The sequence below is a fragment of the Eublepharis macularius genome, chromosome 3 (genome assembly GCF_028583425.1).
Source record: "Eublepharis macularius isolate TG4126 chromosome 3, MPM_Emac_v1.0, whole genome shotgun sequence".
Classification (NCBI taxonomy): Eukaryota; Metazoa; Chordata; class Lepidosauria; order Squamata; family Eublepharidae; genus Eublepharis; species Eublepharis macularius.
In genome coordinates this window covers 56,264,598-56,790,034 of record NC_072792.1, presented here as the reverse complement: position 1 = coordinate 56,790,034, position 525,437 = coordinate 56,264,598, and the positions used below count along the sequence as shown (strand labels likewise).

Here is a 525,437-nt window from a genome sequence, read left to right as displayed (position 1 = left end):
TCTTCTTCAATGCATTCTTGAGGCTGACAAACAATGTGTTGTTCCAGTTAACTTCAGTGATGGAGAAGGCATATTAGGAAAATGCATTCAATTATTGTGGATATACAGAGGAACCATGACTCCTATTTTCCAATTTCACTATTTAAGCTCCAGGATGAGCTAGTTCAGTATTGTCTCTTGAGGCACCTGTGATTCCTTTCTATCTGATCAAAATCTAACTGCTTAAGGACAGAGTTCTTCGGCGAAATATGAGCCTGTAGTTTAAGCATCTGATAACAATGCAAGGTAGTAAAAAAGGTAGCCTGAAGGGGTTTCAAAGCTCATTGAAAAGGTTTACAGATTATTCTGTGTTTACTTAGGTACATGCATAGAATTGTCTCTAAACCTTTTAAAATGGGGCTTGCTTCCAGGTAAATATGCATAGGATTGACTCTTAACATTAGACAAAAAACTTTCACTTCTCACCTGTTCAGCCCAATTATTGAGTTAATGTCTCTTAACAAAGGAGACATCTGTTTTATGACTGCCAATTTTTTAAAACAGGGCTCTTGTGGCACCTTAGCTTTAACCTAAATGACCCAGGCTAGCCCTCTCTTATCAGATCTTGGAAGCCACACAGGGTTGGCCACGATTACTAATTGAATGGGAAGTTCAGATTTGCTATGCAGAGGTGGGCACTGGCAAACCACCTCTGTGTCTCTTGCCTTGAAAATCTTATCAGACTTTACAGAACTTTACACAAACTTTTGGCACCTTAACCATTTTACTCTAGAATAAGCTACAGTTTAAGAATAAGATTCTAGAATAAGGTACAGTCTATTCTCAGGACTCTTATGTAAATATCAGATTATGAAGAAAAATAGTTGTAAACAGTAGGGTCAAAGGGCCATTAAATGCAGGAAATACAATGTGAGATATTACGTGATATTCAAGTGATATCAAGCGAAGTACAGCAACCATTCATAATAGTAATAATTGGCAATAATGCAATTGCCCTAGTTCAGTTAAATTCTTTGACACTTGTAATGGGTGAGGAGTCTTGGGTCATCTCTAAAACCACATGTGATGGTCTCAGACTTGTTGAAAAATTGGAATTTGACCATCTTATTTATTTATTTACTAAATTTATGCCCTGCCTTTCTCCTCTATGGGGACCCAAAGTAGCTTACATTTCTCTCTTCTCCATTTAATCTTCATTACAACCATGTGAGGTAGGTTAGGTTGAGTGTGTGATCAGCCCAAGATCACCCAGCAAGCTTCCCCAGCAGACTGGGGATCTGAACCTGGGTCTCCCAGATATAAGACCAATACTCTAACCACTATACAAACTGGCTCTCATTTCATACAGCAGTCTCCTTTTGAAGTTTCTTTGCAACATGTTTATGACTTTTACATCAACAACAGTGTCTCAGTAGACTGAAATGTTCTCTCACATCTTTCTAAATATTATAATTTTACTGAGTAATCCTAAACAGAGTTACACCTTTCTACGACCATTGACTTCAGTGGACTTAGAAAGGTGTAACTCTGTTTAAGATTGTTGTTGTGGATTTTCCGGGCTGTATTGCCGTGGTCTTGGCATTGTAGTTCCTGACGTTTCACCAGCAGCTGTGACTGGCATCTTCAGAGGTGTAGCACCGAAAGACAGGGATCTCTCAGTGTCAAACTGTGGAGGAGATGTTTGCACCTGTTTGCACCTGCAAACATCTCCACAGTTTGATTCCAAATTTCTTCATAACTGCTCCATTGCGCACTATGATGCAAGCTACAGAAAAATGGATTGTGTACAATTTTCTCCAAAACACAAATCTCACGAAGTTTTCTCATGCCATCTATCCAAGGAAGGTCCAGCTGGATCTGACCAAAAGGCAGCAATCATCAAATGACCCGCTGCGAATAATTTGGAAATAAGATTTCTTATGACCTACATCTCTTCTCTTTTCCACACTGTGACACTGAGAGATCTCTGTCTTTTGGTGCTACACCTCTGAAGATGCCAGCCACAGCTGCTGGCGAAACGTCAGGAACTACAATGCCAAGACCACGGCAATACAGCCCGGAAAACCCACAACAACCAAGATTTCTTATCTTTTTGGGAATTGGATATCATTCCAGATATCAAATATAAACAGCTTCAGAGAGAAGAGTATATTAATCTTAGTAATTTTGAAAATTGCCTTAGAAACAGACAGCCATAAAATATAAATTTGGGGGCATTTCCACCATAACTGAACTGGTGAGCCTTTTTGCCCACAAAGCTTCCAGCATTTAGGGCTAAGACCGAGATTTATTTTATGTAGTCTATTGGGAAAGAGATACCAATTTACAAATAATTTATAATACTGTAACCTAATTGATTGGATAGTAGATTTGTTTGAGGGAAAACTTCAAATAGATTCCCAGTCATCTATTGTAAGTTCCCCAGGTAGTTCTTTCTCCCACATATCAACATATGTTGGTAATTTTGGGTATAGGACCTCGAGAAGAATTTGATAAATTTTAGTCAAAAGACCTTTCCTTGCCCTCCAAGATTCAGTTAAAAGGGTCTCAAACTTAGTTAACAGTCTGAGAGAACCATTTTTGGTAGCATAGGAGAGCATAATTGCTCTTATTTGGAAATATTAGAACTACGATGCCTGGCCTTGTAGCTTCAAATCTATTTCTTGTTTTGTAAGGGTTTTCCTTTGTCTATACCAATTCCTGATATGGTCAAGACCCGAGTTGGACCATGACCGAAATTTATTTAGATCTAAACCTGTGGGGAACCATGCCAAGTTAAGAACACAGGCCATTGGGGAGGGCTCTGGTGCTAATTTTCTTTTTAATTTGTCCCAGACTAATAGAGTGTTTTCTAAAATTGAGCTTGCAGCTACTGTTCAAGAAGGTAGCTTTAAAAGTGACCAGATTGTGCCTCGAAGAGGTATTAACCCATGGTTCAGGTGCTTGAGTTTTTGACATTTGGATTAGTTGTGACAAAACCGAAGCCCAATAATAAAGCTTCAGACTTGGCAGATGGATACTCCTTGATGCCTAGGCTTACACAAAGTAGGAAATGCTATTCTTGCTCTACGTCCCCCCCCCCCAATAAATTGGTTTAATAGTTTTTGCCACTCTTTGAATGGCCACATACAGATACATATTGTTCTGCAGTTTCCATTACTGCAGGTAAAAATAATGCCATTCCATTCTGAGTATATCAGCCTTCCTCACACACTTAGTGAATACTTTCATTTGAAATAGTGCTTGCACATTTACTACAGCCTAAGTAAGTAGGCTAAAAACAGAGTCACTGCATAGGATTGCTCTGTAAGGTACTCTTTAATTATGTGGCTAGTATAAAGCTCCCCTGGAATTCAGGACCATAAGGATCTGTTCTATCAAAATCTGCAAGTGCCACTGTTTAAAACAGCCATATACCATGAAGATCCTACATTTTAACATACACATAAGTGAAGATAATCTGCTTGTAGCTATTTACTATGCTAACTCTCATAGCTACATTTCTGTTATACAGTAGCCCTTTCACCTATTAATATGTTTCTTTGTGTTTTCAAGAAATTCAGAAGTGAGGAAGGCATATATTAGTTCAAAATAACTAGCCAAAGTCAGGGCTTTTTTCTGGGAAAGAAGGTGGTGGAACTCAGTGCTGGAACTCAGGATTGCACAATGATGTCACCACTTTGGGTCAGCTGGAACAAGGGGGGAGTCTTTTAAAGTTTAAATCGTCCTTGGTGAAAATGGTCACATGGCTGGTGGCCCTGCCCCGATCTCCAGACAGAGGTGAGTTTAGATTGCCCTCCGCGCCGCTGGAGCGGCACGGAGGGCAATCTAAACTCCCTCTGTCTGGAGATTAGGGGGCGGGGCCACCGGCCATGTGACCATTTTCAAGAGGTGCCGGAACTCTGTTCCACCGCGTACCTGCTGAAAAAAAGCCCTGGCCAAAGTATTTGTATTTTATTACCTGAATTATGCATTTATCATCACAGGAAGCTAGATATGCAAGGGTGATGTGATGTATCATAACAGCAGAAACAAAGTAGTTTAATGAAGGAGGTCAAATCTTGTTAGGCAGTCTTTTTTTCTAATTCTAGAGGAAGGTGTTAGTTTCAGACTGGCAGCTGTGTTTGTCTTCAGTAAGACAGCAAGATTCCAGTCCAGTAGCACCATAAAGACCAACAGGATTTTCAAGGTCTAAGCTTCTAAGAGTCAATGCTCTGAAGAAGGGAATTTTGACTCTCAGAAGCTTATACACTGAACATTTCATTGGTTTTTAGAAGGTATTACTGGACTAGAATCTTGCTGCGGCTACTAAGTGATTAGAAAGACCTGCCTAAAGGCACTTAATAGATTGTGTTTTCCAGGCTGAGTCCAAGCACTAGAAACAGGTTTGGTGCTAAGTAGTGCTGAGTGATAAGATTAGCTAAGTGTTGGGTGTGTCATGCTAAACATCTAGTAGGTCACAGAGTCTTCAGCAGGAAATAGGTCATCAGCCAATGTATCTAGCATGTATATTGTAGGGCTAATAGCTCCAGGGAGGGACAGGGATTATTAAACATAGAGAACTATGGCTCTGATCATATTAGCAATTCAGCTCTTTAGTAAGCTGATAAACTGCCGTTCTGTTTTTGGATCCAGCTGCTATTAAAAGAAAGTAGAGTTTATGCAAAGAGATGTCCTATAACAATCAACTACTGTAATGTATTAGGAATCACAAGAGTCTAAAGGGGTGGATCCTCAAGTCACCAATAATGAGTTTAACAATAATGAGTATGAGCTTTCAGGACAGAGCCACAGCTCATTTCTTCAGGTACTGGTATCTAGGGGTGTGCAAGGCCTGCCTGTTTCATTAAACCTGATTCGGTTTTAAGCAAGCCAATTCGGTATTCACATTTTGGCTTGATTCGGCCATTGTTTCCAATGAGAAAACCTTCTCCCGGCTTTCCGGGAGTCTGGGGGGGGGGGCATTTTCTGTCCAGGGAGGGACAGGGATTATTAAACATTTTCTGTCCAAATCACACCAAACTTGGTGGAGACCTTCTCCTAACTCTCCTCTACTACACAAAATAACACAACTCACATCACCGTTTTTGACAGCAATTGTGTTTGGGTGATTCTTTAATGTGAAGTGGGTTGTGTTATTTTTGTGTAAGATACTGTTGGCATGCCCTTTGGTGTGCCCCTCTGCTGTGTTACCTAAAGCTGTTCAAGAAATAAAGTGTTTTTGACAGCAATTGTGTTTTTGTGATTCTCTGATATTAAGTGAATTGTGTTATTTTTCTGTGTGGGGGACTACTGGTGTAATGTGTCACAATGCTTTGCCTACTTGTACTTTGAAAGTGAGAAATATTTTTTAAAAAACTTTATTCAGTGCGTGCTTGTGTTTTATTCTTTGTCGTGCAGTTGGTTCCCATCATAGGGAACAATGGGGCTGGCTGGCCAGCCATCTCTGTAGGTGGTGGGGGAATTTGGGGGAGGGTGTCTGTGGTTCAGGTGCTCTTTCACAGGGACAAGCTCGCACTCAGGAGTGTGCCCACCATTGTGGCACCCCTGGGCTGTGCATAATTGCTCTGGGAAAGAGAGTTTAAAAGTTCCCATCACAGGGAACAATGGGGGACGGCTGGCCAGCCTGCTCCTGGGGTAGTGGCCGGTGTGGAAATGGGGAGGGTGTCTTTGGGTCAGTGTGGGGCTGTGGGGGGGGTGGATTTAAAAGGGGGACTGTTCCTGTGGCCATAGATGCCACATTCTGTGGGTTCCTGCTGTGGAGATTTTCCCATAACAGGAATCAATAGAAAGTGGCTGGCCACAGGACAGGGGAGGTTAGGTTTTGGGGAAGGTGTGTGTGGTATTTGGCAGTTTGGGTGCAGGTGGACTGTGGCTGTGGCCATTGGCAGCCCCAATCCCATGTGTTTCTACGGTGTGGAAGCCTTCCCCACAGTAGAAAGACAAAGTGGTGAGGCAGGAGAACCACCTTTGGGAGGGCATAAAATGGCCCCCCAAAGTGGGATCAGCTTGGGCCTTGGTAGAGGGTGGGAGGACAGGTGGGAGATGGGCCACTGACATTTGGGGGCATTTTGCATGCAAAATGCCACCCCTAGCCAGACAAGCCTGTCTTATTTCCCTCATAGGAAATGGAGAAAGGGGGGGCTAAGAGCAGCATCTTTGGGAGGCCATAAAATGGCCCCCCAAAGTGAGATCTGCTTGAGCCTTGGTGGAGGGAGGGAGGACAGGTAGGAGGAGGTCCTCTGAAGTTTGGGGGCATTTTGCATGCAAAATGCCACCCCTAGCCATACAAGCCTCTCTTATTTCCCCCATAGGGAATAGTGGAGTGGAGGTGGAGAGGGGCACCTTCTTTGGGAGGCCGTAAAATGGCCCCCCCAAAGTGGAATCTGCCTGAAACTTGGTGGAGGGTGGGAGGACAGGTGGGACCAAGCCCCCTGAAAGTTGGTTGCATTTTGCTTGCAAAATGCCACCCCAAGCCACCTAGAAAGATGACTTGTTTTTCCCCATAGAGAACCATGGAGAGTGTAGGAGGATGGGGGTACCATATTTGGGGGGCATAACTTGGCCCCCCAAAGTCCAATCTTTCTGAAACTTGGGGGGTAGTTAGAGGAGAGTTAGGAGAAGGTCTCCACCAAGTTTGGTGTGATTTGGACAGAAAATGCCCCCCCAGACTCCCAGAAAGCCGGGAGAAGGTTTTCTCATTGAAAACAATGGCCAAATCGTTTCGGCAATCTCTGTTTCAGTATTACCGAAATTTTTCGGTATTCAGAAAAAGTTTCAGTAATACTGAAAAAACCCGAAATGGTCCTGATTCAGAATACCGAATTGCACACCCCTAGAAGTGAGCTGTGGCTCATGAGGAGAGCTCATATCCTACCAAAAATTTTGTTAGTTTTACAGGTGCTACTGGACTCTTGCTTTTTTCTGAGGTTACAGACAGACTAACACGGTTACCCATCTTGATTTAATAATAATGAACATAACACTGTAGTATTGAGCTAGAGATTTTAATTCTAGGATATTAAACTACTGAGTCCTGTATTTACTGGTCCAATTTTGACCCACTGCCTAGAAGACTTGGTTACCATGGTTTCTTGTAAAATTGCTCTTTGAATTTTGTGGAGTTTAAATAATTTTGTTTGAAGAATTAGAAGAAACAGAGTGGCTGTATATATATGAATCCCTTTTCTTTCTGTGTCAAAGGAAGTAAGAAAATCTGATACAAGGATTGAGCTAGAAATGTCTTTTTATTTTAAAACATTACATATTAATAAATAGGTTGTCAGAAACCTTAATAAACAGTGTTTGCAAATTTACACAAGGCAATTACTACATGCCTAGAGCTACTGTTTTAAAGCAAAGTTAAATTTACTGTGCGTATATAACCCATCTATATATACATTGTTTTGGAAACTAATAAAATAATCTTTTAATTTCTCTTTAACTATAACACAACATTTAAGCAGTCACGCCCACATTGTTTCAGTTTTGTTCCCATCCGTATTTTACTTGGTTTGTATTCACATTTTCATTTAAACATAACATTCACCACTGCTACCTCTTCTGCCCACATAACCCCCCCCCCAAAGTTATTTTATCTTATTGATTCTACAGAAAAATTTCCCCATCTAGAGGGCAAACTGATATCCTTTGGAACAACAAAATAATAATGTTTAACATTTGCTAGCATCTCTAGGTCCACAATATGTTAGATTTTAAACATGTGCACATAAATTGTTTTCTGTCTATATGTAATATAAGTATATGACAAATGTCTATTGCAAAGTCATATACCATTCTAGTCAAGCACCGGAAAGCAGGGGTTGGCTGCAGATTCCTGGCACAAGAATATATGGTGGGGGGAAAGAATTATTTGCTGCTTCAAAATTCTTAGATTTTTACTTTTGCAATTAATGAAAATTGCTAAAAGAAATATTTTGATATTCATCAGCCTCATATTTTGCTGGTTTTAGTGATGCATTTAGCATTAACACAAAAAAATTTGGTAGTACTTAAAATTGACTCCAAGGAATTAAAATAATCTCCATGAAGGCAAGGTTAAAGCCATACCTTACTACAAACGTGCACGTAAGTATCAGAATAATAAAACTATACTCTCCTTGAATAGTGAGAAAGTTCTAAATTCTTTGAAGTCTGCTATTTATGTTACAAATTTAGAGTGGATCATGTGAGTAAAACTAGCCTTTCAGTGCAATTATTTAGGCTCTAATAAGATACTAAAACTTATATCCTAGACTAAAATATAAAGTTCATATCCTTCCTTGTAATATTCCAGTGTTTTCAAATCTGGACCCGGTTACATTAATATAACTACATTCAACTTATGCCAAGATAGTTACTCAGAAACAAATTTATGAAATTAGCTTATTCATATTTGTTAACAAATAGGAATATTCTCTCGCACACATACTCATATGGAAGTTATCAAAACAGACATTTTATGTAGAGAGGCTACCTAAAAATCATTTAGTCATAAGTATTCCCAGAGCAGTTCTACAGAGCATTTTAATTGAGAATTTCTCCAGGACAGTCCCATTGAAATTAATGGGGATTATGCAAGAAATATAGTACAACTTCCATTAATTCAAATGGATTATAGATTTTTCTAACCCAAAAGATCTCCCAGTGGATTGTACCCAAAGTCTACAAAGAGATTATTACAGTGTAAACAGCCAGTGGTTTGCACACTCACTATTTTTCTAAAACAAAACAACTAATTATTAAGGATATAACAAAAAGGATTGGGGGGGTATTAAAAATAACATTCTATTAGATTCAAAGGGATTAAATGGAAACAGTCAATTAAAAATAACAGGAGTTGTACATATAGATCCTTCACCTTATTTTTCAACAGAATTAACTTTCTTGTATATATCTGTATACTTCATTTAGTTAACACTCCAAATAAACACTATGACATTCCGTTAGAGTAGTCTTAAATGTAGTATAATACGATCCAGTAATATGCAACCCACTTGAGACATTTTTTAAAACCATAGACTCTGATAACTTCATGTGGCCATGTTACTGATAATCAATGTGTATCTTAAGAATGAAAGAACCTGGGAAGGACAGATGCAGGTCTGAGGAAGACTAAAATTTAGGAGATTAATTGCAAATATTTATTACCTAGTGTGGTACATTATGAGCAAAGGTTGAAAGTTAAACTTTTTAGTAAAACCAAAGGTCCTATGAGTAGAAAAGCAAGGAATGGGGGAAAATGCCTCTATTACCACCACTATTATTACTATTCATGGGTGTCCAGAGTTATATGTAAAATTAGAATTATATATAATCTACAGGAAAACAGATTATATATATAATCTACAGGAAAATTATTTGTTGAACATAGTAGCAAAAATAAATATATATAATTGATTCATAGTTCATAATGCAAAATGCTGCAGATATAAATAATATGCAAGGCCACTAAAATATTTCAAAAGTCTAGCTTTTGACCATAAAATCACACAGTCCCATCAGGCAACACAATTAAATTTGGGGCCATAGATTACAGACCAACCTATACATTTCAGATCAAGAAGTGCCACAAGAGCTGGTGCACTGGATATAGGTACTAGCACTACAATTGGTTCTAGATAACTCAAGGAAAACCGGACAACATAAAAAGGTGGTCAGGTAAGAAAAAGGAAGATCTCACAATACACTTTTATCCCAACTAGGAGTTTCCAGCTGATGGCTCTAAAACAGTGATATACACTCAATGGCTTGAGAACCTTGAGAACCACACTTGTTGCTTATGAGCATCATTCCGCAATGCGGCCTTTGCCCACTGGGGCTTCACACTGGCAGGTGGTTCCCATCCTGAAACAGCCACTGCCAGAGGAATGGGTAAGCTGTGTGCCTCCATGATGTGCAGGCCAAAGATGAAAGTAATTGTGGCTCTATTTTGTCTCTTAATAATCGTGAACTGCGAGAGTGAGTACCACTACTCTAAGTATCTTGCTCCCATGGTATCTGCTCTGTGGCAGTTTTATCATAGTCTGAACATTTGTCTATAATTTCACACTTTAGAAAAATAAAAGTTTTCAAGTGCTAATAGAGACATTTTACACTTTGATGTTACATCTCTGATTTTTATGTAATACATAATTCTGTATATTTGTACATGATGCTATGCCTGAGTGGTTATCTGCCATAACTCTGATGTGCTTACTTCCAGAGGATGCCAAGCCAACTTTATTATGGAATCTGATCACCAAAAGGGATGAGTTTGGATAGCAAAACATACTTCAGCCACCGAATAATGTTTGGAGAGTAGAATGATCCCCAACAATATAAGAGCTATCCATCCAGAAAAGGCCTTATCCTGTAAAGCATAGTTGTGTATGCAAATGATGAATATTCATAAAGTAACATGCTACAAGTAGGCACTTTTTAATAAAGAACAATAATGCAAACAAGAAGCATTTGCCATTATGTAAAATGACATCCACTTGTGCCTACATACATTGAGGAAAAACTAAGCTGAAATTAGTCACAATGAAAGCCTCAAATCAATCAAATGAGACTATTTGCTTCAAGAAAAGTTTTGGTAGCTGAAGATATGAAGGACTACAAGCCTATATGTAAACATGATTCTATTTTTGAATCCAGAAGGTAGTGAGAACACAGTTTTGATAAAATTTGTTCTAGAATTATGAAACTATAAGAATATCTTGTTTTAAAATGTAGTATCTCAGAGCAGTTTTTCCAGGAAAATACAAATAACAAACTTTTGTGTTTTACCTGTGAAATTAATATTCAAACTGCATTAATACTGATTAATGGCCACTTCGCATGCTATAGCTCAATGGAGTCCACCATATATTTGACATGACCAAAACAAATGTATATGCTTACTTTGGACATAACAGTATATACTTAAAGTATATATAATGCACACTTTTAAACTATAACATATGAAGTAGCCCTTATTTTATGAAAATTAGAAACTTGGCATTTGCAATTTAACAAATTAAAAGGGATTGCAGAACTTCTACTTTAATTATTCACACTAATTTAGAAAAACCGTAATTTTTATGTTGCAACTGATTAGCTGTCACTACACTGCATAAACAATTCTGTTAACAGGAGTAGCTTTCAGTGAACTTGAAGGCAGAGCATAACCTGGCTCATTGCTTACATACCTCAATTTCACAGAACTCTGAAACTAATGGATACTTTTAAAGTGGGCAATGATGCATGTATTTTAAATAACAGAGATTGGTTTGCTAAAAATTATTCCTATACTTAGTTCTTTCGAACTGATACAAAAATAACTTTCCATCGCAGACTTTAAATTCATTAAAATCAAATACTGACCACAGATCTACGAATACTCTCAAGCTCTTAAACAAAATCTGAACTTCATGAAGGAAAACAAATCCTTAATTTCTGACACATGCATGCCAACTTAGTTTTAGCTTTCCACATCTCTAAATGAGAGCTCCATACGTCACCATGTGGAAAGCACAGACAGCCTACAGTTCTCTGAGCTCTTCCAACTCAGGAACCACACTGAACAGCCGCCAGGTTCTATTTTGTTCCTTTGAAGGTGGCTTAGGCCACTTACAGTGCAATCTTGAGCAGAGTTACTCCAGTCTAAGACCACAGATTTCAACTGGCTTAGATTGGTTTAACTCTGCTTAGGATCGCACGATTAGCTTGTCTAACCTGACTAGAATCAGGATATTTGCTTAGAAGTTCACTTCCTTTCACTCCAAAAAGTGCCAGTTCAAAACCTGACTTAAAATGTGCTATGAAGGTGTTTGCTACATGAAAACTGGAACACTAGGAATAGTCATGTGTAGAATACTTCTCCAAACAACACATAATGGAGGTGCAAGAAAAGTTATTGCAGTCACCTCAATGATAAATCTCTCGGTAAATATACTGCCCTTTCAGGCTGTTTTACTTGTTTTTAATCATGAGGACAGCCAAATGTTCAGACAAAGCAACAAATGCATTAGAATGATGTGATGTTTTAGGAATACAAAAGGCACTGAAGTAGTTTCCAAGTGTTTACGAACAATCTACCAAAAAAGGTAGAACAGTGGTTATAATCTGCTACAACCCCTCCCAATGTTTTCTGTTAGTCATTAAAAGCTCTTCAAATGATTATTGTCAACAAAAGACATACCTGTAAACTGAATGATGTGTTTACTTAAGAGTGAGTAACTTTTAGCTGGTAAGAAAAGGCATACTTTAAGTAATAAATGCACTGCTCTGTGTCTTGGACTATTCTAAACTTCCTACTATCAGTCCAAAATGCAGATGCAGTTACTAAAAGGAAGGAAGTATGTTAGTCCACAGATTCTGAAACATTTTTAGAATCCTCACATAAAGCTGTGAAAACAATGAACATTGCTACATACCAGTGAGATAGGGGAGAAAAATCCAGTTTCATTTTTGAAGTACAGTTAAATTTTTCAAAATGACCATGTCATCTGCCAAGTTGAGCACAGAAGAAGCTGGATTAGTTGATTCCCACAACTGGTATTATTAAGGTAGCCATTTTGAATGGGTCCTCCATTCTAACATGCCAAATGCTTCAACTCTTCTCAACTCTAATCAGCTTTTAGAATGAAGAAATTTATCAGTCTTTACACTGAAATAATTCTTACCATATGTTGTGAGAATTGTAAGATTATTCCACTTAATGCTGTTAAATGGCTGAAGCGTGGCAACAGCAGTCAGAGAAACTGGATGGCGGCCATTGAGAAATTTCATATATTCCAGCAAGGAATGAAAGATTCCACTTTTCTTTTGTCCTAAAAATTAGAGACTCTGTCATTCCTTTGGCCTAGATATTAAAGGCTCTATCATCTCTGGCCATCCAACCTTATTAGGATCTTAATCAGTCTTCATATTAGGCTTATTCAACTCCCCAATGCTGAAATTGAACTCTTTGAAAACTTGTATAAGAACTATTCCAATAGATACAGTAGTGAATCCACAAGCCATCCCTAAGAAATCAACCACTCCAACATTACTCCACTCTCTGAATAGGATGGCTGAGGCCAGCAAGACCAGAGTGGTGAATACCACATAGTAGATGGCACCAAACACTGAAGAGTCAAAACATTCCAGAGCCTTATTTATGTACCTGAACTGAATGATGATACTACATCCTAATACCGCCAACAGAACCAAACAGAGATACAGTGCTCTTTGGCTTGACGGATTATTGTGAAAGATATCTTGGGCAGCCAGTCCTATGCCTTTTGTGCTAGGCACTGTGAAACTTCCTAGCAATGAGCAAATACTGATGTAAACCATAATATTAGTGGGTCCATGAGCTGGTGCAATCCAAAAGATAAGTAGAAGCAGCATAAGTAGGACGATGCAGAGGTAACCAACAAACACTGAAAAACAAAGAATAAAAGCATTGTAAATTTCCATATAAGCCAAGAGGAAAGGCAGTGTACAGATACTGTAATAAATAAACAAGCAGTTCTATGGCAACACTTATTTACGGTAGGTGTATGCAAAAAGTGGATTAAATGAGAACAGAAAACCTAAACTCTCTGACATTTGATGTATGCACAGCTCTCTTTTTTGTAGAAACCAATATGGTAAAACAACTTCTAAATATTGCTTTTAAAATAGTTTATTTTTTGTTGGAATAATATTAACAATTCTAGAATGATACCGTTATGATATCTCTGGGTTCCTTTTCACTAACAGCACAATCCTAAATACAGGTACACTCTTCTAAGTCCATAGACTTCAATAGACTTTAGAAGGTTGTAACTCTGTTTAAGATTACGCTGTAATTCAGCTAAGTCCTATTCAAACAAGCCCTTTGTCATTTGCCTAATGTTAATTCTTGAAACTGTAATTTTGATAGTGTCTAGAAAAATTGTTGTCTAAAATGCACTATGATTTCATTTTTCCTGGAAAGTTGTTTTTTTTTTTAAAAAAAAGCCATGATAAAGCAAAGATATGCAGTCAATTGCTATCCCAAATCAATTTACAATGCATGTCTTTCTTTATTCTCTATTCTACTTTCTTTATTTCTTTACAAAATTTATACAGGATCACAAAGGCAGCTAACAGATTAAAAACGTGTATTTATTATTTTCGGCTTAAAAACCACTGAAAGCAAATAAAAACACATCATTAAAACGATTCAAACTGATCTAAATACACAAACATAAAAACAGTAATTTAAACATTGGACAAGAACCACCGAGGGAGCACCAGATGAAACAAAAGTCTTCACTTGCAGGTAGACGGCAACATAAGGGGATAAGACAAGTCTCTCTGCGGGAGGAGTTCACATGGTTCCAGCTAAGTCAAAATGTTAATCAAGGAACAGGATACAACAAATACAGAGAACAGTTTAAATAAACCAGCTTAAAATGTTTGAAAGCACAGTCAACATTTCTAAAAATATATAAGGGTAGGTTTCATAAGGTATATGATACCTTATGATAATATATACCTTATGATAATATATACCTTAAAATGGACTCAGACCAGTGATCCAAATAACCAACTACTAGATCTGGCCATACCTTTCCTGGATCTAATGCAAAAGTTGCTTTCTGGTCTTGCAACGTTCAGTTATTTAACAGGCGATGTCAAAGGACTATGCTGTTCAGCTTGTGCTTCTAGTATGCTAAAAACATACCACTGAGGGTTAAATCACATGGGATGGCAGCAGACCCATATGTCAGAATTACATCACTGCCAAATTCCTATATGGTGACAGAATGGACCATTTAAAGCATATCATAGGCAGGTAGAAGGGGCTGCGTTCTCCCCTCCCCCCTCCACAACCACATCATAGTAGACAGCACCAACCATTGAGGAATGAAAACATTCCAGATCCTTGTTAATATACTTTATGATGCTACATCCTAATACCGTCAACAGAACCAATCTTCCCTCTACCCACAAACAGGTTTCCCCTGCTGTTTTTGTCCCTCAGACTCTGAGACAGGAAATAGTAACTGCTGGGAGAAATAACTGGGACAAGTGATTTATGAGGAAAAACTGTAGGTAAAGATTTAGAAGCTTTTTCACTCTCACCCATGATGTACTTGAAGTCATCCCTAATTCCCAAATCCACAAAAGAAGTGCAGCACAACTCATGTCAGTTCATCATATGTAGCTCACCCAGAACTATGGTCTCTTTAACCGCCTGCATGTTCACTACAAGCTAACACTGACTGCCATGAAGGTCATAATTTACCATGAGCATGAACACTTAAAATACAAAATGACCAAGTCAAAACTAAGATTTGGATCGTTTACTAGCCTTCAAAAGGTACACATTTTAACTTGCTTTATACCAGAGCTCCACAGAGAAAAAAAACCTGTCTTCCCAATTATTGAGCATTGCTACATGCCTCTTCTTCCATTTTGTCACCTATTTTCTCAACCTATGTTAAAAACACACACGAGGAGAATATAAAATGATCGTTTTGCCATTTCTTCTGTAATTCATAATACATTTATACCTAAAAAAAATGACTACTACTCTAAATCTGTAGCCCTCCAATAAATAACCTTGGCACAAACTTTATTGGACACCATTAGGCTGATTAAATCCCATTATTTTAATTGTGTAGGACAACAGTTGGCTTCTCCTTCAATAATGTATTAAAGCACCCACAGACTTTCACTGGATAAGAGTTTCCCATCAAGAAAGCAAGCTGGTTCGTCTTCTCTCCTTAAGAGTAATTTTTTTTCCACAGCTGCAGTTCTAAGTATAGTTACTGGGAAACAAATCTAATTGAATGCAGTGGGACTTGCTTTTGAATGAACAAATTCATGATTGTGGAGCAAAAGTGCCACGACAATTAAAGATGGAGCATCAGGAAGGCATTGAACCACCCTCTTTCACAATAGAAAAATTGCAGTATTTGACACAAAATCAGTGAGGTGATTCTTCATATAGGACCAGTTCACTGTGGGTTTTTTGTTTGTTTTGTGGAACCAATGCAGCTATTGAGATAGATTTGCTTGGCTATGTTATTATTATCCCAAATAATGAAATACCTGGGTTTGTGAGCTTCTCTTCAAGCTCTGCCTGAGTGGTGACACTTTCAGATTTTGGAGAATGGATTATGAGAACGACAGAACCTGCGCAGCTCAGCAGACAGCCCAGCTTGCCAAGAATGTTGAGTTTTTCTTTCAGTAAGTAGGAAGCTAAAATGGATCTTTAAAAAAGATAGGGGAGAAAAGAGAACATTTCAATTAATCTTTCAGTGCTGTTTATCTGAACTCAATGTAAGATGTTACCTTCTATTATGCCTTTTTATGGAACTGTGTCAATTTATCCAAAATAAGAGTTGAAACTGCAGTTTTTATAATGGGAATATGTTATCCAGTGCAAGAGAGGGAGAAATATATCACTTTCAAAATGCTATGGTGAGAGAGAATCTCTCTCACACACAAGGGCTGAATAAATTCTCAATTAACTTAAGGGGTATAGCACAGAACACTTGGTCTCTAAAGATATTTGTAAGGTTTTTTACAAGGTACATGATCTGGGTCAAGACTCAGAGTAAGTATAGAGGAATGGTGCCACTTGCCTATAATAAGCACTTGTGACTGATGTTCATTTAAAAAGCAAAAGGATTGTTTGGCTGGATCTGATCCGAAAGCCATCTAAGAGGGTCTCTGCATATATAAATCAACATGAGGGGGCTTTCTGGATGGTGATTTGAGGTTGCATCTTACTATTTTCATTATTTGCTCCCACCCCCAATTCCAAGATTTAAATGAAAGATAACATTTAGGAAAGGGTTGATCAGGAAGCAAAGTGTGTAGTTGTATAAAAATTTCCACTAACAAATCCAATACCCTTGAATAAGGAAAAGTGATACATGGTAGACCTGGTAGCTGACAGAAAATGAAGGAACAAAACTTTAAGCGGAGCTACAACCAGGAATCATTCTGAGATGGATAGAAAACAAAGTTGCAAAACGCAAATGTGCACAAAACGGCTATTTGTGTAGGGAGTGGGACTCATAACTTTATTAATGGTATTTAAGGACACACCTAGCATCTACTTTCATTTTCTAGGTTTTAAATTTTTTGCTGGTATTTGAATGTTTATTCCATATATGAATGTTTTTATTGATGTATACTTCAAATGGAGATATATAAAATCCTTACCCAAATGGAACTCCAAGAGCTCCAAGGGGAGTCACTAGAACGGTTGGAACCGCAGTGTAGGCTAAGAAATTCCCAATCTGACCCAGAGCCACTGTGAAAAAAACCACAAAAATATTTTGAGAAAGAACAGAACTGTGCTTATCCCTAAATTCTGAACAAGCATGAGTTAACATTGTATTGCTGAGTTATAGGGTAAGCAGGAGTGAAAGGTAGCTGGTAGACTTAATTTGCAACTGTAAAGACTGTCTAGTTTCCTCAAAAGAGAGATAGCTAGTTTAGTGTGAATTTTATTTAAAACATTTAATGCCAGCTTTCCATACAACTTAGGGTCCTCAAGGAATCAAACAATCAAAAAACCATTAAAACAGCTTTTAAAAATACATATTATAAAACCAATTAAAACACAAACTGGAAGTGGGAGAGTCAGTGAAGGAATGCCAAACAAAACAGGTAATTCTTCACCCACTGTCAGAAGACATTGATGGAGGGGGATAAATGAATCTGCCGTAGGAGGGAATAGCATAATTTTGATATTCTTCCAGGCATGGCAGAGATGTTCTGCCAGGCATATGGTTGAGGTCAGGCTTGGCCTCCACTGGCTGAAAAATGGAGAAAAATGGAGAAGAATAAAATATGAACCCCTCCCTACTAAGGTTGTCCACCACCTTATCATGTCAAGTTGTATCTGCTGCTATTGATTGCCTCCATCTGAATATATATTTTTATATTTCTATATGTGAGTATATTATATTATATTTTTATCAATCTATTATGGTTTTAACTGTGTAAATTAACTTTAATGTGTTTTAATATGCTGTAATCCGCCCTGAGCCCTTCGTGGGGAGGGCAGAATAGAAATCTAAATAAATAAATAAATAAATAAATAATAAATAATACCATGACTGAGAAGGCATTTTTTCAGGTTCCCATCCATCTAGCCTCAGATGGCGAGGACATCCAAAAAAGGGCCCCCAAAGATGACCACAGAGATTGGGTAGGTTGATATGGGAGTTATGAAGTCCTTAAGGTATGTTGTCCCAAGTTGTATAGGACTTTAAAAGTCAATACCAGTACCCTGATTTGGGCTTAGAATCTAACTTGGAAGCAGTTCCGGTGGAACAAGACTGGAATAATATGGTCCCTATGATCCATTCCAGTTAGCATTCTATACCAGCTGTAGCTCCTGAACACTCTTCAACGGCAATCTCATGAAAATGTCATTGCAGTAGCCAAACCTAGATATTGTCAAGTCATGTACTGGAAATACTTCAGCTGGTACCTCTAGCCACTGCTGCCACCTGCTTATCCAACAGGAGGACTGGGTCCAGTAGCACCCCCAACCTACAAACCTACTCCTGGAGAGGATTCTTTTTAACACAGTCAATGGAGCCCTCCTCTCCCAAAAAGTGTCCTTTACTTTCCCCTTTATCTTTCCTGAGCTTAACCTTCTTCTCTGTCAGTTTGTCCTCCAATGCTCTATGCATGTTGGCAGCTGGAGGATGCCAACGGGTGAGATCACAACTCCGGCTCTTCCTGTTACACAACTCTGGTGTGACGAGATTTCCTTTCATTCAGTGGGCCCCATTCTGCCACTTGAGCAGTAAATGGTGAGTCTTATGTTTGAAACGGTTGAAGATCACTGCTGTAAACCAAAATACAGGGGTGATGCTGTAAGTGTGCTATACAGGGAAAGGCACCGAAGTTGAATGATTTAAAAATGGCAAAGCCAATATTCCACCAATCCTACCATCGATTAGTCAACTGCGGGTCTCTTTATACATGCGCCAAAACATGAACCTGATTGGGGGAAACACCAACTCAACTCACTTTTAGCAGGTGACCCAAAGCTTACCTTTTAAACAATGTGTGTAGGGAGTTGCAAATTGGCTCCCACGTCTGTCCAGGATCTGCCAGTATCATCTAATTACACCTGGGCAGATGTGTGAAACTGGCTGTAACGCAACTAGCCCTCTCCTAGGGCCCTCCTCTGCTAGTTAAAGCAAAAGAGGGAATGAAGACACTCCTGCTGTGCCCATGCGCACACAGGAGCTGATTTACACCCTCCCATGTTGTTTTAAAGGTAAGCTTCAGGTTACATTTTTAAAAAGCCAGTTGAGCTGGGGCTTCCCTCAATCAAACTCACGTTTAGCACATGTGTGAAAAAACCTGTGATGATCCTCTTCTCCTGACAGCTATGAATAAAGATTACAGAATTTATATTCCAGTGATTTTAAAGTTCTACCTTAACTCTCCATACTTGTCTCCGTAGCCCAGTCACATCCCCAGTGGTTGATGTTTCTTTTTCCACTTCAGCTGCAAAAAGCAGCTGAAGGAGTTGTGTGAAACAGTCTTCAATGCAAAGTTAGTAGCACGACTGAAAACTGCTGCTAGGGGTAGCAGAGCTTTGTATTTAGTTGGTCTATCACACTTCTCTCTCTGAAGGCCTGTTCCTGTGGGAATTGCTTTGGCTATGCAATTTTATAGTTTAGAAAAATAGTGTGATTTATATAAATTTTGTTTTACTATTTGTTTCCATCTGTATATAGTCTGTGTAAAACTCCTTTATTGCACTTGTATAATATCTTAAACATACTCATAGATTTGTGCAGGGCTTTTTTTCTGGGAAAAGAGGTGGTGGAACTCAGTGAGTTGCCCCTGGAGAAAATGATCACATGGTTGGTGGCCCTGCCCCCAGATCTCCAGACAGAGGGGAGTTTAGATTGCCCTCCGCGCTGCTCAGGGGTGCAGAGGGCAATCTAAACTCCCCTCTGTCTGGAGATCAGGGGGCGGGGCCACCAGCCATGTGACCATTTTTAAGAGGTGCTGGAACTCCGTTCCACCGCGTTCCAGCTGGAAAAAATCCCTGGACCTGTCGTTCTGGATATATTTATGCACATTCTCAGTGTTTACTACCTTTTAACTAAATTTCTTAATTATGTTTTGTAATGGCAATTTATTTTTTTCTTATTTTTATTTACATGCTTATAGATCCCGATGAAGAAGTGTATGTGAAGCATATGGGGGCAGTATAACTGTTTTTTTCTTCCCACTACACCGTTGTTCTTTTGTCTGTTTTGCCCAGTCTTAGACAACAGAATGTTTAACAAAAGAGGACTGATTTTGTAAGGTCTGACTGACGCTTTGGTTTAAAATCTGAGCATTGTTGTAAATTCCAGAGATGCATTATATTTACAATAATACTGCAAATGCCAGAACTGTTTAAGAAGCAAAAGAACCACAACTTGTAATCCTAAAAAACCAAAATGCTCATAGCTTAATCAAAGTGACCATTTATAAGATTTGTTATCCAAAACCTTCAAACAAGGAACAAATTGTTAAAATTAGTAACAGAACAAGCAAAAGAACACCAGTCTAGCAGCATGCTTTGTCATCTGGTATAAATACCATCCCTTTTGAAAAACAGAAAATTAATTCAAAGTAGAAGGTACTTACTTGCAATAGTGCCTGACCACCATACTATGTCAGTTAAATATGAAGTTCCTAAAAAAAGGAGGGGAAAGGAAATGGCACATCAAAAACACTGCAAGGCATAAAATCAGCATCCTGGTGGTTTGAATCCCACCTCTGCTACAAGCTCAGTAGGTAGCCTTGCATAAGCCACTCCTTTCAGCCCCAGCTGTATTGTGAGGATAACAGCAACACTGACTTTGTTTACCAATCTGAGTGGCACTATTCTGTCTAGAAGAGCAGTATATAACTGCAGCTATTATTACATTATAGAGAAAAAGCTGTTGATGTTCTTCAGACAGCTTCCATGGTATTTGATATCTAGTTCTGGTACTGCCAACACTATTTACGTATGATTTTTTTTGAGCTATACACATACTGAAGTCACTCACCTGTAATAAACAGCATCTGTTTCTGGTGTCACTCTCAATGGTCAGTCAGGGTGTATCAACCCAGCGACTTTCATCCCCCTTCCCTGACAGTTTTCCTAGCCACTCAGGACTCCTAGGAGTCTCTAAGAGCTCGGGTCATTTGTTTTGAAGCACTCCAGCTTCCTGGGTTCTTTTGAGTGTGTGTACCTCCTTCGCAAACAACACTGGACACAGGCTGGTAAAATATTATTGGAGTTTATTAAAGAAAGAGTGCAGGAGTGTATGGAAAGCAGAAACCACTCTTAAAAAGCATTTAGGCAAGGCAAGAAAACAAATAACAGCTTGCTGTCCTAACTATCTGAAACAGTACTGGCTGTCTTGACTAAGCATTCTCTGAGTTGGTTCCAAAGCTGGTTGATATTACCAAAGTCCATCCATGCCAGCTTACTCTAGGCATCCTGGTAGTGACATGGAGCTGAGGAGCTCTATCTCACATTGCAGGTGGTTGGCAATGGCTGCAAGGTACAGCTGGGGTTGAGATCAGCACCAGCCTCTTGCCTTCCCAAGGCCACTCTCTCACGAGAGGAAAGGAGCCCAGGTTCAATTAACAGAGCTTGGAACTTTCCAACAAACAGGCCTAGCAAGAAATCTGCAAGACATGAGGCCTGAACCAAACTTTTAAATGTAGCATTCTATATTAGGTGGTACAAGGCCTGGTCCTTACACAGGGCTGTAAGTATATGCATATGACTTAAAAGGACATGGATAGGCAATTGGAAATGCCTGTTCATTCACTAGTCAAAATTATTTAAATTGCATTTTGCAAATATTTTCAGAAATGTGTTGGCTTGCAATCACAAGAAATAAGCCTCCTCACAAGGGACTTTTTATTTTTTATTTTTTTCAATTTTAAACTTTATTAACAATAAGTCATAACAACATGAACTGTAAGAGGATATATCATATAACAATACACAAAACGATTTCTGTATATACAATTGGGACATAAGAGGAGATTTCTAATACATATACCTTAGCTGACATACTTTACCTAGTCTGCGAACATACAAACAAGGATATTTGTTGAACTACATCTCAAGGACAAGATAACATAACTACTCCAGTACCACAATGGCCTCTTGACCACTCACACTTCTGGATTTATGATTGCCCGAAAGGGCAGCTGTGATGCTAAGAACTCATTTTTGGCTAGATGATCCAAGAAAGGGAACCACTTGGATGCAAAGTCAGAGGGTTTCAAGGGGTTTGTAGAGAGTTGCAATCTGTCAGATATTCTTTCCATTATAAGGTGGTCCCACACCATCCTGTACCACATGTGTAAATCCGGGGGAACAGGTGATTTCCATTTGATTGCTATCGCATTCTTGGCAGCATTCAAGAACGTGCGAGTTAGGTCCCTCCGTTGGCGAGGTACAGGAGAGTCAGTCCAGACATCCAAAAAGATCAGTTCAGGGCTAGGAGGGATAGCGTGGGAGGTGATGATTTTGATTTCTTTGAAAACTAAGTGCCAAAATCCTTGAATGGATTGGCATCCCCACCATACGTGTATAAACGTTCCCTGCTCACCGCACCCTTTCCAGCAGAGAGGGGATCTTTTGGGGTCTATCCTTGCTAGCTGCTGTGGGGTGAGATACCACCTGTGAAGGATTTTGTAATTTTGTAGTTTGGCATTAATGACCGGGGTGCTTAGTAGTTTGGAAGTCCAAACCCGTTCCCAGTCAGACTGCGAGATGTCAACACCGCAATCTAGTTGCCATTTATCTTTCAGTGTCTCATTCTGTTTAGTATGGGAGTTAATCAGCATGTTATAGATTTTAGACAGAAGCCCTTTGCGGGAGAGAGAATCGGGTTCAAGAATCTTTTCAAATTCCGTCATAGGTTTGGATAGGACTTGCCCTATTTCCAGGTGTCTCAAAAAGTAGGTTAACTGAAAGTAGAGGTACCACGGAACCTCCCCACCGAGTTTGCGAGCTAGTTCTGTTCTGTCTAAGATGCCAGTTTTAGATGTTATATCTGTCAGCCTCTTGTTCCTAAGGCTCTCCCAGGTTGATGAGATTGCACTATTATGTTGAGGCGGTGTCCCGTCATGCGAGGTCAATAGTGAGAATCTAGAGATTTTAGGGATCAGTTTGGACTTGTGTTTATCCCAGAGCTTCAGAAGGGCCATGAGGAAGATGTTTCCGCTCGATGAAGCGGAACGGTGAGCAGTATTGGTCCAGAATAGTTCGCCAATCGTGTGGGTTTGATGTTGTGGATGCAGCACATCCATCCAGTCAAAGTGTGTGTTATGGTGCAAGATTTGAACTACGTCCGATAGCCTAGCTGCTGTATAGTACGTGCCAACATCAGGGAAGTTAAATCCCCCCTTAGAGCGTTTGGTCCTCAGGATCTTAAAAGCTATTCTGGGACGCTTATGATCCCAAAGAAACCTATTGAGGGATGTCTGCCATTGGCTCAGTAAGTGATGGGGAATCTGTATTGGGACTGTTCGGAAAAGGAATATTAGTTTTGGAAGGATGAAGGATTTAATCAAGTTATACCTCTCAAACCAAGATAACGTTTGTTTGTTCCATTTGAATAATACACTCTTAATTTCTTTCATCAGCAGCTGGTGATTAAGTCGGAGCAGGTGGTCCGGGTTTTGGGGGATATTTACGCCTAGGTAATGTAAGTGAGATTGCGCCCATTGATATGGGTAGAGCCGTCTGATTTCGTTACTCAAAGGAGCAGGCAAATTTATGGGGAGAAGACTTGACTTATTTTGGTTAACCTTTAGCCCTGAGATTAGTTCAAATTGGGCCAATTCTTTGTGGAGGTACTTCAGGGAGTCTAGAGGGTGAGAGATAAACAGCAAAATGTCATCGGCGAAGAGACACAATTTAAAGGTGTTGTCAGTGACCTTTATTCCATGGATTTGCACATTAGACCTTATAGCTTCAGCAAGGGGTTCGATCGCTAGAGCAAAAAGGATGGGAGACAACGGACAACCTTGTCGTGTGCCCCTGTGAAGGGTGAGTGAGCGGGAGGAGACACCATTGGTTTTAATTTTTGCATGGGGGCAGTCATATATGGCTTTAATTACATGTTGGAAATCAGAACCAAAATTCATGTGGGACAGGAGCTCTTGTAGGTAGGTGATTTCAAGCGAATCAAAAGCCTTCTCTACATCTAGGGATAGGAGCAGTAGTTGTTGATTGTAATGCTTGCTATAAGCTAGTATATTTAAAGCTTTATAAATGTTCTCCGAGATATCCCTGTTGGGGATGAAGCCTATTTGATCTTTACAAATATATTTCCCTATAAAAGAGTTCAGCCTTTTCGCTAGGATCGAGGTAAAGATTTTATAGTCTGTGTTTAGAAGAGATATTGGGCGGTAAGAGCTAGGGTTCGAAGGATCCTTGCCCTCCTTGGGAATTAATGTAATGTTAGCTTCTGACCATGTTCCAGGTAAGGTGCCTAACACAAAAATGTCATTGCAGGCCGAAAGCAAGGGCTGGTGCAGTGTTGCCGCAAATTTCTGATAAAATTCCGCCGGGAAGCCGTCCGGCCCCCGAGGCTTTATTGCGTTTCAAGCCCTTGATGGAGTCAAGGAGCTCAACATTGGAGATAGGACTGTCCATTATCATTTTGTGGGTCCCCGCTAATTGTTTAATATTTTTGTGCTTAGACAGATATAGTTTGATTTTCTCTTTGTCTGGCTTGGTTGAGGAGTATAACTTGGCGTAAAAGTCTCTAAACACCTTTACTATGTCGACAGGTCTAGTGAGCACCCGGTTGTTGGAATCTTTGATAAACCTGACATGCCTATTGATTTTTTTGTCTTTTACTTTCCATGCTAGGTATCGTAGGGATTTAGGGGAGTGGTACCAGTATTTTTGCTTTAAGTATAAAAGATTTTTCTGAATTTGCTGAGTTTCTAATGCCTCTAGGGTTTTACGTTCGTGTAGTAGCTGTTTATATACCTTTTTACTGCCATTCCTTTTGTGTAGACGTTCTAGGGTGTTAATTTTGTCAATCAGGGTCTGTTTCTGCTGTGTTTTAGCTTTGTATAGAGATGCCGAGAGCGCTATTAACCTCCCTCGCAACACTGCTTTAAGCGCATCCCACACCATTTGGGTTGAGGTTTGTCCCGTTCTGTTTTCTTCTAGATACTGTTTAATATATTGTTCTATCATTTTAGTAGTGCTATCATTGAGTAAGAGGTTCTTATTAAAGGTCCAATACCTTTCCCTAGGATATTCAGAGGTTAGGTTTACCCTACAGTCCACCCAGGCATGATCCGAGTAATCTATGGTACCTATCTCAGAGTGGCTCACGCTATTAGAAAGATCTGTTGATACAAGAATGTAATCGATCCTTGTGTATACATCATGCCGTGAGGAGTAATAGGTGTAATCCCTAAGCGTTTTATTTTGCTCCCTCCAGGCATCAATTAAATGGAAGCGATTAAGGAGCGTCAGCAGCTTCGAGGTTGAGGATGAAGCGTTAAGTACCTTTTTGGGATTGGCGTTAGTACGATTAAATGAGGATTTATCCAATTTATGGTTCTCTATCAAGTTGAGGTCCCCACCTACTATCACCGGTCCCTCTTGAAAGTTCTGTAATTTTTGCAGTGTTTCAGATAAGAAATCAAGCTGGCTTGCGTTAGGTGCGTATATTGAGGCCAGTGTGACCATCCGGTCATCCAGTAGGCCTTTGATGAAGAGGTATCGTCCCTTAGAGTCTTTTAGACTAGCCCTATGTACAAACTGGCAATTTTTAGTTAACAGTATTGCCACTCCTCGGGCCTTTGAGGAGCCTTTCGCATGAAACTGCATTTTAATCCAGGGGGCCTTAAGCTCCTCATCGTGCATCGCATGGAGATGAGTTTCTTGAATCATAACCACATCAGCATTAAGTTTTGCTAATTTCGATAGGACTCGTCTCCTTTTTATAAGGTTGTTGAGCCCCCTTAAATTTTGGGTGACAACATGCAAACCTGATTGCGAGGTCATTGCTAAGCAATCAGGTACCCTGTGATTGAAGTGTGAGGTTCTTTAGGCCAAAGTGGTACTATTGGAGTGTTACAAGCAAATAAGGTGCTTCCGTTGCCAACCGAGCAGTACGGCGTTAAGATAGTGCAGCTTAGCACAGGCAGGTAAGGTAGGCAAAATAAGAAGTTATCAACACTAGTGCCAAACACAGCTAAGTTCTTCTAACTATTCAAATGTAGGGAGAAAATATTATACCTTAAATCCAACTATATAACATATAACATATAACCAACCTGGTTATGAGAGAGGAATCACACAATAATTCGCAGACAGCTGACTGCAAGATCGACACCCCCAAAATAATAGGACCCTCCTCCCCCGCCTCTAAGACCCTCAGGATTGTGAAAGTCGATTTGAAATGGATAGTAAAGTAGTTGATTACCCTGTATCTATATGTTAAGCTATATGAACAAATGGTCTAACAGCTATGATCAATTAATGGAGGAATTTGCAAGCAGTTCTGTAGGAGATCAAGTTGATACATATACACAGATATGAAGTGGCTTCAAGTATAATCAATAAGAGGCGGTCACTCAGAAATTAATTGTTGATAGTGCTTCTTACGTCCTCAATCAGTGCAAAATCAATAAGCTATTAATCAAACCCCCCAATTTTAGACAACCCCCCTCCCTCTCCCCTCAATTAATTATATTTCAAGTTGATTAGAGATAAATATTAAAACAGTTGATGAGATCCTAAGATTCAACCCCTATATCACTTCGTGAGGCCCTACCAATCCCTATTGGGTAGTCAATCACGTGGGGTATATTTGATCAATTGGAGAATTTATTGGCTTTCCTTTATATGGTAGAAATAAAATTAAAAAATTAAAATTATTAACTATGCGATTATAGTGTTTACTAATTTCAGCAATGTGAATCAATCCCCCCAAAATCAAGTACTGTTAAAAAGATTTCCCTTTACCCCCCCCTTATTCTAGTTTGAAATATATTCAATGAATTAATCAATTAGCTAGTGTAACTAGCGCGTTTTGTGTCAGGGTTTATTACAGTTGGGAAGGTGGTGTTAATTAATTAGGGAAGGGAAGATCTCAACGTGGCTGAAAATCACAGTGGTCGCCCCCCTCACAGCTGATCTATCAATTAGAATCAAGTGGGCTATTAGAGTGGCGGGGCAAGCAAGGAGATCGCAAATAAAACTTCAGTAACTAAGTACTGGTTATCTCATTGCTAGGCAGTCTTCAGAAGCTCAGCGAAGAGAACCCCTCTGAGCTTCGGCTACAGACCAACAGAAAGGACTGCCTGTAAAAAGGAGCTAAATAAAGCAAAAAGCCCCTCATTCAATCCCACCCCGCCCCCCTTAAATGAAATGGATAGTATTAGCTTTAAACATTCTACTTCATACAAACATGACAATCAGAACAGTCGTGGTTAGGCATCACGGGCAGCAATCTTGTTGGTCTTCTGCGGCGATAAAGGCATGCTGCGCTTCCTCCATTGTGCGCCCGCTTCCGTCTCCATGGCGATTTCAATGCCGAGCTCCTGCATGAAGCGACGTCCCTCCTCAGGTGTCGAAATGAAATGAACCTTGCCGTTGATATTAACACGGAGCGTAGAGAAGCGGGTCCAGCTGTAGTCGACTTGGGCCGATCTGAAACCTTCTGTTACGCTTTTAAAATGTCGTCGTTTTTCAAGTATTTCAGAAAGGAGATCTGTGAAAACATTAATTCTTGCTCCTTTGTACGTCAGAAATCTTTTCATTCTGGCCGTTTCCAGGATTTGTTTCCTTATTTTCCAATCAACGAACATTGCCACTACGTCTCTCGGCCCCTTCCTCCTTTCATTATTTTTGGCGCCAATTCTGTACGCTTTAGAAATGGCGACGGTTGCTCCCTCCTGCATTTGTAGTTCACTTGCCAGCCAGTCAGAGAGAAAAGTAGAAAGGTCTACGTCTGTTGTAAAATCCTCCTCCAGTCCTCTGAACTTCAAATTAGAACTCCTCAGTTGAAATTCAATGTCCAGGATTTTGCTTTGGACCTTGCTGTTCTCAGACTGGGGGAGCCGAACATCTTCTTTTAAAGCTGCCGTTTGGGACAAGGCTTGGTCCGTCCTTTGAGCTACCGCATCCAGCACCAGCTTAACTTCATTTATTTGTTTAGATAGGGGCTCCATCATGATAGAGATCCAATCAGCAAAGCTCGTTTCGATCTCTTTTAGCAGCGTTTTCAGTGCAGGGTCATAGGGTACAGCCGGTAGCTTTCGTGCCTCAGCTGAGCTTCCCGCGGCCGCCATATTAGCCCTCCCTCCCTCCGTTTCCCCCTCAGCACTTTCAGCCTGAGAACTAGGGAAATACGTTTGTAAGTTCTTTACTGCCTTTATATTTTGCTTCTTGAAAGACTGATCCTGCTTACCCTTCATGTCAATTTCAGAAACGTGAAGTAGAATGTGTTGTTTTAGGGGCCTGGGGTGGAATCAAGATGGAGCTTCAGCACAACGCGTCCATCTCGTTCTGAGCTGACGCCACGCCCCGACTTTTTTATTTTTTAAAAGAAAATCAAGGTGTGTGATTAATTTAATCTAGAGAAGCAGAAAAAATGATAAAATTTCACTTTTGAAATTATACTGTGTATTCTTCAGCCTGAACATCTCCTATCTGCCAACTGGGGAAGGTGGAGTTTGCAAATGGTGAGGAATGTTAGAAAGGATGTGATGCCATAGAATCCATTCTCCTAAGCTACTATTTCCTCCGTGGAAACTGATCTCTGTAGTCTGGAAATCAATTGGAGTTCAATGAGATCTCCAGGCTCCACCTGCAAGTTGGCAAACCTATCCCTTTTAGTAGTAGATTGCACTGTGCCCTGACCTAGATAGCCCAAGTGAGCCTGATCTCACCAGATTTCAGAAGCTAAGCAAGGTTGGCCTTGGTTAGTAATTGGATGGGAGAACTCCCATGAAGACCAGGGTTGCAGAGGCAGCAATGGCAAACCACATGTGATAGTTTCTTGACATGCAAACCCCAACACGGATCACCATAAGTCAACTCTGACTTGAGGGCACCACACCCACCCACACAGATTGCACTGTATACTCCTATAGTGTTGGGTCATTTTCACCTCTACTTGGTTTGAAAGGGAAACTGAAATTAGCTTTCAGAGTGAAATTGACAAAATTATATTTTCTTAATGTTCCTTTCCCCGCTCCCCTATGCATTTGTTGCTGCTAAAGAAAAGTTCTTGCATCCTTCATGCAACCTCAAAGTTTTTAATTCTTATTAATTCTTCTTTTTGGGAATATTCAAACCCACACTGCATTAATAAAGTATTGGATTTTCTGGATAAGTATTACATTTCAGTATGAAAAGGACAGCCTTGAGCCTTCAAGAATAATAATAAAAGATAATTTTCACCTTGTATTTAAGGTACTTAAAAGTTTGAAATGCATTTTATAATGGACTTTTCCAGAAAGTGACGAGCTCAAATATTCTGCCATTTTTAGGCAAAATAACTTTTGAACTATGAACTCTCTCAGTATTTTAATAGTAAGAATAGCAAAATATAAGATATTCAAATGGAATATTACAGAACCCCATGCTTTGGCTTATTGCACTGGTATCTTCACTATAAAACTGGTACTGTCATACGGGTATCAAATTACATTTCCTGCATTTTTAAAAAAATTAGTAGTTCTAATGTTTTTGTATAATACCAAACTCTTCATTTGATTCTCAATTAGAATTAATTTATCAATCAGCACAGAGAACCTGAATACATCAATGACTAGAAGGTGATGGCAAGAAATGCAAACTAGGTATGTTACTTCATCCTGTCAGCTGTAGCAATGTCACTTTATGGTTTAAGACAGCATGCATAGGCAGAATATGCTCTTGAAACACCTGTTGTTCGTAGGTCAACGAGCAAAAAGAATTTTACAAGGCACTCCTAATATTTTTGGAAATTCTACTTACTCAAGAAGAAAGCAGTCCTCCCTATGTCGCAACAGAGAAAACATGCAGTCAGTTCTTCATTTGTGAATTCATAGCCTGACCCAATGGAGTGTTAGGTATGCTTACAACAAATGAAATGTGTGGTGTGAAGATACATGCAGGTCTGCACACCTGCAGTGTGCTGTTCACATTTACTTGGGAGTTAGTTCCGCTGAATTCAATGAGATGTACATCTGAGTAAACATGCACAGGGATTGGGCTACAAAACTTGCTAGACTTTAAATCCAGTATGTACAGTTTCACCAAGACTTTGAATGCCCCGGACTAATTCGCAGATACATGTTTATCATTTAATTATAAATATTTGATGATATGTAAATGAATGCATGGATTTACTCTACTAGAAAACACTGTTGGAGGTGATAGAAAAATTCTACCTATAATGCTTGAGTTGTGTCTGTCTTTAATAACTCATTGTTTCATGTAGCAGTCATCAAAAGACAACCATGCACATCTCTGAAGCTATTGCAGAGATGCTGAACTGGAGCAGGCTCTCTTTAGCAAATAACTAGTTTAACTCATTCTAACAACATGGCATGAGGGACTGAACATGCTTTTATGCTTACAGGTGATTCCTTAGTGTGTTAGCAGCCTTATACCTTCTCCTTATTGAAAGGGCAGCTTATGAAATATCACAAGCCCCTACCTCATGTGCCTTAAGCACATGACACTGCCTGGCCAGGCAGGACAGATGCCAACCCTGGCTAGAGTTGGAAAATTACCAGAAAGTGTGTAAGGCTGACTTCACACTATAATTAGGCTGCCTTATGCTGTGTGTGATCTGAACCCATCCACGCACCCTCAGAATATGTCTGAGCCCTCTCTTCCCCTTCTGTGAAGCGCAGGTTGCTTCACTGCTACTTCTGCAGACCTTTTCTCTCTTCAGCCCCCTGATGCAGGGAGGGCGGAATATAAATGTAATAAATTAAATTCAGGACTGGTAAATATTACTCCATCCCAATTACTCTTTCCATGTCCTCCTTGTTTTCCAGTTAGCTTTGTATGTATTCTCTGTGTGTTTGCTCTTTTTGCTCTGTTAATGAAGAAACCTGTCCTGATGAACACCCATCTGTTTACTTGAGAGTTCTCTAAGAGAATGATCCTGGCATATATTAGTGGAGATCTTGCAGTAACCCCCCTCTCACTCTGTCTCCTTGAATGCTAATTCCCTCAGCTCATAAGGAGACCACCCCCCCTAACAAGTGTGCATATACCTACCCTGATCCCTGGAATGTGATCCACGCATGGATGAGGAAGTATGAGTGAGAAATCACTTGCAGATTGAAACACACAAATGCCGTTATTTTAAATGTAATAGACGGGCTGGATCCCATCTAAATTCAATACACAGGAGTATGAATCCCGCCCCCCCCCCATGCTGCTCTTGGGGGATGAGGGACCTGCTACAACAGCATGAGAGAGAAGATGAATAGCTGCCACAGCAGGGAGAATCAGTGAAAGTCATTTCACCCTTTGCATCTGTGAGTCTTTTCCATAGGATCCAACCCAGATGTGCAATATACTCATTTGCCCTCCACATTTGGATCATCATTCAAAGGCACATCCCACTGATAGTAATTTGGATATGCATCCAACTGCAGTCACGGTTCCTGATATGTTTATAGGTACCAGTTTCCATACAATGATCACATTCTCTGGACTTACCCTGACTGTAGGTTGTATGCTATTAATGTGTGGTCTATGACCGTAATAAAGATTGACTGACACATTCTCTGGAGCGCAGGACATCCATTTGATAATGTGATTGCAATACTTGGACCCAATCCATGTCCGATTTAAAACTGATATTGCTTTTTGTAGATCAAAAAAGATGTTTTGGATTCTATAAGTTATTGAAAAGGGAAACCAGAGAATTTAGTACTTGGCATTTAGAACTCATTGTGAACTTTTTATTTCATACAACATACTACTTCAGAGGTTCAAATCACAGTCATGTAACAACAGAGATCTCAGAGAGGATAGTTTTTTAAACTTCTTTTGGCCTATTATATAAATGCTTAGCAACGTGGGCATGCAGTCACAGCTAAGTTGTTTTAACACTAGACATATTACACAAGATACTTTTGAAGTATGTTAATGACTGTGTCTAATTGAAACTGAGAGCTGTCAAGATGAGTTAATACTGGTAATCACTTTTTCTTCTGCATTTTGGTTGTCTCAAATTCCAAACTTATGGATGGTTGGATCAGTTATGATTAGTTGTAGCCAAGCAAGGAATCAGGGAAATTTTCAGTTAAGTTACTGCAGGATTTGTTTAGGTAGCAGGACTGAATTAAATGATTTTGCAACAGGACAGAATAGTTTGAGAACAATGTATTCAGGCCTAGTTTCTGGAATGGAACAGTTTACAATAACATTCCCACCAGCATGCTTCTGTCTGTTACCTCATTTGAAAATACTCTATTCACCTCAGCAGCTAAAAGAAAATCCATTTCTGGTTGCCTTATGGATGAACACTCTCAAAGGAGATGCTGGGCACGTGCATTTTAAAATGCCAGCCCCCCGCCCCCATGCATTTCTGAAATTGAGGATACTTCAAAAAAGCAGCTTGTGAGACGGCAAAAGGGCAAGGCTATTAAAAATCCCACTGGGCATGCTTTGAATGGGGCTCTCATCTGCCAAGAAGAGTGGTATATAAGCACAGTTATTATAATTATGTCTGAAAAAGCTCTCTGCATCTCAGCCTGGCCAACCTGTGGATTCTTGTCAGTGTTCACAATTCATTCAAATTCCTTTTAGGCCAGGCAGAGAAAACACTCTCTTTTGTAGTATGTGAAGATTAGGCACCACTGAATATTCTTTTATATGACAGTAAAACAAACCTAGCACTCTAACCAGTTCCAAAATCCTAGGATTACACCTGCTTCATTCCCTGGCCAGACTCCGATTCTTTGACCTTCAGACAACAACTCAGTGTGCTCTAGTGGACAGTACAGGCTCCAGGACTTTCTTGGGAGAGAGAAAGCTTTTAGTCCGGTCTTACTTGGGACTTGTGAAGCAGAGTGTGAATGGGATCACAGGAGCTCTCTAGAAAGGTGGCCTTATTCAAAAGCCAGCTACTGTTTCAGAGTAACAAGAGTCGGCTGCAAGAGCACCTCAGGAGGTCAGGATGAAAGTGGAAAGCAAGTAGCTGGAGAGGGTGCTGAAGTGGCTTGCCAGCAGTCCCAGTTGAAAGGGTCCCCTCAAGCGCAGCGGGGGGGGGGGGGCGCGTGCCGGCCTGGCGTGGCCATTAAGACCACCGTGTAAATTCCCCTTGGCCAGTGGCCTGTTACCCCCCTCCCCCGGCAGAGGTGCCTCAGCCTGCCAGCCCTTCCTCGTGTGGGGCGGGGAGGGGAGTGGCCATTTCAATCGGCCCCTGGAGCAAGGCTGCTGCACCTGACGAGCCTCCCCCCGCGCCCCACTCCCGGCTTTGAGGGCGCTGGAAAGCAAGAGGCGTGTCTTCGGAAGAGCAAAGAACGTGAGAGAAGTTGTCGAACGGGCAGCAGCCACCGGAGATCAGAGTCCTGGGAATCGCAGCCCGGCCGGGACGAGCTTTTAAGGCCCGGAGGCACCGGGGCTGCGCTGGTACCAGAAAGGCGCAGGCGGGGCGGAGGTCAAAGCAGGGCAGCCAGAGGGGGACGGTCACTGCGGCTGCGAAGAGCAGGCTCCGAGTCCAGCGGCGCCCTAGGGAGCAACTCCACCTCCCGGGTACGAGCCCTCTCGGGAGCTCAGGGGATGGAGCTGGTCTCCACGGAGCCGCTCGACTCGGAGCCTGCTCTTCTGCTGCAGATCAGGACAGAGGGCTGCCCGCCTAAAACTACCGCTGCAAATACAGGCAGCCCCTCCTGCACGACCGGGAAGGTGAAAGGGCGAACAGGCCGGGCGAGCCCCTACCTCGTCCTCTCGCCCGCACGATCCCTTTCTTCTGCAGCACGAACGTGGATCCGTTCACCAGGCTGGAGACCACAGCCACGCTCAAGCCCAGCGAGACCGCCGCCGGGCCGGGGTTGGGCGCCCCCCCCGTCTCCTGCCCCTGCCGCTGCCGCCCCGACCGCCATCCCCACGCCCGGGCGGTGCTGCCAGCACGAAGAATGGCCCGCGGCTCGGCGATGCCGGCTCTTCTCCTCGTCCCACCAGCCGGCCAGGAACCGGCAGCTGCTCTGCGGGACCCGCCCTGGACCACAAACTCCGCCCCCGGCGCCGGCTGCCGCTTCCAGCCCCCTCTGGCATCGGCTTGCCCTCTACTGAAGGGGGCTGGAGGAGCAGGGAAGAAGTGCGGCTGCCTGTTTCCACCATCCGCCTCTCTCAAGAACAGCCGGGCAAGCTTCTCGTCAGGAAACGCCGGCCGCGCCAGCCAGGAAGAAGCCCGGGCTCTGCACCATGATCACGTCATAGCATTGCACCATGACGTCATGCCCATGCAGGCTGATGATGACGTCGCTGCGGGGCCGACTGAAGATTCCTACACTCGAGAGGAGAAAGAGACGTTCGCTTTCGAGAGAGGACAAGAAAAGGAACCTCTGGCTGATGCCATAGCGGGGTAATCTCGCACATTAATTTTTCTGCACCTGCAGCGTTTAAAAAGTTGTGTGCAAATATATTCATTATTTACTATAGCTTTTGCACGTTCCCATTTTTAGTAGGAATGCCAATTCTGAGTTGGGAAATTTCTGGAGATTTGGAGGTAGAGCCTGGGGAGAGAGTTCAGCGGGGATGTAATCCCAGAGTCTACCCTCCAAAGCATTTGGGGAACAGATATAATCTGAAGTCTAATAGTAATCCTAGGATTTCTCCAGGCCTCACCTGGAGGTCGGCAACCTTATTTTTACCCAGAAGTAAGTCACCCACATCTATTGAATCTTCCTTACTTTCTGTCAATTTTGCATAGAACTCATTGCCCCCTGCCTTGTGTAGAATCAATGAAATTATCTTGCTTATTAGAGGGGGGGCGTAATCTCACCTGCTGATAGCTTGTAAAATTCCATGGATCCTCCAGATACATACAGTATATAGTTTCCCCACCAGAAATAACTATATTTAAAATCTACAACTTTTTATGATTCTATACAACTGCTGAATTCTTTTCAATTTATAAACATACTACGCTGAGCAGAGATGAAAAGTCTAAAGCTGAAGAAACTACGAAGAAACTGTTTTGTGGCCTTTTAACATGGTTACTGAGGTCAATATAATGCTTCAGTGAATATCATATAAAATAGCAGATTCAGATCCAGTAGCACCTTAAAGACTACTGGACCCGATTCTTGCTCTTCTACTACAGACCAACATGGCTACCCACCTAAAAAGATCATATAAAATGACACGGACTCCATGCTACATTGACAGTTCCATGTGATTGTTTCATTTTTATCCTTTGAAATCTGGCTCTTCCATTTATTGAAATGGAATAGTTTTCACCCATTCTTTGGGGTAAATTTCCACCCTGTTTAGGTTGTCAGGTTTCCTCAGGAGGTATCCATCTTCTGGACCTAAGAAATTCACTTTCTGGTTTTTGGAAGGGGTGGAGTCTTATGTCAGACCATATCAAGACCACAGTACTCTAACAAGATGAACAAACATACTTTTATTGTTTGTTCATTGTTTGCTTTATTGTTCTTTTTTTGCTTGTTTTAAGTAGATCTGTAGTTCTAGAGAATTTGGACTTATTTATTTAGTGATATGTTGTGAGGTGCTTTCTTAACCACTAAGCAGAACAAATGGGGTGAGGCACAGAATACATCTATTAAGTACTTAACTGCCGGTAATAGAAACTATAAGAGAGAGGGGTGTGTGTGTACTGGAGTCTAGGTTCTTGGTTTCGCAAATTGTATTGGGATGTTTATGTTCATATACCCTGCTTCTCTGTTCAAAGAATACCCAAGGCAGCTAACAAACATAAATTGCCCTATTATAATACAAACATTAAACAAAAATTAACAAACTGAGTAGTACCAGCTTTCAAGGTTTTTTGATAGGCAGCAGCAAGAGGTGGGGTTGAGGAACTGGAAAAGCTCAGTCTCAATAGCCAGTTGTCCCCAGGCAGAAGGCAGCATCAGGTTGCAGCTCCTTTTCAAGGCCTCCATAGCCAGGGAGTTGGGGCAGAGCAGGTGGAAAAGCTTTGCCAACATAGTGCATTTCCCCCAGGAAGGATGTTCTGACGGTTTTCCTACCACATGAAAAAGAAAGTTAAACAGAAAGTAAAATTGTGCATTGTAAGGGACCACTTGAAATTGTCTACATAACAAGGTATTCATTTATACTGGCTAGCCACATGAATCATTCCCACGCAAATGTGCTTTTGCACTCTTCCTCTCTCTCTGGTTTGTTTCCATTCCATTCAAGCTGCTGCTAGGAATGCTTGGCATTTTGAAGACAAAAACACACATGAGTAGGAACTGATCCAGATGGTGAATTGCTATACACAAACATATCAAGCAGTCTCCAAATGACTGTATTTTACCTATCATGCTTACTGTTACAATACTGTCTTCAGCAGAAATCGGTTCTATTGACTACAAGGAGACATACATCCTGAAAGGGTGTCTTTAGGGTTGCAGTATTAGTACCTGTCATTTATTCTTTTCCTGGTATATTTGTGCACATTTAAGCCACTAGAGGGAGCCTGTAACTTTACATGGACAATGGTATCATTCTTAAACTGCCATGAATATACAAGGTGACATAGTGTGCATTGTTTGCCACAGTAGCCCAAAGGCTATGAAATGACCTGCCTCATCAGTTCCCCTCTCTGGCATACTCTAGATACCTCATCTATGCAGGCAGAAGAGAGATGGAAATGGTGTGGCAGAGTTCTAAATTGCTAGATTGAACTAAGTAAAGGGAGTCCCCTGTGCAAGCACCGAGTCATTGCTGACCCATGGGGGACGTTGCATCATGACGTTTTCTTGGCAGACTTGTTGTTACGGGGTGGTTTGCCATTGCCTTCCCCAGTCATCTACACTTTACCCCCAGGAAACTGGGTACTCATTTTACTGACCTCGGAAGGATGGAAGGCTGAGTCAACCTTGAGCCAGCTACCTGAATCCGAACTCAGGTCATGAGCAGAGCTCGGGCTGCAGTACTGCAGTTTACCACTCTGCGCCACAAGGCTAGATTGGATGATACCATTTCAAATTGCTGGTGCAGGATGATTTTTTTTAAAAAAGTTTCTTTGCATATAAAGTTTGCCTGCAAATAGAAAACTAGCACAGCAAAGAGTAGCCAGGGCTAAAACTGTTCTTCAAGATGCACTGATTCTTTACTAGTAGGGTGTTTTTCATGTAGGAGAGCATTCAGTAACAGCATATATCATATACAGTCTGAAATGGTACACTTACTCTACCACCTCTAGATGCTACCAGCTTGTCCTACTGAATATATAGAGCAGTGCAACAGCAGAACAATGTTGTCAAACTCTGGAGTGGGAGAGTGGACTTTACTATTTTAAGTTACAGGTGAAGGATGACATCTGTCGATTAATTGCGTGTGTGTGTGTGTAAGAGAGAGAGAGAGAGAGAATTAACATTAATGTCACTTAAATCTACAAGAAAACAAGTTGTACCCCAAGAAGCTTACAATCTAAACTTTGACAAAAAGGGGAGTACAAAGGGAAAGGATAAAGGTGGATGCAGGCAAAGACAGGGAACATAGAAAGAGCAGAAAACCCTTTCTGGATCTAGCCTGGTGATTCATCTAGCACAGCATCTTGTTATACACAGTGGCCTACCAAGTACCCTGGAGGGCCAACAGGGCCTCCCTTGATATTGCTTTGAGCACTAATCCACTTTGATCAGCGGATAAATGTTTACTGGTGGTCCCCAGCCCTAAGGAAGCCCGCCTCGCTTCAACCAGGGCCAGGGCCTTTTCAGTCCTGGCCCCAGCTTGGTGGAACGCTCTGTCAATGGAGACCCGGGCCCAGAGGGACATATTATCGTTCCGCCGGGCCTGGAAGACAGAGCTGTTCTGCCAGGCATTAGGTGGTTGAAGGGGGCGGTGCCATGTCGGCCTCCCACCTTCGAGGGGGGGTTCTCCCCACCATTGCACTTGGTTAATTTATTTAATTATTGTTTTGTATATTGATTTTAGTATTGTTGTTTTCTTGTTTTTATTGATTTTAAAGTGTTCACCGCCCAGAGCCCCTGGGGATGGGCGGTATATAAATTGAAATATAAAAAAATAATATTCAGAGGTTTACTGGCTCTGGACATGGAGGTTTCTTTCAGTTATCGTGGCTAGTAGCCATTGATGGCCCTGTCTTTCATGTATCTGCCTAATCCCCCATTTAAAGCCATCTGTGCTAGTAGCAATCACTGTCTTCACTGACAGTGAATTTAATTACTCAGTGGTTGAAGCACTTTCTTTTGTCTGTCCTGAATCCATTGCTCATCAGCTTAACTGGTGCCCCTGAATACTAATATTATGGGAGAGGGAGAAAAGGTTCTCTCAAGCCAGTTTCTCACTGAACCATACCAATTATGCATGCTTAGGCATAATCTCACTAGGGAAGGGGGATATGTAATATGCCTACCCCTTAACTCCCCACAAGTAAAAACTAGCCCACCAAAGAAGCAAGTTTAGCCCACTCCACTTTCCAATATATTAGATTTATATAATATAACACCTATATTGTGCCAGCTGCATTGGCTGCCAGTGGAGTACCGGATCAGGTTCAAGGTTTTGGTATTAACCTATAAAGCCCTATGCGGACTGGAACCAGCGTATCTGCGAGACCGCCTCTCCCCATATGTGCCCCAGAGGACGCTCCGACTGGGAGAGAAACACCTATTGGTGGTCTCTGGCCCCAAGGAGGCCTGCCTGACCTCAAGGAGGGCCGGGGCTTTCTCGATCCTGGCCCCAGCCTGGTGGAACTCTCTGTCCACTGAAACCAGGGCCCAGCAGGATGTGTTATCATTTCGCTGGGCCTGTAAGACAGAGATGTTCCGCCAGGCATATGGCTGAGGTCAGGCCTGGCCTCCACAAGCTGAAAAATGAAAAATGGAGAAGTATAAAATCTGAACCCCTCCCTACTAAGGTTGTCCACCACCTTATTGTGTCAAGTTGTCTCTGCTGCTATTGATTGCCACCATCGGAATGTATATTTTATATGTTAGTATATTTTAAAACAATCTATGTATGGTCTTAACTGTATAAATTAATTTTTAATGTGTTTTAATATGTTGTAATCCGCCCTGAGCCCTTCGTGGGGAGGGCAGAATAGAAATCCAAAGAAAATAATAAATAAAAAAATAATAGTTGTAGTCAGCTTTTCTTCATCTTGCAGGGAATATTAAAAAAGAGAGCCTGTTGTTGGGAATTATTGTTTATATAGGATAGGATTGTGTGGCAGTGGGCACAATCCTATATAATGGGAGAATGCCTGGCCATTCTCCCATACAGACAAACACAAGATTGTCCTACTCTTTGCAAGACCGTGAAAGAGAGACACATACACAAAGGATGAGGAGGAGGAGCCGAAGTGTAAAAGGAAGCTCACCTCTTCAGCAACAACAGAATACACATTCCGATTCCATCGCAGAGAGAAACAGCACCCCCAAGTGTCCAAAGCATGCCAAGCTGCCTTGACTCCCAAACCTACCCCTTTAAGCTGAAGGGGCAAAGTCTATTTTGTCTCTTCTTTCTGCTGCATATACAGACCAGGCCTCCGTTCCCATGGTATCAAAATACTCACCTTTTCTCCAAGGCATTTGGACGCTTGAAACTGAAAGTTACAATGTGCTGTCATTTTAGTTTTTGCTGGTGTCTTTTGTTATTTTTCTGCGTCTGTTCATTTTTATTTTGATATAACTTTACCCTGAACACTTGCAAAATTAGGATAGAAATGTTTTGAGTAAACAAATGCAAAAAGCAGATTTTTTTTCCTTTGTACAGATAAGGTACAAGGAAGAGCGAGGCCGCCCTCTATCATTACTCTTTCCTAACATATTCAAATCAGAACTTCTCTCCTGCTGTACATCAACGTGTCACTTTCACCTACACTGATGGAGTCCTTTTCTTGACGCTTGCTTTTAATTCAAATTTCCATAGTTCAAAGAAGATACATTTCAATAATTAAGCAGATGCTTTTATATTTGGGGTAGAGCACCAGCACTAGCAAAAAAACTAATTCTGAGACAGCCCGGAAATACAGCCCAGAAATACAGCCCGGAAAACCCACAACAACCATAATTCTGAGACAATTGGAGGCAGAATTACTAAAAGATAGATTTTGACCTACACAATCAGTGTTTGTGTTATTCCCAGCCATGGAACTTTATAGGCCAGGAGCTGCCATCTTAATTTGGATCTAGCAACATGTTGCAAGGGTAAATGCATAGGCAAGAAAGAATTTCAGAATATTTAGCAGTCACCCTGAATGGTAATCACTTCCTATTAAATATGGCTGTATGAAGCTGTTGCTGCCAAAAAGAAACTCTTGTAATACATTGTCTTACATCAAGGAAATTAACTTACCTAAAATAGTTTGGTACTTAGTACTGATCCCAACATGGCAATTCTAATGTGTACATTTGTCCAGCATGATTGGCTGATTGCCCTCTGTTTTAGTTCTACTACATGCTTCACTTTAAATGGCCTGAGACCCTCCCATGTGTGAGACTACCTCCACCCACATATGCCCATGAAGCACCTCTGATCATGAGATCAGGGATTATTAACAGTTCCTACACTCAGGTTATAGGGAACTGTTGCTGCGTGGGCTCAAGCTTTCTTAGCAGTCGCTCCTTGTAATGATTTTAAGTGTGTGTGTGTCTTTAAATGCCTGGTGCGGTAGAGATAAAGTGTGGGGGTGAAAGAGAGGGATGAGTGAGTGATATGATTGGTTGATGACTGAAAGTGTGGGCGGAGTGAATGCAGTTTTTAGTTACTGAGGCAGAGAAATATTGAGTCAGGGCAAGAGAGGCGAGCTGTGTGCAGCCTGAGAGTGTCCATGTATTTTTGAGAGAAAGGCAACCTGTGTGGAAGCCTGAACTGTGTGTGAGAGAGACTATATATTCATTCTATTTGAAGCAGGCAAACTGTGTGTGCACCTGAGAGAGAAAGTCTACGTGTATTTGAGTGAGAGGTTGATATCCGAAGCAGGCAAACTGTGTGTGAAGCCTGAGAGATCGGTGTGACTGTGTCTTTAAGAACCTATAACACTCTTTGAAATCATCAAGCTTAAGAAATAATATGAAACCGATACACTTCTTATAAAATATTTTTTTAAAAATATATATCCCAGAGTATCTGTCATTCCTATATCCCATTCCTATCCTCAGGGCCACATAGTACCACGAAGGAGCCTGATGCTTGGGCACGTCACTAAAGGGGAAATTTAAATAAAATATCTTGGAATATAATATTGCTGGTGGCAGCAATCTAGCCAGAGGGTGTAAGGGAAAGATTAAAGGCAAAATCTACTCAAGAGAAAGAAAGGGTCGTAACACTCCTGTTTTACGGAATGAGCTTCATGAGGACACGAGGAAGACTCAAACCTTGCAGAGACTGAGATTATCTAAGACAGAGTTTTTCCAGTGTGCTTTTGGTGATTAGAGGACAGTTACTATGATGGAGTAAACTGGTTTTGTTTTGTTATTTGCACTGCATTTTTATAAAATGAGATTTTAGCTAGTTTTAATGATGCAAGTTGCTTTGAGTCCCATCGATTAGGAGAGAAGCAGGATACAGATATTTTAAATTATTTAATTAAACACAAAGCTGTTGAAAGCAAGTGAAAGGTTAGCCTGTGGATGAAAACTGTGGATGAAATCTGAGAACTATTCACCAAGCTCTCTGCTGTGTAATGTGTATTAATTAAAATGGATGTTGCCAATTTAAGAAACACAAAACAATCCCAAACCCCATGTATTATGGGCATATACAGTGCAATCCTATACAGTTACACCCTTCCAAGCCCTAGATTTAGGGCTTTTTTTCAGCATGAACGCAGTGGAACGGAGTTCCGGAACCTCTTGAAAATGGTCACATGGCTGGTGGCCCCGCCCCCTGATCTCCAGACAGAGGGGAGTTTAGATTGCCCTCTGTGCCAGTGGCGCGGAGGGCAATCTAAACTCCTCTCTGTCTGGAGATCAGGGGGCGGGGCCACCAGCCATGTGACCATTTTCACCGAGGGCAACCTACTGAGTTCCACCACCTCTTTTCCCAGAAAAAAAGCCCTGCCTAGACTTATGATTAAACTGTAAATCACTCTTACAGTACAACCCTATTGTACAGGGTTGTACAGGTTTAGGCATATACAGTAATACCTATTGAATAAAATGGGGCCTACTTCTCAGCAGAGGTTCTTAGGAGTTCTGTCTTAATCTGATGAAGATTATTGGTTTGTCAGTCAATATTTCTGCTTTTTCCTGTCCATTGGCTAGAATTTATAAATGAAATTACTTAAAATATGTACGGAACATTGATTTTGCTGTGGAAGCTCGCTTGGTGATCTTGAGCTAGTCATACAATCTAAACCTAATCTGCCTTGCAGAGGAGTAGTTGTGAGGATAAAATGGAGGAGAGGAGAATGATGTAAACTGCTTTGTGTCCCCATTGGGGAGAAAGGTGGGGTATAAATGAAGTAAATAAATAAAATGGCCATTATGTAGTAGATCAGTGCATTGTGCTCACTAAGGAGTTCACCATCTTGTTCTGTATGCGTAGACCAGGATTTCCTTCCAAGTACACGTGCATCAGCATATTGAAGGGAGTTGGAAATTTCTCCCCATGGTAGCTGCTTGGTGTGATCAGCGGCTCACACGTTCCAGCTCTCTACAATCATATGAGTTGTCTTCATGCTACCAGCAAAAATTGCTGATAGTATCTGATGATGACATGGAGACAGGCTACGTGGGTGGGGCCTGATCAGTGTGGAAAGAACACAAACTGTTTATTCTGCAGAGTAGCCTTCAAGTAAATTTCTTTTCAGGTAGTCTCCATGTAGCAGTCATTTTGTGAGAAGCCTTGTTTTAAGATTTAGCCAACTCATTTTAATGACTCAGGGAGTTTCTTCTAGGTATTTGTCATTGAATATTTGAAAGTCACCCAGATGCAGTCCTTCATAATTATTGTTCCTGATTCAGAAGCTCTGATGATCTTGGAAATAAATCATCTTGAAAAAATTAATTTGAGTGAATGATGTAATTGAAAACAACTCGTGTAGAAAACCACTGGATCATAAGACTGAAAAATACTCATTTGTTCTTACTATATATGTTCTGGAAATGCCTCTAGATGTATCTATTTATATAAAAGTCTGCTTTTCCTTCCATAAAAGAAATATGAAAGGATGTAGCAATTATCAAAACCAAACAATTTCAATTAATAAATAGTACCTTGTTAATTCTTTAAATCAAATCCTATCCGTTTTTTTAAAAAAAAGTCTATACCTGTCTAGGGGTGAAGTTCCATGGTTGTAGTGAACTAAAGATATTTTTCTGCTTCCTATAATCAGAGATAGACTGGTTTATTTATTTACTTTATTTATAGTCTGCTTTTCTGGTTGTAACTTAAGGCAGAGCACTTTTTTTTTTAAAAAGACACCAAAACAGTTTAATATATACAACAAACAATGCAATAAAACTGCCTCAAGATGGATTCTGAAGAAGGATAACTACTGGCCAAATAAGCATGTGGTATAGATGTGAGTTCTACAGAAGAAAGCATTCTCTGGGGTATGATGATTCCAAGCTGTGACGGGACATTTTGTTTTTACTTCCACTAACTCCAGATTGCTGGGTTTACCCAAGAACATACGTATGTGGTCTTCAGCTCCTAAAATCAGAAAGCTGAACAGAAGAGTGGGCAAGAAACCGAAAAAGGGTCAAACAGGCTATGTAGAAAAGAAACATGATGATAGAATATTGTCTTGGTTCATAAGGACCAGCATGAGAATTCCAGATTTGACATAAAGTAATAACATAGAAAGTTGCCCGGTACAAATAATTACCTGCATAAATTTTACTTCTTACCCAACAGCACATATCTATTCTTTTAAGTCAAATCCTGCTCATTTTCAAATTCACTAGGAGCATTAAAAACAATAACTGCTTTGTTATTGAACAATAACTGCTTTGTCCTGCAGTGAATATTTCTCCCTCCCCTGCACAGAGGTTGTTTGGTATTGCCTCCACACACACCATATAATTATCAGTATCCACTGCTAGAAGAAATTATCTGCACTCTCGTGCCATTTCATAATTATAATGTTTGGCTTTGGAACATTCATCAATGTGGTATCTAAGCACCATTTCAATGTCTGTAAAAAATATCTGGCTATTCTATAGAAATCATCTCTTCTCAGAACCTCTGTGGGATTAGCAAATATTAGTAAAGATTATGGATTAATCATAGCAATAATAGTAAGCTAGCAAGAAGCATAAGATGGATTCTTTATGTTTTAAAGTAACTGGTCTCTGTCTTTAGCCGCCACCCCCTTCTTCTCCCTAGCTGTACATGGAAAGAGAGAATGTCTATCCTTGAAGATAGATAACTGGACATTCCTGCCAGTATATGAACAGGGCAAAGCTAGAGACAAAGGGAGAATTATAAGTTCCACCCCTTCCCCCTTTTTGGAGAAGAGAGTTTGTGTAGAAAAGTAACCAGTTGTGGAATGAAGGAAGATGCTGCTATGGAGACCAAGAAAGGATGGTACATGATGTTGTCGCGAGACTGAACGGTGGACAATAGTCCAATGTAAAGGTATAAAAGTGATCAGGTGCCTTATTCTGAATGTGACTTTCGTTTCTCCAAAATGATGTCACAAGCCCTTAAAAGAAGCATGTGCTCCTTTGTTCTGTGGTACATTCTAAGCTCATTTTGTAAGCTGGTACCCTATATTTGCAAATATACTCTGTTACAACAGCCCTTGTCTGTCTCATCTCTCTTTTGCTCAGAAGATTGGAAGGGGCAAAGGGAAAGAGCACTTTTTTGTGCAACAGAACTCTGGCGACCCTAAGATGGGACTCTCCAGCGCATTCTGTCTTTGGTTGCAGAGTATGGACTCAGCTGAAGACCTGGGCCGATTCCAGACGACTAACCTTAAGTCGCCTCATGCCGCCCTCTTCCGGATCGCGACGGGGAAAATGCGAAATATCGCGTTTCCTCGCGCGAGTTTTGCGCGACGACGCGCAAAACTCGCGCGAGGAAACGCGATATTTCGCATTTTCCCCGTCGCGATCCGGAAGAGGGCGGCATGAGGCGACTTAAGGTTAGTCGTCTGGAATCGGCCCCTGGGATTAAGCGCGCACTTTCCCATTTTTGGGGATTTCTCTGGTTTTTTTCAGCTGGCCCATAAAGCAACAGGCTGGGGCGCTGTGAGAGCCCTCTAGAGACAGTCAACGACTAAGCACCGCTCTCAGAGCGAAGGTGAGTGCCCCGGGGCTGGAGGAAAAGAAAAAAAGCGCTTGAGAAAAATGCCGCCTCTGTAAATCCGATAGTTAGCCTCCTGAAGGAGCTGCGTGTGGGAGGTTCGAGCAATGGGAACTAGTGAAAGTAAGATTTCTAGGGGGAAAGCCCCTAGACTGTGTGGCTAAAAAAAACCTGGGAAATGGTTGCGGGAGAACCTGAAGAGTCCAGTAGAAGAGCCACAGGAGTAGTTGTTCTTTTGGTCTACCTGACAGTGGCCAGTGTCTGGGACAGAATTCTGTTGAGTAAGTGGGGGATGCAAAATGGTTAGCTTCCTAGAGTGAAGCTGTGGTATTCCCCCTTGAGTCTTTGTAAAAGACTCCGGATATTCAGGGGGACGCCCCTGATAGGTATGGTTAGAAGTAAAAAATAATAATAATAATAATGGGGAAAAAAAAAGAGAAGAGGGAGAGAAAAGTCTGAAGCTGTTTGAGCTTGGAAAATACTGTCTGTTTTCATCTGTTAACGGTTTTGGCAGCTTTAGAGACATTAATGAGTTGGTCTCAAGAATTGTGGGTTAGTTGGTTTTCTTGGTAATTGTTACATGTTAAGTGTTGAATGTTTATTGTTACTCGTTTTGTGAATGAGTGAGAAGCGAGTGTGTTTGTCTCTGTCCACTGATAATGTTGAGAAAGAGAAAGCTAATTTGAATAAGTGTTAAAAAAAAAAAGAAGAAGAAGAAGCTTTTGCAGCCTAAAGGACTGTCTTTGTTAATGTGCCAAAGTTTTCTGATAAAGTTAGCTGTTTGGCAAATGGTTGGGTGTCTACGTAGAGATTTTTTTTCTCCATGGCACCTGCATGCTGTGAAGGCACTTTTGCCTTTTATCTTTGGTTTTGAGATACTGAATTTAAGTGCATTTGGGTTGGTTTGTATTATTTGTATTTGAATTGAATTGTTTGAAAACAAACTATGAAAAAGAAAAAAATTGGAAAAGGAATTGAGAGGAACCAGATTCCTTTAGAATGCATAGTAGAAAATTGGGAATCAGTAAGGAAAAAGTTCAGTGCCCCCCCCCCCCCCGCCCCCGACTGTTGAAAATCTGATAGCCTATTGAAAGGGACGGCAGCTGCCAGTTGCTCTCCTTGCTTTTTGGAGCTTCCTCCATGGCAGAGGGAGGAGGAAGGAAGAGGGGTGCTAGATAACTTTGTCATAGATCCAGAGGAGTTAGCCGTGTTAGTCTGTAGTAGTCTTAAAGGTGCTACTGGACTCTTTTGATTTAGATAACTTTGTGTGCGTCTATGCTTAACAAGTGTGAATTAAATTTCAGTGCAAAAAAAAAAAATTGTTAACTCCTTTGCACATCCAAGCACTCTGTAGTTTTATTTTACTTGCTGAGTGGAACAGGCTGTTTCTTTCTGCCTGAAACCACCTGCAATTGAACAAGGTAGCACGCAGAAAATAATCAGAATGGTAGAAAAAATTAAAAAAAAAGGGGTTAAGTTAGTGATTATAGGTTATCAGGCTGAAACACTGAAAGAATAAATTTTAGCAGCAGTAACTCAACATTGGCGAGATATTACGATTAAGAGAACCAAGCATGTACAACTCTTCTTTAGAATGGAGCAAGGGCAGCAAAATGCAGACTGCTCCTGTGCCCTATCACAATCCTATGAAGAAGGAGGGTAGATTTTTTCCTTTGTCTTTTGGGCCATGGAATCCGGTTTTGTGCTAGTTTCTGTGTTGTGGTTCTCAAATCGGGGTTTCTATCTTATGGTTTCTGTGGTCCTATGTGATGGCTAGATGCCTCTTTCTCTGTTTAGCGATACTCAGAGAATTTTAGTACATGTTTCTTAAGTAAAGATCCATGTGATTTTTTTGAATCTAATTATCTTAAGAGAGTTGAAATAGGAACACTGAAGGAGAAATGGTATGTTAAATTTTGTATAAGATAAAGGGAGGAAGAGAGAAGAACAGATTCATATATGAGTTAGAGTCAAAGAATTAGAGAAGGAAAAGTCAGAAAGTTAAGGTGTTGGAATGTAGGTAAGGAATTTAGATAGATAACAAAAGAGGAGAAGGAAAAGCTAAAATATTTTAAGAAGGATTTTTGTATGCGTTTTAAGTGGTATGCATTAAGTATTTAGGGAAAGTATGGAAAGGAATTTTAAGAGGGTTTCTTAAAGTTGTGTGGGATAAGATTTTTTAAAAGAAAAAGAAAAAGAGAGAGATTTTTTTTTTGTAGTCTTTGTTCATTTGTCATTTCTTATCCAATGGTCTCGGTCCACTAGTTTTGGGCCATATGAGTGTCTAGGAAGAGAAAAAAAAAAACGGGAATTTATTTCTTCCTATGATGTGAGCTTATTTTCTTTTTCTTTCCTTGGGACTATCATTTTGAAATTAATAAGTGAATACAATTATTCCAGCTTTGTTTACTGACGCTTTGATATTCCCTTCTGCATTGTTTAAGAAGGGCTGATCTGTTCTTTTCTTGTAAAGTGCCCTCCAGTGTTGGACAAAATCGAGAGGGTGCAGAGGGTGCAGAGGAGAGTGACAAGAATGATCAGGGGTCTGGAGACTGAGCCCTACGAGGAAAGGCTGAGGGCCTTGGGAATGTTTAGTTTGGAGAAGAGGAGGTTGAGAGGGGACATGATTGCTCTCTTTAAATATTTGAAAGGCTGTCATTTGGAGAAGGGCAAGGAGCTGTTCCAGTTGGCAGCAGAGGGTAGGACACGAAGCAATGGGCTTAAACTACATGCACAAAGGTACCGGCTGGATATTAGGAGAAACTTTTTTTCACGGTTAAAGTAGTTCAAAAGTGGAATCAGCTGCCTAGGGAGGTGGTGAGCTCCCCTTCACTGGCAGTCTTCAAGAAGAGACTGGATGAATACTTGTCAGAGATGCTTTAGGCTGATGCTGCACTGGGCAGGGGGTTGGACTAGATGGTCTGTATGGCCCCTTCCAACTCTATGATTCTATAAACTTAGGTTTTCTCCTGTCAGGCTCAGGTTCTATATTTCATTTATGGTTGTAACCAGAGAGACTCCATATTAATCTTTGTTTTAGTTGTGTTTAGTTATGTGCTTCTTGCAGGTGCCTGAATCAGTGCCAGGAGGAGAGAGACAAGAATGTTATCGCCTTCACGCCTTCTTGTGCGTCCTTGGAAAACTTTTACTTCTCACACTCCGGCCTTTTGTTTTAGGAATGGAGGGAAGGCTGGGGCCTGGTGGAAGGGCTTACCTTGTAACTATTTTTGTGTTAGTCATTTTTGATAATTCCACAGCTCAGCCAAGATCAAATGGTGCAATGTGGATTCCATCTGTATGTTTAACTATCATCATAAAAGCCCTTTTGAAATCAAAGGACTATTGTCTTCTTGCAGATCAGATAGACTGCAGCTTTTGGCACACCACAGTCTAACATCTCCTTCCTAGCGCCTAATAGTTAAAAGAGATTATGACTGAAATCTCAAATTGTCCCAACATATGTATGTAAGCTTAAAAGTTATAATGTTTTGCCTTTGTTAAGAAGCAACAACGTGCTGTCATGTTGGGTTATGGTTTAGAATTATATGGGTCCAGATAAATGTAAACAAATTTGATAGGAGTAAATCTGCTCAAGAAAAAGCAAATTCAACCTAGTATAAGTATCCAAGAAAGCAAGGCTATAGAATTAAAGGTGTTATGTATTGTATTACCTTCTCTCATCTGTAATCTGACCTGAAACTGAAATTTAAAGTATATTTTCAAAGATTCTTGGTATTGTTTTCCTAAACAATTAATCATGATTTTTGTGTTTAAAGATGTTTCTTTCAGGAGTGAAGAGACCACTAGTAAGCAGAAAAGGCATGTAGTCATCTGGCTACCAAATTATTTATTTTGTTTTTGGATCTGATCTTTCAAAAATCGTTGTTTTTATTTTATAGAGAGACAGCAAGTGACTCCATTCTTAAACCATCCTCGGTACATAACTTCATCCATGTTCATGAACCAGGTCCTGAAACCAGCATCAGCATGTGATTAACGTGGTGCACTAATGTGGGGGAATTGAAGTGGTAAGCTCACTCCTAACCAGAAAGACTGCATGGTAAAGATGTGATAAGACATGGGCCTCTCAATCCGATGTGTTTTCATGTCAATGCTCAGTAAAAGGAATAAAAGGAGAATGTGGCTTATTGCACTACAAACCCCCTCTTGGCTTTGGATGTTGACTTCTGGAAAAACAGGTCCTGAGAGAGAGAGAGAGAGAGAGAGAGAGAGACCCCCTTAGGGTGCTTGTATTCCAGTTCCCCCCTCCCAACTGTCCTGTTTATTTTTATTGGAGTCCTTGTAATCTCTGAAGGTTTTGTTTATCCTGACTAGCAGGAAGGGCCTAACAGGTAACTCACTTGTCTGTTCCTGCCAGCACATGGCCTCCTAGCCTCAAAGGTATTGTTAGTTTTAATTTTAAGGATTATTATTGTTATTAATTATAGCTTGCACAGCGGTCTGCTCTCTCCTCATATCTTAAAATGCCTTACTTGGAAATTGTATTTTCTGTGGTTCTCCAGTTACTTTCTTGTATTTATTTTTAAGTAACTGTTGTTGTTTTTTGTGCTTACCTTAAATTGTTATTGTTGGAGTTAAGCTAACTTGATCCTGTGCTTAATCCAGTTCCAGCTGTATTTCCTCTGCATTAAAGATAAAAAAAACCTAAGCTACCCATTTTCCAGTGTTTAGTTTCATGGATGTCCTGGATGCTCTGATGTCAGATTCACAAGAGCCATATGCTAAGGCAATCTACTGGTATTTCCACTCCCCTTTCAGGCCAAAGAGTAAGTTGTGTGTGTGTGTTATTATCCATTTAGAAGATCTACATGAGGCCAGCACTCAGAAGAACTTTATTTAAGAAGTAACACTCCCTGTCCTCAGGCCAAATGGACTTGGAGCTGCATTGATAACTTTAGAAAAATGTTTTACTGTGTGATTGGTTTTACAGATACAGCTCATCAGATTGAAAAAAAAAAGGTGACCTGTTTCTTTTGCTAGATGGAATCCATGACTGGAAAGTCTATTGAAAGCTCTGAAGAGTTCAAATAGATGGCACTATGTATTATCCTGCCTGCCTACCTACACTCCTTAGTATCTATGCTTAGGAATGCACAAGTTGAGATACGTCTTCATTTTATGTTGGACTTCTTTCCCTATAGCCAAAGAATAGTATGATACTACAAGATATAAATGTTTTCCATGTTGGAAAGAACAATACCTGGCTCCTGGAGGAACAGCAGTACCTGATTAAAATCCTAACCATAAGCGAAGTCATCCCAGATGAACTATTTGAACTATTAGCCCTTCAGATGAGCACCACCTTTGTGGCTAATTGTCAATGTCTATTTATGATGTTGCCTTTTATCTATATATATTGTCTTGTATGTCTATTAGGGATTGATATTGAATTTTTGGGCAATGCTTACATATTGTAATTATATTCTCTTGTATATAATTTATACTGTCTTGTAAAATATTGGTACCCGATACAGAATTTGTTCACCAGTATATAGAACACATGTGTCTATGTATAAGTGTCTTAATAATATAGAATGTTTCACTTGTGATAAGGAATCTCAAGAGAAACAAAGGGGGGATTTGTGGGATTAGCAAATATTAGTAAAGATTATGGATTAATCATAGCAATAATAGTAAGCTAGCAAGAAGCATAAGATGGATTCTTTATGTTTTAAAGTAACTGGTCTCTGTCTTTAGCCGCCACCCCCTTCTTCTCCCTAGCTGTACATGGAAAGAGAGAATGTCTATCCTTGAAGATAGATAACTGGACATTCCTGCCAGTATATGAACAGGGCAAAGCTAGAGACAAAGGGAGAATTATAAGTTCCACCCCTTCCCCCTTTTTGGAGAAGAGAGTTTGTGTAGAAAAGTAACCAGTTGTGGAATGAAGGAAGATGCTGCTATGGAGACCAAGAAAGGATGGTACATGATGTTGTCGCGAGACTGAACGGTGGACAATAGTCCAATGTAAAGGTATAAAAGTGATCAGGTGCCTTATTCTGAATGTGACTTTCGTTTCTCCAAAATGATGTCACAAGCCCTTAAAAGAAGCATGTGCTCCTTTGTTCTGTGGTACATTCTAAGCTCATTTTGTAAGCTGGTACCCTATATTTGCAAATATACTCTGTTACAACAGCCCTTGTCTGTCTCATCTCTCTTTTGCTCAGAAGATTGGAAGGGGCAAAGGGAAAGAGCACTTTTTTGTGCAACACCTCTGTTACCATTGCAAACAGTAAACACGTGTAATTTCAGTTAAGTTAAATGTTAAGAGTTCCTTTTACAGTTGGAGATAGTAAGCTATAAAATGTCTGTCTTTTTAGCAGACATGTAGCTGAATACTATGCCTGCTTGCTCAAAATTATGTTTCAGTTCCCAAACCCACATTTGCCAAGATAATGAGAATGCAGCTCAAGGGGAACAATATAAGATGCACTGAGAAAGAGAGCTTAACACAGTGGCCTGCAAGATTTGTTCCCCACCATCACTTTCTAAAATATCCAGCCTGGCAAGGAGTTCTGGAAAACGTGAAAGCTTGCACACTGTTTTGCGTCAATTTTGTTTGGACTTAATAAAGGGTATTACATGCCTTTTATTATTTAATTACAGGAACGAGCTCAGAGATGTTTAATCTCTCCCTGCCTAACAGGTTCTTGCTCAGGATGTTCTCTCCCTTAACTGGACTTACCATTCCAGAACCTGGCCAAGGAAAGAAATCAGTTAAATCTACCAGTAAAGGGTGGATTTGTGGTGAAGCAGGAGCCCCCTCCTCAGCCTGTTTCACTTATCGTCAGCACAATCAGCTTCTCAGGCTTTTAAAGCAACAACTGTGAAGCTAAACAAAGCGGTGAACTGGACACAACTCATAAACAAATATGTCATGCAGTTTAGCCGTTAGGCTACTCCCTTTTGGGACCACTTTGAGTGAACTGGAGACAACTCATAAATATGTCATGTAGTTTAGCCCTTAGGCTACTCCCTTTTGGGACCACTTGAGGAGAATTCCTGCCCTCCTTGAGAGACCTAGTTTTATATCAAACCTGAAGGATTTTCTTTCAGCACTTCTGACATTGGGGATGAAGGAACTTGGGATACACAAACAAGCAGCTCCTGGTGTGAGAAGGCCCCACTGGATAACAATTCCTTCCCCTGAGTTGTGTGTTGGGTCTCCTTGAGAGCCAGACTTCACAAATGAGTTGTGGACTCACCAACTGGCTCCATGCTGTCTGGTGACATGACTTTCTAGAGCACTGAGCAAATCCTTAGTACCTTTAAAAACAAGGCTGAAAATGCTTTTGGACAATCAAGTTTTCTATGATAATAAGAGATCAGAAGTAGTAAGCTTATTATTTATTTATGTCATTTATAGACCGCCTTTGTCACTGAGACTCAAAGTGGATTGCATAGTGTGAGATTATTACAATCCGTATCTATCAAAGACATTTCCATACAGTGTCAAGGACATTTCCATAAACAATGCCATAGGATAAATAAATACAAGTTTACAAAGACATAGCATTAGCAAGGATTCAATATAGAGTTGAAGAATTGCTGAAACAGAACATAATCAATTCTAGGACTGTTAGACAACATGAAGCACAGACAGTATATAGGAGTATATATTTAAAGCAACAGATAATATGTAAGGCAACATAGTGGTGAGGTCTATGGTCCGTAACTCATTAGCAAAGCATCTGAGACCCCCTGTCTACAATACTGCCCTTCTGAGTAAAAAAACCTTTTTGAATAATTTGGTTTTGCATTGTTTGTGGAAAGCCAGGAGAGTGGGGGCTCTCCTAACTTCCTCAGGCAGGCTGTTCCACAGGATAGGTGCCACCACATAGAAAGCCTGTGTATGGGCTGCTGTTGATTTCGCCCATGTGCAGGTTGGAACCTGCAAGAGACCCTGTTCAGATGAGCGAAGCTGCCATGGAGTGACATAGGGAGGGAGGTGGTCCTGTAGGTATGCCAGGCCAAGGCTGTGAAGAGCTTTGTATGTAATAACCAATACCTTGAATTGAGCACAGTAACTGATAGGTAGCTAATGGAGTGACTGTAGGATGGAAGTGATGCTTATGCTCTTGCTCGCTCCTGATAACAGTCAAGCTGCAGCATTTTGTAACAACTGGAGCCTCCTAGTTGACTTAGATGGGAGACCAATGTATAGTGCATTACAATAGTAAAGTTTTGATGTTACGACAGCATGGATCCAGGTGGCCAGGTCGGTGGTGTCGAGGTAAGAAGCCATCTTCCAGGCTAGAGTGAGGTTGTAGTAAGCATTTTTTGCAGCTGCCTTGTTTTTCTAGTAGTAGTGCTGGATCCAGTATAACCCCTAGGCTCTTAACCAAGTCTGCAAAAGTCAGACGAACTCCATCAAAAGTGGGGAGTATAATGCCTTTTAAGATCTCTGCCTTCCTAACAAGTATCACTTCAGTCTTATCTGGGTTCAATTTCAATTTGTTATTTTTTAGCCATTTTACCGCGACCATCAGGCAGTGATCTAAGATTTCTACTGCATCCTGTGGGAACCTGGATAGCAAGATATAGAGTTGGGTGTTATCTGCATATTATCTGCATCTGCATATCATGTTAGAGGCCAGTCTATTTACTGGCCTCCCACTGGTTCACATATAGTGAAATCCTAAGCAGAGTTACTCCAACCTACGCCCATTGATTTCAATGGGCTTATACTGAAGTAACTCTGCTTAGGATTGCACTGATAATGAATAAAAAGCAAAATTATTACTGAAGAAATCAAAGCAGTGTGCCTGTACATATTTACAAATGATTCTAATTAATATTTCACACAAACATTCCAAGAGAGATTAATGTATAGAGAAGTCAAAGCAGTGCTTTTTTGCTTTGCTTTCATATATACGGTTGTGCCATTTTTCACTAATTCCCTCATCAGGGCTTGGAAGAATCACCCCAAAAGGTGATGGTAAAGAGTCCAAAGAGGCAGAACCCAAAGCAGCAAGGAGTCCTTACAAGTATTGTTCAGTGTGTGATTCTCCTGTATGCTCACAGTGGAAAGATGAACTCAAGAGTCCAGAGGTGTAGTTCATAGTCCAACAAACATGAGGTTGTAAATGGGATGCAAAGACCATAAAGATGGGGAGAAAGTTATGGATTAAATGTCCGAATGGTTGGGAAAATGCATAGGCACTGTGTCGTCAAAGGCCACTGGAGGTATGGGAGGTAGTGAGGGGTGTTGGTGGTGCCTTAAGTGATAGCAGTGGTGACGGCAAGCCCCTTTCCTATTGCATTCCAGATACTTGGTATCATTGTTTCCAGATATGCGACTGGCATCATAATTGACCAGAGGATTAAAGTCCAAACATGTTTGGCTTGTAGGAGGTGGGAGGCCAGTTGCTCAGAAGTACGGGGCAAGGATTATTGGCCATCCATGGATGGCTGTGGGTCTGGTTTGAAACTCTGTAACTTCCCAACCGTATTTGTCAAAAAAAGTTCTGAAAGAAAGGAAGAAGGGGGGGGGGGGGAGAAGGATTACAAAACGTGGAGTTGTTTGGTAACTCTCACCACTGCTGGTTTTTTTGTTATTTAGTTAATAATTATATGCATTCTTGAAAGTTTTAAAAAACAGAATGGAATATTCTGGCACTACAGCATATTAAGTTGCACTCATGTAGGTAGCGCAACTTCAGTGGTGGCCATCAGGATGGCTCTTGATCTATAGCCTTGTCCACTCACCTTTCCTTTTGTGCTGCAAAAGAGATTCTGTGCACCAACAGCTGCTGTTGTTGATCATGCAGCAGTGTTGACCCTCATTGCTATGCTAATGCTGTATCCTGGGCCAGCGCGCAATATCATGCAAATGGGCTTACACTTGATCATATATTGTAACAGATTTGACTGTATGCTTTTCTTTAACTGTAGCCATTTTATAGTGCATCTATATGAAACTCTGTTAGTTAACATTAAAGTACTCCTCAGTCAGGAAGTTACATGAACTTTTAACACCAATTTGATATTTTTAAAAACACCAAGCCTCTCCACTGGAAATATGGAGAAGTCTCATTGCCTTCTTGCTCTGGTTATAGATCAGCTAAGCAGCCTGCTATACTTCTGAAGGTTTCCTTTCTGCCCAAAGGCCTTCTAACAGTTGAACATGCAGGCTGTGGATCTCGTTGTGTCTTCTGTAGTGTTACAGCCAGCATCCCCATAGTTGTGTAGGGCCTCAGACTGCCATAGAACATAGAAAAAAGGGTAAAGACACCCCCTCTCTCACACACAGAGAGACCCAGAGAACAAGTGCCAAAAGGCCAGGAGAAGCAGCAGCTTGACCAGATGCAGAAGGAAAAAAACACCAATGTCCATTAACATGCAAAACAAACTGAGACACCCTTTTGCAAGGAAGTTCATCCTAAAAGCAAACAATCTTGACTTGCAACGATCATTTCAGATTCTGCCCATTTAAGAATGGCCAATGTTTGTAACAACAAAAGATTCCTGTGATTCTTAAGACAATTTCTAAGGCATGAGAAGGAGCAATCTAGTCTGTTTCCTGAGTTAATTATAAGGGTAAAGACTCATCTCCTGTGTTCCAACACATCTGTAATCAAATATTCAGACATTATATTTTGGTTAATCCCGATATAAAAATCATCTCCTGTCAACAGTTAGCTTGGACCCAAGACAAGGAAATAAGTTTCTTGAATCCTGAAACTAGCAAATAAGACAATTCACAGGACAATCCCTCACCTCAAAGATAGGAAATGAGACATATAAGGTCTGGGATTTAGCCATCCACTTCAGTTCAGGTTTTTCCACCTTAGCTTACCTCCACCACTAAGGAGACAACACACATACTTCAAGACTGGTAGCTATGATTTAACTTCTTCCTTTCCCCCCTTAATCTCTTTCTCTTTTCTTATTATAGCCGATGTTCCCCGCTCCTCCTCCACATTGCTCTTGGTTTCCGTCATGGAGCCCTCCTTTCTCTCCTAGTTTGCCTCCGGATCCTCTGGATCTTTGGCTGCTGTCAGCTCCCTATTTTGTCCTGGTTTCCAGCAAAACCCTCTCAAATCACCAAAGCTCCTCCTTACATTATCTTTCATTGTGTTTCCCTCTCTCATCTAACCTTCCTTGTCTCGTGTTCAGAGACATGCATATATCTTGATTACCAAAGATTCTAGTAATTGATTAGGACTTGCCAAACTAGATATTTATAGTATTATATTTTGACTTAACGATTGTCAAGTGCCTTTTAAATTTCTGTCTTGTTAACCTTGTTACAACAATGGTCTCATTCATCTAAGGGGAAAACACCACACCAACCTGAAGTCTGTATATACAAAGGCTTAGTTCCCAAGAGCTCTGGAGTTGGGGGTGCATGTGTGAATGGCCACATACATGAACTTCCTTCTGATCCCAAGGTAAGTATCATGGGCTGGGCCAGCCCAAGCAGGGTGGTTCAAGTCCAAGCACCAGCACAAAGCCCAAGGGGAGTTCTAGGGTCGAAAGCCAAGTCTAAACTGTGGTCAGAGCACAAACTAAACACCAGGAGTGAGTCCAGAGTCCAAGAGCCAGGTCAGGTACAGTCCAAGGTCAGTTGCCAATAGTGTCAGGTCCAAAGGCAGGCACAAGGCACACAGAGTAGTTGCAGGTAGTTTGACACTTTGCTTCCACACCTGGTAGTTCCCTCAGCTCAGCTTTTATAGCCAGGCATGGATTACAGCCAGCTGCTGAGGCTCCATCCTACTGCTACTTATCATCGCTCTCCAGCAGCTGGCGTTGGTTCAGGAGACGAGCACTGCGCCGCCTCTCCTGCAGCTCCAGCCTCAGCCTTTGTCTGCGGCGTTCTTTACGCGTGGGCGAACCTGGGGTGTTGTGTGTGGAAGCCCCTGGCTGGGCTTCCCCTGTGGTGCTGGGGCTGGAGAGTACTGGTGGCTCTGCTTCAGCTGCTGGCGGTAAGCTCCGATTAGCCAGCAGCTGTGGCTCCTGATTACCAGCCTCTGCTGTGTCAGGGCTGGCTACATGGAGCTCCTCTTCTCCTGAGGAATCCTGGCTGGCTACATGAAGCCCCTCTCCTCCTGAGGAGTCCTCGCTCTCACTGAGCCCAGACTGGGCCATGACAGTAAGTGTAGCAACTATACACAAGGCACTTCATCTTCTCATGTTATGTATATATACAAAGGACCAAGCTGAAGCTTGCAAAAGGTTTTCTAGCTCTCAATAAAATCTATATGCCCTGACTTGGATAGCCCAGGTGAGCCTGATCTTGTCAGATCTAAGAAGCAGGGATGGCCTTGGTTAAGTACTTGGATGGGAGACCTCAAACGAAGACCAGGGTTGCAGAGCCAGGCAATGGCAAACCACCTCTGTTAGTCTCTTGCCATAAAAACCCCACCAGGGGTCATCATAAGTCAACTATGACCTGAGGGCACTCTCCACCACCATAAAATCTGTAACTCACCAGCATACTAGTAAAGTTTGTTCTTTTCAAAAGGAACCAATGGGCTCTCAGGACCACACACTAGTGAAGGTCAAAGTGTAGGTGGGTGGGGCCATTAGACTATAACATGGTGTCTGGAATATTCAGTAAATATCATTTTAAAATATTGGCTTTTATGGAAAGGTCTTTGCCAAGCAAGTACAAAATACCAGAAGAACATTAGAAGGCACAGAGCAGGGGAAAAATGCCATCATTTTGTTACCAGTTCTCCATACTTGATACTCAAAACTGAAATTTTAAGCAAACAATCCAGTCTAAGCCCATTGATTTTAATGGGCTTAGACTGGAGCAACTCTACTTAGGATTTCACTGAAAATGTGCTGATGAACAAGCTTGATTTTATACTGGCAGAAAAACGTTGGTTATAGCATATTCTTGCCTCTAGATTTTTTTGAGATATGTATTTCTCTCCTCTCTTACTCATCCTTGTAAAATGGAGAGGGATGAGAAAGAGACTACTGTGGTTAGGATAAGGAAAGTCTGGAAATCGTAGCAGCTCCAGTGCCATTGCTTTGATCCCTACAAGTTTTGTTAAAATTACTCTACATATTGGAGATCCTATTTCAGATTCCAACGTATGGTAGTTTTACCCCTAGACTCTCCTAGTTTTACAGTATAACCACAGGATGTCACCAGAGCACAGCCTAGCCACTAATGCTGGTAATAGGTTGTTGTTGTGTTTTCCAAATGTTAACAAGGTTACTGGAGGAGTGAAAACTTTAACCTACATGCTCTACCTATTCAAATGTTTGCTCAACCACAGGACCACCTTTAAAAAATATTTTAAATAAATACTGATGCACAATGAACAAACAAGTTTGTGTACATTATAATTTAATAGAGAAATATTTTGAGAGTCAGTCAACAAGAGAAGCTTTTCACTGATTAATAGTCACACATAGTAGACAATTTTAAAATGTGCTTGACTAGAAAAAAGGTGCTTACAGTAGAAGAAAGGAGTCCAAGTTTTTAAAGGTATCAAGCATAGTTTGATTTTAAGACAATGTAATTTGAAATGTCAGTTTTGTCCACCAAAGCTAAATGCTGTATTTTTTTAGTACCATAGCTGTTGTTTGACATTTTCAAAACAGTGATCCATGCAACGGTCACCTCCAGGCTAGATTACTGTAACTCACTCTACGCTGGGCTACCCCTGGGCCTGATCCGGAAACTACAACTGGTCCAGAATGCGGCGGCACGGGTCCTGACTGGTATACATTACCAGTCACACATCACACCTGTCCTGCGCCAGCTGCACTGACTTCCGGTTGAATTCCGAATCAGGTTCAAAGTGTTGGTTCTTACCTTTAAAGCCCTGAGTGGGTTGGGACCGGCATATCTTCGGGACTGCCTCTCCCTGTACGTTCCCCGGAGATCGCTTCGATCAGCGAATAAATATTTACTTGTGGTCCCCGGCCCTAAGGAAGCCCACCTCACTTCAACCAGGGCCAGGGCCTTTTCAGTCCTGGCCCCAGCCTGGTGGAACGCTCTGTCAATGGAAACCCGGGCCAGCGGGACATATTATCGTTCTGCCGGGCCTGTAAGACAGAGCTGTTCCGCCAGGCATTCGGTGATTGAAGGGGGCGGTGCCATGTCGGCCTCCCACCTTTGGGGTGGGGGAGGGTTCTCCCCACCACTGCACTTTGTTAATTTGTTTTATTATTTGTATATTGATTTTAGTTCTTGTTTTTATCGTTTTTAACTGTTCACCGCCCAGAGCCCCTGGGGCTGGGCGGTATATAAATTGAATAAATAAATAAATAAAACTTTGAAATTGTTTGCTTTACGTAAATCTTGAAAAACTGTTCATTGTAGAGTATTATATTAGGAAAGTTTATGCAAGTTTTCAGAAAAGCTACACTTGAGTCTACAATGACCTCAATATGAAGAATTTTATGGATTTCTGGGGGAAAAAACCCCTCTACCCAGAGTTTTTGAACTTCTGGGACTAGGATATCCAAAGAGACATCTGTTTCTATACATACCTGTTGGATTGTGAAGATCTTATTCAGAAGTGCTGTTCTGGGTGCCCCATCTTCACAAAGGAAGTATGTTTACTCATTCTGTTTTGCCAGTAGCATTCTGTTCCCAGCTACTTGCTTAGCACATTCTTTATTGAACTTTAGACACAAGTAAAAACGTTTGTTCTAAAATTTCAAGACTTTTTTGACAGGCGCGTGAAGAAACATCGCCGCCTTGTCCGGGTTGAGTGATTTAAGTCCTTAGGGGTGTTCCCCATGGGGGCTTTGAAATAGACTCCTGAAGAAGCAAGCGCGAAATCTGCTTGCAGCCGGCCACAGATTGAGGGTTATGCAGGAATGAGGTTTACTGCTGCTTTTACAACTGACCTCATTATTGCTATACAGGAGAAGGTTACGCAGAAATGAGATTTACTGCTGCCTTTACAACTCACCCCACGAGTGTTTTGCAGGGGTGAGGTCGACTGTTGTTTTTATAACTTACCTCATGGCAGGAAAGCCTTTCTACTTTACATTTATGAATGCATAAGAAAGAAGATCTGGAAAGAAAGTAAAAAACTGTTTCATCAAGGATTTACCCGGAAGCTATGGACTATTTGGAGAATGCTCATATATGAAATGTTGCCTTGCATGGACTTGTATGGATATTTGTGAATGGATATTTATGAATTTGTTATACTGTGGTAATATTTATGAATTGTCAGCACTTTGCACTTTCAATTGCACTTATAAATTGACTCATTGTATTATAAATGGTATGAAATTGATTCTTTTGTTCCCTGTGGGATTCACCTCCCTCCTTTTTGCATCATAGTTTATTACAGGGACGGCCTAATTCTCTGTTTGGGCCTGTAAGACAGAGCTGTTCCGCCAGGCGTTCGGTGATTGAAGGGGGCGGTGCCATGTCGGCCTCCCACCTTTGGGGTGGGGGAGGGTTCTCCCCACCACTGCACTTTGTTAATTTGTTTTATTATTTGTATATTGATTTTAGTTCTTGTTTTTATCGTTTTTAACTGTTCACCGCCCAGAGCCCCTGGGGCTGGGCGGTATATAAATTGAATAAATAAATAAATAAATAAAACTTTGAAATTGTTTGCTTTACGTAAATCTTGAAAAACTGTTCATTGTAGAGTATTATATTAGGAAAGTTTATGCAAGTTTTCAGAAAAGCTACACTTGAGTCTACAATGACCTCAATATGAAGAATTTTATGGATTTCTGGGGGGAAAAACCCCTCTACCCAGAGTTTTTGAACTTCTGGGACTAGGATATCCAAAGAGACATCTGTTTCTATACATACCTGTTGGATTGTGAAGATCTTATTCAGAAGTGCTGTTCTGGGTGCCCCATCTTCACAAAGGAAGTATGTTTACTCATTCTGTTTTGCCAGTAGCATTCTGTTCCCAGCTACTTGCTTAGCACATTCTTTATTGAACTTTAGACACAAGTAAAAACGTTTGTTCTAAAATTTCAAGACTTTTTTGACATAAAATAGTCCTTTGATTGATGCTGTGGCTGCTTTTTGATGCCTTTAATTGGCATTAGAATCCTACTCAGGTCTATTCAATGGGGCTTACTACCAGGAAAATGTTTTAACTCTTACACGGTTAATTATTTACAGCACAATCCTAAGGAGTGGCACCCTTCTGAGCTCATTGACTTAAAGCCTACAATACTGCTTAGGATTGCACTGCTAGTCCTTTTTGTTGATACTATATTTATAAAAAAAATTATGAGACAGATTGATAGGAAGGATGTAGTTTCTTATTGATTTAATATATTTGAAGGCCCCCTGAAGACTAAGACACTTCACCAAGATAAATCTACAGCATGTGTTTTGTAGATTATTGCCAATACTTTTTCAAAATATTTTAGAACAGGGACATCAGTATGAAACAATACTGAATACAATGATGCCAGTCCCATGAAATACAATTCCTTGAGTTTAGCAGTTTTGTTTTTGTTGCTGATGTATATTTTTTGCTGAAAAAAACAACAAAAAATTAAAGGCAAGTACACAAACTAAGATCACTCATAATTTAGATCTCTCATAACCCTTTCCCCATTTTTATTTCCCATAGACACCAGTACACTTAAAAAATGACTTCACTCACATAACTATTACGTTGATGTAAACATCAGCAGAGCTAGACTAATATCAAAGAAACCTCAAATCACCCCGTTTAGAAAAAAGCCTGTTGTTAAAATCGGCCTGGATCTTGTTTTTAAACCTGCCTTTCTACCACCCCCTTCCTTCCGTTCTAGCATAAAGGCAGTGAGTGACCCATTGGGTCTATATGATCTCTGAAGTGGCACTCAGCTCTTGTTTTAGTTTGCTCTATCGACTAACCCCTGGAATGCAAATATGTATCGCTCCCACCGTGGACTCACCGCAAATCACCAAAGCCGCCACCGTCTTAAGCTTCCAGCCACTTCTTGCCGGCTTCACTCTATGATTTCTCAGGAAGAAACATCCCGCCTCCTCCTCGCCTGACATTGGTGGAACCTGAACCAAGCGGTGTGCTCTGATTGGCCCGGAGGGAGGAGGGGGCTTCACCTCCATCCGGTTCGGCCGGGAATTGGGGGAGGCGAAGAGCTGGGAGGGGGATTCGCTGGCGGGCAGCTGACAGGTCGCCGCTGCGGCCATTGCGCCCTCCCCTCGCGCCCAAGGGGAGAAGAAGGCCGGGTGGGCGCCCGCCGGGCTCTCCGCAGGGGTCTCCTTCGAGCCGGTGAGAGGCGGGGCCGCTGTAGACCCCCGAGGCCGGATGGAGGCGGACGGCTGGAGGCCTCACAGCCGCCAGGGGTGGCGGGGGAGCGGGCCTGTCGCCGGGGCTCTCGTTCCCAGGGGAGGCAATTCTGAGGGCGGGGCCCGAGCTTCTCGCTGGGAACCAGGCGTGTGTTGGTGCGCCTACATTGTGTGCTTGCCAGTGTAGGGAGGAGATCAGACCCGAGCCTAGGTTTCATCTCGAGGGGTCTCCGTAGCTTTGTGTTGGGGAGCTGAGGGCAGTTTGCATGTTTGGGTACCTTTCGTAGGTTTTTTGGGGGGAGGGGGATGCGGGAAGATTTTTTTTCTGCCCCCGACGGAGAGGAAGGTATTTTGTATTTGGAGCTTCAAAGGGCTCGGTGTGAATTAGTGCGTGTTTGGGGAGGCGCTGTTTGGGTCCATGCTAGTGGGGAGAATCTGCTTTGATGCAAAATGATTTTTTTTAGTCTTCTCTACTCCCCCCCCCCACAAAAATTCTGTTTTGGTATTCAGCGATGCTCTGCAAGCGCTGCATTTTGAGTTTTTGGCCTTGTAGGTTGATGATGCCCAGAATTGCAAATCTCTTCCCTCTCCTCCATTTTTTTTAGTTGCTAATGAGCAGAAAGAGATTTTTCCCCAGCTTGAAACAGCAGAAAATCTACCTGTTGAGACCATATCCACCTCCTTATGGAGTTAGGTTGGTATATAGATGATGGGACCAGAGAAGACACCTGGAACTCTTTCCTTTTCCAGAGTAAGCTGCCTAGCTCCCCCCACTCCCATAATTGTTTTTTCAGGGTGAAGTAGGGTGAATGGTTTGTATTAGTTGGCTTGCATAAGCATTAATCAATTATATATTTCTTGCACCAATTACAAATCTGAAGGACAGCACCACAATTTTCTTATGGGATGGTGATGAGGAGATGAGGAGACTCTTTTGGGAGGAGATGAGTGTGGCTTGAATAGAGCCAGTTTGGTGTAGGGGTTAAGAGTGCGGAACTCTAATCTGGAGAGCCGGGTTTGATTCCCCACTCCTACACTTGAAGCCAGCTGGGTGACCTTGGGCTAGTCGTGGCTCTCTGGAGCTCTCTCAGCCCCACCCACCTCACAAGGAGTTTTGTTGTAGGGATAATAGCATACTTTGTAAACTGCTCTCAGTGGGCATTAAGTCGTCCTGAAGGGCGGTATATAAATCGAATGTTGTTATTATTATAATATTATTATTTACCAGCTTGCACACTATCAGTGGATGTATGATGCCGCCTGCTCGAGGAGCCTCTTCATGTGGCTTTTACATAAGGTGGAAACCATCAGTGGGGTGTATTATGTGACAAGAAAATATCTGTAGATGCTAATCTCTAATAATATGTGTATTTTTGTGACAGGTTGTCCAGTTACCTGAAAAGGCTGACTGGGAAAGGGAAGATGTCTTCTGAATCCTTTTCTTTGGTTGCACAGACTCGATTTGACTCCAAATGGCTGAAGACAGACTTGCAGGTAAGAACACCTTTTCAGTATTTAGGATGATAATTTGTTGAGTGAAAGTGTAAAATAAATATAGCCAGTTTACTAATGAAAGAACATGCCTGGAGCATCCATGCTGATAAGCAGTTTGCAAGCATACTGATATTACAATTGCTCAACAAAAAAAATGAAAACATAGAGTTGTGAAATGGGAGTGCTTAAAATGTTGTTCGAAGTCATATTGAATTACATTTAACATTCCTATTAAGCATTTGAGCTCATATTTAGACACTATCCTATGATAGTTCTGGGAAGAGTACTATAAATACCTTTGGTCCATTGCTGACTTGTTCTGTTAATGGAACACTTGTATTCTTCCTGATTATGGTTAAGAAAATGGGTTTTGGCACTAGCAGCAATAGATTTTGAATAGTAGATCTTTAGGTGGATAATGAAGGGAGAGTAAAGAGTAGTCTGTGAACTTGTTCAGGTCACTGAAGCTGCAACTGTTACCCACTCCAACTGTGATCTTTAGAAACGAGGAGACTTGGACTGGAATAACTGCAGGATTGCACTGTCAATCTTTGCTTGACATTTTGATCTTCTTTTAACTCAGATGGAGGTAGTGATTAAAGGAGAAGTGTTACATTTACTATCTGTGTAGGGATGCTTAATATAATAATAATATAACACTCAATTTATATACCTCCCTTCAGGACAACTTAATGCCAGACTCAGAGCGGATTACAAAGTGTGTTATTTTCCTCACAACAATCACCCTGTGAGGTGGTTGGTGCTGAAAGAGGTCTAAGAGAGCTGTGACTGACCCAAGGTCACTTAGCTGGCTTCAAGTGGAAGAGTGGGGAATCAAACCTTGTCCTCCAGATTAGAGTCCTGCTGCTCTTAACCGCTACATCAAACTGGCTCTTGCCATGACCTGGATAGCCCAGGGTAGCCTGATCTCATCAGATCTCAAAAACTAACCAGTGATTAAAGTCACTGTGCAGAAGCAGGCAATGGTAAACTACCTCTCCTAGTCTCTTTGTCTTCAAAGCCCCAGTAGGGGTCGCCATAAGTCAGCTATGACTTGCTGGCACTTTCCACCACCATGTGTAATATAAGAATGCTAAAGTTGGTGTTTGTGCAGGTGCCTTTTACTTATTCTACAGGAAAGATGAGGTGGAAGCAGATGTATTTTGCTTCTTGGTTCTGGGGATGACGAGAGAGTGGACAGCTTTTATAGCAACACACTAATACTACCTTAGGATCTGTTACAAAATATCAAGGGCTATGTATCTCAAGAAGCTTGGCCAGGAAAGTGATCAACTTAATTTCTTTTTTGCATTTATTTAATTTATTTATAGTCTACATTTCTTACTGAGGCTCAAGTTGAAATACAGTATTTAAGTAGTTGTATATTTTTTGTTTTTAACACTAATTGTACATTTTTAGTGTAGTCCTATGCATAGTTAACCCAGTCCAAAAACCCATTGATTTGGACTTGGACTAGAGTAACTCTGTATAGGATTGCACTGCTAGGTCATTTTAGTATAGTTTACCATGGGCCTGCTAAATATCAAGACAGTTTGTTTTACTGTTATTTTTCTTTGTGCTATCAGTGGAAAAGCCATCCAGTTTTAACTAATTTTATACATTATCGCTTAGTGGGCCTTGTAGGATGTGGAATTTTGGCCCTAGCTCTCATGCATCAGGGTCCAATTTGGCTTAAGTGCCTTCCTTTGACTTTAGACAGAGAGGGGTGGGTTGGATGCTACCCTAGTTCACCTGTTCTCTACCTCTAGTCCCTTCTGAGCTGGGAGTCAGAGCTCATCTGTCCACCTTGATTTCTTTCCTCAAGCCTTTTGAAGGCTAGCCAGGCCTGGGGCATGCCCAGTGGCTTCCTTCTATCTAGAAGTCTTAGGTGGCCCAGCTTGGGAGGGATCAGTAGGGCCTCCTGACCAATTTCTGCCTTGTTACTCCCCTCAGGGTAGAGCTTTCCATCAGCTGATTGTGAGACAGCTGATTGTCAAAGGGCTAGCTATTAGTAGGGGCTTGACCCTTATAAAGAGTTGCACCCCAGCCAGCCATTAATTGGCTGGCTGTTGTGCAGCTCTTTATAATGTTCCTCAGCCAACTCACGGTGCTGAGTGGCTTCTGTGCTTGACCCTGTGGGGAGTTGAGCAGGAGGGGGGGAGGATTTTGTTTCCACTGCCCTGACACATCTCACTGAGAAATTATACAATTTGACTAATTTGAACATATCTTTTAAGCATGTTTGATGCTATCCTCAAAATATTGATGTTCAATGATAAATGTGCAAGTTAGTGCAAATGTCAGTAGTTATCCAAATGAACCCAGTAAATAGTTTTCTGAGTCCTCCCATATTCATATTGGATGTCTTTGCTTAAACACCCTGGGTTGCAATTAGGGGTGTGCAAAGGCACACCGTTTCGGGTTTCTCGTTTCGGGTTTACTCGAAACAAGAATCCGTTTCGGATACAGCAAAACCCGAAACGGCTAGCCATTTCGGGTTTAGCAGTTCGGGTATTGTTTCGGGTTGTTTCGGGTTTTTCAATGGGAAAATGCCTCCGTCTTCCCGGATGCCTGGGGGAGGCATTTTCCCACCGAATCAAGCCAAAATTGGTGGGGACCTTCCTCTAACTCCTCTCTAACAACCCCCCAAGTTTCAGACCGATTGGACTTTGGGCACAAAGGGCACAACAGGGTATGATAGCAGTGTACTACACAAAATAATGCAACCCACTTCACCGTTTTTGACAGCAATTGTGTTTGGGTGATTCTCTGATGTGAAGTGAGTTGTGTTATTTTTGAGTAGTACACTGCTTTCATGCCCTGTTGTGCCTTCCTACTGTGTAACCTAAAGCAGTTAAAGAAATAAAGTGCTTTTGACAGCATTTTTTTTGGGTGATTCTTTAATGTGAAGTGAGTTGTGTTATTTTTGTGTAAGATACTGCTGCCATGCCCTTTGGTGTGCCCCCTGCTGTGTAACCTAAAGCTGTTCAAGAAATAAAGTGTTTTTGACAGGAATTGTGTTTTTGTGATTCTCTGATGTTAAGTGAGTTGTGTTATTTTTGTGAGGTGGAATGCTGGAATGGTGTGCCCCCCCTGCTGTGTAACCTAAAGCAGTTAAAGAAATAAAGTGTTTTTGACAGGAATTGTGTTTTTGTGATTCTCTGATGTTAAGCGAGTTGTGTTAATTTTTCTGTGTGGGGGACTGCTGGTGTAATGTGTCATAATGCTTTGCCTACTTGTACTTTGAAAGGGAGAAAATAATGTTTAAAAAACTTTATTTTGTGTTGTTCATGTTTTATTCTTTGTTGTGCAGTTGGTTCCCATCATAGGGAACAATGGGGCTGGCTGGCCGGCCAGCCATCTCTGTAGGTGGTGGGGGAATTTGAGGGAGGGTGTCTGTGGTTCAGGTGCTCTTTCACGGGGACCAGCTGGCACTCAGAAGTGTGCCCACCATTGTGGCACCCCTGGGCTGTGCAGAATTGCCCAGGGAAAGAGAGTTTAGAAGTTCCCAGCATAGGGAACAAAGGGAGAGGGCTGGCCTTTGCCAGCCTGTTCCTGGGGTTATGGGTGTGGGGCTGCTGGGGGTGGATTTGGGTCTGTGAGGGGCTAATGTGGGGATTTGGGTCTGTGTGTGGCAGCTGGGGGGGGAATTGGGTTTGTGTGGGGCTGTAGGGGGTGGACTTTGGGGGCTGAGAGCACCTACTTGGGGAGGCCATGAAATGCCCCCCCAGTGGGAGCTGGCTGAGCCTTGGTGGGGGGTGGGAGTAGAGGTGGGAGAAGGGCCCCTGGGGGTTGCATGCAAAATGCCACCCCTGGCAAGACAAGCCTCCCCCAGCTGTAAGTAGTAGAGAAAAGAGCACCTACTTGGGGAGGGCATGAAATGCCCCCCCCAGGTGGGAGCAAGCTGTGCCTTGGTGGGGGGTGGGAGGAAAGGTGGGAGAAGGGCCCCTGAGGGTTGGGGGGCATTTTGCATGCAAAATGCCACCCCTGGCAAGACAAGCCTGCCTCTTCATTTTTTCCCCATAGGAAATAATGAAGAAGATTAGCAGCAGCAAGCTAAAAAGACGTTCACGTTTCCCTTTTTTAGGCGAGGATAGGGGGACCTGGTTTGGGGGGCCATAACATGGCCCCCCAAAGTCCAATCGGTCTGAAACTTGGGGGGTTGTTAGAGAGGAGTTAGAGGAAGGTCCCCACCAATTTTGGCTTGATTCGGTTGGAAAATGCTTCCCCCAGGCATCCGGGAAACAGGTTGTTTCGGGTTTTTTTCGGGTATCATATACCCGAATTGCACAACCCTAGTTGCAATTATTAAGATGGAAATTAGGTAGTTGGTTAGATCTGTTGGGGAAAAAAGAGCACAGAGTTGCCATTGCTGAGGTATATGTAGGACTTTAGTACAATGAGGTGTTTTGAGCTCCTTGGTGACAACTGGGTTCTATCTTCGTTTTAAAAACAATTAGCTTGGCAGATGTAGAACACTGAAAGACTATACTAAGGTTTACTTATCCTGGGGTTTAGTTCACCTTTACCAGGAATATGATGATCATTGTAATTGATAGCAACTAATTTATTGTTGCAAATTTATTATCTTTATTTATACCCTAACTTTCTCCCCAGGGATTACCCAAAGTGGCTCACATCATTTTACCCTCACAACAACCCTGTGAGGTAGGTTTAGGATGAGAGGGTGTGCCTGGCCCAAAATCACCCAGTGAGCTTCCATGGCAGAGTGGTGATTTGAACCAGGGCCTCCCATAACCTAATCTGACACTCAGAATCACTACAGCATACTGGCTCTTCCGATATTCTTGAGTCCAAATGAAAGTTTAAATGCTTTTGTAGCTGAGGTAAAACTAAAATCTTAACTTGATTGATTATTTATATGTTTATTGTACTCAAATAGGGTCCCCAAGGCAGCTAATATTATGCAGGGCAGGCAACAAGCATTTTTCTAAGTGTAAGTTGGTCAAACTTATAGTAAACCTTATAATTTAAAACCAAAAATTCAGTTTCTAAGGGGAAACAAAAGTCCCTAAAAATCTTTCACCTTGGGATGATTGTGATACTTTACAGTGGTGCACACATCTAATATCTTGAAATTACATCAGGCAGGTTGATTCATCCTGGAATGTTCAGTTTAATCAAGAGACATTTTATTCTTGACAAACTTTTTTTACATGAAATAAATTTTGTCTATCACTGAAGATGGACCCCTGTTGAAGCTCAGTGTTTCAAATACCTCTTCAGGACATTATTTCTTTGCTGCTCCTGATTGGTTGAACTCTTTTGAAGGGACGAGGCTGTGGCTCAGAAGTAGATCATCTGTTTGAATGCAGGAGGACTCAAGTTCAATCCTGGGCATCTCTATAAGGCATCCTCATGCTCGCATTTCCAACTCTTCCATCCTATTTCCTTGTCATAGTTTTCAGTCTTAATGTTAGATGACAAAGGAGGGGGCAGTGTGGATCTTTGGGGTTCCTGGTTTGCTTTGGAAACTCGTGGTTCACTTGTGCAAAAGAATGATAACCATGTCATGTTGGAGTCCTGAGATTGTAGAATGGACAATTCCACTTCAGATTGCTGGTGGGAAATTCTAGCTAGGGGGTGTGCAGCACGCCCCCCCAACACCCCCCCCTTTAGGAAATCCTTATCTGGGTTCCAGGGAAACAAACAAACAAAAAAATCCAGATTCTGGGTAAGGTGCTGTAGTCCAATTTGGCAAGAGTAGAACATCCTGGATTTATTTGTCCATTATTTTCTATGGGGAACCCTATCTGGGGCTATCCGATGGACTCTGTGTGTGTGTGTGTGTGTGTGTGTGTGTCATTTTTCAAGCAAACTCCACCAAATTTACAGAGAACCTACTCCTGACTGTACTCTAAGCACCCCTCAAGTTTCAGAAAGAGTGAACCCCAGGGTCCAATTCTGTGGGGCCCCTGAACGAGGTGCCCCCAGCCACTCTCCATTGTTTCCTATGGCAGGAAAAAGTCAAAGCTGACTCCTGTTACAGAAACACACTGGGGCAAGGCTGCCATGGCCAAGGCACACTCTGAAGTGCAAGCTCAACACACAGAAACCCCAACAGAACCAAACTGCAGCCCTCCACTACTCAAGCGCCCCCTGAACAAGTTGCCCACAGCCACTCTCCATTGTTTCCTATGGCAGAAAAAAAATCCAAACTGGCTTTCAGGTCAAAACGCACAGGAGCAAGGCAGCCACTGGCCAGAAGCACTCTCCCAAATGCAAGCCTCAAACTAGAGAAAGCCCAACAGAACCAAACTGAAGCAAGGAAATGGAATTGTCTCAGAATCAAAGTGAATCAAAACCAACATCAAACCAGAGAATTATGTCAAAACGGCAAATTCCAGCCAAACCATACTGAAGCAAGGGACACTTGCAATTTAGCCCAACTGAACCAGTGTCATTCACAGAAGCCAGGTAGGCAGGAAAGCTGCACAGATTGGCCACCTACTCCCCTCTCCCTGCCTCACTCTTTCTCCCCCTCCTCTCTTGGGAAAAAAATAATGGAAGAAGTCCAGGAAGGAGCCAGCCTGAGGCTGAAGTACCATTTCCTGGATTAACCTGGATTTATCTAGGGGCCTGGTTCCAGGTTCCCAGTTTGAACCTAGATTTTCTGATTTGATTTAGGAAAGCAAGATTTAGCCAGATTGGTAATCTCTTTCATTCCCCAAATCCTGGACCTGGATTACACATCCTTAATTCTAGCTTTGAATGTTCTTTTGATAAAAACAGAGCGTTAGGAAGTAGAGCAAAAGATTCTTTTCCTTATCTTTGCTTGCCGTGCTGTTTTCTGTTTGCAAGGATAGAAGCATTTAAGTGTCACCTCCCTGATCCTCCAGCTGCAGTCTGAAATGATACTGACTACCACCTGTAATACAAGCAGAGTTCCATATGCAGGTTCCAATGCCCAAAATATGGTTATCAGATTTTCTCTGCATATTAGGCAGAATGGTTCTGGCTTTTGATTCTCCATGAGCTGATCAGATGAGTGGATAATTAAATACTGCACCGCAGTATGGTGGAAAAATATCCACTGTTATCCACATATGTTTTGAAGTTTCTCTTGGCTCAGTCCCATGCATATATACTCTGAAGTAAGGCCCTTTGCATCCACATGCATGATTAACTTTGTATCAGTGTATATGTAGACTATTTCATTTACACCCTGCCTTTCTCTCCAGTGGGGACCCACTGGTCTGACTGTGGTGGAGCTGGGCCAGGAAGATAGAGTGAGGGGTGGGGTGTGGTGGAGGACAAAAGGCACCCTCACCCAAGGATCTTCCCACAGCAAGGCCAAGAGCTGGAAATAAGAGGCTTCTTTCAGTCTCTTTAAAGCAGCAGCAGCCAAAAGCACAATCCCAAATCCTTCCACACACTCTCCCACTCCAACCCCAGCAAAATGCTGACATAGATCAGAACAGGAGGTCTGTGGTTGGCTGACAGACTTGCCTAACAGGGTTTGGAAGGGTGAGATTGGTGTGCCCATGGCTACAGAAGGCCTACCTCCTTGGTTGCCTAGGGGATTGACCCCCAGCTCCTGACTGTATAGGGCAGAATGGAAGCTCTCCAGATGGCTAGGAGAGCTACCAATCAAGGGTAAGTGGGCTATGATTGGAGTTTCCAATGGCAATAAAAGGTCTGGGCCCATTGTTGCCTAGGGGATCAATGGATCGGCACCAGCCTGTCTGCAGTTATGAATCATTCACGAAACTAATGAAACAGGCCAAAAAGTTGTGAATTTTGTGATAATTGCAGCCCCACAAAATGCTGTTTCGTGACACATGAAATGGCTCATTTCGTGACAAAATTTGCTTTGTATTTCAATTCATGTCCATGTCTATTCTCCTCCATTTTATCCTCACAACAACCTTGTGAAGGCAGTTATGCTTAGGGGTTGCAGCTCTACTCTCATTCCTTCATCACTAGACACTGTCATAGCATAGTTTTATGGGTTGGGGACCCCCAGTAACAGGACTTAGGAGGAATTTCAAGCTTGCATGGGAGAGGCAGAACCAAGAAAACTGCGCTGCATGGGCTGAATTCTTTCCACTCACGGAATCAGTGTGCTGGATTCACCCTTTATACATAGCAGTAAGAGGGGAGCAATGCATCCCCCCACTTCAGCTCTTTGCAGTAATACCTGTAAAATACGTGCATGTGTGTATGTCGATGAGTGCTTGTAAAAAAATAAACAGAAGTCTTTTATTGCTCCACAAGAGAAGCAAATCAGCATCAAGTACAAGTTTTGTTTTATTGAGTTATATTATATCTTTATCAGTTCATGTTGTCCCAGGTTTGTCTGGGAATGATTTGAACCCCAGTCTGAAATAATATATTCCAGAACCAATTTAACCACTCTAACTGATGTTTGTGAAAACCAGGCCTTAGTTGCTGCTGCATCACAGTCTAACATGTTTATTTTTTTAAAAAATTATGTTGCTGAGGTTAGCAGAACACAGGTAACTCAGCTGTTCAGATACCAATTTAAAGTTCCAAATTACCTAATTGTACTGTTGATTAATTGTAGCAGTTGCTTTGGTGACTTGAGGATTGGAGTACAAAAGAAATATTTTTGTGGTACTCTAGGAAGCAGATATCAAAACTCATTATAATTGTTTTTTTTCCCCTTCAAAAAGCTTGCTTTTACACGGGATGGACTCTGTGGCCTGTGGAATGAAATGGTGAAAGATGGTGAAATCGTATACACTGGTTCAGAAATTTCCCAAAGTGGTGAAGCTTCTCCACGGAAAGGTGGGTTCCCTTTTTCTCACTTATCCCAATTATAGAGGGAAAATATATATTAGTTAAGGAGTATTTAATGTATATTAATTAAGGATTAAAAGTTAATTTTTAATGAATACAGAGGATTCACCATGATTTACAGTTTATTTGGTTGGATTTACTACTACTGTGAATGGAGCAAATTTACAAAAGGGGTTTTTGTTGCTGCCTTCTTTCTGCCACCCTCTGACAATCCCCCTCCAGGCATAGCTGAGGTTCTACTTCTTCCTTCAAACAGTATACAGTGTGGCATCATGGGCAGCAGCAAGATAGGGGAGTTGACAAAAATCAACCTCCCACACTTGTGTGAATGGAACAGAGTGAGATAGCATTCTGGGTGCCCACCATATGACTATCTGGGCTGGACTATAGGTATAAATATAGCTTGATGACCTGGTAATTGTTGGACAGGAAGGCTGTCAGGTTTGCTGAATAGCCTGATTAGGTTAGGTGGGTGAGGGGAAGCACGGAAGGGCATTAATGGGATTAAGCTGGGAGTCTCCTCAGGAATAGAGATGGGTACAAAATGGGAAAAAAATGAAACGAGCGTTTCGTGTTTTGTCGCATTCCATGAATGATGAACTTTCACAAAATTGTCCCATTTCATGAAACAATTTTTTAGTTTCGTGATTCATCAGAACCCAGGGCACGTCAATGGCCCCCTTCATACCCAGAGATGCCAAACTTGCAGGGAGACATCAGCAGGCTCTCTTCCACCCACCCTCACCCAACAAGCCAGCAAGAAGAAATGCTCTAAATAAGAATATAAACAAAGAAAATTAAAGGGAAAAAGGTAGGCCTCAGTCAAGCTAGCGCCAGAGCCAGGCAATGCCCTGAGACTGGAGTTGGGCGGGATGGAGGAAAGAAGGCACCCTCACCCAATGACCTTCCCAGCAAGGCCAAGAGCTGAAAATAAGAAAGAGGCTTTTCAGTCTCTTTTAAAATGGCAACAAATCCAGCCAAAAGCTCCCAATTCCACTCTCTCACTCCAAATCCCAGCAAGAGGTCCTCCCTCTCTCTCTGTCTACTGAAACTGAAAAGCATGAGGCAGAGAACTGTGCCTTATATAAGAAATGCTCGCATAGAGCAGAACAGGAGGTCTCTGGTTGGCAGACAGACTTGCCTAACACAGTTTGGAGGGATGAGATTGGTGTTCCCATGGTTACAGAAGGCCCATCTCAGTTGCCTAGGGGATTAACCCCCCTGCTCCTTGCTGTATATGGCGGAATGGAAGCTCTCCAGTTGGCAGAGAGAGCTGCCTATCAAGGTTATGTGGGCTAAGACTGGAGTTTCCTATGTCAACAAAAGGTCTGCAGACATTCCGAGCCTATGTTGCCTAGGGACTTAATGGATCGGCGCCAGCCTGTCTGGCATCATGAATCATTAATGAATCGAACGAATCAGGCTAAAAAGGCGTGAATTTCATGAAAACCATGGCCCCACAAAATGTGTTTCGCGAAACACGAATTGGCCTGATTCATCACAAAATTTGATCCGTATTTCGATTCATGCCCATGTCTACTCAGAAAGCCACATTATCTCTGCTTCTCTCCGGGCCATGGGGGCTGTTCAGTCAGTCATCACCCTGTGACTCATGGCTTGGTAACTTTCTAGCCTCCAAGCCAGCTGGCATCCATTCTGCCTGGGGCTAGGCAGTGTCTGGGACGTCTGCGAAAGGGTTTATGATATTCCATATCCATAAACTGCCCTTTCAGTATGAGGAAGGGATCTGACTGCTAACAGTAGAGGAATGAATTTAGTAATGCAGTAAATCCAACTTTCTAGAGGTATGTATACATACTAGTTGCTAAATTGTATGGCAAAAAGCCTTCCTAAAGTAATGCATGCTGCCTATTTAAATTCAGTGAAATCTGTTAATGTATTTATTGTAACAGAAGAACTAGTTGTTATTTAGCATATGTAAATATAAAGCCTGATTAATTGCAGCATCAGTTTTATTACAGAAACAGTGATAGAACTTCAGTTTGCAGATGAAAAAAATTATCTTTTGGAGTATGGCTGAACAATGTTTCAGATTTTTAAGTAGAAATGGTCACAGAGTTACTCAGTGAAACAGGAGATGTAGCACCTATGCAGTAAAGCTAGTGTTGCTTTCTCTCCCCTGCCATGCCCTCCCCCCCCCCCCCCGATGGTAGAGAATGCCATCAAGTTATCAAGTTATAGCTGACTTATGATGTGGTTTGCCGTTGCCTGCCTCTGCAATCCTAGTCTTCATTGGAGGTATCCTATTCAGTCACTACACGAGGGTGACCCCAAGATCTGGCGAGATTGGGCTTGCCTGGGCTATCTGGTCAGGGCTCCCCCCCTATTTTTAATGATGCTGTCAGTGTGAATCTGAGGACACAGAAGGATATTTTCAATTATGAGTTGAGTAATTCCTTGATGCAAAAAAGATTACAAAAATGATTTACATAGTTATATTTGTTCTGTAGATGAAAGCACTGAAGGGCAGACTGGATCAAAGAAAGAAGAACAGAATGATAAAGAGAGGAAAGATGAAGAGGATACTCCATTACCTACTTATAGAGCCAAATCAATTGTTGAAAGCTGGGTTTGGGGCAGACAGCCAGGTAATATAATCTCTTTCTGGGTTTTCTTGTTGTGGAATAGAATTTTATATCATATTGTGAAGGGGTAGCCATGTTAGTCACATATTTGAAAACATGAACTGTGACTCAAGAAAGCTCATAATGAAATAAATATTTGTTTTTGAGGTGACACTAGTCTTTGGTTTTATATTACATTGTGCAATATACTACCAGATATACTTGTCAGTATGGTCTTCTGTTTCTGCAGAAGTGTTAGATTATATATTTTAGGAGCAGATCTTGCTGTTCTACAAAAGAATTAAGAGCTATGAGGATTGTGTATATATGCTCAAAGACAAGAGGGGTGAGGTGCGTTCTGTCCCATTTGGGTAATGGTTTGGTTTGTGGAATAGCCTCACACCTTTAACTAACAAAACTGAACCCACAATGTTAGTGCTGGACTCTGATCAGAAAGGGTTGTTCTGGTGGAATGATTAACTCATGTTTAGTATGATTGGTTTAAGATTGTTATAGGCAATATTTTATTTATTTTATTTTTATCTCCCCTTTCAGCCCAAAGTGGTTCACAGGAATCAAAACACTGTACAAATGATAATTAAAATTCAACTAATCTTTTTTGTTGTAGAGGAGAATCTCATCAAAGCTAGATTTAGGCACATTGGCTGCTGTCCCCTGTCCCCTGATGCCTCCAGCAGTTTTAGTTGGAAACTAACGGGAACTGTTTATTGTCATAAATGTTTTTTTAAGGTATTGAGTGGCATGTTGCTGGTTGTAGATGAACTCAGAAACCCTTTTTCAAAGTGCCATGCAATGTTTCTGCTACATATGTTATGATGACTGCTGTAACTTTTGAATGCATAGAAATTGGCAGTTAACCTGTGCAGGAGATCCTTGATGTATTCTGGCTCCCTAGCAGATTCTCTGTGTGCTTGTAGAAGTGCTTTTCCTATTCAAACATTAGTGCTTATAACATAGATTCATAGCGGCAATTCTGTTCCTTCAGATGGTTAATAGGACTATCTTCTAAATAGTATTCTATCATCATTGGCCCTAAACAAGTAGTCTTGCTCCTGTATGGATGTTTTGAAGCCAGAGGTGGGAGAATAGGTATTGTAGTGGTACAAAACTGAAGTACAGTAATCTTTAGAGATGTCCAGAATATATTTATGCCTGAAAAATCTAGTTACTGAGGTCAAAAGGAACCTCAGTAGGTTGGTTGCTGTTTCTTAGGTACTGTATTGTGAATAGATATTTCTAGAATGTTCTACAGAAAGAGGAGAGTTCTAAGACCTGGTTGTAGGGGGTGTACTGTGCACTTAAAAAAATTGGTATTATTTGGATCTGGGTATCTGGAATATGACACACACACACACACACACACACACACACACAGAGTATTCTGGATATTAGGGACAAAAATACTGATCTAGTATTCAAATCTGGGTTTTTTCCCTGCAATTCAAATACATTTGGCTCCATTATTCTCTGTGAGGGAACCTAGCTGGGGTGCTGGGGATGTGTTTATGCAAACTCCATCACAATAAGGAACGTAGTTCTTCCTGTCCACTACTGATCCTCCCATTTTCAGTAAGTTTGGACCCAGGGGCCCAATTCTGTGGACCCTTGAACAAGGTGCCCCTCCACTCGCCATATTTCCCTGGGGGGGATTCCAAGATGGCTTTCCAGCAAAAACAACAACACCTTAACCAAACACACAGGGGCAACCACTGGTCAAAGGCCAGTCCCAAAGCAAGATGAGCCAAGAAAGCCTGATAGAACCAATGTCAAACCAGAAAATCCCAGTGGAACCAATGTCAAACTGGAGAATCTAGAAGAACTAAAATGAAGCAAAGGACACTGTTGCAAGTCCAGCAGAACCAGTGTCACTCTAAAGAAGCAAGGCAGAACCCAGGGCCAATGTGGTAACTCCACATAGAACCAAGTACCAACATCAGCCATCTAGCAGAACCAACAACTTGGCACAAGCACTGGCAATGGCAAGCAAACATACATAGCAGTAACTTAGTATAAGATCCTTCTCCCAGAGAAGGCCTTAAAGTGAGAGAGAGGAGTAGTTTTTGGTAACCAAACTTCTCTCTGCAACCTACACTGTCACTTACAGATTCAGAGGAGCTTAGAGACAGAGCTGTAAACGCTGCCCTTTGTCCTGTTCCCTCCCACCCTGTAAAGAAGAAAGTTTATTTAACACAACAGCACAACAGAAAGCTGTACTAGCTTCATTTTGGGGGCTTTTCTGGGTTTGCTTCTGCTAATTTTAATTTAACATTAGCACATACATGGTGTCAATTCTCTACTTTCCCTAACATCTCTTCCTGTTTCATTGGCAAGAAAACATTTTTGGAAGTGCTTTTCTTAGTTTTCTGTACATAATTGTGCCAAGAAATAAGTATGCTGACTCTTGTGGGGGGTGGGGGCAGATTCCAAGTTGGAGTGTACATTGTGTATAGCTTGCCAAACTGGATAAAGTGTCCTGCTGGTTATCCAAATTTTAATTTTGGAAACAGTGCATTTCCCCACCTCCCCGGAGAATGTAGGCATAAGGTGTGCTTACCTCATTCACTCTCAAAGTGCAGAACTGAGAAATTGAAGAATTGGCATGTTGACCTTCAGGAGAGCGGTGGAAGGGATTCTCTCCCTCTTTTCTACAGTGACCCTTCTTTCTGACTACACTTCCCATGGAAACTTGTGGGAAACTGACATATGAAGAACACATGTTGGGCATCTCATGTAGTTTCCCTCTAAAGTCTATGCCATCTGTACCCAGTGACTTGTTTGTTTTTATCAGTTAGATGCAGAATTGTATCTCTGGCCACATTTTTTTTACTTGGTTTTTCCCAATGCAAAAGTAACAGCTTTAGTGTGGACAAGTGCCCTGCATCTTCTGTAGTGAAGATAGATTCAGTGAATTTTTTTTAGCTTCTTATGCTTTTTCCTTACCTCCCTCTTTTTTAGTCCCTTCTCATCAAGAGTCCTGGCTGTCTTGCTGAATGACTTCCTAGTTCTGATCTGCCTAAAATAATCCTTGACCCTCATTAATGCTGTTTTGTTTCATCAGTTTTGAGAGTATTTCATGTTGCACCAGTTTTTTTAATGAAAGAGACTCTAGATGGCTTGCTTCACATTTTCTAGGAAAGGACTTCATGCTCAGACTAGCAAGGGGAGATTTTTGGCTTCAGCAAATTGTGGTCCCCAGTGTTAAACCAGTCTTTTTTTATTGCTTGCATTTATTTTGGAGTGTGAGTGTGCGGCCCTCAATAACAACTTGGTGGTGACAGTTTGGAGGAAGTCCTTACTGTCAGATTAAGTTGTTGATTATACTTGGACTGGAACTGTAACTTCCAGGCCCCGGGGAGTTAAAAGGCAGTAAAGGCAAAAAATACATTATCCACCCGTCAATAGTATGTTTTTCTGTTAATAAATATAATACATGTTTTCTAGCTGGTGTTGTGACTCGGCAGCCCATGAAGTCTTTGATTTGTGAAGATGGAGTGGTTCTCTTTAGATTATATAGTATCTTGTTGTTTGTAGCCATTAAAGAAATTGTATCAGGAATCGCTTCAGAAGCAACTCTGACTGTGGGTGCAGCAGTTACTAAAGTCCCTTCAGTGAGACATTGTAAGCAATTATCTTAGCAGCTATAATTGTATATTTTAAGGCTTCCATAAGGCAAACTTTCCAGAAGGTCCCTAGGTTACTAGTACTGTCTATTAATGGATTGAAGCTGCACTCATAGGTGCACTTAGAAGTAAATTCCACTTAAATCAATGGCACTTGCTTTCAGGTAAATGGCTTTTAGGATCATGGTCCAAGTTCAAGGCTGCTTACGCATCCATACATATTTGCTGAAAGCTGCTGCCTAATTATATATCTTTCACACTAAAAACTTTGATTTCCTATGGAAAGCTCATCCTGTCTGAGGTGGCAGGGAATGCATGAGCAGGTCTAAAGCTGTTCTGATGTTTGCTCTAAATCTGGCAAAGGGGGATGTTATTTTCTATCCAAGTAGATTTAGTTTTTTTTTTTTTAAGTTTCTGGCCTCTGTTATAGTGTGGTATACAGCTGAAGCCCTGAAGTATTCTAAGTGAGTAACCAGACCAAACAGCCTGATGACTACTGTTGCTTTAAAGCTTGCCCATATTCATTCCCTGCTGTAGACAGATGCTGGGTAAAAATTGAATCGCTGGACCTTAGCTGGAAAAGGCAAGGCAGTGTTATCAGCATATTGATGACTGCTCCAGTCTTCCATAATATTTTGTTCTTTGGCCTTGCATGTGTCCTGAACGACACATACTTGATCTGGAAAAGAATTAAATTGCATATGATTTAAATAATGACCTTTAATATTCATCTGGAATCAAGAGTATGTCATGTGCTGTATGTAGAACTAAATTAGCATGTTCTGTTCTCAGAGAGCTTATGGTCTAAGGCTCCTAGGTGAGTTCTGTTGGAGTAAGAGTAACCCTAACCCTCTGACACCAGTAAATTCTGCACAGACTAATATACTCTGCTGTTTGGAAGCCATTAGTATGTTAGAGAATGGGTTGAAGCTAAGTATGTGTGGTGTATAATATGTGCAGGTACTGAGAAGTGTGTTTTAGCATATCAGATGGGGTAATATGTAACAATAAGAGATGGCTGTTAAAAGCCTGAGAATGTTTAGTAAGGTTTTTGTTGGATGTATAGTGGCCTTTAAAATGACAGCATATTTGTCTTGAGAGGGCAAGAGGATTCAGTACTTACGCAGCTGGGCTGTTCACACTAGGCTTCAACCAATTCATCCAACGGGCATCACTGTTATGAAATGCTTCCCAGCAGATGGCCAAGTGCTGCAATATGTTCCCTTGGCCTCTTGCTTTAAAGTAAAGTACTATGGTTACAGGAACAAATAAGATGGCTCTATTCTGTCTGGTAGCCTTTATACCATTAGCTTTTTATGTGTTAAAATGCCTCTTATAAAGGAGCTATATCAAATTAATCATCCATGCAAAAAGAAATCGGGGGAAAAGCTTACTCTTGTGTGCTTCCTAATTTGCCTAATTAGGTGTTTGCACACATGTTATTTCTGTTATGTTTAGCATGTATTAGTGCTTCTTGTTGTAAAGGTTCCTCTTTTTTTAAAAAAATAAATTTTTATCTGGTTCTTCAGACTAAATTGACACACTGGTTTTGCTTTACTTCGCAGTATAGGAAAGATGAGTGGTATTACATAAGGCTTGGAAATGCTGAGCCACCTTTTTGTTATCCGACAAATCTGAAGGGAAAAAGAAAATAAAGAATTTCATAGCTGGCAATTTTTCCCAGGCGTTGAACATTAGTGTAAAAACTTTTTTCATGGAGATAAAGCCATGTTGAGATATCCCTGTTAGTTAATCAAGACTTGGTCATTTTACAGCTGTTCTGGACTGATACTGTGAGGTATGAAGCTGCATAAAAATGTGGTTCAGTTATTTAGACTCACCAAAAAGTTTTTTTCCATGTTTTCAAATAGCAAATGCTTCAGTTTTCCTAACACCAGTCCGGAATAGCTCTGAGTTTAATACAGAATAACTAATGTGGGCTGATAGTTTTAATGCACACCTATTATGAAGATCGGAAAAGTGGGGGAGGCTGACTGATTCTTTGAGAACCTCCTGAAGGAAGATTGATCCTCCATTTACCCACCTTTTTGAAGTATTCTGAATATTAATAGTTTCAGTTTTCACCTGTTTGTGGAGTTTGCATGTTTAAACTTCAGTTATGAATGTGTTTGGTATGTTTGTATGCTCTGCAGTCTTGAGCTCTGTTCTATAGCTTTTAAGAGCAGCTTTGTAAGCAAAAAAAACCCCTTTAGATAATTATTATCAGTAAATAAAATGAAAGTAATGCTTACTTGTTCTTGCTGACGATGTCTGTGGGCAGTGTTTAGAATGCTACACTCAAGGTATGCAAATGCTAAAAACCTGCTATGTAATTTTAGAGCATTTCAATCTAGGGTGAGATGGTTACAAAAAAAAGAGAGAGAAAGAACAGGAAAGGAAAAAAGACACTTGTTTTATTCAGTTTTGAGCCTTTACAATCGTACAGTGCAGCGCAGAAATTGATTTAGCTTGCATGTCTACATTGAAAGTATATGTGATCCATGTCCTACCTTAAAAACATCTGCCGTATTGTTTGCTTGGATCAGACTATATCATTTGGAACAAATTTCCTCATTAAAACTTAGTATAGTAGAAAAATTTATGGGGACAGAAATTTGGCCATAAAAATGCCCTCAACCACTGTGACTACTTCGTTTTGGTCAATGTAGGCAATCTGTATGTCTCAAATAATAACATATATTCTGTGCAGAGTAACCACATAATGACACAATCAAAATGCCTTCTGTTTCTAATGTAAATTTTGGAAGATGCTTAGAATAATGAACTGTCTTAATTCTCCTACACCTTTTGAAACAAATTGTGTAGTTCATGAATGACCAGTCTGTATCACAGTTGATATGAGTAGTAGGAATTTATGCCTGGATAGAGGGTGGAAAGTCATTGCACCTGGCCAAGAGAGGGAATTGGGCCTTTGTTCGCTAGTACTGCCATACTTCTTGTTCACTAAAGACAAACCAACTCCAGGGACGAGGAGCAGGTGCATAGGCATGGCAGTATAGTGGCTATGATTTGGATCCCTCAGAGAATTTCGGCAGACACTGTTTCCATCTATGGAGCATGATTTTCTTGTTTCACTTCTACTGCTGCAGCCCAAAATGCCTCCCAGAATTCTGCATTTTGGGCGGCATTTTGGGCTTCAGTAGGAGATGAGAAAGTTGTGCTCTGTGGTCAAAATTCTTCCATCCTAGACATCGTCTCATACTATGTATAACTCTTCATGCATAGTTGTTGAAATAACGGCTTTGCAGTGGCATTGCCTTATGCTACGGACAAATTGTGGTATACTTTCTAAAAGGGTAGACCATCACTGTTTTTTTAAATTTAACGTTTTCCATCTTGGCAAACTTTTGTGCTGTATTACCCAAAGGCTATAATGAACAAAACCAAACAGTCGAAGCTGGGAATGTGTTAAAAACAAACAAAATAATTTTTGTTTTGTGATTGTGATTACTTGGTGCCTTTCAAATGCCTTGGTTATGTCCTGACTGGTTCAGTGACTGAGTTCTGCTGATGTCGGTGATACTGTAAATGAAAAAAAAAAAGTGTGGAAGAGTGCACATGAAAATGCTGTCTACTAATTTCTACACCAAAGTATTTAATAAATGTTAACCGTACATTCAATGTCTATGATTAAAAAATCCAGTTGGAATGTCCATATAACACAAATTCTTTAGCTTAAAGTAATATATTTGTAATTTCTCATGTATTGAAACGTTTCCCTTATAAAATAGATTTTGCACATCTCAGACAAATAGCATGTAACTCTAGCGTGTTCCTTTACACTCATTTCAACTTTATACTGTATCCCAAGTTTTGAGATGTTACTATTCCTGAATAATAGAGTGCCATTGATGGACTTCTCCTTTTTAATAAAACACCAGGCTGTTTCAATTATGTTCAGTTTTTGGATGATTGTGACTTGTGCTACGTGTTTTAGAGGGACGAATCTGTTTGTTCTTTTCCAGATGTGAATGAACTCAAAGAGTGCCTTTATGTACTGGTGAAAGAGCAGCAAGCTCTTGCCAAAAAAACTGCTACCACAACTCTGTCTGCTCTGAGGCTAAAACAGAGGCTTGCTATCTTAGAACGCTATTTTATTGCATTAAATAGAACTGTTCTTCAGGATAATGTTACAGTTAAATGGAAAAGCAGCAATATTCCCCTGCCTGCGGTGGACAAAAAAAGGTATGCATGCTTGTTCCATAAAAACTCCCCTTCTTTTTGCTGTTTGATGTTTTACTACAGCCTACACTTTACTCGACAAAACTATATCACTAAGTGGTGTTTCTGAGTGTGATGATGTATTAGCGTCAATTTATACTCTTGGTTTCCTACCAACAGGAGTATAGATATCTTATGTAGCAACAGCTAAACAAATGATTATAAAGCTTGACTATGTACCACTGCTTGGATCCTTTGGGGCATCTGGATAATCCCAGGGTGTTTAACATCTGGATAATCATTGTATATTTTAGTTCAGAAAATAGTTACATTTTCCTCTTAACTGATTCTTATACATTACAGCCCCAGGCCTGTAGGCAAAGGTGTAGAGGGTCTCGCCCGTGTAGGATCCAGAGCGGCCCTTTCATTTGCATTCGCATTCCTACGTAGAGCCTGGAGATCAGGTACAGTTGAATGATACTGTGTATCTGTCTGGGCTTGTTTGTCTGCCAATGTAGTAATAGAATTGTCATTCATTGTGCTTTTTCCTTCTGCTGTTTTAGATTAATAAGTTCCTTAATCTTCTCCTCAGGAATCCTGTTAATTAGTTCCTATTCATTTCCTTTTTAAAAACATGACTTTGAGAAGTAGTGACTTGTTCATATGCTGCTTTAAGACTATGAACCAAAGAGGTACTTCAGTCAAGCCCAAGGAGTTGTGCAATCCCATTGAGGTTTGGCTTTGAAGAGCAGATTTGCCTGCTTTTGCCCTTCAGTTGCAAAATCAATTTGTTCTATGGAAAATAAGCTGAGAAGCATAAGCCCAAAGCATCCTTGAATGTGCAGAACTGGTTGTCTGAATATTTGGATTTGGAAAGTGCTTTGCTTTCAGAGTGCCATATAATTTGATCTTTATTCTTACCCTTTGTGAGTTAGGTCCTTGGTTTTTTTTTTCCATTTAATTGATATAGTCTATAGCAGTAATGTAGCTTTATAATCACCTGAACCTGCAGATCAGTTTTGATGAAATGCCAGCTTAAGTTGTATTGTTTCTCCTGTAATACAAAATATTCTAACAGGACTAACACACACAACATTAACGTTAGGTGAGGATGCGGACCTTTGCAGCGAATTGTTACAGGAGTCTCTGGATGCCCTTCGAGCATTGCCAGAAGCATCTCTCTTTGATGAAGGAACAGTATCATCTGTATGGCTGGAAGTTGTGGAAAGAGCAACTAAATTTCTAAGGTCTGTTGTAACTGGGTAAGTTTCTTCATTAAATATTAGTTGGTCACTTAGACCAAGATTCAAATTTTGCACTGAAAAATTTTGGTCAATAATTTCAGTATGATTATCTTCTAGTCTTCTGTCTTCTATCTATGTCATTTATAGTCCGCCTTTCTCATTGAGATGGAAGGCGGATTACATAGTGTGAGATTAGTACAATCAGTAGCAAGGACAAGGGCAGGCAATTCTCTACAGTGTCAAGGACATTTCCATAAACAATGTCATAGGGTAAATGAATACAAGTTTACAAAGACATAGCAATAGCAAGGATACAGTACGGGGTTGAAGAATTGCTGAAACAGAACATAATCAATTCTAGGACTGACATTAGACAACATGAAGCATAAGTAGTATACAGGAGTACATATTTAAAGCAACAAATAATATGTAAGAGAACATACTGTTGAAGTCTGTGGTTACTAACTCATTAGCGAAACATCTGAAATGTTGCCTTTCCTGTGTTTGTTTGAATAACCCTCTAAACAAGTTGAACTTTGAAGTTCAAGTGTAGGTTTGAAACAATAAAATGGGTAAGAACTCTCTTGGATTATATTTTTTGTTTGTGCTCCTTATTTGAATTGCACAGCCTGGGTTTATGTATGGGGCCTATATTTTGTAATGCAGGGTAACCTGGAAGAGTAAAGTCTGAACTTAAAAAATATTAGGAAAAAACAAATCAACATTGTGGTATAGTTGTTTAGATGGGTTTTGCATAGCACCATTGGGGTATACATTGGTTTTACTTATATGTAGGATATTAATTATTTTTCTGTTTTCTGTACTCAAATTTTAGAGACATCCATGGAGCTCCAGGTTCAAAAGGATCAGGAAACATTCCATTACAAGATCAACACTTGGCACTTGCTATTCTACTGGAACTGGCTGTCCAGAGAGGCACACTAAGGTAGATTACTGAAGAAATCTGTCATCACTTCAGAGTCTGGTTAGAGGAGTGTCAGCATGCCAGTCTTTATTACCTCAGTGTTAATCTTGGGGGCAGGGTCTTTAACCTCCCTCTTCATGGCAAATGGTAAAAAGGTTTCTTCCACAGCACACTCACCCTTGGTATGATTTTTTTCCAGCCAAATGTTGTCTGCTGTTATGCTATTGCTTCAGCTCTGGGACAATGGCACAAGGGAAACGGATAATGAACGTTCAGCACAAGGAACCAGTGCCCCTCTCCTTCCTTTGCTGCAAAGGTTTCAGAGTATAATTTGTAATAAGGACATGAACAATACTGAAGAAGAACTTCAGGTATGTACTTCTGTACTGAAATTAATTTAGACTGTGACCTTAAATAAGCTGGCATGGAATGACTTTTCACTGACGTTGATGGGATGCAATCCAACAACATGTGCTTAAGTGAAGATTGTGGTACCCTCTGCAAGTTGCAACTTACCGTAGTGTTGTCACTGTTAATGGTTACATCATGTGATCTGTCTTTACTGCTTTTTTATCATCACTGTTCTGTGTTCCCATAATATTAGGGAATAACTTGGTAGGGTGTTTTTGAAAAGAAAATTACATTTTAAATCATGCATTTCAATACTTTCTTTCCCTCATGATTATGAAGAACTTTAGTGCTGAGAATTAGCTTACCAGTTGAAATTAAAACGGAAAGCAGTTCACTAACTATACTGATAACCAGAGACGGACTTTCTTATGTCATTCTGTTAATTACTGTATCATATTATAATGCCTTTTTTATGAAAAGGTTTTAATCTTGAGTTTACTAAAAGGGTTAGCTGTTGTATCTCCCATTAAAGCTTTAATAACATGTAACAGAATTTTTAGAAATATAAATTGTCAGGTGGCCTTTACACTGTACCATGGTTTGGGAAATCTTGCCTGAAATGCTCTTATATCTTTTTAAGATGTTGACCTACCCTTTGACTCCTAATGAGAACTTCCTAAGATACCTAATACTGCCGCAAGACAATGAGCTAGCAATTGATTTAAGACAAACGGCTGTTGTGATTATGGCTCATTTAGATCGCCTAGCAACTCCTTGCATGCCTCCACAGTGCAGCTCTCCTACATCTCATAAGGTAATGTGCATAAGTTGTCTAATAATAGAATTCTGATGATAGAAGGCATAGTACAAAACCATAGGCTGTAAAGAGGAGGTTAGGGTCTCTAGGTTTATAGCCTATAGAGCTTTGATTTGTTTGTTGGTTTAAAACAACTGATCTTCAGGCCATATTTTTGGCATCTTCCTCATTTTCAAAATGAGTGTATCATACCAATTTTCAAGGGATAATATACTGTTGAGAAATTTTCTGTTAAATTGATACAAAAATGAAAATGTTAAACCCTTTGCCCCATTAAGCTTCTACATGTTTGGAAATCCATTGACTCAGATACTTCTCACTTTTCTTGCTGTGCACACATCCTTATCTCGTCATGTGTGTGTGTAGGTAATTTTACTTGAGTGCATAAAGCTGTATGTTGAATCAAAAACTTGCTGAAGCAAAGTAACTGTTAATTTAGAATTTACCATAATATCATTGCAAAGAGTTGTTTTGAAATATGTTCTTAAATAAGGATTTGTCTTTCAGGGTTCTTTGCAGGAAGTCATAGCATGGGGGTTAATAGGATGGAAATATTATGCAAATGTAAGTGGCCCAATTCAGTGTGAAGGACTTGCTAATCTTGGAGTTACACAGATCGCTTGCTCAGAGAAACGCTTTTTAATCTTATCTAGAAATGGACGTGTGTATACACAGGCATACAATAGTGACACATTGGTAAGTTATTTTTTCTTGTTTCCTAATAGCTTGTAGCTATTAAAACTGTAGGTATTAAAATAATGTTTATATTGCAGATAATGTAATGAAACTATGATAACAGAACTGACTCTCCTCCCAGAAGTTAGGTAGCCTTGTGTGTAAGATGTTGTGTATGTGTGTAAGGTGCTGTCAAGTCATAACTGACTTATGGTGACTTCAGCAAGGGGCTTTCAAGGCAAGTGAAAAGCAGAGATGGTTAACCATTGCCTTCCAAGTATCAACCCTACTTCGTTTCTAAGATCTGATGAGATTGGCCTATACTATGCTGCCTTCCCTCCCCATCATATCTGTTCTATATTATATATTGTTTCAGTAGTTGAGATAATGAATGGTACTCTGAGTTATTCTGGCAATAGCTTACTGTATTGTTTCTCCCTCCATGATTTATGTTGGAAATGTTTGTTGTGATGTTTATTTTGGATAGTCGAAATAGTTGATTCCTGTTATCAGTATGCTGTAAGTAGAAAATGTTCAGCTGCTGAAATTTCATTTCACTAATTTACTGGAAGTATGCTTTTGAGGCATGGCCTCTAGTTTCATTAAAGAAATTGATTTCCTTTGTCACTTTCTGATAGGGGTATGCTATATCTTTTACACTTGCAGGTTCCGCAGTTGGTGCAGAGTCTTGCTTCCAGAAATATTGTAAAGATTGCAGCACATTCAGATGGTCACCACTACCTTGCACTTGCAGCAACTGGAGAAGTTTTCTCTTGGGGTTGTGGAGATGGTGGTCGATTGGGCCATGGAGATACTGTGTATGTGTATGGTGATTATGGACATAAAATGTGTTTCCCAGCCATTTATATACCTGTTAATTAAAGTGGTTGTGTTACAGCTATTCACAATGCAGGAGTCTCTGGGAGCAAACAATGGACAATATGTTTAAAAGTATAAGTGAACAAGCGTGTTGCAGATTGACATTAAATAAAACATAGCCAGGAATGAACTTGCTAAAATGTTCCTTTTTTAACCTTTTTCTCTTTGCTAGGTTGTGCTTTACCATTTTCCCTCCCCAAAACTCCTTTATGTATAAAGTATGCTAAAGCACTCATGGCCTCTTCACCTTAGCAACTTTGCAGTTATGGTGCACTGTTTCAGTTTGCTGAACAAGGAAGCTTCTTGCAGCGTGCAACAATATGCTAGTGTTGAACTTTTATGTATTGTATGGAGGAAGGACAACATTCTGGAAGCCAGCTTGCTTGAGTATATGAGTATGTATTGGAGTTGATGGCGAAATTAGAGAGTAGATGAGGGCGTTCAAGAATGCCACTGCATATTGCAAAGGCTAATGGAAAAAAATGCTTCAGCTTGGAAAAGGATTTGGTGATGAACTGTCTAATAATTAAAATTGCCTGTTGCTTAAGCATACTGGTTGTCTTGAAACCAGTCTGTCAGCAGAGTATTATGATGCGTCCTTAGTGCATGTCTTTGTGAGTGTGCAGAATGTCAGTCCTGTGTATGTTTCTTAAGAGAGGGTAAAGAGTGTATGCAAAAAAGGCATGACTGACTGTGGTGAGCAGTTAGGCTAGTGCTGCCTGGATGGCTACAGGCTGTGAGACATCGACAGAAATGTACTGAGGGCAATGTGGTTGTGGCTAAGGATATAATAATAAAGGAAGCCAGTACTGGAAGCCATTATTTTAAAAATTCCTGGGACGCTGGTGGTCTTAAAAATTACTGCTTCCTCATTTTTGGCAGAAGGCTGTGCAGATTTTTAAACAAGTCAGTTTTGATCTTCATATGTAGTGGACAAAGTATGTGATGTCTGTGTTATGAAGAGATGAGGCACCATTGTACTTCGAACGCTAAAGTTCTCTCTTTGGTAGCCTGCCCTAATTTGTTGGAAAAATCAGATTTTTCTTTGGTAACTGGTGTTTCTTTCAGTTTTGTGTTCTTAAAAATGTGATTCTGCCATACAGTTGGTGAACTGCTAAGTCTAATTCTCCCAAGGAAGTGGGATTCCGCAGTCATCACAAGTGTTAACTAGCTTAACAAAACCAGATAAACTGCATTACCACCACCAATTACTGCTGTTGTGAATGTTCTCTGTACTTTCTTTCATTTCACTTAAGTTTTACTTAGTATTATCTTGAACTTCCTGCATTTCATGGTCCTTTGACTCTTGCTGTTTATGTTTTTCTTCATTATTATTTAAATGTTTTCTATGGAATATTTTAAATGTTCTTAATGCTGTTATCCGCCCTGAGCCTGCTCGCGGGGAGGGCGGAATACAAATACGATAAAATAAATAAAATAAAATAATAATAATTTTTGAGACATTCTTTCTTTTTTTTTTTCTTTTCCAAAATAGACCCTTAGAAGAACCGAAGATGATTTCTGCTCTGTCTGGGAAGCAGGCTGGAAAGCATGTCATACATATTGCATGTGGAAGCACTTACAGCGCTGCAGTCACTGCTGAAGGAGAGTTATACACATGGGGTCGAGGGAACTATGGCCGACTGGGTCATGGTATGTTTGTGTTGGTTCCCTAACCAGTGTTACGAAGTTATAGAGCTTAAATCTGGCTCGTAATAACTCGAACAAAGGCATGTGATGTATATTCTTTGTTTTGAAGGTTCCAGTGAAGACCAGACCATTCCAATGCTAGTTACTGGGCTGAAAGGGCTGAAGGTCATTGATGTGTCCTGTGGGAGTGGTGATGCTCAGACACTTGCTGTGACTGAAAATGGTTAGTGGCTCAATGAAGAACATAATTAGGTCTACCAGTTTTAGTTGCACTTGGCATGATCATGAAGCTATTTCCCTTCTTTAGAATTTGTGTGAAATTTTGGAAGTCAGTTTTCAAATGGCTCCGAATCCCAGATTTCAACTCATATTGTGGGGCATCTTGTATTTTGTAAGTTTACAAACTTTTAAAAGTCATATGCTTGCTGTGGATATTGAGAGCTGAAATGGGGATGATACAAGTGACCATTTGTGCATTTAAAATGTGTATTAAAAACTATACAAAAAGAGACTGTTGTTGTTAGCTCCTGAATATCTGCAGGCATTTATATATTTATTTCTTTATTTATAGTCTGCCTATCTCATTGAAACTCAAGGCAGATTATAGGATAAAGCAGTGCAGTGAGACAGTATAAAACAACCAGTGATCAGTGCAGTAGGATCAGGATTAGAGGATTAGAGAACAATGCAAAAAAACAAACTATCCAAGGCAAGGTATACTATACGATCATTCCCATGACTACAATCCTGTTCCATTATAAAGGTGGCTTCCTGGACTGTTCCATCCTACTACAAATTCCAGTCTTCTTTCACAAACACCCTCTTGAATTTACTGTTTTGCACAAACTGCAGAATGATAGGAGCCTTCCTCACCTTCTCAGGCAGATTGTTCCACAAAGTGGAATGCATGTGGAAAAAGAATGTATATGGACAGTCCACAGGTACAAAGCTGTTGTAGTGGAGTATAGTGCAGAGGTGTACCTGCAGGTATGTGGGTCCAAGGCCATTAAGTACTTTGTAGGTGATAACCTTGAATTGAACTCAATAACTGGTAACCAATAGAATGTCTGTGGAATGGGTGTGACACACATATTTTGGCTGGTGCCCAACAGTATCTGGGCTGTGGCATTCTGCACTAACTGGAGTTTTCAAGTTGTTTTTAAGGGCAGATCCATATAGAGTGCATGGCAGTAGTCTACCTTGAGAGAACCATAGCATGGATCCACATGGCTAGATCAGCTCAGTCCAAGATATGGAGCCATTTTCTGCACTAAATGAATCTGGAATATTCCTTTTTTTTTTTTTTACTACAACCACATTTACTTGTTTCTCCAGTAATAGTGCTGGATCCAGTATAACACTTAGGCTCTTAACTGAGTCAATGGATGTTCAACCACTCATTTATGGGAAAACTCCACTCAACAAAGTTTTAACAAAACTTCTCTTAAAAAAACCATGATAGAAAAATTGCTGCAGGTCCCTCCCAAGCGTTCATGGTCACAACTGTATTTTGTGATTTTTGACTCTTGGGTAGTACACTTTCCCTGGGATCTTAATTTGTGCATGTAAGGGGTTTTTTTGTTATGGATTTAACAAAATTACTTCTAACTTCTGATAAATATTTTCTCTTTCCAGGTCAAGTATGGTCTTGGGGTGATGGAGATTACGGGAAATTAGGAAGAGGTGGCAGTGATGGCTGCAAGACTCCCAAACTGATAGAAAAACTGCAAGATTTGGAGGTTGTTAAAGTACGTTGTGGGAGTCAGTTTTCAGTGGCTCTGACAAAAGATGGACAGGTCTACTCCTGGGGAAAGGGTGACAATCAGAGGCTTGGGCATGGAACCGAAGAACATGTTCGATATCCCAAACTACTAGAAGGTTTGCAAGGTAGGTGAAAAGGCTCCTGCTAAGTATGTTAAAACAACTGTAATTTCCAAAAAGTGATTTTAAAAAGAAGTACTTGGAGAGAGAACTGGATATTTTGGTTCCTGAAGGAACAAACTCAAATGCTTCTTGCTATGTATTTGCTTTGCTAAACAATTTAAGGGCATTGTAACTTGGCTGTAACATTGCCCATTCCCATCATTTGTGTGTATACATGTGGTTTTTTCTTCCAGGGAAAAAAGTAATAGATGTAGCAGCTGGATCTACACATTGTTTAGCACTCACAGAAGACAGCGAAGTATACAGCTGGGGTAGCAATGATCAGTTCCAGCATTTTGATACCCTGAGGATCACCAAACCCAAGCCTGCTGCTCTTCCTGGGTTAGATTCCAAGCACATTGTCGGTATTGCTTGTGGGCCAGCTCAGGTAGGCTCTCACTTAGCATTCATATATCTGTTGGGACTGATTCAGGCAATATTTTCCACTCAGTTGCAGCATCTTGGAATGGATCTCTAAGGGACACTAGTAATGCAGTCCCAAGCAGAATTTCATCCTTTTAAGTACATTGAAGTCAGTGCTTAGGATTGTGCTGTAAGTTTCAGTATGACATATGTTCTAGTAGCATTTTCTTACTGGGCATTCTAACGCATGCATTTTCTTTGTGCATTAATTCCAAAATGCTTGTTTTATAATATTGCATTTTATGAGTACTGTTGTGGCTTTTAAAAAAAAATGACACTTATTTTAGAATATTAACTAATGTTGTTATCTTCAGGTTGAGGACACAGGATTTAGTTAGGTCATAGATGGCCAGCTGAGGGTAAAAATACATGTAATGCTCTGTTGAAAGAATGTTTCCTTGTAGTTTTTCACCCAAAGATGCTATTTTGTATAATTTATTTACTTCTCCCTCCCTCCCTCCCTCCCTCCCCCCCCCTCTCTCTCTCTCACACACACACACACACACACATCCCCATCCCCATAGAGATCCAAAGCAGCTTATGTCATTCGTCTTGTCTCTGTTTAATCCTCACAACAACCCTGTCAGAGAGAGGGGTTAGGCTGAGTGTGTGACACTAGCCAAAGTCAGCCAGGAAGTTTCCATGGGTGGGGATTCAAACCTGGATCTCCCGGATGCTAGTATGGTATTCTAACCACTACATCACGATCTCATTCAAAATTAGCCACTCCTCAGATCATTCTCTGCTCCACTTGCAGGGAGTTTCCCTAAATTGGGTGATTTTCAGTACCTGTTTGCTTTCCCTAAATATTATTTTTAGGTTCTTTTTGAAGATTTTAGCTATTAGGAGAGGGATGTTGGATTTTAGCATTTGGAGTTAATGTTTTTTAGCTTCCTCTCAACAATACTTACATTAATTCAAGTTTTTAATTTTATTTCATATACTTACCTATCTTTCTGTTCTTTTTTCTAGAGCTTTGCCTGGTCTTCTTGTTCAGAATGGTCCATTGGTTTACGTGTGCCTTTTGTGGTTGATGTTTGTCCAATGACATTTGAACAACTGGATCTTTTACTTAGACAAGTGACAGAAGGAATGGATGGCACTTCTGACTGGCCACCTCCACAGGAGAAAGAATGTATGGCTGTGGCTACCCTGAACCTTCTAAGGCTACAGGTAGGTTGCATTTCACGGATCTGAAAGATTCCTAAATAAAACGAGATTCAAATAATTAGGAAGATAGCACTGGTTTTTAATACATCATGATAATTATATATTTTTTGTAATTATTATAAATTATTCCATCATTATTATAAATATCTTTTGCAAAACCCATTACGGTCCTTAGTGCTTGTCTCCTGTAAAAGTTGTCAGTGAAATCAATGTTAATCCAATTTTACAGTCTTCTTGATAGTGTGAACACCTCTGTAGTCAGCCAGCATTTGCCTAAACCAACCTTGTTTACTTCACCATGTTCCACTGGTTTGAGATATTCTGGTATCATGTACCAATTAACACTTAAAACACATACTCTATGAATGCAAGCTGTTAATCTTCAGCAGCTGTAAGGACCTCTCTGAATACTATGAAATAATAGACTACCTGTTTGGGCTGAGTTTTGTTTCATCCTTACCACGATTTAATTAACCTCCCCCCCTTTTTTTGTCTTTCAGCTTCATGCTGCAATAAGTCACCAAGTAGACCCAGAATGTCTTGGTTTGGGATTAGGCAGTGTCTTACTGAACAGCTTAAAACAGACAGTGGTGACTTTAGCCAGTAATGCTGGTGTACTGAACACCGTACAGTCAGCTGCCCAAGCAGTGCTACAAAGTGGGTGGTCTGTGTTGCTCCCAACTGCCGAGGAAAGAGCTAGGGCCCTTTCAGCCCTTTTGCCTAGTGCAGGTATGTTTCAAAAAGAGAAATGTAATTACTTAAGAATTATAATGCTTATATGCAGATATTTGTTGGGTTTTCAGAAAAGTAACTGTTTTATAAATTTTTAGTTTCAGGGAATGAAACGAATGTAAGTCCTGGACGTAGATTTATGATTGATCTGTTGGTTGGAAGCTTGATGGCTGATGGAGGTCTAGAGTCTGCGCTGGATGCTGCGATCACTGCAGAAATTCAGGTATACTTTTGCTGCGTACTGGTACAGAAACAAAAAACAAAGTTGGCAACATCGGTTAAGTAAGTGTATAACAAATAAACCTCATTTAGTGGTAAAAGTTTGGACTAGAAATATAGTTTATTTTACAGTGTGAGTGGGCAGGGCATATAATGCATTAAAATGTATTGTGTGTTATAGAACAGAGGTGGGCACGAACTGGGAAAAAAACGAACCGTGCGGTTCATGGTTCATCCCGTTTCACGAACCACAAACTTCCACGAACTTGCCCCAGTTCGCAAACCGGTTTGTGGGGTTTAAATGCCTTTCTGTGCTGCTGTGAAGTAGCACGGAATGGGGCATTTCACTCCCTCCGGCTTGGATCAGCTGCTTTTTGGGGAGATCCCTGACAAGCAGCTGATCCGGGGGTTGAAATGCCCCTTTTTGTGCTGCTTCACAATGGCAGGGAAAGGGGCATTTCACCCCCACAGGCTTGGATCAGCTGCTTGTCAGGGAGATCCTCAACAAGCAGCTGATCTGGGGGTTGAAGTGCAGCTTTCAGTGCCACTTCGCAGCGGCAGGGAAAGGGGCATTTCACCCCTGGAGGTTTGGATCAGCTGCTTGTCAGGGAGATCCCCGACAAGCAGCTGATTTGGGGGTGGAAATGCCCCTTCCATGCCACTTAGCAGTGGCATGGAAAGGGGTATTGGGGTTTAACACGAATCAGCAGACCAGTTTTGGAAGTTTGTGGAAAATAGCCTTCCACGAACTGCTGGTTAGTGAAGCATGAACTGGCCCGGTTCATGACAAACTTTAGTTCATCTTGCGGTTCCTACTCATCTCTGTTATAGAATGTATGGTATTGTTCAGTAGGCTTGAGTTCTTTCTGCTTAATGTGACGTTCAGTATGATTTACAACTCTGGGTCAGCATATAATAATACTTAGTTTACACTACTGATGACTGTAGAGAAAGTTGGTGGTGTGACAATCAACCCCAAAGTTCTGCCTATTTCTAGGACTCTGAAACAATCCTGGGGATTCTGCCCTTAGGCAAGTCCCAGAGATTTGCCAGCCAATCAGAGCTAGTTATTTTGAGGGCATAGTAGGGTAGGAAACTTGTCCGTGGAAATAAACAAAAGCCTTATAAAGGGCCTGTCCAAAACCTAACTTTTCTGGTATTGGAACTGAAGCCAGATTCTCTAAAAGTTTACAAGAGTGGTCTAGTACTTGTTAAAAAGCTTGTCAGCCCTGTCACTTTTGGTAAAGTGGTTTCAAAGGAACTTTACATGATGTGTGTGTTAACTTAGACTTTTGTGTCTGTGTTAATTTAGACTCAGGTTCAATTAGTTAACTCCCAGTGCGGGGGAAAAAACATTACCTCAGGGGAGTGGAGTGCAAGTCACTTGCGCCTTATTTCTTACTATTTATTTCACAGAAAATCTGGTTCTACAACTTATTTTCTGTAAATAAATCTTTGGTTGTTGTTTGGGTCCAACTGTGTGCTATCTGTTGAGCCCTTTAGGAAACATAAAGCTCCGCACCACCATCCAGTTCATAAAAGTTTGTGTACTCCTTTGTACAGATTTTGTGGTGGCTTGGGTTTAACCTGAAGGAAAATAGAGGCTAGAATGCTGGGGATATAGGACACCAGAGAATCTTTTACCTCAGAGCTCTTTCTCCTTCTTCCTCATTATATCAGGGCTGTGCCACCAAAAACACTCAGTGGCAGCCCAAGCCATGCAGTCACAATATACAACAAAAGAGGTGACAACCAAGTGCTAACCATCATAGTGGCTGTTTACTTTGTGTTGACTGGAAATGTAAGTTTGGATCCTAACTACATTTTCAGCTGATGGAGGGCGTTCATGCGGGAAGAAAGGGATTAGTGACCTTCATAAGTTTTCCTTCCCTCTCTTCTGCTCCACACTGTTCTGTTGTTAACTGTCTCCAAAGATAGGATTTCATGATTGTGGTAGATTGCAGTAAAACTGGGGAGGTAATAAAGATTCCTTACACAATCGCTGCTGTGTTTGGGTTGCATAGGATCCAAGCTGAGGGCTTGAATCTGCCAGTGTGTCTCTCTGCATGGAAGAATTTCGGCCTGCAGACTACAACTTTCTCTTTTCCTACTTCCTGCTGCAGCCCAAAATGTTTCCTAGGAAGAGCATGGGGCATTTCAGGCTTCAGCTGGAGACCAGAGGTGGGAAAGTAATTTGCTGTGGGTAGAGATCCTTCTGACTGCAGAAACACACCAGTGGATTCAAGTCAAAATCTGTAATGACCAAGGAACCATTAACACAGTCTTTTCTGATTAAACTATCTCTTTCAGTGTACAATTTCATTAAACTGTGTTGTAGAAATAAAATTAAAGTTCACTATCAGCTTTAAATTTTCTAGGATATAGAGGCAAAAAAAGAAGCCCAGAAAGAGAAGGAAATTGATGAGCAGGAAGCAAATGCATCATCGCTTCACAGGAGCAGAACACCATTGGACAAAGACCTTATTAATACTGGGATTTATGAATCTGCAGGAAAACAAAGTTTACCTCTAGTTCAACTAATTCAGCAATTATTAAGGTAGTTTTTCATCAAGGCTGGGCCTGAGCCATTGTATTTCTTCCACTTTATCAGTTTTTATATTTTGCTTTATACTTTGCTCCTTTTCCTTTTTGAACTTTTATTGTACAGTAATTAAGACACTAGAGGCGAACCAAGGAGAAAGTGCTCTGGGGCATGCATTTATGAGCACATCTGTTTAAGGTAGCACATTTCAGGCTGCAGGATTGCATTACAAAAGTTCCTTAAGGTGATGGCACATTGCAACATTGTAAAGAAATTAGACCTCCTTAGAGCAAATCTATAGATGGAACTCTCCAGGTACTAGTACAGATGATACTAGCAGTTTTTTAATGTCTTGGTATTTAGCTTCAGAGAAATGAGTTCTGTAAGTGGCTAAATAACTTCTGAAGTCTAGTCTCCTGAGTAGTTTCAGCTAGGCACTTTTGTGGTTGTATGTTTTGTGAATCTGTAAGTAGAGAAAGCACTTTGTTGGAGTAATCAGTAGAACTTTGCAAATGTATTTATCATTGTCTTTACTTTTTGTATTCTTTAATTTTGAAATAGAGTTAACACCCTGGCTGGTCTTAAAAATACGACATATATTGTTTATCTGCTGCCTGATAATTATGCTAAGATTTGAATTAATTACTTCTCAGTAGGAGTAGTCCTAAAGCCACTATGTAAATCTTCCAAAGGAGTAACCCACAAAGAATGATGTAAAGGTTTTTTTGAACTACCTTTCATGAAAGTTTTAATTTTGTTATAATCTTGGCAGTCCCCAGTCTCTCACATGGCGCAGGAAATGTTGCATGGATCCAAAGAGTTGTAGGTCTAGTTACTAAGTGCCAAGTGCATTTGGCTTGCATTTTTGAATAGCCACATATTCCCCAGCTATATGGCAAACTGCTTTTGAAACTGAAAGGACTGTCAGAAGCAGATGATGATATGGCACAAAGGGAAAGCAAGTTTGATGTTACGGTGGGCTCAGCCAAGCTGTTGGCCTGGCTGAAAGTAGCCCTTTGGATCCTGACCAATGTCTTAAAAGTCCCTCGATTATATAGCGTACACAGCAGGTATCCGACATTACCGTAAAATTGTTAAGAATATCTTATTACAAAACATTTCAGTGCAGTACTTTTCCAGTGTTTTATGTAGTCAGCCCTGAGGGGGAATTGCAAGAGCTGTATAATGATCACTTTTAAGGGAAAAAAATTACTTGCTTGCAACATGGGGCTGCATTTTCAATCATTACCCAAATGCATGTGCAAGAAAAAAAAACAGCAAAAGCTTAGTCAGTGTTCACCTGGTTGTGTACTTGATAATTTGAGAGATGTTTAAAAAGACCTTTTAAAAAAATTCATTCACATCAGGAACATCGCTTCACAAACGATAGCTAAACTGAAAGACGTGGCTCGTCGCATTTCTTCCTGCTTGGACCACGAACATTACAATAAAGAAAGATCTGCTTCTTTGGACTTGCTGCTGCGGTTTCAGCGCTTGCTAGTTAGTGAGCTATATCCAGAAGATGGTGTTGGTCAGATCCCCAATACATACAGTAAGAAGTGATTTTTTTAAAAATATGACTATTTCTAGCATGCTATTAAAAAAACCTTCCTCTTTGATTAGAAAAGCTATTTAAATGGCTGCTTTCTGAAATTTAAATATGGTTAAATGCTACGTCTCTGAATTTAACTTTTCTGCCTTTTCCTTTTTTGACAGGTCCTGAGCTTCTTGGTGTTGGTTCTCTGCTAAAAAAATATACAGCGCTTCTGTGTACACACATTGGAGACATACTGCCTGTAGCAACTAGCATTGCTTCCACTACTCACAGGCATTTTGCAGAAGTATCTCGTGTTGTGGATGGAGATCTAACAGGTATAGTTTTATGTACAATGAAGAGCAAATAATAGAGAGGTCTAAGTGGCAATGTGTTAAAGAACATGCATGCAGGTTAATTTTCTAACTTTATGCAGAACATTTTGTTTTCCTTTAGGAGTACTCCTTCCAGAGTTAGTAGTATCTATTGTACTCCTCCTCAGTAAAAATGCTGGGCTAATACAGGAAGCTGGTGCAATTCCTTTGCTGGCTGGCCTATTAGAACATCTGGATAGATTTAATCATTTGGCTCCTGGAAAAGAAAGAGATGACAATGAAGACTTAGCTTGGCCTGGAATTATGGGTATGTTCTTTCATGGAAATATGTATAACACTTACTAAATCTTTTATAGCAGAAATTTTACCTTACCTTTGTACTTTCTGAAGCATGTAAACTAAGAATTTAAGACTACAAAACCATGTCATGAAAAAGACTACACTTTTGTTGTAGTTCTGACATCATTTTGTGGACCATAGAAATGACATAATATTTTCCTTCATATGTTAGGTTCATTCTTTACAGGACAGAATTGCAGAAATAATGAGGAAGTTACGCTTATACGGAAAGCTGATCTGGAGAACCACAATAAAGATGGTGGTTTCTGGACTGTGATTGATGGAAAAGTATATGATATAAAGGATTTCCAAACTCAGTCATTAACTGGGAGCAGTATACTTGGTGAGATTGACTTCCCTAACAAATAGATACTGAAGACATTTTTCTTGAGCAGTTCCTCACAGTTACCTTCTGAATGATTTTTCCCCCTTTAGCTCAGTTTGCAGGAGAAGATCCAGTTGTTGCTTTGGAAGCTGCTTTGCAATTTGAGGATACAAGAGAATCAATGCATGCCTTCTGTGTTGGCCAATATATGGAGGTAAAATTTAAAGGAAGCTGTCTCTAGTTTGTTTAGTACATTCCTATCCATGAAATCTTACAGGGTGACCTGTCTCTACCTGTTCTACACTGTTGTACAGTGTTGTTGTGAAGATAAGAGTAGGAGAAATTACATCCTCCTTATTTCATTAGATTAAGAGATTGATGCAAGTATGTGTGTGTGTTTAAAGAAAAAATATGCTTTGATGTATCGATTGTTGAAAAATTCTAAGTTTCTAGCTGATAATACCTTCAGGGGTCTGGAAATGCTTTTGGTGCACTTGTTCCACTGTATGTGGAATATGGCATCGTGTGCTGCTTCTGCAATATCCTAAGGATATTGATTTTCATTTTTAAACCAAATGTTTCTCCTGGGAGATAAAAATCTAAAACCATGGTTTTTAATCTCTTGCTCTCTCAGTGGAGCAACATGCTGATGCAAAATGGTGACTGTCGGGAAGGACTTCTTTACAATACAATTATTAACCACTCTCTGTTGCTCTTACCTTTAATGCACCCTTCTTTTCTATCCCCAACGTGTTCGAGAGTCCATGACAATATTTATTTGAACAAGAAATCTCAAGCAAATAGGATTCAATTCTTGTTAATCATTAATAGTGTTTGATGAGGGGGGAGATTTGTTTTCAGTATTTAATCTTATGTCTCTTCCATTATAGCCTGACCAGGAAGTAATCACTACACCAGATATTGGTAGTCTGTCATCACCTCTCATAGATACTGAAAGAAATTTAGGGCTGCTTCTTGGACTGCACGCTTCCTATCTTGCAATGAGTACACCACTTTATTCAGTGGAGGTCGAATGTGCCAGTAAGAATGTATTTATTTTTAATTACATACAAATATAACAAATACAAAATTTGTAGACGTGGTGGTTTTTACTTGTTTTTGTAGGCCCATGTCTTAATGTCACTCTGCCCAGATAATAGCTATTAACTTATTTTAAAGGTAACTTGCACTTGATTTCTCTCAGCAAATATGAAACTTCAGAACAGATCAAGTATGTGAAACAGCAATGTTATATAAAAACTGTGTGTGTGGAGGGAAAATCATTACAGGTTAAAACAGTAAAGTGAAAACAGAAGCAGAAGTCAATTAACCTTAAACAAGTTAATTCTTCATTAAACCTTTTGGTATAATGGTATTTTTTTACAGTTAAAGATAGTAATGTAATTTTGCATGAAAATTTGCCACCCTCGGAAAATAATTGCCCTGTTGCACGTTAGTAACTTTTATGGAAAACCAAAGGAATTATCCATGAATGTGAGAAGTATGTGAAGACACGTGTGAAGCCATGAAAAGTGTATTGTCTTGTTTGGCCCCAAGTGAAAGATTAATAAAGAGAGAGCCTTCAAAATGTGGTCTAAATTGAAGTTCCTGGTAAGAGGTAGTGGGTCAGGGCTATAGCTTACGGGTAGACTACATGCTTTCTGTGAGATCCAAGTTCAATCCTTGGAATCTCTAGATTAAAATAAAATAACTTGAGATATTAGGGCTGGGAGGGATCTGGATCTGGAGAACTGCTGCCATCACATTAGATTTCTCTGGGCTAGATAGGGCCAGTGGTGTGACCCAGTATAAAGCAGTCTCCTGTGGTACTAATGTATGCTGAAAATAATTATTTTGAATCACTTGAGACAAAATTTGGTACGACATTTTTAGCTTGTTTTTTTCTAAAAAAGAGTCGAGGTCTGTACTGCCACAAACCTCAAGATCTGTGAATGACTTCTGTAAAATTTGTATGCTGGTCTTGAATGTAGCTTTGTGGAAGATACCCCATCATGTTTTGAATAGTTAACTGCCTTTTAAGACTGGGAATGGCATTGTGACCTATGTAGCAAGTTAGAATTGCTAAAGCAGTATGACCAGATTAGATATTCGGCGTACTTTCATTTCTTTTTGCAGAATGGTTGAAGTCTTCTGTTTTCTCTGGAGGCTTGCAAACTAGTCAGATACATTACAGTTACAATGAGGAAAAGGATGAAGACCACTGCAGTTGTCCTGGTAATACCACCCCTAACAAATCAAAGCTGTATTCACATCGACTCACCCTGAGTGATCACTCACAACCATTTCTGCAAGCTATAGCAGACAACAGTATCCAGGATCACACTGTGAAGGTACGGATTATGGAGCCTGGCAGACAGGAACTGTTCTGTTCCGTTCCCTTTCCATGGCCATAGCAACTTGTCTAAAAGATGGTCTTGTCAAGCCAGTGGGAATGTTGGTATCTGTCGTGCTCAGGGCTGGCCACGACAGGCAGGTGGCTCACTGGTACTGCAGATGGTCCCAAGGTTAGTTGCCAGGAAGTCAGTAGCCAAGGAGCCGGCAAATGAGAGTCCAGAAGTCAGGCCAAGTGTCAGAGCCAATACATCAGTCAGAGAGAGGAGCAGACAGAAAGGAAGTCAGAAGGCTGGCTGAGGTTAGAGTCCGATCAATCAAGAAGCAGAGCAGGGTTCAAGGCAAGGGCAGGTCAGGAACTTCCAGACATAGAGCTCTGGTCACAGGGAGTGGCGTGCTGAGTTGCTTCCACACTTGGCTTCTTCAGCTTCTCTCTCTTATACTGTCCTAATGAGAAGCAGGTGTTATCTCTTTGCCTGATAGCCCCAGCTGGTGCTGTGCCTGCAAATGAGCACTTTTTCTCCTCTCTGACAGAGCTACTTTTGCTTTATTTTTCCTCTTCCCAGCTGGCCCAGGGAGCTCAGGTTTCTCTTTTGCTCTGGGGGAGTCTTTGTCTCCAACAGCCTCTGCAGAGGTTTCTGGCTGCTTCTGCTGAGTTTCCTCCGGAGCAGCAGCTGTTACGGCTGGCTCTGGTTCCAGAGTAGATCCTGCGGGCTCTTCCATGGCTGGCTCTGGCTCTTGAGTAGCCCCTGCTGGCTCTTCCTGCTCATCCTCTGAGGAGGACTCTGGAGCAAGAGGTAAGGTGGCCAGTTGAGGCTGAGGCTGATTCATGACAGTATCTGAAAAGACCTTGTGTTATAGGAATCCATCAGGTTATGAAGCACATGAGAGATAATACTGCTTTTCAGAGTCCAAAGTAGGAGCTAATTGTAGATTTTGTTTTATTTTTTTTAATGAGGGTAAGAGTTGCTTACTCCCACAAAAACAGGGAATAGAAGAGTAGTATAGTAAGTTTTTGCACAAAAACTGACAGCCAGTTAATACTCTTGAGGACGTAAGTTAATTGGCAGTTGGCTCCCTGAGAAGGCTTTATGGCCTTCACAGCCCTCCTGCTTGCCCCTGTAGATACATAAACCCGAACAACATAGGGAGCAGTGCTTTGGAAATCAAGTAAGGGGCTGATGTCTAGGCCCTGGCATTTGTTCGGTTTCTCCTTCAGGTGTTTGTAATTTTTTTCACTGCTTCTGCTCCTTTTAGTTCTGGAAGCACTGGTCTGGTTCCATTCTCGTCAGGATACGTCGAGTCCGCCCACAGCACCGGAGGGCAGTGGTGGCCATGCTGGCCCCAGTTTGTGGGTCCGCCCTGCCTTCCTTGACTTTGGCTGCCTTGTCGGCCTGGGTTAGCACTCCTGGGAACAAGAAAGGGCTCCCCTACAGACCTCAGAATAAGTGTTCTCTGGGACTAGGTGAGGTCTCCGTGTTCCAGCAGTCACCTGAGAAGCTGCCTCTTACGTCAGGGGCAGGTTTCCTCTCTCCTCCCCAGGTGGTCTATGGAGCCCTCCTTTTATCCCTCCCCTAGTACCATCCCCACCCTAGCTCCCACAGCCCCGCCCCCAAGGTGAGGCCCAACCCCTGAGCCAGGTGTGGCCACATGTCTCTGGTCCATCCTTGCTTGGGCAGCCGATAGGGGCCGTCTCCTGCCCCTCCCTGCTGCTCCCACCCCCAGCCAATGCCCTCCTGAGCCAGCCAGGCCCCAGGCGAATCACCAGCCTCCCAGAGGGCTGCAGGGGTGGTCTGGCCCTGGAGGTGGGCCTTCCTGGCCCAGGCTAGGGCTGCATTGTTTGTAGCGGTGCATCATTGCCCCTGGGGCTTGGGCTTCGGTGTGAGGCTCTGTGGCATGGTCTTGGCCTTGTGGCTTGCCTTCGGCCCGTCGGGGCAAATTCAGGCATTGGTGTTGGGCCCCCAGCATGGCTGATGAGGCTGGAGAGGAGGTTGGCATGGCTGTGCTGCTGGGTGCTTGTCCTCCTCGCTGTTCATCCCTTTCTCTGTGCTGCCGCTCGTCCCCATTGTCAGGTGCTGGCCTAGCGAGTCTCTTCCCTGCTGGTGAATGAGGAAGGGGGGTGGGGGTGGGGTTTGGCTGTCGCCCGTTTGGGGCACAGCGGAGGCCGGCCCTGGACAATGCTATTCAGTGATCATGGTAAGACTGAAGCAGCGGGCCTGTTTCATCCTCCTCATATTTTGACTATGCCAAGTAATAAGCTAATAGCATCTGCTGGTGTTTTTTAACTGTAAAATACTGCTGAAAGAGCATAAATAACACATTGTGTGAGATCTGAAGCTCACTTGGCTGCCACTTCTAAAACAATTTTTCCTCTTTGCATTGTTTGGTGATTTTGTTTATCTACAATACTGAATTAGGCAGCTTTTGAATAATGTTCTGCTTTAATTAGCTTTATTTGTGAGAATATCATGTTGTGGTCAACAATGAATGAAAACAGGTAGGATGGTTGTTGGGGGTTTTCCGGGCTGTATTGCCGTGGTCTTGGCATTGTAGTTCCTGACGTTTCGCCAGCAGCTGTGGCTGGCATCTTCAGAGGTGTAGCACCAAAAGACAGAGATCTCTGTCTTTTGGTGCTACACCTCTGAAGATGCCAGCCACAGCTGCTGGCGAAACGTCAGGAACTACAATGCCAAGACCACGGCAATACAGCCCGGAAAACCCCCAACAACCATCGTTCTCCGGCCGTGAAAGCCTTCGACAATACATAAAACAGGTAGGCTTTATGTTAAGTATTCAAATGATTATTGACTCCAAGGTTTGATTTATTTATTTTATTTTTCAAATTTTTATACCGCCTCTTCCTTGAATGAGGCCCAAAGCTGTTTACAAAGATTTAAACTGCAATAAATAATATCGAATAATATAAATACTGCAAAAGGTGAGGAAAGAAGGTAGGAGAAGGACAAGGAAATTCAGATTAGCTGGCCTAAAGAGGTGTAGAGTACTTAAGAACCCTGGGAAACAGACTAAAATATTTGTATAATATTGAGAATTTTTTTTGCTTTTATTTGCCTTTATTTGAAATTCCTGGCATTGGGCCACTTGAATTTCATGGCCTTGGCCCCACTGTTCAGTTTTATTTTGTACATGTGTATATCCATATGTATGAAAGTGTAAGAAGAGTCTGTTCCAGTTTGCTTTGGTGAATCATGCATGTAGCACTGATAAAACTGGGACACAGTCGAGTTGGGGATTCTTGTTAATTTGTTAGCATAGTCAGAAAGTTCGAGATAGTGATCGATTACTGAGCCTGAAGTATAATGACCATGTAATTCCTAAATATTTCCTACATTTTGCATAAAATTATACAAAATGTAGCGCAGGGATTATTACGCTGCAGTAATGTTCTTTTAAGTGTATGTATTTTTGTTCAGGACTTTTTATGTCAAGTGGAGCGGTACTGCAAACAGTGCCATTTGACAACGCCAATTACATTCCCTCCAGAGCACCCAGTGGAAGAAGTAGGACGTCTGCTGTTATGTTGCCTTCTGAAGCATGAGGATTTAGGTATGTTTTGGGCACAAAATTATCCTTTAGTTCTTACCTTAACAGTGTTAATATTTTCTTTGACATTACATTGATCTCTCTTTCCCTCTCCTCAAGGTCATGTAGCGCTGTCTCTTGTTCATCCTGCTATGCTAGGAGTCGACCAAGTTAAACACCGAACACTTCCAAAATCTGTAGCAGATGTATGTCGTGTTGTTTATCAAGCAAAATGTTCTCTGATCAAGGTAAGCGTCAAAGAGGTGCTTTGTTTCTTCAGCAGTGTTAGATATTTCAATCCTGTCCCCTTTTCTGGTCTTGATTTTGTCAGTGACTTGTGTTTTGTTTGTTAATACTTTTAAGACTCATCAGGAACAAGGAAGGTCTTATAAAGAAGTCTGTGCTCCTGTTATTGAACGTTTGAGATTCCTCTTCAATGAATTGCGTCCAGCAGTATGCAATGACCTCTCTATTATGTCTAAGCTTAAGAGTCTAAGTTCTTTGCCTCGATGGCGAAGAGTGGTTCAGAAGATAATTAGAGAAAGAAGAAAAAAGAGAGGTAAAAAGATTTTAAAATACAGAACTATACTCCAATCAGAAATTTTACTTTCTTAATGATAACATTGCGGTAGGATACCATGGAGACTTGCTTCACTTACTGGCATATTCAGTTATTCCATTTTGATTCTAAGACTCTGTGTTGATAATTTGTAAAACAAGTGTTTTTTTTGCTGCTAGTTTCCAAAAAATCTGAATCTTCTGATGTGGAGGAATCCAAAATTGGTAATGAGGGAAGTGATTTGGAGGAGCCTTGTGTCATTTCTCACAGCCCTGTGACAGTTGATAAAAGACCTTTGCCAGTCAAATCACCTAAGGTAGTATATCTTGTGCAGAATATACATAAATTCACGGTAGTCCTTATACATCTGGAACATATATGTGTGACAAGTGAATATCAAGGACTTCATATTATGATTATTTTGGTATTCCTTTTCAGAATGGCTTGGATATGCTTTATTTGACTTCTGTACACCTTGCTTCCTCCTAAGCATAAGGGAGTGGGGGAATCATATATGTGAGAATACTTATGGGGGAATCTATCACAAATTACCATGTTTTGTATGGGTACATGTGTGATAGGTGGACAGCATACTCAACTTACAGAGCAATCCTAAGAAGTTACTCCAGTCTAAGCCCATTGAAGTCAGTGGGCTTAGACTGGAGTAATTCTGTTTAGAATTGCACCTTGTGAAAGAGGATCTTTAGATATCTGTGACTTGATCTTGGATGTCATAAAGGTAGCTTTTAAATATGACTCTGCCTTGTCTGTAGCAAAAGCAATCATAATACATGTTGCCCACTAAATTCTGATTAAATAAATAAAAAGGGAAGGAAAGTTGAAGCTCAAAGGAGGGTTAACTCTCTACAGCCCTTTCTAGGCGTTGGACTTTAAGGTTCTAAAGTTTTATATATAAAGGTACCAATACAGAGCAAACACTATATTCAGTCCGATAGCTTGGTTTATTAATTTGACTATGAATGTAAATATCATTCTTATTTCCTAGGATAAATGGCAACCACTGATAAATACAGTTACAGGTGTTCACAAATACAAATGGCTGAAACAAAATGTCCAAGGCTTGTATCCTCAGTCTGCTCTTCTCAATACCATTGTTGAATTTGCTCTGAAAGAAGAGCCTGTGGATGTAGAAAAAATGAGGAAGTGTTTACTGAAGCAGGTAAAGCACGCCTGGTGTCAAGTGAGTGTTCCTTACTATTTATGGCACTGACATAGATATCACAATTTTATATCTCTGTATTTTGCAGCTCGAAAGAGCAGAAGTTCGTTTAGAGGGGATAGATACAATTCTGAAGTTGGCAACCAAAAGCTTTTTACTGCCTTCTGTGCAATACGCTATGTTCTGTGGATGGCAACGACTTATTCCAGAAGGAAGCAACATAGGGTAACTTCCCACCCCTCCTCTCCAAGCTTGGTCTGTTTTGTGAGTTTTTGCTGTGCAATGCTTGCAGAGTACTGGGTCCATTGCAGAGATTTCAGAGCTAGCACAAGAAGATGTGGTCCTTTGCTCCAGTAAGATGTCAGAGTGTCAAGCAAGGAAGGGGGGAAACTAAGGTCCTAGTATAGCATTTTATGTGCCACAGGAGCACCTCATTAACTTTAGGACCAGCACCATTTCCACCAGGGCGCTGTTATAATGAAGGTGGGATGGGAGAAGCAGAATCCTTTTCTCTGGTTTGGGATTCTGTTGCAGGATTGCCTGTTAAACTCTGAAATGCCTTTTTTTAAATCAATAAAAGGGAACCTCTAACGGATTGTTTAAAGGATGTTGATTTGATTCCACCCTTCAATCGTATGCTGCTGGAAGTTACCTTTGGAAAGTTGTATTCATGGGCTATTCAGAATGTTCGGAACATACTGATTGATGCTAACAGCAGGTTTAAAGAATTAGGTGAGTACATGTAGGTCTGTGTTGCAAATTGCCTTCAAAAACCACCTTTAGTTGACGTGGCGGTGTGTTAGTGAGGTGCAACCTATTGGAATGTCATTATGTTACAGAAGCAGATGTTAGAATAGAGTTGATATGCATGGATTTACCTGTGCTCGTCCATACTGCTTCTGAATTTTTTTCATATTATATATTTTATTTCATTTCCCAAACATATATACATAAAATATACATTATAATCTATAAATCTAAAATAAAAACTACATGCATACATTTAAGCAGAGCTTACTTAAATCTACCTTCAATATTTCAGTTCTCTTTAAATATTCTTTACTGCTTCTGATTTTTTCTCTACTTATGAGGTGGTTGTAGTGTGGCATGGGGAAGTGGAAGGGATTGTTATTCTGATGTGCATACTTTGAGTGGTGTCAGTGGGTTTGGCTCATATTCAATGGTTGTGGAGAAGATTTGGCTTACCAGTAAGCCTGGTTACTGAGGATGGGTCAAGAAAAATACCTTTTAAACTACAAGCTTTTCATTTAAAGTTTTATCAGGAGAGATCTCCTTTCTTGACTCCGTATGGATCTGTTTCTACCTGAGAGATTTCACTGGAAATATTGTTAAGAAGTACCAATTTAGAAGTAAATATTGGTAATCTAAATAGGCAGGATATAAGTGTATTTAGAAGGCTTGAGTTGATAAGCAGTTGCTTGATTATATTTGTTAAAAGCTATTCTCTCCCCACCCCCGCAAACCTCAGGGATCCAGCCAGTTCCTCTGCAAACCATTACGAATGAGAACCCTGCAGGACCAAGTCTTGGGACCGTTCCCCAGGCACGTTTCTTATTGGTCATGTTCAACATGTTAACCTTACAGCACGGTGCAAACACCTTGAACCTTCTTCTCAACTCTGGCATGTTGGCATTGACGCAAACCACGTTGCGGTTGATAGGTAAAGTTGCTGCGTTTACGGGTACATCTTGTCTGTCAGCTCACTAGTTGGTTAAAGGCTTTAGAATGCTTTCTACAAACATCTTCTGACAGTTTTATTTTTTGATCGAAAGTAGCATATACATCCTTGTGGAGACTTTATAGAAGGACTAATCTAAATGCTTTCAAAAGTGAAATAAATTCAAGTGGGTGGTCCTTAGAGGCATTCCATTGATGGAAGTGTGAAGAGAGAGAATCTTGTGTGATAAGTCTCTTGTGGCAGCCCCATTACCAGTGTTGCTTCATCCCTTGATTGCTTTCTGTTTGAAAGATCCCTGTTTCCAGGCAATGCTTTTTTGAGGGTCATCTAGTGTGTTAATTCTAGTATGTGTCGATTCTTTTCCTCCCAGTGTTGTGTTTATATATGCTGTGCTTATTTTACAACATTGTACTAGCTTATCTGTTAATGAAAGATACATTTTCATATATATATATATATTATTGAATCAGGGCCTAGTTCAGACAACATTGAAGAAGATATGCTTGCTTCGTCCCGTGGTGCTTCTGCTACAGTCCTAGAAGAGTCAAGGAAGGAGATCACTCCTGTACAGCTCCCTGTATCAGGGCCAGAACTTGCAGCCATGATGAAGATTGGCACCAGAGTAATGAGAGGTGTAGACTGGAAATGGGGCGATCAGGTAGTCACGGTGCTTGTTCTGTTTATATCCCGCTGTTCTTTGTTGGAACTCAAGGCATAGTTTGTTGGGTTCTCTGGACAGTTTTCCATCCAAGCACTGACCAGACTCAGACCCACTCCGCTTCAGCAAAGTGGCCATGTCATGTGCCTACCCTTGACTGTATTACCTTGTTCTGTTAGAGATCGATTAAGTGTAAAGTATGACTTCAGTTCTTGCCCAGAAATTTGAAGTTTTGTTAATTTCCTACAAGATTTTTTTTTTGGAGGGGGGGACACAAAGTAACGCTGGCAGTGCCCGTGGCGGGTCCTTGAAACCTGCTCCATTTCTGCCTGCTCTCCCTTGAGAACAGGCAGCAGTGGCCAGCATGCCCGTTAACCAAGTGTGCCAGTTAATAAAATACTAGGTAACACAGCTTTTTGTTGTTTTGATGTCACAGTGTGTCCCCAGGTCACACAATTGACTTCTTTTGATCATTGCTCTTCAGGATGGACCACCTCCAGGCTTGGGTCGTGTGATTGGAGAATTGGGTGAAGATGGCTGGATTAGAGTGCAATGGGACACTGGTAGCACCAATTCCTACAGAATGGGAAAAGAGGGGAAGTATGATCTCAAACTGGCTGAACCACCACCTACTTCCCAGCCTGCAACAGAAGACTCGGACACAGAGGATGATTCTGGTAAGCCAGTTCCATGTTGAACATGGGCAGAGTCTTTGCCAAAGAGTAACTTGCAGCTGATCAAATTGCATCTTTTCCAAGAAATTAGACCAAATTGGTAAATGAGAAAATGTATGGTATGGTAAAAGCTGTGTTTTCTGGCATGTGCTTAAACAGCAGATCAGTCTGCTTTAAGACTGCAAGAGCATGAAGGGTGGTTTTAAACAGTTTGCTTTCCTTTAGATAACCCTGCCACTAGTACAGCCAAAGAAACAGTTTGTGTAACTTTGTCTTTTGCTATAGTATTCTGAAACTGTGGCAAATTTACTTGGAATTAAAATAAAATTGGGTTTTCAGACTTTTTAAAAATTTGACTGGCTTATTTAGTATGAAAGAAATTCTGGGACATTTTTAATCTAGATGTGCAATAGGTTGCAACTGTTAAAGATATATTGGTGTGACTGAAAATATCTTACGAAGTGAGTTAACCAGCAGTGTGTTTAATTGCCTGCTGTCATTTATTTTGACTTTTGGTTCAGAAGGAGAACAAGTTGAACGAAATCTCCATCCTACTTCCATGATGCTAACAAGCACAGTGAATCTACTGCAAACCCTCTGCCTTTCTGCTGGAGTCCATGCTGAAGTCATGCAGAATGAAGCTACCAGAACTCTGTGTGGGCTGCTCCGCATGCTGGTAGAGAGTGGAACTATAGATAAATCAAGTAAGTACTTGTGTCACTTGGATCTAATGCCTCAATAAAACACTTTCTGATTTTTGAAATTTAAATGAACAATGGCATTCTGTGGCCACTATTTTATATTTTGGGGACATTGAATTGAGTGCCCATTTCTTAAACGGATATTAACATGTTGACCATTTTTAACAGAACAAACAGTTGTTTGTGAAACTGATTCTCTGCCACTTCACATTCATAAATGTATTTTTTTGGTTAGTTTTTTATAGCCCATTATTTGCTTGGCTAAATCAAAGAAACTATAAAGTATAGTATCCAGTTCTGTAGTATAGAAAAGTTAATTTAATAATGCTGGCCAAGGCACACTTAGTAGTTCTTTTTTTTAAATTTCTAGCTTCTTTACCAAATACATTGGTTAATAAAGAACAGCACAGGATCTGGTGTACCTTGGGATTCATCCGAAGTATAGCACTCATGCCTCAGATGTGCAGCACTCTTAGTACATCACAGTGGATAACTCTGCTAATGAAAATTGTTGAGGGACATGAATCGTTCACTGCAGCATCTCTGCAGAGACAGGTAATGCATTACTTTACTAGAGGTATCCATTGAAGTTTTAAGTCAGTATTAGTAGTCAAGTTATATCTCAGTTTTAAATCTCCGCTTCATACTTACTCATTTAAAATAATTACAATCCCACCTTTAAATCAGAAAAAGATATCTGAAGCAGCTTTTAAAATACAGTTAAAAGCAAAATACAATATAAAAATTGAATTATGTCAAAATCAGAAGAGCAGCGATTGATAAACTGATTCCTATCCAAGGGCAGCCCAAAATATCCAAAGGGTATCATCAATTTTGTTTTGAATCAGACCTCTTAAGAAATCCTTATATCAAATGAATGAGCACAATGACTTTGTTGCCATTTTTAGCCCAAATATGAAAAAAGAAAATTGGGAATATGGCTTACTGGGACATATTTTGGTGAATGCATAGGCATTGGCCTGAACTGAAAGGCCATCAGCAGTTTGATTTGTTGCTTCAATAGCAGCCCCAATGCTATGTGGAAAATATTTCCTGAAACTCAGGCAAGTTTGAAATCAGTTATGACATGGCAAATCTGCTACTGAAAGATAAAATATCAAAGATTCCACTAGTAAACTGCTGTTTTGTAGATCCTTGTAATTATGTTCCGTGTGCAAAACCAAACTTGTGTGCATACAGCACTCTGGTTTCTTTAGAGATATGAAATGTAACATACAGTTAAACCTCACAGATTAAAATCACCTTTTCCCCTCAAAATTATCTTTTATCTTGATACACAGTGGGGGTGGGGGAAGGGCTTAATTTGTTTTAAAAAGATGAGCATTAGAGGCCATTTTAGTAAGATTATTTAATCTAAAATATAATACAAAATCTTTATTCTTATTCAGTTGATTGGCATTGTCCCAATAAATGAGTTTGTCTCTCTTTCTCCCCTCATCCTGCTTTAGATTCTTGCAGTGCACTTACTACAAGCAGTGCTTCCTTCCTGGGATAAAACGGAAAGATCAAGGGATATGAAATTTCTTGTGGAAAAATTGTTTGGTTTCCTGGGTAGCCTTCTTACGACTTGCTCTTCAGATATCCCACTTCTCAGAGGTAAAGAGAAGTTAGCTTATGTTGGATTTTACTCTCTCTCTCAGATACTGTTAGGTGTTCTAGCTTTTCCGTTTTCTCTTTTTGTCAGAATCTACTCTGAGGAGGAGGAAAGCCAGGCCTCAGGCCTCTCTTACTGCAACTCATAGCAGTACTCTGGCTGAAGAGATTGTGGCTCTGCTGAGGACATTACATTCCCTGAGCCAATGGAATGGCCTCATAAACAAGTACATCAACTCTCAGCTAACCTCCATCACCCACATCTTTGCAGGAAAACAGTCGGAAGGGGTAGTTCCCACATTTTCAAAATAAACTCATTTTTATTTAAAACAAGTAATTGTTAATTCAATAAACCTTGCTTTTATTTAACATATTATGGAGCATTTCTGTAAAATGAAATTACTTTCTCCAGTGTTAAATGAGCTCTAACATAAAATTTACTTGTTGCTATTCATATTGTATAAAAAGTTGTGCATGTGTATATGACAATGCAAAGTCCACCCTATAATTAATTGCACTGTTCTCCTTACTACTAGGCTGTTTTGGAAGACTACTTTCCAGACTCTGAGAATCCAGAAGTGGGAGGTCTAATGGCTGTCCTAGCAGTGATTGGTGGAATAGACAGCCGCTTGCGGTTAGGTGGCCAAGTAGTTCATGATGAATTTGGAGAAGGCACCGTGACAAGAATCACCCCAAAAGGGAAAATCACAGTGCAGTTTTATGATATGCGAACGTGTAGAATCTGTCCCCTTAGCCAGCTTAAACCAGTAAGTGTGCATTTATGTGGTGTCTTTTGACATTAGTGTGATAACAAGTGAAATATTGAAACTTTGTTTTGTGAAGTAGAGAAATCTTCCCCTGCCAGATGCACAGGAATGTGTGAGCCCTGGAAAAAAAAAGTTTTCTTAAAATGCCAGTCTTTTACAAATTAATCCATTAATCTTAACTGAAAAGAAGAACCTTCTCTTCAGTGTTTTAATCTGTCTGCTGCCTGCTCCTCTCTCCAACTTGGTCTGATGCTGTGCTTTTTGTACATTTCTAAAAATGGAAGAGGTGGCTTCCTACTTGTGAAAGCAAAGAAATGAACACAATTAACTTCCTAAGTAAAGGCTGCCAAAATGTAAACATCTGCTTTTCTTTTTAGCTTCCAGTGATTCCTTTTAATGTGAATAACTTGCCATTCACTGAGCCCATGTTATCTGTCTGGGCACAGCTGGTAAACTTGGCTGGAAGTAAAGTAGAAAAACATAGAATGAAATCTCCCAGTCAAGGTCTCTCAGGTATGTCTTTCTCAAATTATAATCTCTATTCTAAAACAATACTTCCATCAAACAGTGCAGAGTGCAGCTTCATCGGCATTCGATTGAGCATTGTGAAAAGGATAGTGTATTTTTCAGTTAATGAAGCCTGAGTTGGGTATGTTGGAGTGCAAATGAAAGAAAAAAATGCATTGCTCTGATAAAAGTACAGTGTTCATGTTTTGGCTGAAAGGGTGATTTTCTTTCGGAAACAATAAAAGCATCATTTGCTTCTTATCTTTTCATTCTGTCTGTTTTCAAGCTGTCTTTTGAGCCCTTCAACTGTGTACTGAAATCAATATATGATGTTGCCAACTCAGCACAACTCAAGGCTTTATTAACAAACCAGTTCGTGCTCTTTGTTATACTGATATGCCGATAATATGTCTTGAACAGGCCAAATAGATTTGGATCTGCTAAGATGCCAGCAGTTAAAGCTGTACATATTAAAAGCAGGACGAGCTCTGCTTTCTCACCAGGATAAATTAAGGCAGATCTTATCTCAACCTGCTGTGCAAGAGACTGGCTCAATTTCTACAGGTAACATCTTATGCTTGATACAGTCTTCTTTTCTCTGTAAGAAGATGAATATTATTTTATTATTTATTTAATTTATAGCCCACCCTCCCCGCAAGCAGGTTCAGGGCAGGTTACAACAATAGATAAAAATACAGTGGGTAAAAACAGTGAAATCACAGATCTCACAAATATAATATTTCAGGAAATCAAAAACTTGACATACATAAATTTCAGTATCCCAAGATAGGGCCTCCATTGTCCTTCCCTGCGCACCATATCTAAGAAAGGGTGGAGGTGTGAGTTGGTATTCTGTAACCACTGATGTGTGGGGGGCAGATGACCATATCTCTTCCCCCCCCCCGCTAATAGGAGATGGCAGGGAGGCTTATTTGATGGATGTAACACTGGCCTCAAACATATGCCTGGCGGAACATCTCTGTCTTGCAGGCCTGCCTAAAGGATATAAGATCCTGGCAGGCCTGAGTGTCCTCTGACAGAGTTCCACCAGGTTGGGGCCAGGCCCAAAATACCCTGGGCCTGGTTGAGGCCAGTTGAGGCTCCCTGGGGCCAGGGACTACCAGTAGGTGTTTTCCTGCTGATCTAAGTGCTCTCCGGGGTACATACGAGGAGAGGCGGTCCCTCAGGTATGCTGGTCCCAGTCTGTTTAGGGCTTTATTGGTTAAGACCAAAACCTTGAACCTGATCCAGAACTCCATGGGGAGCCAGTGTAGCTGCTGCAAGGTTGGCGTCACATGTGCCCTGTAAAATAATCATAATAATTATAATCATATTCATAATCATATTCAATTTATATACTGCCCTTCAGGACAACTTAATGCCCACTCAGAGTGGTTTACAAAGCATGTTATTATTCCCACAACAAAACACCCTGTGAGGTGGGTGGGGCTGAGAGAGCTCCAGAGAACTGTGACTAGCCCAAGGTCACCCAGCTGGCTTCAAGCAGAGGAGTGGGGAATCAAACTTGGCTCTCCAGATTAGAGTCCCACGCTCTTAACCACTACACCAAACTGGCACACTCATCAGGACATGCGCAGCAGCGTTCTGGACCCGCTGCAATTTCCGAGTGTGACCCAAGGGAAGCCCTGCATAGAGCGAGTTACATACAGTAGCCCAATCTGACGGTGACCGTTGCATGGATCACTGTCATTAGGTCATGGGTTGAGAGATAGGGGGCAAGCTGCCTGGCCTGCTGGAGGTGAAAAAAAGCAGACTGGGCAACTGCTGTGACCGGGCCTCCATTGATAGAGAGGAGTCCAGCATCATGCCAAAACTCCTGACCAATGGGACGGGCACAAATGGTGCCCCATCAGAGTCTGGGAGCTGGATCCCTACATCCGCCGCCCCATGACCCAAGTACAGGACCTCCATCTTCGTGGGATTCAACTTCAGTCTACTCTGCTTCACCCATCCAGGCACAGCCTCCAAAGCTCTAAGTAGGGCATTAGGGGCAGAGTCAGGCCAGCCGTCCTTCAACAGATACAACTGGCTGTCAGCCACATACTGGTGACGACTCAGTCTGAAACTCTGTACCAGCTGGGCAATGGGCCACATGAACAACAGAGGGGAGAGTATTGCCCCCTGTGGGATGCTGCGCACCAGTGGTTGGTGTACTTATAACTTCTCCCCAAGTGCCACCCTCTGTCCCCAACCGTGGAGAAAAGAGACAAGCCACTGCAAGGCAGTCCCACGAATCCCCACATTGGCAAGGTGGTGGGTCAACAATTCATAGTTGACCATGTCAAATAGAATTTTTAACTTTTTTAATTTGGTTAAAATGGGCAGATTAACAGGAAGTTGAATTATCTTGTTGAGAAGGAAGAGAAAAAATTAATGGGTAATAGGTGAGATTTCTCCTTTCCCTCCTCTCAGAATAATAGCGTGACTATTGATAATATACTTGAGCATTGTCATCCCCAGCAAAGCATTGTTGCACCATGTTCAGGGTTGTTTTTACAAGCTATGAATGCAAGTGATTTCATTAGTTGAAAAAGAGTATTTGTTGTGAAGAAGTCTCTTCTTTAACAAGATCTGTTAAGATAACTCAGGGATAGTCCATATATAGGAGATGTCCTGAGACAGACAGGTAAACAAAAGCTTTGTGTTTTCTCAGATGAAATCTAATTGGACTTGTAGTTCTGTAGAGATGCAAGACATTGATGTGGCCATATTATCTGGTATAGAGTAAAACCCACTGGAAGAGTCTGCCAAGTCCCCCCCCCCACCTCTTAAAATAATGGGCCTGTTAGAAGGAGCTTGTATATGCATCTGCACTGGCTTATCCAGAATGAACCCATATCTGCTGTTGGTATTAAAGATAATGAGAGCAGCATATAGGTTTCTGTTGGAGATTGGCTTCAGTAGTGTTCTGTTGGTGGAGCCAGCATTATTCCTGCCGAACAACTTGCAAGGGAAATTGCATGGTTTAAAGTGAAATAGGCAGAGTTTAAATCACATGACTAAAAAAAAAATTCAAGGTTTCTCTGTGGAAATGTACACCTGTCTACAATAGGTAAAATGGAACAGGTCTAGAATTAAACTAAAATCTTAGTTTTAAAAGCTACTAGTCAGTTTAGTTACTGAAGTGTGAACAGGTAAGTGTGAGCCTGAGAATCATCCTCATGGTTTGTCATTAGATCTGAATTGTGTCCAAGTGCCTTTTCTGTTTCAGTTTTAATATGTTCTACCTGGAAGTCTGGGAGCTGCCCCGTGGTGCAGAGTGGTAAGCTGCAGTACTGCAGCCCAAGCTCTGCTCACAACCTGAGTTCAATCCCAACGGAAGCTGGGTTCAGGTAGCCAGCTGAAGGTTGACTCAGCCTTCCATCCTTCCGAGGTCGGTAAAGTGAGTACCCAGTTTCCTGGGGGTAAAGTGTAGATGACTGGGGAAGGCAATGGCAAACCACCCCATAAAAAGTCTGCCAAGAAAATGTCATGATGCGACGTCCCGCCATGGGTCAGTAATGACTCAGTGCTTGCACAGGGGACTATGTTTACCTTACCTGGAAGCAGACAGTTAAACTTAAAATTACTTGTCTGAAATTATTATTTTTGTTGTTCAGGGATAGGTTATATGACACCATTCCTTCGCTAGAAATATTACTTTGCATAAGAAACAAGACACATAAATACACACTAGGATAATTTGAAAGTTTTCCCCTTCTATATGGTGATCTGTGCAACTAACATCCATTTTTATTTGTTTAAGATGATGGTGCAGTAGCATCACCCGAGATAGGAGACCTGTCTCCTGAAGGACCTCAGCCTCCCATGATCCTCTTACAACAGCTATTAACAGCAGCAACACAGCCATCACCTGTGAAAGCAATTTTTGATAAGCAAGAGCTTGAGGTAAATAGCTTGCCTTTATCCCCTTTAGTTCTTATAGTTAGTCTGTTCATGTGAATGATTCTCATTGTTCTTCGGTAGTTTCATTCTTTGTTTAGAAGTTTGAACCTTTGGAAGTTATTAGATAATTTCTGGTTCTCAGCATAAAGTACAGGGGAGAGTCTTTTGTATTGTAAATGAAATCTTTTATGAGAGCTTCTAAAAAGACGTCTTTTGATAACTGTGGGTTTGATCTTAAGAACAGCAAGCAGAGCTTTGGATTGTGGAATGGATCTTTCCCACCTCCCTCTGCCATTGCCTTCCTCTTCATTTCCTTAAGGGCTGCTCCTGGTGGTTGGGGGAATCATCAGGCATGGTGTAGGGCATAGTGGGAGGGGTTGAAGCTAGAGGAGTGAGACCTGGAAACTGTTGACCTCCCACTGTGCAAAGGAAATGGTTTCTGTTCACAAAGAAGCTGTATGTATTAAAACATTTTCAAATTTGTGGCTACCGTGCCCTGTTGTATCTGTTTTCATTGAACTATTGGCCATATTGTGTTTTTGCTCCGTGAGTGTCCTCGCTGTTGATTATATTGTATTCACTTGCAGTATGTAATCTGCCTTGGATCTCAATGAGAAAGGTGGACTATAAACAAACAACAACAACTGCATATTTAAGATTCCTTGTCCCTGCTGCTAAGTGTGAATGAAAAGTCTAATAGATTTGTTTTTGAAGAGTTGTTTAGTATTGCAGAGTATTAATATAGGAGTGATTTTTCTGTACTTGATTCCTTATTTATCTTTGTGCGTGATTAAGGAAGAAGTTGTCACTGACCTAAGCAATTTGCATGGACAAAATGTTGAAATTGAATATTGTATCTCTAATTTTGCATTTTGCTTCATGGGTTTTCTAATCCAGACATCAGCAAATATATGGATTAAATACAAAATTCTACTCACGTTGCACTCTAAATATGTATCTGTTACATAGTTTATGTCTCTCTTCCCTTAGGCTGCTGCACTGGCTGTGTGTCAGTATCTGGCTGTGGAATCTGCACATCCTTCAACTCCAGTATTTGAAGAGTGTAGCTCCAGTGAAGCTACAACCCCTGTTACTGTCCAGCATATCAGACCTGCAAAAGTAAAGAAACGTAAAGTGTCCCCTGTTCCACCACTTCCAATTGTAGTACAGCTTATGGAAATGGGATTCCCTAGAAAAAACATTGAGTTTGCCCTTAAATCGCTTTCGGGAACTTCTGGAAGTGCTTCTGGGTTACCAGGTATTTCACTTTTTAATGCTGTCTACTACTAAACAAGGAATTAATGAAATCCTTTCGAATTTGACAGCTATAGCTAAATAATAGAGTGGTGAGGATGAAGACAGTATTGAAGCTATGGTTGTTCCATGTAGTTCTCATTTAGATTTTGACGAGATAGGGTGTCTTGCTTTTTAGAGGAGTCTCTCAGCTTCAGGTATAGAGGGTAGTCTCAGGGGAACAAAAGGTTTTAAATTTAGGGTTTCCAGAATAAGAGCCTGTGTGTAGGAAGAAGAGGAAATAATGAGTTGACGATCACTCCAAATTTACATGCTTAAGATATAGAAAGTGGGCCCCGTGGCGATGAGTGGTAAGCTTCAGTACTGTAGCCCAAGCTCTGCTCATGATCTAAGTTCGATCCTGGCAGAAGCTAGGTTCAGGTAGCCGGCTCAAGGTTGACTTAGCCTTCCATCCTTCTGAGGTTGGTAAAATGAGTATCCAGTTCCCTGGGAGTAAAGTGTAGATGACTGGGGAAGGCAATGGCAAACCACCCCGTAACAAAAAGTCTGCCAAGAAAACGTCATGATGTGACTTCCCCCCACGGGTCAGTAATGACTTGGTGCTTGCACAGAGGACTACCTTTCCCTTTAAGATATAGAAATGTAAAGATAAAACTGCTTGAGATACAAAAATGTAAAATGAAGTGCAGGAGCAGAGAGGATTTCTGCAGAAGATTGCAGAGCTCTACTTCCGTCATGCTGCTTGAAGGTGCATTAGGATTAAAGGCCAAATGGAGTGTAGAGGTGTGGAATTAAACAGAATCTGCATGGTAAAGTGGGTTTCAATATGTTGTTCTACAAGTGGTTTTTAAAACCCACAAAGTGAGTTGAAGCACCCAGGGCTAATGGTGGATGAACAGAACAAAGAAAGGAGAAATATTACCTCTGTTGTGCATCTATTGAAATTATAATTCTGTAGATAGCCATATTTGCCCTGTTCTGTTTCAGGGGTGGAAGCCTTGGTGGGCTGGCTTTTGGATCATCCTGATGTTCAAATTACTGAACTCTCAGATGCTGACACAGTATCTGATGAATATTCAGATGAAGAGGTAGTGGAAGATGTAGAAGAAGCAGAAGCTGCATATCCTGTGGTAAGTGCAAGAGAGAAATCTTCTAAATTGTTTCAACTCCCCCTGCCCCCCAAGAAGCTGGCATTTTCTTAACTTTGAGTTAGGAAAGCTGTGCCATACATTTAATACTAGTAATGGAGAGATTATAAATAATTAGGATTTTTTTTTCTTACAGTCCACTGGTGCTGTTGTAACAGAAAGCCAGACTTACAAGAAACGTGCTGATTTCTTAAGTAATGACGATTATGCTGTGTATGTGCGAGAAAACATTCAGGTAAGGTCAGTTGTAAAGCCCACATTGAGTGGTGTTATTCTCTGTTTGGGAAGGAGGAGAATGTTGAAGTAGAAATGCTGTGAAGGGATATATGTGCTAGAATAGATATGAAAGTTCTGCTTTCATAACTGCCAAGGGAAAAAGCTGGCTTGTGTAGCCTACTTCATCATCCTTGCTATTGCAGTTTGCTGTGACTTTGGTTTGTGCTGTCTTTGGTTTTCATGGGCATCATTGATGATCCTTGATCCATGGTGGCTTCAAGGAGCTGCTTCCTTCTGTTGCAGTTTGAATTCAAGCATGTGTATTCAAACACACTTGTTACACTGGCTTTGAAGGCAGTCAGTGTAGGGTTCACCTCAATGACATGTGTTGTGCAATTGTGCATCAGGTGTTGACCTTTGTTGAACTGAGAACAAGTAAAAAGTTGTTACACTGTTGGAGCTATGAAAATGTATTTAGTTAATGTGACAAAACTGAATTATAACCAATCTCTATCTATACTGGGGAGGAATTTTTTTGCTCCAGAGTTAAAACTGAATGTTTCCCTTTTTGCCCTCTAGCTTGTGACTTGGCTTGCATGCCAAAAACCATATTGGGTTATTACTACAGTGCTTTAACTGTGTAGATAGAATCCAACACATGCTCTTTGCCACAATTTTGAGGAGTAATAATTTCATTTTACTTGTATGGGCCAAGTTTACAAATGGTGTCCAACAGGTGGAAATTTGTGGGCACAGTGAGCTTGATCCAGTGCCCTTACTGTGTATGTGGAGTTGGAGGCTTAACTGCTTCACTCAACTATTCCTAGAGCCTTTCATGTGCATGTCTAAGATGAAGCAGCTTCTTCCTGTGGCTTTCTTTAATATTGTTCAGTTTTAGTGTGTCTGTGTGTCTTTTGGGGAACAGTGTGTAGTATGACTGTGAGTGTGATGAAACTCTGCTGCACTACAGCAGGGGCACAGCCCAGATAATATTCTTTTTGCTGTCAGTTCTATGATATGAATATTAGGAGCTCTAAATTGCTTATTTTATCCATTCAGTCTGTGGTAGTTCACCCTCCCGGTATAGTGACATACTGTCCACATGCCTGATTAATTCATCTGCATTCCTGCTTTGATTACCTGAACTTGCACCTGTTTCATAGACGAATATATGCCAAATGCACATGTTCGCTTTTGACAATGTATTATCCAATGATGACATATTCTCTGAAACAATTAAGTGGAGCCTTATTTTCATGAATAGCTGTTTACGTGTATCCTCTGCTTTGTTGAAGATTCAAGTGTGCTAAAACTGATTCTCCCCCTCTCCTTAGGTGGGGATGATGGTTAGGTGCTGCAGGACGTATGAGGAGGTTTGTGAAGGTGATGTGGGCAAAGTTATTAAACTGGACCGTGATGGGCTGCATGATCTCAACGTTCAATGTGACTGGCAACAGAAAGGTGGCACATACTGGGTTAGATACATCCATGTTGAGCTTATAGGTAAGTTGAGCATTTAATTATTCGGATGATTTCTACCACATATTCAAAGTCCAAGCAAATTAATGCTGCTTTTTATGTTTTAGGGTTTCCACCTCAGAGTTCTCCTTCGCACATAAAGATTGGTGATAAAGTGCGTGTAAAAAGTTCTGTAACCACTCCCAAGTACAAGTGGGGGTCTGTTACCCACAGGAGTGTGGGAGTTGTAAAAGGTAATTATTGAAAGAAATATTGGTGAGATGTGCACAAGGATGGATTTTGCCATCGTTCTTTTAAATAAGTGTATGATAGGTACTATATGATTAATTATTTACCTCATGCGCTCCATCATACTTTCACTATATCTGAACAAGATATCCTTTTCAAAATATTGAATCTGGAAATTGACTAGTCTGTGGTAGTTTTTCTGTCACTTGCTCTTTGGTTCATATTAAGGGACATGTAAAAGAAAACATTAGATAGATGTTTTGTTTTGAAAGTTAAACAGACTAATATGATTACCTCTCTGGAGAAGTCCTTCCCCCAATTTTGTTAACCTCTCAGATGTATAGTGGAGTGGGGAGTTGATTGTGGGGAGCTGTCAAACAAATCCTCCTTGTATATTTTAAGATGGTGCAGTTAAATGGAGTATGTCGGCCTCACAGTTTTTGTTCCTAAGAGGACCTGATTGAAGTTAGGTGTTTAAGAAGCAAGCAGGAGCATGAACATTACCCCCATTCTGCAGTCACTCCATTGGCTACCTATCAGTTACCATGTTCAGTTCAAGGTACTGGTTATCACATACAAAGCTCTTCATGGCCTTGCTCCGGCATACCTACAGGACCGCCTCCCTCCCTATGTTCTTCTGTGGCAACTTTGCTCATCTGAACAGGGTTTCCTGCAGGTGCCACCCTGCACATAGACGAAATCAACAGCAGCCTGTACACAGGCTTTCTCTGTGGTGGCCCCTACCCTGTGTAATGGCCTGTTTGAGGAGGTCAGGAGAGCCCTCACCTAGTCTTCTGAAAATGACGCAAAACTGAATTATTCAAAAAAGCTTTTGTATTGTAGGGAGGGGGTCTCAGATACTCCACTAATGAGTTAGGGACCACAGACTTCACCCATAGACTTTACCACTATGCTACCTTATGTGCTATCTTTAAATATGTGCTTCTATGTCTGCCCTAGAATTGCTTATGTTCTGTTTCAGCATTTCTTCAACTCTGTATTGCTAGAATTGCTTATGTTCTTTTCCAGCGTTTCTTCAGCTCTGTATTGCTAGAATGTTTATATACCCCATGGCATTGTTTGTGAAATTTTCCTTGATACTGACTGTACTACTCTCACACTGTGTAATCCAACTTTAGTCTCAGTGAGAAAGGCGGATCATAAATGATATAAATACATACATAAGGTATAATTATTGTTCAAGAACCTCAAACCATTGCAATTACCCAGTTGAAACACTATGTACCAAATACTGATATGATGTCTCAAAATAATACTGTTGTACGTGTATCTTCTGTTTACAGTTAATTGTAATTTTATTACCTTTTGTCACAGCCTTTAGTGCCAATGGTAAGGATGTTATCGTTGACTTTCCTCAGCAGTCTCATTGGACTGGGCTATTGTCAGAAATGGAACTGGTTCCCAGTATTCATCCAGGGGTCACGTAAGTCATTTAGGCATTTTTTCCTATTCTAATAAACAGTTTCTTTTCTATAGCTATGTAACGTAAAACTTTGCTTGAAATTGTCTGTAAGGTTATGACTGCCAGGCCTCACTCAGTTAAATTCTTATGAGTAAAAGAGGCTTGTAGTATGTTGTATTGAGAATTTGAATGTGGAAGATGATAGGATATTTTTTCCTTTTGTTGAAATTAGGTGTGATGGCTGTCAAATGTTTCCCATCAACGGACCTAGGTTTAAATGCAGAAACTGCGATGATTTTGACTTCTGTGAAACCTGTTTCAAAACCAGGAAACATAACACACGGCATACTTTTGGCAGAATAAATGAGCCAGGTATATTTTAGCGATGATGATGAATGAGCCATTGCTCCTGATAACCTTTTTTGCATACTGACTTCTACTAGCAAACTTTCCAGTTACACAGAATTCCTCCTCATGTACTAAACTGCAACTTCGGAGCTTCAACTCTGCAAATAGATTTGTCTGTTGCAAGTAGTTGGGTCTGTCCAGATGTAATGTGAAACCATGCCTTATTTTATCTGTGCTTAATTAATGAAACCGGAATTCAACCACAATAATTGAATCCTGGCTTGTCTTGGCAAATGCTGCCTTCAGTGTTATCACTCTTCACTTTCCCCGCCTCAGCTCAGTTGCTATCCCAGCCTGCCTTGCAGTGGCCAGCTGAGAGCAAAGCCATACCAGATCACCAACTCACTTAGCTGCTGGCAGTTCAGTGATAGGGAAAACTTCCTTTGGGAAGCTTTGGTCGCTCTTGGAATAGCAATTTCACAGCCATTCACCTCTGCTTGTAGGCGAGCAAAAGAAGTTGATAGGCTTTCTCATTAACTTTTGTCACAAAAAACTCGGATAAACAACCTCCTGCTGCCAATTTCAGTGCCACACCTGCCCACAAACAAAACCATCAAAATGTCATGTCTCTGCTCCATACCATTTTTGCACTTGCAACACGTACTTGTATCCCTTCACCCATCAACCTTTCACTTACATACCCTAGCAGTTTTTGACTCCCTACAAACACTGCCTGCCAACCAAATATTTCCAGTGATCTCATGGAGAGGCCAGAAGTCCAACATAGCTCCTGGAAGAGGCTACATTTTTTTCATGCGGTTAACAGGTAGGGGAATTGTATGAAATGCAGTTTACTGAACAAAGAAAGCAGTCAGCTGTGAATGCCAACTTAGATGGAGTCTGATGTGAAGCAGACTTGGGCCGAAGGTGAGAGTAAGTTGAATGACTAATGAATGTTGGCTGACGGCAAGAGCGGTTTTGTTTTTGAACTATTGTTGTACATCATAGGGGCAGGCACAGATCATAAACAGGATAAAACCAGGACACCACATTCCTATGTAAGGTGAAATTGTAGTTGAGACTGTGGTACAAGAAACAGGTTTGCATCTTGGTTTGAAGTACCTGAACTAAACCTAGTCAGTATAGAGTGCTGTTGGTTTGAATTATCAGTTTCCTATGGCTAGCTTAATTAAACCATGGTTTAAAGTTACATCGGAACTGACCCATTATATTGAGAATACTATTAAAATTTGGAGTTTTCTGCTATTTTGCTACTAATATAAAAGCATTTCTTGCAGTTAAAGGAATGTGGTAGCTCCTAAATGCAAAAACATTTGCTCTATTTTGCTCACTTTGAAATGCAGATGTGTGAGTGACATAATGAAAGTATCTCCTACAAAATTTCTGAAGTTTCTGAAAATTTTCTGGAAAAATGCAGTTTAACTACAGTTTACTAATGCCTGCTTTGGAAGCTTTGATGTCTCCTGTGTCAAATTGGTTTGGTTTGCTTGGGTTGGGGTTGGTTTGGGCATAACAGTATCCTATATTGGATCCTTTCCAGATCCAGTTTTATACATTTGAAAACTTCCCTTTATTTCTATTGGCTGCTGAATTCAATGCTATGAACTTGCAGTGCTAATTCTTTACAATAGGACAGTCTCCGGTATTTTGTGGCCGTTCTGGAAAGCAGCTGAAGAGACGTCACAGTAGCCAGCGGGGGATGCTGCTAGATGATTGGTCACGAATTGTTAAAAATTTGAATGTGTCATCTTCTGTGAATCAGGCCTCACGCTTGATCGATGGTAGTGAGCAGTGCTGGCAGTCGTCTGGCTCCCAAGGAAAGGCAAGTTTAAGAAAATGTAAACTTTTCTTCATTTGAATGTTACCACATTGTTACCATTTTTATTCAAAGTATTCATGATGATAGATTTTGATGTGTTTGATACAGATTTAAACTACTTGTAATTCTAAGAAGTATCACGTTTTGTAGGTCATAAAATGTCCTCAGAATTTTACACAATTGAATCTAATCAATATTTTTTAGCACTGGATTCGTTTGGAAATTTTCCCTGACGTACTGGTGCACAGACTAAAAATGATAGTGGATCCTGCAGACAGCAGCTACATGCCATCTTTGGTGGTGGTTTCAGGTATGGGAATGTCATTGTCAAATACAGAGAAAATCAGTTTCATTACTGATAACTTACTGATCATACTATTATGTTTATCAGCTTAGTACCGAAAAGCTTCTAAAACATATTCTCTATGATTTATAAAACTGGTATTACATGAATTTTATTTAATTGTTATGTAGGTGGAAGTTCTTTAAACAACCTCATAGAGCTGAAGACAATTAATATTAATCCTACAGATACAACAGTTCCACTTCTTGGTGATTGCACAGAGGTAAGTAGCTGCTGGTTGTAGAAAAAGCTTCTGAAGAATATTCTGTTCTATACTGGTAAGAAGGTGCAAAATTTTTCCTGATTATGCAGCACTTTCCAGCATAAACAGCTATCTAGTGGGTTCAAGCTTTTTCCTATCATGAGTTTTTTTCCAGTTTAAACACACCTTTAACATTTGTTCATTGCACAACTCCTGAGAAAGTAAGCATTAAATACTTGAGTGTTTCACTGAACCTTCCTTGCACTGTTTTGATCTCACATACGTTGTGGTTTCCTGATGAGGTCAAGAAGGCTCCCACTCTTCTGGTTGTCCTCAAATCCAAATCCTATTGCATTGTTTATTGGAGGTCCCATCCTGTTGATTATATTGACTTATGCTGTGTAATTTGCCTTGAGTCCTAGTGAGAAAGGTGGTCTATAAATAATGTAAATAAATAAAATGAGTCAAGGCCTTTAGCTATTCGTTTATTGGTTCTATTAAGTGCATTAAGAACCTTGACAGAAACATATGCCCTTTTCCTTTTAGTACCACAGGTATATAGAGGTTGCTATAAAGCAATGCAGGAGTTCTGGTATAGATTGCAAAATACATGGTCTCAGCATATTGGGACGTATCCGTGCAGAGGATGAAGACTTGGCTGCAGTCCCTTTCCTTGCCTCTGATAATGAGGAAGAAGATGATGATAAAGCCAACACTGGAAGGTATGGAATATTCAAACAAACAAAAAGCTTTGGGATGGAGCAAGGTAGCTGCTATGTTGAGCAAAATAATTTGGCGTACTGCAGCTTGGCATGTACACTGGTTGCCTACCAGCTTCATGAACTGAATGAGGATAGAAACCAAAGTTTCCACAATCCTGGTTTAACCAGTATTCTACACTAGCTCCTCCACGGATTTGAAGTAGAGATAGACATGAACTGGAAAAAACCCGAACCGTGTGGTTCGTAGTTTGTCGCATTTCACAAATCACGAACCATGGACTTTCACAAACCTGCCCTGGTTCGCGAACCGGTTCATTTGGTTTGTGAAAACGTCACATCCAGGTCAGCAAATCGTCACTTCCGGGTCAGTAGAAGGTCTGCAGGAAGTCTATCCCCTGTTGCCTAGGAAACTGATCAGTGCCAGGCTGTCTGCAATGACGAATCAAAAAATGAACCAAATGAACTAGCCTAAAGTTCGTGGCGATTCATCAGAAATGGGATCAGATGAACTGCCGGTTCACAAACCACAAACCACCCTGGTTTGTCACAAACTTTGGTTCATATTTCGGTTCGTGCCCATCTCTAATTTGAAGAATGAGTTGGAAAATATGCATGACAGGGAGACTTCAAAATGAGAGAAAAGACACCACATAGAGCTTTCACAAGCATTTCTCCAAAACCTATAAGGGTAGAAATTAAACCCCTCATAATTTTTTTTTTAAATGCTGAATTAGTATCAGATACCAGACCCTATACTTCAGAAGGCACATATCGAATATATGAAGTATGACCCTTCTCAATATTTGGCATGTTTTAAAAACAGATATAAAGTAATAAAAAAATGAACCCCCCTCCCGACTCCAACTGTCTTACTAATGAAACTCCTTCTATTATGCTTTAGGTCATCAGCTTAATAACATTTTATGTGCACCTACATTTTATTGTGTTTTTCTTTCATATTATATATATTGAATCCAGAGTGCTAGTTGCTCAGTTACTCAAAACAAAAATTGAAGAAAAGTATATAAATAATTGGATTAGATCAGGAATCCTCAACATGGTGCCTGTAGACACAATTATACCTGCCAAGTGTTTTTAGAAAGTGGGTGGGACCTGGTGGGGCTTTTGCCCAGAAGGGCTTCTGATTGGCAATTGGAGATTTGATTAGCTGTGCAGACTTTTAAAAACATTGCTTTGGCAGAAGTTGCTTCCACAGCACAAGAAGCTGCGCTGTGGAGGTAAACTGTAGCAACTAGGGGTTTGCGCTTCTGGTATCTGATTCGGGTAAAATACTTGAATCGGGCCTGATTCGGAAAGCTTATTTCCGAATCAGGGCCAGGAAGCTGCCCCCAATTTGGAAATACTGAAACAAAGCTTCTTTTTTTTTTTTTTTTTTTTTTTTTTTTGAAAAATTTTTATTGGGTTAGAATCCATTATTTCCACATTTACATTCAATTTTCCCCAATTTTTTCATCTCTAACCCCCTCCCTTTCCCCCCCCTTTTTGTTGACTTCCAACAGCTTTCCAACCCTTTGTCCCCTTTCCCTTACTTTTATTAGCTTCCTCTATCTAAAACAAATATATATTCTCCATTATTCTAAGCAGTACATCCTTAACTATTTTTAACATTATATGCCCAAACTGTAAGTCTTTGTTTCCATCTTAGATAAACAATTTATCCCAATTTTTCAATTTCAGATATTTCTATATATCATAAACCATATAGATCATACATTCGTTTATATCAAACAATTTGACTTATTCTCTATATATATTACTCATTCTATCTTTTTATAATAGTTCTATATATCTCTCCTCACGTAGTCAATCAATTTGACCCATCTATATCTTCAGACATTCAGTTTGGTACAAAACTTATCAGAAAAAAAGAAAATATTGTTAGTTAATCGCTCCTTATATTTAGTCCTTATAATTAATTATTTTCTCTATGTTCTGTTTGTTAACCTATATATATCTATATATATGTCAATCTATTAATCTGACTGCTTATTAATTCACATTTATCTCTTCTCCCCCCGGTAAAGTCTCCCCCCTCTACTTCAATACTTCAGTAGTTCTCAAACTGCCACAGTTTTCCTCCCACCTCCCATTTCTTCTCCAGGTATTGTTTCAGCTTCTCCCAGTCTGTGTTGAACTGCCCTGAGTCCAGATCTCTCAGTTTTCTTGTCATCTTGTCCATTTCAGCCATATACAGCAATTTGTAAGTCCAATCTTCAATAGTTGGCACTTCTTGTACTTTCCATTTTTGCGCATACAAAAGTCTAGCTGCTGCTGTCATATAAAATATCAACGTCCTGTGTTGGGCTGGAATTCCCTCCATTCCCAAGTTCAGTAGCAGGAGTTCTGGGTTCTTATTAATTTGAAATTGTAAAATTTCACTCATTTCTCTTATTATTTCCCCCCAGTACTGCCTGGCTACCTCACACGACCACCACATATGATAGAGGGAACCCTCATGCTTCTTACATTTCCAGCATTTATTAGAAGTATTCAAATTCCCTAGCGCAATCTTCTTTGGTGTCATGTACCAACGATAGATCATTTTGTAAATGTTCTCTTTGATATTAATACATGTCGTTGTCTTCATTGTAGTTTTCCACAAGTATTCCCATGCCTCCATTGTTATTTCTTTATTAAAGTTTATAGCCCATTTCACCATTTGTGTTTTAACTATCTCATCCTCGGTATACCACTTCAACAGTACTTGGTATACCTTGGATATTCTTTTCTTATCTTCTTTAAGAAGGGTCTGCTCTAGTTCCGAATTCTCTATTCGTATACCTCCCTTTACAGAGTCCGAATTATATAAGTCTCTGATCTGTCTATACTGGAACCAATCGTAGTTAGGTGATAGTTCCTCTTGTGTCTTTATTCTAAGTTTGGATGCTTCAGTTTTAGTTATTTCTTTATACGTTAAACATTGTTGTTCATTATCAACAGCTCTCGGGTCTATCACCTCATATGGAACCACCCACAAAGGGGTTCCTTCTTGTAGATAAATTCTGTACTTCTTCCAGATTATGTATAGACTTCTTCGAACAAAGTGATGCAGGAACATCGAGTTGACCTTTACTTTGTCATGCCATAAATATGCGTGCCATCCAAATATTTTTTTATATCCCTCTAGGGCTAATAGTTTCTTGTTCTTTAATGTCATCCATTCTTTCAACCAAACTAGGCAGATTGCATCATGATAAAGTCTCAGATTGGGCAGTTGCATTCCGCCTCTTTCCTTTGCATCTTGTAAAACTTTCACTTTCACTCGAGGCTTCTTGCCTGCCCAAACAAAATCTGATATTTTCCTCTGCCATTTTTCAAATTGTTTGGAGTCTCTGATGATTGGTATTGTCTGTAGCAAAAACATTACTCTTGGTAACACATTCATCTTAACTGCTGCAATCCTGCCCAACCATGACAAATTCAATCTATTCCATTTAATCAAGTCTCTCTCTATCTGAGTCCATAGTTTTTCATAATTGTTTTTGAATAGATCTATGTTCTTTGCAGTTAATTCGACTCCCAAATATTTCACTTTACTTGTTACTTCACAATCCGTTGTTTCCATTAACAATTGTTGTTTCTGCTTAGTCATATTTTTGCATAATATCTTTGACTTCTTTTTGTTAATGAAGAAACCTGCCAAGTCTCCAAACTCCTTGATCTTATCTATCACTCTTGGCATGTTCTCCAATGGGTCCTCTACAATTAACATTATGTCATCCGCAAATGCTCTGACCTTGTATGAATAGTCCTTTATTTTTATTCCACGAATTTCATCATCTTGACGTATTTGTATCATCAGAATCTCCAATACTAAAATGAACAACAATGGAGATAACGGGCAACCTTGTCTTGTTCCTTTACTTATCGTCAATTTCTTGGTCAATTCATCATTCACCACGATTGCTGCAGTCTGGTCTCTATAAATTTCCTTAATTGCTCTGATGAATCTTTCTCCCAATTGTAGCTTTTCCATAGTGGCAAACATAAAGTCCCAGTTTAAATTGTCAAACGCTTTTTCAGCGTCTACAAAGAAGAAACCAACCTCTTTGTCACAACGCTTGTCATAATATTCAATAGCATTGATCACTGTCCTTAAGTTGTCTCTTATTTGTCTGTCTGGCAAAAAGCCTGCTTGTTCCTCCTCTATGACTTCCGAGAGCCACCCCTTCAATCTCTCCGCCAATATCTTCGCAAAAATTTTATAGTCATTGTTGAGTAGCGATATAGGTCTATAATTTTTCACATTAGTCAGGTCTTGGCCCTCTTTTGGGATCAATGATATATTTGCTTCACTCCAAGTTTCTGGAATCCTTTGATCCCTTAAAACCCCATTCATCACCTCTTTTAGGAATGGTGCCAGTTCATTAGCCATTGTCTTATAGAATTTAGCCGTAAGTCCATCTGGCCCTGGCGCCTTTCCTAGATTTGCAGATTGTATTGCCTTACTTATTTCCTCGTCAGTTACTTCACTATTCAACTTATTTCTCCAAGCTTCCGAGATTTCTGGAAGTTTGGTTTTCTCCAAATATGACGCTATTGATTCTTTGTTTACTTCTTTTTTATTATACAGCTTAGCGTAAAATTTATAAAAGGCTCTACTAATGGTAGCCTGCTCCAAATACGTTTTGTTATCTTCGCAAATTTTATTTATTATCTTCTTTTCCCTTTTCTTCTTCAATTGCCATGCCAGGTACTTCCCAGGTTTATTAGCACCCTCAAACGCTTTTTGATTCAGTCTTTTGAGATTCCACTCCAATTCTTTATTGCTCATTGCTGTTAGCTGTTCTTGAAGTATTTTAATTTCCTGGTATACCTTCTTTTTCCCTGGTCTCTTTTTTAGCTGTATTTCTTTGGCTTTTATTTTCTCCTCAATCTCTTGTCTTTTCTCCTCTTTCTTCTTTCTTGCTCTACCATTTAAGTCCATTAGTATGCCCCTTACAACCGCCTTGTAAGCATCCCAAACTTTATTGGTTGGTACTTCTTTATTCACGTTGTATTGTATAAAAAACTTTGTCTCTCTTCTCAATATTTCCATATTCTCTCTTTCCTGTAACAAGTCCTCATTTATTCTCCATGCTTTCCTTTTTCTCTTTTTTCCAAATTTCCACATAATTGGGTTGTGATCTGAGCCTACCATAGGCATTATTTCTACCTCCTTAGTCCATAATGCTAAGTCTTTTGAGGCCCAGATCATATCAATTCTTGATAATGTAGAATGCCTTGCAGAATAAAAAGTAAACTGTCTGCTTTTAGGATATTCTCTCCTCCATACATCTTCAAGAGTCTCTTGTTGAATCAACTCAAAAAAAAGCTTTGGTAATAGTCCTCTTTTCTTTTGTGCCGTTGTAGTCTTTTTGTCTAGTTCCAAGTCTGTCACTCCATTGAAGTCTCCAGCAAGAATTATCTGGTCATATGCAAGATCGTCTAAATGCTTCCTTAAATCCTCAAAGAAGCTTTCTTTTGCACCGTTAGGTGCATAAAGTCCGACTACCAACACTCTCTTTAAATTCCAAATACATTCCACTGCTACAAATCTAGCTTCCACATCTCTCATAACAAATTTTGGCTGTAGCTCCTCTTTTATGTACAACACCACTCCTCTTTTTTTCTTGTTGGAGGCCGCTACAAATTCTTTGCCCAGTTTTCCAGATTTTAAATATTTTACATCCTGCTTTCTGATATGGGTCTCTTGCAAACAAACAATGTCACATTTTTGTTTTAGTAGCCAGTGAAAAGTATTTTTCCTCTTATTCGGTGAGTTTAGTCCATTTACATTCCAAGATAATACTTTACACTCCATACTCATGATCTTGTTGGTAAGTCTTTTTCATTGTCCTTAATAAATCGCTCCATCTCTCGCTCAGATCTGATGCGTTTTTTGGCCCCTCCAAACTCAAAGGACACTCCTTCCGGTAACTCCCATCTGTACCTGATTTTCATGTCCTTCAAAATCTGAATTAGCACTTTATATTTTTTCCGGTCCAGTAACACTGATCTGGGCAGTTCCTTCATTATAATAATCGTCTTGCCATCAATCTCCAATGGATCTTGAAACTGTTTTGTCACAATCCTCTCTTTCATATTTCGTGTTGTAAACTGCACAATCACATCTCTTGGTAGTTTCCTCTGGGTTGCTATTCTCGAATTCACACGGTATGCCACATCTAGGATAGCCACAACTTCCTCCTCCTCCTTCCCCAGGTACTCAGCCAACACCTCAGTCATCTGTTCTTGCGCTGACTTTCCTTCCACTTCTGGCAAGCCACGAAAACGTAGCTGCTTCTCCATATGTTTAGTTTCTGCAACTGACATTCTCCCCTTCACCAATCTCATCTCTGTTTGTTGCGTGTCTGCTAAATTCTCCATCGCGTCTTCTACTGTTTTAACTCTCTGCTGCGTTCCTTGTAATTCACTTCGTATTGTTTCCATACCTTTTTTCACTTCTGACAGCTCCGATTTTACTGTCTGTGTAACCTCTTTAACCTCTTTTATCAGCTCCAATTTCGTGTCCTTAAGTTCTTTAATCATATCTAAAAGTTTTTTGTCCAGGTTTTTATCCAGGTTTTCTATTGCCGATTGCCACTCTTTTTTTGACATCGTGGGGCTTGCTTTAGCTCGCTCCCACGAATCCGCTCTCTTCCTTAACTCCGTGGCGTAAAATTTAACGTTTTTCTATTTTAAATATCCCGGTCTTCTTATAGAAATTAAATTTTAAAGAGTCCAAAATGTCGGGCGTCTTTTCTCTCTATGGTTTCTCTATGATTTTGTAATCCAAGATGGCCTACTTCCTCTTCCGCTGAAGCCGCGACCCTTCCCCTTTCAAAAATGGCGATTCCCTACTTCCTGCCCTCCAGCAAGGGCCGCTTCTCTCCAGCCACTCTATTGAAACAAAGCTTCTTGAAGCATTCATAATGCTTCGGGGGGCCCCGGGGGGGTTAAGTTTAAAGGGCCCTGTCGCAAGCAGCAGGGCCCTTTAAACTTTTCCATTCCCACCCTTTCCTCCCCACTGCCACTGACCTGGCACCGGCTGGAGGAGGAGGCCCTCCCCTCTCCCCGCTGGCCTCTGGCAGTGGTGGCCCTCTCTGCCAACCAGCCGCGCCAGCGTGGTGCTGGCAGCAGGGAAGGCCCTCTCTTCCGGCCAGCCATGCTGGCGTGGTGCCGGCAGCAGGGAAGGCCCTCTCTGCTGGCCAGCGGCGCCAGCGATGCCAGCAGCGCCGGCGGCAGGGAAGGCCCTGTCTGCTGGCGAGCCATGCCGGCAGCAGCGGCGACACAGAACGCCCTCTCTGCTGGCCAGCTATGACATCCGCGGCGGCAGGGAGGCCCCCTCTGCTGGGCAGCTGCGATCGTGGCGGCGGCAGGGAAGGCCCTGTCTGCTGTCCAGCCACGCCGGCTGTGGTGGCGGCAGGGAAGGCCTTCTCTGCTGGCCAGTTGGCCAGTGCGGTATTGGTGGCTGGAGCCTGACCAGGTAAGTGGGGTGCGAGTGGGAGTTTAAGGGTGGGGGTGGCCTCCCCCCTCCCCCATCATTTCAGTATGCTCCGAATCTTTAGGGAGCATACCGAAGTGACTTAGAAATCCGAATCCAAAGCGGCATGCAGCTTCGAATGTCAGGGTTTTTTCCGAAGCGGTTTCCTGCTTCTTGTTTACCCGAAGTGGGAAACCCGAATATTTTTTCGGTGCACACCCCTAGTAGCAACCATTTTGTGGCTGGGTCTGTCTCCTGCACCAGCCGTTTTGTGGCAGCCATTTTGTTGTCAGAATTCCAAATATATCCACAGCCTTTCTAGTGGGACAAAATGTAGAGAACGGGCAATCTTGCGTGATTCCTCTCCTCACTGTACCCCCATTTTGTCCATGGGAATTTCCCAATCCTTGGCATAGGGACAGATTTATTTATTTACTTAAACTGATAGTCCGCCCTCCCCAACCAAGTGGGCTCAGGGTGGATCACAACAATTTAAAACACACTACAGAATTCACCAGCAATAGCCATTAAAATATAAATAATACATATTCATTTAAAACCTATATTAGCACCATGTAAATACAACTATCAAAATTACAAACATAGCAGCACGTTATACATTCACCTATCACCATCTATAGACAATCATATAAAGATGTGAGATGACTTTGGGCGGGAGGCACAGAAACTCACCTCCCCCCACTGGGGGGAGGGGCGCTGCCCAGCATCACCCATATGCCTGGCGGAACAGCTCTTGCAGGCCCGGCAAAATGATAACAAGTCCTGCTGGGCCCTGATCTCGCAAGACAGAGCGTTCCACCAGGTTGGGGCCAGGGCCGAAAATGCCCTGGCCCTGGTCAATGCTAGGCGGGCCTCCCCAGGGCCAGGGATCTTTAACAGATGTTTGTCACTCGAGCAAAGAGTCCTCTGGGGCTCATATGGGTAGAGGCAGTCCCTCATGTACAACGGTCCCAGTCCTCTTAGGGATTTATAGGTTAGTACTAAAACCTTGAACCTGATTCGGTACTCCACCGGTAGCCAATGCAGCTGGCGCAGTACCAGTGTTACATGTTCCCATATTGGTGTTCTGGTAATAACTCGCACCGCTGCATTCTGCACTAGTTGTAACCGCTGGATCAGGCTCAAGGGAAGCCCAGCGTAGAGTGCATTACAGTAGTCCAGTCTAGAGGTGACCATTGCTTGGACCACTGTAGTCAAATTGCGAGATGGCAGATAGGGGGCAAGCTGCCTGACCTGACGGAGATAGTAAAAAGAGGACCTGGCAACCACCGAGACCTGATCCTCCATTGTTAAGGAGGAATCAAGAATCACCCCCCCCCCCCACCTCTCAGGGAAGGAAGCCCTTCTCTGAGAGGTGTCAAAAGGGGGCACCTTTTTGTTGCGCTAACTGAAAAACTAGTAGGATCACACTAACTGAGCAGTTAAGATATAAAATCCTAGTGAATGTCACTATGCTTCCAAAATGATTTGTTGTTTGTATATTTAGCCTCGTCAGAAAGAAGACTGCAGGCCTGGAATCAGCAGCTACAATAAGGACTAAAGTTTTTGTTTGGGGCCTGAATGATAAAGACCAACTGGGAGGATTAAAAGGTTCTAAGGTATTGGACTGTGTGAAAATTAATATGTTGTTCACTGTCTTTAATGTGGGAGAAGAATCAGGGATTACAAGAAATGGGAAGTTTAATGAGCACCACATTTCAGTGCCCATCCTGCTGCTTGACATGTAGATTTCTAGATTGGGCCACATTATTTAGGGGTACAAGTTGCAGGGGATTTGGGGGGTCTCTAAAACAGTTTATTCTACTTTTGAAAAAGACAATCCACATTCAGAAATCAATTTCCATGTAGGAATTAGGACTGAAAAGCAGAAAATCTGGAAAGTGCTTAGATTTACAATAAGAGATACCAGGACAGACATGCATAGTTTTTTTTAGTTTTGGAAAGTATTTGTTTCAGTTGCTTGCAGGCTGCAAGATAAGAACTTAAAATGGCAATATTTCTTCTGGCATCTTTTTCTACTCTGATTAAGCACCTCCAGGGCTCATTTTGAGGGGGAAAGCGCAGGAAAGCAGTTCCGGTAGTTCCCTAAAGAGGTCACATGACAGGTGGCCCCACCCACCTGACTCTCGGCGATTTTGGGCCTGTTTCGGCCTGGACTGGGGCCAAAATGGCCCGGATCGGGCCTCTGACGGGTGGTGGATCACTCTCCTGCTCAGCAGTGGCCCGATCCAGACCATTTTGGGCCCCTTTTTGGCCATTTTCAGCCCCTTTTGCCATTTTGGGCCCAATTTCGGCCCTGAATGGCCAGAATTGGGTCCAAACCAGCCAGGTTAGGTGATGTCAGGGGGTGTGGCATATGCAAATCAGTTATATTAATGATACACTGCCAGTGATGACAAGGGGCATGGCATATGCTAATGAGTTCCTTCCGCTCTTTTTCTACGACATGACCCCTGAGCACCTCCATCCCTAAAGCATTAGCTGGAAGGACTTGGGCAAACTGAATTGGCTCAAATCAGGGGCCAGAGAGGATGTATCAATTTAACTGGTAAATAGCTGTTCCTTAGTACTATCTAGAAACTCCATTGGCTACTAGGGAATTGAAAAATAACTTTCATACATGAGCATATCTGATAAATGAGGATAACGGAATACTTTGTTCAGAAGTTAAAACTAGATTGTTGAGTCACATATTCTCCCACGCCTCATGAGATTTTTTACTACTTCTAACAGACACTTTATATCCTGGTCTCAAGCTGTCTTTCAAACTCCCTCAGTTTCAGAAGCACTTTGCTTATGTGCTATAGGGATTTTCTGTCTCAGAAATGCAAATCCAATGTCCCTTTGGAGAAACAGAAGTATAATTCTTTAGATCATGGACAATGAATTGATTTATGCATTTGGGCAGCATACATATGGAAATTTTTATTTAGTTCTTAAATTTGTTTAAAAGACTGCTTATGCTTGACAGCTGCTTTTTCATGGTCCTATATTCCTCCCATAGGGTGGGATAGGTATTTTATTAATTAATACCCTGAACTGGTAAAAGTTTTGATTTAAAAAAAAAGCAGGGCTGCTTTTAAAGTAAAACGTGACCATGTGTTGTCAGTGTTCATTTCTTAATACATTAGTAAACATGCTTGTTTTTTGAATACACATCCATTCGAGCTGCAATAGCTGCTGACTGTGTAAAATACTTGAAACATCCATGTTGGTATTAGAAACAATCGGGTGTGATAGGCAAAGGGTAATTTTGGTTTCTGTAAGTTGCATTTTCTGATTTGCTTATAAATTATTTTTTGTATTTATGCTTTTTAGATCAAAGTTCCCTCATTTTCTGAGACCCTCTCAGCTTTGAATGTGGTACAAGTAGCCGGTGGATCCAAAAGCCTTTTTGCAGGTAGGAATGTTCTCTGTTCTGCAGTAATGGACTGCACCGATGTGTAAACCACTGAGTTGGAGCCAAAGTTCATCATCCATCAGTGGAAGGAAGAAGCTGATTTTTTTGCTGGATCCCTCCCTCCATGTAGATCTTCAGTTTGTACATACCCCACCATTTGTCCCTGTTCTGAGGATCCTGTCTCTCTTGAATAGCATTTTGGAAATAAGACTTTGCATGCAACTCATTAAAATTTTGTTTGTTTTTAAAAGTCGATACTTGCTTTCAATTGTTCTAATTTTGTTTCTTGAGAATAATACTGTAAGCACTTGTGTTTTCTTAGTGACTGTGGAGGGTAAAGTGTATGCCTGCGGGGAGGCCACTAATGGAAGGCTGGGATTAGGCATATCAAGTGGAACTGTGCCTATCCCCCGACAGATAACTGCTCTCAGTAATTATGTAGTGAAGAAAGTCGCCGTTCACTCAGGTATTGATTCTGTATGTTATGTTTATGTTAAACAAAAAGCGTTTTGCATTTTTTCCTTATTCTGTGTTAACTTCTCTTGGTCTGTGCTTAGTTGAAAATATGTCACAGTTTGTGCTTCATCGAAAACACGTCACAAGTTATGCTCTGCACAGAGAACTGTACTGATGAAAGGAGAATACTACATTCCTTTTTAGAAACGTACCATAGTAGGGCATTTTAGATACAGAGAAGAGTGTTAAAAATAGATTTAGTTTCTGCCTTTATGCCTCTATTTATTGGGGAACACTGTACAAAGTGAATATAACCTCGGAGTGTACATACTTGCTGTTAGTGTCTGTATCGTTTTCGTAAGTGTAATATTTCTTCATTCTTCATTTAGCTGTAATGAGCTTTCTGATTGGTTAAAAATTTGCTGACAGTGCAGAAAATTAACACATTAAGCATTATCTAAGGTTGTTGCCAGCATTTTTGTACAGGATACTGAATTGTTGACTCATTCCATGGGGGACTGTGACTCAGTGATAAAGCAGATGCTTTGAATATAGAAAAGTCCCAGGTGCAGCCCCCGATACCACCAGTTAAAAATATCTTAGGTGGCAGAAGTCTAAAAAATCTCAGCTCAGAGCTTGTAGAGCTACTGCCTCTCATAGTAGAGGGATGTGGCTACTGTAACCAGTAGGTAAAAGGCAGCATCATGTGCTTATGTTCCTCCTGTAGTTTATTCTGCCTTTTCATTTAACTCACTAAGTCAAAAGGTTTTTTGGTATGATTCTTGTTTGGGTTAAGTTGAGATTAAAATTGTTTAGTTGGGTTCTGACCACTAATTGATGTGTTTGGTAATTGGATGTGATACATTCAGGTTAGTTTGGCTGTGGATCAGATGAGAAACTGTATATATTTTTATCTATTAACTACATTTATGTCCTGCTGTTCCTCTAAGGAACTCAGAGGTGGCATACATTGGTCTTCCATACTCACAACAGCCCTGTGAGGTGGGTTAGGCTGAGGGTGTGTGACTTGCCCAGGGTCACCCAGAAATGGAGATTCAAACCTGAGTCTCCCAGATCCTAGTCTAACACTCTAAAGATGCTGACTTATTGTAGGGTGGAGCAAATTAATGGGTCTCATTTGTATTCTCAGTTTTCCTGGAGCTATCTGCTACAGAGATGAGGTTCATGGACAGTGGGAGGCTATTGCACACTGCACTGTCCAAGATCCTTGTGCAGTCTCTATCTATTAAACAATAAGTTCTTGGTATATACATTGGTTTGTGGATCGGGGGAAAACTTAGGTTCTTCTATGCTTTTGGGAAAACAGTGATTCGGCGCAGTGTTCACTGAGTTTCAGATGGACTAAATTAAAGTCATGCTGAAGATTAATATTAAGATAACTAAGTGCATATATCAGGTTTTTTTGCTAACATGCAGTACAATCCTAAAAAACATTTTCCTAGAAGTAAGCTCCATTTAATAGGCCTGAGTAAGACTGAGTAAACCTGCTTAAGATTGCTCTCATAGCTGTTTTAAGGTTTGTTTCCACTGCTGATGTTTGTTTTGGTGTTTCCCTGTCCATCTTCTCTAATTCATGTCCATTTCAGGCGGCCGCCATGCAATGGCTTTGACAGTTGATGGGAAAGTCTTCTCTTGGGGTGAAGGAGATGATGGAAAACTTGGACATTTCAGTAGAATGTAAGGATATTATTTTTGCTGTTCTTAGATTGCTAGATTTTGGCACACCCATTTCGTTTTGTGTGACTTTTAAATCAGGAAGCAGTATGAAAAGTATGTTCAGGAAAAAAAGTTCACTTGATACAGAGTTACTGCTAGATATAATTTATTGGCCTTATGATGCATTGGGTTAATGCATCAGTAGTAAAACTGGTTCCTAGTTTTCATGCCGCCAAGCATCTACAGTATCTTGTACAGCAGATAAGATAAACTTTCACAGTATCTTATCTACTTGTACAGTAGATAAGATAAACTTTGAGTAAATATTTGCTTAATCAATTTTTCATTTTTCTGGGTTTTCAGGAACTGTGATAAACCAAGGCTGATAGAAGCACTGAAAACAAAACGTATCCGTGATATCGCTTGTGGCAGTTCTCACAGCGCTGCCATCACTTCTAGTGGTGAACTGTATACGTGGGGCCTTGGTGAATATGGTCGGCTGGGACACGGGGACAATACTACCCAACTTAAACCAAAGATGGTAACGTTATTAGCTGTTTCTCTTGTGAAATGATCTTTTTAAATGGTCCAGATAACTAGCTCTTAATATCTTGAATAGCCAGATTTCTTCTACTGCTATAGCCAGATTTTGCAATAGCCATTTAGTTGTTTCTTTGTTTCCATGTCCTTTGTTTCTTCACAAACCTCCAAAAGCTCAGTGAGTCTTGTTGCTTTTTTGTTTTAGCCTGCCAGTCCTGAGACTTGAAATCAGAACATACTAACCTTTGGGGAAACTCAAAGCAGCTTTCTGTTCATTTAAAGAGATGCATTGTGCCAGTTTGATGCTTGAATTGAACTAGTGTTCATTGTTTAAATTTGCCTCTTAAATAAAAAGCCATATATAATTTTAAACAGATGATTTTCTGTCTGTTGTAGGTTAAAGTGCTTCTTGGTCATAGAGTCATTCAGGTCGCTTGTGGAAGCAGAGATGCTCAGACTTTGGCATTGACAGATGAAGGTAAGAAATATCTGTCTTATCACAACTTGACGCTTTGTGCCTGCAATGCAATGCTAATGGTGGTTTGTCTTATTAGGGCTTGTATTTTCCTGGGGAGATGGAGACTTTGGAAAACTGGGTCGGGGCGGAAGTGAAGGATGCAACATCCCCCAGAACATTGAAAGACTAAATGGCCAGGGAGTCTGTCAGATTGAGTGTGGAGCTCAGTTCTCTTTGGCTCTTACGAAGTCTGGAGTGGTGTGGACATGGTATGATACATTTTAACAAAATGAAGTCATATGTGTAATATTAACTTCTCTTGTGACTAATTGGTAGTTTTCGGAGCTGTTGCCAAAAATTCAGCCCAATTTGTTGGTAGAACATAACTGAGTAATTATTCCTTCATAACTAAAGAAATCATTTGTCAGCTTTCAAAGCTAGTCCTTTGCTTTAATACTCAAGAAATAAATGCAAACATTGAAAAAGTAGTGGTCATATTCCACCACTGCACTCAACTGAAACAGCAAGTTCCTCCAGCAGAAGAGTTCTTCCACTGAGGGTAGAAGAGATGAGCCTTCTGCACTGGAGTAATGTGCCACCATTACCTGATCAGTCTGGTGGGATCCAGTTTATACCCATTATGTAGTAGTTAAAATTGGATGTCCTTGATATAAAGAAACCCAGAGGGATTTTACCTGTATTGTAGGAGCTGGTAGTCCCTTGGTCTAATCTGACCCCTTGAGGATATGCTGTTTCACGATCCTTTCCAGTTGCTGATCCACAGGCAGAAGTTATACCTCTTTCCCTCCTCTTACTGTTCTTGAAACAGCCTTTGGGATGTCCAAGTATGCGAGACATGAGAACTGTTCTGTTAGAGTATGCAAAAATCATCATAAGATCTCAGCTCTAATTCCTAGTTTTCATTCTGCTCAAGTGTGGATAGAAATTGTTTTCTTGTGTTTATGTTCTCTTAGTAGCTCAGGTACTTGCCAAATGTTTTGATTTATTAGAGCAGCTTTTAATTTGCTTGTTTTTGCATTCAGGGGTAAGGGAGACTATTTCAGGCTTGGACATGGTACTGATGTTCATGTAAGAAAACCCCAAGTAGTGGAAGGACTGAGGGGAAAGAAGATTGTGCATGTGGCTGTAGGTGCACTCCACTGTTTAGCAGTCACTGACACAGGCCAGGTAAGAAAAACTTGTAAGCCTGATACTGACACTGTTACAAACCTTTTTTACAAGGCCCTTTTAAAAATACTGGGGTTTGTTGTTCAGGTCTGAATGTTACCCTTTTAATAAGCAAACAAGCACTGAATGAAATAATGGAATAGTGTAGTGAAGTAAAACCATTACCTGTATTAGCTGTTCCTGCTTTATGTTTATCAGGCAGCAGTGAATTTTTCTAATCAGAAGCTGTGGGATATTATCCAATACAATTTTCATCTTTTCATCAACAAAAAGGAGAGGTGATTATTTTTGTACTGACTCACAATTTTTACTAGATAGACCATTATATGAAGTGATGAATGTTAAATAGATCTCCCTTAACTAATGGAAATCTATCAGTTTTTTCTTAGTCAACAAATGCCTCTTGAGTAAAATAGCAATCAGAAAGCTATTATTTTAATTTTATTTTGCTGCAAATCCAAAAACAAGTACAAAAGCTATGTAATACCTTTTATTGGGTATTACCTCCCATTTTACTGCATGGTACTAGTCTTCAACTCAGTTTTTGTCAATGGATTAAAGGGAAATTAATATGCAGTTTATTAGGTAGTACATGGATTTGGTCCTTGTTTTTAGATTTTGCCTTGGACCAATTTGGATGATTGCTGCCTTTTTTTGCTAGGATAGTTTTAGTTTGGGAGTTCTGTTCCAGATATGTTAACCAGTTCTTTATTGTTTTGTTCCTGGTGTTGTTCATTTTTCCTTAAGTGGAAGAGGATATCCTTTTGAAGGTTGTTTCTCCCATTGTCTTCACCAATAGGACTGTGCAAGTAAATGTCCGGGGTCTGAGTCCCAGCCCCCAGACTTGCCAGGAGGGAACAGTGGGAGGCAACCGGGAGGCAGCGGCCCTGCCACCCCAGCCAGCAACCAGGTCCAGAACCTGCCTACTCCAGGGGGAAGGGGCGAAAGGCCAAAGCCTCAGAGGGCTGGAGGGAGCAGGGAGAGACCAGCTAGTCCCACCCTCCAGGGGGAGGAGAGGGGGGCTAAGCAGGCCAGAGGGAAAGGGCCAAGGCAGAGGGAATAGGGACCCAGCAGCAGCCTAAACAGAGCCCTTACCAGCCAAGGAGGAGAAGCATCCACTACAGCCCAGAGCCACACCCCGGCTAGAGGACAGTAGCCTGGCTCAGGAGTTGCTAGGAGCCAAGCCCCTCCAGGTGGAGCTGCCACAGGCATTCTGGGGGAGGAGATGGGTAGCATCAATGAGCAGGCAGCCCAGAAGCTGGCCAGGGCAATTCCTCGCAAGCAAGGCCAGGGAAGCTCAGCAGCACAGAAGCCTACTGGGGCAGCTCCTCGTCAGCAAGGCCAAGGAGACCTCAGCTGGGGCTGGCTCGCATTCAACTCCACCCTGCCAGCAAGGCAAGGAAGCCTAGAAGGGATTAGTGATAGGAAGGAAACACCTGAGGGAAGGCACAGCTGGGCCAAGTTAGGAGAGGGAACAAGCCTGGAAGGAGGGCGGGGCGGAGAAAGGAAACCCTATAAAGGGTGGCTAGGAAGAGCTTTGAGGTGGTGGGTGTGAGTAAGGAGTGATGGCGTGGAGTGAGAGCAGAGCTGTGCGAGAGTGGAGGCTTGGAGGAGAGTTCTGGGAGGAGGAGAGGATGGAGGATGCAGGGGGTGAGCAGGCCAGGTTGAGCAGGCCAGCAAGTGGACTGAGAGGGAGTCTGGGTGATGTATACCGCCCCTCCTTCCACAGAGCAGGGTCCTGCAGCATCCCTGGCTCTCCTCTGACGTCAGGGCCGGCACAGCCGGCGCCCCGCCCAGCAGCAGCAGCGACAAGCCCTGACAGTAAACTCTTGTCCTTTCCATTCCACTTTTGTTTGTGTTACAGCACTGGGCCTTTTTCAGAGCTCTGCTCTGTTTTTCAAGAGGAAAAAGACAGCAGAGTTATTCTCTCCCCTGTGTGCCACTTCCTCTTCCCAAACTGGTAGGCTGGGAAGAAAGATGGCTCTGATGCCAGCAGAATGCTCAGCTACTGTTTCTGCCAACTTGTTGCAAAATGGCAACGCATTGGGAAGTCAGGGAAACTCCAGGAGGCATGGCTGAAATTGCCTAAAAGATCTGTGGAGGGAAGGAAGCTTGCAAAGATGTAGCAGAAGCTGACTCTAAAGAAGACCTGGGGAGAGGGAGGGAGGCACTGCATTGACCTGGCCACTTGCTGTCCCCATCAGGGAGAGAATCTCTGAATCAGTTGCCTAGTATTGCACTGAAGCTGCAGCATAGACAATGGCCATTTTAAGAAAGGGGGAGGAGTGTGACATGGTGGGTGCTCTTCCAGACAAGGGATGGTAACCATCTGTGAGGGCCAGTTTCTCTCACCAACCCACCCCTTGTTCCTTGTGATTCTGTCTCCTCCCATCATATGGGTTGTAGTTTTTCTGTACTCCATTTTTTGTTAATGGATTAAAAGAAAAATAGACACTTAAGCAGACATCATAGAATGGGGAAAGAAAAGAGGACAAAAACCAGACAGCTGAGGGAGTTTTTTCTTACTCCCCTCCTTTCATTCCAGACAAGAAAAGTAAGAGGAGGGCTCCTCAACAGTCGCTGTAGTGGGTTTGTATTCACTCCTTCCAGAAATATGACTGGGGTTCGCCTGATCCTCATGACACTGCTAGGGCCAGGTAAAATGGTGTCCAATTAGGTTCCACCCTCAAGGGCCAGACCTCTTTTCCAACCCAAATTGTAACCTCTTTATCAACCAGGAATAAGAACCAGCAGATAAAGATCTAAAGCTTCATTTGACTTACCCATCTACCATAGGCCAAAAGGCTTCTAGAGTTACTTTCATGGCTCGTCCCAGTTCCACTGTGGGAGACTCTTCAGATAAAGAGGAGTGCCTCTCAGGCCCTTGAAGGCGCAGGCCCCTCTGAACACTCCTAAGGCAGATGCCATGATTTCCCCCCAGCATCCAGCTCTGGTCTCTGTCCTTAGAGAGCCAGCAGACCAGGAACCATCTGAGGAGTCCTGCACCTCATCAGCACCTCTGAGTGACGTAGAGTCACTTCAGGAGCCTCTACCCACAGAGTATTTCCCAGAGCCCCAGGATCACAGACAAAAGAGGGCCATGGCAGAGATAGGGACCCAACAAAGGAACATTTGATATGCCCTCTGGGGTCTGCATCTCTTCTCTCTCCCATGAAGGAGATGAGATGTAGCAGTCTTTAACAGGAGGCAGGACTTCAGCGAGACTGTCAGGAAGGGTGGGGATTCTGAGCTCTTGTATAAGTCTACAGAAGCTGTAGATTACGTTAATGTCATGTACATTATACAATTGCTGGTTCAGCAGCTCCCATAAGTCTTGCTGTAATTGCCTTGGCTCTTGCCTGCCTCTGGCTTGCCCTGACCCCTGCCTGCCTGCTAGCTGCAAAGCAGGACAGTTACCATACCAAGATGGGTCAAAGCATGTATCTTTCTTGCCCAGAAGTTCAACATCTTCCTGTGCTTTCCAGCATTACAGCTTGTACTATTGGAGATCACAATGTCTGAAATATTTATTATTCTGTTGGAAGAGATCTGTAACTGTCTGTCACCTCTTTTCTGAGGCTTTATAAACTAGGTTCCACTGATGATGTTCTTCAGATGGCAGGTATCCTCTCTCAGCAGCAGGATGCCTGCCTGGGATGTAAAATCTGATGTTTAACCTCCCTCATCAGGATACCCTCTTCCACCAGTGAAGAATAAAGCTTTGGACTTACCATGAAGACTTATTTTCATTTGGTTGTAGAGACTATCATGACCCATATTGGTTGTCTTACTGCTCCAGGAACTGAATATGGAGCATAGTCCGCTTCTGGATCTTAGCAAGTCATTGTCTGAGGTCCTCTCTGTTCATCTTCTTTTATCTACTATGCATAGTTAAAGAAAGTTGTTATTGCTGAATTCAAAGTGACTTTTCTTTGAGGTTTTTTTACTGCAAACGGTCTTGAAGTTTGGGGAGGGGTCTCTTCAATCCGAAAGGATAAGAAAACTCTTAACTTGCATGAGACTACTTACAGATTGAGTGGGAAAAGTATCATTCACAGGATACCCTCTACCACCAGTGAAAAGAAATCCTCATGGGGAGCCACTGTTAAAGCTTGTTTGGTCTATGTTTGGGCCTTTGTAGTAACTAACTAGCGGTTCATCTTTGTGTCCTCTGTGTAGTCCCACATGGGACTGCACAGGCACAGGCCAGCTGTGGAGGTTCAGTCTGACAAGATTTTCTAGAGCTTTCCTAAGTGTGCAGAGCACTCCCCCCTCCACTCAGTACAAGTCAGTCTTTCCCTCCCAAACAAACATGCAATGGGGGTGGGGGTGGGCTCTTCCCCTCAGTCTCTCCTTCGCCGCCATGGAGGTTAAACATGTTTGCTTTCTACTCCAGAAAAATCACTCCAGGCTGCTTTTTCTGGGTGCATCTTTGTCTCTGTGAACAAAAGTTGTTGAATAAGTAAAAGAATTATTTCCTTCAAAGGCACTCTTTAAGAAATGCGGCAAATGTGGCATGAAAATGGCTACCTCAGATGAGCAGAAGTTGTGCCTCATTAGCATGGGGGAGGGACACAATGTCAGGACCTGCAGGGTTTGCAAGCAGTTTACCCCTCAAGGCTTGCAATTAGACTTGCCTATGAGAAGTCTAAAGTTCCATTTCCTTTTCTGATTAAAGTTCACTTCACCAGACCTCAGGCTTCCTCCACAGTGCTACAAGGAAGGGTCCTGATTTTGGGCTTTTGCAAGGCAGCGACATGGGCTTCACCTCCCACCTTCATGAAACGTTACTCCATTGATGTAGATTCCAAGAACGAGGCATCTGTGGAGAAAGCAGTGCTTCAATCATTGTTCACAAACAGCCCACACCCTCCTACTGCAGGTAGGGGAGCTTTTTATTCTCGCATGTGGGACTGCACAGAGGACACGAAGGTGAAGGCAGGGCTGTGCTTACCTATAACTGTTGTCCATCAAGTGTCTTCTGTGCAGGCACACATCTCTCCCCCATTCTCCCCACTGTGGGCTGTTGTATCAGCCTGTTTTCATGGTGGCGAAGGGGAGACTGAGGGAGGAGCTCCCCCCCCCCCAGGTCACGTGTCAGTTTGGGTGGGAAAGACCGACTCACACTGAGGGGAGGGGAGCAGCACTCTGTGTAATTAGGAAAGCTCTAGAAAATCTTGTCAGGCTGAACCTCCGCAGCTGGCATTTTCAGTCCCATATGTACCTGCAAAGAAGACACTCAATGAACCACTTACAGGTAAGTGCAACCTAGTTTTAGCAAATAAATTCATTACTACACTGTGTTCATTTTTAGTTAAAATGAAAAATGAATAAAAGCCTCCCTAAGATTGACTTGGAAGTATTTTGCTCCACTTCCATTTAGTCTGAACATCATGAAGGTGTTCCTGACTCTGGTTATTGAATGGCATGCTTTTATGCTATTCATTTGGCATCCTCTTAAAACTCTATAAGATTAAATTTTAAAATATTAAAACTTCATTCCTAAAACAATTAATGAGCACATAAATGTCATCAAAGAGCGTGGAGCAAAAAGGTTATAATAATTAGACTTAAGGAATGAGTCATATGTTATGTATTATGGCACAGATGTTCTCTCTCTGATATTGTATATTCTATAAATGTTTGTTGGAAAGGTGATGTGCAGAATTTTTTGATTTTTTTTTAATTGGCAGGTTTATGCTTGGGGTGATAATGATCATGGACAGCAAGGCAATGGGACTACTACAGTAAACAGAAAACCCACTCTGGTGCAGGGTTTAGAAGGCCAGAAAATTACTCGTGTGGCTTGTGGATCTTCCCATAGTGTGGCATGGACGACCATGGATGTAGCAACACCATCTGTGCATGAACCAGTTCTTTTTCAAACAGCACGAGACCCTTTAGGCGCATCCTATTTGGGTAATATAAAATTAGCATCTTTTTTTCCCTATGAGAAATATGGGAGGAGTGTGGGGAAATTGCTGGTTGTTTTGAAAAATGAGAACATACCTACAGCAGGGCTCACATCAGGCCCAAGAGGTAATTCCCATCCGGCCTACAACATAGCTTCTGATCACATGGACCTATCTAATTGTTCACCTTAGGAAAAATGAGGAGTGCCCCAAATACCAGAGAAGTATCAACTGTACAAAAATACTAATGATCTCATATATGTATATTTATAAAGTGATAAGTGTGTTAAGTGAATAAATATATCCCATATAAAAATATATCAATATGTTCTTGTACATTAGTAACAGTTAATATGCTCTACCTATACACGGTCTTCTAATGTTTCCCAATAGTGAGGCATAATAAGTACAACAAATATATGGATTCATGTTCATAAACCTCTAGACATGGCCAAGAATTTCATAGTCGATTTTAAGGGTTGCTCTTTAACTGTTTTTTCTCTCTTTCCTTTGCAGAGACGCCAGCGTGAGATTCAAGCCAACAACACTGTTGTGTGGGGGCAAGCAGGTAAGTGGTCACTTCATGTGGTAACCAGTATCCTCATCTTGTTTTTGTTCTTTTGCAAGTTGGATATCACAAGATTGGGGGTCAGGGAACCCCGCCCCCCTCAAAGGGCAGAGAAATTGTCCAACATTCCTATAACAATAAAAAATATGCAATATACAATACGACTTACTTCTCCATACTTATAAATAGAGATGGGCACAGAATGAAAAACAACAAACCACGTGGTTTGTAGCATTCCACAGAACATCGAACCACGAACTTCCTACCGTTTCCCAGTTCGTGGTTCGTCGTTCTGCAGCATTTCAATCGCCCTGCACCGGCTGCTGAAGCACGGGGTCTGTGAAACTTTGAACCCGGCCACGGAATGGCTGGAAAAATCCGTTCCTTAAGCACGCTTTCCCATGGAACGCATGTTTTGGTGCAAACAAACCAGCCATTCCGTATGGAATTTTGTTCCCTGGTTTGTTTTGTGCCCATCTCTACTTATAAATAAACACCCCATATGGCTGAATACAAGCATACAAGTCTCCAGCAACAAAAAGTTCACTTGATGGCCATTATCCATGTCATCTTGTCTTGAATTCAAATTTTTAAACATACAGTAATTAGCTGCAAATTCCTCTCTTAAAAACATAGTGCAGCAAAATGGTTTTGCAACCTCCAGTATGGTGTATCTGAATTCATTCTACCTAGAGTGGGTCTCTGCAAAATGTGCAGCTAATGGGGCATTGAATGTCTTGTTCTTAATCTTAGAGAGGATTAAGAACTTTTTGTTGCTGGGGACTGAGCTGGGTATAGATTCTCTGGATCAGGGTGAGTAGGCATGCTTGTATTCATCCATATGGGGTGTTTATTTATAAGTATAGAGAAGACAGTTGTATTGTATATTGCATGTTTTTATTGTTATAGGAATGTTGGACGATTTCCCTGCCCTAGATTAAATTGTCCTTACAAAACTGGCAAAGTGGGCTAGCTTCCTGTTGGGTGGGGGGCGGGGGTCCCTGTTCCCCCAATCTTGTAATGTCCAACCTGCAAAAGAACAAAAACAAGGAGATGAGGATACTGGTTACCACATGAAGTGACCAATTACTTGCTTGCCTGCACATGATGGTGTAGTTGGCTTGAAATCTCACTCTGGCGTCTCTGCAAAGGAAAGAGAAAAAACAGTCAAAGAGCAACCCTTAAAATGGACTATGGAATTTTTGGCCATGTCTAGAGGTTTATGAATATGTATCTGTATATGTGTTGTACTCATTATACCTCGAGATGTATGCACTGTTGGGAAACATTGGAGAATTGTGTGTAGGTAGAACATATTAACTGTTATTTATGTACAATAACTTATTGAAATATTTTAATATGGGATATATTTATTCACTTAACGCACTTATCAGTTTATAAATATACATATATGAGATCATTAGTATTTTGTACAGTTAATACTTCTTTGGTGTTTGGGGCGTTCTCCGTTCTTCCTGTGCTTTCTCCCAGAGATGCCTCTTCGTTGTGTTAATTGTGCACCTCAGCTGCTTTTTCCTATTATGAAAAGTTTTTTTAAAAAAAAACCCACTGTAAACAGTATAATTGCCTTAGGTAATGTTTCTGGATTTTCAGTCTCTTTTGAAAGAAACTGTTTGCCAGCCAGGGCCATACCAGTTAAAGGAAAGAAAGGGAAACAATGGACTTGTTCTAAGGATGCACTTGGTGCTTGGATATCCCATATATATACTTGAATTCTTCAAAAGACATTCCAGTGTTTGTAGTGTAGGCCCTTGGATTATATGCATTCTGATGGGTATGTGAACATGCATTTTTATTCATAATGTGACTTCCTGTGTTAGTTAAAAATCTCGTTTGGAGTCTTTTAAAATTATGTCATATGTTCAAGGCAGTTAATCAGTTTGTTTTAAATGAGGAGCATATTCCTACCCTGTCCTTCAATTAATATGAAACCTCAGGGATTTCCTTGTCCATTCCATTGCAGGCAGACAGGAGAAAGCCCCTTTGTTTTCAGGCCACTAAAGTTCTCCCTTGCAGAGTGGACATATGAACATGTGAAGAAGAATTCCTTCCAGTCCTTTTGCACTGCCACAAACTTGTTGCAGGCAGATAACTATTTTTGAGTAGGAATAACAGAGGATGCTAAGCCCTGCACTGATACACAGATTCTGCTCTAGTTTCCTTCTTCATAGCATTTTTCTTGTTTTTGTTTTTGCCTAGTTTAATTTACTTATTTCTTGTCCACCTTTCTTATCAAGATTCAAGGGCGATTACAAAAATTAAAAGCCAACCATAAATACCAATAAAAGCCGTTCATAAGCCATTCATCTGCAGACATCAAAACTCACCACAACAGGATCTCATCTTCATAAAAATTCTCTCTTAGATAATTCAGATAAAATGTTGTGAAAAGAGAGAGAGTCAACTGCAGAATGTCAGGGAGGAAGCTTATGCATAGATTTAATAGTAACTCTCTACCATTTCAGGTAGAAGCTCTGTTTATTAGGATGCCTTTTAAAATGAACATACTGCTTTAAAATATTTCCTCTCACACACATTCTTGCATGCCTTCAGTCTCTCAGTGAAGATCCTTGCACATCCAATCAGATTTCCACTGGCCAATCAGAAGCCCTATTGGGCAAAAGACCCGTCTGGCCCCACAGACTTTCTAAAAACATTTGGCCAGCACCAGAAAAGGTGTCTTTTGGTGTCATGGCACCCATGGGCACTACATTGGAGAGCTCTGCTTAAAAGACTATGTGAGGAAAAGGAAACCGAGAGCAAGATGCAGCTGCAGACATTGTAGCTCAGCCAGAAAAATGGTCAGACCTGGTCAGTTTGTGTCTAAAAGGTGAAGAAAATATCATTTGGTGTCGTTACTCCTCTGAAGTTAACAGTCGGGGCATACTTAATGCATATTTTGATTAATTATTATCTGAATACGGATTCCTACAATGTGTTATTAATTTTAAATGAAAAGTTCAATTGAATTTGAAAAATGCAAACCAGAGAAGTGTTTGTAATTGACATGAGTAGGATGTTAGCTCTCTTCATGTTGAATTTGAGTTGTTGGAAAGTATTGACTGTAATGAGGGGGAAAGGGGTTTGGGGTGAGTAGCACAAGAGAGAATGGAAAAGTCGTAATGAAGAAGAAAGGAGCCAATAAGAAGCAGTGTGGAGGGGGGCAGTTATATAGCTGTGCATTGGGCATTTGTGTTGTAGCTGTGGGCCTCCTTTGGGATCTGCTGTTCATGGGTATGGCTACTGTTTTATTGCTGAGAATCTTGAATATGAATTCTTAATTTTTATTTAATTTGTAAAATTACCTCTAGGTGTCCCATCAGATGCAGATTCTTCTGCTGCTAGTAACAAAATCAGTGGTGCAAACAGTTCCAAACCAAATCGTCCTTCACTTGCCAAGATCCTTTTATCGCTAGATGGCAACCTAGCAAAGCAGCAGGCATTATCACATATACTGACAGCATTACAGATCATGTATGCCAGGTAAATGTGTCTATAAAGATGCATGTTTAAATTCATCCATAGCAAACGGAAAAGTGAGATAAGGAGAGAAAGATGGATGTGTGAGTATAGGCAATGTCTTGGTTCTGCTCCTTTGTTTGTTTGTTTGTTTGTTTGTTTGTCATTTATAATCCGCCTTTCTCACTGAGACTCAAGGCGAATTACACAGTTTGAGATTAATACGGTCAGTATCAAGGACAATTTCATAAACACTATCATAGGGTAAATAAACACAAGTTTACAAAGACATAGCATTAGCAAGAATCCAGTACAGAGTTGAAGAAATCTGAAACAGAACAAGCAATTCTACGACTAACATAGGAGCACATATTTAAGGCAACAAAGTGGAAAGTTAGGCAATACAGTGGTGAAATCTATGGATGTAGTCTATCGTCCCTAACTCATTAGCGGAGTAACTGAAGCCCCTCCCTACAATACAAAAGCGTTTTTGAATAATTCGGTTTTGCATTGTTTGTGGAAGGCTAGGAGAGTGCAGGCTCTCCTGACTTCCTCAGGCAGGCTGTTCCTCAGGGAAGCGGCCACCAGAGCGAAAGCCCATGTATGTGCTGCTGTTGATTTTGCCCATGTGCTGGGTGCCACCTGCAGGAGACCCTGTTCAGATGAGCGAAGTTGCCGTGGAGGAACAAAGAGAGGGAGGCAGTCCCTTTAGCATCTCAATCTTTTACCCAGCCCCTGTAGTGCCTATGAAAAATGTATTACACTGAGCCACTTGCTACCCACATCTTTACCAACATCTCCTTCCCACATCTCCTAAACCTGGTGCTCCCCCTCTTAGCTCCTTCTCAGTCTCTTGGACCAGCCCTGGATGTTTAAAGTAAATTTTGACTTACGGGTCATCATACTGAAATGGTTGTGAACCATTGCTTTGTTTCCGTAAAGACGTATTTGACAATGCAAATTTCTCCTTAACCAAACTAGACCAAGCAAGAAACAAAGTCAGGATCACTTGTGTTTGAAAATTTTAGTCTTCCTCAAGCCCTTGTGTATTGCTTGTAAAGAGGATGGTATTCTTTCCGTAGTCTCATCTGTTAGGAATGTTTAAACTGAGAGCCAAGCTACAAGAGACAAATTACACGAGGAGGAGCACATGAAGGGAGTTGCAATGTCAGCTAGGAAACTGAGTTTTAAAAGAGATCGGAAGGCTTTGTCAATTTCCCCTGTCTACAGAGCCAGGGAGATCACTGCTCAGAGGGTTTATTAATTTCCTCTTTGCCTCCCCAAGGCTCTGTTAGTTTTACCTCCCCTTCTAAGGGCAAAGAGGAAATAAACAAACCTGAGCAGCCATCTCCCTGGCTCTGTAGAGAGGGGAAATTGACAAAGCCTTCCAATCTCTTTTAAAACTCAACTTCCTAGCTAACATTGCGATTCCCTTTACGTGTTCCTCCTCGTGTAATTTGTCTCTTGTAGCTTAACTCTGAGAGATTCCTTTGTGAGTGCTAGTATTGGATGAATGCTTTAATTTTGTACCTCTTGAACTCAGCTTAGTAAAAAGGATTTTTGCATAATTGTCATATTTTCTGCTCAGTCTGACAGAATAATATATGGCAATATAGAAGACTATTATGAACAGTTTGGTTTTGATTTAGGGATGCTGTTGTTGGAGCATTAATGCCTGCAAGTATGATTGCACCAGTGGAATGCCTTTCTTCATCTCCTGCACCACCTCCAGACATTTCTGCCGCAAGCAGTGCTCCCAGTGAGGAAGAAAGCATGCTAGCAGCGGATCTAGAAGAACGACTGAGCCCAACTCCATGGCAAGACAGGAGGGCTGAGGTAAATTCAGTTTTTTCAGGTAGAGATTTATTTATTTATTATATTAGATTTTTAGTCTGCCCTCCCCGCCGAGCAGGCTTTACGAAGCAGTAGAATAAAGCAGAAAAACTTTCCTTTTGCTTGGCTTATGTGTCTTTCATAGACCTCACATGTTAATCGCAGAAGTCTTGGATCAGTAGGTTCCTAATCCAGTTTGCTAGTTTTAGAAAATTGTTGGCTGGGGAGGATGTGTATGTCTGAGAGAGAGAAAGAGAAATACCTTCCATTTGGGAGAATAAACTCAGTTCTTTGCAGCTGAAATAGCCCTACCAAAAAGATGCCAAAATAATGCATTTATGCTTTTTCTTATATTCCACTTTTCTTGTAAAAGTCTGAAAGCTAGCTTACAGTAAGTGTGTAAAATCACAGACAGGAATAAAGTAATGAAAATGCTAAAATTAATTTTAGATACATCTTTGTATTGTCTTAAAGAGAGATTCCAGAATAGAATTCTACTAAAATATATGGCCCAGCAGCCTTTCATTGCTGGGAGTGAGTTGGGAGATGGCAGCATCTTGGCAAGATAATGGTCTTTCTGGAGTTCTGAGCATACTTTCTGAAGTGACTTCTAGGCACTATTGTAAAATGTTAGTTTATACAGGCAATATGTAGTATTCTTCTGACCATTGACAGGGCTTGAACACAGAGTTAGCAAGTTGGCATTTGAAAACCCTGTTGCAACTGTACTGTTCTGCTTGACTTTAGGTATCTTCTGCAGAAGATGCTGTGACTCCCTCTGCTGTGACTCCTTCAGCTCCTACAGCCTCCTCTCGTCCTTTCATTCCCGTCACAGATGATCCTGGAGCAGCCAGTATAATAGCAGAGACCATGACCAAAACCAAAGAAGTACTGTTGCTCATTTTTACTGATAGAAGTAGAGTTGAATTATATTTCTCCCCAGTCACTGAAAGCAGATGGTAGTTGAGTGGCTATAATGTACATTCTGGGCTGGATCCAGCGCAAAGTTCCCACTTGCAATAGAGCTCTTGGGCAAGAGGAAATGCAAGAAAAATAGGTGGTAACTGCTTGTACCAAGTCAAACTTATTATATCTCCACTTGTGTTGCTGCTTGTGCAAGATGTTGCACAACCAATATTTGGGCACTATAATACATAGGAAGGAAAGTGCTAGGTGCTGCACAGTAACTTGTGCAAACAGAACTCCTTTAAGGCCATTTATGTTTCTGTTTGTGCATCATTGGATCCAAGTCAAGCTTATTTGTAGGGTGTCCTGATGCTGAAGTGGAACCTTTGAGGAATTAAATTTTCCGAGACTGGGCTTACCAATGTAACAGAAAACAATGCTACATAGTCATTCATGGACTAGTATCTTTCATATCTCTTTTAAAAAATCCCTTTTCCATTTGGGAAGTTTTGTAGGAGGCAGCAGTTAAATGTAGCATATAATTGTTGCCACAGTTATCTGTTAATAATGTAACCGAGGAATGCATGTTATTTATTGAGAATCATGAAACATATCACTGTAAAAATTCACAGTTTTCTTCAATGTTGAAGCGCTTAAAGAAGTAACAAGTAATCCTACTATATAAAAGGCTAAGCGTGCTCTAACTCCCTTCCTAGCCTGCTGTGCTATCAGAGGGCACTGCCGTGGAGGGAAGCCCAGAAGAGGCAGCCTGTCCCTCCAAGAGCGCGCTGTGGCAGGAAGCCCAGACTGGGATCAGGCGCAGAGCAGGTGGCAATGCCCACCCCCTGCCTTCACCTAGCTCAGGAGCGGAGCAGGTGGCAATGCCCACCCCCAGCCTTCACCCAGCTGGGATCAGGAGCAGAGCAGGTGGCAATGTTTGCCCCCTGCCTTCCCCTGGCTGGGATTAGTCACAGAGGAGGAGGAGGCAATGCCTGCCTACCCGCCATCCCCTTTCTAGAGCCTGTTGTATTTTTTTTCACAACAGCTTTGTTACTAGTTTGAAGTTAAGTTTATAGCTAGTGGAACTGTAGAATTCATAGCTGTAGATGTTTGTCTCAGTGGATAATGCTTGGCTACATCCATGACTGATCTTTTGTGTCTAGAGCAAGTTTTGAGGCACCTTAACTAGTTACAATATGGTAAAAACTTCCATGCATTTCTTTCACCTATCCTGTCTTCCATTTTGAAGGATGTGGAAAGCCAAAGTAAAGTCTCTGGCCCGGAGCCCCAGTACTTGGATGAGTTCACTGGCCTTCTGGTACCAGATGACACCAGAGTAATGGTTGACCTGCTGAAGCTTGCTGTGTCCAGTCGTGCTGGAGAGAAGGGGAAGGATGTTCTTTCAGCTGTGCTGTCTGGCATGGGCACTGCTTATCCCCAGGTTGGTTAGAGCGATCACTGTATTTGCTTCATTGGTTACTCCTGTACCTGTAAAATTAAACAAAGGTCCCATGGCACCTTAGAGACGAATAATGTTTATTCTAGCCTAAGCTTTTGTGAATGAAAGCTGCCTTCATCCCATGCTTTCTTATATCCAAATGAATTCCCTATGGTAAAATTGCTTGTGGCAAGGTAAAGTGTCTCAGGGTATCAGCATATCCTTCCTTTTCTTCACACTCACTCCCAGCAATTCATACTAGTCTGGTGGTCTTACTGGTAATTCTGCTATTCTCGTCCCTGTTCGCTGTCATTGTCATTGCTATAGACTATGTTTCAATTCCTATGGTTTGGCAGTGGGATTTTGGTTAGGAAAGCCTGAGCAGCAGAAACATGTTCTGAAGAATTACCAGTCAACATTGTGTGCTGTGAAATATGAGAAGTTGCTGGGGGGAAAAGGTGGTACCTGAACAACATGACCTTAATTCTCTCACCTTTTCTTGTAGCACCGCACATGAGCAGCACTTCTGGAATACAATTACAAAATATTTCTGGTTTCAGGTTGCTGATATGTTATTGGAGCTGTGTGTAACAGAGTTGGAAGATGTTGCTACTGATTCACAAAGTGGCCGCCTGTCTTCACAACCAGTGGTGGTAGAAAGTAGTCACCCATATACAGATGATACTTCTACCAGTGGCACTGTTAAAATACCAGGTACTAAATTTTCATAAGGTTTCTCTGAAAGATAGAAATAGTTTCTATGCCCTTATTTTAGGATGCAGATATATTAGGGGCCATCAGTTTTCTTTAATTTTTTTTGCAAAGATTAGAAACTTCTGAAGTCTTAAGTTTATTTTGATAAATATAGACCAGAAAAAAGTATATAAATTCTTGCTGAGGTCATGTAAAAATAGTTTGATTGTCTTTAAATACACACACGTTTGTTAGAGAGTAATAAAATGATATTTTCTCATCGTGTTGCTAATGTTTATATAGTAGAATGGTTCTTGTATCTGTAGCATAGTGGTTAAGTGGTTGGGCTTTGAATCAGCACTCTGCTGGTTCTAATCCCACTATTGGCCATGAGCTCAGTAGGCGGCCTTGGGTAAACCACTCCTCTTAGCCCCAGCTCCCCAGCTGTATTGTGGGGATAATAACAACACTGACTTTGTTCAGTGCTCTGAGTGGGGCACCAATCTGTTTAGAACGGTGGTATATAAGCACACTGTTGTTCTTATATAGTAAATGACTGAGGGATATAGATGACAATTGCATATGGACTTACGTTTAGGTATTTGGAAACCTTTCGTAGATGCTTATGTGTAGACCTGCCACTATTGTTGTATCTTTATTTCTGTTTTGAATGAGGTTTACTTTTTAACAATAAAATCTATTTTTTTTAAAAAAAAAGTACATGACTGAGGGATAGGTATTTTGCACTAATTCCAAAGTGATAGTGTCCATTTAAAATCCTATTTCTTGAAAATGGCAGATATAGTTGTGTTCTCTGTTGGAATGTTTTTTAAATTCTCAATCTTCAAATCATTGATTGTTTCTGCGTAACATAGAAATCAGAAGGAGACTAAGCCTTGGAAGGTAGCCATGAAGGAACTAGAAAGTGTAAGAAGTGTAAGAAGATCCTTAAGTGTAAGGAAGCATCATTGGAGACCAAAATCAAGATAATGCATAGTGTGGAATTCCCCATTTCTCTGTATGGATGTGAACACTAGACAATGAAGAAAGCTGACAGGACGGCAATTGATTCTTTTTAAATGTGGTGTTGGAAGAGAGTTTTACAGATGCCATGGATCACCAAAATGACAAATAAGTGGGTTCTAGATCAAATCAAGCCTGAATTCTGCCTGGAAGCTAAATTGACTAAACGGAGGCTATTGTACTGTGGTTACATCCTAGGAAGAAAAGACTCACTGGAAGACAAAAATGATAGGAAAAGATGAAGGCAGTAGGAAAAGAGAGAGCTAATGTGAGATGGATTGAGTCAATAAAGGAGGGCACGTCTTTCAGTTTGCAAGACCTGAGCAAGGCTGTCAATGATAGGACTTATTGGTGGTCATTAATTCACAGGGTTGCCAAAATCTGCTTGATAACACATAACACATACAAATGTGTTATGATTGATAACACATAATGTGTTATGTTATAACACATAACACATACAAATGTGTTACTATTGATAACACATAATGTGTTATGTTGATAACACATAACACATACAAAGTGCAAATAAGCGCCGCAAAAATATCTGTAACAGCTAAAGTTCCAGTGTGGCTTTTCTTGTAAAGCTACATTCAAATCTATAAGTGTACCGATGTAAGGTTTTTAGTTGTTCTGCTAGAAAAGACCATAATCCTGCTGTATGTTCATAACAGAATATTTGATTGAAATCTAAAGAACATGACTTTCTGATTTTTGTTAAGAGTTCTGGTGCTGATATATTTAGAATATGAGTATCAAAAAGCAACTTCTGTGACTTTTAATCTTTAGGTGCTGAAGGACTTAGGGTAGAATTTGATCGCCAGTGTTCCACAGAACGACGCCATGACCCACTTACCGTCATGGATGGTGTCAACAGGATAGTTTCTGTCAGATCAGGTAATGAAACTAGCAGTGCAATTCTATGAAGTGTTGCTCTTCATAGGATTGTCCTGTAAATGTCAAATCACTTTATTTTGTATTCAATCTTGTATAGTTTTTCATGGATTATTGACAAAAAGTCTTTAACAGATCTGTGGTATAGGCTATTTTGAAGGAAACAGATGGGAAACAAAGGCAAAATTGACAGTATGACAGATAAGTAATCCTAATCTTTTAACTGGAGTAGAAATGATTTTAAGCAGTGAAGTCAGATATTTCATTTCCTTGGACAGAAATAAAATTTCCTTACACATTCCACTATTTTTATCAGTTGCTTTGTCCAGTCTTTGGCATGCACATTGCTACCTTTACTTTGAAATGAAGCATTTAACACTTCCATTGTGCTTACTTATAAAATTTTGCTTTCGTTTATTTGTGAAATAGGACAGCCAGTTGGCTCAGGAGAGCAGCTGGCAGGTTTCCTAATGCTGTTTGTTTCCTCTGTTTCTTCTGTGCGTCAGAAGAGAGATCTAATGGTGCTCAGTTCCCATTTGTTTTTGTTGATCTGCTTTGGTGGTAATGAAGCAACTAGTATTTAAGTCATGTTGGTTTTTGTTCAAAGAGACTGTAGTCTAAGTAGAAGGTGCTTTTGTACATGCGAGGAGAAGTCTTGGGGATCTTCCCCCTCTTCTCTTGCAGCCCGTCTGTCTCTTTTTCATGCTATTCCGTTCAACAGGACCAAGAGCATCCTGTTGTGTAAGCCAAGCTCCATTCAGTTTTAGTTTGGAATAGCTTGTCAGGTTTTATGTATGACTTACACAGTCATCAGTGAAATTGAAAACATAGTATCAACAATGTGCTTCATACTTCACAGGATGAAATTTAAAAGGAGGTTGTACCAAACAGATTGCGATCTAAGTTGTGGTATCTCATCCCAATCTTACAGGTCGTGAATGGTCTGATTGGTCTAGTGAACTACGTATTCCAGGTGATGAATTAAAATGGAAGTTTATCAGTGATGGTTCTGTAAATGGATGGGGCTGGCGATTCACTGTTTATCCTATTATGCCAGCTGCAGGTGAGTGCCCTATTTGGCTTCAGGACAGATTGAGTTGATTGCATTGGCAAATGTATTTTACTTCCACCCTGTTATCAGGATAAGTCGTGCAAACAGTGTAAGAAGCAATATAAATTGGGGGAGGGGGAAGAGTTCAAGCGCATTAGTGTTAAAGAACACTGGTTAACAACCAGTTCACATGATAAGTTGAACCAGAGTGAGATTTTCCTTCCATTGATGGCAGCTAAATTCCTGGAAGAACTACGAACCTTCAAGTGACCCAGTTATCATTTGATTGTGGTAATCGCTACAAGAATAGCAAAAATCATATTAATCTAAGCAAGATTCAGAATGGTTTATAGTTAAACCTGAAAACTGTTTAGTCGACACAGTGAGAAATATCTGAGGGAGATCTGGTTGTGCTTACTGCAGTTACCCCTTTCCCCTCCTATAGAATATTCAATTATATTAAGATCTGAAAGACAAGTGAGATTAAAGGAGGCAATACTGTACACATGCATTCCTTTTCACATATATAAAGTGATTTGTGGTATCCAAATTCTACATATCAGATTTTTGTGGCTGAGATTTCTTTCAGCACGTATCTTGTAGTAGAGGCCTTTTAACCTAACCTTTGCCTTGTCATCTCAGTATTGTACAGAGACAGATGGTGTCCTTTGTCTTGCCTTTGTGTCAGTTTTGAGACTTATTTATGTGAAAGGAGAAAGATTACCAGGGACTTTCTTCCCTGGACAAAGTACGCTTGCTGTGTTTTAGTTACAGTATGTATTTAGATTTTTACCTTTCCCTTTCCTAGTGGCACAGGATGGGTTGCAATTAATACTAGTTTATTTTTTAAAAACCTGTTAGATTGAGGAATTGCTCATCTTGCTGTTTTCTTTCCACAGGTCCAAAAGACCTTCTTTCAGATCGCTGCATTCTTTCTTGTCCCTCAATGGATTTAGTAACATGTCTGCTGGATTTCCGTTTGAATTTTGCTTCGAACAGGAGCATAGTTCCCCGCTTGGCAGCTTCCCTAGCAGCATGTGCTCAGCTGAGTGCCCTAGGTATGTGCCATGTCTTTGTCGAGAAACTTCTGATTCTATATTTTAGAATCGGTTCTTTTAATGCTAATTATATTTATTTTTCTTCCCATGCATTTTTAGCTGCTGGCCACAGGATGTGGGCCTTACAAAGACTACGTAAATTGCTAACTACAGAATTTGGCCAGTCTATTAACATTAACCGAATATTGGGAGATAATGACAGTGAAACACGAACTATGGTAAGAAGTTCAAACCTTCTGATAGTAATATCATGAACCGCTGAATCTGCTGTAATACTTGTTTAAATTGTCTTAGTTGTAGTTCTTGCAGTCTTGCTATGCTTAATTAGTCATATGCCTCACATATTTTAGGGCTTTTTAAAGCTCTAGAATTGCATAAAGTTTCTTTACTTCCAGAAATGCCATGTCATATGGATTTTTGATTGATATGCTTCATGTAGGCTACTAAATTGTAGCCAGGTAGGCATGAGTATTCTTGCCTCTACTATCATAAATTGTGCTGAGTTGTGTGAAGAACGCAACACAAAAACAGGAAAGAAACAAACCTGGCATGATCTGTAGTATATAGATGATACCAGAGAATGTACCAAGTAACTCTGGTTTCCACAGTTACTTCAGTGAGATATACTGTTCTCTGCATGCAGTGTAGTTCACCAGTTAAACTTATCACTTCTTGATTGCAGAGTTCAACCATTACCAAGAACCATTTAGAAGCTATTAAAAATATCTCTTTTCAAATACTTTTTAGAGTTTCACAGGCAGTGCTTTAGCTGCTCTGGTTAAAGGCCTTCCTGAAGCTTTGCAGAGGCAATTTGATTACGAAGATCCCATTGTCAGAGGTGGCAAGCAGCTGCTCCACAGTCCTTTCTTTAAGGTAACATGACCAGAGATGCAAAAATTTGCAGGATTTAAAAACCAGAATTTGAGTACTCTTTAGCATTGCTTACAGGCAGTAAGAGCCACAAAACCTGAAATTTTAATTTGTCCCAGTCCTAAAAATACTGCATGGTACCTAGAGAGAGGATGGGAAGTAGGGGATATGGTTTTTATAGCAGACAAAATAAGCTATAGGTTTATATTCTAAAGATTCATTTAAAAGTATTGACATCCAGAGCACAATCCAACAGAAGCTTTGGGGTTTTTTAAACTAAATTTCTTTTCTCTGTAGGTACTTGTTGCTCTTGCTTGTGATCTGGAACTGGATACTCTTCCCTGCTGTGCAGAGACACACAAATGGGCTTGGTTTAGAAGATACTGCATGGCCTCCAGGGTTGCTGTGGCTCTTGATAAGAGAACCCCATTGCCTCGTCTCTTCCTTGATGAGGTACTGGACGAGTGAAATACATGAATAGTGGATCACATAAATCTTTGTTTGTTTGTTTTAAAAAACCCTAAGCTGCAGCTGTCATAGGCATTCTTAGGAGTAAGTCCAGCTTTATTCATTTGAGACTTGCTTCCAAGTAAGCATGTGTAGCTTATCCTGAACAGTAAATTATTAATGTTGCTTGCCTTTGGCCAGTAAGATAATTAGAACACAATATGAGGCTATCCCCATATGTGGTCCAGTTTGCATATTCCACATCATTTCACTAAGTCTGTAGCCGTCAAGAAAAATGCAACAAATGGAGGCAGTTACGTCATGTTTTTTGTTACTAGCAATGGATTATGGTTCAATATTATTTGTATTGTAGGTGGCCAAGAAAATTCGAGAATTAATGGCAGATAATGAAAACATGGATGTTCTGCATGAAAGTCATGATACTTTTAAGAGAGAACAGGATGAACAGCTTGTGCAGTGGATGAACAGGTAATTTGTGGGCTAAAAAGAACAACAGGTTTGAAGGGCTTATGAAATGCTTGTTGATAATTCATTTGGGTATATCACAGGGTTGAGGATGCCATGACTTTTGCGCTGTTCACACCACCTGTCCTCTTCTCAACAGGCGACCTGATGATTGGACTCTTTCTGCTGGGGGTAGTGGCACTATTTATGGTTGGGGTCATAATCATCGAGGACAGCTTGGAGGCATTGAAGGAGCAAAGGTCAAAGTTCCAACTCCCTGCGAAGCCCTTGCCACTCTTAGACCAGTGCAATTAATTGGTGGTGAGCAGACTCTTTTTGCAGTGACTGCTGATGGGAAGGTAAGGATATTTAACATGTGCAAATAGCAAACATACTTTGTTTGCTATTTGTATGTTTACTTTGTATGAAAGGAAATCTGTTTAACCTAAAATGATTGGCTTAGAAAAGGTAATTCAGGCGGGATGATATTCTTTGTTTTGGAAACTGCTCTGCTGCAGTGTTGGGACACACTACCATGACATGTCATTAACAGCATTTGGTTCTGGCCTGTTTCTCTTGACAGCCCTTGAAAATCATTCAGCTGATGTGCACCATAAGATGTCGTTTGAAAGTATCTCTGTATTACTTAATAGTTATCAGTATGGGTACTTAAATCCAGAAATTGGAGCCATGAACACACAAGACAGATCTTTCTAAAACCTGAGAAAAGCCCCAGGTTTCCAGAAAAATCTGAAAACTACATGGGGTGGGGGGTGGGGGGGTAAAAAACCCAAAACAATATAAGTAGCACCTGTAGCTTTAAGAAACAAATGCCTTTAGTGACCCCATCGCTAGGCAGTCACAGCAGTATTGCCAGTTGAAGCCTTGATTTATGTCAGTAAAAGGCAGCGGGAGGGGGCAAGCCCCTCTTCAGGGCTATTTGGGCCTTTGAGGGAGGACTCATTAGAGCTAGGCCTGACAGCAATCACTGGGCAACATGATTCCATGCCACTTGCATGACTCACACAAGCCAGGCTGCTTGCTAGTGTTCAGCAGCAGCCACCCTACAAAAAGCCAGTGTGGTGTAGTGATTAGAGTTTCAGCCTAAGATCTGGGAGACCCATATTTGGAACCTCACTATGACTTGGAAGCTCACTGGGTGGCCTTAGGCCAGTGACACATTCTCACGGTTGTCATGAAGGTTAAATGGAGGAGTATAAGCTGGTTTGGGTACACATAGGGGAGAAAGGTGGCTTTCAGGGGAGGGGAGAATGTGATGCCCCCACAAGTTGTTGCAGGTCCCTTCCCTCACTTGTACTTCTATAGTAGTTCTAACCCTGATGTTCAAATTATATGGTATTCTAAATGGCTCTTTGCACTCAGCTTTCCAAGACTACTCAGGCTTGGTTCAGACATAATGAGAAGTCATGATTTAATTAAACTATCCACAGTAAGTGTGATTATCTGAACATTAACTGCTCTACTAACAGTGGTTGGTTTAGGTTATGTCAAACCAGGAGCTGAAACCATTGTCTGAAGTTTTTTTATTAACCCCAGATAGTTTTAACTGTGGCTTTGTGTGATATATAGACATTGACCATCTTGGCATATTATGGCATCACCCTCATGTGCTCCCCAAGGTGCAGACGCATGTGCCCAGAGCAAAGGTGATGTAGCCATCGTTTATCCAAGATTTGAATGATTGTTTGTGAATGGAATTCTGATTTCACAAGCATAGTTAATCTATGATTTCACATCTGAACTAAGCATGTGGTGTTTTAGCCTGGCCTATGTAGAAGAAGAGGTAAATCTTGAGAGGTTCCAAGTGACACCTGCTTTTGGACTGATTCAGTCATAAGTTGGTATGGCTGCCCTTTTCCTAGTGACTGTCAGTACTGGCTGCATTGAATGTTTATGTTCTCATGCATGAATTTCTCACAGTTACTGAATCTTCTCTTTAGTTGTATGCCACTGGATATGGTGCAGGTGGAAGACTTGGAATTGGAGGGACAGAGTCTGTTTCTACACCAACATTATTAGAATCCATACAACATGTGTTTATAAAGAAAGTTGCTGTGAATTCTGGAGGAAAGCACTGCCTGGCACTGTCTTCAGAAGGAGAAGTCTATTCCTGGGGTGAGGCAGAAGATGGCAAACTGGGTCATGGGAACCGAAGGTAATACAAAAATCCTTTAAACAGATAATATACTATATTTGCTTTAGCATGTGGGGATTTGGGATTTCTAAAACAGGATAATTGGCTTATTTCACAAATCCTAAAACGTAATGTTTTAATATTTGCATCAATGTTGGAGATCGATCAATGGTAGCCCAATTGACTGTTCAGCATACTGCCAATAACATGGTACTCGGATAACAGATCTGCTCCTATCCTTCCACTTTTCTCAGACTTCACCTACATCACATACCACAGTTAAGAGACCCACCACTGTAGGCAAAGCTGCATCCAGAGCTTCGGATAAGTTGTGCTCCTGCTTGTCCACTCTGCTGTGCCATTTCACAGATTCGGGAATGGAGCAAAATATTGGACTATTAACTAGCTGATTTGTTAGGGCTGTTTATTCCATGAGGTTTTAAAGCTGTGGTTTAAAGATTCCTGTTGGTTTCTGCTACGAAATAAATAGACTCTCGCAATTACTAAGGTACTTAAATGAACTGGGATGTGGTGGGAGGAAATAAAAATGATATTCATTTTTCTTTAAAATTACTCTTTTTAGCCCTTGTGATCGTCCTCGTGTAATTGAATCTTTGAGAGGCATAGAAGTTGTTGATATTGCAGCTGGTGGAGCACACAGTGCATGTATTACTGCCGCAGGGGATCTTTACACATGGGGCAAGGGAAGATATGGACGTCTTGGCCATGGGGACAGTGAAGATCAGCTAAAACCCAAACTGGTGAGATGGTCTTCAAGTTAGTCACATGCTTTATTCATCTTTTTAATGGAGGCAGGATAAGACTGATTTGGGTCTTGGAAAAACATGGGTTAGATGCTGTAACGTTCTTCCACTAAGTTGGGATCTTTTCCCCCATTGGATGTGGAGTGGCACTTACTCACTTAACTGGATGGAATTGTAGAATAGAACCCCATCCCACTGAAATGTATTATAGTATAAAACAAGAAAAATTGTTTCGTTTTACAATTTGTTTTTTGAATCAGTGGTGCTGCTATCTTCAAGAAATTCTTAAATTATGCCCACTATTGTCAGTTTGCTCTAGAACTTAAACATTTATTATGCAGCAATTTCATTTTAACTGGAAGTGTTATGCCTACCTGTATAGTTTAAGATAAGCATGAGCAGCAGTCCAAATGGACTATAAGTACCTTTCAGAAGGGGGTTTCCGTGTGTATCAGTCTTCTGTAGAAAGCTGCCTCTTAAAACTAATTTCCATGTGTCAGTCTTTCTTTTAGCTTTGTAGTATGCAAGTTCTAAAATATTGTTTGGATTCTGAGTTGAATTCAAAGGCTGTTGTTTGCCAGCAAAAGGGGCGGGGCAATTTTTGCCAATTTGCTGTTTCTATTGCAGTCCCCCCAACTCTGATCCCCTTTAACGTTTCTGACTATCCCCTGTTCCCCAAGAGAAGCATTTACAGTTTTAGAAAGGTTAATTATGACACTTTCTGTTAGTTTTACAAAATGTAAGAAAATACATTTTTCTTCAGAAATAATTCTTACGCTTTATATTATTACACTCATTTACTGGTACAAATTTTTTGGATGCTTATTATTCTTAACATGTTAAATATAAAGAATTGGTTGTCTTACAAGATCTACCCAGTGATACCCTATTTACAAGCTGTGTCTGACCTTCAGGTGGAAGCACTCCAGGGCTGCCGTGTGATTGACATTGCCTGTGGCAGTGGAGATGCACAAACACTCTGTTTGACAGATGACGATACAGTCTGGTCATGGGGTGATGGAGACTATGGAAAACTTGGAAGAGGAGGTAGCGATGGCTGTAAAGTGCCAATGAAGGTATTAAGGTTTCCAATTCTCTTACATTAAGTCTATGCATGTTCGACATAAAGGGAATTAACACAGGGTTGAATCTAAAGTAACTTGAGCTCTACTTCCTTGATGACCAGAACTTTCCCGCATTCCTTTATTTCCTGCTTTAGCTCACTGCACTCCCTGGAGTGTGGTCTCCATGAGTCAGGGGGGTCTCAGGAGCAGTGCAGGCGTGATACAGGAGTCTGAATTGGGAGAATAATTGATGAAAATGTCCCCCTCTTCCACTGGCAGTGGGTCCAGATTATGCATTTCTAAGGTTTTGTGTGCGGGATGCAGAAAGTGTTGTTTTTTTTACTGTATAGCATTTACTGGCCAAATAAGAGTAATGGTGAATGGTGTTGCTTTATGTGGATTGGAATTACAATAGCAAATGAAATGTTACCTTTTTGAACATTTTTTTAGAGTTCAAATTTTTGTATGGTTAATTGAATAAATTGCTGTGCTCTTAAGAACCATAATTAAGAAGAACCATAGTTATTTAACAAGTTGCTGTATTACTTTGCAAAAGGGTAGATTCTGCCTCACCAAGCTTTTAGAGTTGTTTGAGGAGGTTAATGTTTGGTTGATCTGATATATTTGGGCTTCTAAAAGACTTTTGAAAAGATAACTCACCAAAGACCTCTGAGTAAGTTTAGCAGTCTTCCTGTTATAAAGTAAAAATTAGTTAAACAATGAAGCAGAGAGTAGGAATAAATGGAGAGCTCTTAAGACAGGGAAGATAAGTCTTGAGACTGGAGCTATTTACTTGTTCATACATGATCTGGCACTGGATGTGAGCGGTGTAGTGGCCAAGTTTGTGGATAATACCAAATTGTTCAGGGTGGTGTAAAGCAAGGTGGGATTGAAGAGTTCCAGGAGGAACTCTCTAAATTGGGTGGGTAGGAAGCAATGTGGCAAATGAATTTCAGTGTTAAGTGTAAGGTGGTGCACATTGGAACAAAAAATCTAAGTTCAGATATATCCTGATGGAGTCTCAACTGGCTAAGAGGAGGTAGCGGATGAAAACATTGACTGTGTTTGGCAGCAGTGAAAGAGGTAAGCTTCAATAAGCTTCAAGCTAGGGATTATTGGGAAAGGAGTTAAAATAGTTAATATTGTTATGCTTGTGTATAGATTTGTGGTGTAGCCTCACTTGGAATTCTATGTACTGTTCTGGTTGCCCAGTGTCGTAAAAGCTATCGCACAGCTGGAGAAAGGGAAGAAGATGGCAACCTATCAGGAAGGGCTGAAGTCTGGGGCTTTTCAGTTCAAGAAAAAGAGACTAAGGGTGGACATGATAGGGGTCATAAAATTATGCACGGATTGGGTAGAGTGGACAGAGATTTTTTTCTCCTCTCATAATACTGGTTTCAGGCCCACCCAGTGAAGTTGATGGGCAGAAAATTAGAACAGACAAAAGGAAGTTCTGTTTCAGCAATTGAGTTATTAAATTGTGGAACACAGTGCCAGTGGATGTTGCTTTGCAATAGGATTAGACAGATTTGTAGAGGAAGTAAATCTCTGAATACCAGTGCTTAGGAGGGCACATCAGAGGAAGGCTGTGGCCTGGTTTGGCCCTCTAGAGCAACTTCTGGTCCCGGTGTGAAAAAGGGTGCTGGGTAGATGGTTCACTGGTCTGATCCAGTAGAGCTCTTCTTGCTTTTTAGGCACAAAGACAGTTGTCACAAATCTAAAGTTTGGTAAATGCCTGTTGGCACCAGTATTGATAAACAGCTTTCAGTTAGAATTGACTGATTGTATCACTGGCATTGTTATCAAGCTTGTTTAGCTGTCGTTTCTTAAACAGTACACATGACATTTGTCTAGAAAATGAAACAAATGCCATGCTCATTTCTTGAGTTTACCTCTTTGATTTCTTTCCCATATCTTAAACAGTACACATGGGACAAGCTTAAGCAGTGTTTTCTGTTCTTTCCATCACAGAAACATCTGTACTGCAATCTGTTCTTATCTGAATAATTTCTAAGACTTTGACAGGTTCATTTTGTTCCCATTAGAAGGTGATGTAAGATTCTGCAGAAGTCTGGTTGTTCTGGAAGACATTTTTAGCCAACATTCTTTATATTTAGACCTTTTAAAGTCTGTTTCCCTTCTTAAAAACTTAAAACAAAATGTCAAAATCTTCTAAAATTTCTAAGATATCTTGAAATCACTAAAGAAAAAATTAGAAAATCTCCCACTTCCAGTTTTTGGACACTCTTTGCTTGACATAATTTCTGATACTTCTACAGAGTCAAATGTATTTTTAAATCTCCAAGGTACTATGTGTTATTATTTCTGTCTTATTGTAAGACTTTACAATATAGTTGTCACCTCTTTGTTTGGGTATCACTGATAAAAGAGCATTGAAAGCATTTCTCCAGATGTTGCTTTCATTTTCTCCAGTTTTATTTTCCTGTTTGTGAATAAATATTGGTTCTGTAGGTCATGTCTGCTTTATTAAATAAAGAGATCACATAAATTGACTTATCTAAGCAATGAGAGAGATCAGTTTATTTTAAATGATTTTAATATCTCCGACTAGATTTTAAGTAAGCTTTTATTTTAAGATATCCTGCAAAGATCTGGAGTTGTCCTCACTTTTGAGTTATGTTCAAATTGTCCTCCTAGATTGATTCTCTCACAGGCGTTGGTGTCGTTAAAGTGGAATGTGGCTCACAGTTTTCTGTGGCCCTTACCAAATCGGGAGCAGTGTATACCTGGTAAGTACATTTGCTGTTAATAGTGAATATATTCTTAGCAAAACTTACTGTTTTTACAAAGTTTGTAATAAGGTTTTAGTTTTATTTGAGTGCCATAAACTACCCTGAGAATATTTTATGGAGTGAGCAAGGTACAAGTATATTACATAAATATACTAGTATCAGTATATCTAATCCTCAATGTGGACAAATCTATGGATGGTGAAATCCAGAGATTGGAGCCTTAAGCAGAAAATAGATCTTTCTACAAACCTGAAAAGCTCCAGGTTTGCAGAAAAATTTGAAAACTAAAAAAGTACATGGGGGGTGGGGGAGTTAAAACATGCCAAAATAATAGAAGCAGAGGCTTTAGGTTTAAAAATTAAATGCTGTCAGTGGCTGTTGCTGGGCAACCACACAGTATTGCAAGCCTTCAGGACCTGGTTTCTGTCAGTAAAAGGCAGAGGCATAGGGCAGGACTCTTTCCAGGACTGTTTTGGCTCTTGAGGGAGGACTCATCAGGGCCAATACCTGGCAGCAGTCACCAGGCAACTGTTGCTGAAGATGGGCAAATAAAAGTTAGGTTGGTGGGTGGGAGATAAGAAAGCAAAGAAAGGGTAGAGGAAATGGGTTTTGCTGAGAGGAGGGAAAGAGGAAATAGTGTGGAGACAGGGATGCAGGGAAAAAACCTGAGGTAGTCCTGAGTTCTTGCGGATTCCCCTTCATGAAACTGTGCCTGGTCCAGCAGACAACACCTCACAACTGGGCCATAGTTTTCCTGGGTAGAAGTTGCCAGTAGGGCTGTGCACAGGTGGGTAGATTCGGTATTCCTGCTTCGGGTTTACCTGAAGCGGGAAACTGATTCGGAATACCCCCAAATCCGAAGCAGCAAGCCGCTTCAGATTCGGGGGTCGGGAATCGCTTCGGTATGCTCCGTGAAGATTCAGAGCATACTGAAGTGAGGGGGGGAACTCCCCACCACCACCACCCACCCTCCCTGGGGCAACCCCTCCACCGCTCACCCAACCCTGGGGAGATTCCTCCAACCCCCACCCACTTACCTGGGTTATCAGCTGGGCGGCGGCAACAGCAGCAGCACAAGGCTGCGTGGCTTGGAGTCAGCCAGCTCCTCTGCCACCGCCGTGCTGCCGCCCAAGCCTGCGGGGTGGTGGGGAAGGCTGCAGCCACCTCCTCCGGCCCTTCCTGTTCCTCAAATGGCTGCCATGGCGCTGGCACACTGCGGCCATTTGAGGGGCAGGAAGGGCTGGAGGAGGTGGCTCCGGCCTTCCCCACCACCCCGCAGGCTCGGGTGGCAGCACGGCAGCGGCAGAGGAACCGGCCTGGAGCCACTGCAAGGTAGGTGGCGGGGGAGGTGGGGGTTAATGTTTAAAGGGCCCCGCCGCTGCTTGCAAGCAGCGACAGGGCCTTTTAAACAAGCCCCAAAGCTTTCCGAAGCATTTCCAAATGCTTCGGTAAGCTTTGCTTCGGTATTCTGAAGTGGGGCCAGCATGCTGGCCCCGCTTCAGGGAATACCAAAGCATTCCGAATCGGGTTGCTTTGGGTAACTTTACCTGAAGCAAAACCCGAACCGTACAGCCCTAGTTGCCAGGGCAAGGCAAGGAGGGAAAGCTGAAGAAAGGGGGACAAAGGTAGGTTGCTGGGTAGATGAGGAGTGAAAAAAGTAGGAGAAGGGGAGAAGCTATTGGGGTTTTCATGGAAAGGAAAGAGGAAGGTGTGAGGGAGGCAAAAATAAGATTCTCCTGCAAATCTGCAGGTCCGCTGCTTGTTGTAACATGATGTGAGGCATTACATTTGTAGAACACATGTCTCTTACAAAACTAAGAAGCACCGAGTGGTCTTTCCCCCCCTAGCATTTGATATTTAAACATAGGGCATAGAAGCTTATAAATAGAATTGTAATATGTAAAATTGTCAGTTGGAGAAAGCAAGAGAATCACTTGTGTATTTAATGCAGGGGCAAAGGAGATTACCATCGATTAGGCCATGGATCCGATGACCATGTTAGGAGACCACGACAAGTCCAGGGATTACAAGGAAAGAAAGTAATTGCCATTGCAACTGGCTCTTTACATTGTGTATGCTGCACGGAAGACGGTATGTAGAATAACTATTGGTTTCCCCACCCCCACCCCCAGTATTTAAGTTTTAAATATGAGCATTTTGGAGGGGACAGGGAAGGCAGCAAATTGTTAATTGGTGCAAAAATGTATAGAGAGTGGTCCATCCCTGCTTCTTCTTCTTTTTTTTTAAGATGCCGGGCCAAAACGTTTTTTCACTCAGATTTTAATTAAGAGGTTATTCTTTTAAAATACTGTTAGAATGGAAACTGTTGTTTTAAGCTGTCTACGGTCTATGTTTTTATGCTGGGCTGGGGCTTTTTTAGTGCTAGATTTGAATAAATATCTTTTAAATTTTTTAATTTTTATTTTGTAAGATGCTTTGGGCAGGTTCCTGGAGAGGCAGCATAAAAATATTCTAAATAAATAAGGTGGTTTCTCTACTGGTCAAGTACTGGCACATATTTGCATTAAACCCTAATACATTTCATAACTTTCAAATATCATCTCAATGCTTGTGAAGGGACTTTTCAGACTTAGCTGTTTTTACTGTGTTCAGTCAATAGGGAACAGGGCCAAGTACCTTGTTAAAATGTCCATGGGGCATAAATTAGTATGGGACTGTAATAACTACTCAAAGAACAACAGTTCATCATAGTGTTTTCTCTGTTCTCCCATATGGGATCTGCACAGACCAGCACAGATGTTCTAAAGCTCCTCATGGTGTGAGTCACTCGCCCAGGCTTTTTGTGCGCTTTTCTCCTGGCATGGCTATAAAAGTGTGGCTCCCTCCCTCAGTTCTTCTTTAGCCACTGCTGAAGAACGACATGTCTTCACTTTGCTCCCTGGTTCCTATTTGTTGATAAGAATTTGGGTCTTTGGATCTATGGCTTCGAAGGCCCTCTTCAAGAAGTATACACGTTGTGGTATGAAGATGGCCCAATCGGATAGGCACGACAAATGCTTGTTATGTCTGGGCGAGGCCCATGACACCTTGAGGTGTGCAGTCTGTAAACAGTCTATGCCCAAAGCGTGCCAAGAAAGGGAGTTGAGATTGAAAGCTGCTCTTTGGGAGTCAGCCCTGAAGGGTGCTATAGACTCCGAGAATACTAGTGCCACAGATAAAGTACCGCAGCACTTAGAATGGACCTCCTTCGTTCCTCTAGCAGTCTTGGTGCCTATTGTTTTTAAAAAGGGTCAGTTGGTTCCAGTAACTCAATCGGCCTGGTACATATCCCCTCTGGTCTGAGTTTCTCCTCCCCAGCCCAGAAGGTCTTATTGCACGCTAGGAGACTGTCCACCAGGAAATTGTACCTAGCCAAATGGAAAAGGATTTCTCTTTGGGCCACAGATAACAACTTGAACCCTGTTTCTGCCTCATTACCATCTGTGTTGCACTATTTGGTCTAGCTAAAGGACCAAGGTTTGGCTAACTCCTCTATTAAGGTTCACCTAGCGGCCATCTTGGCCTACCATGACAATATAGATGGGAAATCGCTTTTTGCCCAACCACAATGCAAGTATTTCTTAAGAGGTTTAGCAAATCTATACCCTCCAGCATCCAGGCGGATTCCACAGTGGAGTCTTTGCTTGGTTTTCGCTTCACTCATGCATAAACCTTTCGAGCCTCTAGCTTTCTACTCCCTTAAGGTTCTGAAAACCGCTTTTCTGGTGGCTATAACCTCAGCTAGGAGGGTGAGTGAATTGCAAGCCCTGAGATATGTCCCTGCTTTCATTAAGATGTTTGCAGATAAGGTCATCCTCTGTCCAAGCCTTCCCTTTCTGCTGAAGGTCATGTTTTCTTTCACCCTCATGTTAAACGTACTTTGTGTTTCTGCTTGTACAGAACAGCTCTTTTCTTAAAGGATCCTAAACTCTTTGTCTCAATTAAAGGTTCCAGAAAAGGTTTGAAGGTCACCACATAGACCATTTCAAATTGGATAGTTTGGCTCATTAAGGACTTTTATAAGCAAGCTAAACAACCATGTTCACTGCATGTAAGAGTGCACTCTACAAAGGCGCAATCCACATTAATTGGCCTTCAGCTTGGGCATCCCTTTAGTGGAACTGTGTAAGGTGGCCACCTGGTCTATGCAGTCCACATTCATCAAACATTATGACATTGACCTAGACTTCCGAAGGGATACTGCTGTTGGCCAGGCAATCGTGAAGAGTCTTTTCTGTTAAAGAGCTTCATGCCTACCTCCTGGGTAAGTTAGCTTGCTAATCTCCCATGTAGGGCTGCATAGAAGACACAACGATGAAAACAGAGTTGCACTTACCTGTAACTGTAGTTCATCGAGTGTAAGTCTGTGCAGGCACTCATCTTCCCCTCTTTCCCCACCATGTGCTCTTTATTATTACTATCCCATGTGTGCCTGCACAGAAGAACACTCAATGAACAACAGTTACAGGTAAGTACAACTCTGTTTTAATACACAATGAACCTGTTTATCTGTATACTGGAGTGCAAAAATCCCAGAACGTGTGATTTAATAATTGGGCCTGGCAACTGTTACTTGAAGTGCTAATGTGAACAAACAGTTTTTGCTTCCATGTATGTTGCTATGTGTTTGACATGGTTGCCACAGCCTTATAGTCCTTATTTTTCCAACCAGTTATCTCCCTTCTTCCTTCCTCCCCTTTTTCTTCTCCATTTTTACATATCCTTCTTAGATGTGTAATCTTCTTGCCCTGGCTGTTCTTCTGTTCTCCAGTCAATATTTTCTCAATCATTTCATTAAATGTCCTTCTCCTCCCTTTTCTAATATTTTCCTCCCTAGCACTTTAATTTGAGTCAAGGATTCTCAAGACAGTGCTAGGGTTCACATCTAGAAGGTAAGCTGTAATTGACTAGGAGCAACAGCCAGGTTGATTCTTCTGGGGCCCTGGGATGAGCCTCTGAAGCAACAGCCAATGCTGCTGTTTCAGTTGCTGCTGTCCTGTCCCCCTGCCAAATCACTGGCAGGGATGGGGAGTAGATAGACAGCCATTTCCTACTCAGGAGAACCAGTGGTGGCTGGGCCTTTCAGTGGAACTGCTGCAGCTCATGTGAGTTGGCACCCCACCCTTTTGACTACATAAGGCCAAGACGCCCCAGCAAATAGCAGTGCTGAAAGGGCAGCTTCAATCTTCCTTGGTGGCAGGAAGTGATCTCTAAGGCAGTTGTGGAGAGGGGCAGACAGGAGGCCTAATTTGCCTTTGGGTGGGGGTGTCTCCTTTTCCCTCCCTCTGCAGGCATCCTCGATGAGGCTTCACTCTACCTGGACCTCTGTGCTTACATTATTCAGAAAGTGGTGAATGACATTAAACAGTATCTGAGGACACACCATAGATGGAGAGACGGGGTTTCTTCCTTCTCCTCTCCCTCTTCTTTATCAGAGCCTCTGAGGGCTGGTTTTCATTTTTTTTAAAAAGATGAGTGATATGTGGAACAGCCATGCATTTATTCTCTCCCTCACATATTATAAATATAATTGATATTTTTAACCATCTGTTGATCATCAGTAAGTTCCTTCATATGGAGATAAATAGTATCAACACTCACCCCATTTCTTTGTGACTGTGTGTGGGGTGGTAATGCTGTGTTCCCATGTAGAGCCCTTTGGAAATTTTAATATGGTGGCCACAAAGTGTGTTTTGTGTTTCTGCCTAGTAGTATGTGGATGAGGTGACACGGCTTCAGTAACCGGGGTAGGGAGGGTAGGATTTAGAGCAGTATTGCAGTTTAGGAATACTGTTGAAGAAGCTGAGTTTAACAGGAGTGATTGCATGTGTGTACTGTACACACACTTGCAGCCACTGAAACCATCCTTTATTGTAGCAATAATCTCTTTACCCATGACCCTTTTTTATTTGCAAATTTTCCTTGACAATTTCCTAAATGAGCGTTAGCATAGCTTCTCTTATTTCTTAGGATCCCCAGTTCCTTTCCTTTGATTACAATATTCCTGCTTGTTTGTTCTGCAGGTAATAATACGTTAATACACAGTAACCATGAAAATAAGTATCTGTAAATTCTTAGATAGTTTTCTTTTAAATTCTGCTAAGCAGGTTGCATTTTCATTACCGGGCTCTTCTGTAAATATTTGCCATTTGAAATAACATAAAATGTTTTGTGTGTCCCCATTCTGTGGTAAAATAGTCATTTTGATTGATTTAGGTGAAGTGTACACTTGGGGTGATAATGATGAAGGACAGCTTGGAGATGGGACAACTAATGCTATCCAAAGACCACGGCTGGTTGCAGCACTTCAGGGTAAAAAGATCAACAGAGTGGCCTGTGGCTCAGCACATACCTTAGCCTGGTCCACCAGTAAGCCCGCTAATGCAGGCAAGCTCCCAACCCAGGTAAAGTGCATCTTTACAGTCAGCTTTTAAAACTCTTTGTGAAATATCCTATTGATCATATTGTTTAATAATTGGCTATGTAACATTATTGTTAGGGTTGAGCTGCTTCAGTACAATTTCTAGTTTTTCTTTATTGCTGAATCATTCACACGGGCAAGTTTCAATATTGGGCTGACATCATAATAGATTTTGTGATGTGATGAAGCAGGGGCAGAGGGATTAGAACAGGTAAACAGGGAGCTGGAGTGGTACTGTGGTTAGAATACTTGTCTCGGACCTGGGGCAACTTGGTTTGAATCCTCACCATGCTGTGGAAGCTCACTGGGTGGTCCTGAGTCCATCAGACGCTCAGCCTAACCCACCTAATAGGGTCGTTACAGTGAGGATAAGGTGGACGAGGGCAGAATGATGTGATAAGCCTCTTTAGAGCCCAGTCTGAGAGAAAAACGGTATAAATAAAAAACAAACATAACTTCTTTTGCTGGCATTGTTGAAAAATTCTACAAAATACAGAGAATTTGGGCTGAGCCATGATCACTATGCCCTGCATGTAGTTCTGTATGTGGGTTCTATGCCTGTAGTTCTCCGCCTGGATGCAAGCTGTAAAGTCATTGAAAGTCCTAGGAAGTTTTATATCATTCTAAAACAAGTTCAGTGCCTAGTGGGCTGGCATTACATTAGACCAGTACAGGAAAGATGCTTAATTAAGCATAAAATATCTTTAGCGTGAAAGGTATTTGGGAAGAAATTGGTGAGAATGGGTGTAGGGTGATTAGTTTCTCTCCCTTTACTTCTCACTTCAGCTATTATCTCGAGCAGCAATGCTGTCAGGCACAATGTTGTAGGGAAATGTTGATGGGAGTCTTCATGGCGCAGCTAACTAGACTTTAGAAATCCTATTTGTTTTTGTCATCTGTAAAACTTCTGAAATACCAAATAATGTCAGTATTGGGATGTTTCAACAGACAAGCTAATTAACAACTGAATTCTGGTTCTAGTAATATCTTATAAAGCAACTGCATATTAATAGTTAAGCACATATTAAACCCAAACAATGTGATTATTCTAGGTTCCTATGGAGTATAATCATCTACAGGAAATTCCTATAATTGCCTTGAGGAACAGGTTGCTTTTACTGCATCACATCTCTGAACTATTTTGCCCTTGCATTCCCATGTTTGATCTTGAAGGACGCCTTGATGAGACTGGCCAGGGTCCATCCGTGGGATTTGATACGTTACGTGGAATTTTGATCTCTCAAGGAAAGGTATATGTCAGCCTTCAACATTTCACTAAAGAAAAGAAAATCACTTGCTAGGAAATTTCCTAAGGTCTTCTGTGTAGGCTCCCTGGTGTAGTATGGACTATAATAATAATGATGATGGTGATGCTGCTGCTGAAATGCTACTAGTCCACTTTCACAGTTCAGATCTCATCACATGATCCATGCTACCAAGGTGATGCAAACAGTGTCTTTGTGTTGGCACTAGCTGTGGGGGAGCAGCTATACAGCACCAATCATGTTGCAAACATAACATACTGTTTGCTCTAATTCAGTGATTTTGAAGCATCAGATACTCACACTTATGAAGAACACTAGCTGCTCAGTCCGATGGTCCTGTTTCGTTGAACCAGCTACTCTGTCATAGTTGTTGTTGGAGTAATGTAGTCAACAATCTGGTGCATACTCAGCAGACAAGTGGAAACCATAAGAACTGTACTGGAACAAAGTTAATGCAGATATACTGGCATCCAGCTTCATACCATCACTAGCAACTTCCACAGTTACCCACCTGTTTGCCTTTTGGGAAAGGGATAGCCTACTGGCAACAAGAATTACACATGTGGAGAGGCAGCAGAGCTAACACCTGAAGACTTCCACTGCCAGAACATCACTCTAGCCACACAAAGCCAGAAGCAGATAGGAGGAGGACCTGTGATGAGACCAGGAGCACATTTCTGTGACAAATTGCCACCCTCTCCTTTCTTCCCTTGCAGGAAACAAGGGATTCCAGACCAATCTGGAGGGGGTCTTGTGTGGAGCCATAGCTTGGTGGAACAGTAGAGACACATCACCTACAAGTGGTCTTAGGGCTGTGGGGAGATTCCTTATTTGCTGTCATCAGAACAGATGTCACAGAAACAGTCATTGTTTCTGTAGAACAGTGGAATGATTTCTGATAGCATCACAAGAGAATGGGATAGCCATTCATTCTGTTCTTGCAGGGTCTCTTTAGCTTTGGCAGCTGCATTATGACTGAAGAACACAGATGCAGCTGTCCCCATCAGTGCCCCTGCTGGGTGATGCTTCACCAGTTACAATGCATCCTGGGAAGTCCTGCTAGGGCAAAAAGAAGGCAAGCCCATGAAAGAATTACTGAGTCTCCATGTTGTCTAGCAAGGCTGGGAGGGAACATCTTTTTCCCTGTGCTGAGTAGCTGCCTGGTTGCTTGTGAAAAGATGCAAAAAAGGCATAAGAATAGTAAATGAGCCAAATGGTAGCACTTGCAACAGGCAGATCCTGTGAGTAGATACTTGTTGGGATTTGTTTTTTAATTATACTCATACAACAACAAGCAACCACCACAATAATAAAGCAATAAATCATATAAGAAAGAGAGAATACGATTATTACCAAATAAATTAGCAACGTAATCAACCAAAATATCAGTGATGCTGATTCTGTGAACCTGGGCAGATCATGAGGGGGAGGGCAGAATGGGTTACATCAGTGCTTAGTTCTTAGGGCCCTTCTAACATGCCCAGGGTAAGGCTGATTGCCACCTTGGGGTCAGGTAGCAATTTTCTACAGGCCAGTTTGGCTAGAGATCCTGGAGGTGTTTTGCCATCTTCTGGGCATGGAGCAAGGGTCACTGGGGAAGTTGCTGGGGGTAGTTGTGAATTTCCTGCATTGTGCAGGGGGTTGGACTAGATGACCCTAGAGGTCCCTTCCAACCCTATGATTCTGTGATCACAAACAACTTTTTACAGGAAACTTGGCACAGTTATACAAATCACAAGTTACTTGCTGTTAATGAAACCAAAAATCAAAAAAAGTTTCCAACAAGTAGGGAAGATAATTTTTTTTAAAAGCCTCCCATCTTAGTCTTATGAATTCTACTAATTCTCAACAAATCCTAATGAGATGTTTTGGAGGAAGTATGAGATGATGCTGTTGCTTGGATGCTCTTCTGTTCTGCTTTAAGGAATAGGTTCCACCCCTTGCTGCCCCATCCTACCAGCACAACACTATTGGTCTATTTCTCATGTCTCCTGCTAATATTGCATTATGTTCTCCCTATGGAGGAGGGTTTAGCAACAATACTGTCCTGGCTGTTGAGACTAACTCAGGGATAGGCCAGTGCAGTAAATATACAATTTTTTTCTTCTTCCTTAGGAGGCGGCTTTCAGAAAAGTTGTGCAAGCAACAATGGTGAGAGATCGGCAACATGGGCCGGTTGTAGAACTTAACAGAATACAGGTAAGCATATGCCATATTTAGGGGTACCATGAACTTTGAACCTGCTGTTAGCATAAATCTTCTGCTAGGCCCCTGAGTGTTAGTTCTCAGGGATTGTCATGCTGGTGATTTTTTGAGCTACCTCTTTTTGCAAGAATGCAGCTTACCACTGCCATGCTTCACTTCTTTGAAAATCTCTTAAACTATGAAAAAAGGCTATAAATAAACATTTTGATAGGAATGAGATACCTGTGAAGCTGTGGTTTTAATTGGGCCTGTGCATGGTAGAAGACTGGAATTGTGCGTGCCTTGTGTCTGTGTGAATATATGTGGAGAGCCTAAGGTGTGTAGCTCTAATCTGTGTTGTTTGCCCATCAAAGTTGGATGGGGTGGGGGTGGTAAAGATTGCATAGGTAGGCCTATGGAAGTTCAGTTGTCTGGCTTTTAGAGGCATGGCCCAGTTAAAATTGGATGGTTTTCCATGATATTGTAAATCTCTTATAATCTTTGATTTCTCCTTTTTTTAGCATGATTGATTTTAAAAGGGACTAAACCTAAAAAAAGAGAGAGTCATCTGAGTGCTGCATAAAAGGTCATTTGTTGACACCAGTATAATACATTTGCCTGTATTATGCATTCATTAAAACACAAAATAAGGATATGAAAAGGAAATCATGCTTTATCTCCGTACCTTCTTTCACATGATTTGATTGGACTTTGCTTACATGACTTTGAGTACATCAAAATGGCCTCAAGTACAATTAAGGATCAGGAAACTGAACTCTTAGACATCACATGTGGTCACATTGGTGAAGGAAGTGATTATTATAAGAACTTTTTTCCCCATTCATTGACGTGGAATAGTCTAATGTCAAGCCTTAGGCCAGAAGTGCCTTTTCAAAAAGAATTTCTTCGAAGTCTGAATATAAAGTATTGTTTTATTATATGGATTATAGTTTGTAAAGGAAGTTTAGCCTGCTTTTATCACAGTATTGCTGTGTGTAACCAGGTTTCTCTTTACATCATACTTAATTTTTCCTAGTATGCCTTTCTTTTTTTCCTGGAAAGGGGAGGAGTGAGGGGCAGAAAAGGGCTTGAACTTAATCTAGAGACAAGATGCTGTTAAGGTTAGAGAGCATATTAAATGCCAGCATTGTATTTTCGGAACTTCTTCATATTTAAGAATGTTTAAAGCTCATAATACTATTATTGTGGAGTTCAAACGGAGAATCCAGTAACACTATATACTGTATCTTGCAGAAAGGTTACATGAATTCATAAGGAACTGCCTAATATGAAATCAGACCAATATCTCTGAAAAGGACCAATTCTCCTTCATGTCTGAGAGAGAGCTTTTCTGCTGTGTTTCAGTTGGAAATGTTGAGGGGATGAACTGGGAGCCCAAAGAAATGCAATATACATATTACAGTAAACTGTTCAGAGGAAGTTGAAGCAGGATTAAGGAGAAATTGAACCTCGGTCTTCCAGACCCTAGTCCAGCACTCTGACCACTACCCCATACTAACATCAGTGTGTGCCTTTTAAAACTCTTGCTGCAATGAGTTACTGTGGTAATTCATTTGACTGGTACACATACCGTTTTTCTTTGTGTGAAAATGCCCCCGTGTTGCAACCATCTAGACTTTCTTTGTTAAAAAGCATTCACTTTTCTACATTCAGGTAAAACGTTCTAGAAGTAAAGGAGGATTGGCTGGTCCAGATGGCACAAAATCTGTTTTTGGACAGATGTGTGCTAAAATGAGCTCATTCAGCCCAGATAGCCTCCTTCTGCCCCATCGTGTTTGGAAAGTCAAGTTTGTTGGTAAGCATTTTATATTTAGTTTTTCTAATTTCTAATTATCAATCAAAATGATTCCATTCTTTTTTTTTAAACGATTCTATTCTTGTCATAGTGAAGGAGAAAGCTGCTTCAGCTGTAGTATTTGTAGAAATCAAATGTGCAATTCAGATGTATAAAAGATTAATGATGAGGCCTCTCATGTATTTGTACATTTATTTGCACTAAAAGTGTTTTCTGATTTGTATTTCACTTTATGCTAGTGGTGGAAAAACCAAACTGAACTGATTTCAGTTTCATCTGAAAGAATACAATTCAAGGCTATATCAACATTCTTATGAGCTTGCTGAAATAAATTGCTAACAGTGTATAGGTTCCCTTATGCAGTTTTTCAGAATGTATTGTTAAGCTGCATATTGTCTCTTTTCATGTTAGTAATTTTTATCCTGTGTCAGATGGGGAGAAATGCCTTTCTCTTAATGATTATGGCGTATGAAAGATGAACATCTTTCAAACATTAATTGAGATTGAGGGGGGAGCTTTGTTTTTTAATAGATAATGCTGATGGCACAGAATGTCTCTTTCTGTAGTTTGAGTACATGTTAGTAGGTCTAATGAATTCTTAATGATCCACCAGTATTTTGAAATATACTGCCTGTTAGGTCTTTTGAGATTAGCTGTGGCAAAATAAACACATTTGGCAAGTACTCATTTGTACTGAACTTAATGGTTTTGATAGACATGGCTGTTTAATAGCTTTTAAATTAATTTGCCATTAATATTGACATTCCCATAAAATATTTTTCCCTTCCCTTAGGTGAATCGGTAGATGACTGTGGGGGTGGTTACAGTGAATCGATAGCAGAAATGTGCGAAGAACTTCAGAATGGGCTGACGCCACTTCTGATTGTGACTCCCAATGGAAGGGATGAATCCGGTGCAAACAGAGACTGCTTTCTCTTGAACCCTGCAGCAAAATCATTGTTGCATATGAACATGTTTCGCTTCTTGGGTAATTTTTGTATAAACATTGCAGCATCGTAACACATTGTGCAAGATTTTGTAATTAATTGCATACATATCTATACAAATACTTTGTTTTGTTTTAAAACAATCCAGGAGTTTTGCTTGGAATTGCTATTCGGACTGGGAGTCCTCTTAGTCTCAACTTGGCAGAACCTGTATGGAAACAGTTGGCTGGAATGAATTTAACAATTGCTGATCTCAGTGAGGCAAGCATGAAATTTAAATTAATCCATGTAATATTAGTGACCTTTAAGACCAAACCTAGTTCTTCTAACTACTGTTGCTAAAGGAAAGTATCTGCTGCCAGTAATATACTTGGTATTCTGCTAAGGACAGTAATTACTTTTCTATTTGTAGTATGAATGAGGTAGGAAAAGGGAAGGGCAGGTTCTGGGTATGCATGAGCCAATAGCTTTCTCTCTCTTATACCATATTGGGGGAAAAATCAGACCAAGGCATAATAGCAGAGACCTAATCATGTTTATTGGGAAATAGAGTGTGATGGGATTTACTCACTAGTAATTGTGCTTAGAATTGCAGACCACATTTGTGAGCTTTAAACAAGTACAGCTTTTATTTTGGGATTTGGGATCCTGTCACAAGGTTCCAAAGAGCCCTCAGTTCACTATAAGAAACATTTAAAGGTCAATCAACTCTTTATATAATCACTGGTGGCATTTTGAGTAAATTGGTAAAAGATAGGGATTGTAAAACATATCTTTTTAAAAACTTTTTATTAACTTTAAAAACAACATACAATGCATAAACAAAACAAATTACACAATGTTAAGTAAAACATATCTGTGTTCTCTGGATATGACATATTAGAAAACAGGTTCCTTGTAATAGCTTGTTAGGAAAGATTCCCCTTTTGTCATTCTTTATGTCTTTTCGTTCTCCTACAGTTATTACTTAACTTGAGCTCCAAAAGATTAATTTCATGTGAGTCTGTGCTGATCTTCTGTGCCTCAATGACAGACCATGTTCTGAGTATGATCAGATAGGAATTTTCATTTGGTTCACAAAAATAATTAAAACTTGGTAATATCTTAAGGAAAGCCCTGCTGGATCAGACCAGAGGTCCATCTAGTCGAGGTTCCCACAGGGCAAACTGTATGCTCAGATGCTGCAAGCCATAAAGTCAGTGGTTGTAGCTACTAGATTTATCCTCCATGAATGTGTCTAATCTTCTTTTAAGCTATCTAAGCCGGTGATATTTGTTGTATCTAATGGTAATCAGTTATGGATTGTGTGAAGTACTTTCTTTTGCCTGCGCTGAATCTGTTAGGGCAAGGTGATCTCAAGTCAGGCATATCCCAGCCCTCAAGTTTTTATTTCTATTGGTTGGTTTGTGATACAGTAGTGTCAGTGCAGCTCCATATTGTGTACAGAATAGAGGTGGGCACGAACAGGGAAAAACCTGAACTGTGTGGTTCATGGTTCGTCCCGTTTCATGAAACATAAACTTTCACAAACTTGCCCCAGTTCGTGAACCGGTTCGTGGTTCGTGGGGTGTAAATGCCCCTTTCCCTGCTGCTTCACAGCAGCAGGGAAAGGGGCATTTCACTTGGATCAGCTGTTTGGCGGGGAGATCCCTGACAAGCAGCTGATCCGGGGGCAGAAATGCCCCTTTCCCTGCCGCTGCGAAATGGCACGGAAAGGGGCATTTCACCCCGCAGGTTTGGATCAGCTGCTTGTCAGGGAGATTCCCGACAAGCAGCTGATCTGGGGATGGAAGTGCCCCTTTCCCTGACACTGCGAAGTGGCAAGGAAAGGGGTATTGGGGTTTAACACAAACCAAATGAACCGGCAGATCAGTTCATGGAAGTTTGTGGAAAACAGACTTCCACAAACCGCTGGTTCGCAAAGCACGAACCAGCCAGATTCGTGATGAACTTTAGTTTGTCTTGCGGTTCGTGCCCATCTCTAGTACAGAAGTTATTCTGTGAAAAAGCTTAACTTTTTTGTTTTGCATTTGAAAGGTCGATAAGGATTTTATTCCTGGGCTCATGTACATCCGTGACAATGAGGCTACTTCTGAAGAATTTGAAGCCATGAGCTTGCCTTTTACAGTGCCAAATGCTAGCGGTCAAGACATTCAGCTAAGTTCCAAATATACCCACATTACACTGGACAATCGAGCTGAGTATGTGAGGCTGGCAATAAACTACAGGTTTGTGTAGTAGAAGTATCAAAAGGTGGAATCAGTCGAACATGTACTGTTTTACTGTCATTTTTATCAGGATGCTCGGTCAAATATCATTTCCCTTCTGCTTAAAAATTTTACAAGATGTTCCAATGCTGATATTTAAAGAAACTTTTAATGGATGTTAACCATTGCTAAATTTTTCTCAGTGGCCTGCAGAATTCATTGTGAAATTTTATGTATGGATTCTAAATTTTACCGATTGGTCATTGGTTGTGCCAATTCTATTTTCCTATGACTTCACTATATAGTTATTGTTTCTGATTTGTACTGGTTGATGGCCGAGTAAAGAAATTGATTGATTGAAGGTAGAAGTATCCTATTTAGAATGCCATCCTGTTGAGATTAAAATTGCATGGTTTTGCTGCTTGGATGTAGTCTCTCTGACCTGACTGCTTCTTTATTGAGAAGGGAGGAATAGGCCAGAAAATACTGTGGTGGAAAAAACAAAAGACAATAGTTGCTGGTATCTTACTAGCATGAGACCTTTTTAATCTTGCCCTTGCCTTTCCAAAAGAAACCTTCCCTGATTTTTGCAGTATTTTTAGAAAGCTGATTATAAGTCTTACAATACCATCCTAAGTAGAGTTACTCCAGTCTAAGCCCATTGAAATAAATGGAGTTAGACTGGAGTAACTCTTCTTAGGATTGCATTGTCTGTCATCCTAATTTATTTTAGCAAAAAGTCCAGTAGCACCTTTAAGACTAACCAACTTTATTGAGGCATAAGCTTTCGAGAACCAGAACTCTCTTTGTCTACTACTGGACTCTCTCTACTGGACTTTTTACTATTTTGCATCTACGGACTTACATGGCTAACTCCTCTGGATCTAATTTATTATGAAGACTTTCCCCAAAATTCTTCTAAGTAAATTTCAAAGGAAATACATAGGTCTTATTGGTGTCCATATTATTACTGGGAATATAAGTAATTTGCACTTCATTAACAAATGTATTTTTTTGCAGACTCCATGAATTTGATGAACAAGTGACTGCAGTTCGGGAAGGGATGGCCCGTGTTGTCCCTGTTCCTCTTCTTTCACTTTTCACAGGATATGAACTGGAAACAATGGTGTGTATATGATACTTCCGTTTTGGTTGGCTGGCAAGGTCAGATCATATGCAAGGTCGGATCATATGGCTTTACATCTGAGGCCCTTTTCACACAGCCTTTGGCTGCTAGTTGCTAGCGGAGTTTTTGAGCCATTTCACACACAACTCATTTGTCTGCCAGTTGCGAATGGATTTTTTAATCTTTTCAGACAAAGCCACTTGTGTCCTGTTTACAATGAGGGGGTTGAGCCTCTAAAAAAAAAAAGTTTTCCCTTTCTCAGTTTTTCAGTGTAGTTCCGTTCACTGTGGAGTACTGTTTGATATGTCCATAGAGCTTCTGACATTGCCAACTTTTTTTATTTTCCTGCCCAATTGAAGCATTTGGGGGGGGGGGGGATGTTTGTAGATTAGGGCTGTAGGGTTGTAATGATATGTATAGCAGGGTCTCTGAATTTCCAGCTTTCAAATTTTTTAAAAGACTGTAGCCCCTTCTGTTGTGGAGATATAAGGAAAAAGGCATATCTCTGCAACAGAAGATGCTAGAGACTTACTTTGTTTTAAAATGGACACTGACAATTCATTATAGTGCTGTAGAATTTGTTACAGTGCTATAGCAATATTTTTGTGCTGATCTTTTTAAAATGCAAAAGCCTTGATGACTCTGAGCAGAGGTAGCCACTTCCTGCCCCGGAAAAAGCTGTGCTCTTTGAAATGGCCACAACTATTCACATAAAGTTCATAAACAAATGTAAATGCTGTTTGAATCTGCCATCCCCACAGTGCTTTACACAAAGTCGGGGCAGCAACAGATAACAACTGGGTTAAAACGGAAATGTGAAAGGGGCCTTAATGTCAGAGCATGTACTTGGAATTCTTAAACTGCTTGTAGTAAAAATGCAGCAATAGGCTATTGGCAAAAGCATTACCAGAAACCTATCTGACAAGAACTGGTTCGCTTATTAAAAAATGTGGATTGAAGTTGAGAGGAGCAAGGTGATGCACTTCTGTGAAATATTTGCTGCTGTATCTTTAGGGGGAGGAGAAATTTGCTGAGAATTTTTTTATATTTGCCATATTTCAGGAATAGTGATTTCTCTGTGCCCTGTTGTTTCTGCTGTATAGGACTCCTTCAGTTGGGAGGTATGCTCACAAATGTAGAAGAAAAAGTTTTTTACAAAAAATTTGAGACTGGTAACAGTGAATCACACACCATATAATTTCAAAACTAAACCCCCCAAAAATAAAAACTACTAACATTATGAAGAATACAAAGGGACATTTGCAGACATCTTGAGTTTGAATTTCCTAAATTTTGTCATTCGATAGTCTGTATAAACATACATTTCTTCCCATTAAACTGTATGTTCTTATTTAGGACTAAAGCTTGCTTTGTTTACTCAGTTAGTAAATTTACTCAGTCTACAAATGGCCTGCCAAACTAGATAATACTGCATCCCCAAATTTGGCACCATTTTAGATCTTGTTTTTTAACTTTTCAAAATAATAAAAATAACTGTGCTTACATGCCACTCTTCTTGACAGATTAGTGTCCCACTCAGAGTGGTGAACAAATTCAGTGTTGTTATTATCCCCACAATACCTCTGGGTAACTTGGACTGAAAGAGGTGGCTTACCCAAGGCTATCTGCTGAGTTCATAGCTGTGGTGAGATTGAAACCAGCAGAAAGCTGATTTGCAACCCAACCACTTAACCACTGTGCTGCAGCAGTTATGCCTCAGGGACCAGTCCTGCTGGGGATCCTGACATGGGGGGATGAGGGGCTCCTATGTCTTCCTTGTGTTGCTTTCAAGAGCTAAAATGGCTGCCATTTCAGCTCTTGAAAACAGTGCACCATGGTCCTTGGCAGGATTAGGTCTCTGCAGCATTTTGAAAAGTATAAAAACAATCACTAAAACGGCAACATGTCCTCAGGAACTCAGGAACATGGTATCATCATTTTGGCCCATAGAAAAACCAACACAAATGTACATTCTAAATGCCTATGTCAAAAGTATGGTTTTTTAAATCAGTTGCTGGATATTGACTTGAAGAAGCCAGGGTGGAATTAAATCCCTTCAAGAATAGTTCCCTTTAAGAATAGAATAGTGATACAGTTAAAGACATTAGGGTTTATATTTTGTTGTATCCTTCTTGTGATTTCCTACCTTGCCTTATATTAAATTCCTGTTTTTTTTTCTCCTCACTTCTGTGTGGGATTTGTCTCACCTGGAAGCTTGTGTATGTTACGGGGCTCAGCCTCTGTATAGAGAAGGAGCCTGGGGAAAAGAGGATCATTGTGGCACAAATCACAGGGAGGGAGGGAATCCAAGTCTTCTCCATCCTATAAGTAAAAAAACTTAGTCGGTGGCCAATAGGATTGCCATCTTGGGTGGTGTGGCTATAAGTTAATGGTTGCCAGGGCAGGGTGGCGGGTCTTACCAGACACCAGTGACAACCCTTTTTAGATAAGAGGCTGTGCTGTGTGCCAGGCTATACCATTTTTTTCTTCATGTCTTCACTTCCAGAGTTGGGACACACTTCAGTGCTCAAACTTTTCCACTGTGTTTAACTCTCTTCCAGTTGTTTTCCCTTCTGTTTCTATAATATCCTTGCCTGAGAGAGAGAGAGAGATTCTAGTTTGACCAGCTGCCTGTTTAATTTCTTCATCGCTCTTTGTTGGGGTTTCTTTTGAGCAGAATGCTTGCTGTAGATCATTGAACGCTTAATAAGGAAGTGTATGTATGGAGAGTCCTTGGAACAGTGGTTGCTTGTCAGAAGTGGCTTGGCAAGTGGCAAGCCTGCATAGTTTAATATTTGCATTGGGACACAGTTGTCACTATATTATTCCTGCTAACTCAGGGTAGTGGAAACTGTAAGTAAAGCACAGTGTGTGTGTGTTCTTATAACACCAGAGGAGGCAAGTCTGATGCTAAGAGAATTCCATTTCCAGTATGCTGTCAGATGCATTCATGTTAACAAATTTTGTAATTGAAAAATATATTAAATGCCATGAAAGAAAATCACAGTTGAAGTATTGCTCATCTTCCTTTTCGTTGTTCTCTTATATTGTTTTACAGGTGTGTGGGAGTCCAGATATCCCTCTGCACCTTCTGAAATCTGTGGCCACTTATAAAGGGATTGAGCCCACTGCTTCTCTTATACAGTGGTTCTGGGAAGTAATGGAATCCTTCTCCAACACGGAACGTTCTCTATTTCTGCGCTTTGTTTGGGGCAGGACCAGGCTACCTAGAACTATTGCAGATTTCAGAGGCAGAGACTTTGTAATCCAGGTAAGATAGTGAGCTATTATGGTTGGTAGGTCGTTACAGCTAACTAACATATTCCAAGTCAATTATCTGGCAGCTCCAATTCATGTAGTCAGTTCTGTCTTCATATGGATTGTTCTCTTTTGTTAGCAGAATAGCACTCTCAATACATAGTGGAAATGCTTGTATGTTTGTGTTACTTAATATTCAGAGAAGAGAACTGGAACTCTCCTTTACATGGAGAACCCCGGTATGGATTGTGCTCATGGAAGAAATATACAGATCCATGCATATATTTAATATATTTTCACCCTAGATATTTCTTTCTTAGAGGCAAAATATAACTTTTTATTCCTCAGCCACTGTCGCAACTAGAAAATACTAATATCCAAAAATAGTTCTGCAATGCATGGTGATCGCAACACTATTTATTTCCTTTTGATTTTTCCTGTGAATAACTATATTGAATAGGTTGCACTGAGAAATGATGTGCATTGTGTAAGCTATATATTGTATTTAATAAATATTATTGTTAAGGGTCAATACATTTAATATAAATGGTTTCACTCATCTGGTAAAAAGGGAATTGCAAGAAGGTATGGCAGAAAAGTTCTATTTCTAAATAAGAAACTCATGTAAAATGTCTGGAAATATGGAACATAAATAATATAGATTGTATGCACAACAATTGCAGAAATGGTTTCTGAGGTGAGGGAGTTGCTGTTTTACTTCAAGAAAACAGATCAAAAATTCACATTGTATGATGAAGCGTTTCATACGCTGTACAGATATTTGTGTATTCTAGTTCCTGCCAGTTAAATAGTGAAATTGAAACATTTCTTTTTTGACTTCACAGGTTTTGGATAAATACAATCCTCCAGACCACTTCCTTCCCGAGTCATACACATGCTTCTTTTTGCTGAAGCTTCCCAGGTATTCTTGCAAACAGGTGCTAGAAGAAAAATTAAAATATGCCATCCATTTCTGTAAATCCATAGACACTGATGACTATGCTCGAATAGCATTGACTGGAGAGCCCACTGCTGATGATAGTAGCGATGACTCCGACAATGAAGATGCAGACTCCTTTGCTTCCGATTCCACACAGGACTATTTAACGGGGCACTGAGGGGGGAGCACCCCTTGTGAAGGGGCAGTGTTGCAAGCACTGAGGCAAAATGCCACCAAGTAGCGTTTCAGAAACGGACAGTTTAGCAAATAGAGTACAAAGTTGTATAATGAGAGAACTACTAATTATTACTGAAGACAGAGTGTGTGTTACTTATTGTAGGAATAATGACTGATAACTGAAGGTAACTTTCTTTAGAGCAAATGGGTGTCAATAACTGGGCATTGAACATCTGTTTTGAAAGCTTGGGGTTCCCTTCTCCTCTTTGATGCTGCACTGCAGGTAGAATTCTGTGTTTTACTGATGTGGTGTAAATGTTTATAAAATATGGTTAGTGTGGAATTTAAAAAAAATGACATCTTTTGTGGGTGCAATAGATTTTTTTTCCAAATTACATGTTGTGTTATTTGCATCTTCTTGATTGTATATTGGAACTACTGTGCAATGACTGAATAGTATTATAAATATTTCAATTAACTTTATTAGCTGTTTTATTAAAAAAAACTTTTTGGAACACTCAGTTATCAGTATTCCTTACATCCATCACTAGATTACTAACAAACACCTCATTAAGTTCACTCCACCCTCCAATGCCTGTATTTTAGCTTATATATGTGTGTGTGTATGTGTGTGTATATATATATACAGACACACGCACACACATACATATATAATATTATGTATCTTGAATTGACAACTTTCTGTGAACAACAGAATTTTTAAGATGGGACGTATACTGTACATAATTGTGCCATGTAAATGCAAAAATTATAACTTCCCTCTGAATAAAACTTCTGTCACAAACAGTTTAGTAGGGCTTTTTATGATGAGAAATATTCCAAGAGTTTTTATGGTTTTCTGGCTTCTGAAGAATCACTCCGTGCTTACCTTAGACAAGTGCTGTTGCATAGCTGAAGTGTCAAGATTTGCACAGTCCAAGGTCATTCTTAGGTTTAGCTGTCAAGCAAAACTCCAAAACTGGTTTGTAGTGTTAGCTATGAATGGCTGAACTTTTCCCATTTTTTCCTTGCTGCACTAAGGGGGAGGGGAGACTTACAAAGGGCAGGTTATCTAGGGAGTGCTGTTTGGAGAAGTTGTCAATGACATTACTTTTTTTATTTCCTTGAATGCCAGTTCCTTTACTCCATTGCCTATAAATACAGTTGTAGTGATTTGATTCATCATTCACCAAGGTTATTCAAGCAGACAGGTGAGGTGACAATACTCTGTTATGATTTATATTTGTCTCATCTGAAATGTCATAGCCACATGGCAAAAATCACACCTCATAGCTTTCTACTCTATCCCATGTTTTAAAAATGTTACAGGTGGTGGTGAGCCATTGGCTGTGATGTGATCATTGAAATGAATACTCTCACCATGGTGTGAAATACACCATGGTGACTTCATCTTGACTGTCTCTGAATTCCTCATTTTTGTTAACATCTCTTGATTTTCTATCTGTGGTTTAAGCACAAGAATATTTTTGATAATGCAAACCTTAACTGCCATTCTGATTAAACTGTGATTTCATGAGGAGTCTTTTTACTTCAGCCATTGTCAGTGGGGAGCTGATGTCTTGAGTGCTGGCTATTCTGTTGCTGGGGACATTGTGACTGAAGACAACAAGTGTCAACTCTGTGGCATTTAGTAGTGTAGCATATCTTTCCAATTAAATGTGATTGAACTAACAAAAGTGTAGTTTAAGCTGAAGCGGAATTACAGATGAACATCAAGATGACAAAAGTAATGACTGCTGAAGAATTGTGCGATTTTAAGGTTGACAGTGAAGAAATTGAAATTGTAAAGATTTTCTATTCCTTGGCTTAATCATCATCTGAAAGGGAGACTGCAGCCAAGGAATCATAATGAGATTGAGATTAGGAAGGGCAGCCATAAAGGAACTAGAAAAGATCCTCAAGGATAAGGATGCGTTGCTGGGGACCAAGATGGAGATAATCCACAATATGGTATTCCCCATTACTATGTATGGATGTGAAAGTTGGACAGAGAAGAAAGCTGACAGGAGGAAAATGGATTCATTTGAAATGTGGTGCTGGAGGAGAGTTTTATGGATACCATGGATAGCCAGAAATACAAATAAGCAAGTTCTAGATCACCTGGAATCTCCCGAGAAGCTAAAATGACAAAACTGAGGCTATCGTACTTTGGTCACATCATGAGAAAACGACTCACTGGAAAAGTCAATAATGCTAGGAAAAGTTGAAGGCAGTAGGAAAAGAGGAAGAACCAAAATGAAATGGCTTGCGTTAATAACGGAAATCACATCATCCAGTTTGAAAGATCTGAGCAAGACTGTTAATGATAGGACGTTCTGAAGGTCTTTCATTCATAGGGTCACCATGAATAGGAAGCAACTTGATGGCATGCACATAACACATACACTCACTCTTAATTCAAATTTATGTGATAGGTTGGAAAGTCAACTGATAAACTGTGCTGAGTATTTGAAGTGTACTTGAAAATAAAAGATCCTTCAGTATTAAAAACAAGATTATTAGCCTTAGGGAGAGTTCCTTTTATTAATAGAATTTGCCTTATTGCAAAGCAAACTGCCTTATCGTATTCTGAAAGGTTAATCCTTAATTTGGGCTCATTGGCAAATGTCTGTTTTAAATAATCCCTGGCCTGTTCACTTTTGGCATACTGAAATTTGGACTTTTTAAAAATATTACTAATCAGTGCCTGACTTTTGATTTGTTTCCTTGTAAGATTATATTGCAAGAAAAAGGGTCCTGTGATATCTATGCTAGCTGAATCCTGTAAATTATACAGTAAGGTTTTTATTAACAATCATAGATTATCACATTCTTGTTTTGATATTTGGCCAAGCAATGTGAGGCCCTTGCGTTCACTATAAGGGCAAATTCCTCTGGCTTCTCTAAATGTATTAACTTAAAAAAAAAACAATGCTTGCTCAGTTTCAGACCTGAAGGTAAACCTTCTGGGCCTCCGTTTTTGTTTGCTTTGTTAAAAACCTGGAAGTGGCAAAGGAATTTTAATGTGGTTAATGATGCTAATGGAAGACAAAAAAGGGGGGATCATTTGGTGGCAGATAAGTTAGCATTGGGTTTTTAAAATGGAAGATGTCTTGTACATTAGCATGAGGAGAGTATTTCCCCCCTGTTTTTGCTGCTCCATGTGCACAGAATACTCCATGTGGAGCAGAACCCCCCCCCATGCTATTTTGACATGGGGAAACGGCTTGTGGGGGGAGGAGCCCCTCCTCCCTCTGCAGAGGCATTCAAAGGTCATTTGGGCTTTCTTTTATTTTTTAATAGGCATTCCCCAAAGCTGCTGTATAGTTGTAGGGAGCCTGAGCTGGGTCTGGGTAACCCAGCTCGGGTTCCCTGCAACCCAGACCCAGCTCTTTAAAAACCTTCATGTCTAGCTTGACCTTCAGTCCAGACTAATCCCTCGTATTCCAAAATAGTCCTGAATAGCTCACAAGCATAATCATCCCTGTTTGTTTGCGGTATCCAGAAATTACAGATGTTCTCCTTCTAAATGTAGAGGTCCATTTTTTACCTTGTTTATAATAGCCTTTGATGGCAAATTGATGGAAGATAGATCTAATCCATTGTTAAAGCAAGTTAAACTAGTAACTATGGTCACATCTTATTGCTGATGAATTCCATAGATGTGCTAAACGTTTTGATATAATTTCCTTTGTCTTGATTGTAAGACAAAATATTGGATGACTTGGGTTTTACTGTTCAATGGTAAAAATCACTCTTCACTTGGAACAATATCTGGAACTATGTTATTTATTATTATTGTTACTACTTACATACATCTACTGTTGAAATTTTCCTTCAGTTATTTGTAACTCCCTAAGTCTTTGAGTATTGCAGTTTTAAGGATGGAGGACTGATTCTGGGCCTGATCCAAGCTATGAGCAGCTATTCCCTCAGTTGGGAATGGGTTTTCAGTCTTCAAGCTCTGCCATCTTGACTTGAATTGGAGGTTTGGGCTCAAGCTTCAACTGGGAGTTGGAAATTAAGCCTGAAGTTCAGGTAGGCAGAAGACAAGGACCAGGCCAGGCAGAGGCTTCATTATTGTCTGCAAACTTCAGGGTTCAGTATTGCACACCCTCTTCTGTTCTGTATCTGAAGAGACCAGAGACCATACACTGCCCTAAGTTCTCACAGAACTTATATACAAAGTTCCTGATTCAAGTCCTGCACCCTATGTCACCAATTTCTACTTCTCCCCCTTTGCTCCTAATAAAAAGATGGGTTAACAGAAGCAAATGAACCCAACACATTTATGTTTCCTACACATGCTGTGTTTTGTTACTTATTCTCCCCCCTCATGTGCAATCTTTGTTTCTGATTCAGATGCTGTTAATAACCATTTACTGGATATGGAAGTGGGAGGAGGGTATAGCAAAATCTCAGAAAGAATAATCCCTCATATTCTTTCTATTGTAGCTGAGAAAAGTGAGGCTTTTGGTTTTCAGTTTCTATTGGTTTCTATGTTTATTCATCTGTAATAAATTGAGTTCAGGATTAAATTTGGTATGCACATTCAGCATACCATTCTATGTTGCAAGTTACAAATCCCACCTCAGCTCTCACCTATTTTCAAGAGAGCCAGTAATGTGGTCTTTCCAGAGATGTTTGTGATGTTTGAGCTGATGCACTCCTCTGGCCCTGATGAAAGATGGCCCAGACCTATTTGAACTAGGGCCCATCTCCTACTACGGAGTCAGATCTGATTAGCTAGCCAGGCCTCTCCTCACTCCCAGCAATCCACATTGCTGGCCTTTTCTCCCCCCAGTTTTCTAAGAAAAGTGGTAGACTAGCTTCCTACCCTGTATTAGGCAGGGAAGGGAGTTGGCTTACAAGGCTGCATGGTTTGGTTTCCACATCACTTCTGCAGAAGTGGTCTCCTTGCAATAAAATAATTTGTGGGGGAAATAGCTAGCAAGGAGAATGGCCATGCAAGAGGCCGATAACTGGGATCTTATGTGCCAATGTCTACGAGGATCCATTCCTCTAGAGAACCCTTTCAATAAGCAGGCAGATATTCAATCAAAAAGGGGTTTTATTTAAAATATTAAGATCAATTGCATGCAAAACACACAGGACACACAGAGAGCTAGCTAGAAAAAGAACAGGGAGGAAAGTTGGAGAGAATTGCAGAGTTGGCTTTATAGTTACCAGGTCCATTAGACTGGGGGTGTGCGAGGGAGAGCAGGTTCAGTGAGCAGTACTTCATGGCAAGAGGGAGAAGGGCTCAGACATGCCATCCGAGGATGTGTGGAGGGTCCAGGACACACACACTGAGCACATGGCAGGACAGTCAGATATACTGTGCAACATACCCTGAGGCAAGACTGAGGGTCTCTGCCCTAAAACAATGCCTTAATGGTTCTTCCCAGGGTGGGACAAAGGACTGGGAAACTCTCTCCAGGGTGAGACAATAAGGCTGGTGAACTGTCTCCAAGGTGGGACAATGAACTAGGAAGGTTTGATTAGGTCTTCCTGAGAGGAACTATGGGTGTAAAATGATTATTTGATGACCCACGATGGCTGGATGGGTGAGGCTATAATAGGAGAGTGGGTAAAGGGTAGAATTGGCGGAGTGTGTGAATGGATTCATTCAAGTACTTCTGGAGACCTCCGTTGTTCCATGGTTATGCACAACCTCCGGGGTGTGGGGCTAAGCTAGCCTTACTTCACTTTTCACATTCCAGTACTTTTTCCATCTCCTGCCTAGTCAGGGCAACTTGTCTGTGTTTTAAACACATGAGCAGAGGGGCTTATGATATTGCCATATTCATAAGCCTTAATATGGTGAGGGCAAGTATGACCACTTACACTACAGGATAATATCCAGCAACAACTAGAAGATTTGACTGTCAACTCATTTCTCTGCAGTGTTGATGTGCTATTTAGGAGCCCTCCCCCCAGTTCAGTGCTGCACCAGCAGTGTGGTGATCATCACTAATTGCTTTCTTCCCTCAGTAGTTAGCACTGTGACTCCAGATCCCTTCCTCTCCTGGGCAAACTTTTGCTTTTGAGGTGCAGATTTGGAGTATGGCTAAAGCCAAAAATCCCTATTGAGATTTATACTTTGCAGAATGGCAGCCCTCCAAGGCCTTCCTCCCCATACCATAGCTCTGCTGTTGAAACAGACCACATAACGTAAGGGACATAGTTTAAAATAGGGTCCCAGTGCCCATCATGCTGCCTGTTGCCACCTTTTCTGGAGCCTGCTAATTGTTTTTAGGAAGTGGATGGGGCTGCTGCCTAGCAAGGCTTCTGACTGGCCATTGACAAGCTGATTGGCTGTGCAGATTTAAATAACATTGTTCTGGTGGCTTCCGCCACCACAGTGTTCCTGTTATTCTCCTCCACTCCTCTTTTCAGAGTTTTGTCCCCTGTACTTGGGCTTCTTCTGTATGTGGTAGGCCCTGCCTCCTGTGATGGCCATTTTAGGACTGGCCCCAAAAGCAAGGAACTCGGAGATTCCCCATCTTGTTTCCTTTCAGTCTATCTTTTGTAATGAATTCCATTTTGTGTAAGGATAAGCATAGAAGAACAATTTGAAACATAAAAATGCCAGAGAATATATTTTACTTAATTTAGGGCAAATGCAGCAGAAAACTCAGTCCTGTCGACTAAGAGTAATGGTGAGGTAACCCTTACGGCTTTAATTCACCGTATTTAAAGAAGACTATGCCACCTTCTAGTGGCTTTTACATGCACAATCAGTTGTACCAACATCTTGGAAAGTACTACTCTTGAATGCAGGCATGAAAGAGCTCTAAAGTCCCCCCCTCCCCTTTATCCCTTCTGCTTCATTGCATAGCACTCAAAGTCTGTCAGGAATGCAGACAGAGTTTTCTTTTGGCTCTGCTCACTTTATGTAGTTCTCATAACGTAGAAACTATATATTTAATAGTGATAAACTGATCTCTGATCTCTGTTTCTCTCCCCCTCTGCCCCAAAGTTGAAGCATATCTGACAGTTCTCAGCAACATCAGTGTAGGCAATAGTAATAACCATGGTTTTAGTGGCTGGAAATTTGCCATTACAATTTTGGAGACTTTTCATCCTTCTCTTCTGTTTCCAAGAGGCGGTGTGTGTGTGTGTGTGTGTGTGTGTGTGTGTGTGTGGTATGTGCATTGTTTATGGGTTGGATAGATCTGTTTACATGGTGGAGGAAATGGTCTGCCTGAAAGGGATGAAGGTATATCATAGCCTCAAGTCAAATTTCACTTTCCGTAAATCTGGCTGGCTTTTGTAGGACTTCATTATTCTTGAAGACAGACAAACTGAAGGGGGGGGAAATGGCGGCAAACCTTAAGAGCTTTGAAGGAGCCCTCACTCCAGTGGAATTTAAAAGGGGTGAGAAGTTGGTCTGTGCATGATCATTAGATTGAAAGTGGCTTCAGGGCAGACTTGGTGTTTATTAGAGAAAACAGGGTAATTCAAGAAATCAAGTCGAAGCACAGACTGTAGGTGAAATCATTTGCTTGCCTTGTACAGCCAAGGAATTAAATACTTAGAGAGCATTTATCCATTTTACAGGGAGGGTCACAAATGCACAAAGACATACTTACACGAACAGCCGAAGTTGCCTTATACTGAGTCTCAGATCATTGGTTTATCAAGGATGATACTGTCTGTTCTGACTTTCCAGGTTCTCAGGGAGAGGTCTTTCATATCACCTGCTATCTGACTGTTTTCATTGGTGATACAGGCAACTGAACCATGGACCTTCATGCAAAGCAGATGCTCTGACAGTGAGCCACATCCCTTCCCATTGTTAAACATGGAAAGGAAGGGTTTTCCAGCTGATTAAAAACTCTGAGGCAGTTATCTAGCACAGAGGTGGCCTTGCTGCCTGCCCTTCCCCCCTGCCTGGGCCATTGCTGCCTCATCCTCACAGCTGACTTGTCATCACCATCCCACTTTGGACATGATGTGAGTTTGTGAGCCAGTGTGGTAATTCCGGTACTATCCAGCCCCCCCCCATTACTGCTATTGAGATCAGGGAGAAAGTGGCAGGTGACATTTTAGATGTATCTACCCAGGAGCTTCTACTCTCCTGTTGCCCACTATATGTGCATACACATGACAAAGTAAATAATATTTTTAAAAAATCGTATTGTGAGGAGGGAAAAAGTAGGAATGTGTGGAGGAATGCCCCTCTTCTTGTCTGGCACATGGCAGAAAGGGGAGGGGCCCTGGGCCATTGGTGTGGGGTGAAATCAGTTGGCTGCCTTTAATGATTAACTGCCTTCTGCCTGTTCTACTTCAGTTTCTCATTCTGTCAACTAAACCCAGGATTTTTGGGATGCAGAATAGACTTTCCAGGGCTAGATTTGAATACTACCACCCAGATAACGCTGTCAGACAATTTACCCTAGGTAGGGGAATGACACCTCAGCACAGAGAGTTCATGCTTGAAAAGCAGAATTTCTTATTAAACACTCATTGGTTCTCATAATTCATCTCTCCTTGTATGTAAATGGTTTCAGAAGCATGGCTCAAACTTTTATTGATGCTGTTAAAGATATTAAAGTCCAATCTTCAGAACATTTTTACTATTATCAGAGATCAAACATGTGTGCCTCCCCCCCATAGAATCAGCAATGGTTCATTTGCTGCATTCTGTCTTTGCGCCTTTGCAACAACTGAGAGAGGATTAAAAGGAGCTTTATTAATGCACTGAATACAGCTAATAGCAAGTGCTAGCTTCTAAGTTTTGATCACATGATGGCAGACCCAGGAATTCTTGTTTCATTTGTGTGTAGTTAATGCAGAGAACGTAATGGGTACTTGTAGATTTATAGACGCTGAATCCAGTTCGTCTGTGACCTATTTCTTCATTTATACATAGCCTCTTCTGTGGAAAAGTCTAACAAGTTGATTGTTCTTTTAACTGCAGGAATCTGATTGTGCTCTTATACAATCCATTTTATTTTTGCCATTTTAAGGAGACTGCAAGAAATCTACAGCAACAGGTAAAACAATTCTAGGGATATTATTGTATTACTTAGCACACTGAGAAAATTTTTGCAGATGTAGTTAGAAAGTCTAAAAAATGAAAGTAACTTGGAGGTAGAGCCTGTTAGTTCTGAAACCTCATTTTCAAACATATGCTGTCTTTCCTGTTTGATTGTCAGACATTCTTTGTAAATAACTGTTTCAAATGAAATTTTGCTGATCTTTACATCTGTTATCCTTGTAGCACTAATAGAAAAAGTAATTAGCTGATTTTTCTGCCACAGAAATATGACTTATCTAGAGAGTGCATGTCTGAATTCACATTTTAGCACAGCTATTAAGTATCCCTCTAAAGTATGATGTTATGGAATGATACATTTTTAAGTTTATTTTTTTAAAAAATAATGTACATATAAAAGGATTGTGGAACATAATACACATTCATTCTTGGTTTTTAGACTTTCACAGCAACAGCGGTTTGCTTGAGTTAGAAAGTATATGCTGTCTTGAATGCAGTGTCCTACTCTACTAGACATTTTGGTTGGTTCCACATCTGAACATTTTCTGGAGCTTTAAATAGTTGAGACTTTTCAGATGCCTGTGAAATTTAACATAGAAGTTGTTAGACTGAATATATGTTTATATTAGCATATTACTACTTGATTCATTCTTTTAATGTGTTAATTTGATTTCTTGAAGGTGGTGGGGATGGGGAATATAACATATTGCAAAGTAATGCAATTATACAAATGGCTGTTTCAAATTTAATAGGATGAGGTCCAGTTTTAAGATACGTTTTTACTTTTTAGTAAATCCCTAAAATAAATCAGAAATGTAGTGTGAACATATGCGCTGGACATGAGAGGCAGAGGACCAGACTCCCCAGATACATTTGACTATAGTAACCACACAATTTTCTTCTCTGGCTCACTTCTCTTCAAAGTTGAGGAATGGCATGTATGAAAGCATTTTGCTACTGTCGATTATAGGTGCTATATTTCCTAAAGATATTTGGAATTTTCTTGGTTTTTTTCAGCTGAGGAACCAAGTATGACTGAAGCATGTTCTAGGATAGGTGGTGGGCAGGAGAGATTGGGAAAGGGAACAATTTATCTTGTAAAACGTGGAAATGCTTCCAATATACCCTTGTGCTTGCTAGTTCATGAATCTACTTAAAGGTTTTAGCAATAATTACTCTGACTTTCAAACCCACCTTGTTCCAGGCTTGTATATGAACACTGAACTAAAACCTTTCAAAGCACTCAAATACTGTGTTGCTTAGAACTCTCATGGAACAATTATCCATGAGATTATCTATTGAAGGTCTGACCCATCATAACCAAGAGATCACCTCCATCCCTATGATACACCATCTCTAAAACTGACATAGAGTACCTTCTTAAATATATTGTATTTCAATTAGGGCTCTAAGAGTATGCAGCAAATATCTTGAGAGCACATGTGGTATAGTGGCTAGAGTGCTGGACTAGGATCTGGGGACCCAGGCTCAGTTCCCCACTCTATCATGGAAGCTCAATGGGTGACCTTGGCCACACGCTCTTAATGTAACCTGCCTTACAGGAGGATGGAGGTGAGGAGAGTGATGTGAGCCACCTTGGGTCCCCATTGGGAAGAAAGGCAGGGTATAAATGATGTAAATAAATAAATATAAAAAGAAATGTTGTCTATGGCTGCCCTTCAAATTTAGAGTGCTATTTCTGCTATCCTGAAGACATGGCAAAGGCAATATCTGATTTTCTTATGGAAATGTCATGAGACTTGTCATTTCTGTTTAATTATGGTAGCCAGTAATAGTGTTCCGTGGGTTAGGTTTAAATATTTGTATCCCTTTGCCTATTTATTTTTATTGTCTGATTTTCTGTTGACTATTGGTGACTGCACCTGGAGCTTTGAAATAGTATGGGCTACAAATTAGATAAATAAAATAGTGCAATATATTGTCAAAGGCTTTCACAGCTGGAGAACAATGGTTGTTGTGGATTTTCCAGGCTGTATAGCTGTGGTCTTGGTATTGTAGTTCCTGACGTTTCGCCAGCAGCTGTGGCTGGCATCTCCAGAGGTGTAGCACCAAAAGACAGAGATCTCTCAGTGTCACAGTGTGGAAAAGATGTTGGCAGGTCATTTATATCTGCTCAGGAGGGGTGGGGTTGAGCTGAGTCATCCTGTAAGAGTTTCCCAGGGTGTGGAATGCTAATGGAGGGAGGTTTCACTGTATCCTGAGGAGGTTCTTTTGTATATGGATTGGTGCTTGATGTGCTAATCTTCTCTGCAGGGCTATTGTCGGGTATAGAGTGTTTTGTTAGCCTGGTGTTTTTCAGGGCTGGAAACCATGCTCTATTCATTCTTAAAGTCTCTTCTTTCCTGTTGAAATTGTGCTTATGCTTATGAATTTCAATGGCTTCCCTGTGCAGTCTGACAAAGTAGTTGGAAGTGTTGTCAAGTATTTTAGTGTCCTGGAATAGGATACCTATTTACCCTATTTACCAAGGTTCCGGTAAAAGACACAATCACACTTATTAATCAGATTTTTCCAGAGGATGTAACAGCCTTATTCCACCATTGTCTGACAACCAGTTACTTCCAATGGGATAACGAATTCTATGAACAGATGGATGGGGTGGCCATGGGAAGCCCTCTCAGCCCAGTTATAGCAAACTTCTACATGGAACATTTTGAAAAACAGCTCTAGAATCAGCACCCTACAAACCTACAGTCTGGTTCCGGTTCGTGGATGATACCTTTATCATTTGGAGCCATGGTGAGGAAGAATTGATGGAGTTTTTAAACCACTTCAACAATATCCACCTGACCATACAATTCACCATGGAGAAAGAAACCGAGGGTAAACTTCCATTTCTAGATACCTTGGTCATCCGCAAAGCAAACTTTCAGCTAGGTCACAAGGTCTACAGGAAACCAACTCACACGGATCAGTACTTACACAAAAACTCCAATCACCACCCTCGACAGAGAAGAGGCATAATAAAAACATTAGTAGACCATGCAAGACGGATATGTGAACTGCACTTCCTCAACGAGGAAATTAATCATCTAAACCACACACTTCAGGCAAATGGCTACTCCAGAAATGAAATCAGAAGAACGAGTAAACCAAGGATAAATCAAACAACCAAGGAAAAACAGTCTCCCACAGGAAAAGTGTTTTTGCCATATATCAAAGGAATCACTGATCAGATGGGAAAGCTTATGAAAAAGTACAGCTTACAAACAGTATTCAGACCCACCAGAAAAATACAACAGATGCTATGTTCAGCAAAAGACAGTAGAGACCCCCTCACCTCTGCAGGAGTATACCGTATACCCTGCAGCTGTGGACAAGTTTACATCAGGACCACAAAGCATAGCATCCAGACAAGAATAAAAGAACATGAAAGACACTGCAGACTTGGACAACCTGAAAAATCAGCAGTGGCTGAACATAGCCTAACTCAAACAGGACACAGTATCCTATTCCAGGACACTAAAATACTTGACAACACTTCCAACTACTGTGTCAGACTGCACAGGGAAGCCATTGAAATTCATAAGCATAAGCACAATTTCAACAGGAAAGAAGAGACTTTAACAATGAATAGAGCATGGTTTCCAGCCCTGAAAAACACCAGGCTAACAAAACACTCTATACCCAACAATAGCCCTGCAGAGAAGATTAGCACATCAAGCACCAATCCATATACAAAAGAACCTCCTCAGGATACAGTGAAGCCTCCCTCCATTAGCATTCCACACCCTGGGAAACTCTTACAGGATGACTCAGCTCAACCCCACCCCTCCTGAGCAGATATAAATGACCTGCCAACATCTTTTCCACACTGTGACACTGAGAGATCTCTGTCTTTTGGTGCTACACCTCTGAAGATGCCAGCCACAGCTGCTGGCGAAACGTCAGGAACTACAATGCCAAGACCACGGAAAGAATGTCATAAGCTTCTTTGGGACCCATTGGGGTGAAAAGTGGTGTATAAATTTTAAATAAATAATACCTTGTAAACCATTAAACCCCAGTGTGGTGCTCTGGGCACCATGGTAGCTACTGAGGGGTTTCCTGGAGTCCATCTTCTCTTCCACACAGCAAATAATCAGTCCTGACTTTCCTCCACTTCACTGGATCAGGAGGTGCTTCAGAAGAATCCAGGAGGTATCTCTTTTGTGCACAGAGAATCCATTGAGGATCCATTACCTCCATCTTGTAATCTCCCAAAATGTTGCGATTGGCCCTAGAGTCCCATGGAAGTCGTTTTTGTTGTGGCTACTTTCTGTTCTCAAAATTCCAGAAGTGCCCACCTAGTTTGGGGACCCCAGCTGTAAACTGTCAAATCCAAAGTACGTCTATTAGATAACATTGCAATAAATGGTATACAATAAAAATTCTGTTACATATCAACTATTAAACACTAATACACATTAAATACTGTTGCAGACCAGCCGTCGATACGTGATTTAAAAAATGAATTCAGGGAAACTTATCTGGGGTTACTCAGTAAAAAAGTACAGCTAAAAGAAACAATGTGTAGTCACATGGCAATGTAGGATGTGTTCCAGGATACACTCTTTGTTCATAATGGGTCGTGGAGAGCCCAGCAATACTGTGTCTGAATCATGTGCAAAATGAATTCCAGAATCCTCTGCAACACTTGAAGCAGCTATAACAAACTCATGGAGGCTTCTTGGCCAATATTAATGTAAAAATATTTCCTGAAGGTAGAAAATTATGATATACCCATCAGTATGGTTAAATTGTGAATGCAATTGCATGTAAACTAATGAATACTGCCAAACAGAGAGCCATCATGTTGTAGTGGTTAAAGTTTTGGACCAGGATCTGGGAGAACCAGGTTTGAGCCCCCACTCTTGACATGGAAGCTTGCTGGGTGACCTACCTTGGGCCACTCTCAGCCTAACCTACCTCACAGGGTTGTTGTGGGATAAAATGGAGGAGAATTATGTAAGCCACCTAGAGTCCCCATTGGGGAGAAAGGTGGGATATAAATAAAGTCAGTAAATAAATAAATAGCAACTGTAAAGTAGGGCATACTTTACATATTAAAATCAAATGCCATTGGGTGGCAAGTGTCAAACAGACAGAATATTTGTAGGATACTCAACGGGAGAGTATTGAACTTCAAGATTTGTGAAGGGGAGTTTTGGAAATGTTTTAAGAACAAATTCATTTCACATGTAAAAGCTTGTTGTAAGCCACCACACTGGAGACTAGAGGCCAAGCCCTAGGATAAATAATATTTTCCTGGGCAAATGGTCTCCTGACAATCTAGAAACAATAACTAACTAGGCCTGGTTATGTTGACCTGCAGTAACATCTTGATTTAAGACACTGTTTCAGATAGAATACATTTTCTTATTTCTAACGTCTGAAGCGCCTGTGTTCATAAAATAAATACGGCATTTAAAAATTGACTTGGCGATATTGTTCTAGTTTTACTCTGGAATAAATTGTCACCCCTTATTTGCCTCTACTAATTAGGTGGACATAATATTACATATAATAGGGTGTGAATGGTGAGACAGGAAGGGGCTGTGCATTTAAAATGAGAGTAAATTCTTTGGATTTATGCCAGTCCCAGCTTAGGCCTTTTGGCTGTTAGCTGTACAAAATTGGGAGCTGGCATCAGTGTGTTAGGCTGATTTCGTATCAGTTGACTGTTTTTTTGTTTGTTTTTTTTAAATTCTGTTGTGCTTGACTGGGACTTGAGAAATTACTTGTTGGCTATCCAGTCTTCATTAAAGTGATATATATATACTTCCATACAATCTAGATGATGATCTGATTCACAGTATTATAGTTACCACTAATAATATATAATCTGTGATCGGTAGAAGTGTGGCTGTGGGTAATATAGTTTGCCAGTACTAATCTAGATCTAGTCACCAGATTTGCTGTGTGGAGCCTGAATTAAAAAAACTCCAAAATGAATGTAATAAAGAGCTAGAAGGCTATATGCCTTTCCTCAGGCCTCCAGCTCCATTGTACATACTGTATTATGAAATAGATGAACTGCTTTTAAATTTGCCCAGGCACATATGTCCATGTTCTGAGCTTCTGGTTAATTGATGATAAACAAAGAAGTCATATGTGTCATTAGTTCTGTGAAATAATGATTGCAGATCAAGTACTACAGACTCAGCTATATTATTGTCTGTCTCTTATACCCCTTAAAGGCAAGATTTTTTGAGAAAGGCAGCCAAGTCATGAGTTAGCCAGTAGTGTGTGAGAATGAAACCTTGTATGCTGCCGTAGGAATTAAAATTAGTAGTATGCCCCAAAAGTTTAGAAACAGAAAAAAAAAGAGAAAAAGATTGCATGTCAAGAGTCAGGGAGAACTATAGGAAGGTGATACTGGTCTGATCTATGTATGCAGTAGAATGGTACGATCATGAGATGGTAGAGTGGACTGTACAATTCAGACTGCAGGTGGGTAATGCCATTTTTAGTGCTACACTATGTAATAGTGCCATGTAAACAAACAATTAGCATGTCAGGGGGATTGGTTTTAACTTTTCCCTATTGAGCTAATTTTCTACTTCTGTGAATTAAAAACATAGGGGAGCACTTAAAAAGTGCTCTTTCACAAGCGCTCTGAAATGGCTCAGGCACTTCTACTACGGAGACAAAGTTAGTTTGATAAATTCTTTATAAAGACCTGGAGAAAAGACTGAATTTGATGGTATAGTTCCCCCAGTAAGAAATTAGGAAACCATTGCTTCAGTGAAACATCTCCACATTAATTCAGGACAGTAAAGAAATATTCCATCATTTACCCAGTATATGAAAAAAAGAGATGAAGGTAAAATAAAACAGGATTCCAGTGGCAGCTTCATAGTCTAAATAAATGTGTTCCTTCATACGCTTCTGTGAGCCAGAACTCCAGAAGTTGTTGCTAAATCCTGTTAGCAGCAGAAAACAGTTAGTGAGTTAATCCTGAAGATTTAACAAATGTCTTTCACATAGCAGTGTCTGTTCTCTCCCCTTCCTCCCCACTGCCAGATCTTTTGTAATGTTTTCTCCCAAAGACACTGAAATATGCCTGTGCTTTAAGTAAATTTGAGAGGATTGTAAAATGTGAGGAAATGTGCATAAATTGAGCATTACTTAAAGGTGGAAGACAGGTTTTAATTCATCTACACTGTCTAGCGGTTTGCATAATGACTTTACTTCTTTCTCTCAGAATCTTTCCAAATCCATGTAATATGGTCATGCTTTGAGAGAGTTTTCAGACAGCAATGTTTGTAAAATAAAAATTGAAACAGTAGTTAATTCAGATATTTTCCTTTTCTTCTTAAGGCATAACTTTCCCCTGTCCGGGGTCTGGGTCCCAGCCCCCAGACTTGGTAGGAGGGAACAGCAGGTCAACTGGGCGGACAGGCATACAGAGGGGGCAGCCAGCAGCCAGCAGGTCAACTGGTCAGCCAGCAGACAGCAGGTCAACTGGTCGGCCGGCTGACAGCAGGTCAACCGGTCTGACTGGCAGGCAGAGGGGGCAGCTGGGGGACAGCAGGCCAACCCCTCCCATGGGCAAATGGGGCCAGAACCTGCCAGTGCCAGGGGCAAGGGGCAAAGGCCCAGGGCCTCAGGAGGCAGGGGGAGACAGAGAGAGGCCAGCGAGTCCCACTCCCCTAGGAAAAGAAAGGGGACTAAGCAAGGCGGAAGGGGGCAAGGGCAGAGAGATTGGGGGCCCAGCAGTCACCCACCCAAAGGCCTTACCTGAGGAGGAGAAGCAGCAGCAGCCCCAACAACCCAAAGCCACGCCCCAGCTAGAAAATAGTAGCCTGGCCCAGGAGTTGCCAAAAGCCAAGCCACTCCAGGTGGGGCTAGTGGAGGCACTCGGCATGAAACCCTGGGCAACCAGCCAAGGAGCCGCAGCTGGACCCACCTTCAGCCATCAGCTCAGCCAGGGAGGCCGGGCTGCTAGCCAGGGAACTGCAGCTGGACAGGCCTTCAGCAATCAGCCAAGGCAGGGAGGCTGGGCAGCCAGGGAACAAGGCACAGCTGGTGCTGGTCAGTGGGGCCAGATCAGCTACCCCAGCTGCAACTGCTTGGTGCAGCCCAAGACCAGGCTGGAAGAGGGGTGGGACAGTAGAAGGAAGCCCTATAAAAGCTGGCTGGGAAGAGCCCTGTGGTGGTGGGTGTGAATGAGGAGTGATGATGGGGAGTGAGAACGGTGCAATGCAAGAGTGGAGGTTTGGAGGAGAGTTCTGGAAGGAGGGGATGAAGAAGGACACAGGGGGCAAGCAGGCCAGGTTGAGCAGGCCAGCGAGTGGACTGAGAGGGAGTCTGGGTGAGGTATACCGCCCCTCCTTCCACAGAGCAGGGTCCTGCAGCATCCCTGGCCCCCCTATGACGTCAGGAGCAGACCGCCCAGGGCCACACCCAGCGGCAGCGGCGGCACGCCCTGACATCCCCCACACTAGATAATGGGCTGAAATTAATGATGTTGCTGATTCCGTGCCATGCTTGCTAATAGAGATGGGCACGAACCTAAATACGAACCAAAAAAACACATGAATCAGGCCGGTTCGTGGTTCGCGAACGCTCATTTCCACGAACTTCCATGAACTGGTCTACTGGTTCGTTTGGTTCATATTAAAGGGGCAGTTTAAATGGCCATTTTCCTTGGGGCTTTTCCTGCCCCTTGCAAGTGGCAGGGCCCTTTAAACTATCAGCTGGCAGGCGGCAGGGGGGGATCCCCCCTCGCTGCCTGCCAGCTGATAGTTTAAAGGGACCTGCTGCTTGCAAGCGGCAAGGCCCTTTAAATGGCCCAAACTCCAGCCCCAAACTTCAAAACCAGAGTTTGGGGCTCCAGCAGCTACCTGGGCCCAAAATCCAGCCCCAAACTCCGAAACCAGCCTCCCCACCCCTCAAATGGTCACCGCGGGCCTGCAGGGTGGCAAAGGAGGCCGAAAATGCCCCCCCTCAAATGGCCGCCACGGCTAAGCTGGCTAAGCAGCTGGAAAAGGGCATTTAAACCCCACAAACCACGAACTGGTTCATGAACTTGCACCAGTTTGTGGGAGTTCGTGGTTTGTGGTTTGTGAAAACCCACGAACCATGTACCCCATGGTTTGAGGTTTTTTTGGTTCGTGCCCATGTCTACTTGCTAATCCTCCTTTCCCCAAGTGTAATTTGTGCTATTCGTGTTTATAAATGCTTTAGCTTTACTACTGGGAATAGCCTCATCATAATCCTAGTATTTAAAACCCAACTAATGAATGTGCTTATGTGCCACAGAAATTTTGTTCTTTCCAACCATGTTTAACAGTCATTCTGTGAGTGCAAGAAAGGCCCAAATAAGTTTTAATTAAGCTGCATCCAGCAACCCACCAGGAGGTATCGGGTGAGGATGACAGGCATACTGATGTTGAGCTGGTACATGAAGCTGTTTTTGACTCTAAACAGGAAGTGACATCATTGTGTTGAGACAAGGGTTGCCAGGTGTCCAGTCTCCATCTCAGACAGTTCATTTTATTTTGCCAGTCAGTCCAGAGGAAACAAAGTTGAAAAACTAGCCATCTGGTGTGCGCACCCAGGTAGCTGCTGGCCCACTCGCCTGCCTAGCCTGCTGCATGCCTGAGGAGTGGTCAGCCCATGCACACAATCCACACTGAAGTGCTTGCAGGAAATAGGGCTAATTGCAGGGAGGTCTTCTCTGTGGTGGGAAATCTTGCCCCCCATGTGCCTCACTAGTTACAAACTCTTTTTAAAATGTGTGCTATCTACTACCTGCAGCCATTAGCAGTTACTGCTGTTTCAGTCACACCTACCTGGGCTATTAATAGATGCTGAATGAAGAATGCCCTGACATGGATGGCCCAGGCTAGCTCAATCTCATCAGTTCTCGGAAACTAAGCAGGGTTCGCCATGGTTAGTACTTGGATGGAAGTCCACCAAGGAAATCTAGGGTTTCTTTCCACAGGCAGCCTTTGGCATACCACCTCTTGCATTGAAAACTCCACTGGGTAACCATAAATCAGCTTTGACTTGAAGGCATTAAATAATGGAAAAAAATTGGTAGGAATTTATACTCCATTTAGAGTGTATCAACAGCCCAGGTGGCTGAGACAGTAGACTGTAGAAAGTAGGACTGACTGCAAAGCCGTGCTGTGGATTCAGGGGCTTGGGCATGATGGGTAGGGAACAGAGGGCAACCAACTGTACAGAATGCTACTCTCACTCTATCTAGTCTAGGGCTGCATTCACATGATTCTCAGTTTTCCTGTCATTGCTGCAGAGACATTTGCATTAGCAATGGAGCATTCATGCAGACTTTTTTGCAGACTTTCATCAGTTGTCATTTCCTCCTACTGCATCAAAACATCAGTTGCTATAATGCAACATTATTATAATGATCTTTCCCCACAATTTACTAATTCCTCTGAAGTCCCAACTTTGATTTTTTTTTAAAAAAAAATGCAAGTCTCTAGCCCTTTTCATTGTGAAACTGTCTATTGAATTATATAGTATTTGGGTATCGCAATGTAGACAAGTAGTTTATTTCTTTGGGAGATTTGGTTGTAACAATGTGAAAGTAGGAACTTGCAATCATCAAATCATGGTCTTAATGTGTCTGAGGCCATATGTTTGCATTTGATTTGCATACAAAGTTGAATTCCTGCTGCAGAGTGGTACAATTATAATTGGAAGTCCATAGTTTCCAGGAATACTATGGGAGGATGTTGAGTTGCACTATTTTAGAAATCACATCTGGTTAACATTAAACATTAAAGCATATTTCAAATAGGATATAATATAATGGGGCATGCATGGCAAGGGGGTCCTACACTACTAATCTGCAAATAGTGAAAAGCTACATATTGCCTTGTCTGTGCTTTTATACACTAAGTTTATGTTCTAGAAATATGATGTTAATGAGCTGTCTGATATAATAAATCAATACAAAATTGTTACACAAGCCAAATGAGCACAATAATAGCAGCAGCCAGGAAAATCACCCAGTTCCACAAAACAACAAAACGAAGCCCACACTGTTGGTCCTGTTCTCACCAGAGTGAAGCTACAGTACGAAGAATGACTCTTGTACAAACAGACCATTGGAAACTGGCATTGCTTGATGTTATGACACCACTTCTGCATATGTACCTGGAAATGATGTTGCAGCATCATGTGGCGTTCTAGGAATTTCCCAACTTTCTATGGTTTTTGTTATAGAGATCTGGGAAATTCCTAGAGTGTTATGTGACACATGATGTTAGCAGCATTGCATGATGTTAGTCCTCCCCATTTTGCAACACCTGCTACGCTGATTAGGAGTGGGACAAGAAGCAGGAGACTGCCTACCATGGTGGAGTAACCTGGTCTTTCTGTACCCAGCTTGGGTATGATATTCACCCATCTGAGCTCCTGATTGGTCAATGGATTCATGAGCATCAATTGCCTAGGCCTATTGATCTTTTCTTAAGTACCCCTTATTCCCTCTCCTCTCATCCTTTTTCACAGGTGAGAGTTTTCAAGGGTTCCAGATGGCAAGTTTCCCATCATTTCCCCTCTCATGTGAACCTCGCCATCTAGAAACCTTGTTACAGGGGTGCTGCACCAGCACCACAGAAATGTGGCACCCTCCTGCACCATGTGGGTATTTTCTGAGGTTTTTCTTAAAACCAGCAACTGATACAGTGATGTACCATTATATGTATATGTTAATATATCAATTACCATTTTAAAAAACAGCCAACTCCTAGAGGCATGTAGGACGGGGAAAGGGGAAAAGGCTGCTGTGTGGGCAGGACCAGAAAAATCTCCACTTTACTGCCCACACAGCAGCTGCCCCACCTTTATTATGGTCTTTCCCAAAACAAAGTAACTGGGGCAAATAACCTGTGTGGAAAAGCCCGAAGATGTAAAGTAGTCCTTATACACTGAACACATTTATTTGGCAGCATGTTTTGCTGGTTTTAATGGAATGTACTTCCAGGTAAACATGCTTATCATCAGTTGTAGTTTTATTTTCCCCAGTGAATTTTAATGGAGCCTTTATTTTGCCTTATTAGTATATAAACCTTGCATTTTAAATGTGATCTCCAAAGCCAAATTTTACCATATTGATAATCTACAAAAATGGGTTAAAAGACTGAGTTCTTACTATATTTGTTTTGAGTAATCCATTGCATACTTGGGAAGCCAGCCCAGTACTGATTTTAAAAACATTTAAGCAATTCATAGGATTTTTTAAAAAAACTATCTTTATCTTCAATTTTGTTTTATCCAAATTAGTTTGCTTTACAATGTCATGCTTACCAATTAATATATGTTTAATAATGAAAATATAGTTTTCTGTTGCAAATTATTTTCCATGGCAAATTAAAACTAAGAAGTAGTATGGTGAAATATAAATGTGAAATGAATGTGCAAATGAACAATCTGCTTTTGTCTGAGCTTATGTTGGCAGGGAAGCTTGCTGTTTTTGGATGACTCTGCATGTGATAGTTTGGTCTTTTTGAAGGAGGTAATGTTAGTGGAATACAATGAACGTGTGTGCGTGAGGGAGGGGAATGTGCAGACAAGACAAACTAGTTAAGCCTCTCAGGAAGCTCTTTGAGTACCCAGCTGTTACCCAGAGCAGTCTCTTGTCTGACTGAGAAAGCTAATTAAAATCTTTGGCAATTTCATTTAAGTCTCAAGCCAGTCAGCTGAGAACCATGGTCAGCCAAAAATGTTATATCTACTCTACTATCAAAGCTTTTTTTCAAGCTTTGTTTTTCAGCTTTCTTTGATTACAACCTTCTAGACTGATTTTGACTTTGATTACTAGAGCCTCTCTTGATGACATGCACACATTTCTTTTTCTTTAAACCTTATTCCAGAGGTGGTGGCTAAACTTAATTACCCTGCATGATGGGTTTTACATATAATCTGTATGAAGCAACCCTTATAAAGTGAGTTTACACTGCTTTTTAAAAAGCGGCTTTTATTTTTAAATAAAACTTAATACATTTGTTCACTTATGTCCCACTTTTCTCCTCCGAGGGAACTCAAAGCAATTTATAACACCATCCCCTCCTCCATTTTATCCCCACACCAATCCTGTGAGGTAGCTTATGTTAAGAGAGAGTGACTGGCTCAAGGTCACCCAGCAAGCTTCCATGGCAGAATGAGGATTTGAACCCGTGTCTCCAAGATCTTAACATGACACTTTAAGCACTGGGTCATGCTTGCTTAATAGAGCTTGTGCACATCAATGGTAGTTAGCCATGATTGATGGTGATCTGATGTTGGAGGTGACCATCACTTTCATGTTCTGTTTATACCTTTCAGAGTTATCCATCTGGTCATTGTTAGAAACAGAGTGCTGCTCTAGCACTCTGGATCTAGCAAGGTATTATTTGTATTCCTATGCTCATTGTGACAACATGGGCTATTGAACCTAGGTCCAGATACAGCTACAAACTGGAGGGTTTGGGTTGTCAGGACTCTTGGCCTTTGACCAAGGGACTGCCAAAGCCCAAGTGTATGCTCTCCCTCATTCTGCACTCAACATAGGAAGGGCTGAAGGATAGCACTGAAGGCAGTCAGGGATGCCCCCCGCCCAGTTCCCACTGAGATGTTCAATCGGGACCATGTCCCTTTAAGGGTAGCCACTTTCCCTAAGGATCAGATCCCAGGACCTGTTACCTGGGGAGGGACAGACCAGATAGGAGTGGAGAGGCTTGAAAACCCCAATGAAGTAGAGTCCTGAGGGAAGCTGAGAGTGAGAAGGAACCATGAGTATCAGTTGGCTAGTGTCAATGGGGCTCCTAGCCCCTGCTCTGGATAATCCCCTGAAAAGGCAGGTGAAGATAACCATGAACCTCACTTTATATGGAGTTGGATAAAGCATGACAAAGTTTCAGAAACTTTTTGGAGTTCCTGTTATCTGTGTCCTTACAGATAATTAGGACTAAAGCATACTCCTACTGCTTGGGAATGTCATGCTAATATAGTTGCTTTGTCTAGCTATAATGTAAAGAACCATCTTCCACAGATCCTCCCACAGTCCTTTGCAATACACAGCATCTACCATAACTTTTCATCGTATTCTTACGGGGTGATTAGCTATTCATTTTTATCCCAGAGCTGTACAGTTTTGATTTCCTTCACTCCTCTTATTCCCACTGTTCAGGCAAAAAGAGTAATAATTACTAATCACACTGTGAAGCTCTGCTAAACCTGGCAATTTGGCCTGGAATCTCTCCCAGCTTATTGATGCTTTCCTCAGACACAAAAGTGATGAAGAAGTAAATTTCACTCTTTTTATTTCAAAACACAATAGATGTAATAAACAGTACCTGAATCCGCATCCTCTGCTCTATGTGCTAAGGGCATTTTAACACTAACTCTGTGTTTTTGTTTCATGAACTACTGCTATAGATTTTATAGTCATGGTTTTTCACATTTATTTTAAAAAGAAATAATTCTGTGAAAAGTCTTTTTTTAAAAAAACCTTTAAATGACAAGGAGCAAAAATATAAATGAACCCACTCCCTTCCCCAGAAGAATGTGGTTCAGTTTGTTTTGGTCATGTTGGCTGATATTATGGTTCCACCACCATGTAAGTAGCTGCTGCCAATGCTTATATTGGCATAATTGAAATTTGATTCTAAACTCACCAAGCAGTATAAACAGATCCAGAAGGCGAACATTAGAAACTGAAGCTGAGCAACACCAATAGCTACTTCCACGATGTCCCAGGCAACTCTGCTGCTTCACATCAGTCAAAATGATACATCTTGATGATGGTTCTACATTAACCATTGCATCATACAATACATAGTGATTCCACCAATGCCCTGTTGATATCATGGAACCCAGCCTCATGCTTGTCATTTACCCAGTTTTCTTCTTGCAGTGGCCAAGTTCTGGGGCTGGCATCAGCACATGGTGACATGGGGCGGCTGCCATGGCCCCTGGCTTGGGGTGGGGCCCACTGCTGCTGACTCACACTCACATATCTTCTCTGATGCCTGTACTCACACCCTTCTACTGCTTGCTTGTGAGTGCTTTGCCTCCTCTGCTCCCAGCTGCATATGCTGCCCAGCATTGCGGGAGAAGAGCCTGTGGGTGGTGTACAAAGCATTGGCATTCCTGGTGGCTATGGCAGTGGAACCCACCAGCCAACAACACCAGGGAAAGGGTGTGCAGGCAGTGTGGGCTGCTGAGACAGCAAGTGTTGGGAGAGCTTGTGAGTGGGCAAAGAAAGGACAAACAGATGGATGAGGGCACTTGGGCAGGAGGACAAGAAGGGGAGCCTAGTAGTAGTAGGGATGGGGGGGGGGCTTGAGCACTCTCTGCCCAGTGGTCTTCAACACCTGGAACAGCCCTGCTGTGTTTTGCCAGCATTGGACTTAATCCTAGTGTATTATGCTACCAGTGCAACAGAATCATAGGATTATTATGCTGGTTTATTGCACTGTTGAACAAGCACAGTGGAAGAAGTTACCCTACCCTGGCCTGACCATATTCCATGTAGCATTGTGCTTTTAATTTTCGTAGGCTGCCATTTCCAACCATAAGCAGCCATTTCCAGCTATGGGAAAGTTTGTTCCTGGGGTTGTGTGGGCTTCTTTCTACAGAAGGCATGCTATAAATGTAATAAATAATGTCCAGGGTTGGAGAAAGAGGGCTGGATTGAGAAAGGAAGGGTGTTGGCCTATTCCTATTAATATCTGGTGTGTTACAATTTGCAAGCACTGGACAAGGGAGGACAGAGAAAGTCTTGGTTTGCCAGGTCACCTGGTATAGCAGGGCATCTCCTGCCCCTGTACTGGTATTGCCCACCACTGCTAGGGTTGCCTGCTCTAAGCTGGGAAATTCCTGGAGGTCTAGGGGGAAGATCCTAGGGAGGGCAGGGTTTGGGGAGGGGAGGGACCTCAGAGGGATATAATGCCTTAGTGTTTACTTTCCCAAATTGCCCCACCTGGCAATTCTCCAGGCCTCACCTGGAGGTTGGCAGTCCAAGCTGCTTCTCAGCTGGGTGATAGAAGCAGATTCTCTGACAGAATCAGTGTCCACAGCATAATGATGCCAATCTGATCACTGCCCCAACCATAAGTTACTGCCTCCACCATCTCTTGCCAGTTGCCAGGTCCTATAGCCCATCCCTCTAAGCATGCACTGGGAAGTGAGGGAGTATTCAAGTTTTATAGACATTATTTTTGTGAAACAATAGAAATGACCAATTCCCCTTAGGCTATTTTTCAAAGATTTGTAGGTGTTTATGTAGGAGCCCCGTGGTGCAGAGTGGTAAGCTGCAGTACTGCAGTCCAAGCTCTGCTCACAACCTGAGTTCAATCTTGGCGGAAGCTGGGTTCAGGTATCCGACTCAGCCTTCCATCCTTCCGAGGTCAGTAAAACGAGTACCCAGTTTCCTGGGGGTAAAGTGTAGATGACTGGGGAAGGCAATGGCAAACCACCCTGTAAAAAGTCTGCCAAGAAAACGTTGTGATGCGACATTCCCATGGGTCAGTAATGACTAGAGATGGGCACGAACAGCAATACAAAAAAAAAAAAAGCCACGAACAGCCCAATCTGCTGTTTGCGAACAAGCTGTTTGTGAGGCCCCATTCTAAACGAACAGGTTGTCATTGCAAGCCTTGTTCGTTGCTGTTCGTCAAGCCAGACAGTCTGGCACCTGCAATCAATTCCCTTGGCAACTTAGACAGGGATTGTCTGAACTCTGTCTGAACTCCTGCTGTTGCCCTGGAAACCCCAATCGAAGCCCAATTTAGCTCGATAGGCAGGTGTGGAGCTCCAAATTTGTTACAACAAGGGAGCAAAGAAAGGGGGGGGGGGTTCCCAGCTCTGATTTTGCAGACAGTGGAGAGGAAGAGAGACAGTTCCTGTTGGGATTTTGATAGAGTCCATTGGAGCTTGAATTTTCTTTGTGTGTGGTGGGATAAGGATCTACCCCTTCAAGTTTAAGGGCTGCTGCCAGGCTCTGGGCCAAGCTATTATTTATTATTGGTATCTTTCCTGCTGCTTGCTCAGGTAAGGTTTCTGGGAGTGGTGTGGTAGGGATCTACCCCTTCAGGTTCCAGGGCTGCTGCCAGGCTCTGGGGCAAGCTATTATTTATTATTGGTACCTTTCCTGATGCCTGCTCAGGTCAGGTTTCTGTGAGTGGTACAGTAGGGATCTTGACTTGGATGCTGGCTTGAGGAGAGCCTGCTGGCCCCCAAGAACAGCCAACCATGAACATGTTTGTGAACAGGGCCATATTCGTGGTTGTTCGTGAGTCCCTGTTCATGGATGACAATGAACATCATATTCGGTTTTTTTTTCTGTTCATGCCCATCTCTAGTAATGACTCGATGCTTGCACAGGTGCTGTACATATGTAAAGTCATTGTTATCTGACAGTCACATACAACGCTCTGCACTATTGTCACACTGGCATTTTTGTCTGGTAATTTTGATTTGGTCAGTAACTGTTGAAGCATCACAAGTGTAGTGGGCTGATGTGATGCTACCAACTATTTGAGCAGTGACTCCATAAGCTCCAAACAGAACCTTTCTGAAGAGCCACATTTTGAGTGCCAGATTGTTAAACTATGCAAATAGCTTTTCAAAATCTTTCTGAAGTTATTTGCAGTACAGTATTATTCTTTTTGAACAGAATTTCTCCCTTGCCCCTTGAAAATTCCGGACAATCTTCCTCCTCTCAGGCACGTAGGTGGCATTAGAAGTCATGATAATGTCTCTTTATATGTCTGTCTCTGTTTTTTTTCCTTTTCAAAATTAGCCTGGTTATTAAGGGAATATTGAAAGCAATAATGGACACATTTGTTTAATTAACGAGTACCCAGACTTGCTGAGTTAAAGCAATTGTTTGGAGCTTGGTCTTCCCAAGGCCTGACTGCCACTGCCTGTTTGCTCCTTTTCCTTTTCCTTGAGCTGTTGGAAGAATCTGCATGGTTGGGTGGGAATTGCACAGTCAGGTGAACAGGGCCTGGAAACAAAAATACTGGTGGAGTGATTGTTTTGCCTGGAGAGCTTGTATTATGGGATGGAGTAGAGTGGAACAAGCCCTCTGGGAAAAGACTGAATTAAAGCCAGCACTTAAAATTGTGACCATAAACACTTTTACTGCTCTCTCTCTCTCTCTCTCTCTCTCTCTATGTGTGCAGGCACCTTTGCAAAATGAGATTCCCCTACTAGTCCAAAGGTGATAAAGCCACTGTGATTCTATGTAGCCTACTTTTTTTTGCAGGCATTTGGGGAAATGGCTTGATAAATATCAATCAGAGCCATAACTGTTAAGTTCATTAAGTACAAACATGAACAAATCAAACCATGGATTTTCATTTTGTCAGAAGAAGAGAGAAGAAAAGGAACAGTCGAAGTGGGTGGAGCTTGTGTGATTCTTGAGGGCAGTTTTCCTCACTTCCGACAACCTGTGTATAAAACACGTGTGCATATGAGCTATTTATGTATTTATTTAAAAATTTTATACCTTGCTTTTCCTTTGTGGCTGAAGGCAGCTTACAGTTCCAAAATTAAAAACCCACAAAACCCCATACAACTTACCCTCTGATCTTGTCAACAGTTTAAACACCTTTAAAAGCCCTCACAAATAAAATGGATTCATAAAAACCTTCTAAAGTTGGTGTCCCCCTAACCCACCTCAAGTAGCCTGTTCTACAATATGGAAAAGGAATGGACCACTACAGAAAACTTGTTCTAATAGGTGCCAAGTGAGCCATCTAAACTGAGGGGCCAGCCAGAAGACTGCGACTGGCAAATGGTGACATATGAGGGGAAAGAATCCATCAGATATGTGGGTCCTAGTCTGTGAAGGGTTTGAAAGGTTATGTAACTAGCACCTTGAACTGAATTCAGAAAAACAATTTCTTTCCTCTGCCCCAATATTCTTTGCTGATAATTTCTGTGAAATACATAGTGTATATGCATGTTTATAAATGCATTTGGTTGAAGTGAATAGATGCATGAGAAAGAGTGCATATATTGCATTGTTTGCAATGTGTTTAGGGAGACTATGCTGATGAATCCTCTCTAGGGCCTCACCATTTTCAGCTTTTGTGCATCCCTGCTTGTCAGGTAGTGATGATATTTTGCATCCACTTTGCAAAAATGTCCTGTTTAAAAATGTGCTCGGAGACTTGAGGCTTAACTATAATGTAATTCACTTTCTCATACGGTATTCTAAAAATATAAATTTCGGTAGAGATTCTTTTTCAAGAGGTGATCTTGTTAGTTTCAGTGACAAACGATGCTCACAGACAATTGCAAGGGAATAGCACAGATTTATGTTATCAATTCTGCCTGATTATCACCAAATGTTATCCCACATATAGCATTAACACATAGCTGGATTGTATTCCCTGGAAGCAGAAAATGGGATCTGAATAAAGGCAAATCAATCAAGGATCTGTTCTTGGTGCCCTGGTGAATAGGATAGCCTCATAGAAATTCAATAGGGAAACTTCATATTAATACCAAAACCACATAATTCTAGTTTTACATCAGGTGGTCAGGATACACCAGTTGGTTGCTGCATGACTTAAGGTGGGCTACAGTAGTGGTATCACCACCATTTTTAATAAGTGAGAGAGAGGCCTGTGGAAAAGGAAGAGAGAACGATAGACTTCAGCAAGGACAACTTTTTTTCACCCTTGCATAGTGAACTACCTAAATTTCCTCTAGCAGTGCATATATTTTCATACATCAGCAAGACCAAAACAGAAAACTAAGAATATAGAGGCATTTGGTTTAAAAACATCAGTCAGGCAGTAGGTAAATATGTGATTGGGTCTGAAAAGAATGATTGCAGATTTCTCAGTGACTTTTGGGATAAGTAGCCTACTTACCCTCTTCTCTTCTATGAGTGAAATGGAGGCTTTGAAGGGCTGGAGATGTGCAACGCAAACCTTTTGTTGCTCATTAGTATGCGGCTGTCTCTGCTGCAAACTTGAAACACCTGCCGCTTATCAAGTTAGACATAAGGAAGATTGACACTTGAGAATAACAATAATCTGGAGATGTCACTCTGGGTACAATAGCACATTTTTCTGCAATGTATTTTAGAGAGTTTGGTGCGCAATCTGAAAATCTATTTTTTTCTTAAGCCGTTGCTTCTTTGTGTTCTTCTAGAAGTTTAAAACAAAAATAAAATGGGGGTAGGGGAGTAGGCAGGTGATATTAATTTTTTATTTCTGCAATGCATATTTTCTAGAAAACAAGATTATTGGTGAGCTGATGTGTGTCTGGCATCACCACCATTTATATCTGACAACTTGCCCCCCTGTCCCTTCTATTCTCTGTATTTACTCTTGGTAAAGAAATGCAGTTTGGATACTCACACAAACACTTGCAAGTTCATATACCGAGTCAGTCCAGAGATAGCGCAAAGTCAGTATTGATGTATTGTCGAAGGCTTTCACGGCCGGAGAACGATGGCTGTTGTGGGTTTTCCGGGCTGTATTGCCGTGGTCTTGGCATTGTAGTTCCTGACGTTTCGCCAGCAGCTGTGGCTGGCATCTTCAGAGGTGTAGCACCAAAAGACAGAGATCTCTCAGTGTCACTCAGAGATCTCTGTCTTTTGGTGCTACACCTCTGAAGATGCCAGCCACAGCTGCTGGCGAAACGTCAGGAACTACAATGCCAAGACCACGGCAATACAGCCCGGAAAACCCACAACAGCCAAAGTCAGTATTGTCTATTCTGACTGGCAGCAGCTCTCCATGGTCTCAGTCTTGCCCTATTGGAGTGGACTGTTCATGGAAGAATTTAAGGACTCTCCACCGGTTGGACTTATATTTCTATGATATGATTGTGTATTGTATTTATTGAAGTGTTTGTAATATATTTATTGTATTTATTTAGATAGAGTGGATTTGAAATATATATAAGCACTATTAACACTTTTGCACTTTAAGGATATATAAAAATCTTATTAACTTTGTTTAAAAACATAGGAGAGTTATTTCTTTAACCCAAAAAATATCTTGCCAAAAAGAAGTGCAAATTTGGGGTACCCTTGTCTTGTGCATCTTTTCATATCAAGAAGCTCAGATATATTCAAGCTTACTGATAATCTAGCTGGAAGATAAACTGGATATGTTAAAACAGTTATAGTCAGTGGCTTGGAAGTTACACGTGGCTCTTCTGGGTACTGTTCACCAATATACCCACCCCAGGAAAGGGAGCATCTCTTGTCCCTTCCAACAACCCTCCCTCCTCTTCTGCAGCAACTGCTGCAGAAACAGAGAAAAGATAATAAAACTGCTGCTACCACCATGGCAGCTACCTAAGAAAAAAGCAAGGTGGTTATAGTGGAGTGATGGTGGTTTTACTCCTTTTTCTCCGAAGCTGACTTGCTCTCCTCCTTGCCAATCTCACACTTTCACTTGAGCTGTTGTGTCTCATGCTGAGGAAAGGGAAGGGGGGAACCTACATGCTCAGAAGTAATTTAAAATGTTATGGTGATATACTTAATTGCTTGTGGGTGTTTGAGGGTGTTGCACAGGGCATAGAATAGTCATGTGGCTCTTGTGGTTCATGGTAAATGTGAGTGTGGCTCTGCAAGACAAGGAGTGACTGCTACTGCATTAAAATTATTTTATTCCCTCTGTACCTGCATGTTATTCTAGGTAAGGAACCTTCTACTGACTCAGTGTCTTCCTTCTATCAGTGGAAAGTGTGTATTGTAGTGCAGTTTGTAGCCGTCGACAAAACTAAACAGTGGGCTCCAACACAAAGTGCCTACAGATCTTATTTTTCTTAGTACAGAAAAAGCCATTGATAGGCTTGAATGAAAGGTCTTGCATTACTTTTTGTGTCTTAATTTTGTAAATAAGTTTAATATATATTAGTGTATCGCATTGATTGTCCAGGCACAAGGTCAATTTCTTGCCCCTCTTCTTCAGTCTGTGCTCAGGGATAGTGGGCTTCTTTTCAGTTGGAGGATGGATGTGCAATAATATTTTTAAAAAAACACTACCACCTCACCTCATTATAGAGCTGGCCCTGGGTGATAGGCTTCTTTTCTCTGGTGAGATGCCAAGTAAGTGCCATCTGTCTTTTCTCTAAATGATGGTTGTAACAAACATTAGTGACTCTCAGTTGGAGACCAATGCTTTGTGTTGTCATTGTTTTTTGCAATGGCACTAATGTGAACATTATTGGTGAAGTGATTGTCCAAGTCAGCATGCTTGCAGGATGGAGACCATGTCAGTATTATATTATTGACACTCTGTGACACATCCATACCAAGTTGGAACTGCTGCTCAATTTCTCATTTATTTTAAAACATGTTAATGTCGCTAGAGCCTGTTAGGAGATCAGGCCAGTTAATGGGTAAGAGACACAACTGAAGTAGCTACTTAGTTTAGACAAGTTTCTCTTAGCACCAGCCTCTTCCTCCTCTGCTTTCCCCCTAGCCTTCTACTCCTCAGGGATTTCAACTGTCTCCTCCTACCATGTCCACTTTCTCCCAGGTGTACTCACTTTTGGGATATGCCCTTGGCCAGTTACGGCATGGTCTTCAAGAGGCAGAGTCATGTGGTATGTTTTCTTGGGACACCAGGAGATGAGGTCATAAACACAGCTTCTAAGGTGGGGATGATGGCATGACCAGACGATGGGAGCAGAAGGGAATAACATCATGCAAATGGAAGAACAGGCTTTACCTGTGACATAATCCAAGATGTATATGTGTGTTCATCTATGGTCTTCAGCACAGTCTCACAATGGGGGACTGCACTTGAGCAGGCCAGCCATTTGGACAGGATTCTTCAAGCTTTTAGGCTATTGAGGGGGGCACCTCCCCTGTGGACCGCTCTGACCTGGTATTTCCTGCTGAAATAGTCACATGGTGATTGAGGTTGCCCCCCCTTTCCCCTCAGTTTGTTTTTTGCCACCACAGAGAACAGACACTCTTTCAAGGCTGTGTAGTTGTTAGCTAAGTTATTTTTAAAGTTGTTAAAGTTAGTGGTAAAAATTAGTGTTTAAAGTTAGTAGTTTTTGTTAGTTTAGAGTTCCTGTATATAGTTAATCTTTGACATCAGGAAGGATGAGTCAAGGAATATCCTGGGCTTTGACCATTATCGATCCCTCCATTCATAGAGCATCTACAATGGTGGACAAGTCCCTCTTTAAGAAGTGCAAGGGCTGCGGGACAAAGATGGCGAAGACTGATATCCATTCACTATGCCTGGCTTGCTTGGGGGAAGGGCATGTTGTTGAGTGCTGCAAACATTGCTAACTATTCACCCCCAAAGCACGAGGAGATTGAGCATTGAGGCTTAATGCTATGCTCTGGGGAAAAGTTACGTCTAGCTCCAGAAGCCCAGCAGCTAAGAAATTTGCCCTGGCAGAGCGATCCGTGCACCTGACTTCTGGAACCACAGTGTAACAAGCACCAATATCAGATCCAACATCTGCTGAGTCACCGTCAGACCCATTGGTTCCAAGTGCTCGAGGTCAACCACACTTCTGGACCCAGGAGACTACAGCTTCTGTCCAGAGCTAGCATGTTGCTGGTTGAAGCCTATCTTCCAACTCCCAAAAGCAGGGGATCAAAATCTCTGGTTCCAATTGGAATGGATGGGAATGTCACCAAACCTCTATGCAAACATAAGGAAAAAAAGCAATCATAAGTCTCAGAAGCAAACTGTTAGTTCTGCCTCGATTTCTTCATTGGATTCAGTCCAGGAGATACCTGTACCCCTGTCCTTGGTGAGGAGGTTGAGTTCCATTTTCCCGGCACTGGGCAATGGAGCCCATTTGATGGGACATCAGAGGTGGCAGTCAAGTTCCTATGAGAGGTCTTGGTACTGCTACCCGAGAGCATCCACCTTATCCTCCACCTGGTTATCCCCATGAGTGGGTGTACTACCCAGCATACCATTCTCGGCTCTGGGATCTTTCTAATAGATTTTGAGTAAGTCACACAAGCCGGATCCAATGTGGTACCCTTGAGCCCGTCCATTTACTTCAAGGCAGAAGTCAGAATCGGATTCAGAGGGATAACTTCTTGCATCGGGATGGAGCGCTAGTTTAACATTGGAACCATCACCGCAGGAGATGGTAGGAGAATAAGAACAAAAGTCCCTGATGATAGACTACAAGCTGTACTCTGAACAAATGATGCATATGGCAGTCATTAGACTTAGATGTCTCAGCACCTCAGCCTAAAGCGAGGGATAACATCCTGAAACATATTTATCCTGACACACCTGCAGTAGTGTCATTTCCAATGATAGAGGGCTTCATTGAAATAATGGATGATCTGCTCCAAAACCCTGCTTCCATCTCAGCTACAATGAAGCAAGTTGAGGCTCTCTACAAAATTAAAAATATAAGCGCCCTTATCTCTTCACCCACCCACCAGCATCATCTATGATAGCGGAGGAGTTGCAGCCAAGGCAGAGACAAGGAAGCCTCTCTACACCAGATTACCTAAGCAGATTAGGGAGCTCCCATCATGAACGGGTTCTAACAGACATTTATGCACAACAAATATTCCAGAAATGGGGGTTACCAGACACAGATCTCTTTGCTACACAAGAGAGTATGAAGGCACCACACTTTTGTTCAAGAGGGGGCATTGGCAGGAATTCAAAGGGAGATGCATTTCAGGTAAGGTGGGTAGAACAAAAACATTTCATAAGAGTCCAACTTTCTTCATGTGTCACATGGGTCAAAACAAGGGCAAGACAACATCTTCACAAACCATTTCTAGATGACTGGTGTCAGCGCTCAAACTCAGCTACAAGATAGCAAAAGTTCCTTGTTCATTCAGCTTGAAAGCATACTCAACAAGGGGACAAGCAACATTAGCAGCATTCCTGCAGCGAATACCATTGGGAGATATCTGTAAAGTGGCCACATGGTCCTCAAAAGAGACATTTGTCAAACATTACACAGTGGATGTCAACTCGTGAAGAGAGATTGCGGTGGGACAAGCAGTTCCACAGTCACTCCTCGCTTGAGAGCATCACCCTGCCTCCTTGGTGACTAGCTTGTGATTCTCCCAATGTGGAACTGCACTGAAGACCATGGATTGAAAACAGAGTTGTGCTTACATTTAACTGCTGTTCATCTAGGTTTTCATGTAGGCATACATTCTCTCCCTCCTACGTTGCTGTGAGCTCTCTGGATCATATTAGTAGAGACTTGCAGCAGCACAGGAGAGTCCATGAGGGAGTTTGCCCCCCCTAATAGCCTAAAAGCTTGAAGAATCCTGTTCCTTTTTTAAAAATTTTTTTTATTGGATTAGAAATCATTGAATTGTACATTACAGTCAATTTCCTTTAATTTCCCCAGTTCTAACCCCCTCCCTTTCCCCCCCTTTTGTTGACTCAGTTTCCTTGTCATTTTGTCCATTTCTGCCATGTACAGCAATTTGTAAATCCAGTCCTCAATAGTTGGCACTTCTTGCACTTTCCATTTTTGCGCATACAAAAGTCTAGCCGCTGCTGTCATATAAAATAACAATGTCCTATACAATGTCCTATATTGTGCTGGAATGCTCTCCATTCCCAAGTTCAGCAGCAGGAGTTCTGGGTTCTTATTTATTTGAAATTGTAAAATCTCGCTTATCTCTTTTATTATTTCCCCCCAGTATTTCCTAGCTACCTCACAAGTCCACCACATGTGATACAAAGATCCTTCATGTTTCTTGCATTTCCAGCATTTATTAGACATATTCAAATTCCCTAGTGCAATTTTCTTTGGTGTCAACTACCAACGGTAAATCATTTTATGAACATTCTCTTTAATATTGGTACATGTCGTAATTTTCAGCGCGTTTTTCCACAAGTATTCCCACGCCTCCATTGTTATTTCTTTGTTAAAATTAATAGCCCACTTCACCATTTGCACTTTAACTGTCTCATCTTCAGTATACCATTTCAGCAGCACTTTATATACCTTAGAAATTTCCTTTTTGTCCTCTTGTAGGAGTGCCTGTTCTAGTTCCGAATTCTCCATTCTTATCCCTCCCTTCACACAGTCCGAGTTATAAAGATCTCTGATCTGTCTATACTGAAACCAATTGTAGCTTGGAGATAACTCATCTTGCATCTTTATTTTAGGTTTAGAAAATTCCATTCAGGTTATCTCCTTGTATGTTAAACACTGTTGTTCATTATCGACAGTTCTCGTATCTATTACTTAATATGGAACCACCCATGAGGGGATTCCATCTTGTAGGTAATTTCTGTACTTCTTCCATATTGTTTTTTTTTTTTGAAAAAATTTTTATTGGGTTAGAATCCATTATTTTTACATTACATTCAATTTTCCCCAAATTTTTCATTCCTAACCCCCTCCCTTTCCCCCCCTTTTGTTGACTTCCAACAGCTTTCCCACCCTTTGTCCCTTTTCCCTTACTTCTATTAAATTCCTCTATCTTAAACATATATACATTTTCTATTATATTAAGCAGTACATCCTTAACTACTTTTCTCATTATATACCCAAACTGTAAGTCTTTGTTTCCCTCTTAAGTAAACAATTTATCCCCTTTTCCAGTTTCTAATATTTCTATATATCATAAACCATAAAAATCTTATATTTAAATCAAACAATTTGACTTATTTTCTATGTATTCCTCATTCTATCTTTTTATGGTAATTCTATATAGCACATCACATAGTCAATCAATTTGACTCTTCTGTACATTCAGTTTGGTGCATATAAATCTTATCAAAGAAAGAAAATATTGTTAGTTATTCACTCCTTATATTTAAACCTTATCATTAATTATTTTCTGTCAATATTCTATCTATTAACCTCTATATATCTAATTATATATCAATCTGTTAACTGCTTATTAATTCACATTTATCTCTTCGTCCCTCGGTAAAGTCACCCCCCTCTATTATACTTTTATTATACTTCAGTAGTTCTCAAACTGCCACAGTTTTCCTCCCACCTCCCATTTCTTCTCCAAATATTGTTTCAGCTTCTCCCAGTCTGTGTTAAACTGCCCTGAGTCCAGATTTCTCAGTTTTCTTGTCATCTTATCCATTTCTGCCATGTACAGCAATTTGTAGATCCAATCTTCAATAGTTGGCACTTCTTGTACTTTCCATTTTTGCGCATACAAAAGTCTAGCTGCTGCTGTCATATAAAATATCAACGTCCTATGATGGGCTGGAATTCCCTCCATTCCCAAGTTTAGTAGCAGGAGTTCTGGGTTCTTATTTATTTGAAATTGTAAAATTTCACTCATTTCTCTTATTACTTCCCCCCAGAACTGCCTAGCTACCTCACACGACCACCACATATGATAGAGGGAGCCCTCATGCTTCTTACATTTCCAACATTTATTAGAAGTATTCAAATTCCCTAGCGCAATCTTCTTTGGTGTCATGTACCAACGATAAATCATTTTGTAAATGTTCTCTTTAATATTAGTACATGTCGTTGTCTTCATTGTAGTTTTCCACAAGTATTCCCATGCCTCCATTGTTATTTCTTTATTAAAGTTTATAGCCCATTTCACCATTTGTATTTTAACTGTCTCATCCTCGGTATACCATTTCAACAGTACTTGGTATACCTTGGATATTCTTTTCTTATCTTCTTTAAGAAGGGTCTGCTCTAGTTCCGAATTCTCTATTCGTATACCTCCCTTTACAGAGTCCGAGTTATATAAGTCTCTAATCTGTCTGTACTGGAACCAGTCGTAATTAGGTGATAGTTCCTCTTGCGTCTTTATTCTAAGTTTAGCTGCTTCAGTTTTAGTTATTTCTTTATATGTTAAACATTGTTGTTCATTATCAACAGCTCTCGGGTCTATCACCTCATACGGAACCACCCACAAAGGGGTTCCTTCTTGTAAATAAATTCTGTACTTCTTCCAGATTGTATATAAACTTCACCGTACAAAATGATGCAGGAACATCGAGTTGACCTTTGCTTTGTCATGCCATAAGTATGCATGCCATCCAAATATTTTTTTATATCCCTCTAGGGCTAGTAGTTTCTTGTTCTTTAATGTCATCCATTCTTTCAACCAAACTAGACAGATTGCATCATGATAAAGTCTCAGATTGGGCAGTTGCATTCCGCCTCTTTCCTTTGCATCTTGTAGAACTTTCACTTTCACTCGAGGCTTCTTGCCTGCCCAAACAAAATCTGATATTTTCCTCTGCCATTTTTCAAATTGTTTAGAGTCTCTGATGATTGGTATTGTCTGTAGCAAAAACATTACTCTTGGTAACACATTCATCTTAACTGCTGCAATCCTACCCAACCATGACAAATTCAATCTGTTCCATTTAATCAAGTCTCTCTCTATCTGAGTCCATAGTTTTTCATAATTGTTTTTGAACAAATCTATATTCTTTGCAGTTAATTCGACTCCCAGATATTTCACTTTGCTTGTTACTTCACAGTCCGTTGTTTCCATTAATAGTTGTTGTTTCTGCTTAATCATGTTTTTACATAGTATCTTTGACTTCTTTTTGTTGATATAAAAACCTGCCAAATCTCCAAACTCCTTAATCTTATCAATCACTCTTGGCATGTTCTCCAGTGGGTCCTCTACAATTAACATTATATCATCCGCAAATGCTCTGACCTTATATGAATAGTCCTTTATTTTAATTCCACAAATTTCCTCATCTTGACGTATTTGTATCATCAGAATCTCCAACACTAAAATGAACAATAATGGAGACAACGGGCAACCTTGTCTTGTTCCTTTACTTATCGTCAATTTCTTAGTCAATTCATCATTCACCACAATTGCTGCAGTCTGGTCTCTGTAAATTTCCTTAATTGCTCTGATGAATCTTTCACCCAGTTGTAGCTTTTCCATAGTGGCAAACATAAAGTCCCAGTTTAAATTGTCAAACGCTTTTTCAGCGTCTACAAAGAAGAAACCAACCTCTTTGTCACAACGCTTGTCATAATATTCAATAGCATTGATCACTGTCCTTAAATTGTCTCTTATTTGTCTGTCTGGCAAAAAGCCTGCTTGTTCCTCCTCTATAACTTCTGAGAGCCACCCCTTCAATCTCTCCGCCAGTATCTTCGCAAAGATTTTATAGTCATTGTTAAGTAGCGATATGGGTCTGTAATTTTTCACATTAGTCAGGTCTTGGCCCTCTTTTGGGATCAATGATATGTTCGCTTCACTCCAAGTAGCTGGATTCCTTTGATCCCTTAAAATTCCATTTATCACCTCTTTTAGGAATGGTGCCAGTTCATTGGCCATTACCTTATAAAATTTAGCCGTAAGTCCATCTGGCCCTGGCGCCTTTCCTAGATTTGCAGATTGTATTGCCTTACTTATTTCCTCGTCAGTTACTTCGCTGTTCAGCTTGTTTCTCCAAGCTTCCGAGATTTCTGGAAGTTTGGTCTTCTCCAAATATGACGCTATTGATTCCTTATTCACTTCTTTCTTATTATACAACTTAGCGTAGAATTTATAAAAGGCTCTACTAATGGTAGTCTGCTCCAAATACGTTTTGTTATCTTCACAAATTTTATTTATTATTTTCTTTTCCCTTTTCTTCTTCAATTGCCATGCCAGGTACTTCCCAGGTTTATTAGCGCCCTCAAACACTTTCTGATTCAGTCTTTTAAGATTCCATTCCAATTCTTTATTACTCATTGCTGTTAGCTGTTCTTGAAGTATTTTAATTTCCTGATATATTTTCTTTTTCCCTGGTCTCTTTTTTAACTGCAATTCTTTGGCTATTATTTTCTCCTCAATCTCTTGTCTTTTCTCCTCTTTCTTCTTTCTTGCCCTACCATTTAAGTCCATTAGTATGCCCCTTACAACCGCCTTGTAAGCATCCCAAACTTTATTGGTTGGTACTTCTTTATTCACGTATTTCCATATTCTCATTTTCTTGTAACAAGTCCTCATTTATTCTCCATGCTTTCCTTTTTCTCCTTTTTCCTAGTTTCCACATAATTGGATTATGATCTGAGCCTACCATCGGCATTATTTCCACCTCTTTAGTCCATAACGCTAAGTCTTTTGAGGCCCAGATCATATCAATTCTTGATAATGTAGCATGCCTTGCAGAGTAAAAAGTAAACTGTCTGCTTTTAGGATACTCTCTCCTCCATACATCCTCAAGAGTCTCTTGTTGAATCAACTCAAAAAAAAGCTTTGGTAAAAGTCCTTTTTTCTTTTGTGCCGTTGTAGTTTTTTTATCTAGTTCCAAGTCTGTCACTCCATTGAAGTCTCCAGCAAGAATTATCTGGTCATATACAAAATCATCTAAATGCTTCCTCAAGTCCTCAAAGAAGCTTTCTTTTGCACCATTAGGTGCATAGAGTCCGACTACCAACACTTTCTTTAAATTCCAAATACATTCCACTGCTACAAATCTAGCTTCCACATCTCTCATAACAAATTTTGGCTGTAGCTCCTCTTTTATGTACAGCACCACTCCTCTTTTTTTCTTGTTAGAGGCCGCTACAAATTCTTTGCCCAGTTTTCCAGATTTTAAATATTTTACATCCTGTTTTCTAATATGGGTCTCTTGCAAACACACAATATCACATTTTTGTTTTAGTAGCCAGTGGAAAATGTTTTTCCTCTTATTCGGTGAGTTTAGTCCGTTTACATTCCAAGATAATACTTTACACTCCATATTCATGGTCTTGTTGGTAAGTCTTTTTCATTGTCCTTAATAAATCGCTCCATCTCTCGCTCAGATCTGATGCGTTTTTTGGCCCCTCCAAACTCAAAGGACACTCCTTCCGGTAGCTCCCATCTATACCTGATTTTCATGTCCTTCAAAATCTGAATTAGCACTTTATATTTTTTCCGGTCTAATAACACTGATCTGGGCAATTCCTTCATTATAATAATCGTCTTGCCATCAATCTCCAATGGATCTTGAAACTGTTTTGTCACAATCATCTCTTTCATATTTCGTGTTGTAAACTGCACAATCACATCTCTTGGTAATTTCCTCTGGGTTACAATTCTCGAGTTCACACGGTATGCCACATCTAGGATAGCCACAATTTCCTCCTCCTCCTTCCCCAGGTATTCAGCCAACACCTCAGTCATCTGTTCTTGCGCTGATTTTCCATCCACTTCTGGCAAACCACGAAAACGTAGCTGCTTCTCCATATGTTTAGTTTCTGCAACTGACATTCTCCCCTTCACCAATCTCATCTCTGTTTGTTGCGTGTCTATTAAATTCTCCATCGCGTCTTCTACTGTTTTAACTCTCTGCTGCGTTCCTTGTAATTCACTACGAATCGTTTCCATACCTTTTTTCACTTCTGACAGCTCCGACTTTACTGTCTGTGTAACCTCTTTAACCTCTTTAATCAGCTCCAATTTCATGTCCTTAAGCTCTTTAATCATATCTAAAAGTTTTTTGTCCAGATTTTTATCCAGATTTTCTATTGCCGATTGCCACTCTTTTTTCGACATCGTGGGGCTTGCTTTAGCTCGCTCCCACGACTCTGCTCTCTTCCTTAACTCCGTGGCGTAAAATTAAACGTTTTTCTTTTTCAAATGTCCCAATCTTCTTGCCAAAATTAAATTTTAAAGTGTCCAAAATGTCGGGCGTCTTTTCTCTATGGTTTCTCTATGATGTTGTAATCCAAAATGGCCTACTTCCTTTTCCGCTGAAGCCGCGACCCTTCCCTTTTCAAAAATGGCGATTCCCTACTTCCTGCCCTCCAGCAAGGGCCGCTTCTCTCCAGCCACTCTATTGTTATTACGCACTTCCTGTCTCCCGTCTTCCCACAGCAGGTCTCGCGATGGTGTCTTTTTCTCACAGCTCCAAAGCCACAGGTATTCAAAACAATAGTCCAATTTCTTTAATAACTTCTTTAAACTTAGTCTCTTTTCAAATACAACTCCTGCCGAGTCTTCACCTCCTTTTCACTAGTCTGTTGCAGTTTAAAAATCTACTTTTTTTTCCTCTCTGTTTTTGTCAATCTGTCCCGTATCAAAAGATAACGATCTTTACCTTCTCTTCACTTTTCTCGGGTTGTAATCGCTGTTTCGATTTTAAGTTCTCCTCTCAGCTTCTTCCCCCAATCGAAGCTTGGGTATGTAGGTCTTATGCCAGCCGAATTGGCCCCAAAACTGCCGCAGAGATTGTAGCCGACCCGTCGCAAGGTGGGACCTCAAGGATCGGGGGGAGACTCGTTGTGTAGAGCCCCCCCTCGTCCGAGATCTAGCTCACCCTAGGGTCTTGAGCGTTCTTTGCCTGCTCCCCGCCTGAGAGCAGTCGGCCGCGGGCTATTTTCACCCCTCCGGCCGGTTAAAACGGCAGTCCGGTCAGCTCCGCAAATGGAGCTGCGTTAGACCTCCATGGATCCCAAACCGGAAGTCTACTTCTTCCATATTGTGAATAGGCTTCTCCGAATATAATGATGTAAAAACATAGAGTCCGCTTTTACTTTCTCATACCATAAGTATGCATGCCATCCGAAAATTTTTTTATATCCTTCTAAGGCCAGTAATTTCCGTTTTTTTCAACATCATCCAATCTTTCAACCACACTAAACAAATTGCATCATAATAAAGTCTTAGGTTGGGCAGTTGCATTCCGCCTCTTTCTTTTGCATCTTGTAACACTTTCATTTTCACTCGAGGCTTTTTGCCTGCCCAAACAAAGTCTGATATTTTCTTCTGCCATTTTTCAAACTGCTTAGAATCTCGAATAATTGGTATTGTCTGTAACAGAAACATCACTCTTGGCAACACATTCATCTTAATTACTGCAATTCTTCCCAACCATGACAAGTTCAATCTGTTCCATTTAATCAAGTCTTGCTCTATCTGAGTCCACAATTTCTCATAGTTGTTTTTAAATAAATCTATATTCTTTGCAGTCAATTCAATTCCCAGATATTTCACCTTGCTTGTTACTTCACAGTCTGTTATTTCCGTTAATAGTTGTTGTTTTTGTTTAGTCATGTTCTTACATAGTATCTTTGACTTCTTTTTGTTTACATAAAATCCTGCCAAATCTCCAAATTCCTTTATTTTCTCTATTACCTTTGGCATATTTTCCATTGGATCTTCCACAATTAACATTATATCGTCCGCAAAAGCTCTGACCTTATAGGAAAAGTCCTTTATTTTTATTCCACGGATTGCATTATCTTCTCGTATCTGTATCATCAATATTTCCAAAACCAAAATAAACAACAATGGCGACAACGGGCAACCTTGTCTTGTACCTTTACCTATAGTCAATTTCTTGGTTACCTCATCATTCACCACAATTGCTGCACTCTGGTCTCTGTAAATTTCCTTTAGTGCTCTTATGAATCTTTCTCCCATTTGAAGCTTTTCCATGGTGGCAAACATAAAATCCCAGTTCAAATTGTCAAACGCTTTTTCAGCATCCACAAAGAAGAAACCGACCTCCTTGTCACAACGTTTGTCATAGTATTCAATAGCATTTATAACTGTCCTTAAATTGTCTTTAATTTGTCTGTTTGGTAAAAAACCAGCTTGCTCCTCCTCAATAACTTCAGAAAGCCATCCCTTCACTCTTTCCGCCAGTATTTTCGCAAAAATTTTGTAATCATTATTAAGTAACGATATAGGTCTGTAATTTTTCACATTGGTCAAATCTTGCCCTTCTTTGGGGATCAATGATATATTAGCTTCATTCCATGTATCTGGGATCCGCTGATCCTTTAAAACACCATTGATCACTTCTTTTAGGAATGGTGCCAGTTCATTAGCCATTACCTTATAAAATTTGGCTGTAAGTCCATCCGGTCCTGGCGCCTTTCCCAAATTTGTTGACTGTATTGCCTTTCTTATTTCTTCCTCCGTTACTTCATTATTCAGTTTGTCTCTCCAAGCTTCCGAAATTACTGAGAGCTTCATTTCCCCCAAATATGTCGCTATTGAGTCTTTGTTCACCTCTTTTTTATTATACAATTTGGCATAAAATTTATAAAAGGCTCTGCTGATAGCTGTCTGCTCCAGGTACACTTTATTGTCCTCACAGATTTTATTTATTATCTTCTTCTCCTTTCTCTTCTTCAATTGCTATGCCAAATATTTCCCAGGTTTATTCGCGCCTTCAAACGCCTTTTGATTCATTCTCTTAAGGTTCCATTCCAATTCTTTGTTATTCATTGCTGTCAACTGTTCTTGAAGAATTTTAATATCCTGGTAAATTTTCTTTTTCCCTAGTCTTTTCTTTAACTGTATTTCTTTGGCTTTTATTTTCTCCATGATCTCCTGTCTCTTCTCCTCTTTTTTTCCCCTGGCTCTTCCATTTAAGTCCATTAATATGGACTTAATCCTGTTCCAAATGACTGGCCTGTGCAAGTGCAGTCCCCCAATGTGGGCCTGCACGAAGACCTAGATGAACAGCAGCTACCGGTAAGTGCAACTCTGGCCGAACCCACATGCCTCAAGTTTGCTGCAATTTCCCCACCATTTATGCGCTTCTCAGAGGGCTGTTCACATACTCTTACCTCAATCCCGCCATTCTTTCGCATCTGTTGCACTGCACCTCAGACGAGTTTGTCACGCTTTCAAACGCTTCTCTTGTGCAGTTCTCACCATGGATGTGAACAAATAGAAGTGGTTCTCAAAGAGACCGCTCCCTCTTAACCACCCCCACTTCCTTGTTTCTGGCCTTCCTGGAACACCATCTCTCTTTGCAAAGCAATTCTTATGGTTTCAATTCTGTCCGAGGCATGCCCGCACCCCTGTCCTGTTTATTTAATTTTTTAAAAAAGGGGGCATTCCTAGCACTATTGCACAATCCCGTTCATGAAGATCACCCACAAGTGGTTTAGGGCATTGAAAAATGCCCGTGGAGGGCATCAAGGGGTGTGTGTCATTTTTATTTTAGTGAATTATGTTTTACTGCCGAAGGAGAGCCGAGGTAAATTCTGTGACTGCAAAGGCTGACTCCTTCCAGGTTTTTTAAAATAAATAAATAAATATTGAAATTATTGGCATAGCAAAAAATTGCTATCCTATAATCATAGTTGAGTGGTATGTGAACACCTCTGTCCCACCAACGTCCCACAATGAGAAACAAAATCATCTCCCTCAGAGCCATGGTGGTGACCAACATCCGCCTCTAACACCCAACAAAGAGAATTTGGATCTCCCCACCTTAAATATCATTTCACATTTGCCCACCAGAAAAATGGTCCAATGAATATCTAGAAAAATGGCAAAGAACAACATTGTCCAATCACAGGCATCAAAAGGGGGTGTGGCCTTGCCATAGCAAGTGAGTGAAAAATCACTATAACGGAAATCTGGTATTAATTTTTTTTAAAAGTACGTGATGTCATCAGCTACGGCGGATCTAAACCCGCCCCGTATTGCGCGATTCTCCCAGGGATGTGGATGAAGTATAGCACAACGCTGCTGCAGTAAGAGAGGGGATGTGAACACAGACTGGGACATTGCGGGATAGAATCCAGCACAATTATTGCGTATGAAAAGTGGAAGGTAGGGAAGAGTGGATTTGGCCTCTGTTTTATGTGCCATGAAGTCACTTCTGACTTATGGCGACCCTATAAATGAAAGGCCTCCAAAACGTACTGTTATTAACAGCTTTGCTCAAATCTTGCAAAGTGGTGGACATGGTTTTCTTTATTGAGTCAAGCCATTTTGTTTCGGGTCTCCCTCTTTTCCTACTGCCTTCCACTTTTCCTAGCATTATTGACTTTTCCAGAGAGCCTTGTCTTCTCATGATGTGACCAAATCACGATAGCTTCAACTTAGTTTAGCTTCTTGGTAGAATTTGGGCTTGATGTGATCTAGAACCCACATCTTTTTGATCATCCATGGTATCTGCAAAGCTCTCCTCCAGTACCACATTTCATGTATTCAAAATCAGCACAAAATCTGGTTATACAGTTGGGTCACAGTGAAAAGGAGATTATTTTTGTGCCTAGTCCTGCTGTATCATTGATCCTCCATAATCTTCAATATGATATTCAGAGTATGGTGTATGCTTTGAATAGCTCAAACAAAACATTTGTAAATTGTATTCTAGGGACCTGTTCCTATTGCCTTCATTTTGTAGAAATGTATCTAACTGGGTGCTGCATTTCCACATATGCGTCACTGAGGAACCCTGTGCCTAGTTCCTCCTTAATTTCATTGTTGTGTTCTGCTTAGTGTATTAGACTCATGGAACAGTTATAACCATGTGCAATCATTTCAGAAAAATCCTCCTTAACACGGTTGGGTAAATAAACTCAGTCCGGTGCTGGTAGCTTAGTAAATAGCGTGGGAATGGAGGACAACCTTCCTCAGCATCTGCTTTGCATGCCAGGGAGTTAAGTAATGGTACTGGTAGATGAGCAGATGAAACTATCACAGTTCTCTCCTCTTGTTCCTTTCTCCCAAGGGTATTCTGGAAACTGTAATGTCGAAACTTCTGATAGTTAATGCCAAACAGAACAGGCCAGGAACTACCCCCATATTTATTTATTCAGTACACTTTTATCCCACCTTTTCCTACAAGGAGTTTAAGGAGTGAACATTATTCTCCTATTCTTCAACTTATCCTTCCAACAACACTGTGAGGTAAGTTAGGCTGAAAGAGAGTTACAGTCCAGAAATCACCTACCAAGCTTAATTGGCAAATAAGGATTTTAACCTGTCTTTCAAATCCTAGCCTAAAATCCTAGTGCATTCCGGGAATGTAGTTCCCAGAATGCCTGTTTCTTAATGTCAGGCATTCTTGAACTGTTGTTCCCTGAATGAAATGGAGGAAAGGAAGTAGAAGAATTTAAAATAAATGGAGGGATGACATTGTAAGATCCCCCCTCCTCTACTCAGCTATCTCTACAATAGCCTCCAATCAAGAGTGAATGAACATACATCGGGGTGAGGTGAAAATAGAGTGGTGGTGAATATTTCTCTAGCTCAGATTTGCCATTCGGTATATTCAGCAGCTGGGCAGTCTGTCTTATTCTGAAGGCAGGCTTTCCAAGCTGCTGAAGCTTGTACTCCAAGCCAAAGGTGTGTAAACATGTGCCAAAGTCATTTTTTGGGAAGAGATTGCATTATGCAGAGGAATCGTTGTACTGCTTTCCCCTTCCTTTTTAAAGAGTCTGCTTGTGTGGGTGGGTACATGGATGAACAATTAATCTTATCACAAATGTAAAAAATATGAATGTCTGAAGCTGCCTTATACCGTCAAGTAATAATACTATTTAATTCAACTGACAGCAAAATTTGAGTGTACCAGGAAGAGGTCTTTCCCCAGAACTAATAACTGTTCCTTTTACTTGGAGATATCATAGGATTGCACCTTGGACCTTCTGCATGCATTATCTGTGGTACTGAGCTATCATCTTTTCTTCTATTTTTTTTTAAGACATAGAGCTCCCAGACACTCCTCAGCATGGCTCGTTGCAGGATAAAATTTCTCAGTCTCAAAATTTAAAGCAAAGCTCAAAACCTGTTCAAAAATTGCCCCTGGTACGGCAGTGCCAGCAGACAGGAGCATGTTAGGAAGAGAGCATATTGCTTGTCATGGACAGTAAAGCTTGCACACAACATACATGCACATTTCTTGCGATTGTTTTATTCTTGGAAGCTCCTTTTGGCTTTTCCAGGTGCTGCTTGTCATCCTACGGCAAACTACAGAACCAGTTTGATTAGAGACCCCTGTGGGACAGCAAGTCTGACAGTTTACCTTACAGACACTGACAGTTCTACAATATTACTTCTTTCTCTAAAGAGCTGTTCCAGCAAAGGAGATGCATGTAGGTAGCCAATGCAGAGTGGTGCACATTTGGCTGTAGATGCTAATTTGAAGTGTGATACTCATTTGGGCCCCATTCATTATAATGAGTGCATCTGTTGATGAGTATGAACATCCAATACTGGTTCCCCTCAACTATTTTTTTTTACTAGAGCTAGATTAGGGCCACTATCTTCACAGAGCCTAAACCATCATCTTCCACAGTTTGAACTGCTGATGCTGAGATTACCAGCTGTCAAAGTAATTAATAAATGGTGTTAGATAAGTTACTTTTTCTTTTGGATGATTGTACCTACGTTGGTTTTCTAAAAAAGTACTTGTTATTTAACAGTTCTGTCCTAAATAGAGATATACCCTTCATTTGAAGTAACTGGGCTTAGAAGGGTATAACTCTGTTTAGGATTGCACTCTTCTGAGCTATTTGGCAATCAGTTCAATGATTCAAATTTGGAACCTATAGACAATATTAGTAGTACTTGGCATTAGCTGGCCTAACCAAGAAATATTTTCCCCATCAGCCTTTAATAGCAACAGAGATTCTGTTTGATATAGAGGGTTGTCATGCTGCTGGTTTCTCCTACTGATGGAAGTATGCCCTAAAGGAAGGGTCTACTTGCGAGGTTTATTAAAGGGGCAGCAAAAACAAACACGAAAGAAAACACACACAACGTATGCACAGAACAAACTAGAAAACAGGGAGGAAGAGGGAGAGAGATTCAGGGTGGGTGATATTTACCAGTCTAGGAGACAGAGGACGTCCATAGAGAGTAGCAGCTGAGTGACCAGTGCTTCATGGCAAGAGGAAGGAGAAAGCTCAGACACGTGTTTGAGAGTGTGCATAGGGACCCAGGATACACAAACACACACATGGCAGGGCAGTCCAATTATATCGTGGAATGTACCGTGGGGTAGGATCACATCTTCTGCCTCAGAATAATAGCCTAATGGCTGTCTTTGGAGGTGAGACAATAAAATGGGAAAGGCTTGATTAAGCTTTCCTGAGTGTTACTAAAGGTAAGAAAAGTGATTGTTGACCTGCGATTGTTGGATAGCAAGGGCTATCAGATCCCTGAGTAGCCTTGATTAGGAAGGTGGGTAAGGGAAGATTGGAAGGGTGTGGAGGAGATTAACCTGGAAGACCTCTTTTGTCCTTACATCTTTGCACATCTCTGGGATGTGGGTCTGTTGGCCAGTCTGCCTCATGATTCAAGTTCCAGTCATTTCTCCTTCCAGCCAGATTGGGACCTGTTCTTCCTAGCCTGGCAATATGTCATGTGCTTTAAGCACACAAGGAGAGTGGTTCATGATATAGCTATACTCATAAACTTCCCTATTAGTGTGAGGGTATGGCTTGGTTGCTAACATATGCACCAATTTCCCTGACGGCTTGTGTACATTTAAATTGCAAACTTCTCAAAGCAGGGACTATCTTTCTTATGCGACTCTATAAAGCACTGTATGGCCTGACAAAGTTGCGTTAAAAATAATTTAACGTAGTCAGATGTTGGTCTGGAGAAATACACTTTCCCATAATTAACAGTTTAAAAATCTTTGAATGTTTGCCACAAGAGGTCAGTATATACTTATTTGGCTTTTTAAAATGCCACAATGCTCAATGACATTAACAAATGTTATACTATAAAGCAGGTAAAAGACAAATTCCAAATACACATTATTTCACATTTTTCAGAATGTATTTCATGTTTTTCAGAATGATACAAATTGGTAGTCAGAGTCCAACAAAATTTTCCAGTGTATAAGCTTTCCTGAGTTAAAGCTCAGTTTGTCAGATACCTGATTAGTTAGCTCTGAGGTCCAACTGGACTTTAATTTTGTTCTGCTACTATAGACTGACACCTGAAACTGTAACATCAGTAGTGTTCCTGTGCAAATATGATTTGAAGTAAGTGCTGAAGGCCACGTGTATTTAATAGTGACAAAAACTTTAATGAGGTAAGTAAACAGGGAAGCTTCCTCAAAATAACTGGGTTCCAAGTAGGGTTGCCAGCCCTTGGGAGACTGGCAGGGGTGGGACTTACCCTAATGGTAGCTAGTGATATTGCAATGTGTCTTCTGGCTGTGTAAATGGAAGTAATATCACTGTGTCACAGGTAGAGATGGACATGAACCTGAATACAAACAAAAAACCCCCACAAACCAGCCCGGTTTGTGGTTCGCAAACCAGTGGTTCGTGGAAGCTCGTTTCCATGAACTTCCATGAACTGGTCTTCTGGTTTGTTTGGTTCATTTGAAAACAGCAATGCCCCTTTCCATGCCGCTGGAAAGCAGCAGGGAAAGGGGGATTTAAACCCGTGGATCAGCTGCTTGTCGAGGAGATCCCCGATAAGCAGCTGATCATTTAAACAGTGGCGTTCCTGGCCGGCTAGTCAAGCCCCACCCGCAGTTTAAATGGCCATTTCCCTGCTGCTGGGAGCGGTCATTTAAACAGACCCTGTTTAAATGATCAGCTGCTTGTTGGGGATCTCCCCAACAAGCAGCTGATCTGGGGGGTTAAATGCCCCTTTCCCTGCCGCTGCTAAGTGGCCGGGAAAAGGCATTTAAACCCCACAAACCTCAACCACGAACTGGTTCATGAACTTGCCCCAGTTCGTGGGAGTTTGTGGTTCCTGGTTCATGAAAATGCCATGAACCATGAACTGCACGGTTCGGTTTTTTTGCAGTTCATGCCCATGTCTAGTCACAGGACACTCTATCATTCATCTGAAAAACTACGGGAAAAGCAATAGAGTTTTGGGTGAATCCTAGAGTGCTTTGTAATTCAGTAACATCACTTCCAGTTATGCAACAGGAAATGATATGGCAGTGTCAAAGGATTAGGTTTGCCAGATCCTCCATAGCGAGGGATCCTTTAGCCTTTGCCAACTTCTGCCTCTCTGCTGCCACTCAACTGGCCAGAAAGGCTGGAGACAGGCCTGAGACACATACACAAAGTGTGCACCCACCCATCACACTAGGAAATAATGTCATTAATACTAAGTTTTGGGCCAATTTTTAGAGAATTAGCTCCTGTTGTGACCCGCCTGTGTTGCACTGGAAATGACATCATTTTCTGATGACACAGAAGCGCACGTGTGGGATAAGTGCCCCCAGGGGACCCAGCAACCCTGCTAAGGAGGACACTGTTTTGCCAGCCCATTTCGCCTGCCACTGCACTGAGTGCCAGTAGGAGAATGCCAGCAGGGGTTCTCCCACCAGCCGAATGGCAACTCTAGTTCCATGAGTAAATTTTCAACAAGGCCTTTTGTGTTTTGCCAGTTAAGTAGTAAGAGATCACTGGTTCAAGGCCCTTTCTACTTTCTTTTTGTCTCTCGGTCAATCTTAAAAGTGTTACTTGGAACTTCAGTTGAACAGCAGGACACCAAGAAGTTTTTCTGCAAGCCCAATTGGCATCCTCTCCACTGTCACAGGATTGTTCCTGGCTGCAGTTTTCCCCCAGACTTCCTCTTTCTCTCCTCTCTGAAGGAAAAAAAGGCAACCCTATCTCCAGAACAACAATGGAGTTTAGAGAGTTCACTTATAATATTCAGTAGCTACAAAATATTAGGCTGATGAAACCCAAGGCTGAGCTGGAGCTCAGTAGCAGAGGATTTGCAGTGCCTGCAGATGGTCCCAAATTCAATCTAAGTATATCCAATTAAAAGGATCCAGTAATAAGTGATGTAAAAGACCTCCATCTGAGACCCTGGGAAGACACTGTTAATCAGAGTAGACAATATTAACTTTGACAGAGCAATGATTTGACTTGTTTTAGGGGAGCTCCATGAGTTCATATGAAATACTATCGATAAAGTTACTATACTTGTGGACGTACAAATTCTGCTTAACTCTTTTGTCTCTTTTTCAGGCAAGAAAACAGTGTCCATCAGATAACAGAGCTATGTACTTGGACAACAAAGATGACAGTGCAATATCTAGAAAAGTAGATATGGAGTTGACGCAGGCCTCAGTCCCTCACCATGTGGATTTGCTTGGAGACATGGCAGCGGAACCAATTTCCAACAACTTCCGTGAGCTGAAGCTGTTGAAGGAAATGATGGCTGTTCAGGGAGAGCCACAAAAGCCCTATCCAAACAGTGTCTGTGAACCAGAATGTTGCATTACGCTGGGGAAAGATTTTAGTCCTCTGACTTTTCAAGGGAGGTAAGATGTGAAGTGAACAAAATCTATCACTTCAGATTTATCTTGTTTTTATTTTCAGGCTCAATCATTAATAAATATTTTGCTTAATATATCTTTCTGTAATATTAGGCATGGGGAAAAAGTTTAGATAGAAAGCTACCAGCAGTCTGAATTGCCTAGGGAAGGAGATTCTCTCAGCAAGTTTCAGAACTAATATCTGCTTTTATGGCTTCCATAGGACATACTTTTTTCCTCTGTATTTCCCAATATCTGTTTCCCCCCGATTCTTTTTAGTTTAGCAAAAAGTGCACAGGACCGTGTACTGTAGAGTGATATATAAATTATTGGTATATCTTAAGTCTATGAGAAGAGAACAAATTCTGTGATTGCTGTTGACTGTTCTGAACATATATGACCTGTAATCTTACAGTTTAGACAGGAAGAATAATATATGATTTTTCCAAGTGGATTGTTTGTTATCTTGAGAGTCTGTGGGAGGATTCTTAGTGCTTTTCACTGTGGACACTGAATAAGATTTTTTTCCAACTTAGAGGAAATTACACGAGATGCCTGACACGTGTTCTTCATGTGTCAGTTTCCTGCAAGTTTCCATGGGAAATGTAGTCAGAAAGAACAGCCACTCGATGAGATTCTCTGCCGGGAAGAAGAGCGATGGGTGGTATTCTCTCTGTCTCTTGAAAAAATCCTTTCTCCTCAGGTCTTCTTCTGGTAGCTCAAGGGCAGGAAATCTGGGGCAGTTTTTTTGAAAGCGAGCGAGATAATCCATGATGCAATTCTCTGCCAGGGAAAAGATGGAGAGAATCCTTCCCACTACTCTATGGTCAAGGACCATATAGAGGATGGCAATTCAGGAAGCCAACAGCCAGCTCCCTGCATGCCCACCTCGCCATGTGCCAGTAGTGCCCAGCACTACCTTCTTCTCTTGCCCCAGCCAGGTGTGCTTGCAGCGGCCCCAACCACCCGCTCCTGTTTGGGGATTGAGCCAACGCTGTGCATGCTCCGCTGACTCCCCTAGGACCAAGGCTTAGAGCATAGTCCACTCTGCTCCCTCTGGCTGCCACTTGCATGCTCTGCTCCCTCTGGCCATGGGCAGTGCACTCCCTCATGTGATCTATTCCCCCTGCCCCAGCTCAGTCTTGATACTGAAATTCAGTCAGGCTACAAAAACATCTTCAAGCACTGGAGTATAGGGTTGCCAGGAAGGTCACTGGAGGGGCGCGGGGAGAAGAAGCATTAGGGGGTGGAGAGTTGGGGAAATGGGGTCATGGGATACTCTAAGGATTTCCTAAATATTTATGGTAAAATCCATATAGTTTTATTATAGAATTGTGGTGATTCCTAGAGCTACTCATTTCTAGATGTAATGATGTCACTAATGCCACATTTCCCTCCATGTCCCCACCCCTCAACTCTCCTGGTTTTTGCCAAGCTTGGCCTGGCAACCCTACTACTAAGGCTAATAGCAGTTAGGAGTGAAGCTGTACTGGTGTCACAGACTTCCCTTTTGGGGAGACATGACTGTTTAGGAGTAAGAGTACCCAGCTATAGCTAGCTGACCAGTTACTTAAACAAGCTTATCTTTTATCCATGTGTAAAAGGGGGGATTCTAATGCAAATTAACTATTTTTTATTTTATTAAATGTATAGTCCACTCTCCCTGCAAGGGGCCTTAGAGCGGATAACAACATATATAAGAATATAAAACCACATTGATAAGATAAATTACATTCAAATCTCAGTTCCAGTAAGTAACATCTTCAATGCGGCAATTCATACCATCCAGCCCATACAAGCACATTCCCATGGGGTGGGAGATAGCAAGCTATTTAAAGTGAGTCAGCAGAAACCGGGGTGAGAGGGAAGTCCCCATCCCCCCTCAGCAGGAGGCCAGCTGGATAGCTCACCCATGCCTCAGCCAGAACCATATGCCTGGCAGAACATCTCTGTCTTACAGGCCTGGAGGAACGGTAATAATTCCCACTGGGCCCAGTGACTCATCTACACCTGCCTCTTCCCTTCTGTAACTGTTAGCCTGCAAAAAGCCTCTTTGTAACCAGCCCTGGGCAGAAGTCAATTATGGGTTCCTCTATTCCCTTTATTCCCACCCTAGGGCATATTGCATTTGTCTGTAGCGGGCAAATCATTTGCAGTTATTGCAGGATAGTGGGAGGGAGAGACAGGTGTTTACCACTGGATAATTTATTAAATTCACCTAATTTGTAGTGTTCTTGTGATGATACAAAAGAAAATATAGAACAGAAAGAAGGTGGCTGCCTGGATCTGAAACATCAGAATTTCCATTTTTGGAGCCATGTGCAAAGATGTTACTAAAAGTTGCCAGAGAAGGCGAGGCACTTTAATGTGCCCCATTGCATGAGCCTTGGCAATTGGTAAAGCTGTGCAGATTTCTTACTACCAGACAGAATGAGCTAGCAGGAGGCTTTGTGCAATTCTATGAGGGGATGGCTGGCTGAGGCAAGAGGAGCCAGGAATTGAGAGGTAAAGGGAACCAACATGAATTGAAATTCTGCTCTCACCTCTTCCTGTGGCAGAGTGGAGGAGAAGAAAGAGGCTAGTAGGTCTCATAAGGCAAGCTTTGCTGGCTGACCTGGCTACAAGAGTGTCAGGCTAGGCTGGACCCTCTGGATGATCTGGGATTGAGCCTATTGAGGAATATTAGCTGTTGTAGCAAAATTGCACAGTTAGGAAAGTGTAGAATCACGTGTGGTAAAAACTCTCTCCAAGCCAGTATATTGTAACAGATAAAACTTACTTTTATTAAAGGTTATTCATATTAACTCGCATTCTTGTAGTAGCAGAAGAAAATGTAAAACCTAATCTAAATAACACTATTCACTATTACAAGTGGCCAGCTAATCTGGCTACATGTGAGTGGGAGTCTGGACATGCCTCTTGGCACGCTTGTGCAGGAGAGCGCTGCAGAAGGGTTCTTGCAAGACCAGGAGGAGAGTGAGAACAAAAAGCACAGAAAAAGGAGGAGGAATCAGATAGAAGTTTCCATATTAAACAAAGAGAATCATCACATAAAAACAGTCTCCTTCTAAATGTAAAGAGAAGAATAGTGTCCCCCAGTGTCCAGGCATGCTGAGTCACTTCTATTCCAACAGAGCTTTGGGGCTGGAGCTCTAGGGTGGTCTTGGGGAGGGGGCTGGGATGGCAATCAGCTGCTGATTGCTGAATGCTATCCAGGGCTAGTGGACAGGGTCTCCAGTACTCCCCTCATGCCCCTCTTAGTCTGGGGCAGCTGCCCCATTTGCTCTGCAGCTAATACTACCCCTGTTTGTACAATGCTTGTACAATGTGCTGTTCCAATTATTGCAAACGTTGATATGATTTTTTGGGTGTAAAGCATTTCACCACAAAGTGCATTAAAGCCGCCCAACTGTTACAAAAGTATGGATTAGTGTGGCCAGAACAATTGAGTTTAAGAAGGGTTAGAGTTGGTGAACCAGGTACGGATGATAGAAGGTACTCTTGGCCACTCAGCACAATTGGATCCATGAGCACTCCCATGATCTTAATCATCTCTGCTAATGTCATCTCCACTTCATCCACTACAAGAAGATTCAACTCCTTGAAAATATCAGCCTTCCTGACCAGTTGGGAAGGAACCCCTACCCCGTGAGTTCTCCAGCTGCTTTACATAGTGAAAGAAAACTCTGAGTTTGTTGACAAACTAGTTAATACTATGTGTAATTAAGGAATACATTTAGATTTACCAAAATGCAGAATTAATTGAATTTATTTATGTTAATTATAGCAGCTAAGAATCAGACACCCATGTTCAGAGGTTCCATACTTTTAATTTTAGGATGCTTGTAAAGACTAACTCCACCATGCTCTACTTTTAAGCTTCCTAGGGACATCTGGCTAGGCAACATTAGGGATAGAATGCTGGACTAGATGTGCCTTTGGTTTGACCCAGCACAGCCATTGTTATGTAAATGTGCCTATAGTATCTGTGGCATCAAGATATTTTGAGGCAGTGGTCTCCACTATCGATGCTCCTCACCATTGCTGAGGTCCACCATCTCACCATAGTGATCAGTAGCTGGAGGAGATATTCTTCTTTACTGTTTTACTATCCCAGTGCTTTTTAAAAACAGTGCCGCAAATTGTGCATGCCCTATAAAGCTTCCTAAACGCTCACAAGAATTCTACTTCTTGCAAGAATTTGGCCACCAGTTCCCTTTAAAGTTCGTCAAAGTCTCAAGAGAAGAAGGAATCTGGCCAGCTTAGGAATTAGCATGCATGGCTACAGGTACTATTTTTGAGAAAGTCTGGGGAGAGCAAGGAAGTAAGGAGGATGATCTCATTTGGCTGTTGGGTGGGGCTGCCACTTGGGCCAATGGATGGATAGCAGGCTTTTGATAGGCAGGATGGCAGGTTGCTGGCCCCTAATCTACTGCCTGAGGTGGCCTGGTTATTAGAGTGGACTCTGAACAGTACACCCACAGAGGCAATTTGTCTGATTATTAGGTGAGGTGAGGTGAGGTATTATGTTTGTTTCTTGTGTAGGATGTATTACGCAGTAGATAAGCCCACAGTATACAATGTAAGCCAAAATTAATGCATCTTTTCTATATTTATGATTACTTCACCCACAATAGTTGATTTATGTAATGTGCTTTTTGCAGTTTGTATATTAGATAGACAACCTCAGCTAGACTGAGACTTTAATCTTTCTCGGAGGGATAGGAGTAACTTTACCCCTTCAGTCATGCCAGTGACATGTGAGCACCAATCCTCTTTAAGGTTTTATTGACAGCTGTTTCATCATGCAAACCTCAGGCTGAAAGCCCCACGAACCTGATTTTAATGAATATACCTGATAAAAGGATTGTAAAGCTAAGATGGGGCAAGGGAAAGGGGGAGAAGCAGGAACAGGAAAGCAGGACTCTGCTTATCAGTTGTACTAGTGTCATTTATGATGAAATGCGGTTCATCAAAGTTATTTTGATTTTTTTTTTTAAAAATAGACATTTTACAGGTTGGTAGGATATTTTGCCTTGGGCATAGGTTTGCTGAGGTTTGCTTTAGTTTACAAGAGTGAGTGCAAAATAGATACTACAAATGTTGAACAAAGCAGAGTAATGATTCAGATCTTGTATTCATTCACCAAAAGAAGTCAAGCTAATTAAAAAAAGAATCCTTTTTCTTCTTTTCATGCCTCTTGTCTGAAATACATGACAGCAAAAGTGTTTTTAAAGGTCCTTTGTAGTTTCTGTATTTTAATTGTTGTTTTTCACTTATAGTTAGTTAATGCATTGAAAACTGTGATAAACTTACAGAAAACAATAGTAAATTCTACCCTCCTCCCCAAATTGTTAAAGAACTCTTACTTTTATCACATGGTAATAGCAACATGTATCGAGGAGATTGCCATTAGAAATCTGTTCATAGTTGTATAACAGTATTAAAAAAGATGATAGAGGTAGAAATATTTGTAGCTGTGCATTTTGCTAGAAAGCAGAATATCTCCATACAGCAAGGAATATGACCAGTTTGTATAGATTTTATGCATTTATTTCTAGAAAGCACTTTTTCTCTAACAGACATATGTTGTATTAACTTGAGGGGGAAAAAAACCCAGCCAAGCTAGTTTAAAAAAATTAATACAGAATACATTTCAGATTTGTGTGATCCTGTTTATCAAGGAAAAATCAAGGGAATATTCCTTGTTTTATTTCAAATCTTGGACCTATTAATTCAGATTAGGGATTCCATTCCCCTAGTGGGGGTGCGGGATCCCCCCCTCACACCTTTCACCCCCAGCCACTGCTTACTGGGCCGGTGTGTGTGGACAAAAGGCAGGGAATGGGCCTCCTGGACATGCCCCTGGGTCTGGCATGACGTCACTGATGTCATTGCGCTGCTCCAAGAGCTCTCCTGTGCTTTGCAGTGGGCTGATTTTGGGCCCCAAACAGGCCTAATCAGGCCTGTCTGAGGCCCAAATCAGCTTGCTGCAAAGCGTGTGCACTCCCACCTTGCATGATGATGTCATTTCCCAGAAGTGACATCATCGTGCTGGTGCCAGACCGTGCCAGCAAAGCGCGCACGTGAGATGCATGCCAGGGGCAGCGGGAAGATAAATGCCAGGTCCCTCTTCCCACCGGGAAGGTAAGAGGACCTGGCAACCCTAGGAATAATAGAGGTAATAATAATGTCATTTTGAACATGCAAAGAGTGCATTTCTTCTCAATTGGCTTATTACAAGTCATCAAGGACTTTCTGTATTCCAGCAAATCTTTACTTGCAGTTTTCCTATCTCTATGTATTGTTTTTAAAGTAAGCACTATAAATTGTTAAAGTGTTTTTGGTGCATGACAGTCAATCTTTAAAAGTTTAGATAGATGGAAATTGTCTAATCAACCAAACTGCAATCTTGGGTATAAGTTGAGGCACTAGGGCTTTCATAACAGTTCATTCATGAGAGATAATATATAGACTATTCAGTTGGGAAAAAACCCATGGTAATGGCTGGTTAATGCCTGGAAACCGGATGGCACATCGTATGTACTAAGTATGTATATGGCTGTCAGGAGGAGTCAGGACCTGACAACTGGGAATTTATTTGGTGATTGACAGGAGAACTTGGGGAGTGAAGAGTTTTAGTATGAATGTTTTATAACCTGCACATTTTGTAGCATTGAATGCCTGTATTGCCAATCCTCTGGTTATTCCATAAATAAATATGAAATGTTGAGGACAAAGATCACACTGAATCAGTTTGCTGCTTAGTCGCCTTTTTATCTGTTTTTTTAACTCACTCTTCTGAGACTTCCAGAGGCATTAATTAGATTTGTGTCACTGATACTGGAGATGTGACATTAAAGCAATGACCTGTGATTTAAATCAGCATCTTGCACTTCTTTTGAAAGGAGACTATACCTTCTTTGGCATCAGATTATTCAAGAAATAGTAGATCTTTAATTCAACTTTTAAATCCTTTTAATAATGTTGTGAAGCAAAACTTCTTCCTGCACCTCAGCTTTAATACCATTATATCTGAGAGCAAGCATGGTATCGCAGTTAGGGTGCCTAACTAGAATAGGGGCAGCCTGGCCATTTAACATACAGGGACATTTCCCAGTGAGCCACTGACCTAGAAGACTCCTGGGGGTCAGAAACAGGCTGAGCCAAACCTCAGCAACTTGCCAATGCTGCAGGGGCTGCTTGACTCAGCTCCCTTCAACAGCAATGGCACTTTGTGTCAGCTCAACGAACATCTCCTCCTGCACTCCTACCAGTTTGCAGGAAAAAACAAGGGGTGAGCTAATGCTGATTGCTGGTGCTGTTGAGTTGAGCAGCCCTGGCAGGGACTCTGCCATGAAGCTTTCTGAGTAGGGTTGCCAACCCTCTAGTGGGGGGGTCTGTGCACGTCTGTGCACGTTCTGATTTTACCTCATATTCAATCCCTGATTTCACCTGACCTTTCCTCTCTAAAATAAATAAACCAGTTAGTTATTTTTGGAATTTAAAAAACTCCTCTGGTGCCATTTCTGTTGTTTAAGGACAAGGAAATGTCATAGATGTATATTGCCCTTAGCTCCTTGGAGGAAAGGCAGGATAAAAATGTACTACATGGTGATGATGATGGTGATGATAATGATACTAATTATGTTTGTGAGCTACCAAGTCACCAGCCATGTATTATTTCTAGTCAGCTGCTTAGTAGCCTAAGTTTTTCTGTCACAGAGGTAAGCAGCTAAACAAGGTGGTTATATACTTGCTAGGATTTGTTGAATCAGAAATTGTGGAAGGTGGAAGGGGTAAAGCAAAGAAGGGAGTCAGAATGTAAAAGTACAATGCAGCTTGACAGAGCAGAAATTAGCATTTGTAGTGAGATAAGAAATCCGATGTCTCTATTCAACCCCTGGGGTGGTGGTAGTACTTTGTTCTGAACTTGTTAATGAATTCAGGTTCAGCAGTCTCATGTTGTAATCTACCCTTGATGTTTATTTGTTTAAGGACTGCCACTTTTAGCTCAGCAATGGAATGTCCTGGAAGAATAACATAATCTCACCCTGGTTTTTGAGTGTTGTGATTTTTAATGTCATATTTATGTACCTACCTTACTTGTAACTGTTGTTTGTTGAGTGATTGGTGCAGGCACACATAGGAAGGGGGATGCTCAGCCACCCTTTTATAGGTGTACTGGGGAAAGATTATGTGAAAAGGGTGGGTGAGTATCTTGCGCTTCTAGGAGCTTTGGAACATCCATGGCTGGCCTGCACATGTGCAGTTAGCCATGGCTGGCCTGCGATGCGCATTTCCCATGAGGGACTGTACAGAAGCCACAATGACAAACCAAGTTTAATAATGTAATAACACCACCTCCCATTTTGGTATGTCTCTTGCACAACAGAAGATTAACCTTTAGGTTACCACATCCTTCCCTCCAAAGCCTGACAATCTCTGAATAATCTGAGTAATCAACTAACTAGAGATATGGGGTAGATTTCCTAAACTCAACGATCAATAGGAAATGGGATTATACTGCTCAAGCTACCTCGGTCACTACTGTCTACAGGTCTATTCTCACATGACATCTCCTGAGTCTCCTTGATTTGCAAGGTGAAGGCAACATCTATTCATCATCAGTCACACAGCTGACGTTAAAGAAAAAAATTAGGCATTCAATATATCTACTCCAAGGTTCTTGGTTTTGATCAAAGACATCCATCTTCCCAAACTGTGCCATGGTCTACAGATATTGCTAATCTCTCCTCACTTTGTCTTTGTAATATATAATGAGTAATTTCCTTTCTTGCTGTGTTAAGGGTGCTGAAACTCCCTAGACAGTTGGGCAGATTTCAGGCAAGTCTCTTGCGGGTGTGTGACTTGCAAGAGCCATGGGAGGCGCTGGGAATGCATCGATATATTTTAACGTAGCGGACAGGCGATAGAATAAGAAGGATAAATTCAAATGACTTAAAGGATATAAAATAAGTTTTAAAATGAAATAAAAAACCGCTTAGGGTTGATTTGACGCCTGAAAGTAATACGCTGCCTGCAGCTCTTTGTTCTACAGGAGTCCAGTGGCCTGTCAAAGGCGTAACATACATTTTAGCATAAGCTTTTGTGTATCCCTGCTGGATCAGACGAGGCCATCTCGCTCAGCATCCTGTCTCCAGCAATGGCCACACAGGCAGATGTCTTGGTACTTCCGGTCTGATTATCTTTATGCCCAGGATGAAGTGAGCCTTTTTACTCACGAAACGGGTTAATAACAATCTGCCTGCAAACTCCCGTCAGCGTTTTTTTAAATATTTATTCTATTTCTGGACCGTGAATGAACAAACATCTTGCACAGTCTCCCCACCCACCGGCTTCTTTCATTGTACCCAGCATTTGCACTTTAAAGTTTCAAATGTATTCCGGACGGTGAAGATTCATGTTATAAACGGATGGACTTTGTGATTTTGAAATTGTGACGATTTGATGTTCTAACGGATGGACTTTGCATTCTGTAAACGTATTTATGATACATGTTAAATTTATTCAGCACTTTTGCACCTTGCACTTTGGAAGAATACATACAATTAATTTCTAGATTCGTGGTTCCCCGGTTTGTTGGTTCCTTTCAGTTTGGTTCTGGGGTTGCCCTTTGTTTCCAATCCATAAGAACAGGGCAGATTAGAGACTGCCAGTGAGGATCTGCAGAATTTCCTTGGCTGATAAGAAGCTCACAACATAGTTTGCCAATTTATAATAGTTCCACCCCATCAATGTCTTTCCTGAGAGAGGAAGAAGAGAAATTCTTTTACCTACATCATCATATATTGCAAGCTGGGCCTGAGCTGGTGTTTTTATATATTAAATATTGTAAAGCTGGGCCTGTCTTACAAGGAGTATTGGGAACAGAGATCACACCAGCTTTCTGGTAGATTATTAATAGGGTTGCCAGATCCCTTACCCTCCCAGTGGGAGGGTGGTTACCCAGTACTCAGCTTTTCTGCTTCTCTCTTTTGTACACTTTGTGCATGCTCTTGCACCTGCATACTGACATTACTTCTGGCGACAGGGCCTCCGGGTGATGTCATCGCACAGGCACAGGAGTGCGTGCACACTTTGCTCCAGGCTGATTTGGGCCTCAAATGGGCCCAATTCAGCTCGTTTGGTGGTCCAAGTTGGCCCACTGAGAAGCATGAGTGCACTCTCAGGGTGGTGTGATGACAAAACTCCTGGGAAGTGACATCATCATGCCACCTTGGGAGTAAGCCTAGGAGGACCATTCCCACATCTTTCTCCCCACTGGCCAGGTGAGTGGTGGAGGAGGATTGGAGTGGGGGATCCTCTGCTACCAGCAGGGGACTGATAACCCTAGTTATTAATAATGTAACCTTACCCCCACAGTGTGGTATATAGAGAGCAGGAGATTAACTGCAGCTGAGAGATATGTCTACTTAAAGAAAAGGTAAAGAGAGGTATGTCTACTTAAAGAGAACAGAAAACACTTAGTTAGGAAGTTAAATTACTGGATAGAACAAGAAAAGCATCAGTCTTCTAGCTACATGGTTGGCAGGAAGAAGTTAGTGGGAAGAGTGCCTGAGAATTGCAAGCTGTAGGCAAACAAGCAAACAGTGTTTAGCATATTAGAAAAAAGGGACTCATATCTCTAACTAACCTTGCTTTTTTGCTGCCCCTGTGGGACCTAGTACCCCAACATTCCTCCCCTGCTTTCTCAATCTGTATAGCCACAATCAAAGAGAAATAAACAGGAATTACAGAAACATTAACACTTATTTTCTTGGTAGTCTAGTTTAATCTAGATGCCCTTGAATCCAATAGAATGCTATGTGTATTGTCAATGTCTTTTATGTAAGGTTGTTTTTCTGTACAGCTGAATTTTCCTCTTACTCCAAACAATAGTTCCAGCATTCTTTGAATTCAACTGAAAGGTCACTGGATCTATCTCCTAGGGAACACAGGTTGACTTGTGAATGTGATAAATGTTCTGTCAAAATCCTTGAAACAGTTGAGATAAATTAGCATTTTAAAAGCAAGGAATGGTTCTGTACTGAATTCATATTTGGGATTTGTTCAGTTCCTCTCTTCTGATTAGGGTTGCCAGCTCCAGGTTGGGAAATTCCTGGAGATTTGAGGGATGAAGCCTAGAGAAGACAGGCTTTGGGAAGGAAAGGACCTCACCATAAGATATTTCCATAGTCCTCCCTACAAACCTGCCATTTTCTCCAGGGGAACAGATCTCTATGGCCTGGAGATCAGTTGTAATTCCGGGAGATCTCCAGCCACCACCTGGAGGCTGGTAACCCTACTTCTGATACCATGCAAAAGTAGGGAATTAATATATATGGATGAAAAGAGAGACATGACCATTTCCTGAGCTGGTGTTTTTATATATTAAATATTGTAATGCAGGATTCATGAAACTTAGAATGCTTCCCTTTGCACAATTGGCAGCTCAAACATGATAAAGCACACTCAGTCATTCCACTGCAGTAAAGCAAGGCTTATCTTGCCTTTCCTCCAAATGGGTAGACTGAATGTTTCTCATGGCTCGTACTAACAGAGTATTCAGAAGGGGAGAGTGTGTGTCTGGAAAAGGCCTCACAAAACTGGGAGCTGATTTGAATGTGATGCATTTAATTTAAGTGGGAACAGTGCAAAGGATTTAATTGTGTAGCCACACCATAAGGATCACAACCAGACCCCCCCTTCATTTCATAGTTATTAGTAGAGATGGGCACGAACTGAAATACGAACCAAAATTAAGCACAAACCAGGCCGGTTCATGGTTCGCGAACCATGGTTCATCAGATCCCATTTCTGATAAATCGTCATGAACTTTTAGGCTGGTTCATTTGGTTCATTTTTTGGTTCATCACTGCAGACAGCCTGGCGCCAATCAATCAGTTTTCTAGGCAACAGGGGATGGACTTCCTGCAGACCTTCTGCTGACCCAGAAGTGACCTTCTGCTGACTCCATAAGTGATGATTTTCTGACCTGGATGTGACATTTTCACGAACCAAACGAATCCGTTCACGAACCAGGGCAGGTTCGTGAAAGTTCGTGGTTCGTGAAATTTGACAAACCACGAACCACATGGTTTGTTTTTTCCCCGGTTTATGCCCATCTCTAGTTATTAGACTAGTGTTTTCCGCATGGAGACAGGTTTCTACAGTTTCCCCATTGTTGCCGTGACTGTCAATACACCACAGCAGCAATGGGGCTTCAAGATGGAAGGTATGAAGGTTTCCCCACAGTTTCTTGGCCCCAGGCCCTCGAGCAGCAGCCATTCTCTCGCTTCCATAGTTTTGGTCAAAGGTACTGTAGTTTCCTATTGTGTTCAAAACAATGTACATAGATTTCTGGGGCAGTCTGTCACCCAGATACTGAACAGATCCAGTTCTGCCTACGTTCAAGAAGGTGCCTGCATTATGTATTTTCATACCAATCTATAAGGCCTATGTTCTATAGCAGCTCATTTTGTGTTAAATGGTGAGCTTTGTACTGTATGAGTGTGTATATGCATACAATTATGTGCACAAGCACTACAGACAAGATGATGCATCCATCACCATCAGATATAGAGACCTATTAAGCCGAATTCAGAAGTACAGTTAACAATTCACAAGTGATTTCCAAATAGGGTTGCCAGGTGTCTGGTTTTCCCCTGGACAGTCTTTTTTTTTAATGGACTGTCTGGGGTAAAAATGGTTAAATATCGGATATATAAATGTTCAGTATTTTTTTGAGTGGGGCTGGCTGCTGGCATGCAGGAGCTGGTGGCAGCAATAGCAGGCCTTCCTGGGCCTTCACCTCTTCCTACCTGTTATCACTCCTGGGGAGTGGCCAGTGGCCTTTCCAACCTCCTGCACCACCTCCATCTCCCTCTTTTCAGCCATTATCCTGCTCTCCCAGCCACCTGTGTGCCAGGGAAGTGCCCAGCTGGCCTGTTCTTGAGCTGGGTAAGTCCCTGCTATCTCAGCAGGGAAGTGCCTAGCCAGCTTGATCTCAATCCAAGGACGTGCACGGCCAGCTCACTCTCCTGGCCAGTGAAGTGCCTGGCTGGCCCGTTCTCCAAACCAAGGAAGCTCCTCGGCACCAGCTTCAACAATGATGTCACTTGGAAGCAAGTGTGTGCTATGTGTGCAGGCAAGAAAAAAAGTGGCGTGAGTATCAGGGCGCTGTCTGGTTTCTTTGGGGAGGGCACCTGGCAACCCTGTTTCCAAATGGGAGCAGGTTTATGTGATTTCCCTGTACTCAATGTGGCTGCCAATGCAGCTCAACAGCAATAGATTTTCCACTTGACAGTTTCCCCTGCAGTTTTCCTGCAGTATATTGATATAACAATATGAAATTGCTGATTAAAAAACAAAAATGCTCCCTGGTGATAAGCAATAAGGGAACTGTCTAGGTATAACCCTAACAACAGTCTAGGGTTTATTTTGAGCATATTTGCAAAACAGCTGAGACTGTTATACTGTTGATCATCATCAGTTTCTTATAGACACAAATGAAATATGAACACTTTGTCTGAGTCTGCTTGGTGTAGCCTTGCCATTTGTTCTCTTTGGGCAGGCAATTCCCTAGCAATCTGGATTTCCCACCTACCCTTGCATTTGGGCCAGCTGAAGAATTGTGAAGGGTAGTGTTATGATCTTCACTTTCTTTAGGGTGGATTTTGCTTTAAATCTCCCCCTTACACCCTCTGGGTAGTTTGCTGCCACCAGGAATATATTATTCCAAAATGTTTTATTTAAGTTTTCCCTTTTGTAACGTGTTTGAGCGTCAGGCTCCTTCGTGGTTCTATGTGGCCCTGAGGATAGGAATGGGAGTTAACTCTGGGATATAACAAAACAAAATAAAAGTTTATTTTTTAAGAAGCGTATTGGTTACATAAAAGTCGTTCTTAGTTCTTCTAGTTGCTTCATCCAAACTCATTCACACAGATCTCTTGTAAGGCTTCACACACAGTTAGCCTCTTTCTCTAGGCTCTATATTTCCCTCACAGAGAACCCCTCAGACAGCACACAGCTAGCCTGTTTTCTTTTCACTCTCAATCCTTTCTCTCTCAGGCGCACACACAGTTTGCCTGCTTCAAATAGAGTGAATATATAGTCTCACAGATACATTCAGTTCAGGCTTCCACTCAGGTTGCCTTTCCCTCACAAATACATGAACACACTCAGGCTGCACACAGCTCGCCTCTCTTGCCCTAACTGAACCTTTTCTCTTCCTCAGTAACTGAAAACCGCCTTCACTCCACCCACTCTGTCATCAACCAATCATATCACTCGCTCATCTCTCTCTTTCACCCCCCCACTCTTCACCTATCTCACCAAACATTTAAAGACACATGCACCCATTTCTTGAAATCATTACAGGTAGTAATAAATAATAACATTCGATTTATATACCGCCCGTCAGGACAACTTAATGCCCACCCAGAGCTGTTTAGAAAGTGTGTTATTATTATCCTCACAACAATCACCCTGTGAGGTGGGTGGAGCTGAAAGAGCTCTGAAAGAGCTGCAACTGACCCAAGGTCACCCAGCTGGCTTCAAGTGGAGGAGTGAGGAATCAAACCCAGTTCTCCAGATTAGAATCCCGTTGCTCTTAACCACTACACCAAACATTTTGTGATGCATCAATGTTACGTCTGGGCATGCTCTTGAATATCCCACAGATTCTATGGTAGCATAAAGGTTTGGGGAATGACCAGAGCATTGGCTAATGTGCTGAAGTAATGCCTGGTTTTCACCTGGATTGTCTGCCTCTTGCCCTGTCCCTGATGTGGTTGGGGATGCTGGGCAGTGGCCTGGCAGGCTTAGTTTGACTCCACTTTTCTTGAAATCATAAATGGAGGTCCAAAATGGAATACTGACATAATTTTGCTTGCCTGCAGTTGCACACACCCTGAAGTAACTTAATTTACTTAATCTCATATCTAATGAGTTGATATACTCTCTTCTGTATATGGATTTGGGAGGTGATTGCAATGAAGAGTAACTATTTGTTTTCTTTATGGTTTTAAAGGTATCATTTTAATTTGCCTAAATTCTTCAGCACAAGATCTAAAGACAGCTGTTTTACAGAGAGAACACCTCTACTGAAAGTTTCCTCTGAAGAAAATGGGTAGGAGATTTGTATTTGATATTAAGGTCTCAAAACATGCTAATGCTGTTCAGATAGTGAATAGTAAATTTCTGATTGCATATCTCTTATTTTAAGTCCTGTTTTGCTTGTTTTATATACTTATATCTCCATTTTGAAAATCTCTTCTGCATGGTGGTGCTACATGGATTTGAGAGGAGCATATTATGTATATATGCTTCTTACCATGTGTGATGGTCTGGAGACTTTCCATGCTAGGACCCTCAGAGCCACCAAGAATATGTGATGTAGGGTTGCCAATTCTGGATTGGAAAAGTCATTGAGATGGGATCTCAGCAGCATATAATGCCATATAGTTCTCTGTTAAAAGCAGCCATTTTCTCCATGGGAATATATCTCTGTAGTTTGGAGATAGTTGAAATTCTGGGAGATCTCCAGGTCCCACCTGGATGTTGGCAACCCTAAATTGTGTTTTGTTCCACAAGATAGTATTCAGAGGCTTATAAGTATCAGAGCCTCATATGGAATATTGTTACAAAAAAGTGCTTTTCAGCATCCTTCATATGAAGGACCCATAGACAAGATGAGCTGAAGCATGTTAAGGACTTACTAAAAAAACAACAACAGCTGTTTGTTTGGATTGGTCCTAAGTTGCTTCAGCTTGGAGTGGTTTTTGCTTCTTTTAGAACAGTTTTCTCTTGAAATTAAAGATAATTTATCATCTTGAAGCATATCGAGGACGTTAAGGTTAACTTATTCTAGACAAATATAGATTTCCTTGCTAAGCACTCACTTCAAGGTTATTCATTGTAATGATGGTTACCAGAGAGGTTTCCTCTCCATACTCTTATGTAATGCCATATGTTTTGGGTTGTTGCTCTACTGTAAAGCAAATGAGAAGGTTCCTTCCTATTCCCCAGTAATTTCTGAAGTACAGGCAATTCCATTTCAAAATTTTGCAAAAGACAGTAATGAAATAAATGTATATATTAAGAACTGGTGTGGTAAAAATATCAGTAGCTTAAGAATATGTGTGCGTGATGTGCTGTCAAGTTGCAGCTGACATACAGGATTTTCAAGGCAAGAGACGTCAGAGCTGGTTTGCTGTTGCCTGTGGAATATAGCAGGGAAATATTAATTCACCAGAAATGATGGCGGAGCTAAATTTGTGCCTATAAAGTATTTTACCCATACACATCTCATCCCACAAACTCACTTTCTACAGTTCTGTCTCCCCCCCAACTCCTTTCTCATTTTTCCTATCACAGAGTCACTGGGATTTCTGCCTTAGACAGAGCAAGGTCCGGGTCCAACAGCACCTGAAGGTGCTATTGGAACTGGATCTTGCTCTTCAACTGCAGACCAACACGGCTACCTACCTGAAACTGCCTTAGATAAGCTCCTTGCTGAGTTATGGAGGGGATAGCTATTTATTTTAAAAATGCACTTCTGTTTTCAAAAGTTTAGCATCCTTGACCTTTACTGTTGTTCATTCTACTGACAGGCCCAGTATCAGAAAATGGTGTACACTGATGTTAGCCAATACTGTTTTACAGGTTAAGATACATGGCTGTTCATAACCCAGATTTTACCACAGATGAAGATTCTTGGGAAAACAGTTCTGCTGAGTTTGAGCAAAGGTTTCAACTGGGAAGCGAAATGACCAGCTTGTCCAGATCTGCTTCCTCCTCAGAGAAATGCGAAATCTTGGACAACTTTCATGTCAAATTCAATTTATCTAAAATGAGGTATGAATCCACCTTATATTTTGCCTTTAATGTTTCTGCAAATATCAAGGGCTAAGGGGAAGAGTCATGAAATTGATTTTTCCTTCAGCAAATGAGTAAAGTAACACTCCATATTTTTTGTCTTATCATTCCATTGATTTTCAGGCAGAACATCCAATGAAACAGATGATAAAATCCCTCCAGATTTATAGCACCATGTAATGCTGGGGGCTAAGCAAACAACCATCTTAAGCTTTAAAAGTTAGTTTATGAGAAGGGAAAACATGCCTGTCTTTGTAACCTTGGTTTATCTGACCAATCGTTTATTTAAAAAATTCTATTAAACCTCTTTCATGCTAAATTTAATTATTGAGGCTTGGGTAGCCTATTAAACCTTATTTAAGAAAACCTGATACAGCTTCTGTATTTTGCCTTTAACACCTATAATATTAATCCTTATGATTAATAATCTATGGTAAAGAATTTCTGTGTTCTTAAGATCCAGGTAGAGTTCTGGCTGAGGAGCAACTGATGTTTAGAGATTTCTATGGTACCTTTTACTTGTCACAGCAGCAACATGGGAGATGCTTTAACATTGGTTAGTCCTTCAGCACTTCTGTTATGCTTAAAGGCACCTGGCATTGTGGTCAGGGTTGAATGTGTGGTTCTTTCCCTTGGAGCTGGAAGCTCTCCAGCAGATGTGAACTCTTAGAACTCATTTGATCCATTTCATCTTGCTAATTATTTTGTTGCTAATTTATTTTAGTTGGAGATAAAGAGAATGACTTCATGATTCCATGTCCCTGTAATTTTCCACTCTTATTTCGGGCTTCCCTCATGTCCTTTATTCATTAGAATCTGTGGACATAAATATATGTAAGGGTGCAGTCATGTAAATTCAACATTTATTTGTTTGTTTGTTTGTAGTCCACTCTCCGCATGTGCGGGCTCACAGCAGATTCACAACATATGGGTATACTTACAATAAAACAAGTAAGCAATTAAACAATTAAAATGATTAAATTTAAAACAATCATATATATTTTAGGAATAATACCTTCCTCCTCAGCACCCAAAGCTAGAAGCTTTTGCTCTAAACGGTTGTTGTGTGATAAAGATGACCTTTAATTGAACCCCCAGGAAATCAGACCCTGGGCAGACTCTCTTTCTCAGGAAGAGATGGCAATAAAGATCTCACATTGCCACAGAGCAGAGATAAGCTCCTACCATTTGGCTGAACTATCAAACTGGGCTAGAAGGATGATTGTGTGTGTGATCTTTGATTGCCAATAAAGTGATAGACTATGTGCAAAATGTGCATGAGTGACAGACTGGCCTAGAGGACCCACAAGGGATGCTTCCCCAGCTCAGGGGTGGTGGTATGGAAATCCACTCTTCAGAAGAAAGAGTTAAAAAGATCTATAGCTAGTTAGTGTGTGTGTTTGTTCTGGACCAGGAGCAAGGGGATGTGGGGGCAGGGGGCATTTTCCTCTATCTCCTTTGCATTGGGGAATGTAAGAGCCATCCCATGGCTGGATTTGGGATGCGGAGGTAACACCAGAGTAAATCAGAATGTTTTATTTTTCCTTTTAGTTCTGTTTATGCCATATTACCTTTCTTACACTTCTATGCACTGCAAAATACTTAGTATAGTGCAAAAAACATCATTGTCTGTTTAAGAAGAAGGTTGTGTCAGAGTTCTTCTTCAAAGTTCTTCCTTGTTTGTTCATGCTTGGTACTTTGCATGTGCTCAGAAGCTCCCCAGTGCCAAACTGCTGATGAAAGGGAAGCCTGGAAATCATTTTGGTGGTGGCAGGATATATAGCCAAGGGGAGAGGGGTTGTGAGGTTTTGCTTTCTTATACCCAAGCAAGCACTCACCCCACCACCCAGGCTATAATAAGGGTAATTTTTCATGTGGGTGGCATTTTACATATAGTAAAACAGGAGAGCCATGCTGGTGGCTGAGGGCCAAGCTACAAGTGACGAATGACACAGGTTGGACACTTGTCAGCTTCCCTCAAGTTTTGATGGGAAATGTAGGTATCCTGGTCTTGCAGCTTGGCTCTCCAACTGCTGTCCAATGGACTTTTCAACTGTCACTAGTCCAACATTCTGCCAAGCTGCCTACATTTCCCATCAAAACTTGAGGGAAGCTGACACGTGTCCAACCTGTGTCATTCGTCACTTGAAGTTTGGCCCTGAGTCTGTCAAGGCGCAGCCAGGAAAGAATGCTTCCCTAGTTGTCCTGGCAATGCTGGAAGAATCCACCAATTGCAGGAGGCAACAGCAAATGCCCTGGCCCTTTCCCTGCTATTCACAGTTTTGTCAGCTACTAATGTTACTCCCCTGCCCTGCAGAAAAAGTGAATGTATAGGGCAGAATTACTCCCGTGATCAGGTTTGTCAATCCTCAGTAGAGGTGCCTGCTTTGACAAGAGTCCAGCCCCATGGAGGGAGTTTCACTGAAGGTGCAGACAGTGCATGCACCCACCCACTCACCCAGTCCCCATTTCTGACAAGGGCTAGGCAGGCAGCTAAAGCACTGCTTGCTTGCAAACTCCCCTCCTCCTCCGCTGCTCTGAAAAACATGCATGCCCTCTTTGAAAAGTTAGATCAGAAAGGCAATGGGACCCAGCAAGTGTTGCACCCACAACACTCAACACTCAGGATCAGCCATCCAAGTCTCAGAAAGGAAGCTCCTTAGAGGCAAGCAGGGAGCGGGTTCTAAAATGAATGATGAGAACATCCATTGGAAACCAGAAGAGAAACTAGAAGGCCCATTGGATATAATGGGGGCCAGGAATGCCAATCAACTTGCAGTGTCTCCATTGAAATACATCACTGCATCAAAAAGATACAAGAAGAATATGGGGTGGACATTGACAGCCATGCTCTGGTGCTGGAAGGTCCCCCTGAGTGGAATGAGGGCCTCTGGAACCAGAGAAACTTTTCCAGAGGCCATTGTCCCATCCTCAGTGCAAGATTCCCAAGGTCCACCCCTGCCTCCACAAACGGCAAAAGGGGGAGTGGTCTGGCTTTGGACAGGAGCCCCAGAGATCCTAGGACATCGCTATACAACCCTTCCCCACTTCCCACCATCAACCTTGCCCCCACATGCAACAGTCTTCTGCCTGGCTTATCAGATGCCAGCAGTGTGGTTGGATATTGAGAGTTCTCCATGTGAGGGAGATATATTTAAATATCCCAGACAGTCCTCATTATGGGGCACTTATATCCCTTCACTCACCAGGTGCAGGATATTCTACCTTCATATATATGTAGCAGAGTCAACAGTTGCATCCAGTGAGAAGTAAAATCATTTGAGTAGATAATCTTGAACTTCATGTAATAACTATTTACAGTAAAGCAAACAACAAACTATGAGAGACAACATGTTCATGACTTGTATAGAAGACAGACAGTTACAATAACAGACCTTTTTAACTGACACAGAAAGGAATGTTCACTCATAGCAGGGAGGGGCCAGTTCAACAGCAACAGATAAACAGACACTATCAATGTATCAAGCCCCCTTTCCCTCTGCAACCACTCCTTACTCTTTCCATTCAAATTAGGCTATAGTGGTTTATTCCAACACTCCATGCCACCCCCTGCCAGACACACACAGGCAATACTCCAAGTTCCACCTCGCTGCCTGCAGTGAATTTAGAATCATAAAATCATAGAATCATAGAGTTGGAAGGCCCATACAGACCATCTAGTCCAACCCCCTGCCAAGTGCAGGGGCACCGGGCAGGGGGTTGGAGAGGAGAGGAAGGGGAGAGAGAAACTGGGCAGGGCTGGAGCCTCCAAGATGCCACTGGACACCTACTCTTTTTGGTAGCAGATTCTCACAAAGGCAGACTTTATTGAACTGCCAGAAGTGAAGAGGACATCTGAACACATTGCCAACTTCCATTGCCTGGGCAGGGAGCTGTGCCTGTTAGTGCGGCAGTCAGGGCCAGGAGAGCCATTACTTGTGCTGCTTTCTCAGGAGTGGGCTTGACTCATAGGCTGCCTGGGGAACTATCCCTGGGCCTGGCTTGAATGGTAGTCGAGAAGGATTACTGGGGGCTGGAACAGCCATGCTCTTTGGCCTTCCTGATGGGTTGCTACTACCTGAAAGGGAAACAAAGATGTGTGTGGTGACAAGCCTGGCCTTCTGCAAACTACAGCCAGGTCAGCCAGGTCCTGGGAAAGTGTCCATGGCTGGGGGCAGTGGCTCCTTTGCCACAGGAGCTGCCAGCAACCAGATAATGGATTCTCCAGCAAGAAAGTGCTCCTTGTCTGCATCTGGATGTTTTGCTGCTGCGTGATGGGAGAGGGTAGGCCAATGAGGGGAGAGGGTAGGCTGATATGAACAGGCAAGCTGGTGTAGCCAGCTCCTAACTTCTTACCTGTCAGTTGACTACTGTATCTGGGTTCCCAATCGGGTCAAGAGAAGCTAAAGAACTTTCCAAATACTTGGAGCTGGAGATAATTGCTAGTGGAACACTCTTGAAAAAGCAGGTACGAAACAGGAGAAGTGCTGGCTTCCTGTCAAGTAGTTCTGAACAGCTGTTTAATCTCCTTCTGTCTCCTTATATCAAGACTTGTGAGTCCCTAGGGTTCTCCCGCCCGGGAGACGGCAACCGCCTTGCTCCTGGCTGCAGGAGTCCATCTAGAAAAGAAATCACATGAGGACAGTGTTACAAGAATTTTGTTGGACTTCGAGTCTCTATTGAATAATTGAGAAAGAGAAAATTGTGTAATTGAGCTTCAAAGATTCTCTGATGTGTCTTTAATATTATGTGGACTCTCGGATGTGAATACATTGTAATTAATTGCTTAGACTTTTGGATGTGAACATACTGTAATTGTGATTTGTGATTGTATGAATTCATTTTTTGCACTGTGCACTTTAGACTGTAGGATTGTGACGTTACTGATATTAAATAGTGATATTAAATAGTGGTAATAATTAGGCACAGTGCACTTTAAAGAAATTACTGTTACTGCGGCTCCCCCCCTGTTCCTTATCAGCATCCCCGTGGGGTCCCTTTGTTTAGTTAGATTTTTAGAGCAAGCATGTGACCCTTTGCTAAATGTTTGTTTATTTTTGATCAAAATAGTGCAATATTTTCACAGCTATGGTTTCTTTTTCCTAGGCTGATTCCAGCTAATCATTGATCTTGTAGTGAAGTGATGATATAACTGTGTAGGCAATGAGCTCTGGCTATGCTCTGAAGGGAAATGAAGTCAGTTTAGAGTGAGGGCAATACTTCCAACAAACAAAGAAAGGGGAGAGGGAACCCCACAACTCTATTGTAGATGCTACAAGAGTCAAGCTATAACCATTAAAATATATTCAAAATAAATATTTATTGAACAGTGTACACAGTAATAAAATTAAAAACAAAAGGCCTGAATGTCAGGCTACATAGGAAAGCTACATAGGATAAGCTATAACATTATCCAAATACAGTTGATAAACATGTCAAATAACCAACACAAGACCATATGTGTTTTGGCACAAAGACCTTCTTCAGTGGTCAATAATACACACTTTTGCAATAAACAAACTCACACATCCAGAAACCAGTATGTATCAAATTTGCCCTGATGTTATTATCTGGAGATGCAAATAGAGAAAAGTGGGAAAAATTTGTTTGTTATAATGAGAATAAACATATTGTCGAAGGCTTTCACGGCCGGAGAACGATGGTTGTTGTGGGTTTTCCGGGCTGTATTGCCGTGGTCTTGGCATTGTAGTTCCTGACGTTTCGCCAGCAGCTGTGGCTGGCATCTTCAGAGGTGTAGCACCAAAAGTCTTTTGGTGCTACACCTCTGAAGATGCCAGCCACAGCTGCTGGCGAAACGTCAGGAACTACAATGCCAAGACCACGGCAATACAGCCCGGAAAACCCACAACAACCATCAGAATAAACATAATTATACTGTAAAAATTACTTTTTGAAAAAAATACAAAACCAGTTTTACCTCATATATCATGTGGTGTGATGTAAATTATTACAGCAGGCCATGAATCCCTTCACATGGTAACTGCACTCACACTCTTCATCGGTGTTATATTCTATAGAGCAAAAGTTACATATGAGCTAGATTTTACATAAATAAACATTTAAACCTAAAAACACTCAAATCTCCAAACAAACCAGGTATTAAGTTTCCAATATTTCTGGATGTGTATAGTAATCTGTAATTGAAGTCAAATGACACATTTGTCCTGTAAGTTCAGCTATATGATAGAATGAAAGGATGATGCAATATCTTCCATGTGGTATGATATTCTGCTCCCAAAGGAGGGACGGAAGTGGGGGGAGAAAATAGAGAGATGAGGAAAAAAATAACTGAAACATTGAGAAAGCAGCACTGTCAAATGCGGAACCACAAGCACCCATCTACAGAAACCAATCTCATTCAGACATAGCAGGTCCAGTCCACGTCTTCATGTGTATCCACAATGAGAGAACAAGTGTAAGATCTTTCACTTGAGCGTCCCTGTGTAAGATGTCTTTTGTAGAAAGACTCTAAGTATGGCAGGAAGTAAGATAATGGTTTATGAGCAGGGCATTCAGTTTCATTAGTCTAATACAGCTCTTATGTTCACATATTCTAACTTTGACAGATCTAGTAGTCATTCTCACATTAAGTTACAAGGACACTGTAATTCCCTTTTTCAATTCTCCTGAATAAAAAAAACTGTCAAAAGGGATACACTAATAAAAATGTTTCACTTTTGGTTTAGTCCTACAGGCATATATAATTTATAAATAGATTAGTATGATTTTATGACAAAGCACACTTTCCTGTTTTCAGTTTGTAATACACCAACAAACTACATTTGTAAGGAGGTGACTTTTACACCATGTGGAAGTGGGGAAGAATAATAACAATAATAATAATAACAACATTCGATTTATATACTGCCCTTCAGGACAACTTATTGCCCATTCAGATTGGTTTACAAAGAATGCCATTATTATCCCAACAACAAAACACCCTGTGAGGTGGGTGGGGCTGAGAGAGCTCCAGAGAACTGTGACTCGCCCAAGGTCACCCAGCTGGCTTCGTGGAGGAGTGGGGAATCAAACCCGGCTCTCCAGATTAGAGTCCCGTGCTCTTAACCACTACACTAAACTGGCATGTTGAGTGAAATCAACATGCAGATGACCACCATTTGGGGGTGCGAGGGGAGAGACCTCAAATGCATTTCCAGCCTAACACCTCTATCACCCTGTATTGTACACACAGCACACTGATATGCATACCTCTCTAATTTTGGTGTTGAATGCATCACAAGTTTCATCTTTATTTTGGAATTGCCTGCTCAAAAGTCTTCTGGGAAGGAATTTTTAATTTGTATCCCAAGTTTTGATTGGCCCAAGAAAATAATTCCCAACCAGAGGGAAACCTGTAAATACAGTATCTAGGGTTACATGACTGTCTTTGACCTGTGTGACCTCCCCCCCCCTTCCAATGCTACATACTTTAAACCTCCCTGCATAGGTTTTGAGTTTCACAGGCAGTTCAGGGTGGTCACAATATCCCACCTCTCTAGTCCCTAATTATCAGGCAGAGAGCACTGACCCAAATCCACACAGGGTCCCCTCTCCCCTCTTTCCAGGGTCTTTACCAGACAGGCAGCCCATTCCCTTAATGTACTACCTCTTGCCTAGGTGAATGCCCAGGGCTATTGGAGGTAGAAATTCAGTATTTCTTTCCTTTATATGCTGCCATTGTTTAGTTTCGATATATAGGCCATGGCCAAAATATTGCTGCATGTACGTGCCTTTTAAAGGTAAAGGTATCCCCTGTGCAACCACTGAGTCATTAGTGATACATGGGGGCCGTCGCATCATGACGCTTTCTTGGTAGACTTTTTGTTATGGGGTGGTTTGCCATTGCCTTCCCCAGTCATCTACAATTTACCCCCAGGAACCGGGGTACTCATTTTACTGACCTCGGAAGGATGGAAGACTGAGTCAACTTTGAGCAGGCTATCTGAACCCAGCTTCCACCACGATCAAACTCAGGGCCAAGCTACACATGACGAATGACACTTGAACAGCAAGTGTATTTCTCCCTGTTCACTTGCCCTCCACTCAATCCACTTGCTGTTCAAGTGTCATTCGTCATGTGTAGCTTGGCCCTCAGGCTCAGCAGAGCTTGGGCTGCAGTACTGCAGCTTACCAATCTGCGCCACGGGGCACTTACGTCTCTTTTACTTTCCCTAAAACACTAGACATTCAGTTACCATGGTTTAAACAGGAAAAAAAAAGAATTAAACTTTTTTTACAACTTCAACAACATTTAGATAGCTCAGACACAGAGATAAATTGTTTCTAATATTTGAACTTTCCATCCCAGTTCATTCCAGCAGTCAATAATCACAGTATCAGCTCTTGGAAGTCAACTCTGTTCAGGCTGCTAAACAAATTCAGCTAATCCTTCTCTCAGACTGCTCCTCCTAACTGCTGTTAGATTTATAATAAAATCCCTAACACTGGCACACAGCACTGAAACTCAGGGCCAAGCTACAAGTGACGAATGACACAGGTTGGACACTTGTCAGCTTCTCTCAAGTTTAGATGGGAAATGTAGGCATCCTGGTCTTGCAGCTTGGCTCTCCAACTGCTGTCCAATGGAATTTTCAACTGTCACTTGTCCAACATTCTGCCAAGCTGCCTGCATATCCCACCAAAACTTGAGGGAAGCTGACAAGTGTCCAACCTGTGTCACTTGTAGTTTGGCCCTCAGAGATTGGTGTAAATATGTGTGAATGTACTGGCCAGTTAGGAGATTCATCAGAGCCTGTTCCCCCTTGGAGCAGATGTTAACATTGCATTGGGTGAATGGGTGTCATTCACACACATTTTGATCCATAATGTGTGCAGTGATAATAACACCAGATTCCGGTTATCAAAATGAATACCCATGTATTCTTGAAAGCATGATTTTGGATAAAGCATTTTGTCTGGGATCCAGCTAGTCCTACAGCGGTTCATAAATGCTTCAGTATATACACAAGGGCTTTGCTATTCTTTTCTGACTGCAGTTTCTTGTATTACATTGGAGACTGTTCTTAACAGTCTCACAAGGTTTTTACTCCTCAGATTATATTAATTATTAAAGTCTTATGTGATTGCCTGACTTGGATGGTGAGAGTCAGACCAAAAGCCAGAATGTTCTAGTTTTTCCTCTTAGAAAAAGCTTGTCAGATGCTGTTGCCAGACTTTGTCTAGGAGCACAAAGGTCTATTGTATGTATGATCAAAATTAACTGTACTGAGGATACAGTGTTTGCTAAAGAGAGCTTATTCTAGCTTTTCTTGCAGAAGCTACTGCTGTGAAGAAACCAAAAACTCTACTTAAATCATGTACTGATCAAAGAGAGAGATGTGAATCTGGATTTATATTCCTTAAAACTGGTTTTTTCAGCTAATTAGAAGAACTATGGACTTCACTACAATCTCAAGATAATGTGTAAATATGCTGGCTGGGAGAATTTTTTAAATTTCAAAAAGGTGCTTCATATTTGTTCGTTGTTTGCAAATTAGTGTTCTTTGAGTTGATCATTTGTTTCTTGTGAGCACATGTATGTAATTTTACTACACAATCCTGGAAATTCAGAGTCAATCAAGCCAGTATATATGATGGTGGAAGGCAACATGATAGCCCAATCTTGTTAGATCTTAGAAGCTAAGATAGGTCAGTATTTGGATGGAAGACCACCAAGGAAGACTCTGCAGAGGAAGACAATGGCAAACCTTCTCTGCTTCTCATTTGCCTTGAAAGCCCCAGCTGGGGCGGGGGGGGGGGTCAACATAAGTCAGTTGTGACTTGATGGCACTTTATACATATATATGTAGGTGCCAGAAAAAAGGAGAAAATATGTATTTCTTTCCTCTGCAGTAAATGCTTTGAGATTTTTTTGAGTAATCTTTATTTACAGTGTTTAAGTTGGGCACGAACCGCAATACAAACCAAAAATATGCACGAACCTGGCCGATTCATGGTTTGTTAACATGCGGTTCGTACGACTGCGTGTTAACGAACCCACATGTCTTTTTTGGCCAGGTTTGTGCAATTCATGAGTAGTTCGTGATCCCAGACAGGCTGGCACTGCTGAGGGGTGTGTGAAACCGACAGCCCCGTTTCCCTGCTGCCAGCGAGTGGCAGGAGAATGGGGCTGTCAATTTCACACACCTCGCACCAGCTTCAGCCTATGAGGTGAAGACCTTGTGCTGGGTTCTGCAGGGTCTGTGAAACTGACAGCCCCCGTTCTCTTTCCACCCAGAGTGGCAGGAGAACAGGGGCTGTCAGTTTGACAGACCCAGTGCTGGCTTCAGCCCATGCAGGATCTGTCAAACTGATAGCCTCTGTTTTCTTTCTGCCCAGGGCAGCAGGAAAACGGGGGCTCTCAGTTTGACAGACCCCACACCAGGTTCAGCCCATGGGCTGAAGCCGGCACCGGGTCTGTCAAACTGACAGCCCCTATTCTCTTTCTGCCCAGGGCGGCAGGAAAACGGGGGCTGTCAGTTTGACAGACCCCGCGTTGGCCTCAGCCTTCAACCGATGGGCTGAACCCGGCTTGGGGTGTGTGATAGTGAAATTCCACGAATCATGAACCCGATTCGTGAACGGGGAAAGGGTCATGAAGTTCCTGGTTCCTGGTTCATGGAAATGCGATGAACCATGAATCACATGGTTCTTTTTTTTCCGGTTCATGCCCAAGTCTAGTTGCTACCTGCTTTCCTCACTCTCTCTTTTCTAAGGGACATTATAAGAAACCCATTCTTGTAGAGATCTTGCTGTGCAGAGACTTGCAAGTTGCTACCTTACATACTGCCCAAGAGCGTGAATGACTGGTACATCCATATTTTGGTCACATTTCTTACTATGTGGAAGGGTTCTTAGATAAAGTGGAATATATTATTTGGGATTTTAAATTCCCATAGCTTTTGGCACAGAATGACATTACTAAGATTAGAACTGCAGAGCAAGGTCATGGGCTGGTAAGTATGTATAAGTTAAGGCCTGATCATGGCTGGTTGATAAGCTGTTATAAGCACTGATTCCGTAAGTCTAAGCATCCAAAGGATAAGAGGGGCAGATGGAATGCTCTCAGTGTTGAAGTTTATTAATAAAATTACATTCCCTCCTCTGTATTCTATCATGTCAGTTTTCCAAGATGATTTAGTTATCTAAGGACAAGCACTTTTTGACTTCTAAAGCATTCATTTAATGGTTTTTATTGTCCCTTCTTGGCAGCTGTAACAATCATAATTTTAATCTTATTTTGAAAGAATGAAGTCTATCTTGTGTTTAATGCTCTGAATGTAGTTGTACAGTGCACCATTAAGTTTGTAAAAAAATTAAACATGTAACAATCATACACTTATAATGGGATTTTGTCCTTAAATGTAGGGAAGATAGCCTTGGGACAAACAAAAGGCAGAGAGGTAGGTCTACAGATTAAAAAAAAGCGTACTTTTATTAAGTGTTACTTGGTGGAATGCTCACAACTATTAGTAACCCTATGATATTGGTTATCATCCAGTGTTTTTGTCTTTTTATTTCAAAGTGATTATGATTAATTTTTCAAATGACAGGACAAATTAGTGTTCTTAAATGTAGAAAGCCTGATTGTTTCTGTATTTTATTATTACAGAATATATAAGAGATAGTGGCTATCAAACCAACTGTGGACTTTGTAGAGAAGGACTCTCCTTCTTTTCCTTCCTGGTGTAGCCCAATCAACAACTGCTCCCCACATTTTGTCCCTGGGGTCAGTTGGCTCTCAGGAACAACATAAAATGCAAAGTGAGGGTCTACAGCAGAAGGGGTAATCCACAGAGATCTCTGTTTTTCTCTTGTGCAAATGGAAATGCCATTTAATCAGAGAAGTTGCATGGTTGGATACATGCCAATGTTTCTGGGAGGGATCAGCAAAGGGTTTGTAGTAGATCCTTGATATTGCCAGCTGAAGTTCAAACAAGGCATTATGCATAGCTGTGATGGTTGGGGTTTTAAATGCCATTTAAACAGAGGTAGAGTGCTGTGTATTTTGGCTAAAATGGACTCTACCCCGTCCTTTGAAACCAAGGGGCCTAAATGCAGTTATTTCCTATGAGACATCAGGGAAACAGGATAAAAAAGTACTGCTATCACTACCAAGGTTAAGAGAAATAAGTTTGTTCAGGAAAGACTCTTAAAATGAGTGCTTTTTTGGTATGGTGATGATGATGATGATAGTATTTATATATGGTTGTGTCAGTTTCCACCAATTTCCCCCTTGCTCTGCAGAGCCCCACTAGTCTATTCCTGAGGGTCCTTTAATGCCCAGGAACAGCATTCTGGAGGGTTCAGTAGGTTGGAGCAAAACAGGACGATCACTGTTCTCTACTGAGAAGCTGTGGTTTGCCTTACTTAAGGCTACATGTGATTTCAAAGCAGTGATGAGAGTAGATTTGGGAACATTCTGATTTAATTTCTACTTGCCTTTCCAAATGTACACTAAATTCTTCTATTGTTGACTTGTTGGCAAAGTCACCTACTGAACAGGAAAAAAAATCTGACCTGATAAGAGGTTGATCTGCAGAAAGCCTTTTTACAATGTGGAAATCTACATTAATGTGTACAGAACAAGCTACTGTTAAAAGCTAGTTGATGAGTTAGCAACTCCGTGCTAGCATACTTTCCCCAAAAGACAGAGATTAATATAGTATATTGAGAAAATATTTTCCAACTATCCCTCTGTAGGCACAACTCTGTCTCCAAACAGCCACTGTTTTTGCCAGCTTACACTTGACTCAGGGTGTTTCTGCTTGCTTTATTCCTGATTTTGTAATCAGTTGATCCCTAAGCATTGGAATTGGTTTGAGTACAGTTCTTCCATGTCTGCCTTCCTTCTGCATTTTTACAGTAGTGGGTAATAAGTATTGAGATTGAAAGGCAACTGTGGTGGTTCAACAATCAATCATTCATTGAAAAATAACTAGTAACAGGGAACAACATCTGCAGCCATCTCTATCTGGCTGTAACTAACTCCTAACAAACTCTCTCAACTCTGAGGAGAATTAGTGACTCTGCCCCCAAAACTACAGTGGCTCCAACAGTCCAAATAGATAACAGTGGAGCTGATTTATTTTCTTCTTCATATGTCTTAAATAATCAGGAGTTTCAAGCAAGGGTGCTGTTGTCATCAGTGGCATTGTTGGTGTCACAGCACCCTCCTTTTATTTTTTGCACATGCTTATATTGATATTAGGGCTGAATTTTTAAAAAGATTAAAAATGATCACAATGCCTGTCTCTGCATGGGGGAAGCTAAAAGGAGAGCAGGTCTACTGCTCACCGATAAGCCCACCCCCATGATCTAAACCTGAGCACCCCACCTGGGCTGACTCAGAATGAGGAGTTGGAGGCTGGTACCAGGGGGGCACACTGCCCTTTATGGGGACAAAGCCTAGGGCACCAGTGGTTATGTCCCTTTCAAACCACACTGCTTTTTCTTGCACTAGAAGTGCCCCTCTAGCAGGCCACTGTGGCTTTTGCAATTTTTTTTTTAAATCATCACTTTCATATCACTATCAATATACTATTGTAATAATAGATGCAGTAGGTTCTCTGAATCCCTTCTTTCATTAAAAAGTAAGTCTCTAGCCCTTTCCATTGAAAAGATATACTTTTTCACTTATATATCTGCAAGGGAAGGGGCTTTTTAATAAATGAAATCTGGGAATTCAGAGAACCTACTGCATTTATTATTATAATAGTATGTATATCAATGTAGCAATATGAAAATTATGATTAAAAAAGATCAAAAATTAAACCAGTAAAAGGAGCGGGGGGGCGGTAAAGGAAGGTCAGAGGAGGTTTGATTATGAAGAACATCCAATCATCAAAAAGTGGTTTGGAGGTGGGAGGAAGTGGATGGGACAAACAAAACCAAAAGAAACATTATACACAAGGAACAAAGGCAACTTAGAATCAGCTTCAAAAATGACTCAGGTAAAAGTGGTCTCAAACAAACTGGGGAAAAAAGCAGGAAAAAAAGCAAAGTGAAAACTAAAGGCAAAAAATGTATGTGGAAATCAAAAGAATAAACCAAATCAGTATGGGGACAGAACTGATGAAAAAATTCTGTGTGGAAATTCACTTGCAAGCCATCACTAAAGTGCATTGAAAGCATATTATTCCCTGTGCGTGAAACTAGCCTCATAAAAATTCCCTTTGAACTTGTGCTGAGGAGTTGGAATATAATCATTGGATTAACCATAATAACCTTTTATCTATTGAGGATTTTTCTAGTTTATTCCAAAGTCATTGTCTTGTGATTGAATCAAAAGCTTGTTTTAAATCCATAAATTCTGCAAAGAGAGTACCCCATTTTATCATGATAATTTTTCCACCAGTGATCATAAAATCAAACTATGATCTTCTGGGATTTGGCCTTTATGAAAGCAGGCTTGCTCTATTCCCAAAATGTTGGATGAATAGATCCAGGAAGTTCTCTTATTATACAGGATCACAAGAATGAAGCATAAAGTTTCCCAGCTATAGATAATAAACGTATAGTTTTGTGGATCTGAAAAACTTCCTTTCTTATAAATTGGAACAATAATAGCTTTCCTCCAAGAATCTGACATAATTCCTGAACTATTTCTTCTTGAGAAAATAGGAGCAAGAATCCTAGACCACCACATTGAACTGGCTTTAAATAACTTGGCTGGGCATAAATCTGGATCAGGAGCCTTACGAGATTTTAATCCTTTAATATTTTTCTGATGGTAACTGGAGGCCATTCAGGAGCCACTGGTGTCTCTGGTATCCTTAAGCTTACAAAAGTCAAAAACGTTGTTCCCACATGGATGGAGCAATGTGGCACATAAACTTCCATCTGGACACTGTAGCCTCAGTTATCATTTTCCAAAAAACTTAAAATTGGCTGATAATTACACACCTGCAGCACTTTCCAATCATTCATTGAGTCCTCTTTTTTCTTTTAACTTGTCAGTTTTTTAAAGTTCTTTTTCAGCCCTTTTAACTCCAATAGATCTTTTTAAGGATTGTATTTACGGAATCTTCTTTGTGTTTATCTTATCAACCTTCTTAGAGATTTACAATCATTATCAAACCATTGATTTTCAAGAAGACTCTGGTTCTTAGCGTAAGCTTGTTTTAAAATAATAGATTTGATTTTTTTAAAAAGATGGTCTAGTATTTTCAAATTTTGCACAACTGAAGAATCATCCCTAGCTTGTTTAGCCATTTTTAGGCATGATGCTTTCAATACATGGGTAAGGTCTAAAAAAGGAAGGAGTTGTTGTTTTCAGTGGCAGCCATACTGTTAGCATCATGTCAGGTTTGCTTCTTGAGAATCATGAATACCAGGGCTAGGAAAGACTTCTGTATAAAGTATTTCTTTAGATTCTTACAAAACAGTATAAAAATTGAGCCATGGAATCCATGAACAGGTCATTCTCTTTTAGCTTCTAGCACCTGTCTGTTTATCTAGTTCACTAACTGTGCCATCCTACACCCTTCAAGTCAACTGAAGTTAATGGATTTAGAAGAATGAAACTCTGCTTAGGATGGTAACATTAACTGCTTCCTTCAGAAGTTTATGATGGGGATGAATAGAATAAAAAGTCTCTGTGTTTTTTCTCTATTAATCCTTCTTACCTTATGTTCACAGATGCTGGTTAAGATTCCTAAAAGTTTCTGGCCTTTTTATCTTTGTAGTTATATGCTCTGTAAGTATTGTTTTTCTAAAGTCTTAGAACTGTTTTATAGTAGTCCAAAATTAAGTTCCTAGTAGTATTTAAAAAGACTCTACTTTGACAGGCAAAAGTGATGTCAGTGCCACAGTTTCCCATATTCCCAGTTTAGTAGAGCACAACCGAAGAGAACAGTTCCTTAAAATTTGCCTTAAAATGGGTTGTTTTTTATCTCTGTTGAGAAAGATCAGCAGGCTAAAGAATAGATTCAGACATCCAAAACGGTTCTCATGTTCCTTTTCCTAAAGGTTCCTCCATGTTTAGTCCAGCATAAAATCTGGGATGGGCTAACCTGCAGCTACTGCAGCTAATGTTTTATGAAACTAAAACCACAGTTTGCCTTCTCCAGCTCTGTAATCAGAATCTAAATCTTAAACTGGCCAGAATGTACATTCAGTATAAAAATGGCCATCTTCCTTTTAAAATACCACAATAGCAACAAGAAGCATGGGAGAAACTTACAGTGCCACCCTAAGCATAGTTACAGCTTTCAAAGTCTTTTGATGTCAATGGGTTCAGAAGAGTATAACTAGGATTGAACTGTTTAAGAAACTCTTAAGTTTATATAGCAGTTTCAGTAGATATGGGTTTGGGATGGAAACAGCTGCAACAGGATTCTTGATTTATGGAATCACAGTAAGCAGGCATTAAACTCTTTTCAAAGTTTTTTTCAGATCTTAATATTTTTAAGGTATTGTTTAATAGTTTACTAATTCACCATATAACCATCTTATATACCGTCTCAGATTTTATTTGGCATTCATCCTGAAAATGGACTGCCTTGGCAGATGCTGGCAGTGTCACCTATGGACAGCTACAGTATCCTTTATCAATTACTTGGTTAAAAAGATATCGAGCAATGTACTACTGAGTAACTGGTAACAGGCTAGTTTGAAATGGCTGACTCATCCCTTCCTAAATTAATACTGACGGATTTCTTTTGAGCTTTAGATACTGTCTTGTGGGACTACTTTAAACTACTGAATGAATTCATTTGCAAATTTGTTTCCCAACTTTGTTATCCCAAGTAGTAATGAAGAAAAGGAAATGGCTGTTAAAAAATAAAAGAGAGTCCAGATGGCTTCAGAATTCGAGATGGGCATGAACAGGAAAAAACAAACAAACACAATGTTCATTGTTTGTTGTCATCCACGAACAGGGATTCACGAACATCGACGCACATGACATGTTCACGAACATGTTCGTAGTTGGAGGTTCGTGGGAGCTAGAACGCCCCCCTTGGGACTTTGCTGAACTTGAGCTGGGGAAAGGAGAGTCCATGGGTCTCACTGTCCTCTGAAGACCTCCCAAGTTTCAGAGAGATTGCACCCTGGGAAAGGCATGATCCATGGGTCTCCCCCTTTCATATATGTTCTCTTCACAGTGGCAAAAACTGGACTGTCTGCTGGAAGCTACTTTGAGGGGTTACAAACAGACCTTCCCAATGTCCAATACCCACCAAATTTGCAGGGGACATTGTCCTCACTGTCTTCTGAAGACCCCCCAAGTTTAAGAGAGATTGGACCCTGGGAAAGCCATGATTATCCATGGGTCCCTCCCTTTCCTGTTACTTTCTTTTCACAATGGAAAAAACTGGACAGTCTGCTGGAAGCTACTTTGAGGGGTTACAAGCCAGAAGGAAAGCCAGAAGGAGTTTGGACAGAGTTCAAACAGTCCATGCCTTGTTGCCAGGGGAATTGATTGAAAGATGCCAGACTGTCTGGCTTTATGAACAGCTGACGAACGCCACGAAGAAGGCTTGGAATGAACACATGTTGGCCAGGAACGGGACCTCATGAACTGCTTGCTCGCGAATAGCGGATTGGGCTGTTCTTGGCTTTTTTTTTGTTCGTATTGCTGTTTGTGCCCATCTCTATTCAGAATGTATCTGAGAGGGGACGAGGGGCTCCTCCCTCCCCCCTCAAGCCATTTCCCCATGTCACAATAGTATGGGAGGGTTACCCCCTGTTTTTTCTGCTCCACATGCAAAGAATATTCCATGTGGAGCAGCAAAAACGGGGGGGGGGGGACCTCCCTCCCCTGTTATTTTGACATGGGGAATGGCTTGAGAGGGGAGGGTAGAGCCCCTCTTCTCCCCGCTGAGGTATTCTGAGGTTGTTTAGAATCTCTTTTATTTTTAACAGTTATTCCCCAAAGCTGCTATGTAGTTGTAGAGAACTCTTTAAAAACCTGCACTTCTAGCTTGGCCGTACGTGATGGGGGTGTGAGGACAGCTTCTACCCAACCTGGAGGCTATCTGAAGGCTACCTGATAATGGTGGGGAAGATGTTAGTGAGGCCATGATGCCATCAATGACTAGTTAGCTCATTTACAACACCTGTTTGTCTTTCTGTGGTAGACAATCTGCTATTTAGAAGTGGTGTTTGCTGCAATCACCCCCAAAGTCCTGCCTCAATCAGAGCCCATGGAACTCCCCTGGGTGGAAGGGAGGGATGGTGTGAGCCAGCCTCAGTTAAGAAGGGGGAAGAGAAACTTTTCCCCTCAGACAGTAGATATAGTGGATCTACATAAGAACATCAATTTAGCCAGGATTTTTTATTTGGCCTTTAGGCATTATTTTGGCTTGGCTTAGGGAAGAAAGATTATGTTTAGATGATAAATAATCATCCTGATAAAAGTCAGATGTACCAAATCTATCTGAGCAGTTTCTGAGAACCAGAGACTGTGTGGTGAAAGGATAAAAATAAACCTTTAAGATAACCTGTCTGAGGAAAGGGGAATCATATCTCCCCTCAGTGTTTGCATATATAAACTGAGGATCAACGTATTAAAACTACCATTAGGAGAACTCTGGGGAGTGAGGTTGAGAGCCCTTTGTACATTCTATACTGAAGTATTCCACACAAAACCTTTACCTTATTACACACCTTATTTTCTGTAAAGATTTATTTACTGTGTCTTTTCAAAATAGCTGTGGAAAAAGTGTTTATTCTTACCTCGCAATTAAGTACATTATTCTAGTAGGGTCCTAAATGAGATCCCTTTAGGGAGCACAAAGCTTACATGTTATCAACCAGATAATCAAACCTTGTGTCTTTTTTTTTTTTTTACAGATTATGGGTGGCTGGAGTTTAAACTAATAAAAGGAGGGATCAGAGAATGAGAGAATGGACAGCCGTAAGACTAGAGGGCAACTACCTCAGAAGCTTCTCTCCTCTCTCATTCCGTCCTCTCCATTATTAGCTGCCACAGCATCTGCACCACATGGCAAGGCTTAGCTCTCCTCCTCCCTGTCCATTCAGTCACTAAGCAACCATGGCAGGGTTTTCCACTTTGAACCTACAATAGCACAGGACCTGGGTGCTATTGGACATTTGCATTTGCTCATGTAGCATAGTAGTATCCTAAGTGTGCCTCACCATAAAAATGTTTGATAAAGTTAATGTGAAGCACCAGCAGATGACCTTCCTCAGAACACAGGGACCGCATCTTTCATCCCACATTCTAGTCTTCACCAAGTTTCAAGACCTCTGCCCAACCTAAAGTTTCCTTCACTTGTGATCTCCAGCCCCTCTTTCTTTGTGCTGTCCTAGGCTTGTTATTACTGCTTCTGCTTCCTGTCTCAGAGCAAACTGATATGAGAATAGAGGAAGGCAGAAACAAGCCACTGAAACAGGTGTGTGTTCTTGTACTACTTGTGGAACAGAAAGAAAGGGAAAAATGTGTTAAAAATAGAAAATTAGAACATTTCTTTTAACATTTCTATTAATCACTTTTTTTTAAAAAAAAAGGCCTTCAACCACAAGCTCTGAGATATGGTTTGTTGGTACTGTAGTTGATTTGGCACAGCTTCATTTCCCCCTTTATTTTCCTTTTCTCTTTCCCCACTTTGCTGAATTTCCTCATCTGCCATCTCCTTCTTCCTTAGTTGGTTTTAAGTAGTGAAATGGCTGGGATGCAGCTATCGGCCGCAAAGCCAGCAAAACATGCCTTCCTTTATATTGGCCCTGAATTGGTGGGAATTTTCCATCTCTGTTAAGATTTGCTCTAAGGCTATTTTTGATCACAAATGCATTTCCTTTCCACACTGGCAACAATTCAAATTAAATAGCTTTAGTGTAATTTTCTTAAATGGCAAAGTTGCAGTTCCTTTTTCACTCTGTGACTTATTGGCTTAAAAGCTCAGAGCATTTACTATAGAAGGTGTATTGTGCCAGTGCTCAACTGGAGGCGTTCTTTTGTTGGAAGTGAAGTTCTGTGTGTTTCGTTTGTTCTTTGAAAAGTATTTTCAGATACTTCCATCCAAATATGAATAGAACTATTTGAAAATGCTCAGAATGAAGTAGCAGTTATGAAGGAAGGAAACTTCTCTGAGATCTGGGTAGAGATGGGCACGAACAGCAATAGGAACAAAAAAAAAAGCCATGAACAGCCCAACTTGCTGTTCGAGAACATGCTGTTTGTGAGGCCCCATTCTAAATGAATAGGTGGTCATTGCAAGCCTCCTTCGTTGCTGTTCGTCAAGCCAGACAGTCTGGCACCTGCAATCAATTCCCTTGGCAATGTAGGCAGGGATTGTCTGAACTCTGTCTGAACTCCTGCTGTTGCCCTGGAAACCCCAATCTAAGCCCAATTTAGTTTGATAGGCAGGTCTTCTTTCCAAATGTGGAGCTCCAAATTTGTTACAAAAGAGCAAAGACCATGGAGGAGGGGGAGGGGTCCCAGCTCTGGCTAGTCTTTGCAGACAGTGGAGAGGGAGAGACAGCTGCTGTTGGCATTTTGATAGAGAGACAGGGAGAGTGCATTGGAACTTGAATTTTCTTTATGTGTGGTGGGATATGGATCTACCCCTTCAGGTTCCAGGGCTGCTGCCAGGCTCTGGGGCCAACCTATTATTTATTATTGGTCCCTTTCCTGCTGCCTGCTCAGGTAGGGTTTCTCAGAGTGGTGTGGTAGGGATCTACCCACCGTCAGGTTCCTGGGCTGCTGCCAGGCTCTGGGGCCAAGCTATTATTTATTATTAGTACCTTTCCTGGTGCCTGCTCAGGTCAGGTTTCTGGGAGTGGTGCAGTAGGGATCTTGATCAAACTTGGATGATGGCTGGAGGAGAGCCTCTGGCCCCTACAAACAGCCAACCATGAACATGCTCATGAACAGGGTCATGTTCATGGTTGTTCGTGAGACCCTGTTCGTGGATGGCAACGAACAATGAACATCATGTTCATTTTTTTTTTTTTATGTTCGTGCCCATCTCTAGATCTGGGTCATCGGAGCTCCCACAACATTCTTGTCTATATCTTAGATGAGATCTGATATTTTGCCGTATATCTAATAGTTCCCAACAGGGTTGGGAAATTCCTGGAAATGTAGGGGTGGAACCTGGGGAAGGCAGGGTTTGGGGAGCGAAAGGTTCTCAATAGGGTATAATGCCATAAAGCAAAACCTTCAACTCTGCCATTTTTTCCAGGGGAATTGATCTTTGTAGTCTGGAGATCATTTGTAATTTGAGGGAAACTCGGTTCCACCTCGAGTTGGCAACCTTAGTCCCCAGTGATCCCATTGGTGCCTCAAATACTTTGAGCAAGCTATTTAGAATAAGTAATAAAATATGCCTTGTTTTTGCCATAATGAAAACAATTTTTAGTGTTACAGAATTACTTGGTCTATTTTACCATTCATTACTACACTTCCTTTCATGCTGTGTTCCTAATAACTTCTGCTATAATCTATTGAAAACTGTAATTCTTATATAGGCACATGGAGGGCAAAGGGCTGAAACCAGCTAAATTACCATATTAGAAGATGATTCCTTGAAAAGCGCAGATAATAAGCATACTTGTTTGTTAATAAGGAATCAATAAATCAAGCCAAATGCTACCCACTTCCCTTTTTAAAAAAGAACCCGTTTCTCTTAGATAACAGTGCTTTTTGCCCTTCCCTCTTACATTAAGGCCAGTTATTAAGACCAGTTATTATTATTATTTTAATAATCACACAAGTGATTTATCAAGACACTGATTTTAAAAATGCTCTTCTGAACACTTTTGATTTAGACATTCTATAGAATAGTAGGAAAAGAGAAGCCTTCCTGATGTCATCAGGCTGGCCATTCCATCAGGTGAAGGGAGAGCAGAGGACCCTCACATAGGGGAAGCTGTTGATCTTAGCTATTTGCATGGTCAAAGGAGGTGCTACAGGGGGGCATATTTGGAGAGATGGTCCTAGGCCATGGAAAGCTTTGTAGTTGATAAAGACTACCTTGAATTAAACCTAGAAACTAATTGATAATCAATGGAGCAACTTGCATGGTAGCAGTCTGCCTGGCTGTCATTATAAATTGAGTGAGGATATTCCATTCCAGCTGGAGTTACAGAGTTGTCTTCAAGGTGGGATTGCCATGCCTGGCAATCACCAGAAGTTTTGGGGGTGGGAGCATGGGTTGCCCCAGTGGCATGTACTCTGTGATGTCACATCTGGGGAAAAACTTAAAGTGATGTCACATTGCTGTTGCAATCGCTGGAAATTCTATGATAAAACCAGATTGTTTCTAGTGACTTCTAGAAACATAACATTATTTTTGAGTTTTCCGTTGAAGTGATGGCAGCAGTTTTAAAATAATTTTTATCTTTGCTGCTGCTGCTCAGAGCTGTAGATGGCAACAAGGGTTGCTGTGGCAGGAGGTTCCCTGCCACAACAGGAGACCTCACAACTCTCCTTCAAGGGTAAACTTGTGTATGCATAGTTTAGCTGCGATCTTCTTATGCAATGGATCTATATGTTAAGATCAGCAGAGCTGCATCAAGGTAAGGAACCTTCCTCCAGGCTAAATGAAGATGGAAGAAAGTATTTTTTGCAGATAAATTAATTTGTTTCTCCAGAAATAATGTTGGGTCCGGTATAACCCCTAGACTCTTAACTGAGTTAGTGAGGGTCAGTTGAATCCCACCAAATGCGAGGATTATATCACTGAAATTAAATACCCAATTAAACAGCAGCCTGAAATCCAGTGAAAGGTTTAAATCTCCACAGTAGAAATCATAAAACTAATTACTGCTAGAGACTTGGGAAAAGGGCAAACTTGGCCTGGTGTCCAAATGATAGTACTGATGGCATCAAGTAAATCTGCCTCATATGGGCCTTCCAAAACGGGAACACCACCAGTGAAGGCTTTCACCAATAGGGTTGCCAGCCCCTCTTAACCTGCACTCACCTCTTGGGATGGGGTGGGGGTGCGCGCGTGCGCACGCACAATGACATCACTTCCAGGACGTGATGCCATCATGCAGCCCCCTGGGAGCGAGCCTGCAGGGAGCACACTCCGCAGAGGCTCAGATTGGGGCCACTGCAGAGCACGGGAGCACGCCTGTGCTCTGCAGCAGCCCAAAACAGGCCCAATACATGCCAAAATGGGCTCATTTTGGGCCCATTTTGGTGTGGATCGGGCCTGTTTGGGCTGGCCACTGCAGAGCGCAGGAGTGCTTCTGCACTCTGCAGTGGCCCAAAATGGGTCTGATCTGTGCCAACATGGGCTCATTTTGGGCCTGTTTTGGTGTGGGTCGGGCCCGTTTTGGCCCGTATCAGGGACACTGTGGCGTGCAGGAGTGCTCCCACATTCTGCAGCGCCCCAAAATGGGCCTGATCCGTGCCAAAACGGGCCTGAAATCAGCCCGGTTTGGTGTGGATCAGGCCTGTTTTGGGCTGCTGTGGAGCTCAGGAGTGCTCCTGCACTCTGCTGCGGCCCCAATACGGGCCAAAATGGGCCCGATCCAGGCAGCTGCTGTGCAGGGGAGCGTGCAGCACCACAGGGGAGCTCACACAGGTAAGTGGGGTGGGGGTCAGGGGATCCTAACCCTAACACCACCCCCGCCAGGGGGGTCTGGCATCCCTACTCACCAATGATTACCTGTCCAATCTCAGAGAAGGGTGTCATCCCAAGAAAGGCCACTGTAATACTCCATTTAATGTAATGTAAATGGAACAAGCATTCCAAAAGAGAATGAAGGAAACAGTTTAGAGAGACTCACTCAGGAAAAAGAAATGTGAAATGATTAGAGGTGGATCTACTGTGAAACTAATGAAGCTTAAGCTTCAGGGCCCCTAATCCCAGAGGGTCCCTGAAGCAACTTTTTTGTTAATGAGTGAATTTTTCAACAAAAATTAATAGAGTTTTTAAAGTGCTTGTTATTAAATTAAGGCTATTTTAGTGATAGAATCGTAAGCCAATGGGTTGAAATACTTACTATTGACCTTAGAATGGAGAATGCTCAGTGTTGTAGCTTCCCTTAAAGTGGGCTGATTGTTCCCAGCAGCCTAGCAGTTCAGCCTGGCCCAAGAAGAAGCAACAGCACCATAAGGATGGGGAAAGGCCTGCACAGATCCTGTTGTTTCAAGGCCTGCTTTGGATTATTGCAGGTAAATGTTGGTAACCTGTGCAATTATGAGAGATTTTTTAAAACAAAGGTGAGGTTACTTCTTGGGCAGTTATTACATGTTGATTTGGAATTATTAAGACTTTTAATGGGAAATTCATATGATTGTGAAAAATATGTAATTATATAGTTACTAATCCTTTTAGAACTGTTGTAATGCATCTTTCTTAGTATTTTATTAATGTTTCTTTGGAGTTTGGCCTGGCTACAGCACCATAAGGGTGGGGAAAGGCCTGCGCAGATCTTGTTCAAGGCCTGCTTTGGATTACTGTAGGTAAATGTTGGTAACCTGTGCAGTTATTAGAGATTTTTTAAAACAAAGGTGAAGCAGGATTCAAGATTAGGGTTGCCAGCTTCCTGTTGGTGGCTGGAGATCTGGAATTACAACTGATCTCCAGGCCACAGAGATCAGTTCACCTGGAGAAAATGGCTGCTTTGGAGGGTGGACTCTATGGAATTATACCATGCTGAGGTCCTTTCCCTCTCCAAATCCTGTCTTCTCCAGGCTTCACCCCCCCCCCCCAAATCTCCAGGAATTTCCCAACTTGGAGCTGGCAACCCTATTCAGGATCCAAGCGAGAAGAACTGCAGCCTCCCTGGTACAGCCTGGAAATCTCATCTGCTGTTCCAGTATTGTGAGTGTTAACTTGGATTTACAATATATGTATTACTTATGTGTTTAGACTTTTTGTACTGTGCATCTTTGTGGATGTTGAAGATATTTGTAGCCAATAATATCTTAAAGAGCCTTGCTATGAAATAATAACAACTGGACTGGAATGAACGAGGATTCCTACGATAATACATCTAACATGAAGGGCTCGGAGAAAGGGCTGCAAGCACTCTTTGAAAACATTAACAGGTATGCAGACTATGTACCATGTGCAGCCCATTCACTCTACCTTGTTGGAGTAAAGTCAGTGTCTAATGTGCCTGAAGTTGTTGACTATTTTGGCATTTTGCAGGAGCTGTATGTTTTCTTTTCTGGATCTCCACAAAGATGGGGAATTTTAAACACACAGAGCAAGCTAGATTTTCCCCTAAAGAGCTAAAGTGTAACTAGATGGTCTGCACAATATGAAGCAGTCCAGGCTATTACAAATGGATATACAGATATTTTACAAACTTTCAAACCTATCTTTGAAGACCCAAGCCCGAATGTAAACGAGATGCAAAGAATTTATACCACAAGTTGGTAAATTTGGAATATGCTATTTTAACAGTTGTTTGGGAAGAAGTTCTTGAGCGTTTCAACAAAACAAGCAAGAAACTCCAAACCCCTGGGTATGATGTATTTGAAGGTTACCTTCTGCTATCATCTTCAGTTTTGTTTTTTAAAGAACTACTGAGAAAATTCAGCCGACCGGATTGCACACTATGAATCAGAAGCAAAAGGTTTGTGTGAAGATATCACCTCAAGTTATTCTGATGCTTCCAAACACATCGTTACAAAGAAATTTTCAGATGGAAGTGATAGGGCTTCTTTAAAAGGAGCTGACAAATTTAGGATAGAAGTTCTAAATCAAGTCTATGACTGCTTGGTAATCCAGTTAGGCAGGAGGATTGACCCATATGAGCAGATTGCAAAAAGATCAAGTTCCTCTCAGAACTGGCGAACAATTCTGAAATTGATGAGGACAATATTAAACTTATAATATCACATTACAAAGATGATATTGACCACAAATTAGTAAACAAGTGTTATCAGTTCAAAGAATATTTTCATTTTAGGAAATCCCAGAACACAGAAGAAAACATGCCATCTAAAATGCAATGCACAGAAGTTCTCCAGCTTCTTTGTGAGCAATACCTGATTGAAGTTTTCTTACTTACTTAATAATGCCTATCAACAAGCTGTGAAGCAGAAAGAAATTTCTCAAAGCTTTCCTTTATAAAGAACAAATTTCAGTCTACCATGAATGAAGAGCGGTTAAATTCTTTATGTATATTGTCTCTAGAAAATGACATTACACGGAAGCTCTCATATGACAAAACTGTATGTGAATATTTTGTAAACTGAGTATTTTGTAAAATGTGTTTCATGTAGTATGTATTCTCATAGGTGTCTAAAATAAAAGATTATATTAACCGTGGTCTTTGCTATGTTTTATTTCATCATTCTTATGATGCAGCATGCATGTATACGTTTCTCTTTCATCCCCCATAACTCGTAAACTATAAGGCATAGCCTAGGAAATTTTTATTCACACAAGTGACTTTGACATGTGAGATAACCCAGTACAGCAATTTTAATCAAAATCTGAGATGTAGTGGTTAAACTTTAAAAGTTTGTGGTGATCTGCCACAGAACAACCTCATTGAAGAAGATAACAGTGGTTACCCAGACCTCATTGCTGGTGGGAAGGGGCTCACTGTATGGCCCATTTTCAAGGGTTTCATCCCAATGCTCTATTCTCTGCCATTTGGGCCTTGAGGTCCAAGGGACTTGAGGTCCAAGGTCCTTGAGGTTGGGGTGGGCAAGGGCAGCAAGGCCCTTTGGACCTTCTTGGATGTTGCCCTATTGTTGCTGGTTGTGAAGGGGCCCTCATAACTGTTCAAGCTTCAGGGCCCCAAAAATGTAGAGTCACCCCTGAAAATGATTAAGTAAGCATAAGTACTTGAAAGAGTAGACAGACAAGGTGAGAAGAAAATAAGGACAGAAAGCCAAGAAGCGATTATTGGGAGTGATTTTCAACAGAAGGGTGCAGGCGGGGGGGGGGGGGAGTAATTTATTTATTGCTTTATTTATACCCTGGCTGTTTTCACACTGTCTATAAATCACACTAGACTCATGGAAGGTTGGCTTTCTCACGTGATTTTTGACGCCATCTGTTTACAAAACGCCACAAACAGTGGTTTACGGCGTTTTGTAATCGGATGGTTTTAAAAATCACGTGAGGAAGCCAGCAGCCTTCCATGAGTCTCGCACAATTTATAGACAGTGTGAAAACGGCCCCTGTCTTTCTCCCTAGTTGGGACCCAGTGTTTTCCTTTCCTATATTTTATCCTTACACCAACTATATGAGGTAGATTAAACTGAGAACATGTACCTGGCCCTGATCTCTCAGCAAACTTCCATGGCAGAGAGCGGATTTGAACTTGTCTCCCAGATCCTAGTCTGATATTCTAACCTCTGCACTATACCATACTAGCCCTATGCAGACCTCCTGATTACATGGGTGCTCAGTATGTGAGGAGGGAGAGTTTGCGTGAGTGAACTGGCCCTGCCCCCTGCCTCCAAGTCATTGCCAAGTGGTCTGTATGGAGTGAGTGTTTGGAGGAGGTGCCTGCTCATATACCATCTCTCCATGATCAGCAACATTTCAAAACCAGAGTCGCCGATCATGGGGAGGGGGTGTATGAGCAAGCCCTTCTTTCAGTCACCTTATGCAGACCATTAGTGATTGTGTAGAGGAGGGGTATGGGGCTAGCGTGCTTGTGAAACCTTTCCCTCCTAGCTAAGGTTGCCAGCTCCAATTTGAGAAATTCCCAGAGATTTAGGGATGGAGGTTGGGGTGGGCAAAGCTTGGGGAGGGGAACTACCTCAGCAGAGTTCACCCTCCAAATCAGCCATTTTCTACAGGGAAATTGATTGTGGTATCCTGGAGATCAGTAGTAATTCTGCAAGATCTCCACGCCCAACTGGAGGTTAGCAGTCCTACTCTTCACATAGTGTAAGTGCCTTTGCAATCAAAACAACTGCACAGGGCTATTGGCTAACAATAAGGTTTCATATGAAATAAAGGAAGCAGGATGAACAGGGTAATCAATAACAGAGAGAACTGGTGAAGGAACCTATGAACATCATACGTTTTGCCTCATATTAAAGCAACCAGAGAACTTAATTATACGCCTATTCATTCCATGGAAGCCAATGGTGGACTATTTGCTTTAAAATCCAAAAGGAACAGCTAAATCTGATTTGTACTTCATGGTTCGGTAGTCTAAATTAACACATACTTGAGCAGTCTTCTGGTTAAGAACTAAAAATTAGTTCTACAAAGGATATCACATTCAGTATGTTATGTATAAAGTAAGAGCCTTCCAGCTAAAGCTGTACTTGATAACTTTGTTCTATACGGGCATGATATCTTGAGAGTAAAGTTAGATTTTCTTCTTATAATTTTAAGTTTCCTTTGTAATGGCTTCCAAATAGGCCATTTTGTGTAATTGTAGGGTATATTTTAGTCATATTGTGATAAAGGAAGCTGCTGTAATTATGTGCACCTGAAGCTTTTTGCAGATACAAATTATTGGCTGTACTCATAAAATGGTCTACAGGCTGTCAAAGTGCCGCAGGCCATTAGGTTAATTAATACAGGTCAGCAAACCCTTTGAAACATAACCATTCAAAACTGAAATAGGATTGAAATGAAGTGGTAACTCATCTGGCTACAGTGGGAAAATGTAGCACCATTCTACTCCCCACTCCCCAAATCACAATATAAAACTTCTCTTACTAACAATTTTCTTAAATGGATACAGCTATTGTCCTGCAGGATTATTAATCTTTTTGTGTAGTGATTCAATTAGAAACAATTAAAAATATAAGTGAATCCAGTACTTATGGAAAGGTCAGATAGGAAATTGCAGGTGATGTGAAAACGTGCTGCAAAAGGCAGTGTGGCAATTCCCAAAACACTCACTGTGAGAGAGGTCCTGACATTAAAGCAAAAATCCAGATCATTTGAAATCTCAAGAACGAAATCCTGTAACATGCTGCCCTTATTTGAAACAGCACCTGATTGGTGTCTTTTCGTTGCCACCTTTGTGAACTGTCATACAATCAGTGGTGTAGCGTGGGGGGGGGGCAGAGGGACAGCTGGCCCAGGCACAAAATTATTAGGGGGCACCGGCTGCTGAGGAGAGCCTGCACCATGTTCGTGGGAGCCAGGAGGCCACCTGTGCCGCCCTGGCTGCCTGCCGTGTTGACAGGGTGGCCGGCTTGCTGGGTGCCGAGCTGGCCCTCCGTGGCTGCTGGCTGAGGAGCGCATTGAGCAGGCGGTGGCCGCGCATGTGGCTGTGGTAAGCGGGCTGTGGTGGAGGGGTAAGGGGCAGGGAGGTGAACGGTTCCAAATTGCAGGAGTGCTACTGGGGAGGCAAATGGCTGTGGTGGAGAAGTAAGGGGTGGGGAGGTGAGCGGCCCTGAATCAAGGGAGTACTCATGGGGGGCAGCTGAACCCTGTGCAATGTCGTCACTTCCTGGAAGTGACGTTATCCCACAGGGCCTAGGAGTGCATGCATGGTGCTATAGGCACCACCTCCTGCTGGGAGTTGCCCCAGGCGCTTGCAACCCATGCTGTGCCGCTGCATACAGTTTTCCACTTCAGATATGATGAGCTTCTATGCCAGCATCACTTGTCATGAGAAATATGAGGTTCTGTCATGGAAACTTTCCACAGAGCCTATGACTGTTGAAAGTGTGTGCTTTGAATCAGTCCCCACAATTAATACATGGTTTAATAAAATTTGAGACCTACTATTGATGGAGAAAATAACTGAAAAATTATATCTTCAAACTAACCCATCAGGTACTTCAAACTTCTATGTTAAATGGGAACCTTTCTTAGAATTTTTATCCAAAAACAAACGTTTATTAACAAAGTTAAAATATCATGATATTGTTGACATGGAAATGTGGGGGTTCTGGTGAGCTTCTTTAGTGAACTCTATTATGACGATTATGCTTTTATTTTACTGGTAATATTATTATTTTACGTTTTTGTAAAAGACACAACTCTCTTATAAACATATTATCTCTGTATTAAGAGACAGTTGGTATTTTGTATTGTTGGAAAACTATAAATGTTTCATTGTTATGTATACTTTAATAAAAAAAAAATTAAAAAAAGAAAGTGTGTGCTTTGTCCTATTAGTGATGTTGTGGGAACCAGGCAGTAGTTTTAAAAAGTCGTCTTAATTTACTCTGTCACATCCTGTGAAGCAATCATGGCACATGCCAACACTCTTACTTATTCTGCTCAGTTCTATTTAATTGATTGTTTTCCCACATTAGTTCAATAACAATGCATGTGTTATTTATTGGGGGTCATTGTATTCCTATAGCCATGGCATTTGCTGGGGAGGGGGAGCTTTTGCTACTTTTCAAGCAAGTGACAAATACTAATTTGTAAATCTAATGTGATGTGGTGTAGTGATTTTAGAGTAAGAACTGGGAAATCTCACCTCAGCCATGAACTCCCTATCACTTCAGACTTCTCTGTGCAGTAAAACTGAACTCTTTTGTAGGGTTAAGAATTATGTGAAGCACTTTGAACAAAAAGTATAATGTAAATGCTAATCATTATATATGATTTACCGCCTTCAGATATGGTGAGTGGGAGGGAAAGAAAAATGTTGTTGCTATGTTAAATGTCTTCCCACAAACTACTAAAAGCTGCTATTGGTTTCCCACATGTGCTTAACTTTGCAGCCAAGGAGTGTCTATGGAAGTAAAGGAGAGTGTGCAGTTGCTAGTCTAGGCTAAGATTAGCATTGTGGTGGCTGAGGGAAGTGAGGATGGGCTGGATCCGTGCTACGTTTTCTACTAATGGAAGGTGCTTCCTTTTTTGAAATGAAATTTGCCTGCTGCAGTCTACTGATCTCTCTAAAATGCTATTCTTGGAGCTGGGGCCCTTAGGAAAGGCCTGCGGGACAAATCAGGAAAGTGGGTTTGACACAAACTGTCCTTCCCTTTCTGTTAGTGGAAAACTTAGTGTAGATTCAACCACTTTTTTGATCTCCTCAGCCATCACAAGCACAGAAAATCCTTCCCTGTCTGTCTTCTCAGATGTTAAAAGAGACCGATCCATTAGGTACAATATCTCTGAGGCCAAATTAATCCTCAATTGTTGCAGTGAGAGAAAAGGAAAGTTGAGCGTTCCCCTTGAGGCATATTTTTCATATAGAAACAAAAATATTGTCCTTAACTGTCTTGCCTTCAGCTATAAACTTTACCAATGCTCAAGATTCTGCCCTCCTAAAGGTAGAACTAGGAGGGCCATTTGTAGCAGATGTGGTTGACCGGCGACCAGATGAATATATTTTAGTTCAAATTGGAAAAGTAGAAGATTCTGGGCCTAAAAGGAGGCATCAGCAGCAGGTAAGGTTTTAAAAATGTGTTTTCCACATGGGAAATATTTCCTCATCTCTTTACCATTTTTGAAGTTCGTATAAAAAAATTTGGTGGTTTAGCTCACTTTCTCAGCATATTCTGGGACATTGGTCGAATCCACATTCATCCATTACCTGCATGTTTATCGGATATCCTCCAATCTGATAAATCGTTTATCGTTTGCCTCCAATCCGCAATTTTTTCCTCTTCGTTCACATTCCTGCTTCCAATCGGTCTTTCTCGCGCGTCCCTCCGGTCACACGGCTGCTCGAAAACCGCTTTTTTGGGCAGGACCTTTTTCCCCACCCATTTTTTTTTTTGAGCGCACTTTTCCGTTATTTCGATCTTGCCTTATAAAGAAACATCATTGAAGATAATGATACCTCTCTTTCCCCCACTGACAGCACTGATGGCTCTCTCCCGTTTCCTTTTTGGAAATTTGGAAGCATGTGGGAAGCTTTCGTGGGCATTTCCTATGCAGGACAGTTCAGTGCCTGAATTTTACTGAAGTTTCACTTCCTTGGAGTGTCATTATTTCGATATTTCATAATTTCGATATTACAGTAATATAAAATAAAAAAAATAAAAAACAGTTAAAAAGGAAGTTTTGCGAGTCCGTTCTGAGGATGGATTCACCCCAAAATGATTTTTCAAACTACCAGATTTGATTCAGAAACAGCATAATCAATAAATCCAATGCTATGAAGTCAAAAACAGTCTTTGCAGACTACGGAGCACTTGCAAGTTGAATCAGCCAATAGAAACTCTCGGAACGGCCGGAGAGACAGGAAGGGGGGTGGTTTTAAAAAAAACCGTGTAAATTGCACATTGGCCCGTTCACGGCCACTGTGAAACTCCCGTTGAAAACCTGTGACCACATATTCGGGAGAAATGTGAATGAAGTGTGTCTGTTTAATGAGGTAATGTGACCGGCACTCGGGATTGCGTGGGGAATGCGGGGAACATGCGACTTAGAATGAGTAATGTGGATTCGACCATTGTCTAGGGTCAGAATATAGTTGCATTATGAACAGTACAAAGCAGCACAATGAATATTACTTTGCTGTGTAGATATCATTTATTAGCATGGTTATTAAAATTTATTTTCTGTCTGCATTTTATCTTGATTTCATACTCCAATAGAGGCAATCAAAGAATTTGGTTTATCCAGTTGCTACCTCAGCTTCAAACTTTTTGATTGAAAAGTAGAGAGGTAGTGTCCTGTTTTCCAACTGGGTAACCAGAGAAGATGGCTTGGGGTTTCTGGAGGGCAGCTAAGAACAAGACTGGCTGGAATGGACTCTAGTTGTGGCCAGAGCTGCAACTTGGGCCAAATCCACATTACTTCTTTTTTTCCGCGTTTTCCCCGCATTCTCCCCGCAATCCCGAGTGCTGGTCACATTACCTCATTAAACAGACGCATTTCATTCGCATTTCTCCCGAATATGTGGTCACAGTTTTTCAACGGGAGTTTCACGGTGGCCGTGAACGGTCCAATGCGCAATTTACGTGGTTTTTTTAAAAACCACCCCCCTTCCTGTCTCTCCGGCCGTTCCGAGAGTTCCTATTGGCTGATTCAACTTGCAAGTGCTCCGTAGTCTGCAAAAGACTGTTTTTGACTTCATAGCATTGGATTTATTGATTATGCTGTTTCTGAATCAAATCTGGTAGTTTGAAAAATCATTTTGGGGTGAATCCATCCTCAGAACGGACTCGCAAAACTTCCTTTTTAACTGTTTTTTATTTTTTTATTTTATATTACTGTAATATCGAAATTACAGTGAATCAATCATTCAAAATAAAGAAAACAGTCGCTGCCAAGGGCCGCCCCAGCGGCGGGGCTGGAGGCGCTGGGAAGCCGGCGGGCTCATCACTCGCCTCCTCTCCCGCCGGGGTCAAGAAGGTGCCCAGCAGACCGAGTCGAAGCCCAGGCACAGCTGGAGGCTCCCGGCTCAGAGTGGAGAAGGGACTGGCCAAGGCATCCCCGGCTGAGCCGAACGGCGGGGCTTGTGGGGGCTGCCGGGACAGCAAAGGTGGCTTGGCCCGTGGGCTGGCACATCCGCGGAGGGGGGCTGAAGACGAACAGGGATTTTAAAAACTGCTGCCCCGGCGGCGGGCCGGGGATGCCGGCCGAGGAGACAGCCGCGTCCCTCCAAGCCTCTCTCTGCAGTGAGCCAGTGCTGCACTGCCGGGGGGCGAGGATGCGCTGCGCTGCGCTGCGAGGCGCCCTCTCCACTGTGGGCGCTCCGGCTCAGGCGCTCGCCACGCAAAGGCCCAGCTCGCGGGGCGCCTGCCCCTGCGAGGTCGCCCATCAGCGCGGCGGTCCGCGGGAGGGGAGGGGGCGCAGCCTTCCCCCCTTGGGGTAAACGGCCCTCTGGCCACCAAGCCGGCTTGACCCCGCAGGCGCTGCCGCTCCAGTCTTGGAGAGGGGGGAAGGGGGAGCGGACGGCTGGGTGGCGTCTCGGCACGCTCCACTCGCACAGACATGCAACCCGCACCTTTCAAACAAGCCTTTCAAACTGCACCTTTCAAACCACCTTTCAAACCAGCCTCTTCATCCAAAGTGACTGACCGGCCTGAACCCGCCCAAAGCTTGGCTTTGTGAAACTTCAGTAAAATTTGAGCACTGAACTGTCCTGCATAGGAAATGCCCACGAAAGCTTCCCGCATGCTTCAAAATTTCCAAAAAAGAAACGGAAGAGCCATCAGTGCTGTCAGTGGGGGAAAGAGAGGCATCATTATCTTCAATGATGTTTCTTTATAACACAAGATCGAAATAACGGAAAAGTGAGCTCAAAAAATTTTTTAAAAAATGGGCGGGGAAAAAAGGTCCCGCCCAAAAAAGCAGTTTTCGAGCAGCCGTGTGACCGGAGGGGCGCGTGAGAAAGGCGGATTGGAAGCAGGGATGTGAACGAAGAGGAAAAAATCACGGATTGGAGGCAAACGGAAGATATCCGATAAACATGCGGGTAATGGGTGAATGTGGATTCGACCTTGGTAGCATGAATGGAGAGATAGACAGCAGGAGCCTTGCTGCAGGGAGATGTCAAGAGCTAAGGAAGGGAAGTATTGAACCATTGAAAGCTAGATCCCAATTGGCTTACATAGGATACTCATCATAGCTCCAACTATTTCTGTAGCCAGAGTAGGGTTCTGGATTCTGCAAAGATCTAGAGAGTGATGTTCTTCTCCTGCATGGTACTGCAGTGCAAAATGCTTCAAGCTGCCAGGCATATACAGTACTCCTTTACCTGGTTTGGACTTTGGATCTAGGCCTGCTCTCCACTTTCTTTGTTTCTGGGCCTGGGGGAGGCTCTGGGGATGCCAGAGGTGGACGGTTCCTGCTATGCCTGATTCATTGGTCCTTGAATGGGAGCCTGTTTGGTCTTCCTCCCTCTGGGATATAGGGAGCCTTGGATATGGTAGGGACCATGGGGGATGTCTTCTCAGCCCTTGAGGAGTCTTCGCCTGAGGTGTTTCCTAGTTGAAGCTGAACCACAGCAGGTCTTACTCCACAGCTTTTCAACCATGCAATGGCAGCCACTTGGCATTTATCTCTTTTTAAGGATTGCACAGAGCTATGAAGGCATTGTGGGTCTTCCATTCCCATTTAGTGTGATTAAGAGAGGAAAAGTGTCACACTTCTTTTATAATTCTTGGCTGCCTTTGCCATTTTTAAAAAAAATCTCTATTTATAAGAATACATTTTTAAAAGAACATTTCTATATGGATATTTGTAAGGATACTCTTCTATCAGATTGGTGGAGTGGTGGAGAGTGCCCTCAAGTCATAGCTGGCAAGAGACTAAAAGATGGTATGTCATTGCCTGCCTCTGCAGTCCTGGTCTTTGTTGACCCATCCGATTACTAACCAAGGCTGACCCTGCCTAGCTTCTAAGATTTGACAAGATCAGACTCACCTGGGCTATCCAAATCATAGTCTTCTATCAGATAAGTAACAGATAAAGCAGAGTGAAGGGTAATCAAGCAGAAGTTTTGATCTCCTTTTAAATTGTTGATGATGTGTAATTTTTTTCAGATCTTATACAACTGGACCCTACCTTTAAATTCAAAAAAAGGTGAACAGATTATTGTGACTAGAACATTTGAGATGTTAAACAGGTTAGTCCATAAATTTAAAAACTAGAAGAAACAGTAATTTATGTACATTTAGTAGATGTTAACATAGTGCTATGGTCTGTATCTAAATTTCTGTCCGCATTGTATTCATATTCATGTATGCAATAGACTATAGCATGGCAATAGATCTAGTAGTTGTTCAGAGTCTTACAGTGCAATCCTGTGTGAAGTTACTCCAGTCTAAGCCCATTGAATTCACTGAGTTTAGAAGTGAGGAATTCGGCATATGATTACAGTGGGTCCTGAAGTCTGTTCAAACAGCAGGGGACTGTGTGCTTGCTAAAGATTTCATAGAGCCTTTGTTCCACTATCCTTTCTGTTAGGAAGAAGGTTACTGCTCAGGCATCGCTTTTTCTTTTCCCACATTAAAGTCCTGTAAGCTAACAATATCTAGTTCTTCATATTGGCAGAAAAAATAAGGCAGTATTTGCAGGCCCAGCAGCAAAAAGGTTGGGGTGGAGGTGATGTGACAAACAAAATACCAGAGATATATTGTTGGGAATGAAAATGCCACAACTTTGTTGGTCATAGCTTATGGCGGCTTGGTGCAGCATAGGGCATGGATCCTAGCACTGGCTGACCTGCTTACTGGCTGATGATGACCACCCTCTCTTCCCCAGCCCACCTGCTGGGAGAATACTGCAGGATGGCAGGTTGTAGGATTTCACGTGGGCGCAAGCCTCTGCATGGCTCCTCCTGCTGTCTGGAAGTGAGAATGTCCCAACAACTCCCATGTCCCTGAAATGCCTCACCCCCAGGATTCCTTAAGGGGATCTCCAAAGATGAGAGAAATAGGCATGCAGCCCCTTTCTCCCCCCCTGCGAATGGTTTTTGCCCATTGAGAATATCACCAATCCAAGCAATTGTGCTAAGAACCCAAGGAATCTTAAAACAACCATGCTCCCACAAACTTTATTCCAAATGGTATACTGACCCAAGGGGGAGTGGGTGGGAAAGCTGGAGCCAACTGATACTGGCAGCACAGCTGTCCCCTTAATATATCCCCCCTAGGCAGACCAAAGGGAAGCCTTCAAATTTGCCCACAGGAACCTGCCCCCCAGCCTGGCCATCCCTCTTGCTGATTGGCTGACTGGGTAACCAACTTGCAGGGGCCTTGTGCAGTGTTGTGGTGGCCCCGGAAATGCCACGCAGCCACCTAAGATGGCAGTTGTCTCTTACGACTCCCCATGAGCCCACAAACTGGCCCCCCAGGCAAGTCCAGGGATAGGGCTTTTCTACCAATGATGATTAAATTCCTGTGTCCAGTCCTTTTTAGAAGGGTGGGGAAATTGTTCTGGGTCGCACATGAATGGGGCAGCATCACCATTATTTGGAATAATTGGATCTTTTTACTTCCAAGGCATTAGTACTGAAAACGGACTTAGATATATTTATAGCACTTTGAGTTTGCCCGGGACTCCCATTCATTGGGCCATTGACTTCAGCAGAGGAATCTGCTCTTGACCTGCAAATGTAAACAACAGACGGCTCATTAATTCCTTTCTACGCATCTTCCTCATGCTCCCAATAACTTGGCTGATAGTCTGCCTGGCAGTCAAACTGATGGAGCTGATTATCACTCCAGCCAATAGGAGAAGGGAACAGTTCCTGATCTGCAGTACTGCCAACTTTTTTTTTGAACCCCAATAATTTTTGAAAGTAATTTTTTTCTTGTACTTGTTTTTGAGACATAAAATGTTAGCATATTGCTGTAATAGATTCTGATGTTATAGTGTTTTTAAAAAAGATTATATGCATGCCTTTTTTCAATGAGGAGGAAAATGACACTGTTGCAAAGTGTAGTAAGGAAGAAGGAGCTTTAAATGAATATTCAACCCTGTGAGCTATATGTAATAATAATAATAATAATAATAATAATAATAATAATAATAATAATAATAATAATAATAATAATACTTTATTCAATTTCTAGCCTGCTCAGGGCGGGTTACAACAATGTAATAATACAAAAATAAACCATTTAGATACATTAAAAACCAGAGTCAACAATAAATACATTTAAAATCCCAAGATGGCAGCTCCCTCCACTCATCCCAGCCAGATATAAACAAAGGGGGAGGGAGTACGAACTGATGTCATACTGTGACTTCGCATGTGGGGGGGCTGATGTCATGTAGTTCCATCCTTTATTGTTTTCTGTCACAGATCAACTATTTTTAAGAGGTCTGTTTCTGGACGCTTTAGTGTTATTTGGGAAAATACCCAGGCAGTGCAGTCTGAGGCCTGCTGTGCTGCCAGCGCCCATGCACCTGCATACCTATGGTGCTACTCATCTGCTCCCTAAGGACTTTTGTGGGAGAGTCACGTTGGTGGCTGAGCCCAGCAAGGCACAGCCAGGAAAGAATGCTCCTTAGTTGTCCTGGCAATGCCTGCAGAATCCACCAATTGCAAGGTGCATGCAGTTGACAGCACCATGAGTGGCAGGAAAAGGTGTAGCCAGTCCATGGGCTAGGTTGCGTTTGCTGTCACCAGATGCCAATGCAGCCCCTTTGCCCTGCAGAGAAGGAATGCACAGGGCAGAAAGACCCCTGCAATCGAGCTTGCCACACCCCAACAGAGGCACCTGCCTGGAGAGGAGCCCTGTCCTGTGGGGTGGGAGAGTTACACTGAGTGTGCAGATTGGGTACCCGCCCACCTCCTTGCCCAACCCCCATTTATGACAAGGGCCAGGCTCGCAACTTAAGCAGCATTTGCTTACAACCCCCCCTACCACCACCTCAGCTCCAAGAAACATGCACATCTTCCTTGAAAAGTAAGACCAGGAAGGCAGCAGGACGCAGCAAGGGTTGAACCTGCAGCCCCTGGCAATGAGGATTGGCCCTCCAAATCTTGGAGAGGGAGCTCCTTAAACGCAAGCAGGAGGCAGGTTCTGAAACAAATGATGAGATTGCTCATTGGAAACAATGGGAGAGGCTAGAAGGCCATGAATGCACATTGACTTGCAGAGGCTCCATTGAAATACATCACTGTGTTTAAAAGATGCAAGGAGAATGTGGAGTGGACCTCGAGAGTTGTGCTCTGGTGCTGGGATGATGGCCCCCAGAGTGGAATGTCAGCCTCTGATACCAGAGAAATTGCTCCAGGGGTCATTGTCCAATCCCCAGCGCATTCCTGCCTCTGCAAACAGCAAAAGGTAGAGGAGCCCCAGAGATCCCAGGACGTCACTCCCCCCCCCCCCCCATTATGGCATCAACCTTGCCTCCCACATGCAGAAGTCTTCTGCCTGGCTTATCAGATATCAGCAGTGTTGTCAGCAAATGAGAGTCCTCTGTGGCACCCCTGCCGCCAGACACACACAGGCAACACTCCAAGTCCCACTCCACTGCCTGCAGTGAATTTGAGGGAAGGAACAGGGAAGGGAAGCTGGGTGGGGATGGAGCCTCCAAGGTGCCACTGGAACCTGCTCCTTTTAGCAGCAGAGCCAAATAAATGCATGGAGGCACCTGGAGCCTTTTTGGGGCCACCCCATCTGAACCATCCTAGAGCCAGACACCATTCTCTGGGATGTGTGAAAGGGCAGTCCTATGGGGAAGTGGAGGAGGGCTACTGTCATGCACAGGCAAGCAAACAGACAATTGTTGTTCAACACAGACTTTATGGAACTGCCAAAAGTGAAGAGGATGTCTAGATGCATATTGCCAACTTCCCTCATCTAGGTAGGGAGCTGTGCCTGTTAGCGTGGCAGTCGGGGCCAGGAGAGCAATTCCTTGTGCTGCTTTCTCAGGAGCAGGGTTGACATATGGGCTGCTTGAGGATTTGCTCCTGGGGCTGGCTCAGTTGAGGATTACTGGGGGTTGGAACAGCCATGCTCTTTGGCCTCCCTGATGGGTTGCTGCCTGCCTAAAAGGGAAACTGAGACATGTGTGGTGAGTCAGGCCTGGGCTTGCGCGAGCCACAGCCAGGTCTTCCACATCCTGGGAAAGTGTCCATGGCTGGGGATGGCAGTCCTATCGCCACAGGTGCTGCCAGCAACTAGATGTTGGATGTCCCTCCAGCAAGAAAGTGTTCCTCATCTGCATCTGGATGTTCCAATGCTGTGTGGCTGCTTGGTGCTCCAATCCTGTGAGGGAGACAGTCTTGAGGTTGCGTGCCCAGCATCACAGGGGAGTTACAAGAGCAAGCACCCAGTCACCTAGACCTGCAGTCGTGCTCTCTCATCTGCCCAGGTGGGGAGCCTGGCTGAGGGAGTCTGAATGGAGCACTGAGATAGGCTGCTGGAAGCCCCCCTGAAACAGCTGTGTTGAGCACCCCCCCAGAAAGCCTCAACTGCATTTGGGGGTGCAGGTGAGGGGAGAGAGGTAGCCAGTGTGAACATGGAAGCTAGGTCAACTGCCTCCCCCCTCCTTTTTACCTATTAGTGAGTCCTTGCCCCTCCCCAAGCCACGACTGAGGAGATGGGTTACCTGCAAGGGAACTTGGGTGGTAGTTGTTAGTTAGACATTCTGGATGTGGCTCTCCTTCCACATGTGATTGCTCACTCTTGCTCTGCCACCGCGAATAGCTTCTCCTGCCTCTCGCTTCAAGTCCCAATGGCAGGGTGTCATGCTTGATGCTGGGCACCCATCCTGGGTGCTGGGGAGACGAGGTGGCTCACCTGTTGGTCAGGCAGTCCAACAGAGAGGCTGGAAGACAAGAATCCAAAAGCTAAGCCAAGGTCAGAATCTGAGAGTTCAGTCCAGGGAGGAACAAGATACAAGGCAGGGTTACAAGCTTCCAGGCGTAAAGCTGCTGGTCGCAGGGAGTGGTGAAAGAAGTTGCTTTCACACTGAGCCCTGCTCAGTGTCTTCCTTTTAAACTCAGCTCTGGTTAAGGGAGCAAGGGGCAAGTGTTTCCTCTTCCTCTGACTGCAGTGCATCACTCTCGGAGGGCAGTCATGTCCAGTGCTCTGCTTGCAGGCGAGCACTCCTGTGTCTCTCCCAGATAACTGCCCTTGGTCAATTCCTCTGTTTTGTGGTTGGCTCTGAAGGCTCAGACTTCTTGGGTCTTGTTTTCTCCTCTAGTCTGCTAGAGTCCTCAGCCCCGACAGCTTATTCGGAGGTCCCTGGCTGCCTTCCCAGTAGCTCCGCCATGAGCTCATCTGACACCGCAGCTGGCTCCAGTGTAGGCTTCTTTGGTGTAGAGACCAGCTCTGCCGGCCCCTCTGGCTCCTCATCCTCTAATGAGGCCTTGGCTACAGGAGATAAACTGATCATCTGGGGCTGATACATGACACCAGGGGCTGCTTCTCCACTTACCCGAGGCCATGAGACTCTGGCCAGAGATCATGTAGGGTGTCTGAGGAGCTGATTGGGCGTGAGGAAGGGGGCTTGGCCATTGCAGAGGTGTGAGCAGATTGGTCCCCATGGTATTGTTGAAGGCTTTCACGGCTGGAGAACGATGGTTGTTGTGGATTTTCCGGGCTGTATAGCCGTGGTATTGGCATTGTAGTTCTTGACGTTTCGCCAGCAGCTGTGACTGGCATCTTCAAAGGTGTAGCACCAAAAGACAGAGATCTCTCAGTGTCACAGTGTGGAAAAGAAGTTGGCAGGTTATTTATATCTACTTAGGGAGGTAGGGTCGGGCTAAGTCATCCTGTAAGAGTTTCCCAGGGTGTGGAATGCTAATTCCACGCATTCCAGACAAGAATAAAAGAACATGAAAGACACTGCAGACTTGGCCATCTGGAAAAATCAGCAGTGGCTGAACATAGCCTTACTCAAACAGGACACAGTATCCTATTCCAGGACACTAAAATACTGGACAACACCTCCAACTACTTCGTCCGATTGCACAGGGAAGCCATTGAAATTCATAAGCATAAGCACAATTTCAACAGGAAAGAAGAGACCTTAAGAATGAATAGAGCATGGTTTCCAGTCCTGAAAAACACCAGGCTAACAAAATACTCTATACCCGACAATAGCCCTGCAGAGAAGATTAGCATATCATGCACCAATCCATATGCAAAAGAACCTCCTCAGGATACAGTGAAGCCTCCCTCCATTAGCATTCCACACCCTGGGAAACTCTTACAGGATGACTCAGCCCAACCCTACCGTCCTGAGTAGATATAAATTACCTGCCAACATCTTTTCCACACTGTGACACTGAGAGATCTCTGTCTTTTGGTGCTACACCTCTGAAGATGCCAGTCACAGCTGCTGGCGAAACGTCAGGAACTACAATGCCAAGACCATGGCTATACAGCCCGGAAAATCCACAACAACCATGGTCCTCATGGTACATAAGAACATAAGCAAAGCCATGTTGGATCAGGCCAGTGGCCCATCCAGTCCAACATTCTGTCACACACAGTGGCTAGAAATCCAGTGCCATCTAAAGGACTGTCAGTGAGGCCAGGACACCAGAAGCCCTCCCACTGCCTTCCTTCCAGCACCAAGACAACAGAGCACCACCTCCCCACAAAGAGAATACCATCTATCTCCTGTGGCTAATAGCCACTGATGGACCTCTGCTCCATATATTTGTCCAGTCCCCTCTTGAAGCTGGCAATGCTTGTAGCTGCCACCACCTCCTGTGGCAACGAATTCCATGTGTAGTTGGTAGTTGATATCCCATGTGCTACCAAGCTGCTGTGCCATCATAGGGGGGCAGTTATGCTGGCATAAGTCTGGGATACACTGACATGACTCCTAGTTGGCTTCCAGGGCACTTCTGCCCTGCCAATCTAATTTTTAATGTTTTAGAAAATTCTAAATGGCATTGACTGATGACAAAATAGTAATGATTTTTTATTTTGAGTTACTCTTGAAATTTGGCAAATAATAAGGCTTTCTAAGATTTGAAAATTTAGCTATTGGTATTTCAGCCTATGAGGAAGCTTTTTCCCAACTTTCTTTCAACAGTAAAGAAACCTCCATAAGTGTTCAAGCTTTTCTTCAGGAAGCAGAAATTGTCCCTCTTTCCATGATGTATCGATATCTTCATGCAAACATGGAGACGCAAGTAACAATTGCATCGGTCATTTTAGCAGGCGTTTATGTGCTGATCATATTTGAGGTAAGCCTCATATTAATCATTTCTTTTTTATTCAAAGGAAGTAAGAAGAGAATTGTTTCTGACAGTTAATATATTTCAAAAATACTAAGCAGAAAACTAAAATAAATGTCAGCTGCTTGCTGCTAAGCAAATGTATGGTGTTCCATCAATCTTATTACCATCAATCTTATTATATGATTGCTTTTCATTCTGTTTTTAAATCCAGCATTTTTATGGAATTGAAACCTGACTGATAAGATCTCAATTCCACAACAAATTTACAGTTGACTTAAAAAAATACTGCTTAAACCCCTGGTTTCTCTAGGAAGACCCAAGTTGATTTACAGCGCAATCCTAAGCAAAGTTACTCCAGTCTAAACCCGTTGCAATTGATGGGCTTAGACTACAGTACCTCTGTTTAGGATTGTGCAGTTAGTATTGAACTGTGCTAAACCAAGTAAGCATTAATTTTAAAACCATAGATGTTCTATTATGCTGGCATGACAATATGTTTCCTGGGTAGTTGTTAGTATACCTCATCCTAAAACCTTTATTTGCTGGTGTAGAAAAGTCACAAGACTGTTTTTTTATTCAGTAACCTTCTAATCCTATATATTGGTTCTAACTAGTGTCTTGGTGCCAGTATAACCTCTGTCAATGTGAGTTCTATGAAGCTAAATTAGGAACAGAACTTGCAAGTCAATATAAGTTAATAAATTTCTTTAAAATCAAACCCTTCCAACATACAGAACAATACAAAACATTTGTATGTTTTGAACACGCCGTGTTCAAAACAAGGCGTGTTCCCCCCTGGGGATGGGCGGTATATAAATTGAATAAATAAATATATAAAAGAATATGTGTATCAGAGAAGAAAACTTGCAGAGGATAATAAATGCCTTTGAATTCAGTTAAGTGACTGGTTCTTGCTTGACACAACTTTGTGGTAAGCAAAGTCCAACTTTTCTATTCCTCCAAGTGCCAGAGTCTTCCAGTACTGTCCTCTTGCTTAAAGAGACAAACTGGACATCTCAAAAACCAGGCTTCAGTCTTCACCATGAAAAATACAGCTCTACAATAACAATATGATTTCAATAATAATACATCCATTCTAAATTTATCCCTCCTTCCAATTAACATTTCATGTGTATAGATTTCAATTATTTTATAAAGGCAATAAGAGTCCAGAATTGCATACAGTTCCTCAGCAAGCAGACTCTCCTTGAGCTGCCAGCTTCCATTCAAGACTCCACCCATACTGGGCTAAGCCAATTTGTTCCTGGGGGTTAAATTGACATTTAATCTCTGCAGTGCTGGTATGATGTATGTTTTATGACTTGACTAATGCATGTGTTGGAATGCTTGGGAACTGGTATAGCAAATAGGAATCTAGAGCCAAGGCGTGTTCAAAGGAAGACAGGTCAGCAGGGTCAAACCTTCAAGTGTGGAAACAAAGCTTGAGTAACTCTGTCAAATTATATTTAAGTGAATTGGCTCAGCCGGATTGTACATGATTGCTGACCTGGACATATAGGAGGCTAAAAGGTATCAAGCTTTTGTGAACTCGGGGGGGGGGGGAGAGAGAGAGAGAGAGAGAGAGAATGCTATTCTGTAATTCTAGCACTGGAACTGCTGGCTAGACACTACGTGTCTATATGGTTTGTTGCACTCAAGCTATAGAAACTGATTGGGTACTGCAAGTAGCTTTGGATGCTTATGAAAAGCACCGGAAGCTGTTTTGATCCTTACCTTTTTGAATTGGAAAGGCAGTATTGAGGATTGGTGATGAGCACTCAGGAAGAGTTCAGTGTTTGGAAATCCTTTGTTCCTGTTTTCTGCTTGTAGCACATTATGATCATTTGGATGTTCTGATTGGCCTGTTGTCACTGCTCTTCAGAAGGCACCTTGAATCACTGAGGAAGATCAATAGAGGAAAGTCCAATGGGAGAAGGCAAGATGCTTGGCTAGGCTTTTAAGAAGTGGTGTAAAAGTGAATCGCTTTGCCAGCAATTGTCTATTCAGGCCTTATACACAGGTGCAAAGATGGGTCCAGACTAGATACGGGCACGAGCAGCATTACAAATGGAAAAACCCCACAAACAGCTTGTTTGTCTGTTTGCAAACAAGCCGTTTCTGAGGCTCCATTCTAAATGAACAAGTGGTCATTGCAAGCCTCGTTCGTTGCCTCTATCAGCCGTTGGTCAAGTCAGACAGTCTGGGGCCTTTCAGTCAGTTCCCCTGGCAACGGCAGGGACTGAACTCTGTATGAACTCCTTCTGGCTTTCCTTCTGGCTTTAACCCTTCAAAGTACTTCCAGCAGAGAGTCCCGTTTTTGCCATTGTGAAGAGAAAATGACGACAAAGGGGGAGACCCATGCATCATGCCTTTCCTGGGGTGCAATCTCTCTGAAACTTGGGGGGAGGGGGTCTTCAGAGGACAGTGAGGACTATGTCCCCTGCAAATTTGGTGGGTATTGGACATTGGGAAGATCAGTTTGTAACCCCTCAAAGTAGCTTCCACCAGAGAGTCCCGTTTTTGCCACTGTGAAGAGAAAATGACAACAAAGGGAAGGACCCATGGATCATGCCTTTTCCGGGGTGCAATCTCTCTGAAACTTGGGGGGGGGGGGTCCTTGGAGGACAGTGAGGACTATGTCCCCTGCAAATTTGGTGGATATTGGACATTGGGAAGGTCAGTTTGTGGGGTGTTTAAAGGGCCCTGCCCCTTGCACGTGGCAGGAAAGGGACCTTTAAACTATCAGCTGGCAGGCGGCAGGGGGGAATTTCGCCTGCCACCTGCCAGCTGATAGTTTAAAGGGATCTTTAAGTGGCCACGAACAACGAACATTTTTGTGAACAGGGTCATGTTAGTTACTGTTCATTGTTCGTGGATGGCAACGAACAACTAACAGATTGTTTGGGTTTTTTTTTCTGTTCGTGCCCGTGTCTAGTCCAGACTATACCTGCTTCACAGCCCTTGCTCCGAGTGTGGCAAAAAGTATCCCAGAAACAGTAGGTGAAGCAGGATCTAAGGCTCCAAGAATGCAACAATACTGTAATTGGCCCTGTGGTGACAAGCCCTTTTAGGAGACTGAAGAATACTACAGCTGGTTCCAGAGCTCACAGAGATATTTGGGGGCACATTAAATCAGAATCAGGAGTAGCAAAGGCAGTTGAAGTAGGTAATATCCTTTCAGTCATCAAAATGAATGTTGTTTTCCCTCCATGATCTTTCATCTTTAGAGTACAATCTAGTTAGGGTAGGTATGTTACTGCATCTCTCATGTCTTCTCTAGGTTTTTTTAAAAAATGACTGCCTTTGTATGTTAGTTCAGTAATTCTTTTAACCATCCCATCCTTTCTCCCATAATAATATTTTCCCATCAGTAATTTGGTGGAAACTGTAATTTGGGTGGGAAAATGCAGAATGGATTTTTTATTTAGCCACTGGATGGTGCTGCTTCGATACTGCTTCCTGTTGCTGCTCAGACCTTTGCCTGGCTTTCTCATACAGAGTGTTGTTTTCTAGCTACAGTCAGCGTGATGCATCTTTCCCCCTCCATTGTGAATCAGAAAACCAACTTCCAAGACTCCCCTGTGTTTATATTTTTACCTGCCTCATAAAATTAATTTTCGGCTGTGTCACGTTTCGATAGGAGCTGTGCACGTGCCCCATCTTGCAATGTATTTGTGTTTTCTTTCTTCAGATGGAAGTAGGCTGCAGAATATTAAGCTGGGTTAATTGAATGCTACTCTACAGCTTCCAGTATGCCTAAGGCAACCAAGGGGAAAGAGAACCATCAAGTCTTAAAAATTTAACAAGGTGAAAAAAATACCCCTCCCCAACATATTTGCCATGCACCCAGACTTTCAGCACCTTTTTATTAGTCAACATAAGATTCTTTCTTATGAAGAATAGTAAATGGTAGTAAAAGGGGTTGCTGAAAAGGACATGAGGTGCTAAAAGAGAAAAAAATAAAACTAAAAAGTACATAAAATTGTTTCAATGAATAAGGTGAGGCATTAAACTTTCCTTTGTTTCTCTTTTCCATCCTTTGTTTATTTTCAAAAAGGGAGAGGAATGTTCGTAGAGGGAAAAGTGGAAATTGAAATTCCTGAGATCAGGGATAGGCAGCCTTTTGGCTTCAATTGCCCAGTGAAATGCAAATTTTACCTGTGAAACTTTGGTGTGCGCTGGAAGTCCAAGAGACGTACTGGCCACAGAGGTGGCAGTGGTGATAACACTATTTTGATTGGTAGCAGCATTGTATGTGTAGCTGGAAACTTCGCATGCCTCACTGGGCTGTTGCCATCTACTGAGGTTTGGGTCAAAAGTAGCTATCTTTAGCTATTTAATATTCTACAAGTAGCTATATTACTTCTTCAGGTCCAAACAGAGTCCGGGAGCTGTGCTCCAGCCTGGCCTGGCTGTGTTGCACCTCTGCTTTTGGAGTGGAGCAAGAAAAATGTGTTGTGTAAGATAGTCTGGGATATTGTTATTTGGCATGTATGCGGGGGGGGGGGGGGGTTTGCCCTGGGTATATGTTACTGTGTTTATCTAGAGAGTTATACCCCACCTTTCTACTTCCCCATGTATTGTAGATAACTCACAAAACAACCAAGAACAACAACACTAGAAATATTTGAAATGCAATAAATAATACAAAAATCAAATCTGAATCAGGGAAGAGAGCACAGATATTAGCCTCTAATCCTCTAGCCCTCTAAAATCTCTGGTACATTGGCCATGCTTCATTAATTAGAAGGCTTATTAATTCAAATTTCTTTGGGATATCCTCATTTTGCATTGGTTTTGGTTGATTTTGAGCTCTTCTGCCCACTCTTCCTTACAAGAGTTACTGGCTGAATTTTGATGGAGAAGTGGCTCAGGTCATTTTTTAAAAAATGTACCGAAAGGTAAATTAGTAAATTTACTAATCTGTTGTATAATTGCTGTTATAATTAATTATAACACTGTTTTCTCAGAAGTAGCAGAGCAACATTCCAAGCTAGCAACAAATATGGCAGGCCTGCACAACGGTTTACCATTAGAGATGGGCATGAACTGGGAAAAAAACAAACCATATGGTTCGTGGTTCATCAAATTTCATGAACAACGAACTTTCACGGACCTGCCCCTGGTTCGCGAACCGGTTCATTTGGTTCATGAAAATGTCACATCCGGGTAAGAAAACCATCACTTCCAGGCCAGCAAAAGGTCATTTCCGTGTCAGCAGAAGGTCTGCAGGAAGTCCATCCCCTGTCACCTAGGAAACTGATTGATTGGCACCAGGCTGTCTGCAGTCACGAACCAAAAAACAAACCAAATGAACCAGCTAAAGTTCATGGTGGTTCATCAGAAATGGGATTTGATGAACTGCAGTTCATACTTAATTTTGGTTCGTGCTTAATTTTGGTTCGTATTTCAGTTCGTGCCCATCTCTATTTACCATCCCAGTTGCAGCTCACAAGCTAGGGAATGCTTCTGGCCAGCTGTTTGATTATCATATTTGCTTTGAGATCCTGTTTAACTGGGAGTTTTATACCTATTGTATGCTATTTTTTTTTTAAAAAATAGAAGTCATGTATTTATTCTATTGTTGGGGCCACTTTAGATTCCAAATATTCTGGGATTTCCAATCACTGTGACAAGTGGGATGCTGAAATAGATGGACATTTGGTCTTCCAATATTCTTATTTGTTTGACCACTAAAACTGTTCTAGAGAGAGCATAGAAAGCCATTCTCTATGCTGTTATAGAGGGGCTAACATTGCAGGAATATAGTATTCTATAAGATGATAGAAAAGGAAAAACCTCTACAGGGGGCAAGAACCAGACGAATGCACAGTTCCGTGTCCAAAAGTTGCAATCTGAGGACAGAGCTGGAACAGGATCTGTATCAAGACTAGTGCTATTTACAGATCTGTTATCTGTAATGACCTGGCCAGGTTTGCAGTGGCCAAGTTTGCAGGTGACACCAAATAATTATGGATGCTGAAAACAAAGTGAAGCTCCAAGATAGTCTATCCAACCTGGATACATGGGCAACACAGCAAATAAAATTCAATTTGGGTCAGCATAAATTGATGCACATGTGAAGAGAAAATCCTAATGTCACATACATTGATCAGTGGCAGTGGCCACTGTGAGAAACAGGATATTGGACTCTTTTTACGTTATAATAGATATACTATATTTGCTTGTGGTGTGTTGCATCTATCATTATCTGAGATCTCACAGTAAAAGTATTTGACTGGATGTCAATATGATCCCCTCCCCCAAATATTAATCTCACTTATAGGTCAGCTATGACGTTTCTTAAGGATTTCTTTACCAATGATCAGGTCAATAAAAGAATGGACATTGACACTGAAATCCATAAAAAGCACAACAGTAATTTTTTAAGACTGATGCAGCAATAACAAAAAATTAGATTGTGCTGGTACCCAGTGAAATGTTTCAAGTATTGGATCTCAGATTTTTTTTTACAACAGTCATGAATTTATGCTGTGTATGAAAGGTTTGGGGTCCACTGGACCCAAGTTTAAGGGAAAAATCCTACCTAACAATAGCAATAGAGAAACATTGAGCAGAACAACTGGATTCCTCAGGCTTTGTTTCTATGACTACTTTCTCAAAAGGACTTTCTCAAATGTTTGAGGTCAGCCAGTTAGTTTCTGCATCCAAAGAGACATCTTAATGTTCTTCTTTATGCAAAGCTTCACTGCCTGTAATGAGGACTGGACAAAATGCAATGCACACTATATTGATAAAAATTATTTTAAAAATCTCATTGGGAAATGTTCTTTGGATTCAAAAAATATTATCTGCTTATAATTTTGACAATTCTATATTGTTTGCCACTTAGCATTATGTTAATTAAGGACACAATAGACACCTGTTTAGCTTTCACCCATACATTGCAAAAACAAACAAATAAAAACAATAAAAATAACAAATAATAAAAATAGTCTCTTCTTCCACAAAAAGGCTACACCTAGAATTGTCCCCGAAGCATCAATTCTGAATGCCAGTTAGTGCCCCTGAAAGGGAATATACATCCAGGCAGGGGTCTTACAGCACTCCAACAATCTTTCAGTGCAGGAAATCCAAAGTAAACCATTCCTGACAGATGGTTATTCAGCTTCTGCTTGAAGCCCCCAGCAAGGGAGAATCCTCCCCCACCCACAGTAACTGGGCCCATTGTCATTGTTAGACTGCTGTCTCTATTCTCCTAATTTTTTCACCTGCATCTGCCGTCTTGCAACTTAATCCCATTACACTTAGTCTTGGCCTCTGGAGCAGTAGAGCACATCATGGTCTCTCCTCAGACTTCTGTTCTCTAGGCTAGACATTCCCAGTGCCTTTAGCCTTCTGTTACAGGGCTTGTTTTCCAGACTCCTGATCATTTGTTGCTCTCTGCAGAAGTCACTCTAATTTATCTGCATCTTTCTTAAAGTACAGCGCACAGAACTGGACACAGTACACAGACGAGGTCTCAGTAGCACAGTATGGCATGTCCCTGAATGAAAGACAATTCTCAAAACAAAACAAAGCAACAAAAAAAAATCACGACAATGTTTGCCTACCTCCAGTCTCAGCAGACCTCCAGGATTCTTTAAAGATAAGGAACAAAGTTTCTGACAACCCATCAGCAGCTTTCTCTATTTCTCTGTGTGTATATGTGTTATGTGACATCAAGTCATCTCTGGTCTCTGGTGACTCTATGAATGAAAGATCTCCAAAATGTCCTATCATTTACCAACTTGCTCAGATCTTTCAAACAGGAAGATACGACTTCCTTTATTGTCAAACCTTCTATTACCGTAGGATGCAGTTAATCTAGCCCAGAAGACTTGAACTTGTTTAAGGCTGCTTGGTATTGTCTGACCAATTCTCTTCTTAAAAAATTAGTTTTGAGCTGTAGTGATTCACCTTTCATGCTACTTTTGCTAGGTTGCATGCAGCTCCCTTGGTGGGAGAAGATGGATACAAAATAGGAATTGAGCAGTGTTGCCTTTATTGCCCATTAATATTTCACTATTGTCCTGTTGAAGACTTTTGGTCAGTCAGACCATCCTAGTATCCTTCTCCCCAAGTGGATAGCTTTGGAACTGCTTAAGAGTCATGTCAGTGTTTTATTACTTCTTCAGCTAAATCCTGAGACAGGAAAATCCCACGGTAGTACACACAAATGGCATCAGCTTTGTCCCAGCCATAAACCAGTCTTTTTGTCAGAACTATAGCTATATATTACATGCTACAAAACGTACAGTTTTTCAGAGTTTCCCCCCTATTATTAACTAATTTATTCCATTTTGATGACCTCTGCCAGATGGTGCATTTATTATAGTTCTTAAAATAGGACAGACTCTAAGAAATACAGATACCTGAAATCACCTCCTTGATACTAGTGTTCCTTTGGGATGAGAGCCTGGAAAGATTTAATCAAAGCCAAAAATGTTTTGCATATGCATTCTGCTTTTGAGCTAATATCTACCATGTGTGATTTTACTTCACTGAATCAACTTTTCAAATAGTTCTGACTAAACTTGCCGGCTGCCATTATAACTGTTACACAATAAAGTTAAGCTTAACACTTCTGTATTTTCTACATGCCTGCCTACCTTAAAAATATAATTGGCTGCTTGACATATTTTAATGTTTAATAGTGACTGGGGAGAAATATAATCAGCCATTCACATTGGTAAATCTCTAACACTTGAGTATTGCTATTCTTATCAAGTAAAAAAAGAATTCGCTGAAAAAAATTGCAATGCACTGAGTACATATACTTGAGAATAAACCGGATAAGATATGGCTTCAGATACATTTGAAACCTTACATCAAATCACTGACGGTCATTTTTCAATGGCTGTTTATCATTGTCAGAAAGCTGGATGGATGGATAGAAGTTGTTGGATCCAGTGCATCATTTATCAGAAGCACTGGAAAACATATTTATGATAAAAAGAATGCACTAACTTTTATTCTCGGGAGACGACTATCAATTTGGATTTTAAGCAATCTTTTACAACCCAGGTCTTACCTTTGATCAATTAATTTTACAAAGGAAGATTCCTAAAAACATATCAAAGTCTACCAAAGGGTTGATGAGGCAGCTTTATATATTCCAAACTTAACCCTACAACAAATAACATAGGTATCAATTGTATCTCCTTTGTATGAATACAAATAAGAGCCCAGGTATGAATAAGAGCCCAGGTTCAACTGCCAGCACCCCCCAGTTTAAAAGATCATGTGCAAGTGATGCGAAATACCTCTGCTTGAGACTTCTAAGTAGTGGTTAAGAGCGGTGGGTCTCTAACCTGAAGGACCAGGTTTGATTCCCCACTCCTCTACTTGAAGCCAGTTGGGTGACCTTGGGTCAGTCACAGCTCTTCTAGAACTCTTTCAGCCCCACCCACCTCACTGGGTGATTGTTGTGGGGATAATAATAACATACTTTGTAAACTGCCCTGAGTGGGCGTTAAGTTGTCCTGAAGGGCGGTATATAAATCAAATGTTATTATTATTTCTGACTGTTGTAGACTTATGGTCTACAATTTTGTATTCACAGAGACATGAACCATATCATGGTACTGATATTTAAAAATCTCCCACTGGTTACCATCCACAGATGTAGTGGTTAGAGTGATGGATTTGGGAGATACAGGTTTGAATCCCCATTGTGATATGGAAGCTTGCTGGATGACCTTGTTGGACCCGACACTCTCTACCTAATCTATCTTACAGGGCTTTTTTTTTTTTGGTGAGAGTAAATTGTAGGAGTGGAAAATGATGTTATAAGTTACTTAGACTCACCACTGGGGAGAAAACTGGACTATCCTATTGACGCAGAGTGGTAAGCTGCAGTACTGCAGCCCAAGCTCTGCTTACGACCTGAGTTTGATCCTGGCAGAAGCCAGGTTCAGGTAGCTGGCTCAAGGTTGACTCAACCTTCTATCCTTCCAAGGTCAATAAAATGAGTACCCAGTTTCTTGGGGGTAAAGTGTAGATGACTGGGGAAGTAAACATCATGATGCGATGTCCCTCCATTGGGTCAGTCATGACTTGGTGCTTGCACAGGGGACTACCTTTACGTAATAGCCAAGTAGTCTTTGCATGTGGAAGTTTAAATCCAAGAACTGAGGCCATTTGGCCAGATGGAACCCCCAGGTTTACTGAAAAAACTGAAAACCTAGAAAAATGCCTTGAAGGAGGTTTACCCCCATCCCACCAAACACATTATCTCTGTCTGCATTTGTGAAGCCACCACTATCTTTTCTGTGTTCTGGTAGTACAGATAGGAGAAGCCATGCATGTCCAGCAGGCTGTAGCAGCAGCAGGAGTTCCTGGAGGTAGAATTCTGTGCATGGGCTGTGGACTTTTAAAGGAGTCAGCCACACTGGAGCAATTGGGGGCGGGAAATGCCACTTCCACTGCCTCCATTGAGGTGGCAGATATGGAGTCAGGTGGGTGGCTGCCGCTTCAGTCATAGCAGCAAAGCTTAAGGGACTTTTAAAGGGGACAGGTAGGCTGGAATGGGAGGGACTCACTGCTGCTGCTACCTCCATTGAGACAAAGAACATGAAGTCACATGGGAGGGAGCCACATGGGGGGATCCACTGATGCTTCCAAGCCCCGGGTTTGCTGGGCCAGCCATGGGGAAAATACCTCTGCCTCCTCCATTGAGGCTGCAAACATGGAAGTGGGTGGTGGGGGAACTGCCATCACAACACCCAAACTGATATCAGGTGAGTTGTGGTAGCATAGTTGAGGTTGCAAGGCTGGGATTGGCTGGGCTTGGGGAACCCCTTGTGAAAATCTCTAAATAAATATCACTGCAATGGATTGAGAGTTGCTATAGCCTTCCCCTGGTGGTCCATCAGTTTGTCTTTCAATCAAGTCCATCTAGCCCAATATTGTCTACTCTGACTGGAGCATATTTGTAGGGCCTCAGGCATAGAAATCTCATTCACAGTCCAGAGGTTCCTTTAACTGGAGATTCAAAACAGTGGGTGCTCTGGAGGTAGAGGGTGAGCTGTGGAAAGGTTCTTCCTTTTCAATATGAAATTGGATCCCCTCCTGACCCATCTTTTCATATGAAATTGCTCTCCCCTAGTTTATTCCTTTTTTGGCACAATCCACAGTCTAACACATGCTGGTCAGGCTTCTCAGACTTCATTCTGATGCAACAGAAGTAAACAGAGGGGAGCTCAGAAGTTGCTTTATTACTTTTTGTTCAGCCAGTGCCGTTCTAATGAAATTAGCAGTGAATGAGATTTTGTGAAATGATACTTTGATCAGAAATAAATCTGACTTTCCTCTGAGAAATATTTTAAGCATTCTAACTCATTTGAGGGCAATTCACTGATAACAGTAAATTCTTTCAATTATATTAAACCTTTCGCAATTGCATTTTGTTTAATGAGATTACCCATTTCGTGGTCAAAAATGATTCAATTTGTAGAACCATTTTCCTGGACAGAGTGGAAGCAAGTCAGTTCTAGGGCCTTTCAACAACATACCATTTATTGAGACATTTTATCTTACTCCTTTCTTCTTAAATATTTACAAAATGTGGCAAAGTAATGAAAACTCTGAGAAATGCATTATCTTTGTTTTATGACAGGAACATCTGCAGAAGGGTTATTGAGCTGCAACCAGACCAAAGTTCTGTTTTTAAATTCCCACTGTGAAAAATAAGACAAGATACTGAATGTATCAGTACCAATTTAATGTGCTCTCCAAGGATATTAACAAATTTCTTTCACTTCTTAAATGTGTTTTGCGATGTTTGGAAGGAAAATGCTATTTTGAGCATTGAGCAGCTTCTAACATTTGAAAGAAACAGTGAGGCAGGAAGTTTGACTTCTGTTACCTCTCCCCACTCTTTCAGGATTTGCCCGGTGGGGAGGATTCCTTATGGGGAAGGTTTCAAGAGGGTAGCTGGGTCCATCTGCTGTAGAGGAACAAGATTCAAGTCCAGTAGCACCTTAAAGACCAACAAAATTTCCTTAGAGCCTGGAAATTATGTTGGTCTTTAAGATGCTACTGAACTAAAATCTTGCTCTTATGGGGAAAGTGCAAATTCTTCTGGCGTGAGGACAGAGTGCGCACTTCCCTGTAGATGACACAGATAATTCCTGCTTCCTTTGAACATGGCTTCCTTTGAACATCTGAAGAACAATATACTTAACTTTTGCTTCCTTTGAACATCTGAAGAACATCATATTTAACTTTTAAACACTTCATTTTAGCTACCCAGCACTTCCACATTGCTGCTCATGCCCCCACTCTTTTGTGCCTACTCGGAGCCCAGTTTTAGAATTGTCCTTTATCAGAAACTGCTTTTGTACTAAAATCTAAAGCCTGGTCATAGGCTTTTCCTCAATTAGAATTTAGGCTTTGCCAAACCCTTCCCTTGCTTTAAAGAAAGTGGCAGTTCTCTTGCTGTCCAGCGTTGAGGGACGGTGGAGGGGAAGAGACCACGGTGACAGAACGAAAACCACAGACACCATAAATGGAGTTAAAGGAAGGCCACAACTTTATTGATTACAACAATAGACACATTGGCGACGCATAGGGATCAGATCCCAATATTGGCTAACCCGCCTGCCAGCTGATGACCTCCAACCCCCACAGACTCCTGCTGTGGGAGGGAAACTCAGGCGTGGCAGTTTGAGGGGTACCACATGGGTGTACACCCCTGAGTGTCCCCCTGTCACCTGGGAGTGAGTCTGCCCCAGCAGCCCACCAAGCTGGGCCTGCCCACTCAACTCACTCCCAAGATTCCTTATGAGAATCCCCTAAAATGGGGGAGATGGGGCACGCAGGCTCCATCTCCCTCCAGAGGGATCAGATCCCAATGCAACACTGCCCTAAAGTTGTGAGGAAAGAAAAACAACGAGATACCCCAGCCACTGACTCAAAATGCAGGGAGTGGTGGGTGGGAATTCGCTTGCAGGAACGCAACTCAAGCTGGGAGTGGAGCTCTCTGGCTTAAGTAGTAGCTTGCCAGACCTGAGTGAAGCCCAGGCTCCCCAGGTCTGATGCTAGGCCATGCCCCCACCCAAACCGCCTCCCTGCCGGCTGCGATTGGCCAGCCGGGGAATTCAAACCTGATTGGGCTTGAGTGGCCCCAGGTGATGCTGGGAAAACTAACATGGTGGCTGCCACATTCCTTTACCCTTCCAGATGCCCCATGGATGGCAAACTGGCCGCCCAGGTGAGTCTGGGGGCTGCTACTTCTGTATTTACATTCTAAACAATGCTTTTATAATTTTTTCCTCATTAATATTTGTGCCATCCAGTACAAGAAAGTAATCTAATCACACCACTATTCTACAGTTTAGGCTTTGAGTTGGTCAAAAATATAAGATTTCTTTAAAAAAATATAATTCAGGGTCCTTAACTATTCAGTTTCTGTTTTTACTCATTAATGTGACCACCACTATTGCTGTTTTAAAGTTATGCCATTGTTTACATTTTTCTTGTCCATTGTTATGTAAGATCATTTCTGTCCCATTAATAAATAACCTATTTTCCCAGTGAATAGCTATTTTTAAAACTATTATGGGCCCAGTAAGCAAGCCAAATGAGATTTCAATGTTAACATAAACATCAAATATAAAACGACAGGCATCCTAGTAGATCTTTGTCGATATTTGCCTTGAAGGCGTCCAGTCTTCTTAAGCAGCCCAGCCCAATGCTGTGCTGATCTAACAAAGGTCCAAGAATCAAACAGAGAAAATCTGAGCAGCATTTTTATATCATAAAAGGAGGTTGGAAGATGGAGAGGATAAACAAAAAGGGTGATTCTGCAACTGAACTTTGGTCAAAGGAGATTGGTAATGCCATGCCTTTTGTTGTAGATTGTTCACAGAACTTTAGCTGCGATGCTGGGCTCCTTGGCTGCCTTAGCTACACTAGCTGTAATTGGAGATGTAAGTAAAAAAAAAAATCATGATTTTTTGCTTTTATGTTTTTTATTTGGTTTTCAGCATCATTATAAAATCAAGACAATGACAACAACATGACAATTTTAGTAACAGTACTGTCTGAAACGTCTCCACTTGCTACCATCCCTTAATAAGGGAATATTTTGCTGTTCTGTGTGATGCTTGTCATTGTTTCTTTGACTTGGTTTAACCACGGTATAGAAAAATTTATTCTAATGAACAAGTGGTCCCATTTTGTAGGAAAAACAGTTGTATATTGATAACTAAGATAATATGCCTTTGGGCATGTAGGGCTTAATAAGGACCGAGGTTGTTCCTTTATATGTAAGATACAGCTTAGCTCCTTATTAAAGCCTGCATGCCCAACTGCATAAAAAAACTGTGCCACAAAAAAGGAGGATAAAAGAAGTTAAATGGAAAAAGAAAATGAAGATGTATATCATATTTCTTTCTTGGTCATTTTTACTTTCTTTTTTCACTTCATTTCCTTCACATTCTGCATAATTTTCCTTCCTTGCTTTTTTAACACTTCTGAGTCTGGTCAAAGCAAAACTTGGCCTAAAATTACCCATCCCAGAGCCAATTCTTATTCCACATGTTGTCAGGCTCTTTTTGTTCCTCTTTTTGTTTTTTTCACTTCCTCATTATTCATTACATTTTGAAACATACATTGTTTTCTGTAGTCAAAAAGATAGATCCTTGTTAAAACTACTTACGTTTTAAAGCTTCTTAATTGTTATCCTTTACCCCTTAACCCTTTAAAATTTTTCTCTGTGAATTCCTTCCAAGCAGTCCACAAAAAAAATTGGTACAGTATTACTTTATCTGCAGAAAGGCACATAAAGCAACCAGTAATCCAATTTCCATTTGTTTCTATAAAGTTGGAACAAAAGAATAAAAATTGCTTAGTGTAGGCATTCTAGGGTTGCTGTAGGGGCAAGGGATCCCCCGCTTCCAGCCTCCTCTGTCCACTGCCACTCACCTGACTGGTGGGGGGAAAGGTGTGGGAACGGGCCCCCCAGGACATGCTCCTGGTATGGCATAACGGCGTCGCTCCCAGGAGTGATGTCATCATGCAGGTCTCAGGAGTGGTCCCAGACTTTGTGCCAGCTGATTCAGCCCATATGGGGGCCCAAATCAGCCTGCTGTGCAGCCCGGGAGCACTCCTGGGCCCTGCATGATGATGTCACTCCTGGAAGTGACATCATCGCACCATGCTGAGAGGGCACATGTGTGAAGATGCTGACAAGGTAAGTGCTGAGTCTCCCCCCTCCTACCAGAGGGGTAAGGAGCACAAATCAAAAAAGAGGCTGCCCTGAAAAGCATGATACCACAAATGGAGGAGGACTCCCTCATAGGGCTGTAACTTGAAAGGTCACAATAAGACAAAACTGTTACAATTAGAACAATTAATAATTATTCAGAAATAAATATTTATATAATTTTTGTAATTCAAAAATTACAATGAACTCGATGCCAGCAAAGATTACTGACGGGAAATGGCCATCAGTAAGCTAAGCGCCTTAATGCATGTAGGAGAGTCTAGAGACTGAAAGGTTTCGCATAATTGTTTGCCCATGACAAAGCTATAAAGCAAAATGAGAATCTTTGCTGGCACTGAGTTCTTTGGGCAGGGCTACGGGAGGCATCATGCCCCTCGCGTCCTTCCAATGTGAATAAACCAGAAATGAGTGACACTCGTGCACATTGAGCTGGAACTTTTCCTTCTATGTAAATACTTACCTCCATTGGATACAGTCTTGTGAAGAACAGCTTGTTTGGGTACATCTGCAATATCTAAGAAGAGTAGTACAACAAAAAGAAACCTTCTCTGAAAGATTTTACAGTCACTGTGAACTTTTATATTATTGTAGGAAATATTGCTGTCAACATTGTCTTGTACATTTTCTCTGTGATATTTATTGTATTGAGGTATAATTATGCATAGGAATTTGGATGAGCACTTTGAGCACTTTGCACTTTAGCATTTACCTTACAAAGATTATATAAATATTTATTTCTGAATAATGATTAATTGTTCTAATTGCAACAGTTTAGTCTTAGGTTACAGCCCTGTTAGGAGGGTAAGAAGACCTGGCAACCCTAATAAGCTATATATGAATTCTTCAAGTGATCAGCATTTTACATTGTCAACAGAGAACTCTCTCTTTTGGGCTCATTGCAAAAACACTTATTAAATTTATTCAAAGGAAATTTCCTTTTTAAAAAAGAGTTTATATTTTCAAAGCTTAACACTGTTTAGGAGATACATGAGATTAAATGATAATTGCAGTCTTTAATTGCAGAAGCCAAGCCTGGTTAAAGTAGTGGAGTGGATTGATTATGAAACTCTGGCATTACTGTTTGGAATGGTAATTAAAACTCTTTATGTATATCTTGTGCCCTCAGATTTCCCTCAAATTACCAGTATATTTTATAGAAAATATGCTGGTAATGTTTATATTTGCTATTTATGAGAGAAGCTGCAACAATGTTTGTTGTGTTTGAAGGTATGGCATATCACTGGGAGATCAAAAAATCATTCTCAGGTGTTGTCTTCTGTAATGGGTGTTCTGAGTTCTTGTCTCCTTTGTCATAAAGAAGTCTGATATGCAGAAATTTGCTGCCTTACAACTGTCTAAGGATTGTATTTCTTTTGGGTTATAAAAAAAAAGAAATAATGGTTTAATAATTTGCAAAATTATACCTCTTAAACTTGTTCCAGTTATTATCCCATACCTGATTCAGGATACATATTTAGCAAACTCACTTATCATGGATTGTTAGTTGTAATTTAATAACCATTTAACTGCTATGTCAATAAATGCTCACAAGTAGTATGGTAGTAGGAAATAGACAAACACAGCAATTCTATGTTGAATTCCTCCACTTCTCTCCTGAATGGTGTACTTATGGAAATATATGATGTGCCACCACTCTTCTAATGTCTACTTCTGTATACATATTGGTTAAAGAGTGGTAGAAGTATGTGGTTTTTATATAAACAAAAACCATTAATGTTTGCAGATGAAGTGGCATTCTGATTTTTTTAGAGACTGAGAATGTTGAACTTGGAGGCAGTTGTTATTCTAAACAAATCAACTAACGCAATCAACAAAGAATGTGACCTTGTGCATTGAACCGGAATTTCTTTTTTAATTTATGTGAATATGGGGATGGGAAATTTTTGACCAATTTTTTCCAAATGCGCCCTTCCAGGTTCTGGTCCATTGTATTCCAGGCCTGAGGTCCTTCACAAGTACAGTATAAATACCAGAGATGTCAAGGGCCATTTTCACACTGTCTATTAATCGCATGAGACTCACGGAAGGCTGCCGGCTTCCTCGCACGATTTTTGACGCCATCTGTTTACAAAATGGCACAAACAGCGATTGATGGTGTTAAAAATCGAGGGAGGAAGCTGGCAGCCTCCCGTGAGTCTCGCGCAATTTATAGACAGTGTGAAAACGGCCATTGATCTGGGGGATAATCAGGGCTTTTTTTCCAGCTAGAACGCTGTGGAATGGCATTTCGGCACCTCTCAAAAGCAATCATGTGGCTGGTAGCCCCGTCCAACTGATTCTGTTTCCTCCTGCGGCGGCCAGATGAAGCCACAGAGTTAAAAGTTAAAGAGACCCTTTCCCTGCAGCTTGCATGTCACTGGAAAAGGGGCTTTTTGCAACCCTGAGCTGGCTTGTTTCAGTTGTCCCGTGATAAAGTCCCTAGGGGCCAGCTGAAGCCTGGGGTTTAAAAATGAAAGAACCCCTTTCCTTGCAGCTTGCAAGCCACAGGGAAAGGGGGCCTTTGCAAACCTGAGTTGACTTGCTTCAGCTGGCCCACAGGGAAGTCCCTGCTGGCCAGCTGAAGCCACAGTGAAGCCAGGTAAGGGGTGGGGAGGCAGCGGGTCCAAATTGCAGGAGCGCTCCTGAGGGGGTGGCTGCACTGTGCAGAATGATACCACTTCCCAGAAGTGACATCATCGTGCCGTCCTGGGAGTACACATGTGCTTTACACACGTGCACGTAATGACAGGGGCGCCCCCTCCTGCTGGGAGTTGCCCTGGGCGAGAGTTCCCCCACCTCTTCCCTCAGAAAAAAGCCCTGAGGATAATTATCTTGTATAAGATGGTGTTGCCTTAGAACTAGTAGTCTAGGAACTCTGCAATATCAGCGGTATCCTACATCCAGTGGAAGAGTTACTTAAGTTGGAGGAAGGCTTCAAACTTTGCTTAATGGCGTAGTAGGACCAGTGACTGTTCTTGCTTAACATATCCAATGTATTCCTTATTACTACTACATCTGCATCTCAGATTTGAGTGCATCCAGAATGCAGCTTTCTGGTGCCAGCATTGCATGGGAACTTATATCTAAGATACTGCAAGAGATATAGAGACATACCTTTCTAACCGTGTGTAGCATCTTGGCCCTGTCCTTCTATCTTTTCTAATGAGGATTGTGAGTAATTGCATTTCAGAGGTATTTCCTAAAATCTGGAACATGGTTTGCACTGAACTTGTAACTGGAGTGTATCTGTCGGTTACTGTGTGGAAACAGAAACACGGTTTTTAATTTAGAGGTGAAGATGGGTGGGTCGATGGGATAGATTGAGGAAGACAAAATTATTGATTCTTTTTGTTAAAGTGCCTGTTTTCATTGTAAAATGTTTTTAAATTTTCTATAGATGCTTTTAGTTGCTATCTTCTCAGAAACCGGATTTTTTGATTATTGTGCTGTCAAGGTAAGTTTGCTCTTTTTAAAAAAGCAAGCAATTATATCTAATTTTAGCACTCGAGTTTAAAAATACTCTGTATCTATATTGCAGTGGAAAAAATAAAACCACAATTTAGTCTACTGCTCAAGGTTAATTACTAGCTTCAAAACCATTTGTACTTTGATCATTGCTGACTGTCGCTGCAAAAATGAGTGTGTTCATCATGAAATACTAACTGATTAACTGAGGAAGCTTTTAGAGGAATGAGCTTGGAAGTGATGGCTAAAGAATGTGAAGATTTCCACAGGAAAGGCTAACCTAAGGAATTAATGGTATGTTGAACTTATCCATTCCTAAAAGCCATTAATATCACTAAGATTAGAGACTAGAGGCAGACACAAACCAAAATACAAACCAAAATTCATCATGAACCAGGCTGGTTTGTGTTTCACGAACCAGCGGTTCATCAGAGCCCATTTCTGACGAATCACCATGAATTTTACGTAGGTTCATTTGGTTGGTTTTGCGATTCATCACTGCAGGACAGCCTGGTCCCAATAAATCAGTTTCCTAGGCAATAGGGGGGATGGGCTTTCTGCAGCCCCAGAAGTGTCCTTCTGCTGCTCCGGAAGTGACCTTCAGCTACCCCAGAAGTGATATTTTCACAAACCAAACAAACTGGTTTGCAAACTGGGGCAAGTTTGTGAAAGTTCATGGTTTGCGAAATGCAACGAACCATGAACCGCACAGTTCGGTATTTTTCTGGTTTATGCCCACCTCTATTAGAGACTGCTTTACTCATTGAATACTAGTGAATGGATCACTGAATAATATATACTGTCATACAATCAATTCTAGGCTTTTTAAAAATCGAGATGACACTTTGGTCAACCTGTTGCATTCTAGTGTTATCTGAGCAGCTTTTCATATCTGATTTGGAATTGGTTTTTAATTTAAAAGACAACTGCAGTATTAGCATGTAGATAGTCAAAACACTGTTGAAGCTTTTCAAACTACTGTCCCTTCAATTTTTCTCCTTCCACCCAAAATATTTACTTCCCATTCTCTGCTGAGTGGTTTCTCTGATGAATAAATGATTAATTATAATCGCTTGTGGGGGATTAAGAACTGTTAGCAAACCAAATCACAAGGCAAGAAAGTTACCATGGGTATATGTGTGGGAGCTTGCTGGCAATGTGTAGACATCACATATGATGCAACCTGGAAGTGGCATCATCAAATGGGGCAATGCTCTAGTATTCACTGTTGTTTAACCATAGAATTCTGAGTGAATGCTACAGTGTTGCGTGATGCAATGACATCACTTCTGGGTTATACCAGAAATGACACCATGGTAGTGCACCACCAATTTCCCCCCACCCCACCTTGAATTTTTCACCCCCTCCCAGCTGAGCAGCCGTGTACAGAGCCAGTGGGGAGGAGTGGAGATCTCCTGCTGAAGTGGGAGACCGGGCTTTATTACAAACCACTGATCTTTCCCCTTTTTAATTAATATTATTTTACTATTGTGTTACTATAATGATAAACTATACAAAATTATGATCAGTGATGATTTTGGCTTGTTACAAAATAGAAATATCCACAAACAGCTGATAGTTAACTATTTGTTCACGAGTGCTGTGAGAGAATTGGCCAGCTGGGAGGGAAGGGAAGTATTTAGGCTAAAATAATAGGACAAAACAAAAAAATGAAGGTAGTGCAAGGCTTTTGCTGATGCAACTTTAAACCTGGGTAGGTGTGTGTTAGGATCTTGCCCTTGTGAGCAGGCACTGCAAGATTTTTAAGGGGAATATAATCCTAACTCGTGCTGCATCAAACCATGGTTTCAATTCCACTCATGCCGTAATGAGACCCTTGAGCTGTGCAAAAATGCTGTCATGTGGAACCACCCCCAAGTTGCCTGGTACATGAATCTGTATAGTGCACATTTGCAACATTTTATGTGTATTTAAAAATATGTAATTTTAGGAATGGCTGTCCTTCCCTAGATAGTACTTCGTAAATATGCCTGAATGTATTTGCAGTTTAAGAACAGACATATTTTCTTCATGTAGTCCCTTTGCAGAAAGGAGCAGGGTTCACTAAGGGCTAATCTACTTGAAAAAGTCTCCCCAAACTAGCAGTCACAAGGCCATAGTAACATAGGAAATATTAATATGAAGTGGTCTGCTCAGATAGCTGATAGCTATTTCCATGCCTCTATCATTTTTATAGCTACTATTTCAACAGGACTCTCTCAATATTGCATACCTCCTTCCTCAATGCACCCAATGCATGTTCCCTGTTCAGGGCTCCCTATTTTTTTTTTAGCTTCATTTTCAGGTATGCAGTAGCTTCCCATGCAGCATGAGAAGGAGAGCTTAGTTCTTTCCCTTGTTTTTCCTCAACCTAAAAGGACCCCAGAAAGCTACTAGTTACCCTCCTGGGCTAAATTTAACATGTACATTAAAAATAGCCCAATGGGGCAAACAGCAGCTCCCTGGAGCCGCTTCTGATCACGAAAATGGCACATTCATTCATTCATTCATTCATTCATTCATTCATTCATTCATTCATTCATTCATTCATTCCCTATCTTTCTCTTCAATGGGGATCCAAGGCAGTTTACAATCTCCTCTCCTCCATTTTATCTTCACAATAGCCCTGTGAGGTAGACTAGGTTGATAACGTGTGACTAGCCCAAGGTCATCTAGTGAGCTGTCATGGCGGAGCAAGGTTTTTAATGTGTGTCTCCAAAATCCTAGTCCAGCACTTTAACAAGTACACCACACTGGCTCCTCTCGCATAAACTGTGATCCTTTTCTTAACTGGGCCTTACTGTGCCTGAAAATTAAGATTAAGAAATCACTGGGAGCTTCAGACATGGAATTCCTAGTGCGTGTCTGGAGAATAAAAATGGGGAGAGATGCCAAAGGCTATTGTTATTCCAAGGTTCCTATCTCTATTCAGAATGGAATAAAAGTTGCTCTTTTAGGCAGGCTTATTGGTAAGATAAAGGCACACTGGAGACTGATTGAGTGTTGGAACTGGGTACCATTTTTTTTTGTCTTCATCCTCTTTGTATGTACTTAGATTTTGAAGTATTTTTTAACCTTGAAAAACTGACCTAATGAATATTAATAAATGGACATTTTTGTACAAAATACACAATATAGCTGTTGATTTGAAATGATGCCCCAGGATAGCCCCACATGTAAGTTACTCACCAACAACCAACTGTTATGTTGTTCATCCTCTTCACCAATTTTATTTCTTTGTGTTTATTTTCATTAGGCTTACTGGCTGTCTCGAGGCAAAGTGTGGGCCATGATTATCATTCTTTGTCTTATTGCTGCAATTCTCTCAGCCTTTTTGGACAATGTTACCACCATGCTCCTCTTTACTCCAGTAACCATAAGGTACATTTTAATGTTATGCACTGTTTTACATTGTCTTATTTATTTTATGATATTAAATTCTGGTTGTCCATCTGGACAAGAAGTTCTGGGTGGAACACACTTCAAAACTACTTAATATAACACAATATCTATATACTAATAACAAAATGGCCCTGATCTGTGGATACTTGAATCTGGAGACTTGAGCCATGAATGGACAAGACAGATCTTCCTACATACCTGAATAGGGTTGCCAGGTTCCTTGGAGCCCAACCTGTAAGATAAAGGGGGGTTGTGGGGGGCACAGGGACATGCGGGGGGAGCTTACCTTATTAAATCAGGCCTATGCAGTCCCTTCCTTGTTGTGCTGGGAATTATATAATTCCCTGGGCAACAAGGAAGAGCTCCTGGGCCCATTCCCTGCATCCACCCCCCCTCTGGCCAGGTGAGTGGTGGCGGGGGGTGGTGGAGCCTGAGAATGGGCGAGCCACTGCTCTCACCGGGGGACGGGTAACCTTACACCTGAAAAATGCCCCAGGTTTGCAGAAAAATCTGAAATCTAAGAAAATACATTGGGGGGGGGGGTTAAACCCTCCCTCAATAATTAAAGGAGCTCCTGTAGCTTTAACCAGATGCCCTCAGTTACTAGGCAACCAAGTAATAGGTCAGAATTCCAGGCTTGCTTTCTGTCTGGAAGAGGCAGGGGGAGGGGGCAGGACCCTTTCTAGGGCTGTTTTAGCCTTTGAGGGAGGATTAATTGGGACCAGGCCCAGAAGCAACCACCACATGACTTGTTACCACATGACTTGCATGACTTACCCAGGCCTGGCTGGTTGCTACTGCTCAACAGCACCTCACAAGTTCTTACAGTCTTCCCCACAAGTTCTTACAGGTTTCCCACCATGTGATTCAGCTGCCACCATGCAACTGGGCCATAGGGGAGAGGCTGTTAGGGTGGGGAAGGGAGAAAGGTGAAGACAGGGCAGACAAAGGTGGAGGGAAGGAGAAAAGGAAGCAAGAAAAGGGCAGAGTCTATGGGGGGCAAGGAAGAGAAAAAGGACGTGGCAGGGAGGGGTAAATGAGATCCTCCACACTTGTTAAAACTCTAAATGCCTGAATGGCAATCTCAAATTCCAATTCATCAGTAACAGGACAAAGTTTCTTCTTTTTCCATAGCAGTCCACAAGACTCACTATCAAGCAATGATACCATGGTCATAGAACAGAGAGGCTTATGAATATCTGTGATACTCTGCTTATAACGGCTCTGACAGGGATTTCCATTGGCAAAATGCAGCATTCTCACCTCCTCCCCACACTTCAACCTGAAATGTCTCTTGAAATGCTACTTTAGTAGGGGGCAGGGGGACCCCAGAAGAGCAAAGAGTGCATGAAAGGGGGAATCAGCCCAAAATCGCCTCTCTTCCATCCACAAAAAGCCTGCACTGACTCCAAACCAATTCATGAAATAGGCTTTAGTTATGTGTTGCCTTTTGTGCTTTGGGCCTCAATTTCTAATTGGCAGTTTCATGCCTATTAGTGTTATTTATGTATTTATTATATTTCTATTCTGCTCTCCTTGCATAGCAGGCTCAGAGCAGGGCTGTTTCCACATGGCTTACCTTTGCTCAGAATGACCCGGAACATCGTGCAAAAACTGCGGAAGATTGCGTTTTCTTGCACAAGATTTGCACGATGTTGCGTGACGTCGCACAAATCTTGCATGAGAAAACATGATCTTCTGCGTTCTTTGCGCGATGTTCCGGGTTGTTCCGAGCAAAGGTAAGCCGTGTGGAAACGGCCCAGATTACATCACAATTTGATTGAATTGTGTCATCACAGAGTGTTGTTGTTTCAATAACATTCAGTCAGGTTGTATTTTTTGCTCTTTCAGATCTGTATTTTTCAGCTTTGGTTCCTAAAGTATGTTTTTTTAAAAAATTCAATACTTTAAAAAAATGCTGTAGAGATTTTGATAGTCATTATAGGAGGAGCTGATAAAAGTTCCACTAAAAGCACTCTGCTTGAATGGCAATCATCATATCCCATTCCAATAAGGGATGGTGTTTCTTGAAGCTGTAATAGGGATACTTATCTGTCAGCTTCTGATTTGATTTTGATTAAGTAGTTGCTGGTGCAAGTATTTAGATATGCATCCTCACGGAATACAAACTGTAGCAACCTTCCTTTCAAGAGTGAATACTAATACTAACAAAGAGGATGAGCATCCTTCAAATCAACCAATGTAGATGTTCAGTGGTTCCAATCCTAAAAAAACATTGCTTTTTATTTCTAAACAACTATGGTGGTTATTTACAACGCTGTTGTTCTAATGGTGCCCTAATTATTCAACAAAACAGATTTTATTACAATAGCTCATGTGTTGTTGAATATGTTATGGACAGTTCACTGGTCTTCTACTCAAAAGTTCTTTCACCTGGAGCTATATATCCAGTTCTTTGTTATACAAGTTAGATGAGGCTTATGCTGTCTGACCCCTGTTGGATCTGATAGCTCACATTTTTATGGCTTTGTCTTACTGATTACTATCTTTAAACAAGAAGAGGGATTGTATTCCTTCATTAGTTGTGGTAATGGTCACCATTGCGCAACAAGCTGCACATGATAAAATGCTCCCGTCTTCAATTATTTATAGGAAACTACTCTACCATTAGAAACCAGAGCAGCTAAAACTCCTTCCCCTTTCTTCCACAGTTCTTTTTAAAAACAGAGTGGTGAGGCATGTGTTATAGTAGTTCCCAAACTCTTGCAAGATTCCTTCCTTTTGCAAGGCTGAGCCATCATCTTACTATATAATTGAGTAAGCGTGTTTCAGACAACTCACTTTATACCCTGGTGCACCAACAGAGGGTGCTGACATGGAGGGAAGCCAAGGAAAGGCACCATGTTGCTCCAGAAAACGTGCCATGGTGGGAAGCCCAAGCTGGGAGCAGGATGGGAGCAGGTGGAAATGCCCACCTCCCACCTTCACCCAGCTGATATTAGGAGTGGAGAAGATGACAATGTCTACCCCCTGCCTTCACCCAGCTAGTATTAGGAGCGAAAAAGGTGGCAATGCTCACCTCCACCTTAACACAGCTGGTATTGGGAGTGGAGCATGTGCCAATGCCCACACACACACCCCTTAACCCAGTTGATATTAGGAGAGGAGCAGGTGGCAATGCCCTCTCCCCACCTTAACCCAGCTGGTATTAGGAGTGGAGCAGGTGACAATGCCTAACCCCTGCTTTAACCCAGCTGGTATCAGCAGTGGAACAGGTGGCAATGCCCACCCCTTTGAACTGGTTGGGACTAGGAGCACAGCAGTTAGCAATGCCCACCCCCTGCATTAACCCAGCTGGTAATATGAGTGGAGCCAATGGCAATGCGCACACACCCCATCTTAAGCCAGCTGGTATTAGGAGCAGAGCAGGAAGCAATGCCCACTCCCTGCCTTAACTCAGCAGGTATTAGGAGCAGAGTAGGTGACAATGCCCACTCCCCTTTCAGCCAGCTGGGATAAGGTGCAGAGCAGGTGGCAATGCCTGCCCCCTGCCTTAACCCAGCTGGTATTAATGGTGGAGCAGGTGGCAGTGCCTACCTCTACCTTAACCCAGCTAGTATCAGCAGTAGAACAGGTGGCAATGCCCACCCCCCACTTTAACCCAGCTGGTATTAGGAGCAGAGAAGGTGGCAATGCCCACTCCACTTTACCCAGCTGGGATCAGGAGCAGATCAGATTGCAATACCTGCTACCTTCACCCGGCTGGGTTCAGAAGTGGAGCAGCTTGCCATGCTCGCTCCCACATTAACCCAGCTGGTATTAGGAGTGGAGCAGGAGACAATGTGTTCGCCCTGCCTTAACCCAGCTGGTATTAGGAGTGGAGCAAGTGGAAGTTCCCCTCCCACCTTAACACAGCTGTTATTAGGAGCAGAGCAGGTGGCAATGCATCCCCGACCTTAACCCAGCTGGTATTAGGAGTGGAGCACTTGGCAATGCCTGCCCCCTTCACCCAGTTGGGATCAGAAGCAGAGCAAGTGGCTTTGCCCACCCACTGCCTTAACTCAACAGGTATTAGGAGAGGAGCAGGTGGCAATGCCCACCCCCACCTTAACCCAGCTGGGATCAGGAGCAGAGCAGGTGACAATTCCCACCCTCCTTCACCCAGCTGGGATCAGGAGCAGATTAGATGGCAATGCCCACCCTCCTTCACCTGACTGAGATCAGCAGTGAAGCAGGTGACAATGCCCCCCCCCACTTTAACCTAGCTAGTATTTGGAGTGGAGTAGGTGGCAAAGCCCTCCCCTGCCTTAACCCAGCTGGTACTAGTGGCAGAGCAGGTGGCAATGCCCACCCCCCACCATCACCCATTTGGGATCAGGAGTGGAGCAGGTGGTAATGCCTGCATCCCCTTCACCCAGCTTGCATCCGGAGAAGAGCAGGTAGTTAAGCCCACTTCCCATCTTTACCTGTCAGGATCAGGCACAGAGCAGGAGGCAATGCCTGTTCCTCCCTTCACCCAGCATGGAACAGGTGGCAATGCCCACACCCCTTCACTCAGTTGGGATCAGGCTTGGAGCAGGTGGCAATGCCTTCCCTCCTTCACCCAGCTATAGTCAGGTGCAGAACAGGAGGCAATGTCCCCCCTTTACCCGGTATGTATCGGGCATGGAGCAGGTAGTAAAGCCCACCACCCCTTCACATGGCCGAGATCAGGCAGATCAGTCGTGGAGCAGATGACAATGCCCATCCCCCCTCCTTCACCAGCTATAATCAATGACAGAGGAGGAGCAAATGCCTGCCTTCTCACCCTCCCCTTTCTAGAACCCATTGTATTTTTTCCCACAACGGGTTTTGTTGCTAGTTTTTCATAAGAAACTATGGCAGCCAAAATGACTTCTAACTCTCATGCAGAAGTAATCCTCTGAGAATTTGGGAGGTCCTATAGGGCATGCGTGGTCTGCTGTGCTTTTTTTAGAGAGCAGAGACCAGGGAGAGGAAAGGGCAACATGAATAAGCTGTTTTGGCCATCCAGACATAAGTGTTGGTGGGGAGGCTAGGGATATGCATCTTGAAAGTTTCCATTTCTGTTCTGGGAGTTATGGAACAATTGCAGATCATTACCTGTTTGTTCTGGCTGGGGCGATGCTGGCTTGGAACTGATTAGTTTATTTTCATTTCATGAATTTTGGCCTCTTGTGTGTTGCATGCACAAATGCAAGCTCTTCTTTTCAAGGGGGTGAGGCTCTGGGGCAGCAGTTTTTGAATTTAACTGCACCAAAATTGCAGATGGTTTAGAGTCCTCCCTCTAAACCATCAAAGCACTGTGTCAGTCCCTGGCAGTTAGGCCCCCAGTTTCTCCACAGTTAATACACAGGTGTTCCAGTTGAAGTAACTTTATTAGAGATCCATTCAGTACAAGGGGCATAGACAGTGGAATTAGCAGAAGTGACATATAGGGGGCTAGCAATGTTATAAAGAATCTTCCCGCCTTTGGGAAAGAAGACAGTTAACGGGGTGTTGGGTGAGACATTGTTTTAGAGTAGACAGTGAGAAAAATGAACTTATCTTTGGTTCTCAAGAAGGATACATTTCGAGCCAGTTTCAGCTAGCAGTCAAGGACACTGGCTCAGTGGAGCGAGAAAGTGAAAGTAAATATTTGCAAGATACCCTACTGGCCCAGCAGCAATAAAGAACTCCCTGTATTCTCAGAGACCAGGGACCAGAGGCTAATATATATTCATGACAGATATGCAGGCAGCTTATATGACACACTGCGTTTGAGAGCACACAACAATGGGGTTCTCTGTTTATGGACCCAGTAGAATGCTTGGGGAAGGCATGCACCAAGGCAAGTGCAGGCAGCTGTGCATGCATGCACACACTGTTCTTTTTCCATCGTCCCGAACCTGTTGATCCAATGAGTTTCTCCTAAAGTGCATGAAAACTAATGGAGCCCCAAAAAGGTGAGTATTGGTGGTGTCCGGGCACACATAATGGCTAGAAACAAGTGGTGCCAGCACAGTGTGCAGACAAGAGAATGCTCCATTGACAAGTGGTCTGGTACAGCCCAGTGAAATTTTAAAAAAATCCTGCTTTAGTGACAAAACCAATAATTTTACTTTTGAGTCCTGCTGTTATGCCATGTTTCCCTGTGCCTTCTAGTTTTGTTTCCATAATGAGGAGCCATATTAATGAATCCTTCCTAATCTGCTGCAGCAGCCCAGGCTGGGACTCCCGGTCGCTGACCTGTCCTTGCGCTGTGCATAAAAGCTCACAGAAAGGGAGATGTAGGGTTTATGCTTCATGGAAAGAGAAGTAGGAGGAGGCTGGCCCTATTTTCCTATTTTTTACTAGTACAAGTGTGAGACTGAACAGGTTGCTGGCTGCCATTCTCCCTTTCTGACTAAAATGGCTTACCCAGAACTGAATGCAAAGAAAAAAAATCAGAAACCGAGGTCACAGAAGAAACTGAATGAGAGATTCCTGTTGTTATAACCGAAAATAAAAAATCTGATCAAAACCCAGCCTTCCATGTGGAATAGTGATCTGGAAAGATGTGGGGGTGCGAGCGTGTGTTATACATGCCTGCTACCTCCCTATCATTTAACATTGGGTTAACAGTTTTAATCTGGGGAAGATGTAATTCCTCCTGGTGCTCCTTGACTCACTATCTTTGGAGGACCTCTTAAGTCACAGTGAGTGGCCCTGGCAACATGGCACCTAAGTGAAGGCCAGTGGATGGGCATGAACCAGCTCCACATGCCTGGGAACTCCTGGCTCTCCGTTAATAATTGCTTTTTCTTTCCAATTTTCACCCTAATCTGCATAACATAAGCCTTTGTGGCAGCTGGGGGCTCAAAGGCTGCAGGAGATCCCTCCCTCCTTAAACCCACATGTGCAAGCCTGCATGGATGTTGCCAGAATTTCCTTGCATTGTGTGTAAAAGCACACAGAGAGGGATGGCAATGGCAAAGGTGACACTGGTGCAATGGCACCAAGCTGCCTGCTGCTCCCTTCCCTGGTGCAAAGCAAACTATGAGCCATTCAGTGCCAATGCCATTACTCAGGAAGTGCTGAAAAAATGCACTCATGTGCACCACATATACCCCCTTCCTTCCAATGGAGTTAACACTAAGGGCTCAGCCTCTCCCCTTTGGAGCCAAGTAGTTGCATGTGCAGACTGACTTGTCATTAAGGAAAACAAGATATTGCTAGATGGCTCTTGACTGCCAGGCCTGCCTGTGCGGCCTCTGTGCAGCAAAAACCCAAACGAAACACATACACTTTTTGACTTGAGTGGGTGTTGGCCCACTGCCAAGAATTTGCCCGGGATTATATGGATGATATAATAATCTTCAGACCTGATTGGGACTTGCATATGTGACACCTGGACGCAGTCCTCCAAGCTTTGACTAAAGCTGGACTGCGGGCTAATTCTTAGAAAAGTACGATGGGCTTCTGGGAGCTAACATACTTGGGTTACTGGGTAGACCAGGGTGAACTCTGCCTAGTGCCTGAGAAGGTGATAATGCTGGAACAAAGCCCCTGCCCCAGCACCAAATGCCAGCTGTGCTGGTTCCTGGGGCTGGTGAGATACTACAGCAAGTTTATCCTCCTCTTCACCAGCCCTATTGGATTGCCTGAAGATGGACCAGCTGGCGACAATCCAGTGGAACCCCCACTGCTTTTGAGGCTCTACAGAGAGCATTCTCCCAAACCCCAGTGCTATGCAACCCTCCTGGGTTGACCTGGCTGGCCACGGCCCACATTGGCCTTCCAGGCCTTTGCTGGGCCTGCGGTGGCAGTGGTGACTGCCACCATGTTGCTGCGGGCCTCAGCTGATGAGTGGCTTACTGTTATTTTTTTCTGTAAGTTTTTTTAACAATTCTGCCTTCCTGCATCAGGTCTGCTAACAACATTAGCACCCCCCCCCCACTACTGACCATTACCTAACTGTGGAATTCAGAAAACAAGTTGCTACACCTATTTTTACAATAGTATGTCTATATAACAATATTCTTCTGCCATTTTTGAAAAAAAAATTGCAAAAGCCCTAGTGGCCTGTGGGAGGGGTGGCCACTTCCATGGGACTGGGGCAGGAATACTGTGGGGAAACCTGCCACGGGAGGCTGTGTTGCTGCTGTGCTTTATCTGCAGCCATACTAGCAATGGAGAAATCACAAAATCCCATCCCATGTGGAAGACATAGCAGTTTGTGATAGACTACTTGTTGCCAGCATTTTAAGATGAGGGTTGAAAGTGTCTCCCCCTCTATTATTGGCATCTTTACAGTCTGAATTCTTGTGGTAAGGTCCATGAGGTTATTGTCTAGGAAAACACATGGTGTGTAATTCTGATGATTTTGCAGAGCAAGATGTTCTGATTTTATCTCAGCACTCTTGCTATATGTTAGGTGGAGGAGAAGAAAGAGAGAGATTGAACAGACCAAAGTATCAGGAGCAATGAAGGGTCTCTCCCCAAACCGCTGATCCTACACTTCCATTGTGGAGGTTGGGGTGCTTGTTCTTGATCCTTCTTGAGCCCTTCTTCCTCTTAAAACTCCTGTTTTCATTTCATTTCAGAGAGCTAGCCCAACACTCTCTGGCAAAGTCAGCGAACTATTGCAAAATGCAGTCCATTGGCTGCCAGGAAGAATCTGGGTACTGAGTTTCCAGTACTTCCTACCTGTATATTAGGGAACGACCCCTAAGCCCAATTCATAGGTACTTGATATTTGATTAACACAAGGGCTGGGTGCAGAAACACAAAAAGTTTCTATCAGGAACTGGTGGGTTTGTTTGTTTGGAAGCATGTATGGGTCTGGCACCTTCCACGTTGCCCCCAAGTTTATGGATGTCTGCCTGGGAGTTCTGACCTTGGGATAGGTCCTCTTGGCTTCTATGCACATAGCTGTGTATGTGAAAATGAGGTACCCCTTATAACAGTTTCGTCAAATATCACAGAACACTCAACTGTGCAAGCCTAACACATAATTCCTGTAGTTTAAGTCCAGTGATTTCCCAGGGCAGCCCTAACTATGTAGATCAAAACAGGCCTGAATGTCAGGGGTCTTGAAAATGTCAACAAGGCCCTTATTTGATATATGTGGATCAATGGATGTTTGAGCCATATGAAGAAAGACACAGAAAGCTTTGTATGGAGAACCCAAATAAATAAATAAATGGTAATGCAGTTATTTTTAACTGTATTTTCTTTTCCTTTGATTGTTGGGGGGAGAATCTCTGCCTTTCAGCTCACAGTGACAGAGCTGTGTGTGTATATAAATTAAATATCAGTGGTTACGGATATGCTACAAATGTTTTAATTGGTAATATTTTAAATATATAGATATCTTTCTATTACGGATTACTGTATATGCCACTGTGGCGTTGCTTTTTAATAATTTTCCTGACTGAATCCTACTGGTTATATAGACATATTTTTATTCACTGGGTTTCAAACATACTGGATCCCGCCTCCCCCCTCCCCGGTTCTCTCATACAGTTGGGTAAGAGCCATTCAATTTATCTCACTGCCATCTTCCTGAGATCAATTTTAAAATGCAGTTCTAAGCTGCTATTACCATGGTGACGAAGCTTAGTAAACAATTCTACTGATTCTTTGACAACAAAGCTTTGGCTTTTTCCAGCAATGCATGAAATGCAATCTCGTTTTCTTGTTACATTCTCTGATGAACTCTGTTGTTTTTTTTAAAAAAAAACTGGCCTATGGCTTGTATTTTAAAATGTAATTGTTAAAAGGACCCACTCCGTCCTATATTTATGTGGTGATGTTATTCAAAGTTGTTCCTCATATGAGAAACAGTAAATCTTGTCTTAAGTTTATCCATAACAGAATCCTATAGCATCACTTAAGAGGCACAATTTACTTCTCTTCTTGTCAGCGTTACTTTTGTTTAGACTCTGGTAGGGAATACCTTCTTGCAAAATAAATCTGTTTAAATGCCATCAGGTAAGGCCTATGAGTTTTAAAGAACAGGGTCACTTAGTTTACATATATATATAACCATCTCCCTGTAGAGACATTCTTCATTGAATTTACAACTTAAGCTCAAACTACTGCTTAACAGTCACAGCATAACATTAGTAATATTTGCTTTTCTGTATTGCTTCAGTGTTCAAAATGCTTACATTCATTATCTAAATAATGTTTACAATGGCCCTGCAAGGGAGCTTAATAGTAATGTCTCCATACTGCAGATGAGGAACGCTGATCTGGAGTGGTTTATTCAAATCAATATGCTGGATTATGTCCTCAGGTGACATTTGAACCAAACATTTCTTGGCTGGAACTTTCTCAAGACATTACTCCAGCTCTGAAAATCAGAACTGAAGAGTTGGAATAGATCTAAAGGCCTGTCTACTTCAGTGGTGCAAGTTTCTCCATGTAAATACTGAATGATCACGCAGATTAATTACTTTGCCACAAATACTTTGTAGAAGTGACTGACAGTGCCATATCCTAAGCAGAGTTACACCTTTGAAGGCCCATTTGCTTCAGTAGACTTAGACTGGTTAAACTTAGTATAGGACTGCACAGCAAGATATTCATATGCCTCAAATGAAGTAATTTCCATTTCAATTTTGGATCTGAGGCTTCCAAATGAACTCTGTTCCATTGGTTTATTCCATGTGGGCTGGTGCTGCTTTGGTTCTAACCCACATGGGTTTTTTTTGTTGTTATGAGTTTTGGCCCATTGTGTGTGTGCAAGGTGGGTGTTGGCTGTGCATGCACACATACACTCTGTTCTTTTCAAGGGGGTTTGGGGAAACATTCTGGGGTAGCTGTTTTTGCACTTAACAGCACCAAAATTGGACAAGACACAATCCTTCCTCCAAATCATTCACTCATTAGATTTGAGCACTCACACAACGCGGTTTGATGTTTATGGACCCTGAGGTACGCTTGGGGAAAGGTGTCAGAGTGAGGGTTGTGTGGATGTGTCCACACACACACACTGTTCTTTTTGTTTTTTGGTGGGGGCGGGGACTAGGTTTTATTTGCACTTAATGAAAACCTGCAGATCTGTTACCAAACATTAGTCTGCCTCCTAGTTCAAAAACCAATCCATCTGATGAGTTTCTTCTGAAGTGCAGGACACATATACATAACAATGGACCTCAAAGAAAGGGAGTGTTGGCAGGCACACACAATGGTGGGATACTGGCTGGCAAAATGACAGTGATAGGTTGGCACCCAAGCAAGAGAGTTCTCCATTGCCAAGCAGCCTAGCGCAGCAAAATAAAGAAAAAAAATCCCTGCTTTATGATACTGTCAATAAATGACCTTTTCATCCTGCTGTTGCCTGTTCATACCATGTTTCCCTGTGCTTTGTAGTTGCATTCCCACAGTTAGGGACAAATCCTTCTTTTTGATGTTCAGGAGCCATCTGACAGAGTTGATGCTGGTGGATCTGACTGAGCGTCATCCTCAGCTCTCATCTTGGAACTCCAGAACTGAAAAGCCCAGAAAGACCATTGTAGTGCTCTTCCCAGGCTTTAAAAGTAAGAGTGAAGTGTCCCCATAAAGGCCTTAATCCCAGCATCAGATTTCTTGTCTCAGGGGCCTGCCGTCACAGTGGAGGGACCTGCTAGAACTGTGACTGGCAGTTGACTTGATGCCCGCTGCCTCTGAGTGCCTGTTGTTCTTTGAAAGCTGCTGTGTCTTTTAAGCAGAGTAGACCATGCAGACCACATTATCATGATCAAGGGCATTTGGCCCTTGATCTATCTTATCCTGACATTGGGCCATAATGTTGTTTCAAGCCATACCCATACACGATAGAACACTGACGGAGAAATGATGATGAGTGGGACTGCTGGTGCGCTAACAGGGGAGTCAGTGTTATGTCTCACTCATAGCCACACCCCTTGTTTCTCTCCTTCCTAAAACAGACCACCACATTGAGCTGGGGGGCGTGTCTTTGGTTTTGTTAATGAGCTGTTGAGGGACCGATGGATGACCCTCTTTCTTTTCTCTATTTCTTACTAATAAAGGTGGAACTTAAAACCATTAACCCAGAGTCAAAGGATGAAAGACAAGAAGTTAAACTGAAGCCAACACCACAGTCTCAGTAAAAAAAAATAATGAAGGGATCCCAGTCTTTAACCAGACCAGTCCACATGGAGTACTGATCTGGAAAGACTTTGATTTCTGCATGGAACTGTGCAAAGTGCACAGCCCTGGATCTACACTAATTTAATTTAATCAGGGCCCAGAAAAGATGAAGAAGTATTTTCTGAGCAACATGAAGTGTTTCCTGGTGCTTCTTACCTTAGGATGACTTCTACAGTCACAGTTGGCTAGTTGTGGTGGCACCTAAACAAAGGTCAGCAGAAGGGTGCAACCTGGTGCACAGAGGGCTAGGTCCTCCTCAATGTGACACTTCTTCAATAACTTTATTATTTTCAGTTTGCATTCTAATCTGCATAATATGAGCCTTTGCAGTAGCCAGGAACTTAAAGGATGGAGGATACCACCCCCCTCCTCAGTATGGCTTGCTGGCCTTTCCTTGCATTGTGCGTAAAAGTGCAAAGAAAGAGATTGACCCTATGAGGGTCAGCAACTCAGTGCCAATGCCATTGCCTAGGAGATGCTGAAGACAAAATGCACTCCTATGCAACTCTCACATTTCTCTTCCTGACAATGGAGTTATGCTACATTAAGGCTCAGTCTCTCCCCTTGAGATCCAATTGGCTGGTTGCCATTAAGGAAAACAGGTACAAATACTGTCACCTGCAGCTGTCGGGCCAGTGCTTTCCCACTGTGCAGTAAGAACCAAACTGAAACACACGAACTTTTCTGTGTGCATGCGCTTGCTTGCACGTGTGTGTGTGGGAGGGGGAGTCATTTCAGATTTGTTTCCTGAATTTGTCTCACCATTCTGGAAGCTGCTTTAACAAACCAAACCAGCAATTTCTAGGTGTGTATTCAGCTCGTTTGTTTTGTTTTGCACGCCATAATGAACAATAGGTAGTTTTGTCAGGGGGCAAACTGGGAAATGGAAAGAAAAACTGAAGAAGTAAAGTTAGGCTTTCTGGTGGATCTCAGAACCAAAATTCAGAGGCAGTTACAGACTGAGGAAGGACCCAGGACAAGTTAAGAAAAAGGCAATGGGAGAACAGAAAGCAGGTTTAAAGGTATGAGCAGGTCATGCAAAATTCTCTTTCAAAATAAATTCTGTGCAGACTTTTACAACTGAATTGTGTGTACAGCTTGGCACATCAGATCTTTCAACTAAGTTTACAATCCAGTATTCAGTTAATTCAATTGCAACACTCATAAATTTATTCTGGAGTGATCTGACAGCATGCGTAGTGGTTAGAGTATCAGATCAGGATCTAGGAGACCTAGGTTTGAGTGTCCACTCTGCCCTAGAAGCTCACTGATTGGTCTCGGGCAGTTACTTTCTTTCCATTTAACCACTGCAGAGGTTTGTTGTGAGAATAAAATGGAAGTGGGGAAACCGATGTAAGCTGCTTTGGGTCCTTATTGGGGAGCAGAGTGGGGTATAAATATGAATAAAACATACGTTGATGGACCTATATTGGGGATTCTCCCTTTCTAATCAGAGTTAAAGTGATATGGCATTGAAAGAACAACAGTTTTTATGTTCGATATTACATATGCTCCCTTTTGGTTTTATAGTTTAATTTTTATTTTAAAAAATCTCAATAAATCTCAGGGAGAAAAAAAATTAAGATGCTGATTTGTTTTGTCTTTAGGTTATGTGAGGTACTTAACCTTGACCCCAGGCATGTCCTGATCGCAGAAGTAATCTTCACAAACATTGGAGGGGCTTCTACAGCTATTGGAGACCCACCAAATGTGATTATTGTTTCTAAGCAGGAGTTGAGGAAGGCGGTATGTATTGCTGTCTATCGTGTTAATGAAAGAAATACAAATGTGTTCTTTGGTAATACTGATCTGCTTTTCTTACTGCGCTGGAAATGAGAGACAGTGTATCTGTTCTTCTGTTGGAATGGCACAGAAACATTATTTTTTTCCCGACTTGTTCTGTAAGAGAAAAAACATTTCTTGTTACTTATTAATCTGCTTTAAATTAAGGGATGGAAGTTGTTACAGGTCCCTTTCTCCCGAGATTGTCTCTGTGTGCAAGCACATATGATTCTGGCTTCCAGTTAAGCAGAAGTTTCAGTTTTATAGAAGATTTAGTCGCCTTCTCACTTTTCCTTAATCTTTTGATGTACTATTGACTTGGAGACAGATTTACAATATAATGTTTCATCAGACTAGGTGAATAAACACAAACGAGTTCTTATACAACAACGTTATGATGCCAAAGTTATATTTGTTTGGTTTTATTGAGTATATATGAGTATAGGCTTTTCTTAAACAGAACACAACATGCACGTGCGAAGATTCTTTGCTGTCCTGAGACTTTTCGTAGTTTTTACTTCAATTGAAAATGTGAAGCTGTCTTGTAATTTGGTCTATCTAGTTCAATAATGTCTTTCTACTGTGACTCTCCAGAGTCTTAAGCAGGAAAACATCTTTCTTGATAGCTGTTACCTATCCTTTAAAATAGAAGTGCCAGAGTTTACACTCACATTCAAAGCAAGTGCTCTCTCACTGAGGCATTTCCATGGCTGTGGATAACATGAGAACACCCTACCTTTCTTCCCAGTGGGTACCCAAAGTGGCTTACATAATTCTCCTCTCCTCCATTTTATCTCCACAACAACCCTGTAAGGTAGATTAGGCTGAGAGTGTGTGATTGGCCCAAGGTCATCCAGGAACTTTCCAAAGCAGAGTGAAGATTCCAGCTTGGTTCTCCCAGATTATAACTCAGTGCTCTAACTACTACACCATGCTGGCTGTCATGTGTACCTTACAGCTTTTTGCTTATTTTATTTAAGTTATTGAATTGTATTTTTTTTGTGACTGCCTGCTACTTCCATATTGAATGACATTGTTGCCAACCGTTTCTGATCAAAGGGATGGAGCCTGTATGTGTAGAATTTGTGCATGCGTTGGAATACTACTCACATGTGGTGAATTTATATAGTGCAGCCAGGGCATTTAGTCACAAGTAGGGATCCCTACTTAGTCACAAATAGGGATGTGGTCAATGCACTTGCTCACACTCTCCCTCTGCATATGTTGGTCCTGTACACAGATATGTCACTTATACTTTCTGATAAAAACGTCCTACAAATGACAAGGAAATTATTGATGGCTTCTGTCAGTCTTCAGCCCCCACTGAGATTTTTCTGTGTGATTCCAAACATGGGAGGATTACTTGGGAAAATAAGTGATCACTTCTCATGTGCAAATGGACCCCTTTAACTATTGTGGTTTTATGAACAATGGGTCAGATAATTAGCACTAAGTATATGTATGCCACTGTAGATAATGTTACGAATGCTTCCTAAACTGGAGTTATAGTATATTAGACTGTCTCTCTCTGTGCACATACATAATTCTCATAAGCCAACCTGATAGTTCCAAAGTTGTACATTTTAAAACTGTCTGATTGCTTGTTTTTTTAAAGTTCTTATCAGAAAAATTAAATACTGTGTCAAGAACTCTGTTTGTAGAGGCTGAAATCTGGAAGCCGTTTATTGCTTAAAATTAAATTAAAACAAAATAATAAAAAACTATATTTTCTGCTGCACTTAGAAAAACTCTTTCTTATTTTACAGCCTCTGCCTCAAGTTAGGTTGAAAAATATATTGCTCAAAGACTGTTGGAATAAATTTGGATATGACAATTTGTTAATTAAATTACAGTGATAGGGATGTACTCAGTAGAAATACACAGATGAATTAAAATGGGAAATATTTTCAATGGTGATTAATTTATAATAGCCCCTCTTCCCCAGTCTACAAAGAAATTAAATTGAAGGCATCCATTTACATAAAAGAAGAAAATTCTTCTTTGTGCCCTTTTATTGGTTTATGACTTAGATGACGACTATGCATTAAAAAAGAAGACTCATGCAGATCATCTATGATACTAGGTGAAGGTAGTCCCCCGTGCAAGCACTGAGTCATTACTGACCCATGGGGGGACGTCGCAGCATGATGTTTTCTTGGCAGACTTTTGTTACGGGGTGGTTTGCCATTGCCTTCCCCAGTCATCTACACATTAGCCCCAGGAAACTGGGTATTCACTTTACCGACCTCGGAAGGATGGAAGGCTGAGTCAACCTTGAGCCGGCTACCTGAAGGTAGTCCCCTGTGCAAGCACTGAGTCATTACTGACCAATGGGGGGACGTCGCAGCATGATGTTTTCTTGGCAGACTTTTGTTACGGGGTGGTTTGCCATTGCCTTCCCAAGTCATCTACACGTGAGCCCCAGGAAACTGGGTACTCACTTTACTGACCTCAGAAGGACGGAAGGCTGAGTCAACCTTGAGCCGGCTACCTGAACCCAGCTTCCACCAGGATTGAACTCAGTTAATGAGCAGAGCTTGGGCTGCAGTACTGCAGCTTACCATTCTACACCACGGGGATCTTCTCATCTATGGTACTACAGTTTCAAAAAATACAGGGCCAGGGGCCTTTATGTTATAATTGTACTAACATTGTAAGTCAGTTCAGAATGCCATGATGAAGTGCTACTGATATCCTGCCAACAACCACTTTCCTTAGATGTGACACAATATCTTTGTGAAATCTTGTTGCGGGGCATAGAACTGAGCAGAAGTCAGGATGTGAGCCCTCACTGGGTTTTAAGCCTGAAATCTGAGAGAAGGTGAGAGCCAGTGTGGTGTAGTATTTAGAGTGCTGGACTACCACCTGGGACAACCAGGTTTGAATCCCAGTTCTGCCTTGGAAACTTGCTGGGGGACCTTGGGCCAGCCACACGCACACACTCAGCCTCACCCACCTCACAGGGTTGTTCTGAGGGTAAAATGGAGGAGAGGAGAATTATGGATCCCCATGGGGGAGAAAGGTGGGGTATAAATGAAGTGCATAAATAAAATTAGTAATTGATGATATGGCCTGTCTGCTACCATTCAGAGGGTTGGGTTCAACAATGCATGAGTGGAAAGGAAGAAGTCCAGTTCTGCCTACTGAAGCAATAACACAAGAGCTGCAGCAATATTTAGTGCTTCAATATAATTTTCAGTGAAATAACAGTGCACTTATGGAGCCATAGAATGTACAACAGCATGACTTTATGTATTTTCTTTTTTGACATTGTGTCTGAAAAAATATCTTGTGTTACCTTTTGTGCATGTGGGAATGGATTGTTAGAATATAATCAGTTTCACTTAGCACAAGGTTCCGCTTGCACAAGGACTGTTGTGCATGCAGAAATCTTTAATATGTTCCACCTCAGTTTTTGCTGAAGGCTGAGCCAGCCACAAAGCTTATTATTAGCAATAGGCCAGAGTAGGTTATGTGGCACTTCTTAATTAGGGATATGCAAACACCCATTGGCTTGGCTCACTCATTGCTCATCAGTTGTAAGCAATCCCTCAACAGGCTCTTTAGTTGCCTCTGAGAGGCCTGATACTCTTTGCCAGGCCACTCCTTGCATGTAGAATTGTGCATCTTCCATTTTTCCTGCACTGTACCACACTACATTTGAGGAGTTGGCCAGTGAGCAGCATTAGATCCCTCACCAGGAACTCTGCACCTTCCCCTGCTGCTGCCTAACAGGATCCCTGAATCCTCTGCTGCTGCCACCCATTTGGTTGCTTGTGGCTAACCAAGGTGAGATGGGGAGATGAGAGGCTCAGCCTGCAGTTGATTGTTGCAGTAAAGCATGGAGTGCTTGAAGGATTGAAGGATTTTAGCAGGCACAGGAAAGTGTGGGAAATCTCATTCTCAGAAAAGACGCTGAACAAATGGAAGCCAAACTGCCTGCTTCCGCTTTGAAATCGGAGTTGTCTGGAATTTGTAAAAAAACCCGCCAGTGTTCAGTAAGTGGCCCATCCCTTTAACAGCATGTGGAAATGGCCAAGGTCATTTACACTCAGTAAAAAAATATCTAATATAAACATGCCAACACCCATACAAAACATTAAAAAATGAGCAAAAATCAGAGCAACAATTTATAGCAGCAATATACAACGCAATGCTTGGATAAAAATTTCCAGAGATCAAAACAATTAAAAACTATCTTGAACAAACAAAAATATTTGCCTGGGGTAAGCCAGGGGGCCTTCTAATCAGGCCTTCTCTGTCATGGCTACCCAGCTGTGGAAGTGAGGGGATGCAAAGAAAACCCTGAAAGCATGAATGCAGCATCTGGGCAGGACTGTGTTTAAGCATGCAAATATACCCTGAGTTGCTATTAAAAGTTTGTCCTGATTGTTGAATTAAACAGTGTTAAACAGCATTTTTACTTCAGTATTTCTAAGCACAGATTAGTTTTACTGTCATGCTAGTGTCATTAGCAATCTGTTAAGGAGTTGGGAAATGGCATTTACTACTGTAATGTTGGAATCTCACTCTGTTTAATTCTTTGACACTTAACTTTTTCTTAGAAATTTTAGGCATAGAACGTCCCTATTATTTTTTAAAATCAGATGTATCTATTTTTGAGATTTAGGATTAGCTAGGAAGAGAGTGATAAATAGAAGCATGGTACACTCATAAATTTTTAACATCTGTGTCTTTGAGGCTCTAGAGACTGTAACTATTTCACATCTTAGCTTTACCAGTCCTGAGGGGTCATAAAATATTGGACCATAAAATAAAAGTGTCGTCTAAAGTTACAGAGCATTTTTCCAGGATAATTCCATAAAACTTTCGGCAACTTTGTAAATCCATTATTTATTTTTAATTTGATAGTCTAGAACAGTCTGACTTTGTGGACTGCTGGTCTGTTGGAACAATCTTTGTGCTATTCATAATTTCAATTTTCAGAAGAATCTACCATGATTACTAATTCATTTCAAATGATTACATTACTTTTCAAATTAAATATTCCCTGGTACATTGCCAGTTTGGTTCCGCTTGACAACAAGAATTTTTTTCTGTAATGCTAATAATCTAAAACTGCTTCAGTCTGTGGGAATGCCTCCTGTGAAATGGAGTGAGCATGGAAATGGCAAATTCTGTGCACTGGCCTTGCTTATAAACAAATTAATAAAATGTCTGCAGTACAAAGAATGAATTTTCTAGAAATTTGTCTTGCTCCCTTGCATATATCAGAATTACCTGCTACAGCTGTTCTCACAAAGCATCTATTTATATCAAAATGTCAAGGACATAATCCTTTTAAAATAGATGCTTGCAAGCAAGGAATTCAATCAGTACATGAATTCAGCTCTTACCTTTTTGTGGCTGTCACTGTCCCTTTAGCAAGAGCTCTTACAAGTTCAAGCTATCACCATTCCAGCAAGATGCAAATGTGGAAGAGGACCTAAGAAGCCAATGCGGATGAACAGAGCTGTGTGATGAGCTAAAGAAGAAAAAGGAGATGTTCAAGAAATGGAGGGAAGGAAACGCATCTAAAGAATTGTATCTAGGGAGTAACTAGGCACTGTAGGACAGCCATCAGAGAGGCCAAAGCTCAGAATGAGCTGAGACTGACTGGGGGGCTCAGCACATTAAAAATGCTCTTCAGAGGATCAAATGGAAGGTAAAGGGGGTGATACCCTCATTGCTGGGTGAAAATAGAACAACACTGGCAGAGGACAGAAAGAAGGCAGAAAGGGTCAATGCCTATTGTGCTTCAGTTTTCTCCCTGAAGGAGAGAAAAGGCCCACCTAGAGATTGTAGTAGGCAAAGCATGGCTTTGGGGCTGCTGGTTGACATGGGTAGAGAAGTTGTGGAGAAGTACCTTGCTGCAGTGGATGTGTACAAATTCTCTAGGCCAGATGGGGTCACCCGAGAGTACTTAAAGAACTTTCAAAAGAGCTTGCAGACCTTTTGTTGATCATCTCCCAGGCCTCTTGGAAGACAGGTGATGTGCTGGAAGACTGGAGAAGGGCAAATGTCATCCCAAGCTTCAAGAAAGGGAAAAAGGACAATCCTGGGAACTACAAGCCAGTTAGCCTCACCTCTGTCCCGAAGATAATGGACCAGATAATAAAGGCATCAATCTGCAAGCATCTGACAGACAACATGATGATATGGGGAACTCAGCACAGATTTGTCCTTAACAGGTCCCACCAGACCACTCTCATCTGCTTCTGTGACCGAATGACAGGCTTACTGGATGGCGGGAATGCTGTTGATGTAGTTTATCTGGATTTCAGTAAAGCTTTCGACAAGGTTCCTCATGATGTTCTGATGGGTAAACTGGAGAACTGTGGACAGGACTCTAGGATGGTTAGATGGATAGGGAACTGGCTGGATAACTGCACCCAAAGAATAATTGTCAATGGCATCATGTCTGATTGAAGGAAGGTGTCCAATGGAGAGCCACAGGGCTCAGTTCTGGGCCCAGTGCTTTTCAATATTTTTATAAATTATCTGGATGGGAGAGTGAAGAGATTCCTCATTAAATTTGCTGATGACAACAAAGTGGGAGGAGTAGCAAACTCCTTTGAAGATAGAGATAGAATTCTACAAGATCTGAACACACTGGAAAAGTGGGCACTGGGCAGATTTGAATAAGATGCAATTTAACATAAATAAGTGCCAGATTCTGCACCTGGGTAACAAAATGCAAAGCATGCATACTGGATGAGGAATAAACTTCTGGGTAGCAGTGTGTATGAACAAGATCTTGGAATACAGGTGGATGGGAAGCTAAGTATGAGCAGTCAGTGTGATGCAGCAGCAAAAAAAGGCAAGTGCAATCTTGAGGTGTATCAACAAAGGCAAAACATCCAAATCACTGGATGCCATTGTCTCACTATATACCACATTGGTCAGGCCCCACCTGGAGTACTGGAGTACCTGGAGTACTGTGTACAGTTCTGGAGGCCTTATTTCAAAAAAGATGTGGCTAAATTGGAATGGGTGCAGAGGAGAGCAACCAGGATGATCAGGGGCCTGGAGACCAAGCCCTACGTGGAAATACTGAGGGAGTTGGGAATGGTCAGTTTGGAGAAGAGGTTGAGGGAAGCCACGATTGCTTTCTTCAAGTATTTAAAAGGATACTTAGGGAGGGAAGGGAGTGTTCCTGTTGGCAACAGAGGATACAATGGGTTTAAACTTCAAGATGGAAGATATTGGCTGGACATTAGGAAAAACTTGGCTGCCTAGCGTTATGATGGGTTCCCTCTCATTGGCAGTCTTCAGAGAATGAAGGGATGCTTTAGGCTGTTCTTGCACTGGGCAGGGCATTGGACTAGATGGTCTGTAAGGTACCTTGCAATTCTATGATTCTATGATTCAGGACACAAATCAGTATAAAATTCCCATTCTATGTAATTCTGAAAGTATCAGTTACTTTGACCAAGTCCAGACCAGAGATTCAGCTATCTATATCTCTTATATCCCAGTCTTCTTCTTGCCTACCATACTCTCCTGCCAACACTGCATAGCCATTCCTGTTTCTAGTCCTCATTTGAGCCTTTGTCTCACTCCTACTTTCACATTGGTTTCTCCTTTATCCAAGACGATGTTTCCAATGCTCATGGTTTCCTGAGATCCCTGTTTTTCAGCGCATAATATCTTTGAGTTGTTGTCTCCTTCCCTAATACACAGTCACTCCTGAACTTAAGCAGTATGGCTTGGATCATATGCCTTGCATCTGTCTGCATAGCTCTTATGGAGGTGGATCCTCCACTGTGGAATAGGGGTGTGTGCACATGCGTGTGCACCCACCCACCCACAAAATATGGATTTGGAATTCTGGGATATCAAAAAAATCCAGTATCCTTGAAATCTGGGTAAGATTCTTTAGTCCGGTTCAGCAAGATTAGAGAATCCCGGATGTATCCAGCCATTATACCCTATGGGGAAAACTATCTGGGGGGCTTGGGTGGTATTTTTCAAGCAAACCTCTCCAAATTTGCAGAAGAATTATGTTTGATTGTTCACTAAAGACCCCTTCAAGTTTCAGGAAGATTGGATGCTGGAGTCCAATTCTATGGACCCCTGAATAAGCTGCCCCCAGCCACTGTCCTGTGTTTCAGCTGGTGGGAAAAAAATCCAAGCTTGTTCTCAGGCAAAAACACACAGGGGCAAGGCAGCCACTGGTCAAGAGAAAGCCCCACAGAACCAGAATGAAGCAATGGAATTGCCCCAGAACCAAAGTGCCCCCTGAACAAGGTGCCTGAAGCTGAACTGGCATAAATTTGCCTATAAAAGTCTGTTCAGAAAGCTGGATCTCACACCCTTACTGTAGAATGCATTTCTCTGGCACTAGGTGCTTTCTGCTCACTGAAACACACTTGTGTGAGTAAGAAATACCTAGAACCAGAAGAAGATGTTCCATAGCAGAGGGCCACATCTACAACAGAAAACAGTAGTTGGCAAGCACCAGTAAGGTACAGTATCCGAGCTGAAGAGATTTCTTCAAAACTTATTTTATTTGTCTACTCCACATGTTCTCTCTCTCTGTTTTAAGGCCATCACATCATTGTGCATTCTTATCCCTCCTGGGGTTTCTCCATTTTTCTCAGATCTTTCTCAAACCTGCTTTGCTCCAAAATTTTGGGAAAGATCAAAGTAAAGCCTGGATGGCTGCTATGTGGGTAGGAAAATTCGTATTTGCCCACCTAGGTGTAGGGTTGCCAGCTCCCCTTACCTTCATAGCAAGGGACTGGTGTCAGAATGTAGGAAGGACCCCTGATTTAGCCTCCTTGCATGCATGCTCTGGAGGCCTTGATGATGTCACTGCTGGTTGAAAACTGGAAGCTACTGGGTCTCAGGGGGCCAAAATTGGCTGGAAATGTAGCATTTTATCATTTTCAACCAGAAGTTCATCACTGGGGCCTCTGGAGCATATGTGAGCACCATGTTGCTGTATGCTCCAATGTCTCCTAGCCTCCCTTACTGCTCTTTCCTCCCTACAGGGGGCTGGCATCCCTACCTATGTGGCAGTTATTTTCCCTGACTTTGTCCCTGTAGCATCCATCTCCTCCCGCAGCCATTGAGAGCCTTTTATTTTTTTTTAAATTAACACTAGATTAGCTTTATATCAACAACAGATGTAGCAAGTTCTCTTAATTCTCAGCTTTTATAAAAAAGAGTAAGTCTCTAGCCTCATCCTTTGTGGAGATATAAGGGGAATGGCATATCTCTGCAATGGGAGGGGCTAGAAACTTTTTAAAATAATGAAAGATGGGAATTCAAAGAACAAGTTACAAATATTGTTATAATTGTATAGCAATATAATAATATTATAGTTTCAATACTTTCTTATAAAATTTCAAAAGATTTCAGACTTGGCAATATGGGTTTCGTGATGTGGCCTCTGTATTTTCCTTTTCCTAGTACAGATTTATTTATTTGTTTCCTTTATAGCCCAACTTGCTTGCTGAGTCTCAAGGCAGGTTGTTAAGAGCTAGACACGATGAATGTTTAACTGAATCTTCTTTCTTCGGCATTTTTTTGTGTGCTGTCAGATTTTCATTTCTGCAGGGAAGGTTTCAGGAAAAAGGTCTTTCTTCCCCAAATATCAATTGTAAATTCTTATAAGCAGAATCAATATATTTGCTTAATTTTACTAACCTTCTGACACCGTAACCATACAGAATTCCAATCCAGGTTTTTTAAAATAACCTTGCAAAAAACAAATAAAGCAGATATGGTGTTGAGATTCCAATTTTTTAAAAAAAATTGCTAAACTTGGTTGAAAACAAATGAAAATTCCATAATGTTAATTAAGCTTCTGCCCGCAGTGATGAAGACCTAAAGATATGATAGTCAAAGTTAAGCTGCTGTAAGCTATTGATTTTAATGGGCGAGAGTGATGCATGTGCTTAACTTTAACACTCTTAATTTTGACTGGACTGTGACCTGGAGACAACATGGATACCTTTATGCTATTGTGGGTTGGAAGTGCGGCTTGGCACTGATGATGACACTGTCTTTCCCCTTCTGCTCTCCCAGGGACTGGATTTTGCAGCATTTACAGGACATATGTTTGTGGGAATTTGTCTTGTGCTTCTGGTTTCCTTTCCTTTCCTGCGGCTTCTCTACTGGAACAAAAAGCTTTACAACAAAGAGCCAAGTGAAATTGTTGGTAAGTTTATGTATGAAATTTTGTGATTCATAGTTGGACATAAAAATGAGCGCTAAAGAGTATTTTTATGTTATGGATTGGAACTGTTGTCAAATCCCATCATTCCCTCAGTGATAATAGTTTAATGTCCCCCCCCCCTTTCATTTAGTCCTGAAGGCTTTAGTTTCACTTATTGAACTGTTCAGTTTTGAGATTTGTTATTGGCAGAATGTGGTGTTGCCAAGTAGGCCCCCTCCCCTGCTTTAAGGCCTGCCATGAACTGTGTTAAAGTTTCCTGCATTGCTGTTTCACTGCTACATCAAAGATTGCTTTGCACGTGTGTGTTCTGATACACGTGTCAGTTTCCTGCCTGCGTGTCAATTATCTTGCTGCTGCAATAGACTGTGTAGTTTACTGACTCCATGTTTGGGTGACTGCACAAAGGACTCTCTTTCTGGGCAGCCCTGCCCTGACCTGTATCTGGACTTCCTAGTGTGCGTTTGGACTGTGTTACAAGTGTGCCCCGTGCCTGCATTGCCATCTGCCACGGACCGTGCCTGTTCCCTGCTTTGGACTGTGTTTTAAAGTGTTGTTTCCCCTGCCTCCATGGAAGTCTGCCTCATATGGGCCCAAGCCGCTGCTAGCAGCCGGGCGCCTGCCGGGGAAACCTCCAGCGAGCCTGGCTAGGCGCTCCCTGGTCAGTTCCCGCCTGGAGCCTCCCGCGAGCCGGTCGCCGAGCTTGCCCTCGCTACCGGGCAACCTGCTAACCAGCCCCAGCTATGCCCAGCCGGCATCCATGTTCTCAGGCAGCCAGAAAACCCTGGGAAGAAGACTGCTTTGAGAAGCCATTTCGGCGAAGCGGGCACACCACGTCCGCAGCGAGAGCCCCTCGCCCCGCTCTGCATATCTTAGGAGCTGCCCCGGAGAAGAACTAAGTGCTGACCATCCCAAGCACTTAGAGAATGCATCTCAAAGAAACCTCCGCATTCCAGAAGCTGATGACATCAGGACAAGCCCTGTCCGCTGGAACATCCTTTCAGCCCACTTGGATTTCCCCCTCCCTCTTTTGTCCCCTCTTCCTGAGGTGTCACTTATCACAATCTGATTACCAAAGTGGCCCATCCAAGCCATTCAGTAGCCCATTAGACCCTTTGTTTTAAACTGTGAGAACCACCAAGTACAGCACCAGCCCCAGGGTACGTTTTGGGGTATTTAAGCTGGTCTCCCAGACCACTCGGTGCCTCGGCCATTCCTATCCAGACTTCCTTGCTGTCCGTCTGTGGTCCCAGTGCTGGCATTGGGCCACCCTCGCTGCTGTGTCTCTGCTTCGCTCCAGGATAAGTGAGTATTCCCCCCCATCATCGTTGGGAACCAGCTAATGCGAACGTCTCTGTATTTCCTACTCTGTATTTCCTAGATCTTGTGTGTTCCTTGTATGATTGTGCAAGCTAGGCTTACGCTACACTCAATACACGTGTTTGGAACTTATTTGTTGTCTGCCTCTTTTTCACTAGAGTGTCTGGGATCGGGACCTCCGTAAACATAGGTTATGATCCGCGCTTAATATTTAGTTACAGACTGCTATAGCTAATTCCCCATTATAATAAAGAGCAGTTCTGGTAACAGTTTACTGGTGGAGAATGCGGGCATAACCCAGTTCGTGTGAACGCACGTGAGTCGACACGCGTGTCTTCAGCGAACTGACTTAGAGGAAAATTTTCCAGACCTCAGTGTAAAGAGCGCAATTTAGCTCAGGGAATTAAAAGTGTGAGTGTGTGTGGCTCTAGCGAGCATTTCCTATCTTGTGGGTTGGCTTTTCCCCATTTCCTCCTTCAGCCAGCTTTGGACTACTTGCCTTTTGTGGTGCACCGCGAGGCCCTCCAGCCGTTATAACCGGTGTACTGTGGGTGAGGACCTCTGAACTGGTGAAGTTCCTGGCCACCTTCCGGGCCGCCTAAACGCGTCTATGTGGGTGGGATCCCAGAAGTAGGCTCTAGATATATACGCATATATATATCCTGAAGCAGCACATATAAAACTCTTTTCCGCCCTCCCCCGTCTCTCCTAAGCCCGTCCAAACCCCCGTTCCTGCCAGCACTTAGGCTTCAATCCCCGCTCCGGAGGAAACGTGAAGGGATCGATAGTCCGTTTGTTCAGTCAGTTTAGCTTTGGGAATCTAAAGCCAGGTTCCTGAAGCCCCGCGGCAGCCAGCCGCACCGTGCTTAAGAGTTTTAAGGTAGACTCTTGGGCGCCTTTCCGCTTGCGAGTTTTAAGTCAGACTCGTGAGCGCACCTCGCTTGGGAGTCAGTGGGACTCTTGGGCACACTTTTGCTTGGGAGTTGTTAGAACTCTTGAGCGCACCTCGCTTGGGAGTACAGTAAGCTTTACTCCTGGGCACTTTTGCTTGAGGACTTGCAGAGGCAGTCCTTGAGCGCATTTAGTCTTTTGGTCGAGGCTTGGAGACAGTTTAATCGTTTGTCTCTGAGCGCGAGGCCTGGGGACACTTTGAGTTTAGTTCTTGGGCAGAGAGCTTGAGAGCATTTGCAGCTTCTGAGCAGAGGCTTGGAAGCATTTCTGGTTGCCTGAGCAGAGGCTTGGGAACACTTTTTGGTTTTCTGAGCAGAGGCTTGGGAGACCCCCCTAATTGCAGTTTCCGAGTATAGGCTTGGGAGACCCCTGAGCTTTGGCTTCTGAGCAGAGGCTTGGAAGCACTGAGCGTTTTTGGTTCTTGGGCTGAGAGAGCTTGAGAGCACCTTCTGAGCCAGTAAACTTTTCCTGGTCCCGTGGCTTGTAGGCAAGCTTGAAACGGGAATAGGAATTTTCCCTTCTCCCCCGGTGGAGAAGAACCGAGCGTAGAACCCTTAAAAATACCCTTGTGAACCTAAAAGTAGAACCTTAAAACCCCCTGGTAAAAACCCTTGAGGACCCGAGGGAAGGATAAACCTCCCAAAAGGAACATAGAGAGGAAGAAGTTGTTAAAACCCTTGAGCAGCTTTAATCGCCCCACCCCTGGTGTCGCTGACCTACTCTTTAACCTCCCCCGAGGTCAGCCTTAAACGAAAGTAAAAATGTACCGGGCAAACCCCACCGTGCCCCGCCTGGAGAAGTGGCTAGTTAAGAAGGGAGATTGCCCTTGGGAAGCCGGTTCCTTCAAGGGACCCGACCCACTCCAGATAGTTAGAAGTGCCTTCCAAGATTTTTGTGACAAAGAGAAACCCAAGTCGAGCAAGAAGGACAGATACGGAGCTTGGGCACTTTTTACTGCCTTACAGGACAGCGTGTCCCTGATAAATAAATTACATATTGCGCAGGAAGATAGTGAGCAGGAAATAGAGAGGCTCAGATTGGCCCAAGACAAAGAAAGGAAGGAGCTAGAGGAAAAAGCAAAGAGAGAACAGGACGCCCTGCATCTAGAAATCCAGAGTCTCAGGGCCAAACTAGCCGAGCAGGAGAGAGACCATGAGGAGAAAGCAGTTGAGTGGCGCGCTGAACGCGTCAATTTCATATTGGAAAAACAAGGATTAACCACTGCCCTTCAGGACGCCCAGCACAAGGCTGAGGCGGCCACCGCTCGTGCCGATATGGCTGAGCATGCAATAATCGAGGGACAGGAAAGAATCGCTAAACTAACCCATGCCGCCCAGTTCATGGCAGAGCACAATCACTCCAAGGTAGCTTCGGCGGACCACTCCGCTTGTAAGAGGGAGCTAGAGGCCCTAAAGCAGCACCTGGGAATGCAGCAGGCCGTAATCTCAGCCGTGCATCCCGCAGCCCTCTTGGCCCTCCCCGAAGGTAGTACCGACAGCTGGTCACCCCCTTCGTCCCAGCCCGAGGAAGCTCCACAGCCCCTCCATCCGATAGCTACCAAAGAAATTGTCACCACAGACGATGATGGCAGGAAGACAGACCGAATAGTTAAGGAGACCCGCAATTGGAGGCCCGATGAGCTCCAAGCCATAGCGGATCGAATGGGACCCCTGAACCGAGACTCAGCTATACAATGGTTTGCTCACGTGACCATGTCCCAACCCTCCGCCAGTGGCTCCGATGTAGCTCAGCTGGCTCGCCATTGTGCCAGCCCCGAAATAGTCACCTCTCTCAACGCATATATTTCTAACCGGAGACTAGCCACTCGCAGTCAGTATGGTGCCATGAAAGAGTTGTGCGCCTTCCTGTGGCCCACCAAGAGTTTAAAAGCCCTGTATATTGCAGAGTCTCAAAAACCCGGAGAGGATCCAGAGGCATATTTAGCCAGGAAACAGCTCCTAGCCGAACTAGCAGACGAGGTAGACTTAGACTTGAGCGACATGCCGGACTTCGACGACTTAGAGTTTAGGAGGGCAGTCATAGATGGACTCAACAGCACCACCCGCCTGGCCCTAGCAGGAGTAGAGCCCGGGAGCATTACATGGGGAGAGCTGGAATCCCGCATCAGGAGCATTGCTGGCCTGTTGCGAGAGACCGGCGCCATCCGCCATGTGAAGTCCCCGGCCTCTCGTAGAAAGGAGAGCGAGCCGATAAGTGCAGTCACCTATGCCAATCATGGCCCCCACTCTCAATACCGACCGCAGGGACGCAGCCCGTACCCGGAGGCAAGGGGAGGGATCCTGAGGGGAAGGAGCAGTAGCTTTAACCGGGGAAGAGGACCAAGGGACTACCGCCCGGGAGTTTCCTTTGCGCCCACCCCGAGTTACGGCTCTTCCTCCCAGCAAGGACCCCACGAGCCCCGATTACAGGAGGCGCCCCTAGCCCCTTCTCACTCGCGAGCATCACACCCGTACAATCATCAGGTCTACCCGCCTCCAGATCAGTCTAACGCTTGGGGAGCATCGCAGGGCGACCACGAGGGCTACCGGGACCGCGGCAGCACGCCCCAGTCCAGGGACTCCCTCCGTTGGGAACTATGGATGCGCCTCAAAAACATTGGAGCGAACATGGAGCTATTCGATGGGAAGCCCACGTCCGTTCTAATGAAGGCGATCATGGAGTGGGAAGACCAGCAACAGCCCCCAGTACCTCCGTCAGCGCCCCCTTTACCGCCAGACCCTCCCTTCTCGAGTCCCCCGATAGCTGCGGTCCGGGAACGACCGAGCTCCAACAACCCCTTTAGAGGAAGCTCCGCTTCCACCGACCAGTGTGCAGGATCAGAATAGGGTTGCCCCGAGTCCCAGTCTCCCTCCGTGGGCATAGTTGCCAAACTAAAGCCGGACACATGGGGGAGACCGACAGTAAAGGCAGGGATCGGGACTCCCGGGGAAAAGAAGAAGCCTGCCACTCTCCTCATAGATACCGGGGCTTCACTTAATATACTCCGGCCCACCTTAGTCACGAAGGGCACCCAGACCCCCACAACCATGCAACTCGCCGGTTTTGGAGGCGGCATGCAGGAATCCCCGGTCTGGCAGGATATCCCCCTCTCCGTTGGGAACCTGGCCACCCGGATTTCGGCATGCGCAAACCGGGGAGAAGATGACGGACTTTTGGGCATGCCATTTTTCCGTGCCGAGGGACTGACCATTGACCTAGCAAATGGGCTCCTGTGGCGCATCCCAGGAGGCCCAGACTTTGTCAATGCAGTCCATCGATGTGCAGCCCTTAAGGCCCCCCTTCCTCTCGCCCCCATCACAGGAGACCCCTGGGTTCAGGACTTTCCCGAAGTGTGGGTGACAGACAAGGCCGAGTGTGGGATAGTGAAGGGCGCCTGCGTCCTGATTGAAGGAAAGGACCCCCCTCCTCAACGACAGTACAAGTACCCAGCGGAAGCTGAGGCAGGGATAGCCAAAACTATAGAAGGACTCCTTGAGTGGGACGTCATACTCCCGATGCAGTCCATCTGCAACGCCCCATTGTGGCCAGTTCTAAAAGCAGATGGAGTGACCTGGAGAATGACGGTCGACTTCCGTGCCCTGAATGCCACCACCCCTCCAGTGGCCCCGGTTGTGGCCAAGTACAATGAGATCCTAACGGCCATTGCCGCTGGGTCCCGGTTCTACTCGGTCATAGACCTGGCCAACGCTTTCCACTCCATCCGGTTGCATGAGTCTTGCTGGTACAAGTTCGCGTTCACTTTCCGCGGCCAGCAATACGCATTCAAACGGACACCCCAGGGATTCCACTCCAGCCCCAGTATCTGTCATGCCCATGTAGTCCAGATGTGGGAACGCCTCCAACCCTCCTCGAGGCCCCATGTACTGAGCTACGTGGATGACATTTTAGTCCACGCCCCCACGGAAGAATTAGCCCGCCAAATCACCAGGGAAGTCCTGGAACTCCTCCGCGAGACTGGGTTCAAGGCTAGCAGGGAAAAGGCCCAATTGGTTCAGACCAGCGTCAAGTACCTGGGTCTGACCCTGGGACCCGAGGGTCGCACCCCGGATGCCCAGCGAATGGAGGTCATTTCCAAGCTGCCAGCACCCACCGATGTCCCCTCCCTCAGAGCCCTTCTAGGAACTTTTAACTTTTCCCGAGACTTCATCGAGTCCTTTGCAGACAAGGCTCGCCCCCTTTATGCTCTCCTCAAGAAGAACACTCCCTGGGAGTGGGGACCGGAGCAACAGACAGCCTTAGCCGAGCTGAAGCGCAGTCTGGCCGCAGCCCCGGCCCTAGCCCATCCAGATGTCACCCAGCCGTTCTTTATTCAGTTAGCAGTGTCAGACAAGAGCATAGGAGCCACGCTCACCCAGCAGCAAGCGGGAACCGCTAGAGTAGTAGCCTATGCCTCTCGCAATCTAACTTCAGTAGAGACCAAGTTTAGCCCATGCGAAAAGACTTGCCTCGCTCTAGTTTGGAGTCTGACCCATTGGGAATTTATCATAGGAGGGTCACGCACAATAGTTCAAACCACTCACACGCCTCTCAAATATATCCTGTCGGGAAAAATACAAGATGGACAAGTCTCAAACGCCCGCATAGCGCAGTGGACCCTGGCCCTAGTCAACCGCGGAGTAGAATTTAAAAGGGAAGCCACCGAGCCACCAGCCCCCTATGGCCTGTTAGTAACTGGAACCGAGCACGAGTGCCCCCTGGACCCGCCACCGCAGGTTGTCTGGCCAGTCACTTGGGGAGTCCCGCTAGAGGAAGCCCGACAGAACGGCTTCACATGCTGGTTCTGTGACGGCTCCTCCTTCCACGTTGGAGGCTCCCCCCGGACAGGCTACGGCGCCGTGCGAGTGAGCGACGCCCATACTCTCAAAGGTCCAGCCCGCCCCCATTCCAGCCAAGCGGCTGAGGTGCAAGCGCTTCTGGCAGTGCTTGAGTTTGAGCCCCCAGAAAGCCCGCTTGCCATTTACACAGACTCGGATTGGACGGCCAAAGCCGCCACGGTCTGGCTCCCGGTGTGGCAGAATCAGGGGTGGAGAGCAAGTGATGGGAAACCCGTAGCCCACCTACAGCTATGGCAGCAAGTAGCAGCACTCCTTCAGTCCCGCTCAGGCCCAACGCAGGTTACCCATGTCAAGGGACACCAGAAGACAAACTCAGAGACCGCTTATTGGAATGACCAGGCAGACCTCGCAGCCAAGGCAGCCGCCACTGAAAATGCTCCCCTACCGGAACCAGCTACCGATTGCCCCTTACACCCTGTCACCACCCGCGCACAAGCCCGCAGCCAGGCTCAGGGAACTACGGGAACACTAGACCTAGCGCAACTACAGCTATCTGACCCAGAAGTAGCTGACCTCCTAACCGCAGGAAGAGATCAGACAGGAAGACTAATGATCCGAGAAGAGGAAGGCATAGTTTGGGCAGTGGATGCAGCCGGCGAGCGCCACTGGGTAGTGCCATTGGAAGTTAGGGCTGACTTAATTCAGTTTGTCCACGAGCAGGGACACCGAGGCAAGGACCTGACTCTGGAAAGGGTAAAAGAGGTTGGATGGTGGCCTGGCATGCGCACCGAGGTAGCGCAATGGGTAGACAACTGTCTGTCCTGCGCTATGGTCAATGCAGACCCCACCGGACCTAGAGCTCCCTTCCAGCATCAGAGAATTGACGGACCCTGGGCTCGCATACAGATTGACTTTATCGGCCCCCTTCCCCCCACTCCACGCGGCAATCGCTACTGTCTCACTGTCATAGACCCCTTTAGCAAATGGGTCGAAGCGTTTCCGTGCAAGCGCAACAATGCAGCCACCACAGCCAAACTATTGTTCAACAATGTCTTTTCAAGATGGGGCATCGTGAGAGTCATGGACTCCGATTTAGGCTCACACTTCATCGGAGAAGTCACCCAGGAGCTTTGCAAGGCGCTAGGCATCCAGCAGCGCTTCCACATAGCCGGCCACCCTCAAGCCTCGGGCGCCATAGAAAGAACCAACCGGACCCTCAAGGAGGCTCTCCGCAAAATGGTTCGCTCCTCCGGGAGAGACTGGGATGAAAAACTCCCCATAATCCTAATGGCCATCAGAGGCACCACCGCAGTTCACGGGCTCACCCCCCATATGGTAATGACAGGGCGAAGAATGCAGCTCCCGGAAGCCTTCTGGCTAGATACGCAGCTCCCTTCTGATATGCAGCCCGTAGTGATTAATGACGCCTGGGTCCAGGATCTGCTCTCATCCATACACGCTGTCCACATGCAAGTGGCCCAGAAGTTGGGCACCGCTCAGAAAGATATGGACCGCAAATTAGGATGGGTCAGGAACCCCAGGCAGTGGGAGGAAGGACAGCTCGTTCTGTACAGGAAGTTCTCGCAAAAGGCACATTCACTAGCAGCCAAATGGCAGGGCCCAGTCCCCATCACGAAAAGAGTCTCCCCAGCCGTCTATCAGGTAGCTATCCAGAGAAAGACAGGAGGCACTTGGTTAAAATACTTTCACGCCTCTCAGTTAAAAGAATGGAAAGGGAAGCCGCTGCAAACTGCCCCTCCTGTGTATGATCCTGGGGGAGCCGCCACCAGCCCAGCCCCCCTCTGCCCAGTGATTCGCCAGATATCCCTTCACCCTGGGCCAGAGATACCCTGTGTCCCCTTAGACCAGACCTTTTTAGCCTTAGTATAAAAGAAACAGTAGAATATGTAGATATAGGTGTGAATGTCAAAAGTTTTTCCAGTTCTATTCTTTAACTTCATTAGGCGGGCCCCACAGTTGGGACCCTTGGGGAAGACACGGCAACCAAAGCCAAATAGGACCACCACCGAGAGTGATTCTTAATTGGATTGTAAGCCGCATGTTCGGGAAAAAATTGCACAGGCAAAAGAGATTTGCTGTGTGTGAAAGTGTTTGGAGAGGCTTTAGCCCAAAAGTGAATGTAGTCTTCCAACGTTGAAACCACCAAAAAAGGTGATTTCTTTGTTTGAAAACATTTCACCCGCCGTGCTGGTGAAGATCCCGCATCTACGTAGATTCGGGGTCTCACCTGCCAGACCCACGCTTTCGCATGATGGTCGGCTTTGGCTTTGAGGGCCGTGCCTCCCCTGGAAAAGGATCCCCAAATAGCCCAATATCCCTCTTTTACTAATGTTCATATTCGTCATGGTGAGTTGCTATACGGCGCCACCAGTCCATACGCTTTAGTGCAAAGGTAAAAGACCCGCCAGTATTTTGTAAATATGTTACCTCTGGAATATGTTATTGAGGTGCGTTCGCTACGCACAAGGGGCAGCGTGCCTCATTTACATAGCCAGGATCCCCCGCGCCAAGATGACCCCCGAATAACCCAGACCCAGTGGCGCCGGCAGATCTCGGCCGTCTCCGCCGCTTTTCGATAAACGCTGCCGAGCACCTTCGGCTCCACCTCGGCCCTTTCCGCCAGCAGCCGCTCGCCCCACGTACTGAAATCTTTTCCCTTGCCCGTACCGTACAAGGGAAAAGAAGGGGGGGAGACATATTGAAGTTATAATGAAGCCCTGCCAGGCACCCCAAGTAAGGGCAACCTAAAAGCACCCCACACCCGTATGCTTCTTGCTCAGTGTATTTTTCTTTTTGGTGCTCAGTGTATTTTTCGTTTTGCCCGGTGTACCCTTTTTTTTAAACCAGAAAATGGGGCCTCCCGAGGGAGTCCCTCCAAAAATTGCTAGTCCTGCAAATATATGACGAAGGCCTATTTTTGAAAATTAAAGCGAGGGCCCCCGTCTGCAGCAACCCTTATAGCTACTGGATACCGCTCTTTAGTTTTCTTTCCTTTTCAAAACGGCAAGGCCAGGCCGAGCCGGACAGATAGCTCTCAGCCCGCAAAATAAAAACAGCCCGCCACCGAGCAAGGGGCACCTGAAGGCCACATAGTCCAGACACCCAGGGACCCCTGGGGCGAGTTTGCATAATCCCGCCTGACGTACAGCCGACCCTTGCCCGACGTAAAGACGTTTACCCTCTGAAATATACATGCTTTAGGAAGAAGCCCCCGCACAGGAGTTCCCCAGAGCAACAAGCTGGAAGGCTCGCTTAGTGCTCCGGGACTTCTCGTTCGAGCCCCACCTAATAATAGTGCTGGCAGAAAAACGCCCCCCCCTTTTTTCTTTTTCCCTACTTCACTTCATTTATTTTGCTGCAATAAACTCAGGGAACCTGTACTTATATCCGCAGATCTCCCCAGGATCTTTTCACCACAAAAGGAAAAGGAAGGCCAGGAGATGAGGCACCTGGCTACTCTGTGTTTGCTCGTGCTGGCAGGCACCCTAATAGAGGGACGCCCGTCCAAATTAATGCCCCACCCCCATTGGAGATGTATCAATACCCTAGCAGGGAATGAAATGATGGTCTGCAAAGTTGTGCAGCAGATTAACATGACCACCCCTACGGATCGCACTAACTTCCGCAGTTGCGAAGAGCAGTGGATCCGACCCCCAGAACTTGTTATTTTATGTGTGGGAGTAAAAACTCTGTCTCAAGAATTAGTCTGCTACTCGCCCACGGATACAGTTTCACCACTTGCTCCGATTCCATGTATGTTTCTTCCCCGTATCAGGCCAGCCCCCACCGCAGTCCCGGTGGTAGACAAATATACCACCCCTGCCAACTTCGAAACCTCGCCATTTGTCACTGAGGCTTTCGGACCATACTGTGAAGTTATCTTAGTGTCGGCCGCAGTATGGAAGGCAGGAGACCCCTTTAGAATGACCATCCTACTAGGCACTACTACCATTGAATCTGCATCAGTCACTATCACGCCCCCTTCAGGCGCAGTTCTCTCCTTTGCTATAGAGCGCTGGGAGAACCTGACCTGGATTGTAAAAGAGGAAGACCTAGCCAAACATGGCCCACCCGATTGGATACTGGTTCAACAGACGCCCGAATGCCAAACCAAGCCCCTAGTAGAGAAATTTCACCGGCTTGGGCTGCTCTTTGTAAATTTGACTCACGAACCAGGCAATTATTCCCTGCTGATCCGGACCCAGGAGACCCACACCATCCAAATTGACCCTTTGATTGCTAGCAATGAACAATTAAGCCAAGGCGGCACGCATATAGTGGGCTCCCATGTTTTGAAGACTGACATTCGAGAGAGAGTTCTAGTCCGCCCGCAAATGTCTTTAAAAGAGATCCGCATCGACTTAGCTGAGCTAAATGTAACCCAGAGGCTGCCGCAGTGCGCTCCCTATCTGGAGGCCGGTAGCAAGGGTTGGAATGCATGGCTACAACTGTGGATCAATCCCTCCCCCTCTCTCTCGCGTGCCAGACGAAGCATTGCCGACTGGACTGCTCCTGCAGCCGGAGGCTTAGCAATCATGGATTCGGTCAACATTGAGACTCTCGCTAATAAGTTTGCCCATGTCACGACTAGCATCTCCGACTTAGGTAAACCGGTGGTGCAGTCTCTAAATTCCATTTCGAATGGGCAACACGAGATCAGCTCCATTTTAGTTAACTGGGAGAGTCAAATTGAAAGAGATTTTTCTCTGCTGCTCAAAGGAACACAGTCTTTGGAACGCAACATGTCAATAGCCATGGCATGTATGCAAGCCCAACAATTAAATCAGGCTGTGGCCATGGGGCTAATTCGGCAAGCCACGGACGGGCACTTGCCCCTGGAAATTAAAAGATTGATTACGCCCAAATTGTCACCTATAGAACTGGAGCTTGAATCCTGGTGGTCTCTTGTAAATTCCTCATTCTCACCGACCACCCAGGAGCTTAAACTATTTTTATTAACGGCCAGTGCGCACGAGTCATTCCATGTGTATCCAGTCGTGCCTCTGGGACTCCAAGTCAGCGACACCGACGTCCTCTACGCCAGACACCCCGACCATTGGGCCCGCTTCACCCCGACCGGATGGCAGCTCGTCAGCCTCCAAGGGTGCCAGCATCGAGACCAGACCGGCTTCATTTGCCAGGACCAAGCCTTTGCACCTCATCACCCCTGTGTAGCCCCGCAAGTCGACGCCCTCAACGAGTGCTCTTTTGAGGTGGTCCGGGAGAACAGCTCCGCTGTCGTCTACCTTGGGAAAGGATGTGCCTGCGTGCGAACGGCCTGTGACTTCGTGATCCTGAACTCGTTCCAGCTGAAGCCCGTGATCCCGGGAGTCAATCGCTGCTTTTGCAACCTGTCTTCGGTAGCAGCCTGCGACTTCACCTACACGGTACCGGTCTGGACCCAAGAAGAGATCCTGGTGGCACCCTCCATCTATCGACATGTGAAGCCCATTCCCCTTGGCATCGGTCTGGAATTAATTCACGAGCTCCTGACCCACCCGCAGCTCCACCGCACCCTCCAGAGCATCCAGAGGGACGGGGATACCACTGCTTTGGTTGTGTCCCACAACGGAAAGGAGATTTTGGATCTTGTCCAGCGGATTAAGACCACCGGTGAGCACTCGTGGTGGGAAACCCTCTTTGGCTGGAGCCCCACTGCCACTGGAATTTACAATTTGGCTCTGCACCCGATCGTTGTTATTTTGGTTTTCCAAGTTTTGTTGTGTGCCTCACTGCTTTATTTGGGCTGTTGGAGCCGCCGACAGCTCCAGCAACTCCAGCTGTCTCACCGCTTGGATCACTATAACCCCGACCTTCTTCTGCCCTAATGGTTATTCTTGGCGCCTTCCTTTAACCCTTGTTTGTTTTATTGCTTGTGCTGGTATGAACTATGCTTGTGTTGTTATGATTATGTGTACGGATCCTGAACCAGCCCCATGGACGCTCTGCTGCCGGACACCGCTCCGAGGCCCTCTTGTGGACTAGGGGGGGACATATTTCTCTGCCTCCCAGCCCACGGCCCTTCTCCAAACGACCGCCAGCAACGCCACCGCCATGAGGACTAGAACTGTGTGTCTGAAGCCCTTCTCGCCGCCCAACCGACCCTGCTCTGCAGATTGACGCAGACAGCAAGGGGGGGTGGAAGTGTGTTTTGGAGCACATGGACTAAGTTTGCTTGTTCTTGTGTATATGCAACCCAGTCCAGCAGCTGTACTGCGGACTGAGCCGTCTGTGATCTTTGTTACTCTATGGTCTTATGAATTTCTTGCCATTGCTTCTTATGAATTTTAACTCCCATGAATTTAGCCCCGAACTAGCCCCTCCCTCTATCTATCGCAAGTGCGCCCATGATCTTCCCATGAACTGGGACCCTTTTTATCACCCCCCATTAACTTTATCCCTATGAATTTGATTTTAACCTTAGGAATTGCCTTTTTAACCTGACTCCCTCCGCCGAGGTAATTCTAGCATATCTATTATTTTATGAATTTGGTTTTAACCGGGACCCCTACTGAACGGTCTCTTTTAAAGGTTATTTTATTTCTGATTTTAAGCTCGATGAATTTGGTTTTAATCTGACTATATGAGTTGGTCTTTTAATTGCAGAGTTTATTTTTCTGTCCCCTATGAGCCCTTCCGCCGCTTACCCCTCATGAATTATTTCCACGCACTTGCTTCTACTCTTGCTGCTTTTATTGGTTTTAACCTCCCGAATCATTGCTTTTAATCCTATGTATTTATGTATTTATGGTTTTAATTATCTATGAATTGTTCAATCTATGAATTGTTCAACCCTTGATGAATTGGTCTATGCCTTGCTTGCACATTTCACTTTACCTTGTATGAATTGCTTTTAATCCTACATTCATGAATTGAACCATGAATTGTCTTTGCTTTTAAATCTTATGCCTATGAATTGATCCATGTATATTAATTGCCCCTGGTTTTTAGTGCTTTTAACCCATCATGAATTCCATATGAATTACCTCCCGCCATGAATTGATCAATGTACCCAAACATGAATTGTTGTTGTTTATATGCATGAATCGATCATTGCTGCCTATTACTATGAATTACTATTGCTATGAATTATTGCTATTTATTCTGACGATTGCACTTAGCACACCCCCTGGTGTGAACCCAGAGACCTGCAGCCCATTGGCTGATCTAAATTGCACTTATTCGGTTAGGTGGTTCTCCAAACTAAATTTTTGAGTGACGCCTCCTCCCCCTTCCCTTCCCACTCCTTCCTCGCTCGAAGCTCGACCACCGGACATTGCCGACCACCTCGCCTTTGAAGTCAAGTTCGGAGACCCACGCGCCTGACGTCACGGGGTCTCCGAGGGGGGGAATTGTTGCCAAGTAGGCCCCCTCCCCTGCTTTAAGGCCTGCCATGAACTGTGTTAAAGTTTCCTGCATTGCTGTTTCACTGCTACATCAAAGATTGCTTTGCACGTGTGTGTTCTGATACACGTGTCAGTTTCCTGCCTGCGTGTCAATTATCTTGCTGCTGCAATAGACTGTGTAGTTTACTGACTCCATGTTTGGGTGACTGCACAAAGGACTCTCTTTCTGGGCAGCCCTGCCCTGACCTGTATCTGGACTTCCTAGTGTGCGTTTGGACTGTGTTACAAGTGTGCCCCGTGCCTGCATTGCCATCTGCCACGGACCGTGCCTGTTCCCTGCTTTGGACTGTGTTTTAAAGTGTTGTTTCCCCTGCCTCCATGGAAGTCTGCCTCATATGGGCCCAAGCCGCTGCTAGCAGCCGGGCGCCTGCCGGGGAAACCTCCAGCGAGCCTGGCTAGGCGCTCCCTGGTCAGTTCCCGCCTGGAGCCTCCCGCGAGCCGGTCGCCGAGCTTGCCCTCGCTACCGGGCAACCTGCTAACCAGCCCCAGCTATGCCCAGCCGGCATCCATGTTCTCAGGCAGCCAGAAAACCCTGGGAAGAAGACTGCTTTGAGAAGCCATTTCGGCGAAGCGGGCACACCACGTCCGCAGCGAGAGCCCCTTGCCCCGCTCTGCATATCTTAGGAGCTGCCCCGGAGAAGAACTAAGTGCTGACCATCCCAAGCACTTAGAGAATGCATCTCAAAGAAACCTCCGCATTCCAGAAGCTGATGACATCAGGACAAGCCCTGTCCGCTGGAACATCCTTTCAGCCCACTTGGATTTCCCCCTCCCTCTTTTGTCCCCTCTTCCTGAGGTGTCACTTATCACAATCTGATTACCAAAGTGGCCCATCCAAGCCATTCAGTAGCCCATTAGACCCTTTGTTTTAAACTGTGAGAACCACCAAGTACAGCACCAGCCCCAGGGTACGTTTTGGGGTATTTAAGCTGGTCTCCCAGACCACTCGGTGCCTCGGCCATTCCTATCCAGACTTCCTTGCTGTCCGTCTGTGGTCCCAGTGCTGGCATTGGGCCACCCTCGCTGCTGTGTCTCTGCTTCGCTCCAGGATAAGTGAGTATTCCCCCCCATCATCGTTGGGAACCAGCTAATGCGAACGTCTCTGTATTTCCTACTCTGTATTTCCTAGATCTTGTGTGTTCCTTGTATGATTGTGCAAGCTAGGCTTACGCTACACTCAATACACGTGTTTGGAACTTATTTGTTGTCTGCCTCTTTTTCACTAGAGTGTCTGGGATCGGGACCTCCGTAAACATAGGTTATGATCCGCGCTTAATATTTAGTTACAGACTGCTATAGCTAATTCCCCATTATAATAAAGAGCAGTTCTGGTAACAGTGGTATACTGTGGAGAAAGCTTCAAATACATTGACTGTCATGAAGTTTTGTTCCAGGGCACGCATTCACTCAGATGATTAACTACCCTTTGAGATTTTGACATTTTTCAGGACAGAATTCTTCTCTAATGCTGTAGTACAGTTACTTTCACCATTTTTATAACATCTCACACTTTGCTCAACCAACTACTTTTAACCTGGATGTAGCAGGATGTCTAATATCATGCATATGTCATTCTAGCAGCTGCCAGCAAATTTAACACTATTTCTTGATATGAATATAAACATGGTTTGTTTGTTTCATTCAACTTATACCCCACCCTTCCCGCAAGAGGGCTCAGGGTGGCTTCCAACAAATACACTGTTAAAATACAATAAAAACCTTATTAACACATTAAAATTCAGGCTCCATCAGACAGATCGATTTCCAGACAAGGACTAGTTGTCTATGATACAAGTTCCTACCAAGCTGCTTCCATATGCTATCTTCCATTTCTGATCCTTACTCCTACCTGGATCCCTCTGAATCCTTAGCTCCTCCAAAATCTTTGCTCTACCCACCATCTGCTCACCTGATTTCTTCACAGATTGCAGTGCTGACCTGGATTTCAGCTAGACCTTGAACTGTAAATGTGTCATTTTCCACATAAGTCATATCTTCAAACATATTTTATTCAAACTTATCTTAACTCTGGTTCTGGTCTGGCCAAAGTTATTAAGGCTGTGGATGTCTCGCATGATGCAATATCTTTATGCCAATGTATCAGATTCATTTTGAGAATAATTATGGAAATTTCTCCAACAATATGTGCCACTTTATTTTTCAAGGGGTCATTGAGATGATTATAAGGATTCTGAAAATACTGTATAGAATTTTATGCTGATTTCCTGTGCTTTGAAACCATCAGTAAATTTTACCTTCATAGTTAACCTTCCATTACTATTCCTTTACAAATGAAGATGAGGAGATCATCTCTTCCAGTGAATGCCTTCCAAACCCTTCTACTTGTATCCTTAAAAAAATGAGTTTTTGACCGTGGGGATAATTTTGATAATAGAGAGTCAATATTTTACAGCATACTTTAAAAACTGACCACTCCGGGGGGCCAGTTCACACAATTTCCTATTCCATCGAAGTGGGATAATGGGTTAAACAGTCCTTGCACACCCTTAAAGATGGTAGAAGGTGTGGCAGATATACACACATACATCTGCTCAGATTTCCAGGGTCCTTCTAATCTTTTTATAAAAGGGCTATGTGAATTGGATGTACATCCAGATTGCATGTTATGTGGTACTGGTAGGTGTTATTAGGCCTGGCGTGGCCTGGCAACCAGCAGGAGTCCAGTGGGGGTGGGGATATAGAGGGTGCCTTTTGGTAAGATTGCCAATCCTCCAAAGTCCACCCTCCAAAGCAGGCATTTTCTCCAGGGTAACTCATCTCTTTAGCCTGAAGATCAGTTGTAATTCTGGGAGCTCTTCAGATCTAACCTGGAAGCCAGGGTTGCCTGCCACCCCCCCTGCCACCCCCTGGCACTGCTCAGCTGGTTGTCCTGGGGAGGTATGAGGAAATTGTCATGTATGTTCAGCTGCCTCCTTGATGATGTCACTTCAGGTTTAAACTGGAAGTGATGGAGTCTCACAAGGACAGATTCTTTAGGATTTAGCGAAATGGTGTGCAAGGCAGAAGAAAAGTGACCTCTCCACCAGGTTCCCCCCACCCTGGTTTCCTGGTAATGGGACCTGGCAAACCTACTGAACATTGGCAACTCTAGATGTTGTGGGAGGAATGCTGCATTGGTTGCTGCTCTTTGTATATTTTAATGTGAAGAACTGTGATTGCTGTGTTCATATTATGTGCCTAATCTACGTTTTGTGGTTCAGTAACTGTATCTGGTACAACAGTATTGTGAGAAGCAGCTCTCAGATGTTTGGGATTGAGGCCTCAGTCCCATAATTCTGAGTGTGCTCATCTGCAAGCACATTACCCTGCAAAGCTGACTCCCCCCCCCCCGCTCTGATTTGAGGTTTTTGATTGAAATAAGATGTATGATGTGCTGTTATTTAAAATAACACAACCATCCTTCCATAGATGTTATATTTAAATTGCCAAAATTTTGCAGCCCTTCAAAAAATCAAGTACATTTGGTCTCAAATTAGTTCAGGCATGTATGGGACTCTCTCACCCATAATCGTCAGATTCAGCAGTTCTTATAATTAGTAAATGACGTTATTTTTCTACAATCAGCAGCAGCTACATCACGATGAAGCTAATCAGTACCTGCTCAATAAAAGCAAATGTGAAAGCACTACTTCTATTAACATTTTCCATGAAATGGGATGAGAAGAGGTGATCAAACAACATTTCATTAGAGGGAGTTTGAGTAATTTGGCTTCGGCGAAGTAACCAAAGTGTGTGCAAGATGTCTTAATGGGTCTTTTCGATCTCTAATTGCCATGGTTTTGTGATAACCTTCAGTGGATTGTTTGAAACAGCTGTTTTAATCAACTCAGTGGCTGTCATGTTGCCCTCTGATTACCAATCAAACAAGCACTGAATGTATATAAAAAAGCACCACTTTGCTGTTCTCCATTGCTATGATTTCTTTGCTTGTTAACACACTTTTGAGTGTGTTATGTTGCTGTTCAACTGCTTAAATTAGAATGGGCTCACAAAACTGGTTATCTTGTGCACTATGAGAGATGTTCATATACACCCCAAATCTTTTCTTTAATTAATAACGTATGGAAATTTGTTAGAACTGTTATAGAGTACTCTATTGTCACCAGGGTTTTTTTTCTGGGAAAAGAGGTGGTGTAACTCTCAAGAGGGAAATGAGGAAGAAACACACGGGATTCTTTTTTTTTTTTTGTAAAAATTTTTATTGGATTAGAAACATATCGTATCATATCATTTACACTCACATTCCTTTAAATTTCCAATTCTAACCCCCTCCCATCCCCCCCCTTTTGTTGACTTCCAACAGTTTTCCAACCCCTCATCTATTTTCCCTTTACTCATATGAACTTTACTATATTTATTATAATATACTTTCAAATTCTTCTAAGCTTATCCATCATATTTGTGCTATTTCTGATTCCTTTCAATAATATTCATTCTGATCACCTATACTCTATTTTACTCTTTCTACTCTCTTCGATATGGGACAAGCAATTTGCCCCACCTTATACATATTTTCTAGTACTTCTATAAACTTTGCATGCATTCATAATAAATCAATCAATTTGACTTATATTCTATATATGTTGCTCCTTACTTCCTTTTACATATCATATCCAATATAATTATCTAATTTCTCCGTTATAGAGCTATTTAATTAGAGTAATCCATTCATATATTCGTTTAACATAAGTCAGTCTGTTATATCCACATTTCACCTGCTGATATGTATCCATTCACCCTTTTGCAACTATTACTTACGTCAGAAAGATGTTTAGTTTAGTTTTTATCCTTACATTTCTTATAATAATAGCACTACTAATACCCTATATAATAATCCAATATGATATTTGCCTAGAATTATTCAGTCAACTCTCCCCCCCTCGGTATAGTCACTTCCCTCTTCTTCCATTGTGTTTCAGTAATTTTCAAACTGCCACAGTTCTCCACCCACCTCCCATTTTTTCACCAGATATTGTTTCAGCTTCTCCCAGTCATTGTTAAACTGCCCTGGGTCAAGGTCTCTCAATTTTCTTGTCATTTTATCCATCTCCGCCATGTACAGCAATTTGTAGATCCAATCCTCAATGGTTGGCACCTCTTGTACTTTCCACTTCTGCGCGTACAAAAGTCTAGCTGCTGCTGTCATATAGAATAACAATGTCCTGTATTGTGCTGGCATATCTTGCATTCCCAAGTTCAGTAGCAGGAGTTCTGGGTTCTTATTCACTTGAAATTGTAAAATCTCACTCATTACTTTTATTATTTCCCCCCAGTACTGCCTAGCTACCTCACAAGTCCACCACATATGGTACAAAGAACCCTCATGTTTTCTACATTTCCAACATTTGTTAGACATGTTCAAATTCCCTAGCGCTATCTTCTTTGGTGTCAGATACCAACGATACATCATTTTATAAACATTCTCTTTAATATTAGTGCATGTCGTAATCTTCAACGTATTTTTCCACAAGTATTCCCAAGCCTCCATTGTTATTTCTTTGTTAAAGTTTATAGCCCACTTCACCATTTGCACTTTAACTACCTCATCCTCAGTATACCATTTTAGCAACACTTTGTAGACCTTTGAAATTTCTTTTTTATCTCCTTGTAGAATTACTTTCTCTAATTCTGAATTCTCCATTCTTATTCCTCCCTTCGCACAGTCCGAATAATAAAGATCTCTGATTTGTCTATATTGAAACCAATCATAGTTTGGGGACAGCTCTTGTTGTGTCTTTATTCTAGCTTTAGAAAATTCTGTTTGAGTTATCTCCTTATACGTTAAACACTGTTGCTTATTATCGACCGTTCTTGAATCAATTACTTCATATGGAACCACCCAGGAGGGAGTTCCTTCCTGTAGGTAATCTTTATATTTCTTCCAAACTGTGAAGAGGCTTCTCCGAATATAGTGGTGTAGAAACATAGAATCTGCTTTCACTTTGTCATACCATAAATATGCATGCCATCCAAACAGTTTTTTGTATCCCTCTAAGGCCAGCAATTTGCAATTTTCCAGCGTCATCCAATCTTTCAGCCATACCAGACAGATTGCATCATAGTAAAGTCTCAGGTTGGGCAGTTGCATTCCACCCCTTTCTTTTGCATCCTGCAACACTTTCATTTTCACCCTAGGTTTCCTGCCTGCCCACACAAACTCCAATATTTTCCTTTGCCATTTTTCAAATTGTTTAGAGTCCCGAATAATTGGTATTGTCTGTAACAAAAACATCACTCTTGGCAAAACATTCATCTTAACTGCTGCAATTCTTCCCAACCATGACAACTTCAATCTATTCCACTTAATCAAGTCCTGCTCTATTTGAGTCCATAATTTCTCATAATTATTCTTAAATAGATCTATGTTTTTTGCAGTCAGTTCGATTCCCAAATATTTTACCTTGCTTGTTACTTCACAGTCTGTTATTTCCATAAGTTGCTGTTGTTTTTGTTTAGTCATATTTTTACACAATATCTTTGACTTCTTTTTGTTTACAAAAAAACCTGCCAAGTCTCCGAACTCTTTGATTTTATCTATTACCTTAGGCATGTTTTCAATTGGATCTTCCACAATTAACATTATGTCATCTGCAAATGCTCTGACCTTATAGGAAAAGTCCTTTATCTTTATTCCACGGATTGCATCATCTTCTCGGATCTGTATCATCAGAATTTCCAATACCAAAATAAACAACAGTGGAGACAACGGACAACCTTGTCTTGTACCTTTCCCTATAGTCAGTTTCTTAGTCACCTCATCATTCACCACAATTGCTGCACTTTGGTCTCTGTAAATTTCTTTAACTGCTCTTATGAATCTTTCTCCCATTTGTAGCTGTTCCATAGTTGCAAACATAAAGTCCCAGTTCAAATTGTCAAACGCTTTTTCGGCATCTACAAAGAAGAACCCAACCTCTTTATCACAACGCCTGTCATAGTATTCAATAGCATTTATAACTGTCCTTAAATTGTCTCTAATTTGTCTGTTTGGAAGAAAACCTGCTTGTTCTTCCCCAATAGCCTCAGCTAGCCATCCCTTTAGCCTCTCTGCCAAGATCTTCGCAAAGATCTTGTAGTCATTATTAAGTAAAGAAATAGGTCTGTAATTTTTAACATTTGTCAAGTCCTGTCCCTCTTTAGGGATCAATGATATATTAGCTTCACTCCAAGTATCTGGAGTTCTTTGGTCTCTCAAGACCCCATTGATCACCTCTTTTAGAAATGGCGCCAGCTCATTGGCCATTACCTTATAAAATTTTGCTGTAAGTCCATCAGGCCCTGGCGCTTTTCCCAAATTTGTTGACTGTATTGCTTTCTTTATTTCTTCCTCTGTTATTTCACTATTTAATTTAACTCTCCAGTCTTCCGAGATTATTGGGAGTTTTACTTTTCCCAAATATGTCGCTATTGAATCTTTTTTCACTTCTTTTTTCCCATACAATTTGGCGTAAAATTTGTAAAAGGCTCTACTAATGGCAGTCTGTTCCAGATGCACTTTATTGTCCTCACATATTTTATTTATTATCTTTTTTTCTTTTCTCTTCTTCAGTTGCCATGCCAAATATTTCCCAGGTTTATTTGCACCTTCAAACAACTTTTGATTCATTCTTTTCAAATTCCATTCCAATTCTCTATTGTTCATTGCCGTCAACTGCTCTTGTAAAATTTTAATATCCTGATAAATTTTCTTCTTACCTGGTCTTTTCTTTAGTTGTATTTCTTTGGCTTTTATTTTCTCCATAATCTCCTGTCTCTTCTCCTCTCGTTTCTTTCGTGCTCTTCCATTTAAATCCATTAGTATGCCTCTAATTACTGCTTTATATGCATCCCAAACCTTATTGGTTGGTACTTCTCGATTCATATTATGTTGTATGAAGAACTTAGTTTCCCTTCTCAGCATCTCCATATTTTCTCCCTCCTATAGCAAATCCTCATTTATTCTCCATCCTTTCCTCTTATTTCTTTTCCCGAACTTCCACATAATTGGATTATGATCTGAGCCTACCATAGGCATTATTTCAACATCCTTAGTCCAAAGCACTAAATCCTTTGAGGCCCAGATCATATCAATACGTGATAGAGTAGAGTGTCTTGCGGAGAAAAATGTATACTGTCTACTTGTGGGATTCCGCGTTCTCCATACATCTTCCAAAGTTTCCTGCTGCACTAATGCAAAGAACGTCTTTGGCAAAAGTCCTCTTTTCTTTTGTGCAGTTACTGATTTTTTGTCCTGTTCCAAATTTGTAATTCCATTGAAGTCTCCTGCAAGGATTATCTGATCATATGTAAGTTCATCTAGTTGCTTCCTTAAATCCTCAAAGAAGCTCTCTTTGGCACCGTTTGGTGCATAAATTCCGATAACCAACACTTTTTTTTAAATTCCATGTACATTCCACTGCTATAAATCTGGCTTCCACATCTCTAATCATTAATTTTGGCTGTAGCTCCTCTTTAATATATAGTACCACTCCCTTTTTTTTCTTTTTTGAGGCCACTACAAAATCAATGCCCAACTTACTCACTTTGAGATATTTTACATCCTGATTTCTGATATGGGTCTCTTGCAAACATACAATGTCACATTTTTGTTTTACTAGTCAGTGGAAAGTACTTTTTCTCTTTTTGGGTGAATTAAGTCCATTTACATTCCAAGATAAAACTTTACACTCCATATTCATAGCCTTGTTGTTGGTAAATCCTTTTCATTGTCCCTCATAAACTTTTCCATCTCAAATTCAGATCTGATGCGCTTTTTCATTCCTCCAAATTCAAAAGATATCCCTTCCGGTAATTCCCATCTATATCTTATTTTCATATCCTTCAAATTCTGCACAAGCACTTTGTATTTTTTCCGATCAAGCAACACCGATCTGGGTAGCTCCTTCATGATGATAATCGTCTTGCCATCGACTACCAATGGATCTTGAAACTGTTTACTCACTATCATTTCTCTTATATTCCTTGTCGTGAATTGCACAATCACGTCCCTTGGTAATTTCCTCTGGGCCGCGAATCTGGAGTTTATTCGGTACACAACATCCAGGATAGCCACAACTTCCTCCTCCTCCTTTCCCAGGTATTCAGCTAACACTTCAGTCACCTGTTCTTGTGCTGTCTTTGTCTCTATTTCCGGCAGACCTCGAAACCTCAGCTGTTTCTCCATATATTTACTCTCCGCAACCGCCATTCTCCCCCTTATCACTCTCATATCTGTTCGTTGCGTCTCTGTGAGATTCTCCATCGCTTTTTCCACAACATTAACTTTCTGCTGCACTGCCTGTAAATCGGTTTGTATTGTTTCCATTCCCTTCTTCACCTCTGCCAATTCGTTTTTTACTGTCTCTTTAACATCTTTAACTTCTCTCACCAACTCCTGTTTTGTCTCCTTCAGTTCCTTTAACATTTCCAGGAATTTTTTGTCCAAATTCTCAATAGCTGTTTGCCACTCTTTCTTCGACATCGTGGGGCTTGATTTACCTCGCTCCCACGAGTCTGCACGTTTCCTTAGCTCTGTGGCGTCTAAATTGATATCCCTTTGAAATAATTTAAATGTCCCGGTTCATAAAATAAACAAGAGACACTTACAAAATCCAAAATGTCGGGCGTCTTTTCTCTATGGTTTTTCTATAATCTTTTTATAATCCAAGATGTCCTACTTCCGCTCCTGTTGAAGTCAATGCCCTTCCCTTTTCAAAAATGGCGATTCCCTTCTTCCTGCCCTTCGATGGGGACCTTCTGTCACAGGCACCTCTATCGCTGTTACGCACTTCCTGTTTGCCGACTCTCCACTGCAGCTCTCGCGATGGTAGAAGTTTTCTCACAGCTTGCTATCGCTTTATAAACACAGGTATGGTAAACAATTATCTATTTTTTTCAATAACTTTCTTTAACTTAGTCCTTTTTCTAATCAAATTCTTGCCGGATCTTTTTCTCAATATAGTCCAACTGTTGCAGTTTAAAAGTTCACTTTAAAGCCTCATTACTTTAAACAGTCTGTCCCGGTTTGAGAGATAGTGATCTTTACCTTTTCACACGTCTTTCTGGGTTGTAATCACTGCTTTGATTCCAAATTTTCTTCCGAAATTAATTTCCCCTGCTGAAGCTTGGGCATGAAGATCTTATGCCAGTCGCACTGGCCCCGGATCTGCCGCAGAGATTTATGCCGACCTGTCTTAGGGTGGGACCTCAAGGGACGAGAGAGAGTCCTTAGCGCAGAACCCCCCCTCGCCCGAGATTGACGCACCCTGAGGTACTTGAGCGTTCTTTGCCTGTTCCCCGCCTGGGAGCAGGTGGCCGCGGGCTGAATTTGCCCCACCGGCCGCTGGAAACGGCAGCCCGGTCAGCTCCACTATTGGAGCTGCGTTAGACCTCCATGGATCCCAAACCGGAAGTCCGAAACACACGGGATTCTTGAAATCATATTATTTTCAAGCACTATTGCCAAGTACTTTCAAGAGGTGCTGGAACTCCGTTCCCCCGCGTTCCCCCTGAAAAAAAGCCCTGATTGTCACCATCCCTTTTGCAAATGTGGAGGCTACACTCCCACAGACCTTCATTTATCCTGCCCCAGTTTTAATTATTGCAATAATCCATAAATCTATGCAGAAAGAAAGAATGAAACAAAAAAAAGGAGTGGATGGAACACAGTACTGTTCTAGATTGGTGAATACTTTACTCTTCTGGAAATCTTTCTTCATGCATGTTATTAATCCTCCCATTTTTAGAAAAAATATTGCTGGTCACACATCACAGACTCTTGTGCATATTTACTTTCAAACCTGGGGCTCAACAGTCCTCAGATATTAAGGATTCATGTAGAACTATTCTGTTGTATTTGGTTTGGGGGTTTTCTGCATGTGCAGTTTATTCCTGCTTTTCTTAGCCGTCAATCTGCTAGCATTGGAATCATGTTGAGCATGGAGTTCTGCACATCTTCCCTCTTGCTGCATTTTTACAGTTGCAGTGTCGGTTTATTTTCTTATGGATATGGCTTTACAAAAATTCAAATGTTTGAGTCATTGGCTCCATCACAGTGCCAACCCCCCCCCGCCCCCTTTGTGGTTGTGTGTGTGCTAGAAGAGGGGCTTGGCTCGGATAAGAATTGACATACTGTCCTTGTGAAAAAATGTGGGGAAATGCCCTCTAGTCAAAGGTTTATCCCAATATTTGGACGTTTGCAGCTGCAATCTGATTTTAAAGTTTTCCTTTCAACAAATAACAGGCAAATGGAGAGGAGCCAAGTGCTTCCCCATCTAGTTAGTTGCTTTCATGTGGCCAGTACTTAATGCTCAGTCATGTAAATATTACTCGCAGGCCCAGAACAATGAAGTGGGTCCATGGGACCACACTGCAATAATCCCCACCAGAATCAAAACTGATAATAAATACCACCCACCAAACCCATAACAAATTAAATTCCTATGAAAAATAAACACAGCAAAGGGTGTGTGTGTTAAGGCACAGGCACTTCTTACAGTGATGTATTGCTGTCAGACTTCGGCACAGATTTACTTGCAGAAGGAAAAGAGGACTATTTTCTGTGGGTGGAAATGGCGGGGGTCAGGGAATATCTAGAGAGCAGATCACAAACAGAGAGTGAAGGCTGAATGGCAGGAAAGAGGAATGAGCACTTCTGTGCTTTCTGAAAGTGCCCAAAGCAAAAGAAAAAGGTACCAATGGCTGCAAGCATGTGGGGAAAGCAATGATCTCTCCTTTGCTTTCTTGTAGCAATGCAATCAATTAATCAATACTTTATTGCTTCAGCACAGCCATAGCAAATAACAAGAAAAGAACAATATTATTAATACAAATTACTACATCACAAAATTTAAATCGAAATTGACAAAACTCCATCAAGATCTTTAAATCCATAAAATCCATACCAGCATGTAATATAATATAATACTACTAAAGGGAACTTATTAATACCTTCAAGTAAAATAAAACTTACTTCCATAGTCTTAACTGTATTTTGTTTACTGATGTTACAAACTTTGCCACTTGCATTGTAATCCATTTATCCTTATCTGCCAGCAGCAAAGATATGCATCAAGTGAGGTTTTTTTTTACTTGAAAATTTGCCAGCATGAGGGATAAATATTCCTCCTTACTGAGGTGCAGGAAAGAGAGCACAGGGTGAGGTTGTCCCACAGTCACAGTCTAACCAGCAAGAAGTGCATGGGAAGTGAGAGGAACCCAAAAAAAGTGTTGGAAATATTTTACACATGAACAAACATAACTTAATTGCTAGAAAAAGATTGGGGTAAAAGTGGTCCTCAAAGAACCAGTAAAAATGCAAGATGAAAATGAAAGGCTCCAGAGAATGCATGGAAGACAGGGCCAAACTGTAGCAGTAAGAGGCCAGTAATGATGCAATAGTGCTACACGGAAAACCCTTTTGTTTATAATCAGTTACTAGACCAAGATGCGTGTTTATATCAGGTGATTGCAAAGAAGAGTCTCCACACGGTACTTCTTACACTAGGATGCTCAAGTGAAGGGAGACACAATGTTAGCTGGGATGTGCAGTTTGAAAAGACAGAACGGAAGGCTCTGCCAGTTTCCCCTCTCTATTGGAGGGTAGTTTAAAAAGACAGCCAGCAGAGATGCTTCTTAAAGGGTTTTTAATTAGATGCTATTAACAAACCCTTTGAAGAGTGATGCGGCTCTGCCTTTTCAAACTACCCTCCTGTGGAGAGGGGAAATTGACAGAGCCTTCTGCTTTTAAACTACACCTCCTGGCTAACATTGCATCTCCATTCATTTGAGTGTCCTCATGTAAGAAGCATCGTATAGAGAGAGACAATGTCTTTTTGGACTGGAAAAAATATTGCAGGGAATAGGAGCAGTCACTGGAGGGTGAACTAGCAATCCCACATAGGTATCTGTGCATGCACAGGCCTGCTATGGATGTTCTAAAGCTCCTAGAGGTGCAAGATGCTTGCCTAGCCTTTTCATGCACTTTTTTCCCAGGTGTGGCTATAAAAGGCAGGGCGGGTGGCTCTCACCCTCAGTTCTTTTGTCGCTGCTGAAGAAGGATGTCTCTTCTCTCTGCTCCTCAGATCCATCTACTTTATGTGAGTCAGGGCCTTCAGTTCCATGTTGTTGGCCCTCTTCAAGAAGTATACCCATTATGGGACAAAGATGGCCCAATCCGATGGGCATGACAAATGCCTATTCTGTCTAGGAGAAGGTTATGCCACATGGTGTGTGGTCTGCAAGCGATTCAAGCTTAAAGCACACCATGAAAGGGCGTCGTGGCACTTTGGGAGTCGGCCCTGAAGGGCTCTACCAAGTCAGAACAGACAGTTGCAGGTAAAAAACCGCAGTGCCCTGAACAGCCTCCTTGGTTCCACCTGGCTCTTCAGCACCTGAGTCAGATTCCAAGGACCAGTTGGTTCTGGTTGCATCTTCATCTGCTCTTCCTTGGTGCCAGTTAGAACCTACTTCAAAAAAGGCAAAGCTTAAGTCCAAGCACATTGAGAAACCATCTACATCGAAGGTGCATAAGAGGAAGAAATCCTCTTCTTTGGGCCTGACTACTTCAGTTCCTTCGAGTCTGTCCAGGGTCCCAAGTACTGTGTTATTAACTCCAAGGCATCATTCTACTTCGGTTCCATCTCTCTTGGAGGGGAAAATTCCTGAAGTTATTTCCCTGCTACCTCCTTCCCCAGTGTGATCTTCTGAAAGTTGCAGGGATTCCTTGGTGCCATCTGAGAATGACTACCAACTGGAACTAGCTCATCACCAAAGACACCATCAGTTCCATTACTCTCCATATAGTTCCCGCCATAATTACTAGGCATATGATTATGAAGACTCATTGGGTATGTACCTACTTCCTCATTACTTCTTCCATGATGAAGATCCTTATATACTGGTATACTCCAAACTGAAATCTAAAGCAAAAGCCTCATCGGTTCCTACTATGGTTCCAGAAGATAATGAAGCTTCAGAACTGATGTCGAACCCTTCCACAGTCTGATGACAACTCTGATGCTGGTTCCGATTTTGCGTCTGAATCATCTCTACCAGAATTCCTTGCAGAGCACTCTGACATTTCTCCGAGTGAAGATCAGAGTTTGGCTTATACACCAAACAGTTGGTTTAAATGGTGAGGTCCTTAGAGATTGAGATGAACTGCTTCTTTCTGACATAGTTGGATCCAGTCTTCAAGGTCCTTCATTTGGAAGCTTCTGGCAATATATCATTTCCAGTTATGTAGCGGATGCTTGATATGACCAAAGATGTTTGGGCAAAACCAGCTTCAACTCCAGTGACATAACTCCCCCCCCCCCCCCCGGATAATATGTATAAAACCAAACAGAAAGGGTCAGGTTTCCTTTTCTCTCATCCCCTGGCTAATTCCATTGCTTATTTATTCATTTTATTTATTTATGTCATGTATAGTCCGGCTTTCTCACTGAGACTCAAGGCAGATTACACAGTGTTAGATTAGTCAATATCAGAGGACATTTCCATAAACAATGCCATAGGGTAAATAAACACAATTTTACAAAGACATAGCATTAGCAAGAATCCAGTACAGAGTTGAAGAAATGCTGAAACAGAACAATTTTAGGGCTGACATTAGTCAACATGAAGCACCAATAGCTCATAGGAGCACATATTTAAAAAAACAGATAGTATGTGAGGAAACATAATGGTGAAGTCTATGGTCCCTAACTCATTAGCGAAGCATCTGAGACCCCCTCTCTACAATGCAAAAGCATTTTTGAATAATTCGGTTTTGCATCATTTACGGAAAGCTAGGACAGTGGGGACTCTCCTGACCTCCTCAGGCAGGCTGCTCCACAGGGTAGGGGCCACCACAGAGAAAGCCTGTGTATGGGCTGCTGTTGATTTGCCCATGTGCAGGGTGGCACCTGCAGGAGACCCTGTTCAGATGAGCAAAGTTGCCATGGAGGAACATAGGGAGGGAGGCAGTCCCGTAGGTATGCTGGACCAAGACCATGAAGAGCTTTGTACATGATAACCAATACCTTGAATTGTGCATGGTAACTGATAGGTACCCAGTGGGGTGACTGTAGGATGGGGTGCTGTTCATACTCCTGTTTGCTTCTGATAACAGTCATGCTGCTGCATTTTGCACCAATTGGAGTCTCCCCAAGGAAAAGGGCTCCAATTGACAATGAAGGCAAGAAACTTGACATACTAGGTAGAAAAGTGTATGCCTCTGCAACATTAATCTTTCAAGTAGACAATTATGAAGCCATTATAGCCTGCCACCAGCTCTTCTTATGGGAGAAGATAAGCCCATACTTGAATTTGATTCCAGATATCAAACAAAGGCTAGCTAAGATCTTGCAAGGAGAAACTCTAAAGCTCAGCTTTATTGGGGATTGCTCATTAAGAGTCATAGCCTCTGCTATAGTCATTCATAGACATACATGGCTTGGAATCACAGCACTAGTCCCTCACCATGTGATGATGGTGGAAGACCTTCCCATTAAAGGCTCAGACCTATTTTCATCCACTATGAACGAGGCGCTGAAAAGACTGAGGATGATAAGGTGACAGCTAGTTCCCTTGGAATCATACCCCTCTAGCCAAAACCTGATCAGGCAAAGATATCCCCTTTTGCAGTATCTGCTGTACAATAGATACAAATGGTTTAATTCTCACCTAACGCATTCATCTTCAAGAGTCCCTCAGTAGCCTTCATCTTCTTCCTCTGCTCAACCTCGAATGAAGTATTTCAGAACCAAGTCTAAAGATGGTTCTTGTTTCCCCAGGGATCGATCCGGTCCCAATGAATAGAGTTTTTGATGCCAGACCTCATCCTGCGGTTCTCCATTCCAAAACCCATCCTCAGGTCCTGAAGTGATGGAGTGACAAACAGAACTTCCTAATGTGTACTCAGTTTGATTCCTCCCCAATCCAAATCTCTATCAATACAGATGCTTCCCTGTCAGGTTGGAAAGCTTGTTCTGGAATAAATCAGATAAAGGATGCATGGACCTCCCTCAGGAATTGTCTCTGCATAGCAACCTTCTTGAACTCAGGGCAATAAGACATGCCCTGAAGGCTTTTGTTCGCCTAGTATCAGGCAGGAATGTACAGATACGGTGGACAATATGACTGCCATACATTACTTAAGCAGGCAGGGGAGAACTGCCTCCCTAGTTCTCTCCTGGGAATCCTCATCATTTCTCTCTGCCATACACATAGCAGACAAGGACAATGTTCTGGTAGATGCCCTGAGTTGGTCCAAAACTCATAATTACGAATGGTCTATCCACATGAAGTTCCTCTGCCCTATCTTTTCAAGGTAGAGCCCTCCAACCACAGATCTCTTTGCCACATACCTCAACAAGAAGGGTGCATGATATTTTATCATTTGTATTACTGTTCTGCTTTTTCAAAATAAAAAAAATTAAAAAAATATGTTGGCCAAAGTAATGAAGATGATGGAAGTTAATTTAATGAACTAGAACATTTTATGTGCCTTTACTATTTCTATGCAACTTTACTCTATTCTCAAGCACCATTATAATATTTTTATTGTATTATGCAAAGGATGAACACTGGAGTAAAATAGTCAAGCAGAAGACACATGAATGTATGCTAGTTGCTGTGAGTGCTGAGGCCAATCATTGTGAAGTGCCTGCTGCTTGTAGTTGGGTAAAAGGATAACCCAGGTTACTAGATGCTTACCGAGCAAGCTTGCTGCTAGTAAGATGCACCTGTAATCATTATGTGCTATGCCACACTTATAGATTGATAAGGGAAATCTCTTTCTGAACTGTTCATGCCAAATGTAGCCATAGAAATAGAATAGAATAGAATAGAATAGAATAGAATAGAATAGAATAGAATAGAATAGAATAGCCAGCTGCAACTGGGAAGATCTGAATACTGAATAGTGACTCTTAGAAAGAAAAAGGACATTTGCTGAACCTTGGTCTGGATAATGAGAGACAGGAGAGGGGAGCTGACGAAAGGAGGAATACAGAAGCCGTTGAAAGAAATAAGCTTGCTTCAAGTTAATTAGATTAGCAGAACTTTCCAAGGTTATGAGGAGCCCCAAGCAACAGAAACGGGGGGCCTACTCCAGTTCTGCCACATTCCAAAGGAGGGGAGACGGCTCCCCTCCCACAGTACCCAAAGGAATAATCTCTGCCTGTAAAGTACAAGGTTGCTGAAGCGACACTTAGACGCCCTTAGCAAATGTTATACTGTCAAGGGGAGGGGGGAGGAAATTACGTGAACTCTATGAATGGGAAAGTGTGAGAAAGGAAAGAGATGTTCCTTGAAGAGATAAAACAATGTACTAAGGTGATAAGCAATGCTAACTGGGAAATATTGTAATTATGTTGCTGACCAGAATTATTCTTCCAGTAGGGGACCACTAGATCATTGGAGGTGGTCACCTGCAGAAACCAATGGGGGTCACAATTATGTTTGAGCCAATGAGACCCCCAACATTGTAATGAACCAAAGGGTACAAAATGTCTTGCATAGCTATTGTAGCTTCGATGAGCGTTGGACACGAGGGAACCTTCTACTCTCTGTGCAACTGTTGCTCCTCCACATTTAATACATGTAGTAGACTTGCTTCATTCACAGGACTCTGTGTCTGTCTCTTCTTGGAATTGGCTAAGGGACATTTGAACCACTGATTGTGTGGAACAAAGAGAATGATGGGTGTTAGGAAGATTTTATTGCTGATTATAATAATAATAACTGTGCTTACATACTGCTTTTCTAGACAGGTTAGTGCCCCACTCAGAACAGTGAACAAACTCACTGTTGTTATTATTCCCACAGTTCAGATGGGGAGCTGGGACCAAGAGAAGTGGTTTATGCAAGCCTATCTGCAGAACTTATGGAAGTAGTGGGATTCTAAACAGCAGAGTGGTAATTTGCAGTTCAACCTCTTAACCACTATGCTACAGCAGCTCCATTAAATTATTTCATTAAATATGGTTTTCGTTATTCAGCCAGCTAAATAACTTGATCTTTTCATGCAAGGGACAAACGATCCTTTGGAAGGGGTTTTGCATCTTGATTTCAATTCCTGTGATAGAAGGTAATCCAGGAACTTTTGATAGAAAATTAATGCTGTTGTAAATTATAGGTAAAAATGGTTCTGAAAACTGAATAAGGGCCAAGGAAAGAGTTTGAAAGGCGGATGTTGTTTTCCTGGTGGGTAGTCTTTGCTCCTTCAGCATTTAGTGCATGTAAGCCCCCCAGTAGAGCAAATAACGTCCTGGGACTGTTTCATCTTGGGAAAATGGCATGATGAGGGAGACAGGAAGCCTCTCTTCACTCTCTGTCACTGTCCCAATCTGAACTGGGGTTCCTGCTGGGACCTTGTAATGGCAATATGGCCATGAAGTCCGTAGAGCAGACTCGTGGATGTTGTAACATGTAGTTTAGCCCTGAATGGGCCCCCAAGTGCCTGCCTGAATTTAAAAATAAAGTTTAGCTATTTAGTTTTGGGTTCTGAAGAACAAATCTGGGAGGCTAGTCTACATATTCTGTGAACCTGGGCAGATCATGAGAGGGAGGGCAGGAAGGGTTACACCAGTACTTTGTTCTTGTGGCCCCTTCTTACACGCCCTGGGTAAGGCTGATCGCCTCCTTGGGGTCAGATAGCAATTTCCCTGAGGCTAGTTTGCCTAGGGATCCTGATAGTGTTTTTCCATCTTCTGGGCATGGAGCAGGGGTCACTGTGTGTGTGTGCGGGGGGGGGGGGAAGGTAGTTGTGAATTTCTTGCACTGTGCAGGGGCCTGGACTAGGTGACCTTAGAGGTACCTTTCAACCTTATGATTCTATATCTATATCTAATCCCACCTGATGTTCCTTGCCCTCAGTTTTCCATTATCTGGTTTAGCTAAGTGATCAAGGTTTAGGTCAATCTGGTGGCCATTTCTGCATATCATAACACTATAAAGGGCAAAACTCTCTTTGCCCAGTCAGAATGCAGCTCTTTCCTCAGAGAAACCTACATCCTTCAGCATCCAGGCCCATTCCTCAGTGGACCCTCTCTTTAGTTCTCACCTTATTATGCACAAACCCTTTGAACCCATAGCTACCAGCTCGCTCAAAATGTTGTCAGCTAAAACAGCCTTTCTGGTGGCCATAACTTCTGCTAGGAGGGTGAGTGAACTGCAAGCCTTTAGATCTGACTGTCCTTTTATAAAGATGTTCTCAGACAAAGTCGTGCTCTGTCCAAGCCTCCCCTTTCTGCCAAAGGTCGCCTCTGCTTTCCACATGAACCAGGACATTGTCCTACCTGTCTTCTTTCCACCATCTCAGGATGACACCGAAAGCATTTTGCACACCCTGGGTGTTAAATGTGCTTTGTGCTTTTATTTAGACAGGACAGCTGCCTTTCTACAGGACTCTAACCTTTTAATATTGTTTAAAGGGAACAAAATGAGTCAGAAATAGTCTCTGCAGAGACTATTTCTAGACAGATAGTGTGGCTCACTAAGATTTGTTACAAAGAGTGTAACCAACCATGTCTACTACACAGAAGGGCACATTCCACGAGAGCACGATCTACCTCATTAGCCTTCAAACTGGGCATCCCAAGAGTCAGTTTGTGCAAGGCGACCACCTGGTCAATGCCATCTATATTCATCACACATTATGCCACTGATGTGGACTCCAGACGGGATGTAGCTGTAGGCAAAGCAGTCCTGAAGAGTCTTTTCCTCTGAGAGCTTCACACCCTCCTCCTGGGTAAGTCAGCTCACTAATCTCCCATGTGGGACTGCATAGAAGACATGATGATGAAAACAGGGGCTGCTTCCACACATGTTGGATAATGCACTTTCAGTGCTCTTCAGTGATCATTTGGAACAGGGTTTTCATGGGTGAAACAAAAAATCCACTTCTAAAGGATTGCTAAAGCGCATTGAAAGTGCATTATTCAATGTGTGTGGAAATGACCAGAGTTGATTGAGTAGTCTTCTGTGCAGGTACACATCCCTTCTTCCTTCCCCACTATGAGGTCTTATTCTTATTTTCCTTCTACACCAGTAGCTTAGAGAACTTGAGGAAGGAAACCGTTTGCCTCACCCTTTATCGCTGTGCCTGGGAGAACAGTGTGTGAAAAGACCAGGCAATGCCTCTAGGAGCTTTAGAACATCCGCAGCAGGCTTGTGCATGCACAGATCCCCATGTGTGCCTGCACAGAAGACGACTCGATGAACAAAAGTTACAGGTAGTGGCCAGCCTTTTTTTTCTTATGCTCAATACCACATGTTCCTTGTTGACAGACGTATCAGTTTGACAGCCAGACTCATTGAGCTGCAACAGTTTCCATTGCTTCAGGGCTGCCTCCCTCTTATCTTGCAGTGCTGTCTAGGAGGGGAGAGAGATTTGACCATCTAGTGAGTTTTCCTCACACAGTGGGGATTTAAACCTGGGTTTCCTAGATCCTGTCCAATACTGTAACTGCTAAATCATGATCCTGCCTCTCTTATATATATAAAAAGCATGTGACTGCTCTATTAAAATTAATGAATTTCAAATAAATGTTCTGATTTCCTAACTTGAATATTTTTCTTTGCTCAACTGCAAGTGATAACCTTGCAAATGTCTAGAGGAGCTTGTGCTTCCCTAGTAAATCAGTATTTTTAAACTTCTTATATTCTTCAGCTGCCTTGGTGAATGCATAATGGTTAGGTCACTTCTGTACAACTTTTTCCTGTGATGTTTTCAAATTCCACCAGGAATACAAAGTCATTGTTTGAAAAATAACTACCTGTCTTTTGCAAAAAGACAACAGAAAAGCTTTCGGGATTTTAAAAATGTCATTGTAATTCTATCATATGTAAAAGTAATTGCATGTGGGGATAGTGAAAATTTACTAGGAAAGGGAGTGAATCAGGTAAAGGAAACATGTTATCCAAACCCAATTCTCTGGTTATCCTTTCAGGGCAGCAAAGGGCTCTTATGCTCACTGTCAAGACCTTCTCTCAGACCTAGCTGGCTGAGGGCTGGAATATTTGCTGTCTGGTACCAGGAATATTTTCTGGCAGCATGAGGGCAGTAGAATGTTAAACAAATTTTGTGGGTTTAGGAAGAGACAGGGATAATTATGACCACAGCTATTTTTCTATGAGAGTAGGAGGTATCTGCTATCAGTAAAGATCCTATCCTACATTGTCATTGCTATTTAAAGAAATCCCTTCATTATTATAAGACATTTCCAGTAAATAAGTTGGAAATGGAATACTTAATGCATACTTTATTGCTGATGTTTTAAAGTGCACATAATTTCAGATGGCTAGCCAAGTCAGTTTATTGCAGCAAAAATAAGCATGAACCTAGGTGCATCTTTAACATTATTCTGTTCTAGAATACCCTTTAGTGAACCAAAGTCCACTTTATCAGATGCTCTAGTCCTTGAAAGCTTATGCTAGAATAAAAGCTTTTTAGCCTTTAAAGTGACACTAGGCACTTGTTTATGTTAAAATTGTAGGTTATCATTTAGCTCCTGGTTAAGTAATACAACGATTTGGATACAATGATTTCTTTTCTACTAGACTGAATCCTTCTAATTAATTTACATCATTTATACCCTGCTTTTCTCCTCTCTGAGGACCCAAAATGGCTTACATAATTCTTCTCATCTCCATGTTATCCTTACAACAACCCTGTAGGGTAGGTTAGACTGAGAGTGTGTGACTGACCCAAAGTCACTCAGCAAGCTTCTGTGGCAGAGTTATTCATACTTTATGGTGGCATTCCATTCCTTTCAAGTGAAGCAGCAGTCATGCATTTGGGGAGTATGATGTGTGTGATTGCCATATGGCATGAATAGAGTAACACATGGATTTTCCAAGGGGGTACATCTTCCATTCATGTAAACCAGAACTCTGATTTTCTGTGGTTCTGGTTTGTGTGAATACAAGCTGTACATGCATGGAAAATCTATGCATTTTCCAATTCAGATTTTAGAGATCTCTCATATTGGGTATGTCATAGGAATCTATGAATCCTGATACATGCGACTGGCGGGTCCTACAGTATTGTAAATGAAACACCACCCTAATGTCTGAAGAGGGCTTGTGCTTTTTTCTGATGGAACAAGATTTAAGCCATGTTCATATGTTGCAATGAATGTGTCTACAATTGTGTTGATTTCTCCTGATTTCTCCTTATATATGTGTTGCACTGAGTACAGCTAAATCTGTGATTTAGACCTCACATCTATCCAGGTATTGGTCCCCAATTTTATTTTTAAAGTGTACATACATCCCCTCTTTCTTACAAACAGATGCACACATGTATATGGACAGGGCTGGTGCTAGGGTTTCTGGTGCTCAAGGCAAGATACCTACTTGCGCCCCCCTCCCCGCTAACCAATTTTAAAAAATAGAAGAAATGTAGGAAAATGAAAATCATAAAACTTGAAACTTTTTACATTTTTAATTTAATCCAGCCCTGCTGGATCTGACCACTGCTGCATCTAGTCCAGCATTGTTTTGTACATAATGGTTAATGAGTTGCCCTGGATGCTAGCAAACAACATAGCATGCACCCTGACCTGGATAGTCCAGGCTAGCTTGATCTTAGAAGCTAAGCAGGGCCAACCCTGGAAAGTACTTGAATGGGAGACCACCATGGTAGTTTTAAGCACCAGACTGTTTTACTAGTCAGGACTGAACATAATGAGGACTACAAAAACCAAGAATGGCTTATGAAATTGAAGGTTATCTCTTGGGATTGAAGGTAGCATTCCCTAGACCCCACCCCACCTCCTAAAGTGACAACATTAATGTTAAAAACATACTTTTCCAAAAGTCAACAGAATGGTGTAGTGAGGAGAATCACTCTTGAGTAATGCCATGGGCATTAGCTAATAGCTGCCACTGATTTGTGCAACCACATTTCACACTAGACTCCAAAATGTAACACCTCCTGTATTAGTTGGGTGAGCAATATGCACTGCAATATTTCAATCCTGGGCGGAGAACTGCAAGGCAGGGAACTGCAAGGCAGCGCAAGGTGGCACAAGCGCATGAAGCAACAGGCACACCCTGGTTGCTTCTGTGCCATGTTGCCTGAGGCACTGCCACACTGGTGCCGGGTCAGGCTCAGGCCGAGGGGCGCAAGTCCACAAAGCAATAGGCGCAGCCTGGTTGTTTCTGCACTGCACAGCCCTCAGTGCTGGTGCCAGATCGGACTGGGGGGGGGGGGTCGTCGGGGGCTGGCACGGGCCACAGTGCCTCCTTCAGAGAGCGGCGCTCAAGGTGGCTGCTGGCTCTGCCTCAATGGACCCACCAGCCCTGTATATGGAGGATGTATGTACGTTCAAGGTAATTCGTGGACAGGGCTTTAGTGGAAGGAAGTCATTGGATGCCATTTGGCAGAAAGAAGTAATTAGTGGAAGGATCCAACCCAATGTTTTTATAAAGTGTAGCATTAGACAATGTTTGTTATGACATTTTATAATAAGAAATATGAAATTAGATGAGATATTGTTACTGAAATGGTGGGTCTCCTTGTGAGTTGGGGGAGTTAGCATACAAGAGGAAGTAGCAAGAGGAGGTAAATGGGACCTTCACCAATATATACCAGGATTGTTCCCTTGGAAAACATTTTGAATGAACCATGCGGGTGTTCAATATGAATGTTTTTTTTGTAAAGGAGCAGTAAAGGAACAGCTGCACAGAATACACACAACACACACACACACACATAGAACTAACTAAAAATAAGTCAGGAGGAGGGACAGAGATTCAGGGTAGGGTGATATTTACCCGTCCTTGAGGAAGAGAGGATGTCTGTAGGGGCAGGAGCTTGAGTGACCAGCACTTAATGGCAGGCACACATCTGAGGGTGTGCAAGTGGATCCAAGGAACACACGCAGCATGCACACACAGTTTGCTAGAAAACAGGGAGAAAAGTGGGAGAGAGTAGTTGGGATGGGGTGATATTTACCAGTCTAAGAGAGAGAAGAAGTCCGTAGAGACAACAGCTTGAGCAACCAGTGCTTCACCAGTTTGGTGTAGTGGTTAAGAGTGGGGGACTCTGATCTGGAGAACCAGGTTTGATTCCCTGCTCCTCCACTTGAAGCCAGCTGGGTGGCCTTGGGTCAGTCACAGCTTCTAGGAGCTTTCTCAGCCCCACCCACCTCACAGGATGTTTTGTTGTGGGGATAATAATAACATACTTTGTAAACCGCTCTGCGTGGGTGTTAAGTCCTAAAGGGTGGTATATAAATCGAATGTTGTTGTTGTTATTATTATTACCACCACCACAGGAAGGAGAAGCTTTAGATATGCATCTGAGGGTGTGCAAGTGGATCCAAAGACACACATGCAGTGAGCACTTGGCAGGGCAGTCCAATTATAGAGCAAAATGTATCCTGAGGCAATGCTGATGTCTTGCTCCCAAAGACAATGACTTGATGGCTGTCTCTGGAGGTAGACAACGGAGTTGGGAGAGGTTTCCTAAGGTGGACTATAGGTGTGAAAAGTGCTTGATGACTTGTGATTGCTGCATGGGAGGGGCTATCAGGTCCCTGAACAGCTCTGATTAGGAAGGTGGGTGAGGGAAGGATGGAAAGGTGTGGATGAGATTAACGCTTTGTTTCACTTAAGTGCTTCTCCTGTGCATGGAGGGCAGCTGGTCAATCTGACACACCCGGTAATTTTCTAACTCCTGTTAATTTTCCAGCTCCAGCTGGGGTTGGCATCTGTTCTGCCTTGCCAGTCAGTGTCTTGTGCTTAAGGCACATGGGGAAAAGGGTTTATGATATTCCATATCAGAGTAAGGAAGGAGTCTGCTAACAGTACGGTGTACCCAAATGTCATTTGTGAAGGGTCATAGCTGTGATGCAGCATTTGGGATTCTCCCGTTCAAAGGATTTCAGCAACCGTAACTAAGAAAGACTTTTGCTTCTGAAGACATGATGTCACAGAGTAAGATGATGTTGGGCTAGATGGGCCATTAAAGTAAGAGTAACTATAGTACAGGAGTTGGCGTAACTGCACAAATAACTACAAACAACTACAAAGGTTGATACACCTTTGGCCTGAGCATCTCAGTGTTCAAAGTGAGTCTCACAGCTGCAGAGCTACTCTCTGGAATTTCCCCTTCTCACCTCCTTCATCTTGCCAGTCTACTGCTTTCCATCTACAAGGAAGATAAGCTGGATGCAATACAAGAGGAAAGGGGAAAGCATGGGGGTATCTAGGACATGATAGTATTTCTGTTCACTTTATTAGGTATCCCAAGGAGTTCTGAGTGCTTAAACTCTAGCTTTAAAAAATAATTTATTCTTAAAAAACTAAATTTATTCAAACTGGAATCCAAGCAATTGTTCACATAGATGGTGTAATTACATGTACAATGTAAAGGGGCTTGCAGACTCACCAGCAGATGACATTGCAGCCATGAGGTGAGGCTATGGTGAAGGGCAGGCTTGGTGAGGGGTGCATGCTGGGAGGAGCAGGGGGAGGAGCATAGGAGGGGCCTGGTTTCTCTCCAGTAGCCCCTTGTGGTTCATGCTGCCTTTCTCATTGGGCAGTAGAGGTGAATGGATGGTCTCCTTCCCTCCCTTGGTGCAAGCAGTTGCAGGGATTGGTTGTCACAACTTTACAGCAGTTTTGAGGTATTGCTGCTGAATCCACTGAGGAGTTTTCACCCCCCCCCCTTTGCCTCACCCTCCTTTTTTGGGGTTCCCTTAAGGGATCTGGAGGAAGCTGAAGGGAACATGGCCAATTGCTGGCCATTGGTGGCGTCAATCTGGGTGGCAGGGATCACTGGGGGCACACCTGGACAAGAGTACACCACCTGCTATCCCACAGTACCCAGCAGGCATACTGGGAAAGTATGACATTGGGCAGCAAGGGGCTGTTCGATGCAGTGGATCTATTGTCCTATGCCTTACCAATGCTCCGGTGGCTTTAATCAATACAATTGTGGCCTGTTTCCATCCAAAAGACAGTGTGTCATGTATTCTTTACCTGGGCACCAGCCTCACTATTAGCCTATACGGATGCAGTGTCTGGAGAACACATGAAAGCTTATTCCATGATAGGAAAAAACGCATCTTGGAGGAGGAAGAAGTTCACAACTTTTTCACATGTACAGAGATTTTCAAAAGTGTTAAGACGAGCCTATTGTAGTATTATCCACATCAATGTTCTGTATTAGACAGTTGTTTATATCTAGAATTTAGAAGTAATACTTTGAATACTTTTAGTATGTGTGTTTCCTTAGAATGACAAATCTAATATAAAATCCAAGCTGAAAAACTGCTAGAGGTGCTTTTAAATTGTGCTCATTCTGTATTGTCAAAGCATATTGGTTATAGGGGAGCGCATTCCAGCTTTCTGATCCAGCTTTTTTAGTTGGATTTATTCTGTTTCAGATTTCTGACACCTGGATCCAGATCAACCATTTTTTGTGTGCACCCCCCAAGTTATTATATAACAAACATAGTTTATTCTCATGATATAAATTGAGGTTGATATATCAGATTGTGTGATCAGTATATGTCAATTATGTCTTTTTCATGGCATTCTAAACTCACTTTCAGATTTCAGTCCTATGAGCAATTTTTTTTTGACTGCTATAGTTATCCAAGAGCAGATTTTGTTGTATCTATGTGAGGTAAACTGCCCTGACCTGGATAGCCCAAGTGAGCTTGAACTCGTCAGATCTCAGAAGCAAAGCAGGCCTTGGTTAGTAATTGGATGGGAGACCTCCAAGGAAGACCTGCAGGCAATTAACCACCTCTGTTAATCTCTTGCCATGGAAACCTTACTAGGGGTCGCCATAAGTCAGTGATGACTTGAGGGCACTCTCCACTCCACATGTGGGGTTAACTAGCCTGTCAGATTGGGGAATTTCCCTTCTTCATTTATGTAATTGTTGGGCTATCAAAATATGCCCACCAGTTGTGAAATCCAGGAGTGCCTTAAAATATTTTGAAAAGGTGCTTTTCCATTGGCAAGAAGATTAATGTCTGCTGAAGTGGAGAAAGCAAATATTGACTTTCATCTGAGCTTCTAAGTTTTACATTTCTGGTGTAAACTCTGAAGTGGGTACTTGCAGATCTCAACTGTTTAGCTCCCAGTGTGGGTACAGGTCACATACTTTGCAAAAGGATGATGCATAAAACTTTCTTCAGGGCAAAACCAGACAGAATGCTGGGTGTTTTTTTCTCCTTTAAGAAGCCAGTGCTCTGAGACGGTGGCTGATTCCGCACATGTTGGATAATGCACTTTCAATGCACTTTATCAATCGTTTGAGGTGGATTTTTTGTTCCGCACATGAAAAAATCCATTCCAAATGATCTATAAAGAGGATTGGAAGTGCATTATCCAACATGTGCGGAATCACTTACAGTCTGTATTATGGCTGTGGCACAGAGGGAAGGCAAATACTCTTTTCCTGATCTAAAATCCCCCAACTAGGCTGAAAATTTTCTTACTAGAAAAACATGTGTGTGTTATGCACTGTCAAGTCACCTCCAACCTATGACAACACTTTGAATGAAAGACCTCCCAAATATCCTGACATTAAAAGACTTGCTTAGATCTTGCAAACTGGAGGACATGGCTTCTTTTATTAAGTCAAGCCATCTTGTTTTGAATCTTTCTCTTTTCCTACTGCCTTCCACTTTTCCTAGCATTATTGGCTTTTAGAGAGCATTTTGTCTTTTCATGATAGCTTCATTTTTGTCATTTTAGCTTCTAGGGAGAATTCAGGCTTGATTTGATCTAGTACCCACTTATTTGTCTTTTTGGCTGTCCATAGTATCTACAAAACTCCAGCACCACATTTTAAATGAATCAGTTTTCTTCCTGTCAGCTTTCTTCATTGTCCAACTTTCACATCCATACATACTACTGGGGAATATCATAGTTTGGATTATTTTGGTCTTGGTCCCAAAAAGACATCCTTATCTTTAAGGATCTTTTCTAGTTCCCTCAAGACTGCTCTTCCACGTCTCAATCTTCTTCTGATTTCTTGTTTGCAGTCTCCCTATTGCTTGATGTTTAAGCCAAGGAAGAGAAAATCTTGAACAATTTCAGTTTCCTCATTGTCAACTTTAAAATTATGTAAATGCTCAGTAGTCATCATTACTTTTTGTTTTCTTGATGTTCAGCTATAATCCTGCTTTGGCACTTTCTCCTTTAACCTTAATCAGTAGTTGTTTCAGTTCTTCATTATTTTCTGCTAGTACTGTGGTGTTATCTGCACATCTCAAATTATTAATGTTCCATCCACCAGTTTTCACCTGACCTTCTTCTAAATTTAATCCAGTTTTCCTTATGATGTGCTCTGCATAGAGGTTGAACAATTAGAGAGATAATATGCACCCTTGTCTGACACCTCTGCCAATTCGTAACCATTCTGTTTCCCCATATTCTGTCCTGACAGTAGCCTCTTGTCCAGAGTACAGGTTTAACATCAAAACTATTGGATGTTGTGGCACCCCCATTTTTAAAAACACCATCCATAGCTTTTCCTGATCCATACAGTCAAAAGGTTTGCTGCAATCTATAAAACATAGGCTGATTATCTTCTGAAATTATATTGCTCATAATGTTGGCATTTTCTGATTTGAATATAAAATATTCTCTTTAAAAATGATTATTAGTAATTAAATTATTTTGGATTAATATTCTTTTGCTCCTAGGCTAATTTGGAGTTGGATTAGAATATTTGAAACTATTTTGGAATGTTTTCATAGTTTTCATGGCTTTTTTGTGATTGGTAATCTATAAAATATAGGCTGATTTTCTTCTGAAATTCCCTGGTATGTTCTATTAACCATTATAAATTTGCAATGTGATCTCTAGTGCCTCTTCTTTTTTTGAATCCAGTTTGAACATCTGGTATTTCTTGTTCCATATATGGTAGGTGTCTTTGCTGTAGAATTTTGAGCATCACTTTGCTTGCATGGGAAATTAGCACAATAGTCCAATAGTTGCTCTACTCTTTGGTATCCCATTTTTTTGGAACTGGAATGTAGACTGAGTGTTTCCAGACTATGGGGCATTGTTTTGTTTTCCATATTTGTTGACCGATTCTTGTTAAGATTTTGATGGATTCAGTTTCTGTAGCTTGAAATAGCTCTATTGGTATTCCATCTGCTCCAGGTGTTTTGTTTCTCTCAATTGCTTTGAGTGAAGTTTTCACTTCACTTTTTAAGATTTCTGGTTCTTGGTCAAAAGATTATTCTTTGAAGGAATCTGTTACCCTTCCATCTCTTTTGTATAGTTCTTCAGTGTATTGTTTCCAATGTTCCTTTATTTTGTCCTTATCAGATATTGTATTTACGTGTTGACCTTTCAGCATCCTGAGCCGTGGCTTGGATTTCCTTTTGGTTTCCTGGATCTTGTGGAACAGATCTCTTGTTCTTCCTTTTTTGTTTTTTCTTCTAATTCTTTGCACTGGTTATTATAATAGATTTCTTTGTGTCCATGTGCAAGTCACTGAAAAGCTGCATTTAGAATTCTGACTCTTATTTCTGTCACCTTTTGCTTTTTCTTCTCATCTGTCTTTAGCAATTTTAAGAGTTTCCTCAGTCATTCATTTAGACTTCTCCTTTCTTTTGGTGACAAGAATAGTCTTTTCACAGTCTTTCTTGATAATATCTCTGGTTTCAGTCTCTAGTTTTATTGGTTCACAATCAATTAAACTTAGTATTGCAAATCTCTTCTTTACATGGTCTTTAAATTCTTTACGAATATTATTTAGATTACATATTGGCACTATGATTCTTTTTGCGTTTCTCTTCTGCCTTTTTCTCATTTTTGATGTTAGCAACTTTATGGTATGATGAGAAAAACATACAGGTCTAGATTCAGGACCATTCGTTTCAGTATAGCAAATTACAGCCCTGTAGGATTGCAAAGGTGTAACTTCCTTCCCTTGCACCATGGTTCCAATCTGAACCAGGGATCCATGCACTGACTTTTTAAAGGAAAACAAGCAAGAAAACCAGGAGTTCTATGTATAGAACTCTCAGCATCTTGTGTAGCTTCAGACTAGGGTTGCCAGGCCCCCTCAACCTCCCGGCGGGGGACAGGGGCCTAGGAGTTACCTTTGGGGAGGGGTGTGCACGCGTGTGGAACGCGTGTGTGCCCCCCCCAACAGGCATGATGACGTCACTTCAGGAGCGACGTCATTTTGCCCCCTCGGGCAGGCCTGTTTTTGGGCACTGTGGAGCGCTACTGCACTCTGCAGCACCGGAAATGGGCCGTTCTGCCAGAGATCGGGCCCGTTTGGGGCACTGCTGAGTGCAGGAGTGTTCCTGTGCTCTGCAGCGCCTCAAAAACGGACCCGATCTGCGGCAGAACAGGCCCGTTTTGGGCACTGTTGAGTTCAGGAGTGTTCCTGCGCCCCACAGTGCATCAAAACTGGCCCGATCCATGGCAGAATGGGCCCATTTTGGGCACTGCTGAGTGCAGGAGTTCCGCAGCACCTCAAAACAGGCCTGATCTGTGCCGGAACGGGCCCATTTTGGGGCACTGTGGAGCGCAGGAGTACTCCTGCACTCTGTAGCTACTGAAAGTGGACCTGGTTTGCTGTGGATCAGGCCTGCTTTGAGCGCTGCAAAGTGCACAGCGGCCCCGATCTGGGCCAAAATGGGCCTGATTCCGGTGGCTGCGGTGTACGGGAGCACGCAGCGCCGCAGGGGAGCTCGCAAGAAAGGTGTGCCCCCCCGCTGTTCAGGTAAGTGAGGGCGGGGTGTGGGGAGCGGGGCAGGGGATCCCCCACCCCCACCAGGGGTCTGGGATCCCTACTTCAGACATTACACTGAAAATGTGGAAAACAGGTCTGCAAATAACTAATAATACCCCTTTAATGCTTTTGAAAACTTATTTAGATGAAAAAAATATTTTTGTGAACACATTGGGGAGGAAGATTTGAGTCCAGTGGCACCTTAGCGACCAACAAGATTTTCAAAGTGTACGCTTTTGAGAGTCAGAGCTACTTTCTTCAGGAGCTCTTATTGGTCAAAAGGTGCCACTGGACTCAAATCCTACTATTCTCCTGCAGACCAACACCGCTATCCACCTAACTATCCACATGGGGGAGGGATTAGGATCACACTTCTGTCCCCACCTTGACCAGTCCATGTTGAGTCGAACCTGTGCACAGAAGCTATGCAGTACACGCTGTTTTCATATATCTGTCTGCATGATCTGGTACCCTGAAAAAATTAGAGTTCATATCATGTGCACATACATTTTGTATGTGCTTAGGTTGTATGGGTACAGGCTTGTCTGGTTGTGCTATAGGGGGCAAGGCAAGTGATCCCATTCCCCAACTCACACATTCAACAAGTGATTCCTTTTTGTCTGAATATGACTAGGACTAGGATTGCAAGAAATTTTTAGTTTCAACAAATGCAGCCAAGTAGTCTTTCTTGGTTTTGCCACTTATTTAATAAATATTTACCAAAACCGTTCATGCGTTACTGTTAATTTCTGGAATTTTTTATCCTGAAGGAACTTTATTTTTAGCTATCTCCGATTACTGGCATTAAGAAAAATTACTCCTTTCCTACATAATTACTGAAATAATTTTTGAATCCTCCTTTCCCCCAGCAGCCATATACTTGTTAAAAGGAAGTATATTGAGTTTAGATAACTGATTGCGTCTATCATTCTTTTCTTGACCTCAGCAGTTATTTAAGTAGATGCAAATATTTTTTTACTGTGGTGAAAATGTATATCCTTTTCTGAAAAAGTGTAATGAATTGCAGGGGTTTCTTTTTTTTATCTAGCTAGTTGCCAAAGTCTGAGCTTATAGTTTAATGAAAAATGTTAGCTAACTTGATTTCAAAATGCTATGACCTAGAAGCCTGACACTCTGAGTTACAATTTCTTGGTAGGGAGTAAATGGAAATTGTTTTGATAGATTTCAAAGCTGATGCAATTTTCTGAGCAACAAATTACATTGTCAGGATTTTAGTTGAATGAAGAATATAGTAATTTATGGCTTTGAACTTGCTCTGCTCATGATGTAAAAGGACACAAAATATACACTATTTTTGGGCAAATAAGTGATAGGTAGGTGAAGAAGTGATGGAACTGTGTATATTATAGGAGGGTTTTTTTGGCCAAAATCCAGGCTCCATATCAGATAGTATCAGATAGTATCAGATGTGTAATAAAAATCTTTCATTAAAGGGACAAGAATTTATATAACTGACCATTTAAAAATAGATTTGTGTAAAAATGTAAGCCATTATCCACAACTAGATGAAAGACTATGGGAAGGTTGCAGCTCAACTCAGACAATCACAATTCTATGTCAAGATCCTTGTTTTCCTTTCTGAATTTTGATTAACCAAAAATCTGCATAAGTTATGCAATAAGAAAACCCTCTGCTTACCTGGGAATCTCACTTTAGGGAGCTGTGTGATCATGTCAAGGCTAACCTATAGACAGAAATCTTGTGGAGTTAAATGAGGGGAGGCAGAGGTGTAAAATGTCTGATATATTGGAAAATACTATAAAAATGGTAGTGGGTTGAATAAAGACTGTTGGGAGGAATATTTGCCACCCTCTTCTTTCTGCAACCCTCTGTGCTTTTGGAACTCTGCTCTTCAATAGGAATTAGCCCCAGAGGGAAGGGGAAATAAATAGACCCGCCCACCCCCCACAAAGAGACAACACACTCTTGCACAAGTTCCTACTTTGGGCAACAGGGAAGGATTATTGCCAATTATCCCTCTGTAGCCCTTTGCACTACATCCCATGCAGTTGCTGAGGTTCCCCTGAAGGAGAGGTGGAAAAAGAGCATCAAGGCAGGAAAGATTCCTTCCGGGATCTCTACTCCTCTCATGTTAGTTTTGATTCAATAACAACTGCTAGCAAAAATAATTTGCACTGAATTATTTTTAAACTGGCTCTAACCTGGATATCCCAGGCTAGTCTGATCTCATTGAATCCCAGGAACTAAACAGGGTAAGCCTTGGTTAGTAATTAGATGGGAGACCATCAAGAAAGACAAGGGTAACACGATGCAGAGACAGGCAATGGCAAACCACTTCGGCTAGTCTCTTGCTTTGAAAACCCCGGTTGGGGTTGCCATAAGTTGGTTATAAATTGACAGTGCTTTCCACCACCATGTTTGAATTAAAAATATGCCGTTGTATGCTTTAACTGTTCAAAAATGGGTGAATTTTAAATTCTGAAGAATTATAGCAATAATGCTTACATCGTGTTATCAACACACACAGAGTTACTTAGATAATATTAACAGTTGATAAAGTAAACAGGCACATTGCACGGAAAGTGATAATACAATGTAGGCCAGTATTTAAGAACATAAAAAGAGCCCTGCTCGATCAGACCAGTGTCCATCTAGTCCCGCATCCTGTCTCGCACAGTGGCCAACTAGTTGCTATGGAGGATCAACAACAGGACATAGAAGCTGAGGTTGCCTCCTGGCCCCAGCAGTCAGAGGTTTACTGCCTCTGAATGTGGTGGTGCTCTACCCTTTAGTCACCATGGCTAGTAGTAACCACTGTTCTATGACTCTGTCCAATCCCCTTTTAAAGCTGTCTATGCCTGTGGCCATCAGTACATTTTCTGGCAGTGAATTCCACATCTTAATCACTTGTGTAAAGAAATATTTCCTTTTATCTCCCCTGAATCTACTGCCTGTCAGATTCATTGGATGTCTTCAAGTTCTAGTATTATGGAAGAAAGAGAAAAAGTTCTCTCTGTCTACCCTCTCTATCCTGGGCATAATTTTATAAACCTCTGTCATGTTCCTCCTTAGCCATGTCTTTTCTAAACTGAAAAGTCCCAGACTCTTCAGCTTTTCTTCATAGAAATGTTCTGTAATAATCTTCGTTGTCTTCTTCTGTGCTTTCTCCAGCTCTGCAATGTCCTTTTTGAGATATGGTGATCAGAACTTTACACAGTATTCCAAACAAGGCTGCACTAGATGCATTATAATATTGGCCATTTTACTTTAATCCTTTTCTTAATAATCCCTATGTCTCTTTCCGTCTCATTCTCAGCAAGTTTTGACCCTATTAGCATATACTTGAAGTTGGGATTTTTTTTCCGAATGTGCGTCTTGGTTGCCTATACTGAACTTCATTTGCCACATTGTTGCCCCCTCTTCCAATTTATGGAAATCCTCCTGGAGCCCTTCACAGTCGGCTTCGGTTTTCATCATTCTTAATAGTTTCATGTCATCTGCAAACTTGACCACTACACTATTCACTCCCAGTTCCAGATCATTTATGAACAAATTAAATAGCACTGGTCCCAATACTGACCCCACTGCTTACTTCCCTCCATTGTGAGAACTGTCCCATTTTTCCTGCTCTTTTACTTCCTGTCATTTAATTAATTTTTAATCCAGAAGAGATTAATTTTACGCAGGATTCTGGTGAGGAATCTTATAAAAAATCTTTTGAAAGACCAAGTAAATAATCCCTACTAAGTAACCCTTATCTATATGCTTGTTCACTTTCTCAAAGAACTCCAAAAGATTGGTGAGGTAGGACTTGCCTCTGCAGAAGCCACCCTGATTTTCCCACAGTAGGCTTTCCCCTCTATGTGTCCTCTATGTGTCCCTTCCAGAGGATCCACCAGACAGGCAGCCCATTCCCTGTATTTACCTCCCTGTACCCAGCTACTGCCCAGGGCTATTGGGGAAAGGGAACTTAGAGGTTATTTTCCTTATATATATACTGCCACCATTTACTTCACTAGGCCCATGTAACATGACCTGAGCATTTGAGATCTGTCTGTGTGATATTTTCCCTCAGCCAATGACTTCAAGCCAGCCAGGGTTAAAACAAAACAAAATTAAACTTTATTTACAAGATGGAACATAGGAGTGAACGGTTTTAAACTCAAAAACATACTGGGCTTAATGTTTCAATATAACAGAACAGATTAAAAACCATCTTTCTGCTGCCTCCCTTAGCAGCATCCCAAACCCTTCTCTCTCCTCTCACTCTCTCCAACAGACTCTGATTCTCATTGGCCCAGCATCCCAACTGCTGTAATTGGTTGGCTTCTCAGGAGAGGTGGAGCTTGAGCCTAGTCCATCACACTTTAATATCTCATTACCCCAGTTTGACTCAGTTCTTCAGACTCTCAGAGGATTTCAGTCCATGTTTTGACTGACATGTACATACATCATACAGTATAATTTTTGCTAGACCATTTCAAGGATTCACCATAAAGAAATTCAACTATATATTCAGAAAACTTTGAAGGAGAAAGAGGCATAGTGTGTAGTTTTATGCTACATGTTTGGAGTATTTTTTATCAGTAATGAACTATGCTGGGCATGTACAAACACATACCAGTTCTTAACTTCTGATAGGTTAAATAGTCATGGCTGTGCCAAATTATGTAACTTTGTTATTTAGAGATATGAAACCCTATTTAACATTTAAGTCCCCTATTGGTACCTGGTTATTTTGATGTTGTAAACATTTAACGTAAATTTTAGTCTATTCTTAGTTAAACATCAAACATAATGTTAATGCTATATGGTAGCATTTAAACATTTAATTTGGTTACATAATTTTAAAAAGTATTTTAGCCTATATCATTCATATTCCAAAACAACACTTAAGTGGAATTCCCATGATATTTTACAGCTTATTATCAGTCAATCCATCCATCCATCAATCTCTCTGTCTATCTAATGCCTTTCTCACTGAGATCCAAGAGCAGATTGTATAATGCAAGTGAATATGATATAATCAACAGCTAGAACATTCACAGAGCAAAAATAAAACATGATCAACAGGACTTTCAATGAAAACAGATATACTAGGGTATTGGAAAACTAGCACAAAGATGAACACAGAGATTAAATCTTTCTGAATTAAAGCATAAGTAATTAACATGACATCTTCAGCAATGTTGAAGTACCCAATGGGAACATAACTATATCAGCAGACAGCACCCAATAGTTTAGTTTATAATCCCTGTCCTTTACCAAGGTATCTCTTTTAGGTATTTCTTATGACACAGCCCTATAATCTGAGTAGAAAGCCCTTCTGAATAATTCCATGTTGCATAATTTCGGAAAGCCAGGACAGTGGGAGCTTTCCTGACCTCCTCAGGCAGGCTATTCTACAAGTTGGAGGCTACCACAGAGAAAGCACGTGTATGGGCAGTTGTTGATTTAGCCCAACTGCAGGGTGTTATCTGCAGAAGGCCCTGTCCAGATGAGCAAAGCTGCCTTGGCAAAACACAGACATAGAAGAGATCCACTTAGCCTGTCAGAAATCATTCTGATATATTATTAGCTGTGGGCCAGAAGTCCCCTCAAATCTCATGAGATATGGCTCAGTCTTGTTTGACTGTTATTTTTTTGACTGATACATAGAAAAATCTGATGTATCTGAAGGATTTCAACAAAATTATGGCTGATGTGAAGATAATTGTAGAAGAAAATTCTATCAAAACACTGTCAAAACAGCATTAGTTGTATGCCAAAATGATTTACTTTTCTTATTGAACTACAAAAAATTGCAGATGTGTCCCAAACATGATTTTAAAGTGTGTATCCTATTGTTGATTGTACTGTTAGTGAACTTGAAAAGATTTATAGACAACTGCAGTGTTTTCAGTGGGGTTAATACAATTACTTTCTTGAGCCAGAAAAACTCAGAATGTTTGCAAGATATTACAGGTGTGATACAGATAGATCTGAAGCAGAACTTCTTTAAGCTCTAGAGAGGTATGATCAAGCAAAACAAGTAAAAATTGCCTCAGTTCACTAAGTGTTTAATCTTCTTGAAGTACTGAAAATGTCTTTTGATGAATTCCACAGATTATGTGCCATTGCTGTCAAAATACTTCCATCGAGTACTCGCTGCATTTCCACGTCTGCAGCAAATTAAGACCTATTTGGGGACAGTGTGGGTGATGGGTGATGAATGCCTCACTAACCTGTCAGACTGGCAATAGAAAAGAGACTCCACAAAGACTAGACCTGTAGTTTGTTACCGGTGTGTCAAATTGCACAAGAACCAGCATATTTAACTTCTATAGTTCATCATTCTACAGTCTTCTCCCTGTATGTAGTGGTCCAATTTACACTCCTTCAGAGAATTTTTAAAAACAAAATTACTTCATTTTAACCTTGCCTTTCTCCTCAATGGGAATCCAAAGTGGCTTACATTGTTCTCTCCTATTTTATCCTCACAACAAGCCAGTGAGGTAGGTTAGGCTGTCTGGGTGTGGTTGGCCCAAGGTTTCCCAGTAAGCTTCCATGGCAGAGCTGGGATTCAAACTTGTGTCTCCTAGATCCTAATCTAGCAATCTAACCACTATACCACGATACTATTATTTCTCTTAAGAAAATCTTATATATTGTACAAAGCTAGTCCCCTCAAGAGTCTCTCTCTCTCTCTCTCTCTCTCTCTCTCTCTCTCTCTCTCTCTCTCTCTCTCTCTCTCTCTCTCTCTCTCTGTGAAAACTCTGGATTTTACAAATATTTGGAAATCATTACTTTTTAAAACACTACTCCAAACAGAAAACACACACTATCAAATCCACTCTATTGTTATTTACTTACTTTTAAAAATAATCTATCTTTTTCAGGATTAGGACTCAATGTGGATTACACAGCATAAATCAATACAATCAACAGAAGGGGCATCCAATAAAAATGTAATAGGATTAGGATTTCAGAAATCTGAAACTAAGCAGAAATCTTAGACTAAAGTGAAATAAAGTATAAACACTAACGTCACATTAAACAATGCAGAAATTATTTCTGTTTTAGTGGTATTACTTTTCTACTGAAGACAACGTACATGGGCTAGCATTTAATTTTGTTGAGGCTATGAAAACTTATTCATTGTGTTATATCTTCACTTCCAGTCTAAATAATTCTGTTTCATTTTAGAACTGAAGCATGAAATCCATGTGTGGAGACTGACAGCACAGCGAATTAACCCTGCCAGCAGAGAAGAAACTGCTGTTAAATGCCTTTTAATGCAAAAAGTTCTTGCTCTAGAGATGTTGCTGAGGAAAAAATTGACAACGTTCCATAGGTATGATTTATCTCAGTTCCATTCAGGCTCTTTTTAGATAAAGCCAGCACTTCTGGTGAGATCACAGATTATATCTATCATGTACATTGTTTAAATACTAAATGTGAATAAGAGATTAGAGTTACATAAAAGGCTAGTTCACATAGATGATTTGTTTGTATAAACCTAAGATTTGAATTTAGCCCTAAAATTTAATGTGTGAATAGATTTGGAAACATGTTATAAAGTCACAGGTGTGGGACCCATGAAGACTTGTGTGTGGGAGAAATATAATTCCTTCACTACCTCTCCATATTGTCTACTCTTTCATCTCTCTCTTCTTCACAGCCCTTTCTACCCTTTCCCTCCTTTCCTTTTTCTACCTGTTTTTCTCAGTTTGCCCTTATTGCCACTTTTCCTCCAGACCGTTTCCTCTTTCCCTTGCCACTTTTTCTCTTTCCCTGCTTCTTTTCCTCCTCCCTCTTCTCCTTCTCTTCCTTTTTTCTCATTCCTATCGACTCACTCTTCCCTTACCTATTCTCAGATATTAGGAAAAATAGCGGCAGTAATTTTGGATTACCTTGACAAATACAAACTGTTGCTTGCTGCCAAGATAATTTCATGAGAACTCAGCATTAAAAAACTTATTTTTCATTTTATTTTATTCTCTCATTTATTTGTTTTTCCTTCACATTTGTGGTCTTCTATAGATTTCTAGAAACATCTCCCATTTCCATACTTGGTCCCATTGTGCAGACTTTTTGATCCTGCATTCTGGTGCCGTGTTCAGTATTTGATAAAATATAAGTGAGGACCCTACCTCACTTTCCATTGTATCTCCTCCCTTCCCTTCCCCACACCATTTCCTCTTTCCTTCATCCCCCTGGCATCTTACCCTGCTTCCTTCATCTCCTTCCCACCCACCAATCAACCCAGCTATTACCTGCTTCCCCATCTTCAGCTATATCTATTATGTATTTACTTTACTTATATTCCACCTTTACCCACAATAGAGACCCAAAGCAGTTTATATCATTCTCCTCTTCTCCATTTTATCCTCATAACAACCCTTCGATGTAAGTTAGACTGAAAGTGTATGACTGGTCCAAAGTCACCCAGTGAGCTTCCATGTCAGAGAGAAGCTCCAAGATCCTAATTTGAAACTCTAACCACTACAGAATGCTGGTTTTCATGTTGACTATTAGCCAGAAGCTGGGCTTGGGTGAGTCAAGCAAGTTGAGTGGTATCAAGTTGTCTGATGGTGACTGCCAGGCCTTGTCCTAATGAGTCCTTCTTCAAAGTCAAAAACATCCCTGGAAATGCTTCTGTTCCCTCCTCTGTCATTTACTGACAAAAACAAAAGCCTGAAGGCTGGTAATACTGTTGTGGTTTCCTAGCAATGGCCACCAAAGAAATTTGTTTCTTAAAGCTATAGGCACTCCTTATATAATTTCAGAGGGTTTAAATCCCCAGGTTTAAACCCTCTGAAATTTAGCTGCCCAGTAAAAATGCTGTCATATTCTTGAGGGAGCCTCCCCTCCCTATCCATTTGAAGCTTGTCAGGATAGTTTAAAAGGGTTGATGTGCTCAACAATTAGGCATTAAAAGGATGCATTATTATTTTATGACTAATTACTAGGTTGGTTCTGTCTTTGTCCATAGCTTCTGCTGCTTTTTATCACTAGAATTTCAGTACTGAAATCTTAATGATAGTACTATACAAATGCTTTCCACTGATAATTCAGTTGAGGACTTCTCTTCATTTGGGGGCTTCTTTCAAGCGTCTCTTCTCATTGGATCCCAGGTGGAAGCCAGCTGCAATCCTCCACCCACCCAGCAAACACCCTCCTATCTGCATTCTGACTCATAGTATTCTCTTAGTCTAGAATTCTCAAGTATTGCTTGAAGTGGACAAAGTTTAATTTACAAGTGTATATTTCAACAAGTGACAATTAACAAGCAGCCCATATTTTCTGTTTCTGTTCTTCTTTTGAATTTTTTTTTTTGCAAATTGGCAAACACGCCCAACGAAACACAATATAAATATGCTATACTAAAAGAAGAGTATACCATTTGTTATGCTGATTGCTAGCATGACATTCCCTTTTCCTTGCACAACAGAGCCATTAAAAAAATTCCAAAAATAACTATTTATTTTAGAGGGGAAAGGTCAGGTGAAATCAGGGGTTGAAAATTTCTAAGGTAATTCAACACACACACACCCATGGTAAAATCAGAACATGCACAGACTTCAGTGTTTATGCTCTTCACAGAGAGTTTTGAGACTTTGATTCTCTTTTATTCCCTTAAGCACTCTAATATGCTTTCTTTTAGAATTTTCTTTCTCTTCTGGAATTAAGAATACCAGTACCCACTTTCAAGAACCCCAGTCCCCTTCTCTTCAAACACTAGTGCTTTCCTTCAGTCGTTAACTGAATCTGAGGGTCTCCACTGACAGTTTCCGATCACACCTGACCAGGAAACTCTTCGCTTTCCAGAGCTACCTCCCTGTAGGGAGGGAAAATCTCCTTAGAAGATCTATCCTCTTTCTTTGGCCCATTTGGGAGTCTACACCTACTTCCCAAACTTCCTTGCCAACATTTTCACACTTCTCCTGTCAGTGTTAAAACTGATCTCCATTAGGACTGTCTCCCAACTCTTCACACTTGATCGCTCTCTGCTAGGGCTGAAAAAAATCCTTCTCTTTCCAGCTCTTGCTACTCAATCAGATCCCTTGTCACCCATTGATGCAGTAAAGAATTAATCCTTAACAGTCATGCAGCAGTGTGTGCAGCACTTCCAGGCTTTTTTGTAAAATGTGCAGTCTGTCACAGCTAGCTAATAGTCTCAAGAGATCTAATGGTTAAGAGATATTTTTCAGAATATTTTGTTTAACAGTGTACTCTCTAAACCAAACTCCCAGTACCATCCCTGAAACTTTTCCTCAAATTGAACTTCTTTTTTTGTACAAATATTATTTGTTGTCTGATTACTGTTAATGAATCATTGTCTATGATTTTTGCCTCAGGTGTCACCTGTTAGTTGTCTGGGCCTTTGACAAAAGAATATGAATATGAATGTCCTTTAATAGCTTTGGATTTTATTTCAATGGGAATTAATTATTAAGTGATGGTTTTCTTGAATGAAATACTCATCAGAACCTTAAAGCTGAACTTAAATCGTTCAGCTGAGGAGAGGAAACATGTTTTGTGTGTGTGTGCGTTTGTATAAGAGGGAATGAAAGAAAGAAATAACAGTTTAGAACAGGCAGGGAGGAAAGCAAACAGACAGGGTTATGAGTAGGCTGAATACAAGATATCTCAGGGGTCTATCTCTGCAGAGAAGCAACAACAAAACAAATAATTTTTCTTTCAGGAAAACCCATTATTTAATTTTATATATACTAAGTTTAAATGGCTTTTTCTTGTGGGAAATCTGTTATCACCATCCTGAATGTCTTTTTTCATGCTGGATAACAACTGGAGTGGAACTCAAGGCCCAACAGAACTGAACAAAGGCAATTCACACATCCTCAGTAGAGATGGGCACGAACCAGAAAAAAAACGAACCATGCAGTTCGTCACATTTCATGTACCACGAACTTTCACAAACCTGCCCCAGTTCACAAACCGGTTCATTTTGGTTCATGAAAATGTCACATCCAGGCCAGCAAATCGTCACTTCTGGGCCAGCAGAAGGCCACTTCCGAGTCAGCAGGAGGTCTGCAGCAAGTCCATCCCCTGTTGCCTAGGAAACTGATTGATTGGCGCTAGGCTGTCTGCAGTGACAAACCAAAAAAATGAACCAAACGAACCAGCCTAAAGTTTGTGGTGGTTCATCAGAAATGGGCTGTGACGAACTGCCAGTTCACGAATCATGAACAGGCCTGGTTCATCACGAACTTTGGTTTGTATTTTGGTACGTGCCGATCTCTAATCCTGAGTATTATTGTTCAGTGAAAACGCTGAGAGAGCTTTTTATCAATATAGATCTCTATATGTGGACTTCTCTTTCAGACAAATATCACAAGAAGATAAAAACTGGGAAACAAATATTCAGGAACTCCAAAAAAAGGTAAATGAATTACTTTTTTTCTGAGAAGCAGCCCACTATATTTGATTCTTTGTCACAGTACATTTCAGTCACAAAATGCAGCACAATTCTTATTTTGGACAACTGTTTAAGGTAGGTTACCTTAAGTTTACCCTAATAGCAGAATCCGTGATTTACATACAAATCTTCCATTTTGAACTCTGCAGTAACCTTGCTCCTTTCAGTGTTTAACAATCTCATCATATAGAACAAGTGGGATAATTTCAGACACATGGATAATTCTTATTATTTCAGCTATGATTTTCTTTCTGGTATTTTGAATGTATGCCAGATCTTACCAGACACACATCATTAAATTCCTTTTAATGTGGTTTTCTAGTGTCAATATAACATGATGAGTAAATCTGTGGATACTTGAATCCAGAGTCTGGAGCCACAAACAGACAAGGCAGAGCTCTCTGCAAACCTGAAAAATAACCCAGGTTTGCAGAAAAATCTGAAATCTAAAAAAAAGAGAAGATCAAAATTTTCTCAGTATCTGTGGCTTAATTAAATGAACACCCTTTGAGACAGTTGCTAGGCAGTCACACAATTTTGCTAGCCTTCAAGCCTTCATTTCTGTCGGTAAAAGGTAGGGGGAGGACCCTTTGGCCCACTAGCAGCCATTGGACAACTTGCTACCACCAGAGAGGCATGACTCATCCAGGCCTGGCTAGTTACTTCTGTTCAACAGCAGCAATCCCATGAAAGCCAGTGCAATGTGGTGGTCCATCATAAGGTGAGAAAAACAAAACTATTACATTTTTTTCAAAGATTGAGGGCATTGTACACAATCCTCCCTCCCTCCATTGTTGAGGTAGGTTATGCTAAGAAAAGGTGACTGGTTCAAGATAGCAAGCTACAGGGCAGGGTGGGGATTTGAATGTAGTTCTTCCTAGTTCTGTACATCATCTTGGACTCCTTGAAAAAAAGACAAGATAAAAACATAACTGATATGAGATATATTTTCTTCTGTTAATATGGGCAATATATTTGTTCCTCTCAACAGCATAGAATAACAGACAAGACTCTTCTCATCAAATGCCTGACTGTGTTGGGATTTGTTATTCTCATGTTCTTCCTGAATTCATTTGTTCCAGGAATTCACCTGGATCTTGGTAAGATCAGTTTGTCTTTGTTGCAGCTATAGATTAGAAATGCTGTATTTAACATGAAGTATTTCTCACAGCTTTTTTGAATATATATTTAGATATCTGTGCTGTACACTGGCTTGGATCCTGCAGTATTCCTGGTTCTCCTCCCTGCCCACCAGCCATTTTCAACACTGAATGTTTATTCCTGGGACCCACATGTGGGGCGGGGAACATGGGCTGGAAGGCTTGAGTCAGGAGGGAGGACATGAATCAAAGACAGGAGAGAGTGGTTTTGCCCCTTTCCCCCTCCCAAGCACACTCTCCTGTCCCAAATGACCACCCCACTGAATTTACATACTGGTCGGGTGATAGGATGAGTATTATCGACTATATTATGGTTTCTGAAGATATGGTCCAACATATACAGCTTTTTGAGGTGGCTTCGTATTGTGAAAGTGACCATTTACCTTTTGTTCTAAAAATAGACATGCAAAAGGTAGATTTGTACATGGATAAACCTTTTCACTCCTGTTTAGGAACTGTAGAAGGTGATAAATACTGTTGACCCAGATGGAAAGACTCATTGGACAGGACTCTGGCCAAAACTCTGCAGTCAGAGGCTGCCTGTAAAGGACATCTCTCATAGACTAGTAGCAGCAGACAATATAGAATCCTGCCATATGAGCTAATTCTGGGGGAACTTCAAAGGGTTTTGAAAAATTCTAAATCTGGACCCTGGAGACTTGGCTCAGATACCCATAGATCTTGGTTTGATAAGGAGTGCAGGAATGCAAAGAAATCTCTTAATGTGAATTATGCTAGATACAGGCTGAATCCAGAGGCAGTATCCTTGTTGGCTTTGAAATGCCAAAAAGCCCAGTATAAGGCCCACATTAGAAGGAAGAAACAGGAATCTATCTGGTTAACTTTGGATGAACTTAGAAAGGCAGTAAGGGAGAAGAACTCGGCCTTATTTTGGAGATTGGTTTTGGATCTCCTAGGTAGTCCTCCAACTATTACAAATAACTCCATCTTACCTATTGAGAGAACTATTATAAGAGCCTGTATGGGGATATAACTATGAGAAACTTTGTTTCTGTTGTTAACAGTTTACCAAATTGCCCCCCATGAATACTAAGGAGGCGAAATGGCTCATTGATATTTTGAAGTCTGGGAAAGCCCCAGGTATAGATCTAATCTCCCCAGAGCTGATAAAATGGAATGTATAGTGGCGGGCACCTGTTTTTGCTTCGCTATTTACACAAATTTACCAACTTGGGAAAATCCCAAAGAACAGGGGAGTAGCTGTTATAATCCCCCTTTACAAAAAAGGTAACAAAGATGACCCCAATAATTATAGATAATTTGCTATAATTAATATAATATAATAGATAATATTATATAAATAATTTGCTCCAACTGGGCTTGGGAGATCTATGAGTTCTTTTGCCCAGTACTGCCAAGAAAACAACGTAGAGGTTAATTTTTCTAAATCGAAAGTGATTTGTAAAAAACAAAACCGCCAAAACTTATTATTGGTCTTTAAACAAGCTTCATGTTTTAAATATTTGAGTGTCTTTTTCCAGGTGAATGGCTTGAGAACTGTTAATATAAACTCTGTTCAGGGGCAATTCAAAAATTCTATTGGCATAAAGGGGGTAAATGCTTGATAGCGGCCCTCAAATTTTTCAAGACCAAATCTCTTACTCTGCTTATTTATGGAGCCCCTATAAATATTACCTCATATCTAAAGAAACTGGAAACAGTTCAATCTAAATTTTTGAGAACGATCTTAGAAGTGCCCCATGGCATCCCAAATACACTCACTCGAATTGAAACTGATTGGATCACAGTAGAGGCAAGGCTGTGGATTGCAGTGATTTTATATTGGCTAAAACTAGTATTTCTATCCAAAGGGCTGATAAGTTTAATAATTCTGAATTCCTTCATCCCTCCATGGCTTAGGGCATAGGATAAGAAATTACCTTTATATGGTCTTTCAAAACTATATCTGTGCTGTATGGGTTACAAGAAAGCTAAGGACATAGTAAAACAGAGGATACTAGATATTGCAACGTGATTTAAACAGAATAGAGAAATGACAAGTCCTTTTAGATCCCATTAATAGGGTAACTCCTATGCCTTATCTCTTTAATTTATCAAATCAAGAATATAGGAGAATGTGTACACTAATGCGATGGGATGTACTTCCCTCAGCTGTCCTTAAAGAGAAGTTTTAAAAAATCCCTTATGAGGAAAGGAGTTGTCCCTGCTTTGAGGAAGGGATAGAATCTTTAGAACATGTTATATTTGATTGCAAGGTGTATAATAATCTTCGCAAATCTCTCCCTTTCTCTGTGACTTTACCCCTTACCCGTAGTTAAAGATTATGCCTTTTGAGAAGTTTTCTCTCAGATAGGCATCCTGAGGTCACTGAAGAGGTAGACAGATTTGGATGGCTTGCTTCAAGGATTAGGAAAACCGTAACTGCTCAGATAGACAAATGTTAAGATTTTATTGTACTGGTGCTTTTAAGTGTTGGTCATTGACAGTGAAGAAAAAATGCATTCATTCAAACACAGACTCCTGATCTGCATGGCCCTCCATCGAGGTCCCACACCTTTAGGGTCAGTAATGGCTGCTGGAGAGGGGAGAGCCAGGAAGATCAGGGACCCTTGAGAAGGTTTCACACTGCAGCAGTCTCAGTGGGATGCTGAAATCAGAAACTTCCAATGGCTCCGAAAAATTGAGAAAGAAATTTGAATAGTATTGAGCTGCGCTGCACAATATCCTTCCAAGCTGGTGGGGGTGGGGTCTGTACTTAGTGAGGGCAGATGCTTCTACCACTGCAAAAGTCATAATCATAGGAAGAATCAGACAGGGAATAGGGCTTTTCCAAAAAGAAATAACAACAACAACAACATTTGATTTATATACCGCCCTTCAGGACAACTTAATGCCCACTCAGAGCAGTTTACAAAGTATGTCATTATCATCCCCAGAACAACAATCATCCTGTGAGGTGGGTGGGGCTGAGAGAGCTTCTAGAAGTTGTGACTGACCCAAGGTCACCCAGCTGGCTTCAAGTGGAGGAGTGGGGAATCAAACCCGGTTCTCCAGATTAGAGTCCTGCACTCTTAACCACTAAACCAAACTGGCTCTGAAAAGTCAGAAACATTTCCCCTTACTCTCTATCTGCATATGAGAGGGAGAAAATATGTGTGAATGAATTATCATAAGCAACTGGAATTGTCTTCTCCTTGCACAGAAAGTGCCATCCCACAGGCATTTAATGGGAACGGAGCCCAGACTCTAACACGACCAATCAAAGACTTAACCAATTAGTCACACTCCAATTTGAGAGCTGTACTGGCACAGTCTGCAGAAGCAGACAACTCAAATGCATGCTCTTCGTTTTATGAATACTAGCAAACAGATTCACCGATGTCAGAATGCTGTTCTTACAGTCAGCAGCTTAATGAAAAAACAACTTCAGACAAAAGGAATGCCATGTATTATTCATTTCTGTGAAAAATGGATCCTTGCGTTCAGAACCCCATTCTCGTAATTGTGACTCACAATGTGCATGCCAGTTCATGCATTGCACATTTATCACTTGTTGACTGTGGCATAATGCAATGTCTTGTATGAAGGAATAGTGATTTCTGCATCACAGATGAGTCACAATACTTTTCAACAACTCATTCCATGACCTACAGTGCTCCACTATTCTGCCTATCACATTTTCTTCCACCATTTCTTCAGTAAGCTCAGGTTGATTCTTCCCTCAGTGTATACTCACAACAATGTGAGATATGCTAGGCTGAGAGAAAGTGTGTATGACTGGCCCAGAGATATTCACAGTGCCATCCTAAGCAAAGCTGTGCTCTTCATATTCCATTGATTTCAATGGATTTAGAAGGGTTAACTCAGTTTAGGATGGCATGATGGACGAATAGGGGTTTGTACCTGGTCTCCCAAGTCCTAGTTTATTAAAATGTATTAATGTAAACTGTCTTTCTCTGAAAGACACCATAAAGTTTATACAGCACATAAATCAATAAAATACCTATAAGCCTTGAAACCATTAATTTAAACACCACACCAGCCCAATCAAAAGCAGAGTATTCAATCACAGGCCATCAAAAGTTGCCTGAACATTAAGTATTTTACCACCCTGGATCTCCGAGAGATGGGAAGGGCTTAAAGGGCCATGGTCTGCTCTGGAGCCTGCATTCCTGGCATGTTTTGTGCCTTCTATGTGGCTCTATTTATTCCTCAGACAAAGATTTTTGGGGGAAACACAAAACCTTGGGGCAATTTGTGTCTTCCGTGGAGGAACTGAATCACTCCCTGAGGTGTTCTGCAATCTGTCCAACAGCTGTTATTTTCCAAATGGGCCTCCATGACCTGTTCCCATTCACATGGTAACTACGGGTACCCCCGGGGTGTGTGAATTTCCAAGATTCTGCTTCCTTGCGGCTCAGTGTCCAAAGTGCTGCTTAGGGCTAGCAAAATGACACAATTGCCTTTTTCAATAGAATAGGAAGTTATTCCGTCACTCTTTCCCAGCTGCATACTGACTGGGATCTGGAAAGGCTGCACAATATACACGGGGGAATTGCCAAACATGGCAGCCCTCATCCTTGCACATAATGGACTGTGAAAGTTCCTCACCTCTAAGGTGTCTTTTGGGGAAGCATAAGCATCTGCAGTGGGAAAGCTTTTGACTCCTGGCCATTGTCAGTTATATTTGTGATATGGGAAGCCTAGTTTCTCCCAGCTTGTGGTTATTGAGCAAGTTTCCTGCACTTGTCTTTGTGGATTAAATGCCCCAAATGCCCAGATGGCAAACATTATTACTGACTTCCCTAACTCTGGTGTGTGTCACAATTCAGTGCACAGGTTCACTAACAGATAAACGCACACTCTAATTAATGGTAGAAATTCCATGAATTTCACTGAAAACATGTTGAACATATTGGTTCACATAGGTGAGAATATTGTGTTACAGCAACTATGATCAGTCATCATGAGACCAAACTGCAGTCTGCCTGTCAACAATTTACCACAGTTGCCAGTTGCACTCTGCTGTACATGAATACATGAGCAGTAATCAGACAAATAGGCTCAAACTGTTCACAGGGAGCTGAACTGATTAATGAAAAATCAGCTCCTGGTTTGCAACTGGCAACAAACAGAGAGCCAAAACTGCAAGTACTGAAATTTTCCTGGAAACCTCCCCCAACCTAATGTGGGCTTTCTGTCACATATAGTTTGTATATGAAGATATTGTAAGTTACTAAATAGCATCATTCTTTACCATTAGGGTGGCTAAAACTAAAGGGTAACAACAATTATACTGATTTGCTTGTTAGTCAAGAATTTCTTTAATTCTGTTTTCAATAGCACTAATTGCATTGATTTCATATCTGTTTAAGCAAAAATATTTTCAATACTAAATTGTGCCTTGTCTTTACATGAAACGGGTTTTTAAAATTATATTGTTTACAAGAACTGTAGTTTTGATAACTGATTTTATTTAGTACAGATAACCCAGCCAATCATTTCAGAACTGACTTTTCCAAGGAAAAGCATGGCCATATAGCAGCCTGGATCCACAGTTCAGTAGAGAAAGAGAGACAGAATATATGTATAAAATACTGAGTGGCATAAAATCATTTAGCGTTTATGTATTCCATGGAAAAGATATATACTTTGAATGTCTGTGCTTCAGATTCTAAGCATCCCTTCCTGCATAACAAGTTATCAAGACTGTGAGGGTATGTTGGGTCTTAATATTGTACCTGTTAGATACAAGGGCTTGGACACAGGACATTCTCTCCTCCTCTTAGTTCCAAGGCTACTTGGCCTTTAATATAGAAAATACTAATATATTAGAATTTAGGCTTGGATTCTTTAGCTGCAAAGTACTGTTTCCTGAGTGCCAAACATTCATTCTAAGCCCACTCAACCCCAGTTAGCAAAGAATAATTTTAATTTTAAAAAGCTTGCTGGGTGTCTCGGAGATGCCAAGGTGAGTGCAGCCTACTGACAATCCCTGCTACCTGCCACTGCTGTGTCAGCCAGTGGAAGAAAAATGAAGGGAAAAAAAATCTGAAATGATGTCATATCTTTAGAAGAATCACCAGAAACTCTATGGTAAAGCTTCTCTAGGTAAAACATAACATTTCCAGAAGTGACATAACAACATTGCACTTATGGCACTTCTCTTATGTCTGTGCTCCCAGACTCCCACCAGTTGTCACCTGCTGGCCAGTAACCTTAATTGAGCTGATGAGAAAGAATAACTGTAAAGACATGGGATATCCCTGTCTAATCCAGCCATAATTCTGCTTTCCCCATGTTAATCTGGTCAAACTTCCAAAAAATTAAGGCAGTCTCATGGGTGAATTGTAAATATACACAAACCTCTTATAAAACACTTTTCATAACAGTGAAAAACCTGAGAAAACAGCAAAACTAAAGGCTTCCTTAGGTTGATGTATTTCTTCTCTGCTTGAATATAAATTACCGAGAAAGGCTCAAAATGTGCAGCGCCAGTCTTTTGCTTAAGTTCTGTCAAGTAGACCAAAATGGAAGTGACTGCTTGGTTTCTAGACTACTCCGGACATTGAGCAGTTCCAGCCGAGCCAGGGTCTTGTGTGTGTGTTACTATTATGTGCCATCATCTCTGACCCATGGCGACTCTATCCATGAAAGACCTCCAAAATGTCCCATCGTTAACAGACCTCAAATCTTGCAAACTGGAGGATGAGGCTTCTTTTATTAAGTCAAGCCATTTTAGGTCTTCCTCTTTTCTGACTGCCTTCAAGTTTTCCTAGCATTATTGATTTTTCCAGAGAGTTTTGTCTTCTCATGATGAGACCAAATCACAATAGCCTCAGTTTTGTCATTTTAGCTTCCAGAGAGAATTCAGGTTTGATTTGATCTAGGACCCAGAGTCTCTCTTCACGTTACTAAGTACCTAGGGATGCTGAAGTGACCCTCATTTCACGTAACCCCTCCTCAAGTTTCCATGCACTCAATTGCATAGTCATACTTCAATTTGCTCTGCGTTACATGTTTGATATTAGTTCTCCTCAACTACTAAAAGTATCCCAGTTTTCCCCACATCCGTTCATTGAAATGCAGATTTTGACACTTTCTCACACCTTAAAGAAATGCAACTTGGCAGTTGAAAGGAGTTTATAGTACTTGTTCTCACAGCAAAACCAGAGAGGAATTGATGCTTTGCCGTCTGGAATCACTTGCAGATGCAGTCACACAAAGGGAGCTCCCATGAAATCAGCATTCACGTGCATTGAGCAAGAACAGCCTGCACGTGAACTGAGGACTAGACATACAATCCTGCACTTGAGCATCCCCAGGTACTTAGTAGCATTTAGAGAGACTCTGAGAGCCAAGCTACAAGTGATGCCTGACACAAGGAGAATGTGTCAGTTCCCAAAAGTTTTGATGGGAAGTATAGGCATCTTGTCTGACTGCTGCTGCCAGCATCACAATCAGGTCCTGGTCTTATTTTAGCAGAGTGAATAGAGCTTCTCCATCTTCTGCTTCCAGTTATGTAATCTATTTGGTCCTGTATTGGTCACCTGGTGATTTACACATATACAATTGTCTTTTTGGTTGCCTGAAGCACGTGTTAGCAATGAACAGGTTGTTGGTTTCATAAAATTCTTTGAGTCGCTCTCTTGCTTCTTTTCATGATCCTAGTCCAAAATTTCCAACAATGTTTGGTTGTACTTTGTCTCCTACTTTTGCATTCCTGTCACCTACAAGATGCCTGCAAAGCACCATACGTAGGGAACAGAAAGTGTTTTGTTGGCATCTGGTAAACTTCTCAGAAAAGTAAGATACCTATCCTTTTATCTCACTCTTAGGGAAGTGAGTGTTTATTAGAGTAGGAGGGAGGCATGAGTGATTAAGTTAGAAATTAGGGCTGCACTGAAATTAGAAATTAGGGCTGCATGGCAGCACTGGAACTCTCCCAGTTTGTTTTAGCTCCCACACATTGAGCAGGACACACGCTGGACTTGATCTTTGGGTTGGGGATACAGATGGATCAGTGCCATGGTAGACCATTTTGTCCTGATGGCCTGTCTGGGCACATTGACCCCCCCCCCCACCGCTGCTTAGGTGACGAGTGGATTTATACTTGCCCATGGGGTCTAATGGATCCAATTGGTTTCCAGAATGCCCTCTAGGATCTGATGCCCCCTGGTGGCTTGTTAGATGAGCTGGTAGAGGACTGGAATATCTGTCTCTCTGAAGCCATCGATGAGATTGCTCCCTGTTGCCCTCTCTGTGCCCGGACCAAAGTAGTCCCCTGGTATACTGAGGAGCTATGGCAGTTTAAATGGGAGCTGAGACGGTTAAAGCGAGTGTGGCAGCGGATTTGTGATGAAGCATCAAGAACATCTTAAAGGACACTCATGAAAGCCTATGAGATGGCGGTGAAAGCCACAAAAAGAGATTATTATGTGGTTTCCATTGCGTTTGCAAGCTCCCGCCCAGCACAATTTCCTAGGGTAATTCGGTCATTAACATCCTTGCAGGGAACAAGAAAAAATGTTAATTCAGCATTAAGCTGTGAGGCATTTGGAAGTTTTTTTTTGCAGATAAGATCTTATTGCTTTGCTGGGATCTGCCAGCAATGCTTGACACAGTATGTGAACTAGAGGCCCCTTGGCCACCTTCAGGGTTGATATTGGACCACTTTAGGTTACTCTCCCAGGATGAGGTGGATAGAATCTTGTGTTCTGTGAAATCTACCACGAGCCCATTGGACCCGTACCTGTCATGGTGGGTGAAAGCCAGTGATGCCAGGATTTGGGCCCCTTTAGCTGACATCATTAATCTGTCTTTGAGCTCTGGGGTTTTCCTGGACTAATTGAAGGAGGAAGTGGTGCAGCCCTTATTAAAAAAGCCACCATTGGATACGGTTGATCCAGCCAATTACTGCCCAGTTTTGAACCTTCCATTCGTGAGCAAGGTAGTTGAGAGGGCAGTTGCAGAACAGCTACAGGTATTCCTAGATGATTCCTCTACTCTGGACCCATTTCAGTCTGGCGTCTGGCCCAGCCATGGTGCAGAGATGGCTCTGGTCATCCTAACAGATGATTTGCGGTGACACTTGGATCGGGGCAGGTTGGCACTGCTGATACTTTTGGATCTTAACAGCACTGTTCGAAACAGTCGACCACAATCTTTTGACTCACCCCCTCACTGCTGTGGGGATCTGTGGGACAGCCCTGCAATGGCTGAGCTCCTTTCTCCATGGTCGGGGACAGATGGTGGTGCTAGGTGAACAGATGTCCGCTCACCATTCTTTGGTGTACAGCATCCCTCAGTGGGCGATTCTTTCCCCGATGTTATTTAACATCTATATGCGCCCCCTTGCCCTGGTGGTTTGTAGCTTTGGGATGGGTTGTAATTAGTATGCTGATGACACCCAGCTCTAACTGTTGATGGACAGCCCGTTAGATGTCCCAGGCTGTTTGGCCTAGTGTCTCGATGCCGTGGCGGAATGATTGTATCAGAGTCACCCAGAAGATGGAGGTTCTGTATCGGGGTCATGCAGTGATGGATCGACTATCAATATTAAAATCTAAGGCAGTTCCTTGATATAAACTAATCAAATTTAACTATTTAAGATCTCCCTATCTAGACAGTATTTCTCATTACAACCTCAGAGTGTCTTTCACTGCTCTGCACTTTCAGATGATGCAGACAGCTCTTTTGGCAGGGTGTTATTCTCACGCCCCTGTGGAACATCGAACCTGCATTTGTGGATTGCCTACAGTGGAGAACCTTTCCCACTACCTACTTTATTGTCCATTATATAGTGTACCCAGACCTAAATTTTTGGCCAGAATCCTATCAGTGACAAACACACACTCTGGAATCGAGAAGATTGTGTTTTTGTTATCTGACACTGATAATCATGTGTCCTATAGAGTCTCTCAGTTTGCACTTGCAGCCAAAAAGTTAAGATCTAAGGTGGTACTGAATGAGGCTGTTTCGTGACTCCTGGGATAGTTTGGCATACTGTATTGTTTTAATTAATTTTAGTAACCTATACAAACTGTGATAATGGATTTAATTGTTTATTAGTCGATGTTTGGTGAATTGTGATGGCCTATGGTTATAAACAATAAACTCTTTTTATACTTTGATACTTTGGTATTTGGGTCATGGGCAACAGAATTGGGAATCCAGCTCCCAGCCATTGAAGGAGTGCAGCTACAGCCTTCGTCGACAGTAAAGAGCCTGGGTGTGCTCCTGGATGCCACATTTTACGTGGAGGTCCAGGTTGCAGCCGTTGCCAGATCTGCATTTTTTTCATCTTTGGCAGGTCAGGCAATTGGTGCCCTATCTCTCGCCCCAGGACCTAACTTCTGTAATCCATGCATCAGTCACCTCTAGACTGGACTACTGCAACTCACTTTATGCTGGGCTACCTGTGGGCTTGATCTGGAAGCTACAGCTGGTCCAGAATGCAGTGGCACGCGTCCTTATGGGGACATCATTTAGGGCGCACATCTTCCTTGTGCTGTGCCAGCTGCACTGGCTCCTGGTTGAGTTCTGGATTCAGTTCAAGGTACTGGCTTTAGTATTTAAAGCTCTCCACAGACTGGGACCTGCCTACCTATGGGACCGCCTCTCCCATTATGTCCCCCGCTGGGCCTTGCACTCTGTGGACAAGCAGCTTCTGGTGGTCCTCAGCATGAGGGACATTCGTCTGGCTTCAACTAGGGCCAGGGCTTTTTCTGCCTTGGCCCCAGCCTGGTGGAATGCTCTCCCAATAGAGATCCAGGCCCTGCAAGACATTTTGCAGTTCTGAAGGGCCTGCAAGATGGAAATGTTCCACTGGGTCTTTGAATCGGGGCCAGCATTTTGTCCCCTTCTGATCGCCATACCCTCCTTTTACAGTCACCCTCGAGATACATCATGGTGGTGCCTGTGGCTTATGGTGTTCTTGCAGTAGCCTGATCTCTTTGATGGCACCTGAATTTTATGCTACTTGGATTAATGTGTTAATATTTTTATTGTATTTTAACAGTATATTTTGTTGAAAGCCGCCCTGAGCCTGCTTGGGGTAGGGTGGGGTATAAGTTCAACCAACCAACCAACCAACCAACCAACCAACCAACCAACCAACCAACCAACCAACCAACCAACCAACCAACCAACCAACCAACCAATTGATTAATCGATTAATTAATTGAATAAATAAACAAATTCCACTTTAGTAACCAGAGGAGACCTTCATGTTGCCAGTGTCTTGGAGGCATTGAGAAAATCAAACACTGACCTGCATCTAAGCTGGAAAACTGCTAGTAATAAAGCCTTTTGCTCCGAGATTCCCAGGAGAGATTAAGATAGAATTCACAAGCTTGTTTTCTGTATCTGGTAGAGCACAGACTATGGTGGGATACATCAGGTTAGAAAAAGGAAAGGAAACATGCATTTATATGTTAGTGTGGTTTAGTAGCCAAGAGTGGTTAGATTTAGCAAAAGATGGTTCGATGTTAAAATGGAATGAAATTGGGGAGGGAAAGCCTTTGCACTCAGTTTTTGCCCTTTTACATTCTTTCTAATAGCTGGTCAGCAGCACTATGAGATTTCCTTAGGCTTCAGAATAAGACATGGATGGGAATGGTGGGAGGTGACTGGACATTGCATTGCACTAGGCCACAGCATGAGGTTTGCTTCTGGCTGCTCCAGTTCAGCCCTGCACACAGTTCAGTGCCCAAGGGACTCAAGTGACTACTTGATGCACGAAATTGGCATGGGAGGTGTGACCTGCTCCTGCCATTGCATCCTGTGCTGCTGCCTTCTAGGGTCCAAAAGCTTCCTTTGCAGTCCACCTGTGGATCCAGCATGAAAGGAGAGGGTGAACCTTGGATCCATCCAGAGCAAGCTGCTTCCTCTGCAGGATGCCTTGGATCTTTTGGAACAAAGGCACTGGAGTGGCTCACTAGTTTGAGCCAGTACTGCCTGCACAGCTCATCACTCTCCTAACTGAATGAAAACTATCACTTAGGGCAGCCCATCAGGGCTCAACAAATCTCCTAGTTATGTTGCCTGTCTGGAACTGAAATAAAAGGGAGGATGTTAAACATTAAGGCAGGTCATCATGATACCTGCCTGGCAGGTTACTTTGGGTTTCATGGGTCAGAAGCAGACCTGCTGTCTAGATCTCATAAAATATCTTAATTCTCTACAATATTTGGCTGCTGTCACCCCAAGAGACAAGTTCCAACCTATTTGCAAACCCACAATATAATTTCATACTTGACACAGTCCTCATGTAAGAAAGGGGGCTATATCACCATCTGAAGCATAGGTTCAGGCATCCTTCACAATGCATGCACATCATTAGAGAAACTCTAGCCGGTTGCTTTGTTTTTATCCTTTTTTTATTTTATTCTGATTTTTGCTGTCTTTTTGGAGTTACTTCTTTTCTTATTGGTGATTATTTTATAAATGACATTTTAGGTCACTTAAGAACTATGGAATTGACATCCAGGAGTTGGAATAAAACAGGCAGAGATAGCAAAACAGTTTTTCCTTGAGGTAGCTTATTAATATGTTGTAAATAAAGTGGGTTTATATTAACCATAAACATAATCATCTACATATAAAATCTTACTACAACCTATCATATTTGGTGACATTTTACATTATCTAAAAAATTCTGCTCTTGTTGACTGCATTTCAAATATTTGCCCTAAGCACTGTAAGATGTCTTTATTTTATTTAATCTGACATCCAATTTCTCTGACAAAATATATTATGCAGCTCTTTGTGTTTATCTTATTGCCAAATCATTCAATTAGAAGTGGGCTGAAGTACTATGATTTGGACATCCCCGGGTTATGTTCTTACTTGTTTGGAAACCAGTCGGTATGTTTATTGCCTCGTTTGCATAATTTGTAAGAAGTTTTGAGGAAATTCACCAGAGAAATTAAACACTGTAATTGCAAAGGGCACCAGTAGACCCCTTTGGCAGCACTTCCTTTCTCCTTAAACAAATGACATTCTGCAAATATTGGGGGGGGGGGGGCGCAGATATTTTGCCTTAATACACAAATGAACACCACCTAGGAAAATGGCAGAATTTCCCCATTCTTCTTTTTCTGGTTGTCAGTGCTTAAGTAGTCATGCAAGATTGCTTGCTTTAGCAATAGTTTACAATAGTTTACATGCTTAACGGAATGAATGTTCATCCTCGTAGCTGAATAGCCGTGTGTGACTCTTGGCAGCTGGAGCAGTGCTGAGTGATGATAAAATGTTTGCATTACACAAGGGTGAACCATACTGACTAGAAATTACTTCTGAAGTTTTATAATGGGGTTTAATTGAGGCATGTAGCAGAACTTTTCTAGCATAGAATTACTTTACTGCTACAATATATATTATAATGTGCTTGTAGATGTGAAGCCTTTCTATAAACTGTGCATATGGCCAAGACTAACTGGGGATAGTGAGATTTATGCAGATCTGGCATAATCTGGCTATCCAGATTACATTAGAGAATCCCAGATCAGATTTGGGAAATTGAACTTTGCTGAATCCAATTATTTGGCTGAAGCAGAGGTGTGAGCAAGAGAGGGCAGTGGCATGAAGCTCTGCTCCATATTGGGAGAGTGGCACAAGGCTGGCAGGGAATGGAGGCAGAATTCCCATCCCATCCCTCCATCCCCAACAGATCTCCAAAAGAGCTCTTTAAGCCACCACCAGCCACCTTTTAAACCTCACAGCTCTGGCAATGAGCATCACCCCCTGCTTCAGCTTGCGGGGGGGGGGATCTCTGGTGTGACATTGGTTCTCTTACTTCATTTTGGTTTGGTTGAGCTTTGCTGGTTCAGCTTTCATGGGAGTGGGATTTACATTTGGGACTGGCTTTTGACCAGGGGTTCTTTTTGCTTAAGGTTTCCCTTTGCCTGAAAAGCCTTGGAAATGGTTCTCCAATAGAAAAAAATGAAGAACGGCCTGGGGCAACTTTTTTGGGTGCCCATAGAATCAGACCCCAAGGTCTGAAATTTCCTGAAATTTGGGGATCCCTGCAAATTTGATGGAGTTTGCTTGAAAAATGACCCTTTAGTCTGACCCAGATTTTAGGGATACCATTTTTTTTATATCTTTGAAATCCGGGATCTGGATCACCCAGATTTTTTTGGAGATGCATATCCCTAGATGGGGAAAGAAAGTGTAGCAGAAGTGTGATCTTTTCAGCTAATATATAACACCTGACAAGGAGGAAGCTGTACACTGTGCATAGTGAAAAGATGTGCCTGCCTTGCATATCTCTGAGGAGGGAAGGATACCGACAACCTTTTGTTTTGATGTGAGAGCTACTTCTCTTCTTAATCACTGGGGCAAAGCAAAAGTATTATCAGCCTCCTCAGCTCTTCTTAGCATGTGGTGGCTGGAGAAAAGGCAGTGATAGCAGAGCTGCTCTTACTCCATTTTCAGCTGGAGGAGGATGAAGGCCACTGGAAATGAGTAGCAGGTGGGCAACTGAGAGAGCTTGTAGCCAAGTCACAGAGTGCTAAGGATAAAGCTTGTGGGATTGCTGTGATGCTTCCCACATCAGGTTAGCTTGATCCTTTCAGTTTCAAAAGAGCTACTGACAGCTGTAGCAGTTGAGGGGTGGAAAGACTATGGGCTCCAAGTGTGTCAGAAGCATCAACTCACCTATTCTCTTTCCAGGGGAGTAGCCAGGGTCTCCAAGATCTTAGTCCTACGCTCTAGCCATTACACCATACTGCATACACAGGAATGATACTAAAAGGAATTTGGAAGACTCCCCTGTTGAAGCTGTTGCGAAACACATAGGGGTTACATAAGCATTACAAATTCTTCCCTTTGTACCATTTGCCTTTCCCTCTTTTCGTTTTATAGTATGTGTACAACATCAGACTAGATAAAATCCATAATCTTGATACAGTAATGCTTCTTTTACCTGGTCTTTGTGCTTGCAAGCAGAAACAATGACAATTTACAATGAAGTTCTCATTACTACAAGCATGTAGTAAACAAGAGGAAGAAAGATGAGAAACATGAGAAAGTTCCATTAGAACAAGTTTAAATACTGTCATGCAATGTTCTACAACTCTCTACAATTTGTGAAAGTCAGTCCATATATATTTACCAAATAAGCTCCTGTCCAGTCCTCTAATTTACCAAGTTCCATGGGAACATATTAGCAAGAAAGATGGCAGCAAATGGAATATCAGTACTTAATAATTCACATCCCATTGAGGATTCAGCGCTTTTTGAAAAGTCACTTAACAGTCAAACTCCATAAATTCATTTCTGTTGGAGTTGATACCTATTATACTCTGATACTACAGAAGAAAGCCTTATATTCTGTTAAAGATTAAAGAGAGTTTTTCACTTTTTATGTAACCTGTATATGGAAATAGAATATGAATACTGAATGAACCTGGAAGATTTTTCACTTTGGCAAAAAGCCCTAACCTTCTTTAACCCATGTCAAACAGTAAGAGTCACTACAAGCTTTTTACAGAATATTTGATGAAAACTCATCCTATCCTACCTTCAATAAGTTTAAATAATTTATTTCAAACTTCCTACCAAATATTTTGAAAAGGAAATATCATCTGGCACAATCTTTCTTTTTATTATTTTTCTAATACTATAAGAATTTTCCAAGCTTGGAAATAATACTTATATTTAAAATTACAAAGACACACTGAAAATTCACACAAACTCAGTTCAAACAGAAAGCTTTACATATCATTAAAAAGGGAAGCAATGTATCATACCTCTAAATATTCAGCTACATTTGTTTTGGAAAATATTGGACATGTTATATGTATTGTCTGAGTAGCTTTTTCAAGTCTCTTTAAGGAACAAGCAGTTAATATGTCATAAATATGTCATAAATCAGCTAAATCTTTTATATTTATAATTTAGAATATTTCTATGCTACCTCTTCAGAGTCCTGCACAAGGCTGCTTAGAGTCAAAAACCACAGTATAAAAAAACAAGTCATTAAAAAAACAATCCATTAGATATAAGCAGCATAAAACATGTGCATAAAACTGAGAAGACTATTAAAAAAACTGATGATAAAACCCCTAATTAAAAGCGAGGGTAAAAAATTGTGTTTTAGCCTGGCATCTAAAAGAAAATAACAGGCACAAGGCAAGCCTCAAAGGGGAAGGCAGTCTAAAGGCGAGTTACCATCCGCCTCACCTTTGAAGGCAGGGCAAGCCTCAAAGGGGAAGGCAGTCTAAAGGCGAGTTACCATCCGCCTCACCTTTGAAGGCAGGGCAAGCCTCAAAGGGGAAGGCAGTCTAAAGGCGAGTTACCATCCGCCTCACCTTTGAAGGCAGGGGCACAGAGACCAGGGCTTGAAAGGCAGATCTTAACTGGTGGACTGGATAGTATGGGAGGTGATGGTCTTCAGGTACCCTGGCCCCATGCCATTTAGGGCCTTAAAGGTAAGAACAAGCAGTTTGAATTGTGCCCAGGAACAGATGGATAGCCAGCACAGATCTTTCAGTACAGGGGTAATATAATCCCTGGCATTATAATAATAGTAGTCCAGGGGTACATCTTATATATTAATTAGGTATTTTACATATTAGGCCACACTCCTGCTATATCACTAGAAGTGACATGCCTAACCCCCGCCCCTAACCATGCCATCACTGGATGTTGTGTGTCTAACCCTGCCCCCTTTAAGGTCACCAGATGTGCCCTCTGATATCGCTGGATATACTTTTTCAATGGCATCCACTGTGACATTATTCAACTTCTGCCTGCTGCACCCCTCCTTGGAAATTGGGTAACAACTTCTGTGAATGGCCAAGTGACCCCTCTGTCAACATACCTAGTCACCTCAACCAATAGGAAATTGTCTTAGACCCAGAGTTGGTGGTTTTTAGGTAAGAAGCCATTTTGTGAGAACAGACACATGTTTGGGCTCTTGAGAATATGGATACTCCTGTGATGCCCCTGAAACTTATCATCTCAACAGTGGTTACTTTGGAGAGCTTAGTCCTATGTTGGACTTACCAGACCACTAGTGAGGAACCTGAGACACATGAGCACCCCTGAACTCCAGAGGTGGGTCTAAATGTCCCTGCAAACATAGAAATCATGATGCTACAACATGAGTATACCAGCTTGGAGTACAGACAGAGCTTGCTGGTCACTCTACAACTGAAGAGGAACTTGGGAATACTCAATCCATTGTGGTATGTTTATTAGACACCAGTTGAAGAGTCAGAATATGAAGAAACTCCAGAGGAGCAGAAGAAGGAAGAGGCTTGAAATGAATCTATGGAAGTAGGAAGTCCAGCACTAGGCTCATAAGTTACTAGGTAAAGCAGTGTTTGTGAAGGGGTGGCTAATGAAGTTAGGCGATAGCAGTTGAGGTGCTTTTTCACCATGCTTTTTAAATTCTATTTTACTATCCTGATGAGGACTTCATCCAAGTTTCTAAGAATCTGCACATCCGTAGTCCAGAGCCTCTTTAGCATATAATGCTTTTATTCCTACCTTAACCAATATGACAAAAAGCAGAAGAGTTAGTTTTGTTACAACAAAAACCTTGTGAGGACATACCTGTGTTAAATGGGTGATGATGGAGATGCCAGAACAGGAGGCTATCATAAAGAACATATATACCTAGAGAAGCAGGGAGTTTTGATGGGATGAGCCCTCTCTTCCAGGCAGCTAAGAAGCAGCATAAAACTCTGACTCGAAATGTTAGTACCTGACTTTCAGAGCAAGATGCTTACACATTGCATAAACAAGCCAGGGTCCACTTTAAGAGGTTGATTTAATGGATATGCAACAATTTCCCAAATACAGTAAAGGCAGCAATTTCCCAAATACAGAGAGGGCTACAAGTACATTATCTAAATATGCGTAGGCTTTAATTTTAAAAGATGTGACAGGGAGGAGATGTAGAAAGGCTTTAAGGATATGTTCAGACAAGGCTGAACACTTGCCAAGTTTCACTCACTTTGGCGGAGAGTTTCTAAACATATCTGTGAGTATTGTGTTAAAGCAGTATGGAATTCACCACCGTCATCAGTAATGAGGTCATAGCAGCCATTGTGTGCTTCAATCAAGCCTTAAGAACAAAAATATGTCAATATGTTCAACAATATGTTCAGATATACTGATGTGCTGCCACAGCTCATAAGGAAGTTATAACATAAACACAGCTTTCACAGGACAATCAGGGCTCGCCTTGTGAGTGTAAACCCCACCAATGCACAGATGGTGTGAAAAACAGTTTATGGAGACTGAATAGAGTGAAAAGAAGAAGAGGGGGAGAATCCTTTGTTTAGAAAAGGAGACCATGTGTGAGTGTCTAAAAGCAAAGTGCTTTTAATAAAAGGTTATGAACAAAGCTACATGGATGAAATATTCATAGTGGAGCAAGTCATCTGTACAGGCAAGAAGCCTGCATATCAGCAAAAAGATTATGTTGGAGACCCTGTCATAGGGTCATTCTATCCTGAAGAGTTACAGAATGTTAAGATTTGAAGGAGACCATGTGTACATAATTGGGATAGTTTTAGCCTCAAAAGGCTGGAGCAAGGGAAAATACCATCTAATAAAGTGCTTAAGATGGCCTGATAAATGTAAAAGCTGAGTGCTTGCCTCTCACCTTTCTGATCCTGTATAGGAAAAAAAAAAGAATGGGGGTCAGTGGCTTTTACATTATACTCCCTAGCAACGCACCCTGACCTGGATGACCCAGGTTAGCATGATCTCATCAGATCTCAGAAGCTAAACAGGGTCCACCTTGGTTAGTAATTGGGTGGGAGACCTCTAACAAAGACCAGGGTTGCAGAGGCAGGTAATGGAAAACCACCTCTGTTAGTCTCTTGCCATGAAAACCCCACTTGGGGTCACCATAAGTCAGCTATCACATGAGGGCATTCTCCACCACCATCCTAGTAACACACGTGCTAGACGTTTTCTACAGAACATTGTTTCTGCCTTTCTGTCTAGCTTAGCCATTGGACCTACCTGGGTTGTAGGATTGGTGGAGATTCAGTAGCTTCACATCTGGAACACCATCATGGAAGATGTCACATTTGGAATTGTTGACAGGAAGAAGAGGTGAAGTTTCAGGTTTCTCTGAGGCTATTAGTCAAGCATTCATCACCTGGTGGGGAAAATAAACAGCATTGCACAATCTCATTGATACATTCCTGAATTGAGCTGACTGTTTAGGAAGGTCATAGTAAAAGCACCTCATAGTTACCCCCTTTCAGCTTCTGAATGTTCCACAAAATCAGTGGTTCGAATGTCCCTTAGCCAATTCAAAGAAGAGACAGACGCGTAGTCCTGTGGAAAAAGCAAGTCTGCTATGTTTATTAAACGTGTAGGAACGCTTAGTTACACGGAAAATAAAAGGATCACACGTGCACTATGTTAATCAAAGCTATAATAGCTGTGCAAGATGTTTTATACCCTTTGATTCATTTCAATATCTCATTGGTTCTCCCCAGTGACCACCTCCAATGATCCCAGTGGTCCCTATTGGAAGAATAATTCTGGTCAGCATCACAATTACAATATTTCCCAATTTGCATTTCTTTTCACTTCAGTACATTGTTTTATCTTTTCAAGGAACGTCTTTTTCCGCTCTCATACTTTCCCATCCATAGGGCTCTCTCTCTTTCCTGCGCTCTTGACAGTGTAACATTTTGCCAAGGACGCCTAAGTGTCACTTCAGCAGCCTTGTACCATATAGGAAGAGATTGCTCCCTCTCAGGTGTTGTGGGAGGGGAGCAATCGCCCTTCCTCTGGAATGTACAGAAAGTTACTTTCAGTACCCCACATCTATTGCTGGGTCTTTTTCACAGCCTTGGGAGAATCAATTAATTTAACTGACTTGAAGCATGCTCGTTTCCCTCACGGAGGGGTTTATTGCCCACTCCTGTATCTGCGGGCAGGTGTTCTGATCCTCCCATTTGCAGCTGGCTTCTCTTGTCTATGCTCGATTGTTCCATGGTTACATTTGATATGGGCTATTCAGGGAAAGGTTTTCCTTATCAGCCTCTAAGCATGGCATCAGTGTAATGAGTACAGATGTATTTTTCTTGCAGCAAGCTTGCTTGGTAAGCATACCTATTGCCCTGGGTTATAAAGCTGCAAACAGTAGCTTTACCTCAGCGTTCCTGGTGCCTAATATACATTCATGTGTCTCCAGAGTTAGTTCTCTGCCGAATGCGTTAGCATATTGCAATAGTACCTGAGAATAACATAAATTTGCATAGAAATAGTAAAGACACAAAAATGTTTTAGTTCATTGAATCTTTCTCCATCATGAAGAAGCTTCCAAGCCATAATACCAGAAATCAGCTAAGATGTGAGATTACCTTGGTGGACTGTGTGGGGGGAATTAACTTAAGAGGAAGAGAATTCAGCAGCACCCATGTCTTTTGTTCTTAAAATTGGATCTTCTCCCTCTGAATGAAGCAGACAAGATGGTTATTTGATTAAACATTTCTGCCCCGGCAGCCTCTGTGATATTGCAGTGCATTCTGGGGTGCTTCTGTCACTTTTCATGCTGATTTGTGGGCATTTCTAAAGCTGATGTGCTGAAGTGACCAATCTGCTGTAAGGCTGGTCTCCTAATAACTTCCCGTTTTCCAAGAGTGTCCTTGTGGCTTCTGAAACACATTTTGAAAATCTGATTTTGCTGTTAGTGTCCTCAAGGATCGTAGCAAGAAATGGGGCATGCCTTTTTATTATTTGTGTCAAAATAATTAATTTCAAATTGTAATGGCTTCTAAAGGTTTGAGATTTAAATTGATTTTTAGCTTTTCAATTTTGATGTTATCAAAGAAAAGTCAGTATATTAAAGAAGGTTGCCTTTTCTTAATTCGTCATTTTGAAAGACTGCAGCTGTTACTATAATAGTTTGTTCCATTTTCTTCTTTATTTTGTTCTTCCCTGCTTTCATAGGCCAATGTTTGACTATTCCCTTTGGAAATTCAGTGCAGACGTTGAGTACGATAATTTTAAATCTTATCTTGAGAAATCTGTCCTTAATTTCTTTTTCTTCGGGATAAGAACACGACAGCACCCCCCACCCCTTACAAAATCATAGAAGCGCAGGTGCTATTTCGGTTATATATATATTTCCTTTGAGACTGTGCAATAAAATATACAAGCTATCTGCATTGGAAGCACTTTAAAATTCACAGAAAGGCACAACATAATAAATTTTCATGGAATCCCTTTGCCTCTAGTGCTCATTATAAACTGTCACTGAACAAAAGAGAAATTTGCACTCCAGTCTCATGGAAATGCATACCAGCAACAGCATACAAAGAAGTATGCAGCAACATAATTTTTTTGTGGTCAGTGTATGGGTTTGTCTGAAGAGCAGCAATATATTGTCACTGGTCTGCCACCACTACTGTGAATGGGTCGATCACTGTGAGTTTGCCTAGAAAGGTCCTAGATGACAGACAAGTTCATTTGACAGCGTTCTTTATGGGTGTGGATGATTCCTGAACAGGTTTTTCAACTGTAGGGCTGGGGTCCAAGATAAGCTTTGGCTGAAAACGACAGTTTGGAATAGACCAAAGGTAAAAACCAGGCAAGGTGCTGGAAGATCTGTGAATGTTTTTTTTTATTGCCAGATAGCAATAGGGAAGTGGGGCCAAGCCAGATTATGATGTGCTGAAGGCCTAAACTATGTCGAGTCTAAGGGGCCCCATTCCATTACCCCTCCAAACGATAATTTAGTGATTTTTTAATGTAGAGAGACCTTCTCCCTTGATCTGCAGTGCTAAATTATAGCTTACTTAGTTTTATATAAATCCAGCTCTGTCATGGGGCTTGATTCTGATTAAGATTATGGGACAAGCTGTTACCACTTCCTCTCTTCTGCTTTTGCAGCCTCAGTTGATCACTGGAGCTAATGTTTGCAGTATTGGGGTGGTGGCCTTTATGTTTTGCTCAATGGGACAAATAGTAACTTGGGGATGAGAAAAGGGCATGGAGAAACAGTTAACCCTTCTTCTGCTGACACTACAGTCCTAATCTAAGGGAGGATCCTTCTGTACCTACTTTAGTAGTAAAAATAGTAAAAATCATGTTGGAGGGACCCATTCACTCATCTTCCAGCATCTGAGCTGGTTTGATCCACAGTAGAGGTGGGCACAGACCAGAAAAACCCACGGACCATTGGCCCTTTGCATTTCACGGACCATGGACCATGAACTTTTCATGAGCCCGCCCCATTCACAGACTGGTTTGTCGGTCCATGGTCTGTCATTTCTGGGGGCTCTAGGAGTGCCCCCTTCACACTCAGAGATGCCAAACTAGCAGTGAGGCTTCAGCAGGCTCTCCTCCAGCCACCCTCCAAGTTTGGCCAAGATTGCATTTTAGAAGTCTGACTTACAGACCCCCAAAACAGCTGCCCCCAGGAATCTTCCAGTAGATATTAGGAGTCGCAAATGCCAATTGACTTGCATTGGCTTGCAGCACCAAAGAGTTGCAATGAAGCAAAATCAAACAGAAAAGGGTGGGGGAAGAGCCCCCTCACTCAGCACACAAACACCTTCCCATCCATTGCCTAGGGAATTAATTCTTGTTTCTTGCTCGCATAGAGAAGAATGGGAGCTCTCTGGTTGGCAGCCAGAGCTATCTATCAAGGTTTTGAGGGCTAGGATTGGTGTGTTCCAAGGTCTGCAGAAGGTCTGCAAACATTCATTCCATTGCCTATGGAATTGCTAGATTGGTGCCAGGATGGACTGGCCCAAATGGACTATAGTTTGTGAAAAACATGAGTCCCACGAAACACATGTTCACAAAACACGACCCAGGCTGAACCGTGTCAAATTTAGGTCTGTTTTGTAGACTGTGCCCACCTCTAATCCAGAGAGTAAGAGAAAGGCAGAAACAGAGTACTGTGAATTTGCTGAAGGTAAGGCACCCAGAGGTCCAGAGTGTGTTTCTGCAAAATATCTCTCTTTGCTTCCCCTTAACCTCCACTCACACATTTGTAAATAAAGAACACCATAGTTTTCTCTCAGTCAAAAAAAATTAAACCACATAGGACTACACAAGAGCTCATGTAATATTTGGAGTGGACTGCAAAGCCCTGACACTTTCAGCAAGTCTAAGAATGAACTTTTTGGGAATGCAAGATAAGACAAGATAAGATCTTTGCAGACAAGAAATATGTTACTGACAACACAGTATATGCAAGATAGCCTTACTATATTTTTATCCAGCTGGATGTAGACTTGCAATTATTATGTACTTAGCCCTGTTTATTAAAGACAGCTGTCTCATCACAAAGTTTCCTTCAGGCCTGTTCAATATATATTCTGCACAGCTGGAGTTTTTATTTGTGAACCAAACTTTTCAGAGTCAGGATGCTTCCCTCGAGATGTTGAATTTATCTCAAACTGCTGTGTTTTTCTTCTCTTGCATCACTAGTTCCAGTGCAGAGATTGATAGTGATGGTCAAATCCAAGCCTCTTTGTGGCAGTGTAGCCTAATTGAAACAGCTCAGTGTTCGATTTTGGCTTACAGCTGAGAAATTAAGTGTTGGGTGAAATACAAAATTAGAACAAATTAAGGACTGTTGCTTTTTTCACACTCTGGTAGTGCATGATAGGCAAACATTCAACAGGTACAATTTCTTCCTAATGATGGGAGAACTTCCATCTATTGTTATTATTGCTCACTATTAAAGCCACCAGAAAATATTCCTTTTCAGGAAAATATTGCATCAAGTCTAGATTGATTTTGCTTCTAAGCATGTACCATGTAGAAAATACGCTAGTTATATTAATGAAATGCAAATAGACAAGGCTGTATTGATGCTGTTTTTCTCTCATTTTATGCAGGGTGGATTGCTATGTTTGGAGCTGTATGGCTTCTTGTTTTAGCCAACATCCATGATTTTGAGATGATTCTGAGTAGAGTGGAATGGGCAACACTCCTTTTCTTTGCAGCATTGTTTGTTTTAATGGAGGTAAGATGGAGAATAAAGAAAAATAGTAAAACTGCATCCTTGATTTTGGTAGTTTTAACTAAGACTTAAGAACAGTTACGTGGATGAATTTAGGAAGCCTTTGCATGTACGCAATTGTACACAATCTGAGACTAGGCTCTAGGCCTTGTAGATCCAGAGATAGAAGATCAAATGTAAAGACAGTTTTCTACCTAATGTATGCACTGGAAATAGACCTGTTCTTCCTCCTCTTTGTTCTAGCCAATGAAGTCACAGCTGTGATTTACAGATACGGAAAACCCAAGGGAATGCTTCGCTTCCTTATTGCCAGGAGCTGCGACTTCTGAGTTGGTTGAAAGCCTGCAGCACTGTCTGTGTTTTCTGCTTCTTTGGCTTTAACTGTTTTCTTAAATGTAAGAAAGTCTAAGGAAAACAGCCTCCTTGTAAATTTCCAAACTACTGCAAAAAAGAAAAACAAACAAACCCCACAAAACAGAAATGTAATAAAAATTGAATCTCTAACTTTGAAAAAATATTGGGAAATAGGGCACTAGCAGGTCAAAAGGAACCAAATTGGATGATGGGTATGTAACTACTACAGCCTTTCAATTGCATAAACTCACTATCTAAATGAAACTGAGTTTGTGGCTGCCTCCACAAGATGCATGCTATTCTTCCCAGAGTAGAATGCGAGAAGAGATTTCCCTCTTCCCGTAGGTGCGTGGCAACCCTGGGTGCTACAGTGTAGCACAGTAATAAAAGGGAAAATTAAGGTAAAGAGTGGGGTTCCTAAGCTATGAGAGGTCCCTCTGAAAAAAGGGAAGGACCAGCATGGCGGGTGGGGGTGGGGCGGTGGCAGCAGCAGTGAGCAGCACAGGAATGAGTGTATGCGGATGCATTCTAGCCTGTTCCTGTACTTCATGCTGTGATGGGGGAGCATTTTTGCATCGTAACCTGAAAGCAGCCTGTAATTATTTTCTTTTTTACATAATCCAGTTTTTTTTTTTGAGACGGGCAGGATTTATTTACCCTGAATGCTCATAAAAACTTTGAGGTCCAGACTAACCTTTCTTCACACTAGAACTCTCTTCCTTCTAGCCATGTATTATGTACTCTAGGGAAAAAGACAGACATCCTCTCTGGGTCTGAGATCTGGTAACCCTGTGCAGGCTGGATTCTTCAGAATTGGAATAGCAGGATGGATTGGCTATTTACATTACTGGGAAATAACCCAGTGGGCCGCTGCCCTGGAGGACCAGTTGTCCCATAGCCTTTCCTCCTGCTCTGTGGTGAGGCTCTCAAGGAGGAGCACAATAGTACCAGCTGGCTTGAGCACAAAGCAGCCAATGAAGAGGAATTTGGACGAGCCTGGCTTCACCCTGCCACTCTGGATACAGTGTAGCTGGTGAGAAGGAGCATGGCAGCACCTTCTCTCTAGTCAGTTCTTGGCCCTCCATCAGGTATGGGGATGTGGCAGCAGGGAAACTGGGCCCTTTTCCAGGTTGTTTTGGCCTCACACTGCACCCTGCTCTGCGATCAGTTTACTAGTGCTGCAGTACTTCTTTAGATGCAGGTTTTCAGTGATTAGCACAAGACACCCTGACATTTATTAGCCATGGCTGGAAGACAGTTTCTCAGTATGGAACATACTGAGCTAGTATTTTAATGTACTGCTTTAAGTTCAGCTTAGCAGTTTTTAGTATGTCACAATTGCACTGTTATAAAATCAGCTCTAAGCTATTTTGTCACTTATTGCCCCTGCAGTCTGTTATTTGCTGTTGCTTAAAATGATTAGCTTCTTGCAGTGTTCCGAAACCGTTTCCAGGAGGAAATGGTCAACGTCAGAGGGGTTGTTTGTGTGAGGTCCCCATGCATGGGACATGACCTTCCTCTTAAAAATGTAATTGAACATAGACTTGTGACTGCAAACTGATGAATATATTGTATGTATGAATAATCCCCCAAACTGCCCTTAGAATACCTACAATAATTTGCCCTTGTTTTCCAGATGACATACGTTTTACTTCTGTATCATATAACTAACTACAAAGGGAAACTGTTTAGGATTTTTATGGTAGATAAAATACAGGCCATTTTCACACGTCTTAAAATAGCACAAGACTCACTGAACACTGGCACCTTTGTAGCGTGATTTCTGATGTCACCCGGATGCAGGCAGTTATGAGGGCACCACGAAAATGACATAATGACAGAGTGACATCAGAAATCACATGACGAAGCCGCCAACATTCGGTAAATCTTGCACTATTTTAAAGATGTGAAAATGGCCACAGTCTTGTAACTTATTCACTCACGTACATGATTTAACAAAAATTCATCTCCTGTCTGCACAAATAGCTTCAAATTAAAGTAAAAATAGATATATAAAGATGGAAATCAAAGCTGTATTCATAATAGATTTGTAGACTTTTTACTTTTATCAGAGAAGACCTAATAGCTCTTGTCCATGATGTAAGGCTCCCTACACAACTCTGTGGATGTGTGACTCCCTCATGCTCAAAGGATTGTAAAACTGGCCCTTCCAATGTAGTGTGAATGAAGCTGGAGTGTGCAGTATCTTTACCCTTCTGAGCATCTGAATTGGAGGTTCTGTGCATACTGAAAACAGATTTGCCAAGCCTTACTCTAGCTAAGCACACATTTTAAACAGCATTTTTGGACTGGTTTCAGCAATGGAAATTCTTATATAATGAATACAGGATCTTGACTATGTGGCAAGGCTTGTAGAGTGCATGTCTTAACTGATGGTTTGTAATGCTTGTTTAACTTTTGCTTTTAGCAGTCTCACAGGACAATTCTAAACAGAGCTAGTTCATCTAAGCCCATTGATTGCATAAGATTGCGTAGTTAAAAGTTTACACTAAAAGGTGGGAAAAGGTACTTAAATGACTTGCATAAATGTCTCTTGTCTTGGATAATTAGGACAGTATCCCTGCAAAGAAATAGAATACTGTTCCTTGTGACAGCATCCCAACTAAACTGGAATTACTTCAGCATGACTGCAATCTCTGTTCAACCTCTAAAGAATGGCTTGGGCAGAATTAAGAGATGGGGCTGTGCTTCCATTAACTGGCTGTAGCTGTGTAATAGTCCTCCTTAAGCAATGTGAATCTCTGAAATAAACACTTGGGGAGTGTTTTTAAGCTTTACTGCACTGAAAATTTTGTATTTTTAATGATTAGGTAACTTTCTTTTGATATAGCTTGTTATTGCTCATTTGTTTATCAGAGTTATGTAGTAGCTTTGTAGCACTCTGCAGTCTTTTATGAAGAATCTGATGGTATTCCTCCTCATTAGTACCCTCTCTCAGTGGTTTGCCCACTTCGTCCACTTCCTATGTGGTTTTAAAAAACCTCCATTTGCTCAATTGATATAAGGAGGGAGAGGGATTGGCACTTACAAAGGAAGGTTTATAGGCCAGCACCTGCCAATTCTCCATTGAAGTTTGTCCTCTCTCTTTCCCCATCTAGTCTTCCTTTAGCTTTCGCCAGTTGTACAGCCTAGTTAAGAGGAAAGATCAATTTAAAATGGTATGTTGTGCACTTGTAGGTGAGAATCAGTGGCTTAACTCCTCCCCCCCCCATTCCTGCCTTTATTAGAATCAATAGTAGAGAAAGGTTAGCTTTGTCCTCCTCTGGTCCCTGCCTTGGCAGCAGAAGGTGAACATGGTGCTGAAACCTATATTCCTCTCAAAACTAGAAATATGTTAAAATGATTTGAGAACAGGTCATATGTCACAGAAAGTTGAGTGGATTATCCAATAGTAATAAAATGGGGATTGTAGTCCTCCATCCAAGCTATCATCCTTCCAGAATTTCAGGAAGTTAGGAGGTGTCCATTTTATAGTGGGTTCAATCAGGCATGAATTGATGGGATGCTGAAGTTTTCCTTTCTTCACTAGGATGTTCAAGCAGAGTTTTTTTTTCCTTTTACAAAATTCAGTGTGAGGGGATCTGAATCCTACCTTTTCATCTCAGTATATTCTTTCTTTCAGCTGTCTTCCACACCAGAACCTGGCCAAGACAAAAATGCTTCTGATTCCAGAGTGAACCATAGGACCAGGTTTAGCTCCCCGGACACAGGCGGTCCATTTTAACCTTAAAATAGAAGTTGCCCTGCTTTCTGTGCACTTGGACAGGAGGAGTTGCCTTTCACCTTCCTGTCTAGTTCATATACAGCCACAGATAGTGGAACAGCTAAGCATCAAGGAGCTTTAAACAATGAGATAGTACAATGTTTGGTAGAAAGTAGAAAACTGAACTCAGAAGCAGCAGTTGGGAGGATCATGTTCTGATGTCCTGCCATGCATGTATTGTTGATGCTGAGTCACTCTCCTTTTGCCTCCTGTGCTCCAGGAAAACACAATCAGACAGTGAGGTACCAGAGCAATAATTCAAATCAGAAGATTTCTGAGCACTCCTGGATGTCAGAGATCATTTTGTTCAGATTTAGGGTACATATAGTCTTTATGAATGAATGTTACTTGTGCCAAAACTTGATTAGTAAATTAAATTTACACCTTGAAATCTCTGTTTGAAGTCTTCCGCACTCGGTTTTTACAGCGTGTTCATTACTGTTTTGCATCCCATGTTTTTCTGCCTTTTACATGTCCGAGCTAGTCATGTGATGCAGCTCCGGGCTATGTTAGGTTTTCCCCAGGGTATCTATGGATGTATCTCGACTTTTTTTTGCCTCAGATGCTGACTCGTACTTGAGTCGGTGTAAGTAAGTGTAAAATGTTTGCCTCTCCCCCCCTTTCCTTTCCTATTGCAAGTTGATTGTCCTGAGCAGATTTAACCACACCCATCCTCGTCAGCTCCCCTAATGCTTCTTTCTCCATTGGGCAGCAAGCGTTGCACCAAGTAGCAGCTCAGCTGTGCCCATCGCTCACCTCCTCTGCTTCCTTCCCAGATGAGCAGAGGTGGTGCTGGCTCTGCCCCTTTCCTTCTCATCTCCCCATCTGATTTTTTTTACTACTTCTGAAGAATAGTATCATTGAGGCGTGAAGCACTTTAAAACATAATTGTGGGCATTTAACAGTCATGGAGATGGAATCTTTCCCCAACACATACCTAAGAAGATTATTTTCTTTAAAACATTCAGTTGGGACCTGGCTAAATGGACTGGTTCTCTCCCCCCCCCCACACCCCTGTTTCCATCCTGCAGCCTTCCCTGTGTAGAACCAGCTTTCTTTTATTGTTCTTCTCTGGTTGCAGAGAACAGTAAAAAAGGCAAGGGGGGAGAAGGAAGATCATTCCGTGAATAGTAGGCAGTGTGTGTGTGTGGGGGGGGAAGGATTGGTGTTAATTTCAGTGCAGCTGCTCTTGTGCTGTCTTCTATGTAAAAAGACTCAAACTTTCAACAGTTAGGGTTCGAAATGGCAGCACAGAGAGAGTGGAGATTCTTAGTCTTACCATGCATGCTCAAACTTAAAAAAAGTGGCGTGTATTCAGTAGCTCACAAAGCTCGCAGTAGAACAAGTGAATATAAAATGCAGCAGAGAACATGTGACCGAATCAGGAGCAGAGAGTGTAAAAAGGGGCAGTTCCAAGCCGGTGCGAAGGCTATAGGGCTGACTTCTCAGATCCATAGCTTTTAAACTTGAGTGCAAAAGGGCTCCTTGTTAAGGTCTTGTTCCATCCTGAGGTTTATGCAGGTTTAAGATATGAAATTAGTATTAGAGATGGGCACGGACTGAAATACGAACCAAAGTTTGTCACAAACTGGGCAGTAGTTTATCAGCGCCCATTTCTGACGAACCAGGACGAACTTTAGGCTGGTTCATTTGGTTCATTTTCGGTTGGTCACTGCAGACAGCCTGGCACCGATAAATCAGTTTCCTAGGCAACCGGAGATGGGTTTGGATCAGCTGCTTGTCGGGGAGATCCCCGCCACTTTATTTTCAAAGGGCTGTGTGAAACACTTGGTTTTTATTCCCTTTGGCAAAGCCCAAAACATGCCTGGGAGGGAGGGAAAAACAGCTATTTAATTCTTTCTTGGTGTTTAAAGCCAGGAGGAAAGTGCAGTAATGTTACAATGTTGCCATGTTACAACGTTGCAACACTTTCTTGCCTTTAAAAAAAAAGAGAGAGTGTGTGTATACCCCAGGGAAGGAAGGGAAAACCAGCCATTTAGCCCTTTCCTGCTTTTAAAGCCAGCAGGGAATAAGCAAACTCCTGCAAACATGGGAAGCAGAACAGCTGGCACACAGCAGCAGGGAAAGGGGCATTTAAACCCTGAATCAGTTGCTTGTCAGGGATCTCCCCGACAAACAGCTGATCCAAGCCGGTGGGGTGAAATGCCCCTTTCCGTACTGCTTTGCAGCAGTATGGAAGGGGGCATTTAAACCCAACAAACCACGAACCACAAACCAGTTTGGAAACTGAGGCAAGTTTGTGAAAGTTCTTGGTTCATGGTTTGTGAAACTTGATGAACCACGGACCGCATGGTTCGTTTTTTTCCTGGTTCTTGCCCACCTCTAATTAGTATGTGTGTTTGAGAAACATTTTAATTTGTGGGTGTCTTATACTGTAGAATTAATTTGATCTTACCTTTTGAAACAGCATTAATTTATGCAAGCACTAAAATACTATATGTCTATATTGCCTACTCCTGGTTGGGGACAAGTACTATAGCAGAAGCACATCCAGCAGCAGTTCTAGCAGTAAAATGTTACAAGCCCTGCCCCCTAGTGTCCTGGGGCCCTGCTGGGCTAGGCAGGGAGTGACCTTTTGAAACAAAAGGCTCCTCCTCGCCAGAGGCAGAGCAGAAGCACCTGGGCTGAGGCAAGAGCACATGGTGGAGAGCTGCTGCTAGAAGGTAAGGGGTTGTTGTCTTTCTGCCTTTTGCTCTTTGCCTTTCCTAGCTACTGTGTGAGAAGCTGAGGGTGAGTGGGTTCTGTGTAGCTTGCTAGAGAGTGGTTCTGGTTAACTTCTGTGTGGGGCTGTTGGGGGCTGAGTGAATTGCTGTTGTTTGCTGCTGTTTGCTGTTGCTCTTGGTTACAAGCCCCGCCCCCTAGTGTCCTGAGGCCCTGCTGGGCTAGGCAGGGAGTGACCTTTTGAAACAAAAGGCTCCTCCTTGCCAGAGGCATGAGCCTTTGGCGCGAGCCAAAGGGTGAGAGCTAAAGGGCTCTTGGCCTGGGGCTCTTGGCCTGGGGATCTGCCGGGGGACCTGAAACTCTGCTGGTATACTGGTTCTGCTGGTACTCTAGGTATATATCTGGAAGGCAATCATGTCTACTGAAGCCCCCTTCGTAGTCACCTGCATGGAGTGTGCCATGTTTGTTTTCCTCCCAGAAGAGAAGACAGAGTTCACTTGCCAGAAGTGTAAGCTGGTCAGAGGTTTGGAAGAAAAGGCTCAGAGCCTGGAGGACAGGATCACCACCCTTCAGGAGATCAAGGAGGGAGAGGATTTTATTGACAACAGCCTGGGGGCTCTGCACAGCCAAGAAGAGGAAAGTCAAGGAGAAGAAAGAGTCGATCTCCCTTCTGAGCCTCCTCTCAGATCTACAGTACAAACCCGAAGAAGTCAACAAAGAAGATGCTCTGGTCCACTTGAGCTCAAGAATCGTTTTGAAGTGCTAGAGATGGTGACGGAGATGAGAGTGGAAGGAGAACCGCAAAGTGCTGGAAGAGGATGTGCAGAAGACATGAGGCCACATGGAAGTGGAAAAAAACGGAAGGTGGTAGTCATCGGGGACTCTTTGCTCAGGGGTATGGAACGCCATGTCTCTGGGCCAGATCCCCTATTCCAAGAGATGTGTTGCTTGCCGGGGGCCAGAATTCAGGACATTACCGACCGGCTGCCGAAACTCATCAAGCCTGCTGATAAGTACCCATTTGTGCTGATTCATGTGGGAACGAACGACACGGCTGCGAATACTGTTGCAAGAATTAAAGAGGATTATGAAGCTCTTGGAAGGCAGTTGAAGACATTGGGGGCTCAGGTGGTATTCTCTTCTATCCTTCCAGTCACAGGAAGAGGAACACGCCGGGAGTGGACCATACTTGAGGTGAATCGTTGGCTGAGTTGGTGGTGCCGGCAGGACTGCTTTGGGTTCTGGAACCATGGGATAGGTTTTCTTAGAGAAGGCCTTCTAGCACATGATGGGCTTCACCTCTCAAGGGCAGGGAAGAAAACATTTCGAACGAACCTGGAGAACTTCATCAAGAGAGCTTTAAACTGATGCCACAAGGGGAAGGGGACGATCGACATGGCGATTTCAATGACGAAGTGAAAACAGTGGGGACTCACCTGGGTAGGAAAGGTCAAACAAAGGTACAAGGCTACAAGTGTCTATATACCAATGCCCAAACTATGGGCAATAAGAAAGAAGAGCTTGCGCTTCTATTGCAAACAGAGGGCTACGATACAGTAGGAATTACTTGGTGGGATGATTCCCATGACTGGAATGTGCTGGTGGATGGGTATGAGTTGTTCAAGAAAAACCGGAAGGGTAGAAGAGGAGGTGGAGTAGCGTTGTATGTGAGGAGAGGGCTTGATTATCAAGAAGTTATGGAGAATGGGGCGGACAGCCTGGTGGAAAGCATATGGGTAGAAATAAGGGGAGGAAGGACAAAGGGTATTATTGTTGGAGTCTGCTACAGACTACCTGACCAGCGAGAAGAAATGGATGCTGCCCTCTTTGAACAGATTGGTAGAGTATCCAGACATCAGAACCTTGTAATTATGGGTGACTTCAACTTCCCTGATGTGTGCTGGGAGACAGGCTCAGCAAAGCATCATGAATCACGCAATTTCCTGACCTGCCTGGCCGATAACTTCCTTTTTCAAAAGGTGGAGGAAGCTACAAGGGGCTCGGCCATACTAGACTTGATATTAACCAACAGGGAAGAATTGGTAGATGAGATGAAGGTGGTGGGGACCTTAGGGGGAAGTGACCATGTCCTCCTTGAATTCCAGTTGCTGTGGGGAGCCAAGGAAGTTTGTAGCCAGACTCATAGGTTAGATTTTCGTAGGGCCAACTTCGATGAACTCAGAGGCTTGATGAGAGTCATTCCGTGGGGGAGTGTGCTGGAAGGGAAAGGAGTGAGTGAAGGGTGGGCCCTTCTCAAACACGAGCTTTTGCAAGCTCAAGCCCTCACTATCCCAGCAAGATGGAAACATGGTAAGGGCTCCAAGAAACCGATGTGGATGTACAGAGAGCTCCAGAATAAGCTAAGAGAGAAAAAGGAAATGTTCAGGAAATGGAGAGAAGGACAGACCTCTTAAAAGGAGTATATGAGGGTTACTAGGCACTGCAGATCAGCCATCAGAGAGGCCAAAGCTCAGTATGAGCTGGGTCTGGCCAGGAGGGCTCACTACAATAAGAAAAACTTCTACAGATATGTGAGAAGCAAACACAAGGTAAAAGAGGCAATTGGACCGCTGTTGGGTGTAGATGGAGAAACTCTGATGCAGGACAGAGAAAAAGCAGACAGGCTTAATGACCTTTTTGCCTCTGTTTTCTCCCTGAAGAACTCAGGCACATCTAGAGATAGTAGAAAATGTGGCAGGACACCTGAGTGGCTAATTGACATTGACAGAGAGGTTGTGGAGAGGCATCTGGCTGCATTGGATGAATACAAATCCCCTGGGCCAGATGGGGTGCACCCAAGAGTGCTGAAAGAACTTTCTAGAGAACTTGCAGAGCCCCTGTCCATTATCTTCAAGGCCTCCTGGAGGACTGGGAATGTGCCACAAGATTGGAGAAGAGCAAATGTTATCCCAATCTTTAAGAAAGGGAAGAAGGATGACCCGGGAAACTATAGGCCGGTCAGTCTGACTTCTGTTGCTGGGAAGATATTAGAACAGATTTTAAAGGGATCAATCTGTAAGCATCTGAAGGACCACTCAGTGATCCAGGGAAGTCAACATGGTTTTGTTCCTAACAGATCTTGCCAGACCAACCTGGTTTCCTTCTTTGATTGAGTGACCAGCTTACCAGATCGGGGGAACTCTGTTGACGTGATTTATCTGGATTTCAGTAAAGCTTTTGATAAGGTCCCCCATGACATTCTGATGGGCAAACTGGAAGACTGTGGAGTGGACCATAGGACAGTTCGGTGGATAGGGAACTGGTTAGAGGACCGCACTCAAAGAGTGGTGGTCAATGGCATTTCATCAGATTGGAGGGAGGTGTCCAGTGGGGTGCCGCAGGGCTCGGTTTTCAATATTTTTATCAATGATCTGGATGAAGGAGTGGAAGGGCTGCTCATTAAATTTGCTGAGGATACCAAATTGGGAGGAGTAGCAAACACCCAAGAAGATAGAATTAAAATTCAACAAGACCTGAATACTCTGGAGAAGTGGGCAGCTGTGAATAGGATGCAATTCAAAAAAGACAAGTGCATGGTATTACATTTGGGCCTCAAAAATGGGATGCACAAATACTGGATGGGGGATACTCTTCTGGGCAGTAGTACATGTGAAAGGGATCTTGGGGTAAGAGTGGACTGTAAACTAAATATGAGCAGTCAGTGTGATGCGGTGGCAAAAAAGGCTAATTCAATCTTGGGTTGTATCAAAGGGGCCATAGCGTCGAAATCGCAGGAGGTCATAGCCCCTCTCTATACTGCCTTGGTCAGGCCACACCTGGAGTATTGTGTGCAGTTCTGGAGGCCTCACTTCAAAAAGGATGTGGCCAAAATCGAGAGGGTGCAGAGGAGAGTGACGAGGATGATCAGGGGTCTGGAGCCCTACGATGAAAGGCTAAGGGCCTTGGGAATGTTTAGTTTGGAGAAGAGGAGGTTGAGGGGGGACATGATTGCTCTCTTTAAATATTTGAAAGGCTGTCATTTGGAGGAGGGCAAGGAGCTGTTCCAGTTGGCAGCAGTGGGTAGGACACGAAGCAAAGGGCTTAAATTACATGCACAAAGGTACCGGCTGTATATTAGGAAAAACTTTTTCACGGTCAGAGTAGTTCAAAAGTGGAATCAGCTGCCTAGGGAGGTGGTGAGCTCCCCCTCACTGGCAGTTTTCAAGAAGAGGCTGGATGAATACTTGTCAGAGATGCTTTAGGCTGATCCTGCACTAGGCAGGGGGTTGGACTAGATGGTCTGTATGGCCCCTTCCAACTCTTTGATTCTATGCCAATGTGAATATAGCTGTATTATTTCCAAACTATTAATTTGTTTGGTTATTGTTGGGAATTTTCCTTTCCAGAATTTGGTGGTTTGATTACATTTCCTTTGATGCTTTGAGGGAAGGTGAATGGGAGAAAGCAGAGGAAATAAAATGAGAAGGGTAATTGGAAGGAATGTGGCAGCAATGAGGCAGCAATGGAGTCTCTGCGTTAATCTTGTCTGTGATGTGAAATACAGTCATCAGAGTCAGGCCACCAGCATTCTTGGAGTGATAGCATGAGGTAACATCCCTAAAATGACCTGAGTCACCTTCCAGTTGAGTTGTTTTTCTCGGGCTGTGTTGCACAGGCCTGATTGCTTATGTCTCTCAGTTGTGACGGTGTTTTTAAAGTTATGCTGTGTTGAGTATTCACCATCCTGATTTAATGGGGGAAACAGAGAAAGAAATATCAATAGGTTAGAGCTATTGGGAATTAAGGTTATTTTAAGATGACTGTTCTGTCAGAGGCGCCTGTGTTGTATATTCCTTTTGTCTTTTATATCACTGCTCGCACAATGTTTTTTGTTTTCTATGCTCTTTCAGTCACTTGTTGGAGTAGTTAATAGATACAAAAGGATAGCTGGGGTTGGAGCATGTACCAATAAATGTAATCTTAGAGAATTTATTTATGAGGCTACGCTGGGCAAATCCTCAATGTGGGCAACAGACTGGTCCATTAGTATTCAACTGATATTTGCAGCAGTGAACACACAAAGCAGCTCCTAAAACTTGGTGCCTTGGAATCAGGCAACGCCCATCCATCCTTGAATGTTTGGAGATAAACACCTGCGGTCCTAGACTGCCACATAAAATATGAAACAAGTCACTGTGACAGTTCAACAGAGGGCAAGGAGGTTCTTGCTAGTTCCCACTGAAAGTCTTGGGTACAAAACTAGCTGCTTGACTTGTGTTTTTGTCCCAGAAGGCAAATAGTAGCACAGCAAGGAACATTTTAGGACATGAAAATAGCATGCAGGGAGACTTACAGTTCAACCCTAGCAAAAAGTTACACCTTCTAAGTCTATTAAAATCAATGGACTTACAATGAATTCCTAAGCAGAGTTACTCCAGTTTAAGCCCATTGAAATCAATTGACTTAGACTGGAGTGACTTAGAAGATCTGTACCTTTTATCTGAGAAGAATGCTTTTGTTAGGATTAAACAGAGGCTAATTGACATGGAGATGCAAGACCTTAGAAGCCTCGCTTCGGGACATTGCTCTCCTGTTCAATGGGGGATTCCATTTAGTGATGCGCCGGCAGAGTATTTTTCCTGTTTAATCGATCCCTGTATTTGAAGGGCATTTATGTTGGCCCGTTTTAATGTGCTCCCTTCTGCTGTGTACTATTTGGGAGATTCAAAAAAATCCCACTTGGAGAAAGGTTATGCCCCTGTGGGATGTTGGAAATCGAGGATACAGCCCATGTACTTTTATCGTGTAGATTTTATGATGATGTACGTGCATTTTATTTGGATTACCTACTGCAATCACTGGAGGGCAAATCTGTTGAGAGTAAGATAGTGAGTTTTTTAGCCTCAACCAAGGTTGAAGTCACTGAAATGGTGGCAAACTTCCTTTACCGTGTATACAAGAGGAGAAGTGTGTTTAGAATGTTTAACAATTAATGGGCTCTGCCTGTTTTCGACATTGTTAACGGTTATGCCAATAAAGGTTCTGTCTTGTCTTGACTGGAGTGACTCTGTTTAGGATTTCACTGTATGAATGGTGTAACTCTACTTAGGATTCCATTGCCAGATCCCTCCACAGCTTGGTCCCAATCCAAATCAGGTTCCCATGAGCCAGCTATTTAAAAATAAATAAATAAAAGAATGGAGAGAACTCCATACATAGAGCTCCTAGCTAGACATGAGCACGATAGGAATTACGGTCTGAAAATTGCCCCGATTTTGGCGTTTGCGCCATCGGGACCGGGCTGATCGGTTCCGTCCACGGCTCCTGGTTCAGCGGTCGGGTGGGGCGCTCTATCGGGTCTTGATCGGATCGATTGGTTTACGTTCGGGATTGCAGTCTGCAGACAGTTTGGCACCAGCCATCTGTTCCCGAGGGAACAGAGCCCCGTGGAAACGGAGCCTGGGGAATGCCGGAGCTGTTTGCCCTCCTTCTGTCGCCCTGGAAACGCGAATGGAAGCCCAGCTTTCCTTGATCAGCAGGGCTTCCTTCCAACCACGGAGCAGCCAGAAAAAGCGCGTGCCCGTCTCGTCCATTTGGGAGAAGAGAGGGGAGGGCGGGGGAAGGGGGTGTTCTTCTGTAGCCATGGGCACTCGAATCTCATCCCTGCAAAGCCTGAGAGGCAGCTCTTACGGCCAAACACAGCCCTCCTGCGTAGCAGACCCAGGCTTTATAAATAGCCATGTGCTGCGCAACAAAGTTTCACTTTCCGCTCGCGGGTGGAGTGGGACAGAGGCGAGCTCTCACTTGCCGCTTTTGGAGAGAGAAAGCGCAAGAGAGAGAGAGGGAGCTTTAGCTTTGGGCTTCTGCGGATAGGGAATTAGGGAATAGGGAGCTATCTCCTCTGGTTCCAGGGCTGCTGCCTAGCTCTGGGGCCAAGCTCGGTGGGCACCTCGGCTGAGGGCTCACGTCTGGGGGGGAGTGTTGCAGCTGGGGTTGGGCTCTATTCCTATTCTCTCTCTCTGCTTCCAGGGCTGCCGTCTAGCTCTGGGGCCAAGCTCAGTGGGCACCTCCTTGGCTGAGGGCTCACATTATTACATACTTTAGTGCCTGGTCACTCTGGTCTGGGGGAGTGGTGGTGGTGGGCTTAGGCTCTATTCCCTCTCTCTTTCTCTCTCTGCTTCCAGGGCTGCTGGGGCTAAGCTCAGTGGGTACTTCCTTGGCTGAGGGTTCAAGCAGTATTACACAGTCTAGTGCCTGGTCACTCTGGTCTGGGGGAGTGTTGGTGGGGTGGGTGGGTGGGCCAAGGCTCTAGTCTCTTCCTTCCCTCTTTCTCTCTCTGCTTCCAGGGCTGCCGTCTAGCTCTGGGGCCAAGCTCAGTGGGCACCTCCTCGGCTGAGGGCTCACACAGTATTACACACTTTAGTAGTGCCTGGTCACTCTGGTCTGGGGGAGTGGCGGTGGTGGTGGGTGGGCCAAGGCTCTAGTCTATTCCCTCTCTCTCCCTCAACCAACTGGGCCACCCTACTGTCGACCTGGACCTCCCCGGGCTCGCCTCTGGCTCTGAGCTACCCTAGGCTTGTGATAGTATGAGACACTGCTGCTGTTTTAGGACAGCAACAACGATACCTCGGTAGTCTTCAGGTTTCTCTTTCTTCTTCCTGTTTTGGGGTCATCATCAGCGAAGCAGCAATGTGACTGGAAAAAACAGCAATTTAAAATCTTATATAAGAATATCTCATGCAGTATTTCCTTTGCCAATAGTCAAAGTGACCTGTTTCCGGGTATTATTTCCTAGACATACATTTGCAGAAGCCTTCTGCTCAGTATTCCTTCTGCATTCATCACCGGCTCATTTCTGGTCAATGAGTTCCAGTAGTGGCCAGCCCAGCTCGTCCACAGCGGGCTCGAGCCTGCCTCAGTTCTCATGGTGGCTTCCATGGATGTTGTTTTGTCCTCCTCTCCCAGACTAGTTCCCGTTCCCTCCTCTCTGGATCTGCACAGATGGCTCCAACGTGGTCCCCCAAGCCGCAACCTCTCATGTCCTTCCCTACCCGTCCTTTCTGCCAAGGATGGTTGAGGTCTGCCGCTGCTGCTTTGGGGCAAGAGAGACGTCTCCGGAGAGGTTGCTGATGTGAGAGTGAGACTGTGCGTTGTCTCCCCCTTTGCATGGGCATCTGCTGTCCCCTCTGGACAGGGGGGAATGGGTCCCCTGACTCATCATGTCTGCCCCGCGAAGGCAGGAAGGGAGTTGAGTTCTGTTGCTGATGCTGCTGTCATGTTTGGCCCCCCCTCTCAGGAAACACGCTGATCCATCCAGCCGATGTCTCCTGTCCTGCCCATCACCCACATTCCGCACAGGCAGGACGGCGGATCCGGTCTGCCCCCCGCTTCACGAGGGACTCTCTTGTGACTGCTCCCTCCTTGGTCACATACACAGCTTGGTTGTGTGATCGAGCAGCAGATTGTACCATATAGGGGTGGAGTTGGTTGTCGACGTGGCGGCTCCCCTGTCAATGGGGCTGACAGGACCTCTTTCAGCTTTGTGGGAATGTGTCGTGCTGCAACTGTGAGCGGACCTTTCCGGTGAGGCAGGAAGGTGTGTGGGTGCAGTCGGCTGCTTTCGGATATTGTGCTGCTCTCTCTTTGGTTTTACAGCAGCCGACTGGATTGTGTGAGGATACATTTGGTTGACCATTTGGAGGCTCCCCAACGGGACCTCTTTCAGTTGGGTGGGGATGTGTCCTGCAACTCTGGTCCTTTCTGCCGACGCAGGAAGGTGTGTGCTGTTGGCAGCCGTCGACCAGCTCCGAAGCTGGAGCCTGAGGACACCCGGTAGCTGGAGGATCGGGCTGCCGTGGGGTCAATGTCGCCTCCCCCCCCAACAAGGCTTAACTTCGTGCTGGACTTTGGCCCGTCAGTTGTGGGGGATCTTCCCGCCCCTGCCCCCCCCGATGACACGTCGTGTCCCAACAATCCTTTTCTGGCGAGGCAGGAAGGTGGGTGCTGCTGGCGAACTTCACAGACTGGTTCTCGGTGGGAGCCTCAGCCGAGGACACACAGTTGCTGGGGGACCTTCCCCCTCCCCCTGCTCCCCCATGATGACACATCATATCTCTCCCATCATTTCTGGCAAGGAAGGAAGGTGGGTGCTGTTGGCCGTCACGATGCTTCTCGGTGGGAGCCTCAGACCAGGACATGCAGTTGCTGGGGGACCTTCCCCCTCCCCCTGCCCCCCTCATGATGACATGTCATGTCCCTACAATCCTTTTGGGCGAGGCAGGAAGGTGTGAGCTGCTGGCTGCTGCCGCTGCACTGTTCCATGGTGGGACCCCCGCCTAAGGAAAGGACGACACTCAGTAGCTGTGGGACTTCCCCCTCCTCCCCCTCCTCATGATGACACATAGTGTCCCTCGTATCCTCCTCATGATATGTCCCGTTCCTTCCATCCTTTTCTGGTGAGGCAGGAAAGTGGGTGAGGTCAGCTGCCAACGTGTGTCGCCTAAAGAGGCTTCCTTAGCCGTGGACACTCAGAAGATGTGGGACTTCCCCCTCCTCCCCCTCCTCATGATGACACGTAGTGTCCCTCGTATCCTCCTCATGCTGACATGTCCTGTCCCTGGCATGCTCCTCCTGACGACAAACCCCATCCCTCGAACCTTCAAAGTTCCCCCCTTTTATTCTTTATAAAGTCAACTACTTCCATTATAATTTTTGTGTTGAAAAAACAGTCTAAGGCACAATTGTTGTCCATGCCATACTTTCTGGTGAGGCAGGAAGGTGGGTGAGGTTGGCAGTCGCCGCCGAAATGTTCCTTGGTGGTGGGACCCTCAATTGAGGATACTAAGCAGCTGTGGGACTTCTACCATCCTCCCCCTCCTCCTGACAACACGTCCAGTCCCTCGTGTCCTCCCAATGATGACACGCCCTGTCCCTTTCTGGCAAGGAAGAAAGGTGGGTGAGGTCAGCTGCCACTGTAAGCACGCTAAGCTGGAACTTCAGGTGCGGTCACCTGGTAGCTGGGGGAGCAGGCCGCCCACGGGATAATGTGCCCCCCCGCAAGAATACCAGCACGTTCTAATTTGGCCTGTCGGGAATGGGGGAAATCTCCCCCCAACCCTCATGACAACAACGCCTGTCCCCAGTACCCTCCTCCCGATGACATATCCAGTCCCTCGTATCCTCCCAATGACATGGTGACATGACCTGCCCCTTTCTGGCGAGGCAGGAAGGTGAGTGAGGTCAGCTGCCGCTGAGTTCACGCAAAGTAAGCTGGAGGTAATGTTGCTGTCACCCGAGAGCGGGGGAATCAGGCCACCCCCCTGGGCAAATGTCAACTCTCCCCCGGCCTGCTCCCGCGGGGCAAGACCCCCCGCCCCCTGAGGGGAGACGGCTCATCGCTGCCGGGCCCGGCGGACGCCAACAGCACACACCTTCTTCCCTTGCTGGTGGGGAATACCTGCCCGCTCCCTTTGGCCGCCCACCGGAAAAATGTCAACTCCCCCCCAGTGACAGTACCAGCCCACTCCCGTGGGGCCAGACCCCAATGCCCCCTGAGGGGGGCAGCTTGGCGCCACCTCCCCTGGACTGCCGAGCCCAGTGGCCGCCGTTCTCACCCACCTCCCTTCCTTGGCGGGGAATATGCCCCGCTCCACTTCGGCTCGGCGGCCGGGCACATGGGGGGTGTCGCCGGTGAGCGGCCAGTCCCCCCCGCCCCCGCAGGGGAGGCAGCTCGCCGCCGCCTCCCTGGGCCTGCCAGTCCCGGCTGCCACCGTTGTCACCCACCTCCCTTCCTTGGCGGGGAATACGCCCCGCTCCCCTTCGGCCTGGCGGCCGAGCACATGGGGGGTGCTGCCAGCGAGCGGCCAGACCCCCCACCCCCACAGGGGAGGCGGCTCGCCGCTGCCTCCCCGGGCCTGCCGGGCCCAGTGGCCACCGTCACCAGTGGCCTCCTGCGTCAGCCTTCCCGATTTCCGATTCTGCATTGGAAACGGAACTTGATCGGTGAGGTTTGGGAACCAGGGTTCGGCGCCGCCGCGGAATCACGATCAGCTATATCGGGATTATTTTTTGAATCATGCCCATGTCTACTCCTAGCATCATATCTGATTTCTCCAAGCGTGATCTAAAACCAAACACTGGTTATACGTGGCTACCACATAAACATTAACTTGCTAAAACTGGCCTTTTCATCTCTAACCGAAATTGTTTGAGCTTGTGAAATGTTACTGAATAATCAAGAATATCCTGCCTCAGGTGGAAGAAGGATCAATAATAGAATGCTTTTAGAGGGGGAAAATTTCACACAAGTAAAGGCCTAAAGTAAAAAGATATTGTATGTGTGTACTATGAGAAGAATTAAGTACTATTTTAGAAAAGGCAGCCAAATTTTTGACTTTGGATCACTAGTTACCTTATATAAGTAGAATTTTTGAGCTAAGGCTTTGACAGAATTGCTGAGCTACAAAAGTAGGGTCATCTGAAATAGCTTCATCGATGCTGGAGAGATGACATTAGAATGGCATTAGAATGATCTCCATGGTATATGCTGTTGCCGTGAAATCCTTGTTCTGTGGACTCCTGGAAAAATTTATGTTATTTAGCTGAGAATGGGGAAAAACAAAAAAGAACATAGGTTAAACTGAAAGTTTATATGTAAATAGGGCAAGCTATAGTTACCTCCCCTTACTTTTTCCTGATTAGATTTCAAGCCATGATTTGGAACAATACATCTATTCCTAGAAAAGCAGTGCTGTTCAGAAGTTTCAGTTGACTGCCCTGCTCACTATTACCTGTGAATTGTATGTTTTGCTTAGACTGTTACCATTGTGAAATGACTTATGTTATAATTACTATTCAGGGGCTCTTCGACTCATATATGTTTACTTTCCCCAACAAATGTGTCATATTATGCCCTAGTCCAACAGACTCTTTGTTTTAGCAGTTCCTCATAGTCTGGCTGTAAGCCAGAAATGTGTTCCTCAAGATCTTATAACCCTTCAGCCTACGACATATATTTTGAGGAACCCCCACAAACTTTTCCAAAGAAGATGTTAATAAAAGCTGGACATGGGTGGGAGTGGGGGTAGAGGTCCCCAGTCAATAAGGCAAAGTTACAATTTGCAATCAGCAGTAAGGGTTTGAGTTCTCTTCAACTCTGTTTGAGAGGAGGAGCTCAGGCAATTATCAGGTCCTGATAGGGCTCAGCTACTTTGCCAGATCAACAGCTTCCTTTCCAGGGGGGCTCCCACTGGGAAATTGGCCCTGATTTAGATGCCCTGATTCAGATGCATGAAGTTGTCAACTGTTACTAGTTGTGGGAGACAAAAGAGATATATGAAGACAGGGTCTTTTTTGAGTGAATCTAGCTGAAGATCTTGCTTAGTACTCTGTGGCTCCTTAGCTCTGAGGTTGTTTTTTTTTTTAAGTGAACTGTTGCCATCTTTGGATAAATGACAATGGAAAGAAGAAGCCCCCTGTAAAGTAATGTGAATGTGTCAGGGTTATTTTCACAGCTGAAATATGTAAATTTATACCAGCCAGTGAACCAATTTCTCTTAATAAGATTCCTAATAAAAGCTGGGGAAAAAAAGATATTGCCTGGAATACTTTTTAGGGGTCAAGATGACAATAAAACGATGTTCAAAGGGAATATTTTTGCTTAAGCATTTTAAATATGCATTTGATATATTTTACTTATTTTAACTACACTTTTTTAGGCTTTGGCTCACCTTCACTTAATAGAATATATAGGAGAACAGACTGCATTGTTAATAAAGGTATGTTTTATAATGAAATTTCATCACTTTCTCATATGTTGTATTTAAAAATGGATATGAAAAGCAAAGTTTGCTCTTCTTTACATGCTACATTGTTGTCTGAGCTTAGAGTAAGCAATAAATATGTGGTTCCAGGAATCAAAACATGAGATTTTCCCTCTTCATTACTGATCTTGTTGCCAGACTGATACCCATTACTTTTCATCACATACTACGTCTTGGATATTTTCCCTGGCTTTTGCACTAGGATGACGACTATATACTCATCCATGTACCCGGGGAAAACAGTCAGGGATAAAGAATGCCATGTTATTCCAGTGTTCAGATCAGTTAACATGATTTATTTGTTAACTCTCCAGATCTGGGGTGACTTGCTTAATGAACTTAAGTTTTAGCTTAGATTTGAATCAACAGCATCCAGTTCACAGCTCTTGCTGTTCAGTGCAACAGTATGGTGCTATAATATTGCTAAATAATGCATTTAGGGTCTTAACAACATATACTATGTAATAATCCTATGCACGATTACTCAGAGTTCCCGCTTTAAACAATGTGGCTTACTCCTAGATAATGGTCCTTAGGACTGTAGCCACAGTACGTACAATGATTTCAGTGTGTACTATAGATTCCCATTAAAAGATAACTGTTTTTTCACTTGTCTAATTCCATTTTTTGCTAGAAACTTTCATAATTAGAGGCAAGGATATTGAATAGTGTGGAGATTCACTATATTCCTGATCCAAAATTAGAATGCCTACATGCCCCAAGGCTCCTTGGAGAAACAAATAAGCAGCCCACTAACAATTAATCCCAGAGATATTTTTAACATGTACCTGACTTATTCTAAGGACACAAAATATAAACTTTGCTACAAACAAACTAATATGTCTATCTTTACCAGCCAAGCAATATAACAAATAGAAATCATATGAACAATAAGGAAAGTTGCTCAGTATAATTTGGCTCTTATAGATGAATACAGTTACAACTAAATACAAAATGTGGTAAAGATTCAATTATATCTCTTACCACAAGGGCAGAGTCTCTGGGGACAACTAATATCCTTGCAGTGGCCCAACAATTCTGTGAGCGGTAAAGACTTGAGTTTACTGTAGCCAAGAATAAAAGTTGACAAAAATTGGGACTGTTAAAAAGGTTAAATAACGCAGTAGAATAGGAGAGAGAAGGGCTGAGTAGCCCCCAGATTAGGGAGAACAGTGTCTCCTAGCATCTAAATTAATAGCCTCCCGGTCTAGTCTCCTCAACAAATCCAAATTATTTGCCATAATTAATAACTAGCTGGTTATCCTGACAAAAATTCTCCATAATTCAAAGAATGCAATTTAACCCAACTCTCATGCAAAATAATAAAACAGTATCATCTGCATACAGTAAGATCAGCAGATTATGAGAGTTCATTTTAGGGAGATGGAAATGTCTATGATTTAACTTAGAAGGGAGGTCATATAGATACAGATTTTAAAGGTTGGGGGCCTTTAATTCAGTGTTCAATGATGATAGTTTGTCAATTCACTATGTAAAATTTGCCTTAAGAAAATTGTTTTGCATGCAAACTAGATCTGAGGAAGAGCCATATTTGAGATTAGAGTAGATGATCTCTCAGAGATATTAATTTTATAAACAGACCATTGTGGTACAGTGATCAGGGTATTAAATTTGGGATTAATCACATCTGTGATTGTATATAGTGGTTAAGTTGTTGGGCTGTGAACCAGCACACTGCTGGTTCAAATCCCACTACTGCCGTGAGCTCAGTAGATGGCTTTGGATAAGCTACTCCTCTCAGTCCCAGCTCCCAGGCTATATTGTGGAGAAAATAACAATACTGACTTTGTTCACCGCTAATCTGGGTACTAATCTGTTTAGAAGAGTGGTATATAAATGCAGTTGTTGTTTTTTGTTGTTATTTAGCCACGAAGTTCACTTAGGCCAGTCACTTTCTAAATTCCAAATCTTTACAGTGTTGTTGTGAGGATAAAGTTTTCTGTCTGGAGCGTAGTGAAGGAATGGTGGTATACAGTTGTCATAACTTAAGTAAGGGAGAAATACATAGTTAATAATACTGTTATCTAATTGTAGCTATGTATAACATTGATGTATTTAGGATCAGTTGAACTGTTAGTTTTTCTAACAGCTATTTCTTTTTTAAATATTTCTGTTGAAAGACAATTATTATGCTATTTTTTCTTTACACATATGGATTTTACCTCAGTATTTGAAATATCAGGGTTAGTGCAGTATGGAGAGTTCACCCAGTTTTTACTCTAGTAAAAGAACTAGCCATCAACATGATAATTTTAGATGCAAAAAGAATAACTGCTGGGGCAGAGAGGACTCTTATTTATTTGTTTTTAATGCTAGGTGGTGCCTGAGGACCAACGCTTGACAGTTGCTATCATTTTAGTACTCTGGGTCTCTGCTCTAGCATCATCTCTAATTGACAACATTCCATTCACTGCTACAATGGTAAGTCGCTGTACTTTTGTTTCTCTCTGTTATGAAAAAATGTGTAATGCCAGAATATGTGCACTACTTGCTGCCTAAGGGTCCCAGTGTTCTTTCAGATCTTCTACAGTTCCTTTGTTATCAAGAAGTTTGTTTGTTCTGCTCAAAAGGAACAGTTATCATAATTCGTGATTTATATATAACCTTAGAGTTTTCTTTTCTTGGCTACTTTGAAAAATGTTGTTACTACTTGGGGCTCCCTTTCAGTATCCTTAGACACATGTGAACTCTCTAACTTGGGTTTAGGACATTCATCCAGAACTGTAACGAATTTGGGGGAATTTAAGCAGACACACTTGCCAGTTACAGGGAGGAGAATGTGTGGTTTAGGTATCTTTGCCTGGATTGTGGGTAAGCAAGCTCAAAGTGCCTCAGTTAGGTTACAGTAATCAACCAGATCTTTTCTGAAACAAGGTTTAGATTTTATTTACAGGAATTGAAAGGCACTTAGGTATAAGAATAATGATATGGTTGTGTCCAGAATGACATGTTTCTGAAGAGTTAAAGAGGAGAAGAGAAAGAGAAAGCTGAGCTGCTGGCTTAACATGATTTCTGTGCCAGGAAACAGCCACAAGGCAGGCGAGGGATTTAAAGAAGGGGAAAGGAGAGAGAGTTTTGAGAGAAAAGAAATTAAAAGTTCAGGTCCAGTGAAATAGGAGAGATTTACCTATCCTCAGTCTGCTGAGCTGGATCCATTTAACTGAGGGACAATGATCCAGAAATTGACCCTGAGTGAGCTCTAACTGTACCCATAAAGTCTGTCATGAGGATGAGCCACTAGAATGATCTGGAGGGGATGCTTATGCCTGGAGAAGAATGATAGAGTAGCAAGGGACTTAGCCACAGCTCCCAAAGTCTGGAGCAAATAGTGAAAAATAAGGCAGCAGAGGGATGCTTCTTCATGGCTACGGAATGTCCCAGTTTTCCAAAAGAAAAATGGAATTAGCAACTTCTGAGTGAGTGGAAGAACAAAACTACCAAAAGTTTGGCTGGCAGAGCAGCTATAATTAGGATTCAAATCCATGTGGGTTTTCTGCAGAATCATTATTTTCAGTGGGGAAACTATTCAAGTGAATAGGGAAGCTGTTTATAAAGATAATGGCATTAAATTTGCACAGAACATAATTCTTCCTCTAATATAAAAAAACCCCTAAGTTTAAAGGAGATTGAACGAAGGGGGTCAATTTTAGAGATAACCCCCCCCCCCCCGAAGTAGTCCTTCTCCATATTGCTGCACTTCTCTCTCCACTAATTTCTAAAATGATGGCAGCCTAGCTGGAGAGCTCCAGATCAGGCACTGCATACCCTCCTCTCGGGTCTGCATTAATTTCATTTCCCTACTCTTACAGAGACTGACAAATTTTTACCTTTCTGCCTTTATTTGCCATCTTTTCTTCTTGAGGTTTTCAAAGAGCCAAACTAAAAGTGGCAATGTCCACAGGTCTATCCTGTGCCTGCAGTCACCATTTTAGAAGCATGCCCCATTTTAGAAGCATATGAGGCCCCAATCAGGTACCAAAATAGCAACAGGGGGCTTTTTTAGCATCTGAAAAGGTGTGAGCAGGGGAAATATGAACTCCTGGGACTACGACGCCACACACGTGCTCCGGATTGGGCCCCTGTGGCAATTTTTAAAAAATCTATAAATGCTTCTAAAATGGCGGTGACAGGATGGACCTGTGGACACTGTTACTTGTAACTTGGCTCTAACAAAGCAAGGAAGGTGATTATTTTAGAGGAGGTGAAGTCATTGTTTTTCAACCAAATATCATCAAATTACAGTGGAGCTTCTTCTGCCTGTTCATCAAAGAACCTCGCAGTTTCAAGCAAATTGTACAAAGGGGTTAAATGATTATGTTGTTTTTCAACCAAATGTCCCTAAAATTGCAGTGAAGCTTCTTCTGCCTGTCAACTAAAGAATCCCCAAGTTTCACACAAATTGGACAAAGTGTTTGGATTATTTGTGCCCCTGAACTTTCTACTTTTAGAGTGAAAAAACCTCTCTCTCCACAAAGGAGTGGGGAACGAGAATGGCAGATTAAGGAATATGTTTAGTCAACAAGCTTCACCATTGCCTGAGGCTGGCTGGTAGGAGATGTTCAGGAAAGGTCAATAAGAATGATCAAGCCCACCTGGTGACTTGACAGTAATCCCATTTTGCAATCAGGAAAACTTGCATTTACTGACAAGATCACATTGGAAGAGTGAAGCTGGCACCTGGGGTTGCAAGCATTGTGGTGGCTACTAGACATACAGATGTTCCATCAGTGGATCCTGAAGTGTTGGCTGATCATCAGCATAATGGATTGGAACTGCATAGCTTGATTAAGGAGATCCATGACTCACCTCCTCCAAAGCACAACATTACTAACTCTTAAAAGATGCCAAGATGCCATCAGCACAAGTCTAGGAATGGGTTTTTGATAACATTGTCCTATACTATATTGTGGTTTTTGCAGACTTTAATACTTTTAATTATGGTCTTTGAACTAGAGATCAGAAATTTTACTCTCAGTGCTAGTGCAGTGCTAAAGATCTTTACTGAATCTGAGGTAAATGGATAACAGAGAAACTCTTGAAGTGATAAGTATTTGGACAATGAGTCTCTAACACCTAGTGAAAAGGCCACAGAATTTTCATTTCTATTATATACAGCATAGCTGGTTTAATTTTTTTAAAAAAGTATTTGTAGAGTCCATAAGAAAAGCACTGCCTCTGACCAATGTCAATAATGGACCAGCTGCCAACATCTACTAGAGCAGCAGTGGGCAAAAGGCCACTCAGGAGTGATGATACACTCTGCAAGCAATTAAAAGTAGCTCAGCCCTCCTCCAGTGGTGCACTAATCCCTTTCTTGTCGTTTCCTTTAAAGTTTTCGTGGGAGCTTCTTTCTTTTGTGCCAAGGAGGATTGACGTCCTGCATGGGAAAATGACAGCACCAGCACCTTTACTCATCCACCTCTCCTCCTCTTCCTCCTTAACATGCACTAGGGCTGCCAGGTCACCCCTGGCTCGCCAGGTTCCTGCTTATGGTTCCCACCATAAGCAGAAATCCGGCAAGCCTAATATGCACATGTGAACCTATGATATGAATGGAAAAGGAGTGAGCTACTGACACTTTCCCCACTGGATCAAAGTTGCTATTTGCTTCTTCCAGGGAAAACATAGAGGTACCAGTATATTCCCCTGTAAGGCGGGTTACAGTTTGGGATAATAGCAGTGAATTGCTTTGGAAAAATAATAGCCCAGAAAAGGTTTCAGAGCACTGCAGATCTGCTCTGGAATTTTGCAATTTTTGTACAAGTTGTCATTTTGTTATTGGCTTCAGACACAGAGCCACCATTTTGTAACTACTGGCTCCCAAGGCTTTTAAAAAGTAGCTCCCAGAAACAAAGTCTGCCCTCCCCTATACTATAGAAGAGGTTAGAATAAGAGATTGATTCAAATAAAAATGTAAAGCATTGGAGATGAGAACAAGGAGATCAGAGGTTATACCTATTCAAATAGTAATCACAGTTAGAGATATACTATCAAATATTCCACAGCGCATCTGATTGCTACCAAATCCTCTCTTTCACTGCAGACCCCCACTCTTCCATTGATGCTGCCTCCAGGAACAAGTGGAAGAGGGCCTCAATGGTTTGTGGTGGGAGAAGGAAGTAGGAAAATCCTGCTCTATAAAGTCCACTGTATCTATGGCAGCCGAGATACAAAAAGTCAATTATGAAAAGTGCAAGATTGTTCTTTTAAATTCAGTGCAAGAACATACAGCTTTATTTAATTTTTTTAAATAACTTTATTTAAAAGAGAAAAAGAGACATTTGAAGGTGCATAAAGGATCTTGAACAGAATACAGATTAATAGATTTAAGCTACAGAAAAAAAATACAAGCAAGATATATAACGACATAGCTAAATTTCATAGTATTACTCCTCTCCCTCTCCTCAATTACTTATACCCAAACTTTTATACTCAACATTCTATATTTAATCATATACATCACGTTTTATATTCAACATTTTTAAAACCTTAATTTTGTAACTGATCTATATCCATGTTAACTATTCTTAATATTTCTTAACTTCCAGCTACGAAGTCAAAGAAATCTCTCCATTTTTCCTGGAATTCCTGTGTTGTTCTGTTATGTATATAAGAAGTTAATCGTATAGCTTTATTTTGAATAAAAATATGGAGAATAATAACTGAAAATATTCTTGCCCTAACATTTCTTTTCTGGATAAAAAAACCTGTCACTCTGAATTTGGAAATCAGCGATATCGTTTTGATTTTAAGAAGTGTTATGCATTCATGGACAACTCTCATAGTTGCTAGATCTCCCCAATGTAAAAACAGAGGAGGAGTGAAGAGACCAGGGGTGTGTAATAGGTTTGCGTGCACACATGTAAGGACAACAGAAAAGTGTAGAAAAAACACAGCCCTACAGGAGAAGGATAACCAAAGAGGTTGGAACAAAAAAAACGAATTAATTATAACTGAAAACATAAAAAAGTGTCTGTTTCTAGTTCTGTACATATGAAGATAAAATGTACTAATGTACCAGAATATATGTGAGTTTACTAAGTATATATACAAGTCTGTGGTACTTATATATTGAACCACATGGTTGATGTTTTAATTGTACTTACACACTTTTAATTGTTGAATTAAAATATATATCGCTGGTTTGATTATTTGTAGTATTTTTTTTGTTATACTTAATTCATTTTTTTCCTGCCTCTTTGGTTACTCTTCTGTGCATACATGCCCATGTTTTGGACCAATCACATCATTTCTGGTGTGACCCAAAAGTGACGGGTCATGACAGGGCCTATTCACTAAAAATCAGTCCTGGTGTGACTCTTTGCATCTGGGTTGCACTGAAAATAATGTCATCAACTGGGAATGTGGGCATGTGTCTGTGTCCTTGGCCTCCATCCTGACCCACCTTCCCTTGTTTCCTCTCTGTTTTCCCTTGCTGACTAGGTGAGTGGCAGTTGGGAGGGGGGGCAGCTTAGGGCAGGGGGCTATACTTAGGTCTCCTTGGCAGAAGTTGGGCCTTCAGCCTCTCCTCCTGTGGCAGTTTTGAGGCACTGGGCCAGATCCTGAAGGGGTGAGCGAGCAGGGCATATCGGGCGGCTCACCCTTGCAGTCCCACGGAGCCAGCAGCAGGCCTGGAGAGTAACACATCGAACAGCTATGGGCCTTTTGATGCTGTAGGATCCGTTGCCCAGATGCGTGGCCAATTCTCCAAACAGGCTGTAATCAATAAAATTGTGGCTATTTCAACCAAAAGGTTGAAATGTGTGTCATTAACAGAGCCCAGCCTGAACATAGCACATAGGTTGCAAAGTGAGAAGCCTGCAATGGTTTGTTCCGCTAGTTTAGCATTAAACTACAATAAAGTAGCTAAAGTGGCTATACTTAGGTCTCCTTAATAAAGATGTCTTTGTGTTTGCAGATTTACAATTGACATTTTATGATATGAAAGGGTATCATGTATGTTTAAATAATTTCCTGAATGTTTTCAGAGATTCCCTCCCTCCCTCACACACACACACACGTGCGCGCACACACACACACACTCTTATACAAAATACTGGAGAAACTTAAATATTTGATTTAAATAGCTTAAATATTTGATTAATTCGTTTAAACTGATGGGTTCGTCTTAGTACTAAAGGCTTCGTAATCAAAGAGTGCTGCCCTAGAAGTGTTAGGTGACAAAATTTTATTTTCAACGTGTTCTTCATTTTTAATAGAACGCTATTGTGGGCTGTGTATGCTGAGCCATCTGCCCCCTGCCCCAGCAATTGAGTAATAATGCATTACTGTTTCCTGCTTTCTCCTTAATTCCACGTAAGAAACCATTGTACCAAACAGCATTGCACAATATATATTCTTTGGATAAGTGGCAAGAGAGTTGGTGTGTGCTTTTTTATTTTTTGTCTTTCTGTTTTCCTGCATTTCCACTTTAGCTCTAAATAATGTTTGCATACCAGCAGTAGAGAAACCTGCAGTCTTAGATTATGGCTGTATTTCACCTGAATGGTTGCAAGGTAGAGAATGTGCTACTGAGACAGTGTAACTATGATTTTTTATATTGCTTTTAAACGGAGAAAATGCAGTAGAAGACAAATATAAACTCATAATGCAGAATCTACACAGTTGTTCCTGCAGAAGGGGGAGGCATTAAAGGCTAGTGCCAGACACTGCTAATATTCCATTGACAAAGCACCCACATAATTACAGTGTGACATCATTAGAGCATAGAAAGCAGAGCTTCGTGACTCAGAGGAAAGCTAGTTTGTCAGCTAAACAGAGGTTGATAAATTGATATAAAAGTGAATTTTCTGTCTCCCAACAACAAATTTTAAACTCAAAGCATTTCAAACTCTTTTTAAAACAATGAGCTCCCTTTAAATTCAGTATATTTACTGCTTTTGCACAATGACAATGCTGTGTCTTTGTAAGGTTTACCACATTGTTTAGTCCCTGAAAAGTCCTGTTTTAATGTAATCAGACAGGCAGAAGACTTATGACACTCCTAGGCACTTTTTTGTGATTTCCCATACTTACCAATCATGACAACTCTGTTATCTGCGTTGAACCTGCCTCACAGTCTGATCTTATAAAGACAAATAAAGAAAAATGTAGGTCAAGTGGTGACAAGAGAGGAGAAATCTGCAAGCTGGAGTTTGTTGTTCATCAGGATTCTTGTAGATATAGTGATCCTTTCTTAGGCAGACTCGGTTAAGAATTAAGGAGTACTTTCGGATGCCACCCTTGTGTTTGTGAAGGTGTTTGCACTTGTCATGGAAGATTTCTTGATTCATCTGATCAGGCTACTGTCCCTGCTTCAGTAAATTTGAGATTTAACTACTTTAAATGTTTTCAGTGTATGACTGTCTTTGAAAATGTCTTTGAAATTGAAATCAGAAGAGATTCAACAGAATGTTGTAGCAAGGTTGCTTGGGGGGGGGGTGGTTAGACATAAAACCCTTATGTACACAACTGATTTACAACAACCCCAGCAAGAGTCTTTCAAGTAGGGGTGGTTTACCAGTGCCTTCCTCCACAGGGTCTTCCTTGGTGGCCCCTGCCCAAGTATCAACTCTGCTTAGCTTCCAAGACCTGAGGAGATTGGGCTGTTCTGTGCTTCCCTCCTCCCCAGCATAGCCTTCATGTCAATATAAACATTTTTGCTGGTTGCCCATTTGTTTCCAGTTCCAATTAACTGTGCCTTCACAGCCTGAGACCTCACCACCTCTGTATTCGAACTAGTCTGACCAATGCCATTTAACTCCATTCAGTTGCTGGTCTCTTTACTTCCTTAAGTATCAGTGTGGATAGTGACATACTGTATGCACACGTTCTCTGTGGTAACCCCCATTCTGCAGAATCATTTTCCTGAGACCGTAACTAAAGACTCTTTGCTCCTCTTTAGAAGCTCTTCTGAAGAAATTTTGGGACAGTTTTATTTTACTTATATATTTCTACTAGCAACAAAGCCCGTTGTGTTTAACAATATAACGGGCTCTAGTGGGGTCTTGTGAGGGCATGTGCCACCCCGGTAGTATTCCTGTGCTCCGCAGTGGGCCAATTCCAGCTTCAAATGGGCCAAAATCAGGCTAGTGCGGAGCACAAGAGCACCCCAGGGCCTATCATGTTGCCCCGGCAGCATTCCTGAGCTCTGCATTGGCCCTATTTGGCCTCAATCAGGCAGAAATCAGGCGGGTGCGGCATGCAGAAACACTCCAGGACCCATTGCACTGCCCGGGCAGCATGTCTACACTCTGCAGTGGCCTGATTTGGCTTCAAGTGGGTGGAAATCGGGCTGGTGCAGAGCACAGCAGCACTCCACAGCCTGTTGTGACACCACATCCTGCTCGAGGTGTGCTGAGGGCTGGGCTGGCATGGCAGGCCTCCCCATTGACTTGGTGGCTGTGGTGGCACAACCCTCCAGAGACCCTGAGGAGGCTGCTGCAGTGATGGAGAAGGCCGGTGCAGTAGTGTGACCCTCCCCGCCAGCACGCTGGGTGGTAGCACCAGGCCTCGTCAGGCCTTCCCATGGCCACTGCAGAGCCTTGGGAGGGGTGCACTGGTCCTTCCCACCCCCTCCTAAACAAGCCGTATTGGCAACAACTCTTTATCCTCACGGAGGCCAGAGTGCACCTGCTCAGGGATAAAAAGTGAGTTGACACCAACATGGCTTGCCTTTGCCTTTTATCTAGTAGGATACCATTTTCCCCAAAAAACTTAGTTTCCAACCATTAAAATTCCATGTTATATAAATAATTAAAGCATCACTTTACACTAAAAGAACAAATATAAAAGCTACCATTCAGCTAGATGGTCATCTGAAATCCTTTACCTTGAACTTCAAGAATAACTGTAGAAGGGAGAGGAGAGAACTGTCCCCGCATCATGTGGCAGCCCATTCAAAAGAGGTGATGTTTCAGAAACCATTCTTGTCCAATTTGAGGCTGACTTCTCCTGTCTTAGAGATGGAATCAAATACAGTTCTGGTTGACAAGATGGTAGGATTTGCTTGAGCTCATATGGGAAGAGACAGTCCATCAAGTAAAAGGACCCCAGGCTGTAAAGAACTTGAAAGGTTAAAAACTAACTCCTTGAATTGCATCTGGAAACATAATGGTAACGAGCACAGTTGATTCAACATTGCCAAAACATGACAGGACTGACCAACCCTGGACAACAAATGTCTGTAGCATTCTGAATCAACTGTAGTTTCCTAGTCATCATCAAGGGCATCCCTGCATACAGCACATTGCACTAATCTAATTTCAAGGTAACAATAGCATGGATCACTATGGCCATTTCAGCTGTATCCAAAAAACAGCAGTTTTTGAGCCAATTGTAACTAGAATAATGCATTTCTCTCAACAACACTGAAGGTCTCATTGCCTAAGCGGGCATTAAATGACAATTTTCCTTGTTAATTGTTTCAGGAAGAGAGGCTGAGTGATATTATCTATCATAGTGTCTCCGGACTACTTAGAAGATGAGTATATGTTTCATCACAAGTATTCTTAGTGGATCACAAGATTGTCTTGAGCATAGCTTATTTTTAGGAAAGATAATCTTTGCCTATTGTTCAACCATGGAGTTTTGGAGTGCATCTTCTTGCATTACAGAGGAGTGTGTTTTTGCTTACTGTAATGTGTTACCCAATAATGCAAGTATTGGCATTTGTTTTTGGAAATATTTGAACATTCCAGATATGGCATTATTTGGTAAGTTCCAAATACTTCCAAATTGCATATCTGTACAGTTACGTGAAACTAGCAAGAGTCCAGTGGCACCTATAAGACTGGGTGAGCAAATAGAGGCACTCAAAGGAGAAAACGTAAGGTCCCAGACAAAAAACCTCTCTTAAATTTCAAAAATATAACAACAATTTACTAAAATGTAAAGGTGCAAAGGTGCAATCAACCATATATATACAAAATATTATTCCAATTACATATATCACAGTCAGTCCTTTCTAGAGTTAACACACAGATATTGTTACTAGTACCAATTTGTCAAAAATACAAGGCAACCAGAATCTACATTCTTAAATAAACAGTTACATAACCAGTAAATCTGGAAACGAATACAAGACCAAATGTCCCAGTACACCAGTCTATACGACAGTATAGTCGTTACCAAAGTGCCAATGAGTTTCTTACAGCAGTTCAGAAAAGGGGCTTCTTTTTATTCAAAGAAGTATATTTCAAAGCAGTAATTTGAAATGGAGTAGTAATAAATCCGCCCGGTGGTAGTAAATCCGCCCAACCAAAGGCTAGCTTCGAAGGCTTTGCAGTAGCTGCTTCCTCGGGGGTGACTCTGCCTATTTACAAAGGCGAAAATTACACTCCAGAATTAATTCTCAACAAGAAATACATCCCGGTATTCTCATAGATTCCATCTACTTACAATCTTGAACCACTTCAACGTTTCAAAAAGCATTCCATTTTCATCTGGTAGCCATGAGGGCATGAGTACAGGAGAAATAACACCCTCTTTAATAAAGCCCTTATTAATAAAGAACCTAAAACACCTACTTTCTACATATTGCCCAAAGTACACGAGGGATTTCTACCTCCAGGAAGACCGATTATAGCAGGTTGCAATTCACTGTTAGAGCCATTAGCTCAACTTTTGGATTTTCATTTGCAACTCATGCCTTTCTCAAGGACACAACAACTAATTAAAGGAATAGAAGAATTAGAACTCCCTAGTGGGGCTGTGTTGATAACCTTGAACGTGGTGTCCTTATACACTTCTATTCCCTATGAAGGGGCAAGACAGGTTATAGAGGAGGCATTATGGGCACGTAGCAATCAGATTCCCCCCACCCATTTCCTCTTGTCTCTCACTAATATCATAATGGAGAAGAATTTCTTCAGATACAGATCCCAATTCTTTGTATAAATCAGGTGTGTGGCGATGGGATGCCCTGCAGCGCCCTCTATAGCGAATCTTTATATGAATCAGTTAGAGGTTCAGCATGTGTTTAAACCAGAGAATAACCTTGTTTTTGCGGAAATCCTGTACTACCAGCAGTATATTGATGACGTGGTGGCAATATTTTCCAATAGGGCCAATATTGAAGCATTTATGCAGTGGATGAATAATCTAGATACCCATATTAAGTTTACAGGGTACTATAGTGACATGTATATTAATTATCTGGATGTGATTATCTACAAAGTTAACGGCCACAAACTAGCTGTTTGTCCGTTTTGTAAGGAGACGGACTGTAATTCTTATTTACATTTTTCCTCTTATCATCCCCAAAGACTTAAGAACAACATTCCATACAGCCAATTTCTTCGTCTTCACAGAAATTCCACCCAAACATCTGACTATTTACGAGAAAGTAGGACCACGGCAACAAACTTTGTGGGAAGAGGTTACTCTCCACAATTAATAGCGAATGCAAGAAAGAGAGCATCTGAGGTTAGGAGAGTAGAATTATTGAACTCTAGCCAGAAAAAAACTACTGGCAGAATTCATTGGTCTTTGAAATTTACTTCTAAAGCCAATGAGATTAGTCAGATTGTTCGTCAACATCGGCATCTGGTTCAACACCTTCTGGGTTGTGCTGAACCACCAGTGATAGGATATAAAAGAACTAATAGTCTTTGTGATATGCTAGTCCATTCTGACATGAAAAGGAAGGTTATTAACAACAACAACCCTGTAGGGCATTACAAATGTGGTCACTGCAGTGGCTGCCCTTTGGCACTCCAGGGCAGTGTGATCCCTTTAAGAAAACAGACTAGAGATATAACATTTTGTAACTTTTCCACTTGTAACACTCATGGGGTAATTTACCTCATACAGTGTCCATGCGAACCAGTATATATTGACAGCACTAGTAGGGCGATCCGTATTTGGATCCAAGAACATCTGTCCAAAATAAGGAGAAATCTGGTAGAAGCCCCACTCACCACACATTTCCGACAAGCAAAACATAAGGAAACAGACTTGAGATTCACCGTGATTGAGGTTGTTCGTGATAAAGAAGGCAAAATCCCTATTCAAAGATTTTTACAACGTGAGAGCTTTTGGATTTGTTTTTGGGGAACTCTGGCCCCTAGAGGCATGAATGTAGACTTGGACATGTCATGTTTCTTATAAATTATTCTCATATAATTGGCTCATTAGATACTATCTCTTTAACTGAACGTAGTATATAATTGAGGTGGGTAGTACTTGTAAATCATGGACATTGCTCTTGTGACTACCAGATGGAAAAGAAATGCTCTGTGAAAATTTGAAGTGGTTCAAGATTGTAAGTAGATGGAATCTATGAGAATACCGGGATGTATTTCTTGTTGAGAATTAATTCTGGAGTGTAATTTTCACCTTTGTAAATAGGCAGAGTCACCCCCACCCCCCAAGCAGCTACTGCAAAACCTTTGAAGCTAGCCTTTGGTTGGGTGGATTTACTACCACCGGGCAGATTTATTACTACTCCATTTCAAATTACTGCTTTGAAATATACTTCTTTGAATAAAAAGAAGCCCCTTTTCTGAACTGCTGTAAGAAACTCATTGGCACTTTGGTAACGACTATACTGTCGTATAGACTGGTGTACTGGGACATTTGGTCTTGTATTCGTTTCCAGATTTACTGGTTATGTAACTGTTTATTTAAGAATGTGCATTCTGGCTGCCTTGTATTTTTGACAAATTGGTACTAGTAACAATATCTGTGTGTTAACTCTAGAAAGGACTGACTGTGATATATGTAATTGGAATAATATTTTGTATATATATGATTGATTGCACCTTTGCACCTTTACATTTTAGTAAATTGTTGTTATATTTTTGAAATTTAAGAGGAGAGTTTTTTGTCTGGCACCTATAAAACTAACAAAATTAGTAGTAGGGTATGAGCTTTCATGATCCACAGCTCACTTCTTCAGATACAGCCACAGCTCACTTCAGGTATCTGAAGAGGTGAGCTGTGGCTCATGAAAGCTCATACCCTGTCACTAATTTAGTTAGTCTTATGGGTGCTACTGGACTCTTGCTGCCACAGATAGACTAACATGGATACCATCTTGGTGAAACTAGCAGTCCTGCAAGTTTGAAGTTTATGATATCCCAATAAATAAACATTATGCACCCCTGGAATTGTTTGGATGTAAGAGAGCGTTCAAATGTTGATCCACACAGAGACTCTACAAGAAACACTTGTACCACATAATTTTATGAATATTTAAATCAGATTCATCAGTTCTTTCATTTATTTTAAAGTTAGACATCAAATTAATATTAGTACATCCACTCTCTTTCCCTTGTACTGCTTATCATGCTTAATCAATGATTAATAGCATGTCTAATTATTCTATTCTCATTATTTATTTATTTTTACAGATTCCTGTACTTCTCAGCCTGAGTCAAGACCCTGATGTTAACTTACCTGTGAAGCCTCTTGTCTTTTCATTGGCCATGGGTGCTTGTCTTGGAGGTAAGGGATAATTATATGTATATCAACGGTTCCTTTAAAAGTGTATATCAATAGCTGTAATGGGAAGTGTACTTGTAAACAGACTTCCTAAATGATATCCATTAGAACAGGTGTAATATAGTTTTTCAGACTGTTGCAGTGCTTCCCAAAGAATAGCATTGTTGGATTGGTAAATTTTTATATTTCATTAGCTCTAAAAGCAGATAGAATTAAATTATTAATGAAAGAAGATAAAACTAGTCTACAGACAGATACATGCTGCCCAGATATTTAGGTTTGTTTTATGGTTTTAGAGCAAATGTAATGTTATAGTTAAAAATATGAGCTGTGAACAGACTCTGGTTCACATAACATATGAGTCTAGGGTTGGTCTAACAAAGGATTGCCAGGCCTCTGTTGGCAGTCCTCAGGAGACTGAAGGGGGTGGAGACTTACCCTAATGGTGTCCTGTTACACTGTGATATACTTCCAGCTGCATAACTGAAAGTGATGCTATCACATCATGGGACTCCAGTAAAAACCATAGCATCTCAGGGGAATCCTAGAACATCCCACAACGTGGTGATGTCACTTTCAGTTATTTTCTTTTGAAAATTTTTTATTAGGTGAGTACAGGTTACAAATAAAGTTTTTGTTTAAACACCTAAATATCAATTTCCCCCCACCCTTTCTCTCCCCCCTTTTCCACAGACTTCCAATAGCTTTCCAAACCATATCTTATTTTATTACTTACTTATCTATTCCCTCTATATGATATTATCCCGTATTTCCTTAATAAACTAAATAATATCCATTAAAATCAAATCTATTCAAGACTTAAACTTAACAATAATTAAAACTTCACTTTAAATGGTAAAGATCCCTATCTCTAATAATTCTCCCAGTTAATAACTTTCAAATTGCCATAATTTCCCCTTCACATCCCACTTTTTCTCCAAATACTCCTTCAATCTCCCCCAGTCATTGAAAAATTCTTCAGAATTCTGGTCTCTCAGCCTTCTTGTCATTTTGTCCATTTCTGCCATGTACAGCAACTTTTGTATCCACTCTCCAATAGATGGTGTTTCTGGCACTTTCCATTAAAATTATAATTTGTGTTATTAATGTTCATATTGCTGCAAAATTTTATTATATTTATTGTATATTTTAAAATGTTGTGATCTGCTCTGAGCCCGCTTGCAGGGAGAGTGGAATAGAAATAAAATTAAATAATAAATAATTGCTTGAAATTGCTTGAACTGGTTGGCCTTTTCTAATCCACATTCTGGTTTCTTATGAAACATAATCTCAGTGTACTATAACATGGTCCTCCAACTGCTAAGATTTGTTCTTGAAAACATGCTCCAGCCCCAGTGGAGAGCATGATACCATATAGGGTTGCCAGTTGCAGCTGGTAAACCACATGGAGGGTTAAACCACAGAGTTCGGGTGAATCAGTGTTGCCTGAATGTAATGATGTCACTTGCTATAAGTGATGCCATGTGCCAGTGTGATGCTGGCACCCCCCTTCCATTCCCCCTACCTGGTCTATGAAGTGTTGACAGAGAGTGAGGATAATAGTCAGCCCCCTCAATACTGTGATCCCCATCTTGGTATGTTGCTATTTTTACTGGCTTTTGATTAAATTTTCCTTCAGGGGCTTGAACTCCAACAACTTGAATATGAATCTTATAGAAATCTTTGGTTTTACTAGAAACTGTGTATAGCCACCTTGATTATTGAAAATTTGTTTTTTTCCATTTATTTTTCACCCATTTATTTTTCACCCAAACTTTTCATTCGGTGATTGAAGGGGGCAGTGCCATGTCCGCCTCCCACTTTTGGGGTGGGGGAGGGTTCTCCCCACCACTGCACTTTGTTGATTTGTTTTATTATTTGTATATTGATTTTAGTTCTTGTTTTTATTGATTTTAACTGTTCACCGCCCAGAGCCCCTGGGGATGGGCGGTATATAAATTGAAAAAATAAATAAATAAATAAATAATGAGACATTTTTCAGTATCATTCCACACATATCTGCTAGATTAAATGATTAAACTAAAGGAAGCTGGGTTTTGTTCGGCAATTCAATATTTGCTGATAAGGTTGAGATCTACCTGCTGCTAAAACACCTTGAATTTGTGAGAATAATCTGAGATGAGAACAGCTCTTTCTTTCCCTTTAAATATTGATGCTGGACCAAAATTAAAAATAGGTGCACTGGGCCTTATAGAATAATTTGGTGTTAGTCAACCAGCCTCTAGGGACTGTTATACAGAAAGAATATCTTACTGTCTTGAGGTAATACACATAGGGTTGCCAGCCCTAGCTGACACCCTGATGTAGGATTGTCAGGTCCCCCTGGCAACCAGCAGGGGTTGGAGAGGGGGGTTACCAAGTGTGGAGGAGGGGTGCTTGCTGGCGATGTCATAACATCACGGGTGATGAACTGATGTCACTCTTGGAAATGATGTCATCATGTTGCCTGGAATACTTTATCATAAAAATTCACTGAAAATATTTCATGGCATAGCAGAAAAGCTTGATGAGCCTAAAGATAATATCCAGGATATATTAGTAGTTTTTGCATTGCAAGTATATCAGTGAGCCTATTCATACTCAGTGAACCTGCTCAAAGTCAGCTGTTGTGGTCAAATTCTCTTACAACAGCTGTCCTACAAGCAAAGACAAAACAGGTTGTCATGCAATTGTTAAAGGCATATTATCATGCGTAGGAATAAAGATGGTACCTCAATAAAGTTGATATAAATCTTTGAAAGTATAACCTCAGTCTGAAGAGTGCAAATGTTTAAATTAAATTAAATTAATTCCTGGAAAGTCTTCTTAAGCTGTTTGGTTTGTTGGATCTCAATCTTGGTATTTTTGATTAGGGGATTTATATTTTATTGTCCAAGAAGTTCCACAAAAGAATGCTGTGGGTTTAGTTTTATTTGCACTTTAAAAGAACAATATAGATCTGCCATCTGGTTGATCTTTAATTCAACTTTATGCTGATTATTCTGTTTTATATTCCACAAATATTGGCTATGGATAAATTACAACAAACAAAACTTCCTAAGGAAGGGAAAACAGACTGATCATTTTTTTTGTTGCCTAAGAAAGAAATAAAACACTGTGCAAGTAGTTTGTAAGTGTTAATAAGAGAGAATGAAGATTATTTTTATATACCATTGGGGTTCCACAAGGACTTCTAAAGGATATCTCCTTTCCCCCTCTACCACCATGTCCTCTTTCCTGTTCCTGCCCCTCATAGCTTCTCCCCATTTTCCTACTTCCTTCTCTCCTTCTCACCCACCATTGTCTGCTCCCCTGTCTTCAACTCCCCCCCCTCACCTCCTTCTTATGGCCCAGTTGTGTGGTGCCAGCTAAGCTTGGCCCAGTACCATGGTGGGGAACCTGCAAGGACTTTGGGAGTATTTCACTTTTTCCTGTATTCCCTTATCCACACAATTTCCTCTTTCCATCTTCCTGGCAGCTTCCATATGCTCATCTATCCCTACATCCTTCTCTCCTTTAAACCCACTAAACGACTTACCTTTCATCTGCCTCCCATCTTCATATATATTTACTAATTTACTTCATTCATATACTGCCTTTCACCACAATGGAGGCCCAAACAGCTTACAGCATTTTCCTTGCTTCCATATTACCCTCACAACAACCCTGAGAGGTAGATTAGGCTGAGAGTGTGGTACCGAATCAAAGTGACTCAGTGAGCTTCCATAGCAGAGTCTCCCAGATCCTATTCTGAAATTCCAAACACTTCACTACACTGGCTTGGGTGAGGGGGGGGGGAAAGGGCTCCTGTTGAACAGTAGCAAGCAGCCAAACCTGGATGGGTCATAAAAGTTGTAATGATTTTAAGTGTGTGTGTGTGTGTCTTTAAATGGTTGGCGTGGTACAGATGAAGAGTGGGGGTGAAAGAGAAGGATGAGTGAGTGAGATGATTGGTTGTTGACTGAGGGCCAAGCTACAAGTGACAAATGACACTTGAACGGCAAGTGGATTGAGTGGAGCGCAAGTGAACAGGGAGAAATACACTTGCCGTTCAAATGTCGTTCATCACTTGTAGCTTCACCCTGAGAGTGTGGGTGGAGTTAATGCAGTTTTCAGTTACTGAGCAGAGACAGAACTTTTAGTCAGGGTTTTGACAGGCAAGCTGTGTGCAGCCTGAGTGTGTTTAAGCATTTCTGCGAGAAATATAATCTGTGTGGAAGCCTGAACTGTGTATGTTTGTGAAAGAACATTCAGTCAGGGCAAGAGAGGCAAACTGTGTATGCGCTTGAGAGAAAGGCCGTTTCCACACTGCCAAATATACCGCAAATTTTGCAGAATGAATTGCTTACCTGAGATCTGCCTCATCATGCCTCATCACGCTCCCAGCAGTTCACACTGCTCATCAGAAATCGCGTGACTGTGGGTGGTACATGTTCACATCACAGTTGGCGTCAGAGCTGAACCACCTGCTTTCTCCGCCTTAAAAAAAAAACTCAACAGGATTAGCGGCGTATCGCAAATTCAAATATAGGAACATTCTGAGCCTCGTCAATCATCCCGGCCCATTCAAGCCCTTTCACAGCCTTCCGCTTCATTTCATCCATCGGGGGAAGGGAGGGGCGTAGAGAGGGGAAACAAAGCGCCATGGCAGGAGGCTCGACCAGTGCCAGAATGCCTACACAACCTCTCGCTTGCTCACTCTCTGCTTTGGAGCCTTTTTAAAGGGCCACAAAGAAAGCATTGGGAGGCAGAGGAGGAGGCATTGTGAAAGGCAGGCCCTGTCCGACAACATGGCAGGAGTGGAGAGGGACCTTCCCAAGTGTTTATTGCTCCATGGAGCAGCAGCCTGGCTGGCGAGCTGCTTTGGAGCCTTTTCAAAGGGCAGCAAAGAAAGCATTGGGCAGCGGAGGAGAAGGCGTTGTGAAAGGCAGGAGAGGGGACAGCTGAGAAGGGCAGAGTTAAGTGGACTCTTTCAAGGCTTCAACCATTATTTTCACTACTGGCTCCTCTTCCTTATCTGAGACAATGCAATTGCGCAAATCACTTCCCTTAAAAAAAAATTGGTCGGCTGTTGGTTCAAAACAACATCGCAATAGAGCAATTTTCATTTTAAAAAAGGGGGGGACATCATTGGGAGCCCGCAAAGACGTGGGGGGGGATCTCTTCCAAGGGTTCTGGACAAGAAAAAGGGGGATGGACTAAGTGGGAAGTCTCCGAAGAAGCATTTCAAATAGTTGCTAATTGTCTCCTGTTGTTCCCACGGAAAGATAAAAAGGTGTAACGAAGCAGAATAACGGGAGTCACTCCACGATTGCAGGATACTACAGGTATTCACAGAGTTTAGTGGAAGAATAGAGAAAGAATGCGCAAGTTTTGAGCTACAATAAGGCTGTGTGGAAACGGCCAAAGTCTGTGTATTCGAGTGAGAAACTGATATCTGAAGCAGGCAAACTGTGTGTGCAGCCTGAGAGAGAAAGTTTATGAAGATCTGAGTGACTGTGCCTAAGTAAAGTAACTTTAAGAACAGATAACACTTTTTGAAACCATCAAGTTTAATAAATAATATGAAACTGATATACTTCTTGTAAAAATAAAAGTTTGTTTTGGTTTTTTGTTTATCCCAGAGTATCTGCTATTCCCATATCCCATTCCTATCCTCAGGTCCACATAGTATCACGAAGGATCCTGACATTTGGGCACATTATTAAAGGGGAAATTTAAATTACTTTGAAATATAATTCCTGGTGGCAGCAATCTACCCAGAGGGGGCAAGAAGAACAAGTCTTGTGGTATCAAGTCATTTAGTGGTTGATTCTGAACCTCGCCCCAATGAGTCCTTCCTCAGATGCCAAAAGAGACCTAAAAAGGGTGCCCCCTGACTTTTACTGACAGCAACCAAGCCTGCAATAATGGCTAAACTGTTATGGTTGCCTAGCAACAGTCACTGAGGGCATCCAGTTAAAGCTATAGGCACTCCTTTTACCATTCTGGGTTTTTTTTAACCCTCCCCCCCAATGTATTTTTTTTTCAAGATTTCAGATTTTTCTGCAAACCTGGGGCATTTTTCAGGTGTTTAGTAAGATTTGACTTGTCTGTTAATGGCTCCAGCCTCCAGATTTAAGTATCCTCAGATCAAGGATGCTTGACTATTAGTACATATTTTAATGATGCTATTTGAAGTACATATTTTAATGATGCTATTTATATCCTGAGTATTAATGATATAAATATGTTTGTAGTTTCTGCTTGGTTTATTATCTCCATCCTTCACCTGTGCTGATCTTCTTCCAACAGATAAGCAGGAATTTCTGCACATAGAGTAGCCATTTTAAAATGATTCTCCTCTTTGCTCTGCTCATTCAGCCTCAGTAATCACCTCAGCTTCCTTCAGCTGTCACTGCAGTCAGTGCCTTTGCATTATCACATCAGGAGGCTTGGCATTTGTTTGTTTCTTTTATTTTTCTTCATATGCTCAGTCCTATTTTTATGGAAAAATAGATTCTCATTGGGCTCGCTTTTGTCCACTTATGCCAAAGAAGACAGCTGCAACCCAGAAGTGAGTTTCTCTTGAGGGAAACGTATATTAAATGTTCTGGGTTGCATTTGTGAAATTGCATCCTTTCTGAAATAAGCAAAATATTGCCCATTTATATAGTACAAGAAATGTTACCTACTCCATGAAATCCAAGGAGGGCTTTACTTTCATTTTCTGAAAGTGCCTCTTTCTGATTTATGATGAGAATACTCCTTATACAGTGCCCTTACACACTCCTTACACACTGCCCCCCCCAACAGAAGTTCACAGGTTCAGGGATTCAGGCAGGTAAGACAGCCACAAATTGCCACCTGTCTCATTTCTCTTTCATAGATAGAAAGCACTGAACCTTTCCCAAACACTGGGTCCTGTGTCTGCTCTTCTTAGAGTGGTCCCCAAACATAGCAGCCAAGTTCCCTTTATTTGCCACCTCTTACTCCCCGCACTGGGCAGTTGGAGTCAGGAAACCCAATAATTCCTTCCCTTATATGCTGCTACCATGTTGTTAATTTAGTTCATTGGCCATGGCCAGAAAGGCTGGTGTGTTTGTGTGTGTTGTTTTCCCCAAGATACTAAACATCCAGACAACAAGGTTTAAAGAAAGAAAAGGAGTAAAAATTTATTTACAGTGTGAACTGCCCCCCCACCAGGCCCCCTGCCCCCCCTTAGCTGTGTTCCTGGATGCTCTGGGAGCAGGTTTCCCTCGGCCTCAGAATGGCAGGGGGAGGGGGTTGCGTCACCTGGTCCTCCCCAGGTGCCTGCTGAGGCGACCCTTGGTCTCTCCCCCCCCCCCCAATAGCAACCTTGCCACCTCAGTGTTCTTCTCCCTGGCCTCATTGGAACTGCTCCCTTTTATGGCATCCTTCTACCCCACCCCCTTCCCAGGCTGCCAATCAGCCCACTGTCCTTCCCTTCCTCATGCCACCCATTCCCTGCACCTGGGCTCCTTCCCCCCCCCCCGTTGGTCCCATCCCTGCCTGTCGTTGTAACCCCTTCCTTCCTCCCGGGGAAGCCCTCCAATGAGGGCTGTGTGCCTATTCTCCCCTGCTACCCACCCTGCCTGCTTCCCAGGCCGGGCGTGGCCCTTTCCTGTTGTCGGCTCTGGCTGCCCTGTCTCCATAGGCCTTCGTGGTGCCTCTGGCTGCAGCGGTGTTGGGGCTGGAGATTGTTGCCATGCTGCTGCATGGATCAGCTGTTTGTTGGGCTGTGGCTGCCGGTGCCGCGACACCATGCCACCCGTCTGGCCCACAGCCTCCTCCAGTCCCCACCCCAGCTTCCTCTCTCTGGCCGTGATCATCTCCCTTCTGGGTAAGGAGTCGGGCGGTGGGGGTGGCTGCAGGTGTGAGGCTGGGCTCCCAGTTTGGGCCTGGCGAGGCTCTTGGTGGGGCCAGCCCTGGGTGGGGCCCAAATCCGGGGAAGCTGCAGCTGTCTCCAGACATACAGCTTCAGCATGAGGAGTTACATTTTATTTACAACTTCAACAACCTTTGGATGACTTAAATACAGAGATGTGTTGTCCCTAATATTTGAACTCTTGGTCCCAGATCTTTCCAGCAGTTGATCATTACAAAGTATCAGTTCTCAGCTCTCAGTCAGGCTGCTTCCTTCCCAAATTCAGAATCATCCTCCTCAGACTGACTGTGCTGTCTCTTCCAACTGCTTTTCTTAACTGACCTCAACTGTCCACCTCATCCCAACATTTTGTCAGCTTCCATTGCCTGTCTCTGGGAGAGGTGGAACTGGACCTATCTGTCACACCTTACTTTATGTACATGTCTGCTTCTTTTTCAGTTTGGACCAGTTTAATTACTCAAGCGTGGGTTCAAATGACTTGTGAGATTTAAAAAGTATTTAGAGACTTTGCTACTGGGGACTTGCTAGGAGGCATCTACAATTGCTAAGGGATGCATAAGTTCTTTGTAGGTTCAATGTAGATTGCTAAAGAAACACTGAACAGAATTCTGGAACAGGAGCAGGTAAACTTTGCTTTGTTTTTCAGATCTTTCATGTAGCCTTGTCTTCTGTTCTATAATCCTGATATAGACATGCACAGTGATGAAAGAAAATGTGCATGCATATATGACTGCATCAGTTTTTTTTTACTGAAGTACTTCTGTACACTGACAAATCACAAATACACAAACACATATTGATATAGTGGTATGTGCAAACTGCAGTTTTGTAGTTTTATCAGTGTGCATATGATTAGCACATTAGTAGCATGCTTGGAGAGGCTTTTTGGAACAGCAGTGATACCTTTCACACAAACTCCGTTCTGTTCCTTAAGCAAAACGATAATTTTAAGGTATCCTCCATGCTTTTATAAGTCCCCACTGCAGACACCTGTCTAGAAATTATAGTCCCAGCATGGCTTCAGCTGAAGGAACCATCTCATTGGCCTAGAGGTAGTTACCTCAGATAGATCATCCATTTTGAATAGGTCAGGCTTCTTTCAAACAACAAGTGAATGTTTCTCTAAGTGACCTTTCAAATTCGTAGGAGAACAATGGACAAAATGCTTTAACTTGAGATATCTTTTTTCAGTGTACAAGGAAGCACTGTTCACATTTTCAACAGAGGTTACAGAGGAGGGAGAAAAAAACACAAATTGAATGCAATCAGTTTTCAATTACTACTTGGATTAGTGCCATTCAGAAACTGTCACGAGTACAGCCTGCCATGGCTAACCTTTTGTCATCATAATCCAATCATGATTTTTTGGTGAGATGAGCTATCATTGCTTTGTGTCTTTCCACATCTTCTATTCCATGCTATAAAGTGCAGGTTTCTTCTGGTCTAAGTCCTCCATGTTCTTGTCAGGATCACAGGTCTCATTCCAGTTCTCTGCAGAGTTGCTTTAATCTTAATGAATCAAAACAGTGAACACTGGGACTAACAGTAGACTTTCACCAATAAGGGAGGATGTGTTACATATGGGTATTAGGATGGTTTCTATTTTTTATTATTTGGATTTTCCTCCAAATCACAAAGCTTTTCTCCTATGAGATCTCTAAGAGAGGGGATACTTAATTCCCCTCTCCCAACAGTAGTATTTAAAAACATGCACCTGGACCACCACAGGCTGAAAACCAGGGAAGTGGGTGAGTGTGGAATTCTGAGCAGGGAAAATGTTAAGGGGTCCTCGTTCTACAGTTTTTCTGTTCAAAGTCACAGTCTGTAGAGGCTGCTTTTCCTGGCGTTTTGTTGTGCTAATTTGCATATAATACTTTCCCCTTAAGAGTCATGTCTTTAAAAGCTAGCAATAGTTGCATGATTTGTACAGATGTGGTCTTCCATTTCCAGTAGTGTGTATAGATCCAAAGGAGTTAGCTGTGTTAGTCTGTAGTTGCAAAATAGTAGAGTCATAGAATCATAGAATCATAGAATCATAGAATCATAGAGTTGGAAGGGGCCATACAGACCATCTAGTCCAACCCCCTGCCCAGTGCAGGATCAGTCAGATCTGTCAGATCTGATGAAGAGAGCTGTGGTTCTCAAAGCTTATGCTACAGTAAACTTGGTTAGTCTTAAAGGTGCTACAGGACTCTTTACAATAGTGTGCATGTGTCTGCATATGCATCTGACGAAGAGAGCTGTGGTTCTTGAAAGCTTATGCTACAATAAACTTAGTCTTAAAGGTGCTACAGGACTCTTTATAATAGTGTGTATGTGTCTGCAGCCCCATTTGAGAACCTAGGTTATACAAATGATACAACATGTAATCCTAGTTGAAAGCCACAGGAAACCAAACATATGTACTCCACTGGATGTCCAAATTTGGCCACATTTTTGCTATTCAGATTGAAGTGTAACTGGCTGTGACATTGCACTATGTGGTGAGGTAACCTGGTGTGTTCCAGTGGAATTGTAAAATTTGCAATAGCAAACAAAGGTATTTAAAGCGATAGAATTGGGTATTGAAGGGTGCCTCTTGAGTTGGAACTCTGTAGCATACATCAAAAAGACAAATGGGGATTACCACACCTGACAAACTTAATGTAGGATCCACAGATTTTTCCACAACAAAGCTGGGTAGATGAGCCCCATTATTTAGCTTTTTGAATTATTTTGGGGAGGATACTGATTATAAATATTGACGTAAAGGCACATTCAAAATGTAAACAACTTGCATTGGTTTTGCATTCATTTCAGAAAATAAAGACAGAACCATTTTCATGGTTCACTCAGTCAATAGTCCAACACATTGTACCTCTCCTCCTACACCTTCTCATCTTGGTTTCATTTTAGCTTTCTGGCACCTTTGTGTATATTAAACAAATAATCAGCAAATATCAGTGAATACAAGTGGAAGGTATCATTTTGACAACACAGTGCTATATTTCTTTCTTTCCCTCACTGATAATAAGAGGACAGAGATTGGTCTGCTAAGGTCCGGCTATTTATAGGCCATGGAGGTTATTGTGTTCAGGTTATTTCTTTCAGGTGTATGTAGAATGATTGATTCCCCTCCCCTCCATTTGTGTCCTTTCCGCAAGCAGATCTAATAGAGTGGCAAAAAAAGAAGAAGCACAAATATCAGTTGGAATTTGTTTTTTGAATTGTAGGTAATGGGACATTGATTGGAGCCTCTGCAAATGTGGTCTGTGCGGGAATTGCTGAGCAACATGGTTATGGCTTCTCTTTCATGGAGTTTTTCAGGTACATTTTACAGTTATTTGAATTTGCCCTTGCAGAATGAAAGTTCATTTGTGATACTACCCAAAACAAATTAAGCAGCAGACCTATCTGGTATTTAAAATTGAAAGAATGCCGATGAGACATAATTCAACTTCAGTGATTTTATTTCTTGGTTTCTGCTCACAAAACAGATTTTTCAAATCTACACTGTTCAGATTAAGTAGAGTATTTTTCCTTTTCCTCTAGGAAAGATTTCAGCTGTGAAAGGATGTGTCTGTATTGTACATCTAAAATAGATTCAAGAATACTTAACTGTTATGTTTGACAGTAAATGTTTTGACTATGGAATTTACAGTTTTGTGGAAAAGCTGGAAATGTATATTTTAAAAAATAGTCAGCTCTTTCACTAAAATGAAATGTCCTTGAATTCTTTAGGGGTAAAGCCATAATAGCTAGACCATTTCAACCCAGGTTATTCATTGAGTTTTTATTTAGAAAAATGTCTAGGCTGCTTGTGCACTGAAGATCCCCCAAGTGCTGTATAGGAAAAAAAAATCAAAATTAAAAAAAAAAAATAAAACAAGCAGAAAATTCATATTAGATTAAAATACCATAAAATGGCAAGCGTATATCACTTGGAAAAGCCCTGGAAAAAAAGTCTTAACTTGATGCCCAGAATAATTTAAAATAGGTCTCTCATGAATCTATCTGTGGAGGGTAGACAAGTACCTAGACTCTCTGACAGTTTTTACCTGCTTGGTGTCAATTACCAGGGGACCCTGAGAAGAGCTTCAGATAACAAATCTGAAGATTGGTCAAGTCCATATAGAGGAGAGGAGATTCAAAGCACTTCTTAGGACTCTATAGGTCCTTGTGCACAGAGTGTGCACAGAAACATATTGATACTGGAGTGAGATGCTCAGAACAGCATGGCCTTGTTAATAATTTGGATTAAAACAACAGTTTAATCAGCAATACAGATTTCCTTGACTATATTTTTGTCATGCAGTTTAGAGGGCATGATTCAAAGCCTGACACACTAATATTTAACAGGGGCTGTTCTGAGGCCAATTTTCTTATCCCCCCCCTTCAAATAGCTGACCCTCACTATAGGCTAAGACCATTGAAAACCACTAGTTTAAATGAGAATAATTCTGCATAAGATTGTACGTTAAAGCCTCTTTGAGCACATGGTAGTACTTTCTACCATTTGTTGATTAATGAGAAGAAATAGGTGGCCAGTGTCTGGTGAGTGGTCCAGGTCAATGATCCCTTTCAGGGTCTCCGATATGCACCCCAAATCTCCCTCATTTTCTTCAATAGAAGGCTGGTTCTTTACTTGCTCAGACATCCTGCTCTATTTGAGGGAATACAGCACCCCGCCTGCTGACTTTCTGCACTATGCAATTCACACTCCAAACTTTGAATTGGAGTGAGCATTTGGTGTGAAGTTAAAAGCTAGCTAAAAGAAAGCTTTTGTGAGTTCAAGTAATAAAACTTCTTTTTTTAAATCCATGATCTTTCTTCCTGATTATTCCTTATCGTACTGTACAAATGGCTAACGGTCTTAATCTCTAGTGGGAACAACAATAGTTGAGAAATACTCCTTCGTTAACATATCTTACACAAATTATTGGCAATATTCATAATCCAAAGGGAATATCTTTAAAAATTTTTCTGCAGGTTTTGCCATATATAACGATGGCTTTTAGAAAATAGTGTCATTTATATGTACTGAATGATGGCATGGTAAATTTTGTCAGACTCTGTGTTCTGTGTGTAAATTGATAGTTTGGGGGGAGGGGTTGCATAATTTAGGTCTTGTCTTGGTAGTGTTTAGCGCAGAATAGCTGTTTTTAATTAAAGAATCTCGGTTGAGTGCAGACTTTTGGCACTGTGGCTATTTTATGAGTCAGAAGTGACTTGACAGCACATAACACACACACATCTAATATATATAATACATCATATCTAATATTTTGAAATTCTCAGCTACCCTTTCTGAATATTTTCACCAGGGAAATCAGTACCATTTTGAAAGCACACTAATAATTTCTAGAGACAGCCCTTTTCGTGGGGAGTGGGGTAGGGGTGGCTAGCAACAAGTATATGTCTTTCCTTTGTTCTGATTTTACTATCTTATTGATTGTTTTTGTTTGTTATGCTGGAGTTATATAATGAAAGATTTTATTCCTCATAATAATTAACTACTTTTTAAAGTTTCTTTTTATTGTTTTCTATATGTGAAAGATGTATTGACTGGGGAGCAGAAAAGTTAGGCTCCTTAAAGACTAACAATTAACTGTGTCATGAGCTTTGATGGTTTACATCCTCCATCATAAAATTCATGGTATGGCCATGACATCCACAAAGTGATTTCAGAGTTCAGAGTCACTAAGTTCAGATTCACTGAGGATAACTGTAATGTTAATTTAGAACATAGTTATGATCAGTCATCTATTGTGAGCAGATAAAGGGAGCAATCCTAAGGAGATCTAGTCAGAAGTTTGCTCAATGGGGCTTACTCCCAGGAAAGTTTTCTTAGGACTGCACTGAAATTAACTGAAGAAGGTAACATTTCATTCTAGGCTAATGCCTTGATTAAATATATAAGTGTTTTTAGAATGATTTTTAAAGGAATATTTATATGGAAATTATGACATTATAATTAATTACTGATTATCTATGAGCATTTTTATTGCAAAAGACAGGAGCAGTTTACTAGATTGCTGTTAGTCTCTACTTGTAGATCCTTCCTATACAAATAATATAATCTCTGCGGATAGTTAATTCTGATGTAACCTTTTTCACCGGACTCCATGGGAGTCTTTCCATAAGCACTCCCAAGAAGAAAAACATTATGGCATAAAAGGCAGAGCCTTTCCAGTGATCCCTGATTCTGAGTAAACATGTTTTTGCTAAATGCTTCATGGGCAGTAAAGGTCATGTGGATCATTATGTTGAGATACTTGTCATTACTGTAGTAAGCAAAACCAGGGGAAGCATAGTCTGTTGAAAGGAGGTATTTGCTTTTAGTTAAAGAACATCTTTCATCTTTCAAATAACCCTTCAGGTTCCTATGAAGTGATTTTCAAGGAGCATTTGGTGTCAATGGGTATATGTGACTATATGTTGGCAATCTAGATCAACTCTACCTTAACTTTAGGGCTGCTTAGGGCATTTTTTAAAAAAAATATCCCACTTTTCTTCCTGATCAGGGACCCGAAGCAGCTTTTCACATCGTTCTCCCCTCCACTTAATCCTTACAACAAAATCCTTGTGAGGGAAGGTTAAGCTAAGAAATTGTGATAGGCCCACAGTCACCTGGCAGGCTTCCATGGCTGAGCAAAAGATTCAAATCTGACAGTCCCAGGCCCTAGTCTAATACTCTAACCACTATGACACACTAGCCCTCAATTGACATATGCAGTAAGTCCAGTGGAGTACACTTTAATCATTAATATAAAATATGTTGAATATGAATAAGTCACGAGATTGATTTATCTTAAAGCATTTTTTAAAATTTAGGGCAGAGATGAGGAGAAGTTAATAGGAAACTAAATATATTTAATATCAGATTAATATCAAATATTGTTTTGTTTGTGATTTTTAAAAATTATATACGAAAACTGTATCAATAATACAAGGATAAATAATGTAGTCCAGCAGGGCTAGTTCTTATGCTATACCCTTTGGCTCACATGTGAGACACTTTGGAAATGTTTCTATATGATAATAGTTAAATTATGTAATGGATAATCCTGATCATGTGGAAAGCCTCCACAAACAAGCCTCACATTTCTGGAGGTAGCTGAGACATTGTACTGAACTGCACAATATGGCCACTATTTGAAACTAGTGCTATGGAGAAATGTTTCCAGAACATTTTCACTTTGGGGCCAAGCATAGCATAAGATTTGTATGTTAGGGAATCTTGTAAAAATGCTGTTCTTGCACTTTGGTGTTTGGTTCATGGCTTAGGCCAATAACCTAATCTAGAACTGATGATGGGGAGGGGGACACCTTTTCAAGGGCTGTTTTGACTTACCAGTTTACCTCTAAACAGCTCTGTCCAGATGAAAGTCCTAACCACTTTCTACTTGCAGAACCATATTAACCTTATTCTCTTGTTCTCCTGGATCCATTCCTGGTTTTCTGCTAAAGCACACTGGACAACCATATTGCATGCATACAGTTAAGCATACCAGTTAGCCATACTCAGAAATCATTTATGGGAACAGCAAAAGCTAGGATCTATTTTAAAACTAATTCACTTTCAAAGACATTTATGATAAATTTAAATATGGTTACAGAGAAAAGAATTATGCATGTAAAGTAGCACCATGAAATTGTAGGAGACAACAGGCATGTCTAAAAACTGACTGTTTATAAGTGCTGCTGGGCAGCCACCCCACCCAGTGAATCGTGGTGAATTACTTGTTTGTTAGTTGATCCAATCAATCGATACATTTGTGGTGCCTGGCTATTACAAGGTAATCCTGACTAGAGATGGGCACGAAACAAAAAAAAACAAACCATGTGGTTTATGGTTCATCAAATTTCATGAACCATGAACCACGAACTTTCACAAACCTGCCTCTGGTTCACGAACCGGTTCGTTTGGTTCGTGAAAATGTTGCATCCAGGTCAGAAAATCATCACTTCCAGGTCAGCAGGAGGTCACTTCTGGGCCAGCAGAAGTTCACTTCCGGGTCAGCAGAAGGTCTGCAGGAAGTCCATCCCCTGTTGCCTAGGAAACTGATTGATTGGCACCAGGCTGTCTGCAGTGACAAACCAAAAAACGAACAAAATGAACCAGCCTAAAAGTTCGTGGCAGTTTGTCAGAAATGGGCTCTAACAAACCGTGGTTCGTGAACCACAAACCAGCCTGGTTCATGCTTAATTTTGGTTCATATTTTGATTCATGCCCATCTCTAATCCTGACCCACAGGAGTTTGGGCATCCTTTGTTCTTGGCATTTCCTGTTAAAAGTGTTCTTGTAGCAAATGCTGGTAAAAGCCTTTTCTCTGGAGAGCTGTTGCCGAGTACTGGTTAGATGTGGTCTGTGGTCTGTGGTCTGAGGGCAGCTTCATGTGTTCATAGGAGTTCATTCTTCTAACTTTAAAAATTAGCTCCCATTGAGGAAACATCCTCAGCATTACCATTGTTTTGGCATAGGCCATGACCCTCAACCCTTTAGACCAGGCTCTCACATAAATAAGACTAAGCATGCTGCATTACACATTGTGTGTATTGCCGTTTCATTAGCAATTGTTTTGTAACTGGATGACCATACAGGAAAATCTATTTGCAAATGATTGCTGTAGTATGATGTTAGCATGATATGCAATGATATGCAATGAATGCAGCTGTATCACGGTGTTTTGGTTTGAGGAAAAAGCAAGAGCAAGTATGCCCCTAGAAATCCAATAGATTACCTTGATCAAAGTAATTAAAAAAACTGTGTCACACTCATAAGCAAGAGACAGAAAAATATATAATGGGACTTTTGATAAATGATCATGATGAGTGTAATTCATTAAAACAGAGTTTTAATTACTTTGAAAGAATGATAATCCAACCCACATCTGTCTTAAAGTAACTTTAGATATGAAGTTCATAGTATGAAATATTTAAACACCAGGAAGCCACAAATTAAATACAACTAGATGAGGCAGCTGCTTCTGTTCTTCTTTAATAGTTTTCTCAATAATATTCATCAATATCTCGATTAGTAAGAGAGACATTTAATAGCTTGCCATGCTGTGTAGATCCTCGTGGGATTGGATGGCTAAACAATTTCCCCCTAAGCTTCAAAAACAAAACTGGGTGCTTTTTAGTCAGAGAAACAATTTCTACATAAATGCAAGAAGGCTGAGTTCTTGGAAAACTAATTTGATTATTTAAAGCACGAGAATTCTACAGTTTAACTACGTAAGCTTACAAATAGTTGGTGGCTGCTTCTTTTTTTTTTTGGCAACAGAAATCAATTGTTCTAGATACAAATGAAAGCTTTTTATGGGGAAAGATTTTCCACAATAAATATGCCATTACTTGTCTGAAAAAAGTGACTCACAGAAGCCTGTACAATGGAGAATAACTGTCTTTACACACATCCAGCTGTGTACATGTATTGCAATTCTGTCACAAGTCTGATTAATCGCATGGCCACGTAATATTAGAGATGTCAGAAACTCTCTTGGTGTTGGGGAGTAATGCTTCAGACATGGTTCTTGTTCAAATACTCTTCCTGCTGTGAATTGTAAGCCTTTTCTTTCCTATATTTGGTACAAATGTTTCAAGAGAGAATGCTGAGAACTTAAATTGAGATCAAAGGGGAAAGTAGCTTTTATCAAACAAGACCAAGAAAATGAAAGATCCATTTCTGCAGCCAGCTAGCTGCCTGCTTTTGTACTATGAGATTAATTTGCCTGAGATAGGTTTACGGGTTCATGACAAGGATGAGCTGGCTGAGGCAAATCCAAACACAATTACATACAAAGGGAAAATTCAGAAGTAGCTTGTTTTACAAAGAAGACTAAAAACAAAGACAATATTTTCCATAATAAACTTTTCATAGACCAGAGATGTCTCCTAAGATAAGGCCAATCCTTGAACGGTTAGCAAAATGTGGATATGTGGCTTTTAAAAAAATCCCACTTTTATAGCTCTTTCCATTCATGTTATTGGTTGCTTCCCTTAGTTGATCAGAATTCATAGGCAGTAGGGCTCACAAATATTCAGTAAGAATTATTTTAAAAATAATTTTTATTTCAGTTTATAAACTAAAAAGTATAATCATATACTCACTAAATCATACATCTACTATCATCTATTTCTACATTTATCTACATAAAACATAAACTAGACATATACATTTTAACATACCTAAACTAACATCATTCAAATCATTCAAATCATATAGTTAATATATCTGTATAAATTTGCCATATATAGTCCTGATTTTTCAATTCTATTTCAATTTTTCTATTTTATCTTTACCGTTTATCTTCATCCCCAGTAATGATTTTGTTATAAACATATATTACGAATATATTGCCAATCTCTTTACCTATTCTAAATTAAACTTAAAATTCTTACTTATTCTTGATTTTTAACTAAACAGTGCAATAAACTGGATTACAAAAATGAGATATATACAATAAAGAGAGGATAATACAGACAATAGACAGGGAGTAAAACTGCCTAAAATTCCCCCCATACTTTAAAACTACAACCCTATTCCTTTATAAAAATGTCCTCCTGAATAATTCCATTTTACACATTTTGTACAATAATAAAAGTGTGCCTTCCTGATCTTATAAGACAGGCTATTTCATCATATGGGGACCCCAATGGAGAAAGTTCAGGTGTGTGTAAATGTGATCTTTCCAGTTATTAGTTTAAAAGTTCAAATGGACCCTGCAGATGCCATCTAAGATTTGTTTAGTTGTAATCTTTTATGCCTCTTCTGCTGCTATCCTGCACTGAACTCAACGTTTTTGCATACTTTGGAAGCTTGTACCCTTGGATATTTATTTGTTGAAAAACATTTACATCTTGCCTTTTCCTATGAATATTGGCAAGGTGGCTTAGAACAATACATAGACAAAAACATTAAGATCAACAAATTAAAATCAGCAGCAAAAACCTGAATAAAAATATTTTCATCTTAGCTGAAACAGGACACAAGATACATGAAATGGGAAAAAAATGTAAATCTTGATAACAAGACTTTTTAAAGTTAATGCCTACTCTACCTGGAAACAATAATATCAGTGTGTAGGAAGTGCAAATTTTGAAATGGCTTTTTGCTCAGTTGGCATCAATGTGTCAAATTATCTAACTTATATTAAAAAACATTAGGTAAGGATAAAAAGAAGTCTTATTTCTGAATTCATTGACAGTGATAATTTATCTTGTTTATGAAACTGGCTTTGAAAAAGAGAATACTGGAGCACCTAACAGAGTGATTAATGCTTTCGCAAATCAAATGCGCTTTGCTTACCTTAACTTGCCATTGTGTATCTTAATATCTATATATTTCTAGCTGGTGCAGTTGGACATTCAGGCAGCTCAAGGGAAATTCTGGATCACAGGGAAACCTAGGCTGTCTGGAGCTTTCCTGTTTCTGTCCATCCTCTGTCAGTTTTGTCTTCCTTTCCCAAAGACAGTTGGAGATGCACGAAACACAGGTCTAAGGTTGTTTCCACACGTCCCGGCATAGCGCTAAGCAAACGCCATGAGAGCGTCTTCCTGGCACGATTTCTGACGTCATCGTGCCACTATCCCTTTTTCATGGCACGATGACATCAGAAATCACACCAGGAAGATGCCCTCGTTGTGTTTGTTTAGCACTATGCTGGGACGTGTGGAAATGACCTAAATGTCTACTGGAGAGAAATCAGTAGGGCAGCCATCTAGAGTACTGATTCCCAAGGGACCAAAGCATTTTTTGAAACAGATAGAAAAACAATGCTTTGAGCATGCATGGAGTGCTTGTGAAGAAAACTATTTTCATCCACCCTCTTTTCCGAAATGGCCCTTTGAATATTTGGAGAAATACATGAAAGCAGACTTGGCAGCAAACAGGAAAGCTGTTGCCTCCGCAGTCATCATTATTTAAATGAATGTGCCAGAGGTCTTCCTAGGAGCCCTTAGGATAGGCTGGATCATAATAATGGGAGGGAGTTGTATAATGTTATTTATTCTAGATTATCCTTACCAATTTACCTGTAATTGGAATGAACTGGTAGGCAATTTCATTGTTGGAGAACATTTGTATGCTTTCAGCTATTTATATTTCCCAAAAGTTGTAGCTCAACAACTAGATCTATAGCAAACAGTGGCTTGAAGCCAGTGATAATTTCTAAGAGATTCCCATTAACAAAGCAGGACCTGTCCACCTCCCTCTTACCACTGTGGCCCACAATGCCTCTCCTGAAATGCTGCTCCTGGGGGTCAGGATGTCCCTGAACAGCTTGAGGGGAGAATTGGTGAAAATAGCCCTCCCATTCTCTGAAGTCCTTGTTACATTGTTATTTTCTTTTACCCAACATATTTCCTGTGCTTGTAAAAAAAAATTGAAAGTGGTTTGCAGTGCTGGTATGCTTTTCATTTACTTCATGAGCAAGACAACATTGCCCCTTTGATCACTGCACTTATGGTTGTGCTACTTCATTCACTGGAGATCTGCATTTCGTCACTCTGTGTTGCTTTAATAGAATTATATAATCCAGGAGCTCATGCCACAACTTCAAGAGAAGAAATTCTTTTTTTGCCAGAGGAAGCAGAACTTCATTAGTAGCAAATTGCCTGAGCTGCTTATAATTCAGCAGGCAGGTCTCCTGGGCAGCTGTCCAGGAGCTGTTGTCTAGCTCAGCAGTATTATAGTGTCAGTATTAACACTGCTTTGTTTGCAGCTGGCACTTGACAAATCTTTTGTTTAGAAAGATATTACATAGTGTGTGCAGGGGTGGCACGTACCACAGCTTACCAAGTTCATATTTATAATGCATTGGTTTGTAGGTCTTCACATCTTGTCTAATTGTATCTGAACTTTTGTTTACGCAGCACTGGACTATTCCCTGCCAGAAAGGCTGTCCCAGGCTTTGACAGTTTGTGTTTCTTTCTTGTCTGTTAGTGAAGGCTTCTGCACATCTCTCATTCTCATAGTTCTTTAAATTAGTTTTAATTTATGGATAAATTAGGGAGGCTTGAAAGAACTGAAAGAGAAAGAATCATAATCATATATACAAATAGCCAAGTGGCTCTGATCTGCAAAACTTAAACCTGGGGATTGGGGCCACTTAGAAACAAAATGGAGGTGTCTACAACCTGGGGAAACCCCCTAGGGTTGCAGAAAAATGCAAAAAGAAATATGTACTGGGGAGCTTAATTTCCCCCGCCCAACAACAGCATATTCTATGCACAGGCTCCACGTACCGGCCTGCCATTACAGCACATGCTGGAGCATTGGCATGATCTTCAGAATGACGGGGCCCATTCTACCAGCACCCTGCCACTAGTCCAGGACAAGCCAACAATAAGGAGCCACAATGAAATATATAACAAAGTACAAATCAATTTAGTCGTGTATACTGTGTACAATAATAAAGTATGTTCATACAAAAATAACAGTATAATCAAACATTCTTAACAATGTAACTAATAGCTTCACAGTAGACCATAAACCCTCAATGAGTTCCACCAGTGAACAACACTTGTAAATGATTTTTCATGCAGTACATTCCAGGTGCATTCCCCTAGTTCACTGGAGTATCTAGCCACAGATGGCAAAGCATTGAGGGTCCCTAAGAAAAACTCCGAGTTGGGGTGGGTCGCACTGTGGATGTAAAGCACCCTATGGGGAATCCAGTCACACTGGGTTGATGGAATCAAACCCAGTTCTCCATATTCAAGAAATATGTTATTAAGTGTAAACATATAAAATGGTCTGGTGCCGAAAAGATTCTGTTTTAGAACAGTTCCAATGAACATCTATTAAATCTGCCCGACGTGTCCAATATAAGTCCTGGTATCTCAGATATATATAAGATAATCTGTGTGGTATAAGATGCCAGCAGTTTCCACAAAATGTTCTCATGTCAACAGAAACAAGAGTTCAGTATGTGTCTGAATTGGTTCCAAAAGGACTTATGATAATTGTAAAGATAACAGTTTATTCCAACTCCCAGTATATCTAGGATCAGATCTCTCCTTTTTCATCACTGAACTATAGAACTCCAGAATACAGCCCTTGAGGGAATCACTACTCACCACTAGCACTTTGAGCTCTGTTTTATCTCTAACTTCCTTATATTTCTTTAATAACTTATCACACATCTAATTTGTAGAAACTGGGAGGTCTTGAACCATTTATTAGATGAATTATCTGCTCATAAAATAATACTTCACATCTATTCCATAAAGATCCTCTATCCTATGAAGATTGTTTTGTCTCTCATATATAAAAGTATTAGTTAATTTCTGATTCCAAAAAGCTGGTTAATGGGGAGATTCCAGGGCTTACATATCTTTTTAATTTATACTGCATCTTTAAAGCTTTGCTAAGGCAAGGAATCTCACAGCTTAAATGTCTTTGTCCATACCATAGCAAATCCATCATTCGACAATTTAACTTCTTAGAGACAGCTAAAGGTAAAGAAACCTTCCTTGGGGCAAACCACTCCTTCAAAGAAGTTGACCTTGTTGTCTTATAATATAGCTTGATGTTTGGAGTGGGCTCTTAGACTTCCTTGAGAATTATCTTGATGCAATGTTTGCAGATACTCTAGGAGGCTTTTCTTGCCACATAGAATTTAAAATAATTTGTTGCCACTTCTTTAAAGTATCTGTCTTCACATTAAGAGGGATATTTCAAAATAATAGGATTTTAGGTAGTAAAACCATTTTTATGATTATTCTACCTAACAACAAAATACAAAGAGATGACCTAATAACTCAAAAATATTAGATTGCATTTTAACATGATTATATGCTGACATTCTTCAATTTCTTGGGGATCCAGATCCCTAGATATGTGACAAGTGTTGCTTTAAATTCATCATGCAGTGCCTCTGATAGTTCAACTAAGGGTCAAACCACACAAGACAAAATACACTTGAATTACATTTGAATTACACTCAAATACACTCGAATTACAAAATACACTTGAAACCCTAAGAAGGTAATAAATGAAAGCCAATCTCTGTTTTTTTGAAGATTTGTTTTATCAGCTAAGAAGTTTCAAACCCTTTACTTTATGAGCTTAAATAATTCCTTTAGCTGATAAACATGGCTAACCTAAAAAGAAGCACACATTATTTGCATATAATGATACTTTAAAAATATTGTTACCAAATCGCACAACTTTAATCTCACTTTTATTTTTAATGGTAATAGCAGGAGAAGCAATAGTCAAAACCAATAGGAAAGGGGATAACAGGCAGACTAGTGCCTCATTCACTAGGACTTGGCCAAACTTTATCAACCATAACCAATTTAAAATGGGCTTCATATATTGAAAAACTCCATTACCTGCCACAAATAATCCCAGTGAACACGATCAAAGGCTTTTTTAGCATCCAGAAAAGACATAGCTAACTCTTTATGTAGTATATTTTTTTAAAACAAAACTGTCCCAGTTTTTGAAATTGGGCAATATTTTAATCCTTTAAAGCCAATGGAATATCCTGCCTGAGGTGGTCATGAAAGCTCCCATTCTCCTGGCTTTCCGTAAACTGTGCAAAACTGAATTATTCAGAAAGGCTTTCTACTCAGATTATAAGAGCCCTGTGGTGCAGAGTGGTAAGCTGCAGTCCTGCAGCCCAAGCTCTGCTCACAATGAGTTCGATCCTGGCAGAAGCCAGGTTCAGGTAGCTGGCTCAAAATTGACTCAGCCTTTCATCCTTCCGAGGTCAGTAAAATGAGTACCCAGTTTCTTGGGGGTAAAGTGTAGATGACTGGGGAAGGCAATGGCAAACCACCCCGTAACAAGAAAACGTCATGATGTGATGTCCCCCATGGGTAATGACTCGGTGCTTGCACAGGGGACTACCTTTATCTTTTTTCTACTCAGATTACAGGACTATGTCATAAGAAATAGTTCAGAGAGTTGCATTGATAGAGACAGGGACTAAATGCTATGTTGTTGGGTGTTGTCTGCTGATGTAGATTTGCGTCTACTAGGGAATTTCAGAGTTGCTAAACATGCCATGGAAATAAGTTATGCTTTGTTTCAAATAGATCTTATCTCTGTGCTCGGCTTTATGCTTGTTTAAAAATTTTGTATTTTGTATTGTATTTGTATTGTATTTTGACTCACATTGTCATAGATCCTGAGGAGTTAGCCGTGTTAGTCTGTAGTAGCAAAATCAAAAAGAGTCCAGTAGCACCTTTAAGACTAACCAATTTTATTATAGCATAAGCTTTCGAGAATCAAGTTCTCTTCATCAGATGCCTGATCAAAACTGGGCAGATACAGAAGAGGAGGGGGAAAGAGACAGAAAAGGGAGGGGTCATAAATCACAAGAAGGCAGAATGCAATTAGCATAGAGGCAATCAAAACATTCCTTTGCTTGGAAATGTAAACATCTCCTTTTGGTGTGCAGTCAGTTTGTAGCAGTGAAGGTGTCCAGTTCCTATGTAGTATAAGCCTCCGGTAACCACAGCTCTCCCTGCCAGTTGCATCTGAGAAAGAGAACTGTGGTCCCCGAAAGCCCACACCAGGCGTCACTGGGCTCCCCCAGATCACGCCTCTGTAAAGAGAACCTGTTACCTCTGGTAATGTGATAACCATTCATAGTCTCTATTCAGTCCCCGCTTGACAGAGTCAAATTTGCATATGAATTCCAATTCAGCAGCCTCCCGTTGGATTTTGTTTTTGAAAGGTTTCTGTTGAACCACAGCGACCTTTAAGTCTTTGGTGGAATGTCCTGGTAGATTGAAGTGTTCTCCCACTGGTTTTTGGACGTTTCCATTTCTAATGTCAGATTTGTGTCCATTTATTCTTTTGCGTAGAGGTTGGCTGGTTTGTCCAATGTACAGAGCAGAAGGACATTGTTGGCACATGAGGGCATATATCAGATTGGAGGATGAGCAGCTGTAAGAGCCAGAGACAGTGTAGTTGATGCCATTGGGTCCTGTAATTGTATTCCCTGGGTAGATATAGGGGCAGAGCTGGCATCTGGGTCTGTTGCAGGGCCTGGTCCCTGTGCTGGTGACTCTGCTGGCCGATTCATGATTGTAAGTGAGAAGTCGTTTAAGATTGGGGGGCTGTCTGTAGGCAATGACTCACATTGTGTAAGTGAATCTCAATGAGAAAGGTGGACTAACAACAACAACAACAACAACAACAACAACAACAACAACAACAACAATAAAAAATTCTGGATCTATCTACAAACCAGATCCATACTTTCATTTGCTTACATGCTCCAGATTTTGTTCACTGCAAGGTAGACTATTGAAGACACCTTTCAAATTTTTGTGTATCAAATATCTTCATGGTTGACAGGTGCCTCAAAGGCAAACTGGGAAATGGGGGGGGCATTAGAAGGGAATGGCGCACACTGGTTCCTGTGCACTGGTGGAACAGCGGTGCTGCTTGTTGGCTCCCTAAAGACTTTGGTGGGTGAGCTTCGCCAGCACCTGAGCCCAAGAAGGCATGGCTGTTGCTGAGAATGCCCACCCTGCCTTTCACCTGACAACCCCGCCAGCACCCATCAATGGCTGCACTGCATCTCTAACAGGCACGTGAGGGGCAAGGAACAGTGTAGCTAATGGGCAGGTTGCAAACTCTGTTGCCTGCCAATATCCCCCCTGCATGGGAGCAAGCTGCCAGGAGCCACATGCCCCCATGGCACCTGCAATGGTGCCCTGCTGGGAGAACTTGCCCAGTTGAACAGCAGGTGGAGCATGGACCCCTGGGGGATAGGGTAGGAGCTGCCACCCTCCAGGAGGCAGGATGAGCAAGGCGCGGCCAGGAGAGAATGCTTTCCAGTTGTCCTGGCAATGCCGGCAGAATCCACCAATTGGAGGGTGGCTGCAGTTGACAACACCATGAGTGGCAGGGAAAGACATAGCCAGCCTATGGGCCGGGTCATGTCCCCCCCCCCCTTGCCAACTTCCAGGGCTAGTCCCCTGCCCCACAGATAGTGGGTGCACAGGGCAGAGAGAGCCCCACATTGGGCTTGCTGCATCCCAACAGAGGAACTTGCCTCAAGAGAAGCCCTGCTCTGGGCAGGTAGAGACAGGGGCACAGCCTACCCGCTGTCCCCACATGCAGAGGCCTTCTGCCTGGCTTATCAGATGCCAGCAACGCTGCCAAATATCGAGAATCCTCTGTGGGCTCCCCTGCTAGACACACGCAGGTGACACTCCAAGTCCCACCCTGCTGCCTGCAATGAATCTGTGAGGGGGAAGGGGGAGGGAAGCCAGCTGGGGCCCGAGCCTCCAAGGTGCCACTGGACACTTGTTCCATTTGGCAGCAGAGCCACACAAAGGCATGGAGGCACCTGGAGCCTCTTTAGAGCCGCCCCACCCATCCCATCTCTGAGCCAGAGACCATTTGATGGGAGGTGTGAAGGGCAGCCCTTCAGGGAAGTGGAGAGGGTCTACTGTCATGCACAGACAAGCAAACAAACAGGGAGGGAGTTATTGTTTGACAAGACTTTATTGAACTGGCAAAAAGTAAAGAGGATGTCTGGTCATGTGTTGCCAACTTCAATTGCTCATGAAAGGAGTTGTGCCTATCAGCCATTCCCCATGCTGCTTTCTCAGGAATGGGGTTAACTTGCAAGCTGCTTGGGGAATGGCTCCATGGGCAGGGCTCGAATGGCAGTCAGGAAGGACCACTGTGGGGCTGGAATGGCCACACTCCCTGGCCTCCCTGACAGGGTTGTGACCTGTCTGAAATAGAAACTGGCACGTGTGGTGAGAGGCTGGGCCATGTCCTGGTGAGGGGAGAGGGGAGGCTGGTGTGAATGAATGAGCTGGGGCAGCCACCTCCTCATCTGTTCCTTACCTGTCAGTGCACCATCAGCTCTTCTTGAGCCAGGACTCAGGAGTCCATGCTCAGGCCATGCTCCTAATTCCCTGGGGCCCTGGCCGCCCTGGCTGGATGTTATGTAGGGTGTCTGGGGGGACTGATTGGCTGCCAGTGCAGAGACTCAGCCACTGTGGAGGCGCGAGTAGATTGGTCAGCATCCTGTGCTCCACCAAGCTGCTTGGGTGGGGACAAGGGGGCAAGTGAGTTTCTCTTGCGGGGGGTGGGGGTGGGGGGGTTATGCCCATGTAAGTCCAGGATACAAAGATGTAACCCTTAGTCTGCTCCCTGTGCACTTTCTGCCCTCCCCCCTCAGGATTGGGCTGTCAATGACCTTATTATTATTCTCTTTTGACTTTTCATCCTTCTGTAACCATATGTGTGTGTGGACATGTGTGTGTAAACATATATGTATACGTGTGTATGTATATAAATAAAAAAGCTGTAGGTCACAAAAAGCTTATGCTGGTATAAAAAAAGTGTTCAAGTCCCCAGTTTGTTTATCTAGCTTGAATATTCTACTGGATTTAGGGACAGAATTGTAATACCTTGGGGCAGTTTAAGGAGACTTTTTATTTTCAACAGCTGCATTAGGAGGTCTTCTCCTATGTTTCTGGATTCTCTTACTATAATATCAGTGCATGTGTATACTGTTTTCTAGACAGCTTATTGCCCAGTCAGAGCAGTGAATACATTCAGTGTTGTTGTTATCCCCACAATACAGCTGGGGAGCTGGGGCTAAAAGGAGTGCCTTACCCAAAGCCTCTTGCTCAGTTCGTAGCAGTAGTGGGAGCTGAACCAGCAGAGTGCTGAATTGCAGTCCATCCACTTAACCACTATGCTACAGCAGCTCTCAGTGTAATTTCCTGATGTAGAAAAATGTTTGAAAGTAAGAATAACCCTTAAGAGTCTTTGGACTGCCAGTGACTTTCAAGTTTTAGATGCATCTGGTAGAATTTTGGCCAAGTAAGGCAGATTTGGTTGTTGTGGGTTTTCCGGGCTGTATTGCTGTGGTCTTGGCATTGTAGTTCCTGACGTTTCGCCAGCAGCTGTGGCTGGCATCTTCAGAGGTGTAGCACCAAAAGACAGAGATCTCTCAGTGTCACCCACAACAACCATCGTTCTCCGGCCGTGAAAGCCTTCGACAATAAGGCAGATTTCTTCTACTTTCCTTCATTTCTTCTATTTCTTCCATTTCCTTCAAAGTTAACGATTTTTGCCCGGAATTCATTTCTTGCAAAATCACATGGCACCTGCATCTTTTACTGCTGTTAAACAAAGGTTTTTTAATTTAGATGAAACTTAAATACTTTTCCAGCCATGGTTACCCAGATATAGCATTTTTTTTTTAAATTTACAAAATGTTAAAGACATGGAGAGCACTTGTATAATAACATCCTGTTCTATGGTTCTTTCACAGTTCAAATATAGAAACTTCTTCCTCAGATGAAGCTTCAAATGAACATATAATAGCTGCTATGTGCCAGAATTATAATTACATAATCACACCAATGTTGGGCTGAGTGTATTTAAGAAGTAGTTATTAAGAGATCATAAAAAGCATGCCCAATAAACAAGAGAAAATTTGCAAGCTCTGTTATTTTATGTTAGGTTGCCTTAGAATAAAATGAAAAAAGCTGAATTAAAAAAGAGAAAAACGTCCTGGGAAAGTTTGCAAATGTATTTTTAATGTATTAGTTTAGCATCAAGCAAAACTTTTATGTATTTTAATTAAATAATTCTAATATATTATAGTTTACTGAGTTGTATTGTAGTTTTCTGGCAAGAAAAAAAGAAAAATTTGAGGGAACACTAAAAAGAAACTCCAATACAATATTGCCTGTTCTAGAATGAATGAAATGCTTCTTAAGGCAAGTTTTTCACATTCAAAATGTATAGCATTTCGTTCATTCTAAATGGATGTCATCAAAAAGTCTGAGGGTTTTCTGTTTTTCCAATAGAAAAATTGGGAAATTTGGGGGAGCATTGAAGAAGAAAACTGTTATATTGCAAACATATCAAATATTTTCAAGATTTTTTGTTTAAATGTAAACAAAAGCTGGCAAAAATTAATATGCTATAATGTGTTTAATGATAATATATTATTAAAGAGTTCATTTTTTTCTGTTATAAAAAATCAGCTTACTACCCAAACTTGCTGGCATTCCTGCCTACTGAGACTCTATGAGAGAGTTTCTGACCAAATAATACTCTGTATCTTGTTATCCACAGAATTTTTTTGTGTTCAGTTTTTGTTTCCTACCTCTCAAACTGCAAAGTTAAAGATACGTGTACTGTGGTTAGGTAGGTAGGTAGGTAAATTTATTCTATATGGCCATTGGCCTTTACAAAACAAAACGTATATAGCAAATTACAACCATAATTTTTTTTTAAAATTCTAAAATAACATTAAAATTATTCAAATCACAAGCAAGACCCGGATATACAGCTCAGACTGATGAGATGCTTTCTTAGATACCAAAAGCAAAAAGTGCCAATTTATAGGATACAGAGGCATCTACATCAGGTAACATGTAAACTAATTTATCAGAGTCAAAGAAGGAGTGTCTGTTATTTAGGAGCTTGATCAGGAATTTCTTTCTGGGTTCACCTACAAAGGACAAGCCAGAACATAGTGAAGAAGGCCCTCTACTGATCTACCGCATAAATAAATGCATTGCTTCTTTAGTTTTTTGGAGTACCGGCCTAAATGTAACTCAGTTGGCATTGTTTGGAATCTCATTGATATAAATGCCATTCTAAGGTTGTGCGCGATAATAGCCACCAGGTGAGAGGCTCTAAGATGGTCTTTTTTTATAAATTTATACCATGGGGAGACCTTTGTCTGGGTAATTGACACATTGTCAATTAAGTTTATAAACGCACTCCCGTAGATTGAAATTGTTCCCTGTGGGTTGAAGCAGATCATCTGGGACAGTGATACATTTCGCACTCAGGTTTTATAGCGCGTTTGCACCTGTATTTCATCCCATGTTTGTGTGGATTTCACACTCAGGAAGGAGTCATGGAATGCCAATCCGCAGCATGTCAGCGTTTTCTCCGATTTTTCCTCCTGCGGACATACTGCGAACTTAACTTTCATTCGATGCAAAACGGCTTCCAGCCCGCAGTATGCAAGTGTGAAAGCATTTGTTCCTTTTTTGCTTCCCTAACCCCTGATTGGACAGCCTGCCGGTCTAGCCACACCCACCAGCCTCTGCTCTCAAAAATTTTATTACGCCATTTTTTTTTTTTTTGGTTTAACGGGGCAGTAACGTTTAAGCGTTTACTTTTTTCCTGTCCTAACCTCTTTTCCCATGGCGCTCCGATTGTGCTCTTTCTGATTTGCAGCCTTCTAGCATGGCCAGAAATCCCATTTTCCCTTTTAATTTTTTTAAATGAAAGCTGTGGGTGACTGCTCGAGAACCGAAAATCGGGTCATTTGACAGGCGGACCAGTGAGAGCTCTAGCAATGCTTGGCGGGAGAGTCGCTCATGTCGTGATCGGGCGCACAAGTTATTTCCGACAAAAAATCTCCCAATGGCCACAAAATCCCTTTTTTTCTCTCCCTTTAAATTGAACAATTCAACGTTTCAACGTTCGTCACCCAAAAAAAAAGGACACCCAGAAGAGGGGGTTGTGGGCTGCGAGATACGAAAATTGGATCATGTGACCAAGCCGGACCATTGAGAGCTCGAGCACTGCTGGGCGGGAGAAGCTCATTCCTGGTCTATCTAACGGCACAGATGGCGATGCAGAAAATGGCTGGACGAGGAGTGTCGTGGAGGGAGAGGGAGACACTGGATCTCATCGACTTCTGGGGAGAGGAGAAGGTCCAGGAGTCACTGTCAATGTGCCATAGAAACATAGACGTCTTCGAAAAAATCGCGGAGCAGATGGCGGCAAGAGGGCACAAGCGCACGGCTTTGGAATGTCGGACAAAGACCAAAGCAATGCGCCAAGAATACAAACGAGTGGTGGCACACAACTCCAAATCCGGAAATGCACCCACAACGTGCCCATATTATGCCCAGCTACATCGTATCTTCAGGGGCGATGCCAGCATCAGGCCACAACGGGTGGCAAGAAGCCTCTCCCTTCCGCGCGCCGACACCCCGAGACCAGTTCAATTTGAGGGGTCTGAGGAACTGTTTAGCCACCCGATGGTGACCCTGAATCTGCAATCTGTGGATGTCACAGCAAGCGATCAAGGTAAGTAAGTTTCCTGCTGTTGCGGGTCAATAGGCGGAATCCTGAGGAGAGATGTGACCACTAGGCGACATGTTGTGACATCACAGATGCATAATGCCAGTTCTTCCAATGAACTTTGCAAGTGGCATGCCCTTGGCAAAGCAATCTATCTGTGGTGGCACTTGTAATGGTGGGTGTGTGAGGAGAGGCCTAGGGTAAGGCGATGTAGTGGGGATGTGGTTTTCAAGTGATCATTTGCTCACCTGCAGATTCACTCCGCGAAAAACAACTCAAGCAGAAGCAACCCTGAAGTCACAGCAATCAACAAATTTGGACATGTACCTGTGACATTCGATGTGTGGGAACCTGTTATCCGGTGACATCATCATGCCACTTGGGAGTTCACATCAGTGGACAAAACCAGTTATTCAAAAAACAGTCTTACATTTATTATCGCATTGCTGGTATCCCAACTTTCCAAAATATAATTTCTGCTTCTTATTCTTCCAGGGGCTGCATCTGACCCGGAACAATTGATGGAAGCTTGTGAGGGGGGAGAGGTGGCAGAAGAAGGTGAGATCGAGTGCCATGATCCTATTTGCCAGAGTGGACGGGGTGGATAATGCAGAACGACCGGTGGCAGGAGGATTTCTGTCCCCTCTAACTGTAGGTGGTCTTGGAAGGACATTACTCTGTTTAGGATCATACTGTTGGTGAATCAACTTAATTGATTGAAATTGGATTGGATGATAGATTTTGAAGGCCTCCACAATAGAGAAGACAGTCACCTTAAAAAGAATGTTTCCCAGAGTTATTAGAGAAAGAGAGCCCCACAACCATCTCTCGCTTGATGGTGCACATGGGTGTACCCAAAATTCACAATGGAAGGTTGGGCACCGACAAAGCAAATACCGCAAGTTCTGCATTGTCAAATAACAGCATTCTTTTTTATTTTCTTGTTCTTATCTGTGTGCCAATTAAATTGTTCGAGCAATTACAGTTGCCAGTCTCCAGATGGGCTTGGAATCTTCCGAGAATAACAGCTGATCTCCGGACTACAAAGAGGGTTTCCCTGGGCAAGATGGCATCTTAGGAGGACAGATTCCATGGCATGACATCGCATGCTATGGCTGAGCTTCTGCCATCCACGGGCACTGCACCCAGATCTTAATGAATTTCACAATCCGGAGCTGGCAACCATGCATGTGGGTTTGGGACAAGCAATAATCTCTTTGAAAACATGACAGCCTATATTTTTTGGAAAATAAAATGAGGGAAGAATTGTCTGGTGTGCCAATCCCTCTGTTTTCTTTTTGGAAAAAAAAAAAACCCGGTTTCATAAACAAAGAAATATAACTTGGCCCAAAACTGCTTGCTTGATAGCCTGAATAAAACTTGCAGTGCCTTTGAGAACATGTGCGCAAACTCCATGATGTTCCCTCTTCTGAGTGCGGGGGGTGTTCCCACTAACAACCAATGATGGACCATTGACATGTGAGGTGCCAGAACCCCAAAGCCTTTTTCTCGTTACATTGCTTCCTGGACTGGTGACATTTCCTGGGGCTGTTATGCTCAGAGACGTATTTCCCAAATTCTGTCTCCTACAGACTCGTTATTTGGAGATGCCAGGGATAGAATCTGGAAACTTTCACATGCACAACAGGAAATTTAAAAATTTCAGCTGAATTGTGGGAGCATCGAAAATCGCCACCAAACTAGCCCTTTTAGACCACCTCGCTCTGGTTCGGTCTGCTCTCAGTGGCTGCAGCTATCAATAGATAAACCAGTTTCAACCTCTAGCATCTCTATTCTGAAACACTCTTAAGAAAAATTCTTTCCTTTGAATTCCCACAGATTCAGACTTGACTCAGGTGGATGACTTTCAGGAGGGGCATGAGGACGTCAGTCGTCCAACTGTCGGTGAGTATGATTGTGCGGCTGTGATTCCTTCAACCCTTTCTTGAAACAAATTCTTGTCTTAAAATCACACCCATATTTCGCTCCCTCATTTCAGTCACTGAAAATCAGCCTGCTGAAACCGCACCAAAAACCACGGCACAGATGTCACCTGCATCTAGGCTACAAAGGGCTAGAACCCGAAACAGACGTGTGGCCTTGCTCAGCACCGTGGCAGAAAAGATGTTGTCTCAGGCAGAAAGAGAGGAGAACAACAATGCCAAGGAAAGAAAACAGACATTGACGGAGAGTCGAGAGTGGCGCATGAAATTTCTGGAATCGGAGCAGAGAAGGCATGAGGACACAATGAGGGAGGCACAAGAAGATAGAAAGGCTTTCATTGAGGCGCAGCAGCAGAACTTTGAGGGCATTAACAGAGCGGTCAGTGCCTTGAGCTCCCTAACTGAAATTTTGTTGGGGGGAAACCGGGAGCTGAGTCACCAAGCAGTGCCAGGACCCTCATCTGGAAGGGGAAGTGTGCATAGATCTCCACAGGAGAACCCACCCAGAAAGAGGTACCGTGTTAGTAAACCCAGCAGGAAATTAGATTTGTGAAAAACCATAGAAATCAGAAATGTTACTCCCTTTTGGGAATGTTGAACAGGTGCAGGGGCCACGGACACATCCGTTTACCCATTCCAAATTTTCACTCGACCCCATCCCCACTGAGAGTGTGGAATTTGAGTCAGGATCAACCCAACATACCCCCCGGGACACAAAATGGGAGAAGGGAAGAGGAGGGGCAGCAGGGGGAAAGAACAATTTAATTGAATTGGGTGATCAGAATGGGGAGATTGATAGTTCCCAGTCACTTAATGTGAAAGTTAACTTCAGCAGTAAATCAAGAATTCAGATAGGTTTTGGAGTTTGAGAGAAGATTGGAAATTTTTTGTCCAAAAAATTTTAAACAACCACCATATCTATTGCGTTTTTTGGTTGAAATTTTTTTATTGTTAACAGTTATGGCATGACTAAAGTATTTATTGTTTGAGCCATTTAAACCTTTTTACTGCAAACCATTAAAACATGATCACTGTTCCTTTGATTGCTGGATCATTTTCTCCAGGTCATTCCTCAGCTTGCCGATATCCTCCTTGGTCTCCTGTCTCAAAATCCTCAGCTGCTTCTCAAGGCCGTCAATCCTCCTGTTGGTCTTTTTCACTGGGAAAGGAACATATTCAGCAGAACCACAAGTTAAAAAAGGCACATGTTGGACAATAGTCAGCTTCCCTCAAGTTTCGATGGGAAATGTGGGCGTCCTGGTCGCGCAGCTTTGCTCTCTGACTGCTGTCCAATGGACTATTCAACTGTCACCTGTCCATCCTCCCGCCAAGCTGCCTTCATCTCCCATCAAAACATGATGGAACATGAAAAGTGTCCAATTGGTGCCTTTTCTCACGTGTGGTTCCGCTCACTGTCACTGAAAGGTAGATCGCTATCCATCACCACCCATTGAACCCTGTCTTTGGAGGGTGTCCAGCACAGTAACTTTTAATTGCTGGTCTTTGTTATGACAACATTTGCCTAAATCAAACACCGGTGCAGTGCAATCCTGTGACCGAAAAGGTATCCCAGAGGGGAAATACGCGGTTGTTCCTAAGGCAAGAAAACACTTCTAATCTTCCCAATCTTAAACAAAGCCATTCCTTTTCCAACCCAATTTTCATCCGTGAAGGCAATCAATCACCAACACATTGGAGAAATCAAGGTTGATCTGGTGCTTTCACATTTTTTTTCAAAAAAATACTCACACACACGGAGGCATGTTGCCACCACCTGCTTCACTTTCCCAGCAAGCTCGACGACATGATCCACTCTGAGGGAGGAGGAGGCGCCCGCAGAGGGGCTGTCTGTGGTGGTTTGCGGTTCCTCGGCAAGGTCACTGAGCTCGGCCACTCTGTGCTCTGATGAGGTTCCACCTGAAGGGCTGTCTCTTGAAGTGGAAGTTTGGGGTCCCTCAGCAAGCAAGGATACCCGATCCACTGTGTGGGAGGATGAGGTGCCTTCACAGGGGCTATCTCTGCCAGCGGTGGTAGGTGGTTCCTCGACAAGGTTGGTGATCTCTACCACTCTGTGGGAGGATGAAGTTACCTCTGATGTGCCATATCTGGCAACAGAAGCTTGTGGTTGCTCTGCAAGCTCGGGGAGATCTTCGACTCTGTGGGCTGATGAAGGGCCTTCAGAAGGGCTCTCTCTCGTCCTTGTGGTTTGGGGACCCTCAGCAAGCTCCATGATCTTTTCTGCTATGCGGGAGAACATGGAGCCTTCTGAGGGACTATCTCCTTGCGCAGTGGCACGGGGTTCCTCCGCTGGAACGTCTAGCTGTTCCACTCCGTGGTAGGAGGTGGCTCCATTTGAAGGGCTGTCTCCGGCATCAGCATTTTGGGACTCCTCCGTTAGATCGATGAAGGGTTCTACTCCGTGAGTGGACGAAGTCCCCTCTGAAGGGCTATCTGCTGCCGTGGTGGTTTGTGGCTCTACAGTGAGATCAATGAACGCATCGATGCTGTGGGAGGACGAGCTGCCCTCTGACGGGCTTTCTCTCGCATCAGTGGTTTTGAGTTGCTCTGTGTGGGTGAGAAAAAGAAAGCAAGGTGTTTAGTTGTGGGTGAGAGGAACCAGACACCCTCCACACACAAGAGAAACATAATATCACAGAATATTAATGTTGGCCTACCTTGGTCCTCACATGATGAACCCTCAGAAGGGTCTCCCATCATCTCACTCTCACTGCTGGCATCCTCCTCCATCGATTGATTGCCCTCCTCCTCGTCCCCCTCATGCAGGCATGGTTCACTGGCCACAATGGTAACCTCATCCTCTCTGCGGTATGATGTTGCTGCAAAAACAAAAATGTGTGGTGTGTGTCAGCCCCCAAAATGAATAGCCGAAGTTATGCGATCATCCATTCAACAACGCAGTCACTGTTCTTGACCTGCAGTCAGTGGCTGAGATGAGGCCAGTATTTAATTGGGTTTGCATGTGTCTGGAAACCAACTGCTCCACACGGTAAGTCTGCTTCAGGGGAGGGGATTCATCATCATTTCTGCGCCACTTCCCTGGCTAGGACCTCGGCACCAGACCCCCCAAACCACCCCGCCATAACTTTCCTCTTACATTGCTAAGAACACTCCAAAGTCCAAAAAAGAGGGGGGGTTCCATGCATTGCAACGTTACCACTGTTTCCGAAATGTTTTTTTTTTTTAAAAGAAGGATAGAGTGACATGTCCCAAAACGCGGCGAAACCTACCCTCATGGTGGCGGTCCTCCCAACGAGGACGGCCAGCAGCCACCCAAAGCCGCATCAGGGAACGGTGATGAGGTATCTGCCCGCTTCTGCGAGGCAGACCTTGCCAAGCCTCGAGGGAGTCGTAGAAGTCGCACTTCAGTCTTTTAAATTTGGTGCGGCACTGGTCAGGTGACCTAGCATAGCCTTCTGCCCGGAGCTCCCTCGCAATGGCATCGTATGCTGATCTATTCCTCTGATGCGTGCTAGACATGAGGTCGGGAGCGAAGCCTAGACGGAGCACGATATCCAGCAGCAAGCACACCTCTTCGTGCTGCCAGAAGGTTCCCCTTCCTCTCCTGTACGGCATTCTGACTGTCCGCAAACAAGAGAGCAACGCTCAAACGTTTCTGCAGCGGGCTCCTCCAACGTTTGCTTGTGCCTTCCCCAAAAAAAGTTTCCGCCACCAAGGAACTGGAGGGAACACTCAATCATCGATCACCGATCACCGGCAGGAAGTAACGCGTGCACGCACAGAATATTGGGCGAAAAGTAATTGGCCGTCCAGATTCTGGGCGTGGACACGTTGATAGGGAGTATCTTGACTTCTTGGCCTAAAGAATAAACGTTTCAACGTTTATTCTATTTAATTAAAAAAAATCGTTTAATGCAAGTTCGCCAAAAAACGCTTTCATGAAGACAGGGGTGCGGTATAGGGGGGAAACAACGACGAACATGGCGGGGACCATTGGGAAAACTTGAACGGTGGGCGATGGAGCAAACCAGCCAGGACATTGCTCAGCACCGGTGGGTGACAAGGCCAACTTTCAATCCAGACCTGATATTCTCCTGCTGCCACCGCTTTGATGAAGGCACCACTGGTGGCAAAAAAACTGCCAAAATAACAGCTACAATCACTTTATTTTTAAGATTAAAAGTCAACCGCAGACAGGCTGCATGGACACAGCACTTTCTTGTGGGAAGGAATACTCTTGACATGCAATCTGTCATGTTTCTTATCACATCTCTGTATTGCTATGCCCGCCACCCCAATTTATCTTGACAGCAGTGCAGCAATGCTGCGCTGGAAAGCAGTGTTGTGGTGACTGCCACAGTCCATTAAAACTGCCTCTTGGGCAAGCTGCAAATTGTCATCCACATTTATTGAACAATTCTGCTTGCCACTGCATGTAGGCAGGTTCTGTGTGTGTATTGGTTGGTGGATGACCACCTTAAAATACTTTGCGACCCAAGTTTATTCACATGTCTGGCAATGCTGGCCAATCCACAAGTGAAAAATGACACTTGAAGGGCAAGTGTATTTCTCCCTGTTCACTTGCCCTACACTCAATCCTGTAGTTGTTCAAGCGTCATTTGTCACTTTTTGCTTAGCCCTGATTGTTGTGGAGAACGTACATTCAGTGGAGGAATCTCAAAAGAGCATTTCTTTGGAAAAACTGTACAACATTACTCCTGCCAATCTTTGCATGGGAGATAAAAACCACACACCTAATTTAATCATCATTAACAGGAAAGACTCAAACAAGATTGATCCTGAATTTAAATGCTCAACTAGGATTTATTTTTCATTTATCGGTGAGTTAACAGTATATTCACTTAACACTTGACAGCAGCACGAGACAACTTTTTTTGCTGTAATCGATGAGTCCTCAGCCCCAATGCTTGACGTCTTGGCGAACATTAATCAATCGAATGAAACAAACAGAAGCCCGCATCTAAGCATGTGGAGCAAACCTGGAGGTGGCACAAGATGCTCTTAAACAAACCAATGCTCAGCAACACACACAGAAATGGCTGTATAAAAAATATAGATTAAAAGAGGAATCGTAACTGCACACATGACATCAAACGCTTCAGTGGTGCATTAACAGGGGGGAAAAAAGCACAACTTGGGGAACATGCAGTGGCCAGTGAATCACTGATGCTGCACTTGACTCAACATATGCCTAGCAAGGGCATCGCGAACCACCTTTCCCTGCTCCAGGTGTCGTCTAGACCACACGGGGAATGGTGGTTGGTCCTCCGTGAGTTGCACCTGCTGCAATGGTGCATCGTCCTCAACATAGCCATGTCCCTTTTGTTCGCACAAATTATGGAGGACAACGCATGCCACAGCGATGCTGGTGACATTCTCCTCTGCAACCAGCAGGCATGATCTCAGACACCTCCAACGGCCCTTCAGCCTACCAAAAGCATGTTCAACCACATTTCTGGAGCGGGTCAAACATTTGTTGAAGTGCCGCTCTGCAGGGGTGGATGGTGTGCTGTAAGGCTTCATCAACCATCTTCTCATGGGATATGCCGCATCCGATATTATTATTGGAGGAACAGAAACCCCTTCCAAAGTAAGACATGGGTTCCCAGGCACAAATGCCCCTGCATCCATGGCTTCACAGATGGCAGAATTGGCAAAAACAAAGGCGTCATGGTTGCGGCCACTCCAACCGACCTCCACATCAATAAATCGCCCTGTATGGTCGACTGTTCCCTGTATCAGGATTGAGTTGAATTTTTTTCTGTTGCTATACTCATGACCTCTTCCCTTGAATTGGCAAATGGCGATGTGCGTGCCATCCACTGCTCCAATACAGTGTGGAAATCCATGCTGCTGAAACCCGGCCATGATCTATAAAGAGAGTTAAGTATAAGACATCAGCAAATTTTCAATCATCACACAAAAAGTCAGACATAATCAGGAAAATCTAAACGCCAGAATTGGTGTAATTCGAATTTATACATTTAAAAGTCATCATGTTATGTTCATATTCCTTTGTTTTAACACCAGAAACTTAAACTGGTCAAAACGTGCCGCCAAGGTCTAGTCATGAGGTAGGGGAAAACTTACCTTTGCCACATCTTGTCCCAAACAGACTAGTTTACTGAGCAGTTCTGCCTCGATAGCAAAGCAAACCTCCAGAACTATCCCTGCGACTGTAGACAGTCCCACGCCGAACTGGTTCATGCAGCCCCGGTAGTGGTAGCAGTTGGCCAGGTACCAGATAGCAATGGCCACTCTCTTCTCCACGGGGATTGCACGGCGAAGTCTGATATCCTGCCTTGCCAGTCTTGGACCAATGCATGCCACCAGCTCATTGAAGGTGGACCGGGCCATGCGAAAGTTCTGTATCCATAATTCGTCATCCCATATAGCGGTGACAAAATTGTCCCACCAATCATTGCTTCTGGGATAGACCCAGTAGCGTCTTGGAACACGGATACCTGCCAGCGCGATCCATCGTGCTCGTGCTCTGCTGCTTCGGTGGACTAGCTGTGGTTGGTGGTGTATGTCATGCAGAACCCACGAGGAATGCCTAATCCTCCTTCTTTTGACCACACGGAGCCAAAAGCTGTTCGTGGCTTCAATCGATCGCCTCAGATACATTAGGATTATTTGAAGCCAGGCCAAAATCAGAGCTTTCACGGCAAACATCGTTGCACAATTTCAAACCGCGGAAACGCATAAACGTTACCACGCTTGCGCAAAATTAAAAAAAAAAAAAAGAAAACATTCTCCTCCCATCGGAACACTGCGCATGCCAGCAAAAAAGAGCGCTACAAATGCGAGGCAATTGAGGCGGGTGTAAAAGCGGTGGGTGAGAAGATTTGTCAAACGCCAACTCGAAACTTGCTATAAGTGTGAAGAGCGCAGGTGCAAATGCGATGCAGACGCGATTGCATTTGCTGCTCAGAAAAGGCGCGGTAAGCTCCTAGTGCGAAATCCATCAGTGTAGCGGGAGATAATGTTATTGAGAAATGCTGACCTTTCTTTGACCTTGCTTTGCAGCAGCTGGTAGCTCAGTTTGCTAAATAAATCATCTATAATTTGTGTTTTTTTTTTAATATAGACAGGTGAACATGGGACCTGATTGAGGGAAGGCCAAATTCTGTCTGTAACAGGGCTACTTGAGTTCTTTTTGGCAGTGCCAGAACGTACTATGGTAGTTTAGGATGCAGTAACTTGCAGCTCTTGAGTATTGGATAAACTTGCAATTTTTCTTATAAAAATGAAAATATTTATAGTTTAAAATGCCATAAATATACCAGATAGTCCAATTTATATGCTGACTTTTATAAATAATATAGTTTATGTAGTTTGACTGTTGTTGGGCCTGGAGGATCACTAGGGGCAGGGTTAGCCACACTCCATGGCCTCCCTGATGGGTTGTGTGACCTGTTTGAAAGGGAAACAGACACATGTTTGGCAAGGGGAATGGCCCCAGCAAACCCTGGCCTGGTCTACAACATCCTGGGAGGGTGTTTATGACTGGGGACAGCGGCAGCGCCAGCAACCAGATGATACTTTCCCCTCCAGCAAAAAATCATCCCTCATCCGCATCTAGATGGTCTGCTCCCGAGACCACTTGCAGCCCTGATCTTGTGAGGGAGACAGTCAAGGGGTTGTGCACTTGGCATCAACATGGAGTTACAAGAGCGAGCACCCAGTCATCCTGCCCTGTAGCCATGCTCTCTCTCTTGCCTGAGGGGGGAGCCCGGCCAAGGAAGATTGAACAGAGCCCCAGCATGGGCTGCTGGAATCCACCTACCTTGTAACATCTGTGCCTAGCATGGCTCCTTATGTGTTTGCCTCCTTGGGTAAGCATGAACTGTGCAGGCTTGTGAGCAGGGGCTGTAGACCCTACCTGGCAGGCCTCATCCGAGGAGGTGGGGTGCCAGTGAGGGGGAATGGGGATACTGACATGAATGAGCCAGATCGAGCAGCTGGCTTCCCAGCTCCTCCTTACCTGTCGGTGTACCCTCGGCCCTCCCTGAGCCAGGACTCAGGATAACCTGCAGGGGACCTGAGTGACAGTGGTTAGTCAGACATTCAGGAGCCAACTCTCTTTCCCTGAGTGCTCAGCACTCATCAAATTTTGCAAAGTCCCCCCAGGGCACTCTTGCTCCACCACCTTGTGAGCCCACTCCTGGCTCATACTCTAAGTCCCCATGACAGGGTGCTCTCAGGCAAGGCCTCCAGCTGTGCCCCCACTTACCTGGGGCCATGGCTGCCCTGAGCAGAGGTTATGTAGGGTGTGCAGAGGATGGATTGGCTGCTGGGGAGGGGGCTCGGCTGCTGTGAGGGCATGAATGGATTGATCCCCACAACTGTTGACATCTTGTGCTCTGCTGAGTCGCTTGAACGGGGCTGAACGTTGGGAAGGTGAGTGCTTCCCATACAATGGGCACCTATGGGCTATGCCACCATTTTTCGTGGCACAACTTTCTGCCATTGCGGAGGTTTTCCCAGGCCCAGACTAGCTTAGGGAGCCAACTACCTTGTGCCCTGCCTTTTGGACCACCACCCCGGGTGCCAACACAGGGATTTATGCTGCACTTGCACCCATGCCCTGCTGCCACAGCTGGATGCCAGCAGGGGGTGCTGGAGATCAGCAATGCAGCCAGGCGTCCATGTATGGGGGGTGGTTTACACTCACACGTGTCTGGGATATGCTGGCGTAACCCTTAGTCCATCCCCTGTGCACTTTCTGCTCTCCCCCTTTGGATGGAGCTGTCAGTCTCTACAATGTACACTTGATGTTTCTTTATACACGCATTGAGTAATTCTCATGTTATAGTCAACACATTTACAAACAGTAGTTTGATCTTGGTTTGGAATCCTGGTTTACAGCAAAAAAGCTGCTGACTTTGATATATGAATATGTAAACTGTGGTTTACCTGAAATGACGATTTAACCTGTGTTGTGCTATAGAAGGAGAAGAAGGGATCTTGTCCATAAGCCTGATGCTTCTTCAACAGTTTACCATTATATCTGAAACTAACCCATGTTTTGTTGATGCTACATTGAACACTGAGCTCTTTTATGAAATTAACATATTTTCTAATGTTGCAAGTTATCCTGTGAAAGCATTACTTCCCATGATTCATCCATTTTTATTAATATATATAATCATTTGCTTCTGGTTCTATAGATTAAGTAATTTGCATGTCTCTAATAACCAGGGCTTTTTTTCAGCTGGAACGCGGTGGAACGGAGTTCTGGAACCTCTTGAAAATGGTCACATGGCTGGTGGCCCCACCCCCTGATCTCCAGATAGAGGGGAGTCAGCGGCGCGGAGGGCAATCTAAACTCCCCTCTGTCTGGAGATCAGGTGGTGGGGCCACCAGCCATGTGACCATTTTCTCTGAGGGCTACCCACTGAGTTCCACCACCTCTTTTCCCAGAAAAAAAGCCCTGCTAATAACATACGTTAAAAACAGATTCTTTTGGCCCAAGTGACATACAATCATATTATATTCTGTGCTATCAAATTTTTCTTGTTTTGGATATATCTTGGGTTGTAGATTTCTATAAGTTAATTTCTTAACTTCTTAGATGTCCTCTAGAATTATTTAATTTGCATGGGAACTGTGGATTTTAATTTTGACAGCAAGGTCATTGGAGTCACAAGCTACAGTTGCTATTTTATCACCAATTTTTGCTTGCTTTTCATGACTTGCATATTCTTCAGCTGGGCCTTCTTATATGTGTCATAGAACTGGAACAAGACTATATGACCTTGTTTTTCTTTCCCCATCTTTAGAATAGCTTTAAAGTAATTATTTTGAAGCTCTCTGAAGACTAACATGCATACTTAATTTGAAATGCTCAACAGGGGCTAAACAGTTAGCTAAAGCTCAAAAATTTCTCCAGTGAATATTCATATGTCAGTGAAAATTTTAAATTCACCTATATAGGTAGTTTTCTGGATCCCTGTCCTGTATATATTTTAGATGAGTGAGACAACTTTAATGAAACATCAGTAATAATACTGTATATTCTAGTGAACAATTCCCTCCCCCAAGCTGAGTATATTACAAACCAAGAAACATTATTCAAATCCAGTATTAAACAGTATTACAAGATACTGTAACAGCAGCAAAGCATATGCTGTAACATTTTTATATAACCTCACTTCCATTAATCCTTCACAGGCCTCACCAAATAAATGTTTTATACTTTTTCCTAAAAGTCTAAGACTGAGATTTATCTCCTCTTGAGCAATACGTTTCCCAAAGTCAGGACCATTATGAAAAGGTGCTACTTCCTAGTATAACAAATCTAACTTCCTCATTTGAAGGAATCCAAGGAAGGTCCCTGGTGAAGCTCTTAAAAAACTGTGAGCTTATGGGGAAAGCAATTCATGGGTTAAAACTGTCCAAAATGAAAAACCTTTCTAGACCTGAGAGCCGCCTTTAATATCCAGGCAGGTTACATAGGACTCACCAATCCTCTCAGCATGCACACAAAGAGAAGCAGAACAAGCTGCACCACTGCTTTGTGTGCATACATACCACTTGACATCTACAAATGAGGTGAAAGTGGTAAAAAGTGTTCCTCTCATCAGCTGCCCTGGAGATGCAGGAAGCAGAGAAACTGTATGTAGTAATGGAAAAACATGGTTCAAGGTCAAGCCATGGAAAGATTGCCACATCAAAACACTTCAAAGACATCTGTATAAAAGAACAGTGGGTGATTATTTCCCTGGACAGAAAATGACCATATGAAATTCTGAGGCCAAAAAGTAATTTGTAGTGGTAAACAGGACCTCACAGGAGACCCTGCTATTGCTTGCTCTAGAAGGTCAGTACAATATTTAGTACATCTTTTGTCTAGAAGAGAGTGCAGATTTAAAGAAAATAAATCCCAAAAGACTTTCCAAATGCGAAGAGTAAGATGTAGTTTTTAATTTGTTCTTCTTGAGATCTGAACACACACCCCAACGTGAAGGTTATTGGTGACAGCAGCTGCATGGAAAAATCTGGGCACAGTCTCAAGAGACAAAAAAACCAGAAGTAATTCTTGTAATTTTCGCAATCAGAACAAAATAGGATTATAGGTTTTATCCAGTGATTTCAATTCCTTAGTAACTACCATGTGTGGTAACGAGTAGGTAAGCACACAGTAATTCTAATGCAAATCTCTGCTATCTAGAATCCATAGCAATTTTGATGTTACATTAATGATCATGTACAGCTTCTACCACCTGCAATATCTGGCAGAACAGGTACCCAAAGTTAGATGATGTTATGGTTTCACTGAAGGTGTCAGAACCAATTGAACTGTAAAAGAAGTAGGGGATGGAATGAAAGGGGATATTCTGGGTGAATACATAGGAGATGTTTGTAGTATCTGTAATACAGACACTATAAAACTGGCAGTGATTCCATTTATGGTTGCATGGTGCTGTAATTCATGCAAATTCTGAAAAGTGGCACCTAAAGAAAATAGAGCGAGTCTGCAAAGGTAAAGTCAGGCAAAAGCATAAAATATCCACATACCGCTTGCCTGAGCGAGCATAAAATGTCCACATACACCTAATTTTTGAGCCCACTGTTATGGTGCACATCAAGTTGTGCAACTGCTTTTTCAGAGAAATAAACAGGAAATATACATGTGTAGAACTTGTTCAGGAAAGCAAGTTTATCTGAGATACTTTCTTTGGAAGACCACAGATAAGCAAAGCAGAGAACTCTGGAAATAAAGGAACAGGTTTTGTATGGTATAAGCTTGGATCTATCAAGGATTTTTGCAAATGGAAGTATAAGTGATTTTCACAAATTCCTCCTTATGCTTTTCCGCGTTTGGGGGGCGGGGCGGGCTTAGGGACTACAGCAGTAAGGGTAAGGAGAGAAAGTTGCAGTCCACAGATGGAAATTTCTTCCATCTGCAAAATTTACCACTGGATCCAAGTCATCATCCAAGGCACATGGTACCTGGAATTTTTTTTCATTTACCTGTTATGAATTACCTCTGCCCCGTGCTCAAGTTATTTTGCAATGTATTAAGGATGCAAAATGGTTTTCAACATTTGCTGACTTTATCTTTAGTTTTAATGGTTCTTTTATACTGATGAAATTAGAGCTGCCTAACATGTTTGGTTCAGGGCCAAACCAGATGTGATGCTGTGTGGGTTCTGTGAATGAAGCTATCAGTATTTTGTCTTTAGACCGCAGGCTTCAAAGCACTGATTCATATTAGGGCCATGGTATGTATATGTGGGGGAGGAGAGGGCTCCCCATTGTGCTGTTTTCCTGACTTGACCTACTATTTGTTCCATTGGGGTGATCATACAGGTATTCCTATCAGTACCTTTTTTTTCCCTATTGAGCAAAATGTAGATCTGCAGGACTGTTTCATATTGTGAAAATTGTATGGGGAGGAAGCTTATTTCCCCTTCCCTTTGCATTATGATTCCAAACACACTATTTCTTTAAAATATTCACACCCTGCCTTATCTCCATAAACTCAAGGAGGCTAACAGAATAGCATTTTTAAAGAGGAAAAATGCTAGATCCTTATGTAGAAACTGACAGACCCCCCCCCCGCCCCCGCCCCAGATATCAACATTAGTGCTTATTATTCAGGGTTTGGGAATTAATAATTAACATTTGGAATCTGAAATGATAATTACAGATAGCTAAAATCTGTGCAGGCATTTTAAATTCTCAGTTGTACAATTCTATGCAAAAGAGCATTTAAAATTTTTAAACTGAATTTTTGGAAATAGCAATGGGATGTGTAAGTACTTTTCACGGTGGTTTGTGCAGCTATAAAAATGTTATATAAAATGAAATCCCAGTTTTGGTATATAATTCAACCTTTTCCACTAGCATTTCTGTTATTGTTTGTGTAATGTTTGTTCAGCTCTAGATATTTATTTTTAACTGGAGGAAAGTATAGAATTTAGATGAAACTACCACCCCAAATAAGTCCATTTAAACAATTTAGAATGATGTGTTTCAACAGCAGAGAGATTTGCTTCTTTTGTTAAGTTTTCTCTTCCATTCCCTTTGCTAAAAGATGAGATAGCAAACCTGAGAAAGATTGTGTGCAGTGAGATGTGAGAAAAAGATTTTCATTATGTGAACAGCAGCCAGCACTAAATTAATCTTTGATTTCATAAAACGCTACTCTAAAATCAAACTCTGTTTAGTAAGTTCATGATTTTAGTTATAATTCTGTGCAAACTTAGGACTGGCTACTGTTCAGAAACCAGGAAGTGGCCTGTAAGATAAAGAAATGTAAAAATATTCCACTTAAAAACAATATGTTTGAACTGAATGAACAAATAAACAAATAAACTGTACTTAGAGATAAAAAGGAATAAAAGGCAAAGCTGCTAAATGATTAACCAAGTAACAAATAGTTACAGTCTTCTCTTTGAGGAATATAATTAATTCTAATTAATCTTTAAAATTATATTGAGAAGCCAGCATTAAGCCAGGACTGTAGTTAGCACAAACACACTTAGTCCAAGCCAAGCAAGACAGGGAGACAGTTCAGTTTAGGGTGGAGCATATTGCAGTAATGCATGGTGTGAAAAATTTCTGCCTGAGATTCTACAGAAGCACTACCAGCCAAAGTAGACAAGACTGAGGTTGATAGACCCTTTCATTTTATGAATAAGCTTGTTTGGCCAAAGGTCTTGACTAGAGATGGGCACGATTAATACCGATTAAGCCGTTCGTGGATCTGGGCCGCTGCTGAACCCCAGGCCACCGATTCTAACCGATCAAGTCCTGTTTCCGGTCTGGAATTGGGAAGGCCAAAGTGGGAGGGCGCCCCGCTGTTTCCAGCGCTATAGGAACGGTGGTTGGTGGCAGCGGCCGCTAGGCCCGGCGGGCAGGGGGAGGCGGTGATGAGCCGCCTCCCTTCAGGGAGGGAGGGGACATTCACACACACACACACACTTAGAGTAGAGGGGGGGAGTTTTTAACCTGGCAACGAGCCGCCTCCCCTCAGGGAGGGGACATTCCCAGGGCCGCATCTACGGTTGCCAGCGCCCAGGGCAACTGTAGTCAGGCTCTTGCGTGCACGCGTGCTCCTGGGTCCCCCCCCCCGCCCATGCAGCAAGCCGGCTGTCCCGGTGCGCTGCGGAGCTGGCAGCAGCGCAAATGGTTCGGCGGCCGCCCGCGCTGCCTTTTGCCTTTCTCCTGGACAAGGGGCGGCTGGCTTGCCCGCGCACCCCTTGTCCTGGGGAAAGACAAACGGCGCGGGCGGCCTCCCAGCCACCCGCACTGCCTTTTGCCTTTCCCCAGGACAAGGGGCGGCTGGCTTGCCCACATGCCCCTTGTCCTGGGGAAAGATGAACGGCGCGGGCGGCCTCCCAGCCTCCCGCGCTGCCTTTTGCCTTTCCTTTGTGCCCGTGGCTTCAGAACACCCCCTTCCCCCTCCCTCCCCTGGGTTGCTGCTCCATGGTTGGAAGGAAGCCTGCTAATCAAGGAAAGCTGGACTTCCATTCATGTTTAGAGGGCGACAGAAGGAGGGCAAACACAGCTCATTCCCCTAGCTCCGTTGCCCCGGGAATAAATTAGTGGTGCCAAAGTGTCTGCAATTCCGAACAGAAACCAGTATATCCGATCAAGTCCCGAACAAGCAAACCCCCGACTGCTGGATCGATTGCCATGGACAGAACCGATTCGCTGAGTCACGATGGCGCAGACGCCAAAATCGTTTTTTTTTTTTTAAATCGTAATTCAGATCGTGCCCATGTCTAGTCTTGACTATAAAACCAATGCAATAAAGTAAGATAGAACACATTAAAACAACAGAACAGAACAGATTAAAATAGATAAAATAGCAGGATTACAATACTCATATACCCCTGGTGTGACTTCGTATAAGGCAGCTTCGTAAACTGCTATTGGTACCATTTTTTAAAAAATTTGAAAGGCCTCCTCCTCACTCGTGTTTCTAGATATAGATGTTCTTCTGGGAGCTGATAGAGAATGCCAGTGTGATACATTTGACAGAGTATTGGACTAGTAGGATCTGGGAGATACAGGTTCAAATCTCTATTTTGACATGGGAGCTTGCTGGGTGTCCTTGGACCAGTCACACATATTCAGCCTGACTTCTCTCTCAGGATTATTGTGAAGATAAAATAACAGAGAGAAGAACAATAAAAGCAATTTTGGGACCGCATAGGGAAAAGAGCAAGGGTATAAATCAAGTAAATTAGCGTGCATTCTAATGCTCACAAAACAATGAGTCTCTTTACATGAGACATTTTACATGAGGACGCTCAAGTGAAGGGAGATGCAATGTTAGCTGGGAAGGATAGTTTAAAAAGACAGAGCCAGCAGAGATCGCTCCTCAGAGGTTTGTTAATTTCATATTTGCCTCCTTGAAGGCTCTATCAATTTCTCCTCCCCTTCAGGGAAGTGAAGATAAAATTAACAAACCCTCTAAGGAGCAATCTCTGCCAGCTCTGTCTTTTTAAACTACCCTTATATAGAGAGGTGAAATTAAACTATGCTTCCCAGCTAACACTGCGTCTCCCTTCACTCGAATATCCTCATGTAAGATGTCTTGTGTAGAGAGACTGAATATTTTAAGCTGCCCTTGTCTACTGATGTGGGCAAATTAAAAAAAAAACAGTTGTGGAATTGACTCTTTAAAACTGTTTACTATGTAGTTATGCAGATTTGAAACAATTGTGCACATCAGTACACAGTAACAAGTCTTATAAACACATAGAATTGATCGCAGCAGCAAAATGTCTGCTGAGAGGAGGGCATAGCAAGATAAGTAGCCTCCTGCTACCCTCTTCAGATTGGCAGACCCTCTTGTTACCCCCACCAATCAAGCCTCATGCCACATTTGAAATAATGTGGGCTGAGGCAAACTGGCCCATGGTCTTAAAGCTACAAACCTCACGATTGTGCACATCAGTACACAGTAACAAGTCTTACAAACTCTTGGAATTAAAAAATCCCAAAATATCTCCTGTAAAATTCTCTGTGTCATTCGAATGTCTCCTGAAGAGGCTGCTAAAATGGGGGGAAATTCTTTGCAACCCCAGCCAGACTGAGGAGACAGACACAGACTTGGAACTAAAGGGCCATTGATTAACATGACCATAAACATAAATCACGGCAAGGGCTAACTAAGTGGTACAGGTCAAGCCACAGGGCCACCACTGGCCTTGACCTGTCTGGGTGAGCCCCACAGCCCTGGGTGTAGGCCATCTCTAGAATGGCTGCAACCCGGCCAGCCAGGCAAATGGATCCCCCCCATCAACCACCTGACGCCCCAGCCGTACAGCATGAGGGAATGCCTTGTCCCTGTGGATCCCTGCAGGCATCTGCCCATGTTATGGTAGCCATCAACAAGCATACCACACTGTTGGCAGACCCTGTTACCCAGGGCCGGCGCGCCCATGGAGGCCAGGCAGGCGGTGGCCTCGGGCGTGCGGGCATTGGAGGGGCGCCAGAGGGGGTGTCGGGAGCAGAGGCGCAGGCGTGCGCAGCGAAGCAGGCATGACTGGGCTGCAGCTACTGCTGCAGCCAGCCAGCCAGCTCCGCACTGCCGCCGCCGCCGCCACACACCCCAGCCAGGCGCAGCCTCCGGGCGCTGCCCCAGCAGCGGCTCGTGGCTTGTGCGCCCAGCTGAGGTGCGTGGCGGTGGTGGCACGGAGCTGGCTGGCTGGCTGGCTGCAACAGCAGCTGCAGCTGGCCACGGCAGCTCCGCTGCATGCTCCTCCACCCCAGCTGGTCGCAGAAGCCATGAGCTGTTGCTGGGGTGGCGCACGGAGCAGCCTCCACGCGCCGCCCCAGCACTGGCTCGCAGCTTCTGCGCTCGGCTGGGGCATGTGGCGGCGGCGGCACGGGGCTGGATGGCTGGCTGCAGCTGTAGCTGCAGCCCAGTCATGCCTGCTTCGCTGCGCACGCCTGCGCCTGCTGCAGCCAGCTGCTGCTGCTGCAGCCAGCCACGCCAGCTCTGCTGCGCGCTTCTCTGCCCCAGCCAGGTGCAGAAGCCATGAGCTGTTGCTGGGGCGGCGCATAGAGCAGCCTCCACGCGCCGCCCCAGCAGCAGCTTGAAGCTTCTGTGCTCGGGGCTCCGCGAGATGCCCAGCCCCCCCGTGGCGGGTGATGACATCTGCGATGATGTCATCATGCAGTCCATGGCGTGCGCCAGAACCTCTGGCACCGGCCTTGCTGTTCCCCACCCATGGGGAAGCACCTCTGGGTGCTCACCGGCCCACACCCTATTCCCAAAACTCTCCTGCCAGAAACCTAACCAAAACAGAACCACCCAGGCCAATACCTCAAACCTCTGCCAGCAGTGCAAGGTAGGCGACCTCCCCCCCTTCCCAACAGCCAATCAGGGAAAAGCATAAAAAATTCCTACCCAGTTCTGGAAACAGCAGCCGGCTAATCCTGCACTATGACAGGGTGAGGTGGGTGGGCCGAGCGCGCGAAGCAACTGCGGCCGGGGAAAGTGGAGCTGCCTGCAAAAGACTCCTGGCTCTGCCCCCAGCCAAAGCCCAAGGGAGCCTGTCTCTTCCTCCGGGCGGGGCTGCAAAGGCTGGCTCCCAGTTTATGCAGCTATGCTGCAGCTGGGTGAGCCGAATTTTCAGGAGTGCAAAATGAATTGCAAAAATCTATCTTCTCTAAATTCTTGAATAATTGGCAGAAATTATGCTATTGCTTCATTGGAAAAAAAACGCTCTTAGATTAAAAGCATTTTAAAAATAAAAAGGCCAGTATGTAAGCCAGCTTCACCGGGTCCAGTATTATAGACATGGATTGTATCCAAGCTACCATTAGCAAGGAATACATCCTGGAATTCCATCGATGGATAGCATTAAAAGAAGTCACTGGAGTGAATGTACTGGAACTTTTTATAATGTGAAGTTGGATGCTCTGTCGTGTCGGGTAGAGGCAAGTTTAGGAGAAACCGTGGCTCATATTGGTATATAGTACTGCCTCCACATTTCCATCATCCATATATTTGTTACAGGACTATAGACTGTACTAATAAATGCTCAAGCTGTTTGTCCACCGTCTTAAAGGTTATCAGCTTTTTAAAAAGCTACAACCGAATTCGCTAAGTCTTGCAGGGTGTCAGATTATGCCCTGCATACCAAATCCCATGCTTTTACAGCAGCCTCATGAATCCATGGATACATACATACCTGAACTTCGGAAATCAGAGTGTGTGTTCCTGTGATGGATGGTTATGCTAACTGACTACAGAAACAGAATTTATCTTGTAAGTTGTATTTATAACCAGCAAATATGGTCTCCAAAGAGCTGCCATCAAATGCTGTGCATTCTAGTTTTTTTTCAAAATCCTTTTTAGTTTGAAGACATTTAAACGTCAATAAAATCTGATGAAATATGATATACAAACACATTGGCCACTCATCACTGCTTTTTGCCATTTTGGAGTAACTGTCCAAGGAGGCTTTAAAAGTTACTTGATAATTGTTCTCTTTAAAATAGCTGTCTGAAAAGAAGGATTTTTATAAGTAAACCAATCTTTTAATGCTTCTTAGACTAGCCAAAAGGATTTTCTTATTAAGGAAATTAATGGATGTCTGCAGCTCTTTGTAACTTACTTCAGTTCTGTGGTTAGCTTTCTAAGTAGTTTGGCTATCCTTTCGAGAACATACATGTAATATAAAAAACAGGACAGGGCTAAGAAGCTTTTTCTTTTTTCTACCTAAATGGAAGTTGCGGCATATGATAGTTCATTGGGCTACACTGCCCAGGTCCTTGATTCAAAAGCCGTATCTTTGGACAGTTCCAGATTTAACATCTCTATGATTAATTCCTTCTGGTGTATTCTTCTGCCTTGAACACAGGACTGCTCCCTCTTGGTCAAAATGGGGTTCAGGGTAGGTCAAGGTTTGGTCATAGTAAAACTGTGATGCACTTGTTTCCTCACTGTTGGTTTAGAACAACCATATAAATCAATACTTCTCTGACCAAAATAAAGCTTTGGCTTGTAAGGGTGGGCTCTCATGTGATGGTTTAATGAAAAGAAAAGTGACGACTTTTTCCATGACGCTCTTGAACATATCACATATACACAGAAATATTAGCGGTGTTAGTTCCTTCTGCACTCCTGTTGGATTGAATAGGAGCCCTGCAGCAGCTGTCCTGATCTCTACAATTCTACTGGGTAGGGTCCAAAGAGCTACACTGGTTACATCCAAGGGCTGACTCACTTACAAAGAAATGTACCAACATTTCCGTCCCTTTGGAAGTAGACTCTCATTTGGAATCCCCTATATCATATATTCATTTTCAAATTATTTTCAGTTTCAAAAGATTTTTGGCCGAGGTTGCCTGAGGCATGGTACGCAGGGTCTCCTAACTACAGGAAGAATCTCAACTGGTGTAATTAGCCACACTAAAAATATAATAGAGAAGATGGAGCTGTTGTTGTATATGGCCCAGTTGTCCTTGAAGTTTGTTCTGCACCAGTTCTAGATGGTGCTGCACTTTGCTTAAGAACTGTAGTATGGGGATTCTCCTGGGGATACTCCTTTGAAGCAATGGATACAGCCAGGAGTATCCTTTTCCACCTTTGGTTGGTATGCCAGTTACACCTACCTTTTGGAAATGCAGACCTAGTTAAAATGATATAGTTTATTTGTCAATTTAAAACATTTTAATGCCATCGGTAATGCTAATCACCATCTTGGGGTCAGGTAGCAATTTTCCCCAGGCCAGTTTGGGATCCTGACAGTGTTTTGCCATCTTCTAGGCATGGAGCAAAGTTCACTGGAGGTGTATGGTGAGGGGAGGTAGTTGTGAATTTTCAGTATTGTGCAGGGGGTTGGACTAGATGACCTTAGAGGTACCTTCTAACCCTATGTTTCTATCTTTCCACCTAAATAGGGCTCCCAAGGCCGTGAATATAAAAACATAAAACATTTGAACATTAAAACAGGATTTAAAATAAAATATAATTCAATAAAAACATATACATGCATAAACATATGTCTTGTAACCTCTGACTACTATATTATGTTCTTTTATCTAGTATTTTGGAGTATAATTTTATTTATTTAGACTATAAACTATAAACAAAAACATAAAAACTGTAAACAATAAACATAGAGGATAAGAAAAACACTATATTATGTTCTTTTAGACTTTGAATAGTTTTATAGTTCCATTTCAGAATTCTGCAGGTATACTGACAACTATGAGGAGCCCCGTGGCGCAGAGTGGTAAGCTGCAGTACTGCAGCCCAAGCTCTGCTCATGACCTGAGTTTGATCCTGGCAGAAGCTGGGTTCAGGTAGCCAGCTCAAGGTTGACTCAACGTTCCATCCTTCTGAGGGTGAAGCTACAAGTGACGAATGACACTTGAACGACAAGTGTATTTGCCGCCTATGGTTGAAGCCGGGGGGGGGGAGTGTGCGGCGAGAGACAGAACAGACAAACACCGGGCTGGAGAAAACAAGACCACAACTTTATTAAAACATCATAACAAAACAGCATATGAGGAGTATTGGCGCAGCATGAGGATCAGATCCGCTGCATCGGATGACCCGCCTGTCAGCCGATGAACCACATCCCCCTCAGGCCCAGGCTGAGGGAGGGAACCAGGAATGGCATGAAGGGGGAGATCACCTGGTGTACACCCTTTGGTGATTCCCATGCCACCTGGGGGTGGCGCGCCCTGGCAGCACCCGAGCTGGGCGTGCCCCTCGCCGCTCACCCCCAAGACTCCATAAGGGAGTCCCCTTAATGGGGAGCCTGTGCGCGCAGGCCCAGTCTCCCCAACAAATGGGATCTGATCCGATGCTCCACCGCCAAAGTTGTGACAGAAGATGAAAGACAAAATACACAGGGAGAGGTGGGTGGGGGAAGCTCCGACGTCCTGCGGGGCCGGCGCAGAAATGAGGGCCGGGCCGGGCGGCGGCCGGATAAATACCCGGCCGCCGGACCAGAGGGAAAACCAGCCAGCCGCGCTTGCCCCGCCCCCTTTGGACAGACCCGGGCGCCGTGATTGGGCGCCCGGGTTTAAACTGATTGGTCGCAGGCCTGCCTTGAGCCTGGCGCAGCCCGCGACCACGGGAGCTCGCCGCGAGTCGCCCCCCCGGCCCTGTCGGCGGCAAAACGGGCCCCCCGGTAAGTCGGGGGAGGGGGCCTCGCCTTCTCCCTGTTCACTTGCACTCCATTCAATCCACTTGCTGTTCAAGTGTCATTCATCACTTGTAGCTTGGCCCTGAGGTTGGTAAAGTGAGTACCCAGTTTCCTGGGGGTAAAGTGTAAATGACTGGGTGAGGCAATGGCAAACCACCCTGTAACAAAAAGTCTGCCAAGAAAACGTGGTGATGCGATGTCCCCCCATGCTGTGCAAGCAACGAGGAATGACTTGTTGCTTTCACAGGGGACTACCTTTACCTTACTGACAACTATAGAGCAAAGTCATCAAAGTCATTCTTTTAAAAACGTACACATGAATTCACATTCCTAAAGAGGCTTGACCCAGTATACTTGCCAGAATGTCTACTCCAATGACTTAAGATCAGTCAGTGACTTAAGATCAGTCAGCTATAATGGATGCCCCCATTCTATGAAATGTCACATGTGATAACCAGACAGAGAGCTTTTCTCTGAGATAGCACGCACCTTAAAGAGTCCTCCTGACTGGCTACCTTCCTAGTCATTTTTAGAGGTTGGACTTTGCTCTTTATATAGTTTTAGTGGGGCTCATCATGTTAGACATCTTTATGCTACAGGTTTATCCAGTCTTGTTTTAAGTAGAAATATTTACGTATTTTATAAACCAGTCCAGTGGCTTGATTATATACAAGTTGGGCCTTCTGAAGGTGCCACTGTGCAAATGGGCAAAATCGACAGCTGCCCATACATGCACGTTCTCTGTGGTGGCCCCCACCTTATGGAATGGCCTACCCGAAGAGGTTAGGAAAGGTCCCACTGTCCTGGCTTTTAGCAAACTATGCAAAACCAAATTATTCAAGAGGGCTTTTTGATATAGGTAAAAGGGCCATGCTGCAGGGAAGTGGTTCAGAGAGATGTTTTGTTAAAGGGAATGGGATTGTAGACTATAATAGTACGTACTGACTGTTGCTGTAAGTATACTTCTCCTGTAGATTTGCCCTCCTCCTACTTGATGTGGGGGGAAACCCCTGCCTCCCTGCTGCCCTCTGGCCCCACTCACCTGGCCAATGAGGGGGGAGGCATGGGGGAGGGGAGAAGTATATCCATGCTCTCTCCCATCCCGCTGAATCGGCTTCAGTGTGCCCAGCATTCCCTCTGTTGTGCTGGAAAATAATATCTTCCAGCACAAAGGAAGAGCCGCAGGGTGTGCTGAATTACCCATTTGGAGGCTTCATCATGCCTGTTGAAGCCTCCCAATGGATCATTTTTAACTTCAGCATGCCCTGCAGCTGGAACATGACTGTATTTTCCAGCACAATGGAGAAAATGCTGGGTGCATTGAAGCCAGTTCAGCGGGATGTGGAAGAGCATGGGAATGCACGTGTGCAAAGCACAGGCATGGGAGATAAGTATACCATTGCCCCCCACCCTCAGCCCCCTGAGCCCCCACTTTGGTCCCTGGCAACCTTATCATCCTGGATAGTTTCTGTGTTGTTTAAAATACCATGTTAAATTGCTTATGATTAGTTTCAGCATTGTTTCATCTCTGTATTAGACTTGTGCATTTTTTTTCAAACTTCTGCACTCTATTTCTGCTTTTTTTAAAAATTTTCTGCAATCCATACCCAAATTTCTGCAATCCATATTGTTTATTGAATGTCCAAGTCATAGATCATATTGACTTGCACTGTGTAATCCACCTTGAGTCTCAGTAAGAAAGGTGGAAATAAATAAATAAAAATTTAAAATTCTGAACCTATGAGCTAATATTCACAATTTCTTTCCCAGAGAAGCTATGCATTCCTGGAAAAACCATATTGTGAATTAGTAGCATAGAAATCTAGCCCATGAACTAAAGTGAAACCAGGAGTTAATGAACTGTAATTAACTGTGAAATCTATGAGTTAATACTCTTATAGGCAAAATCCAATAAAAGCTAGTTATATATCAAGCTAAAATAAATATGACACTGGAGTTCTGTGCATGAATGCATGACATTTGGTTCTAAAAAGTAGGTAAATGGGGCTAAATAGTTTAGATCGATGGTACTGGGGAGGGAGGAATTCCAGCTATGGGACTGTAGCCCTAAATCTTGTTGAAATTAATTAGCAATCCTAAGCAGTTCTTCTTAGAAGTAAGTTCCGTTTTATGCTTGGAAGATTAAGAAAAGATTTAGTACTGCAGCCTTAGTCTCAACTAAAGCTCATTCCATCACTCTTAGAGTCAAAACAGGCAAGACGCCTGATATGTGGAGGACATGAGTCAGTTTCCTGCAAGATTCCGTGGGAAGTGTAGTGAGAAAGAACCTCTGCCAGGGAGAAGAGAGATTCTTTCTTGTCTAGTCCATTCTGATCCCTCTTGCCACTGCCGGCTCCCCTTGCTCCCCTAAAAACATGCTGCAGCCAGAGGGAGCCCAGTGTGCAGGTGGTGGCAAGAGAGACAAGGAGCCTATCGCTGCTGCCAGCTCCCTCTGCCCACTGCCAATGCAATTGGCTCCCTCTTGCTGCCGCCTGCACACTTGGCTTCCTCTGGCTGCGGCGTGCTTTTGGGGGAGCAAGGGGAGCACACTGGTGGGGGCAAGAGGGACAAGGAGCCAATCACCACTGCCAGCTCCATCTGAATGCTGCTGCAATTGGTTCCCTCTTGCTGCCACCCACACACTCAGCTCCCTCTGGCTGCAGAGTGCTTTTAGGGGAGCAAGGAGAGCTGGTGGCGGCAAGAAGGAGCCGAGCAGACTAGATGAAAACACCTAGAGAAAGAACCTCTGCCAGGGAGAAGAGAGATTCTCTCCCTCTTCTCCCTGGCAGAAGTTCTTTCTCACTACACTTCCCATGGAACCTTGCAGGAACCTGACATGTCCTCCATGCGTCAGGCGTCTCATCTGTTTTGGCTCTCAGTGGGAATTAATCATTGCTAGGTTTGTGTCAGATTGCCCCCACTTTTATGTGTGTGTGTACATGTCTGAGGATACAAGTTGTAACCAGCAAACCAGATCTTCCACTTTAACAAAATCTGTAATGCTTTATAGCCTTTAATTTAAAAAGTGACATAACTATAACTGTTGTCTTGGGACTGAAAGTTAACATACATGCTCATGATATTTACAGCCTCAGCAAGAAAATGTGTCCTCACTGATCTCTCTTCCTTTTTATTGTTTCAGGCTGGGTTTCCCAATGATGATCATGTCCTGTACCATTGGAATGTGCTATCTCCTCGTTTCCCATGTTGTGTTGGGTTGGACTTAATAATGTTTATATTAATATATATTCAATATGCATGTATACTGAAGACCAAAAGAGACTTTCTTTTTAACCTATACTGTACTTTCAAAAGGCTGACTGAAAGCAAAAAACAAACTGCGGAAAAAATCTCACAAATTGCCTGCCCCCCAATACCATGCTTCTCTGTTGAGCATGGGAAGACCACTGGCCACAGGAAAGTTTCCCAAACATTTCAGTGGATGAAGATGATCCGTATTGGGTCTAGAACTGCATCCTACTGAAATTAAACAGAGGCCATTGTGAATGGAAGAAAATGTATTTTCATTATCTGGTTGCATATGGAGCTCTGGATCAATTATACAACTGGTTTAATGACTGGTAACCAGAAGGCTGAGTCACATGATCAAAAGTATAACATGATAAATTTTTTGCTGAATTTTATAATTTTAGAGTTAATGGGGAAACTGTGATGTGAATGCTCTACAAAAAAAGCATGGATAAAAACTAGTCTAAAGTGCTTCACAGCTTTTGTGTGCGCAATATTTTTTTTAAAAACTGTGATGCCTACACTGTAGTCTAAAAAGGTATGAATGAACAAAAGCTGTATCATAAACCTCATGTTTCAGTTCTTACCAATGTCCTTTGTGACTTTATTTTTATCATCTTCCAAAGAGGAGTAATGTGATTTAAGAACCTTGCTGAGGTATTCATAAGTTCTCCAGGACTCGGAGTGGTTCTCAGCCCAAAATTAGTGATTGGAAGACTGCCTCAATAAGTTTCCTCATTTCCCCATTATTTTACTGTTTGCTACATTTTCAAGTCACTTTTACCCCTTTTGCTGCTGCTTTGGGGACTAATTTTTTTAAATCTTTCTCAAATTATTCCAGCCAGTCAGGGATCGTAGTAGGTAGTAACCAGATGTTCCTATCTGCTCATATCACTAAGGGCAAATGAGACATATTTAACATGAGTGCAATGCTTTGCATACACATGGGAATATGAAAACACATAGGTAATCATAGCCAGTCAGGGATCACTCTAAAAACAACCCTTTTCATAGACTGTTCTCAATGAATGCTTCAAATTATTGAAAGAGAAAGGCCTCATTCAATTTTTACAAAGATTGTAAAATCTTTTAAAGCTCAGCCTTAATTATTATGTGTATGAACACTAACTGAAACATTAATATCACAAGGGACTGTATTTTCTCCTGAAATAATATACTGCTATAATCTGTGAGATAGTCATAGATAAAATACCCACTTGCAAAGGCAGATGTTCAGTAGCTTCTCATTAGAACTTCCTTTGTCTTTGTCAATGTAGTTTAGCTGTTTATATTAAGGCATCTGATATTCAGCCATGCGTGTTATAGTAGATATGTAAATAGGCAAGCTGCACTGTGCATCATGAAATATATAACACTTTATTTTAAAATAAATACATTCAAAATGGGATTTGAAATAGAAACAATCAACCCTTCTCAACAGGCTAATGGCTTTCTTCTGATAGGTATTTTCACAGAAAGTATTATTTTATCTATGTATTATTTATCTAAATAAAACATTTGTGATAATTAGTATCTCAGATAAATACCAAGACTGTTAAACTGGGACTTAGGTAGGGGGATACAGTGTTCGCCATGCATACATACTTGCATTGGTATTGTTAACGAGAAAAGGACAAAATCTTCACTATTTCCATACATTCCTCTGAGAAAAGATAATTATTCTCAGTGATTGCAATTTCAGAACTGAGGAGTAATAATAACTATTCAGAATGGATGAATCTGGAATTAAAGTGTGTGTTGCTATCTCCTTTCCTTACCAATACTATCCAATTAGTGCTTCAGAAAAGAGACACCTGTTTATTCAGTTTAAAATGCATTTCTCTTCATTAGAAAGAACCTATAACACTATAAAAAGTTGCTCTTCCTGTGAGTATGGTTCCTTCTTGTATGTACAAAGTACTTCATTAGACATTGTCCAGAGGCTTTTAACCGCAAAGGGGAAATCCAAAATGTGCCTCTTTCCCCTATCACTGCTGCACCATGTAAGAAACACTGTGCCCACTGAAGATAAAGAACTAGCATTTTTTTGTTTTCGCTAATGAGGATTATGCTGCAAGTACATTCTTTGGTTGTTATATGATAAACATTTAATAATATTTAAAGAAATGCCCATGCTTTGGTATCTTTTGTCATCATGTTCTGGCACAAATTAGTGATAAATACACTGGTTACCAGAAATGGTCCATTAATTTACTGTCTCTCTTAAGTCTATTGAAGGGTCTCCATCCAATTTTCAAACCTGTTCTTGAAATTTCTTTCCTGCTGATCGAGATCAGGTCATCCCATATGACTGAAATAAATGGATAAACTGTACAATATGTTAATGTGTGGTGCTTTACTGACAAACTAAAATATACTGAATAGATTCTTTTGATTATTCTGCTAATGATGGCTCAAGGAGCATTGTACTGGTGAAAGAACCTACTTTCACTTTGATTTTAGCTTTGATTTTAGCCAGAGAGTCATAGATCCAACCTGCTGATACAATAATATCACGATTGCCTTCTCTACTGTTTCTTTCTTGGTCTGGGATGAAGGGGGAATATGCTGTTGCTTCTGTGGTGTTACAAGCAGTTGCGCAGTGCACACACAACACTTTTTATCTTTGCTAACGAGGGGTTAGCATTCTGATGAAGAGTCCAAAAACCTGAGACCTGCTGGTGCGGGGAGGGCGGAATATAAATCGAATAAAATAAATAAAATAAATAATGGGTACAATATTGAGCAAGTCAAGACCTCCTATTTGGGGATTCTTTTTTTGCAGATCTGTCCTGGACTCCCCAATTTATAACAATGCTTAATAAAGCAAAACCATGCACAAATGCTATAAGTAGGTTTTTCCACAATACGGGAGAGAAATATATTCCTGGAGCGGTGCAAGCTTTTAATCTAAAAGTGGCCCCCATTCTGTATGGCTCAACTATTTGGATTAAAGCTATCTCTGATAATATCAACTAACACTTAGCACAATTTCTTAGGAAAATATTGACTATTCCCTGTTGTGTCTCTAACGTCATATTGCGGGCAGAATTTGGACAGCTATCACTGGAAACAAGAGCATGGCTATATGCCTTTAATCTGAGAAAACTGCTCTATGCTGAAGATGATTTATTAGGTGCTTTAAATCCGGATAACTCACAAATCGACTTGGATAAAAGCCCTGTATAAGAAACTGATGATAGTTGGAATGTTGATTGATGATATTTTTGAAATGGGCAAATCCAAAGCATTTTCTGATTAAAAAACCGTGTCCTAGAAATCAACCATGGTGGTGGTGGAGAGTGCCCTCAACTCAGAGTTGACTTACGGTGACCCCTGGTGGGGTTTTCATGGCAAGAAACTAACAGTTTGCCATTGCCTTCCTATGCAACCCTGGTCTTCATTGGAGGTCTCTCATCCAATTACTAGCCAAGAACAACCCTCCTTAGTTTCTGAGATCTGATGAGTTCAGTCTCACCTGGGCTATCCAGGTGAGGGCAGAAATCAACCATAGCAGCTTGATTTTGAGAGCCCGCAGAGTTTGTTCATCCACCGTGTTTCAAAATCAATACCACCTATATGTACTGTCTTACCATCCCATGATACTGCTGAGCTTTCTTGTTCGCAAGACTGACTATATTATACCCACAACGGTTTTACAGCAGAGATTTTTGAATAGGTCCTAGCTTGCTTTACCACTTCCCCCCCAATTTTGATAGAATTTTCCCTTGTGGCCTTAATAGGATTGATACATACTTTCACGTCCTGCTTGAATGTAGGTTCTTCAAAAATAGAAGGGATTATTATATTTAGCCTTTAACTAACCAACTGTCCCCTTATACTCCAGAAACCTTGGCTCTTTTGCTTAGCGATAATGATCCTAAATTTATCTTAGCAATTGCAAAATATATCTCAGACCTTTTGGCCCTTACATCCAAAAAAAGATCAGGAATAAGTATTTTCCACTGCTCAAGATTTATGAATCAATGAACTTCTTAGGGAATAAAAGGAAAGGAAGGAAAAGAAAGACCAAAAATGTTAAATACATACCTCAGAGTTGTTTTCCACTATTCTCCATGAAATTTTTCTTTCAAGGTATTTTTCAAGAAAATGTAAGTTAATTTTCCTATTTCCAACTTTGTAGCTATCAAAGTAACAACGTTCTTCTTCACTATAGAAAGAATTGCCTCATAATAATATACATGGTGCATATGCCTCAAAATGTGTCTTGTTATGTCTGTTTTATCACCACATCAAGCACACACTTTTGTGCAAAGGATAATAGGAGAAAGCAACAAGTTATTAAACTACTTTCCTCATTCAAATATGATATCAGTAATTAAATATATTTTTGAAATAGGCATGTTGTTCACTCAAAGAAGGATCACATTCTAAAGTATCACCTTATACCACAATGCAAAATGCCCAAAATTCAATGTTGGCATTTTGTATTTTTTAGCTCAGAGAAAACAAACCTCACATGGCACACAGGCATTTTCCTATTTGGTTATTTGGGGCAAAAGTCCCTAGGAACAGAAAGAATCTAAATTCTTCCTCCTGAAATTTAGATGTTCAGCATATACCAACAATTGTTATGGTACAAAAAAAAATACAATACATTAAGCAGTGCCTGATTGTTATGTGATAAATTCCAGCATTTAAGAGTTTATTTTCCTTAGCAAGAAGTGAAAAAACATTAACTGTTGCTGAGGCTGTGAGTCTGGATTGTAATTGCTACTTTAAACATGACACAGATTCTTCCATGCCTTCAATGGTAATTTTTCTCATCTAGCTGCACCAGCACATGTAATTGATTTCTGTTGTCATGTTGGTAATATTTAAACTGATCAGATAATATTCAGAAATTAAGAATTATGAAGTTTGAAGTAGCCTGTATATTTACAGTACACCTCTGATATTTATTTTAATGTAGCTCAAGGATGTTTGCACCAAGCCAGAAAGGGCAATCTCTTCATGGTACAAAATGTATGCATGCATATCTAGCTAATTCTATACATACAGAACATGTTCTACACTTGAGGCTGTATATAGGAAGGTCCAGGGTAGAATTATGTGCACAGGTCCAGTAACATATGGGCTGCATATAAATGGCTGTGAACAGATACTTTTGAAAGTTGTGTGTGTACATGCATGTGTATTTTTAACTTCATTTATGCCTCACTTTTCTTCTCCATGGGAACCCAAGGTGGCTCACATAGTTATCCTCTTCTCCATTTTATCCTCCCAGCAACATTGTAGGTTAGGTTGAGAAACTGAGACTGACCCAGCCAGCTTCCATGTCATAGTGGAGACTTGAACCCAAGACTCTCAGATCCTAGTCACTCACCACTAGAGATGGGCACGAACAGCAATACGAATCAAAAAAAGCCATGAACAGCCCAATCTGCTGTTCACGAACAAGCTGTTTGTGAGGCCCCATTCTAAATGAACAGG

General features: G+C 42.0%; 3 protein-coding genes across 3 annotated transcripts; 2 read left to right on the top strand and 1 right to left on the bottom strand.

Annotated features, from left to right (window-relative positions):
• Positions 1-12,876: 12,876 nt before the first annotated feature.
• Positions 12,877-34,068, bottom strand: NIPA1 (NIPA magnesium transporter 1). The gene is given in 6 exon segments (XM_054974993.1): positions 12,877-13,388; positions 16,033-16,193; positions 17,155-17,245; positions 20,608-20,655; positions 33,905-34,031; positions 34,033-34,068. Coding segments are annotated over 6 exon segments (975 nt in total).
• Positions 34,069-62,467: 28,399 nt separating this feature from the next.
• HERC2 (HECT and RLD domain containing E3 ubiquitin protein ligase 2) lies at positions 62,468-190,476 on the top strand. The gene is made up of 93 exons (XM_054973254.1): positions 62,468-62,580; positions 63,980-64,091; positions 72,749-72,863; positions 75,347-75,484; positions 83,088-83,307; positions 83,647-83,747; positions 84,389-84,545; positions 85,363-85,473; positions 85,652-85,823; positions 86,444-86,617; positions 87,128-87,316; positions 87,962-88,113; positions 89,670-89,827; positions 89,934-90,047; positions 91,460-91,711; positions 91,942-92,135; positions 93,143-93,343; positions 93,841-94,069; positions 94,171-94,295; positions 96,670-96,848; positions 98,201-98,385; positions 98,550-98,705; positions 98,824-99,009; positions 99,214-99,384; positions 99,477-99,580; positions 100,257-100,407; positions 101,503-101,717; positions 105,153-105,285; positions 105,382-105,509; positions 105,625-105,820; positions 106,000-106,136; positions 106,827-107,000; positions 107,089-107,225; positions 107,581-107,732; positions 108,490-108,681; positions 109,170-109,357; positions 109,842-110,034; positions 110,553-110,735; positions 111,103-111,287; positions 112,202-112,349; positions 112,438-112,634; positions 112,883-113,113; positions 113,491-113,626; positions 114,041-114,184; positions 117,387-117,529; positions 118,517-118,784; positions 119,768-119,910; positions 120,065-120,163; positions 121,479-121,647; positions 121,731-121,856; positions 123,187-123,295; positions 123,507-123,646; positions 125,275-125,465; positions 125,667-125,772; positions 125,937-126,028; positions 126,554-126,729; positions 135,723-135,834; positions 137,555-137,636; positions 137,959-138,102; positions 139,700-139,790; positions 140,133-140,310; positions 140,706-140,787; positions 140,864-141,035; positions 141,810-141,954; positions 147,648-147,873; positions 151,767-151,938; positions 153,564-153,750; positions 154,495-154,635; positions 155,903-156,094; positions 156,652-156,805; positions 158,597-158,704; positions 159,633-159,764; positions 160,652-160,810; positions 160,910-161,028; positions 161,558-161,683; positions 161,978-162,133; positions 162,501-162,616; positions 162,753-162,951; positions 164,554-164,768; positions 165,331-165,508; positions 166,426-166,587; positions 169,234-169,325; positions 171,280-171,419; positions 175,545-175,732; positions 176,802-176,999; positions 179,130-179,213; positions 180,873-181,014; positions 181,808-182,002; positions 182,110-182,222; positions 183,999-184,189; positions 185,189-185,294; positions 188,353-188,565; positions 189,398-190,476. The coding sequence occupies exons 2-93, from the start codon at positions 64,020-64,022 to the stop codon at positions 189,668-189,670; spliced, it is 14,520 nt and encodes a 4,839-aa protein (XP_054829229.1). The 5' UTR covers positions 62,468-62,580; positions 63,980-64,019; the 3' UTR covers positions 189,671-190,476.
• Positions 190,477-240,271: 49,795 nt separating this feature from the next.
• On the top strand, positions 240,272-519,961 carry OCA2 (OCA2 melanosomal transmembrane protein). The gene is made up of 23 exons (XM_054974145.1): positions 240,272-240,534; positions 255,563-255,661; positions 257,197-257,388; positions 273,070-273,127; positions 273,898-273,970; positions 288,486-288,643; positions 292,694-292,776; positions 299,661-299,814; positions 313,671-313,742; positions 316,064-316,129; positions 318,438-318,494; positions 321,762-321,886; positions 335,614-335,752; positions 345,824-345,956; positions 398,345-398,492; positions 402,488-402,545; positions 403,573-403,681; positions 427,561-427,688; positions 447,162-447,221; positions 449,604-449,708; positions 462,641-462,734; positions 473,832-473,925; positions 519,877-519,961. The coding sequence occupies exons 1-23, from the start codon at positions 240,272-240,274 to the stop codon at positions 519,959-519,961; spliced, it is 2,553 nt and encodes an 850-aa protein (XP_054830120.1).
• The last annotated feature ends 5,476 nt before the right edge of the window (positions 519,962-525,437 follow it).

Excerpts from the sequence above, each read along its gene's own strand:
- HERC2 (XM_054973254.1), top strand. The coding sequence starts at position 64,020 with ATGTCTTCTGAATCCTTTTCTTTGGTTGCACAGACTCGATTTGACTCC. Across the intron at positions 123,296-123,506 it reads AGTATTCATCCAGGGGTCAC|GTGTGATGGCTGTCAAATGT; the intron begins GTAAGTCATTTA and ends TGTTGAAATTAG. Across the intron at positions 162,617-162,752 it reads CTTGTGCAGTGGATGAACAG|GCGACCTGATGATTGGACTC; the intron begins GTAATTTGTGGG and ends TCTTCTCAACAG.
- OCA2 (XM_054974145.1), top strand. The coding sequence starts at position 240,272 with ATGTACTTGGACAACAAAGATGACAGTGCAATATCTAGAAAAGTAGAT. Across the intron at positions 335,753-345,823 it reads AGCAGGAGTTGAGGAAGGCG|GGACTGGATTTTGCAGCATT; the intron begins GTATGTATTGCT and ends CTGCTCTCCCAG. Across the intron at positions 398,493-402,487 it reads AAATTGACAACGTTCCATAG|ACAAATATCACAAGAAGATA; the intron begins GTATGATTTATC and ends CTTCTCTTTCAG.